This window comes from Aythya fuligula, chromosome 2 (assembly GCF_009819795.1).
Source record: "Aythya fuligula isolate bAytFul2 chromosome 2, bAytFul2.pri, whole genome shotgun sequence".
Taxonomy (NCBI): Eukaryota; Metazoa; Chordata; class Aves; order Anseriformes; family Anatidae; genus Aythya; species Aythya fuligula.
The window spans coordinates 23,793,455-24,370,170 of NC_045560.1; the positions used below are offsets into that span (position 1 = coordinate 23,793,455).

General features: G+C 38.7%; 5 protein-coding genes and 2 long non-coding RNA genes across 14 annotated transcripts in view; 6 read left to right on the forward strand and 1 right to left on the reverse strand.

Moving 5' to 3' along the window:
• Nucleotides 1–10,291: 10,291 nt before the first annotated feature.
• Nucleotides 10,292–23,197, forward strand: GTPBP10 (GTP binding protein 10). Of its 2 annotated transcripts, none has more exons than XM_032181728.1 (10): nucleotides 10,292–10,397; nucleotides 10,755–10,948; nucleotides 11,042–11,133; nucleotides 11,740–11,884; nucleotides 14,203–14,276; nucleotides 16,819–16,871; nucleotides 20,059–20,166; nucleotides 20,684–20,761; nucleotides 21,590–21,713; nucleotides 22,437–23,197. In XM_032181728.1, exons 1-10 carry the CDS (start codon nucleotides 10,365–10,367, stop codon nucleotides 22,652–22,654), a joined length of 1,119 nt encoding a protein of 372 aa, XP_032037619.1. In that variant the 5' UTR covers nucleotides 10,292–10,364; the 3' UTR covers nucleotides 22,655–23,197. The 2 variants fall into 2 exon arrangements, with proteins under 2 accessions (XP_032037619.1, XP_032037620.1); XM_032181729.1 differs by having other exon boundaries at nucleotides 10,304–10,367.
• A 684-nt stretch (nucleotides 23,198–23,881) lies between these two features.
• On the forward strand, nucleotides 23,882–32,058 carry CLDN12 (claudin 12). The gene is made up of 4 exons (XM_032181731.1): nucleotides 23,882–23,972; nucleotides 24,918–25,006; nucleotides 26,116–26,178; nucleotides 27,995–32,058. The coding sequence occupies exon 4, from the start codon at nucleotides 28,014–28,016 to the stop codon at nucleotides 28,749–28,751; it is 738 nt and encodes a 245-aa protein (XP_032037622.1). The 5' UTR covers nucleotides 23,882–23,972; nucleotides 24,918–25,006; nucleotides 26,116–26,178; nucleotides 27,995–28,013; the 3' UTR covers nucleotides 28,752–32,058.
• A 9,750-nt stretch (nucleotides 32,059–41,808) lies between these two features.
• Nucleotides 41,809–70,223, forward strand: LOC116486051 (pituitary tumor-transforming gene 1 protein-interacting protein-like). 2 transcript variants are annotated; one of them, XM_032181976.1, is made up of 7 exons: nucleotides 41,809–42,014; nucleotides 44,486–44,538; nucleotides 47,736–47,844; nucleotides 51,796–51,904; nucleotides 55,525–55,590; nucleotides 62,197–62,243; nucleotides 68,553–70,223. In XM_032181976.1, exons 1-7 carry the CDS (start codon nucleotides 41,915–41,917, stop codon nucleotides 68,600–68,602), a joined length of 534 nt encoding a protein of 177 aa, XP_032037867.1. In that variant the 5' UTR covers nucleotides 41,809–41,914; the 3' UTR covers nucleotides 68,603–70,223. The 2 variants fall into 2 exon arrangements, with proteins under 2 accessions (XP_032037867.1, XP_032037866.1); XM_032181975.1 differs by having other exon boundaries at nucleotides 41,817–42,014; nucleotides 55,522–55,590.
• A 20,451-nt stretch (nucleotides 70,224–90,674) lies between these two features.
• CDK14 (cyclin dependent kinase 14) lies at nucleotides 90,675–419,600 on the forward strand. 6 transcript variants are annotated; one of them, XM_032181404.1, is made up of 15 exons: nucleotides 90,675–90,780; nucleotides 96,880–96,911; nucleotides 173,147–173,392; nucleotides 184,637–184,731; nucleotides 199,557–199,636; nucleotides 228,079–228,173; nucleotides 243,160–243,222; nucleotides 257,612–257,735; nucleotides 278,394–278,514; nucleotides 289,097–289,190; nucleotides 315,112–315,175; nucleotides 328,286–328,334; nucleotides 354,801–354,940; nucleotides 359,120–359,266; nucleotides 419,190–419,600. In XM_032181404.1, exons 1-14 carry the CDS (start codon nucleotides 90,699–90,701, stop codon nucleotides 359,233–359,235), a joined length of 1,401 nt encoding a protein of 466 aa, XP_032037295.1. In that variant the 5' UTR covers nucleotides 90,675–90,698; the 3' UTR covers nucleotides 359,236–359,266; nucleotides 419,190–419,600. The 6 variants fall into 6 exon arrangements, with proteins under 6 accessions (XP_032037295.1, XP_032037298.1, XP_032037296.1 ...); XM_032181407.1 differs by lacking the exons at nucleotides 90,675–90,780; nucleotides 96,880–96,911 and adding an exon at nucleotides 156,158–156,311; XM_032181405.1 differs by lacking the exons at nucleotides 90,675–90,780; nucleotides 96,880–96,911 and adding an exon at nucleotides 156,415–156,571.
• Nucleotides 419,601–447,973: 28,373 nt separating this feature from the next.
• On the reverse strand, nucleotides 447,974–456,779 carry LOC116486343. The gene is made up of 2 exons (XR_004252943.1): nucleotides 456,633–456,779; nucleotides 447,974–449,828 (listed from the first exon to the last, which is right to left on the reverse strand). It is a non-coding gene; the product is annotated as an uncharacterized LOC116486343 (long non-coding RNA).
• Nucleotides 455,757–458,665, forward strand: FZD1 (frizzled class receptor 1). Its single transcript, XM_032182500.1, has 2 exons — nucleotides 455,757–457,710; nucleotides 458,062–458,665. The coding sequence occupies exon 1, from the start codon at nucleotides 455,757–455,759 to the stop codon at nucleotides 457,539–457,541; it is 1,785 nt and encodes a 594-aa protein (XP_032038391.1). The 3' UTR covers nucleotides 457,542–457,710; nucleotides 458,062–458,665.
• Nucleotides 458,666–575,246: 116,581 nt separating this feature from the next.
• The window catches only part of LOC116486414, a 19,238-nt gene continuing 17,768 nt past the window's right edge, over nucleotides 575,247–576,716 (forward strand). The window contains exon 1 of the long non-coding RNA XR_004252953.1: nucleotides 575,247–575,361. This is a non-coding gene — a long non-coding RNA (uncharacterized LOC116486414). The remainder of the gene's footprint in view (nucleotides 575,362–576,716) is intronic.

Sequence of the window (576,716 nt, forward strand, 5' to 3'; positions counted from 1 at the left end):
CCCTTCTCACAGAGGGACGATTCCCCAAAGTTGAGACTGAAGTCCAAATACTAGGAAACTTCCAGTATTGTAATGCCATTTATACACACACAGTGATAAACAGAGCATGCAGCATCCATTTACACACATTTCCATGTGCCTACTTGCCATTATTTGCACTTTGTTAAACACAGAAATTTAGCACCCTAACTACTTTTAACTCATTTTAACTTTTAACTTTTTATTGTGATAGTAGCTACTGCTGAAAGACTCAAATACATTTGAAAAGTGGAGACAAAAATGGAGAAGATTTTGTTGAACTGCCTAAACAATCAGAGACAGAACAATGATTCGGTTTAATATTAGTACACAAAAGACTAACATCCTATCCTATGGTTACCTTCTAAAGTTCTATGTGAGTATGTAGAAGAATATTTGGGAGATATTAGCTGTCTTCTGCCCATTCCATGGGATCTTGAGAGCACACAGTCCACGTACATATCCCAGAAGTTCTGGGCTAAATCATTGAAAAGTTCATTGTGCTTGGGCTTGGGGGATTCCTTCAGGAACATCATGAAGTCCCAGAGAGCAATGACTGTGTCTGCTACCTTGAGTTTCTTCATTTCTACCAGCCCATGGGATGACACCTCCCAGCACTGATGGTCAATCTGACCCAGGCTCGATGGAGTTTCCTTCTGAAAGTCCAGATTGGCACAAACCAATTTCAATATCAACACACAGCTGAGCTGAAGATACCACCTTCTTTTCCATAAAAATTCCATACTCCAAGAAGATACCTGAAAGAAAAAGTATAAAATCACAGCGATTCTGCCGTCATGTAATTCATTCTCACATAATTTAGAAGGATACACCAAGGATACACCATATTTATGCTTTGTGGTTCTGCATCATACTTAATTCTTACAGGACAATGTTTCTTTTCAAACCATGGAAGAGACACAAGACTGTTATTTATAATTTTAGAGTTATAAATAGACAGTCTTTCATGGAACAGCCCAAATCAGAAAGGCGATAATGAAGGGAGAGTAAACCATATCATTATACTGGATGGGGTGAGCACAGACAATATGCTGAACTCACTCAGTAACTGTTGCAAGACTGGAAACAGGCAAATTCCTTTCTAGCTTGTGTTAGAAAATTAAGCAAAGTTCTGGCACAATTATTTGTAGTATATATGCAAAATGCCGAAACTATCCAGAGAATCAGAGATGTAAAGAGTAATAACACAGGAGGCATAATGAGAACTTCAAATGCTTCAGAATATGTAGTCATTATTATACATGCACTCCCTCTGGGAATACTGCTGTTTTCCTGTGATGTAATTCCATAAGCTAGAAGCAGGTTTAAACAGAACATCACGAAAACATCTGATATTTTTTTCTCAGTCCTTCCTATCAAAATAAAAGTGTTGTGGGATAGGAGAGTAAACAAAAAGGGAAAAAAGAAAAAAAAAGAAGAAAAAAAAAAAAAAAAAGAAAAAAAAGCTAGAAAAAGGTGAACATGCAGGAAAAAATATGAAGAAAAAGGTGACAGCCAAGACTGAGAAAGTACTCCTTACTTAGGTGGCCCAAATCAATCCTGTGTTAATACCATGCTCATTCTCACAATTTGCAATCCTCTTGACAACTCAGGTTGTAAGACACAAACTACAAAGTGATGTGATGTTTTTGTGCAGGTACAAGGCAATGTTTTAGGCAGCTGTACAAAATTTATTTTTTATTGGTCAGAATTCCAACAGCACTCCTCCACTCAGTATTCATTTGGGCACTGGCAGTGAGAAAAGTTAGTTTTTTCAAAGTCATAACACCCTGGCATCCTCTCTGCAACTCCCAGTGATGCAATTAGAGTGGATAATCCACAGATAACACAACATACATGTACATGTATATGTGAACTGTCAAGAAGAATATAGAGAATATAGAGAATATAGAAGAATATAGAGTTCAGATGGCACCATGGAGTTCAGTCATACCCATTTTTGCCACAGCCTCAGGGTGCTGGGGTGATTTTTAGTTTGAGCACATGGTTACACCACTGCAGCCACCTGAGGTCCCTAATGTCATGTAGTCTCTTGGCCATGACAGCTAATTCACCTCCAGAACTTGAGGGAATGGGGTGGACAGATACTGACCAGCCTAACTCCTTTCTAAAACTCCACTTGTTAGTTACACATCAGCAGGCAGTACAGTTATCCTGAGAACTTATGAATATGCAATAAAGTTTCTCAAGTTTATTCTTCCATGGGTTGTTAGACAGCTGGCTGCTGTAAACAAGTAGAGATGGAAATGCCTCTCTTCTCACTTCCACTTCATGAGGTATCAGCAGTCAGAGGAAGCACACTAGTAATTTAGCTACAAAGTAAGACAATAGCAGCCAGAGTGCCACCAAAATATTGACATGACTTGATGCTTTAATCTAGCTAACAACTAAAATGATAAGGGTACATCTGAACACCTCAAGCAGGAGCAGAGACCACAGCAAGCCTCACAGACTTCCCATGAATTACTCCTACCATTCAGTGCAAAACAGAAGAGTTTCACAAAGGCAATAACTAAAGAGCTGTAGTGGAAGTCATACTTACAGTGCTTTTGTGACGAGATGAGGAACGCTAGCCCTGAAACAGCAGTGATCAGCCACTTGGAGAAAAAGCAAGCACTTCCCGAATGGGCTGCAAGCGCTGACAGCAGGGACGACGGTGATGCTGGCAGAGCAGCAGCAGCAGCGTGAACTCAGGTCAGCAGGAAGGCAGCAGCAGCTCGGGCTGTGACAGCCCCACCTCTTTCTGCAGCAGTCACCGAGTGCCAGCCAAGCCCCCAGCTCGGAGGTCTCACCTGGAGAGAGGGCACGTGTGCGTGTGAGGGAGTGTGGCCAGGGCACGGGGCTGCTGGGGACACAGATGCAACAGACAGCACATCTTTCCCCAGACCAATAATACAAACGCTCTCCTCATTTTATCAATCCCATCTGCAATCCTGTCCACCCACTAGAGACCCTTACCTTGGCTGCCAGCATCCCCAGAGGGCTTTTTGGAGCTGTTTTGTTGTACTTGGCAGCAGCCCATCTGGGCCACCATAGCCAGCACCAGCACCATGCGCTGCAGTTTGTGTCCCACGTGTGCCAGCCAGGACGTCATATCAGATGTTGAGGCACAAGACTGAAAAGAAAAAAAAAAAAAAGAGAGAGAGAAACAGATTCTTGATCCAGCTGCTGTGGATTTTCCATGTGTTTATATGTTGTGAGTTACCCCAGCCAGACCCAGTACAGTATATAAAATAATTTCCATATCCTGCTAGAAAAATGAGGTAAAAAAAAAAAAAAAAAAAAAAAAAAAAAAAAAAAAAAAAAAAACACAAAACATTTTAATTGACAGGGGTATCAGGGAGCCCAAAGCATTACAATCTATAAAGGCCCTTGAAATCCTCTGAAGGAAGATGATCTTAGTGCAAAGTCTGCTCCCAAGGGCAAATGCTTTTCCATAAATTAGCAGTTCTGTTTCTCCCTTGGTCCTGGTACTCCTTCTTGGATAGCTCGGGCAATGCCACATTCAGGTAGCTGGTTTCCTAGCCCCAGTTCTTGGTATCTAACACAGAGACAGACCTGATTCAGGACAGGTTGCCCAAAATTGAATTCCACAAGGAGGAGAATTAGTACAGCTACCTTGTCTTACATAATTGATATTTAGATTTCTATACACAGATTTTTCTGACAAACTTTTCAGCACATCCCCTCTCAGATCACCAAGGAAAATGATTTGGGTCCTATTCTAAAAGGTATAGGTATAAAGGTATATATTTGTCGGAGAACACCTCATATACCGCATGCATGCTTTCTAAACTCTCCAAGGACATGTTTTCTTTCAAGGAAAGTCACCAGCCTTTCACCTTCAAAGGCACCTGAGTTTATTGAGATTTGTCAGAGCAAAACCATCAGCAGCCAACATCGTTACACTCCAAGCATTTTCACAAACACACTGCAGTTCCATGTTTTTTCCAGCCAGCAGTGGTTAGGTGTCAGATTATAACTCAGCATGTAGCTGCCTCTCTTCCTGTCATAAATTCCTATGGCTGGGGAAAAGCAACAAAATCAGCTGTGAAAGATGTCAGTGCTACCATTCATTTTTATAAGCCCCCCTTAAGAATTGAAAAGCTGCAATGAGCTCACTCCTGAGCCTTCTCTTCTTCAGACTGAACAGCCCCAGCTCTCCTCAGGAGAGGTGCTCCAGCCCTCTGATCAACTTTGTGGCCCTCCTCTGGACCCACTCTAACAGCTCCACATCCTTCTTGTGCTGGGGGCCAGCAAATGGCAATGTTCAGAATAACTCTCTCTCTTTGGGAAGCCTTTCTAGCTTAGCAATGTAAACTGTTTCAATATCTTTTTCCAGGATGATACCTACACAGCAGTATAGAAGAAAACATCTGTAAGACTGCAGTGCAGTTAGCTTACACCAGATCTCCTTGCACCATCAGAAGTAGTTAAAGCTGTCTTAGATGTAATTGCTCCTCCAAACTCTAAAGCAGCATTAATAACCAAGGAGACTAAAGTACCATGCTGGTTGTGCAAGGAACCTAACTTTAAGGAAACTCAAAATAGTTTTCAATATTCAGTTTTCAAATTAAGAAAAGCTTTTCCTCTTTGTATTTGCTTTATGCAATATCAAATCTACCAGCGTGATCCTTCTTGCAGTGAATGAACCAAAATCTGAAAGAGAGAGTAAAGACTTTAAGGCAGTCACATTTTAAAAGCATGTAAAGAAGCAGGTAGGTGCATAGCTTCTCAGCCACCGCAACAATTCCTTCATGTCATTTAATTCCCACTTCAAAGACGTAGGTGTGCAAGCACTGGCATAAACACAGTGATTCCCTTCTGCTCGAACTGCCATTGATGACAGTCTACAATCCCTTCTCTTCATCATACAGTTATTTTTATCACTCTTCTCTTACTTTTCCTAATCTAGTTAGTGAATTCACCAATTTTTGGTCTTAGTATGTCTACAGAAGACAACTGGAGTAATTAAAATGTGAAGGAACATACTTTTCTTAGGAAAATCGTTTCAAATAAGAAATGGACTTCACTTTTTCAAGTCCCATCAATAATATTCTCTTAAGAATCTATTTATGCAAAAGTTCTTAATACCTAAAAATTCACCTCTTCAACTGAAAATGGTTCTGAATGCTGACTTTCATATTTCATGAGAGTGATAACCCCTTTGGGTTAGTTGACAGTCAAACACTGAATGATTACCAAGTAAGGGAGAGCACAACCAGGCACAAGGATGAACCATTGGATTTAAACTGACAGAGATCAAAATTATTGGTAACTGATAAATTTGGAAGGATATTCCATGAAGTTTGTAGGATGCAACTAAAGAAGCACGATGGTGAAAAACATTGATCCCATTTACTAGGTAAGCATTGTTACTACAGTTCCTATTTCAGAATAGGTAAGGTCAAAGTCAATTTGTGACCTTCTTCATATGTCTGACATGCTTAAAAGCTACATAAAGGCTTGGATTTCAGGGAAAGCCTTTAAAATGGAAGACTCTGCCCACGTGCTTACAAAAGCAGATTTTTCCAGTTGGTGACTAAATATAAGTGAAATTTTTGAGAAAAACAGTGTTGTATTCTGCATTCTGCAGGGGTTCAGGAAGATGCAGTGAACACTAAGTGGAAAGCCACAAACACCAGCACAGCGTTTCAAACAGTAAGTTTTGTGAGAAGGCACGGGTAACTCTTTCCATAATTTTGAGCTTTTTAATTGATAACCAAACTTATGCAAAACAAAATGTTTCCTTCAAAATTCTTCCAGCATCGACAGTTTTCTGTAGCACAAGTTTTGAACACTTGTACTTCATCTCACTCTGACTATTGCAGTTGAGGTATCTCCATCTAGTGGCACGTTATTGTAATGAAGAATCTATTCTTGAGAGTGGTCAAAACTCTTCCTTTAAAAAAAAATTAATTAAACACAACTGTAAATGCACTACAAGATTCATTTTTTATTTTATTTTATTTTTAGCATCTGGACTTTGGATATGCTGGTATAGCTATTTCGTGCCACCCCTATGTCAGCTTTGCAGCATTGTAAGGAAGCATTGTATGCATGTTCATAAAGGCAAAGAAAGAAAATTGACCTGCATTTTTTTTACCTATTTCAACTCTACTTGAAAATAAGGCTATGCTGCTACAGTGTTTTCAGTTATTTTTACAAATATTTCCATCGGTGTTAGTTCTTCTCTAGATTGAGAAAAAAAAATGCACATAAAGTCCACATTTCAAAAACTGCTTCTAGAAGCTTTAAATGCTTGTGGAAAGAGAATTGATGGTTTCTTCTTGTTAATGTTGATGAGACAATTCACTGTCTAGTGATTTTTATCATGAGGGGAAAGGAACAGAGTGGTACAACCGTGATTTGATGTACGTTTGTGATTTTTAAGGTATGACATACAAGTATTTGAAGTACACAGCAAGAACAGAAAGAACAGAAGACAAAGCCTTGATTAGCATGGAACTCAGAATATGTATTGACCGTGTATATATTAGTTTGGAGAGTTTTAAAAGGCTAGCCTCTGTGACTACACACCTGCACGCTCTTACGTAAACAGGCCTCACTGAAGATAAAGAATTGAGTCACCCTCCGCATTGCTGATTAGCAGTGTCTGAAGGAAAGGAATAACAAAGTGATGTTCCCTGATCAGGAGTGACAGTGCTCATGGCCCTGATACTTCAGTTCAAGTACAGCACGGCCACTGTGTGATTAAACAGCCAATGCAAATCAAAGGAAAAAGATGACAGATTCAGCGCTGCCTTGGCAAAACAGGGTGTCTCTTCAGGTGAACAAACACATTTTTTGAAGTGAAGTACTGAGAAAATAAACCACCTAAACATCCTAAAACTTTAGGTTTTTAAATGATTGCAGCATAGTTTCAGTAATTGCTAGCATCTTGTATGTGTGCTCATGTACTTAGTGGTACAAAAGGTTCCAGAAAATGCACAGTGGCACATTTCAAAGGAAATGTTACCTAACTTCCTGCTGCTAGGAGCTTGTTGGTATGGGTTTGCTCAGTGTGGTAATAAATCTAGAGTCAATGTCAGCGGATTTAATACCTTCAATTCACAACACACATAGGAGACCACTTTTTCCTTATTTCTCTTTTCTGAGGTTGAGCAGTTAATTGATTACATGCAGTTGAATTAACATTAATTAGGAGCCCTGCTAGTATCCCTGGAGTTGTCTATAGATTAACCTATTGTTGGGTTTGATCTCCTGCTGCGTGTTAGGGAAGCTCAGCACATTGAATATAGGGCTCTACTAAGTCAGCGAGCTACAAACTGAGCTCATTTCCATATTCAGAACCTTAGATGTGGACAAAATGTTCTGCTCTTTTTACGATGCCTTTGCATGGTAACATGGAACAGAAAGGTCCTCCTGAATCATATTTCCCGACACTACAGAGAGCTCTGTTGTACAACCACCTCATAGATTTACCAAGTGCCGTATCAAAAACAGGTATATTTTTGTTCCCACTAATTCCATGAAAAAGCTGTTTCAGAATTTGATTGCCATAATGACTAGAAACATTATTCTAATTTCCTGACTAAATTTATCGATGAATAGTTCATATCTGTTTGTTCTTGTATCAACATTGCCCTGCAAATTAAATGGTTTTCATCCTTCATGTTTACTTTCCTGATGTATTTATAGAGAGCACTCCTACCTCCTCTCTGGTTTTGTTTTATTGAAGTAAACAGGCTGAGCCAAATCTATTCATATGAAATGCTCTCAGTCTCTCTGGTGACCCACCTAATCTCTCTGCTTCAATTCAACCTCAGCTCAGCTATAGAGCAATTAGAAACTTTCACAATACTCCAAATGACAGTTCACCCAAGTCTTAAGCAATGACACTGATATATCCCTACTTTAAACGAAAATACATCTCCTGAGGTATTTTCTGGACTTTTGATGATTCCTAAGCATATATCATCACCAGATTTCAACAGTATGTTCTTACTAATCTTATCAGGACTCCTAGAAAAACTAACAAATATCCTAAAACCAACCCTTAAAGACTGACATTTTCCTTTTAGCCTTAGATAGCCACCTTACTTGTGGCTATCTCTCTTCACTATATCTCTCCAAACCTCTGTATACTTGTTCATCCTCAGGTGATACTATATCAAATGCTTTATGGAAGTTTTTGTTTGTTTGTTTTTGTTTTTGTTTTTGTTTTTTCCTGAAAGCAAATCTCTCTGGCAAATCTGAAGTTCCCTAAAGATTTGCATGTGATTGAGACCAGACTTACAGGTCTGTGGTTGGGCAGATCATTTGTCTTCTTTTCAAAGATAAGCAATGACAGCCCAGGTTCAGCTCACCTGACTTCAAAGATTTAACACACAGAGAGATGGGGATCTAGAAGGAGACAATTACGATGTGACTTGTCTCTGCAGATGCCTCTCTCACCAATTTATAGAGGCAGTCTAAGCCAACAAGCCGTCCAACTAGGATCCCTCAAATAAATGCCTCCAGTAGGAGGCCAGGCCCACATTTGTTATTTTTTGAAAAAACTTGCTACTAGATTTTATGTATTAACTGTTTCAGAATTTCAGATGTTGTCTTCACAAAACCATAACAGGGAGTTTTGCATTTGTTGCTGCTGGCGTAATTTCTGTTCTGCCATGCATGCTGTCCACCTTGCTTTTGTCCACGTGATGAAACTATGGTTTGGACTGATGGAAACTGATGGTCACGACAGGCATACTTTGAATTTGCGTAATTTAACTGAAGCTCAGTAGGATACTGTCACATCCTTTCCCACTTTCGCATTTATATCACTGAAAAATTTTCTTCTCTTAAAATTCCATTACAGTATGAGGCAAGTACATCCACTAAGTAGAAATTTGGACTAATTTTAGCTGAAAGGGAATATATAATTGATTAGTAAAAACAACAGGAAATGGCAGAAAAAGCAGGTCAGAAATAATCAACTAAGTAAAAAGCTTTTCGATTTATTTGTTCCATACACGTGTGTGGAAAGAAAGGAAATACAAAAGTGACAAAGGCCTTCTAAAAATACTGATAAAAAAAGCATTGAATACGATACTTCAAGATCCCTCCCCCTCCCCCCCCCCCCCCAAAAAAAAAGCCATTTCATACTATAGTATCTTGTAAAATTTTATTAATTTCAAGTATTGTTTTATTCATTTCATTCACTAAGATCATCAAAAGCCATCAGGTCCAATCCACCACGCTTCTTCTGCACTTTTTTCTGAATGACCCCGTTGCAAAACAAACTTTTTTTTTTTTTTTTTTGTCATAGAGAGGTATGGGCCAGCTGAAAACTACATGATTAGGAGTTCAGATTTTTTATTCTTTCTTTGCTAATTTCATTCAAAACCAAACTTTTTTTCTAATTTATTTCTAAAATTTCAGCAATTTGGAGATTCCTCTACCCCAATTAACTAAGGACTATATGGAACTATACATAGGCAGTCTTTTTTAAACATAGTTAACTCTTATTTTGTACAAAATAAAGCAAAACTGGAATAGACTTAAAGTCCAAACAATAATACACAGAAGGATAAAGAGATGTAGCTACTATTTTGCAAAGATTTTGTAAATCCTTTCCAAATCTTGCCCTAGGCCAGGAAGCAACCAAGACAAGCTCTTAAAATGGCACTGGACAACACCCCCTTGTTGGGGAGCATCCTGAGTTTTGATTAAATGTTCTGTTGGGCTATTTAGCATGTATGCAGCACTCTTTTGTAAATTATTGTTATTTTTATTGTGTAACAGGTAAAATAAGGTGTTGAACTTAGTTTAAGTATTAAATTATTGGAAATGGTACTGACTGCCCTCAGGTAGCTTACGGCTGCAGTTGAGAACGTATAGCCTAGTGGAAAGGCTGTAAGAAGGAATGAGAGTATTCACTTTTTCATGAAAATTTATTAAAATTTATTAAATTTTATTTAAATATATATATATATATATATATATATACACACACACACTGAAAAGACGCTCATGCAATCTGAAAACTACGTATCTCTGAAAATAAAAGACTTATGAAAGCATGTAGTCATGACCACGGTAACGTATTTCCTGAAAACTAATCTCAGTGATAAGCCAAATCTTGATTTCTCGGAGTTTCTTGCAGGTTAGCAGCGCTCATTAGGAGGCTTTAAAAGCCAGAACCAGCAGCAGGTTTTCCGGCTCCCCGCCGGCCTTGAGGGCGCTGAGGGCCGCGCATGCGGGCCGGGCCGGGCCGGGCCCCGCCTTAGCGCTGATGGCGGCGGGCGGCAGCCGGGTGAGCTGCGCCAAGCGGAGCCGCTGAGCCGCCCGCCCTGTGCGGGGCTCGGCCGGCGCGGAGCATGGTGCGGGGCAGCGGGGCGGCGCTGCGGAGGGTCAGTGCGGGCAGATATTAGGCAGGGAGCGGGGTGGGATGGACGGACAGACGGACACGGGTGGGACGGACGGACACCGGCTGCCCGCCCTTGGCCCCCGGCCGCCGTCCCTGTGAGGCGCCCTCCGCGCCCTGTCCACGTCCGTCAGCCGGTATCGTTGCCGGGGATGAAATATTAAACCTTTCCCTTCCTACAAACTATCTGGAAGGGTTGCCTGGCAGTTTTCTGTGCTGTATTTTATTGCCAAAGCTTTCAGTGAAAAGTTCTGCCTCAGGTGTTTCAGCCCCGCTGTGCCTCATGCCTAAAACGAAAGATAAACAAAGCGTATTGCTGATGTGAAATGTGTTTTCCTCTCAGTATGGCACCTTCATTGACGATTTGCGGCTCTACGTCAGAGGAGGAACTGGTGGCATGGGCTACCCTCGTCTAGGTGGGGAAGGAGGGAGAGGTGGTGACGTCTATTTTGTTGCCCAAGAAAGAACAACCTTAAAGAGCGTTAAGAACCGGTATCCACAGAAGCGAATTGTAGCTGGAACAGGAGCCAACAGCAGGTCAGAAGATACTTGGTCAAAGTTATTATAATCATTTTTCCTGGAGAGCAAAATCCCAGCTTAGCTTACTCTGCCTGGTTTAATTTCTCCCAGTGTTAGAGCACTGAAAGGTGAAAAAGGGAAAGACTGTGAAGTTCACGTGCCACCAGGGATTTCAATTCTCGATGACGATGGGAAGCAGATTGGTAAGGACTTTTGCTTTGCTTTAACATATCCTAATAGGTGCTGTCATGTTTATTGACAGCATCCATCAGACTCCTAAATGTACTGATGTTTTAAGATTGCACACCTCCCAAAATACTTTGTTTTCCTTTTAATGAACAAACAGAACTCAACAAACATTGCACTGCAAAAGTTGTTGGACAAGCAAAGACCCCTGCCAGAAATTAGCAGTAGGTAGTTTGTATTGCTCTATGCAGCAGAAAGGAAATTGGTCTTGAAACAAGTCTTTCACTTTGGAAGCCGTTGTGATCTTCCATGGGACCACTAATGACCTTTTACATAAGTCATGTGTCCTTAAGCTCAATTAAATGTCCTCCTGACTTGCCTGAATGTGGCTTAAAAAATACAGATTCTTGCTAAATCTGTATTTCAGACTACCTAAAACAATTTTAAAAATAGTATCTATTAATAACCACCTCATCTTTCTCAGTACAACATTCTTGAAATAGCACTCTGTGAAAGCATACAGAAAATTTGCTCTTCATTGAAGACAAACTGGGTTTAAGTGGGAGATCACATCTGACCTCTTGCAGGGGATTATGTGTTTTCAATAGTGACTTTATTTTCAGGAGAAGTTAATGCAGCAGGAGAGAGATTCCTAGCAGCTCGTGGAGGTCTTGGAGGCTCTTTGGCCACAAACTTCTTGCCTTCCAAAGGTCAGAAGCGAATTCTTCATCTTGATTTGAAACTTATAGCTGATGTTGGCTTGGTTGGGTAAGTACTGCAGTTCTGTATTGTAGTTTGAGAAATGACCTTAGAAAATTGACTACTAAATCTGAAAAGTGATTTCAAAGAGATTCTAGAGATAGTTTGAGTGTTATTGTAAGTTTGTCACTTAAATTACTTCCAGTTGGTAAAAAATAAGAGCTTAAAGCCATTTAAAATTATTTCTAAAATTTAGAAATGTAGATTATGCTTTTGTGGGTGAAGGGCTTCATGAATCATGGCCATTGGTTTAACATACAGGAATTTAGCAATTGCCGTGATTATCAAGACATTATTACAATTTATTTACAAAGTAAGTAGGAGGTGCAAAATGAAGCCGAGCACAGCTTCCATACTGCACCTTGCACATTTTGGTACTGGCACAAGTGGCTCCTTTCAGTAGTAGTCTTAGAGAATTTCAAAGGCCATGCAGCCTGCTCTCCCAGATAAACACCATGGAATGTGGGAAGGAACTTGGGAGCTAGAGCAATAGGATTTGCATTTCTTTTGCATTCCTGCCTTTAACTGTCTCTGCTTATTAACAACACAGATAAACATATTTATTTGGAGAAAGCTTTTAACAAACAGTTGTGTAAATGTTGGTCTGTCTACCTTCTGCTAATATCTTCCCCCATGTTCCCTATTCGTTAAAGAAAAAAAAGTGTAAAGTGAGAAAAGTGGTTTTAGGTCGAAATAATCTTAATTGATATATATCCTTATAGAATGGAAACTTGATTTTTCTTTTCTTGCTTGCTATAAAAAACTTATAGCTGTGTTAATAACAGAATTTACCTATAGTTAGATAATTTTTCCAGTGGTCTTCAGTGAGTACATGATACAGATTTATTTTTTTTTATTTGTTTTACTTCTCACACTCTGAAACATGAAAAGACTTCTGTGACACTGGTGTTTCTTTAGTCCTACACTTTGGCTTGTACTTTAGCTGATGGTTTCCCTTCAAAAAGCATAAAAAGAATCATCAGTTAATTTGAGGAGAATATTTTCTTGTTTTGAGTATCAATCAACCTCTGATAGTTTGTGATTGTACTTTGATCTCTTTGAGTTTGTTATTTTTACTTCAGTAGATATGCAAGTGGTTTGCTATTAGCTCAGGTCAAAAAAAAAGGAGACTTGAGAAAGGGCTATCAAGTTCGGGTACAGGTTATGATGGGTAGTGTAGGCTGCAATTTAAACTTCAAAGAAGATATTGTGCCTCAGTGGAAACAAAACACTTGCTTGAGGAGATGACCACGGTAACCTTCAGGTTGTCTTTAAGGCACCTTTTGACATCAGAGAGCATTAAAACTACCCTCTATAATATCAGTGTAATAAGGAGTTTCATTATGTCTTTCTTTTTGAAGAAAGTTCCTTAATGTAAGTCTTGTTTTTCATTAGCTCACATTCTTACTAGTTGTCCTTGTTAACAGGTTATGATCGTGTGTATTCAAGTGAAGAGTGTATGGTTTTTTTTGTATGATACATTCTGAGTGACACATGCCTTTGTGACCAATAACCAATTGCCCATGGACAGTTGTCTTTGATCCCTGTTGCATTGAAATGCTATGATGAGTAACCTTAAATTTGAGTGGGACACGAGTCTTGTGTGGTCTCCTGTATGGAACAGATGGCTATAAGACTATAGTGTATATCTTGACTACAGCATTAGCTTAATGTTTGACAGGGTTCAAGGCTATTAAGTCTTTTACAGCTCATATTAATCTTTAAAGTAAGCGTGGCCACCTAGAGCAGGCCATTCCCAGGACCACATCCAGGTGGCTTTTGGTGTTCCCCAAGGAGGGAGACCCCACAGCCTCGCTGGGCAACCTGTACCAGTGCTTGGTCACCCTCACAGTGAAGAAGTGCTTCCTGGTGTTCAGACAGAACCTTCTGTGTTTCAGTTTGTGCTCACTGCCTCTCATTCTGTCATTGGTCATCACTGAAAAGAGCCTGGTCCTGTCTTCTTTGTATCCCCTGTTCAGGTATTTGTACACATTGATAGGACCCCACTGAGCCTTCACTTCTCTGAGCTAGAGTCATGATTCGAGGATAGCTCATACAAGTTTGTTGCCTTAAAAACATACACAAATACATCTCTCACCGGCCTGCAGCCCTTGGAAGCATTGTTGAATGTATAAAAATAATTTGGATTTAATTTAAAAAAAAAAAAAAGTAATTATCTGTTTTAAAAAGACAAGTGTGTAAATGAGTCTGTGCACACACACACATACACATCAATGAGTCTAAGGTAATACAGTATATTTGGTAATAAAATATACAGGAATCACATATATGTTTATTCACTGTATAAATCCTGGCTTTCCTTCTAGGTTTCCAAATGCAGGAAAATCATCCCTGCTAAGCAAGATTTCTCATGCCAAACCTGAGATCGCAAATTATGCGTGTAAGTTCACGCTTGTGTTTTAGTGCTGTAATATTTAATGAGAGCAAGAATTCTTTTCTCTGTCTTGATTTACAGGTTTATAATAAAGAATAGGGGATAACCTTGTTGCATACTAATTATGTTACACAGATTATTAATCAGAAGAAATAGAGGGAATTTGCCATTTCTTTTTACAATCTCACTTTTTTTTTTCCTGTGTTCACCCTCACAGTGATTGAAACTGCTGGTACAGGGTCTGTTTAGCATTTATTTTAGTATCAGCACGTTTTATTTCTTCTGGGACTCTACACGGTGTGCAGTATCCTCACTCTGCTGAATATGCACTGTTGTGTCGCTTTGTATAGGCATCTTGTGTGCTTTGGAAGTAGCTGCCACCTGTTCTTGTAACAGTAAGATTTTGGTTTTGAATCTGTCCACTAAAAATGCTGTTTTTATTAGTTTTCTTTCAGTAAATAAGGATTAGTCATCTGAGCATTCTTTAATTAAAAAGCAGCCTAATTTGGTCTGTGCTGCAGCTGCCTGTATTTTGCCTAGGTTATTTGCCCAGAGTTTTACCTGTGAAAAGGTGTTGTCCTTACCTGCTGTCTCTTCAGATGCTATGTGTTAATAGATACATGTTGAAATCTACAGTAAGGCCCAGTAATCCCATTGGGGATTTCGTGCATGACGAGGTCACTAGCCAGATAGCCATCAACGTGAGCTTATTGAGAGAACTTGGAGGCTAGTCAAAATTATTTAATTAAGCAGATAACTTGCAAAGCAAGCTGCCAGAGAGAAGAATAATGCTTTCAAATACCTACAGTGGTTTCACAGATGGAGGCTGCGGATGTTTGCCCTCCTTCCCTTTCTTCTAAATTTTAGTCCCAGATTTACTGATGAAAACGCAAGTCTTTGCATCATCATCATCAATTCTGCACCTAGTGATAAAATGCAACAAAACAGAACTGGTCTTTGTGATCTCCATTATTTTGCCTGTCTCCATTATTTCTGTTTTAACATCAGTCTTGAGTAAGCTCTGTAGTAGCTACCATTAAAAATAGCACAACTACAGAACCTGCATTTTCTTTATTTTTTTTTTTTCTGACAGTGAGCATAGGGATAGACTGCCTGTCCTAAAATAATCTTGAGGTTTCTGATACCTAGGACAATAGAAATATTATAGGTAGAAATTATAACCACACAATGTTGAAGGAGACATTCATCAGCCTTCTGAGTGGAACCAAAAGTAGATGACTGGGGAGGAGTACAAGAATGTAGAAAACTGGATATTTCCCTTATGTGGGCTTACATATGAGATTCAGGGAGTTCCTGAGCCATCCACGATTTCTATGTGTTTAGTAATCTTCTTTGCCATACCATTCTCTCATTTCCCCCTTCTCAAAGGAAGAGTGAAAAGGAGAAAATATGATGGGGGGGAGGCTTACAGGGTGAGATAAGGATAATTTAAATAGGGGGGGTGGGGGAGAAAGAAAGGGGAAAAAAAAAAGCAAAGTCAGTGCAGAGACAAAGAGAGAAACAATTATTCTTCACTTCCCATCAGCAAGCAGTGTTCAGCCATGTCTTAGGATGCAGGGCCTCAATAGATGTAGCAGTTGTTCAGGAGGACAGATGGTTTTATAACGAGAGCCTCCTCTTCTTTTTCATCTTTCCAAGCTTCTATTGCTGATGTGACACCATATGGTTGTCACAAACCCTTTAGTTGGTTTAGGTTAGCTGCCCTGGTGATGTTGCCTCCTCACCTCCTGCCTTCCTGCAGCCTACTGGGTTTAGGGGAGGTTGGATACAGTCTTGATGCTGTGCCAACACTGCTCAGCAATAGATAAAACACTGGTGTGATAGCAGGGCTGCTCTAGCTACCAGTGCAGAGCACAGCACTGTGTGGGACAGGGAAGTTAACTCCAACCCAGTACATGCCCATAACTAACTGTTTTGAGTAGTCATGTATCTTGTGGCAAGGGGTTCCCTAGCTTTAACTGTGGTGTTTTGAAGACCACCCCCATCTTTTTGTGTGTGTGTGTTTTGAGTTTGATGCCACGTTTTCTAGTGATGGCCCCTAATGTTTATACTGGAAGAGTACAAGAATCCCAAGTACTGGTAACTCCTACTGACCTTGTCTTGCCACTCCTGATTCTGTACAGCCTTTTAATGTTTTTCTTCAGGTTGAAGAGACCTAGCTTGCTTTGCCTTTCCTTATTTGGAATCTGTTCCATATTCTGGATAATCCTTTTGAGTCCAAGAATTTCTGTCTCTTCTACTCCATTTTTGGGATGAGGGGATCAGTACTGCATGCGATATCAAGATTTGGCAAACCCTTTGGTTTATAGAGTAGCATAATTTTATTCTCTCATTTTTTCTTTATTACTTTTCAGTAATTCTTAACATTCCATTTGCATTATTTTTCTGCTACTGAATACTTATTTTATGTAAATATGAAGTGAGAAAATTCTGCAACATTTAAATATTTTCTAACATTAACATTTTTTGAAAATGTTAACAACTGTTTTGTTTTCTTCCCCCTCTTCTTTTTCTTCCCTTGTCATAGTTACAACAATACAGCCTGAACTAGGAAAGATCATGTATGCAGATTATAAACAGGTTGGTGTGAAAGTCCATTCTTGTTGGTTTTTAGTGGTATATAATGGTTATGTATGTTGCTTAACATCATCTCAAAAAGAAATGGAAACATAACTTGAGTGTTGTGGTTTTTTTTTTTGTATGGGTGTATATATAATGCATACATATAGTACAATTACGTGAATTTAATGGAATCTGTGGAGAAAACACTATTTTATCCAGTAGTAAAAGAACATCTTATATAATATGACAGTAATAAAGCTGTCTTGCTGTCTTATGTGAAGTTGAACTTATTTTGTGTCACTTTAATAAACGGCTTTTCATTTTCCCATCTCTTTTCTGTTTCTAATCCTGCTTTATAATCTTGATTAAAAATAATTGTTTCAGAGACTAACTTGTTATTCGTATTTAGAGGAGGCACATGTTGTGCAAGTTGGCTATACTGAGAGCTCTGGAATAAATTCTCAGAATGAATTTTAAATAGGGGCAAATTTGTCTAGCAGCTACAGATCCATAGTAGCGAATGAAAAGGAATATAGTTGCTATAACTTACTGTTCTGGCTTGGCTGCTCTGATTTTTTTTTAATTAAAGAAAAAAAAATAAAGTTAGAGTGATTGTCTGAACAGCCAGAATAGCGCAGTACCTGAGGGGTGAGGTACCTTGGTCTAGTTCCTTTTGTAGCATGCTGGAGCTCTAGTCTTCTGGAGCAACAAACCACCTTGTGTATTGTGAACCCAGTTCCACCCAGCCTCCTCAGTTAATGTTGTCAAATAATTCTAGGGTGCCTGGAATCCTTTATACAGCATTCCCTGGGGGGAAAAAAAGCTAAATGGGAGTCCTACTAGTATTGTCCTGCAGAGTTGGACCCCTGGTTCATGTAAGGCTAAAGCAAACATTTTGATTCTTCAAGCTTGAAACTTTGATGTGTTATTAAGTGTATGACACAGGCAGTGCTGGGCTCTCCGCTTCAAAGATAAAAGGCAAATGAATAAAAGGGTTTCACATGAGTTAACCAGGAAAGCATACCCTTCAGTTATGAGAAGACAGAAAACACTTTTCCTTTTCAAAAGGAATAATCTTAGGGGATTCAGTAGCTGATAGTCAAAACCTTTATTTATCACCCTTTAACAAAATTGTGTGTTAAAGGAAGTAAGTTTAACTTGCCAGGCTCTTAAAAATATGCAGGATTTCAGGTGATCTGTACAAGTTAAGACAAACGTATCAGTCTGTTGAATATACAAAGTATAGCTTTCTCAGAAATGTGTTTGTCCCTTTGAACTGGACAGTTTGCTGTAGAGATGCATACGTCTAAGAGAAACTTCCTTTATATTCGTTTTAGCTGCTAGTTAAAGGTAACCTATCTTTAAAAATGGTGCTGCAAATAACAGGATTGTTCTTAGTCTGCAAAACTACCTGCCAAGAGTCAGGAACTCCTGCTCTTCCTGCTGTTATATTCCAGGAGGATAACTGCTTGCACTCCTGGCTTGCTTTTCTGCAGCCCGTTTGATGTCATTTTCAATGACCTGTACTTCTTGGGTGATTCTGCATTTCATAGTTTTTACACAACAGTGCTGGGTGCTATATAAGGACTGTCTGGACAACATACCCCTCTCCTAAAATCAAGGGAGCTGCTGATTGTGATCACAGTGAGCAGCTGAGTAAGAGGAAATAATTCAGCTCTCAGTATTGCAACTGCTGAAAACAAGAGGTGAGCAAGTATGAGCAATAATTGAGGTGACTGTCCTGTCATTCACAAGAGGGTGGTTCATTGTATCTTTCTTTTTCTCCATGCAGAACACTGAAGTTTTTCAAGAAATACATAGCAGTGCAGTTATTTTAGTATATTGTAAAGAAGAAAATAAATGCTAGTTATGTGTTGCCATCTGAGTCACTATCTTTTTACTTGCAAAAAGACCTTGTTATACAATGACACAAAAGTGGAGGATCTGAGTATGAGGCTGGGGTTCAGGTCCTAGCACAAGATCATGGAAGTTGGCAGATGCTTTCACATATTTTACCAGAATATCTGAACCAAATGCTGTTTGAGAGAATCTGAAGTTCTTTGAGCTCTATAAAAATATTCTTTGAAAGACAAGTCAGGAAAAGAGTGGTGATGCCAGTACAGCACCAGAATGCATCACATCAGAAAGCAGATCTTTCTGTTCCAGCTCTGTAGTTACTCTCTCCCGAGTCTGCAGTTCACCCAGCTCTCTCTCATGTCCCTGTAGATCAAAATTCTGAAGCAAGGACTGAAATATTTAGGAAAATGGTTAAAACGTGACAGAGAAGGGGGAATGAAACTCACTCATAGCAGAAAGCCCCCTTCAACAGTATGTTGCATGCTGGAAGTCTTAGCATGCTGGCTTGCTGGCTTTGGGCCCTGCTTAATTGAATCCAGTTGTTGTCTAAATGAGTATCAGAGATTTGAAGCCCCTGCTTTTGCCTGTTGCTTTGCTCTGTTTTAGCTTTCTGTGAGTTACTGAGTAGATGTGGGATTTTTTAGTATTATCCTCTTTTTCAGTCTTTCTTCTCTCTTCTTTACAACTGCACGTACTCTTTCCAACCAGCAGAGAAAGTGACGGGATCCCTGTCCAGTTTGGCAGCTCTAGCTGGGCTCTGGTTGGCAGCTGGTAGGCTAATCAAAATGTCATTGCAGCTGAAGAGCAGAAGAGAAATTGTTGGAGCTTCTCATGTCTATAGGGGCAATGTTTAGTGGGATTGCATTTGGAATAATGATTCTCTGTAGCCACAAGGAACAAACTTCATTTTCTTTTCCACTGACAGTTTGAATGCTATACAAACTTGATAGCCTGATTTTCCCACATTCTAGAGTCTTTTTGGTCTCAAGTAATAGGTAAACTTTGCAAGATCTTTGCAGAGGAGCTATTACCCTCTATTTTCGAGTCTGCAGCTACAAATAAATAGATGGGGGAACATGAGGAGCACGCTGCCTTTGTAATAGCAGCATTTTGTTTAAATCTGTTCTAAATGTATTGGAACAGCCCATGCATGCTGCCAGAGAACTGATTCTCCATGCTGTTCCAAGGAGTACATAGTTGTTGTAACAGGGGCCTCTCAAAATAGATTCTCCTCACATTCCTGTGTCTGGATTCTTTTCTTTATATAAAATCGTAATAGACGTTAATAGTTTAAAATTACTATTTTTGCTTATTGGAAATCTTCTGTTTGAAACTTTTGTTTTCCCAGATACTGGTAGCTGATCTCCCTGGACTGATCGAAGGTGCACATGCAAACAAAGGAATGGGGCACAAATTTCTCAAACATGTAGAAAGAACCAAACATCTTCTCTTAGTAGTAAGTTGAATAAAATCTACAGCTCATTGAAATCAAAGGCTGTGCAGTAAATGCATCTTAATTGCAGTATAGTTGGAATTTAGGAAATTGTTTGTGATTTGCGTGGTTTTTAATAAATATAGCTGCAATACTGTTTTTAGAATGGAAAGTTGAGACAAATGTCTGATGATAAATCCTTAAACAGAATTTATGACTAAAAGTTGCCAATTAATTTAGAGCAGGGAAGTGTTCCAAGCATAATTAATGTTGGTGGGTAACTCTTTTTTAGTCCCTTCCCTCCCAAGATCTCCTTAAAAAGAGGTTTGAAAGTCAGAGCTTTGAGAAGCACCCGGTCAGAACCAAGCACTCTGGGATTTCAGTGTCTATGGTTTTCCTTTGGTACTCTGGTATATAGTTGCCCCCTGCTATTTAGCCAGGAATGAGGACATGTCCGTGGGCATTGCCCTGTGAAATGGTCGATGGAAGATATAGCATAATTTCAAAAACAAAAAGCTCTTTTTTTGTAATTTTTTTTCAGGTGGATATTTCTGGGTTTCAGCTGTCTACTAAGACTCGTTTCAGAACAGCCTTTGAAACCATATTGCTTCTAACAAAGGTAACTTCTCATCTTCCTAATTGTCTGTCAGTTGTAGTTGTGTGTTGAGCCAAGAAAGAGGTTCAGTTTTGATCAAGAAGTTCCAAATCTTAATGTGTTTTCTGGATTTACAGTACAGGGGCCAATTAACAAGTTTAACATTCTTTGGAATTATAAAATCTTTGTTTTAATCATGCAGATGAAACTGCTTTACTTTGAGCATAACAGTTCCTTCATTTATCTGTGCAACATTTCTCATGGTGAAGTGACAGTGGAAAGATGCAACTTTTTCAGTTTTCTAGTTCAGTAGCCTTTTAGGAAGTAGAAATGGGAAATGTAACTATACGTGGTTACAGTTAAAATATCTGCCTCAGTGCCCTTGCTACATAGCCTAATAGAGATGAAACAGGCCCCAGTTTTGCAGGAATTCAGTGTTACCATCTCTTATCCTTACTTCTGATTAAAATAATACAATTTACCTAATTTCAAGTTTGGCAGCTTTTCTCTGTAGCTCTACAACTTGAGATGATGAATCTGCTGATGTTCAGCTTGTTGCTGAGTTTATTTTTAGCTGAGTGATGCTTGTGATTTTTTCTGGTATAAACCGTTGTCCACTAAAATGCTTAAGAATTAAAAAGAATTCCAAAGAATTTCCTTATGCTTTGTAGATGTGAACTGTTTTCCTTCTGTCAGACTGCTTTGATACATCAACCTTGAGCTCCTGAATAAATCTCAGAGCTCTAGGCGCAGAGACTCTTTAGACAAACAAATGAGAGAGTAGATGTAACATTGAAGAAGCACTTTTTAAACTACAAATACTTATTAAGGTGTATTTACTCATCTTCTAAGGAACTGGAGCAGTACAAAGAGGAACTTCTGACAAAGCCTGCACTTCTTGCCATTAATAAAATGGATTTGCCTTGTGCAAAAGATAACTTGAATGAGCTAATGAAACAACTACAGAATCCTCAAGGTAAAATATATTTCAGCAATTAACTTTGACAAAAACACTAAAAAGATGTAATTTGGGTAACTTTGTGTTGGCAAGCTGTTGTTAGAATCTGAATGTATTCTTTGTGTGCATCTTGAGTGCTCTGGCCTCACTGTTGGGGAGGTATTTTAATATAACAGAGCAATCCTGGAATACCTTGCCCATCTATTGTATGGGAGGGTAAACTTCCCGTTTAGCTATCCTGAATAACAATAACATCCTTTGAAAGTGCCATTATGGACTCCAAGGTGTATATACGATTTATGGCTTAAAGACTTTGGCCAACGCACATGAAGATGCTGGACAGTCCTATGTAGGTTTGCTTCAATTTTGCTGTTACATTGGGGTGAATTTCTTCATATTTCCTGGAGTGTACAGGAACCAGGAAACCTTAAAAAGATTCATTTTTCATATTCTACAGTGTGGAATTTCTTTGTACTCATCTTAAAGTAAGGACAGACTCAGCTTGTGAGAGCTTAAGCATGGTAGGATACAAGTGCTAAGTTAGTGCGTATCTTCTAAGACTTCAGCTATTCTTTAAAGATGAGTTAAGAACCAATACTTCTGTAATAATTCTAGTTATGCTTTTCTATTGTAATTGATGAAAGTTTGTTTTCTAAATTAAATGGGCTTAAGTGGGCTTTTATGGGCTTTGCAGTGATGTGCTGTATGTGTTTTACTGACTCTTTCAATATGGTGTTTCAGACTCCTTACACTTACTACAGGAAGAAGTGATTCCTGAGAATACACTCAAATTCAGAGATATAATCCCTATATCTACGTATACTGGAGAAGGAATCGACGAACTAAAAGCATGTGTAAGAAAATCACTAGATGAGGAAACAGAGCAGGAGAACGCAGAATATCGGAAAAAGAAACTATTGCTTTTACAGACTTCAGGAGAACAAAAGCACAGAGGCTAGCATTCCTGGCTAGACCCAACGCATTTTAATATATTTTTGTATGCACATGAGCCCATTGCTATGCAGACATTTTTATTTTGTTCCTTCTACCATCACTGCCCACTTCTCTGTTCTCCTCCGTTACCTTAATTCCTCGTGGCGCTTGGGTAAAGCGGAATGCAGGAAAAGAACAGTTTTTCAGAGTTGTGTTGGCTACTGACTCAGCGAAGTAGAGAACAACGTATGTGCATCTCAAAGCATTGCTTAACAGCTGATGAACCCTGAAATATTGTTTGTCAAATGAGATGGAAAGAAGAACTTAGAGCTGTCAGAGATAGTGAAGGAGCGACTTGAAGCACTTGTGTCTTTTGCTGTGAATGTCAGAAGTACCCAGGAGATGACGTACTGCTGGAGAAATTTTGCAGGGTCCAGTGCTTCACAGGTGAATGAGTTCTGCTGCTTGGATGGGTATCAGATGGTGGGGTTTTGTTATTTGTAAAGTTCTAAAGGAAAACACAAATAAATGTTTGTAAGGAAGTGACTTGTAGGAGCATGACAAAGCAAGGCTTGTGTCTGGGTATGTGTTTGTGTTTTTTTTTTTTCTGCACACATGCTAGTGCCTACTGTAATCCTCTTGACTGTGTAAATCCTGATTCCTAATTTCCAAACCTACTTTGGCAGTTGTGCCTTCTGTGGAGATGTGGATGGATGCTCAGCTCTGAGGATGCACATGACAGCTTTTCAACACAGCTGTACGTTTTGGGGAATAGTTGATGTTCCAGTTTTTGTGTTACAAACAGCATGTTTACATTTCACATTAAAAAAAAAAAAAAAAATCGGAAGTCGGGTGTTGAAAAGGGTGTTTTCCTCTTCAAAGCTATTCTGATTGCAAAGCAAATTAAGGCAGTCGAAGGGTTCCCTACTTGATCCCTCAGTGTATGCCTACTAATCAAACCCTGTCTCTGTACGTTTTTTTTAAAAGCAGTCACTGGGAAGAAAGCTATCGTTACGCATAACCCATTTGTTTTATCATTAGTATAGGTTTAAGATTATTTCTCCGTTTTAGGATTATTTACAGCCTTCCCCTGAACTGGGGACAGCGGCGGGGCCTGAGGCGAGGCGAGGGGGCGGCGCGGGGGGCGCTGGGAGTTGTAGTCCGCGCGGGGCGGCGGGGGCCGGCAGCGCGGCGGCGCTGGACTACAATCCCACAATGCCGCGGGGCGCCGCCTCCCGATGGGCGGAGGGGAAGGGAGCGGCGGTGGCGGTGATGATGGCGGCGGCGGCGGTGTTGGAGCCCCGTGTGCGGGAGCGGGTGTCGAGTTGAGCCGGGGAGGTTCAGGTGGGAAATGAGGAGACATTTCTGCTCAGAGAGAGCGGTCAGGCACTGGGACGGGTCGCCCGGGGAGGTGGTGGAGTCACCGTCCCTGGGGGTGTTCAAGGAGAGGTTGGACGTGGTGCTCAGGGACGGGGTTCAGTGGTGACAGTGGTGGTAGGGGATGGTTGGACCTGATGATCTGGGAGGGCTTTTCCAACCCTAATGGTTCTGTGACTCACTTTACTGCTTCCATCCTGCTTTACTCAGCGCAGGATGTATCAATCCATGTAACTTTCCTATTTTTCTCTTTCGTCCTTTTGTTTCATTTCATTAGCTCATGGGTAGTGAATTAATTTGCCAGGTTTTGACCAGTTCCAGCCCGCAGCTCTTGTTTCAGCAACATGGGTCTTTAGGCTGAGGTAAAATGTAACGCTGTGGGAAAATGTATTCCTGAAGTGGTATTAGGACTGGTTGCTTTTCTGGGTCAGATACCAGAACCTCGAGTATTACAGCTGTAAGGTGCTTTGTGTGTAAGGAGCTTCAGTCTGGACTCAAAGGTAAGACTGAGGTTCCTAGTTGTTCCATGCTGCCAGCGATAAAGAAAAAAATCAGGTGGCCTAAACCATGGCAGAATAAAAACTGAACTCCACATCCACAGAAATGGAGGCCTTCCTGCACTGGGTGTTGCAGAATATTCCGTACCTGCTCCCTGTATGTGTGTTACAACAGCTGGTGACCTCAGGTTTTCATCAGTTAATGGGAGGGGACTCCTGGGCTGGGCACAGTGCACTTCTGACACGTATGTTCGCCAGTACTAATTTTCTACTTAATTATGGTTGTTAGTGAGCACTGGCTGATATTTTTAGGGGTGTGAACCTCCAGAAGGAGATCTGTACATTTTTTTTTTAGTTTAGGTTGCTGCTAAATGCACAGAAAACTTGATGTTTTTATTTTTTTTTTTTTTTTTAGTTCAGGACTCAAAAAAAAAAAAAAAGAGCTGCTGCTTCTGTTCCAGTGGAAGTGAGCGTGGTGACACTGACCTCTGCTGCCCTGTGTAGGTAGGTGACTGCCGAATGGCAGCATTCAGTCACAGCAGCCCTGGCTCTTTAACCTGGCAGTGGAAATCCAGTGGGGTGCTTGAGCTGGTTGTGCCTTCACGTTAATGTCTCGCATTCATATTGCAGGACTCTGGGCTCAAAAGTTCACTTTCTCGTTTAGTGAAAAGTGTGGGTTTGTGTGAATAAAGGCAGTAAAGCCTCTCATGCCCAGCTGGTTTGACAGAAGAGTTTCTTTTATGCTGCAGCCTAGGACACTGTGTATATGAATGTTACATTTCAAGTTTTGATATCGGAGATTTAAAATAAACTAAGTCTTCGAGCGTGGTGGTACGGCAAGCTGACGTTTAGGCTGTAGCTCTTGAAGTTGCATAAAGAAGTGCTTATAGGTCTGACACCCTGTCTGGTGTAGGAGTGATCCTCCTATTAGGACCTGCAGAGCTGGTCTTGGGGCACTGTGGTGTGGTTCCCAGATGTAGGTGTAAAGATAATCCACAAGACAATCCTTTTTCCTCCTCTGGAAGTAGTGGCCAGCCACTGAAAAACCGTCACCAGTACTTCCTGCCTTTCTCCCTTTTCCTTCAAACCTTTGTGTAGAAGCCAGGAAGGAATAGAGAACCACAAGGATATAAACAATTCAGCGTCTGTTTTGTTCTCCGACGTGAAAAGTCATTCAGCTTCTTCCTCACTGCTGTGAAAGCAGAGCCTGGAACCTAACATCTGATATAATAATTTTGTATTACTATACATGGATTTTTTTTTCCTTTTTTTTTTTTTCTAGAAGTGTAAAATTCAGGATGTGAATATCTCTGAATATCCTAGAATATCCATGGAAAGGTAGTTTTCTTCTACTCTTTTTATCTGTTGCATAATGACTGAGATAGGTAGACAGAAGGAACATTCTTTGGGGAAAAGTCATCAGGGAGGAACAAAAAGTAGCTTGGCTTTTTTTTTTTTTTTTTAATAACAAAAGAGTAAATTCTAGGAAGGTGATGGAGTTGGCCTAATGCAAGCGTACCTGAAGTTCAATGTCTCTCAATTGCAATGTAAGCAAATGCTGGTAGTGCATGAAATAACTGTGCCATTGACTCTCTCCTTGTTTTGTTTCCTAGATCCAGCAACACCACTTTTCCTACTTCTAAAAGTTGCTAAGGTTTCTCTTGAACACATCACGGGTGAGTACGCTGGTTCTGTCCTGCCCACCCTGAATTAATCCTGCCCAGATTTTCATCATCTACTATTGCAAATGAATTGCAGAAACAGCGGGTTTCTGAACATTTTCTGTTTTATGCTTATTCCAGCCGCTTTTGGTAGGGCTCCATCCCAGAGCATGCGCTGCCTGTGTGGAAGTTTTATCCAGGTAAAGGCAAACTCTTTATGGAAGAGCAGAAGTGGCAAGCCCACAAAGATCAAAATTAGGTGCTGTACTAGGTTGTACCCCCAGGCTCACTTCTTACAGTTCCATATTTTTGGTAAGGTGGTTGCTCTGTCCATGATGAGGTTAAGCTTCAATCAGTTATGATAGAAATAAATCGTGGGTCCCCCTACCCAGGGATGTTCTATTAATGACCTGCTATCTGGAAAGGTTATGGCAATGAGAGCAGTAGTTTGTCCAGGCTTAGTTGTGCTTAGCAAACATATAATGGCATCTTTTTGATGAATTAGGTGCTTTTTTAGCATAAATGTGGTTGTCATTATTTTCTTTCAGCAGTGCTTTTTCAAAAGAGTATGATCAACAGTTAAATGTTACCAAGATACCATTGCAGCCATTATATGAAATTCTTCAGGGTTAGATAGGATAAAAAGTAAATAAATGCCTAATGCTTTCTTGTGAAACAAATTGACATTTATTGTTCTATAAAGCAATGAAATGCTGGCTAGCTGTATAGCTTGACAATGCTGGTAGTCTGCTGCAAGTGTACAGGGAAATACCTTATCTGATAAGGTCCCTGGGCACTCAATGTTTCCAGGTACACAAAAGTAGAGGGGATCAGATCCAATTTCCTCTTTGGTTGCAATCACAACTTTAACCTTTCTAAGATTCAGATATTTATTTGTATGTGCATTAGGTAGAACTTCTGGTACCTAAAGAACTGTTTTATGATTTGAGACAAATAAGCACAATGCTGTGTAATGATTCAGAAGAAATTTCAGTAGGAGTTCATGACCTAACGACTCTCAGTGGGCAGCATAAAGAATCATTTGATTTTTTAAGTTCTATAATTTTTAATGTCTTACTTCAAGTACACTCTGGAGTAGGTGCCCAGCATCTATTATGTATTAGGCCTTCATAAAATATCTCAGGTATCCAGGGATGGGATTACTTAAGTATTTTTTGGATTTTTTTTTTTTTAAGACCTGTTACTGGAACTGTTTCGCATAATCTCTGCAGGTTTTCCCTCGTGGTCAGACCAGGGGCTGTGCTAGGTACAAAGAGAGCGTTTGTATTGAAAAGGAAGCAGTACTCTTCAAGACTTCCTCTGAAGAGGAAAATGTGAAAGCTGAAAAGCCATCAGCTTTCTGGAATTATGTGCTTGGACATCCGATTTTTGAAAAGCAGAAGTAGTGAGGAAGAGGTGTTAATTGCTTGGATTAAAAAAAAAAAAAATCAGTAAATTATTCAACAGTGCCTTCTCCACAGGTTTGCAGCTCTGAATTTGGCCCATCTGAACTGTGTATTACTGCCCACGAATGCATTCCTGTCCAATCTCTCTAACAATGCTGTTTTAAACAATTCCCTTTTACTGCCATGGCAGCGTGGCAGAGCTGAACACACACACTCCGATGTCACATCTAGGCTAAAGAAAGGGAGAGGTGAACTTAAATCATGCAAACTCAGTGGCTGAGCTTCTCCCAGTGAGCTCTGTAAAAGCCCATGCAGTGACGCAAGTTGATTTAGCTGGCACAAGTCAAGTGAACAGTAATCACTCCTTTCTCCATAGAATTGCACCTGCTGATTTATTTTAATTGAATTCTCCTTTTTAATTGCAGGAAGCGTCAGCGGGCAGACATGGGCTGCCGGGATGTTCATGCAGCAACAGTGCTGGCTTTCCTCAGCGGAACAGCCTCGGTGGCCGGACTCCTGGCGGCGGTTCTGCTTCCAAACTGGAGGCAAATGAGACTGTACACCTTCAACAAGAACGAGAGGAACGTCACCGTTTACACCGGACTCTGGATTAAGTGCGCTCGCATTGATGGGAGCAGAGACTGCGTGATATATGACCCGCAGTGGTACACGGCCGTCGATCAGCTGGATTTGCGCGTTCTTCAGTTTGCCCTCCCGCTCAGTATGTTTACTGCTGTCTCAGCTCTGTTTCTCTGCTTGATTGGCATGTGTAACACAGCCTTTGTGTCGAGTGTGCCAAATGTCAAGCTGGCAAAATGCCTCGTAAACAGCGCAGGCTGCCATCTCGTGGCCGGCCTCTTGTTCCTGCTCGCATGTGCAATTTGTCTCACTCCGTCAGTCTGGGTCATTTTTTATAACAATTATCTGAACAGAAAATACGAGCCTGTCTTTAGCTTTGACATCTCTGTATTTATTGCCATTGCCAGCGCCGGCGGCCTGTTTTTCACTTCCGTTTTGTTATTTCTGTGGTATTGTGCGTGTAAGAGCCTACCGTCTCCTTTCTGGCAGCCCCTCTATTTGCATGCCCCCAGCATGCACAGCTACGCCTCTCAGCCCTACTCTGCACGCTCTCGCCTCTCTGCCATAGAAATCGACATTCCTGTTGTGACACATACATCCTAAAGAGATGAAGTCCTGGAAGTCGAGCTCTTGTGCTCACTTGAACCGTGAAAATTGCAGGCTTGGTTCTCTACTGCCTTGTACTGAGCGTAATCATTGCTCTGCACCCTGAGGTGCAGAGCAGTGGAGACCTGAGTTCAGCAAGTCTGCTGTTCTCATGGGTTCCTTCCTGAACAACGTTTGCAGTTTGGTTTTGGATTTATTTTGTTTGCTTTTTCCTCTGAGCTCACTACAGACAAAATTGCTGCTAATGCTGGCACAGTACACTAACAGTGGTATCCGTTCATGCAAGTTGTCTTGCATATTTGTTCAGCCTTCCGTTTCTTGAGATCAAAGCAGGCTTGTACCTCTTTGATGAACAACTTTTAGAGTTTGACCCCCGTTAGAAGAGCTGCATAGGTGGAACCATGCAGCCATGTGTTATCCAAATGCAGAGGGTGAAACTGGTGGTAGGGGTTTCACTGAGCTTATTGTTACAGATCAAAAAATAACCTAGTATAGTCAAAAGTGTATTGTCATTTAGGGGGAACAAAGGTGATTAAGAAATAGGTTAGTGAGTTTTCATCTGGACACGTGTATTTTAAGATGTGAAGCCTCACAAGTGAATTTGGCAGCCTAATTCAGTTCTATAGCACTGCTTTTTGTTTTCTAATGTGCATACAAAAAGGCAAGTGCTTGTGAGCCTCCGCAGTAGAATTAGTGTCAAAATACCTTTTATTTTCAAAGTAGCTCTTGGAAGAAATAAGCGATTTAGCTAATAATGTTCTTCTGTACTGTAATAACATTTTATGAATCACTGGAGGCTAGAAACGGTTTTGTGAATTTTCTTTTTTAGTCTTTTTTTTAATAAGTTAGTGAATTCACTGGATCTATTTTGACATTAAAACAAAGACCACTTGTATTTTTTTAAAAAAGTCTGTTGAAGAGATTGAATGTTTTATTTGAAGGCTATCCTTCAGATCTGAACAATGGATTTGCAAGTCAAACAAGCTTAGAATTAATAATTCTTTAATGCTAAAGTATTATTCAGTTCTGGAGAGAAATATCAGTCACTACAGAATGGATTAGGAAAACCATGACGAACTCTAAAGGCTATGAAGGATTGTGGACAGTGTTCCAAAACAGTGTCTCTCTAGAAAGGGGATTATGACCCTGTGGAGAGATTTTTAACTTTATTTTTTTTTAATGTATATAGAAATAACAATGACCTTGCATATTTTTCACCATTGATGTTTACAGAAGTTTTATAGTCTGCAGTTGCTAGACTTTCATGCTATAGTTTATTTAATTACTGATTAAAACTTTCACCTTGCAGCTCTGTAAGTATGAGGAAGGGTTATAGATTCCCAGCCTGGGATGTCTAAATCATTTTTCTCTCCTCATGCAGAGCAGGTCAGTCCTAGGGGTCAAAGCTTTTCACTATGGGCTTTAAAATTGCTTGGGTATTTGATGATAGTGAATTGAATGCTATTATAATTAAGGCAAATGCTTAATTTGCTCAGATTTTGGCAGACTGAGATTTTGGATTCAAGATGTCATTCCAGTACAGAAAGTTATTTTAATTGGTGCCGTTCTGGAGCTGAGTGAATATTTGTATTTCATTAATCCCAGAACAGTTTTGCTGAAAGCAAATTAAGAGTCCTTTAATTCCAGTTCTGCAAACTCGTCCAAGGTCTTGATAATCAGTTCATTTCATTTTGCATTAGAAATGAGCAAATGCTCTACTGGGCAGATGTTGCCCTGTTACAATGTGTGCAATAACAAACACTACGTTAACAAACACTTTATCCTAGCTGGCAGGCCTCAAGCTCGAGTGGACTAAGTAAGCAAGCTGATCTCTGTTCCAAGTTCCCAGCACGGTCAGTAGAGTGACAAGCCCTTCCAGGAGGGGACGTGGAGTGCTTGATGAAATTGCTACTAGGGCATCGATGCCTAAAGATAAAGGAATGGGTGACAAAGAAGACATGCCTCTGAAGTTGCATGAATTTAAACCTTAAATTTTCAAGGTGTGATGTTAGATGAGAAGGATCTTTTTTAATCAGATCATGACTTGTATCCACTTTTTTTCTTCAGAATTGAACTTTGCTTTACTGTTACTGTCTGTCCAACCACAGATACTGTTGCTGCTTCAGCTGCCTGTGCCAGTAGATGCTTTGTAAGGTCAAAGCACAAGGACCGCTGGTTTGTGACTTCACGTTGCCTTGCTTCCCCACCCCCCAGTGTCTTGCCTTCTTTGTGCCTTGCTTATTTATGAGTTGGCTAGCAAACATTCGTTTGTAGTCAGTGTCTGGTACACTTTTAGAGCCTGAATTTACGACTCATTTTGACCATTTGGGAGGGGTGGTGAATATGTCTTTCAGTGACTTTAAAAGGATCCGAATTTTCAGTATCTCCAGGGCAAGAAAGGCAGCCTGGCAAACTGGTGCTTTCTTCGGAGAGTAACTGCAGCCAGGGTTTTGTTCTGTATGATTTAAATAGCAGATGTGTATCACAACTCTTTTGCATTCCCACTTTGATTTTTATGCTTTAAACTTTCAATTAGTAGTTGCTGCTGCCTATGCCGATAACTTGTTGCTTTGAAAATTGTGTCTTTTCAAAAGTCTGAGATGGACCTGAGCTATGAAAAGCGGGGATCCGAAAGCTGGCGGATTCCCGTGTGTGCTGTAGTTAAGGTAATCGTCATCAGAAAGACTGTGGCTCCGTGTTGTATCAGAAAAGCACAGCTTTCAACAGTGCTGTTACTTACTGTGAGTTGCCTCTGGACCCAAAGTGGAATTACCTGGAAGTGCTGTGCTGAATTTCTCATTGTTTACAGAAGGGGTGGCCAACCTGTGGCAACAGGCCCCGGACCTGGGGAGAAAACCACACATGTCCTGCGTGTATCCATGCCAGGGAGCAGCTGCTGTGGAGCAGCACCCCTGCTTCTGCCCAGCTACTCCTGCCTGGGCACTCTGCTGGGTGCAAGGCAGACACTGTGGGTCTTGAACAGAAAGATTTTAATTTGTAGCTCATGCAGGCAAAGGGTGGGTGCTGTGAGATTATGGGAACCTGTATTTTTTTTTTTTTCCAATAATTCCTTTCCAACTTCTTAAGTTGTGTTTAATTACAGTGTGGGTTCTTTTTATGTGAAACAGAAGATATGTATTTTTAATAAAACATTCTCATACAGATGCACTTTATTTCAATTATTTTTGTGGAAAACAATAACTGTTAGACTATGAAAGACTTCACCTGTTTTGGCACTGACCACCAGACTTGTCAGACTGTTACAGATACCTTAACGGGTGTAAAACACATGATGTATACTGTATTTTTGACTCACTAACTTTATAGTCCTGCTGCTTAAAAAAAATATCTCTGAAAGCTTGACTGTTACTTATTATTTCCTTTTTATTTTTATTGTAGGCTAGTCCTAAAAAGTTCCTGAATTCCATTTTTCCTTAGAGGAAGAGAGTGATTTCCTTTACTCTAGAAGATTCTTTTTCTCAGCATGTGGCCAGGATGCAGGCTGGGGGCCAGGATCTGGTTCAGCCCCAGCGCAGAGCCAAGGTAACAGTGTGCCGTGGAAAAGAGCCCAGTCCTCACTGTCCCCTTCCAGCCAGCACCGCCTCTTTCCCCCTGTGTCAGTTCTGCTGCTCGCTCAGCCATTGCTTGTCCAGTGCAGCTTGCTAACCCAGGTCAAATGTCTTCTGCATTGAGTTAATTCTCCCCTAGACTGGTAAGATTTGCTTTGTGCATGAATATGGACAGCATAAAGCAGTTGTTGCCAGTGCTACACCTTACTTGAGGGGGTGGAAAAATGATTTGGTATTTTCTGCTTCTCGGTTGTTGTTTTTTTTTCCTCCTGTGCTGTCATGTTCAGACAGTCCTCGTGTCTTCTGAGAGCTGGTATGAACCTAGAGGCTGGCTGGGTGTCGGCAGAAATGCTGTGATGTGGAGAACACTTCTGCCAAAACATGGGAGTGCCCCATTTTGGGGATTAAAATTCCTAAAAAGCTAGCCTGCGTTCATTGAAGACAAATCTCTTGGGGCAGATTTTCCCGTGTTTTATTTCACAGGAGCTGAGTTGGCACGTGTGGTTCAGCAGCTATGTAATGTTACTTATCCCTTCTATCTATGGAGCAGGCAGGTAACACACCTTAGAAGCAGCATGTGCTTTTTTTTATTTGTCACATTTTTGTTCCACTGCTGCATCAGCACTCAAGCTAGATGCACAGAGGCCTCATCTGTAAGTGAGCATGTGGTTTCTGATTTCAAAACTGCTTTTTATCTGTGTTTGGCTCAATTTGCTCATACAGGTATTAGGCTGTTAGGGATGGGGACTTTGTCTTTTGGGTGTATCAGCTTGAAGGAGATGTAAAGGTTGAGCACAGGGCGGTAGAAATTGCAGTGTGCTGGACTGTATTAGTGGTTAAAGCTGATTTGAGGAGTGAGATTAGAGAGTTGGATCTCGAGGGCAGGGTTGTTCTCGTAGTTTGGGCTCTAACAAAGCGAAAAATATGTAATTGAAGCTCAGCATTCCTTGAAAACACTCAAAGCCTTTATAATGGGTTATCTTTCAGGTGCCTAGACTACCAGAGTGAATAAGCTTTGCTCAGTACCAGACTTCCCAAACACAACCACACTTTGGAAGCACAAGGTATGCGTAGTACCCAAGCAGTACCTGACCTCAGCAGCCACAGATCCTGACCCAAGTGGTGCACGCTGCTTCCTTGCAAGGGGCTGTGCCAGGAGCTGCTGTGTAGCTGCAGCTGCCAAGGGAGGTGCTTTAGCACCAAAGCCTGGCTCCCTCCCGTCTGTCTACTGGACAGACTACCTGGTATTAGAGCACACTATTTCCACCAGCAGAGGGTCTGTAACCATTGACACCACACTAGGTTTCTTCCCAAATCCACGATGTATTGATAAACAAATAACTAAACCGATAGGCAAGATCATTTACAAATTCACATTGAAGTTTACATGAACATTAGCAGTTACATCAAAAATTAATAAAGCATTTCCTAAAAATGGGCCCCAGATGTATCTTAACTTACTGCAGGTGCTTTTTGACCTACTCTTCAAAAGGCTTCAGCAATGCAGTTTCTTGATGGGCTTTAAGCACTTTAAGCAGATGTAAATATAGTCTTCAAACAGAAGATGAAATCCCATCATTTTTCTCCTTTTGTAATTTATTTTCCCCTCTGCCTACTTAGTTTTCAGCTTCTCAAACAGCTAATCTGTTTTCCCTCCTGGTCACAAGAGCTGTACTGGCAACAGAGGCCGCAGAAGTATGTGAGTAGAAGGGCAAGGTAGAGAAGCAGCAGCAAGGTGAGGTATTTCCCTTGAGAGGCATCAGGAGGGTGAGTTGGGCAGTGCGTGGGCAGCCACAGCACAAGGCTGCTGGCATTGCTGCTCGGTGAATCCGGAGGTGCTGGTGGGCTTTCAGCAGTTCTTCTGTGGAATTCCTAATTCATTGCAGTACGTCAGTTCCACTTAGTTTGCATGTACGCTTTCAAATGCCATGTGGCTGCATCTTAATTAGCCAAGGAGTTATGAGAACCCTGAGAACCACTCATTGTGGCGGCTGATGCCTCTCTGCCTCACTTGAGGAGCCATCTGAGAGCTGTAATTCTCTCAGGCTCTCAGCACTAATCTCCTTAAAGCTCCTGTCAGAGATTCTGAACGCTGGGTAGAACAGAATTTGCTTGGGTTGGATTTCCCTACTTACAGCAAGATTCAAACACATTGCAGAGATATTTTTTTTTTTTTTTTGGTTTATACCACAGAAAAAGAACTCAGGTCTTTTAGATAACATGAAAACGATAAATTTGATGAAAAATGCCCCTGAGCTGCTTGTGTATTTATACCAAAGTATAAAAACCCTGCAGCCTTCTGAGCTTGATTTTCAAGTCAGCTAACTAAATTACTGTTTTCTCAGAAGAAAGGTTGCTTTTCATAGTTTCTGTCCCCAGAAGACTCTCCTTTTCTTCTAAGACCCTATCTATGCCTTTTCATGGGCAGCCTTATTGATGAAGGAATTCCAGGCCCTTTTCCCTGCTTTCCTAAATGGACAAGCTAGTTCTCTGGGGCCAGGTTTCCACAGCAGCCCTCCAGGAGTCACCTCTTGCAAGATGGTGTCTTAGGTGACACCTTTGTATTTCTGCAGGGCACCAGAGAAGGCAGAAGGGTCTGTAGTGCTTCGGCACGATCTGTCATAGATGACATAGCACACATCTGGATTTGCTAGAATACTACTGTAAATTAGCAAACCAGGATTGATTGTGTTGCTTGGACTGGCCCTGGAATTTTTTTTTTTTTCAGAGCTATTTTTACAGTGGTTTGCATTTCATTTTGTTACAGATAATCCTCTACTGTAGCAACTTACCCCATTTGCTTGGGTTTATTCCTGGGCTCAGCTGCCACATCTTTTTCCTAACAAGAATAAACACAAGTTCCTAGTGGACAAAAGCTATTAGTTTGATTTTATGAGCTCTTAACCTTTCCTATATGGCTTCAAGGGGCAGTAATGTCTTCTTAAAATGTGTGTCCAACCACCACACATCACCTATCCACGCCTGGAGATTTGAGCAGGGAGCCTGTCCACTGGAACACTTGTAATGCTATTATTTTTGAAACAGTAACTCGCTGCTTTGGATAATACAGGTGACTCTGTATTGTGAATTGTAGTAACAAAGTAATCAACACAACTCTATCTCAACTCCTCCAAAGGAGCAAGATCCAAGTAATTGCTCCAGTTAAGACTCCAGGTTAAGTAATACTGTGGTGTGTGTGTGCTACAATTCCTGCTTTTAAATATGAGGATTTTATACTGCAAATGAAAGAACAGAAAGGATTTCTTCAGTGGTGTGGAACTAGTATTGCATTAAACTCTTGGCAAATAATTAGGTAGAAATACAACTGCTTCTTAAGTCTCCTGAATTAAGGGGATGAACAGAGGAAGACAGATCGAAGCTACAGCAAGATGTTTTGGCATTCAATTCTTGAGTTACTCCAGTTGATTCCAGGAGAAAATTGTATAACTACTTTATATCAAAAGTAATCAGGACAGAGCTGTGTGAGATAGGTACAGCATTCTGAACCAAATCCAAGTGTGCTGCAGGGGGAAAGCAAAGCTGAAGCGCTGACAAGCCGGTAAATGTGCTGTATTGAGAATAAGATCCAGTAACCAACTTAAAACGTGTTAAGTCCTACTTTATAGATTGTGAAATGTCAAGGGAAAATCTGGATCCCTCACGGTGTAGAAAATAGACTAAATAAGAGCAGCCGTGGGGGTAAGTACTTCTCCCATACTTTGGCACTAAATTGTTAGCTGATCTTTATCAGTTTTAACAAAATAAATCCTTCAGAAGTTAGGTAAGGCCTGGGAAATGGCAGCCAAAGGGTATTTTCTGTCAGTTTGCTGAGCCAATAGCTTAAATTGAGTGGAGTCAGTCATTGCTGAAATGCAACAGAAAAGCCCTGCTTTCGTTGGGCTGCCCTATCTTGTGATGCTCCTGTTTACCCTACCCCCAGCTGACTGCAGTTCTACAATGTCTCTCTTGTTCCAGCTATGGTTAAGGAAATTTAATAAGGCAAAACCAATGATCAATGTAAAACATACAATTAGGTCCACAAATAATTATATAACATATAAAATAATAGAGAATTCTATTTATTCTGGGGGAAAACACAATCTTGGAAATAGGTTTCTGTAGAGAGCAACAGCAATTTTAAGCAGCAGAAAGCAGAGCGCCGTGATCCGTGTGGCTCTGTAGCCACATTCCTAGGGAAAGCCGGGGCCTCGTTAAACCACAACACAGAAGGCAAGCCACAAGAAATCATGAGTTGCTGATCTTATTTCACAGCTGACCGAATGCTGGTCAGCACAGTTTTCAGTGACAGGGGTGCTGTACCTTTCTTTGATCTCCTCTGTACCAAGGCCAGGAGCTCAAGCGCTTCTCATAGGGTGCCTCTGAGTTCACCAAACACCCATGTTATCTTTGCACAGATGTGCCACTCACCAAACCCAGAGCACAAACAGCAGCAGGCATAATTTATATGTTTTTCTACATTGCTGCTCCCCAGTCTTTACGCACTCCCAGCTGCAAGGTCACCTGAGCATATTTACAGTCCTCCTCACCAGCCTTCTGTTCTGATGCCATCCTCCTCACCAACCTCCTGTTTTTAACCCATTCCTCTCAACAATGCACTACTGAAATAGTCACACAGGATCACCCAGCACAACCAGGGTTGTGAGAACTGAGCAGAGAAGCAGTTAGGGGAGTCTTATCCAGCTGATCTTACCTGATCCAGCTGAAAACACTTGTGCAAGGAAGGACTCCTACAATGAAGACTCCTTTTTCTACCAAGACTGCAACAACCTTTTTGGGAGATCTGAATAATACCCTGTGCCAAGGTCCCAAACTTTTTTTTTTTTTTTTTTTTTTTAAATACTGTCCATTGTTTGGTGCAACACTGCTCAGTCAAAAAAAAAAAAAAATCATTTTTTCTATCCAGAAAAGTTGCACTTACCAATTAGCTTTTTGTCCATGTTTTTCAAAATAAACTAGTCTGCCCTGCTAGAACTGTTCTGTTCAGTAAGAGTTATAACAGAAAGTTCAATGCTCTCCCTTGTTTGAAATATCTGAGAGGACTAAAAGTTAACAGCTGTCTATGCATTGCCAGATTTTACTGAAATACAATCTTTGAAACACTTGGCTTGTCATTTTGGGCAGAGGTATTACCATAAATCTAACAGTAGACTATAATTCAATTAGATTGCAATTCAGTACCATTAACCATTCTGCCAAGTTTAGCAGTGATATTCACAAATATTCCCCTGCCAGAAAAGCCTTATATGTAATATGAGCTGTGGGAATCAGAGGGGGAAAAAATCACGATATGCCTTTTTTGATGAGACTAACATTTCTATCTCTCAGTTATAGCCACAAGATAATGGAGTAATTATGTAGATACTCTTTAAAAAGTATGATTTACTCCCTAGATATTAAGTGTGTGATCACATGAGTATGACAATGACACACAAAGAAAAATCAGACGCTTCTTACCACCTCCCTTAGCAAAGATATTAAACTGATCCTATGCATACCCCTAGGCTCTGTCTTTGCACTGTAGGTGCAAATCTTACTTGCATGAGAGAAGGGCCCCCCATCAACTGAGAAGGCTGACTTATTTTAACTGTCCCAGTAGTGTTCAGCTGATCACGTCTGAATTTATTAAGACTGTTAACAGTTGATTTAATCTCTGTTTTAATCACAGGATTTGCCTGAAAGATGAATTTGGGCCATTGTATTTGTAACAAAATTGCAAAACCTAAAATACACACACACACATCAATTTCTCTCTATACTGCATTGTTCTAATCCCTGAAAACATCTCAAATGTTCATTTTCTGCATTGGAGCTCATCTGTTTATGATGTTACTTCTAATCATTAGGATCTCTATGAGCTCTGTTTCAATTAAGATTGTTTATAGAATGTTGATTTTTTGGTTAAGGGAGAAGAAAGATTTTCATCTGGAAGATCTAATGTTCTTTTATTTGACCTTAAGAAATAGCCTCAACTTGTGGCGGGAGCTTTTCCTCTATAAAATGATATTATTAATACTTCATATTTGAAGAAGAGAGTTGTAAAACCTAATTTATTAGAATTTGAATACCCTCTGAAGGATGACTATATAAAGGCATACATGCAGCAGGTCTGCTCCCTGTAGGTATTTAATCATAGTTAGTACCCTACTTTAACAAAATTCCAGGCTTCACATGTACCTTCCTGCATGACTTCAATGAAGCCTTAATATGATGCCAACATGCAATTAAGCTGGTCCTGCAACTGAAAACAAAAGAGGTCCTTCTTCCTCCACAGGGTATTAGTTATATCCCCTCAATTCCCCCTCTGATGTGCCAACAAAAGCATTTGGTCACCTCCTCAGTGACCCAGACAGGGTACCACTAATGTTGCTGAAAAACAGATTTTCAATAGCATCAGCTCACTACAGGACAGCAGAAATGTATTTGTTCATATGCAAAACCAAGCATGCAGAGAGAGGGAACACAGACTACTTTTTGTGGGAACAACGCTGATCTAAGTGTATGTCAAACTGAAACCTAGAAATGTTTGTGCTCCCATCAGCACAAACTAAAACAACGCTATTAAATGGTGTGTTACTGGTACCTTTTACCAAAGCATATACCCATAAGCCCAATACAGCAAAGAAAACAGAAAAAAAAAAAAAAAAAGAAGAATAAAAAAAAAAAAGAGAGACAGAGAGAGGCATTCTAATCACTTACATGATCTATCAGCTGAATTATTTATGCACATTGTAATCAGACAAGCTGGATAAACTTGGTGATGAAGCAATACTGTCATTAAGGGTATCAACCAAACACACAGGCTTTATAACTGCTATTTCACCTATGTGGTTGTTACCAGGGGTAATAATGAAAAAGCAAACCAGCTGAAAAACAGCCAAGTCAGTCCTTTGTTCAGCTACCAAGTGAATGGCTCCTTCAGCTCTTCTCTCACAGGGGAGGAACTGGAACAGAGGTGAGGAAAAGGTGCCCTGGCCAGAGCTGCTGCTGAAAATGCACGTGGACAAACCCTGTTCAAAATCCCATGCAGAGTTTATGGAGCTGACAGAAAAGTTCTAGTTACCATTTGAAATGGAGTTATGATAGGAAGAAAACAAACAAACAAACAAACAAAAAAAAAAAAACACCAAATTTTGTTTAAATTTTGAGACTGTTTGTTTGTTTGTAGTCTTAATACATACTGCTTGTTCCAAACCCAGGTTCCTGGTATATCATGTTTTCATGTCTTCTACACTCCATTTCCTGGGAATTTATACCTACCAAGGAAGTGGGTACCTAATCAAGAAAAAAAGCTGGTTCGTCTGTTGTGAGAGAATTACCAGAGCTGTTCATAAAATATGTTAAAGTTTTTGTCCCCCAAAGGAATAGCAAAGCTAGATCAGAGAAGATGGATATAGCCATTCTTCCAAAGAGCCCTCAGCAAATTCTTTTATTTTCCCTTCTCCCGTAGCTCTTTGCTCCAGCTGAAAGACACTTCCTTTACAATTACCATGCTAGAAGCAATTCAAGGAAAAATTACAAGCTTTGGCTTGGTATTTGAGCTGTTTTATGAAAAGTCATTCTTCACTGCATACTTAAAACTATCTGAAACTAAGATACGAAAAAATGGCTAGAGAACTTCCATGCTGCCTCAAACGTAATTCAGTACATTTAATCAAAAACATATGGATTATAAAAAAGGGTTTTGAGAAAAAAAAAATAATGAGAACAGCTATATAAAGTCATTTAAAGGGCACTTTAGCTCAGTATCCAGCCTGAAAAGGCAGTCAACAACAAATGCCTAAGGAATAACATCAGAATAAGGCAAGCATATGATGCATCTGCCTTGGAAATCACATGCAGCTTCTGGCAGCGTGGTTCAGTTACTTTCTGAACCAGAGGTGATATCTTGGTGTTTAATACTTTCAAACAGACATATTCATGGGGAGAAAAAAAAATCCAACGTTTTTGGACTAATCTAAATTTTAGCGTCCTTAACATCCAAAGACAGTTTCATAGCCTAGCTATACTTGAAGCATCTTATTTCCTTCTGAGTACTTTTCCATTTTCTACTTGATAGTTGTATTCACTGCCCTTTATGTCTTGCATTAGAAAAGATAGACATGAGTTTCCATATCTCTGTCATATGCATTCTTAGCTGTAGTCTATTGAATTATTCCTATATATGTGAGCAGGTTCATGTGTTTGGTAATGTTTGTCACTCATCCGAGTGCCTCTACTATTCCAACATCATGCTCCAAGTGTATGGAAACATGAAAAAAAAAAAAAAAAAAGCATTTCAGAGCATAAAGATTTATGGACCTTAACACATGGCAAGACTTTGTCTTCAACCAGCTCAAGAAGGCTGAAGAACTCATGAATGAGTATTGCTATATATACATATTAAGCTCAGGTAAAAGCATCTTGATTTGCATATGGTGCCTCAGCCCACACTTTGGCTTTCCAACACTCCCTGCAGACAGAGAAGCAGAAATACTAGTGCTGCTGGCAAAAATCCAAAGATGACATACACTAGATGAAATGTAAATAATTTTTGAATGCATTGGTTGGAATTTCATTCAAGGTAAAGACACCTTCCAATCTGAAACTGACAGATCTCTCATAAAGCCATCCTGGTGCAATATACCACCTCGTCAGCTTCGAAGGCCAACAGCCCAGGTTAGAACCAAGGAACAAGACTCAGGTTTGTTCCCTAACTCACCTGAGGTACTAGCAGTTACCCTATTTCCCAGAACCTGAATGGGTTTCTGGAGCTCCTCATCTCTTCCTGTGTGGGATTTTAGGGAGAATAATCTCTGCAGTAATGTGAACCAGATGTCTAAAGTTAGATACTCAAAACACTGTGAAGAATGTTCTTCTTACTCTAGGCCATTAAGGACCTGACAGGCACCTTACCAGTCTTACTGCCATCCGGACGCCTTAAATCTCAGGTGCACCCTTAGTACCCAGCTGCCTCAGAGAGTTTGGGTTGCATCTCCTTCATCCCCATCTCCTATCTCACAGCCCCATCCGGGTATTTTCTGGACCCTAACACACTTTAATGAGCACTACAAGCATCTGTAAGACCCCAGGAGTCACCAGTGAAAACTAACAACTCGTTAATAGCTTAAAATGAGAAGGCCACAGCAAATTTTCGTATTTCCCTCAACAACTTTATTCCCTTCTCCGGCCAACCCTGACTCGGGGCAACGCCTGTTCTCGTTGGCTCCTCGCAGCAACGTGACAGCAGGAGGCAGGAGCAACGGGTCATTCCGGAAAAAACAACTTAATTAATTAATTAAACCCAAAGCCTGGCGTATCAGAAATACGCATCAACGAATGCTGTGAGCCTTTCAAGCCGCAGCCCACAGAGGCGCCAGGTGCGCGGCTCATCGCCGGCAGCACGATCGGGGAGCTGCCGGGAGGAAGACAAGGAGCCCCCCGGCGGAAGGCACCACGCCTCACGGAAGGCGACATCCTTCCCCCGGCCTCTCCCCTTCCTTCTCCGGCTCGGCCCGGCCGCCTCAGCGCCGCCCTCAGGACCGCCCTTTCCCCGCCATCACCGGCGGCTCCCGGTGGGCGCGGGGCCGCGCCATGGCGGCGGGGCGCTGCTGGCTGCCGGCCTTGGCGCTGGTGTGGGGCTGCGCCGGGATGGCGGCCGCCGCCTTCACCACCGCCACCCCGCCGGTGCAGGGTAAGGACGGCCACAAGGCATGGGGGAGCCGCGGGGCTCGGGGTTTTTCTCTTTTCTCCATCCGGGGGCTCCCAGCCCAAGCAGGAGCCCCCCAGGCTGCTGCCCTCCGCCGCCTCGGGTCGGGCAGCCCGCCCCGAGGGGGTCGGGGGGTGCTCAGCGCTGCCCTGCTGCTCGGGGTGCGTGTGGGGGGATCTTCAGTTTGTTTGCCTTTAATAGATGTGACCAGAAAGGTACAGTACTTGCATTAAATTAGGGTATTGCAGATGGACCTTGACCAGTACTCTTAGAGCCCAGCTTGCGGGGGCTCCATTCTTTGAGGGTAAGGCTTACGAGTGATAAGAAATCTCCAGGTTTTGGGACAGCTGACTTGAGGCAGAAGAGAAAGGGAGCAGTCAGCCTCTCTCAGCTATTGGAGAGGAAGGGACCTGCTGGCAACTGGAAGCTAATCAGTTTCTTTCTAATAGCTGTGTGGGACATCAGCCAAGCTGAGGAGTTTGGTTTGAGCCAAAAATCGGGTTGCCTTGGCAGTCAGTCTGCTTAGGGGTGCCCTAGGATTGAACTTCTTGGGCGTTTTTATTTCTGTGTGAGGTTGGGAGGTTGCTCGTGACACAAAGTTTGTTGCTGGTATGGAAAAGGATCATATTATATAGAATTACAAATCCATATTGTACGGAAGGATTCAAGGGACTTTTAAGAAATGAAATGAGCAATCAGATTAAGTGAAAAACTTATTTTTTCAAACTTCCTGGAAGTTTGCCCATGGGAGATAAGAAGGGTTTAAGCTGAGACTGTGGGCAGGGAGCAAATTAACACAAACTGCCTAAGAACAGCCTTGGTGTAGGTGTGGAAGGGTTTCTGACTGAGTGGTTGTGCTGGTTTTAGAGGCGTAGTAGGGAGCTCCCTCCCCAAAGGGTCACTGATCCTAAGGTTATGTGGCAGTCCTTACTGTACAGTGGATGGTTTAAAGCCCTGTCTTCCTTACATAAATAAAAAACACAATAAAAAAAAATCTCTGTGTGCTACCTCCATGCCTATTGGAAAGGGGCTGTTCTATAAACAGGGCTTTATTGTCTGTGCTGTTAGGTTTTACCTGTATTTTGTGAAAGACCAGCCTTGTGCTGGAGCTGTGTTACGCTGGTCCTTGAGGACACCTCCTAGAAGGTGAGCTCACACAGGTCGTCATTTTACAACGGGTGCTCCAGTTACTGAAAACATAATTAGTTATAATTAACATACTACAATTCCTGTACATGTGGGCTGGATTCTGGTAATTTCCTAAAAATGTAGGAACAGTACTAGCTTTTTCCTATCTCCTTGTGAGAATATAATCCTCGTGAAGCTGTGGCTGACTCTGCAAGGTGCATTACATTAATGGAGCTGCTTTAGCAAAACTGATGTAGCTTATTGAAATAATTACGACACTTGGTAAACCAAGGTGGGCATGTAAAAATTAAATAAAGGGATAAAGGGAAATTTCATCTTAGATACTTAATGTTGACGTTATGTTAAAATAGAAGGAATGATTGTTCAACAAATGTTGGCTAAAATATAGTGCGAGTGATTGTTGGTAGCGGTGCTGTGGCTTATGCTTTTTTTTTTTCCCCCCCCGATAAAGACATCACAGTAGTCCCTTGAAATATTAGAGGGAGTCTGTCAGCTTTCTATGTTTGAGTCCAAACACGTCCAGGTTGCTTTTGTTTAATATGCTGGTACCCGTATTGCTTTTGCAAGGTGCATTGGAGGGCCTGAGTGTGTTCTCAGTTTGAGAGGTGTTTTTTTTTTTTTTTTTTCTGATGTTCTGCTCTTGAAGCGGACACTGACTGGTGGAAGACTTGTGTGCCTTGTAAGCTAAGGGACCTGGAGAAATACATAAAGCACAATTATACACTTTTTTCCTGGTTACTCATGGTAATATAACATTTTGTAACGGAGTACGTAAATCAAAGTCTGATTTTATTCTTTTTATATTTTGAGCCCCAGACTTTTGGTTATATTACTCTTATAGACTATGTGATATATGTCCGTAAGAAGGCAGTTGAAGATAAACAAGGTGAAAAGCTTTTTGATAAGGATCTAAGGGATGTTACATTACTTCATTTGGTGGTTCAGTTACTGAAAATGTAACCTAAATCACTGGTGATGTTGAACTGTGAGAACTTCAGCAGAGATACCGGGAGGCTCTTGGGTTGTGTTTCCCATGTTGTCCTTAAAGTAACAATCCTCTCTCGATGAGATGGCTTACCTGTACCTTCAATTCCAAAAGCATAAATTGTTTTCTATTTCAGAGGTCAAACCTGACTGCTTTTTATCTCTGTTTGCTACAGTTCTGGAATGAAAATACTGAGCTTTCATTACTTAATCAAAATTATTGCACATACCTAGTAGTGGGGGGACCCTAAATATTTCGTTAAATGTTTGACATTACTGAATAAAAGTAAATTATACCTGTGTGTGTTTTTTTTTTTCTCCAGCCTGTTCAGAGTTGTCCCATAGGTCCTGTGAAGAATGTCTAAAAAATGTTTCGGTAAGATTTTAAATATCTTGTTTTTTTGACTGATAAGAATGTGGTGATTTTTTTTTCCACTTAATTTTATATTGAGTTGTTGGGTTTTATTTGGCTGGTTGTTTCTTTTTTTGAGTTCTCTTAAAATGATGAAGCTAGTTGAACTACCCTTAATAACAGGAAATCCGGATCAGTTGGCTCTTGTCTGCCTTCAGTTGGTAAAAATTGTCTGTCTGATGTCCTTCTTCCCCTTGGAGCCACTGTGCTTCCTGTCTCCCAGGGTTACAGAGTGGCCCATGATTTGGTTGCTCAGGGTATTTCTCTGGAGAGGAGTGACCAAGCAGTACTTAGGCTTCCCCTTTCCATGAGTGCTCAGTGCTTGCACAGTGTAGTAGAGAAAGTTGCTGCTACTGGTTTGGATTCATTTTTCAAGCAGCATTGGTTAAATTTCCATCCTCTATGAGGGCTGGATGAACTGAATCCTATATGGATGAAATGCCTTGAATTTCTTGTATCCAGAATATGAGAGCTGACAAATTCAAGTAGGCAAGCTAGAAATGCCGTTTTCTAGAGATGCCCTGAGCACTAGCACTGTGTTCAGTTGAGGCAGACTGGTCAGTGCTTTGTAGCTGTTCAGACACTGTCCTCTCTGACTACGTGAGACTGAGTGCTTCGGACTGTTGTGCTAGATCACTGCTTTTTGTAGCAATGTGTTCAGATTTCCAATGAGATTGTGGTAACCTAGATATTTAAATCAATGGAATCGTATGCCATGCCCTTTGCTCAAAACCTTATAGCTACACAATAAGGGTTGTGATAAGTATCCAAATGTGTCTGTCACTGCAGTGCAGAAGAAAACTCCTATGTTTACAGTGAGAGTGTTTCAAATTCTAACTTCAGATGTCACTGAAAATTAAATGCTGCAGGAGTCTTGAAGTTATGTGTAAGTTACCGCAGGACTTTAAGGGAAAAATGCAAATTGTGTTGTGATGTAGCCATTGACTATGTGCTGCTAGACCTCTATTTGTCATCATAAGCCTGGCATACCGTAAAGAACTCTTAATCCTCAAAAACACAAACTAGGAAACATGAAATGTGTGTTATTAAAGGTTAAATGTTCGTCACTACCACTGGTGTGCCTGTCACTCCAAATAGGTGCTGCAGCTGATGCCTGTAGGTGCTGTGACTGGCGTTATGAGCACTGCTTTTATTAACCTGAGAACTGCGTGCTCACCTTGTGAGCAGAATAAATCCTTCAGGTGTGCACTGAAGATGCTAACAGAGTTACAGATACATTATTCTCAGAATCTGTCAAACCAGCGACAGAGTCCAGGCTTGTTCTGATGGCTGAATGACGGATGACTCAGGGCAACTGCTGCAATAGCATCAGTGTTAACCTTGAGGAGGTAACTCTAGACTTGATTCAGACAATTCATGCATACATTTAAAGAAAAAAAGGCTATAAATAAAGCCATTAGCATTTGTGTAAGCAATATGAAAACAAAGGATTGCTGAAATTACCTTAACTGCCTCAGTAGATGAAATTATCAACTGATGATAATGTAGACAGTAGCAGCAGATAAAAATTAAAATTAAACTTTTGGTGAATAGATAAAAGTAATTCCAAGCAAACCATAAAATGTTACCATTTAGTTCAGTTAAATAGAATTTTGATTCAAAGATTCAAAAGATCAGATTTTTTTTTAATTATAATTGGGTTGGTCCTTAGAGTTGATTGATACCAACTTTCTTGTGTTTTTTATCAAGAAGTTCTGAGCGCTTGGTACTTTTATGGAGATGCTGTTGTGTTTGATTTTATCTTTAAGGTACTGTTTTGTAAGGAATAACATATAAAGGTTTTGGTAAGAGCTTTAGAATCCTGAAATACTACTTTAATGTGCAAATAGCTATTGCTTAATGTCTTGAGATTTTTCGCTTTGTGTGATACTCTGCTTCATTTGATTTGCTTTTAAATAAGATATTTTTAGCCTGCCTTTGTGGGTTGTGTAGAGAGGAATCAAAGTTAAGGAAATGTTTTGCCCCTGGGTGTTTAGGCTTTTTTAAAGTCAATTTTGATAATTGGATCAATTTTTAGTGTCAGGAATAAGTCAACTGAAATATTTCCTTACTTCAACCTCTGCACTGGTTAGTAGCAGCATCAGCTATTACCTGTAGGGCTACGGACCTTTCTAATAGAGTTGTCTGTAGAAGTCTCTGTTACAGGGATACAGCTGGCCTTTTATGCAGGGTGCTACTGACGGTGAATATTGTGAGGTCATCTGGTACAGCCTCCTACTGGACACAGGGTGACCACTGCATTCAAACCAAGTTTAACAGTGACTTCCAGTCTATTAGTATTGTTATTTTTGAGCTGCTAGTTTTTGTTATTAAATAGCCAGGCCAACAAAAATAAGCATGGTCTGAGCTAACATTGTTAGACACATTTTAACAATGTCTGTGTCTCAGTCTACCAGCTACAGCATGTGAATACATTGGTTTTGCTCCTTTCCTCGCTCTTTGCAAGAGAACAGAATCCACTATAAAGGGGTTCTTTTGTATTTAACATTTTGTAACTCTTGAGAGCAAGATAACTCTTTTTATGCAACTGAGGATGTGTGAGAGATGTTCTTGATAGTCTGGTTAGATAAAGCACAGTTTCTGCATGAGCTTTGTCTGTAATGAATCCTACAAAACCCCATTCTGTCAAGGATTCCTTTTACTCTTATCTAGAACTTATTAATGCGTTGTATTTTTTTTTTTATCTTACTGCAAAAATTTCTGTAGAACTGTAAAAGTTCTTTATGGCTTTATTTCTGTTGGTAGCCAAATATAGGGCTGAAGTAAGATTCTAAGTGTGTTTTGTATTCCTCAGAGATACTGCTGGCTTTAAAATTTTGAATGGTTGGGTTTGGGGTATTGTAATTTTTGTTAACTTCAGTAATTCTAAACCCAAAGCCGTTTGTGCACTGAGTACCTTGGATTGTCCACAGATATTTTCAGGTTAGTGTATATATTTATTAATATTTATTACCTAAAGGTACAAAATTCAAATTGGGCTTACTTTGGAATTGTACCAAACTTTTGTAGGTTTCATGTTACTAAGTGCTATCAATGCATCTATATGATATTGTACATACTTAAAAATATTTTCTGTGGAGAGGAGCACTAGATTGTAAACTGTTTTCTGAAGATCAATAATTTTTCTTTTTTTTTCACAGTGCCTTTGGTGTTACACCAACAACACCTGTATCGATTATCCTGTAAGAAGCATTCTTCCATCATCTTCATTATGCTCACTCTCAAATGCTCGATGGGGAGTTTGCTGGAGTAGGTACTAATTTTACTTTTGCTGTAGAGAGAGAGATTTGAGTATGTTTAGTCTAAAATGCAACTACCACTTACTGATAACTTGGTTGGAGGGTTGGGGGAAAGCAGTAGTTATGATTTGGGGTGGGAGGCTAGCAGGGAGATAAGCAAAGTAAATTGCTCACCACCTCCCACAGGCAGACTGATGCCCAGCCAGTCTCTAAAAAGTAGACACCATGGAAAACAGAACACCTCCTGCCTATCCACCTGCTGCTGACATCTTCTTCCTCTACCTCATTTTTTTTATTGCTGACTGTGGCATTGCACAGTATAGAATATCCCTGTGGTCACTTCAGGTCAGATGTTCCAGCAGTGCCCTGCTCTCGGTGTTTTGCCCACCACCAACCTATTCACTGCAGGGGGAGCAAAGTCAGAAAAAGAGCAGCCTTGATGTTGAGCAAGCACTGTGCATCGGTAGCCAAAACACTGGTGTGTTACCAGTGCTGCTGTAGCCACAGATCCAAAAGCCATATGGGCTGCTAGGAAGGGAGTTAACTCCATCCTAGCCCGTAGAGGAAGACATCTGTGCTGTGTCCTTTTGCAAAGCAGTGATCGCACTTCTTTACAGACAGAAAGGGTGCTCTTATCAGTTTACTTTTGTTAGAGAAGGGATTTCTGGCTTGGATATGGATTATGTTTCTAGATTCAATGTAGCTTAAACACAGAATGAAAACATTGTATTGAAGGACATTCTCAGCAGAAAAAGAGTGTAAATAAATAAACCAACCAATAAAATTTACAGACAAATTTGCATTTCCTTAATATATTTTTACATATCCTATGCAGCAGCATATAGTCTTATTGAGAGTATCCTCTTCAGGTATAGTAGGAAACTTAATTTCCCATGAGGGTGCTGGGCTTATTTTTTCCTTTCTGTGAATAAAATGAAGAGCCAGGCATTGGCTCAGTGTTGCTGCAACTATTGCAGCAATAGTGTTGAATATTGCAGCTCTCAAAATTCAAAAACAAACGACTGGCTTCCAGTTGCAATTTTATATGGAATAAGACATGTTGAAAGATTGTTAACCAGCAGTGAAGAAAAAAAAAGGTATGGAAGCAAAATAATACAAATTAGCTTAATTGCTTTGTTTTTCATAAACGATAAGCAAAGAAATAGCTGAGACAGGAAAGCAGACTGGATACTGACAACTTTATTGTGCACTTAGTAACTTCAAATTACTTTTTGCTTCAATTAAATGGCAATTAAAAATATAAATAGTATACTTTATTTTCTTAATGGAGATGAAACCATATTTAGAACACCGAACAAATTTAGTTGCTTATAACTTAGAGGAGTAACAGAATGAGAGAAGTAATGTGGTGAAATGTTTTCATATGAAAATGTGTAGGTTCAGGAACTATATATTAAACTGTATTATAAACCATAGCCAGTAAATTACAGTGCACAAGCAAAAATTTGCCCAGAGAAGCTGTGGATAGCCCACCCCTGGGTTCCAGGCCACGTTGGATGAGGCTTTGAGCAACCTGCTCTGGTGAGAGGTGTCCCTGCCCATGGCGGGGAGAGGGATGGAACTCAGTGATCCTTAAGGTTGCTTCCAGCCCAAAGCATTCTGTGATTCTATGAAATGTTTACAACATTTTTCTATGGAACAAAATTGAAGTTGTAAGTTGGAGTTTATGCATCTTCATAGTTGCTTTGATGCTTTAATCTGCTTTAAGCTGTTCATTAGGTTTGGGACACTACAAATATACTTTATCACGTTCATGTTTGTCACCCCAGACAAATAATGATTGTTATGTGTCCTGTTCTGAGGAATCCATAATGTAAATAAAGAGCACAAACTACTGGGGAAGTATTGTAACTGATTCTAGGCAAGGATTATGAAACAAATTAAGATTGCATTTAATTTTGTATATGTAAAGTAAAGGAATCTACAGTTAGAGCATCCAACCTTTTCTGTATGCTTACATCCCATGATTATTTTTTTTATATTGAATTATTTTGAAAGATCTTTGTAAAACACTAGCAGAACTTTTTTTTTCTTTAATCAAAATTCATATTGTTTGGGGCCCGCAATATGTTGAGGCTTCTATCTTAAACTGTGTACATTATATGTAAGCAGTACACAAGAAAATGAGATAAAATTTTAAAGCTGTTTTAGTGTTTAGAGTATACATACAATAATTCTTTATTGTTAATAGAATTGCATGCTACTCGATTTGGCTGCGTGTTGTCATATATCACATAAAAATGACTTGAGTTTTATTATCGAGGATGGTCTTATTGGCAGGGCTCATGAAGTAGTTGTGGGCTCATAAAGCTATAGCGGGATTTGGGGTATCTAAATCTGAATGTCTCTTGCTTGTGGAATGAGCCATCATGGTTTAGGGGAATAAACAGTGAAGTTGTTGACGTGGTGCAGTAAAAAGGTTGCTAACACTACAGATTGCTGCTCGTGAATAGGAGTTCATCTTTTATTTGTGTGCGGCACTGTTATGATAATACTTGAAAACTTTGCGTGGTTCTTCTGTCAGTATTTTTAAAGGATGTTGAGAAAGAGAGGGTTCATGTGAGGATGACAAATCATGATTTAAAAGCTGGAACAATGATTCACAGTTTCTTATAGGGTGTAATCAGTCTCCCTACAAAAAAAAAAGATGTTGAGAGGAGACTTGGTTAATGTATTACTACTGAGAAAAGGTAGGTCTTAAAGGTGTTTTTAGAATGCAAGAGGTAGATACAGAACCAAATTCAATGACTGCAGGATCAAACTGGGGAATACTCTCCAAGTCATATGCTGTGCTTCAGTGTGATTTGACTGTTAAAAGAAACTACTAGAAAACTGGTAGGTTGTCCATCGTACCATCTTCGAGGCTGGGATCTAATCTTTCGCAAGATCTGTGAAAGATGCGTGTCAGTTAGACACAAGTTGGTGAGGTCAGTGGAGAAGTAACTCTCGCTTATGCATGTGGTCAGAGAGGGCAGACTTTTTCAGAAAAAGTCATTTTCTGAATTTGAGTTGCTCATCACTAGTACCCCAAAGCAGTAAAAGCTAGAAGTAGCATGTGCAGCTGCTTTTTATGGCAGCATAAGGCTGCTGAATTTTGGCAGAATTCAGAGGGGAGAAGTGAAGCTTTGCTGCCACCCCATCATGCTTTGAAATAGCAAGAGAGTGTGGGGTGGAGGTATTTCTGTTTTTAATCTCTGTTGCTAGAACCTCCCTTAGTCACTTCATTTTACGCCCTTTAAATAGCTCCCCAGAGCTGTGTCCATTGCTTTGCTTATGTTTTCTGTGTTTGTTTGCTTCTCTGGATGTGTTCTCCAGAACTACAGATTTCTGACTTCTTTTATGAATGCAGTCCTGTCTCAATTTAGACCAGATATAGTTGTTAGAGCATACATGTATGCTGTTAAAATAATAACTCCTGTCCATGTGTTAATTGCTCTTTGGATGTAGGAAATGACTTAGGTAGTGTGGAGTGGTTTTTTTTGTTGTTGGGCTCCTTCAAATCCCCTGCCTGATACTGTCATATCATTTGATTTTGCTCTTTCTCTCCCTGCTGCCTGTAGTGTATACACAGTAATGCTGCACCTACATGACTTTTTGTTCACCCTGTACAGAGGCTGAGGTAGCAACTGGGGGACAAAACTGTGGAACTTCACCAGAAGACTTATGTAATACAAAGTGTTACAGAATGAATGTTTAATAACTTCTTGTATGTAAAGAGCAGCTTGTTTTACTGTTTTCTCGGTGCAGATCATGCATAGTACCTAAATTCTAATGATATGCTGAGTTTTAATTGGGGTGATTACACAGAGTTGTGACTTGGGATTTTTGTACATAAAGCTAATAAAAAAATGGGAGGGGTTTGGGAAAGAGTGGAATAATTATTGGAAAGGTAAATGTTAATGCTGGAGTCTAACAAGTTGAATGTATTCATATCTTTCAGTAAACTTTGAGGCTTTGATCATTGCCATAGCTGTAATAGCTGGACTCATTCTGGTGTCCATAGCCGTCTGTTGCTGTTACTGCTGTTACTGCAGAAAGCGTTCCAAGAGGTATTTATTTGTGTATTTATTTGTTTCCTTTACTAACTTTGGGTGCTGGTTTCCCCTACCTGCCAACCTGCCATTCTACTTTCCAACATACTAAGTCTTTTAATTTGGCAGTTAGTTATGATAACTTTGTATTTGTTTGAAAAAGACAACAGAAAGGAGGGGTTTAGTGACATGAGTGATTCTGAAAATGATGCTGGAAGGATGGTGAAGTGATGTTAGGGGCAGAATTACAGACATGTTTTTTAAATAAGCTATTGCTTTACAATTCTATGTTTTATATTTCCTTGTTAAGACCAGACATGAAATATTTGTATGGCTAAATAAATACTTGTTTCTTGTGATAACAGAATGGATGACTTCTTTTAAGGCAAGCTCATGGTACAGCAAAAAGGTGGGGAACATGTAACAGAGCAACATCCTAGTGTTTGGTGGTCATGCTTCAAAGTTCGCTTCAGGGTCTGTCAGCACGCTATCAGTATCTAAGTGTGTTTGCCTGGTCAATGAAATATTCTAAATGTAAGATGATAATTCTTTGCTCTAAGATACTAAGGAGGACTGACTTATTTTCAAGTAAAGTAATACTGCAAAAATTAAATGTCTTTTAGATCTTGGAGGACTTGTAAAACTTTTCTACTGGTGTACTTATTTGATTGGCTGATGTCCCTCAAAGTGGGGGTGAAACAGTTGATGAGCAGCTTAAACACAGGCTCAGTGCTGCCATCTGAAGTTATCAGTGCTTATTTCATAACAAAACACCTGAAAAGCTATGTTTATTGCTACAGCACAATGTTCTCCTCTGCATTGGTGAAGTTCTAGGCTTTTGGGCAGGGTAATTTCAGCTAGCTCTGTACCCTTCATGCTTCAGCACTTCTCATGTGAACAAAATGCGGGCCTTATTTCTTGGTCTGAAATGATTTTGGCACTATTTCAAGTACTTCTAATTCATTTTTCTTGTTGGATTCTTTTTTTTTTTTTTTATAATTTATGCAGTCATGCAGTGGCTTTTTTCAAGCCACTGAAAAATGGTACACTGGCTTTCAAGGAAAAGAAAAAAAAATTGTCAAAAAAAAAGAAAAAAAAATTGTAATTCCCTTCTCTTTTCCGTGAGGAAGATGCATGTACCTGTTTTCCTGGTAGATTGGTTCATCTTAGTGCAAATCCATCCTAGTGCAAAAATTGGTGGCTCTTTAGCCCTGTGCTGATAAGCCTCGAAGACTGTTTTAGATTTTTTGTAAGATCTGCCAACTTCCTCTCAGAAGAGCTGTATTGGTTCCAGTGGCTGACATGCCAACAAACAGAGCTTGATTCCTGCACAAAAAGAGATTTGTGTCAGACCTCAGTGTTACTAGCTAAGTCGTCAATCACTGCTGTAACATCTAATTCTAAATATAGAGGGGTAGTTGAGAGTTGGTTTATGTCAGGGCTCCAGAGGTGTCAAGCTTAATCTTCTGACACTTAAAAGCTGTAAAGGTCTTGTCAAAGTGGGGTCCAGATTATTTCAGGAAGACCCAGAATGTATTATTACGCTGAAACCTGAGATATTACTGGCTCTCAACCCACTCATTCCCAGCAGGAATTCTTTTGCTTTCTGATTCCTTAGGTCTGGGAACTCTTCTTCCACAGAGAACAAAACCAAAACAAAACACCAACAACTTTATACTTTTAAAAATTAGAAAAAGGAAAATTTGTAAAAGGGTAGTATAAGATCTGCTTTATTGTTTTTGATCTATCTTCTCATCTCTCAGGTATAACCTTGTTTGGCAGAAGCATTAGTGTTCCTTTGGAGAATTTACAAGCTGTAAGAATTTATTAGCATTCAGATGACAAACTCGTTCGTTTTTCTTGAACAAGGAATATTTAGAAGCATTAATGCCCACATTAATGATGTAGTTGGCTCACCTGGTTCCATCCCTACCACAGAAATCCTAGGACTATTGATGCATTGTTTCAGTTCATTATTTTTTATCCTTCATTTGGATTTTGAGTCTGGTTCCGTGTACTTGCAATATAATTAATTGCAGAACTGTAATAAACAGACTCTCATTGATGACTTCAGGATATTAAAAAAAAAAAAGTGGTTGTTAATTCCAGATTTTCTGACTTTGAGGAAAAACTCAATTCCCTTGCAGTATCTAGAATCAGGTGTAATTTTATGTGCTTTCTTGTTATGGAAAAGAAATACATTTTTTGAATCCTATACCATTGTTTCGCTGATTTGTTGGTTTTGTATTTTGCAACACTAAGATGAAGTGAGACAATTGCATAGTTAAAAGATACCAGCGTCTCCAGTGAAGTAGTTTTGCAGAAGGATGCCCAAGAATGAAAGCTGCTGGTCTTCCAGGACATGCAAAAATGGGGAATTAATTAGTCAAACAAAAGGATGCCTTTCTAGTAAAGGTGCATCTGTTTCTTGCTGCTAATACCCGCTTGTCCCCCAGACTTTTTAACTCTTCAAGTGGAAACAAAAATGAAGGGACTAGAACATTTGTACATGAAACGTTTATGTGCGTTCTGAATTACTGGCTTGCATTTAAACAGCTAACATGTTCAAATACATGATTGAGCAGATGGAAAATTTGAGTTTGGTTTACAGTTCTTATCTGTTAAAACATTACATGTGCTGTAATTAACCACTGGATGTCACTCTTGCTTAACTTGTGTGCTGGTTGTTGCAGATGTGTGGTACTAGAGCTGTCTATTAGCAGGTGTGTTAATAGTGTAAATATTTAAATCAGACATCTTCAGAGAGTGTATTTAGTTCTGAAAAATTAACAATTTCTGGAGAATCATGGCAGGTGTCCATTCACAAATCCTGAGGAATTGACATTTAATTCTGTCAGAAACAAATAGCAGACAAATATTGTTTGGCACGTGTTTTAGAGTTCTGCAACTCTCATGTGGCACCTCTGATGAATAAGTGAAGCTGAGCTTTCTCAAAAGCAAGTCACAAACCTTTCCTTAAGGCAGGCAAAGGCTGTATGTTGCAGCTCTTACTGTGCTATGTAGCTTAAGAGCACGCATTCAGTAGAGCATATCTGCACCTGCACAGCTCAGCTCTACCATGTAGACTCAGCGTTTCCCAGAGTCATGCAGCAGTTGCACTCAGGTAAATTCTTGCTTACTCCATAACAAGGCAGGCAGCTGCCAAGACAGTTCATGCAGACCGCTTTCCTGGGGCCAACTTGGGATTGGATAGTGATGGTTGTTGGGAAAGATAAATAGTTCTGGCACTGAAGTCTTATGAACCATCAATCTTTGAAGGTGCAACAATGAACTTAACTGTGTGTGTAGTAGGCTTACTCTAAATGGGGTGTGACACGTGGGGAAAATGGCAAGCAGGAGAAGTCTGCGATGTGTCCTTCAGAGGCTTTAAATTGTCCTGTGGAGTTGGAATGGCACATTGGAAATGGTACAGTGGGTGAAATGTTTGGGTGTAATAAAATTGTGAAAGGGTAATTGTACTTTTTTTCAATTATACAGCAATGAAGTTATACATCGCTGTGAAGAAGTCTCAGATCAGACTATAAACACTTTTCAAAAATAAGTGTCAACACTGTCTAGCACTAAAATTTGTTTTTTTCTCCTCTTCTGTTTTCCTTCTCTTGTTATTCTTCTAGTAGACGAGATGACGAAGAGGAACAGTTAGCTAGAAAGAGAGAGGAGCGAAGACTACAGTCTCTTCAGAGGTAAGTTTTGGCAGCTCGATATATAGCCACTTCTTGGTAATACAGGAGTATTCTGCCCTTCTAAGGAATACACAGAGCACTAAGCAAAAAGTCCAATAGCTATTGTGAACTTTGGCATGATAGTGGATTTTTACAGAACTGGGCTCAATGTGAGATTTGTAAACCTGGTTAGGAGACTGCATTTCCATGGCTTAACAGGTGCCTCTGAGTTAGATATCGTGAATTTTGCTCAGGAAATGGAAAACTTTGCGTCAGGTCTCGTTTTAGACTTAGTCCCGCGTTGCCATTTCTGTTAAAGCTGTGTAGAAATAACCAAGAGTAATGGTGCTACAGAGTCATCCCTGGTACAGCGCTGTTCGGTGAGAACAGCATCTCTCCAGGTGAAGGATTTTATTACTTTAGTTCTCAAGTGACTGTTCAGGCTTTTACATTGTTTTTTAGATAAACAGTTCTTATAGGTAAGATCGTGATACATGGTACCTACCTAGCCTATGTACATCTTGAATCATAATTCCTTTTGAAGTCTTTATTTTGGAGATTGACAGTGGATTAGCTTCAGCAAGTTAAGAGGAGAGTCCTAACCCAACTAATGCTAGGCTTGGAGCTGTCAGGTGCGGGTCTAAGTCTGTAGAGACTTGGAAAGGAAATTGATCCTAAGTTGCTGCTTCCTGGTTATGTTTGCTAAATACTTGGTGGCCGTATAGCAGGTGAGCTCCTTTGCTGCTGTTGCTGTTTTCTCCTGAACTCAGATTCATTTTTCGTGAGTAGGGACTGCAAGGGGCAAAGGTGTGCTTCCAGTTGACTCCACTCAGGGAACTTTTGGATGGAAGCATTAAGTTTCTCATGCAGAAATACTCCTTTCTTTTGACACCTTAATGTGGAGCATGTTGCAACAGCAGTGTGATTGCTCTAGTAAATTCTGAATTCTCAAGCTCATCTGAGACACTGCTGTAACAGGGTGTATGTCCATGGGACCAGCCCTCACAGCTGATCTAGCAGCGATGACTAGCTTAACAATTTATTGTAACATGGGACTGGCTCCCATTTGATGCTAGTCACGTGCTTTTCCATAAATATATGGAAAAAGGGCTTTTTCCATATATTCATATCCTTCTTTCCTTCTGTTGTGTCATCTTTTGCCTCATTTTGAAACAGATGTGTCAATCTGTGGTCGTAGTTCTCCTGAAATGCTGCCACGTACAGTTCTCTTAGCACTAGTCCTTCCTATTAGTCATTGATAGTTTCCTGCCCTCAAAAAAAGGCATTCACCAAGTGAAACATTCCAGGAAGTGTTAATTCACAGGTAGCCATCTATTCTTGTTTTCTTGTTAGCTCATATCACTCTTTAAATATGTGAGACAGTGAGAGTACAGGTGTCCAGTGCCGCCTTGCTGCAAACATTTATGACGGCCTTTGTCTATTAGCAATCTGCTACATCCTGTGGTTGAGCAGCTTCCACCTGTACATCTGATAATGGTGCTGTCACACAACAAAATACAAGATGGTAGGAAAAGAAAGAGGATTTTGCTTGGTTCTTGGTCTTGAATTCTATTGGTTTTGGGTAAGATGTGCATAAAGGCACCAGGAGGAAAAATATGGAATTCCCAGAGCCTAGCTGGGGTACAGAGTATCATGAAATGAATCATTCTGTGTTCTGGACAAGTCATCTGAAAAATTCAGTGTTGTGTCTTACGCAGCTAACAGCTGGGCATGATATGCTGCTGTTGCAGCACTTTTGTCTAAATTCTATTCAATTTTTTTAAAGAGAGAATCAAATGGGTCTCGTAGGGAAGACGTAAATGGTTATAGTAAAACAGAAGCCATCCTGTAGGATTGCTTAATGCCTGCTCGCAGTTCACTAGTTGATTTTGAAGATGTAGGGAGAAGAGAAAGAAATGAAGGCAAGTGATATTGTATGCTTAGAAGGTAGCATCTAATGTAATTTCTGTGCAAGAATGTCCTGGCTTGATGGAACAAGTCATGATGGCAAAATGTCCTGAATACACTAACATAAAAAGGTAAGTTATGCATTTGTTTGAACAGTCAAGCAATTGATATTTTAGAATGTAGCATGCTGTATGATTGCTCTGTCTCTCAAGCTCACTGAAAATAAAAAATTGCATTTTTTTGTACTGTTTCTTTGTAGGTATTCTTTGGATTTTTTTTTTTTTTTCAGTACAGGTCCTATGCTTTGCACGCCTGTGCTTGCATTGTGATTTTGTTAGTTATAATATCTTCAGGGATAATCTCATCTAGTTGTGTGGTGGTTATTGTGCTTCATTAACTATTATGTGCAAGGTTTTAAAAAATCATAGCAAAATATCCTCCAAGATAACTTTTCTGACACTATGAATACTTCCAGAGTTGGTATGATGAGATGTTCTTTAAATGCCAAGTCATCCCAACACAGCTTGCTAAGACTAATTGGCTACATTTCTTCAGGTGTACCAATATGGATACTAGTTTTTCCTCAAGAACCTTGACAAGCTGGGTCCCTCGATCAATGTTTGTCACACTGTCTAATGTCAGGAGATGACCTTTACAAAATACCTCAAATAGGCATAATTTTCAATGTCAGCAGTATGTAGCTGATGTGTAGCCGCATTTATTTACCCTTCCTAGATAGGAGTCATTCTGACTAGTTTAGATTTCTTGAAAACTGGATTGGTGAGGGTGAAATAAAGAACAACAAATGAGAAAGAGAGAGCTTTAATCTAAAGAAAAGGAATTCCGCGAGCAATATCAACATTTTGTTGTATGTCAAAACCACGTGCCTTGTGCTGAAATGTCCATCCTAAATAACATGTAATGTTGAGCGAAATCAGCACTTAACCTGCATTCATTCTAAAGCAATGGCTCATGACCAGGGGCACAGGGGATAATTGTGTACCATAACCTTTCCACTGTGATGTGTACATCAACTTCAAATTCTTAATACAGTTAATCTGTAGGAAATGCCATGCTTCTGGAGGGTAGGGTTTGCTGTGCACGTGCTGGGCTATGTGCAACACAGAGCTGAGGTTGAATCTGTTCTTGAATTAAGGATCAAGCATCTCTGGGAGCAGGCTGCCCTGCCAGAGCGACTGCCGCAGCTTTGCAGCAGTAGCTGTCTTCCCTAGCTTGCGTCAGGACTGTCTGAAGCAGACAAACTGCTCCAATTGCAGGAGGAAACATAACTGCAGCCCTGGGTATTTCCCATGGTCTGAACTTATGCTTATGATGTGCCCAGGGATGGATTAGGAGGGTCATGGGGAAACAAGGTGCAGGCTAGAACACCTCAGCCTACCCACTGCTCTCTTCCTGTATGTCTTTCTGAAAGGAATCGCTTGTAGCAGGTTGCAGGACATAGTCTTGCAAGCCTTTCTTGACCATTAAACTACAGAGGAAATGCTGTATTGTGTTATGTGGTCTATCCTCTCTAGCTGCTAAGGACCTGCTCTTTGCCAGCAGTTTGCCCACTGGAACTCCTCTTTCTCTCCGTGTATTTCTGATGTCTGGTATTGTTGGAAGTCTTGACGGATCACTGGCACAGATTGCACAGAGAGGCTGTGGCAGTCTTCATCCTTAGAGGTTTCATACGCTGTCTGAACACAGTCCTGGGTGGCCTGCTTTAGGTGGCCGTGCTTGAGCAGCAGGATGGAACAGATGACCTCCAGAGGTCCCTTTTGAAACTTAACCACAGTGATTCTGTGAACTTAAAATTTGAAGGAATGTGGTCATATACTGTCCAGGAATGTGTTAGTCTCTAGAATCTGTAAATATATTATTACATTGTTGAAGAGAAACACAAGTAAATATCTTAAAATAGCTGCTACTACACATTGGTGGTCAGTAAGGATGCTTGACAGCTGGTGTCTAATAGTCTGTTTTCTACCACTTTATCCCTCGTCTTTGTGGCTCTTGGCCAACCTACCTCCTGCCGGCAGTGTAGACATCTAGATAATTTTCTAAGAGGTTATTTGAAATAATTAAAAATGTCGTTGTTCTGATAATCTTTAAAACCCACTTGATGTTCTCAGCCCCTTGACATTATTTATGGGAATTCTACAAAAATACTTTATGAAGATTGAAAATCACTGCTGTAATGTAGAATTTGTACTTAATGAGGAGCAAGAGGCAAAGGAAATCTGGATTCAGTTTTTAGCTATGAGTATAGAAGAGAAATTGCTATCTTATTGCGTAACTTTAATCTTTTATTTGACTTTTATCTACAAGAAAAATCATTTAAAATGGCATCAAGTAGTATATCTTTTTCTTGTTTTACAGCTGCAAATATGTAGTATGTTTGTTAGATTTGTATAACTTGTAAATCATGATTTGCTAGCTGATAACCAAAGAACAGCAGCGATGTCTTGAATGAGAAACTGCTGAGTATTATTTGGTAGGGTTGTGGTAAGGGAGAACAGTGTTTGAGGGGGAAATAAAGGATTGCAATTAATTTACAAATAACCAATTACGGAAAACTATGGATTGTTATTATCAGGAAAAATACATTCTTTGCTTATGACACTGAGGGCAAATTGTAGAAGCCAAGAATTTTGCATGCTGAAGAAGGAATAATAGCAGTAGTATTAAGAAACAGAACCAAGTTGGGGGCACTGTACGATGACACTGGTTGATCGTAGTGTAAGATGTTAAAAGTAAGGCTCCTTCGGGTGGCTCATTCAGTCACTCTTCAGAATTGTCTGACTCTGCTCAGTTGATGTATACCTAAGGGTTAGTGTGAACGGATTTTGTCATGGATCCTATTACACGGTAGTGGCTGCCTGGCAAAGTTTGAACGTTCCCCAAATATTAATGGTTTTACCCTTCAGACTTAAAGCCTTAAATTATTACATTGTTTTAGATCTTATTTTATTTTTTAATAGTCTTGGGGTGGTATCCCAAAGTATTTTGAGATTTAAGGCTTATACAGACTGATTTCAAACACCCTTCTGCAGATACTTAGCTGCTTTCTGTGTTTGGAGGGTTCAGATGAATTGCTGAAGCACTGAGATTTCAATTGAAACTGCAGCAGTGAGTCTCCATCATTGGAGTTAAAGCATGCAAAAAGGTCAAATACATTAGTACCACCAGAAAAAACTTGGTTTGAGGTCACGTAATGTCACATGAAAACCATACAGAAATAAAGATCGGCTTTATACAAGAGAAGGCTGCTTTATGCAGATTTCTTCTCTTCTCTTCCTGAGATCCTGTGCCTCGTGGTTGTGTCTTAATGCAGTACAGAAAGTAGGAATCCTACCTAAGTAGGAAGCTTACCATCAGCAGGTAAACCCAACTTCTCCCTGTTCTCTTCAACCTCTCAGTCCTCTCAGCACCCTTGCTTTTCTTCCTCGTTCAGTGTGGCTAGGTTGTTCTGTGCCCCGTGGTGCCTGAGCCCAAATAGCAGAGTGGGATAGAAAGGAATAGGATAGGTATCTCAGGGCAACAACAGCAGAAGGTTTTGGGTCAATCTCCTCTGTTTGGTTTTCTCATCACACTTTATCTGCAAGCCTTCCAGAAGTGCAGTTGCAGGGAAAGGCCAGTTCAACCCTTCAGATCCACAGGAAACAGGATAATTGCTTCTGAGGACGCACAGAATCTGATTAGCAGTAGGAATTGTTTGAAGGTAGAATATGCATAGGGCAGATGGAATCTTTGGTGAAGTAAGCTGTCAGTGCCTAACAGCTTTCTGCTGAATATGTGTAAATTAGAATCGGGGAAAGTCACAACTTGTCTAATTGGGATGTTTTTTTTATAGGGACAACAAACAGCTGATGTTTTTTATGTTAGAGGAATATTCTTTTGTCAAATTTTGTCCTTTCTGCAAAATAAAAAGAACCTGGATCATCCTAGTGAAACAGTTATGTAGGAGCTTTGTTTTTTTTTTTTTTTTTTTTTAGTAAAATATATGATCCCTTAAAATGAAGATAATTTATCCGAGAAATGATGGAATCTTTTCCATTTAAAATTCCTTCATTCCTTTGCCTTTTCAAAAGGGAGGGGAAGAAGAAATCAACTTCACAGACACTTAACTTATGAGAATGATCGAAGTTTGGCAATGCAGTATTGAAAACTTATAATTAGAAGAAGTAACTGGAGGCATCCTTTTTTTTAATAGCACTATATTTTAATTCATTCCCTACATGGTTACCATTCTGGATTTTAGAAACTAATAGTTTTCACTTATACTTGCTGTACTGCTTAAACAAAACAGTTAATACAGTAGCTTTTATCTTCATAAAATTATTATATTGAATAGTGATTCTGAAGCACACTGATTTCACAGCTATATTAACAATTATACTCCCAGCTGGAAAGCATCAGAGAATTCTCCAGTATTGCTACTTGCTTTTTTGTTTTTAATGTGCATACATCTGGGCACATTACTTCTATATAGGAAAAATGATGCATTTCATTATGCTTGGAAATATATTTTATTTAGTGATACTATTGATTAGTAAAAAGTTACAGAGAATATTAAAGACAAAATACATAACGGATAAATGTGATTTTTTTGAAGTTTGTAATTGTATACTAAAAATGTTGTAATGTCTTTCAGCTATAATTGTATTTTACTCACAGCTTAAAGCAGTCTGAATGTTCTGATGCTTTTATTTGTTGCAGGAAACATGAAAGAAAACAGAAGCATGATGAAATACGAAAGAAGTATGGTACGTGGTAATCTTGTTTCGATATTCAGTGTCTAAATTTATTCCTTTTTCCCCTTTTCCTAATTATTTTTAAAATTAATGGAAGAATCAAGCTGCTTTATGAGCAGCAGAACTAATCAAACCCAGTTTCCTACTGATGTGTCTTCTGTCACCTGAACACCTGACCTCGTTGCTGTTATGCTCTGTCTCTTCCTCTGCTGCCTCTCCTGCTTGGCAAGAGACTGTGCTGGATGAGTTGTTTGCTTGGGGTGGGCATTTAAATGTATTAATTATAATAAATTGTTCTTTCTGTCTCTTCCTAAGTAAGAGCACTGATTTTTATTCTTGAACTCGACAAAACAATCTGGTTGAAATTGGCTAGCAGACCCGTGGTTATTGAAGAAGGACAGACTGACTAGCAGATAACAAACTTTTAAAATCAATTTATTAAAAAAAAAAAAATGATGGAGAATTCAGCCTGATTGTTGGGTTTTGTTTGTTTTTAAGTGAAGCTGTGGTCCAGTAGGAGACTCCTATCTCGAGACTGTCAGACCAGATGTGTTGTATAGGAGGCTTTTATTATCTAGGCTTGTCAGTCCTTTTGGTTTTCAATTTGACTTGTTCATAGGGTTAATAGCACTGTGTATTCAGAGACAGATATGCTAAAACTATGCTGCACTTATTATGCAAATTACAGTAATGTCAGAGAAGGTGATTCAAGGGGTCTGAAGAGTCGCTCAAAACTGATAATTTTCATCCTCCTCTTAAACTGATTGGCAGTGTCTGGCAGTGCCTTCATGAATCTGCAGCGTATCCTTTGGTTGATGCAGAAGTAACACAGACAGCCTCTGCAGGGAAGTCTCTGCCTGGGGAGTATTTGCAAAAAATACACTTCTTTACTGGAATGGAGGAAAAATGTAGTGTTATGCTTGAGCTGCAAGAGGAGGAATGTTGTAGAAAGAAGAGTTTTTGTTAAAGTCCTGTGGTATTTTATAGGATAGTTGACCCTTTTCCCCCTCCACAATTCAGTTTCAATAAGTTTCTTTGAATTAAACAGTTGACAAGAGTAGTCCAGATTAAATAAAGTGACAAACAAAATAACGCACTTCTTGTGCTTGTTTCTCCTTAGAAGAGACCCTAGAGTCAATCTTGACAAATTTGAAGCATTGGGATAGATCTGGTGAAGAACCTGCATGTTCAAGATAGTGGCTATGTCTCCAAAATAACCATGTGTTGCTGTATGGATAAGTAACTTTGTGTATCTTTAATGCAGTGCAGCTAAGAGGAGCAAGCTCACTAGGTTCCGACTTTGCTATAACAGTATATCAAAGCACTGCGCAAGGGTTAAGTGACATTTCAGAAGGCTGCATTCTGCTCATGAAACTCATTCACTTGTCTCTGGATGGCCCTACATCTTTGTGAAGACAAGCTTCTCTTCGGTGCTTAACATCAGGATGGCTTGGTTGGATCTTGTTGGAGTACTTGAGTTTTCTGACAAGTGTTAAGTGTGATTCTGTGCCTCTGGAATAGATGCAGCAAATTCAGAATCTAGCTATACTGTACACAGCTGAACAAGTGTGTCATTTTGCCCCCACTTGAGGCATGCTAGTCCATCAGTGACTTAATTAGGAACAAGTTCCTGCATTCATTGTGTTGGTGGGAGGAGCACCTTCTCGTCGGACATTCTTCCCTTTGAGTAGTTATACTTTGCAATGCAGTTTACCCACGAAAGATCATAATTTAACTATCAGACATAAATTTCAATAGCAAATCTCAGAGGTTTATTTGTTGCCTTGTTTGCTAGTTATAGACACTGCATAGTCAGAGATCAATTTATACTGTCAAATAGGTTTGAGGCCTGAATTCCCATAATTCATTGTTTGCCCTGTAGGAAAAAAACCTCATAGAAATATTTGGCATGTACTGAAAGGATCTATATAGCTGAGGAAAAATGAGGCAAAATGTAAATCATGGAATTCCTAAATATTGCTACTCTGTACAGTTTATATTCTGATAGCATGCAGCCAAATGGCTCTCAAAATAAATCAGTGGGACAATGCAATAAGTCCTGCTATAACCTTTAATCTTGTCTTAATTTTTTGCTGCCTAGTAAATGTGTATGTTAGCATATTAAACATAATCTAATAAATTGCAAAATAATCTAGGGTTTCCATAATTATTTGCAGCACTCTTAGGCAGGGTAGAGAGGATTCTCAGTTAAGCAGGCATGGATGAGTGGCAGAATGACAATGACTTTGTTAACCTGACTCTGTAGATTAAGATGATCATGCCTGAAATTTCAGTATTTGGTTGGCTTTAAGGGAATGCCTTTTCCCATTTCATCCACCAGCTTTCCTTACCCCATTTAAATGGTAATTACACATTTATAATGCATTGCAGGTGTCACTCTAGCCACAGTCCTTTGGGAGCACTGGAAGCCATAGAGAGCTTTAGCAACCAGGAATACACACTTTGAATTGTTTCTTTGTTGCAAAATTTGATAGTATTTTTCATTTGCTCACATATATGAATGCAATATGATTACACAAATTATATGTTGACTGTTAGAAAATTTTAAAGGAGAATTCAGAGTACTTTGCAGCTTGTATAGCATACAAAGGAACTACAATTTAATTGCTGCTGCATTTGCTGCTATTGTATGTTCAGTATAGCATTAGTAAGAAGCTGCTTTATTCTTTATTTCAGGATTTTGCCTGGTATTAGTGGAAGGCTTCTGTATCTCCATTTTTACAAAATGATTGCCTCTCATGGTTTTGGGGCTTCCAAACCACTTGCTTCAATTCTGCAAAGGTTTTAATAGTTACTTTAGTGATACATAATCCTATCTCCTTTATTTTATGCGTGATGCTGATTTTTATATTCAGGAGTTTCAGTAAATGTTCCTTCTGGTCAGGATGCATACTTATTCATGTTGACCTTCTTTAGGTCCCCTAAGCAGGGAGATCATGTATTGCTGCACTTAATGCTGTTTAGTTTGTATGTTAAGAATAAACCTGTTAATTGGGGGGTTAAAAATAAAGAGGAGAAATGTAATAAGGGATGAAGATCTGCAGCATATCACAAACTAGTTCAATTTTTGCAGTATATACAGTCTCTTGTAAGAATTCTGTTAATTCTATTTTTAGGCAGTACTGATATGTGGTGAGGGTCAGTCAGGTCTTGATGACTGAGAAGCTGCATAGTTGGCATGGTACATAAATGAATATGCTAGAAAGAGGCATTAGATTCCTATAACTGCCTCGTCATGTCATATATATTAGAAAGCCTCATTATTTCGTAGAAGCTAAGGAATGGTACTTTACTATCATGCCTTTCGAAACTTCCAGTGCTGTTTAATACTGGTAAGTAGGTCAAATAGTAATCTTGTAATGAAGTTAAATAGAAGATGCTCTTAAGCTCTTGTAATTGTCCTGCATATTGATCTTTAAGTTTACAGTAACCTAAAATGGACATTATTGCAAACAGGACACTTCAACCTACAAACGGCTAACGTCTTTGAACCTGTACATGTAAATTACAAGTTGGGTAGTTGCTCCCATGTCAAATGGGAAACAGTTAGGAGAGACAGCCTTCGTGTCTGGTTCAAGGCAGTCTGCGAGCTTTAGTTGCACCAGACATGCAATCCAATTAGCATAGGCTTGCAGCCCCTCTTTAAGTGTCATGGCTAAGAGCAGCTGTGGCAGCTGACAGTAGCTTTTTGTCATGCTGCTTTTTTCATCTGTCTCTCTAGATTGCTTTTGTCCACTTACTGGAGCCTGAGACAACTTCTTCAGTAAGAATATTGGTGCAAGTGATGAGCTGCTGTCTCCTCGTTTAATATAATCTAGTGATCTATTTAAAATGCTGAGAATAAAAGAAATTTAAACCTTGGATGCAGATTTGAAAGCAAGACTGAGTGCAGAGGTTATCTGATGTAACTTCTGTGGCTATCTTCATTCAGGAGGAGGGCTTGTCATTTTTCGTAGAGTACCTTCTTTCCAGGGAAAAGAATGTGTGAAGTCACGACCAATGATGCTCACACAGGATTCACCCACAGTTCTTAATGCCTGAGCAGTTTGGTTCCAGTATCATGCAGTAAAACAGATCAGAGAACTTCAAGTTAACCTAAAGCATGTTAATGCCTTATTGGTGGAAAATATCTGCTCACTGTCAAGCCTGTTAGTTCATTAAAATTAAAGCAAATATTGTTGAGAATAGTGTGTAACAATGGCACTTTCACTTGAACTACTGGGTCTAGCTGTCTGAAATGTTTTTTGGTTATGAGTTAGAGGCAGGGCAATTAGGACTACTTGCCCTCTTTAGAATGATATATGAAGATTTCACCATAGAAGTTTCATACCTTCCTCTGAATAATTTGAAATTGGCACCAATTCCATTGAATCTCAGCAATTTAAGTTGTGAGAGAGCGATGCTGAGGGTTTTACTGCATTACCTTCGGATGTATGAAGTATCAAGTACATATTTTGAATGAATTATAAGAGAGACATAGTAAACACTTGCCAGGATATATAGAGAAGTATGCAATCTAACTAAAATCAGGAGAGTTACAGGTGTGTGTGTTCTTTTCAGGTAGAAGGTGACTTTTTTAGTGTACGTTTTGTAGCTTTAACAGGTCACAGACATTTACTGGTTGAGGCAACTCAACCAATGGGGACACCTTCTTGATTATCTTAGTGATTATTATTATTATTATTTATTTTTTTTACCAAGACTTAATTTTGATTTAGAGATAACCCCCTTTATCCTTTTATTCCAAAGTTAATTTTGTCAGGATATCTGGCACCCCCTCCTACAGCTTTGTGGAAGATTGTTTTGAGATTTGGTGCCTGGAGTTCTGAGTGGAACTGCTTTCTACAGGTTTAAAGATACAAAAATCTTGATCTGATGTGACTGACTTATTCTTTGGCAAGTAACAGCCATTAGGTATGAGGAGGGCTGGTTTTGATTTTTAACTTCTTACAAATTGGCTGCTTGAAATCTTTACAATTTGAATAATTACAGGAATTTTTGTGTGTATTCCTGAATACTTGCTGTTCCCTATCAGGTAGTCTGCAGTTGCTGATACAATAATCAGCCATGCTTCTTCCTTGGTATCTTAAAACTTGCTGGTAGTTTGAAAGAAATGCCATAGCAGCAACAAGGTAGACAAGATTACAGTCTGCATTTGGTGTTTCTGAGTTTCAGATAGAGCAGTGAATTTTGAACACCTGTATGCAGGTGCATGTGGAAAAAGTATGCTGTGTGAAGATCTGAGGGGAGTTCCTAAAAGATTTGGTAGAGACAAGTATAGTCTTTTCTGCTATTGTGAAGCTGAATGCTTAAGAGTTGGGGCTGTTTGGCTTTGCTATATTCTTTCTCTGTCCTAAATGAGTGAGCTAGAGAAGAGTCCAGGCTTGCCAGTCATCAGTATAAAAAGGTTGGCAAAAAGGTACTGGCAGTTGTGCTGTTCTTTCACAACAAAAGGTCAGCTTCTGGATTCTTATGGGGCTCCTTTATTTTCAGTACATGCTTCTGCCTAGCCTAAATCTGGTGTGTGGTTTTAAAGTCTCTTTGAAATAGTTGCTGTATGGAACAGTGATTGCTCAACTAATGCTTAAAGAAGATGGTGTGCGTATCTGGTCACTCAGTAGAATTGGATGCCTTTGCAATGCTTTCTGCGACAATATTCTGGTTAAAACATCAAGAATCTTTGTGATGGAAACACACTGCAATCTGCTTGAAGTGATGCACTTGTTCTATCCCTGGAGCTTTTGGTGAATGCAGAGGTCATCTTCATTTGTTCTTAGAGATTGTTGTCCTGTCCTGGAAATGCAGCAAATGGCTGAAAGTGACAAATGGCTGTGTGTATTCAAAGCAGTACTAAGTCAAAATAGCAGTGCCTTACATTTAAAAGGATGGTGATCTTAAAATAGTTTTAATTTATAAACTGGCCAGTAAACTGGTCACTTCGTGAGCCATCCCTGCTTAGATTTTGTAAACTTGTCTCTCACAAATGCGTTCTGTGGAGTATACCTCACAAATGAGAAATGTTTTCTCCTTAAGAACTTATCATATAAATGATTTTGGAGGGAGAAACCATGAAATACCTATTCATGATAATAGTCTGAGAAATAAGAGTGTTTAAGAACAATTTCAATTTATTATTTCATTTGAGTGTCTGGGTGATGATAGATCATCTATTGCAAGACAAGAACTGTCTTCTAGTTTTGTTATATAGAGTCCCTATTTCAGTGGGCTCAGTAACTCAAGCCTTATAAGCAGTACTGGTAAGAAAATGATTAATGCATTTATCTTATTCTTGTTTTGCAGGTCTTCTTCAGGACTCTGATAATCCATACAGCAGATTTGAGAATGAATAAAGCTGAGCACATTCCATTAAGTGTATAGCTCCAGAATACAGGAAGATTTTTTGTTTGTTATCATTTGCCCTGTGAGATCTATTTTTCCAAAGATTGTTCTCCTTTTACCTCCCCCACTCCCAGTTTTAAAACTAGGCGTGGATGAGGACTGCATGAAATACTTATTTCTTTTACCTATATAGGATGATTTTTTATAAATGCTTTTGGTTGTTGAAATGTTTGCTGCCTATATAGACATCTGTGTGAAACATTACCTTTCTTAGTCTGTCTTTTGTTACCTTATTTAGATGGTTTACAGTCATGATCATGTATTTGAATTCAGTCTTAACTGCCACTTAAACAGTTGTTCCTGTGTTCCTAAATAAAGATTTTTTTTCCTTACTGTATGTTTTATAAAAATAAAAGGCAACAAGGAAGCATAGCTTCACACAGCAGAAATAGCTCATGTTTGTACTGAGGAGGAACTACAACGGGCACATTCTTAAGTGTTGTTATAGAATGAGAAGTGTTCTATTTTTTTCCCCCCCGGAAAAAGAGGAAAGACTAATGTGTAAGGGTTGAGTGAGGGGAGCTTATATGTGTTTGAGTAATTAAATGCAGTAACAGAAGTGCTAATGTATACTTTGGCTATATTAATGATTTTGAAAAAGAAACTACACAGCAAAATGGGCAAGATTTACTTTTGGTAAAATGTACCGAAACTGATGATTGACTAGATGAATATACACCTAACTTGAACCCTGTGAACATGGTCTCTTATAACTTTAGTGTTTAAAAAATAAAAATCAAATGTTGCCAGGATTCTGCAGTTTGTAATAGAGTAAGCGTGGTGGGTTGACCCCAGCCAGCAGCTAACACCACCCAGCCGCTTGCTTGCTTAAAGTGAAAGGGGGAGAGAATGTAACAGCAAAGGTGAGAAAAACAGTATGTCAAGACTAAGATGGTTTAGTAAGTGAAGGAAAGGGGAGGAGGAAGGGAAAGGAGAAGGAAAAAAAAAAAAAAGCCAAAACCAAATGATGTGATCACTACCTCCCTGAAGCAGACCTCTGCCCAGCTGGTTTCTGTGCACTGACTAGCTCCCACCAAAACACCCTCTTCCCTTTTTATTGCTGAGTATAATGTTGTGTGGCATGGCAAATCCCTTTGGTCAGGTTGGGTCAGCTGTCCCAGCTGTGTCTTCTCCCAGCTTCTTGCACAGCCCCAGCCTATTTGCTGATGGGGGCAGAGGGGGGAGGATGAAAACCTTGACATTATGCAAGCGTGGCTCAGCAAAGGCCAAAGAAGTGGTGTGTTAGCAACTCATGTTAGCCACAACTACAAAGCATGGCGCCATGCAGGCCATACTGTGAAGAATGCTAAATGCATCCCAGACAGTCCTGTATAGTAAGAAAGTATTTGTTTTTTAACCTTTTATTCTTTTCTATAATATGATTTATTTCCTTTCTCTCTTCCTAGAGGTGTTTCATTGGGCGTTTTTACTAGCTTACCAATGTAATACAAGAAGCAAGGATCTTGTATGGTTTAGATAACCTCTCTGTGTATTATCCAGTATTGTACAGTATATAATATATTCATCTTATTTTTATCAATGTTCTTAAAATAAATCCTTTAATATCCTTAATTTGGTTCTGTTTAATTTTGGTCTTTACAATGTTAACCTGGTTTAAAAGAAGTGATCAAGTGTGAGTTAGAGAAGGGCAAGAATGTGGTTTTGCTTTTTGCTGTTTTCTGACAAAAGAATGAGAATGTGATGGCATGTAGATGTGGTGTGAATTAAATCTTGTTTGTGGGTACAGAGGTGAATTACCATTCCTTCCAGTGCCAGAGTACCTGCCTGTACTTCAGCTTTGGTAACTATCTTCTATTGCTGATTTCGGTACAGTGTTTACTTTTTTTCACTGTATTTTTCTCTCTGAATATACAGTTCCTTGGGAATTTATGTAAAAGCATGGCTCCCAGTTCCTGGATCTGTAGTAGAATTAGCATTGATGAAACAATGGTGCTGTTTTCTTTCTTTTTTTTTCTTAACTCATATTTAGCACTTTTTAATTTCATGTTTTCTCAACTCAGCTGTTCTCAAGTCTGAGGTATTACTCAAAGGGCTGTCTTGGGAGAATGATGGTCTGTGATAAGAGTGAGTTGATAGTGTGGAAATAAAACGTGCTGATGGTATTCCCTGGAGAGAACTTCTGCAAAAATGATGAAGGTCTGCCTGCTGTCTCCTGATCCAAGTAGTGACATTCCTGACTTAATAAAAACACATTTTTCTTCAGCACCTGCTACAGTATACGAAGGGCGGGCTGTCATGTGCCCTAACAAAAGGGGGAGGAGGGCAAACCTTTCTTAAGAAAAGACTCAAAATACTTCGGGGAAATGGACTGGGTGTAGAATAGTTGCCTTTTACATTTAAAGAGAAAGTTGAGGGAATGTAATTACAAATATGTGAACCTGGTGGTTGTGGCAATCAAAAAAGTAAGAATTGGTCAAATTTATTTTAACCTGTCTGTTGTTATATTCTAACTTGACAGTGTAGGCTATAATTTATACAAGTCAAGCTGGACATCCAGCAATGTATGATCTTGCTTATGCAGTTCAAGACCAACTCAAGTTCAATTTAGTGAGACCGTTGTGGGCAGCAGCCTTACAGCTCAGAAAATGCAGAAATCCCCAAACAATTCCCAGACTTCAGATTATTTAACCTATATTTGCGTGTTCACTGGAGGAGTTAATTGGATGGAACATATCCTCATTTCAGTATATTAATTGCAGCCTTCTCTGGGCTTTCTTGTATATCAACGTTTCTTACTTTTCCAGAAATAGTGGGTTTGGCTTATCAGTAGCAAGGTTGCTAGTCTGTGTATTGTAGTGCAGCCACAGGAAATTGGGAAAAATACAGTAAAAAGAAGTAACAACGTATCTTTCGTTCCCAGGTGGGTGAACAAAGGCATTTATCATTTTCAGTAATGAGCTCCCCCTTCTTCATGCTTCAACAAAAGAATTAGAAGGGATGCAACGTATAAACAGAGTGAACCTACGTAAGGAAACAGCATGGCCTAAGCTGTAATACCTCTGCTAATCACCTGGTTTTGTCAGGCTTCCCTCCCTTTCCTTCAAGCTCTATTCTCTCTGTCCTCTGTAGACTTTTTCAGTGGTTATTGCTCATTAGTTTTAGTAGTGAAGGTGTTACTGTCTGAAAAGAAGGGCAACTAAGAAACTGAGAAGTCTAAATACATGTTTATCTTTCAACAGAATGGAACTTACCGTCCTGAAAACTCAAATAGGTTCAGTTAAATTTAATGTTGACAGATGTAATTTGTTTATGTAAAGAGAGTTTTGGTAGATTGAAGTCTGCTATTTTAGCTTTTTTTTTTGTTGTTGTTGTTAGTGCAGAAGGATAGTTTTTGCCGCTTCTGAAACCTTGGGCTTGATGATGAGTCCAATTATTTTCTGCACCATGTCCTATTTATTTATTTGATTATGAAACAGGCATATGAAACTCATTTTGAAGAATGGTCAATTGTCTGATATTTATTTGTTATGGTATCTTCATTGTGTTGGACTTCCATACATAGTTATTGCTGCCTATCCTTTCAAATAATGTGTGCCAAATTGCTATTTCTTACTATACCAAGTAATATACCAAGTAAGCATCCAAGGAGTTGATGCATCCTATGGTTATAGGGTGCCTACGAAAGGGCTGCTGAACATGCAGTGCTTGAGATTTTCAGTTTGTCCTGGAAGGAGTGCAGGAATTAGCTAGCATGCTTTTCTTCCCCTCTTCTTTCTGCCAGGAACCAAACAGGAAAATAATAAAGGGAAAAAAGAAGCTTTTGGAGGAGATGACTGGGGAGAGTGGGGAAGTCAGTGGCTGGGAGACAGTGATGTTGGCAGTGGTTGCACACTCTTCCTGCCTGTCTCTGAGCTTGGTCAGCTCTGGGTTTGGGGCTGCAAGCAGCCCTGACTGCCCTGTGCTGCAAATCGTGACTCAGAGGCTGTGTGGGTGGAGGCTGTTGAAGGCACATACGTGCTCTCGTCTCTCCAAAAGACAGCAGTGCCAGACTTGTTGCCAATTGACTGATTTATGTGTTGAGTTGGCCTCATTCTATAACAGCCACTTGAAGGAGAGAGAGGAGGGAATACTTGTCAAAGTATTTCCTAGACTGAAGTATGGTTCGCTCCAGAATATTCCTGAAGCCAGGTTCGTGCTGGCAGTGTAACACTTCACGGAACCGGCTGAGACCACTCCCCAAATACTGTTTTGCCCAAAACTTGAAAGGAAGGGTTATGCTTGTGATACCTTCCAACAAAATCCCAAACCTATAGAACCTTTATTTATTTAATGTCTTCATGTGGTTTATGCTCTGGCTGGGGAAATGCATTCAGTCTTTTTTGTGGCATCATTAATGGTTTGGATGCAGCATGAGAGGATCATATGACTGAACACTTAGAAATGTGTGCTGGCTCCCAAACCCAGCACTCTCCTTTTTTTCAGCTTCATGGTATCTTCATGTCTAGGTCTTCTTGCCATGTATCACTGCATGTGTAAGTTCAAGTGCATTTGTCCTCACCAACACATTTTAGTAATTAAAGAAAAAAAAAGTTACTGCTTTATCTTCTGATGCTGAGTTCCTTACAACAGGTATTAAATGCCAGAATGAGAACAAAAGTCTTTGTTCCTCTCTGGTTCTTCATGCTTCTTTAAGTTAAAGTGATGTGGTGAAGGCTGGGCAATATGCAAGCAGCGGATGGACCAAACTCTCCGTGAAAGGGAAAGGCTGTGAAGGGAGGGCAAAAGGGAAATCACAGCACTAAGTGGGAAAATGGTAGAGTGGTGGTCTTATGTATCAAAATACTCAGCTCCATTGAGTTGCCTTATCAAGCACTTTCACATCAATTTATTTGCTGTATCAACAACCAGGCTTACTGTGTATAGAAAGAGTGGCTGAAAATGCCAAACTTTCCTGACCTATCTTACACAGTTTACAAAGAAACTTTTTGGTGGTGTCTTATGTGAGCTTCCACAAAGCAGGAGGGGCAGAAACTAAGTCTAGACCTAGAGAAAACTGCCAATGGGTTTCAGCAGTTTAACAAGTTTATCAGTCTTCTGACCGGGTAGCTTGACCATTGGTATATACTGTAAATCAAATGTTGGAGTGGCTTTTCTGTTGCTGACAAAGCAATTGTTTCTCAACATGAAAAAGTAATAGAGGGCAGAGTTTTTGAGCTGTCACTTTGAGTCAAATGCTTGCTTGGCAGACAAATGAGTAGGAGTAAGCAAAGTCACTTTGAGAACCATGTAAGCTTGAATCTCTGTGTGTATTAACATGATAAAGATGCAGGATGAAGATAAAGTTATTTGCAGCCTGTCCAGAGACATATTTTTCCTTTTTTTAAATTTTGACCTTCAGCCCAGTCTGTGCAAGGAGCTTCAACTGGAAATACAACTAAAATGATTAGGAAATGTTTAATTATCTCAAGTTTAGGTGGATTTTCATAGCACTGTTTCTGTCACAGTTCCTGAGCTAACTGTATCTCTGACCTGCATCTCAAGGGCAACCTTTTCTGCACCCTGGCTGTCACCTGGCTTGAAATGGAGTCAGGCACTTGGTGTTCTCAGACCAGCCCTAGTTACTGATTTCCCAAGCAGCAGTTCAGGTATGGTACATACACAACACTTGACCTCAAGAAAAAAGGCCATCAAGCCTACATCGAATCATGGAATGGTTTTGGTTGGAAAGGACCCTTCAGGATCATCCAGTTCCAACCCTCCTGCCATGGGCAGGGACGTGTTTCACTAGACCAGGTTGCTCAAGGCTCCTATTACTTTTTTTCCTTACTTTTCCTTTTTATCCATATGGCACTTAATTTCTTATAACCCAATGACCTCTTAAGTCCTCAGCCCTGGCAAAACAGGGCTTACACCTTTTCAGGGTGTTGTGGGAATCTGCAAGGTGACAATTTTACATATTTCAAATGTACCAAAGTTTTCTTTAGTGCTACAGTCTTCTTCCTGCTTGTTCTTGAAGTTCCACTAATCTACAGAGTAAATTCAGAGAGTGAAGTGCTGGATAGATTAGATCAGCATGGAAAAGATTCAGCATGTCATTTACAATGAGAAATCCTGCCTCTCTCACCTGCTGGAGTTCTAGGAACGTGTCAGTGAGTGCACAGATAACATCAATCTAGTGACTATGACACAGCTGGAATTACAAAAAAACTTTTAACCAGAGGTTACTGAAGAAATGAACTTGACTCAGAATTGGAGGAAAGGTTCTTTCACAAACTGAAAGCATGTCAAAACGAAGATGGAAATAATTTTTAAGAATGGAGAAGAGTGAGCCACAGGGATAGATGCTAGGACTCAGCATCCTGGTGAACTAGAGAAGGGGGTGTGCAGTCAAATCTCCAAGTTTGCTGACAATAATGCTGGACTATTGGTGAAGCTGTTCATGGAAAGACCTCACAAAAGTGAGTATGTGGGCACATGGGCTTTAGTGCAGAAAAAAGTGAAGTAATGCAACTGAGGAAAAAGACTAAGCCTACACAATGCCGAAATTGCAATTGGCATCTGCAGCTCCAGAGAAAGATATGAGTCGTTACTGACAATTCTCTGAAATCCATATAGCAGCCAAAAAAAAAAAAAAATCGCTAATTGCAGAATTTCAAATCGCTATGAAATCATATAGCAGCTACTGGATTACTGAGCATCAGGAAGGGGGCAATGGGGTGTCATTTTGTTACATGGAATTTTCTGCTTTATGAGGAGAGACCAAAAAGCTGGACCTCTTCAGACCAGAGGGAAAAAAACAGAAGAGAGTGATGTGATTGAGGTTTAGAGTAATCAAGGCTGTGGATAAGGTGAGATCTGAACTGCAATTTCACATCACCAGAACCAGGACACCCATGGTGAAACAAGCGGGAGATCAATTTAACACAGACCAAGTACTTCTGGAGCAAGCTGTCATGGGGCGGTGGAGACAGACAGTATCAGCAGGTTCAAAAATGCAAACTCATGGACAGCTAGTCTTCTTTAGTGATGGGAATCCTAAAAGGTAGATAGACCCTATGACTTTGTTAATAAAAGTGTGAATAAGGGACAGTATGAGGGGAATGGTCTATAGTCTGTGGTCTCTTAAACAGCAATTCTATTTGTGACTCTTTCCTTATTATTTTTATTTGCAAGATATGAATTAAACAAGCAAGCAAACAAACAAACAAAACAAAACAAAAAGTTTTGTGGCAGGACTGACACTGTTGCAACAGACTAGTGAAGTGCTTTGATGCTTTATTTGACCAGCTCACAGCGAGAGCCAGAATAACAAAGACTTCTTTCTCTCTGCCTCAGCTCATTTTGTGCATGCCGGTTGCTGGTACAGCTATGCTACTTTCCTTGCAGTTACAAGCAAGAAGCAGGTGAGCATTTGCATGGCATCATGTTGTCATGGCTGCATTTTGGGGCAAGCTGGTGGAGAGAAGGCTTATTCATGCCTCCACACAGACACGGTACCAAGAGCAGAGCATGCTCCTGATGGAGCTGAAGAAGTATTCCCATCCTTCCATACTCAGCAGCAGAGATCGGTTGCTGTGGATTAGGAGGGGTAACTTTGATTTTAGACTTCACAGTCTTAATTATGTCACTGGACTTTACCTCATGGGTCATTGTCTTCTGGAGTTTTTGCAAAGATCCAGATGTCAGCACGGCAGTCAGCCTCCTTAACAGGCAGGAGAATGGTGGCTAAAGGCACCATTGGTCTGATACGAGAGAATTTCTTTTATTTTCAAGGCTACATCCCGCTCCTTGTGTCTGAAGCTATTTGTGTTAAGAGTTGGAGATGATCCCTTGCAGTGTGCAGACATCCAGAGTTAATCTTAGCCTACACGTTAGGATAACACTAACTGGTGAGAAGTCTTCAAAGTCAGGGAGCAGAAGTCAGTGCCTGGGAGCAGGAAGCATTCTGCAAAACATAAACCACTTCATAATCTGCTGGAGCTTCTACTTTTTTTCCTACATCATCTTTTCCATTCCCTGTTTGGCTGTTGCTGCATCTATTTATTTGCTTGTTTATCTAACATTAAGAGCCTGGAAGTCCTTCCTGCTGCTGCAAGGATCACTTCCATTTATTCTCAAAGTCTGCTTCAGATCTTCAGCAATCTGCCCTGCCATGGTGCACCATGATATCTTTACAGCTTTTACATTTTAAGACATAAGTAATCCTTTCAGTTGTGCTGAACTTGAATTTTCTGCCATGTATGTTCAAGAATTTAATCTCTTTATACATATGCCATTAATTTCTACAAGCTGTGGTCTTCCATCTCAGCGTTTTGCATGATGTTTCATAACTGAATGTCTGTGATGTGAGCCCTCTTTTAAAACTAAGCCACATTTACTCATGCATATTTCAGCACTCTATATAACAAAACATGCAGCTTACTTTTTTTTTCCTGCCCCTCTATATCATTTATGGTCTTGAGATTCATAGTACTCTATCTAGACAGTGTAAATTGTATGGATATGTTTGATTTCATCAAGTGATTTGATGTACAGATGGGGAGAAAAGAGACAGAGCACTGTACAGAAATCTAGTTTAGAGCTATCTGAAGCAAAGAGTGGTTGGGTTTAACATCCAGTAAACTCTGCTGCTACTACATTTCTCTAAAGCATGTAAAGAGGCTGACATTGCTTTTAAATTACTGGGAGTCAGTGCTGCTCCCACGTGCTCTGTTGGTTTGACATTTGAGGTCCTGCTTCTGGGGACGCTTAAAAAGCACAGCGCGTGGGAGCAGGAAGCTCAGTGGTGAGGCCAGCTGCAGGCAATGCTGGAAATCCCTGAGCTCATAGGAGATGAACCGGTGGAGACCAGTGCCAAAAGAGAAAATGCATGTGAGGAGCTCTCCCAGGATGGGAACAAAGAGTTTTAGCAGAGGTTTTAGCCAAAATAAAATATCTCACTATTTTTGGAGATTTCGGTTTCACTTTGTACTTTTTCCTCTTTATTCATTAACAGCATTATAAAAACTTTCAGAAGTTCCTTATCAGGAATAATTTCTTAAGTCTTGGTGTGCTGTTATACATTTGGTAGGTGAAGTGTGAATAACACAGAATAAAAACATTTAGGGAGATATTTTTAAAGACATTAAACATCTGTTCCGGGGTGCAAATGTCATGACTAGCTGCATGCTCTGATCAGTTTCTGCTTCTGCTGAAACACACACTTTCATTTTAGTGCTCAGCCCTGTACTGTAAATCCACAAGAGACCAGAACTCGAGGCAGGCTGATATCATGAATGTCTTTTGAGGCAGTGGGATCAGGTGGACTAGGCCTCTAGGGGAGGAGATGCCATCCATACACGCAAATTATGCTAAGGTCATTTCCAATTTTCCTTTTTATTAGAATTGGTTTGTAACTGCCATTCCCGTCTATAAGGAAAATCATATTAAAAAAGAAAAAACAAAACATGCTTATAAAATCAAATCTATCAACATATGGGAGCTCCTCAGACATGGCCACTGTTGTCTTTATCAAAGACCCACATTCTAGGAGTATCAGAAACACCAACTTCATCAGACAGTAACATGCTTGGTGTTGTGCAAATATGTTAAAAAATTGTCCCCTACAGCTTCTCATCCATACAAATTGGCATCCTTGTCATATTAAGAGCATTTAAGGCTCAAAAGGCCATGAAACTGTGAAACATTAAGGCCATGAAACTGTGAAAGTAGGGTATTCAAGGCCATCTTGGTGCTGAGTTAGTCTTCTCAACAAAAATAGCATATGATGGCTGGACAAAGCTACCAAGTCTGATGTTATTTCAAAATTGACAATAAAATTGCTGCGTGCAAAAAATCCTCTAGTAGAAAGATTTTTTTTCCAGCTCAAAATTGAGAAGAAGAGTGCAAGGCATGGTATAAAACCTGTTTTCTAGATGGGCTTTGGAGAATCCTCTTTTCAGTGGGTTGATTTCCTGAGAGCAGCTCCTGAGACCAGCTCCGCTTCGCAATGCACTCTGCCAACTGTGCTTAATTCTTAACTCTGGGTTTCACCACTCTGTGTGATCCTTTAAAATGTTATTGTTCTTTTAGCTCATTTTTTGTTATGCAACTTGCAATAGTTCCAGTTATTCACCCTGTATTTCTATAAATGGCATACAAACTAATCACCCAATTAGAATGTGTAATGATATTGTAAAAAAAAAATAAAAATTAACTGAGCAAAGGAGTATTAAAAAAAAACTTTTTAATAGTAGTCACCAGACATGATAGTAAAGAGGAAGGATAGATACATGAGGTTTATTACATGCTGATAACATGGTACTTTCTAAAATAACTTCAAAGGACGATACAAACTTCATTAACGTAATTACTTTTATGACAAAATTATCAGAATATAATGAGTAAATTTAAAATGTTATCTGTACAGTATGTTATCAGTCTAATTCTCAGATTAGAATTAAAAAGAACACTAAGAATTACAAGAATTTAGGCATGTTGGCATGACATTCAAAATACTTGCAGATCCTTTGTTAAGTTGTGTTACAATCAGATTTAGATCGGAGATAGGAGTCTCTTTGCTTTCATTTGAAAGGATACATGAATTCAGTAATGTTTTCAGGCATATATGCCTGGATTTGGCAATTTAAATGCTAAATTTTTCTTCCTCAGAGAATAAATAATGAGTTTGAAAACTATTTGAGGGAGGAGGGTGTAAACAAAGGAAAGCTTTAGACTCCTTTCACTTACCTACACAGCAAGGAAAGTTCTACCATGAGACAGCATTGAGACCATGAGACAGTGTTCTACCTTGAGACAGCATTCTCTTTTTGCCACTTTCTATTTTGTTTTGTCTTAAAGTCTTCCAACTTTATTACCATGCTTATTATAAATATGCCTCTGTTTCCAATGTCAGCAGCAGAACTGGGGAAGGCAATGTGGTGTGTTAGTGTAGAGACTTCATCTAGCTGAAAATTAATCACTTTTGGAGGGGGGGGGCCTATGGAGGGTGTTCATTTTCAGCTGAATCAGGTCCCTGAACTGGCTCATTGAGCAGCCATCCAAGCGTCAGCGCCAGTTCACAGGGAGGGGACTGGAGCATGCAGCCATGGAGCAGGGAGTTGCAGCTGCCTGCAAGTGGCTTGGCACAAATAGCTGTGGAGCAATGCCATTTGAAGAAAAGCATTATGCTGGTTTAATTTTAATTTGTGTTGAAATATTTTTTTTTTCAAATAAAAACTATTTTTTTTTTAAATACAAATACTTAAATTCTGCAACTATACAGAATTATATCAGCCGGGGAAGGTATTTAATGCCCTGGGGCTAGGCACCACCAAATCTGATCAGACAGTTCTATGATGGATTTGGATCTTGGATATGATGGAGTAGTTCTACGATGTTGGTTTTAATCATTGCACTGGTTATTACTTTTCTTAAATGAGTATCACAAGGGAACTGTCATTTGAAGGAATACATAATTAGATTAGGATGTGAAGCAAAAAAAGGAGACATAAAATCTGTGTCCTTTGTTGCAATTTTCCTTCCTGACATTCTTTTCAGTACATCACATAGATTAAAAAAAATATTTTTTTTTCCTTTGTATCTTCTAGTTGCATCACATGATGAACTCCCATTTTAAAATACAGATACATGACATCAGTCAAATTAAGAAAGACAAAACTATACTTATTGGAGTACATTGAAGCATATCTTGAATTGGGACTTGCAACAAGGAACAAAACCGAGCATTTGTTTAATTAGTTTTGAACACAGTAAAGCAAACCTCTTCAAGTTATCCTGGGAAGAACTATGAAACAAAACTGCTCATTTACTTAATGTGAAAGCTGCTCAGATGGATGGAAGGATAGATGCAGACTGAGCTGTTTGTCATTACTGAGACCAATGTTCTTGCTGACATCAAACACAGACCATGTATTACAATATCTGAGTTCTGTGTCTGAAAAGACAGATGATCTTTGGACAACAATGCACCACCGAAGCCCTGCGAGGTCACTGACTGTAACCTTCTAAGGCCAACCTCTAATCCTCAGTATAGAAATTAAAAAACATACAATAATGCTGCACTACCAATGCTTTTATTAATAAACAGCAAAAACCCAGCACATTTATACACTAAACAGAATGACAAAACTTCAGTTAGAGGAAGAAAATGTCCACCCATGTATCATACCCAGAATTGCAGAATCTGATGAACTCTTTTAGAGTGGGGCTGCTGTGCGATGGAGCACGCTGGGGAAACTGTGATTGGACACTACAACACTGCTGCTTTGAGAGTCTGATACACCCAACAGTCTGTAGAACCAGTACCAGGAGTATTTCTGTCTGTTCCCAGCCTTATTATTCAGTAAGTAAATGGCGAGATGCTATCCAAGAGCCACTGCTGGGGAGTTTATTTTTTCACTGACAAAGACAAGCTGAGGACATCTTTCTGTTCCTCAATGGACTGTTTCCTTTACCTCCAATCTGTTTTCTCCTGAAGAACGTCCTGTATATACTCCCTTCTCTTCTGCTTGAGTCTTTTTCTCTGCTGTTGCTATAGTACCAAGGAACTCTTTCTGAGGACATGGGTTATTCTGATTTACTGGTTTTCAGTGTTTCCCCTTGTTCTCAGTAAAAAATGAGAAACAAAGCATTAAAGTTTCATACAGTGCAAGGTTCTTCCATGGCAAAACAGCTATCTATGAACTGGAGGAACTAGGTGAAAAGGTGGGTTGAAGGCAATAGAGATTTTGTATCATTTGACTAGGATGGAGTAATGAGGGCTTAAGTTCACCTCCTTTGGGATCCTTGGAGCATGACATGCAATTATAAGGGCCTTGTTTTGTTAACTCTGGGAGATGAAATTATCAGGGGCTTTCCGTAGAACTGTATAACCCACAGACATTTTTTCTGAAAGACATTTTTCTTAGCAGCACTCTGTCAAGGAAAGCTTTCACCAAAAAGAAGATATATATATATATATATATATATATGGAATTTGTCTTGGGAATCACTCCCCAAGGATATCTTTCTGTGGATGTGTGCATTTATTTATGTTGTGTATCACTTTTTATAAATCTTAGAGCTATGTCCATCCTGGATGATTGTGAGTGCCAGGGGAATTTCAGAAATATTTTAAATACTTCAGCAAGTAATTCGGGACTACTTACTGTCTAAACTCTTACTATACTAACTGAATCACTGTGAAAGTCCTGTTCATTTTATTAAATTTTAGAGATGGCTACTTATAAATGAGAAACATAATATGAAATCTGGAAAATTATATAGAAATAAATAGAGCCCTGTTAGAGTACTTTGTGATTGGCAAACTTTTCTTATATGAACTCAGTAATAAAAATGCTAATTAGTCCTGAATTTCATACTTCTTCTGATCCTAGGTAGAGAGTTTGGGTACTTAATTTAAAGCTTGAGGTTGGTTGACATGAATGTATACTAGGCTTGAAATTTGTTTTGAAATATAATCATTACAATCTTGGTAAAATAAATAATGAAAAGTTGTAAACTTTGAATAAGGTTAGATTTAGTTGCAATATCACAGGTGTTTTGGGATCAGTTCATATGATGTAAGCAGACATATCTTGTAATCCTTGTTTACATATAGACCAACAACACTAATGGATTTGCTCACTGAAGTACTAAGACCTCTGTATTAAGCTCTGGAGTTGCCATGCAGCTCTGGCTAGCAGCTTTACAGGGATGACTTTCTTTCTATCAGACTGACTTCCTTCTACTTAGATCTCAACCTGCTTCTCTGTTAATTCTAGCCTAATGGTTCCACTCCACTGCTTTTCTCTTGTTTGTCATCATCTCACCCACCTCTCTCCAGTTTGCCTCCTTGCCTCCAGCTGTGGTACCTCAAAACTGTTTTGAACATGCTGGTCAGCCTCTCCTGTTTGAAAGCATTCCCTTCACCCAACATCTCCCCACGAAATTCTTTAAGGATCCGATCATTTCCATCACCCATGCATGGCTGTACACTTTAAATGATTCTTCCAAGAGGCAGCAGGATCCCAGCTGAGACCATTGCAGTGCAGGATTGGTGAGCCAGGGTTCAGGTAATGGATAAAATGGACTCCAGGCAACACAGGCTGCCAGGAGTGAAATGAACTAAGATACCATTAATTCTAATGCAGATTTTCTCTGCTGCAATTTGTTTCTTGCTAGTTTGTTTTGAAATTCATTAAAATAACTTGTGTTGTCACCTGACTTATAGGTCAGCTAACTTGAGGTTTCACAGCACTGTACTGACAAGGCCGTCACAAGTCCTGTAATTAGTTGGTATGCCTGGAGTTCATCACAATTTTAATAAAATAACCTGGACTTTTCTCCCTCCTAATTTTGCAGAAGGTCTCACCTCTTAGCATTTACTCAGTGTGTTGCTTTTTTTTTTTTTTTTTTTAATTTTAACAAAAGGCCAAGGAAATTGTCTTATTTTCACAGCCATCCAGACTCCCTAAATCTGGCAGCACTTTTTTTTTTTTTTTTTTTTTTTTTTTTTTTTTTTTTTTAGCACAGCTTTTCCTCTTTCTCCATGCAGCTAAAATCTTCTGCTTCTCACAGGCTGGCTACCACAAGTTCCTACTCTTCACTTTTGACAAGGGTTCTTTATAAGGCTCCCAAAACCTGTTTTAAAGACCATATTTCCAGCTTATGGTCCAGAGTATATCTTCCATCTTTTGTTTCTTTCTGCTGTCTCTCCATCTCTTGCTTCATTACACACACCCTCTTTTTTTTTTTATTTTTTTTTTATTTTTTTTATTTTTTTTCCCTTCTAAAACTTTTTATTACTTAATTCCATGTAATTCTCTTCTTGCACCAACCCCTACCTCTAATTAGTGTCGCCAGCTCCTCTTCAGTTGAATTTTCCTTAGAATGTCTTTATGCTATCTCTAAATCCTGGAAGTAGGTCTTTTAAAAAACAGGCACAAAGCCTCTCTTTAATCTTTCTCAAACCTCATTTTTTACTGGGAAATATATTCCATAGTGGCCAATTTGCTGTGCCTTGTGCTTCTGACTCATTTTGCAGATGATGTGTACTACCATTCTCCATCTATCACATCTACTGGCTGCCTTCCATTGTAAATTTCAACTGCAGTGTTTTTGCGACACAGTCCGTATCTGCATTACTTGCATGGACATCACTTAGTCCACAAAGGTCACTAAACAGCAACAGGAGCCTCAAACTGCTGCTGCAATGTAAGAAAGACTGGGGCTGAGAGATCTTGGAGCACTGCTTTGTGCTGCCTCTACGAAGACCAAAATACAGTGCAAGCTAGCAGTGAAGGACAGCACTTATTTTGTACTCAGTACTTAATGGTGTGCGCTGCTTTGTTACCACAGTGATAGGAACTAAATAAAACTGTGAGATAGTTTCCAAAACCTTTCCTGAGAAGAGAGTGGCATGTGGGCTGAACTGTTTTTCAGTGGTTAAGGTGCTGATTTTGGGATAGGGCTGAGTGTAAGCAGCAAACCTGAGGAAAGAACAAATGATGTTTGAATACATGCCTGAAATCCACCTACATTTTAATGTTAAGAAGGCAGATTTCCATTTGACACAGCAGCCTTTCATGTATAACCCTTGCAAATGTTTTGCATTATTGGGGAGGGGGGCTGGGTAGGAGGTTATCTCCCCAAGGGGAGTTGATATTCCCATTATGGTCTCTCCTAAAGATCTGAGCAGTCCAAAAAGGCAGAGATCATTGAATAAACAGACTCTATCCAATATGCTGCTTCTTTAGCACATCTGGTCTAAATGATAGCCATTGCAAATGACTAAAATATATCAGAAACGGGGAAAAATACAAAAGCAAACCAACAAGAAGTTGAATAGATCTTATAAATAAAGTAGGGTTTACCTTTTAAACTTGTTTGTCCAAGTTATCAGGAGATATATGTGTTTCTAATTTCACATGTAATGCTTAAATATTCACATCCAGGATCAATTAGGTTTGTGTGCCTTCTCAAAAACAGGGATTACTTACGAGCAGATCCTTGCCCATGAGAAACGTTCTCTGCCTGTGTATTCTATTTTCCCAGCCAGTCACCTGGGTTTTGTATGCATACAGGCATGATCTTCAAGTTGTACAAACAGAGCTATAGCTCTGATAGCCAGGGACTTTGCTGCAATGAAAAGTAGTGATGTTACAGTAAACACCCTTCACCCAATATTTGCGATAAAATGACATGATTCACACATGCTTTTTGAGTGCATCTAAACGGATCATCCTCAGTCCTCCTGCTGTTTCATTTTGCATCATCTTCATTATGAAAGTGTTTGTTGAACACTTCAGTGACTTCAAAGCTTTGGGATCTGATCTCACAATGGCTGAGGCCATTACATTTGAAATCCCATTTTCTAGAAAGAAAGACCTTTATCAAGATGTCACAAGAAAATGAGCTCATTAAAAGTTTTGTTCTACTTATTTCACAGGAACAACATTCAGCTTTAATGCTATGTTGCTAGGTAGCCAGGTGAACTTAAACTGAAAAGCATCTCAGCATACAAATCTCTGCATATCTACTGTACACATGCCTGCTTAGCACTATCTCTGAGATTGCACAATTTTTACAGCAGCTTGAATTGTAAAAGGTTTATTTTTGTATTTGGTACTTACATTTCTTTATTAGTGTGAAGCATGTAGGTTTGTGATGCATAGTCATTCATGATTTTTTCCTCTCTACTCTACATCCCCAGTGTGATTTCCCTCCATCTGTGTGTACTGGGACTGGTTGGGATGGGGTTAATCTTCTTCCCAGCAGCTCCTATGGTGCAGTAATTTAGATCTGTGACCAAAATAACACTGATAGCACACCAATGTTTTAGCTATTGCTGAGCAGTGATTGCACAGTGTCAAGGCCTTCTCTGTTTCTGACTCCCCTCCTCCCCCTGCCAGTGAATAGATTGTGGTTGGGCAAAAGGTTGGGATGAGACACATTTTGATTGGGAATTGGCTGGGTATCAGTCTACCTGTGGGAAGTAGCGAGTGATTGTCCTTACATCACCTGCTATATCCTTCCTTCCTTCCTTCCTTCCTTCCTTCCTTCCTTCCTTCCTTCCTTCCTTCCTTCCTTCCTTCCTTCCTTCCTTCCTTCCTTCCTTCCTTCCTTCCTTCTTTCATTTTCCACTTCTTCTTTGCATATAAAACTATTTTGTCTGGACTCAGGACTTGTCTTGCTTTTGCTCTTCCTTTTCCCACTGCAGGTGGTGGTGGTGAAGAGGATGAGCAGCTGTGTGGTGCTTGGCTGCCTACTGGGGTTAACCTACAACACTCTGCCTTAGGCAAACTAGAAAAAGCTCACACTTTCCAATGAATTAAAGTGTACTTGCTTATGCCAGGAGGGAGTTGCCTAGCAGGTACAGGAACTGTAAGCATCAAAGCTGAAGATGCTGTGTTACACCCACAGCCATTTCACCACTAAGGTGAGTGTAAGGTAAGAAGAAAATAGAAAGTGACCCCACATATCAGTACATGAAATAAACTGACCACTAGAGGGTACTTGAGAGGTAAATCACGGGTGGTTCAAAGGGTCATTCCTAACCAGCAGCCGACCATCAGGTGCAAGGAAAACCAAACCCTTTACACTGTGTCTTTGGAGCTATGTGAGCTGTAACTTATCACTTCCTAACCCAGGGAGTGGGGTCTGACAGCAGCAGTCAGGCCTGAGATGTAACATCTGAGCCTGTTTGCTCCCAATTTATCTTCAGGAAGGCACCAAATACAAACAAAGTAAATTTCCACAGGTTCATAAAAAAATGGGATTTAATAACAATCACCAAAAAGGCAAAACACGACATGTCAACTCTGAGAGCTTTTGGGGGAACAGCTTATGATGTGGACGCAGATTACACAGGTACTGTTCTTCCATTACTGCTGAAGTTTAATTTTTTTCGCTAATGCATTTTGCTAGCAGAGCTTAAAGGTCACATCCCTAAGGATATGGCACCGTTTGTGTTAGCAGAGCCTGCCTTTCTCTTTGGATAACAGTCATCATGGATTGAGTATTACTAGAGGACAAGTGAAAGTGAGATTGCAGGGGTGGGGGGAAGAGAGTGGAGGGGTGTTTTGTGACTTTACATCCATCTTCATCAAAAGAGGGTCACTAAGGAATTGCTGTGTTAACAAGTAACCCAGCTCTGAGCACTCAGTCCCACAGGCCGCGCGGCAGGGAGAGAGCTTTTCAAGGTGAGCAGACTGGGCTAATGGAGGATGTCTTCGGCTGGGGAGATTTATGAAGATCTGCTTTACATTGGCAGTGAAGGCCTGATGGGGCTGTGCCCTCCCGCAGGAATTACAGCTGAAAACCTTGCTCTCTATTTCACTCCTGAGGGAGGGAAGACACTTGAGGTGAGGGCTGGCTTGCCCAGCACCCCAAAGCCATGGCATTAGCTGCCTCTTCCACACACACACAAAACCCTGGCTATGTGCTCTTAGGGTTTTGGAAATTCAAAACCTTGGCCTCACACGAGTTCAAATAGAGCAGGAATGTAACTCAAGCATGCAGCCTTTGTGGTGTCCCTAAGGAAAAATGCTGGGGGTTGGGGGTGATGGGAGAGCTCAGACCACATGAAGTTACTGTGTGAATCCAAAAAGAGAACGCCCTGAGATCTGGAAAATGCACAACTCTGTATTACTCTGTGAGCCACCACCTGTGTCACACATCACAGATTTGGTTTTTGTTATCTCATCTTGCCCTGCAAGCAACAAACAGGGCAACTGTGGCCGTTCTATCTACAGAAAGGAGATTTCTGCCATACCGAGTGCTCCAGGCCCATTACTGCACTGTTTACAGCTTTAAACAATATGTCAGTTTACACAATAATAAACAACTGCCAACCCTGCTGTCTCCTCTCCTCCAGAAATAACAAACCCAACCCCGTACCTCAGTGCAAAACATTTACATGATTAGGCTCACTGGTCTGTGTGATGCATGGAGGCAAATGTTTCCTGTTGTCCAACTTGCAATTGATATCTTGGCAAATATTTTTATTGGACTCGATAATCCTTACATTTGCAGACTGATTCAGCTTGACTCAGTGGCTGTGGCAGAGGTCAAGATTTGTAATGAATTCTTACCAAAGCCAGGCAAGGAGATGCAGGAGTCATAAAGTAACTGCAAGCTGCTTTTTATGTAGGGTGTATCTTTGGGGAGTTGATGTGAAAAAGGATGTTTTAAATAAAGTGCCTGGCTTTTTATAATGCAGCTGTCCCATTAAATGCAAACGAGCTTTAACTCTGTAAGACGCTTGTGGAAGAAGGCAGCAAACAGCAATATTCTTTAGCATTTTGTTCATGTTAATTTTCTTATGCCACAAATTGCAAGACTAAAACATAAAAAGCAGAGCCAAAAGCTTGCCCCTACAAGGAAGCAAAATGTCATCATTATAATAGCTGCTATCTCTGTGGTTTGCAAATTGTGTATTTCTGCCTTACTGGTTTCCTGAGATGGGTGGTGGAAATACAGAAGAAGAAAAATAACCACCAACTTATGAACTTGATCAAAGCTACAAAAGTGATTTCACATTCCTGAATTCAATGAGTTTTCAACGCTCATGCCCCTGGAAACAGAAAAGGGTTGGGTGGGGGAGAGAACAAAGAAGGACTTTAACATACATGTTTCTGTCAAGAGAAAACCACACAGGGAAGAATAACAAAACCTGCAACGCGCAGTTTGAAGGTTTCTGCACAGCTTCAACCTCTTCCTTCCTCTGGTGAAGCATGTCTGTGTAACATCTCTGCAGACTGAGATTGTACAATTTTCAGGAGACAAGGGATGTGTTTCTCTCACTGGCACCACACTGCCGTCTAATTTAGGCAAAATTTTCCTTGATTTAAAAGAGCCTGACATGTGCCTGTAGATTGCTCCCAAGCAGCTGCAAAGCCAGACACTTGTCAAAAATTTGGAGTTGCCTGTACCGTCACAGAAAGCAGAACACACTGCAGTCATCTGGCAGAGGCTTGTCCTCCACGCCTGATAAAGTTAGAGTTTACCTAGAAAATAGGGGCAAAAATGGGAATGTTGTTCCAAATTCTCTAGGTGCTAGAAACATTGGTTTACATTAGTAAGACAGCATCAGTTAAGCATGGTTAATTACAGGTTCCTCAGAAACTATATCCCTAAGTGCCAAGAGAAAGCCACAGACTGAATTACGGCAGTGTTCGTACAAGTCTCAGCCAGGCAGCAAGGCTGCCTGGCGTGAATGGCATGCACAGAAAGTGAAAAGGGCTCAAATGCTCAGCTTTTGCTTCTGGACCAGAAAATATTATTAATGTTGATGGCGTTTTCCTCTTCACTTGGAGTAGGAGCATTCACAAATATTAGCATCAGATGTAAACAAAGATCAAACCATTTAACTATTATTAAGGACTTAAATGTCATTTTTTTGAACTGAGTAAAATATGCTGAAGTGCTTGTGTCCTCCTTTTTTTCTTCTTCCAGCCTCCTTGTCTGTTTCTTCTTCTTTTATTTATTTATTTTTTTTTCCTGTGCCCATCTGTAAGGTTTCAGTTTCCACCCCGTCTCCAGTGCTTTCCGTAATATGACATATCTGACATTAATGTGGCATTTTAGCTCCTATTTCAAAGACGCTACCGTGGTCATTAGGATTCACACCCCTGAAAGCTTTTTTATCAAACAGGCTGTACATTCAGGGGTTGCGCACAGGACATTTTGCCAGTGTTACTGTACTGCTATATAGCAGGACAATTCCCATAATCTGGTACCTCACAAGAGCCACACACATAAGCGGAGAGCAGATTTCCACCTCGAGAGGCTCCATATTTGCCATCCCTGCTGCATTGAAATAGACAAGTCCGATCCCAAAGAGCTCAGAATTGCAGATGGCTTGAACCCAACTCACCTAAACACTTGTCTAGACAAATGTGCTTTTAAAATTGAGTTAACAGCTCTTAGCTTGGGCAGCGTCTAATCCCAGTAAATTGCGTTAGCTAGCCTCATTAAAACCCAAGTTCATTTTAACCAGATAACACGCATCAAAATACAATTTGAAACAGGTAAACCTAGGTTTAAAACGTGTTACCTAGCCTGTGGTGTTCTCCAGAAGTACCTTCTTTCTGTTTTGGACTAGACACGGCCATCCATCTTGATGGGTTAAACTGATTTATTTTTCAGCAACGTTGGTTCAGTGGAGTTAACAAGATCAAACGCTCTCAACGCTCATTAAGCTGCAGGCTAACGCATATGCAGGCGTGTTGGCCAGCTGTGTTTTGGGGTGCACGTGGGAAGAAGCCCAGCTTTCCACTTGAGAGCTGGGGTGCATCCTGGGGGGGCAAGGCACCCTTGTCCCCCTGCTGCAGTGGCTCAGGGTGATGCCTCGGGCCAGAGCCTCGGGGCTGTTGGTGGAGGGAGGGAGGGATGGATGGGGATGGGGATGGATGGAGGGATGGATGGAGATGGATGGATAGACGGAAGGAGGGAGGGAGGGATGGGGATGGATGGAGGGATCGGATGGATGGATAGAGGGAGGGTTGGGGATGGAGGGAGGGATGGACGGGGCCCGGGGCCGGCCCGCTGTCTCCCCGTCTCTCCCCTTTCAGTTCACGCTTCCCCTCCCGGCCAGCCCGGCCCGAGGACACCGCCCCGCAGCCCGGCTCATCCCGGCGGGGCTGGCTGCAGCCCGGCTCGGCCGCCTCCTCCCGGCCCCGGAGCGGGGCGCCCCTGCCCAGCCAGGCTCCGCCTTTCTCCTCCTCCTCCTCCTCCTCCTCCTCCTCCACCTCCTCCTCCTCCTCCTCCTTTCTCTCCCGGCGCACCCCTCCCTCCCTGCTGCCTCCCTCCGTGCCCGCACCCGGCCGCACTCCCCGCTCCCCGCTCCCCTCCGCTCACTCCGCCTGCCCCCGGCTCCCCCCTCGGGCCGTGCCGGGGCAGCCCGGGGAGCGGGGCCGGCACCGCGCTATGAGCCCCGCGGCCGCTGCTGCTGCTCCCTAGGGCTCCGTCCCCGGGGGGACCGGGACCGGGTAGGGAGCTCCCCGGGCTAGGGGGCTCCCGGGGGGAGAGTGGGCAGGGGTCGTGCCGGCTGTGCCGGAGCCGGGACGGGGGTTGGCGAGGAGGGGGGTGCCCGCCGTGCGTGCCATGATCGGCTCGCAGTCCGCCGAGAAGCTCGGCAGGATGAAAAAGTTGCGGAGAACTTTGTCGGAGAGCTTCAGCCGCATAGGTGAGGGCCCGGAGGGGGGAGAGGGACCGGGGCCGGGCGGGGGAACGGGGGGTGGTGGTGGTGGTGGTGGGATGGGTGTGGGGTGGTGGTGGGAGGATGGGGTGATGGGGTGGTGGTGGTGGGGTGATGTTGGGGTGTTGGGGGAGGTCCTGGGGTGCCCACGGTGCTGAGGGGCTCCCCCGTGCACACCACTCCACCCGCGGGGGGCTCAGTGTGGAGTGGGGGGCTTTAGGGCCGTCACAGTCCCCCCAGGAAACGTTTCCTACAAGTAAGGCCCGGGGAACACCGGACGGTCCCTGGGCAGTGTGGAGCTGGAGCTGAGTTGGCCCGGCAGAGGGTAGGCTCCGTTGCCAAAGGGAAACCTTGAGAAAAAACGTGGGAAAGGGAGTTGTTTTTGTGGTGTTGTTGCAGGTCTGGTCATTTATTTTTGGTTCAGGCTGCGCATTCTTTTAAGTTGAGGCATGAGATGCTGAGGCAGATAATGCTGGAGCAGGGATTTGGGAGGCCAGACAAAAGAAGTCTGTCTGTCGGCTGGTGCTGAACCTCGTCGCGCTTTTGCCGGCGCAAAGCATCGTGAGGTAGCGTTATCTGAGCGCCGCTGCCGAGCGTGGTACCTCCCAGTGTCACCGCCTCACGCTTGGCTTTGACAGCAGGTCGTTTTGCTCCAGGGTCTGTTCCTGAGAACAATGCCAAAGAGTTGCTGTGGTGGGCTTGGGCCGGTGTTTCTCTTCATTCCCAGCATGATGCTGGGCTTCATTCAGCATTCAAAGCGTTAACACCGGCCACCAGCATCACCGCAGCTGGGCAGGGAGAGAGGGTAACCTGGGTGAGGTGTGAGGGGGCTGTGGGCTGAGGTAGCGGGAGAGCTGTGCTGGGAGGCAGGGCAGGGGCCAAAACAGATGAGGGGATGCAGCAGCCGCTGTCCTTGTAGTCCCACCAGAAGAGGGGCTGTCTGCAGCCCTCACCCCTTGTCTGTCCCATCAGGGCACCTTCCCTTGCAGTCGGTCAGGCTGTCGGGCATGGCTCTACTTTCAGAGCTGCGTTGTCCCAGAGAGAGAGAAGGATGTGCCCAGAGCTGTGGCATTCGGTCCTCCCTCAACAGCCTCATCGACGAGGCTCGTTAAAGTATGTGGGCACTGTAGCTTGGCACGTGTTGTGTGTGTGCTGCTCAGCCTCTAACTTTTAGGGACTGCACACCTGAAGTGTAGAGGAGCATTTGAAATCAGCTATCTGTCTTTTTCTGTCTGATTGAAAGATGGTAATGACTGAAAGTTCATGTTTGTAAAAAAAGAATTTCAAGGGTAAATGTCAAGTTTCAATTCTGAAGTGAATATTAAGTTGCAGTTCCGTATCTCTCTGTGCCCATATGAAAATAGCTTTCACCTCTAATCAATCTTATGTCATTTAAACACATTTTGCAAGTTTGATTTAAAAGAGAGGAGTCGGGTGTTTGGTCTCTCACATACTCGTGTGCCTGTACGCACACACAGACACTCCTGTACAGGGCTGTGGGCAGGTTTTAGCCAGGGGAAGTCATTAACAAAGGAAGGATTTTGAGTGCTACTTTATCATAGCAGTGACAGTCCCCTTAATGCCTTCTTAGTATCAAAACCTCTCTGTGTGTTAGTTTCTGCACATTTTAGTGGCTTTGTTGGGTCATTGTCTCTCTTGTCGTTTTCACAAATGAAACATTTTAGTTTCCTTGGGAGCTTTGGCCTGCTGGAGGTACACATGCTGTTACATCTTCCCTTTACCCTGGCTCTTTGTGCAGCACAGGAGCACGGGAGGCTGCCTTGTTTGTTTGTTGTGGCTGTTTTGTCATTAAACTCAGCTGCTACCAGCATGACTGCTCCATCCTCAGATGCTCTAATAGCTGGGCCATCACACCAGGGATTGCATTGTGAGCAAAAACTCTAATTTATCACTGTGAGGTTTGGACCTAGTCCACTCCCCGATACCCACAGCCACAGATAAGCCCAAGTAAAGCCAGACTTTGTTTAAAACACTCTTAACTTGCGTATCAGGAAATGCTCAGGTAAAACACATGCTCCACTTGTGTTTTGAAATGAAGGAGAGAAAACCAAAGCCTCATTAGGAAAGGTCTTCTGGCTTTTTGTTGCTCTAATTTTACACCTCTTTTTGGCAATAAGGTGTTCCCTGGTGAGATCAGCAAGTTACTGTGTTTAATCTTGAGTCTTGTCAGTCTTCTGTTCAGTTACAATCAATTTTGAATCTATGATGATCTTTAAACTTTTCCCTTTCTGCTGCAGTTGATATCTTTTCATAGGTTCAAGTACACAATAGCATTATGAACACAGTCACATAAGTGATACCAGAGTAACATGGTATTCAAGTCAAATTGTGAGCTGGACCTTCCCCTAGTGCAGCAGCACCAGGCATCCCCCAGTGTTAGCAGTATCTGAACTGTCAAATACAATTCCTCTACTGCTACAAGACCGCTTAATTTTGATCCTGATGTTACTGTTAGCTTCTTTGATAAGAGGAGTGGAAATGCATCCAAGATGTCATTTGCAGTGTGTTTTTGCAAGGGCTTGTAAGTTAATACTCACTGAACTACTTTCAAGACCACTTTCTCCCCAGAAAGTACTCAAAGTACTCTATTTGAGAGGCTGTATCAGCAAGGAATTCAAAACTTGATTATTTTTTTTTTCTTTTCCCAGTGTGCAATGGTATGTAAGTTAAGTAACGTTTGAAGCTATTTCCCAAAAGAAGAAAAAAATGAAATGTGGTATGGATGTTCTGGGTATTTCCCCCAGCATCTCTAGATAAAAGAGGAGGCAGATTTAAAACCAGCTTAGTTATCCCTGGGGCACAGAAAGGAGCCATTATTTTGTACCAACTGTAGCCTCAAGCAGACTTGGCCCGTTTTCCTAACCGTGATCTGATACAGTTCAGTCACTGCATCCAGAAACTGGCAGAGGGTCATGAATTTGTCTGTATTGTATATCCTCATCCTGCACAATGACGCAGGCTGGCTGATCCAGACCATAGCTGTCAGAGTTCCTAGCATGAAGACTGTTCATTTTGCTGTTTATGAGCTAAAAAAATGTGATGTGTGAAATTGTCTACCTTTGAGCCTTCATCCCAAGGCTCAAAGTTAGACAATTGCCTTGTCAGTCCTATTTGCAAGTCTGGTAAAGCACAATATGACACCGTGGTGTGTTGGAAAAAATGCATGTGGCCTGTGGTGCTAAACTGAAGTCTATATTCTAAAATAGACAGGATGGCCTTTTATTGCAGAAATTACATGCTGACAGTTCCAGAAGAATTAACCTTCTTTGCAGCTAATGCACCATTTCTGCTGGCAGAAGTTTTCTGGTGTTACAAGGAGTTATCTCTTAAAATTCAGCACGTCATGAAGAACTTGCAGTGCTAAGAATCCAAAAATGTACAGAATTCTTTTTATTGATACATTTCCCTAACACAAACAGCCAAATTACTTTATAAATTCTACTTTCCTTGCTTACACACTGTTGTATGTGTACACAAACATATTATACTAAACGTCAACCAACTTTCTGAGATTCATTTGACTCCCTGTTTCTTTTAGCATTTAAACCTTTATTAGGTTTGGTTCTTAGTTTTACTCTTTGATAATTATGGAATGAAAATCAATAATGAGTAATTTTATAAAATTATCATCATCTTGTAGCTAGTTATGTAAAGAGTTCGTAGCTATGCATTTGTAGAAGTTAATATAGTACCAAAATCATATTTTGAGATTTTTTCAGTTCATGGCATTTAACCTTTTTGTTTGTTTGTTTTGTTGTTATTTTTTTTTTTTCTTATGCAATCTGTTTAGTCAAAAACTAACACCAGGGTTGAGAAAAAGGAAGCATTGCTGAAGGTTGTTCACAGTGCACTAAAAGTATTCTGTGGCAGCTCTGAGCATCTATGTGCTGTTACTAGCTCCTCACTGATACAAAGGTTATCTCCACTAATCTCCCCTAATGTACACTTGCATAGCTGGCATACCTGAGATAATGAGAAGTGCATTTCTAAACAGTTTATTTTTTTTTAATTGAGAGGCTTTTTTAACTTACAAAAAAGGATTGCATTAATGAGAAAACATGCTCATAATGTCATTAGTTGTTAGGAGTGTAAAATATGCTGGCTTGATTTTTTTTTTTTTTTTTTTTTAAGATGCTATGTGAATTTAATAATTGTGCTGTTAAGCAGAATCTGATTAAATGAGGGGCTAGGACTCTCATTTTCTTATTTTTGAAGGTTCATTTAGAAAAGCTGTTTTAGTCAAAGTTAGAAGTGAAAGTACAGACAAGCCAGAAATATGCAGCGGATCACAGATTCCCATTTCTTGTTCTGTTATGTTGTGAATTATGTTGGTTATCTGTTGTTTGGTTATTCCTGGAATGTTTTGGCCTTGTGAAAGTCAGGAGTTTTCGTGAGGGACAAAAGCTTGTCAGCATGACCCAGGTGTATCATATTCCATATTTATAGCTTGTATGTCCTTGTGACCTGAGAAGTAAATAAAAAGATTAAAAATGTGTTCTTAAAAACTGGTTCATGTTTTTTTTTTTTTTTTTTCCCTCTTTTCTTTATGTCCCAACTCATATAATTTTTGGGTACTTGGGACTGACAGTCTGAAGATGTTTTGTCAGGCCTTTAAGACTGTAAAAATGCATTTCATGATAGAAATATACAGTGTGTGCACCTCAATCTTCTCAGCAAAATCTTTTTTTTTTTTTTTTTTTAAGATTTTTTGTTTCTGAACATGAAATCTGGAATCTAGATGAGTAATTGTAAAACAGTAATTTTCAGAGATTTTTTCAGAGATGGAGGAATACATTTGTCATGTCCCAAAGAAATGCCAATATGAAAGCAAACAAAGGCTGGAACATCTGTGCTTTCCTGTGCAAGGAAAACTGTGATTTGTAGCTTGCTGCCTGGGGCAGAGGTTGCAGAGCTGCAACACTTTCCTGCAGTGCTGTCCTGTGACAATGCAGAGCTCACCTGCCTCAGTTATCCCTGTGGTACAGCTGCTACGGTTTGGGGGTTTTATTTTATTTTAAGAAGACAGGGTTTGGAAGAGATAGTGGATTAGAAACTCAAGTGATTTGAAGGGAGAAGGAGCACCTGAAAAAGGAAAACTACCGAAGTCTAGATCCTTAAAGGTGCTGGGCACTGCTGGAATCAGTGAAATTTAGGTGTAAGAAACTTTATATTGCTTACATGGTTAGGAGCTGTCTGGGTCTATGGTCATTCAGGTTACCTCTGTCGAGTTGCAGACATTCACTAATAAATGGAAAAGAAATAGTGCAATCATCAGCTCAGTGGTTTGTCATATTTTAACTCTTCAAGAAAAGTCAACGAAGAGCAATTTAAGGGTGCAGTGCCCAATCCCTGTGGTGTGCAAAGCAAAGAAAGGTCTTCTGCCGTCTGAGTGATATGGTTCCAGTGGAGATTTGGAGAAGTTAAATTGTGTTCTCGCTTCAGTAAAGATATCCAGTATGCTGAAGGAAAAAAAAAAGTTTCATCAGATTAATGCTTGCTACAACTTTAGAACTATTCATGTCTGTCTCGCTTCACCAGTTCATGTGATTTTGGTACGGTTTTCATGCTTCCTTTTTTGTTGATTTTGTGCTAGTTAATAGTGTAAGAAAGACAGAAATATCATCTGTTTTGATGCAAGTCATGTGGTTTAAAGAAAAACACCAAAAGCCTGCTACAATTCATACTTCAATATAAAGATTTAGTACTTGACAAGCTGAATAGGCATTTAGGTGTTTATTATGCTTTTGCTTTATGAAGTTCAGTCAGGCTCTCCATAAAATGCTCAGTAAGAATTAAAGAAACTTGTGGACTTTTACTTTCCATAACCTGGAAGGATAATATTTTTCATAAATATGTAAATTTAGTTTCTTGGAAACATGCTGTGCAGTCCTACATTCCATTTAGTTTCATATTTTGAGTATAAAATTGTTATTCACGCCAGCATGTTCTTTCATAGTATGACAGGAAAATGTTGCTCTGTTTTTCTCTTTCCTGGAGTTAGTTGTTTTGTGCTCATTGAAATGCAGTACAGATAACTATTTCTTTTTTTTCCTTTTATTTTTAAAGCCTTGAAGAAAGAAGATAGCAGCTTTGATGAGGTAGGTTAAATATCTGTGTACCTCACATAGTCCAAATCTGCCTTATTATTTCTCACTAGTGCTTGGAGACCCACAGACAGTAGTGTTACTACATGCATATGTGTTAATACATGCATATTGCTTGAACATGTTTTCATTTCCCAAATAACTACCAGATGAATTTGTTGGTTGAGGGCTCTGAATGGAATGCTTGTTTCCTTGAATATAATAAAACTGAAAAGTCATATGAATAGTGTTCATGTAAAAAAAGTTACGTAGAGAGAAATGGTGCATGCCAAGCAAATACTTTATAGGACTTTATGTACAGGAGTTCTTGTAGGTATGCAGACAATATAAAAATGTAATTCTTGAGAGAATGCCATATAAAGTGCTGCTGCACTGTCTTCATATTGAATATCTCAATTGAAATAGGTGCTACTTGTGAAATTGAAACACACACACACACACACACACAACCAACAGCTAGCTGTAGTGGTAAAACTGATACTTGATTATTCACTGCAGTTGTGTTCGAGGTCTGTCCTATCTGCAATATGATACGTGTTAATTTTTAAAATATGCTGCACACAATTTGTGCTCGATTTATTTATGACAGGCTTTGAGAGGTTCAGGTTAGTGTTAGTTGTCCTGCAACACGAGTTTATGCAGGAACAGGTATAGGTCTTAGTGTGATGAGTTGTCAGTATTGAAGTCAGTGCTTGCCCTGTACTGCTACTGCGCTCCACCACCTTAGCTGGAAACAAACAGTAATATTTTCAAGCGTTGATGTTATACTTCTGGCCATTCCATGTCCTCCTTGTTGGATGCAGTAAGCTTAAGTCTTGGCTGATTACAGTGAGATAGCTGGTGAGTAATGCCAGATTCTGAAATAAATGGTGATGTAATGCCCTTGATTCTGGATCAAATCAGACTTCATCTCTTTCTGAACAGATCACTTGAAATTTTATACTCCTCTGCTGAAATTCACTAATAGCAATACAAATGTTTTAAACTTTTCTGGCATGTTGCTGGCTGTTTGAATACAGCTCAGCCCCTCTTATGTCTAGAGCGAAGACCCTGGAGTTGGACCGTGTCCGAAACCCTTGTATGTCAGTGGTCCTGACTATTGCAGTTCTGCTACAGCACTGTTAGAACTTGATGCCTTTTAAAGTTATGACTGTTTTGATAAGTGGTTGATAGGCTCTGAATCCTTCTTTCACAAATCTGGTCTATTTTTGTTCAGTGCTTTCTTTATTCTGAATGCTTCAGTGTTATATCTGTGCTATAACCTACCCAATAAGTACCTTGTATTATATTTGATACAGAATTTGAAAGGATCTATAAAAATTTAAAAATGCTGTTTTACAAAGATGGCAATTCTTCTGTCTCTTCCCCTTCCACAGGATTGTTTATCTACAGGTTGTATATGTTTTTTTTTTTTTTTTTTTTTAAACTTGGCTTTCTGTTTGAACAGGAGACAACTTGAATGTGCTTTCTATTTAAATTTAGGTGTGTGTGTGTGGGGGGGAAAAATGTCAGATATGTTTTTAATGGAATCAGATGTATTGTTCATGTGACTTACTGCAGTGGTTGCAAGAGAATGCTAGTGGGAAAAATGCACAAAAGAATTTTCTTCCATCTCCTGTAAGTATGGAAGAGTTTGGTGTGATGTTAGTATCAGTCAGTTCCATAGTTTTAGGTGACACTTATTGGAAGGAAGAAACCTGGGCATAGTTTTTATGTTGTCCTCATTAATCTCTTCAAATTAAATGAAGCAGTTCTTGGCAATCATCTAGCCTTAAGTACGAATCCAATGGACTGTACCATGTATCACTTAATTCCTTTCTTTTCAAACATCCTTCAAATCAGAAAATAAAACAGTCTTTAGTGACCGTAGTGTACTTGATTGTAGTTACATACTTCTAAGGGAGAGGGCACTTAACAAGCAGAGAAGTGAGCACATTTGTTGGTCTCAGAAGGCTCTCCTGAAAAACACTATTCAGACCATGGCATGATACAAAAGGAAAGAATTCTAGTCTTCTGGCTAGTATACCTAGTATTGGTATTGCCAGGAATGCAGTTATGAACAGAGTTATGATGACACGAAATGGGAATATCAGATGAAAAGGGGAGAGAGGAAGTAGTTATTTTGGTAGTGTTTTGTCTCAACTTTTTAGGCTTTATTATGAAAAATGGTATGGCCAATCAATCTCAATGGAGAAGGAGAATTCATGGTTTTAGCCATTCAAACTGTGACCAAAGCACCAGTAGCAAAAGCAGACTATAAAGGACCTGAAATCTCTGAGGGGAGAGGGAAAATGGCATAAAGAAGACCTTTCTAGAGTTGCAAGGTCTGGGTTTGCTGGTAAGTCAGTTGTCAGATTATTCTGCATGTTTTATGTGTTGCATCAGGCTCTTACTTGTTTATCCTTTGGGATATGTGGAGGAAAAAAAGAGCTTGTTTAGAAGATCTTTTTATACCTACTTTACACTTGCATGCAGTAGTTCAGAAATGTACAACGCTGCAGGAAGTCTTTATTTTGAAGAGAAACTACTAAGAATTGAGATATCAAACATGGCAGGTAAGTGTGTCACATAATTGCTTTCTGTGCGTTATGAAATTAATCTGTCTAGCAAATTAGGACCAAAAGAATCATCAAGAACAACAAAGCCTATGAGTAAGATGCATGCCAGGATATAATTTTAGTTGTTCCTGAAGTGTTATAGTGATCTTTTCAGTGCATTTAGTCCTGCCCATAAGCTTAGAGCACAGCAGTAGCACAAAGGAGTAGTGTAGGATTTGTCACTCTTTTGTACCTGCTTTTATGTTGCTTTGATTAAATTTCAAATGATAAGAAAAAAGAATATATATGCTGCTAGCCTTTACTTCAGTCTGTGTAAACGGTTTAATTGATATGGAACTTCAAATCCATTTATATCCTATTTGCCTTCATTAGAATTTATGGCATCTTCCAGAGACTCCTGTGAATAAATGAGTGAGATACAGGCCACTTTTTATGTTGTCTTTAAAGTTTGACTTTTCCTTTTTATCATACCAGTGCTTACTAATCACCTTTTGACAACTGGAACATAGGCTTGATCCAATACCTACTGAAGTCAGTGAGAAGTTCTCATTGTTTTCAGTTGTTTATGGATCAGATTCTTGCAGAATGAAATACCACAATTTGGGGGTGGGGTGTGCGGCACGTTCTTGCCTGTTTTCAGGGTTACTTTGAACAACAGGAAGTAAGCAGAGTTTTTCCATCTTCTTGTGTTCTGAAATACTGTTACCTGCTCTCTGAAGAAAGCCAAGTGCAAAAGATAGTTGTCCTACTTCTTGGAGCAACCTAACCTAAATCCAAGGATCTTCCCTTCTCTCTGAGTGCAGATTTTGGTACAGAAAGCATCTGTTTCACTCTTTCAGGCAAAACATTGAGATGGGATTATGTGCAATGCGCTGCCTCATTATCTACTCTGGATAGGAAGATATGAGGTAAACACCTACAAGGTGTAGTGCTACATGTAAAGAGCCATCTATAAACAAATGTTTGGCCTTTGAGTGAACCTTTTTTGTGTGTTTGTGTGTGTTCCAGTAGTTTTCTCTGTTACAAGTAATAACTTCCAACTCTGCAGGATTATTTTGATGCTTGTGAACTTTTAGTATAAAAAGAACTGTGGAATTTGGCCACTGTGTCTTATAAAGGTGCAACTACTTTCTTTTTCACTTGAATGTGATTGAGGCCAATTGCGTGTAGCTGAATTGCAGCATATTTGTTGGAGTGACACCCAGTGTTGATATTGTGACTAAGCCCATCACAACGCTCGTAACCTGTTCCTTTGCTTAGCTACTTGCATTTATGATTTATTTCTAAATTATTGTTAGTCTTGAGCTGTTCATTCTTGTTCTTCTGTTTGTTAGCAGTTTCTCTGAGCCCTTAAATTGTAATTTAAGACCTTTAGTCATATGTATGCACACTGGCTGAATTAACATCAACGTCATAATGAAATCAAAGTGAAATAATCTAAAATCTCAGAATCATTTATGGGATTATTTTTTTATGTATTGAGTTGTATTGCTATTGTTTAGCTATATTTTGTTCAGTTTCAAGAGCATATCAGAAAAGTAACTGTAGGGTTTCTTATGAAATACTGTGATTGTGCCTGCCACATACATAATCCTTTCTGACTCCTCCCAGTAATTTTGAGGTTGGCCAGCAGTGGCCTTCCAGATACTTGACGAAAAAGCATGTGAGTTGGCTGAGGGACAGAGATAAGAATCTCCTCTGAATGAAAGGCTGGAATGCAAGGTCATGTAAATATAAGAGAATCTGTGTGGAAGGGTTATGAATACTTGGACCTCAGTAAAATCCTTAATACTCCTCCACTCCTTACTTCATTTGTAGTCTCCAGGCATGAGGAAACTGAACTTCATTTATTTAATTGTTTCATTCATGGAACAACTTCTGTGTTTTTGAAGTGGAAGTCTGTGAAAGGGGAAGGAGTTTTGCCAAATTGCTTCTTGGTTCTGCAATACGTTTGCTCTTGCAACCTCTCTTTCAATAAAACAAAAACAAAAAGGCTATTCCTTCTGTGTGATGTTGCCATTGAGAGTCTTAGTTTAAAAGACATCTATGCTTGAACCAGAAATCTTGTGTAGAGAACTTTTTGAATTAAAAGATTTAAAAGGAAGGATACAGCAGGAAAAAAAAAAAAAAAGTAGAAAAGTAAGTAGGAAAAAAAGTAGAGGTCTGTAAAGAATAAACAAGAGGAATATGAATGCAGTAATGCAGGAAGCACATAATACAATACGTAACATAATACAATACCTAATATTTGTGCCATTTTTTCAATGTTTTCTTTATAGTAAGTAGCTTGAGAAAGCAGTGGATATTGGAAAGTATAGATATGGAATGATACCTTTGCCTTCTCCTCCTGCAGCAGGGAGTCTTCAACAGAAGTGGAGGAGAAAGAAATTTAGCCTTCTTGAGACTTAATGTTACTTTTTGTGGTATCTTGGAATAAGCATTAATAGTTTCACACCTGGGAGACTTAAAAGTGTGAGGTTGGTGTGTGACAGCCATAGGGAAGAGCATGTGATACAAAGGATTCTGGAAAGCTGCTTGTTATTCCTCTGGGTGGGGTAGTTCTTTATTGCTCAAGGTACTGCAAAATCATTACAGCCATGGCCTGGTTGTCTGCTTCTTGGTGACTGTTCACACTTAAGAATCAGTGGACTGGTGACTACTGAACTGATTTGTGTAGTGGAAAGTTCTAGAGGAGCGGTTAAAAGAAGTGTTTTGTGCATAATGTTTAAGATTAGCCTGCAGATCTTTGGGGAGGGTGGAGGGAGGGCGTTATCAGCACTGAGAGCTGAGGTTTGGCATAGGGTGTATGATGACTCCCGGTGGCAGCTTACATCTGCATGGAGCAGAGGCAAGCAGGTAATAATATGGATAACAGTTACGATATGTGAATGAAGGCTGAGGGAAAAGAGATTTGGAAAGAAGTGCTAGGAAAAAGAAACAACTATAAATAAATCTGAAAAGCAAATGGAAGTATAGGTGTCGAAGCAGTTTCTAAATAATAACTAGGGAGCTGGGTCAGAAATCTTTGTCTGGTGGTTCACATTAGCTTGCCAAAGATGTACAGAGTTGATTGAAACATCCTGAGAGATGTCTGCTCAGACATACGTCACAAAGTAAATGAGAGGAAATATAATTCCAGGCAGAAGATAAATTCACTAGCAGTAACTTCCAGGACTGAATTATCACTTGGGACATAACATAGACAAAAAATTTTTGGGGGGAAGAGGGAAGTAAAAGCTCAACAATCTGATGGTTCCTGCAGGAGGCCTGTCTTCGTTTATGTAATGCTTGGATTCACAACAAGGTCTTTGTGTTGTTGAGATTTTTCCAGTCTGCCACCTTTGCGAGAGAGAATGGGTGGGGATGATGTCTCCAGGGCCTTTCCTTTACAAAGGAGATTTCCTGGGAAGTGATTTGGTTGGGTCTGTGTTCTTACCTCTCATAGCTCAACTTCTTCTTACCTTCAGTACTGTTTGTGTACACTGCTGATGGTGTTGGTTCAGTGGCTCTCTAGAGAGAGAGGGCTCGAAGAGCAGCTTGCCCTGCAGATTTTCTCATTGTTGTTGCCATATGCTGGGCTTTAAGGCCATTCTAACAAAGTATGAATCTGAGTTGCGGATGGATGTTTAATATGACTATGTGTGGGTTTATAGCAGGACAGTATAAACACTTCAGTTCTTACAAAGATGTTCTCAGCTGCTTAAAGTGAATAATCCTTTCCTCTTGAAAACTGATAATATAATTAACAAATGTGCTTCAGGTGAGCCTGAGGATGAAGAGAATGGATGTAAGACAGCACACTTTCTACTGGAGTATGGCAGCTTCTTACTCAATTGGCTGTGAGAGATGTCCCTTTCATCATTTCTAAAAATGCTTGTTTGTGAAACTTCCCGTGGCTTAAAAAACAAACAAACAAGCAAACTTTGGAAAGCCTCACATAACTTCTCAGAGAACTACCAAAACTCCTTGTTTTATATGACTATTTGAGATTCCTGTCACTTCCCTGTGCTGTGTTGCATGTGGAAGAAAGGAGGGTTCTGGAAAACATGAGATGCCTCAGAAGCAGGCCTACGTAACAACAGTGCAAACTAATAAGTAATTGGCAGATGGCAGAGAAGCAGCTGAGTAAAACTGACTGGAGCATGGCTGCTCCCTTGCATTCAGTTTCAAGGCTTTGAAGCAAAATCCGAGACTGTTTGGAAGGTTTACAGTTTTACTTCATGGTGACTTTTTACTTAGAACAGGAGTTGACCTTGGTGGGAAACCTGAGTTTGAAGAAGTCAAAATTTGAGAACTTTTCTGTTGTGTTCAGGGGAGGATTTTCATCCGGGAGCAACACTAAATCTGTTGATTGGCAAGCCACATGTTGAATTGTGCATTCTTCTGCCTGGCGTGTTTGTTGACAGCACATCCAGTTGCCTTTCAGAAAGTGTACATTATTTACATTTTGTTTAAAAAAAAAAAAAAAAAAGGCCAAGTCAACCATGAAACTGCTTACTCCCCTTCTCTGCTTTCCCTTCTCCTATGGGTATCGGATGGAAGAAGTGTTCATGTCAACAGTTAATGTGTATGTGTCTTTTGCTTAATTCTTCTTTGGAAAAAGACGAGGCAAAAGACCAGAACGTGATCTGAATCCATGCCTATGGCAGTGACCTGTGAGGATCTGGCCAAAATGCTGGCATATAAGAATTTTAACCTATGTTCTGGCCAGTTTGGAAATGTTTTAGATATCAGAAACATTATAAAATGAGATGAGTTTCCAGGTCTACTTCTCTCACTTGGGCACATGTATTTGTGTGGGGGATGTTTCTGTGAATCAGACAAGTGGGTATATGCGTTCGAGAGATGTGGAGTCTGAATGTAAGCTGCTAAAATTTTGGTGAAGTGCACTTATGTGTAAATCCTGCAGTTTATTTTCTTTGGATAGATGGGATGTAGTAATTTATTTGTTACTCTGCTTTGTTTTATCTACCAAACAGAGTACATTACATATGGGATCAGTAGCTTCTTGTTCTTGACCTTGCTGGGTAGTCTGAGTTGCAAAAGAAGGAATAATTGTGTGTCCTTCTTGATGGTTCTCTTTCCTACTTTCCTTGTACTTAGACTTTATTGCTTTTTTATTATTTCTTCAAGCCACAGTACTAGCAAACATGACTATATTTAAATGTTCTTCTCTTGAAAGAATCTAAATGAAAATAAATGGCTTCTGTCTTTTTTTTCTTTCCTAAGAAATTCTGTGTATGATGCCTCATCTGATGTGTTACAGTGTCATCGATAACTGCGTATTTGCAGGATCCCATCCACAGTAATGAAGGTTGTGAGTCAGTTGACATCTCTTGCTTATTTATGTGGAAGAAAGAAGAAGGGAGATTGCAGGTTATGCTTGTTTATTTAAGCAAAATATATTTTATGTGCAAGATGCAATGCCATTTTGATGATGATATTAAGGCCTAAAGAAATTGTCATTGCCCTACGCCTCTTTCTCTATTTATTCTAGTGTTTGTTTATCTCTTTCCTCTTCCAGCAAAGTTTTGTATTTCAGTGCCAGCTGCTAGTACTTCTTTTGCTTTTTCCAGGTACAGCAGTTTTCAAACTATATTTTGTGATTCAAATGCGAGTACTATAGGTTATTTAAATGTTAAATACTGGCAGTGATTTAATAACCACAACTGAGAGTGAACACTGCTGAAAACTTAATGATAAAATATGGTGGCAAGACCACTGACAGGGCCTTGTAATGGTCATTATCAATAATTCTGATTAAGAACTGGAATTGGGTTCTCCTGAGCTAGTTACTTCATCTGAATTAAGTTTCTCTGTAGGATCCATATGTTCATTTTTTTCAGTCTTGAGAAATAGAAGCAAAGTTACTAGCTTTAGAAGCTGTTCAGTGTTGTGCAAGCCCAGGAAAACCAGTGGCTTACATAGATATATATGTATATATATTTTTTCCTGCTGACATGCTCTGTAGGGCTTTTCTCTGTACATGAACTTCTGTGTCTGATAATACTCTATGCAAGATGATGTACTTCCATACATACACGCTTGAGGAGTTTTCCTCTTTCTGTTACAGTAAAATGAAATTCTTGTTACTGGTGGACTTTTAATTGTGCAGAATCATGGTCAGTACTAATTTTACCTTAATGGATTGTTTGTCTTCCTTTTCCTCCACTGGAACTGTTTCATTGGATCTGTGGCAAGCTGATCCTGAAACCACACCTGAGGCTGGCTTCATGCTGTTCTTGAACTTGTTTTCTGACTACAGTTTTGAAAATGTAACAGTCTCAGGAAATTTGTTTGAGGTCGCTTGCTGTTATTAGTTAGGTCAGAGATGCCCTTCAGCTTTGAAATCTGGAAGGCTTTCTGTTATCCTAAGGATGTTGCAAGAAGCAGTGTTGAGACTAGGAGACATATTTTGGTTCATATTATTTTCTTAAGCTAATTCCCTCTCAGCAAAAGCATTTTTCCTCACTGTTTTGTTAGGCAGTTAGAGAGAACAGTTAGAAGAATATATTGAAGCTGATGTAGTGTTTAGTCAGTATTCCCTTGTTTTTAATCTCCATCTCTTTATTAACATACAGTGATTTTTCCTGACAGAGAAACAAGATTTTTCACATTATTTTTGATAACTGTTTTTTTTTGTTTGTTTGTTTTGTCAGAAGACTAGTTCCCTTCCCCCAACATGGGGCTGGTGTGTTAAACAACTTCTGTATCATTTGGAATTAACAGTTGTCTTCCTGTAACAGTTTCTGGCTTCATTTCACTTTAATTCATCCGGTACTGTGACCAAAACTGCATTATAGTCCAAAGACAGCATCGGTAGCTCTTAGTTAAGTCTTAAGGCATATTTATGCTTCTTGGATTTCTTCTGTGTTTATTTTTCCCCCTCTGTTTTGTGCCTGATTTTGTTTAAGGCTTAGTCTCAGAGTGTAATTATCAGTGTTCACCATTTATCTTTCTTCTTGTTGGTCTTGTTCTTAGACTGGAACAGTTTCCTTGTCCGTGGTGACAGGGCTGCTACTGAAGTGCTTGCCAGTTGTAGAGGCAGCTGCAGGCAGCACAGGAGCACAGCCAGAGGTGGGACCACGCATCCCAAACACAGCAGGCGGAGAGAGCAGGGGAGCACCTGCGGGTTGCCTGTGGCCGTGGGGCAGTGGCAGAAGTGATGGTGGCTTCCATTTATTTATTAGCTTTCTAGACACACTTATCAAATGATCTCCAACCTGCACTGCTTTGCTGATGCCAATTACTGATGCAGTTTTACAGTTACAATAGTAATCTATACTTGTTCAAAAAAAAAAAAAATAGCTTATCCATGCAAAGCATGATGCCTCTTTGATTCATCAAATTAATCATTCTTAGTTTCTTTAGATATGCAAAATGTCTCATGATTGCAGGTTTGCTCTGTCTGGAGGAAAAAAAAAAAGTCTCTATATACATATATAAAAAGAAATTACCAGTTAGAAACAGGATGTTACAGACTTCTCATGCTGACCTTGGAGATGCACAGAATTCCAGAAACCAGAGAAGAACATCTGGAGAAGTACTTGAGAGGCTTTATTTATTTATTTATTAGTGCAGCATGGCTCAGTTAAATGTGAGGCATCTGGCCATTGTCAAGTAGTGATAGAAGCTCAGAGAAGATGAAGGGATATGCTCAATTTGCTTGCTCTTTGAAAGGTATACTGTAACACTTCAGACTTTTTCTGTTCAACTCAGTAAGAAAATGATATTTTTGTCTTTGAAACCAAAGTTTGAAGTAAGCAAGCAGTTACAAATTAGACTAAGTACGTGTATTTCTTATATCTCAAGAACAGTTATTTTGAGTGTTGTGGAGAGAATACTTAATCATGCATTATATTTGGACATAAGATAATGTTCAAGCTTATTTGAACCCAAAGTGATGATACTTAGCAAAATACTGTATCAAAAGTAAAAATCTAAGTTACTGTTAAGAAAAATGATTCTTGTATATTTGAACACCCTTGCTGGGGAAGCTCTTTTTCTGAAAGTTGTTTTCTGCATTAATATCAGCAATATTCTAATTGAGATACTGGTAGGTTTAGTGTAAATACTAATATTATTTAAGTCTTCCATAAGTGTGGTGGGAATAACATGGATTTTTACAGTTGAAGTGATCTTTCATTTTGGTGTTACCAGTCAAGCTTCAGGCAGGACACCTATTTGAATCTATGCTTATAGAACCTGGCAGAGCTCATGAGTATGTTTAATACTCACTGATAAGTTGGTGAGTCCAAGGAGGGATTTCAAGAGGTTGCTAGGGTTCAGTGATGATGTAAGACTTTGGAGCAGATGTTCTGCTGTGAGTGAGTCCTCATTGTGGAAAATTGTGTGAATCCTGTTTATTTTATTGTCAGAGTTTGGAAGAATGCCATGACTATCTTCCTTGCTGACTTTCTATCTCTTGTGAAAAATGCAGAGAGGAGGCCTCTTGGAGGGAAAGGCAAAATCTGATTTTCTTTTTCTTTTGCCAAAGAACGTAAATGGAATTAGAGTTATTTAGTGGGAAACTATTAATTATAGTCAGAGTGTGTTTCTTAGCTTTCTTCAAAATTTAAAACATGGATAGCCAATCAGTGATACAGGCAGGAATTAGATTGAACTTCAGAGAGTTGCAACCCCCCTGTTTAACTCCAGGACTATACTACGTGTGCTCATGGTCCATTGGTGTATTAGTAATGCCATGAACCATTCCTAGGGAAAGTAACATCGACAATAAATCCCGCAGGCATCCATTGCAGACTTTAACTGGGTACAAGATAAAACCCAGACCAGGGAAAAGAAGTGACTCTGTCTCTAAGACCAGTCAACACTGTTTCCTAAAAATGATTACGTTGGGTACCAACCAGGAAGAGAGCAGCTTTTCAGAAAAAGCCCTGGGGGTCCTGTTGGACACCAATCTGAATATGAGCCATCAATGTGCCTTTGCTGTGAAGGTGTCTAATGATATCCTGGGCTGCAGCAGGATGACAGTTGCCAGCAGGTGAAGGGAGGTGACTCTTCCCCTTTATTCAGCCCTAGTGAGGCCACACCTGGAATGCTGGGTCCATTTCTGGGCTCTCCAGTACATGGGCAAGGACCTACTGGAGAGAGTCCAGCAAAGGGACACAAAGATGGTTGAAGTAGTGGAGCATTCGTCCTGTAAGAAAAGGACAAGAGAGCTGGGACTGCTTAGCATGCAGAAGAGAGAGGTCAGGGAGGATCTTAACGTATATAAATACCTGAAGGAAGGGTACAAAGAAGATGGAGCCAGGCTGTTTTTGGTGGTGCTTAGTGACGGGGCAAGAGACGATGGACACAAACTGAAACACAGGGGGTTCTGTCTGAACATCAGGAAACATCTTATTGTGAGGGTGGCAGAGCACTGGCACAAGTTGCCCAGAGATGTCTTGGAGTCTCCATCCTTGGAGCAGCAGGAGATTGGAAGGCACTCCAGAGGTCCCTTCCAACCTCAACCGTTCTGTGATTCATGCGCTTTATTGCAAGCTTCTTTCTGCAATCTGTTTGAAGCTTTTTGCGTCACTTGTATCACAAGCAATTGACTTTTAGTTATGTTGTATATAAACACCAATGATATTTTAAATGTTTTTGTGAGGAGAGGTGATCTGCTTCAGATGTAATTCCATACAGTGCATTGCAAGCTTTTGTGGTCCAAGTTCTATAAAGAATGTCAGAGGTACTGTTTCAAAGCTCTTGTTTATGAAAGCTTAAAAGAAATCCAGATGTGAAGGTTCTGCATTTGTAATGAAAAGCTTTTCTTTAGAAGCCCGCTCCTATCCATCGCTCATCTGTCTAAAGTACCTTTGGAAAAATCCCATTTCTTTCCTTCCCCAAGCCTCTAACACTTGATCCTCTAGAGTAAACAACACAGAGCTTTGTCAAATGAGGGGAATTCTACACCATATCTTGATTTTTCTCTTTTTAAAGGACACTTTTAAAACTGGGGGAAGGACAGCGCTAAAGGAAAGCAAACAACTTTCTTTATGTCATGATCAGTAGTGGTTTTAGGCAGTATGGAGGAGGGGGGAGATACTGATGTTAGTTTGTGTTTTTTCCTCTGTAAACCTAAAGGAAGGGGGAATATCCCATTACGTTTATTACTTACTGCATGTGTTTATTTTCCTCAGTTTTCTAATTTAGTTGCTCTTCAGACGTGTTTCATCCTCTTCACAAATGCACATAGTGTGGAGCTCTAAGAAGTGAGTCTGGACTGGTTGAAACATCTAAATTCTTGATCTGAAGCGTGGTCATAACACGCTTCCTGTGGTGAATGTCTCTGTTTATAGGCTTGCTCCTGAATGTTTCTGGTGTTGGAACTGGCATTAGTATTAAGAAATATCATATGGAAAATAGTCATGGAAATAGAATGTGACCAGAATTTCTCATTACATCTTACTGGATGTCAGAAGGTCTCCTAGTTGTCATTCCTGGCTTTAGTGCTTGAGGGTCTTACCCCTGATTTATAGGAAGGAGTCTGAGAGCTGTTGATGATAATGGGGTTGTATTCCTAATGGGAAGGGTAATATTGTACCTATAATTTATTTGTTGTTGTTGTTTAGGCATAAAGCTGCCACCAACAAAGCACAGCTGAATGACTTGCATTTTTGAATGTGTGGCATACCTGTATTTCAGTTTTCTGTCTGGGATGGGCATGTGATCACATACATAACTTAAGGTGTAAACAGCTTCATATTACCTTTCTTTCATTTGTCTGGAATTGCTCCTTTACGTGCTCTTGTTGTGGAGCACCTTCCATTCTGTAATGGCAGGACAGCTTACATCCTGCAAACTTGTTCATGAAGCTCTGTCTTGATCACCAAACTTTTTCAATAGAAGAGTTCAAAAGATTGTGCTCATTATGCTAAAAATTAAAAATAAAATAAAAATGGCACCCCTAGGCTTCTGCATGATCAAACTTGGGTAAGTTTTAAAACCGGGCCATGATTAATTGTACAGTAAAACAGAATTATTAATTTATGTTTTTAAGAGAAGGGACTAAATTATGTTCACCCTATCTGTACAGTTTTGGAAAAGAGAAATATGCATTAATAAACAACATGACTGTAATTAATTAATGATCCCCTGGAGAGGGTTTGCTCCCAGAGTAGCTAATTACTGTGTAAAATACTAAAAAATTAATCCCAAAGCACATCGTGAAAAATCAGCCATGGGTTAGTGAATTGTGGTGATGGAAACAGATTGTTTTTTTTTGTCTTAATGGCTAAAGTTAACAACTGAGACAAATGATGAAATGCAAAACAAAACTCCAGTGTTTAGGTGCATTTTGGCATTCCTAATTAATGAGCTTTTAGCTGTGACACTAAAAATAGCATAAACATCTTAGTAGAATTAGTGTGAGCTATCAGAGAATCACAGAATTATCTAGGTTGGAAGAGACCTCAAGATCATCGAGTCCAACCTCTGACCTAACACTAACAAGTCCTCCACTAAACCATATCGCTAAGTTCAACATCTAAACATCTTTTAAAGACCTCCAGGGATGGTGACTCAACCACTTCCCTGGGCAGCTCATTCCAATGCCTCACAACCTTCTCAGTAAAGAAGTTCTTCCTAATATCCAACCTAAAACTCCCCTGGCGCAACTTTAGCCCGTTACCCCTCATCCTGTCACCAGGCACGTGGGAGAACAGACCAACCTCCACCTCACTACAGCCTCCTTTAAGGTATCTGTAGAGAGCGATAAGGTCACCCCTGAGCCTCCTTTTCTCCAGGCTGAACAAGCCCAGCTCCCTCAGCCGCTCCTCGTAGGACTTGTTCTCCAGGCCTCTCACCAGCTTCGTCGCCCTTCTCTGCACCCGCTCAAGCACCTCGATGTCCTTCTTGTAGCGAGGGGCCCAAAACTGAACACAGTACTCGAGGTGCGGCCTCACCAGAGCTGAGTACAGGGGGACGATCACTTCCCTAGCCCTGCTGGTCACACTGTTTCTTACGCAAGCCAGGATGCTGTTGGCCTTCTTGGCTGCCTGAGCACACTGCTGGCTCATATTCAGCTGACTGGCTCATATTCGTACTCCCAGGTCCTTCTCTGCCTGGCAGATTATATAACCCTACCTTTTTTATTACTTGTGGAAGATCTAGACAGGTCCTAAATGTTAGAGTCCTCAGCTTCATCATTCCTTACTTTTTCTGTTATCTGTCTTCAATATTCTGCTGGTTGTGTTAGTTTTCTCCTTTTTCAGAGAGAATTTAACTTGTTTTATTTTTTATTTTTTGAAATTGTTTGCAAAAATGAATTTCAGAAGCTTACTGTCCTATTAACCTAGATGGTTCCATCAATTTAGGTACCTTTTAATGAACATGTCATTGTGTGTTTCTCAGTTGGCAACTGAGGTAGATTTTGCAACTGGCTTCCTAAATTCTTAGTACATTTTTGCAAAGAATTAAATTCAGTCTGCTTTGTGCCTCAAGAGCTTCAGTGATTTCCAGGGAAATACATGAATATATCAAAAACTTGAGCAGTTGTAGAATCAAAGCCTTGATTTGTAAAATGGTACTTAGTAAGAAACACAGGCACAAGGTAGTAATTTTTTCTGTTGAAAACAATAGTTATTGCTCAGATAAATGTTAGCAGCATTGATTGATTGCTGACAAGAGGTGTAGAAGTGATTAACATGACAATGTACAAATCATGCCATAAATATTTTTGTCCCTTGCAACTGCAGCAGGCATATAAACTCGACTTTCAGGTATTTTGTAATGTGCTTTATGAAAGAAACACTTTCTTTTTCCTTTGGAGAGAAAGTTAGAATTATTTCATACTTAAGTTTTCCTTGTGAAGTCTCTATAATTCTACTTCAGGCTAGCTGATGAATCTTTTGCACAGTTTAAGTGAAGCTTTGATGCATGCGTAGATACCTCCCCTTCTTCTTTTCCTTTCTTGCTCCTAAATCTTATTGTGTGGCTTTACTATGAACAAATGAACTGTTTCCTAGGCTTCTTTTCATTAAATGAGTTTTCTCACTCTGTAGCCTATTTATGTTATATATGTTACATACATATATCACTCTCTCTCGGTAGACTAATAAATAAACTGCAGTGAGAAATGTGTAATAAACTATATACATTATATAATTTATATTTTGTATATTATATAATATATAACATATATTATGAAATAACTTGTTATAAATAAGTAAGTTTAAGAGGTAACTAAGGACATCAGAAATATTTATAGCGGGACTTTCAATCTTTATAGGTAATGATTTAGAAACACTCAGTTTTCAAATATAAGTGAAAAATGGTCATAGGTTCTAAGCCTATTCAAACTATTTTTTTTTCTGGGGAGGAATGCTTGTACAAAAGAAATTAATAGTTGTCTGTAAAACAATGTATTCAAACTACAGATTTCCGTGTTTGGCAGGTTGGGTCTTGATTTGGGCATTTCATCCTGCCTTTATCTGTTATACATATTCTGTATAAACTTTACCATCTGTATGCTTGATGTAAATCACTTCCCTCACATTGACTGGAAGGATATTGGAGGAGAAGCTGGCAGTTACATTGCTGGTGTATTCTCAGCTTTTATAGATAGGAGGCATGCTGCCCAGCTCCTTCTCTGTTTCCACCTTGAGGCTCTGAAGGAGCTGGGGAGGTGACAGCAGAGGGAGTCATAAGTGTTTTTCTTTTGCATACCTATAGAGAAGGGGTCACCATTTTATTCTTTGCTCTCGTTGTCTCTGGTACTCTCAGGTGCCTTTGGGAGTTCCTCTTGGAAAGGCTTGGCTAGGGCTGGAGAAAGTTAGAACAGTTACAGGGATATGGAACAGCTGTGTTTTAAGGAGAAACTGAGTAGATTGGGATTGTTAAGTCTGGAAAAGACCACCAAGGGTGAATATGACAGATATGCAAAATTATGAATGATGTAGATGAGGTGATTAAAAATAAATTGAAAAGACGAAAGTTTTCTGTGGAGAGCTTAATTGAATTGATCTCATCACCTTGTGTTGCTGTTTCTGACTTCCCACAGTAAAGGTGCTCCGGGGCCTGTTCTGGAGGTAAAAGCCTTTGCAGGGCTCTTGGTGTGTGTGGGATTTTTCCCAAGATTTGAGAGAGCAAAAAGCATGTCTGGGCAGCCGAGCAGATGTTGGAGGAGGGGACAAATGAAAACCATCTGGAGGTGACTCTCACTGGAAGGGTATGTGCTCCCTCAACAGAAACCACAGAGCTTATCTATTGAGTGTCAGAGAAAGCAGGCTGGGCAGAGCAGTTTGATCCAGTATTGGCTTTCTTACCTTTGGTTTTATTGCTCAGAGCTAGGGACGTTTTAAAAATCGCAATGGTCTGGTAATGTATCTTGGGGCTAATATTGTTAAACAATACTACTACTTCTGGCAAAACTCCAGGCATAGTCATAGCTTTGCATCGGTTAATCTTTTGCAGTTCATGATTTATCTTTATCAGATGCCTGGCATAAGTGAAGAGAACTTTTTTCTTTTTTTTTTCCCTGAAATGAGTTGTCTCCTGAAAGTCTACCTAATCTGTAGAGCTGCTGGCAAAACTGATGCAGTATAACCTGGAGCCAAGAAAGAAGAATGAAGAGAAGAACAGTAAAGAAAAGTGGGAGCATAGTGAAGGCATCTACATGTTTTCAAGGGAGAGGAAGATGTCTCATCACTTAAATAAGACTCAAAATGTGATTTTATTCTCTCCAAGTTTTGTGAACTTAACATGAAACACTACTTAGCATAATAAAACACTTGTTTACCATTAGACTTTTCTCTGCTTTCTTAATAATTCTTAAGACTTCAAAATAAGTTATATCTAAACTGTTTTCCTCCAGCTCCTGTTAACATCTAGTGTTTTAGTTCCATTCTTGGAAGGTATAGGTTTACCGTATGGCTTGTATTCCTGTGCATTATTTTCAAATAGGACCACAGGGACTTGCTTTAATTTGTTTGTATTCTGTTTCCTTCAAGCTTGGATATGTCTGTAGGCATTTTTCTTGTATGCATGTGTATATGCATGTGTCCTTTTTATTTATATTTTATTGCTTAATATCAGGTTAAGAGTTGTGAGTAAAGATTCCCTTGCTGTATAAGCATAGTAAATCTAACTCTTTTAGCTGGGAAATAAACACTTTGAAGGACGGATAAAGTAGTGAGATTTCTGATGCTTTTTTGTTCATAATGGGATCAAACCCCTCACTTCTGCTTTTCTCAAAGAAGATCCATCCCACTGGATGGTTGTGTTTCAGCCTGCGTATCTTACAGCCCAGCTGAATTTTGTGATCACCAGATAATTTTCTGTCTTGAAAAGATTTTCTTTCTCATCTCCTCTATAAGAAAGCTTATCTGAAACATTTTTTTTAGGGGGAGGTTTTTTTTTTTTTTTTTTCTTCCTTTTTTTTTTTTTGGCCAGCCTAATTTTCTGTAATGTGCAGTTTATTTGAGAATTAACAATGCTTCATATTTAACAAAGATCATATATAAGTTTTGACCTCTTTCTTACAGTCATGCTTGTCATCTGTATTTCAGAGTTGTTTATCTTATGTTCAAGTATCTTGCTTGTAGCTCTTATAGTAATAAATTACAGACTGTTGTATATGTCAAACAATTTAGTTTTTGTACTATATATGACTACTTTTGTGGAGTCACTTTCATTTCCCATTCTCTCTTCATGTTGGTGCTTATGCTTCAGAGTACTACTTGTCTCAACTTCGCATTTTTTTTTTTTCCTAAAGGAACTTTTAGTTCTTTATTTTTGCTCTGTCATGTTGGAGTTTTTGCAGTGTTGGTGCTGTTTGCGTAGCTATTGTTAGGCGTCTGTTAGCTCTGCCATTGCTATTCAGGATTTGCATGAGCATGCAATAAAATAGCTTTGTATAGGAAAGTGGCATACAAAAATTTAAACTGAAAGACAATCGGAGAATTTATGCTGGAAGGGACCTCAGAAGGGGTGAGAGGGGTAAGGTCTTGATGCTGTGCAAGCACTGCTAAAACACTGGTGTGTTATCAACGCTCTTTTGGTCACAGATAAGAAAACTCCATCTCAGCCAGACCCAGTGCACCTTTAGCTTGTGTTCCAGGTGACAACTGTAACAAACAGCAACAGGTACGGCAGTGCTTAAATACTTTGGAAAGTCATTAACCCAGGCAACACAGGACTCTAAGGCTGGAGCTCCTGCTCTAAGGACACTGCTTTAAATGTGATTTCCCAGAAAGAGTTGGCTAACAGGTTTTATGAAGGAAACTTTTTTTTGGGGGGCTGTTAAATGAATCATGATACCACATGGTGCTAACTGACTGGTGACACTTGAGAACTTCTGCTAATAACTGCTGTTACTTGAAATCTTTTATATAAATTTTAAAAAGAAAAGTATGTTATGTTAAAAACTTCATGGTGGGCATGCATGTGACTTTTTATAAACTGATCACACTACTTCTATAGTGAGTGTTACAGTGTGCCTTGAAGATGTTGGACTTTCTCTTTGTCCACCTTTCTTTGTTGGCATGAGTGCTATGTGGTGACTTACTCTAAAGCTTTGGGGGTTTCCTTGCTGAAAGGGGCAGTCCTGGCGTTCTGGACAAAAGGTCTCAGACCTCTGAGAAAGTGAGGAAACAGCATTCTAGTTCCCTTTCATTTGTCTAGCAAAGCCACATTGTCAAGGATGTCTGTAGTTGTTTACAGATCAAAAGAGAAACAGTTGACCCATTCATGCCTTCTAGCATAATGGTATCTCGTATCTCTACTCTCATATCTCCCTGTTTTCCCAGTAGATTTTAATGTGCTGAATGGCTTGTATTCAAGAGAAAATAATTAGGGAACATCAAGTCTTACACACAGTTGTTGATAAAGACTGTGGTAAAGGGAAAAATGAAAATATACTCTGACAAATGTCTGTCAAAGACATAGAAGAAAGGAAGAAGGGTGACTGGAAGTGAGTATATCTCTTCTTTTATCAGTGCAAATGTTGGGGTGTGGGTGATGAAGGGAGAACTCCATCCATTTTTAACTGGAATGGAAAAGTCATTGTTACTGGTATCTAAGGAGGTGCTCTCAGCTGGGCAGGCTTTTGATACTGTCATTTTCCCAGGCATGGAGATGAGAACTTGCAACCAAGAATGTGGTTGCTACATTTTCTAGTTTAAAGTCAGAGAGGCCTATTAAGGGGTGGCTATAGTTGGAGAATATTCATAGTTCTCTGGATGAACTTCTTCTGGCTATACGGTTTAAATAGAAAGTATTTCCAGAGTGAGTTTTTCATTTGCGTTATTCCTTTTCATATAGTAAGTACTTCTGATAATGAACTGAAATACAGGAAGATGAAATAACTTAATCCTCAGCTATGGATTTTCAGTTTGAACTTAGATTTGGTATAGTCTACTGAGATACCATCTGTTTCTTTAAATAAGTCTTGCAGATGGAGTGAACCAGAGTTTTATTACCCCTCAGGTAAAAAGGGGAAAAACAGAGGATTTTGGGAATGGTTCTGTGCATGTGCACACGTGCACAGAAGAAAAAAAAATCCTGAAAAGTGATCAAGCACTTCAGAAATGTCACATGTTCAAGGAATGGAGTTTCTGAAATGAAGCTCTAAATGTGGTATAATCGCATTAGCACTCGTACTGCTAGGATGAATGACTCCTTGAATTGTTTTAACTTTGTCTGGGAGTCTTGTTATTTGAGATCTCCAGCAGACAAGAGACAAATTTCTATTCAGTGCACTAGAAAGAAGAGCAGGAATTCATGCTTTATATAGCATCTTAACTCACATGCATTTTAACACTTAGTATCAAAATAACAGTGAAAGAAAAAACAACTCCTATTAATTAATGAGAAAGAAGCATTGACTGTACTTGACCAGCCTTTGCCCAGAAGGGAATTTAAACAAATTTTAAAACATGCATCAGTAATCAGAAATCCGTGTGTTATATATGCAGGTAAACCATTGTAGCAATTGTACATGATACTTAAAAGGGAATGAGTGTGAGATGTATGTTCTGAGAGACTGCACATCCTAAATCTTCATCTGCAGTGCTTATTTTCCTAGATTTGTTGACATCTTTACCCACTAACTTATTTGGTACTGCACAGAATGAGTTCATGTCAGGGGTACATAAGGATACTGAGGGAAAAAAAGACATCTTGGCTTGTTGAAATTAAATTGGAAAGAAAGTGGATCTTTCTAATAGGGCAGTAAAGGCTGAATTGCCTTTAACAATCAAAATAAAAGTTGAGAAAGGCTCATACGTTAGTGATTTCCAGGTTCCTAAGAAGGGCAGTTTCGGTGTCCAATCACATAGAAAAAGTTCTTCCTAGACAAATTATTTGAAAAGTTTATCAGTCTTCAAAATGTGATGGAAGGGAGTTAAATAATTTATTACAGGTAAGTCAGTGTATAAATATAGGTTGTAAATGACAGCAGTTTGATCATCAATGATGTCTGTTTTCTTTAGCAGATAAATAGGGTAATTTTGTCAATATAACTAGCAAGCACTTTGATTAACATTTATTGGTGAGATTCAGGCAATGGACAGTAACAATATGTCACTTCACCATTCTGCTTTCCTGCCAGTTGTGGTCCTGAGAGCTTGTCTCTGGTAGAGTTACGGAGGGAAGGGAGTGAATTTGGATTTCTGAACTCTTTCTAGCTGGAAGTGCTTCATGCAGAAGGGTATAATTTTCTGTTTTACTCCCATGACTAGCTTCTGTATGTGGAAAACAAGAAATGTGTAGGAAAGGAACTAAACTGTTATAAAATGAGCATTTTTAAAGCAGTACTTAAAATTCCTCTTGAAATACTTCACCATTTCTTTTCAGTTATGTTTCAGGTAGTAGTCTTACAGGAAAGCACCGCTGGCTTAATGTTTTTGTGAACGTGTTATGAATTTTTTTCTGGTTTGCATTGAGGTTGTTGTTGTCTTTTCAAGCTCTCATCGTTCAGCAAAAGGCATGACTTCTTTTGTCCAGCAGTTCCCATGCAGTAATGTCTCCCTGTTTTTGATTTTGTTTTGTTCCTCAGTCAAAGAACAAAAGTAATTCCATACTTTTGCCATACTTTATTTGCGGTACTTCAGAAATACAAGATGAAAGCAAAACTTGCTAAGGTACCATGAAGCAAATACCAGTTAAATGGATGTACATTCTGCTTGTTCTTGCCCTTTCTTTCCCTTTAAGCACAAATACCCATTTTTAAAAGATTAGGAAGGCAGATTGGAGCGCTCCTCCATCACAGGAAGCTATGCAGAATATGGTGGGTATATATGTTTGAGGCCTGGGGTAGAAGCTTCCCGACTGGACATGGGAGTCCCAAGACGTTTGTTTTTCTTCCTTCCCTGGGTTTTCTTCTGGGGAACATTAGCCATTTGAAGACAGCTATACATGCTCAGGAAGTAAACATTTGCCTAAGTAGTTCTGCAAACTGTACAAATAAACTAGACTTGGTAGAAGAACATCAGGCAAGATTTACGACTGGGGATACTTACTGTCACTTCCTTCAGATTTGTAGCACTAGCATGATGCCTCTAGGATGTCTAAGTGCTTCGTTTCTCTAAGAGCGTGTGTGTGTGTGCAGACTGTTTTGTGGTACTAAGCAATAGCATGTGGGAAAGAGGAAGAGCACTACCATTTATTTCTCCCATCAGTGAGCAATACATTGAGGTATTAACCAGATTATCTTGTAGATGTGCTCAGCACATTGGGAAACGAATAGGAAAAAGGCTTCTTTTCAGCACAGAGAGGAGAGGGGTAATTAGAAAAAGTCGGCTGGCCTGATGGTATTGCCAGAGTGAAGGATCAGGGGAGAATGAGGAGCAACATGTGGAAAGACTTGGAAGCTGAGACACTAGTTGGAAATGTGTAGGGAGGCTTTTAATAGTGCATCCGCATGATTTTTTTCTTTCTTACATGGAGATGTCCATGAGGAAAAATATCCCCTAACCTTTTGTAGTTTACATGCGAACTGAGGCAGCTGGTGGGAGGGATGCCAGAGGTTGCAGCTTTGCTGTTTAAAACAATTTCCTCTGAAGTGTTGCAAGAAATGAGCATAACAGAGCTGGTAGTGCATTAGGGCAAGAAGTCACTCTGGAAAAGGTGATCTGATTCTGTTGTGAGCCTTGTAAAAAAGCATCAGTACATCAAATCAGTGCTGCCTTTGGAGGCTAAGGAAAACTATTGAGGATATGTCATTAAAGAAGATGGAACCAAACAGATATGGGTAAGATTCTACATTTTGGTGCATTTTCTTCTGGTGTAGGAAAATGGTGCTGAGGTGTACTAAGACAGTGTGTGTCGGTCAAAGCAGAGGTGAACCTGATCAGTAACCCTCAACAAATGGCCCTGTGCTGGATCTGCATCAACCCACAGCACCTGTGGGACTGGGACTGGGAAATGTGTGGGTTTGATTGATTAACTAATAAAGCAGTGTCAGCAGCTGGGTATTAAGCACCTGATAGGAAAGTGTTATGAATGTACACAGCTGCAAGCCAGTGCCCGATCTAAGCAGAGTAGATGTGAATGGGATATACTCCAAATGAGATTAAGGGAAGCATCCCTTTTTCTAATAACTGGCCAGATGAGTCATATGTGGAGGTATTTGGTACAATTTCGGTTAGAGCTGCAAAATTTAAGTCCCTCTAAGGTAGCTGTTTTGGGGAATCTAAACATCAGTGTGGAAATGTGTCCCAGGCCACACGTGTGTGTGCCTCTGCAGCCCAAAAGTAATGCAATGCCAGCTATGCAATGTCAGCTGATGCCACAGCTTCATATGCATTTGACTACCTGTAAGTCCAGACAATTCTTTGTTCTTATATTTATATTTCATTGCCATAGTATTCATACAGTGTTAGAAGGCACTTTCTCCCGTTGACAAGTCAGTAATAACAAGCAGCTAAATAAAGGACTTCAGTGGCTGAAGAGCCAGAGCCTTTCAAACAGAAGCCCTGCCTTCGAACCTGGGCAACAAATGCCGTGTATATGCCAAATATATGCTGTTTGTGCTTTTCTTCTCAGATGTAGTAATCTAAAATTTCATTTTCATATTTATTTTACTCATAGTACTAATCTGTATAATTTAACAGCAAGTAGGGACATAAACTTCACTAAGATTCAGATGATAAAATTTTTTTTTGGCTGAGGTCCTGCCTTTCATTCTAACAATACTGAAAGTAAGAAGTGGCAGCAGGAAACACCGGAGTGCATTTGGCTGGGATTACAAGAGCTGCTGTTCTTTTTCTTGATTAATGCATTATAACCTAAGGTGGTGGTGCAAGTATGAGACATGGTTTTTGTTTCTGCAGTTTGTATCCTTCAGTGCTTGTCTGCTGTGTATTTAGTTGGATTTTTGTTTGTTTGTTCATTTGTACTGGAACCTAGGATAAAAACTGGGCCTTAAAATAGCCATGTGCCTTTTACCTGGGGCTGCCAGTACCACATCCCGCCAGGGCTGCAATAAGTGAGTGCCCCATCTGTGACAGAGGCAGAGCAGTGAAGAAGCCAGCTGTGTTCTTCAAGTCTTCAGACAAAAGAGAAAACACCTAGTTTTTATGTATCCTCACAGGCTTTGTTTTGGTGCCACGTGTAATCCATTCAGAGGATTTCCCCCAAACTGCAACGTATGGACTTCTCAGTACTCATTTGTTTCTCTTTTTGTAATTTTACACTTATTTTAATACCTTTAATCTGAAAGGTTTGTTTGAATGGATCTACAGAGCTTCCTTCCACCTGTTTTTATCAAATGATTGGGGAAGAGGATTGAAAAAAGCCAATAGCACTGTCAATTTCACCACATAGGTATTTTTAAGCTGACTCTTTATACTTCTGGAGAAAGAGTTTGGTTACTTTAGAGAAATATTTCTTCTTGCAAAAGTCATCCAATAGTGAGGTGGAGGATCAAAATATATTTATAGCTGATAAATATTGATATTGATTATTCTTGGATGTGATGGACTTTTTTTTATGATGATGTTAAATTTGAGGATATGATTTTTTATCAAAAGATGCAATCAAAATTTATTTCATTTTTAATTATCCCAGACATTTCTGCCAAATTTGTGCCTAGCAGGTATAATAGTTATATCTTTGTTTTTTATTCTTCAGTGTGTTATATGTTTTTGACTATTTAGATAGCAAATCTAAATCTAAATTCTCACTAGGTGGGAATAAATAAATATATATGCACATAGTAAAGCTTATTATGGAATAGTCACAATACCTGTGAATACCTAAGCTACCACCTCTGGCACAGAAAGTTAAATAAATAAATACCATGCATTAGTATAGAAGCCAGGTTATCATAGTTTAAGAGGTACTTATAGAAATGTGCAGCCTTCCATGTTCTGCTCAAATGAATTCATTAATTTTGGGGAGCACACTGTACAGCTTCTAAGAAGAAGTTTTGAGTAAATGATTCTGTTGTGTATTCTTAAAAAGATAGTGGTTTTTTTTTTGCAATGATAAGAATAAAGAAGGAATACACATTCTTAATCTGAAGTTGGTAATTTTGAGAGTATAAGAAAGGCAAAGGTTACAAGTGCAAAGGAGGTGTCTTACACTTGCCTAAGCTGTAGCTTATTAAAAAGGTGTACTCAGAGCAAAGTAGTAAATAATATATAAAAATGTGTTTTGTATGGCATAATGGCTTTATTTTTTTAAATAGGGAAGAGGGTGTACAAGAATGCAAATAAAAGGAGTGGAAGTAGATATGAAAATTAGGATGCTTTAATTGGCTGTATGTTTATAAGTAGAGGAAACTACTTTATCAGCAGGAAAGTAATAAATGGTGAAAGAATGAAGCAGCCTGGAAAGCTTCTGATGTAAGGGCATTTTGTGGAAAAATTGTTTATGCAGTGAATAGGTTCCTGTTTGTGTAAGTTCAGTCTCTTGTTGTTTGCTTAATTGTGTGCCCCCTAGTACTTGTTCTGAAATCAAGACTTTTTAAAATACAGTAGCATAGATCAACAACAGTACCCCAGGGCAAAACTCACTCCAAGCTATGAAGAATGTGAGACCTGAGAGCTGCAAGCTTGGGTCATTCCATTCGAAGAAAAAAATAAACAGGAATGTCTGAAAGCTTTGGACACAGTTTCTTGGAGGTGCAGAATATCTGGACCATGGGTTTGTTAGTCTTGCAGGGAGTCCTTAGGAGGAGTCATTCAGGTCTGGCTTTGACATCTAGTGTCAAACTGCCTGAGCACATCTGTACCACATTTGGGTAATGGGTTATGAGAGTGTGAAATGTAGTAACTACCAGCACACATCTAATGCCACAGTTAGATAATATTGAAAGCCCTCTAGTCTTCATGCCTCTGTATTGGTATCTATTGTATTGGTATCTGTGGTATCTATGCTGATAGATGAGGCTGAAACATATCAAATTAGTATGTCTAAAAGTTATCATGTGTCATGCATTCTTTGAGGAAATTATTTAACCAAACCAGTTTACAGTTTCTAGCCCTAGAAGACAGGTTTTTAGCTGTTGCATCCAATATCAGTAACTGATATTTTTTTCCTTTTGTGCAAGAGTGTTTGATGTGTTAGCTGCTTTACTGCAGCATCTTTTCTAGTATATAAATCCCTTTAAAACTAACTGTGTAAGAGAGGAGAAGAAAAAAAGGAGAAGTTCCCTTTCCTGGGAGGGAACTCACTTTTTGGGAGGGACATATACATTTAAAAAATATATCAAGTCTACAATTTAATGAATTAATATGCTTAAAAAATAGTATAGAAGACAGATACGATGGTGTCTTTATTTGTTGTCAGTAAAGGTTAATCAAATGAATTGGGATGGTATTTGATGTAAGCCAGCTATTGTGAGGAGCTGGTGATTTGTCATTCAATGCATTATTGTAGGGTGGTAAAATAGATCTTGCAGTAGAAATTTTTTCTTTACTGTGAAATTATTTTTCTTGTTGACATAATAGAGCCCTGAAACTAGGTGTCATACATGTATTTGGCTGACTGAGTAAGTCAAATGTGAATTAAGGCTTATGCACTGTGATTGAAAAAGATGGAAAACTTTGCTGTGTCCAGTGCACATTGATTTAATTTGTCAAGTATGTCCTTTTGACATTTGAAAGTCTGATATGCAGTTGGGTATATTGTACTGCAGAAACTATTTTTAAAACCAAAAGAATAAGCAATGGGAATGTCTCACTGAAAATGAATTCTGTAGTTTGAACTTTATAAAGTAGTTGCAGTCTCCAGGGCAGTTCTTTCTTTGTGCTTATATCCCCTTGGATTTAAAATGTTGTCATGGCAGTAATTTGTGGGCAAAAGGGCTATTTTGTTTTTGTATATTTTTTTGTACATTGTGTTCTGGAGCGTGCAAGTTTCCATCCAAGTGTCCATCTATAGAACGCAGCATGGATTAAAGCATATAACAACCTATTAAATTAAGCTGTTTTTGGTAGGATTAGTCAAATGGCATTTGATGCTCAGACTACATTTTTGCTTTTAATTACGCAGCTGAAAAACTGACCAGGAGTTGTGTTTCAGAAGAGCTTGAGAAAGGCAAGGGTTTAAAACTATGGGCTCTGTAAAATTTGTAGTAGTCTGACATTCTTGGCTCACAAACTTAGCCTGAATTTTGCACAGAACATGTAGACAATCTTTCTTATTTCTGTTAGTGGTTGCTTTAATGGTCAGTATTCTCTTTTTTGAAAAGGCTCAAATGAAATTTCTATAAAATTTTGTGTTTCCCCCCTCCTTTCATGTTATGTTACATTAGGTATTTAAAATATTGAACTTCACAAAGACATTTAGGTAATAAAAATAAAGTAAATAAATCAGAAGAAAATTTACTTTCTCTCCATGAGGATAAAGGATGTGTAACTCTTAATCTGATTTCAAACAAACTGAAGAAGGAGTTTTGAAACGGCTTTCACTTGAATAAACTGTGACTTATGCAAAGTTCAGTGACTTCAAGTTGGAGGCTATTAAAATGGGGGCAAGTAAATGAGTTATTTTTGAGTTTTCTTTTTGTTATTGAACTCCGTGTCTTCTGCTACAAAGCATGGAGGACATCATTGCTTTACCTCGAAGAGAATTGCTGTTTCTGTTAACTGTTGTCTGAAGAGAATATTATTTTGTTTTACAAATTGTCTTAAAATCTTTGCTTGCATTTTTGAAGGTGCTCTTTCCTGTTTAGTACCAGCAGCGGACTCATGGAAAGTTCTCCTTTCTGTCTACATCCATTATAGGAGAATCAACTTCAGCAAATAATATTTGAAGACCATTTAACATGATTCCTGAGACTAGAAGAGATAGATCAGTAATGAGCAAACTTTTTCCTACAAAATATTTTTACAAATACGGTCAAGTGGATGTGGAATACAACATTTTCAGCTCCCATATAGGAGTATTGAGGATTACTGCCTACACAGTAATTCTGAGAACCAGTTGTGTCATGATCATCACCTTCATATCCCTGTAATGATATTTAAATGGATAGCTTTTCTACCAGATCACTCTTAAAACCTGAAATTATTGTAGGTGGTTAAAGGATTTTCAAAATTGTAAAGCACAGTGGGATGATTCAATTACTCTTTTTTCCTCCATGGTTTATTGGAAAGCATAAAGATGCCCTACTCCTGTTACGTTACACTGTGATAGTAGGGAACAGCAGTTAGACTCCACCGATTTTGGTACAATAGGAAAAACAAAAAAGTTTAACTTTCCTCATGGCCTCTCTGGATACTAAAGTAATGCTATGAAAATGGGATTAGTGGAGGGGCTCTACAGTCTTGAGTCAACTGTTCAACTGCTTGGGCATGGCTTTTTGACTCCTACTCTAATGCGAAATCTCCTGCCTTCCCTCTTTTATTTTTGGTACAAAGTATTTTGACATGGCAAAATATAGTATACTTGGAACTGACAGTAAATATTTTTGCAAGGATATTTTAGGAGTACAGTGAACCTGAAGGCTTTTGAAAAAGTATTATTTTTAAGACTTATTTTCGAGACTTTTAAAGTCTTATATTCAAGTCAGTTTCATTCATTAAGTTTCTTCAATTGACTAAGTATGCAAAATAAATTCAGCAGTATACTGAATAAAGAAAGAAAGTTTAGGTGAAGAAAGTGGAAGTGTGAAAAACTGTCTTGGTTACTGTGATTGTGTTGCGTACTTGTGCAGCAGTTCTTCATAATATCTTTTAGTGTAAATTAATTAACCATGTAAAATATACCTTCTAACACAAAATTTGCCAATATATATTCAGCTGCCTTTTTTTTTCCAGATTTGCCAAAATAATGCAGCATTCTTTCTTTGTCACCAAGAATTGTGTCTATTGCATAATGAAATGGGAGTGGGTTGAGATCTTAGCTCCAAGCATTTCTTAAGATTATATTAGGTAACTGCAGGATGCATTATTTAATACAGCATATTTTATATATACATTATATGTATGTGTGTGTGTACGTATAGTGACTGAAGTAATACATTTTCTGTGCATCTTCTCCTGTTTGCCTCCTCTTCCTTTCATCCCCATACAAATCCTAATTCTCTCACTTCCCTTTCAAAATGCCCTTTGTTTTCCCCTCACTTTGCACATCTGGTTGTCCCGTTCTTCCCCCTCCCCCTCCCTCCAGCCTGATAGTCTCATTTTTAAAGCTTTGTTCCACAAAGTACATAATTAAGCAGTAAGACACGACAGGTCATGAATATTGTTGTATTAATTGAGGAGGGGGAGAGGGAAACTGAAGGGAAACTACAGAGAAACAATACCAGCTGGCGCTCAGTGCGGATATAATTTGCAATTCATTTAGGATAAAGCTTGTCCATGGGGTGGAATTTTCATTTAAAATGTCCAAACCCATGCAGCAACTGGATGCTACCACCTCTCAGACAGAGAGCTTTTATTTGCAAGGGGAAAGCGTTATTGCTGCATCTCCTGCGTGTCAGACCTGCAACACTCCTACTGCTAGCTTGTCGTGACCAGAGGGGCTCTACAGCCAAAAACCTATTAACCACTAAACAGAGATAGATGGTTTCCTCTGAAGGAAGGAATATTGCAGTGCAAGTGACATTCTTCTGCTGAAAAGTAGGTGTTAATAATATCATTCTGTCATTAGCCAAAGTGACTGCAACATCTGTCTGGGTGGTAGTAATTGTAACAGCCATTTCCACTTGAAAATGAGCAAAGAAAACACTAATGAGTGCTGGGTGAGGGCCTGCCAGTGTGAAGTCTCTACTGCCTGTTAGTCAAAATGACATACAGCAGGACTGCATCTTTAGGGAGGAGGAGAGAGGGCACATATAAACTCTCTTTTGGCAACAAGGCAAATTCATAGCAGTCATGGTGTCCTGGTAATTTATGCACAGAGGAGACTCCTGTAGTGACTTTTGTGCAAATAGGTTGTGTCAGACCAATAATTTTAAAACAAAAATTTTGAATTAATCTCAACCATCGTCTATTTTGTGAACATGTGCTGCTTTGTGTTTCAAATACAATATGGAACTGAAGCAAAACTGTAGAACATACCCATGAATATTTGAAGCAAGAAGGCCTTGGTATGTAAATATCAGACTATTAAACATGTAGTTTAACTTTGTCCTGCACGTGTGCATAATAATCCATCGCTGTCATTGTCTGTAATAGTAAAAAATGTAAAGTACCAGAGATGTACTTCATGGTAGCTCATAAACTAGTGAATATTTTCTCTGCTCTCAGGCTTCCTTTCCACTCAGCTGGTTTCTAGCTTCCAAAAAATGTCCTACTGCTGCTCTCGAGTGATGCAAGAAATGCTGAGTTTTCCAAGAAGTAACTGATTTGGGGTATGGCAATTTGCTTCCTGCTCTTCTGTGTATTTGTAAGTCTGAAGTAAAACTTGAAAACATTGTAGCGGTTTTACTATGCTGGGTAGCTAAACTCCACCACAACCTCTCTCTCAATCCCCCTCCTCAGAAGAAGAGGGGAAGAAAAGAAAATATGCTGGAAAGAAAATATATAAGGCTCATGGATTGGGATAAGAACAATTTAAATAAAGGGAAAAGGGAAGAAAAAAAAAAAAGAAAAGAAAAACAAAGGCTGCACAGAGAGAGAAGAAAAATATTATTCTCAACTTCCCATCAATGAGCGATGTTCATCCACATCCTGGGAAGCAGGACTTCAGTATATCCATAGTGGTTGTTTGGCAGAACAGACGTCTTCATAAAAAGAGCTTCCCCCTTTCCCACCTTTTATTGCTGTGTGACACCATAGGGTATGGAATATCCCTTTGGTTGCTTTAGGTCAGCTGTTCCTGCCTACCTGGGTCTTACTGGCTTTGGGGGTTTGGAGGGAGCCTTGGTGCTATGCCAGTACTGCTCAGCAATAGACAAAACACTGGTGTGACACCAATGCTGTTCTAGTGCAGAGCACAGAACTGTATGGGCCACTGCAGGGAAAGTTATCTCCATCCCAGCCAGACCCAGTACAAATAAATGTGCAGGTGATCTTGGTGGTTTTTGTAGACTCATTGAATATCCTGAGTTGGAGGGACCCACAAAAATTGTCAAGTCTAATTCCTGGCTATGAAGTGGCAAGTGGTGTTTTTTTTTTTTTTTTTTTTTTTTTTAAGGACAAGTTATGATACTGTAGCCTCAGAATGATAGTAGGAACAAAATTCTTGTGGGCAGTCATGCTGTTCAGAAGAAATTCCAGATGAAACATCCCATCTTCTTCTTAGTAATTATCTTGGGCCAGAATAGGAACTGGGACCCATGGGGATTTCATGCCTTTTTCTGGACACTTGAAAAGATAACCTTGTTCTAATTTTATATTTAAAATGAATATAGTCCTGTTAGTTCCATATTCCTCCTGTTGGCAACTCTGCTTCAAGCAGTGATTTTGACCTTGCAGAATTACCTACATTATACTGATTTATTTTTTCTTCATTCTCACAGAGAGAGTAATACTTTGGTCTTTTTTACTACTGGTATTTATGGGTACTAGCTTGTGTGCTGTCAGGTATGTGTGCATGCAGTTGACGTGTTGGTTGTTGTTCCCTGTGAGCTGGGTGTCAGTTATTTCTCAGGTTTGTAAAGGCTAATGATTGCCATGTGTGGGCAATGCCTGCTGATGTTGCTGGGAACTGAACATGAATATCAGTGGGCAGAATATGGATCTGCCTTGAAAACTGTTGAAGTTAATTTGTTAATTTATTCATTCTATATTATACTAGAACAGCTTTGAGAAGGGTTGTCTTGGTCTCTTGGGAGAAATTCCCTCATAAAGATAAATGAATATATAATGAAAACTCATTGAATCATTTTTTCAGTTAGAACAAAAAAAAAAAAAGGAACTGAACTTTTGTCATTCCTTTTACCATATTCTCCTTAAAATTTTAAAATATAGTAAATGAGGGGAAACAAACATTCTTCTCTTAACTTTTTGGTGTTTCTTCAAAGTGCTGTGACTGCTGCTTTAAAAAGTCTCTTACTTCTATATTTGCATCCAAACTGAGCTAGACTTCTCTGAGTCAGGTTATTCTTCCCCCTTCCTTGCCTACCCCCAAAAGCTTAGTGATGCCCATAACATCATCAAGGAAATGGAAAATATGGGTTTGGACTGAAATTTTCATAGAGGAGAGAGGGATGACGAGCTGTTCACCTGGTTTTGTGCCTTTTGGTGCCCACACTGGTTGCAGAGACATGTATAAAGTGCACTGAGGCACCACAAGACTGTTGCTGAAACTGTTCTGTTTCTTGTCAGAGCAGCTGTAGTTTACCTCTTAAAACTATTTTTTACCACGTTTATCCAGTGAGCTTTGTGGTCTGGTTGTCAAGCCTGTGTGTTACAGGCATATAGGGTCACCACATTCCATGCCTTAATTTTCTCATCTGTCTAAAGGAGAGTGTACCTGGCATCTTGAGACTTCGTGACTCTTTATTATTGCAGTGTGATCGAAAGTCCAATTATTACATGTTTGTCCTTCAACTCCTGGCAACTTTCCTCCATTCCTTCCAGCACTCAGCTGTGCAGTAGCAGACGCTGATTTGATTCCTGTCATTTTTCCTGTGTTTTGGCTCACCTGTTCTGTATGTGCATGGGAATTCAATAACTCTGCTTTATTCTCCTTTTATAGTTTTAAATGCTATATAGTAGGCTTCAGGCTTTTCAGCTTCTCCCTTATAATGGAATATAAAAACGTCTTTTTACTTTAGTACATTTTTGTCTTTCATCAGGAAGATTCCTGTCTAGATTTCCCCACTGAGAGGAATGGATATCTTGCCCCAGCCTGACTCTAGGGGAAGAAAAAAAAACACAACATTCTTACTTTGCTTTTGTTGTTTCTTCCTTATTCCTATGGTTTCTAAGTTTGTTATATGACGGCGTTTTTTGTGTGTGTTTTTATTCTTTCTTTCCAGGTGATAATGACAATGGAAGCTCTTTCTGCCTACCTGCTTCTTGTGATTCATTTAGTTCAAGGTTCCACCTCACGATTTTCATGTGGCTAATATGTTTTGTGTATGTTTTTTTTTATTATTATTTATTGCAGAATAGGGGAATATTTCATAAGTGAGAGGATGACTTTCATAGAAATCATAAAATCAAGAAACCCAAACCCCAATTATTTATGCTTAGTTCTGCGGCAGAATGCATTCATTGTACAGGTTGCCCTGAAAGTCAAAGCTGGTAGTGAAGTGGCTAGAGCTCATCATTCTATCACAGCATCCTTTAGTGCCTGAAATACTTCGGTAAGCAGTAAAAGAACAGTAGTAAACGGTGAAATGTTGGTGAGACTGCAAAACCTATGGACATTTGAGAAGAGGCTTACCCCCAGCTCCCCACACCTTCCTTTCAGGTAATCAGAGAGAGCAATAAGGTCTCCCCTGAGCCTCCTCTTCTCCAGACTAAACAACCGCAGAAGTAGCAGTGCAGCATTAACCCCAAGTTAACAAAGGATTGCTGCATGGGGGGATTGGATCTTTGGCTCCCTGGGCATCTCCTTCCCAGGCTGCCAAAGTTACCTCCTACACGATGCACTGCGATGGAAAAATACTTGGTAATGCCAGGTACAGGTTGTGGTCCGTGGCCAAAAACATAATCTGTATGTGAAATCCAGCTCATGGAGAAATTGGTGGGGAAGTAGAGCAAAAGGAGCATAATGTTGTTCTGTCTAAATAAAAATAATTTTGGTGTGAGGATAGAAAGGCTTTAATGTTCTTTAGTGATCCTTTCTCCTGCTGAAAAGTCAGTCTCTTTTTCATAAAAATGGAGCAATTTAGAAAAACCTTCTGTAACCGGTTTTCATTAAAAAAGAGAATTTGCCTGGAATTGATTTGCTTTTTTGTCTGTTGCTGGGGGGGTAGCACGGGGAAGTCAGTTGTGGTTGACTGTGGTATATGTGTCCCCCCCAGTCACCAAGGAAGAGTAATGAAGTTCTGCAGTTTTCTAAAGATATTGTAGAATATTCACCATTTTAAAACAGTTTAAAATCTGTCTAAGATGAACAGTTTTCAGAAATGGTTTCAATTTAGGCAGCTCTTCCATGGGAATGTCTGTTTAGTCCTACATTCTAAGACGTTTAAGGACCAATGTGGATGCTTTTCAAGAAACGGAAAAAACTGAAGACCCTGCAAGTCTCCCAGCTGTAAAGTATTCCCAATGCATCTAACTTCACAGCAATATACCAGGGAGAAATTTATTCCTGATCTCAGCTGGTTATAAGTCTGTGCCCTGGAGCATGACGATTGAGGTTCTTGCAATTTTTAGTCTAGTTACAGAGGCTATTAATCATTATGTTCAATCCCTTCTTGAATATTGCTAAGCTCTCTGCTCAATACGTTCTGAGTTACTGAACCTCACAGGTCAATTACACAATGTTTATAAAGCTAATTCTGTATTTTGACCAGGAGTGAAAACATAACTCTCAGTGGGATCAGGTATTGCTTTTAAGTCAACTGTTGTTTCTAACTTTATGTAGGTGAGGGCAAGAAAAACAAAACAAAAACCCTTACTGCTAAGATATTCAGACTTCACAGAGAAAGAAAGAAAGCTAAATGCAGATGAGCTCTTGAAATTTCTGGAATCTTATATTTGATTCTCTTCAGGTTTCTCAGTGGTAATTATTGAGATAATGTTAACTCTTAACAGACTGTTGACCTTCCCTGTTGCAGTGTGTAATTTACTCCAGTGGATGGATGTCTGCTACTGCTGTGGTGCTGGGATTTGATTCCCTCCATCTGGAGTACAATGATGCTCAGAATATTTAGATAGTGTGAAATTTCAGTCCTCACTCCCCAAAAGGCATGACACCTGAACATGGTGTTCCTGGATAAAGACCTGATGATTCCTTTTTTTTATTTTTTTTTTTTTTATTTCTTTTTGCTCAAATCAGTGGTAATTTCATCAGCCTAATTATGATGATGTAATTAAAAAATAAAAATAAAACCAAACCAAAACAACCCCACACATGGAAACAACTGAACTCTAGTATTTTATTGTATATGCTGAATATTTCAGGAAATCACGGTTACTGTTAGGATAGCTGTCAATTTATAAAAGGACATCAGCTTCCCAGCCAATTCTGTAGACTTGGGAGAAGACCATCTGGAGGAGAAACGGAGCATGTCCAACAACTGCAGAAGAGAATTATCACCAGTATCATACTCAATTAATGCAAATGCTCAGCTGCCGAGTTGCTACATAAAAAGCTGAAACAACAGCACCTTGATTTTTCCTTGGGGAAAATTTTAGTGAAGCATCACCCTATTCTGGGAATGAAGGCTGCATAGCATTAAGATCATAGGCCAAGAGTAATATGTTTCTTTCTCTTCTATTAAGTGTATTAGCTGGGTAATTTGTATGCCATAAAATTAAAGCTTTTTCCTGAGCCTTCCAATAGTTTAACATGCAGTTCATCAAGGTGGGAAGAATAAAATATAAGAGCTTTTCTCCCAAAATGAAAGGTGGCACTTTTAGAAGATATTTCACCAGCTTGAACAGGCGAATATCACAGTCCTTCTTTTGAAATGCTGAACGTTGAGAACCTCTGAATCAGTAGTTCCTTATGTAGGAAGTGACCTTCCCTTTCTCCCACATTCATTTACCCTGACTGGCCTCTGCTGGGAGGCTGTTTGGGAACTGGCCAGTTTCTGTTGATTATGTAGGAAAGATACCACACTCTTAAATACTTCTGTCTGCAGATATCAGAACATTTTGCAAATTCAAGAATAAGTTGTAAACCACAGTTTAGCTTAATGGAGTTTACTTGAATTACTTTTTTTTTTTTTTTTTTTTTTTTTTTTTCCCAAGCAAAACAAATGTACTAATTCACATGACTAAGAAATAGTGCCTTTGTGGATTGCATGCAGTTTCCATAAGGTCATTTCTTCAGCCTGTCTGGGTCTTCCTGGATAGCAGTCCCAGCCTATCAACTATTTCTCTTTACACAGCTACCCCCAATCAACTGCAAACTTGGTGAGAATGCACTCCATCACTTCCTTTTCCACTTCCAGGTAGCTGGTAAAGATGTTAAACAGGACATGTCCTAAGGGGGGACCCTTGCAGTACTTCATTTCTTACCAGCCTCTAGGCATAGTACAACCTAAATGCCTTTTTTCTACCCCATTAGTTGTCCAGCCAGCCAGAGTGTAACATCCTAACTTCAATCCAGCAATTCTGTGAGACTGTCAAAAGTCTTGCTAAAGCTAGTGGTATTCACTGCTCTCACATTGTCTGGAAATCAGAGAAGGCAATTCAGCTGGTCAGGCAAGATCTACCCTTGCTAGATCCCTGTGGACTCTCAGTCACTATCACTTTCACGTGCCTGGCAACGTGCTCCAAAAGATGACACATTTTTCCTAAGGACCTTAGTGAGGGTGACCAGTCTGGAGTTCTGTATTGTCCTTTTGATCTTCTTTTTTTTGAAGGCGTGCACAACATTTTACGTTCTCTGGTCATCAGGTACCTTTTGCAATCTTCATTCCTAAGAGATTACATTGTCTTCCAAAGTCTAGTTCAGGAAGATTGCAGTATTGTTTACTTTGGAAACCTAAATTCTTATCTCCAGGCTGTCTGAAAATACTTAAATGATAAAAAAAATGTTCTTTTGCTGTTGAGAATTTAAATATTTTTCATTTCTTCCTTTCAGATGTGTGTGTGTGTGCTTTTCCCTTCTGATACTCTGTTCCCTATAGAAAATAAAGTGTATGGGTGATTTCATATACAGGGAAGGCATTTCCAAGTTTTTAATATGGTTGATGATCAGCTTATGCATCTGACTACTTCATTATCTGGAAATTATTCTTCAGAAACTGCTGTTCAGCACACCTCAGCCTTCCTCCTGTAGCCAGAGTTTGTCAGAGGCTCTCTGGTTGCTGTGACTTGTTGAGAAGAGGATGCCAAGTGCTAGCACAGGACCACAGTGCCAAGGCGGATTGCAGAGTTTGGTGTTTGACAGCATTTCTGTTTTATTCCTTAGCAAGGAGGTTGGCTGAAATTCTGGGGAAAAAATGTGGTAACTTTTTTTTTTTTTTAGGTACTGTTACATAAATACCAATACCAAAGATGCTTACACACTTTGAAATAATTGTGTACTGTTTCTTCACTGATGTCTGATCTCTGGCTAACATCACCTGGATTTTGAGTGCTGGTAGCTGGTGTTTTGACAGAGTTTATTGGGAAGCATGAATGAGAGCTTTTAGTGTTTTATTTGCCTGAAAGGGTTCTCTAGATAGCATCTACGTCTGCCCAGCTGTTTTCCTAACTCCAAGCATTACTCATTTAGCTGAACATTCATTTAGCTGACCTTTTTGCTTTTAGTAGACTCTTGGCTGGATCCTGGAATGCCTGAACAAATATTGTGGAGATCTTAATCTCTATTTTGACACAAGCAGTGGCCTTCAGGTATCCTGGAAAAGGCTCTCTGATTATTGTGCGAAAACCAAACCTTGGCGTTTTAGGTGAGGAATATGCAAGGCAGATGGATTTGTCATTGCACAAAGCCATTAACATCTTGCTGGGCTTGGGAAAGGGCACCTCTGCCACTCTTTGCCTGTGGCCCATCCGACATGGACATGGCAGGGGATCTGGTGCTAGGCCTGGCTGGTGCCATGAGGCCGGTGCTGCGCAAGCACACACTGACCAACCTGCCCTCAGGTGCCTGGAGCTCACAGCAGCCTTTTGGCACCGCTGCTACGTGTGCACATGTGGAATGAATGAAAATATCAAACCTCAAATGGCTTGTTTGCCTAACTATTATAAATGGCTGTAAACATGCTGTGCTAGTCCAGCTTTATTAGCTCATAAAGCGATGTTGTGGGACGTCAATGATGGTGTTGTCACTACTCTGAGAAGCAGTTATTTAACCATAAATCATACTTCTGTGCTCACGCTAGTCAATATGTAAGCTTTTTTTGGGGTGTGCATGCATACTGTGTATTTAAATCTTCCAAGTGTTACTGGATTGAAAAACGAGATGGAAGAACATGCAATGCAGATACAAACACCGATACCCCCAGCATGTGTAGTAGGGTCTTATACACAAACATACAATTAGTAACTTCAGTTGGTAACATATTGTCCTGTGCTTACTCAAAGAGCAACAGAAATGGTATAGAGTGTTCACTGGTAATGATTTGTGCTGGGGTAAGTCTTGTGGTATGTACGTGCAATTGGTAATTAGGTAATTATCTAAGCTTTTTGTTGGACAGCTGTCATAAAATACTGCCTGCAGTGTGGTGATGCAAAAATGAAAGTTGTTTCAGAATAACATGATGTCCTTTGTGTCAGGAAATGTTTGTGGAGAAAACTGGATGGATTTTAAAATTATAATTTTCTCCATTTTCAGTAAAAAACAAACAAACAAACAGCTTTTAATCAGTCCAAATCAGTCAAATATGTAGCTTTGCAGGCAGTGTTTTATGTGCTAAAATTTATTTAGCAAAAAGTGTGTGTATTTAAAAGCTATATGTTGGTAAAAACATATTTTTCTTCTTGAATTCTCTATTATAGAAACTATTAAAGTGTTTAGCATGCCTTTTGTTTAAGGGTTTTTCATTATGTCATACTCAGCTTTTTCTTAGCTACCAGTTCACTTCTGGAAATAGTTCAGTGTGTTAAATTTGATGTATAAATGTGGAAAATTTCCAGACCTTTTAAATTAGAAGTTTCTTTGCTGCTTGCATTTTGCAGCTGTCACAGAACCGGGTCATTCTCATGGTCAGTTCCTGGGGTTAAAACCTTGATGGTGTCTGCAGCAAAGCTCTCGTGCATGCCAAATCCATGTAAATTAAATTCTCAAAAGCTGCGGAACACAGTACAGCAAATTGTCATTTAAGAATCTCCCTTAAATTCATACGTGGATAAATGAAATTTAATGTTGCTGGTTTTCCTTCCTTTTCCCCAGAAATCATGGTAAACCAGATGTCCACAATTTTTTTTTTTTTTTTTCCCCCTGGTTGGTCTGCATGCCTTAAACCTAGGCTGGCTTTTAGGTAGTGACTACAATAGTCACCTATGTGTGTCGGCCCATTTCGAAACCTTAAGTCCTGCTCATTTCTACGGATGGTGCTGAGCTCCGATTTCTCTGATCTAATACTGCAGTACCTTCCACAAGTGAAATGAGCAGACTAGTGTTTGTTTTGTTTTAAGAGAAAGCCTTTTTATCACTGCTTCACATAAACTCCAAACTCTTAGTGTCAGAGGTCTCCAGACTGCTTCCATCCGCCTGTGTTATCCTTGCCAAAAGTGTTTTCTCCCTTCCTTTCTGTAATTTCATCATTTTACCTTCTCCCTGATTGTGCCCCTTTTCCCTTGAGCTTTCTCTCAGTAAACAACTGCTAAAATTGCTTCAAACCTTCTTAATATATCTTGCGCTCTTTTTTTTTTTTTTTTTTTTTTTTTTTTTGGCTTCACTGAAATCCCTTTCCCTGGATGCTTGACTCTGTAGCATACAGTAATGCAGGACATTCCTGTCACGTGTTAGTCCATTTAAGTGAAGAGGTGTTCCCAGTTTGTTCTGGTTTTCCTATGGCACACTGTGTCAAATTGCAGGTCTATATAATGCGTTACTGACTGGATTAGCTACTTGAATCAGTGATTTGGAAGGTGAGGAAGTGTCAGGTCTTTGTGAAATTTGTATCTGCTCTGTGCACAGGAACAGTTTAATCCTTCGGGATGCCAGCCGTTTGAGTGGGTGAAATGTAAGCAGAGGGTTTCAGCTGCGCCAGCTGTGCAACTGGAAAGCAGCTGGAGAGCTGCAGGAGAGCAGTTGGCAGAGCCGAGGAGTGACAGAGGGGCTGCCAAGGCAGATAGGAACACAAACATTTGTCCAGCTGAAGTGATTAGGAGAAGTATTTCTATACCTCCATTATTAGCTGGTTATGAAAAACGGAGCTCATGTTTTAACCCCAATCTCTGATTCTACATGTAGACTCATTAGGCATATAGCTCATTTGTGACTGCAGTTGAGATCACTGGGGTGGAAGCAAATTTCCTCTGCATGTTTTATGGAGGTGGGGGGAGCTAGTGATGTTTAAACATCATTGAAAAGTAATTTCAGGTATTTCTTGAGTTTTCAAGTTCAACTACCACCAACATGAGCAGTATACAAACAGGCGTGGTAGTGGGAAACACATTTTAAAGACAAGTGAGCAAAACACAAACCAACCACCACCAAAAAACCTTTATTTTTACTTTTTTTTTTTTTTCTAACACATTATGACAACCTGTGAAGCACTATGTTTTAAAATAGGTTTCAACTGGAAAAAAAAAAAAAAAAAAGTAAAATATAACTGGGTAGTGGGAAGAAATACTGCTCTGCTGAAGTTTGTGCTAGTTGCATAAGAACATACAGAAAATACCTATCAAGCTGAAAAGCAGTTATTTCTGCAGAAATAATATTTTCAACAGATGCTTTCTTAATTCAATAAGTGCTTTATTCATAAACTGGAAACCTGGAAACTAGTTAGAAGTTGAAAATCAGGATGCTTTCTTTCTCATCTTCAGAATATTTGCAAAAATGAACCTGAAGTGATGGCTACTGGTTCTCCAATCATGAAAAAATATCGATGAGAAACCTTCTTATTTTTTACAGTAGCTGCAGAGAAGAGTGTACTCATTTGAAGTTAAAACTTATTTTTGTTGTTTTTGTTGTCTACTTAACTGCCTTTAAAATAGTTTTATTTACACAATTTTTAAATCATGGTATTTTAGTTCCTATTTCCTTTAAACTGCTGCTTGAAATAAGTTATGTGGAAATAATTCCTATTTTCGGTTTACTAAACCTCAGCTACACGTTTCTTAGTGCTTAAAAAATAAATGGAGTATTTCAATACACATGTTAAGTCATTCCTGAAGCTTATAGTTGTGACGTGTACTTCTTGTTTGGAAGAAATTTCAAATTTAATATAAAACTTCTAATTGAAAGCATCTTCTAATGATTACCAACTTATACTATTTAACCATTTAAAGGAAAATAATTTAGTACAAACTTATAACAAGATCTAAAATAAAATTTATCTTAATAGAAATGGACGATCAAACTTAATTTGCAGTGGAGAGTTGCAAGTAGGAGAGAATTTTCTGTGTGTCAGTGTTTTTTATTCTTGAAGGAAAAAAAAAAAGAAACACAAAAAACAACCACCTGCCATTAGCTGCCTGTAAAAGATCCAACCATGCAGGTAGGTGGGGTTCAATCTTGTATCTGAAAATGTGCTATAGATAAAGATGTAGTTGAGAGTCAGAGTTCATCTAAGAAGCTAAAAGCTGATCCCTCTGTGAACAGGTCATTGTATTTTCATTCTGGGAATTTTTTTTTATAGTGCACAGAAAACAGTTTTAGTTGTTTTCATTTAGTGCTGCCATTTCTTAACAAAGCCACATACTCATTGCAAATCTTTTTCCAGTGATGACCTTTTTGCTTCTTATGTAACTGCATCTGGTCTGTGTTTGTGTAAAAATAAAAAAAACCATGACATGAATCAAAACAATAATAATTAAAAAACAAAAACAAAAACAAAAACAAACAAAAAAAAAAAAAAACACAAAACACTGAGAACCAAGTCTCCTGTACAGGTTGTAGAAAATGTAATGATAAGTAGAGTCATGACTTTTATAATTATGAGGTGAAACAAACCCTGGAGTCATGAGCAATGACTTTCCTATTTGTCTTCTGAAACCTCGTTATACCTTGCAAATCTCTTGCCCCTATTAATGCTGATCCACTAATGCTAATTCTTCAGTGCTCAATGCAATATATTACTGGTCTTTTCTGGCTGTCATCAGTAACCCTGAAGACATTATTTATATTTTTCATTGTTTTTTGGGCGGGCCTTTTACTTGCTGTTGCTGCTCATCAAAGTTAAGCTAAATTTTTGGTGACATAAATCCAAGCAATGTTGTTATACAGAAAATGTTGAGGGAAGAGCAGTACTAATTGCTCTGAGAGCAGACGGAAAGAAGCTGTTTTTTCATACTATGGTTAATGTGAGATATAGCATGACACTAGGAAATAAGGTTGAATAATTTTAATCTGAAATATTATTTGGTAGAGGTTTGCTATGTTCAAGCATAATAGGCCATACCAGGTAGATGCTGACAACCACAAAACTGCTTCAGAACTATTTGGGTAATTCCATGTTAGTGCAAAATGTGCTCAAATAGATTCAAGCAATCCATGGTGAGGTCAGCAAGCCTGCGAGGACCTGAGAAGGCCTGAGAAGGACTGAGGAGAACCGCAGTCATGATTCCCCAGAGGTGTCTGGGTGCACGGTGGTTTAAAAGCACATCTTTGTGTCATCACACACAGGTAGGTGCAGTCATACACATGTATGGGTGGTGATCCAACAAAGCTGACAGCCTGAGTTAAATATGAGATGCTAACATCTGTATTTTTGTTCAAAAACATACATGTAAAATTTTCTGGTTGAGAACAAATTAAAAAATCCACTTGTATAAAAAGCATTTTGAAAATCAAAGTAGAGAGATGATGATGATGAAGCAATACTGACCCTGTGCTACCAACAGTAAAATGACCAAGCATTTCCATAATATGATTACTTTTCACGTTAAGCCGAGCAAATTACAGTGCATTTTCTCTGAAGTGTGTTCTGTAGTTGTGGTACAAGTGAATTGTAGGGCTTTTAAAGTATTGTAAGAGCTCTATAGTCATGGCTGCTTTTCAATCAGTTGCAGTTTGGCACTTATGAAGAAACAATTTCTTTTTTAAAGGAAATGTTATGATAGAGACATACTTTAACAGATCACAGTGAATGAAAGATGATGGTTTTGGAAGGAAGAGGTGAATGTAGAGAGTAAAGATGACATGTTTATGGGATTGTGCGTAATGCCTTACATCTAATTTTAATACACCGCTTTAATAATAATTGTTGGTGCTAATGTTAAGCCAAGGTATTTAATAGCACACTTTAAAACCCTAAGAATGTTCTACTGAGTGGAAGTCATTAAAGTGACATTGAAGGAATTGTTTTCATTGGAGTTTACTAACCTGACAGCAGAATAAAAGTGGTATAAAAGGCCAGGGCTAAAGGACTACATCAGATTTCTTAGTACTTTTAACCACAGAACCAACCTGCACAGAAATGTTGTTTTTATTCCTCTGGCAGGGAAAGTGCTCTGATGCTTTTGGCAAGTTATTAAGCATCTGAGCCTTAATTTTCCATCTGAGGGACAAGGAAGTTATTATCATTCTCTGGATATCAAAATACATTTCTTAGTACAGCTTGAAGATATTCAGATGTTATAGCATGAGGGAGGGAGAATAGCCTTGGAAGTATGAAGGTGAAGTCAGACAAAAGTTATTCAGCATTGCTTCCCTTTGCCCCCATAACACAAGGGAGTTTTATTCTCTGTAATGTAGTTTTTGGATTGGTATAGTTTTTTTTAGCATTTTGGTCAAAAACAGTGAAATGAACCTGCTAGGACTGAAGTTTGGCACCTTCTTGTGAAAGAGCACTTCATTTCTGATTTTACAAATAAAGACCTTTTATGCAACAGTCTAAAGAAACTCTGCTAGAAAACAGCTTACCTAGATTTGTTCTTTTGCTATTTTTTTTTTTTTTTTTTATGATAAGGCCACTTTTTGCAGGGCAAATTGACAGGCAACTGTGCATCATTTTCCTTATCACTAATTGTGATGGTAGCATAAAAGAGAGGAACGCTCTTTTAATTCCTTACTTAAGGAACAAGGGATGTAGTCATAATATTTTCATATTAATGTGTTAGCTGGACTTATGCCATGCTTATTTTAATATCCTGGTTTGTTCAGAAAGGATATACATGAATTTAAGTGTGCCAGTTGTATGCAATGTGTGAATCAGGGAACGCCTCTAGCATTTCAGATTTGAATATTGTTTTTATTTATTTTTTCACTCTGTGTATTCATGGTTCTGACAAGCATATCTTTATTTGTGTCTTGGCCTTTGCTAGCGGAAGAGTCAGGTTTGTGGGTTTCTTTATGCTTACATAACAGAGTGGGATTTTATTTAGTGGCTCAATTTTCTTACATATATGTTCAAAAACCTGCTGCTAGAGGTTGTTTCCCCCCCCCCCCCCCTTTTTTTTCTTTCTCTTCACAGTGCATTGTATAGGAATGGGGTCAAAACTCATATTTTTACTTTGACTTGAGATTTTTGGTTAAAGAACAGCTGCTTGATAAGGGCATGCTTAATGTTGTTTATATTACCTGGGTTTGGAATGAAAAACAGCAATTAAAAAATGTAAATGAATATTTCTGGCAAATGACCCCAGGGATGCCCTTGATGCATGTTATTTCCTACAGTTTACACAATGGAGGCATATTACACAATTTAATATTCAGTGGTATCTTGCTGCCTGTATCCTCAAAAATTGTTCATTAGGGGAATATATTTGACAGAATAAGAATAGAGACTGAAGGATTAATTTTAGTGCAAGCAAATCCTTGAAATGTGGGATCAGATCAAACAGTGCACCAACTTTGAAACCTGTGTTGTCTTTATGACCTGTACATGCTCTCACCTAGTAACCTTGTCTGCTCCCACTGCATGCTTGTGAAAGAACCACTGCAACTTCATTATTTGCTTTGAAATGGCTTGGGAAATGGCCTTGCATAATCCTTGGAATTACGTGGCTGCAAAAGCTGCTTCATTTGTTTTTGATAGTCACCTGCTACTAGCATGGGAGAACAAGATAATGATAGTCTAACTATTCAGGTATGGAAGAAGAATTTATTTCAGATCTCTGTAAACACTACTGACAGCTTTTGCTGGTAATCTTCATATTAAACAGTCCTCAGTGAGCCAATGTTATTAAGCTACACTTTTCAATGACAGATTTGAATTGCTCGACCTCCAGTTATTGGCTGCTTTGTTGTTGTTGATTTTAACTGTACAGTCAGCAAATTGGTCTATCAGAAATCAGCTTGTGAACCATTTTAGTTTCAATGCCTGTTTGAAGCAGAAAATTTGAAGGATGCAATAGAAGGAATCCTTTTTATGCTGAACAAAAATCCAAATAATTCTATGTGTTACCTCTCCGTATTCATAACGGAACAGAAATGCCTGGAGCCACTGTATGCCAGTTTTCAGGGAGGTTTTAAGCAGGTGTAAGCATGAACAGTAACTTTAGAAATGAATCATAAGCTCATTACCTCAAATACTTAAAGCTTGGAAGTCTTCATTCCAAAAAGGATTTATTCTTTTCATTATTTTAACCAGGTTTTTCCAAAGTTGGAATCCAGAAAAAAAGCATTTAATAAATACTTATCATAGCTTTGTTAGAGCATGGCTGAAACTTTTCAGGATTTTGTGTTGTCGAAGTATGCTGTGGCTCCTTATAGGATTTGTGCTGACTTACCTGTGCATGTGCTGGAGGATGAGAAGGGACACCTAAATGGAAAGGGACAAAGTCTACCTTGTACTGCACTGTACCTCCTCAGTTTCCTCCAAGGCACTTGGAGAACAGGAGAGCATTTCTCCTGTGTATATTCAGTGCTTCTCATATATGCAGAACAAGGAATTTGGCAGGTTTAAGAAGACCTTGGAAAGTACAAGTGTGTACGTGGGCTTGTGCGGAGGGCTAGGAGTGGAGGCAGTATTGGAAGCTGTTTCAGGGAGGCCAGTAGGAGGCTGGAAGCTAATGGGTATAAAGGGAGAATGGACAAGAGTTTTGGAGTGTGGGGAAGGTGATCTCTAGTATTTGGAGAAAATTTGCTTTTAGGAATTCAGATCTTTTTATGGAGTCCTCAGTATCTCTATTCCGTTTCAACAGATAGTCATGAACTCACTGATATGTGTGCCCTACCTTTGGCTGATCCATTTAGGGATTGAAGCTATTACTCTTGTCACTGTTCAAGCTTAGTGATAGAAGCCTGTGGTCTGTGATCTAACCTTGCTGATAGCACAACAGCTATAGATGAATCTGATGAGATCTGTATTATCAGGTATTTCAGAGGAAGGAGCAATATTACAGGGAATGGATTTGAACCAAACTGTCCTTTCAAAACCTAGCTTTAGCTGCAAAGACTTATTTGCACTTATTTTACCTTTTCTTTTTTTAGTGTTGCCCTTCCTGACAACGTAATTGTGAATCTTATAACCCTTGATCTTTTTCCGAAATGTTTAGAATTTGTCATTTATATGACAATCATTTTAGCTTTCCTAAAAAGAAAAATATGCATGGTTATGAAAAGCTAAGATCTGATATCGATGTGTACACTGAAGAGCTACTTAAAATTGCATTGGGCAAGTTGAGTGTGTAAATTACAATAAAATACATATATATATATACATATATATATATTATCAAATAGGGCAACAGTACCTGAGGGGGCTAGACACTTGAATTGTTCTTGGTCTATTGTCACTGGCCTTCAGAGAAAATGAGAATGGTGGTGTCTGCCTTCCCTGAGCTGTGAAAACTGTGATGAAACCAATTAGCCATCTGTGCATGTATTGTAATTGGTAGCTCATGCCGTCATGGGCATTTAAAGAACACCCAGTCTTTTCTGTGTTTATCTCTCAACATACTGGTTGCACTGAGGTTAATGAGACTCCCCAGGACCATAACAAAACAGATGTAAGAGTAGAATATGAGGTGTATATGTTTATTGTAACATAACAAATCGGAAACCTTTTATTTGGGATATGTCAAATCTGTGCTTGACATAGGAAATTTAAAGGCAGTCATAAGACATTTTAAAGTGATCTTGTGCTAGTTTTTTATATCATGGTGGCTTCTGTAAAATCTTAGATGAAATTTTTCTTGTCTGAATTTTTATTACCTTAGTAATTCTATCTGTTAGTACTCTTTACATCTTACAATATTTCCACAACCTTTTCTGAGGAAAGACAAATATACTGTTGGACACATAAGCCGTCAATATTATAAATTCTGAAAGCATTACTGGATTTTTGTCAGTCATTTTAGTCAAAGTTGTGTCAGGCATCAGCCATAATGTTATGCTAGAATACTTCACGCATATATGTTCCCACAGACATCCAAATCCATTGGGAATTGTACCTTAAAAGAGTTGTTCTGCAGCATTTACATTTCAAACCTTTCCAAAGTGAAACTTCAAGTTGCAGTTTATCCTTGAAATGCTCTAGGGGAAACATAATTTTTAATGTTTTGATGCTTCTCCTGTTCTAGACCTCAGTTTTTCACTTAACATCTGTAATTAAATGCAGTATTGGTTTTTATGGTAAAACTTTATTATTATTATTTATTTATTTATTTACTTATTCCTGATTCTGTAAAAGGTTTTGTAAACAGAGTTTTATCCAATAAATGGGGATCTATATGCGCAACTTTTTGTGGACTGGATTATTTTTTCTTTGTGCAGCATCTTAAATGCTGAGTACAGAATTCCTAATATCATGTGGGAGGCAGATTACTACTCAGTGGCTCAATATGAGGCAGGCATAACCTGGCTGAAGATGGACTGCTTTATTTGAATATGATATTGTGGATTGCATGAGAAAAACAGTAGTTGCAACAATTAGCTTTAGTTTGCAATCTGTACAATGTATGCTTTACAGAAAGAAAAGATGTATGATGGTTAAGAGTACACTACTGAAATTACAAGTACATGTCTCGCTACAAGTTTCCTTCTTATTATTTTTTTCTTTTTAACAGTTAGTATAATTACACTTTTTAAAATCAGTTCTCTTAGCTCCCTGCTCAGAGAGAGCTCCCGTCAGCTGCTCTGCTTCCTAACCCACTGCCCTCTCTGAAAGAGAAGGCAAGGAAAGGTGGGATTCTCTCCCTCTTGCATTTGATTTGGTGGCTAAGTTTGACATGGAAGTTCCCCTCAATTCTCTATCAATAAAGTATCTAGTACAGTGGAGTCCTATTTTAATGACTAGGCTGCTAGGGTAATGCTAATTTTATTTTTAAGTTTTGGTTGAGAAAACATTTACTATTTAAAAGAACAACAGAAAAATTGAGTATCAGTGATCCTACTTTTTGACTAGTTTCTTAACATCTCTTGTTGAGTTCACTGCTCCTTTCTGGAAAATATTTCTCTTAGGAAATATACATCGTAGTATATTATCATTCTAACTGTATGTAGATGGTCATAGGTGCTCTTAGCAGAGCACCTATCAGACAATGACTGATTTAGGGGGCTTTGGTGTAGTTCTATGGTGCAGTAAGAATTCCTTTCATAGTAGTCCTCTGCTAAATCAGTCTACAACTAAATTTAGTACCAGTTTTTATTTCACAGCAGATTTTGCCAAGTGAGTTTTGTCTTGTGTGAGTTCTGAAGAAGGCTTGTAAATGTATGAGCACCAAGGCAGCCATGCTTCAGGAGAGATGCATTGCCACATCATTCTTCTGCTGCAAAAGATCTTGATACTTGCAGACTTCGGATATCTTCTGGAATGGTCAAAATAAATTCAGACAAAGATGCTGAAAGAGATGGTCAGAGGAGGAAAAAACAGTTTAGGTAGAAAATCATGTGAGAATGGGTGCTCTGTGAACATGTATGCTGATGTAGCTGTGCTACCAGTCACTGTTTTTTGTAGAGATTGTTTTTACAGTATGAAGACAAGGTAGTTTTTTGTTTGTTTGTTTGTTTTTTCTTCTTCTTTCTTGTCCTTTCTGCAGTTCTGTCTTTACTTCTCCTCAGATGCTTTCCCTTTCTGGCCTAACATGTCCTGGGAAAATAGATAAGCTGCTCAACACACATTAAAGCTTTATCAAGTTCTGGACTGAAGTGCCCTTCAGTGAGAATGCCCAGGTAGATGCAACCCTCTTATCTGAAATACTGAGATAAAACAGGACAAGAAAAGCAGTCTTCAAGGGGCTAGTTACCCAAACAGTTAAGAGCTTTATAGGTCAAACCCAATACTTTGTATCTAACTGAAGAACAGATAAATATCAGTGCAATATCTGCAGTGCTGGTGTTTATTTCTTATGAGCACTTAAGTCAGCATTGCATCACATAGAGCTAGAGCCTTTGCAGAGCATTTTTTTTTTTTTAATGTACATTAATGTGTGCCGATTTAATATGTGTAGAACAAAGGTATGGATGATGAAGTGAAACTGTTGTCTGTTAGCGCAGCTTTCTACAGAAATACAGCTGGAATAAGGCAAAAAATTTCTCATAGTTTTTTCCCATATTTGATCATGAGAAGCAACATATATTCCTAAATCAGGTATTACTTTATCATTTCTATTTACTTTTTTTTTTTTTTTTTGTCAGCAACTCCTTCAATCTCATAGTACATCACTATGTAACCTATAGCTTTGCTGTCATCAGACTTGCCAAGCATTGTAATTTGTATGATGCTTATACACTTGTCAGACCTGTCATATATGCCAACAGATAAAACATCAATTTTTGAGACTGTAAAAGGAATGGCATCTAACCCTTCAGGTAGAAGACCAAGACATGGAAAATAATGAAAAAGTGGCACATTTTGCAAAACTATTATTTAGTTGAATTGCCAAAAGTTGCTCAAGAATTTTGCAGTGTAGACTGTTTGGATGATAATGGCATATTTTATGATGATATTTACGAACTGATATATATGAAGAATTTAACTGCAGCTGTACATGTGTAATAGTGACTCTAAGCAATTTGACAGTATTCCAGATCACAGGGTCATTCCAGAATTCCAGAATCACAGGGTCATTGAATAATAGGTTGAAGATATTGACCCAGTGTTCAGCAGTAGTCTAAAAATAAGTAGACCTTTAGAAAATAATAGGAAAATAAAGGAGGAAAAAACCAAAGCCATTATTATGCAATTGCAAAAGTCTTATTTATGTAAATACCATATGAAATACTACCCATCATATAACAAAAATGACACAAGGTGACACAGAGGGAGAAGACAAGAACAATCAGTTAGATATGCAATATAGCTTCCTTTTGATGAGAAGGTAATTAGACCCATTAGAACATAAAACAGAAGACTGAGGGAAGACCAGACAATATCCTATAAGATCACAAGCTGAATTTTTGCTGGTGAAGAGGGAATATTTCTGCAACATTGCTTTAAGTGCTTTGTAGTTCCTACCTACTGAGAAATATTCAGAGATTTTGTTCGTTTGTTTTGGTTTTCAAAAGAAGGAATGGTTTCTAATTGCACAGTGTCATGGATCTCTTTACCACCTGAAGCTTGAGTTATAAATGAGTTCAAAAGTGAATTTCAGAGTTGTAAATGATAGGACAAGATCTTTATTTATTTATTTATTTGTTATTATTATTATTAATAAGTTAACTGCTGGTGACTAGAAGGATATACAGGAAGAAAGATCACATTATGTAACTCCTTATCCTGCAACAAATTTGGTTGCTTTCAGAAGCTGACTTGATAAATTTTTATTCTGATGTTGTATGATTATCACTATATATGTTTCTCTGACAGATTTTGATGAGGCTAATATTAAAAATCATTTCATAAAAAAATAAGGTTTTATACCTGTTCCACAGAATAAAAACAGCGGTGACCTGTTTACCATCTAGATTGTAGCATCTCTAGAAGGAAAGCTGAGAACTCAAACTCCATTTACCAGAACCATAAGAAAGGAGATTTATTTATACAATTTACTATATTATTTATACAATTTACTATAGTAAATTGCACATTACCATGTAATCAATACTAGTTAAGCATAGCTCTTTCCCCAACCTAAACACATTTGTTGTCTGTTACTGTACCCATAATAATAAGACTACAGCTAAACTGACTAATAAATATCATCATACATGTTGAATCCAGTAAGACATCTGAGATGGTCACAAACTAGTTATTCTTCCACATCATGAGTTTGTAGGGTCACTTTCTATAGATTGCTCTAATAAGCATGCTTTTATAGTGTCACATATTTCTCAATAACATCCTGTATAAAGAGTAGCCTCTTAGATATCCGCCAGTGATACTTGCCATGGAGAGTGCCATGGCTTCTGGTTTGATGGGTCTTCGGCTCCTTGTCACAGCTCAGAGATGAACATTGTGAAGAGTAAAAGTAAACAAGTTATTGACCTGATAAAAGGAAATAAACTTGTGAGGAGCTTGGAATAATTGCTGAAATTCCCATACCACTCAACATCATATTTAGGGTTAAATGTCATTGTTATGAGGTTCATTTATTAACAGTTGCAGTTATCTCTGAAAACAAAACCAATCAGATGGTTCTGCCTGGAGAAGACATCTTGAGAGATTTCCCATTCTGCCCTTCAGATTTTATATCTTGGTACCAAATTTCAGGAAGAACAGAACTTAGGGAAATTGTTATGCAAGGATTCGACTGGAGCTGTATGCAGATAAACCTCAGGTAAATGCACAGTCATGTAAACCTCTTGAGTTCACTAATCTGGGTTACTTCAAGGTTCCACGTAAGAGAATGAAGATGAGAAAAAAATAACCCTTCCTCAGTTCCTTCTTCCCAGTGAAAGATGACCTCCTACTTCTCACTTCTTTATTAGCTTTTCTGTAAAAGTCCTCACTCTTCTGGAGATACTCCATCTACCTCCTTCAATGCCAAGTGAGTCATCTTTACTTAATGGAGCACTTATATTCACCTCAACACTCATCAGTGTCCTTCATTTAGTAAATGCAAGATAAGCTAAATTTTAAAGTAGATCACATTTGGGGCTTTAAGAACACCTTCTCAAGCTATCTGACATCCTGCAGAAATAGTTTATATCTGTATTGCAGAGATTGCAGAGGAAGCTCTCAGAAGCTCTGATGAATATGTTGAAAATAGTGCATACAAGACATGAGGTAGTTGACTGTATCATCTCAACTTTGCGGTGCCTTCAGGGTATCATCATTTCATAGTGTATAGCTTAAGGCCATCAAATAGAAGAGTGCTTATTTTGAAATAGCTTCTATCGGTTCCACAGAACACAACCAGAGGTTTGGTCTGTGGGACTTGAATTCACAGATCACATACCTTTTGCCATGATCCTCAGTGGACTTTTCACCTGAAGTTTTGATTATCCTTGTTAATAAATCCTGTTAGGGGGGGATAGAGGTTGCTGAACAGTCCTTGTGAACAGAAGTCATTCACGTGCACTAGACTTGAACTACCAACATACAAGTGTTGAGTCAACAGTTATTCCCATCTGAAGGCAGTGGTTTCACTGTTCTCATAACATGAAATCACTATTTGGATATCTGCTGGCAAGCTCAGCAGATAGCAATAGCCTTAAGGACTGAAGCTGTGCTCAAAGGAACAGGGTATAATGAACAAGAATAGAATAGATTTTTTTGAAGTGGACACCATAAACATGGAACTTATTCTAGTTTATCTACATTATAGGGATGTGGGGATTGATTGGCTTGTTGTTTGTTTGTTTGTTTTAGAAAAAAAACACATGGTAGCTTACATTTTGTACATAGATTTATTTTTTTTTTAGTTGGAAAGCAGATTTTTTTTTTCTTTTAGAATGTAGGAAAATGGGTAAAAAAAGCCTTTCATGTGAGTATCTCAAAGTGAAAATGAAGGGAAGCTAAAATGCAGTGCTTTCAAATAAGACTAGAATTTTCCGTGCATGACATATTCAGACCTGAGAAAATGATGAAGGCAAACTTATCTTTTTATGTTAAGTTTTAATTCATTTATAGAAAGCTTTCTTCTCCTAGCTATAATACTATGGATGACTTTGAAATGGGATATCATTGAGTTTCAACCCTGTATGAGATCAGCTGTAGGAATAAATGTAACTTGAAAATGAAACATTTTCAGTGATTCTTCCCCGGGGATTATACTTGTAGATATCAAAAAGCTATTGTTAATTCTTTAAAACTGTCCCTTAAAAAAAATAACCAAAAAAAAATAATTGTAAACTCTGTCACTAGTATTCGTCATTAAAGATATGTCACAGAAATATTAATACTCATTCCTGATTAGCTAGAATTTATTTTTTGGATTGTAAATGTGAGAATTGTCCACTACGTGGTTTTATGAATTGTATATTATAGTAGATAGGTTAGTTTAATTTAAGCTACTCCAGTAAGCCATCTTGCTGATCACTGTCATCTTCCAGACAGAGTGCATAAATTTGAATTTTATACTGCTTCAGTTTTTTGTGGTGTTTTTGAAAAATGATTGACTGAAATGTTGATTTAGATGGCTTCTTTCTTTCTCTCTTTCTCTCTCTCTCTCTCTTTCTCTCCCTTCCTCCCTTCCTTCCTCTTTTTACTTTTTTTCTCTGAATAGTCTAGGTTGTTGTGCTTTGTACTCAATACATTAAGAGTTTGTAATTGAACATAAGGTTCTGTATATGCATACATCATAATTCTTAGGAGCTATCGTTCATTTCCTGTGGAGAATTTTTGTGTATTGTGAAGGCACTTCCATTTCTGTAGTGAAATGTTGCTGCTGTTGACAGCACTTTTAACTGTATGATGCTGAGGATGAATGATTCTGCTTTCAGTTTACTGTCTTTCAGAGATTATTTCACCTGATGTGGTGTAGGCTGCATACACTTTCCAGATTAGTCTTTTTTTTTTTTTTAACAGCATATTTTTAGTATATTATAAAGGCTTGAGCATGGTACTAGCTGAGATAAAGTTCTGTCCCTGTGCAATAGATAACTTTTTCTGCAGGTATGAAGAACATGGCCAGTAGAGGAGTATTTATGTATTTATTTTTATATAGCAAGATGTGCTTTATTTTTGCAAGGTAAGGTATATCTGAGTCCTCTCTTGCATTTATCTAGATGCCTACCCCAAGCGGAAAAGCATACCAATCTGATCTCTCCTTAAAAGTAAAGTAATTAGGAAATTCCATACCTTGACTACGTCTTGTTCTACATCTGTTATCCTTGTGTATCAACTGCAAGTCTAAAAGCTAAAAAGAAAAGTTAAGGTTTGGAAAATAGCAGTCAGCTTCCTGAAGAGGAAATCCTAAATCAAGTTAAAATTCAAGATCTTATCATTGATGCATTGAGCTAATGCATTTTAGTCTGGATTATTTTATTTGTATGAGGTCTTTGACAGCATAGCAGGAAACACAGAATTAATAGTAACAAACAAAACAATCTAATTGTAACTGTATTAGTATTCATAGGAAAACATGGATTTACTAGGAATTTTAGTTAGGTTTTCCTGTTGCACACAAAGATTATAATTGTCCAAAGTCATTGAATTAATCTTTTATGTGCAAAGAATGCTCTCACCAAGTTGAAAATGTCTCTAGACTGTTTTAATGTGTGAAATCATTACAAAATGTTCTCAATGTTGTTGTTCCCTTTGAACTTGTACTTTAAACATTTTTTATAATGCAAATTACATTTGGAATCAATCCATAAAAATATAAATTATCGTCTTTTATAGATAAAGGTTGCAAAGATAATTGACATCAAGTGTTACATTGCATTTCATTTCAGACAGTGACTATATTTTAAGCGAAGTCCCACCATGGCAGATAATGCAGATGGTGTAGTTCAAATATTGGTATTGCAAAGCAAGTTTGACAGCATGTTGTACTCAGAATAACTTGTCACACATTCCGTTGTACAATGTTATTCACTGCTTCACTTGCCATCTTAAGCAAAAAATGATTTTCTTTGCATTCAACACATTTTTGTTGCTGCTGGGTTGTTTTATTAAGGTCATATCTTGTGTACTCTATGTATTTTAATTTCAAACTAAAACCAAACTGATCAGTTTAGGAAAATTGTCATGTTTTGTGATTGCCAGTGGTAACAGGGAACTGAACTGGAGTTGGATAGGTGTTGTCTCATCCAGTCCAGTGTTTTTGAATACAACTTGTCAGCCATCTTTTAAAATCAGAAAATCAGTTTTTATGAAATATCAGTGGTTTATAAAGTGTCTGGCTAGATGGCCAAATCACTTTCACAAGTAAGAAAATTTTTGAAACTGTAAAGTGTGTTTATTCTTTCTTTGTATATTCCGTTGGTGGGTGTTAAGAGGTGTGTGATGAGCAGTGGCTTTTCTTAGTCATGCAGTTTCTTGTATGAGGAGGAAATAGGCTCTTGTCTGTAAGATACTTGTACAAACTATTGCATGTGGTTATTACTTCATGGGAAGGGTGGAATAGTTGGCCTTTCTCCCTTGCCTTATGTGGAAAACATCCTCTGTCTTGGATGATTTAAAATAGACCAAGAACATTACTTCTAAGTTGTGTTTGGACATTATGCAGTATGACCACACAGAACACAAAGCAACTAGTGATATTCTTTTCACTATACAGTATTAATAAATGATGGATTGCAATGTTTAGTTCATTGACCATCAGAGCTGCATAATCAGTCTCTTCTAAGTATAATGACTTGCAGATGACTGTACATCTATTATATTGAAAAGCTCCAAAGATGCCCCCATATACATGAAAGATTGTTCTCAAGTGCCACATTCAAACATTTTGGAGTCTGCCTTGGGATGAAAATGGCATGACTTAGAGTACAGATATTATGAAGCTTGTACTTGTAGTTGGTTTCCATGCAGAAAACCATAGGTATTTGACCTTTTGATTTGTATTGATTTTTTTTTTTGTTTGTTTTGTTTTGGTTCTGTTACTCTTCTAGCCCCTTGGGAAACAAACCAGCCTCATGGTACAAGGGGCTCTGTGTGATCCGGATGGTCAGACTTATGAATTCCAATTGTAATTCTAGACTGCCTCTGACTACCAGCTAGGTTTCCCAATCCAGTTTGTGGTACCATGAGCAGAAACAGCATATATTTATGCTGCATGCATGTTGTTTTCAACCACAGTCAACAAGTGGGGTTGGGAGTAGAGATAGGGATAGGGCTAACACATGGAGATGAGGGGGATAAAGAGAGTAGGGAGTTAGACAAAACTTCCAAGAGGCCTGTGTGGATGAGCAGAATTCTTGAAACTCAGACATAAAAGTGAGTATACAGAAGGTGGAAGCTGGGACTGGTAACCTAGGAGGAATACAGAGGCATTGTCCATGTATGCAGATACGCAGTTTGGAATGCCAAAGCCCAACCAAAATTGAATCTGGTGAGGGCAAAGAAAGGCAAGAAAAAGGGATTTTATAAGTAACTGGGACGAAGAAGACTAGGGAAAATGTTGGCCTACTGCTGAATTACAGTGGCCCTGCTGACACAGGGCATACAAAAGACTGAGGTACTAAATGCAGTAGTTGCTTCAGTATTTACTAGCAAGACCAGCCTTCAGGAATTCCTGGACACAGAGACTGCGGAGAAGTTGGTGGAAAAGGATCATGTTAGAGAAGCAGTCTGGACATACGTAAGTCCATGGAAGCCAGTGGGATGCACCTGTGAGTGCTGAGTTTGCTAAAGTCATTTCAGGGCCTCTCTCAATGTTTGCTGAATGATCATGTTGACTGCGAGAAGTGCCTGAGGACTGAATTAACTGTAAATGTTATCTTTATATTCAAAAATGGCAAGAAGGATTCAGGGAGCTACAGGCTGGTCAACCACTCCTCTATCCCTGTTAAGGTGATAGAAGAGATAATCCAGATAATCCTTTTCCAGGCATGTGAAGGACAAGAAAGAATCAAGAGTAGTCAGCATAGATTCTGAAGGGAAAGAAATCCAAGGGGATGTCATACTTGACCAACCTCATAATTTTATGGTGAAATGACTGGCCAGGTAGACGAGGAAAGAGTGGTGGATATTGTCTACTTAAGTATGGCTTTCAACTTTTTCTCCTTTGATATGCTCATAAAGAAGCTGTTGGATTGTAAACTGGATGGGCAGAGAGTGAGGTGGATTGAAAACGAGCTGAGCAGCTGATGGCATGAAATTTAGTTGGAGGCCAGTAACTAGCAGGGTGTTCCAGGAGTCAGGACTGTTTCTGATCCTGTTTGACATCTTCATTAGTGACTTGGATGATGGGGCAGAGGGTACTCTGTCTGTCTGCTGCTGATACAAAACTGTGGGGAGTGGCTGATACGCCTGAGGGTTGTGCTGCTATCCAGAGGGACCTCGGCAGGTGGGAGAAGTAGACTGACAAGTAGAACCTTGTGCAGTTCATCAAAGGGAAACGCAGAGTGCTGTACATGGGGAGGAATAACCCCATGCACCAGTATACATGGGAAGCCAGCATGATGGAATAACCTGCACTAGGTGGTCCTGCCTGAGCAGGGGTTGGGCTGGATGACCTCCAGAGGTCCCTTCCAACCTCAGTCATTATGCGATTCTGAGGGAGTTGTCACATAACATAAGTATTTTTGGTTTCATCATTTGGTTTTGGAACCATCTTCAGGCTGCTTGAGACAAAATGCTGGACCTTCCATAGGCAAACAAAAGACTTTTAGCATGCCACTGAGTTCTGCTCTTCAGAATCCTTGCTTTCTACCTGCTGAATGTTTATGGTAGGGAAATGTAATAAATTCAGATTTTTTAATGCAGTAAAAATAATTAACTTTAATATATGGGAGGTTTTGGCTTCTTTGAGTCAGATCTCATTACTTTGTAGACTGTCTTGCTTTCTATCTCCATCCCTTGGCCCTAACACTGTGCTTGGTTCTGGAACACAGAAGCATTCTGCATTCCTTTTCAGTGCGCTGTCTGCCCCTTTGTCCTGAATGTGGCGCTTCTTTTGGTACATATCGGTCTCTGCAGGTGCATACTCATAAGCTATCTCTCTTTTATCTGAGGATCCGTCTGTGTGCTTTTTCTCCTCCTCAGACCAATTTGATGTTGGTAGTATAAGGACAAGAATTATTGATGTTTTGAATGTGTTCTCATCATTTCAACTTGAAGATTTTTCTCATGTTTAAGTCAGACCTCCACACTTGGGACACCTGAGAAGAGAAGTTTTGCATAGAGTGGAACTCTTCCTTTTTCAGGTGAAGTGAAGCCTCTATCTGCTTAAAAACCAACCTAAGAAACTGAGTAGTCTTCTGGAATATGCCCCTATGACTGATGCTGGGAAATAGATAAGTGGAACAAGTTCTACTACATTTTGGGAGCATCTTACAGAATTTGTTCATGCCATTCAAGTTTTTTTGTCACTGAAGCCTAGTGATGCTAGACTCAGCTGTGAGCCTTGAGATGAGAAGTATTTAAACATGTCTTCGTGACTGCAGTGGGACTCGAGCAAATGTGTAGAGTTCAAGCATGTTTTGCTTTCTTCAAAGTGGGACTGTACACAAGAGTGTATTTCTGATGTTTGTGTGAGGAGGGTCAGTGCAGCAGCCTGGTCATGAGCCAGGGTTGTGTTTTCCCTACTGGATTAATTGCACCTCCTCTTAGTAATGTAAAAATGCTGTCATTCTGTGCTCAACTTTTTTTTTTCTGATGTCTTTTTTTTTTTTTTTTGGGGGGGTGGGGGTGGGGAGGCGGGGACAGTTTGTATGTGAAAAAGAAGATATTTCTACACGTTCAGGATGTGTTTTTCCCATCTTAAGATTTCACATGAATATATTTGTCCCCTTTCCTAGTGTAGTTTCTCCAGTGCCCCCCCAGACACCAGGAGGTTTCTGGGGAGCCAGGAGCCATCTGAAGCACAGGCCAGCAGGGGTTGCTGTAGGAGTAGGAGATAGAGAAGATGTGATGCCTCTCTTTTGAAGAAGCCCTCCTTGTGGGTATGCTCCTGCTGCCCTCTTTTCCCTTGTACCACACCCAAGCTTGCTTGGGCTCAGCAGTGGCTTCCCAGAACAGAGTAGGTGTCGTTGCTTACTCACGGCTCTGTATTGTATGTTCATAAACATTATGTTTCCTCATTACAGTTCTAAAATTAACTTCCTAGTTCATGTTTTGGCTCAGTAAATTTTAAATGCTTTTTTTGTATTTTTTTTTTTCCATAGAAGTGGACAATAGCATTCATAGTGCTTATTTCCAGATGCCCTTAGATTATTATTTTAATGTCATTTGTCACTCAAGAACTTGCTGGCTTCCTTCAGGACTGGGACATAATCGAATTGGGAATGATTAGTTGCATCCTTTTGATTTAATGTTGAATTTTTTTCCTTAATTCCTCTGAAATCACCATTAGCAATTTTGGCTGCAGTTCTGCATTCTGCTGAGGCAATACTACATTGTAAATCAATATCTTTTCAAAAAGACTGCTGTAAATTGCCTAGATAGCATATGCATGGCTACTTTGGCTGCAATGCTGCTGCAGAGCCTGGATAGTCTGCCTTTCTGGGAACTCCACAGGCAAGTCCATCATATATTTAAAAAAAAAAGGAAAAAAAAAAGTGGTTTTAGAAAGAGCATGGTATTGCTGCTGAAATTTAGACAGAGAAATATAGTACCCTTGGTGCTCATCTGTACCTTTTATATTTTATTCCACTGGGATTATGATGTCTTTAGGGATTTCTTTGTTTTCTGCTTTAGATTTCCCCCTTTCTTAGCTGTAGTACAGCCGTACCGTTTCAGCTTGCTAGTGCAGAAAGATGTTGTGAATTCATTCAGTTGCTGAATGAGCCCGGCCTGACTGCAAACACTAACATTGCCAGAGACATGTCAAAGAGTTGTCGGTGAATCTAACCTGATCGAGGCAACAGCAAAACGGTAAGATGGGGCTTGCTTAAATGCCTGGGATTAATCGAGTGCTGGGGTTTCCCGTTTAAACCTGCAGCCTAGTTATCACATGCTTCCAACTTGAGCAGGATTCATTCTGTGCATGTCAGGGTGGGTTTTCTTTGGAATGCTTAAAATCCAGGCGGAGGAAGGCGGTGGGAAGCTGGGGATGCCACATGAGACCTCTCAGCAGCCACCCTGGTGAGACTCCCCAGCAGCGCTGCCTGCGGTTTGTAAATATCAGGGAAAAGGTAGGAAAAGGCTTAAAAGCAATGCTTTTCTTGCTATGGCTTTGTATTTCTCTCTCGGCAGCCTTATTTATTATTGTATTAAGAGGGTAGTATGAGCAATTTTTTCCAATATATGCTTGGCTGAATGCCCTCTGGGACGAGTGAGTGAAGGACGTGATCAGCCACTTTCTCATCTCTGCTAACAAGTCTGTGCATCTTGCTAGATTTGAATAAATGTCTTTATCAGAAACAGATTTGCTTGATATAGGAAGATAAAATTAAAACGATCCCTTATAAATGCAGACTATATCATGGATGTCAGAGTATCCTTTTGCCTTACGAACCTCTGTAATTATTTTATTTCTATCAACTGCTGTCTTTAATAAAACAAAAAGTGAGGTAGTTGTTTTAAGTAGTCATTCTTGAATGCTTATGTAGGAGTGTGTTGGTAGCATTTTGGATCTTAGTGTAATATTTGAACCTGCATGAGAGCTTAGGGAAGCAGTGTGTTTAGGAAAAGAGAGGAGGGAAAAAGCAGTTATGATTGGTACAAGATAGAAAGATCAAAACGTGACCATTGTATGGAATAATTTGAAATATTTTTGATGACTTAACTGACAGCTACTGTATTTCATTTGTTAGTGAAGCCATAGATTATTCTCAATAGAAATGCAGTGGAATTGAACAAAAAATAAATATATTTCACCATATGTTATAGTACATAAAGCAAACCAACTGTGGTAGTAATGGTAGAGTGATGAAATATGTTTTTTGCTGTTAATGATTAAGGGTAAAAGCCAAGGAGTTTTATTTCTAGGGGAGCATGTTTATGCTTTATGCAGCATGTGAATTATAATCTAAGAAGAAATCAGTTGTATATCAACATGGGATCAAATAACTAGTTTGACAGCAGTTCCTGCTTGTTTTTTTTTTTTTTTTTTTTTTTTCTGTACTTGCCAATTATTTTTTTTTTCCCTTAGTAACTGAATACTAGTAAAAGGGGAAGAATCAGTCCTATCAATTATTTTCTGAAGTTTTTATTACAATTTTACTGGAGCTCCTTTGTAAAAACAATTATTCTCTCATGTGTGACACTATATGTACTGCAGTGTAAGTGATATGAAGTGGGCTGTTTCACACTGTATACAAACTTAATTTGCCTAGTTTAGTCTCAAAAAGTAGAGTTGCTTCTTTTGTTTGAGAATAACCTTAAATGCTTCTATTAGAATAGCTGCAAGTGTTTTTTTTTTATTGTTTTTTTTTTTTTTTTTTATGGAACTTTTCATTTGCTTTTACCATCAGACCGTTTGCAAACCTTTAGTGTATTTGTCATTGTTTGATACAGAGAAGTAATCCAGCTACTTGTGTTTGCTTTTACTTTGTATAAGGAATGAAACTCCAGAAGCTCTTATGAACGTAAGATTTTTTTAAAGCAAATTTTAAATTAGAGTATTTCTTAGTGATGTGTTTTCATCCACTATTGCTTCCCCCTAGCTTTCTTTCTCAAACAGTTTTTTCTCCCCAAATGTTAAAACCACCAGCTCTATTCATTGTGTCTCTGGGATTCTCCTATTTTAGTTTTCTGGGCTTAAGAAATCAATAATGCTTTGGAAATTTTTTGATGCTAAGATTCATTAAACACAAATGTCAAGTAAATTAGGGGAAAAATAACATATAATATGGAAAATGTGGCCAGAAGTTAAGAATGCAGATGGGAAAATTAAGAAATCGGCAAGTAGAGGTGAATGCTCCATAAAGACCTTCATTATGTGGATCCGTTTTGCAGTGAGGTTGATGTTTGTCACACCAGGAGATTAGAAGTTACCTGAATATTTTTCATGTTCTTCTCTGTGTCTCTGATTTCAGGAAGAATTTCAAAAAGTTGTAATCGAGCAAACTAATGATCATCAATGCTATGTGTCTTTGCAAAGGAGGTTAGGCAGTCTTTGAAAGTCCTACAGCAAGACTGGTTGCCTCATCTCTTTTTTATCCATTTTGTTGTGTAAGTCTTAAACAAAAAACCCACAGTTTTTAATATTTTTTCCCTAAGCCATTAAGCTTGGAGGAGCTATTTGAAAAGTAGACCTATGCACTACTTCCCACATGGATAGGCACACTCTGGCAGGCCATTCCTATTTCCCTGAGACCCTACAGACAAGAAAATTGATAATACTATTAGAAGAGTTTGTGATTACACTGCAATACAGAGATCCACAGTCAATCACAACTTGTGGTTGGCACTGTGACCATGAGTCATGAAGCTCCAGTGGAATCCAGCTGTTGTAGGTAAAGGATCATTTTGTTCTTTAAGGAGAGTCCTTGCACCGTGCCAGCTACCACTGAGCAGTTTGCCTTGTGCAGTTTTCGGTGCGCTGTCCTGGCTTGACCTGTGTGGTGAGCAAGAATTTGCTGGGGAGAGAGCTTGTGGGAATGCTCAGCCTGGATCAGGTGAGGGTCTTGGACAATAAAATTCGGTGACTTCTTTATAAATGTGAGAGCTAGGGTGCTCCTTAAAGCACACAGGAGCTGCAAAGTGATCCTGTTTTGCAGATCCAGATAGCTTTGTTGGGGTTATTTCCCACTGAAGTCCTGGCAAAGTAAAAATATTTAGCTGTCAGGCTGTGCTATGCACGGTTTGTAAATTTGGTCTGATAATAATAGTGTTAAAATTTCCTAAATGTTTCAGGTAGCAATACCTTGATAATTATACCTTACAAAACACATTGAAATGAAGGAGCGTGTCCTAGCAAATACAAGTTTAAGCAACGGAGAGGCTGCGTGATAACAGTACCCAAAAGCCTGTTTCTGGACTAAGTAAAATTTTATATTTTATTTATATACTTCTATACTATTTAAATACAATTTATATACTGCTGTTCTTGAATCAGGAATCGCACATTAAATATAACATTCTTAATGCTTGAGTTCCCTTAGGTAGGTCCAGACTGGCTTTCAGCCTCTCCCATAGGCTTTTCATTTGATACCTTGGCATGAAGGTGCATGAATGGAAAGTTGGTTAGTTAAGGAACAGATTCTTATGGACTTTTTTTGGTTATTATTATTATTTATTAACATTAGAGTCAAGACAACTACTCTTAGCAGCAACTCCATCTGTAATGAAGTGCTTCTTCCATGTACGTGACTTCTGTGTTTTGGTGTAGTTCAGTAAATATCTTTCTGTGACTACTTTTTACTTTTGAGATAAGTTGATCATCTGATTTCAAAAGTAATGATTGTTCCAAGTGTGGCATGCTTTTCACTGATATTTCCACTCCATGCCCTAATATAAGCCTATGTAGAATTCAGGATTTAGCAATTTATCAAGAGCAAGTAGTCAGATAGCAATATAGCTAGTGTTGGGTGTTGCATTCATATTGTGTTTTCAGATTTTTGTATCAACAGCTTAAGCAGAGCATTTTGCCGCCGTAAAAGTAACTTCTGGACTTTTTCTTCTGTTGCTGGTGAATTAATGTATTGTGATTGTGCTCTTTTGTTTATCATATTTTTAGGCAATTGAGTTGTCTCTGAAGTTCCTATATCAGTTCTGGACTGACCCGCTTAGTATGCAGCAGGAGGCAGTTTTATCAGTTAATTGTCTTATTCCATGACAGCGCACTAGTCAGAAATGGTGTGAAAATTGTTAGGTGACGTTTTTTGATTTGTTTTGCAAAAATATTGAGAATTTATTATTGAAATTTTTATAAGTCACTGCTACAATAGAACTTACTGTCTTGTCATAGTGACTAGGAGATCCATTGCAGCTTCTGACTGAAAATAATTTTATGACAAACTTCTGCTAGACTTTTACATAAATGTAAAGTAATCTAAGCTAGTAACAAACATCACATCAGCAAGATTTTGACCCAGTTTGTATCATTCTGTTCTGGAACTTGTATCAGATTCATATAAGTTATATTGCAGTTTTGCTGTGTAGGATACTTGTAATTTAATATTATATTGTGTATGACTTACCTGAAGAGGAAAATACCAAAAGTGCCAAGTGAGCAGTGGTGAAATAAAGACTCTAGGAAAAAACATAATGCCTGTTTGTGTATTGTGAAAGCTCAGCTTCATTTATTCATTGCTGATGCCTTCCAGTCTACAGGCTTAGTATGTTTGAATATGTCCTCTTTAAGTCTACTAAATCTTTGTAGAAGTGCAAAGAAAAAGTATTTAAAACTGTAGAGACTATGTGTAAAATATTTTTCCTGGACTTTGCATAAATAGTGTTTTTCTGTAACAAACAGAAATGTTCCAAATATGTTCAATTGATTAAATATCAGTTACAGGTATGCTGTTTTAATGTCATAAAGAAGAGTTGTCTTGGAAAATCCTAGAGCTTGGTGATGGGGGTGGTTGGTTTTACTGCTGCCATGGGAAGTGGTGGTGGAGCCACCACCCCGTAGCTTTTGAGTTGGCATGGAATTACCTGTCAAAGTGGTCCAGATATTGAAGAGAATATAATTACAAAATGTGATTTTCCTGCTGATAGACAGGCAGCCATGCAGGAAAAGCCATGCATAATATCTGCAGTCAGTTTTGTTGATGTATTTTCATGAGAAATTTAGTGTACTGTATGTATGGAGGACTTCTTGCTGATGTTCCAACTCGAATGCTAGATGTGATTTTTAACCAATTTGCTGCTTGGATTTTGTTGTTTGTTGCAAGTCATTTGAGATGAACTCACAGCTTTGGAGGCACAAATTGCCACTGACTGTAGCAGGCTCAATTGTTTTGTACTGTTACATCTTTTTCTCTGGAATTGATTTGAGCACAGCCATAAGTCTACTGCAGCACACATTCTCTCTTGAACTCATCAAAGAAACAGCAGTGATTTTCACTTTTCTGTTGAAATACCTATTTTTTTTGAAAATTGAGCATTATCTCTGTGCTGTTCAGAGAATTCTTGCAAAATTACAGTTGTCCTTATAATGAGCTCTTCTCACTATCATTTCAAAACCTTTCCATTTAAGCTTTATACATCTTTGCAAGAAAAGATGTATTGGAGTGTTCTTCATATTCTGAATAATTTTGGATGCTACAATTTTCATTACAGCCCCTGACAAAATTCTGAATTATGGGACGTAGGATATTTACAAGGCTTCTGCCATTTTTTCCAGCATTACACATTATGTACTGAGAGGCAAGTTTCATTATGCTTTCTTGCACCTTTTTGCTTTGTAAGCTTTGTGCTACTGCAAGTCTGACAAATGTGCAGTGGCTGCTGGAAAATTCCTTTAAGACTTTTCATTCAAGTTTGGTAGAGTTCTGTAACAAGGTATTTTATCTGGGGGGAAAAAAAGAAAGTAACAAACAAACAAAAGTCAGGTGTATGATAAATCCAAACACAGATGAGGACTCTCTTCATTTGTTTGTGAAGCTGGACTTGTCATCCTCATCTGAACTCTCAAACTTTCACAGAAGAAAACATTGTCAGAAAGATCGTGGATGGCTGTTTCTAAGATCTCTGGGAGACTGAACTGGAATACAGGGTATTTGAATCTCTGATGGTACTTGGAAAATAGAATAATAAGTTTTAGCTTTTTTTTCTCTTATTTATACTGATGTGGCAGAGGATACCTTGTCAAATTCAGTGGCTCAGAAGATAATATGTAAGGCACCAGATTTAGCATCGCTGGGAGAACTTTTATTTCCTAGTGACCTTGTTCTGCCTTGGAAACTGCATTTCTTAAGCTGTAAGGTTGTTGACCTCAGGGATGAAACATCTAAAAGCAGGAGAAATGTCTTTCTTGGTACCAGAATGAAACTTTGAAATGCATTAGAAGTGTAAAATAAGGAATTCATGTTACCTAGTTTTTCCTCTAGCTTTTGGTAAAGATAGTAAAAAGGAACTTTAGAAGATAAGGAAGGAAAGGCAAGAAAAAATGATGAGAAGAAGGAAACGAATAAAATAACTAAATACACACAAACACACACATGTATATATTAACGTGAGAATTGATCCGAATGAAGGAAAAAGGAACCAAACTAACTTACTCTTCTAACTTTGAGTTATTTTTTTACAAGGCACTTTTAAATGGTTTGATGGTATGTGAGATGGTATATTGATTTGTAATGGACTGCAGAGCATACTGCTTTAGTGCATGAAGGCAAATGGTTATAAAAAACTTTCCATGTGAACTGCATATATTTTGCAAAGACGGTTGTATAACCTGTCCCCTTCCTCTTTTCTTTTTATAAGAAAAGTGCTCTTTAGCCTATATATGAAAGTTGGTCTTGGCTTCTTGAGACAACCTTTGACTGATTTTTCAGTCTGAAGTGAACTCTCTCATTCATTGTAATTATATTTATATATATATATATATATATGTCATCATATCTCATTGCTTTCATCTGACTTCAGGCGCACCAGATAAAATAATTTAGTTGAGTTTTTAATATAGCAGTTGGCCTGTAGTCTTACACTATCAGTTGCATGACCAGATTTGACCACCGGCAGTATTTCTGTTGCAGTCCCTGCTTGTAAGAGAATAAATATTGTTTTTATTTTCCAATGGAAATACTTGGTGATGCCTGTAAAAGAGTCAAGTGTCTTGCAAGCATAGGCAAAGGAGCCTAAAAGAGCTAAGCAAAACCTGTTTTCAAGTCATGGAGTTGTTCACCATTTGTTTTCCTATAAAACCTATTGACATAGCCTTAGAATTTAGCAAGAATAGGCATTTTGCTGTCAAGTCTCTCAAGATTTCTCACACTTCAGTATGGTAGTGGGAAGACTTTCTGCATTTATGGATACACCCTTGATTATTTCATGACTGGGGGGAGTGTTGGAGGACAAAATAAAAATATAAACCTGTAAACTCAGACTTAATATAATGTTCATACAAAGCTACTAATAATGTGCTTAAGAAAAGAAAACTGCGTGAACTTGCATTGGCACATGGAGCCATCTGTTGGAGCAGGAGGTTGATATGGGAAAAGGATTGAAAATACATTTTTTTTAATCTTTATTTTTAAATGCTGTTCATATGGTTACAGAGGAGGAAAGACAACAGCTACAAATGGATAACTAAGTAAAAGAATATAGAAACCACCTGTCATGATTTCATGGGAGACACTTTCTCCCCTGTTCTGCCAGTTACAAGGAGCTGTTGGCTTGTGGCACTTGCTGGAAGCCATCTGCTGTGCTGATACCTCCTGCTCCTGTCTGCTCCACTGCCCTCCTGCTTGGCTTGCTGGAGGAGCAACCCTTCTGCTTCTAGGTACAGTAAGTCTTGAACTGGGTTAATGGAAGCAGCAGCCCTGTGCTAATTCGATGATGTGATACTTAATTTGTAGCAAACCTGAGCATCGGGCAAGTGAAAGGAAGAATTTATTTAGCAGAGTCCTCAATGCTAACACAGTTGTATTTTTAGGGCATAAGTACAGAGAGAGAGCAATGCTCCCCGTTAGATCAGCTCCATTGAGTTTCTGTCTCTTTTCATGTATGTTACCGGCTGTCAGGGCTTCTGGGTGACCTTCAGCTGAGACCCTGTCCTTAGGTGACTCCTTGCTACTGTTGTTGCAGAACAGCATTTTGTTGTGAGGATATAGGGAGGCTTTTATACACCTAAGGTCGAGTCTGGGCTCTCTTCAAAATCAACCCTTCTACCCTGTGAGGAGAGGAACATCAATTTTAATGGACTAAAAACTCACTTTTTCTGAAGCTAAGCTTTGCTATGAACAGAACAAAAAATAATAATTTTAGAAATGCTCTGTTCCACCTTGCCTTATCCAAGGGACATATAATCATGTGCAATAATTCTTTACTCCTAGCATTATGCTTCATTTGGTAATCATGCTAATTTTTAAGCATTAATTTAGCAGATTAAATAAGTGTTGCAGTGCAGGTTTGGCTGGGGAGTTGTTTAAGCACTGCCCATAATAACCTAGAGGGCAATATTTTATTTTTCCTTGATTCAGGTGTTAAAACTTCTCAGATTTGTATGATTTTGGGATTCCTATTTCAGGTCTGATCAGTTGGCCTTTATATGAGAGTGACTTGTTTCGCACTTGGCAATGCAGCACAGACATTTAATCTGCTCATTGAGTTCAGCCTTTCAGACAAACAGGGAGAATTAATGCCAGAGCTTCCAGTTCAAAAATGCTTCCATCTGGCACTCTAGTGACCTTTTTATATTTGTGTTCTTCCATATGACAAAGACAGTTGGTTTAACATCAGCTTTGACTTCAGAAAGAAAAAGGCCATTTTTGGAGTAAGCCTCTGAGATGGGCTGTCTCACAGATTTATGAGCAAGTTTGTGCAAGGTACAGCAAGGATCCCATGATGTCACTGGATACCACTTTCAGTCTCCAAGCTCTGTTTTCAGTAGTTGCTAGTTCACAGCTAACATATCTGTATCCACATAAAGTTAAACAAATAATACCTGCGAGTTGTAGTTCTAGGACATTCATTGTAGAGACTGTTACACCCAGAAGTTACCACACAGAAATGGCAGGCCATCAGGACAGGAAAAGAAATGTCTTATTTTATCATAATTTTTTTCCTCATATCTTCCTTCATTGTCTGACTGTTACTCTGTTTCTTGTCCTTTGTTTTTTCCTCTTTATTTTTCTGTGTTACTCAAGTTCTCTCACTGCTTTTTGTAGCTGTGCCCATCAGATGTTCAAACCAAAGACCTGGTGCATCTAATCACAGGGAAAGGTGAATGTTGAAGGGCATCTCTTCAATGTGGGCCCGACTATGCTGGTTGTTCCAGTGTGTCACAGGTGATGTCTTTTAGCAATATGTGTTCTACATTCTCTTTCGTAATTTTTGTTCCCTTATCTCATCACTTGTTCTTCCTTGATCGTTTTCTTTAGCATGGCCCGTACTTTCCCACCAGTTAAACTCTCTTCTCGATCTGTTCTTGTCTGTTTTTCGACTTGTGGGTGCTGCAGCTCCTTGCTGGGGCAGCTGCCAGCCTTCTCAGGGCAAATGGAGGGAGCGGCCTCCCCTCAAGGGAGCAGCTGAGGGCAGGCCCGCAGTTGCAAGGTCCCTCCCAATGCTTTGTTCTCCAAAGAGAGTGATACTCAAGACTGTCAGTTCCCTTTTTTATTTTGAACAAAACTGCTTACAATACTCCAGAACATTCCCAAATGATGTTTTGTAAGTAGCAAATGTCAAATTCCAGTGCTGCCAGAATTGGCAAATGACTTGTGTAGTTCTCAATTGCCATGGTACCAAGGCACGACAGAAAACAACATGCTTATAGACGATAATGAAAACTCGCACCCAGAAAGGATTTTTCAGTGAAAATTAATGCCGGCCGTATGCTCTCAGCAATTCAGCTGTTGGGTTAGTAGTCACTTAACTATTTATGATTCTTTTCTTTATACATCTGTCAGCTAAATGCAAGTGCTAAGTCTTATTCTCAGCAATAATGAGATTGTTGTGCCACCTTCCAGAGGGCTTTGGCTCTACAAATTATAATCAATATCTTCATAACATTTCACTTAAAAAGCCCAAGTGCTTTGCAAAATTAATTAGTGCTCCTGATTTCTTCTTGTGACAGGGGCAAGATCGTTATTACAAACAGAGAAATGGAACTGCAGAGAGGTTAAGTGACTTCCTTGCCTCGAGTCATTCAGTATTTTTTTTTTTCACATCATGGGTGCCAGATCTTGGATTTCTCTATATAGGGTCCTTTTGTATTACTTCTATTGAAAACAGTGCAAATAGGGGAATTCAGATGTTCTGTTTGGATTTTTAGTAAGAATTTTGGATGTTTGCTCTGGTATTTACCCAGTTGATCAATTCTTCCCAGGATGCTCATAATGAAAATATCTACTAGAGAAGAGTAGAACTAAAACATCGATGGCATTATTTTTTTTTTGACATTTTTATGTAAGTATGTAGGTACCGGATGACCAAAGTGAAAATTTGTAGGGTGCTACATGTAGGAATCCAAAGTCAGGTATAATGCATCTTTCTGAAAGACATGATGAGGTTTAGAATAGTATGTCTTTACACTTTACAAGCATATATATTTTTTTCGTTTTGTGTGGTAGGATGTTTGGTCTGTCATGCCAAAGCTTAAGAAAAGATTGTTCTTTGCTACTGAGGATGTCTTTATTCCTATGAATAAATTCCAGTGATATGGGACAGCCAGTCTTTTACTAAGCACCCTACCAGGTAATTAATTCAGGGGACATACACGAATGTTTTAAAATTCATGAACCATAAGGACTATAAATTACTTACATGTTTTAACTGATTACTCTCACTCTTTAAATGCTATATAACTTGAATCAGTGACTGAATTAACCCAGAAACCTTGAAATCTAAAAATGCTGTTTGCTTGGGAGCTTTGAATCTTGCCAACAGTGATGCACTGAAAAAAACTTACATTGAAACTGTATTGGGGCAACTAAATTTAATAGATCTATTTATTTATTTGTTTATTTATTTATTTTAATATTAAACGCAAATGAAGATTAAGGAATATTGCATGAAATGATATAAGGTGAATCAAAAGATATCTTTATTTAGAAATGGTTCCATGAGTGGTTACACTGCCTTTATTTAATGGGGCATATTATGGACTCTTGGATGGAGCAAAAATACACTTGTGATTTCTGTCTCTTCAGCAGTAATTTTTATGGGGAAAAAAATGGGCTGCTTGCAGACATTATGTCTTGAGATATGATAAATACCGTGATGTTGAGGTGGGAGATGTAGGAAACTGCAGCCCAGTGATCCTTACTGATGTAATGATGATTAAGCGTGTTTATCCTACAGCAGCCTTGGGATCTCAAACTGACTGTGAGACTGAGTAGGATGAGAGGAGAAGAAAAGGCTGTCCGGGCTGTTTTGTTGTCTGTTGTACACCATCTCCTGATTCTGATAAGCAACTAAGAAAGTTGCAAAGTATGATCTGTTTTATGCTTTTTTTTTTTTTTTTTTTTGTTTTGTTTTGTTTTGTTTATAACATTGGGAATTGTAAAGTGTATGATGTTTTAATGTTCTGGGTGTGTGGTCATGTTTTTTCTTACTTTAAATAAATAAAAACACACACAGAGAAGCACTAAAATAACCTCTAGTACCAGATTGCACTACCTTTTGTGGGGCTGCTTTTTATTTTGGTTTACGTTGCCAGAACCTATAATAGCTCAAGTAATATTAGAATTGCTATGACTGTTTTGATTTGTGACTTAAATTGTCCTTTATTTGTTTATTTATTTATTTTTCAAAAGTAGAGAAGAGCACTTCAGGCAACTACAAGGTAGGTCTTTGTCCTGTAGGTTTTAAGTGGCAAAAAGACTTCTGTCTCTTCCTCTCTTATTTTGTTGTAGCTTTTTAGTTAAGACTGACTGAATAATTGGGGACAAATTTAACAAGTGGGTATAGATCAGCTATCAGGGTGTGCAGAGTGAATGAGACATCAGTTATGGTTCTGGTTAGTACGTGGGGTATTGGCATAGTGTTTGGCAGCAGGGAGAGAAAAAACTAAGGAAAGTAAAACTGTATTTAACATTAATGATCCTTATGTCAGATGTAATGGGCAGGATGTTCATGGAGTGGTGCTTCTGTCCGACAACACCTAGGCTGACAGGCATCTTTTTTTTCCAAGACTGGGATCAGGGATTCTCAGCTATTAACACTGCTACCTCACTGGGTAGGAACAAACATACATGGCTATTTTCAGATTTCCCATGAAGACACTGAGTCCCTGGACACTTTCTAAGTGCTGCTTTGGAAGTGCTTTTCCCATACAGTAACTTCAAAACAACAATAACAATAAAAAGAGTTTCTGTATAATTGCTTTGTTCTCTATGGAGAAGAGCAAGACTCCTTCCAAAGGGAGGTTCAGAGCTGGAGTCTAGTAGGTTGTCTAGGACTTTGGTCTTGGAAATGAAGCAGAGACTTGAGGTATTTATGTCCTACATGTAGAGATTGTTTGTATGAACACCATACATACCATTCACTTTGTTTAGTTTTACCTTTTTTCCTTGTAGGCAAGTGTCACTTCCAGTGAAATTGTCCGTCCCTTGTCCTTGCCCCTCTGTAGCTGTTTATGCTTCCATCTCTTTCAGCATGCTTCCTCAAAGAATCCTTGGTGGGATTCTTGCCAAGCTGGAGCTCCAGTGGTGGGAAGTAGGCACAGCTTCCCTCCTGTTTCATGCCTGGGCAGCCGAAGGTTCCTAAAGTGAGAGGCAGTGAATTAGCCAGTGACTTTTCCAAGCCTTTACAATTTGGTGCAAGGTTGGGAAGGAAAATAACACCTGCTCAAACTGCCCTGGCAAGGCAGAGTGTTTTGCTCTATTGCTTGTTGCATTTGTAATAATCTATAGGTATTAAATGTATTAAGTTAATTGGCTTTTCCTTTATCCTGTTTGCTATAAAGAAGAGAGAAGGCATAAACTGAGAACAGATTTCTCTGTTCCCCAAAGTTAGGGGATCTGCTGCCAGAAATACCTCGTCTGAAAGAGAGAGCTGTGACTACACTGCACCTGTTGTAAAAGCCAAGTAGTTTCTGAAGTAGTCTGTACATCTGAAAGTTATGCTTTGTATATTATTTGTGGTGGGAAAAGTATCAAATCATGGTAGAAGCTCCAGAAGGTTGGGAAAAGTTGCTCAGTGTTGACATACCTGAATGTTTATTTGTACAATGTTTTAAGTTTAAAAAAACTCACAAACAAAAAACACAGTAATTAAAATGCTGAATAGCTCACGGTGTTTGCTATATTTTCATTAAATGGATATCATATTTATACTCTCCTCTTTCTCTTGATGACACTTTATAAAGCATAATTACCATCTTGTATATGACAAACCAAGATACCACTTGTATTCTCTGTGCGTGCATTTGGCGTAAATATTTGTAATAGTTAAGGTGCCATTTATCACATCTTCTTGTAACATTGCTTTTAGATTATTGTGACATTTACAACATCCCAGTGAGTGTGTGTGCTGAACACTGTGTTAAGTACAGCATTACATGGATTTATAGAGTAAGGGCAAGAAGGGGGTGATGAATCATATGGATTGACTTCCTGTATGTCATGAGCTGTTACACTTGTTTAACTTTGTTTTTCATTCCAGTAACTGTAGCTAAGCATATATTCAACAAAATCATCTGGTCTTGAGGCTGCAGTGGATGATTTTGTCATCTTTATTGGAATGCGTAAGGGAAGTTATGCACGTAGGTTTAGTGAATGGGTAGTCCCCATTCTAAAGAGCCTGTGGCTTATGCAGATAACACATGAAATGAGGTATAAAGACATGCTCTGCCTTACAGATGGCAAAATGGAGTTATAGAAAAATTCTGATTGACCCTGAAGAGCACACAGGAGCTTCTGAAAGAGGCTTTTGTGGCAAACACAGTGTTTTAATTGAAACATAGTTCTTTATCTTTCATGTAAAAAGCAAGCTGGAAATGAGACATTAGACTTGTGACTACCAGCAAGGAGTTACCAGATGGGACAGATTTACTTTTGTAAGAGCTTCAGAGATGAATTTTTATCTACATTTGAGTAGCTGAGATTTATAAAAAACATTTTTGCAATGCTGGTATAAGCAAAAATGATAGTTAAAAGGCAAAATCAGTGTAGTAGAAAAATTCAACCTGTGCTGTTCTTCAAAGTGATCTGGTCATCTCAGTGAAATCTAAAACCATTTCTGTGCACAGGAAGGTTTCCAAAACATATTAAGGAACAGTTTGCACTGTTAAGTCACTGTAAAATGAGTTTGAAGATTAATTGGAGCTCAGGATGGCACATCTGCATGCCCTTTACCCAGTGGCAAAAGCAGGGTTACCGCGGTAGTTTAGTTCTTGCTGATGGAGGGAAAACTGAAGTCACTAACATGTTTGCTGCAACCTTGTGGTGTGTAATGCTGAAGTTGTAGCCTGTGCTCAGTACTTGTGTTTTAGACTTGCTCAGATTTTATAGAGCAGAATTCTAAGGTTAAGTTTGACTTCGTCTATGACAACGTAAAACAAGCACCTAGGCACTGTTTCTCCTAAGAAAAACTCTCAGGCAAGGTAGATGGGTTGGAAATGTATATCCTTAAAGTACAACAGAAGTTTGGCCCCATTAGTTTCTCCATGCTCAGCGGTCACTTGGTGAGATGTTTAATTAATGCCAGCAAACTATTGCAGACCTTGAGAGAGAAGTAATGAATGAAACAGTGCTGGCATGAGAAGTGCCCCAGTGACAGAGCAGGGAGAAGTCTCTGCTTTCGCAGTTCTCTACCATCTTCTGTCTTCTTCACTGGTGATGCTGCTGTGCTGTGCACCCTCTGGGGTGCCTGACTTCTGCCCGGGGGACTGGCTGCTGCACATCTTGGTTCCAGCCATTCGCAAGTTTGAAGGTGGCTGTTAGAAGATGATGGCAGGGAATTTTATCCCACTCCTGACTCAATCAAGTGACCTGAAGGTGAAAGTATTTCCCTGCAATATCTAATTCCAAACTATTACTGCTTCCAGTGCAGAGACGATCAATAGTAACAGATGTTTTGCTTTTTTTTTTTTTTTTTTCCCATTTTTTTCTTCTAATGCAAGATCTACTTAGCCCACATTAGTGTACGACATGAAGACTTTCCAGTGGACAAAGAAATGAGACGCAGCAGTCATGGCATTGTTAACCATAACATGCTTGTAGCACTTTAACCAGTCACAGGTGGCATTTTGTAATTTGGAAGAAAGACAAGTACAGCTTTTCACCTTTTCTCCCTATCCCCTGTCCCTGTTTTCTAGATCATAGGATTTCAGAGGCTAAGAGATACTTACTAATTTATTTGCATCCACGTTGATAAGCAAAATGAAAGTGTTGCTATTTTAACTGGAATTTCAGTTTACATTATGTCAAAACATCTTTGTTGGTATAAGCATCACAAGAACACGAATCTGGAGAGGACAGTGGGAAGTATGTGGGTGCATGCCTGTGCATAGTAGGTTTTCTAGGAAAAAAAAAAAAAAAAAGAAGCCAATTAATTTTACAAGAAGGCTAATTAAAAATTCTTTGTGCAGCAGCTCTTTATCTTTTCTCTCTGAAGTAATAGACCAAAATTACATAATTGCTTTAATTTTGGCCTGAGAGAGTATTGCCATTTGGAAAGAAGGGGGGCTGTTCCTCCCCTCTGTTAAAAGTTGGTTCGGTTTTAGTCCTGGAGAAGCCCTGTTAATGAGAAGAAACATGAACCCTTGTAAAGCTGGCTTGTAATGCTAGTAATGGCCTTAATTGGAGCTGAACTGGTGCATGGTGGTTTGGCCAGATGGCACCGAGTGAGAAGTGCACTTAAAATTTTTAACGTATGAAAAAAAATCTTTGATCTGCTGTTATGGCTGATCATCGAACCCATGAAATGCTAAAAACTCAAGGTATAGCCACATGGTACTTCTGTAAACAATTGGAATAAGTTGGATTTCACGACACAGAATTCCTCAGTGGAAGAGGCAAAGAATAATTTTTTGAAGTCTGTGTTGCAGACATTTGGGTGATGGAGGAAAACTCCTAATTAGATTTTAAATTTATTTTTTTCTTCATGTTGCCCATTTTATGGCAGCAACTTTTCCACAATGCTCAAATTGTAGGTGCTTAAATGGAACATTACGCTTGTTTAAGTGTATGTATGAGAACAGTAGAGTTGATAGCAAATTACCATTTTATACCCTTAAATACTTGCAGCTATCTTGGAAAAAATACATTGGAGATTCTTTTGATTTACCTTAAGTTTCAAGGAGCATCTAGGGTCTGTCTGCAACACCTCTCATAGTTTTTCCCCATAGCATGAGAGCTAAATGTGTTTCTATTCTTACTTACATAAAAGTGGAATCTCTTGTGCAGTATGCAGAAGCTGAAACCTCAAATACCCCCAACCACACCCCAAAACTTGTGTGATTTTATGAAACAATAAATTGCAATGTGAAAAATACATAATATGCATAAAACTATGTAACTGGAGTATCTGAGCTCACTGTGCTGCTCACTGAGTTCTTTTGCATGAGAAGTAACCTATCTGGGTAGCTCAGGAAGCAAATTGCAGACTTCAGGGCTTGGCAGCATCGTACTTCACCGTAAGGAAGGATTGAACCTCTGAGCTTTAGTGCACTATTAAGCTGTGGTCTCACATTTCAGTGCCTGGGAATTGATTTACTGATTTCATTTTCTGAGACATATGGTGATAATAATAATAATAACACTGTACAAGCATTATTTAAAAATACTGGTATTGGCTCTCTGGCAGGCCAGCACCAAAGTGCACACCCAAACTACCATCATTTATTTAAGTTTAGGCTCATCCAATTTTAAACAAATGGAAATCAATACTGCTCGCAGATATCAGTAGCTAGATTGGAGGAAAAAGTGAAATGGCATTGTTGCTAGGATCAAACTGTATGAGAAAACACGCAAATGAATTTGGCATATGTTCTTCTGTTTTTTTTTTTTCTCTTCTTTTTAGTACAGAGTAAAAACATACAGTTTTTATTTTTATGACTGTTAGTGTGTGTCCCCTATGTAAAATGCATGTGTGATTTTAATATTTGAATAGAAAGTAAATGTCTTTGTGTTCCAGTGCCTTTTTTGATGGCTGATACATGGATCGATAAGACTTAAAGCCTGTTAAAATCAATGAATACTGTTTTTTCCTTTCAGATATGTGTCACAAAGATGTCTACACGGAACTGCCAGGGAATGGATTCAGTGATCAAACCTCTGGATACAATTCCTGAGGACAAGAAAGTCAGGGTCCAGAGGACACAAAGTAGTTTTGATCCATTTGAGAAACCAACCAACCAAGTGAAGAGGGTTCATTCGGAGAACAATGCTTGCATTAACTTCAAAACTTCATCTGCAGGGAAAGAATCACCTAAAGTCAGACGGCATTCCAGCCCTAGCTCTGTAAGTTCATAATGTTGATGTCTGCATGGCAAAATGGAGGATTTAATAACACTGAATAAATGGTTTCTTGCTTAAGAGGAAAAAGATTGCTTAGAAACAAAACAAGAAACTTGTGGCTGCCATTAAAAATGTTTCCCATGTATACTTGTACTGTTTCATTTAAAATATAATACATAAAAAGAAAATGAAACTTTAAAGATAATACATTTTGAGATTCCTCTCGGATACCAGCTAATATATCTTAAGGGATTTCTAAGCATTTTTCTCTCCTGATCCTGCTATGGCTTTACAGCTGCTAAAATGTCTATGTTGGAAATTTTGTGGAAGATTGCTTATTTGTGAGGAAGAATTCTTTCCCATGAAGTTTAGGAAACCACCTGATTTTTTTTTTTTTTTTTTTTTTGAATTTTAGATTTATGTTTCAGAGAAACTCGAGAAACAAATCAGATTTGACAGATTTTGTTTACATTTCAAAACTCTCTTTTAAAATCAAGTAGTAAAACTAGCATTTATTTCCCCGTCAGAAACTGTCTCTGTGAGAGAGAGAAAACAACTTAGAAGGTGTTGGTGATACATCATCATTGTTGTTTCATCCTCAAGTACTTTGAATGAAACCAGATAAATAAAATGTCATGTCTTTCATGAATAATGCCCAGACAGATTTCCCCCAAAAGACCTTCAAAATTATTGAAATACTATTTCTGTTATGCTTTGGAAAAAAAAAAAAAATCCATAATAATGTGACCTTTGAGGTGAAGACTACAGATCTAAGCAGAACGTGTGAAATGCTTCAAATCTTAGTTGGCATGAAACAATTTTAAAGGTTGATTGCCCTTTTTCCCTCTTTTCTTTCTTACCTTTTTTTTTTTTGTTGTTGTTGTTTTTGTTATTGGTTTGTTTTGCTCTATCTTCTGGGCACCACCTGTCCTCTGTAGAGAAGTTTGACTGAATTCTGTCAGACTTCTAAGGAGAAGCGACAGAGATACATTTTCTGCAGATGAGCTTTGTTTAACCCATGTGAATTTAATGGATAAGATGTCATGTCTCAAGGGGACTGTCCTTTGGAGAAAAGGTTACGTTTTAAAACGGAGCCATCTGTAGCAAAAAGAAATTTGCTTTTCCATCATTGTATAGTGTTATATAGCTGCTGCCAAAGATGTCTCCTGCATGTTCCAGATCAATCCATAACAAGGAGATTTTTCATAAAACTACTGTAGTCATTAAGGAAGGACGGAGCTTTTTCTTTTTTTTTTTTTTCTTTTTTTCTCAGCTTGCTTTGGGGGTGGTTGGGTGGTGTAGGCACTACAAGCACTGTATATTCAGCAGCCTACCCATTGGTCAGACCCCAGCTATTTATTTATTACCAACACCTTTTAAATTAGAACTTTTTGGAAGATGAGGAACTCATACATTTACAGTTTGCTCCTTGTTTATTTGTGAGTGATGCCTGATTAATATTTGGCAGCACAACTGTCAATTTAAGTGATTATTTTTTTCCTGAAAGTTCCTGAAATTTTTTTAGTGTTAACTTGCTCTACATCTTAGCTGTTTTTGCCTTGTTCTTTACAGAAATTGTTACTAGTTTCTGTTAATGCTTTACATAATTTTCTATTAAAAGTGAAGGTTTTTCTTTGCTTTGCTTCCAGAATTTGGAAGCAGATTTATTTTGAAAGTGTTATTGGCATCGTGTTCTTTTCCAGAGAGCTGGTACTGCATTGTGCCCAGGCAGTGTCCTGCAATCCCAGGATTTTCTCCTGTTAATGATGTTAATGCTTGCCCTCCTACTGTGCTGCTGCTTAGATCCCTAGCTAAACACACGCTCTCACCAATCTTCTCATGGGCTGAGTCACATGGGCTGGGGATGCCTCATGTTGGAAAGTAGATGCATAGGCATTTCCTGAAATACAATTCTGATTTCTTAACTTCCTGTAATTCTCCCTGGTTTTTATAGCTCTGCTCAGTGAACTCCCTTCTTCTGCTTCTAGGCATTGTTAGTCATTTTTTAACTCTTCCTCACAAAGAGTACTCGGAAGAGCACCTGGCAAGGAATAATTTGTGGAATAATGAGGGTATTCTTGTCAATGAAGAAGGAAGAATAGAACTTCACAGCAAAAGGCAGTGCTACTGCTCCCCTGATTGCAGGTCACACCTGGTCCTGACTGGCAGACCCGAAATTCAACCGTCCTGGGCAGAGATGTGATCAAGCCGTTCCCTTCCCCTGAGCCTGACTACATCGCCTCAAGCACAAGATGTTCTGATGCACATTTCATTGAGCATACGTCTGTGTGGTTAGTTGCAGGAATTTGTCGTTCTCTGGTTTTCAGTTACAGTTGAATTGACTGAGGGTTTTTTATTTATTCATTTTTTTTTTTCTATTCTCCATGCTGTGTTGCAGATGCCCTTGCCACTTCCTCGTCTGATTATTCCTTCTTTTTCTTTTGTGTCAGAGGGCTGCTCCACATTCTCCCTTATAATTTAATAAGTTGCTTCCCTGGAAATTCTTCTGCCGTGCAGATGATGCCATTCTGAACCGCATTTCAGTTTCTGTAAATATGCTTGAGCATACAACCATATGAGTTGTACTGGCTACGGTTGTGTAGTTGTGTTGCAGTTTTGTCTCTGTTTTTTTCTTTTTTTTTTTTTTTTATATACTCTGACAGATGTATGCTACCTTCAATTTTTACTTTCTATGCTTGATTACTAGAGGCTCTGTATTAGAAAAAGAGTTCTTTTTAGTCTCTTCCCTTTCATAGTTTTAAGTCCTCTGTAGCCATCAGGTGAACTGATGTCTTGCAAAAGGTACATGGCTGAGGATTGCAGGCTCTGTATCAACCTGTATAACTGTCACCCACTTTCTACTCAGATGAAAGTCCCTAATTTGTCTCAAAAACAACATTTTTTTAAAAAGAAATACCTTATTTATAATGCCCTGGGGTGCCATGCTCTTTCTTGCTTAGTTTCAGAAGCTTTATCAGCTCCCTGGCAGTTATTAGCATCAGTGTTTGGTGAAGATCACCAAACAGTACTCAGCAGGTGGCATTTGATCCATTTTATGTTTTCTGTACCTTCTGAATGCTCTGTACCTTGTGATGGGAAAGATGAAACACAGAAGTTTATGAAAGCTGGAACTCAGTGTTCCTGCCCACGGATTGTCACTTGGAAAATAAATCATTTGCTCTTGAACACGAAGTAATTTTCTACAGTTACTGTCACACCTCTTTGCAACCCTGTAGAAACTCTGTTGTTAATTAGTGCAATAGCATGCACTGAGAAGCTAGCACATTATTTTTTCTTCTTATAAGACTAACTGAATTTTTACATTTAAAGTCTTTCCCCCGATATTTACATTCTCATTATTTAAACTTGGCTGGACATGTCCTTGCTCTGACCCATTGCATCACAATAATAAACATACATACATGCGCATATATGTAAAAATACACACACACATATATATATATCTTTCCAAAAATCTTTTGTTGAGTCTTTTGCTTACCAAGGGAAGAAACTTGTTTTTCTCTGCTCCCTGTTAGAAGAAAGACTAAAAGAAATAGTAAAGTCATGAAATAAACTGGACAAAGAAAGGGAAAAAAAAAGAAGCCACAATTCAAAAGAACAAACTTATGCCCCTCTTCCCAAAATAACACTTGGTCTGGAAGATGATTTGACCAATTCTCTGAAAATCCTTTTTGAGACCCGTGCTGTTTGGGCATGTAGCCATATTTATTGTTCTCTATTTCAAGGTGAAGTTCTATTGTATTCAGTATACATATTTTATATACTAGAATAATACTTTTGCACAGTGTGTAAATAGAATATTGCAGCTTTTATGAGCTAACCGTCTAGTCAAGATTTAGGTTCGTGCTGGTACACATCAGTTTGTTCTCTGAATGACTTCAGATCCATGGCAATGAATTCAAATATTGTGCTAAGTTATATGTGCTACCTTTCAGCAGTAGAAAAACTAAGTGCAGTGAAATACTAATTATTCTTTTTACCAACAAACATAAATGTAAAAAAAAAAAAGTTATAATTGAATATGCAATGCCCTAGTGCACTCTTCTGGGGAGAGCAGCCTCTCCTGTTTTTCTAACTTCTGTTAATTTTTGGTCTGTTAAAAGTAACTTTCCTCCAAATAGAAAGCAAATAGAAGCAAAATCATGAACTGATCCTATTAACTCATTGCACATTGATTACATAAAATATCTCACTTCAAAGAGAAACTAGAGTCAGAGTTTTGTGTAAGCGGGAAGCATCTTTTCTGTCTGCCTAAACACCTGTTGAGGTGTACGGAACCTTTTCCATTTTTAGGAACCCACTAGTTACAAGGGTAGGTGCATACTTCTTGGATAATACTTCTTTTATTAAGGTAAGATATGTTCAGAGCTCTGTGTAAAGAGCTGACTTTTCTTTTGTGGCTAGAGGGAAGCTTCAAGAATCTTAACCTGGGGGATAGTCTTTAACTGTTAAGGCAGATAAAATGTAGCAGTTGGTCCAGCGACTGTGATTTGATAGCCTGCAGAACAAGTAAACACCTTTACAAACAGCACCAAGCCCTTTCACAGAGCTCTGTGGTAGCTGTGGCTCAGATTGCTCATTTATGGCTGCATGATAAAGGGATGGAACGATGGCAAGATGATGGAATCTGGTAGTGGGAGAGCTCAGGTTAATGCTCAGGTTGGATTCTTGAACATCTCTGTATCCCTTGAACACAACCCTAGACAACAGTCCACCTTTTGCAAAGTTTAAAATGAAGTAAAAGAGTGGGATTGCATTGGACCTGTCCAATTGCATATCGGATCAAACCTTAAGGGCACTCATTACTGTGAAATTTGTGTATGGTTTTGTAAAATGCTTTTACCATTGTGAAAAAGAAGACAAATGTAGATTGGTTTAAAAAAAAGTCTACAGGTTTTGCAATTTAATCTTTTGTGACTCTTAGCCTACCTTTCACTTTCAAGTTATTCTAGCAATGAATATATTTCTTTTCAGTCATAGAACAAAACAGATCTTTAGTTTTGGTTTTTAATAATTTACAAGGGTACTGTGAACATAATATTTTTCCCTTGAGGATGGCTTTATATTGAAGTTTAATATCCCACAGTTTTAAAAAAAAAAAAAAAAAAAAAAAAAAGATATTTAAAACTTAAGCTTAGGAGTGTGATGGTTAAGTGTGACATTCACAAGCTGTTTTGCAGTTATGAAAAATGCATGAGAACATAACCCACACAGCTTGTATAAGAATAGTCAGGTGATTTTCAATGTAATTTTCCATTAAAGTTCTCTTTACTATATAGATTTTGAAAAAATCTGAAGACAGGTATTCACATATAGTGTGAGGTCTCTGTAAGATCTTGGGATAGCTCTGTTACCTTCCTATTGTCTGTATCAATGAAATGCTTACTTGAAATGACCTGGTCAGAACAGACTCCTTCCTCTCACATCTTTTTTCTCTGTTATTTTTAATACACTAACGTCACTTTGAAATAGCTTCTTCTATTTCTGTATTCAACATTTTGGCATACTCTTTCTATCTTTGTTACTACAGTCTATATTTCCTTAGCCAGAGAAAAAAAAAATCTAATCTTGGTTGCTGAAAGCTGTCCTACAAAATATACCTACTCCCAGTGCTCAGTAGTGTTGTTAGCCTAATCTTGTGCTGGGAAAAATGTGGGCTACTAATAAGAAAACTATGTGAACAGCAACTATTTTCAGAAAAGGTAAAGCATAAAAGCAAACAAGTAAAACTCAGTCTAGTTCTAGAAGGGAAAGAAGTGCACCATTTTGTGCTCCGGTCCTCCTTGCAGGTGATGTTATCCACTGAAGTCTGTGCTGGCTTCTACAATGACTTGGGACTATTTGTAGTTCTTCAAAGGCTTGAGAGCCTTTACTCCCTTCTGTCTCAATATGTTGCCTATCTTTCCCATTTGGATTCTATAGAAGATTTCTCCCAAGCATGAAGATTCACTTTCCAGTGACTCTCCAGCAGTCCCAGTCTCTCACTGGTTGTTTGTCTCCTATTTAACCTTTGCCCATTAAAGTTGACCATGTTGAATCTTGGTCAGATTTACCTGTATCTCTTTCTTTTTTCAGCTTTCAAAGTTTGTTGTTGTTGTCTCCCTCTCTCCCTCCCTTCCTCTTTCTCTCCCTCCCTTTCTTCCTAGTCATGATGCTGAGCAATGGGCAGATTTATGCCTAGGCAGTCTCACTGATGTGCAGTATATACAAATCTGTAGCTGTAGGGAGAAAATCTCTCTTTCGCTTCTACCTCACAATAAAATCACACACAAAAAAGTCATAGAAAAGTTTTGAAAGCTTCAACAAACTGAAAAACAGCACTGTTAGAACAGCCGTGTTCTGCTGGTGTTTTGGAGGGTTAAAAATTACTGATGAGGAGTAAGAAAAAGGAAATAATAATAATGAGGAAAAAAAAAGAATAAAAGCAAATAGTGGCTGAAGTGTTCTAATAGTTGAGCTTCAAAAAGTAGCTTTGAACAAACATTTATCAAAATATGTGCATTCAGCTAAAATTAATACTATTTTCTGTTGAGAAATCTTGTCTGGGTTAAAGTGGAAGACTGCAGCAGTTTTCTAAAATGTAGGAAGACTTCTTGAGAATCTGCTGCTTGTGAGAAATGTCAGTGGCTTATGCAAGCATTGTAAATGTGTTGTGCTCTGGATATGTCTTGCTTGCTATGCGTATTTCAGTCAACCATATCCTGGGCAGAATATGGGGCTCTTGTGACTCAACAAGCACAGATAGATCTCTGTGAACATGTATTCCAATATATTTTATTGGAAGGAATAAAATATTCAGAACAAACAAAAGATGATATTTAGAAGTGAATTCTAAATGTTGGATTGTAATATTACCACAAAAAAGGTACCATTATCTTGCTGTAACAAAGTGTTTTTTTTAAAACAAAAATGGTTGAGAAAGCTAAATATGGAGAAATCTGATTAATAAAGTTCACGGCTGTGAATCTGGAAAATAACCATATGAAACAGGGTGCAATAATTTAATAGGTGGCAATTGTGATCATTTTTAGTAGTCACAGAATTTCAGATTATTTAGATCCATTCTGTAGACCATTATTTAGATCCCTTTAAACTCAACATTTAAGTTTTGGGAAGCTTCATATCTTTGTTTTATGTGAGTCTAACCTGGTGTTATAATCCAGAAATAGAGGTAAGAAATGCCTGAGCTAAGCAAATGCAAGCAATTGTAAGTTTGAATCAATGTGAGGCTTCATTAAAAAAAAAAAAAAAAAAGTAAATAAAAATCAAAAAGTCTTTTGGTCCCTCAAAGTATTGTCCTGAATCACTGTGGTAGTATATGGAGATTTTTGATTGTAGAATTAAGTATGGGAATATAGTACAATTCAGAGCAGCTAAGCAACTGCAATGGTCTGCTGATTATTATTATTTTTTTATTTTTTTTAAATAATCCTCTGAAGTGCTTCCCTACAAAAAATACCTTCAAGAACTGTGCATCTTTTAAAATTGCATATTCAAGGAAGAATAATGGCCATTTTCTCAAAGGGAGATTTAATAGCATGAGAGTGTAGACCTGTGAGCAGTCCCATTCAGTGATCCAGCTGGAACAAAGGGATGAGCTCCACTGCTGAGGAGCTGTCACCTAGAGAGGTGAGATCAGCCACATTGTTTTAGTGCATATAGGATGAATAGTAACTACTAGCAGTTTTTTTTTTTTTTTTTTTTTTTTTTGTTTGTTTTTTCCTTTCCTTTTTTTCTGGTTTGCTCTTTGTTGAATGGGCACCAGAGGATGGATTCAGGCTGCCCATGAGGGCAAGGGGAGCATGGCAGATCAGTCTTGCTGCTGTGACACTGCATGCTCTGTGACGCTGCATGGGGTGGCCACAAAGACAAACTGGCCAAAACCAGCACCTTTTTGGGGCAATAAGGAGTGAGCTCTTCCTCCCAGTCCTGCTAAATGCAAGCTTTTATCATTTAGCTTGTTCTTGGTGTGGATGCATCCGCTCCCAGGAGGAGAATGAGTCAAAAGGCATGACCTTAGGTCAGTGCCTCTGGCAGCTGGAATATGGGGATATGAGCCTGAGGTTGTAGGAATAATTACTGCTGATGATTTACTGTGTGGTAATGGATTAAAGGCATCCTGTTTCCTATCAAGATCTTAAGGCATTACAAGTTGTTGTGACCTTTTATATTATGGTTTCCAGTGGTATAAAATTAAAGTAAATCACAGTGTGAAAATAAGAGTGGATGTGAAACATATGTATAAGCCGTGTCCTTTTCCTTCCTCACTAAAGGAGGAAACCAGCACTGAGCTATTCACCATTAACTGCAGCAGCATTGCCACCCTGAACAAAGCTACTCACTGTCTGTTTGCTCACTGCTGCTTGCAATATGGAAAATACTTTGCTATCCCTCCTCATTATATGGGATACATTTAAACATCTTGATACTTCTGTAGTTTCATGATGCTGCATTAGTCCATAATTAGACACTTAAATGAGAAAGTTACTTGAATAAATGTTTTAGTCACCTCTGTTAGTGACATCTGTAACACCACTATGGTAAAAATAATAACAACAACAACAAAATCCACTTGCATTTCTAACCAGGCAGAATGTCTTTTTAAGTGCAGATTGGGAGATGAGCATATTACTCCCTTATCTGTAATGAAGTGGTCCCAATAATGCAAAAGGAAGATCAGAGAGTTCCCATATGGCATATTTTCATCAGTCTATTCATGTTTAGGACTTGGATAACGAAGTAATAGATTGTTCTGTGTATTGGAAGGAGATGAAAAGGCACAATTTTGCAAACATACATGTGTATAGCCTGATATCATTCAATAGAAGGCTGGGATCTTAGTCCCAGAAAACGCACGTATATGCCAAAGTGCCAAAATTATGGCTTAGAACAAATTTTGTAAATTTAGTTGAGTAAAAAGAATATTTGTATTTTCTGGTTCATGGTTAATTGGCAGATTATAGGTCCCAAGTCATCCTACCTGGGATGTTCTTGTCTGTTTATTGGAGCAATTTTTAGGCTCAGATGATTTTAAACTTTTGACCATGGTTTTAAAAGAATTTAATCACAGCTGTGTTCTGCACTGCAAACATGCACTGCATGCTTGTCTCCTTCCAGAAAACTGAAACCTGAGTACTTGTAAATCAGGCGTAAGATCCCAAATGTGAGTCTGTACTGTGTGCAGTGCAGGGCATGGCTTAGAGTCTCCCAGTTGAATTCAACCCTAAACATGCTCAATTTGCTTGGCTGCTTTCATTTGCAGTATTACAAACAGAGTGATACTGAGTTAGTCCCTGAATCTGAAGTGAGCATCAGTGCTGATTCTCCAGAATTTCTGCCCTGTATTCTTTTGGTTGGTTTGTGTACAGAATGTCTGAGTGCTGCAGTCTAAAATATCTGTAGGTGATACCGGTGGCGGTTGCAGTTCATTTTTTTTACAGTGTCTTTCTGGTCTATGGGGAGAGTAAAAAGCACTTTTCTTCCAGACAACTGGAAAATGTGGACACCTGGGAAAGCAGGATATACTTCAAAATGTCTGCTTAACTCAGATATTTTCCAGGAACTTCATGATATGTTGCGTACAAAAATGCTTATCCTAAACTACTTCAGATTACTTCTTTTTGTAAAAGTGAGGATTAATTCACAGCAAAAATGGCCCTTTAACTGAATTTAAAGTGCTCAGGATTAAAACTTTCAACTAACCTTTTCATTTCTGCTCTACACTGGTGTGGAACCTCAAGTACTGTGTACAGTTTTGGGTGCCACAATGTAAGAAGGACATAAAACTATTAGAGAGCATCCAAACGAGGGCAATGAAGATAATGAAGGGTCTGGAGGGCAAGACGTATGAGGAGAGGCTGAGGTCCCTGGGTTTGTTCAGCCCAGAGCAGAGCAGGCTGAGTGGAGGCCTCATGGTGGCCTGCAGCTCCCTCACGAGGGGAGCGGAGGGGCAGGCGCTGAGCTCTGCTCCCTGGGGACAGAAACAGGACCTGAGGGAATGGCATGCAGCTGGGACAGACAGGGGGTTAGAAAAAGGTTCTGCACCCAGAGGGTGGTCAGGCACTGGGACAGGCTCCCCAGTGCAGTGGTCATGGCATTGAGCCGGCCAGAGTAGGCAGTAGTATTGACATACATTAAAAAAATATATATATATTTATATATCGTTTATTACTAAAAATGTGTATCATTCTAGTCTGTGTAATTGTAGACCAGGACTTCATTCATGAATGTTGAAATTATAAAAAGCAGATAATATATTGCATCATTTGGAGCAACATTTATTTCATAGAATAAAAATCAGGAAAAATGATTTTATGCAATGTAATTCCTCATAATACATCTTCTCTTTCTCAATTTTTAATATCAGCTTTCCAAATTAATAATTTTCATGTCAGATGAATTTCTATTTTTGCGGCTTGTATGGTGTTCTTTGTGAGACATGCATAGCAGCAGGGCAGGCAGCAGCCTGGCACAGAGGTGGGCTGAGCTGTCTGGCCCTCAGCAAGGCGCTGTGTTCAGCTTGCTTCCATTTTCAACCCTGCATTTAGTCTGCAGATGTTGAGGCTACAGGATTTTATTCCACTGTGCTGCATATACATGTCATTAAAAACATGGTGTGTTTGTATCCACAAGCTGAAGACAGTAAACATAATTCAGAAGCAAGATACTTCCTTTAAATGTGCTATCTTGTAGTATTTTAATGACTCTGAACAGTGGTAGACGTGCAGAAGGCACTGACTACTTATACAATGTTTTTGGGTGGGCTGTAGATTAAAATATATATATTTTACTTAAGAAGCTTGTGTAATCTGATTTTGTAGGGCAGATTGAAACTGTTGCTTAGATCTCTTAACAAAGATGAGCAGGTTTAGCTGCTAATGATCCTTTTCCCTGTACAAAGTGATATATGTGAAAAATGAAACAGAAATCTCCCTTTGATTAAGAACAAAATCCTTTTGATAATTCCAGTGATGTAAGTATATAGTTGATATTGAAAACCACCATCTGGGGTGTTGAATGATGTTTGCTTGAGTAGCCTATTCAGTCATTTTATTAGCTTTGCTATTAATTTTTTTCTTTTATTGTTGGCTGTTAATAACGTGCAGGTCTATGAGTTTTCATTATGGCCTTTGATCTCTGAAGGCTGAATCAAAGCAATTAATGTTGTGGGTGCAATACATTCTGAAAGGTCTCTCTCTTCTTTTTTTTTTTTTTTTTTTTTTTCAGCCTACAAGCCCCAAGTTTGGAAAAGCAGACTCATATGAAAAGCTGGAAAAACTAGGGGAAGGTTCCTATGCTACGGTATACAAAGGGAAAAGCAAGTAAGTGCTGGTTTCTTCTCTCTCTCTCTCTCTCTCTCTCTCTCTCTCTCTTTGTCTTTCTTTTCCTTCTTTTCTTTCTTTCTGTAAATGAAAGTAAGCAGAAACTACTAAGTGATGTTACTGCACCTTGTGAATGAATGCGCAGTGCTACTGATTTTTGTGTTCTCGAGTGAAAGAGATTGAAACCATATTGCAGAGGTACCATTACTTCAGAACAAGATGAGATTCAATCTTGTTAATCTGATGTTTTCTTTGTACTTTATTGTTCTATTACTTTTTCAATACCTTTATGAAATTAAATGTAAGATATTTAGTTTCTATAGATAAGAGCACAATACACTGTCAAGTAGATTTTTTTAAAGTCCTAAGAGTAATGCTGAATATAAGAAATGAGTTTGTTGGTCTTTTGTTCATCCTTATGAAAAGCTTGAATAAAGTACCATGAAGTGAATGAATGGAATTTTGGACTAATGTAAATTCAGTTTATTTACAAGAGTAGCCTTTGGGAAATAATGTTCAGACACATCTTGCAACCACTCCAGCTCAAAGGAATCTACTCTATATGTGAAAAATATATATTTTCTGCCAATTTAATGTTTTGTTACGACATTTTTTTATCCCTAATGTGCTAAGTACTTTTATATTGTATAAAATAACTTGGTAAAATACATAAAATACACTTCATTAGCTGTTGCTTCAGTTGAGCATTATCTTCTGTCAAGCAGTTTGTCTTATGCTGTAAAGAAGTTCATATATTTACTCAAGTTTTCATAATCAAATTTTCGATAAAAAACAGTTTTGAGAGGGATATTGGGTATATGCAATATCTTTATTTAAAAGTTTGTCTAGTGAATGATGGATGAGGCAACTTTTCATTCTTAGCAGAGTATCATGACAGTATATCTACTAAAACAAGGAAATATATAGAATCACAGAATACTTGAGGTTGGAAGGGACCTCTGGAGATCATTTCGTCCAACCCCCCTGCCAAACAGGATCACCTAGAGCACGTGGCACAGAAACGCATCCAGGCGAGTTTTGAATATCTCCAGAGAAGTAGACTGCACGGCCTCTCTGGGCAACCTGTTCTAGTGCTCTGTCACCCTCACAGTAAAGTACCCCCTCATATTCAGCCAGAACTTCCTGTTTTTCAGTTTGTGCTCATTGTCTCCTGTCCTGCTGGGCACCACTGAAAAGAGTCTGTCCCCATCCTCTTGACACCCTCCCTTCAGATATTTGTACACATCAATAAGATCCCCTCTCAGTCTTCTCTTCTCCAAGCTAAACAGGCCCAGTTCCCTCAGCCTGTCCTTGTACGACAGGTGCTCTAGCCCCCTCTTCCTGATGCAGCCCAAGATACTGTTGGCCTTCGTGGCCACAAAGGCAAACTGCTGGCTCGTGGTCAACCCGTTATCCACCAGGACTCCCAGGTCCTTCTTTGTAGGGCTGCCTTCCGGCAGGTCAGCCCCCAGCTTGTACTGGTGCATGGGGTTATATTCTTCCCTAGGTGAAAAACCTTGCATTTGGCTTTGTTGAACTTCATGAGGTTAATATATTAAGGTGTTAATATTTTCCAGTATCATCAAGTTGTAGGTACTGAATTTTTTTTTCCATTGAATATTTGTAGTAAATCAGAATAAGGGATGTTGTCATCTCTCAGTAGCTTTGAGATTGATAAACATAGTAACAGCTGTTCCTAAAGCACATTCCAAATTCTACATGTAAAAGAAGTATTTACACTTCTGCCATGTTAGTACATGCATTGTATTTCACTGGCAGCATTCTTCAAGAAAATGCAGTTATTTTGTGTTGCTAATGGTTCAGTTATACCTCACTATAAATTCCAGACATAATAAATAAACTTTTTATTGGGGTCTACATAATCAGAGAAAACTGTATAGATTTCATCTTGTGCCTTATCACTAAAATCCTTTTGTAAAATCATAACACCTATTTCTGGTGATAGTTACCTGATATGCCTTGACTTTCAGTAAGATTGAACTAAGGAAACAGGGTTACTAGATGTCTCGTCAATCAGTAGAATTGACCAAAAGTTAAAAGTAAAGCAAAGTACTTCCCTGAAGCTATCTCATTCAGTGGTGATTTGTGCATGTGTTACAAAACATAGATTCGTTAGAAATACTTCATTTGTTTTAATGGAGCTAACTGCAGATCTGTAAGAAATACTTCAATGATTTTAATGGTAGTTGAATAATAAATTGATATTACTGGGTATTCTGCATTGCCCATTATAAATAGCAAGCTCTAAATAAGTGGTGGGAATTATAATAATTATACATAACTTTATTCTGCTGCTTCTTAACATCTTTTGCAAAGTCTTTAAAATTTGTTTTGAAAAAGCTTGTGTAATTAGAGTGTGGATAAGAATGCATTTGCAATAAATATGTTGATCTCTTCTTAAGGTCATGTTCCTTCACCTGCTTAATTTTTTTTTTTTTTTGGTTGGCTTTTTTTTTCCTTCAAGAATTGAATAATTCTCATATTACATAGCACCACACAGACTCAGCACCTCCAGATGAGGCTTTGGTTTCTTGAAGTAAAGAAACAGTTCAATTACTTCAAAGCAGCAAAAGGTAATTCCTTAAGAGTTGAAAAACAGTACAGGGCCTATCTGCTATTTCAAAAGGAGTTGTTGGCCAATGTTCTTCTGTCCCCATAAGAAGATGAGGAATTTCTGCCCTTTATGGTGTTCCTAAAGAAGAGAGAGCATCACTGCTGTGATGTAGTTATGGGGAAAACAAATGGACAGAGGGGCAAATGGATGGGCCAACTTTGGCTCCTGCTGTTTCAGCAGATCCTAATTTTGCTGGTGCTTTTCTGGCAGATTGGCTCTGACTGTTTATAGCTTTGTCTAAAATGATACAGAAATAGATAGAGGAATGTTTTCTAGCACCTGCTGTAGATATACAGGCTAAGACTTTGATACGCATAACGATGTTCCCTTAGCTGTCAGTTCAGTGGGAAATAACATGGGCAAAACAGGTCAAAAGAGGGCTGTTTTAGTTCTGGCGTGGACTGTTTTTGACCACTAAAAAAGCCCTCATGGCATGCCACAGAACACAGAAATATTGTTTATTTGGAGAAGCATGTAGTTATATGCACAAAAAGTGCATTTTTGTCAAAATTTTTAAGAATCCCTAACTCTAGTCTAGTTTAATCTAACCAAGTCTAGTGCTTGGCTTTGTCATTTTGCCAAAATATTTGGGTGGTGTGTCCTTAACTGTAGCGGAAGCTGGAGGATTTAAGACCAGGTAGAGTTGTTTTGAATGATGATTTGTTCTAAAAATTATTGTGCTTAGTATTTATCACCAGGTACATGTTAAAAGTTGTGGGGTTTGGTTTTCTTTTTAATAAATTTCATGAGATGCATAAGCACCAAGGTAATAGAACTGGAGGTAATGTTTCTTAGCTGTAAGAATAAAACATCTTCAAGGTGAAGGACAATACCATTTTGAAGAGTTTAATGGTACAATTTCTGCTAAAGGCATTTTGTGACAACATGAAGTGCTGTATGCAGGTATTTGCTTATTAACACACTGAAAGCTGTAGATAAATATCAAAGTTTGCTTTATAATAGTATCTTGCAACACTATTTTGAGTGTTTTGAGAGCAAACTGGCCAAATTGCATCTGGAAGAGTGCAGTTTGTTGTTTTTGTCTTTTTTGTCTTATTTATGTTATGTTATGTAAGTGTTTAGCTGTTTGTAATATAGACTTTATTTTTCACCTAACTGCTTAGGCACTTTTAGTTATCTTAATATTTGTTAATAGTAAAGACTTATTTCACTTATTGTGAGTGAATCCTGTTTTCCATTATGAGCTGTTCCATGTTTTTATTACAGCTTACTAGAGAGTACTATGCTATAATTTCGAGTTTTCCAAACCCACTTGCTCTTTTAGTTTATATTTCACTTCTACATTCATCTGCTTGAGAATGTTTCATAATGATCCATGATAAGAGTAAATTTGTGTTTGTAGGTTGGTGAGTATATCTTCTGAGCAGTGTGTACACCTCCTAATTCAAGTTTATTCCATTAAACAAAAATTGTCTTTCAGTTCGTGGGCTTCTTGAATCTCTGGAATAAAACCTTCTGTTTACATTGTAACAAGCTGGATCAGGGAGAGAAACAAAAGGAAAACCTGTTCAATTTCAAAATCTACTTTTTACACATTATAGAAGTGACTGCTGGCTTTCTCATTAACATGCCATGTTTTTGTATTTGACGTGCTTAGGCAAGTCACTGAGAATGTCTCCCAGATCCGGCTTGTGTTACTGATCATCGCTATTTTGCATAAAATGGTTCTTGGTAAATGACAGTTTTCATTACCAAAGTCTAAATGAAGAAGACATCAACTAGCTGAAAAAAAAATAAAAAGGAAAGGATACTATCCGAGTACTACAAAGATACTATTGCATACTAAATTCCAGAGCAAATTCAATTTAATTTCAGATTTTACACAGAATTTTAACATGGAGGAGTCTGGGATTTTTTATTTTATTTTATTTTTATTTTTCACAGTTGCTCTCAGATAATTTCTTCTATTTGTTTTTGTTCCATTATCACTGCTTAAGCAAGGTATTTTTTCAACAAATAGATGGGCTGTAAATGCACTGCAACTGTAATTTCTAAGTCCAAGTAGTTGAAAAAGTAGTATATTATTTGCATGCATTCAGCTTTCAGAATCCAAATCCAGAATGATATTTAAATATAAATAACATATAATAAGAGAAGGTAGAGATTAGGAGAGAGGGAAGAATCAGAGATGAGTCCAGGTTTGGGTGTTAGGCATCTCCGTGGATGGTGATGTTTATATATAATGACTGCAAAATCAGGAAGAGCTTTAAGAGGTTTATAGCACTGCATATAGGAGTTGTATTCATTCATTTTACCTTTCCTTTAGCTTTTTAAACTGCTTATCTCTAATCCCCATGATGATATATCACTCGAAACAATTACTTTATCAAAATTTCAGAATTTTCTGTCACCCATTTCTTTTTTGCTACATTTCTGATGGGAATTGGCAAAGTGTTTCAGTGCTGTAGGTCATCTGGGTTTAGCCTCATATTGTCTCTTTTTTTTTTGTGCTGCTTTGAATATTCTCATGAGTGTTCTGAAAGTACAGCGTGTTGTTCTGAAAGGACTTAATGTGTCCTTCAGTGAGCTATTTTATAGCAAAATTCTGAAATAATTAATGTGTGGGATTTCAGCTGTATGGTATCAGTTTCAAGACTAAAACTTGAATAAATGACTCAAAAAGTTGTATCTGAGGAAGTCAATGTGTTCAACTAATGGTATTCCAGGCTGTATTAGGAGGAGTGTTGCCAGCAGGTCGAAGGAGGTGACCCTTCCCCTCTATTCATCCCCAAATATTTCTTAGCCTCATATTGGCTACCTGGTAGAAGAGAGGTACGGAATTAATGGGGAGAGTCTGGAGAAGGACCACAAAGATGATGAAGGGACTGGAACACCTTTCCTGTGAGGAAAGGCTGAAAGCTCTGGGACTGCTGAGCCTGGAAACGAGAAGGCTGGCGGGAATCTTATCAATGTATAGAAATACCTGAAGGGAGGATGCAAAAAGGACTGAGCCAGGCTCTTTTTGGTCATGCCCAGTGAAAGGTCAAGAGGCAATGGGCACTGAAACAAAAGGGTTTTTGACTGAATATCAGGAAACATTTCTTTATTGTGTGAGTGATGGTGCACTAGCACAGGTTACCCAGAGAGGTTGTCTGGTCTCCCTCTTTGGAGATCTTCAGAAGCCACCTGCATATGGTCCTGGGCATCCTGCTCGAGGTGGTCCTGCTTGAGCCAGGGAGGGTTGGACCAGGTGACTTCCAGAGGTTCCTTCCAACCCCAAGCATTCTGACTCTGTAACTATGTCTTCTTTCAGAGGTTAAGGCTTTCCCTAATTTTGATGCTTATCTTAAATTTGAATCTATGATCCATTGGAAATACAACTTCTATAAAGCCCTCTTTGAATCTCTTCAGTTGAGCAGAAGTTTCCAGAAATAGCATATAGCTCAAAGTCATTTTTAACTGAGCCTGGTTTTATAGGGTTGTTTGCTGAAATCCTGACAATTTTTTTTTTTTTTTCCTAAATATCTGCATGTGATTTCTTTAATGGAGAATCCTTCAGTCTTTTAAATGATTCTCCCTGCTGATCATAATGATAGAATAAAAACTCCATGATCCTAGCTCACCACTTGAAAAAATGAATAGATACATACCTGCCTACAAATACATAAAATCAGCCATTCCTTTCTTAAAGTAATGTGGACGGTAACTTGCTTTCAGGGGAAGCTTGGCTTTTTTTTAGAACATGGAGCAGAATCAGCAGTACCAAGCCCCTGTCTTCCTATAAAGTGTTTTCTTCTGTCTATCTGAGCATCTGTGGTAGTATCCCAGGAACGTGAAGTGAAGTGGGCTAATTCCTCTTAACGGATGATGGATTTCTCTTTTCGTAGTCAGATTAAATTGATTCCCTGGAGTGTGGAGAAGCAGCAGAGTGAACAGGGTTGTATGACTGAGGAAAGTGAAGCAGTGTTCTCTTAGACTAGGCTTTTTTGTGTGTTGGAGAAATAGCCACACAGCCATTTGTTTTTTGACTGACAGTTGCATCAAGAGGTAGATCTCTTTGAGTTCACTTATTGAACTTCAGATGTGCACAAGATGAGCTTCATTTTCTGTGTTCTTTCAGGTTAATTTCTCGCTAGTTACTTTGTTGTATAAAATTACAAATGGCTTCTTATTGCATACATTGGTTGAAATTCAGATCACTAAAGGGATTTCTGCTACTTTTACAGTAAAATTTTGGAGAAATAGACTGAGTAACTTGCTAATGGCACTACAAAAAGATGCAAGTTTTACTCTGCAAATCAAACATTTACTCTGTTTGACTAATGCTGTGAACATGTCATCTCTTTTATTAACATTGACTTAAAAAAATAATAATAATCCTACTGAAGTTGAAAAGTGTTGCAATTTGACTGGGAAGCAAGGAGTGGGTAGTGTTGCAGTCATAATCTCTTTGCCTTGCTTTATATTTTCTTGACTCATTTTCAAGGTTTCACATTATTGTTGAAAGAAAGCTCATCATAACATAAATTTGTATACAACATAAATGCTATGGCTTAACTCTTTATCTCTACATACTCTGTAGGGGGAAACTGCAAAAACATTACTGTATTTGTAAGTAGTTTGCAGAGAACAAATGTTAGAGCAATAGATTCCTTTTGAATTATCATATCATTTCCATTTGTGATGGAACTGAAGAAATTCTGTCTGTATCAACCAATGAATCTTCCTCCTGACATTGACCTTCTTCCTTCTTAAGCATGACTAGAATTGACGTGCCTGAATTTATAGCAATGTTATCTCGCTTGATCTGTGACAACTAAATGTTGATGTGAGCCCTGAGAATCCAGGGACAGCAGAGAAGAGACACTCCTAACTGGAGCCCCTTGCAAAGCAGTATGAAGGCCTTCCATACTTGCCCTGGGAACTCTGCACATTGCCCTTAAAGGAAAAAAACTGTGCTTTTTGTGATAATTATGTGTTAGTATGGTTTGTATCCTCTCATCCCACTGTGTTTAATTGCCCTTCCAGCAAAGAATTAAAGCAGATTACTTCAGTTAAAGTGATGTGGTCTGTGACTGCTGCCTGCACAGCATGAATCTGTATTTTGAGAAGCAAGCCGATGGTATATCCACTGCATCTCCCCACTGTGATCTCAATATACCTCTTGCTTACCATCTGCTTTTTAGTGCACTGGAAAGGGGCATTTACTAAGTTGTTTGTGCTCAAAGTACTGCAAAAATGTATAGAACTCTTAACAGAGAGGTCAATCAATAAAATTTTGCCTAAAATCCCTGCTGCAAAATTCCATCATTTCAAACAATTTATCCTATATAAAATGCTTGTCCTAAATTAAATTCTGGTCTCTATTCCTGTTACCTATTAATATGAGAACTGGTCTGATGGGGCATGGAGTAGTATCCTGTCAAAGCTTGTGCTGTCCCCCCGAGTTCAGTTCCACGAAGGCTGTGGAATTGTGAAGTTCTTCATTCAGTCGAGCTGCCCCTGCAATTGCTTGAATTTATTTATTTATTTATTTATTTTTCAGGGTGATTCCGATGTGCACCAAAGGATGAATTGAAGCTTTTCAGTTAGCCAGGCCATTTTACATTTATATCCTTCGAAGGCAGTACTTTTTCTTATTCACTCAAAAATCAATAGGGAGTTAGTGATATGAAGTGCAGATCTTAAAGAGAAATATTGCTCAGTAAGACAGTCCTCATACTCTGCACCAGCTGTGGTTTCTATGCAGTATTATTCTTGTGGCAACAGGGAATAGTTGAATGATCAGAGGGAACCACCTCTATTTGTTGTTGCCATGATGCATTGTAGTATGCTTTATGAATATATAGCTGACTGTAATATTTCATATATATGTTTGTGGATGACTGCTTACGAGAAAATGATCACTCAGGGGTTTTGATTTTTATGTTTAGGGTGCTGAGGATGCCTGACAGGGCTAATTGTTATTCTGACTTTATCTTTCTTTTAAGCTGCACTATTTCATTTATTTGTCTTGAAACCTCTATGACTCTCATCATCTTTTCCTTTGTTTTATGTGCAATCTATTGCAAGTGCCATAGGCTTTGGGTAGCCTGAAGAACTTGCTGTTTTGTCTGTCACACTTTTTCTTTTTACTTATTCCCTAAGCATTAGTCTATGTGATGCGATGGATTGTGTTCACATACTTCTTTATATATTTTATGTGCAACAGTCCAGTTCACAGATAATATGTTTTGTGGTTCATGTCATCTTAGCGACTTAAACTTTCTGAACCGTTTCTTTTCTTTCTCGGAAATTGTGTGAAATCAGTGTTCATCTACAAATGAAACTGCTTTCATCTGTGGAGTACCAGATGGCTGGAAAAGGAATATATATTCATGGATTATGAAAATGCACTTTATAGTTACCTACTAGAGCTGCCTGATATGTTTTCTTTGTTTCTTTTTTTTTTTTTTTTTTTCTATCAATTTCTTTTTTAAGTTGATAGGTTTTGAAGATTATTGTAGGCTGCTTTTTATTATACATTTTACAGTCAAGACACAGGTTTATAAAGCATGTGAGTGGATGACTTATAAAAATTTCTAGTATTACTAATCCTTCATAAAAACAGTAACTACAAGATGAACTTGATGCAAAGCTAATAACTTGTTGCTGAACTAAAATGCCAAATAGTGGAAAAAAATGTTAAAGCAGTGTAAGTACTAAAATAAGTTATTAAATAATTATTCTGTCTGAAAACATTTTAAAATCATGTAAGCTTAAAGATTCTAACTAGAAGATGAATCATTAACTATGTCAATCACTTACTGAGTGAATTTTTCCACATCTAAAAGAACCTAGGGAGGATTTTCTTTGTAGCTGTACAGATTGAAAAGAACATTATACTATTTGCTTTGACCTGCAAAGTACAAAAGTACAAAGGTAACAAGGCATTATCATCTCTTGTGACAGGTGTGGAAACCAAGGAATGAAAATACATTGTATTACCCATTGACTGCACAGAAAAATGTGGTACAAGAACTAGGATAGAACATAGCTATATTGAATACAAGTGCTAAAAGGTATTGGATAGTAATTTAGCAACACTATCATGTATATTCATGATTGGAATCATAGATTCATGGAATGGTTTGGGTTGGAAGAGACACAGTTCCAACCCCTCTGCCATGGGCAGGGACACCTCCCAGCAGACCAGGTTGCCCAAAGCCCCATCCAGCCTGGCCTTGAACACTGCCAGGGATGGGACATCCACAGCTTCTCTGGGCAGCCTGTGCCAGTGCCTCACCATCCTTGTAGTAAAGGAATGATAGACAAAACACTGAAGAAATTTGTAAACTAAGTGCCATTATGCACCAATATACTTCCTAGTTAGCCATGGGACTCTCTGGAAAGATCGCTGTGACTATATGTATGCAGAATTAGGATAGAGGCTGCTCTACTTACAGTAATACCACTACATTTGTCTTTGAACCTTCTTTACAAGAAAATCAGGTTTTGTGGAGCCCGAAGGGATGTGAGATGCGTTGAGGAGGACCAGGGCTGTACCTGTCTCTCCCTGCTGCCTGTGCTGTGTCATTTTCTTCCAACAGGGATGGAAAAGTGTGGCCCCCATGCTGAGACAAGCATCTGATATTAGTGCTAACTGAGCGATGTAGGTTGGTAGGTAGAGAGAGGGACCTGGAGTAAATTCTCTGATGTCGCACACCAGCTCCTGTCCAAATGAGGACTGTGGTATTGTTTGTGTGAGGTTAATTTGAGTCCCGTGAAGAACTAGATCCCTAGGTTCCAGTGGCAATGCTCATTAATAATTCAAATCCTTCACATCTCTTGGAAATCTTTGATCTCTCTCTCTCTCTCTCTCTCTTTTTTTTTTCCCTAACCCTAATAAATGTCAACAATGTGAAATATCTTTAATCCACTGGTCTCTTTTAAAGGAAGGTAAAATTTGTTTAAAATGGAGCTTTAAAGATGATAAAAGTCAGAAAGATAAATCGATGAGCCAGGTTATTCCCTTGAGTATTACACAATAGAACTCTAGCAGGGCTGTAAATGTTTTTGTAAATTCCAACTGTAAGTGATTTTCAGTAATAGAAATATAGTCCATGTTTACATTGAACAGTGTCCATGTTTACATTGAACATGTTTACATCGAACCTACAGTGGCTTTGCTTCTGTCAGGTTTCTTTCAAAGAAAAATTCTGGCAGAGCTTGGTTTCATTAGGTGATCATGGTCTGATGTGGGTTTCAGACACGCATTTCTGACCTTAATATCACTACAGAGTATGTCTAATTAGGTATTTTCTGAATTTAATCATCACACCGAGCCTTTCGTGTAAATAAATATTTAGCAATTTAGAGTTGCTTTCCTTCATAAAAATTAATTCCTTGAAATAAGCATCGAAAACATGAGCATCATACCAGTACTGCCTACTGATTTTTCTTTGCCGAAGTGTTCCCAAGCTTAGCACTTGCTAGAGTTATGAACTAAGCCTCAACTCCAGCCAGTGGTAAAACTCTGTGTTAAATAAACAGATTGAAATCAGTGGCAGATTTTATGTTAATTGAATCTTTTAAATGTGTTATATTTAGAACATTTATTGCATCTAAATATAACTGAAGAACTTGTGAAAATAGTGTTATTGTACTCTTTTGTTTTCTGTGTGGCTTCATCAGCATTACCCCCAGTAAAGCCCATTAAGTCATCAGTTACTTTATATTCATCACTATTATTTGTTCTTAATGATGTATTAAAGCACTAAATCATTTATAATCTTTTATGCTTTCTCATAAATGGTCATTTTTATCAATGTATTTATTTTGGTAATACTGATATAAGCTGTTATAGAAAAGGCTGAATGACACATTATATCAGAATTTTTTGTAACATCTGGCTCATTTGTATTTTTTATAACATACAGACTTTTACCATATGCCACATGAAAGTATTTGGACTCATTTTTCTTCTGTCTACGTTGCTTGTAAAATCTGAAATATATTAGAAGAGATTATATAACATTAAAATGCTGAATTTCCATAAATATGAAAACTATCCACCAGCTGCTGGTGATTTAGAGTTATGTTGCTTTGTGTGATCATTAGAGGGGCTTCAGGACTTTTGTCCTTCTGGAGATTTTTGGATAAACGAGAAAGAGAAGTGCTAGTTTCAGAAGGAGGAAGGCTTGTAAGTTAGAAAATAGGAACTTTATAATTAATATTTTTCATTAGTAGAAATCAATGGGACAGCTAACAGGATGAAGAAGATAAGTGAAATCCTTGGCCATGTTTAGTGTATTGTTATGAGATGCTGTGAAGTTGTTTACTTTCGGCAGTGAGCAGGAGAAGTGGTTTAATGGATCCTCGGTGTTGAAAGATGCAGCAGCATTGGTTTTCTCTGTCTAAAATGCTCTCTGCCTATCATTTTTTTCTTATATTTGAAAATAATAAAAATACTGAGCATGCTTTGAAAGTTGTGGAAGACATGTGAAGTAATATCTGGGGGGAGTTCTGCTAATCTAATCACTACTGAAGTCTCCAAAGTCAAATTCTGATGGCTTGCAGAAGTAGTTTACTCTGTGTCTCTTTTTTTTTTTTTTTTTCAGTGTTGTTTCTAAGGAAATTACCACATTATTTTGGCAAGTCATTACAACATTCAGGGCATAATTTCATTTTATAGCTGACTTGATCCCATGGTGAGCTGCTCCTCAAAGAGGTGGTCCTGATTCTTCTTGTATATTTTCTAGTGTTTTTCCCTTTTTAAAATACAAAAAATGCATTTTTCATTTCTTATTTTTTTTTTTTAAGGGTCTGTCTTCTCCTTTATAACTTCCCCAACTGTCTTGCTGTATGGTCAGTCAAGCATGAGAGTTGATACAAGACAGCGGCAGGAGTGTATGGCAGGGATTTAGCAAGAGAAAAGCTCTACCCAGAGGTAGCTATTAGCTCTTCTCTGCAGTATCATCTAACTGCATCCTGAGATTGCATCAGTGGGAGAATAGCTAAAGGATGTGAATGTACACACCTATCTCTTTTAATTGATAATACTTTGTCAATTCTCATCTCTCCAGGTACACTTAAAAATTGTCCTATTCTTAGAAAATGAGCTGAAGAAAAAAGAAGTTTTAATGACTGAATAGGAAATGATAATAAGGGACACTATTTTTTTCCTGGAAGTTGTAGATTGGTATTTTGGATATTAAAAATACTAAAAGGGAAAAAGCAATCCCAGAGGAACACTGCTTAAGATTAGCTCAGTTATATTAATAGTGTTAAAAGTTGCCTTAATATCTGTCAAGATGATGATAGGTAACAGTGACAAAGTGGCAGCAATAACTGAATAGCAGAGCCCACCTACCATGTTTAAGAGTACAGTGTAATTGTGAATCCATCAAAGCGAGTTCCATATTATTGCTGTTTGTGTTATTTATTACTATTAGTGAATCAATGAAATGCAGAAATTCGGAATAAAAAAACATAATCTGCACAAAAATAGGTGCTACTTTTTAATCTCTCTGGTAAAAACGTGGCACCCACATTCCTTAGCACCTCAGTGATCTGCTTTTTCCATTTTCTTCTGCATTGCCTTTGCTGAATAGAGCATCCATCCTGTTCCTGATGTGCGGAATGAACTTGCTTTTCTTATTTAAATTCCTCCTGCACAGTTATTTCATCTATTGTAAAATAATCAAATTATCCAGGTGTCTAACTTACTTATATGTATGTGATAGGTGGGGAGGTGTATTGACAGAGGAATTGAAAACTACACATGTATATGAACCATGTCTGTCATCAATCTTTCTACTTCTACCTTTATTATGGTTTATTCTTCTGTCTGTGTATGACATATGAAGTTACATGAGGCAAGAGGTATCTTTTTCTGATAATCATAAGGAGAAATCCAGATAATGTGGTAGGGCTAAGCTGATAATTATCTTTCAACAATGAGTAGTGGCTTGAGACTTGAACTGATGCCAGTATTTTGAATAGTTGGAAGGTGACAAGTAAAATGTCTTTTGATAATCAGGGCTTCTGAAGTTGTTCAGAATCATTGTGCAATGCACTGTATAGGTCTAATGAGAATCTGGCAATAGTAAAAGTTAATCAGAAGAAATAATACAGTAGCTGTCATGTCACTGAAGTCATGTAACTGCAAAAATTAGAAGCTTGAGGGAGGAGATGAATTCAGAGTTGGTGGGTATCCATGTCATCTTGCTTAGAAAAATGAATACATCTTCTAGGGTCCAGTGCAATAGGAAACTGCTTCCATGACTGCAGGAGTGTGAAAGCTCCAGTGCTTCCTTGGGTCTTGTGCCTGTAAAAGCTAGTTTTGCTTTTATAGAAAGAAATCAAAATATTGCTAGTATTTATTTGGTAACTTTTTGGTAACTTACCCTCACAATTGCTTGTCATAGCTTGGGAGTCTGTTAAAGCTTCAGAGGTATGAGCTTCTTCTTGAGGATTTTAAAATCTGATTCAGTTTTTGTGAGATTTAATTTGGCTAAAGTGGACCAACTGGATTTTTAAGGCTTTGAATGGGATTAATGTGTAGTGAAATTTTGAATTCTAGAAGTGAAATCAGCCAAAGAGATTTTAGAATAAAGTAACTTCTGTTGTGAAGTTTTGTCCCTTGGAGCACCAAATATTTTTAAGGGTATAAAAGAGATTCTTTATAATCTAAAATTAGTCTGGGTCATGTAGTCAAGAATGTACCTCAGGAACAATTGTGCCCTGAAGGGAAATGACCTAGAGTGACCTAAAAAATATTTCCCATCTCAAACTTCCATAGCTTTTGGAGGGTAATAATTATGGGTGTGATGCAGTGGGAAGAAGGCAATCAATATAAATATGGATTTACTGCAAGTTGAATGATTGATTAAAATCATATGCCTTTTTGTTTGAGGGATTTGGTCAAATACAGGACAGATGCATTAAAACCAGATTCTGCAATGTGATACTTCTTAACAAAGCTTCAGTTTAGTGCTGTGATAGAAAGGAAACAGACTGACTCACAGAAAACTGAGATCATTTCTTGAATTACATATGGGTGTGAAAATATAAAGTTGACATTATGGAAGCTATGAAGTGTTTCTTACAGTGCTATAGATGAATCACTGGTATTGACAGGAAGAAATTGAATAAGTACATGATGGGAAACAAGTTTTATTAGGAGAAATACTGTTCCTGCTTTAATTTTGTTTTTTATCTTTCCTTCCCTTCCCCTTTTCCCTTTCAGGGTAAATGGAAAACTGGTGGCACTGAAGGTGATTAGATTACAAGAAGAGGAAGGAACCCCATTTACAGCTATCAGGGAAGGTATGCACAGACATTTAATGAGTATACAAATTATTATTATTATTATTTTTAAATTATGTTACACTTCTTATTTCAGTGCAATGCTGTAGTGAATAGCTTGAGAATTCAAATTATATGATCGTGTTCTCTGTAGGGAGAAACTGGTTCTTCAAAAACAAAGCCTCTAGTGTAGGAGTTGTTAAATAATGCAGCTCTGCCTCTGCTTTGGCTTGCCTTAGATTTACTATGTAAGTGAATACTTAAGAGCTCACTCATGTTTAAGGTGGGTGTGAGAAGTCCCTCTGGAAGATGAAGAAACTGTGTAAGTAATGCTTCTTGCTTGGGGGCAGCACCTTAAAATGAAGGTAGATGTAATTTGTCATATACATGCAGCATGAAGAGAAGAAAAGCTTTTCTTGATGAACGCAATCAGAAGATCAGGGCACACAAAATAAAAGCATCATAAAAGCTGTGTAGGGTTTGGACTAGCTTTAGTATGTTTTCCCTTCCCCATGGGTTTGGGAATAACTCTTCTCTAGCTCACTCTGAGATGTCTGTCATGCTTTCTGCTCTGCTCCCTTTATCCTTCCTTGTCAGCCTCTTTCATGCTCCCTGGTGACAGCTGCTTTATCTGAGCTGGGCGGTCTCAAGCTCCTTTGCAGAAATTGTTCTGTGTGCCTTCTCTGTGTGAGCCTTCTCTGTAGGATGGCACTAAAATGAGCTTTGGTAGAGAAATAGTAAATAAATTGCCATCACAGAGCTGACTCAAACTCAGTTAAAATTGATAGTGAACTGAAGATATGAGACTGTTGTGGCTTTTGAGATGTCATTGAAAATTGTGTTGACTGTCTCAGCATCATTCCCGAAGCAGGAGGAGCCATTGACATCCCAGAATCTCAGTTTCCATAGGGTCCAAAGAGCAGATCCTGTGTGTGAAGGGTGTGGTTTCATGGCCATGTCAGCCAAAGTCCCAGCAGATGCAGCCTTGTTATCCTTTGCTTCTGCCCTCAGGCACATTTGGCACCATCTGCATGCCAGCAGCAGTGTTCCCGTCTGCTCGTGCAGTGAGCCAGCCTGGCACTGGACTGGGAAAACATCTTGGTTTAGTGGGACTGACATCCTGAAGTTAGAAACTTGTAAAATACTGTGGATGATTACCTTTTTGAGATTTAGCTACATTTTACATTTTAAAGGCAGTTTCCTCACAATGGAAGAAAAACCGTGGGTGGCTAATATATAAAGGAATTTCATCAGTTTTTGTGTGTTGCTTTGTTTGAGTCATAATTATTGAATGATCTGACACATTTATTCATAATGGTATACATTTTATCTGAGTTGCCTGTTTCTGCAGCTGTGCCATGATAACGAGGTGTGTAAATGGTTATGAGCACAGCTTTCTGTATTTGCAATGCCGAGTTCAAGGCATACCAGCCGGTGTTTCAAATATGTTTATTATTCTCCAGTCTTTTAGTTTATAGAGTATTGACTTAATAAGAAAATAGTATATACAGTTTTCTTGTGCCTGTTTAGTGACACATAAAAGGTTTTTTAATGTGAGCTTGGTCTAGATGAAAGATTATAGCGACATAACTGTCAAATACAGAATAATGCTTTTTTTCTTTACACTTTGTTGTCTCAGCTCTGTATAAATAAATATTCTTTAGGAGCAGGAATAGAAATCTTCTGCTTGATTTTTTTAATTATAGAAGCCCACTTGCATGAAAATATTTTTCACACTGTCTTTGGAGAAGTTTTCCTTTTAGCTGTGAGTTCAGCACCATGGTTATTGCTGGTTAAAATTCTTGTACTTGGTATTAATAAAACAAAGCTCTTGTCTAGCAAAGCTCATAAGGTTATTAATTCATATATATAAGTATGCAGTATCTGAATGATTTTGATGGGACTATATGCATGTTTTGTATTTCTAAGTATTCATCTAGGCTGGGACTAGATACAAAGGCTATTATGCTAATATGAGTTTTTTCTGGACTTTTGAAGACTTTTGGTTAGGAGGAGTCAAATTCAGGTTACAAGTCAATTCTTTGTTGTTTTATTTGTGTGTAAAACTACTCCTGTCTTCTGGGTAGTGAAACTTCATTTGGATCTGAGAGAGCTGTTAGAAGAAATACACTCCTAGCTGTTGTATATATATCATGTGGAAGTCAGACATACCTGAGATGTAAGTAAGAAGGGGAAAAATCTATATTTAGATTATTTTGGCTCTTGCTTTTCTTTACTTTGATTTTGTCCAAAAAAAATGTTAGGGCTAGAAAGTAAAGAAAACTGATGGTATATTGAAAATGTAACTTTTAGAAGGTAATTTTCACGGGGTGATGCCAGACCTGTATTATTTGACAGTAATGCTGCAGCTGTGGGTTTAGCTAGTAGGACCTGAGGGAGCTGTTGCTTTCCCCTCTGCAGCATCCAATCCATCTCAAAAGTGTGGTTTTCTACAGCACAGCAGTGGCTGATCTCAGCAGCATAGGTGGGAAATGAAAATGAAATGCTTCTATAAGCTCCTGAAGTTATCTGATAAGCTTGAGACTGAAAAGCAGTAAGAATGAGTCACTGTATTAAGCAGATCTCTGTTGACTGACTGAGGCCCTCCTGCCTTATAATTTAGACTGGGACAAATAGAACAAGGGTAAATACCACTGAAGATGAGATCAACTTCTAATTTTGGTTATCTGAGTAGTAGTGTTGTCCTAATCAAAAAAATGCATATATGGATGGTATCATGAGCCAGAGGTCTGTAGGAGGGTGTTTCTTTCCAAAGTCTTTCATAACGGAGGAGCCAGGCAGGTTTTGACTTTGACTTATTCCTTATTTTCTAATTTTCCATTAGTGCAAGGCAAATTCAGACAGAAGTCTGGTTGTTTGTAAATTGAAACTACTGTAAATTAACTATTTACCATTTCTCATGGCTCCTTGTGTAAAGAAATGAGAGAAAATAGCATTCCTGCACTGTGTTCCTATTGGGGGTGTTCTGTGATGTTAATTAGGGGGAAGTTACAGGCTGAAATCTTAAGCAGCGGTCATGCTGAGGGAATTTTGTAGCCATCTGTGCAGAGGAAAGTGTATTGTTACTCTTCTGACAGCAACAGAATGAGGCTCAAAGAAAACCAAAGCTACATAGAAAAAAAAGATCAATTTAAGAGAAACAGGAAGATGTAGAATTTAAATATGGATTATGTGACTGTGGAAAAAGGCACTAATTTAGCTGAAACAACAACAAAAAATACAATAAAAGGTAAAATGAACAAAAGAAAAGCCAAAACATACAAACAAAAAACCTCAACCCACCAACAGTAAAGCAGCATAAGAAAAATCATAATTAACCTTGATGATTGGATGAGGTTTAGCTGAAACTTCAGTGAAAGCTGCTGCTTATAAAGTAATTCTGCTTTTTCAGCAGATGTGGTTTTGTGTCTTCCACCATTTATCAAAGTCTGAATGAAAGGAGGTTAAATGTGGCCTATCTGTGAGTGCCACTCAGCTCTCTTGAGTATGTAGGATGAAATTTAGAGGCAGCCTTTGCTAAACATTCCTTCAGCCTGGTCTAAGTCAGTTGTACCAACATAGGCTTTTAGTGGCATGCAGTTTACAGAATGTTTCGCTTTGAATTAACTCAGTCTGGGGAAATCTATTTTACTTTTGAAGAGCCTGAAACTAAAAAGAGGAACAAAAAAAAAAAAAAAAAAGGCATCTGATTGAATGTATGTATATGACTGAGATAACCTATGTTACTTTCTGGACATGGTGCAGGCTTAGTTCCTGTTTGTACACCAGTTTATTACTGTAAGGATACTAAATGTGTTGCAACTGTGATATTTGAGACAGCATGGAGTCTGGAAATCATTTATACACTATTTTCTCATGCTACTGAATACAGATTAACAAATGATTGGTTTTCTGTGTTAAGTGTATTCTTTCACTGTATTATTAGTTTATCCTTTTACTGTAGCTATCATTATCAGCTGTTCAGAGATGTCTCAGTAGCAGAGTTAAAATGTGATTAAATCCACTGCAGCCAGCAGAAAAGTTCACTGACCTAAACTTTATCTCAGATATTTAATTCCCTTAATTTCCTGTAATATCATACTTCCATCTAGGCTAAATACTGAACTATGTGATAGGTTATAAATCTGGACACATCTTGATTTGCTATTCCATAGTTATCATCTTTGGATTCTGAATAATAATAATCTTTTTAGTCAGTATGACAAAGAGTCGACTTTTTAGGTATTTAGACAAGCATTCCTTGATTTTATTGCTACATTGCTTGTAAGGTTACTTGGGCAGTAAAATTATTTGTTCCTCATTGTAATCATGAAAACTGTTTTTTAATTAGATTTTGTTCCTTCACTCCCTTGAAAATATTGCTTCTCCTTTGCTCTGCTTAATTTGTTTTACTGTTATTAATAAAACTCTATTCTAGTGGTGTAATATATAGTTACGTTTTATTTCTGATAAGCCTAGATGAAGTTTTGAAGCATCATGTAAAACAGGTATCTTTTGAAGGTATTTTTGTGCTTTGCCATTTAAATGTCATGATTAGGCAACTTTTACTCTATTTTTTTCTTGTTTTATTTTTATTTTTGTTTACATCTTTTAATTAATATTTATTTGTATTTTACATTTAAAGTGTTCAGGTTGGAGACTGTCTCTATGTCTTTGGTTTGACAGCTGCCCAGATAATAATTTTCCTTTTAATCCAGTATCCAAGGCAGTTACCTTAATACCACATGTGGTTAGCAGCGTGAAAATTAGCACATAAGTACTTTGGAAGCAGCCACCTGTCTTGCATTATGCAATTAAAAAGAACACAGGATTTGCTTTAAAAATTTCTTTAACTACAATTTTTGAAGAGTAGATCAGTGTGTGTACTGAATATGTTTGTGACGTGTGGGGGAAAACTTAATGCATTTGTTTGCTGGTGCAGAGTAGGTGTGGAGAGATGCTTAATTCTTGGCCACAAAACATCTTCAGAGTTTCAGGTCTCTTCCATCCTTACTTCTGTGTTGTATGAGGGAAGAAGACAGGAGGCAGCTGCACTGCTGGTACTGAAACACTGCTGAGGAGGGCAGTTCTTATAAAAGAACAAAAAATGAGTTAAGCTTCTAGCCCTGTGAAGATCTTTTTGTTGTCTTCCCTTACGTGCTCTACATCTTTTTACCTGTCCTCTTCACAGTAAACCTGTTTGGGAATTGCTGACATACATCAAAAGTTTCAACAATGGCTATGTTACGATTTTAAAATGGAAAGTATACAGTATGAAGTTTTTCTTTGGAAAGAATACAAATCTATATTTTTGTATACTATATGTAAAGTCTCACTTCATCCTCAGACAAGAAAATAAAGACACAGTTATCATTCTTATCAGAAGATCTATTAGGCCATCTTCCCTTATAAAGGACCCCCCAAAGAGCCTCCGCCTGAACAAAAAATGAAAACCTAGAGGGTTTTCTGGAAAGTCCAAGTCCTCCCAGATCAACAGACTTCCTGAATTTGGGAGCTTGTCTGAGGCCTCTCAGTCTGAAGTTGGCTGGCTGGAGGGTATAAATCTTCACAAAACTTTTATCTGCGGAAAATTGCTGCAGAGTAACTGCTAAGAGAAAATTACAGGGAAGATCTGCAATTTGCCAAGAGAGACTTCTTAACGTAAGTGACTGTGAGATTACACAGTATTACACAGTAATTATTACACAGTATTCCTCATAGGTGCACAATGGTAAATACTGCTTCATAGCCACAATGCTGCAAGTGATGTAAGCATCCAAGTTTTTAGATTATCCAAGAGAAATAGCGAGGTCTGTACCCATACCATCTAAGGAAGTGCTGCAGAAAATTATATTTCTCCTCAGTAGACATTTATTCTTGTGACGTCATATTGAAATATTACCTGAAAACAGTAGGTGAGTTATAGCACACATCCAAGCTTAGTGATTTTGGACTGATATGTAGCATAATAATCTTTACAAATTTAAGTCAACAAGTGACCTCGTGGCACTAGTTAGATGATTGATGGTGATAAGCCATTCATAGTACCAGAGTAGATCTGGGAGGTTCCATTCTTTAGGACAAGGGCACAGTGAAACAATATCTGTGTATTTTTAGGGGGGGGGGGGGGGGGGTCATTGGTCAAGCTACTGCTAGGAGGTAGACATGAATATTGGAATTGGAATCCAGTTTTTATCTGCCAGTAAAGAATATTTTTTTTTTTGTTAGATCATATTCTTAAAAAAAACACAACTCAACCCCCCTAAAAACACACAAACAAAACAAACAAAACAACAGCAACAAAAAACTATTATTTCTTTCCTGTAGTAATTATTTGCTTTTAATTTATTTTTATTAAGGAAACTTGACATCTGCTTTCTTTTGAGTGATAGGAATTTGAAGGACTTTCAGATTTCCTTCATGAAGTCCAGTCAAGAAATTTCAATTTCTGTAACTGAAATGCCTTAAAGCTTCATCTATGTCTGGCTCAGCAAGCCTCGGGGAACTTTATGAAATTATGTTTAAGATTATGAAGATGTAACTATTCTAAGCATTCACGTCACGTGAGTCATGGTAGGATTTTTGCATCTTTGTTTTTAGAGTCTGAGGATGAGTTCAGTCTCCCTAGAAGCTGTATTGATTTGGAGTTCTGAAGTAAAAAAAAAAAAAAAAAAAAAAAAAAAAAAAAGTAGCTTGGCTGTAGCTCAGGGAACTTTTTCATTGCCTAGAGAGCTGGCAAAGCTGGTGTCTACTGCAGGCTAAATAGCTAGAGCTCAATTAGCTGTAAAGTCCCCTCAAAGCCATTGCAGCTTGTAGTCATAACAGCTTTGTTTTTCTTTGTTGTTAAAAATAAAATGCACAAGCCAAAAACCTCTGGGACACTTTGTCACTGGATATTTAAGGTCAAGAAGTATTCAGGGGAAAGAAACTACAGAAATCATAATTTTTCTGTCTGGTCTCTGAGTGTTACGGACATCCTGCAGCCTTACCCACAGTTTATACTGCCTCAAAGAGGAATACAAGATTTCCAAATAAAGATAATCTGAGCTTCAAAAATGTCAATCCATTTGGAAAAGGGTGTTCCTGGGTTCCTTCTCATGGAATGGAGTCAGATTTTTAAATTCCCAAGACTTTTGTATAGTACTTATTAATAAATACTATTTCAGTGCTGTAGGGAAGTGTATGTTCTTTCTTACTGAACCTTGATGATAGAAAAGTGACCTTTAATTTTTTGAGCTTTTATGACTGGACAGTCTATTTTTAACCATGCTTCATTTGTGCTTTTTTCTGCACGCGAATTTGTGTGGATTTGCTTAGGTGTGAGAGAAACATGTTGAATCCTCTGCAAGGCAGCAAGTGCATTCATCTTGATTCCACTTTCCCCCCTGCTGATCTCTCTAGCCCTGACTTGCACCTATTTTTTTTGCCTTTTTTTTTTTCTTTTCCCCCCTGACAATATTCATTTTCTTTTCTTAAAAAGCAGTTGGACTGACTGGCTTAAACAGGTGAACTTCTGCTCGTCTCAGACGAATGTGGGAGAGCTGTTAGTTTGCCAGTCCCATTCAGATACAGTGCAAGTGGTTACGGTAATGCTGTTTTGCATGGCATTTCAGCATGTCCAAATTGTGCTGTGTTCCTTACTCCTTTCTGGTGTACTGAATGAAAGCTACTGTCTGTAGGGTGCTTAGAAGTGGTAGAGATTGAATAAGTCTGTCCTACTTCTTTCTTTGTTCCTTGCTATTCATTGGCTGAACATAACATTTTTTTTTTTTTCCCCTTTCCCTTTTCTTCTACCTTGTAACATGTTAGTGTCACACAATTATGAATCCTTCAGGAGAGCTGGAATTACATAAATGCAATATAAATCATTATGTTTCCTTTTGGGAATCGTGATATAAACATTAAACCCTTTTACAAACTCCTATCATGTGGGAAATCTGTCATGCTTTTCTGAAAAGTACAAATGAAAATTCCAAATTACCCAGCTACCACAGAGTAATCGTATGTCTCCCCATAATTTATCTGTAGTCTGCTGAGGCTGAGCACAGCTGTATCAGTTGCATCTTCATTCTGTACTTTTGAAGTACGAGCTGTGACCTTCTTCTGCCTTTCTTTCTTGGGCACAGGTCAAGAAAGAAAAGAATGTGGTAGTACTTTAAGGAATTATTATTATTATTTTTGATATCGTCACTTCACCACTTGGATCCCTAATGCCTGTTATCAGTTAGTAGACCTTTTGTACTCTGCCCTACTTCCATTCAAGGAGATATCTGTGTGTCAGTATTCACGTGGAAGATGTTGGATAAGGGCTCTCCTGCTAATTCCAGCACTAGAAGGTTACAAATCCTTTAGTTCAGTGATGCCATTGAATATCTGCCTAACTCTCCTCAGAAAGGCCATCTGCCTGCAGTGCTGGCTTCACCTGAGCTTCATGGTTCTCTGCCTTGACCCAGCTGGAGCATTCTGCTTTGAGCAAAAGTTTCTTCTGCACAGAAAGTCAATTTCTTCTCTTCCAACTTTTATGCGTGATTTAGAACTGTTGCCTTACAGATTTGCCCGGTCTTCTGTTCTTGTATGACAGAAAGGGTAGAAAAAGGTGACAAATACAGAATATGGCAGATAAATGGAGAGGGGCAAACCTTTCTTTATATACAACTATCTCTAGCACATAACTATAAATCACACCTTGTGCAGCCCTCATGGCTTTCTTGTTTAAGTGAAAGTTGGTGAGGGTCAGTCTTTTTATGTTATATGCAAATTTAACCTCTTTTTATAGCATACAATACCACCATAAAATGTAGAGCACAAGTTAATTCTACTCAGAGTATTGGCTTTTACCCTGTGATTTGGAGTGATTTATACAAGGGATGCAAATATGAGCTGGTTGTTAATATGTATGGAAATGGTACCAAGTGATGGAATCTCTGCTTCAATTGGTTAGAGACCCTCAGGGAGATGCCTTCCAAGTGCCAATACCTTCTACGGTCACCTGGTGAAACAGGACTGTGATACCAGCTGGTGTTGAAGCAAATAAATGTCTCCTAAACGTAGCCAGTTCTTCAGCCTGTTTTTTCTTTGTTAACTTTTTCTGAAAGGAATAATCACAGCAGCAGTGCTGTTTAGCCTTGTGATTAAAGTAACTTTAAATCTGCACAAAGACATTTGTCTTTGTTAAGATCTTTGAGTGTTTTGTGTATATTTTTCTGCTGCTGTGTCCTGAATTTCAAAAGTATCAGAGCAAGACGGCAATTCCACATTTGAACCAGTTCGGTTAGCCTTATTTATCTCCTTAGTTGTTTGTGAATATTAAACTAGTAGATGCCTTTTGTATCTCAGCAGAAGTGTTTTCAAGTTTGGGCAAATGCGGATATGAGAAGGTTGTGTATTCTCCTGGTGTGTTTAACCTCTCCCTCAGGAGAAATACATCACTATATATATGGATAGGAATGTAGGTCTCTTGTATGTCTTTAAGACCTGACGTAGTAAGCTGATTAACACCATGCACCAAACAACCAAATCCTTTGTAAAGAGCTGTGTGCTGGCTTTGATCAATGCATTGAATGTTTAAGGTAATTTAGGTGTGTATCCAAATCTAGACAAAATTTTCCAATGAAAGACATCCATTTCCATCAGAAAGTTGTGTTTAAGACAATTGGCTACTGACCACAGTCTTCATTCATGAAGTTATCAGAACATCAGAGCGTTTTTTTTTTTTTTTTTTTTTTTTTCACAGAAAGTTCAAGAATGAATTGTCCTTATTATTCTGACGTGAGTCATTTATTCAGAAATTATAAAGCAGTTCTGGTTATTTAGACATGAAAACAAACTTCTGAATCAAGTCATACCTTTCTTTTCAATGCTTTTGTCTCCATCATAACTATTTGTTTTTGTTTTTGTTTTTGTTTTTTTCTTTTAAGAAAAACCTAAGTAGTTTATTGCAAATTTCTAACTTCTTTATAAACAGCTGCTGAAATTAAGCACCGTTATTAGTCCCTTTCAAGACACAAGACACTATTTTGTCTTAATATCTATATAAATCACTCACTATCAAAGGGTGAAGGATACTTATTATGAAATGGTGGGGTCATGCCTTCAGAAGAAGCTTGCTAACTGAGAAGACAGGAAGCCTGAAAGAGAGAGGAGAAGGCTACTGCAGTATTTTTGCCTTGCTGCCTTTTATTCCCTTATTTTCTGATAATTATTCAATTTTTCCTTAAATGTCAGATATTCAGGGAAGTATAAACGATTCCAGTAAGGTAAAATATTCCATTTAGATCACCATACTTTGCTTAAGACTGTAATCATGAATTGCTTATAAACTTTGAAATACTTTGGAAATATTTTCAGTAGCCTGGATCTACTATCACAAGATACAGAAGCAGACACTATACTCAATGAAAACCCTTTCTTATGGGAAGAAAAACATCAATTATAATCAAAACAATGAAGAAGTGTTAGCAAATATATCTTAAATTGAAGTTATACAGGAGAGAAAAAATCTTTTTCTACCTTGTTTTTGTTTTCCTCATTTCTTCAAAGGCTGCTTTTTTTTTTTTTTTTTTTTTTTCTTTTTTTCTTTTTTTTTTTTTTTTCTGTAGGCTCAGGTGGCTGGGTCAGGCCCTGCCTCAGGGAGATAGCACTAGTCTTTTCCCTCCCTCATATTTTCCCATAAGCTGAAGACTGTGTTGCAAACATCTTAGTTCAATTTTCTAGTTGTTGTTCTTGTGGAGATTTATCATTCAGGAATTATATGGAGTTGAAATACATGCTTCATAAAGGGATCTATACTTGCAGCTAGGGTAAAGTTACTGCTTTTGGGCTTCATAATCAATATGAAGAGAGCAGAATTACAAAATTAGAAATTGACCTTCACTGTCGTCTTCAAAGCAATGAAAATGAATATCCACATTATTTTACTTGGGAATGTTCCTCCTGAATAAGCAATATTAAAAAAAGAAGCTGATAATTTAACCCCCACTCCTTTTTTTTTTTTTTCTGAGATGAAGAGGATCTGCATGGTTCAGAGACTGGTAATAGGATATCATGACCTTCCACTTCTGACCCGTTTATTAAAATACAAGCCATGGTAGTGGTGTCTAGAAGCTATCAGTGTGGGATTTATTTTACAGCTGTGGAATCTGTAACTGTGTAGTTTGCAAATTTTTAAGGTCTGGTCCACTTGGCACAAACTTCAACAGCTTCTCAGCTGCCAGCAGATTTAGCTGGAGCTAAGTGAAAATAGAAATGAGAACATAATGAATGGAGGAAGCCTTGTAAATGAGGATATACTAGCTGAACTTGGTGATTTTATCAGTTCTGGTATGATACAGACTGTTTGTCCTTCTTTGGTGAAGCTTGGTTCAGATTTGCATGATGAAGTGGTACTGACAAATTTTCTTTGCCTGTTACTTTGGGATGTTAGGAAGGGGTTAATACCTTAAAAATATGCTCAAAACTTGCACTGTCAATGTGAGATAACTTATGCATGTAGCTTTTTTTGCTCAGAACCTCACAGGGAAGGTTCCTAACACCCTTTTCCATCTATTAAACTGTCTATTAAACTTAGGTTTGTAAAGCCCATCTTAGCTGTACAGGTCAGGTAATTAAATATCCTTGGGCTTTATTTAGTCTCATTTATCATTTGTTTTTCCCTGAGCAGAAGCAATCAAGAAGGTCACAAGGGTGGCAGGAATGGTGTACCTCCATGCTGGTTGCACAGACAGGGTGATAACAGGGCTGGTATGGCTGGCTTCCATCTGGAAACATACTCTCTTCCCTCATATCTCCTAAAATTTGAGAGGACAAAGTAACCCAAGTTACTTTGATAACAACAGACTGAAATAAATAAAATAAAACAATACTTTCAAAGTAAAAAGAAAAACCATTAGGTCAATGTTGAAGTTCTAGTTTGGATGTAGTTCAAATGGATCACTTTTTATGTGGTCCAAATATTTCTGAACTTTTATACCTAAAGAAAAAATAATATACAAAACTTCTTGAACATTTCACCCTCAAACAGCGAACTAAAGCTCACACTCACTTCCTTTCCCTCTACTTGTTTGGAATCCAGGAGCAATACAGTTGCTCTTTTGTATGCTGTGAAGTCTCAAAATGTGCTAAATACAAGAATGTTTTCATAAGAACATACACTGGATTGTGTGAGGGTTTTATTAAAAAATGTGAAAACAAGAACCCTGAACATTTAGCACATGAAACGCTGGACAAGATAAAATCTCTCTTTTGTTATTTCGGTTTGGCTTTTCACAGCATAGCGGTGCTACGTTACTGCCATTAGGAAACTGTCAGTTACTGAAGGGACGTGTAACTTAATGCAAACCCAGCAGGTCGTAGACCCATTAACAAAATCTTGTTAAGAACTTTCACACTTTTCCATGTTACTTTATCTCAATGTGCTTGTGATCCTACAAGATATTTTTCAATTTGCAATTCTGTGTTTGTCAGAAAGTCCTGGTTATAAAACTGACATGGTTGAAATGCTGGCTTTGCATCAAGACTTCTAGCAGAATTAACATTTGAATCACTCGAGGCCCTATTCACAAAGCAGAGGACTATTTGCATAATCAAAAATGAATTATTTTGCTTGTCAGTGGAGAAACTAAGGCTTGTAGCAGCAGTTCACAAGTAAAATTCAAGTGATAGGTATTGATGTGTGTCTGTATGCCACTGTCTCTCAGCCTTCCTTGCACAAATAAGCACATATCTGTATAAATGCCAAAGAAAAGATTTTGGAGCAATGTATATTCTCTATTCAAAGTCTGATTAAACAGGCTTTGGTCAAGGTATTAGATTAGTGGTGGGATTAGATGAACTTTCTATTCTACCAAACGTGGATGGGGCACTTTTATGCCTGGCTTGTTGCAAGAGGATAGATGTCTTTCTAAAAATATGCTCAGTAAAAATTTATGAGCTTGAAAATTGCTCCTTCTATTGAGGAGGTCAAACTAAATAACCTGTAAGAGTATATGCCTGTGGATAATGGGTTTGCGACTTTCTTAACACCTTTCTGTCAGATTTCTGGCCAGTGGTCCAAGAGGTTTATGAGTTGCATTAATAACCTTCCCATCTCCCCATGAGCCCATGCATTTATGTCCTCCATCCTTTTTTATGGCTGTGGACAGAAATTAGAATGTCACATTCAAATAATTCATTTCTTTGAATGTAAATAGCTCCCAATCAGAGTTCAAGAGTGTGAAGCAACTTCTAACCTCCTTGAAGTAGAAGGAAACCTCCAGACCTTAAAAATAAAATAAAATAAAATAAAATAAAATAAAATAAAATAAATTTCCTCCCTCCCTTCCTTTCTCTAGAACAAACTTCTGTTTCTGGTAAATCAAGTTCTTCCATGAAGTTTAGAGATCCAAACTTTTAGTTCCACAAACAAATTTGAGATATAATTACTGCAACTTCAGATTATTTGACCTTCAAAAGGAGTAAGATGACATCCAGCCTTTTACTTGCTAATGGATGTCAACTAACTGAATTAAAAAAATCATGAAGGTAAGATATGAAGTGATATGCAACTTTTAACAAGTTTTGTGGCATTTTCAAGTTTTAATTGGTTTTCTTTTAGACAGATTGATTAAGACTATATATATATTTTTAGAGTAAAGGACTTGAATCTTCCATTATCATTGCTATTTAGCTCTAATTAAATTCATTTTTTATTTTTTTTATTTTTATTTTTGAAAATAAAGTTATTGAAAGCTTGAGGTTTAAACTAAAAAAAAAAAAAAAAAAAAAAAAAAAGTGAGGTCCAAATTAAATGAATAATATCTTGGATAATAGACATGCTCCTAAAAAGATAAACTATAGTTCTGAGCCTTCATTATCACAATATGAGCTTTTATTCCTCCCCTTTCCCCCCCCCCCCTTAAAAAATTTGAAATTATACCCATGTAGTATTATATGTAGTATTCTCAGATGTATCTAGGGGATTGCCTTAATCTCTGGTTTTAGGATTTTAGGTTTTAAAATGCTTCTGATTCTAAGTGTAACATGGCTTGTCATGAATAGGAGTTAGTTGTTTTCTGTACATTCTTCTAAAGTTGTCACCAAAAAGGTGTTTATTTTCCCCTCCATGTTTCATATTTCATATGCCCAAGTTCTCTGCAGAGTATGCTGTTTTTATGGCTGACTGAAGTGCATAAAATTAAAGTACTTCAGTTTCTCATTCATTTGTTTGATTACAGCGGTCATTAACCTTGTAAAATCAGTGACAGAATTACAAATCAACATCTTTGAGAATTATGTAAACAAGTTCCTAAAAGTTCCTTGAATTAAATGAAAGCCAAACTATACCAAAGAACAAGGTTTTATTAACAGTACTTATTAAAGCCTGACAAAATATTGAAAATAAACCCTCAGATAATCACACACTTACTCATGGCAATGACACCACCAGTTACTATACTGTGTAGCACTCATTGTGATGTTAAGGTTAAAGATACCTTCAAGGTACAGGTTCCCAGCTGTAATTTCTTCTCAAATAAGTGGTAGTTCTTAACATTTTGCAGGTAGCTTATTGCAGTCACACAGAGCTTTGGGAAAGAAATGTGTTTTACTGCTTCAGACCAGGTTTGTTTATCTGTGGAGATCTTGCCTGTTTGTTTCGAATGTTATCGAGTTGTCATATATACGCATCCTAGCCAGCTGGGGGAGAGGCATTTTGATGGGCCTGCTGAAGTCTGTGATCTGTCATCACTGGGTTGCTGAGCTCTAATTAGATATAAATGAGTGGTGTTCCCATGCCTGTTCCATCGACTGATCTTTCCTTTTTCTGTTGGGGAATATTTTTGTTCTGCTTTCATGGGGTTGGTCCTGCTTGAAATATTGAACCGAGGTGGGAATTTAGGGAGGATGTTTAGCATTGCAAGTGTTAGCACTTTGGCTGCCACTGTTTTAATGTGCATGTCTGAACTGGAATGTGCTCTTAGACTTTTGGATGTAATCAGTTCTTGGTTTTTAGCCAAAACTTTCTGGCATGTGTTGGAAAAGGGCTTTGGTATTCCTCATTTAGTAAGTTCCTTCAGAGATGAGTTTATTGTTAAGAAGTGCCTGAAGTAGCATACACACTAATTAGCCATGCTGATAAAGAAATTAATTAGCATATATTGGTACTTGTTTCTGTCCTAATTCCTGTGAATTTTTTCAGATTAGACTGTGTTCCCTTGACGGAGGGACTTGGCCCTGAAAATTTGGTGGCTTTGTTGAAGTCATTCTTTGATTTACTCACAGGAGGTGATGAGCAGCAAATGACTAGCAAAGAGCTGCAAGGACTCAATAATACTGCTTGAGCTGTGTTTTCTTGCATATTAAGGCGTTCTCACTGTAGCAGTGTAGGCTAAGAATGTGTTTGACCTTGTGTGGTATCTCAAAATCCTGTTTCAAATAAACTTGCTTCAAGAGCAAGCTTAAAGCAACATGTGTTCCAGAGACTTCCAAAGTTTCAGAAAGTGCTTCAAATATTCCTGGACCTTGGTCTTATATGCATAATATTTTGTTAGATCAGAAACATTCAAAATCTGTTGTGCCATTGCAAAGCATTGAGGAGCTTCGTGTCTGTGTTGAATACTTTTTGGGCTCAGTTGGTAGGAGGATAAGGGTCTTGTCTTTGACCATGCCGTACTGATAGATTTGTAAGAAGATGCTTAGCTCCAATTTTGGCTATATATCGGTACACTGGATGATCTAGTTCAATCTGTGTTTGATCAAATTGGATTAGAAGCTAAAATTTCATTTCTTCCTCACTTGAGTTTTGTCAATAAAGGGGAGCTCATCAGTTATAGTTACGCCTATTGATTCAGTCACACAAGCTATTAGTATTTTATTTGCTTTAGTCCTTCTAACTGAAAATGGAGTTACAGAAGAATGCAGTGGTCTAAGCATATTGTAGGTCTTCTAGATTCAGCTAGAAGATCTTCATGCCTCGTGTTTTTGGTTAGCAGGTCACTTTTGTGTTCAGCCACAATAACAACTAGGAAAAATTAAGAGACCCATTTAAAAATTGTGTTTATCTCAGGGAACATGTACTCTGTGGGATGATGGACCTAGACCTAAACACTAGGTTTTTGGTTTGTTTTCTTCTCCTGAGCTTGTGGATGGAACTTCAGTCAGTTTCACGAGGGGACTTTTCAAGTGGCATATTTCATTGCAGAAGTGTCAAAAAATCCACCCACTTTTTTTTTTTTTTTTTTCTTTACTGATATTGACAGAGTTAAAAACTCTGTATGAATTATCCATGCTGGTTTTTTTCCTGTTTTCCCTCCAGTCTTCACTTTACCCTCCTTGGTCCCCTCTCTGCTGTGCTGTAGCAGCCTGGAAGAGGAAGGCTGCCTCATTGCGATGCTTAGCGCTGTCCGGAGCTGGGCAGTGATAGAGAGGAGAACTGGGAGAAAAATGATGTCAAAAGCTGGTGGTTAAGAATGGACAGTGGTATGAGAATTGCAGGAAGAGAAAGATTACTGCTAAAACAATAGGTCTGGAAAAATGCAAATTATAGAAGCCATTCAAAAAAGCACTAGGTGTAATTGGAGGATAGAAAGAGTCAGTGACCTCAGCCAGGAGCCTGTAGGATTGTGATGGGGATTCTTCTTGGACAGGGACAGCAGTTCCCAGCCTTTTTGTCATTATCAGTGATAAAAAGTGAGAGGGGAGCAGAAATGAAGCAAGGGACTTGGAAACATGTTCATCCAAGAACAGGTTTGGGTTTGTTATTTTGGGGGAACTGTCAAAGAAGTTTTATTGCTAACATGGTCCCCTCTATAGCTGACATTTGATTCCAGACTTGTTGGCTCAAAATTCTTTTGCTTCTGCCAAATGTCTGAATGTTTAAGTGTGCTCAGGGAGGGTGGATTCTTCAGGAGATTTTAGCTGTTAAAGTGCAGCTTTGAAGTAGAATTTTCCACTGACCAGATATAAACTTTGACAGACTGGACAGATTTTCAAGAAACAAGAAAAAGCATGTCCTTGACCTGAAGTGTAGCTTTTGAAGGCCGCCTTTCAATGCATGAGATCTGAGAACTGTTTGAAGAAAAGGTCACCATCGTTAAAGAGCGCTTTTGTTCTCGAGTCCTTTTTTGGAAAAGAATGACCTGTTTTGACTGGAACAAACACTGCTAGACACAAACTGTAAAAGATCAGGACATTTGATTAAAGTTTGGCAAGGTAATAGTGTTGTCTTACAGGTACTGGTACTTTAAGAGGCAGTGCTATCAGTTTTGCTACTGTCATCGTTAATTACTACGATTCTATAAAAAGAATCTTATCTGGAAAAGCAAACAGTAAATTGCCATAATTATAATTGATGCATGACACAACAGGATGGAAGAACTGAGTACGTTTTCAAGAGGACTGGGAAGCGATGTTTTATATCTGCATGTAGTAGACAGACAAGCTGTTGGTTGTTGAGTTGGCCTTTTAAAAAAGATATATAATTTCTTACCACCTGTGGTGTTAATGGGTTACTCTGGCAGATTTCTTAATGTATTTTCTCACATTTCTTGGGTGTGTTTTAATTATGTGGTTGCTCAGAATGACTTCCAATATGGATTTAGATCCATAGTTTGGTTGGTATCATGCATCCATGTAAGTAAATCAGAATCTATACTTGAAAATTATGGGAATGTTTTTGGCAAAAGAAGGAGGGTAGAAATGTCTAGCTTACCTCAGCTAGGTCTTGTTAGCATCACTTAACTTTCTCATCACCCTGTCACTATCAGCTGTGGCTGTCAGCTTTATGAAGCTGAGACATTCCTTCAGCCCTTCTTTTCTGTTCTAACACCTCTCTTGCTTCCTCTGAGGGCCAGCTGCTTTTTAAAGTAACATACAGTACTTACCAGCTTTTGCTTAAAGAGATTTTATGTCCTTTAAAAAGTTGAACATTGTCCACAAGGTTTTAAATGTAAATTTGCAAAATTTGCAGTCTTCCTGGTTTAGATTCAGTTGTATTCCAGTGTGAATAAAACAAAAGTCCTGTGGGTCTGTTCATGGTTTTCTGTTTCTTCCCAATCACTTATACCTTAAATTCAATTAAATTGATGGTGGATGCTGTGAATTGCAAGAGTAAATGACAATTACTCTTGAGATGAGAGAGAAGAGAATATCCAGAACAAAGACTGAAGGAGGACAGCACATCAATTCTTTGTAAGCTGATAGGTCCTTTAGATGTGAAAAAATGCTTAAGTGGTATTTTCAGATGGTATGATTCCTAAGTTGATGACCACCAGTGTTGGCACCAAAATGCTTTGCTGTTGGTGGTACAGCAAAATTAGTAATTTCTGTAGTAGTTTCTGATAGAGCCTTGATGTGCTCTAGTTCCTGTCCTTAAAAAATATTTTTAAATGTTCCAGATATTATTCGTATTGTAATTATGCTTAAAAGTCCCACAGTTTATTATTTGGAGTTGCTTTTTATTGTAAATTATGCTGACTGGATTTCATTCACTATATTAGGAAATATTTGTATTAGGAAATCTTTGTTCGTTTCGTATACCCACTCTATGTTATTCTCCTTTCAGTTGCAGAACAGTATGCCTTATCTTCACTGTGATTGATTCTGTTTGTTAAAATATTTGTAAAAATAAGTATTTTCTAGCTTCTTACTGCTTTTCTTTAATCTTTAAATCATCCCACAAGAGACAAAGTAATGCCATGTTCATTCCAGTGTAATTTTCCAGTTGTAAGTGAAGAGGCATGTTGAGCCTCACCCACCCAGAAAAAGAAAATAGACATGATTCTTTAAAGTCTTCTGTCTCGCTGTCTTTTCGAAAAATTGCAAGACATATGCCACTAGCCTTTTTTTTCCTGCAGCCTAAAGTGTATGCTGACAAAAGGAATTCTTTCTTCTTTTTGTGCTGTGTTTTTGCTGGAGGAAATGCCCCACTGAGAAATATAGCAAAAGCATTTTTTTTTTTTTTTAACAAATAGTTTTTCTGTAGCATTCATCATTTGTTAGTAGTGGATAAAATATGCTGGTGGGCAACTAGGTTTCACATCAATGCAATTAAATACTTCCATAGGACTCCTATCTCCCATCTTCTATCTTTCTTAAAAAAATAATAATAGTTCATTTTGGGTATATACAGTTAAGTGATTTCTTGTACTCTTCATTGGGAAGAATGAGTAACAAAGCTCACATTGACTTCAGCAGTGCATGAATTTCAGTATTGGTACTCAGTTAATTAGAATGTGTAATACTAAAATTACAGGTGTATTGTATAGCAGCAGATCTTTATAACAACTACAAAGTCAATCATTCAGAAGTTGTAGGAATTAAGTTTATCTGTGAAAACTTAATTTGGTCACTCTCCCTCTGTTTGTACAGCACTATTCTTTAATTACACAATAGCACCATATTTGCTCCTGCTGTGTGATCTCTGCCTGTGTCAGATGATGAACGATTAATTTAATTGTGTTCTTGATGTGTGGCTCTAGCTATATGCACCTACTGTGCATTACTAAAACACAGATGGTTTTGTGATTTTCTAGACCACTTATCACTGTGCTCTGACTAGTTAGCAAATACTTGTTCATCTTCCCAGCATCCTGTTTGTTGAGAGTTCTTTTAAATGGTGATTTTGAGATGTTCACTGACTTTCAAAGTACTTGCATAGCATTGCATAATAACAGCATTGCTTGGCATTCTGTAGTAATTGCCTCCACTTCTTGGTTCTGATGATCATGAATGAAGATTTGAAGCTGACATGTCTGGAAAATAAGGACCATGGTGATGGTCTCAGCTTGAGTGACTCAATGTGATGTTCAACCAAAGGTGGAGGTAAAGGTAAATAAAGGTCAGGATGATTGTGTTCTGACTTCATCCTTGTGGACTTTTCAGCTTCTTTAGTGGATGGAAGAAGTCCTGCAGCGAACATTGAACCTTCCACTGAAGCTGGACATGTTGCTGGATCAACTTCACACTTGATCCTGTATGTGGGAGGGGAAGAAAAAAAAAAAAAAAGGAAAGGAGCTGAGAACAAGTAGTGGCTTTAGGTGACCTTGCTTTAGCAGGGGGGTTGGACCAGATGACCTCCAGAGGTCTCTTCTAGCCTCCAACCATTCTGTGATTCTGTACAAGCCCACAAATCAGTCACTGCAGGATAAATTAGACTGTGAACTTAAAGTTGTCAAAGTGCAAGATAAATACAAGATAGCTAATGAAGCAGCTGTCTGCTGAAAGCTCCTACTCTAGCTTATCTCATAGTAGCCAGTATACAGAAACCACAATATACATGTTTTTTTCTCAGCTTGGGGTGGCTTATTTTAATTCAGATTTCTGTTTATGTAATTTTCTAACCTTTTGAAAAAGCAAATGGAAATCCATATTTCATTTTGTGATGTTGTGTCTATACTCCCATTTCATATAGCATTTTTGAAAGCTATAGATCTTGTACAGATGTGTCCTGTTTGAACTGAAACAACAGCTGGTAGCTGTGATAGGTTGCTGTTATCTATTGCCTGAAATTAGATGGAAATGAAGAAAACTGTCAGGTGTTTCCATTGATTCCTGCTGAAAGCTGCAGGTTGGTAATCTATGGGAATCTTGCATTATGATATGGGCTTAAATGGAGAATATGTGCTAGTGTCTGCACAGTCTTGTTTACTTCCCCCTAAGCACCGATGCTCGTCCATTCCATGCTCTATGTTCTGTAAATTTTCTGTCCTGTGTACGCACTCTCCCTTTCGTTTGCCTGCATAGGCTGTTCAGTTGTCCTCTGACTTTTGTTTCTCTGTACACTGCAGTCCTAGTTTCCACTGTGGATTATAACCCCTCATACAGCCTCCCCTTTTCTTGTGCCTTTCACTCTGCTGGTTCTTAGCTCCAGTGTCATTGCTGAGGTACTCTGGGTCTCCTGGTTGTGTGTCCCAGTATCACCCCCTGTCATTCACAGTCCATCTCAGAGTCCAGGTAGCTTGTCTTCTATCCCTTAACAATCAGGGATCTTTTCCAAAATCTTACTCCTCCTTCTCCTACAGTCATGCTCTTAACATTTTTCTGTGTGTTCAAATCAGGCCATTGCATAGTTGAATGCTGTCAGCTGCACAGCTTACAGAAGCAGGTACCTAGAGTCAGTCTGACCCAAAGAGGAGATTTCAAAAGCTTATCACTAGACCAATTTTAGAGTGTTTGCATGGAGATGCCAAAATGTGTATTTCTCTTTTAAAAGCCAGAGTATTTCCAGTTTTCAAGTATTGACTCCATTAGAGGTTTTCCCCCCTCAGGGAACTGTTTACATTGAAAACTTCCAAAGAAATTATACTAAAATATTGATTTTTGTATGAAATCTGTCTGAAATTCAGCAAAACACCAAGGCTAATAACAATAGCTTATAATAAAACAGTGATAGTTTTATTAGTAGGTTGTGCTTCTACAGCAGTCATGGTATGTGTGTATAAAAAGGCAATAGACACTTGCTCTCCCATGCTTGCCTACGTTGTGGTGTTTTTTCTATATACACTGACATATTTTTGGTTTACACAGTTTCCTCCTCTTGAATACTGAAATGGACAATGAAGGCAAGATACAACTGGCTCCGCCAAGATATGAGTAGCATATTACAGTCTTTTTCCATAGTCTGGCTTTAATTGGATAATGTCTCATTATTTTTAACCTCCATCTGCACTTGTGTCTAAAGAACATTGGGAACAATATACAATGCGTAAATTTGTATCTAGAAAATAATGAAAGAGATGCTCATTTCATATGGCAGCAGTCTTCTGTGTATCTGTTAGAATAATATTTTGTAGTGCTTTTCTGAGCTTATTTGATCAGCCTTTCCAATGCGTTGTTACAGGTCAATAGCCAAAGAGGTTTCATCACATTTGAGACTTGCCTATTGCTTAGGCGACTACAGCTGTAGTGAGAAGATCCTCTAAAGATGCCTCTGTTTTTACACATGCTCTTTTTCTGTATTTCTCGATTAAATAATATACAGCACTTTGAAGTAGGAGAGCAGCAAGTTGAAATTTCACAAATAAAATGTACTAGGATAAAAGTTCAGCCCACTCATGTGTCAGACTGAATTGCAGCCTGAGGAGGTAGATGCAGCTAATGTGATCCAAGCAGACCAAACAGTCTTTATTTTTTTTTTTTACTTAATGAAAACTAGAAGAAGGGAATAAGGGACATTTGCTAAATCTGGCAGAGACTGTCATGAAGTTGGAATTGGCTATAAAGAAGGTAATTCACCTAAGCCTACATCATAACCAGTTGGAAAGGTTTGTTGCTTATGCTTTTGCTCTTCCTGTAGCTCACAGCTTCTTTTGAAATTTGTTAAGAAATTTCTTCCTAGAAATCCATCAAAGCAGGACTGTAATCTGTATGCCTTTATTGCATTGTGCTCACGTGGAAGCTGTCTAATTCTGTGCATTTATTGGTGTGCAGCTCTGAAATCAATTACTTGGGATTACAACTAATGATCACTTTGCAGAATGTATCCTGTGGTGAGTACATGGGTAGTCTGTGGTCAGTGTGGTCTTAGCTGGGATGTACGGTTTCAATGAATTGAATTTTGTCATGTCATGGTTGTAGGAAAATACATCTATTTGCTCTTAGTAAATTATCTCAGATGAGTGAACTTGAAAATAGCAAAGTGTAGATTTGGGGACTGCATTTCTGAGGAGGAAATTTCAGCACATTTATTTCTGCAAAACCAACAAAGACTGCCGAATTCCTGTCCTTGTACTATAATTTAAAGTAACTTTTTGCACACAAAAAGTCCCTCTGTGTGGGAAGCATAAGGGACATTATGCTTCTAGGCCAAATTTAAAAAAATAATACTGTAAAAGATGTGTAGATGGAAACATAAGTTACTGGGAAGGGAAGCAAACTTCTATAGTTTGTGCAGTAAGGCACATTTGGGTATATTTGTTTTGAAGACTTGATGAGCAAAAAGCTACAAATGTTTTCTCACTAAAAATGTCTTTCCAGGAGAGCTCAGAATTAAGAGACTGAACCCAACTGTTTATGAGAAGAAGTTGGCACTCTGTCAGAGAACACCGTTGTGTCTGCAGAATATGACAAGCCACAGAGTTTTGCAGATATCTTGTTTGGCTCTGAAACACAACAATTTACTTGCTCTCACAAATTTGTATTATTGACTAGAACCTGCATGATATGGTGCCTCAGAAATTAAACAGGGCAGCAAAGATGCCACTGTTATGTAAACAATACTAGAGAGGTGCAAACTGCCATGATGTGCCGTCTTCAAGAGTAAAACTCTCCTAATGAGAAATGTCCCCCGAGAGTAATAATAAGGCTAGTGAGAAAGGATGAGCAGTGCGTGTAAGAAGTAGCATGGGAGCTGGACAAGATGGTGAGCACTGCTGCATGGTAGCCCCATAGGACACCACAAATACTGAGCAAAGCAAGCATTTTCATGGTTATAATTTGTGGAAGAATAGTGTGAGTATCACAGCCTTCTGATATAATAAGTAATGTGAGAGAGTATCAGCAGCATTTGTACATGAAGGTAAATATGAGCAGCATGAGAGTTGAGCTCTTCTGTTAATGTTGTGAAAAGTTTTAAGGCCACTGAAATACCAGACGATGTGGAAATATTGAGAGATTCTTTTACCTAGGTCTGCAGTGGAGACTTGCGATTTTTCACAGCGTGAGAACAAGATGATAGCCAGGAATTGCAAGAATGAATTAATTGTGCTAGGATGATCCAAATACCATAATTAACGCTCTAGCTCACCGTACTCCCCATGTCTGAAAGTACCATCTTTGTTAGTGTCACTGGTGAAATGTTCTTCTTCCTGCATGAGGCTTGGAAGTTGTTAGTAATAGCTACTTCTGTTGAATTTGGCATACAGCTTTGAAATGCTACATTATGGGCATGTTGGAATAGCAGTTTTCAAAGAGAGCTATGCTGATCCTTGCCTGCTCTCCAAACCTTCTACAGGTAAGTCAGGACTAATCTAAAAGCTGCAAAGTTTTGTTAATGGAGTGCCAGGCTTGAGCTGATGCTCTAACCCCTGTGGGGAGCGAAACACTGATTTACTGATGCTACTCAGGTTTTGGGTAAGAGTTGGCTGCTGTCCATCTGGATTGGCTTGCTTGTGGAGGGAGCATACTTTAGGAACCAGATCATCTGGGAACAGCAAAAAGCTCCTTGACCAACACAGGCAATAAGGCAGCGTGCCAGGAGTTCATAATAGATGAGAGCATCCCCTTGTTGGGAGGATAAATCAGTGATGGTTATTCAGGCAAATACAATGTGTTTCCTTTAGGTATGCAAATACAGTTATTAGCCCTTGATGGAGAAGTGCTGAGTGTTGGTACTTTTAGTGGCTCAGGTCATGAACTTCTGTACAAGTTTCAGAAACGATCATCTTGTATATCATTAATTATTGAAGTATGTTGCTAATTACTCTACCCTGTTCTTTATTGCCTGAATTTACTGTAAGAGAACATACAAAAATGTGTGACAGAAGAACCTGTCCATTCAAACTCATACAATGTTTTGTCCAAAGTGTTTTAAAAAAGCTTTTTTTGCATCATGTGCTACTGTGCTTCCTCAAAACTCTTTGGGGAAATGAATTAAAAATGTTGCCATCTGTTTATCTTACATTTAATACAGAGGGTAGAAAATGAATGCCAGCAGTATCAAAGTAGCATTATATAATTCTGTTTTTAAGAATATGAGCTAAGGATACAGAGAGTACTAGTATATTGTTCCCACGTGTGTGATTTGTAATGCTTCTCCACCCATGTTTTACTCTTTCTGTCTTAAAAGTAAACATCTTTGTGTGAAATCTGTGGGTGATAACCACTGGATTGAGCTGGCTTTCTGTGGGAGAATGTTTTGTTCCAGGAGTAACATCAGGCAGAGCAGCACCTGAATTCTCGTGAATCTCCAGTGGCAGCTGCACTGGTAGCTTCAAAGTTGAAGTCAGATTTGTCTCAGAGTGATGCCGATAGATACTCTGGACTGCTTTTCATTCTCTTCAATGTGACTTTCTGGGTTTGGTCTTTGAATTAGTGGAGTATATCCGAAGTTCTGTCCCCATCCAGCAAAAAGTTGCCCAATCAAGTATTGTATTAGACATTTGTTCTGAAGTAGGATGTTTCTGAAAAAAACACCAAAGCATCTTCAGTTGGTATTCCATTTTGTTTTTAAACTAATTCATGGAAAAAGAAACAGCTTTCTTATTTCAGACAGATTTCTTTCTTTTATTCTTTATTTCTTTTTTCCTTTTTTTAAGCAACAAGTCAGCATTTTCATGAAGACAGGTGATCATTCCAGTAGTAATCCTGATAGATGTGTACATGGAGATAATTCTGTTACTGCCACCAGGTACAATGGACTGACTTGTCACAATGGAAATTTACAATGAAATTGCTATTGCTATCACGTTGTAAATTAGTGCAATTACGATTTTGCTTTCTGTGCTGTATTATTTACTGTATTTTGATCGGACTAAGGGAGAAGTCAGGAATCCAAACCCGCAGGTGGTGTTCAGTAGTTCTTGTGGTATATAGCAGATACTGAATACTGAGGCTATAAAAGGGAAGAATTGGTTATTAGAGAAAATAAATAAAAGGCAAAATAGGGGGAGGGGACTGAATAGGAAAGAATATTTGCAAAGGCCTCAGGGTAGGCTGCTTTCAATGTACTGTTTAAGCTTTAATGACCCATATACAGATCTTAGTAACATAGTAATGGCCAGCTAGAGGAATTAGAAGCCCGAGGTGATGGACTGAGCAGCAAAAGCTGACATAGGTCATAAATACTATTATGGTATGGTTTGACAGGCTCTGCTAAGACAGCTTTGTGTATAACAACCTATCTGCATGTAGGGTCATTTGATGACAAGACTTGAAGAAAGAATTCGTAAAAGCTCAGTTACTGCAAGTGAACTCTGCTCAGGTTCCCCCCTGGTTAAAAGTCTTCATTTGTGATAGAGGGTTTCTTTTGGACTAATTGCTCTAATTATCTGTATCCATACCTCTTTCAGTAGCATTTTTTCACAGTTGTCATTAAAAAAATAATAATTCAAATCTCTCTGAGCTTTTGCTTCAAGAAAATCTCCAAATCCTAATGTGAGGATCATGTGAAAATTGCATGTCTTTTTTTCTGGGGGGTGGGAGGGGGAACTGGGAGCTTCTATTGTATTTGTGGAATGCTAATAATGACTAAGGATGTACTGATGAAGTGTTTAAAAATGACAATAATAATTGCAATAGGAAATTTACAGCTCAGTAGCAATATATTCAAAGCACAGGAAAGATTCCTTTGTGCTGAGCTGTGGAGTGCAACCCAAAGCAAACTCATCTGAAGCATTTCTGCTCACATCTTCAGCCAGGCTGAAGAGTTACCTTAATCCTGGTCATGGGCCTCGTCTGCAGGTTTGGAAATCTGTGATCAGGATATTGCTTTGAATCTGCTGCATACTTTTTTTTTTTTTTTCTTTCTTTCTTTCTTTCTTTCCCTTTGCTATCTACTTTCCGCCTACTGTAACCTCCCTTTGGATTTTTGCTTGTAGAGAAACACTGATCAAGTCAGATTTCTGTTGCCATTGTGTTGTTTCCTCAAGTGATATCAGCCTGTCAGATCTCTTAAAAAACATTATGAGATATGATATGTACTTACCCTAATTCAAAGCTAGATGACCCCTGGGGTTACCTCAGTCTGATGGAGCACCTTCAATAGGATAGCAAAGGGTAATTGTGTTGTGGAAGCTCCTTAACTTCCCTTTTGCACATTAGTGGAGAGAGACACGCTGTCTTAGAGGTTGGGGGTGCCATTTGGTATTCATTATTTTCTTTGACAAAAGAAGAAGGGTGACAGAAGAAAGTTCCGTGTAATTCACTTCTGAAATATGCCACTCATTTGCATGTCTTTGTATCTATTATTTACTTTGCTGTTGTGAGTGATAGTCCTGCTCAGATATATGCAGGAGGTGACAAGCCATCAGTGGGGGGAATGACGTTGGTAACAGCACATGGCTTTTCAGCATATATTGCTGAAATATTCCATACTTGTGGAACATTAGTATGTTCCACATTATTAATTATTATTAATATTATATTAGTAATGTTATTATTAATATTAGTATTAATATTAATTAGTATTAATATTAGTATTAATATTAATTAGTATTAATATTAGTAATTATTATTAATATTAGTATGTTCCACATTGTTAATTAATTATTAATTAGCATTAACATTAAATATGCATTCTGATGCAAGAGAAATTTAGTGAAGGAGATCATCTAGAAATTCACCAGGTAAATCTTTGTCAGTCGGTTGAAAACATGAGCTGATGCTATTAAAGAAAAAAATATGTGCTGAGAAATCACCATTTACTTATTCTCGTGAGCTAACAGAAGTGATTCCATCAAACTATGTTTTGTTCTTATGAGAAAGGGAAATTACTGTTTAAAATTACATTCACAGGGTAGATTTAGAATTCGGTTAGAAGTCAGCTTTATTGTGTTAGGATGTTTTGAAAAAAGAAACACATGACTTTTATTTGAGACAAAAGCATGATATTTGAGTATAGAAGCAAACTTGGTGTTTGGTTGATCTGAAGTTAACGACTGATTCACCTAGAGGAGGCTGCTAAGGAAGACATCAGTAGCCGCAGCTCATTTTTGCCTCTAGGGGAGGCTGAGTTTAACCAGCAAGATCACAGAATCACAGAATCACAGAATTTTCTAGGTTGGAAGAGACCTCAAGGTCATCGAGTCCAACCTCTGACCTAACGCTAACACTCCCCACTAAACCATTTCCCTAAGCTCTACATCTAAACGTCTTTTAAAGACCTCCAGGGATGGTGACTCCACCACTTCCCTGGGCAGCCTGTTCCAGTGCCTCACAACCCTTTCAGTGAAGAAGTTCTTCCTAACATCTAACCTAAAACTCCCCTGGCTCAACTTAAGCCCATTCCCCCTCGTCCTGTCACCAGGCACGTGGGAGAACAGGCCAACCCCCACCTCGCTACAGCCTCCCTTGAGGTACCTATAAAGAGCGATAAGGTCGCCCCTGAGCCTCCTCTTCTCCAGGCTGAACAATCCCAGCTCCCTCAGCCGCTCCTCGTAGGACTTGTTCTCCAGGCCCCTCACCAGCTTTGTCGCCCTTCTCTGCACCCGCTCAAGCACCTCCATGTCCTTCTTATAGCGAGGGGCCCAAAACTGAACACAGTACTCGAGGTGCGGCCTCACCAGAGCTGAGTACAGGGGGACGATCACCTCCCTAGCCCTGCTGGTCACACCGTTCGATGGAGAAAAAAACACTGAATAGGAACACATGCTTTTCAAATGCACTGAATAGAAGCCCATATACGTAGAAGATGAAATACAACTCTTGGTTGTCAGGTTGTGAAACCCAGGTGTCAAATAATCATCCAAGTCACCAAAAAAAAAAAAAAAAAAAAAGCTAATTAATGTAAAACATTTTGATCCTTTTTAAGATAACATGTATGTCTTGCTTTACAGCTTCTCTTTTGAAAGGACTGAAACATGCAAACATTGTGCTGCTTCATGACATCATTCACACCAAGGAGACCTTGACACTTGTATTTGAATATGTGGTGAGTAAAGTAATTAATGTTCTGTGTATATTCCAGATTGCATTGAATTCTATGGAAAAGTTCACTTTACCATCAGTGATCTATGGATCAGACCAAAACAACCCTCTACTTTCTTTAGAAGTGTGGAAGCTATGTGAGATGATGCTTTATAATGGAGTGTGCTAATAGTAGAAGGCAGGCTGGACTAGACCTGGGTCAGAGCTAGAGAAGTGGCTGGTAGGACTCTGTAGGGACCTTCACATTGGTTCATTACTCTGCTTCCTAGGTACAGTTTGTTTATTAGAATATTTTCTTTACAGATGTGGTATGGACAATTTTAAAATAGGTGAGGATAACGTAGGTAAGAAGAAAAAAATAAAATTCTTAACAGGTAGATCCTTTATCAGAAGCATGTGACAAATTTAAATGGCTTTTGTTGTGACTGGCTTATGTGTGGTGTCTCTTTATAAGAAATGTAAGTAAAGAAAAAAGTCTGACATGCAATTCAGAATTTTTGGATAATTTTTTTTTTTTTTGCCATGACTCATTATTTTAACTACTAATTAAAACTTCAATTTACACAGTATACAGCATAATGATCTAATTGTGTTCAGAATATTACTTTGCAAAGTCTTGGGCTTGAACTCCTAATTAATCTTTTTAGTTTTCCTAAGACAAACATATGGTATTTATGTAGAAGTACTTCAGCATTTATCTGTGGAATTATGCAATAAAGTATCACAATCAACCTCGCAGTTTTCACAGATGGGTCCAAGAACATGTAATTTAAAAGAAACAAATGGCTTTAGAGAAGGTTGGCTTTTCAGTGTAATATCTGTTATTGTGTTGCAGTCAGTAAGGCTCCACATTTATCACACAGAATATCACACAGAATTTTCTAGGTTGGAAGAGACCTCAAGGTCATCGAGTCCAGCCTCCAAAAGCAGCCATTTATAAAGTACAGCAATTACTAGTTTGGTTTTTAAAGTAGGAAATATTCTATTTACTCTTAGCATGTCCCTGCTTCAGACAGATGGATTTTTTTTTTGAGTGTGTTTTTTGAGAGCACGCCTAAATTTTTACATGATAGTGCACAGAACTTCTTGTCTGGAGAATCCATTCAGCCTGTCTACTTACATAGAAATACTACATTTTAATAATATGAGTATTCAGTGACAGGAGCCTGCAGAGCAGTTGCATGCATTACATACATTTTACCTCAGGTACAGGGACATTATGCAAATCTAATTCTTTTTCTTAAAATAAGTGATTCCTCTGCCTCTAATTTATAAACTGAATTAGCATAGGAAAAGCTTTCATATCTAATTTTATTTAACAGTCAGTGTAGACTTATTTGCAGAACTTTATGTGAATACAATTTGCATTTCTTTTTATCTTTGACTGTATTAATTGCATTCATCAGAAGTCATTGAGAAATGAGAACATGTTACTCCTGAAAATAGATGTTTTTGCCTGTTATCATAATGCCAAATTTCTGGATTTTTTGTGCAGTAGTAATGTATATAAATGCTTAACTCCCAGCCATGTGTTATGTCATGTTGCCATCTTTCATCAACGTGGATGCACGCTGAACTTCTTTCAGCAGTTATTTCTTTTGAATTCACTTAGGTCTTTGTTTTTTAAACATAGCGCTTTTGGGATCAACCCTTCTGGTGCTACACCTTTTTTTTCCCGTCATGTATGGTAGAAATTTAAACTGTGGTAGGATCTTGTTTAATAACAGTTTCTAGCAACTGATTCAAGTAGTACTTTATTATTATGCTATTTTGGCTGGTGAGCAGTGTCTGGAAAATTAGTGTTCAGGAGGAAGGGGAAGGATGTTTTGTTCTCTCTAACCAGCCAAATCTTAATGACATCGTAGGTTACTCTATTCTTTGAGATGGCAGAGCTGCTTAAAAAAAGTCTGTTTTCATTGTTCTGTAATGTAAAGTTATGGGCTGATCAAAAAGGTAATGCTCTCTGATAATGTTTCATGCTTGAGAATGTTCTAAATTGTGTGCATGTTCTAATACATGTTCATGTACAGTTCTAATTGGATGATCACAATGATTTTTTTTTTTTTTTTTGATCGGAGAGCTCTCAGGATGTTATATGAATATGAAGAGACAAAAAATAAGGCTGCCCTTCAAATCTACAAATTTTGGCTAGTTAAATAATCAATCTAGTTATGTAATTGATGTTATAGAGCTCTATGTCTGTAATGCCTTTTAAAACACCTGTACATGGCTTAGCTCAATAATATGAGTGATTTCTACCAAAATCAATAGAAATGCTCATGCAATTAAAATTACATAGTGGCGGGCATTTCTGAAGGACTGAGGCTGAACAAACCTGAAAGGACTTGAATTTGATTTACTTCACAAAGTTGCATCATGGAACAGTTAAACTATTGCCATTAATTACTATTGACCATTTCAATTGTAATCTTTTGATTGAGATGTCATAATTAAATTAGAGATGAACAGTTAGTTATCCAAGAGTTCTCAGCAAATGGAAAATTTGGGTAGATAGTTCGGTGACAGTTTCATTGGGAAATTAATACTGATGACACGTCTGAGGTTATCAGAGGTATTCAGTTTCAGCATTGACCCTGAAAGACTGGAATGAAATTTCATTTCATGTAGCACCTTTCATAGCAAAGTGCATTACAGTAATAAGTTAAAAGCTTCAAGCAGAATATCCTATGAAAGGAAACATGGCAGTGATGAAATTTTCTGGGTACCTCAAATTAGATTTCATTTTTTTTAATATGGAAGTCTGTTAGACAAGTAAACATGACAGAACTTTCTAACTTTAACCTTGGTAGTGACCCAAAGCAAGAAAAGACGGTCTTTAAAAATCTGTGTGACAGTTGAAGTGCAGGAGAATTTCATTCTCCACATTGTAAACATTTTAGTATTGAATAGAAAGCTATACATTTTTGTGGAAGAAAAGAAAGGGGGCTTGCTCCTTTTGAATGAAAGAACTTAATTGAAAATAGGCTGGTATATACAGTGGACCATATATTTTTTTGTATGCTTTGATAACTCTTAAGTCAGCTATATGGGATTATTGTTGGTCATTCAAGTGTACTGAAAAGGAAGACGGAACTCTAATTTTGTCACTGGATGACTGAGAGCCATTGCTTATTACCTGAGGAGTTGTGAAGATGAGTAGTTCAAAACTGAAAGATTGATATAGTCTTTCATGTATGAATGCTAGAGAAAATGGTTTTTTTTTTTTTTTTTTTTTTGTGTAATTGTACCAGTACTAAATTGTACTAAACAGGGCCTGAAAACAAAAGACTAAATTTTGACAAGTTTTGCATATGGTAATGGCTTCCAAATGAAAAAGATCAGTTCAGCTTCACAGTGCTATGGAAGTGTTCATGTATGTATGTTTACGTAAGTTTATTGCTCCTCCTCTCCAAGCTCTGGTTAGGCATTACTGTACGTCACCTGGTGGATATGCCAGGTGTGGATATGTCGCTGATGTGCCAACCTTGCCAAAGGAAATTATGAATTTTACAGGTGAGATCTCAGACATTTTAACAGTCATCTTTAAAGAAGATGTGTTCACATCTGTTTCTTTTAAAATTGTCATTAGCTGCTATCATTTGTTTCTTCATTTTTTTAATTATCATGTAAAAGGAAGACAATTGTATTTGTAAACACTCAATTCCTGAATGGCAATCCTAACCAATACATATTACAACTGACTCGTTAGAATGATAATGAGGTTTTTAGTGTTATGTATAATTACATCAGTATATTATTTTAAAGAAAAGAACTGGTAACTTGTCCTATTCCTGGCATGCAAAAGTGAGCTTGTGTAGCAATACGTTATATTATGCTTTCAATATTTATGAACTAGATTTGAAACAAGAACAGACACATTTATAATTGGAAGTATGAGTAATGAATAATATTATTTCTGCCTCAACAGTACCAAAAAAAAAAACAAACAAACACGCAGAACAACAAAAAAAGCAAACCAGACTAATCTAATAGTATAATTTAAAACCAAGCATTTTCAATTACCTTGCCTATTTTAATCCTTGTGTATGTTTTTCCCTCTTAAAAATTACTTTTTATTAAAGAAGAAAACCTAATTCTCCTTGCTTGATTACAGCAACTAAAATAACTTGTTATAAGTTGGCGTAATAAAGTGAAAAAAAAATAGCAGCTGCAAGTTTCTTATTTTCATGCTGATTGGAAATTCACATGTATATTATTTTGTGGAATTAAGAGTTGCAGAGCTGAAGATCCAAAACATGAGATTTTGAGCTCAACACTGAACATATTAGAAAAGTACTGTGCAACAGTACTTTAGCTAATGATCAACACTCATTAGCTAAAAGGATCAAAATCTTTTTTCACTGAAAATTTTATTTTTTTTAACATTGATGATGATTTGGATCAAACTGTATTATTGGTCTCCTGTTTATTTTATTAGAGAAAATGTATAGAAACTAAAGGTCGGATAGAATTGGTGGTATGCGAAAATAAACAGTGTTGTTTAAAATGGAAGAGAGAGCATGGAAAACCCATAGAGTCCCAGAGATGCTTTACTTTTGTCTGAGTTCACTTATTTTGGTGTGACTGAAATAATGGGGCCATTTTCTTCCCTGTTGCTGTGCTTGTCAAACCAGGGGTGGCTGGGAGGACACCCTGCTTGCAGTCCTCTTCCTTTGTCTACCTCTGGGAAGGAGGTAGTTTTTGAGGGCTCTCAGGCACAGGAACAATGAAAAAAGTGGTTTCCATGTGCCTTGATCAAAGAAGGAGCTATTCTCCTGTTGTTGTAACCCCTGCCTCATGTACCTGGGTTTGCCACAAGTTGCCCTACTAAAATTGCAGTCAAAAAGGCAATGGAAAAAGGCTGAGAGGGAGCAGAGAGAAAGGAAAACCTGTACTATTAAGAACAGGCATTAAGGGAATACTTCTCCTGGGAAACCCCTATTTTTCAAGTATTAATGAGCAGATTGGAGGTGGGAGCTGCTAATGTCCAAGTATAGGGTGGAGATGCAAAGTCAGCTTCAGGAGGCAGGGATTCAGAAGGGATTTCAGAAGGAAATTGCTTGGTGCTTTGGTGAGAGGTAAAGCCTGTGCCAGATGCTGGAATCAGCAGGAAAGAAGGAATCAAAAAATGTATTTTTAAAGCTCATCAGCTCCTGCTAGGTGAAGAAGGCCTAGTGAGAGATCTGCACAGGCCTAGTGGGAGGAGGATTTCAAATTCAGTTGTGTCATTGTCCTGACTTTGAAGGTCTCACAAAGTATGTGTGGACTTTGTATGAAGAGTACATACTTATGAGTACATACTTATGAATAGATAAGATTAATCAAGACTATCAGTCCAACAGAGTGTGAGGCTGTGTGTCAATTGTTTGTACAATTTACTAATGTTTCTTAGAAACTTACCAAATATTGTTTAGTTTGGCACTGTGCTTTCTCCATCATTTAATAATTAACATCTATTATTTATTCTCCTTTTAATTAAGTATCAATAAATGTATTCAATGTAGAGTTTTCTTTTTAAAAAATAATAATTAAAAAAAAATGAAAGCATAAAAAATATCCAAAGATGAGCAGGCAGATGAAACACTAGAAAACAAGTACAATATTCTATGTACTGAGACATCTCCATTAGTGTTTTCTAAGTTAGAGATGAAAATTTAGAGCATCATTATAGTCCATCAAAACCACACTCACACATGGCAAGATGCATATGCTGGTGCTAATGCTCTACTCAACACAGATAAGGCCACCAGCTAAAATGGTATATTTGTACAAACAAGGAAAATATAAATCAACTGGGAAGCTGAGGGGGAAAAATAACAGGAAAGAGCAACCATCCAGAATAAATGACTTTTTTTCCTTCTGAGGAAAAGTCAGACAAAGTAAGGCTGTTTATAATGGAGGGGGTGGGGGGAGGGAAATGATATGGTTGCACACCGTTAAATAGATCATAGAGAAAGAATTGACCTATTTATTTTCATGTCAATAATAAAGAGAATAAAAGGTCCCTTCCAACCTGAGCCATTCTAAAAAAGAAAAGGACCTGAAATTACAGTGAGGAAGAGTGAGATTAAACTATTAACCTCTTTAATGTTAAGTATAATAAAGCACTGAAGATAGTACTATGTAGTGATGATTTCTCTACTACTAGCATTCTTTAAGAACATCTTAGACAAATAACCAGCAGAATGAAGCCATTTACAGTAGATTTTGATTGAGGCAATTTGTTGTTTTTTGTTTGTTTGTTTGCTTTTGAGATCCTTTAAATTTGTATTTTTCTGTATTCTTTATTTTCATCACTTAAATATGTCTACTCATAGTCTTTCAGGGAAATGCATACATTTCTAAGAAAAAATACATTTCTTCAGAAAAACTGAAGAAAAAATATTTGGTGAATATTTGCTTATTTCCATAGCTTAAACAAAAGTAAAAAAAAAAAAAAAAAAAAAAAGTCTATTTTTAGAATTTTGGGTTAATTGGTTACTTCTATGTTATAGACTTCTGCTCAGCTCTACAAAAAGTAATATTCTGGCTGCATCCCACACATTCCTCATCTTTTAATTTCAGTAATAAACTGGCATTGTCCAATTCCCTCTGAGGTAAAATCTGACAGTGTCTCAACTCTTACCAGAGACTGTCCAATCTAATTACACTTTTTTCTCTGTCTCTTTAATAATGTGGGTTGTAGCTGCACTTTAATTTCTCTTACAGTGAGGTGGTCTGATTCACGTGGTGCAGACTGGGGGGAAAAACAAAAACAAAACAAAACAAAAAAAACTGTCTGGAAAGTGACGGTTGCCATAACTTTAAATCTTAAAAATTGATTTCTCTTCCTGAGCTAACAGTATACATCTTCATACTTTTTTTTTTTTTTTTTTTTTTTTAATTCAGATTGATAGAAAATACATCTAAGAAAATTTTAAATGGAAACATTTAAAATTTAAATGGGGTAAGCAATTCTGGCAAAATAATTATAAAATAATTTCCTGGGACTCAAGAATCAGGCTTGAGTAATAAACAAAAAGTCAACAATTGAAAGTAAAAACAGGCCTAATTGTTTCTTCTTGTTTTACTGCTATGAGTAAAGAGGGTATTATCCATAGAAACATCATTTTTTCTTTTGCATGCCTTAGTCTGAACTGCAAATTTTCCTATATAATTTTTATTAATTTTTTTTCTGTGATCACGTAAGGACAGTTGGGACTAGGAGGCATGGCAGAAAATAAGACACATTAACCAATGTAGAGAGAGTTCTGCCTTAGATACTGAAGTGTTTAATTAAAGTGTTTGGACTGCTTTTTTCCTGCCCTGAAGATAGCAGTGTCTTTGCAGCACAGCACACGAGAATGGAAAAGACTCCTGAGGCAGCGTAGCTTGTGCCGTCCAGGGCTAGTATTGAGACCATACCAGTGTGGATACTTTACACGCTGTGTCTGTGTGTGGCTTGGCAGTCTCTCTGCTGTGTGTTTGCAGTCAATTTATGTGATCCTGGACTGACTTCTGTCCCCACCAGCTTAGGGGTACCTGCCATATTCTAAGTACATGTAGAAACTTGATGTAACTTGCAAAGTGATTTTTATTTTTTCATTTTTGTATATATGGATTTAGTAGCTATAAGGGTTATAGGTCAGTTTTGTGAAAACCTAATGATTTAGCAAATTAAAGAAAAAATGCACATATAGATATGTGTATGCATATGTATTACAAGTTGTTCATCCCATAAAAATTGTCCGAACCTGTTGACCTCAGGGACTGTAAGTCCATAATGGTTTACACAAGCTGCTAGATTTTGATCATACTAAACAAATTCCCATGTGTTTTTGAGATGTGATTTTTTTTTTTGTTAAGTTAGTCATGCTCAATTAATAGTGTTTACTGTCCCTTTAACATGATTTATGTAGAAAGCAGAGTTGATACAATTGTTAAGGTGGCTAGAGAATAAGGAAGAGGACAAAGATACATCTGTAGAAAACTGGATTTTGCTGAAGACCTTGCAGTTTGCTCACCAGCACTTTGCACAGTGCTATATCCTACCTATCTGACTCTCAGACCAGGTTGTTTTCTGTACAATGAAAGAACTTTGTGCAGAGACTTTGTATGAGTAAATATACACTGTCTAACACCACCCCCAAATAAGAAAACTGTGCATTCCCTTTTCTCTCAGGATTTTCAGGTAGGTTTGTATTATATATCACGTACTCCCCCATCTCACAACCTCCTTTTCTGTATAGTATTGTTCATGTGTTTTGAAGTGTATTTGTCTTGTTGACAGTGTGTGAGAGATCCAAGTCACCAGAAACATCTGTTAGCGGAATTGTTTTCATTAAAGGTGTCTTTTTTTTTTTTTTTTTTTTTCTTGAATCCCCAGTATATATCTTTCCCCTGCTGCTCAGCCCAGCTGCTGCTGTTGCCTTCTGCTGATTTTCTGAAAGTTGCTCAAAGATGGCTTGCAGAGAGTATTTTTTGTTAGCAAGGCTAACACTTTGTGTTCTCAGATGGGGAAAGACTGAATTGTAGGAAGTCATAGAAATGCTTGAAAATGAAGGTCGGTGACACTTTTGAAAACACCAAAAGCATTGAACTGTTGTGCAGTAATCTGCAGACTGCTCTGGCTAGAGGATACATTCAATTTAAATAGAATTAACTTCTCTTTGTTCTCCTGTCACTTCAAATATTACCGCTGCCTGTGCTTTTATTGGTAAATTGTATTATCAGTTTAAGAATTTGTTGGTGACAAAAGGGACAGTATTTTCGTCAGTAAAACTGCTAGGGCATAAATAATGTGTGCTCTCCTTTTCACAGAGAAGAATGGCTTGCAACAGTCTTGCTGCCTGAGTGAAACAATACAATCTGTCTGCTGCATGATGTCATTGCCAGAAGCCAAATAGTGTAGTTTTTGTTTTAATGGCAGGGTCTTTTCACATTGCTGGTTTTACATGATGGGAATGTGGTTGGAAATGCTTCCTGTTCCGTTCACAAGCCCCGGGCTCTCCATGCATTTCAGCTTCAAAAATGACAGCTGAAACCAATTAGGCAGAATTATGGGACAGCGAAGTCACATGTAGATTTATCATCACTGAGGATGAGGAGGGAAAGGGAATGTATTGCATGGGAAGTAGAAATGGCTAATTTAATTAGAAGAGAATGATGGTCACATTATTATGGGAAAGGGCTGGCGAAGTAGAGCTTATTTCATGTCATTGGCCATGCCTTTAAAAGGAGATGTCTTTCTCTTTGTCTGAAAATATTTTATGTTGGCTAGTAGAGTCTCTGATTTCTGAACAAGATAGTTGAACAAATTTGACATTCAAGCATAGAGCATATCTGAGGACATTTATAGCTTGTGGTTTACTCATCTATTCATAATTCAAATTCTTTCTTCAAGGAGAGAGGGGAGGAGTCTGTATTGTCAACATTTGTCTCATTCTTTTTTCCTGTTTGCATACCCTCTTTCTTCCAGAAGTAGAATGCAATGTATGTAAACCTCAGTTCAGCTGTATAAATATCAGCCTGGTTTCTTTTCCTGTCAGCAGATGACTATACACAGTATGCTCACAAACACACATGCATGTGTCTGCTAACATAAACCAGTCTTACTGAATAGAAGTGACCTTCATACACTTATTCACTGCCACAAATTTAAAGCAAAACCCAAATAAGTTTTTTCCATGTGAACCCAAAGTCGATATTTCGTAAGGTAAACATAAGGTAATTATATTTCATAAATAAATAAAAACACTTCATAAGGTAAACTTTTTGTGCTATTCTTATGGTAGTTTGTGGTATGGGGAAGTGATGAACTTCACAGAAAGAGCACATGAGCATGTTCTGCTTTTAAATAGTACTATGTTTGTGTTTTTTTTTTTTTTTTCTTATTATTCCTTGACCTAAGCTTGATTTTAATTGACCCTTTCATAGCTTTATTTTTTTTTTTCTTTAGACTGTATATTTATGTTAGACAACTTACTTAATTTATTTTCTTGTACATACAGGATTTGAGATACTTGTCTCCATCATATGGAGGAAAGTATTTGAAACTTACTGAATTTGGAGTGGATCAAAAATGGACATTCTCTTATGTCCTTCTACATACAGTTTAGAAATGGAAGGGTGGGAATAGCCTGTCTTAGTGTGAGTTTTCTCTTCCCTGTCCTAGGAGGCCTTGTGCAGTGTCTGTCCTTACCAGAACTCATGCTGCCCATCCAGGGAGGGTCAAGGCACTTGCAGAGGTTTCCTAGTGGAGGTCTAGTTACTTGAGATGGGCACTGAGGGATGGGTTTGTGTTTTATCTTGTTGAGAGAGGTAGCACATATGCTTGACATGCCTTCTCAGGGACATGGAGCTGTATGTGCCAGAACCTTACATTTGGGTCACATCCCTGGAGCAATGATCTTCTGGTATGATTTAGCAAAATACAACTCTTTGAAGTAATAAAATGCCAAAGTGTGTTGTGGGTGGCATTTAGCTATGATTTTGAAAATTTCCCCAAATTTGTTCAAGTGATAGGCCTCAGAAAAACTGCCATTTGCACTTGAGACCTATGTCTGAAAACTCCCTCTCCCCTCACAAAGACGGCTTTCACAACTTTTTAATAATGTAGATTGCATCCACAGAGCAAGTGAATTTGCTTCTGGAGGAGGCAGTAGTGGGAGGAGAGATCAAATTGTTTACTTGAAGCATAACAGATTTTGCACAAAATGTTGTTGTGTTAGTGATGTGGCAAAGTCAAGTTATTAAAAATTAGTGGGTGCAAAAGTAAACGTTGTGTGTGCAATCTCCTTTTGCCATCCTTGTGGAAGAGCCTATTGTGTAGATTTGCAGGGGACTGTGTAGTGAAGGCATGGCCTGGTGCTTATTTGACTTTATTGCACACTTTTTTTTTTTTTTTTTTTTTTTTTTTTTTTTTGTGGATGCCACAGTAGAAATTGTCATCATAGCCACCATTTTATGATGTTGTTGCGAGTTGTCTGCATCACAATTCAGAAACAACCGACTTCTGCTGTCCCACATGAGATTCTGTCTCCCTTAAAAAGTGTTTTATCCTCACACCTGTAACTGATGTCAGTCAAAACACAGAATGCCAAATACTCAGAAAAGTCAAAAACAAAGTGCTTTATATTGAGTTCCCCAAATCAGTGTTACCTAGGACTATTTTCCCTTTGCTTTAGTTCCCTACCTGATAAAAAGGAGTAATGCCACAGCTCCCCTGAATTGCTCTCAAAGTCATTTATGTTTGTGAAGCATGTGAATAGAGTAGCAATAAACAGGGCAGGAAAGCCTGTGAGATTAATATTTCTGCCTTCAAAGTAATAAATAAGCCAGAGACTTCAAGCTGTGTGAGAAAGGAAAGGGAAAAAAAGGAAAATCAACAACACAAAAACAGAACAGCTGTTCTGTAATCAAGTACTCCTATTCTGTTCAGTGAGTATGTCTTATCTGGCAAGGGGAAAGAAGTTATGTGATCACATCAAACGTTTGTAAAGTTATCATAATGTATATTCATTGAGCAAACAAACAAAAGGTTGGATAAACACTGTTAATCATGGAGTTTTCTAGCTTTTGAGTTCTTCATTGTGGAAACTATATCTATATATTATATCTATATTATTTTATATTATATCTATTTAATATTTTTGTGTAGCTGTGATAAAGTGCTAACACAGGATTGGCATATATACCTGGGTAAATTAGTGGAGTTTTAAGACCAGGAATGAGGGTGATTCTGAATTCATCTAAAATATCAAATAATCTGTCAGCATGGAATTACTTGTGGTGATTTACCTGTGTTGGGGCTTAACAGTACAGCTGATAGAGTTGTTAAAAGCTAGCTTAAAGCAGAATTGGTCTAGCCAGGTCCACCTGGGATCGAGTGTCTCAATGTCTCAATGTGTGAGACAGGTATTTGCAATTACTTGGAAATCTCTGCACTGCACTTCTGCTGTATGCTGTTTCCCTGTAAGGTGTCTTCACCTCTGAGACAGTGGAAAAAGAACTGTAGAAGGTGTGTTGGTTCATTTGTTGTTTGTTTTGCTACCTTATTTCAGTATAGTTCTATGTTAGGACTGATATGTAATTGAATCTTGAGTTTTCCTTCAGAGCATGTGTTCTATTAGACCAAGGTGCTAAGCACAGCAAAACCCCGGCCGGTGTCAAGGTGTGTCCTGCTGCATCTGCAGCTACTGTTCCACTTGGGGGAACATGGGGCCTTCTACCTTGAAATATAGTGTGAAAGGAAAAGACTTTATTCATCTATGTGGTACCATAGACATTCATGGAATATTGTTAGAAGACTACTTTTGTCCAGTTTTCTCTGTTTCCTTTTCTAATGCTTTTCTGAAACTTGCATTCATGTCGTTGTCCTCAGTGTCGCTTGAACACACAAGCACTGGAGCGGACACTTACCCGCCAAAAGGGAAAAAGGTTTTAGAAATAGCTGTCTGTGCAGTGCTGTCAGCTTTCCTGGCTATACTAATACATAATTCAATGTGCATTGAGCCCCTACCTTGGGAAAAGAATAGCAGCTGATGCTGCTTTTGCTTTCCCTCTACCCTCTTTTTTTTTTTTTTTTAGTCAGGAAAAATGGAAAAATGTTCTATAATTTTATGAGCTGCTTTCCCATTTCATAGCATAGTGTCAATTGCTCTTCTGAAACAGTTTCTAGCTTAGTTTTAGGAGGGGAAATTCTTGAAAAATTTGAAAAGAAAACACTTTGTATTTCTGTTTGCTGTCTGTCTGAAGATTTGGTAGAGGCTTCTCTGTGTGTGTAGCTTGTGTGAAGAAGAAAAAGTAAATGCCAAAAGACTGCTGCAACTGCTGCACAGTTGACTTTGTTAGTTTTCAAGAACTCTGTAGAAGCTGGTGCTTACATGAAATTTTTGGTGGATATAAGCAATAAGTTTTTGCAAGAGAGAACTACTGCTGCAGGTTATAGCAGCCTAACAGTTGAGCAGGTTCTTGATTTAGGAAGAAGTAGCGAATGGTACATGATGCAAACATGATCACGGGTGATGTTCACGTATGGAGGAAAAGCATTCAAATGATAACTGTAATATAAGGGGAAGAAGACGGTTTTATCCTCGCAGGTCATTACAAGTCTATTAGAAATAAAAAGATGACTTTTATTGCTGTTACTCATGATGTGGCTGAAAATGGTGGTCTGAGAAAGCTTTTGGTGAATAGGAAGGGACAACTAGAGGACAGCTGGGATGCTAGGGGTTCAGATGGGACCTTTAGAAGTAGCACTGGGTTTGTCTTCCTCTGGTCTGGTTTCTGTCAGCGGACTAGTTGCAAACTGCAGAAATCAATAGGAGGTGAAGGAGGCAGTAGGTTTCCCACTGAACAGGCTATGTCATTATGAAGTGCAGGGAACTGATGATCTTCTTTCAGCCAACCCAAATCAGTGAGCATGCATTGCTGGGGAACATGTGGTAGGAATGGTATGGAGGTGCCCCAATCTCCCTGCCTGGGCATCTAAAGCAGAAACTCAGACATTTTCTTTCTTTATTACTCCATTCACTAATACCAGCAGTTATGAATTGAAGTATTACTTACTGTTGCTTGTGTTTAGGAAGGAGCTCTGTTCTGCTGTACTTGGTGTGGTGTATCTGTTTGAGTGTGAGATTCATACAGTTCATTTTGGGACCCAAGCAATGTCCTGCAGTGGAAACACTCGCTTTCTTAAAGCCATGTAAGAACTTCTGAAAAAATGCGTTAGTGCACAATGTAGTCAATTAGTGCATCGTACATCATTACAATCTTAATTCTACACATGCAGTGCATTTTCATAGTTTAAGACTTCAGAAGAGTAGAAGATGATACACAACAGTTGTGGTCAGCATTGATCTTGCATCTTAGCAGATGTAAACTTCCCTATGTAACCATACGATACTTCTCCAAGAGAGCACTAGAATGGTTCTTGGACTCAGAAATGTTGCACGGAGAAACCGCTTTGGTATGCCAAAGGCAGCTTTTTTCCAAAACTCTCACCTTGAAAACTGCTGATATTTTGTCAGTCTGTTTTGTATGTGAGGCAGGCATCGCCAAGTAGCTTTTCAAGGAATGCTGGATGATTTTTGCCAGATGTGTTCTGAAAACAGATGTGGAAGGCAGAGTCAGTCTCAGTTTTTGGTGGTTAATCCCATGAATATTTTTGCCTTGTTTATTCTGAATATAATTCCAGAAGCTGAGTTGTGCAAACAAATCAGAGAAAAATGCCACTTCACTGGCAGTATGCTGCTGACTCGTAGGAAAGTGAAGTACGAGAGAAGAATTTAGAGAAAATAGTGATTCCATAGTAAAAATAATAAATGCTTATTAGTAAGTAATAAATATTATAACAGTGAATAACATTAATCTATACATCGTAAGTCTACTTATTTTCTGAAAAGATTTTATGATATATTAGCAGGGAATGTATGCAACTATAAAGTGAAAATGTAAATGTTTGAGTCTTCAGTGAGGCTATTTGCTAAAGTATCTATAATTAATAGCTGTACATGTGCACAATATGTGCTTCTTTTTGAGCTGAAAAGTATTAAGTAACCTGATCTGCAGTGCCTTTGACATTTATTTTCTAAACTATTAAACCATCTTAATTTAGAATCACTATGAACTTATATTTTAAAAGGCAACATTTTAATGTGAATAATATGAGTAACATTTGAGGTTCTCCCTTAGTTTCTTCCTCTTCCACCCATATAATACCTGTATGGCATTGATGGTGATATGGTCCTTACAAGTTATAAAATGATACTGAAATTCAAATAATTAATTTATTATATACAGAGCAATGGGAAAAAAAATAATTTGCATTTGGTGAATACTCAGTCAAGTTAAGATTGTTTAAAGAAAAAAAAAAGGAGCCTAGAGGTAAGTGGAGGGGCAGGAGGGAAAACTTATTTTCCATTTGTTCTTTCCACTCTTAAGTAGAAGGATATTTATTATTATAGTCTTACAGATATTAATACACATTTTTCCATCTGACTTTCTTTTAGCACACTGATTTATGTCAGTACATGGACAAACATCCTGGAGGGCTTCATCCAGAAAATGTGAAGGTAAGAGTCAAAAAGAGAACACATTCAAGGCATGCACAGTAATGATGACTGTACAGAAAAAGTCCAATCAGTGGTTTCATTGAAGCTGATCATTATCTAAAGTGAAAATGATCAGCATATGAAGTACTTTTATTTTTTTTTTCTTTAAAAATAAAAATATTTAAAAGTTCTTATAAGAAGAACTTGTTAGAAGTCTTTAAAACTGATTCCAAGTCAGGATAGTGTTCCAATGTTGGTAACCCCTCTCCTCCATTCAAACATTGGCTCTTAAGACAAACAATACTGTCTTAAAGCACCTGAGCAAATATATTTTAGGCTTTCAGTACTAGATCTTCAGTGAGGTAAGTCATTGTAGGTTCACAGAATTTGAGGGAACTATTGTGAGTTATATTAGGTGAATGTACTTCTTTTTACATGAACATATAAAATCTTTTCACCTGTGTTATTTTGATTAGGTATTTTCGTAGCTGATCTCACAGTTTTTCTGTTTTTCTTCTGTTCTGAGGTAGATATTAAGAATCACTGTGCAGAAAGGGGGCCGTTATTAGAAGGATTTAATGAATAAATAGATTCGTAGAGACTTGATCCAGTTACTTTCTGGGAATTAAGCCAAATTATTTTAACATAAAAGGGAAGCCAGTCAGACATGCAGAGTGTGTCTTCTGTGTATAGATCACACAGATGATATTTGTTACACTTGTCTTGCACTTTGACATCATTCCCTTTGTTGTTCTACTTTGGAAGTGCTTAAATCTTCACTTGTCATACTGAGCATTTTATTCCAGTATTTGTTTTCCTGAACGCAGAAATTGAGAAATTAATGGAAGACATATTTTTTCTGGAAAACTAAAAATTTAGTAGAGAACTCGAAGTTTAGTGTAAGAAAACAAAATATTTTAAATGAGGATTTTTTTTTTGCAATACCTCATAATTGTTGTACATCAATTAGTTGTATAACATTGATGAATTTTCTGTGCTCATTCACTGAAAAATGATGTGCAGTATATTAAATTAAATGAGAATGACTGCCATCAAAAAACAAATGGTACAATTCCTCCTTATCGTGTATGTTTGGCCAATCTAAAAAAAACAAACAAACAAAATAAATATTTTTGAATAGATGATGTGAATGCTGCAAGATAACATCCTTGTAATGTATGACTGTTGCTTAAACATTTTGGTAGTGTGGACAGGAAAAACACAGGTGTCCTCTCAATTCCTCTGTGAGTGCAGGACTTGGACACATGGTGGTGGGTGAGGTGGGACCTGCTTTTCCATCGCTAGAGCTTCCGAGCTTTCCTTGCTGCTCGGTTTCATAACCTTAGTTTCATGTGCTGAATATGCTTGTTAAAACACTGGCTCTGTGCTTCATTTCCCTATGTAGAAACCTGAACATTCAGCTCTGAGAGGTTTGGGATAAGCTAAGATTAGTTTTGAAAGTCCTTTGTGCCGTTTCACACTCAAAGGAATGCTCCAAGGCTGCAGCGCTGTATAACTTAAGATGTAATATGCAGTAGACATAGTAGCTGTAATTGTTCCCCAATGAGAGGACATCGTAATTCACATAACTACTTTTTCTTGACAATATCAGGGTCCACTGAGCTTGTCTTTGAGGAGGATAGCCTACACGGGTAATTGGGCTTGCTAATGCATCACTCCCCTAAATCCTGAGTTACCTGTCTTCTAAAGCATATTTATTGCAGAAACTATATATAATTGTGGAGGCAGAAAGAAGATTTAGCAGGAAAGCTTTGGTGCTAAGCTGGCTAGCTGCTCTATAGGTGCTGCTGAATGGGGAGGGAATTGCAGCAACAGCTTTTCCCTTTCCAAGCTTGCTGCAGCTGTCTTTACAATCTAAGAGCAGTATTCAGCAACACTTCTGAAGTTTATGGGCACGTTAGAAATATTTCTCTGAGTAGCCAAGTGTAGAGTCTGATGTACTGCTAGTTCAATTTTTTTAATGGCCAGTTGTATTATTAAAAAAAAGAAACTGGTATAAAAAGGGAGAAAACATAGAGAAGTGGAAGCAGATGAATCTGCCCTTCTGCAACAAGCATCCCATTGGAGAAATAAAATTACCATTTTCTGTTAAATAATATTAATGAAGATTGTATATATTTAGTAATATCTCTTACCAGGCCAGCAGCCAAAGCTAGCTTTAATTTATAACAGTAATTACTAAAACCTAATGTGGTGTTTGGAGCTCCTACCAATCTAAAACTGAATTAATCTGTCTGGGATTTTCAGTGAAATCTTTACCTGCTCTCAGACTCCGTGTCAAAAATACCTGCTCAGCCAAACACACAAAGGTTTTCTTCAGCTGGGGGGACAGGCTGTGCAGAAAGGAAGGAAGGGACCCAGTCACAAACACTAACAACTCCCAGATCTCAGCAAGCATGCCAATTAAAAGTTTGCATCACTCTTGTCTTGCAGAAGAGATATGATGGTTACTGCATAATATCTCAACGCTTTGTTGCACTGTACTCAATTTGTTAACGCACGTAATCACAGTTCTGAGGCTTTGTCACCTATTTTTGTTCTTGCTTCTGGACACAGTTGTCTATCTGGAGCTCTAGTTGATGTTTAAGGGTTGAACTGAGCCATGTTAATTAGCCTTCTCTCCCTGCCAGACCCTTCTTGCTAGAGGTCCTTCAGGAATTTCAGTTTCAGAATTGTAGACAGTGTTTGTTCAGAATCACTGGTTATGTGATCCACAGATCCATTTTTAAAAACTTCCAGTTGAGCAATTAAATTCCAGTGGCAACAAATTAGTCCCAGCTCTCTGGGGCTAACCTGTGGGATTAAGCCATTGATGCTCCCTGCTTTTTAATTCTTTAATTGATGAAACTGCGGACTACTGATGGATATTCATTTCCTTTCTGTCTTGTTGCAAGCTATTATAAATACAAAACCAGGTAATCTTTCTTTTTCCAAAGAATGCTGTACATTATTTCCTGTAAAACAGTACTTTTGCAGAAGCAAAGCCATTATTTGCTTATGTTTTGGTTTCTATGGCACATGTTCATCCTAATTATATTTCTGAATTTTCTCCATATTTACAAGATAAAGACAACACTGTTCCCTCAGGCTTACTTTAAGATGAGGAACTGTAAATAGAATAAAAATCCAAATTACTTTGATGGACACACATACTGCTGTCCCCTTGGGTCTTGTGTTTGACACTGCCTTTCTTTGTGATAGGCTTCAGATGGGCTATTTGCTGTCACTTAAATATTTTAAATAAAGAATAAGCAGAATATACAAGTATTTGGAAATATAGAGAACATCTTAATTTGCAGTTGTAAGAGTCTTGGGAAAGTATGTTTAAGCAAAAAAAAATAAAAAATGTTTTCTAATGTATCAGGCTTAGCTTTTTTAGTGGGGTGTTGTTTTCACACATCATGATTTCAGAATTTTCTACTTCTGTATGAAAGCCCAAGCCTTACAAAAAGCATGAGGATTTAAGCCCTTCAAAGAATTTGTGTGTGAGGCTGTGAAGCTATTATCTAATATAGTTTTAAGTATACCTGTCCCTGAGAATGTTAAACCAAGTATCCTGATGAAAAAATGTGGTTAGGTGCCTGCAACTTCTCTATTAGCTAGAAGGAAAATTGGCAAAAAGTAATAGTTTCAGTCCACAGATTCTGTTAGTTCCAAATACAGAGTTGTATACATCTTTTGGTAGTTACCAAGGCTGTATATCTACCATTTATTTATAACTATGTTAATATACTGTGTGATATTACAACTGGAGGTGAGGAATGAGAAAAGATTCCTCACCTCTAGATTCAATAAGTCCTGGTTTATAGTAGGTGCAGACTCCTCTTCTCTAGTTTTGAAGATGTCTTACTTAGTTTTTCCAAAAGTGAAGGTAGGCAATGTATCTTAAGTACATGGCCCCACATGTAAGTTATGCCCTGTTCTGTTTCTGGTGGAAGCTACTGCTGCAGCCTGGATGGAGCTGAGAGCTGCTATCTTTTGTAGGTGCATCTTGTGTGGAGCTCGCCAAGCTCCAAAATGTGGTGGTTGTGGCAAATGGAGGTACAAGGCTTACTCCTGACTGTCCTGACTCTTCATTCTGGTCCAAACTGAAATCTGTACTGCAGGCTTCCTCTGCTACTGCTCATGCCTCTTGGACCCTTGAAATAATCTGGGTTGCTTCCTACAGAAGAAACTCAAGTGGTCACAGCAGCAAACTGACTGCCAGTTGGTTTTCATGATGATCTTCATTCTGATTTGTGCCTCTTTCTGTCTGGTGCAAGGCCACCTCCCCCAGCCTTTTCCATTTTCTTCTGGGTTCTCCTGAGACACTGTTTGCAGCTGTCTATAAATGGCTTTTGTTTTGTAAACTTATAGTTTAATTTTTAAATACTTTTTTCTACACTTCAGCACATCCTGTGAAAATGTATCACACTGCTAAAACTTTTTTTTTTTTTTAACCTTTGAAATAGTAGCTCTATTTAACTGTATCTTTTACTTCATTTTATGGCATTCCTAGCTGCATTTCATTTTTATCTACACATAAGATCATTTTTTCATTTGGATGTGTTTGTTGTAGCTGAGTCAATTTTCTGTAACTCCTATCATTGGTGAACAAGTGGAGTGTAGGCTCGCATCTGTCATGCCTGCATTGCCTGTTTGCATCCCTGCCTTAAACATAAATATATTTATGAAAGCTGTTTTGCTTTTTAATTAGTGATGCTGCATTGAAATAGCTGCAGTCTTTTGGGAAAAGCATCCATAGTTTTTTCTCTCTGCCTTTTTTTCTCTGCTGGCAGCTTTAGAGGTAATATTACTTTTTATGAGCATTTGACTTCAATAAAATATCTTTGACAAAATAAAAAGACACTTGCCCCTGACCCACCATTCCGCAATCTGTGCAACACCAGACTGAGTGACAATGTGGTTGTCATCCAGACAAAAACTGTCTCTGTCTCTTAAAATCACTCACTAAATCTTTTACTTCAGGCAACTTGGAAGGCTTCTATCATCTACTGTGACTAGAGGGAGAAGGAACTTCCAGTTTGTTCTTCTTCCAGCTAATATTGCTGCTCTGATTTCTTCTTCTCCCTGGACACCTTTTTTTTTTTTTTCCCAGGGCCAAAAAGCAATAAGGAGAAATATACAGGTCTTGTTGATGAACTTTGCATGCAGGGAACAGGAATATTTAGCCTTCTCCCAGGAGCTCTTATCCATCTCAATTCTGAGCCTTCCTTGTTCCTAGGAAGAGAGATGCAGCAGTATTCCATGTACAATTTATGGGCATGTTTTGAAGCAAAACCTGAACCAGCCAAGCCCTATCTCCACCCACAACCTTCAGAAGTGTGTTTTACACTTGTCTTTACTCACTATAAGACTGAAGGTCTGTGGCAGAGAAAATAACTCACTTTAAAGGTGGCATGTGATATCTGTGGCAAAGTATGGGTAATGAATTTCCAATGACTGACAGTGCTGTAAACTCTGGTACAAATATGCTTAAAATTAAGAAAGAAAGGGAAAAAAACAAAAACAAAAACAAAAACAAAAAACAGTTTCAGTCTTAAAACTATTACAAAAACAGTTTAAAAGAAAAATAATTAATAGGCATTATCGGAACATAATGGGGTGCTTTAACATTTGTCTGTGCTAAGTGCTCAAAAAGAGATCAGTCAACTTTTTAGTGCTCTGAGTTAAGAAAAATGAACAAAACTCCTGAATCAAATATGCCAAAAATATTGGATTTATTAAATCATGGTTTTATTACTGACCTCCTAAACAAGATGAAGTGTGGGATGAATTGAAAATGTTGAAATACAGTGAACATTATGTGATGTTATCAAAAATCTCAGGCTTACTCTGGCACTTCAGTCACTTGCAGTATTCATTTATTCTTCTCCATACTGCAGTGCTGTGAACATTATCCTTAGCTAGTGGTTGTAGTTTTTAAAGTAGAATCTGTGCTTGACAAGATGAATAATTTTGGCTCATTTAATGACTAATGTGAAAATTAATAATCTGAGTCAAAGCTATCGGGTAGTTGTCATCATATGTCTTTTGTAAACATAAATATTTGTAATTGAATTGATTACTGTTGTAGAATAATCTGAATCACAAAGGATAGGGGAGCATTCAGAACAGGGAAGGATTAGGTAACATATTTAAGCTACACAACACTGAATTGGATGTGCAGCTGCTGAAACTTTGGCAGTAGCAAAGCATTACAGGCTCTTGCTAAAGGCTCTTACTAAGCAGAAACTCCATTCATGATTAGTAATATATAAAAACATATGCTTGTAACTAAAGCATAGTATCCAAAAAGTATGATACAAATTATACTTTTTTTTTTTTTTTTTTTTTCCCCCTGGATTTTTGTTGTGGCCTCCCTGTTGTGCTTCTGTTTTCTTTTCATCGCGTGATTGGTTTGTGGTATGCTTTGAGGGAGATGTACGCTGAACCACAGGCAGGGCCTGCCCTGCATCTGTGTGGCACAAATGTGGGACAAAGTGATGTTGGAGAAGTTGTGGCATGTGAGCACGTATGTGTATTAGTGGTGTCTGACCAGAAGGTTGACTGCTATAGACTTAGGTACACTGGAGCTGGGCAGGTAAATCCTGATAGTCTATCTGGCTATGGTGAATTTTCATATCTTGTTTCACCCATCTCATTGACACCCAGAAATCTGGCAAAAACAATCTTTTACTCTAAAGTGAATGCATAGTATGGTGGTCCTTTTAATTTTATCGGTCATTACTGGAAGCAAATCAAATTAATGTCACGCTTTTGAAATCCCCTACTCACTGAAATTAGCAATGCTGCCGATGTAGAGCTGAATTAAAAATGTATTCAAACAGATATGCTAAGTAGGAAGCGAGGCTGCTTAATGTGGTTGAGAAGTTGCTATTTTTCATTCCTCATTCAGAGAACAAGCAGGTGTACGGCAGACAGAATAATGTTATGCCAAATTAAGGTTGTCTTTTACACATGGCATTGAGAATTGATTATTTAAATTAGACTTTTTAGTTATCAGACATTAAATATGGCATCAGCATTTCACTCTACTTTATGTCAGTCTTGTCACTTCAAGTAATGATTTGATAATATGCACAACTGTGAACAGTAAATGCAGAATCTTTATCAGTGTGTTAAAATTCACGCTAGAAGAATGTCACTTTTATATTTACTGCAGTGAGAAATGTGTGCAAACCCTAAACTGAAATGAGTGTGTGCATGTGTAATTTATTGTCTGTATGAACATAGTTCACATATGGCAAAAAAAAAAAAAAATAGGGCTGAAGAAAACACTTTCTTTCTGTGTCTAAAAATTGTTGAGGCACCAATTGCCACCCTGACCTAGTTCAGCATGGGAGTGAGTTGATAAAAGGGAGAAAAGGAGATTTAATTATTTCATTAGAATTGAATTTTATTTTTACATTTGCCATTCAGGAGTAAGAATCTGAAAGTGTCTTCTACTTATTGAACATTAGCAGATGACTCTAACTGATCATAAGGGAGTGTCTTTATATTCAGTTAATTAAGCACACCTTCCTCCTTGCAAATGACTGTAGTTGAACCCAAAGGGGAGAAAAAATGATTAAAAGAACATCAAAGAGAATAGAAGTTAGCCAATTAACACTTCACAGTCTCTTTTCTGTACAGTTCTGCTTGCCAGTAAGTAGAAAAGTCTATAATATATATATATTAAATTTTATGATCTATATTCCCAGTGGCTGTATTGTTATGTATTTCTTCTTGAAACTGTCTTTGGTAAGACTCTTATGTAAGGAAGGCAGAAGCAAGTTAGAAGCCTTTAAAAATGCTTTTTGGAGAGAAGTATTTTAAAATTCTTTTTGAGAGAACTCAGTTGGTTTCAGGGAGGTCAAATAGGTGTAACTTTAATTGAAATAAAGCTTATTATGATTATCAAAATCGATCTGATTCAAATGGATAGCATTTTTTTTTTATTCAGATAAGTTCCTTTATTCTTCAGGATGCAAACTCATCTCAAGTTAACACTGTCCCTGAAATTTCTTCTTGTGACTATTTAAGCAAGAGAGTCTACAAAGCTTTGACCTAAAAAGTTCAGTATTTCCCCAGGACATTTTTAGAAATGAAAAGTTGCATTTTATCCTGTGGATATTATCCTGTTTGGAAAGAGATAATAGAGATAATAGCAAGCCAGCAGTGGTAAAAAATAAAAAAAATAATAAAAAAAAATGCTTTATCAGCTTTTGACTTGCTAGCCAAAGTCACACAGGTATATTTCTCATTGCCTCGGTGATAATACATCTTACCAGGTAGGTTTTTTTTCTGTATTGTATTGGTTTAAAACAACTGGATCTAAAATTCCCAAGCAACATAGTAAACTCAAACCTAGTTGAGCATAATGTTCAGTTGAGTTTATTTCTAAGGCTGTGCGATTGTACTGCGTGGATTCATTACCTCCTTTTGCCTTTGTAAATAGCCAGTAATTCACAGAAGCCTTATCCTCTGGAGGACAGGGAGAAGTATGTTGGTTGCAATCATGAAGTGTCCAGGGTTGGGTTACTTTTACAGGTATTTTTAGATTTGATGGCCTATTAAGACTGAGTATGATATCGATTGATGCTGAATACACACTAGAGAATTCAAATTATTATGTGATACCCAGCTGGTGTGCTTTAATATGTACAGCAAGCAGGAACACGTGTGTTATTGGTGATGAGTGATGTTAAAGCTTATGCAGTATTGTGTATTACTTTTTGAAAGTAACTATGCTAATACAGCAATATGAGCTTGCTAAAGGAGTGGTACATTAATCTTGTCTTGCTTTCAGCTTTCTTCTGAACCACTCAAGGTCCAGCTTAGCTCAGCTCCATTTGTGTTCTCTTGCTGCAGAGAGACCAGAGCAAAGATGTGGACTTCTGTGCATCTTCTGTTGTCTAAAAGTTTCCATGTAGCTTTCTACTTTTGTATCTAGGCCCAGGTCCTTTATTCCCACAATAAAACATGTGGTAAGGGAGCTCAAATGCAAGAAATCATTCAGAAATCATTCTGTGCCATCAGGAAAAGATTGTTCCTCACTGAAAAAAGTCCCTTCAAGGGCTTATTTGCTTGCCCTCTTGGGCAGCATCCATACTGTCCTTGGTACCTCAGCAGATACTGTGTGGAAATGCTACATTTCCTGAAGGATCTCTCTGGGCATGTTGTGAATTTCTTCCTGCTTTTCATGTACCCCAGCATCCTTTGCCAGGAACTCTCTTTACCATCTCTGGGAATGGATAGCAATGATGTGGAGTCATCTAAGCAGTTCTACACAGATGATCTGTACATGAGCATCCCCCTTTATCATTAGATTAGTCAGAGCTGCCTGAACCAAAGTCAGAAAGCATTAACTCCCATCATTCCCCTTAGATGTGTTTTGGATGGCCTGTGTCAGTGTTTAGTTTACAAGCTCATTTGGATGAGAAGAGCTCAAGATCCTATGTGACATTCAGAGGCCAACAAGATAGTAAAGCATTTAGCTGCATGTGATCCATCTTGCAGCTGTTAGATGTGTGCATTTAATGGTCTAGCTTGTACGCTTGCCCAGACTCATGAAAAACACCATGAAAGCAAGAATGTTAATCCAGGCAGCTGGCAAGTCTTTCAAAAAATTTCATTGGTTTAAACAGGCATTTGGTCAAATGTTACATGTAGCTCGAGTGGCCATTCAGGACTTATACCTTAAAGACTACATTTATTTGCTGTAGGTGCTGCTATTTTTGTGTAATTGAGGTTTTTCTCTTGTAAGTTTCAAGGACAGCTAATAGTCACAGTCCATAAACTCCAGATTAGCTTTGACCTACATGCAGTTTTCTCATTGTGACAATGAAAATTCTTCATTAGAATATGTAGTTCAGACTAAAGTGAAAGCTGTGTAACTGTTAGGGTAGAAAACGTGTTTTTTGTTGTTGTTGTTGTTGTTGTTGTTGTTGTTGTTGTTGTTCTCCTCCCTCCCCCCACGTATCCTCAATAAACAAGACCTGAAACACAAATATATATATTGTCTGAATATAAAACTGTTAAGTGTTCTCCTGCAAGATGAAGCCATGCCAAAACCCTGATTGCTATAGACTAACCTCACTTCTCTTTTCTTTCTATTCCAATTTTCATCACAATGACCCTTGCCATTTTATGAGTCTTTCATTTTATTGCTAAACTGCCTTTTTCACTATCTATGCAAACAGTATGCAAGTAATGCCCTAGTTTGTTTATCACAGGATATTTGATGGTTATATAGCTTTGTTTATGATGATGCAAATATTAAAGCTAGTAACATATAAGCTCAAAAACCACAAATCTCTTCTGTAACATTTCTACTTTCACGACTAACAGAAGGGAAGCAGAGAGGTTTCTCAGGGAGAGCTTTCCTCAAAGACAGCAGAGGGATCTTGTCTGAGAGAAAGCAAAACTATTTCCTGAGGCTTCAGAAATTATTCTTTCCAATTCATTTTTTCTTCTTGTGGAGCAGGGAACACTTGAACATAGAGAGGCTCTTCTGCTATTCTCGCTTTCCAAGCAATCTCAAAGGGCACACAGTTTGCAAAATGTTGTACAGCCAGGACTTAGGTTTGTATTTTTACTTAAATAATAGAATCATACAATCATTAAGGCTGGAAAAGACTTCATAGCCCTTCTCTGCACCCACTCTAACAGATCAACATCCTCCTTGTGCTGGGGTCCCCAGACCTGGGCACAGCACTCCAAATGAGGCCTCACAAGAGCAGAATAGAGGGGCATAGTCACATCCCTCAACCTGCTGGCTGCTCCTCTTTTGATGCAGCCCAGGATGTAGTTGGTCTTCTGGGCTGCAAGCACACACTGCTGGCTCATGTTGAGCTTTTTGTCCACTGCAACTCCCAAGTCTTTCTCTGCAGGGATGCTCTCAATGTGTTCTGCTCCCAGTCAGTGCTCATGTTTGGGATTGCCCCAACCTAGGTGTAGCACCTTGCTGCAGAGTTCTTGTGCTCTAAGGAAAACATCCTTAAATAGTTGCCAGCTCTGTTCAGCTCCTTTGTCCCTATGGACAGTGTTCCAGGGAATCTCATCCACTAGGTGTTTGAGTAGCTTGAAGTTCAGTCTTTGGAAGTTCAGGGTCCTGACCATGTCCCTTGTAACCATGTTCAGGGTCCTGACCGTGTCCCCGTGTGACCACATCTACCCTTTCCTTAAACACTTCCAGGGGCATTGACTCCACCACTCCCCTGGGCAGCCTGTTCCAATGCCAAACCACTTTGAAAAGAATTTTTTTTTCCCACCTGAACCTCCCATCGTGCAACTTGAGGCCATTCCCTCTAGTCCTGTGAGAAGAGACTGACCCCCAGCTCCCCACACCTTCCTTTCAGGTAGTTGTAGAGAGTAATGAGGTCTCCCTTGAGCCTCCTCTTCTTCAGACTAAACAATCCCAGTGCCCTCAGCTGCTCCTCACAGGACCTGTGCTTCAGGCTCTTCACCAGCTTCGTAGACTTTCTCTGGACACATTCCAGGGCCTCAATGTCCTTCTTGTAGTGGGAGGTCCAAAACTGAATACAGTACTTGAGGTGCAGCCTCACCAGAGCCGAGTACAGGGGGATGAGGTGCGGCCTCACTAGAGCCAAGTACAGGGATCACCTCCCTGGTCCTGCTGGCTGCACTATTCCTGATACAAGCAAGGATGCTGTTGGCCTTCTTGGCTACCTGGGCACACTGCTGGCTCATGTTCAGGTGAGCATTGACCAACACCCCCAGATCCTTTTCCTCTGTACAGCTTTCCAGCCACTCTCCCCCAGGACTGTAGTGCTGCATGGGGTTGTTGTGACCAAAGCGTAGGACCCAGCATTTAGCCATGTTGAACTTCATCCCATTGGCCTCTGCCTGTTGACTCATACTTTCCATGTCCCTCGGCAGGGTCTTCCTGCCCTCTGGCAGATTGACACTTCCCCCCAACTTGGTGTCATCTGCAAACTTAGTGAGGGTGCACTCAATTCCCTCATCCAAGTCATCAATAAAGATATTAAAGAGGATGGGCCCCAACACTGACCGCTGGGGATCACCACTGGTGACCAGTTACCAGCTTGATTTCACTCCATTCACCACCACTCTCTGGGCCTGGCCTTCCAGACAGTTTTTAACCCAGCTAAGAGTGTACCTGTCCAAGCCATGGGCTGCCAGCTTCTCCAAGAGGGTACTGTGGGAGATCGTAAAGCAAAGGCTTTGCTAACGTCTAGGTAGACTATGTCAACAGGCTTTCCCTCACTCACTGGGTGGGTCACCCAGTCATAGAAGGAGATGAGGTTGGTCAGGCAGGACCTGCCTCTCATGAACCCCTGTAAAATCTTTTCACGTTTTAGTATCACCAAAGTAAAACAATGCTGATTGGGAAAGGAGAAAACAAAACTTGACAAAGTTTACCCTGTAATGAGTCGAAGGTGATTTTTCACCTTCTATTTCACACAGTGTATGTGAGAGAGTTAACTGACTTTTGTGGAAGTTCTTCATTAGAAACATGTCTAAAAGTTTGGAACAAACCTATGTTCCAAAGCTGTCCTCAAGAGCAGATGTTTATTCTGTTTAGCTATGAAATTGCTGTGTTTTTTTTTTTTTCTTAATACAATGTGTCAAATCACTTGACGCTTTGCAATAAAGCCAAATGAAAGACTGCATTAATTAATATATTTTGAATTACAAAGATCGCAGTGCTGTAAGACAACATGATGCTTAAAAATAACTGTTGAAGTTTAATGTCATTGAGTTAGTTTGGCAAAATGGCTATTTTCCATATCTTTTATGAAAAGAAGTTGGAAGTTATTTAGTAGAATTTAACTTATATTTTAAGACTGTAATGAAAGCCATTTCTGCTTCCTGTCTTTAAAATAGTTTTTGTGTACTGTGAGTTCCTTTTTAACCACAATTCAAAAAGGAATGTGCATGTTACTTATGACTTTCCTGCTATTCTTTCTTTTGTTTCTGTATTTTGCTCTTAAGTTTCCTCAGCACATTGTTAAACTCAGCCTTGGCAAGAAGGTGATTGATATGGCTCTTTGTGCCCTGGCTAAATAGCTACACATACAGTGTATTGTGTCTGCACTTTGGGAAAAAATGAAGTGCAATTAAATTCATTTCAACTTCAGTAACATGACATTTCTGTTTCTCTCATGTCAGCTTTTATTCTCTTCTATAATCAGATTTTGTAACCCCTTTTATATTGTCTCCTCACTCAGCAGTCACTAAATAGGATGCTTGTGTTGCAAGTGAATTAGACATTGTTATGTGCTCAGGTTGACTTTTCCCAAATCTTTGGTGTGGTTTCCACAGCTTCCAGGGGAGCATGTTTCACCAGCTGGTGAGCTGTGAGGCATGAGGTCCATTCATTCTTGAATCTTCCATTTTGGGCATTACAAATGCTTGTTCTGTTCCAACTCAGAAACGGTAGTACTTCTTTAAATATTTTATGCAATAGGAATGATCTATGTATTAGGAGAGATTCTTCAGAACGGCAAAGAAAACTCCTAGGAAACAATTAATCACCCTTTGTATTGACAGAAATCTGCTAGTGAATGATTTACAGCCTTTACAGCAGGTGCCACTAGAAGAGTGCAGGAGAATGATGGGAGAGGAGTTGAAAAGGGGAGGACAAAAGATCTCCATCATCCAACTCTTTGTTCATAATTGTAAATTACAAAAATACAAAACAACAGTGCTTAGCTCTAGGGAAAGCATTTGTAGAGTACAGTGAAGAGTTAAAAAACAAACAAACAAACAAAAACATGAGAAATGAGTTAGGTTCTTATTTAAATTTAAGACTATTATAAGTAGGTTTAAACAGTCATCTTTTTGTTCAGTGTGAATTGTCATTTCTTAATGAAATATACATAAGCAACTCCCATAAAAGACTTTGAAGGGGAAAACCTCTCGTACTTACAGATTACCTTGGGTACACAGGCATTATTGTTATACTATTAATTTCTTTGTTTTAGCTCCAATCCCATCCCCCAGCCTTATCTCCCCATCCCTATCCACCCTGTACTGTTGTTTCCTATAATTAGGGAAGATACACATCTGTCTTCAGGCTACCACGTAATCTCTAAGGCCATATGGGTAAATGGAATATAATTATAATTTGGTAGAAATCGAGCCTTCTGCACATGGGTATATTGCTCTTATTCTTTTTAAAGAAGGCAAATTGAATCTACAATATAGTAGGGCTTGGAGAATGGAGTTAGTCCTTGCAAAGTACATATTTTTTAGATTGAAATTTCATTGTGTTCAATTTGGGTGGGGAATTATGCAGTTTGGGAGGAATTCTAACACAATGTTACCACAATATGCAAGCACCCTGCATATTGTGAAGAAATCAGCTGTGGTTATATGCAAAATATTAACAGAGGTCATTTTTTGTCCCCCTCTTTTTCAGTTATTTTTATTTCAGTTGCTGCGAGGACTGTCTTACATCCACCAGCGTTACATTTTGCACAGGGACCTGAAACCACAGAATCTTCTGATCAGTGACACGGGGGAGTTAAAGCTGGCAGACTTTGGTAGGCAAGCAGTTAATTACAAGTCTCTTATAATGTTGTAGGAATGTCAGACAGATGGTTCCACTGATTTCTCTTCCCCCCACCCTATTCCTTAGACACACCTTCTTCATTGTAGATAATTGCACATTTTTCTCCTGAGCGAAGAAATTGATTATGGTCAACAAAATGCTTGATTAAAAGGCAGCAAGTGAAAAACAAATATATACTCCTGTTCTCACCATGAAAATAATGCTGGAAGTATTTCAGTTTTACTTGTCATGAGACCTCTGAATTAAAATTCAGAACCTTTGAAAAGAGAGATTGAGAGAGAGAGAACTGACGAAATACAGGATATGTGAAGAGCATAGTCACTTTGTGCAAGCAGCTCTAGGGTTGTGGAGATATGGAAGTAGGATTAACTTTCATAAAATGACGATTGATTGAAAGAGACTGAAAGATTTAAGAATATTTATTCTTTCTAAAGATAAAAGGAAACTAAGATCATCTGGACTGCTTTCAGTATCCATTCTTAGTCCCATATGGGGAAAAGCTTTATGTGAAGTATAGAAGCAGGAGAAATTGTCCACTGAAAGGTTAGCCCTTTTTTGATATATATATATATATACGTATATATATATTTAATTTTGATCTTCAAATACTTTTTAGTGACTACACTGGAGATGTAATCCTTCTTCTGAAAGTTAACATGAATACAGATGTGGCAAATGGCAGTATTTTTCTTTAATGATTTTCAGAAAATGTTGTAGGAATTTCTCTTTTTCCAGTAGGTCAACTTGTCAGCTACTGATTCCAGCAGAACTTCTGAAGTAAGCTGAAAATATGACCTATCAGCTTTTTTGAAATGTCTTTTATTTTTATGACTGCTATCCACATCAGGCTTCTCATTTCATTCACCAGCAGTAATGAGGAAGCCTTATGTGCTAATTGGCAATTTCACTGTTAATGTAGTCCTGGTTTTTGTCTTTTAATTAGTATTACTGCAATTAACAGCTCAGTATGTATTTGCTGTGCTGGAGAATAGAGCAGAAATTCAGGTGGACGCTCCATAAGAACTTGATTGTGAGGTGATTAGAAACAGGAATAATTTATTTTTACATACCATTTTCTGTGGCTGTTTTTCAAAACCTGGAGGATGCGAAAAGTTTCTTAAAGAAATGCTTAAAAAAAGCATTCCTGCATCTTGTATTTTACTGTAAGATTCCATTTCTTAAATACTTGAAACAAACAAATCATTAAGTGTTTTTGTTTGCAGTGAAGTATGAATTAGTCTTATGTTGATGATATTGTGCTGTTTGAAATAGATATTTTTGTTGTATTGTTGTTGTGTATAATACACTGTACAGTTACCTGAATCCCAAATATCCCCATATTATAAATCCTTCAAGAGATTATTATGACAGTGCTCCAGCTTTGGAGGATACTGAAAACTCTGACCTTACAAACTCCTTTGTTATGTACAGTGTCTCATATGATGTGTTTGTTTTTTTTTCCCTTTATTTCTTCCCCCACCCCTCAAGCTATATGGCCAATTTGAAGCTATTAAAAAAAAAAAAAGTCATTCAAGAAGAATTAATCTTTTGAAAATATCTCCCTTGAAAATAATCAACTATAATGAATTAGTAATAATAATAATAAAATAATAATCTATCAGATACAGATATAGTCAATCTGTTATAATTTCATGTTTTTAGTTGTTTCTCTGACTGTAGTCTCTCTTGGGCTAGAAACCCATTTAAAGTCAGTTAGTGTATATAGTGATGCTGATCCTCATCTAGGACTGCAAGACATTGCTGTATATTACCAGTACTCAAATAAATAAAGTTAATAGTCCTACTTTGGTTAAATTTGTTGGTTAAATCCTGCTCCATGTGTGGTATAATGAAATTCTATCCAAGCAATTTGACAAACATGAAGTGTCAGAGCAATAAGTCTTGGTTCTTTATGTTTTATTATTATGTTAATGTGAAATCCCTGGAAAACCTGTTAAAAATGAAGAGAAAATTAGAAATTTGAAAAATTCAGTGACCATTGCTTAATTCCACAGTAGCCAGCCCTTTCCTTGAGCTAGGTCCAGTAGCCTTCCTTTTGTGGCTGGATACAAGAGGCCTTCAATCTTTTCAGATGTGTTTTTAAGAAAACAAACAAAAAAAACCTTTCCTCAGCACTGCTAAATTCTTTGTTGGAAATGTGAACCGGTCAATGTGATGCCCAACTCAGACGTACAACTATGTTCATGTTGGCTGATGTTCAGTAGAATATAAGAAAGCTTGGGACATTTATGTTCCTTATGTGTTTTCACCTTGTTGTAGTAGGAAATGGAGCTCTCACTTCTGAGGACTTTTTTGTACCTCAGTGCAGCATGAGGCTAATGTTCCTTTGCCAACATCAAAGGCAATATTTTCTCAGCTTTGTGTTGGCAGGAATTAAAGATTGACCATTATGTATTATTATGAAATGAAGAATAAAGGTGTAAAAGTAAAACTAGAATGAAATACCAAGTAATAGGCATGTGAATGTATAATGTAGTGAGGATTTTTTTCTGTTGTAAGTTTGTCTTGATGTAACAGAAACACCTGCATAACCCCCTCTTATTTACTGAGAGGAGATTATATGACTCCATATTTTTTTTCAAGCTGTATTTTCTTTCATGGCTAATGAACTTGTAAAATTCAAAACCAGATGGGTTAAATTTCTCTGAGAAACAAGATGAAAAATTAGATGTGATGAGGTTAAAGTTTAAAGGGTTGTGACCTCTTTCACTGAAGGCATGAGAAATGAGAGCATAAACATGTGCATGTACATATACATGTTCACGAATGCATGTTTACCTATTAAAACACTGTACCATTAGAACCCATCTTCCACTTTCCCAGTATGAAAGACTCTTCTTAAACAAGATGTAAGATACAGTCTTGCTTCTCTTTACATTTTTCTTCCGTAAATGACTAATTCATGATAATGGCTTGGAAAGGAAGTTGATTTAGATTATATTTTTGATTAATTACATGAGAAGTGGTATGGAAATTAGAGAAATGGGTGCTTTGTTTTAGAATTCACTCAAGGCAGAAGAGAACTTATCATGAAATCAGTTTCTGACAGAGATAGCGTTGACTTTGCTAGCAAAATAAATATAAAATCCTAGAGCAAAGGCCTTTTAGTCTCTAAGGACAAGACCTTCAGGTTTTGTTTCATAAGTTTATAAAAAATCAACAGTTTGGCTGAAGGTTTTTAATTTGGCATCAGGCTTATTTAATCTCCTCAGTGTGGGATATCAAATACTTAAAAGCAGGCTGCAGTAGATCATAGTTCTTGAATAAACAAGGTAAAAGAAAGGCTATTCATGCCTGCCAGTGCATTGCATTGCAGCTGAAGTGGAATCTTTGAATAACCGTGGGCATGTGTTTTTCTATAGCACAGCTCCCAGACATAGATACTCCACTGTGTGGGAGTGCCTTTGTTCAGATGAATGGGAATTTGCTTTACTGTTCGTTGTGCTATAGTTGCTATGAAATGAACATTTATGAGAAGACTCGGCAGTAAAATGAAAAGGGATAACAGAACACAGAGACTTTATCAAATTAAAAATTGATGAGGTATAAAAAATGGCTTCCTTGAGAAGATATAATAGGGAAGACTACTTCTTGAATAATTGTTGCTCTGAAAAATAGTCCTTGAATTCTATTCTTGCATTCTTTTTTTTTTTTTTCTTCAATCTAATTAAAATTCCAGAGGAAATTAAAGTATATAGGAATTTTCCTTATGAAATTAAATGCAATAATTATTTTTGATCCTGCACTGTGAATTTGTCTAGCTGTCTGTAGTTTTGGTTATTTTCTCCTGTACATATATCTGTCTTGAGTAGAAATAAAGTATTAAAAACTTCTAATGAGTATCACCATAAGCAATTACAAACTTAAATGAACAGAGCCTTGTGCTGGATGTTAGCCACCACATAGACTGGGCTGTGTAACTGTTGCTTAGGCTTTGATTAGTTATTTCTTCACTTTTAATTTTTCTGTGCACTATTCACAGATGTATTTATTTGGCCTTTGGATGTGTATTGACTTTAAAAAAACAAACAAACAAACAAAAAACAACTTGGAGCCTTTGTTTAGGAAAATCATTGAGCAGCTTTAAAAGCAAGGTGTGTTTCAAAAGCAAATGCATTTATGTTAATTTTAGAGTGTCAAGTGGCTGTACAGCAGTGGATAGGAGCATGAACCCAAAGACTGAACACTAAGAATATCTTATTTTTTTCCAAGTGTTACTTGCAATCAGGTGATTATTATTCTAAGCAGAATACCTTTCTAAGGAAGTATGTAATTTGTATTAATATTGAACAATCATTCAAGAATTCTTTGTTTTATTTATGTATGAGGTACATATTATAACCAGTACCACTTGTCATTTCCACAATCCTTCATTTTTAAGCTTGAATTCAAACCTCTAAAAGATTCTACCAAAGACTGGAAAAGCAAATATAGATGACAACACTAGAGGAACAGACTGCCAGGCACATTATCTTTGACTCTGCATGATGGTGCTTCTGAGTGACCACTCAGGCAGGAGGGTCTACAGTGTAGACAGGTCTTAGACGGCAGCAGCTTTGCCATCAGTGAGGAGTTTAAGGCACCTGGGAGGAAAATAAGTTGGGGCGAAGAAGGAGGCAGGCAACAACAGGCTGTTGAGGAAGAAAAGTAAAGATGCTGGAGGAGCATTAGGGAGAGAAGTAATAAGTGGTTGTGGAAAATGTAGGCCCTTAGCTATGTGGAAAATGTAGGCCCTTTGCCAAGTGGGGCACGTGAGGTAGTCACAGCAGACGCAGATAGGGCTGATGTGCTCAGTGACATCCTTGTCTCAGTCTTCACAAATGAAATCTCACAAACCTATGTCGTCAGAGACACAGTTCAGGGAGGAGAAGAGTGAGTGGAAGAGAACTGAGTCAGGGATCTTCTGAGAAATGTTGACCCATGCAAGTTCGTGAGTCCAAACACGAGACTTCTTGAGGGTACTGGGAAAGATGACTGATGTCATTGTGAGGCTGCTTTCTATCATCTTTGAAAGATTGTGTCAACTGGGGGAGGTCTCCAATAACGGGGTAAAAGTGAACATTGTACTAGTTTTCAAAAAGAGCAAGAAGGAAGGTCTGGGATGGGAAGGAAAGTTCCAGGGATGGGAAAATGGTGGAGCAGGTCCTCTTACATACAATACTTGTTGTTAGAATTTAGTTATTGTGTATGCCAATATAAATCAAGATTGGCTAATCGGTTATGCTTACATCCAGATTATTACTTTTAAACTACAGCTCAAAGTTTCTGAATGGCTGATAGCAATCAACAAGGAGGTGGGAAGTGGATCCTTTCCAGGAAGGATTTGTCTTTCTGTGTTTTGTTTCTTATTCTCTGTCCCCAAACTTCAATTAGAAGCCCAATATTCTGACTCTTCTAGGAACAATGTGGACCTTTAAACTGATCATATTATGTTTTCTCTTACATATTCTTTAGTTTGAAAAATGTTGTGCTCTCTGGCTTGAAAAAATACATGTTATACTTGTTATTAGACATTTTCAGATAAAACAGTTATGGAACTTTTGAGGGCAGGCACATTGCATGTCACTTGCTGATGTATTGAAAAATTCCTCAGGGCATCATAGGTATATAGAACAAAACATTTCAGCTTGGTTTGCATGTGAAGCAGTCACAGCACCTCTGACACTGTGAGAGAAACTGACCAAATTAAGAATCTTGTTCTGCTTTATCTGTTAGTTGATCAACATGCTGCTGGGAATTTTATGTCAGGGGATTTCTTGTTTGTGAAACTTCCCTGCAGACACTTTTCCCATTTGTCTTTTCTGCTGGGCCTGCAGTATAGGTGAACTGTACCAGTTGTGTGGTTGAGAAGTTTGAAGATCTGTTTGATCTGCATTTTGGACTGTGCAGTTTTCTCAAGTGCAAAGATCTCCTATGTAATCACATCTTTTAATTGGGGCGTGATTCTTTTTAGCATGTACTCTGACTTTCTTGCTATGCCATGGCTCCAAGACACAGTGTATGGTTGTGACTGTGCAGGTACCCAAGAGGCAGATGTGCAAAATATAATTTCAAAGTGTGAAAGAGAAAGTCTAGAAGGTATTGTTAGCTTGACTGTAATTTGAAAGGATAGGAAAACTTGTTGATTAAATTATTAACATTATTAATTTTTTATTACATTTTGTAAGGCTTGCATAGAAATTGCCCCTTCACCCCCTTCCCTCCACTGATTCTTCTAAGTTTCAGTCTGTTAAAAAAGCCTCAGGCTGTGGTAATGCCCCAAAGAGTTCTAGTGTTGCAAGGTGAGTGTGAAAGAACATTAGGAAATAGGTATTTTAATGTTCTGGGACTTGTTCCTGCAGTCAGACAGTTGCTCTTTCTTGTCTGTGGGAGTGGGCTTTGGAAAGAAAAATGGCAGAAGAATTTTCATGTAAATTTCTTTGCTTTAGTCTTCCAAATAACACGGACCCTAAAGCCTTTCAATTCAGCTTTTTGTTATCTTTTGGGATCTTCTTAGATGAGTAAGGAGCTGCAGGAGGTCTAGCATCATGGTGGAAATACTGCCTTACACTTTCAGAATTTTCTTGATATAAAACTTTGTGATGTAAGAAAAGACAGTATCAAATAGGTATGATTGAGCCTTGCATCCTTTTGGATATATAGGATGATTAATAATAGATAACAGGAGCAAAGAGGCTTGAGGATTGTAGTAAAGAGAATTGTACTCCATGGAGTTGCAGTTTAAAACTGCAGCTGAGTATTAAAGAGGATGTTTCCATGAATTTCCATACAGATTTTACTGCAGGGAGCATGTTGGAGATATGTCATGAGGGACAAAACGATTGCTGTATAGTTAGTTTACTGTTAAAATGATTAAAGCTATGTTGATAACTTGAAAAAATAGTTCTTTTTTCACAGTAAGAGTCCCATAAGGAATTTCTTTATATGCATTCATATGAAATGTTGGATAGCATAAAAGATTGCTCACACTATGTTTTTCTGTGTGAATGGCCCACAGAGTATCAGTTCTTGAAGATATCAGTATATGGAGTTGTCATGGTGCTGGAAGTTTCCATTTTCGGTGATGCTTGGTGTAATTGTTTGCAAAACTCCTCAGGGAATGTTTCTAGCTGTGGGCTGGCAACCTCTAACCTTCCTGGCTTTAGGAAACAGCAGGCTGGGTAGCTGCAGTTGTATGGTTTGAGGATGAGCTGTAGGAGCTGCCTGGGTCACTTTGGAGGTAGCTGACCCACCACAAACCCCTGCTGCTTCAGGAACAGGCTGTGCCAGGGCTGGAGAAATCATGGAAGATGTTTGAATGTTTTTATTAAAGGCTGCTGCTGGTGATGAAGGGAACCAGCATACCCAAAATGTAGGTCTACAGACTCCTCAAATACCTAATCTGAAATGAACAGAATGAAAAAGGCATTTATTTCCCATATTCCTGCTAGAGGTTGCTGTTTCCCCAGGTGCAGCCTGGTCCCCTTTGATAATAGCCTTCCAGCCTGAAGAATTCGTTCTCATAGCCCCAGGGAAGGTTGCAAGGATAGGTTTCTTTGAGGGGTATTGATAATGTTTGTATTAATAGCAAGTAATGAAGATGGTTCACAATGTTGTGAGTTGAAAAAAAAAAAAAGGAAGTAGGAACCTGGAAAGTGAAATCTTAAGATGCTCAAGCTTGAGTTAGCTTGCAGGTCTTTAGAAAATACCGTAATTTCTGTAACTGTAACACGGTGATTTTTGTTGAGAGCAGAAACTGAGAGTTCTATTCACTTCGACACCTGGGCTCGAGGCCTGGAGCAGCAGAGCAACCTGTGTATATTTGGCCTGGTGTAACCTTGAATGCATGCTACCAACTCAGTGAAAAATGCCTTTATGGGCTCATTGCTTTCTGGCACCAGAGAAAGGGACCCCAGAGCTCAGGAGCTAAGTTCATTGGTAGCAAGGGGACCTTCAAATATGTTGTCTTGGAGGAAGGATTAAAGCTGCAGGTGCTGTGGACCCAGAGACCCTTTACAAGCTGCTGTATCAGTTATTTGTTTCCCCCAGATGACAAGCTGTCCCTCCACTCCAGATATTCTTGGTTTCTAACAGTACAACAGACTGCTGTCAGGGAATAGCCAAAGCTGCCTCCTTCCCCTCGCCTCCTAGAAGTAATGGCTTCATGTGATGCTTTCCCAACCTTCTTGTATCTTGCCCAGAAAATGTGGGGAGTGAGATGAAATGCATAGGTGGCAGGAAATCTCAAGTGACAACAGTGCAAAGAGGTAGATTTAATTTCTGGTGCTTGGGCTGATGAATTCTTTTGTGCATTGTTTTAGAGATTAAACTGGAGGAGAATTTGTGGTCCAGTGCTGTGCAAATGCCTTTTGCTTCTCATATCTATTTAGCTTGCTGTTCCTGTCATGGACCTCAGTCTAATTTGTTTCATTGATCTGATGGGTTTATTGAGGAATTAGGCAAAACTAATTTAAAAATTGCCAGTGTGAGAGTTGATGCAGGAAGAGTATCTTATGGCTGGAAAACGGGTTTGCTGGCTTATGGAAAATGAATAGATTTGACATAGGTTTTTTGGAGACAAACTGGACTTTATGTCCACGTCAGTCTCTAACGATTGTTTTTTAATTGTTGAAATTAAAATTCTTGAAAAATACCCATCTTTTCAGCTATATTAATAAGTAGATACTGTAACTTGAGCTCTTCCCACTAAGAAGCACTGTGTAGGATTATTGGCTGACAAGGAAAAAATAATAATTTATTTTTAAACCAATAAGGAACTGGAGATTGGTTTGAGTCATTAAATGAGTCCCATGTTAAAAGCTTCTCAGATTACCTAGGGTTCAATCCAGTTTCAAATTGTTACAAGTTAGAGATATATTGAGCCTTTAAATAGGAGGAAAGCATCTTAATTATCCATTAAGGGCAATAAAGGAAGTTGGTTATGACACCATTAAAACAACTGTGATGAAAATCTGTTTCAGTGTTCTGTGCTTAGGAAGAATGTGGGATTTGGATGTCATCTGTAATGCGGCTAGCTCAGTGCTGATTGTGATCTTGCATTATTACCACAAGAGAGGCCCATCAAGCCAAAGGAATCTGTAGATGTATTTAAAATCTGGGCAGCAGTGACAAGCTTTTTGCTTTCCTTGCAAAAAAAAACCTTAAAACCTTATCCAGTCATGTGTCCATGATCTCATGTCAGTTTTCTCTTCCTACACATCTTGCTTCTTCTATAGCCTCAGTCTGTAGTCTAGTAAATAGTGTAGCTATAGGCCCCTGTTTTATGTTTCCAAAGTTTCTTTGTTCACTTCTGATACTATAGATACAGGGAAAAAATATCAGTGGAGGAATTGATGTAGTTACTGTGATGGTGGCACTTTAAAGGGAATGAGAAAAGTAATCAGAAGTGTGACTTTTGGACTAAGATGTGCTAAGATGTGCTTCCCCCTCCTTTCCCTGTTTAGGAATTAACTGAGAAACACCTCAGTGTGTTGCGTTGCCAGTCTGGTTTTTGAAATTTCATACATAACGTGAGATTTTCACAAGTGTTGAGCAGCTGCAGCCACGCTAACTTGTCAGAATGGTGCTTCCAGTGTCTCAGTCCATGGTGATATTTCATTAGTAGTTTTCCTCCTGCCTGAGAAATGGCAAACTGCTTTTGTCAGTGTAGCTATATTCAAAAGCCTACTAGTGTCATGGTAAAGCATGGTAAAATATAGGCATCCAGGTTGATTCCCTAGTACTTTCCCTGTTGGCCTTCTTGGTCTGATTATGCTTTTGTTTAATGTTTCCTTATTTAGGAGAACATGCTATATTATAATGGGAGAAAATTATGCCAAATTGTAATCATTTAAATTTCATTGATGTGTTAATAGTTATGCATATTTATTTTACACAGGAAATAATCAGCTATGTGGAAATTAAAGGATAACTGGGAAGCGGTATGGGTTAAAGAAGAAAGAAACTATCACCAGTCAGAAAAAAAGTATTGATATGCAAAGAAAAAGATAAATGTGAAAGGAGAATGGCAGTTCATTAAGAGAAATGTGCTGTTTAACTCAATATGAAATAATTGCATCATTGAGATAGCATTTTAAAGAAATGATTGCTCTGTAATCTATATCGTGGTTTATTTTGTCCTAAATAGTGTAAAACCTTACTGCAACAGATCCACTTTTTATCTAGGTAATTTTTAATAATTTGTGTAGGGTTTATTTTCAGTCTTTCTGAAGGATACAGTGCTCGATATATTAATATTTTTTATAGTTGCATGATTCCTATTCATGTGTTAAGAGGAGAATTTTGCTGCAGCCACTGACCTCCACGGCACCCAGAAGCCATCAGGAACTAAGTTACTGATGATAAAAGTGGGAGCTCAGGAATCACAAGCATTTGATGTGGGTGAGGTAGCAACATTGACAACTGCTTTGTACAAGGAAGGAAGTGCTGTTTGATGATTTTCACGTTACATATTAGGGAAAAAATCTGGTTAGATCTTCACCTTGTTAAAAGGTGGCCAAGCTCTCCTCCAACGTCACTTTCAGCTTTTCTCACCCTTGGCTTTTATGCCTTATATAACATATCAGATGTAGTAATTATTATTATTTTTTTTTTCCAGTGACCATTAGAAATAAGGGAGAAGAAGATATTCAGGTTTCATCTCTTTTATCCCTACCCCCAGCTATGCACATCTTATCCTTCTTCTTATCCTTCTTATTTCAGCAATTTTTAGGTCACTTTTCACTTTTTTTTTTTTTTTTTTTTTTTTTCTCCCAGTATTCACTCTTGTGGCTATATTTGCATTTAAGGATATTTCATTGCAGTGGTCTTTAAGTTAGCTATTAACTGTAGTGGGCTGAATTGATTATAAAAGCAGATACCAAGCATGAGGCACTATAAGGAAAAGACTCATTATATCAGTACTGTCACTGCTGATGGTAAGTTCTGTACTCTTCAAGCAGGGTGAAAATTTGATTCAGTTTTGAACTGTGTGTTGACCTTAGGAAAAAATATATATATTTTTAAAATCACAGTCTTACTGAAATGCACTTTATGGAAAAAAAAAAAAAAAAAAAAAAAAAAACACAAAAAAAACAACTCCTAATTTACCTTCTTGCCATAGAGGTTGCAGGATGTGATGCTGAATGGGTTGTCAGAATGAGATGCGCTCACCTGTGTACTTATGTTCATACATGCAAAACTGAAATAGGAAATGGTTTATATAAAGCAAGAAAAGTTCCAAAGTTACTAATAATATGGCAGTAGTATTTTGCCTATGATCAAAATACTATTAGGGTTACTTTGCTTGCAATCCAGAATCAGGTTTTAATCAAGCACTGCACAGAGAAGCACATCAATAGTCCTTAAGTTAACTGAAATAATAGAGAAAGGAATGGTTTAGCCTCAGTACTAACAGTTTTTCATTTGTTTTACTGAGGTATGATACAGGGATTTGCAATTCCCCTGACTTAGTAGTGTTACGTCTGTATATAACAGACTAGATATGGTTCTATAGCTCCAATTTTGCTTTCTTGGCAGTGGCATTTCAGCATTTCAGTATCAATATACAGAAAGATGCCACATGAGGAACATTTGCTTTTTAACTACACGCTTCCAGAATCATACTGTATAAAGCACAGCCTTAATGCTTTTCTAATGTAACTTTTTAAAAATGAAATTGTCTGTTTTCATTTCTTCCTTCTCTGTGACAAAATTGTATTATGAACTGATTAGGTGGCTCTGCAGGAACACAGATGCCTGACTACTGATGTAAAGTCAAATAATCATTTAGACCTAAGCATATTGGAATGCCTCTCACAAAACTCTCCTTGTAGATTTGTGATTCAGCTAATTAAAGATGACATAGATATTAAATGAGTTTTGAGGAGCGATTCGATTGAACAGGTGAATCTGAGACTCCAGAGATCCCTTTCATAATATGTTGCTCTATAATGCTGCTTTACAGAAGCAAACATATTTACATGAGTTTTCTTAATGTTTTCACACTTTAAAGCAAAGTGAAATTAAAAAAAATAATTTAGTGAAATCTTCAGGTCTGTTGTAGTTATTTTGTTCTTTGTAATAGCTTAGATTTTTTTGTTTTGTGAGCTTTGTACTGGTGCTCATATGGTATTGTACTGATGTTTTAAGATCATTTTTCTTGGACTTTTTTCATCTGCCACTGCAAACAGATGTGTGTTTAGATACTGTGGGTATTACCTAGCATGTGAATGTATGTACTGATGTGGTAACACATGCAAAATGTACTGGAGTTTTTCAGCAGAATGGCCAAGACAGTGTTTTACATGCTAAGAAAATATGTAAGCTGCAGAATATAATGTATGGCAGCCATACCAAGAATTAACTGAGTATTTTCGTTTTCTATAACTAGTCTGTCGTGGGTCCTGGAAGCAGCCTGGATTAAACTTCTTGATTACTACAAAACCATTGGTGCCAGTCAGGGCGGCTGTGATTCAGAAGATGAGGCTGTGAAATGGAACAAGTGTAGCTGTGTGCTGCAGGAGGGAAGTGTGTGCTGGGGTGACATCTTGCCGGGAAACATGGGCACATCAAAATTGCACTGGCTGTGCAGCATAGAGGCCAGAAGCTGGTGAAGGTGTTAGCTGAGGAGTTATGCCATTCATGTAATGTCAGACATTGCACTGTAAGAAGTGATCGTTTCAATGCCCATGTCATGATGGTTTTGCATGGTAATGTCAAATGGCCCTATCGGTGTTGGATTTATAAATTGAAATAATTATTAGATGTGATTTTCAGAAGTGTATTTCTTGTAGATGTTAATACTCTTCAAACACTTGTTTCTAGATGTAGCCTTGCTCTTATTAAATTATCCTAGACTAGTTCCTGGAATCTTACCTGTTTGGAAGTAAATTTACAGTCACTTAAATAGGCTTTTACCTGACCATTACTTTAAATACTATCATCATTAAATTTCTCTGGCTATTTTACCTCTAAGTTATAAGTGATGAATCAGCAAAGTAGTGTTATGCCACTGGCATAAACCACTCCACTGAGCAACATGTTAATAGTCATGCAACCAACTTTGCATTTGACCAGAGTTTTGGCACTCCCCAGAATCATTGCACTGAATTTTGGACCTTGTTAGTGGGAAAAGCAGTACGTGTTGGCTGTGGCATCACCTTGTCAGGCTCAGTGTTGTATAGTCCTTGAAGAAACAAAATTATCTGAGTGTAAACTGGGATTAGATGTTCAAATATAAAACTTTCAGTGAAACTTAGCTTCTGTGTTTCTGTTTGGATGACTGTGAATCACTACACTAGCAACAAAACGTGCTTATTTAACAGTTCTTGAGCTGTCAGATTTAATGAAGCGTTGCAGTAGAAGGATTTAAATGGTACTGCTGTCTTGTATACAGAGGGATTGAATCTGGTGTGTGTTCAGTCCCCTTAGCACCTCAACAAAGGGGAAGGCAGTTTATCTACATGATGATTTTCTGCTAATATAAGTCTTGCACAGCACAGAGCAAGCTTATTTATTTCTTTGCCAGTATGTCCTATTTAGCCTGTCTCATGCAATATGTCAAGTACCTACTGCATTTTATCAAGTGATAAGTTATCAAGATACCAGTTGATGAAGATTGGTTCATTTTTACTTGGACTCCAGATGGAGTAATCCCAAATTGGCTCTTGCAGTCATGCTTTTAGTTTTGCAGATGGGGAACACAGTCAATTGTTAACTTAATACTCAATAGCACTGCGGTGAGGTGTTGACTTCTGTGGCCATTGCTTGGTGAGCTATTACACTTCATCAAATTGTACATCCACAGTTCTTTGTTTGTTTTGATAGAACAGTTTCCCCAATGGTTTGTAGCACTTAACTTTTTCTTTTCTCAGTTCCTTTGGTTTGTTAGGGAAAGATAACGAGAACATTATTCCTCAAAAATGTATGAAAGTAGTCTGTTAAGTTTCTTGTCTTCAGCAAGATCATTGTGCATATGTCTTCAAATTCCACAAAAAAAAATATATACACTATTATTCTTTTCTATTTGTAGCTGCTTCCCAGTTTTCTCTCTTTTCTTAGGGAGTATTGAAATATTCTGCTGTTACCTCTCATTTACAGTGGAGAATTATTTTCTGCCTCTTTGTCCTTTCTAGAACTTCCTCCCCGTCCTTTGCAGATCTTACCAATTTAAAACCATCTGTTTGGGCATTGTTAACTATTTGCTTCAAACTTAATAACTGGAATGAGCAATTCTGATATTTTCACTTACAGCCTTATTAGCAAAGTGGTGTGTTCATGCTGGGATGTTGTTAGGAGGAGAGGTCATCGTTTTTCATATAGAATTTTTTCTGTGAGACAACTAAATGAGGATCATTAAGTAAAAATCCAGAAACTGGAAAGCAAGACTTGAATCAGTCAACTGTTAAAAATCGTGGGCACGTATCCCATATTCATAATGAATCCAGGTCTTTTCATTAATACAGAAGTTATCTTTGATGTGAAATTGCTTGCTGTCCTTGAGTTCTGTTAGCTGTCATGGCTGAGTGCATGTTTACGGTGTGGATTCTTTTTTTTTTTTTTTTTTTTTTTTTCCTGCCCACACCATTATTTTTCTGTTTCTAGACTAGGAGAGGCAATTTGAACATGTTCACACTGACCCAGAAGGTCATGGGAATACATATAATTTTACTGTGTTGAAAATGGAACATGCATTTCCTTTGCACTTCCATGCCACCTAGTTTTTGATTGGAACAGAATTATTTGTGTGTTCCTTTCTGCTAATGAAGAATAAATGAATTTGACAGTCATGGTACATGTTCAGCATCAGTAGGCTTTTTCAATGTGTCAGAAAGTTTTTATATGGGTTTTAAAGCAGAGGAATAATCAGCTTTATAGATAGGATGGCTTTCAGGCAAATTAATCAAAGAGGTCTTTAATATACAGCCAACAGCTGAGCACTTTTCCTTATCCCACTTTTCCACTGCCTATGATCTTTTGGGTGGCTTGGGAGGCAGTTGAAACAGATGATGCTGGAGTTTTTGAAAAAATAAAAACACTTTTCATGGGGGCTAAATTCTTACTTCCTGTTAGCAGAAAAAAAAATACTTCTCTATCTTCCCTTTTTGTATCTTGTATTTGTCAAATTGATAGTCGAGTCTCTTTCAAAGGCCAGAATAATTATCATCTACATTATTGTAAGTGATTGTCTGACGGCGTACATGAGATAAGATTTGCAGGGAGAAATCATCCTTTATTAGACCTACTGATACTGCTGGAAAAAGCAGGCTGTCAGGCACACATGCCTTTTGCCTTACTTATTGCTGCCTGTCTCTAGAAGGTTGACTCATGCGCTCAGCTTTGGAAGAACAGTCACTGTCCAAGTGCCTTTGGGGAATATTAATAGGGGAACCTGATTAGGCTCTCCCTAATAGTGGGTAGCTTTTGCAAATGAACATCACTACCATAATCTGGTGTCTGCATTAGGACTCAGACATAGGATATTGTAGGCAATTTATCATATTTGAAAGGAATTTAAATCAGATATTCTGATAATGCTGTATCTTAGGGGTAGATATATTCACATGGACAGCAGAGGGACCTACAGGCTGCAGTACACTTTTCCTTGCCAAGAACTGACTTCTGGGGTGGAGAGCTGACTGCTTTGTCAAAATAGTGGCAATGTTTCCACCTATTTTACTTCAGTTCTGTTGCCATTCAGGTATTCACTAAATAAATATGCCTCTGTTGGAAAATAAGTAGCTGGATAAATAGATTAAATGAACTTGACAATTCATGATCTACATCAGACAGCATTAATAACATTTTAATATAGTTACTGAATAATGGGTATACTTTTATAAGCCATTTATCCCAAACTCTAGGTAAATTATTAAAATAAATAAACTTGAAGCTAAGAAAGGAAGTATGAAAGAATCTAAATCAAGGAAAAACGGCAAAAAAAAAAACAACCACAAAACAAAACTTTTTTTGTTTGTTTGCAATATGCCTCACTAGAGCTCTTTTTGTTATTTCTAAATAAAAATAGTAAACAAATAAATACATTTAAGGTATAATGGAAAAGGGAACAATGCACATTCTTGGCAAGCCCTCATTTTTGCAGCCGTGACTGTTTTTCTCATTTGCAGAATGATGCTCTCTGTGAACAAAGGCTTCCTGGTTGTCATATGAACTTGACTAAAAAGCTATCCTGCAGCTAAAGAGATATCAAATATTAATATTTATGCTCATAGCCAAAGGTGCGTGTATTGAATAGATCTTGTGGCTGCATATAGCTACTGCCTCTTTTAAAAGCCAAATACAATTAAAAAAAAAAAATTACAGTGATAAATCAGTGCAATGTGTTATGTCAATAACTGATGCTAGGTAAGATGAGATACAACCTCTGGGTCTGAGATAAAAGATAGATCCAGACAAAGCAGAGAAAATTGTGTTTACCACAGAAGAAAATATCACCTTGCCATTTTTTTTTAAATTTTTATTTTTATTTTTATAATCGGAGTACAAGGCAGAAGGAGTTTTTATATGTTAAAGACACAGAAATATGCTCTGGGCAGCCTCCCAAGGAGGGGAGGTGCAGAGGGAGGTGCCAGTCTCTGTTCGCTGGTAAGTGATGACAGGGCACGGGAAGGGCACAGAGCTGTGCCAGGGGAAGGCCAGGCTGGGTGTGAGGAGAAATGTCAGTGCCATGAGGGTGGTCACACACCTGGGCGGACTTCCTGCAGAGACAGGTGGTGCCCCATGCCTGTCAGTGCTCAAGGGACATTTGGACAATGCCCTCGGTGACACGCTTCAGCTTATGTCAGCCCAGAAGGGGTCAGAAAGTTGAAATGGTCTTTGTGTGGCCCTTTCCCCTTCCCTTTAGCTTTTCCCTTCCCCTTCCTCTTTCCCTTCCTGAGGTTTCAAATGAGTTAAAAGGAAGTTGTGCTTTGTGGCACAGCACAGGTAGATGATGCTGAGGAAGACTTGTAGCGTGTGATGTGTGAGAACAGTTTCTTCTTCCAGTTTGGGTAATGGCCAAAGAAGTAACTGCCTGGAGAACGTTAACCAGTGTCTGTTCTTGCCATAATTATATGCAGCAGGGCTGATGCAACCTGACTTTTTTAATAGCCGTGCCTTACGCTTGGCTTCCTCCTTTCCAAACGAGGCTGTAACAGCAGGACGCGTGCTGACCTTTTATCTTCTGGAAAACGTAGGACCTAGAAAGGAGTTCAACAGCTGTCAGCACACCACCACTGTACCATCACAGGCAAAAAGTGTGCAAACAGCAGTATGTAAATGCTGTGTACTCACCTGGTGATCTCGTCATTTACCTTTTGACTTTTGTTCACATCATCTATTAAGATTTGAAGTTTTGATGATCGCCCATAAGCTCTGTCTTTTTCAAAAGAGATCGTCACTCTTCCTGTAGAGTAACCATGGAAACAGACAGGGAACCCTTAAAGAAAGTGATCGAACATGCTGTGCTAATTAATCCTACCCTTCAGTTTTCTTTCAGCTGAAGGATGTGGTTAAATAAATTTTGCATGAGTAAGCATATTTGGAGGTGCAAAAGGGTATGAAATATAAAGCATCTTTTTCCTGCAGAAGGATATTTGGAAAAACAACAACTGGTAACTGTCAACTGTTTGCATCTGGAACATCAAAATAAGAAATGCAGTGTCTTGTTAGTGTTTATACATATATATAGAAAGAGATAGTGTTGCTGCTTTTAAACTGTAAATACATCTGAAAGATGAGGATATTTTCATGCCTCAGTTGTGTTGAGAGAGATTTACATTAATTCTGAATCTTCAAATGAAAGTGCTCATAATTGGAAGTGCCTTATTTACGCAGAACGTTCTTCAGAAAAAGCAAACTTTGTACCCTTCCAGAGACAAAGCAACTCCTCCAAGGCATTAGCCTAATTTAGGATATTTGAATTCTGCACTAGAGGATCTATTGACTAAAACAGAGGGACTGTTCCAAATCTTCCTATGCCAAATTTTATCCTTGGTGGGTTGTTCACTTCTGCTAAACTTGGCCATTTAGTCTGCAAAGTAGCGTTAAGTGCACAAGCAGGAAACCAGTTGGCCACTACATAAAACATATGGCCTGTACCCATAAACCTTAAACCTGGTGCACTGATGCTGTTTTATGTCAACGTATGGCTTCAACTTGCTCTTACAAATTTAAGTTTTGCTAATAACTTTCTCCTTTCCAGTAATGATCCTCTTATAACTGAGAAACCAGATGGAGCAGCTAACCTCGAGTGAGGCTTTCATGGTTTTTTGGAAATGAAGAAAAAACATTTAGCTGTCCAACCATCTGGGATTAGCCAAAAAGGGCCATACTTTGAAAATTTGATGGATCTTAGCTTGGACCAGATTAGAGGTAGAGGAGATCTAGAGGTGGTAAGCTGAGGAAACAGGATGGTCAGCAGTCCCTACTGGATGGGAGGACAGGATTCTTGCTGAATGGTCGCAGAACAAGAGGAAAGACATATTTGGGTAGGCTACAGCACTTGCAAAGCTTTGTCTTGGACAGCAAGGTGGCAGAAACTAGGTGGTAAGCACAGGCATTGTATTATTTGCAGTATGATCTCTGGTATGGCAAGTTAGCTATTTATTCCTCCCTATTTGGGAGATTTCTTGAGTCTGTGGGTCAGGCACTTTGTGTCATGGAGACCTGCATTTCTTTATCACCACACAAACTCTAAAACTTTTTGCCAGTTTTCTTCATATCACATGATGTTGCTGGCTTCTTAAAAGTGCCTTTTCCCTGCCTGCCTGGGTCTTTTCTCCTACCAAAGCTAGGAAGAAGATTAGAGAGGTAAGAGTCTGCAACCAAATTCAGTCTTCCTAGGCAACAGTGAAGGGACTTTGGAAGGGGACATTCACCATCCAGGCTTTTCAAATCCTTTCATCATTCTTATTTAGCATAATAATAGCAAATCCAGATTCATGCCTTCAGGGAGTACTACTTCAGATGGGTCATGTGGCATGTGAGTGCCTAGAAACTGAAGCTTGTTTGTAAATTTTGTGCTAGGAATAAGAACTATTCATCAGTTAGAGCATTTGCTGGTTTTCTAGTAGAAGCAAAAACATTGATCAGAGGTACTGCAGACAGTGTGAGGTTACCTCTCCTCTTTGGGGTTGTACTGCATTTGCCAACCTTGAATCGCCTGCTTGAACCAAGTGTTGGTCAAGCTGCTAACCAAGTGAACAAAGCAGATGGAAGTCAAAAAGCTGGATAAAAAAGAAGAAGGAAAAAAAGATTATTCATATTTGATTTTTTTTTTCAAAGAAATTTTGGCATACAAGTCAAATTATTCCCCTACATTGGTCTAATTGCTATAATCAGCTGATAATGCAATCTACTGGCAAGATTTGCCATCATTACTATGGAGATGTATTCACTGAGATTAACTGCTCTTAAATAGCTTCTCCAGTGTATTGAGAATAAAGATGCAAAGGACTCTCATCTTCATTTTTATGTGAATTCTCATGTTGCATATTTCTTCTGGAGCGTGTGACTGCTTTTTGGTTTCTCTGTGGTGTAGGACACGACCTTCTATTTTAGTAAGTTAATTTTTTGTGTGAAAGGGAAATTGATAGTTCTTTGTTTAGGAAGACAAAAATCAGTGGTGTATTCTCCTGATTTCTGTTACTCGTCCAGTGTTCCCAGTGAGGGAGTCTCGAGGCATGGAGAAGGAACAAATTATTTGGAAAAGGTATTTGCAGGCACATGATGGGAACAGGCACCAAAGTCCTGAAAATCTTTTTTCCAGTCCCTGGATGAGTGAGGCTGTTGTAGGATAACTGTTAGAAAAGTTTGCTCATTACTGCTGTTTTTAGCACATGAGGATCTCTCCTAAAATCCTTCCAATTTACATGAGATATATGGTTATGCAGTTATGTGAATTATTTTAACTGACTGACAAGCTTGAAAGACAATTATTGTAAATAGTATATCTTTAGTAGGTCACAGATTTCATAGAAATGATTTCTGTTTCTGAGATTGTTGCACTGCCAACATACATTTGTTGAGAGAGAAGAATTTTGCACATACCATTTTCTGATGTATTACAGCAATATTAATATTTATTTGAATGGAAATGTCTGAGTGTTTCTACTACTTTCAGATATAAATTTGAATAAGCAGACTAGGGTTTGCAATGTAAACTGTGGAAGGTTTTCTTAGGCTCCCCTAAAAAATAAATCTCAAGTATGTCACTATACATCTGGGAGTTTCCTTTCCATTTCTTTTTTTCTGAATAACACTAAAATGAAAGACTATTGATGCCCAAGGATGAGTAGTTAATGGAAATGAACAACTTTATTTATTTGTCTTTCATTTAGGTACACCACAATGTATCTTTGCATCTCTCCTGGGTCTTTGGTTGTCAGTATGAAAATCATATTTTATTATTCTTTCATAATAACCACAGCTCTTTTTAGCCAGGTGCTAGATGATAGAAACTACCATGTTCTTTCATTAAGCAACATATTTCAATACTAGGAGAAAAAAATACTTGCAATATGACATCAAGTTATATGATGTGGGCCCACGTATCCTTTTAGGATCGTAAACATACAGCAAACAGTTTCTTCATTTTGTTTTTATTAATTTCTTTGTATTTACCCCACAGGTCTTGCAAGAGCTAAATCAGTTCCCAGCCATACATATTCTAATGAAGTGGTAACCCTATGGTACAGGCCTCCAGATGTCCTTTTGGGATCAACAGAATATTCTACCTGCCTCGATATGTGGTCAGTACAGCATCTTTACTGAGACTGTATTTAGGTGTTTTAGCTCTGATTTTGTTTAGATGTGTAAAACAAATATGTGGCAAGATCAGTGGTATAATTAAAGCTTCAAGTTAAAATAGTATAGCTCATGTGTAGTAATCTCTGTGCGGTTGACTCACTTATTTCCTTAAAGGAATCCCCTCCTGCAACACACAGCTTGGGTACCTAGTGTTGATACACCAGTAGCAGAGCCAGTAGTGCTTTTCAAGAGACTGGATGAGTGGCTGTTGATTGCTGTTCCTTGGCAAACAACTGCTTGCCCTGAATGCATGATACAGTACATGGTGTCTAATACTATATTAGCAAAACCAGCTAAAAAGCATGGTGGCTAGAGCATTGCAGTTGTGACTGAATTGCCCAATTTTGCCATGTCTGTCAGATCTTCCCAGCTGTAGCAAGGACAGACCCAGGATACTCTGGGTGCAAAAATACAGCCTCTCTTCTTAATCTGATCTACTAGTTATCAGTAAATCAGTATGTGACACGTTGCTGGAAAACTTTTGTTCAAACCTACAGGTTTTGTTTAGACCTGTGGGTTTGAAAGAACAGTTTGCGTAAAGAATATGATACCTTGCTTTTAATAACATCGTTTAATCCTGTATTGAACGAAGGAGGTGTGTGTGGTTTTTTGACTGTCAGAGACCAAGGTGAAGGTTCTTTGTTTATCCTGTTGGTTTTGAGGTCACAAACCTCTTTAATCTGTACACATTCTGTTGTTAGTGAGAACATCAACTTTGTTGTTAGAAGCAATGCACTCTGATTCAAGAAACGGAAATCTGGAAGAAGAATATTATTTATTTACCAGGAATAATTGAAGAATATTATGTATTTACCAAGAAAGTCTCCTGTTGTGGAATAAGTTAATTTGTTTTGAATGTATATTTAATCTTCAGATATTACAGAACTCTATTTTACTTTATTGTAAGGAAAAAATATGTACTGAACGAGTTTCAAAAAAAAGTATAATGATTTGTTTTGTAGCTTGGTGAAGTACCTTTGTTTAATCTGTGTAGCCTAAATTTAGAATTACGATTATTGTAAAATCTAGAGGTAACGGCAAAATAAGATAAAAAAGATCATATGTATTTCAGAAAGGCTTTAACAGTGGGTAAATAATATTTGTTGAGGTAATCTTGAACTATTTAGTAGTACTGAAACCAGTGATCACGCAGGAGTATTTTCTTTGTTGAGAAAAGAAACTAAGTATGACGAGCTTGTGTTTGTTCCTGTAGGTGAGGTCAGAGATTGTGGAATGAAAAGCTCTACTTCCCTGGAAATCTCATCTAGTTTTGCCCTAAAGCACTAGAAGTATTGACTCCTAGAGGCAGGCGTTAGAAGTAGCAGGATTGTTTCAGTTGAGGAGGGGTTACAGCAAATAAATAATAGAATATCTAATGCTGAAGAGGACATTTAATATAACTGGGCTTCTAGCTGCAGGGTTGGTTTATCAAGAGGCAGGAAAGGGAGCAAACATCTCCAAATGTGAACCTTGTGATACTGCAACTGCAGAGAGGCAAAGGCAGCCTGTATCTACTGTCTGGTTTTCTTCAAGTCACTCTCTACCTCCTAGATCTAAAATCACATTTCCCTGCATCTCAGCTTCTCATCTGTGCTAAAACTGTCCTGTTTTCCCAAAGATCAGTTCAACCTGATGTCTTCACAGACTGCATGCAATCTCTGCATCCCATCTGCTCCTGACGTTTTGCAGTCATCCCAGATACACCTCTGATATTCTCAGCAACAAGCTCGACTTGCTTAGGGTAATAGGAGGTAGACATAAATAGTTCTTTCTGCTCATCTTCTTATAGCTCAGTCAGCATGTGCTCAGTTTTTCAGTCACAAATCTTTTTGTATATGTGTATGTGTATGTCTGAACTTCTGAAATACAAATACAATGACAGAAAATGTGGAAACCACTTTAAAAAAATAATTAAATGCTTTAACAGAGTAAACTACTCTATAAGTCCTGACATATTTTTTTAGGCAAAATAGACATTACATTTTTTTTTTTTGCTGTTGTTAACTTTTCACAAAAATAATTACACTTAGCAATTAAGGCTTTTTTTTTTTTTCTTTTTTTTTTTAACTAAACAAAAGATTTTTAAACATTTTTGATTCTCACTGAAGCTTCTTCCATGGAGAAAAGTAGTTCACTCAAAAGTTTAACAGCTCAAAAATAGATCTGTTATCATTCCTGCCAATAACCAGTTTTGTAAAAGAGCTACTAAAAGGTCCAGTCAAACTATGTGGTATTACTAAGATAGAGATCAAATTGTCATGCAGATAATTAAAAGCATTTTAAACTTACTATAAATGCAGACTGACATTGCCTTTGTGATCCTATGGGCAGCAGGGAACATCAAGGAAGGACTCTAAATGCCGCTTCAGGAATGAAGGTCATTTTTTTGTAAGGACTTTCAAAATTAGGCAAGAAAACTATAGAAGAACATAATAATTGAATCAACAATATCAACATCAACAATATCAATAAATGATGTCCTCTTGTACAGAACACTTCATATAGGTCTGAAAAAGATCCAGGTGCTCAGGGACAGAGGGCAGTGAGTTTTGTTTCAAATGCAAAATTAAGTTGTACTTCATTAGATTTGTATCACTGATGAAAGATTCTGCTGCCCCATACAAACTGGTGAACTATGGAAACATTAGAAAAAAACAAACTAGTAGTGCAGTTTCTTTCACATGGTAGGAATTTATGTAAAGGCTGAGATACTGCCATGTCAGAAGTCAGGTTAGAACAAATGTATATTGTATGTGACAAAAGAGCTTTAGGTTTTTACTTCTATGCTTTGCTGGGTTGTCTGCAACACCTCTTCCAGAGTGGTGGCGAGAGGTGTCGTTCTGTCTTCAGGCCACTGATGCTTGTTTGGCACATCTCGCAGGGAGCTCTGCTGAAGCTCTGGCAGTCTTGGGGTTTTATTCATATAACAGTTGTACATAGCTGGGCCGTAATTACATTAAAACTGCTTAGCGATATCCCAGAGTGGGAGGAAGGGAGAGACATGGAGAAACCTATCTTCCATCAGATAAAAAGATAATTTGGTAATTTGTTATCAAAAGTGTGTTTGTAGCATTAGCATTTTTATGCAATTACTGGCATTATGTCCTTATGGCAGATACTGTGTGCTCTCACGTGTCCTTATTGATAATCTACATTATGACAAAATGAGGCAGCCACTTCACTAAATATTTAAATAACGTTGAGGCACAAAGCACAGCTGTTTTTTCCATTTAGGAAAAAAAATACACAACAGGGTCTTTGCTGTAGGCGTGATAAATGACATTTCATGGTGGTTCCCAAGGAATGGAAAGTGGGGCTCCTATTGAGTAGAAGACCAGCTGCATGAAAAAAAAGAGTCCAAATATTAACCACTGGACAGCGGCTAGGAAGCAGGTGGCAGAGGCTGCAGGCTATTTTTACACTTCATTTGCCGGTGTAGGGCATTAGTAACTAAAAGCTAATGATCCACATACAGTATTACATTCTCCTGCTTTCTTTTTAAATAGCCACTGGCAATAAAATAATATTAATGAAGACATACATGCATTAGTGGTGTCAGAATAGTGATGGAAATCAATGCAGTGGGCTTTGTGATTTACTGCTGACAGCATTTGATACAGTGGCATTGTGTGAATGTGTTCCGCTACCTAAGACTGCATCAAAGAGTTGTGATAACCTTTGATATGCTTTTTTTTTTTTTTTTTTTCCTCCTCTTGATGAGGACTTACTAGTAGCTTATGAAAATGGCTTTGCATTGCCTCTGGTGTAACTTTTCCTAATCCTTGAATTTTACAGTCCTTTGAAAGTCAATCTAAGGAAAATAAGCTTCAATAGATAAAGGGCTTATAAATTACTAAAAACCATAAATAGGTAATACAGAAACATAGGGAAAATCCCAGAATGAACCTATTCTGTTTGTTCCTTACAGAAGGAGTTTAGTATAAGTAAATGAAGTAATTTTAACAGGTTATTAAATCATTTTTGGTTCTGGTAATGCATGTACTGCTACATCTGGGTTCCTTAGATCAGGAAGTCACTAGGGATGTTTTATTTTGAAGTGCAGCTGGCTATAAACTGTGTTTGCTAACAGCTGGCAATTTTTGCATATCCTGTTTTTCTTTTAAAAAATACACTCTTAGTCACAATTCAGGTAATCTGGCCACGCTATTTTTTAAATTCAGTCCTATTAACTAATCACTCTTACTAACATCAGCTGTGTTTAGTGCTGTGAAAGAAATTGCTTATAACTAGGCCGGTCAAATGTTATGAAATTGCTTATTAAATCACTGTTATTTAACTTTGTAACATCTGGATTGATAGGCAAAGTCTTAATTCTGACCTATATCTAGGGAAAACTATTCACATGAAGTTTTTCCATTCTATTGTTAGAAAAATAAATGCTGTTTTTCAGGTACGTGGCACTTTTCACAAATAGCTTGCTCTGAGTATAGATTTGAGTGTTCCTTGTAATTCCATGCGTGCTTTCATGAATATTTGACCAATGAAGACCTATGACAGTAATTAAGTTATTTATTATATAAAAATGAATCTTGTGTTAGACACAGGTGCACCAAATTATGTTTTTACACAGGGGAGGTTACAAAGGCATCTTTATCCCATATCTGCTGTAAACAGTTTGCAGTGAAACAAATCTGAGAGTACGAGTCCCCATGCACACTGAAGAAATACTGCTTGGGGCCCAGGAGAGAAAACAGTGTAGGATAAATTAGTTCTTTTGCCTTTAATGTTCGTTATGATTATGACTTCCACTCCAAAGAAATGCTAATCTTCAGGATTAGGATATTAAGGTGAGGGTATTGTGGTAACTGTCAGGGTATTGTTAATTAAACTTCTCTCATTGTCAGTGATCTCTTCAAAAGTTTTTTGAGCTGAATTAGCTTTTGATTGGAAAATTCTCATGGGGTCTTATTCATAGAAAGACCGTGTGTGAGGAAACAATTTTTGTCTCTAGGAAAGGCATTTCAGTTCCTGTCTAAAAATTACTTTTATCCATTTGAAACGTGAGATTTACTATCATTTTCACACAGCTAAAAATATGTAGCATATGTGTGTGAGGAAAGTACTCCATAAGAAGTATCTGGATCCATGAGAGAAAAAGAAAACCAGGAAGAATGTGTTGAACAGGAAAATACCTTATGGCAGGATGTTGTTTAAGTTCAAAAGTGATTTTCTTGATTTATTTTATTTTGCATTCTTCTTTTACAGAGGAAATAAGTCTAATTGAAAGATCGTAGCAAAAAATAATTATGTACAATTTAATCCTTCATGAATATAGTATTTCTTAATATAGAAATTGAAAGTTTCTATGCAGAAGATTGTGTGACAAAAACACTTTCCAGAGCTTTTATTTCTAGTAGTTTGGAGATGCAGGCAAGAACATGAGCACCCTATTCATTTGTAATTACAGTTGGTTCAAGAAATACCGTGAACTACCATACTTTTGAGGAATTTATTTTTCATTCATTGTATCTGCTTTCTGTGGAAATTTTAATATTGTTCTTTGTCATTATGGAAGGGAAATTTTGCTTCACTCATTACAATTCTCACATGGGAAGTAATTCATTTGCCTTATGCCCCCATTTTTTGCTCAGACTGTATCTCTCGTGGTATATTGCTTTTCACATATCAGATAAGCAGTCACAAAAGATGAAGTCCAACCAAGTTCAGTATCCATGGCATTTACAAGAGGCAATGAGCACTAACTGGATCACAGAAGATTCCATCTAGACATACGCAAGTACTTAACTGTGCAGGTGACAGAGCATTGGCGCAGATTGTTCAGAGAGGTGGTGAAGTTCTTGGAGATCCTTGAAGATCTTCAGAAGCTGCCTGGACACGCTGGGCACCCTGCTCTGGGTGGCCCTGCTTGAGCGGTGAGCTTGGATCAGATGGCCTCCAGAGGTTCCTTCCAAACTTGGCCTTTCTGGGATTCCATTCTGTTCTGGCAGTGTGCCATCACAAAACAAAATCAGGTTTTGGTCAATTAAAGACACAGAAGTCCCTTGCTCTTCATTCCTTTCTCCCCAGAGTTTGTTGTCATAGTTCTGTTCGTAAGCAGGATCATATAGGAATGTAACTTTTTTTCTGAATAAATCTGACAAGATAAAAGCCTCCTCTGTGCCCTTCAAACATGGATGTTAACAGGTGGATTTAATGGAAGAAGTTCCACCATTGCTTCTGTGATGAGTCCATAAAACCAAGCAGGCTTCTTTTATTTTTTTTTTAATCATTTTTATTTTTTATTATTTTTATTTATTTTTTATTATGGTATATTTAGCAGTGCAATCTGCATGAATTTGGGAAAGTTTGTATGAAAATTCTGCTGTTACTCTGTATTTCAGAAATCTTATCAGGAGGAATTCTGGAAGCAGTTACTTGCCTTTCATAAAATGCTTTCCTCATCCAAACTTTTCACACTGAAACAGCCTTCACAACCAGATACAAATCTTATCTGAAGAGCAAATATACAACTTTGCAATGAAGAATATGCTAGATGTCATCACCTGCAATGAGCCTGTTGGAAAGCATTGCAAATCTGTTCAGGGCAAAAAGTTCAACAGTTATTAACATATATAGTAAGTGTTCCTCGAGTTTCCACTCAGGCTTTCTATAATTTCCATTTAAGTATAAAATAAATTTCAGTTTGGAAACAATTCCTCATTCCAAAGTGTGTCTGTAGTCTCTTTTACAAATCCATCAGGAAAAAAATGGAATATTAACTGAAGGGGAAAAAATAAAAAATCTTACAGATTGTGCCTCACCAGAGCTTTTATGTTATTTTCTTGTAGTATTCAACTACAAATAGGCTGTAGATTCTTCTTGTTGCAATAAGGATCTTTGTTGCAAAGAGACATGAATGGAAATTCTTGAACCCAAAATATAAAGCCAATCTCCCAGTAAAGAAGTTAATTTTAAGAGAATAAGTTCTTGAATTATAAAAGTTGTGCTGAAAAAAAAAAAAAAAAAAAAAAAGGAAGAAAAAAATGAAAGCAGTTTTGTGAGGCATCTAACTTAACTTTTACAGGCTCATTTACTATGTCAGTTCAAATGCAAAAGTAACTCATTTAGCTCTGCTATTAACTCTTACTCCTTATAAGGCTGTTCAGTGACAGCTGGAGTCCCAGCAAATTAGGCAGGACAATAGAAGAGCAATATTAGATGGTATGGCCACATATGGTCTCATCAATACATCAATAGGTTTAGTCATGCTTTTTGTCATCAGAGGGGAAGCCACACATTTCAACATTAAATGGCTGTCACGTTTACTTTGCAAGGTTATCCCATGCAGTTCCATTGGGAAGATCTCTGAAAAAAAGTCTCAGAATTAGCAGCATTTGGCTTATTTATTGAAAATCAGAAGTCCTGCAAAGAAAGTAGGAAAACTTGATTGAAGGTACTGAAAGCCATTAGGCTAATGGTTTTTGTCACACAAATGATTTCTGAAAAGCTGCCTGAAAATGGCATTGTACACTGCTATGTGTACACAAATGATACATAAATAACGGATCCTCAGAGATGCATGCACATTGCAGCCAAGTTAATTGGTTGTAATTCATATTTCAAGATGTAATGTTCACATCGCAGAAACTGTAGATGGGAGTGATCTGTGAGATCATTTTATCCACCCTACTGTTAATGCAAGTCTAGTCCCAGAAGAATATTCCTCAGTGTTCCAGCTTGTCTGGTTTCACGGGACTGCAACCATGGAGTTCCCAGTCCTGTGGGAGACTGGGGTATAGCACAGTTGTTAAGTGTATTTCTCTAACATAGCCTAAAATTTTCATTTCCTAAATGCATTTTCCTATTTCTGGTTATACTGTCTTGGACCTACCTACAGTTCTGGGAACCATTAAAATCCCAATCAATTCTTTCCTGTCCTTCATTTTGCATAGTTTTAAATACAGAGTCATCTTGTTCTCCCTGTCCTTCTTTTAGCCAAGAGTGACATAGTTTTTTAAATTTTTTTTCATTACAAACCAGTTCTGGACTGTAACTAAGCTTTGCTTTTCTCGAAAATCTCTATAACCTGTTTAATGGTGTGTGTGAGGTCTACAAAAACAAGTTAAAGGCCTTGCAGAGGCTTTATTTCTGTTCATGTTCAAAGTGTGTGCATTTAAGTTTTGTGATGCAGGGATCCTACCATATATTTAGTTTCTACTTGCTAAGAGCCTAAGACAAAACTCACGGAGAACTCTAAGGCAACTAAAATACCATTCCAGCCCTTCAAAGTCTTTGTGACATCACAGCTTTCTAGGTATTTCATATCAGTTCGATATCATATTCCTTTTTCCTCCCTCCCCGCCTTTCTTTCTCTTTTTATTCATTTAATCTTTTCACAGGCTTATTCTTCAGTGTGCTGGGTGAGTGCCATAAGCTTTGAAACACAGCATAGTTTTCAAGTGAGCCAAAGTGAACAGCAGGCCCCCAGCTCAAACCTGGAAGCTTGTTTATGTTTCTCTCTTCAACGATTTTAATAACCTTTTCATTTTTTGTAGTAGTTGTTTATCTAACTCCTCATTTCAGCTTATGACTAAATGGAGTACTAGGTTCTACAAGAGTCCAAGCCACATAATAGAATTCTTCTTTCCAAGCAGGAAATTTTTCTTCAGTGGTGGTGTTTGCAGTTCTTGGCTCACACTTGCGTCTGACCCACTAGAAATGGAAAATTTTGCAAATAGATTTTGGGAAAAAAATATGAAACAATCTGGCGAAATCTGCATGTTGCTTGTACAGTATTTCTGGTCAAACTGCTAGCTGTAGTTTCTCTGTAGATAGCAGTACATGCCCTAAAATGATAAACTGGTTTAATCAAATGCCTGCTTTCTGGTTGCAAGAATAGAGCATTAATCCTCTTTTCTTTAGTCTAAATTCAATTGTTTTATTTCTTATCTTGAATAAATGGCTCCTGACTAAAATCTTGAATTTTTCCTTGTCTGAGATCCTGATACTTTGTAAGGATTTGACTAAGACATATTGTGCCTATCTGTGCCTAATGAAGCACTAACCAGAGTGAATGATGAGTGGCAGTTTAATCAATTCCATTCATTCAGTAACCAGTAGCAGCATATGGAACATAAATTTTAACCTTTCTCTTTTATGAACACCTGATTTTTTTCCAGAATTGGACCAGAGCTATGCCTTCCAAAGTTTTCTTCCACTTTTCCAATGGCTAGGGAGAAACTTTGCTTACTGTATCTATGCTTTGGGATGTAGAATTAGAGAATAGTGATGCATGTCTAATTTTCTTTGTCAGGAAATTTGACTATCAGCACTCATTGTCTTGGAACATAAAATTATTTCATTATTTGGTAGTGGTGGAAGCATTCAGAGATGAGTAAAACATGGTTAATCTTCTGATAATCTTCGTTATAATAATTTACTTCAAAAACCAAAGTGAAACCAGATGTTATTGTTGGGATTTTCAGAGTTAAAGGACAGCTCACAATTTAAGGAAAAAGTGGTACTGTAGTTAGCTTTGGGAATTCTTGCTTCATTCAAATATATATTTTGAGTTATTGACTTGGTATTTGTGTTGGGTGAAGACTTTTCATGTGGTTACTTACACAGGTGTGGTTATATGTCATACATAGTAGTTTACTTGTGTAAGTTGTACATACATGGAAAATAGTAATTGAACAAGTGAAAATATATAACTGAATTCTACAATTTGCAATTATTTTTGTTGATGGAACAAAAAACTGTTGAACTCTTTTCATCCAGAAAAGAAGCAAATACAAATTCATAATTACTTTTGCTTCTTGGATGTGGGAACTCCACAGGTAATCTGAAATCTGGGTTAAAGTCCTGCAGAAACTTTCCTCAAATCTTAAGAAGCCATTAATCTGTTCTTTGCGCTGTGTAGTTTTTTTCCCCTGATTTGCCAGTGGCTTTAAATGAGTGGGGTGAGGGAACCCGTGTGAAGTAGCTTTTGTAGAAACTAGGGAAAGGAGCTGTAACAAGGTGGCTGTCGCGGTGGTGAGAGGAGGGAGCCTGTGGCTGCAAGCCCATACCAGGAGTCATCAGCATACGGGCAGTAGCTTAGTTCAGTGGCTGTGAGCAACTACATTCCCTTTTTACTCATTTTTTCCCCAGACTTTGTCTCCATTCCAATCCCTTCCAGTGCGCCTCTGTGCTGCAATCCATCCCTGTTCGGCTGCTCCCAAGGGTGCTCTCTCAGTGCCATTCCCATATCCACAGAATTTATTTGGGAGTGTGAGTGTGCTGCCTGGGAAGCACTCATACAGACAGGAATCTGCTGCTATACCTTTATTGGTGTCAACAGCTACTCATCCATATTCCTCCTATCTCTACACTTAGCTTTCAAACACCTGAAATGTGAACTAATCACTTTGTATATTATTTTTCACAGCATTGATTTAAAAAGTAATAATAATAAAATACATTATTTAAATATTGGTGATGGAGATAAAAGCATTGTTGATAACTGTTTAATCTAAGATAAATCCTTCTAAAGGTGCATGCTTTCTTTTTTTCCCTCTGTAGGGGAGTGGGATGTATCTTTGTAGAAATGATTCAAGGGGTCGCCGCTTTTCCAGGAATGAAGGACATTCAAGATCAACTTGAAAGGATATTTCTGGTGAGTTCTGTACTGCTGAAGTAATATACCTAAGACAACGAAGATTGATTGGTAAATGTTCATATATGTCTTTGTGTTTTATTTTTTAATTAAGTTGCTGACAGAGCCAAGGACAGAAGCCTAGTGCACTAACGAGGTGCAGTTTGTGTATTCTTGAGGACTATGTAGTAAGTTCAGATCTTGTGCAATATTATTTTTTTCAGTAAATGTTTTTCAAGTAATTCACAGATGGGTTTTTATACAGTTACGAAAAAAAAAAGTTTCCCAATGTAAGTTAGTGGAAATTGAGCCAGTTTGCTCGCTTTGCAAATGATCAAAAATTAGAACTTGGTTGCCCTTTTAATGTTATACTAATGTAATGTCAATGGGAAGTATCCTTCTGTGAGATAGACATATAAAAGGAATATAATATATAAGGAATACAGGGATGATGTTCGTGTTTGTAGGGAGAAAATTTGTGTGGCCAAAGCCCAACTAGAGTTGAAGCTGGCCATGTCTGTGGGAGACAATTAAAAAGTTTTTTTTAGATATGTGAACAGAAAAAGGAGGACCAAAGAAAACATAGGTCCACTACTTGATGGGGAAGGTCTCCTCACAGACAATGACATAGGCAAGGCAGAGACATTAAATGCCTTCTTCGCCTCTGTCTTCAACTCTGATGATGGGCTTCGGGACCCAGGATGCCCTGAGCTAGAGGACCATGATGATGGGAATGACAAACTCTCAACTGACCCTGAACGTGTGTGGGATTTGCTGCTCTGCCTGGATCCATACAAGTCCATGGGTCTGGATGGGATTCATCCCAGGGTGCTTAAAGAGCTGGCTGATGTCATCATGGTACCTCTCTCAATTATTTTTCAATGATCTTGGGAATCTGGAGAGGTCCCAGTAGACTGGAAGCTGGCAAATGTTGTGCCAATTTTCAAGAAGGGTAAGAAAGAAGACCCTATCAATTACAGGCCTGTCAGTCTCACGTCAGTGCCTGGTAAAATTATGGAGATGATTCTTGAAGTTATTGAGGTGCACCTGGGGGACAATGCTGTCATTGGTCCCAGCCAACATGGGTTCATGAGGGGTAAGTCCTGCCTAACAAATTTTATTTCCTTTTATGACAAGATCATCCATCTAGTCAATCAAGGGAAACCAGCTGATGTGACCTTTTGGACTTCAGTAAGGCTTTTGACACGGTTTCCCATAGGATCCTACAAAATGTCCAGTGTACAACTTAACAAAAACATCATACAATGGCTGAGCAATTGGCTGACAGGCAGGGCTCAAAGGGTTGTGGTAAATGGGGCCACATCTGGCTGGCAGATGGTCACTAGTGGGGTCCCTCAAGGCTCCATTTTAGGGTCAGTCCTCTTCAATGTTTTTATAAATGATTTGGATGTAGAACTAGAAGGTGTTTTGAGCAAATTTGCCAACAACACCAAACTTGGAGGAGTTGTGGACTCAGATGAGGGTGGTAAGGCCTTGGAGAGAGACCTGGACAGATTGGAGAGCTGGGCGATCACCAACCTCATGAAGTTTAACAAGAGCAAGTGCCGGGTCCTGCACCTGGGAGAGGGCAACCATGGCAATACGTACAGACTGGGCAACGAGATGCTGGAGAGCAGCCCCGCAGAGAGGGATCTGGGGGTTGTGGTTGACAGCCAAGTTGACTATGAGCCAGCAGTGTGCCCTGGCAGCCAGGAGGGCCAACCATATCCTGGGGTGCATCAAGCACGGCATTGTTAGCTGGTCGAGGGAGGTGATTGTCCCACTCTACTCTGTGCTGGTGCGGCCTCACCTCGAGTACTGTGTGCAGTTCTGGGCACGACAGTACAAAAAGGACATTAAACTGTTGGAGAGTGTCCAGAGGAGGGCGACGAAGATGGTGAAGGGACTAGAGGGGAAGATGTATGAGAAGTGGCTGAGGTCACTGGGCCTGTTCAGCTTGGAGAAGAGGAGGCTGAGGGGGGACATCATTGCAGTCTACAACTTCCTCATGAGGGGGAGTGGAGAGGCAGGTGACCTATTCTCTGCAAACACCAGTGATAGGACCTGTGTGAATGGTGTTAAGCTGAGGCAGGGGAAGTTTAGGCTTGACATCAGGAAGAGGTTCTTCACTGAGAGAGTGGTTGCACACTGGAACAGGCTCCCCCGTGAAGTAGTCACTGCACCGAGCCTGTCTGAATTTAAAAAGCAATTGGATTGTGCACTTAGTAACATGGTCTAAACTTTTGGATAGACCTGTGTGGTGCCAGGAGTTGGACTTGATGATCCTTATGGGTCCCTTCCAACTTGGGATATTATGTGACTCTATGATTCTATGAAAAGGAAAAGCAAGATAGAAAATGAGGTGAGAAACAGAATGGGAAATCAGAAATCATTATTATATTGAAGTTCAAAGGGAGTCTTTGGCTGCTGTTTCTGCAGACTAGTTGGGCCCTTCATAAGGTGTGGATAACAATATAAGTGGATTACATGAAGTATTCTAAGAGCAGCTTCTTCTTTCAACCTGTCAATCTCTGTTTTGATTCTGACCAAAAATTTAGGAGGGAAGCATGAATACACCCTTGCTTTTATAGATTAATCCATCGTAAGCCATTGATTTCAAATGCAGAGGATTTATTTGAGATTCTTTTTTAGCCCATGAGAAGGAAAAAAAAATCTTTCATATTGTGTTTATAAAATTTACATTCTTCATTTCATACAGACTTGCTTGTATTATCTCTCTTTTGTGGGGACATCAATGAATTTATTAATTTATTTTAGGAGATACTAAAAAAACAAACAACTCTATAAAGCAAGACCTCAATTGATTGAGATATAAAAATGTCTCATTTTACATAAAATATTTTGTTACTCTGTCCACTTGGCTAATACTGTGAAAAGTTCTCTGCTAAAGAAAAACAGCCATGCTGCAACGTACCCAACAGGAAACTGTTGTGAAGGGTTTCTGTGACATGTCAAATTGCTTTTTTGGTTTGCCAGCTTGTGTATTTGAAGCTAGCAACTACTGGGCCAGTTTTAGAGTTCTGCTTTTTAAAAATTATTATGCTTCTCACTTATTGGGATGAAATTTCCTCCCAGGATGAGTTTTGAGGCCTGCCAATTTATTAATTTTGTTTTCAAACTGCAGCTGCAAATACTGAGAACAGTGTTGAAATAGCAAGAGATAATTTACTGATCTTGTTTCTTTAATTTGATCTTTTACAAACCTTAGAAGAAAAAGATAAAACTTTGTACTGAAGAGTTTTATGATCTGTTGTAAATCAGAGTTAATTTTAAAATCCCAATTAATTAGGCTTTCTAATGGAAGAGCCTAGTTATCCTTAGCTAAATAGTTTCAGTGAATGCCTTCCTAATATACTCTAAGCATCATTAAGAATTTAAGTTATCTATTTAAAAGTTATAAAACTAAGGATTATTCTTGTTTGCTTTTGTACTTGAACAGAAGGATTAAATTCATCCATTCTCCAGTGAATCATGTACAGTATGGTAGTTAATAGCCCTGAAGTACAAAATTAATCAGGTTGTTACACAAGATAACTAATACAATTAGCTTCCCCACAGTGAACACTTACACAGCTGTGAAAGGACCAGATCAACCAATTAAAGATTTTTCCCATAAAGTCTTCCTGTAGTTCACCTTTTCAGCGTCCATGTGTTTTTCTCATAACGAAGGGTAGTCTTTGAAAATGGTGCATCAGCACTTCTTTTGGTCTCTTGCCCTCTCCTAATGGTACCATTTGCAACAAAAGGTGCATTAATCTGTCTCATATCTCTTGCCACTGCTACCAGTTATGGTTAACAGTGACTTCCATAGCCCTTAAGAATCCAGGCTGCTGATCAGGACTTATATGGGACCTGTTACTTTGTACTAGGAAAAGTTACAATATCATAAGAAATAATATTCAGGAAAACTGAACATAATTTAATGTAACAGTTTAAAATTCCTAATTGTCGGTTGTTTTCCTATTGTATAATTCTCCATTGTTATGTAAATAAAATTAAAATATATTGTGTGCTATTTCAGTGATTATCAAGCACAAGTCAGAGAGATTCTGTAAATACTTTTGCATATCTCTGCGGTAGGCATTCCTTACATATCTACGTAGCAAGAGTAGATCCCATGCAGCACAGCACATACATTTCTTCCTGGTTATGACTGATGTTTGTTTATGTTTAACAATGGCTTAATTAAGTGATGGTATATAATAGATTAGGGAAAGAGGTTGATCTTTCAGTTATCTTAAAGAACTTATCTATTTGAGCATGTTTCCTGACTTTTGATTTATAAACCAGCATCTGTTCTCTGAAACAGAACAGCACAAAAGAGGCACTGACACTATGAACAAGCAAGCTGCAAGTTGTTATTGTCACAGTTTGGATCTAATAATAAGAACTCTTTTTCCCACATATAGTTAAAAGTGTGAATATTTAAAAACAAAACAAAACAAAACTGTATTTACTAAATATCACAGAGTCATACAATGGTTTGGGTTGGAAGGGACCTTAAAGATCACCTAGTTTCAACCTCACTGCCATGGGCAGGCATGCCACCCACTAGATCAGGTTGCCCAGGACCTCATCCAGCCTGCCTTGAACACCTCCAGGGATTCTCTGGGCAACCTGTTCCAGTGCCTCACCATCCTCTGAGTGAAGAATTTCCTCCTAAAGGGAATAAAAGAGAAAGCACACATTTGTGTTGCATTTTCAAAGAGCTTTAACAGTGAATAAAATGTCTTAATGCAGAGGTGATTTGGCTTAAGTATACTGTTTCATCTTTACTCATACTTTTTTCCCACTTATTGGGACTCAGGTTACTTCCTGGATAGAACTGCATCGTACAAAATGAGAGAGAAATTTGTAATTACAGTATGTAAAAGGTAACAAATCTTTTGCCTCGAAGTATAACATTAGTGATGTTTCGTTTTCGTTCCCTATGTGTATTCCAGCATAAGTGAGAAGATCAGAAAACTGTTTCTTTTGCCATTTTCTCAGATAAGTGGCTTGAACTTTTGTTGCAAGGTGCCAGATCTGTTGGACCAACAATCTGATAATCTCAGCACCACTGTTTAGTCTTGTAATATGTGCCTAGGAACCATGAAGCTTCATTCAGGCACTTGTGAACAGTGAAACCATTCTGGCCTGGTAACAGAAAAAACTGGGAGGCAATCTGTTGGATCAAATAAAGCTGCACAAAACTGGGAAATGTTATTGGGCTTCTGATACAGAGTAGCTAAGTTCTTTATCAACAGTTTTTCCCTTTTGATCATTTATCATGCATTTCTGTAAATGCAAAGAGAGATTTCTTGTATCAAGGAGAACCTGCCGTTGCAAATATGGCTTTAATTATGTCTAGAAGTAAAAGCCACACCAAATGCCTGCACATTAGCCTTACTCCCTGGGGAACTGACAGCTCCTTGGATCTGGTGATGATCAGCAAGAATTAGTCGAGTGTTAAAGCTGCTTACACGGGGAAGCATGTGGTCTGCCTGTGTGTGCCCTACCCTGAGCCACACTGGAAACACCAGCTTGGTTACAGCTCTGGTTTTGATGTAAGGATATGCTTTTACATGCTCTTATACTCGATGCTTTTAACAGATTCAAACCAGATCAGCGTTGAATTGCTTGTGCTAGCTTTGTTTTTCTTTTAGAGATTTTTATTTTATTTATTTATTTATTTATTTTTAAAGTGGGAAGGTATTTCTGTCTCCTCCAATTTTTGTGAGGTTTCTGTGAGCTAGCACAGATCAATGTGAATTTTCCTCTCAGGCTCTGAAGCCCTCCTGATAAGGGAATAATCTGTGTGTTGGCTGAACTTCAGTCTTGGTGCCAGCTACACTAAAAATTACATTGCACTGGGAGAGTAATGCACAAGCAGTTCTCCTGATACTTTGCAGGTCTCTGCACGGGCAGGGCAACGGCACTTAAATGATGTTTTATCTGTAATTGAGCATTCACTCTGCAAACAGGCTTGTTGGATGGGTGCACTATGTGGGAGATTTGTGCCGTAGGTGACAAGGCACAGTGGGGAGCAGAGTTTGCAGCCAGCAGCTCCTCTCCTTCCAGACATGCATATTGCAAAAAAGAGAGAATTCCACTCTGTTACTAGATGCTATTGGTCTGTTGGGTGCTGTAATGCACAGTATTAAAAAGCAATTAAAAGAGAATCATATACATTTGTTGAGCCTAGCAGACTGGTATTCCAAAGGGTGATGCCAAAATTGCTTTCTTCATAGAGCTGTACAGCAAAGACTCACAACAGTTTGTGATTTCAGGTAACTATGAAAAAATTGCATTTTCTTTTTAAGTGGAACTGTAACTATTACGTCTGGTATTGAAGATTTAAAAGGCTAGCATTATATTCTTTAATATATATTTATAGCTACATGCCTGAAGTGTCCTGTGTCACAAAATGCAGGATTGCAGACACTGTTTCCTCTGAGATTCAAATGGTAACAGGCATTTGTGAAGCTGTAGAGCATCATCTTTGTAGTTCTGTATCTGAAGGGTTGCTCTATGTCAGGTACATTCTCTAAAGTCAAAAATAATATATTTTAACAGGCTTCAATTTCATTTAAGCTTATGAAAGACACATAGGAACCATGCTGTATGGTACGTTGTGTTAATGACGTCTTTTGGGAAGCAAACAATGCCCAAGAGAGGAGTATTTTTAACTACTTTTATTTTTATTTTTTTGAAGTTTACCTGAGTAATGAGATGTTTAGTTTCCTTTATTGGTCTTTTATTCTTGTTTCATTATTCTGTGCACATTTTTTCTGTCAGTTGTTGAACAGTTTGGTCCTGAAATTCAGCTCGTTTATATCAAATAGAGTAAACATATTTGTGAGGCTGAACCTGAACTGAAATTTAATTTTGTGTAGGTATGGTGTCTTTGGTGTCTTATATGTTACAGATGATGAATCGCATTCAATAAAAATTCTTCATCTTTGTGAAATGGATAGTTCTTGCCTGGTGGGGGGAGTTCTGTTCTCCTCCCATTTCTCTCCATTTCCCTTCCACCAATGACTTCATGATGAAAACAAGATATATATTTTTTTGAAACTATAATTTAGTAGAAACCTGACTGGTGAATTCTCTTCTAAAACAATGTGTAAGTAGAGCAAGAGGAGTGCAATGTGTTATATCATGCTAAGGAATTTACGCTTCACATTATTATAGCAATACACAAAATATTTCACTTCTTTGCAGTAACACTGAAATGAATTGCATAAATAAAAGGCTCCTTGAGCTGTAGGTCTTCTCTTTGAAGTCATCAACACTTATTTAGTATTTTGTAGTAGTTGCCTGCAGGTTTTGCACTGATACCACTTTTACGTGGTTCTTCTGTTAGAGAGGGTCCAGAGGAAGGCCCCAGAGATGATCAAGGGGTTAGAGCACCTCTTCTATGTAGAAAGGCTGAGAGAGATGGGGCTGTTCAGCCTACAGAAGAGAAGGCTCTGGGGGAACCTCATTGCAGCCTTTCAGTACTTGAAGGGGACTTACAAAAAAAGATGAGGTGCAATTCTGCTCAATTGGATGATGACAGGATGAGGGGGAATGGTTCTAAACTAAAAGAAGGGAGATTTAGATTAGAGGTTAGGAGGAAATTATTCACTCAGATGCTGGTGAGACACTGGCACAGGTTGCCCAGAGAAGCTGGGAGTACCCCATCCCTGGAGGTGTTCAAGGCCAGGCTCGATGGGGCTTTGGGCAACCTGGTCTGGAAGGAGGTGTCCCTGCCTATGACAGGGGGGTTGGAACTGGGTGATCTATGAGGTCCCTTGCAACCCAAGACATTCTGTGATTGTCTGGGCTTTGCCTTATGCCTTCTGCCAAACTGTAAATGAAAATAATTCTGAACTAGTATGAGGAGAATTAACCTTCAAGTGTCATTTAAAAATTAAAATCTATCTATTCATGTGTTGTAAAGGATTGTGGATTTTTAAGAGTTTTTTTAAAAAGAATTTTCAGCTCAATTTTATCCCTCCAACTGCACTATACTGTTTATCATATTGCTGCATGTATATTATTTTTCCCTTATAATAGGGCACAAGGTATTTGATGCTAATTTGCACTTACCGCCTATAAAAAAATTCTGTCCTCACCATGTTTGGGTAGACATAATCTGTGCTTTTCTTAAACACATGTGGTATTGGGCAAGCAAACTCAACCTCAGATTTAATGGTAGTAATCTTTAAAAAATGTAGAAAGTGTCATTAAGAGATATTGCCTGGACAGAAATATTGTGTCAGGACAGGAGGCTTTAAAAAGCATCAGTTATACCTTGCACTCTTTTAAAAAAGGTGACAAGAAACCTGCCATTCATCCCTGTTTAAAGTGATAAAAACACCCAGCAGAATATGATGGACACCAGGGAAACTACCAGCTAGCAGCAGGAGTGAAGAGGGGGAAGGAAAAAATAAATTAATGTACGACCCTATCATTGACTTTCAAGGGGTGACTGGATGTTGGGCCATCCAGTCACACAACTATGCTGGTTTTTGTGGCTTCTTTTTAACATAGGTGTCATCTTTTGCTTGTGGGAAGTTATTCTCATCCAGCTTGCTAACACTGAGCCAAACTCTGAGCGTGGCTGAGATTGCAAGAGTTTGGCTCATTATCAGCTTGGTAGTGCAAAATGTGAAGAGTAATTGGCTATCAGAAAAAGAAAACAAATTAAGACATGGTTCAGTGAAACACAATGGCTTTGTGGTTTTCTTTGGAATTGGAATGTTTCTTCAGTATCTGCCATATTTCAGTTGCTGAATGACAAATGAGCTATAATTATAAAGAAGTATTGTTTCTTTTCCAGGCTCTCCTCTGGCCTTCAAAAGAGTGGTTACAGGCAATACTTTGAAAAAATGTGCTGAGACTCCACTGGTGTAAATCAGCACAGCTCTAGTTACTTACATGTGTGTCACTGCAGTCACCCTCCTTGTTGGCTCCATACACCATGGAAACAAACTGCCCACATAAAATCCTTCTCAGTGCAGGTTGTGTCTATATGTGTTACAGAGTTTGTAATTTCACACTTCTTAAGATGCTGGTAACACTGAACAAAAGTGCAATTTGTGTGTATTAAAAATTGAATTGAAGACTGTTCTGAACCATAGTGGTTGTCCAAACTTTTTGTTATCCAAAATCTTACTCTGCAGGACAATATTGTGCCATGTAAAAGCATATTCATAAGGCCTATTCATAAACCTGTTCTGATATGTTGGCTATATATATAGTAGGGAAGATAATAAATGGTCATACATTGAGTAGTCATATTATCTTCTCTTTCCATTTCATAAATAAAGGAGCAATGTTTAATACACCAGAAACTTCTCTTTCCCCTTCCCTCTTTCACTTGTATCTAAACTGCATTTCACATGCCAAAAGTGGGTTTTCTGAAGAGTATCTTGATTGTCAAAATTGTTGCTTATAATCTGTAGTTCAAATTCAGACATTCTTAATGTTGGAAATGTTTAAAAATCATTGTGAGGCAATTTGAGATGATGTTTTTAGAGACATGTTATGAGAACATAAGATTGATATGTCTTACCTGTCTGCATGTTTCCTGAAAGACGTCAAGACTAATAGTTAATTCCCCTCCTCTTGTAAGAACTGATAGAAATATATAGAATTTTATTTTCATTGTATGGTTTGCATTTCAGGGAAACATTCCCTTTAAGCCCAGTCAGTAGGAGCCATGCATGTGCCAGAAGTCTAGTTTGCAATAAGGCCTAATTTGAATAAAGATGGACTTTAATACCTGTTTAAGTGTTCCCTGAATCAGTGCCCTAGAGTATGTCTTAATTTAGAAAGATTCTGAGCACTTGGGAAAAGGTTGTCGTCACCTATCACTGACATTTCTACAAGCTGCTGATTCTCAGTATCTTTCTGTAAACTGAATGTGAATCTTAGATAAGCTTAGCAATTTAAAGAGATTTCAGGTTTTCAAAAGCTAACATTAGTCTGCCTTGATTAGGTCAGCTGCTTTTCTAATTGGTTAAGTGGCTGTGGCTAAATAACCTATGCATTTAATTTCACCTGTATAGAAAGTTTTATATAATTTCACCTGAGTTTTAAATATGTATATTAAAATGCTGTCAGGTAATCCCTGTGTTCACTGTTTGTGTGTTGCCATTATACATGTGATTTGCATACAGAACAAAAAATCAAGAGAACAAATCTCTCTGTTTTTTTTTTTTTTTTTTTTTTCTAGTTTCCTTTTTATTGTTATTGTCTTTTTACTATAAGAGAAAAGTAACCAACTGAAAATAAGCTGCATTAGTTTGGAACTGCTTGGGGAGTAATGGACAAAAACAGTTTTAAGTGGAAAAAAATAAATAAAAAAAAATAAAGAAAGAAAAATACATTCTTTTCATAAGAAGATGTCCAGAACAAGAGCTTTCATGCAGGAATTGAGACTAGGAGAATTACCTGACTAGGCTCTTAATGTGTTAGGTATTTTTAAGTGAATATGAAATAAATAGTACCAGAGTATACATTATTAAGTTTAATTCTGTTGCTCTTGTTCTTCCTTCCATAGTCTTCTGAGTTCCCTATTTGAAATAAGTCCCAGGCAATACAAAACTGGATTCTCTAGTTGTCAATTACAGGAAGAAAAATGCCCACTTTTCACTATTTGTCTTTAGAGTGCATATATTTATCACTGCATAGCGGCATTTCTGGCAGTTGAGGTCTGTTTCTGAGTACATCAGAGAGAACTAATAATATATATGGTGAGAACATAACAAGAATTATTCACAGTGCTTTTTCTGGGCACAACATGATCCAAATATCTGTGGTGTAAACTTCAAAACCTGTCAGTGATGGTGCATAAAAGCAAAAGGTAAATTCTTAACAAAGACTGTATATGGCACAGTGGGTATGTTCTCACAGAAATATGGTAGCCTTCATGATAATTATGTCCAGAAGAGAAATAAAAGGAATTTTTTGAGGCATCTGTTTATTATGCTGAAAGTTTTAGATTGGATTTCTGTAGCTTTTTTTTGGGTGAGAAATCATGTTGGGCGAGAGATCATGTAAACTTTGAACTTGATTAAACTTTACTGTGTCATAAAGAGGGACTTATTTTTATATTTATTGTTTTTTACGTTAACATTTGCTTAATTCCTTTAATGATATTTATTCTGCAGTTATTCTTACTAAGTTAATTTTTGAAGTGTTACGAGCCATAACTGTATGCCTGTAGTACAAGTCTGTGTGTTTAGGACACTGGTCTGAACTGATCCAATTCCCCAGAAGTATGTGGGGGAACACATGTAGGATGCCTAAGATGTGCTGTCATTGGGATTCAGGCAAACAGAAGTTGTCGCTGCCATCACACTGTCTTGCCTTCTCTTTTTCTCTCTTTCTAGTTCTTCATTCAAACACACCTTCCTTCTGGCTCTGCCATTTTTTCTGATGTTGGTGACCTCCTGTTTCCTGGAACTAAACTGTTAAAAAAAAATCTAAACCTTTTTGCTGGGTTAGTTTTCTGCAATGGTTCATGCATGAAGCGATCTATTAAAGCACTCCATGATGGATGGGATTGTTTAAGGCTTCTACCTGAAATTAGATCAAGTCAAAGGCTTGTGGTAATATCTTGTCCTACCCCTGGCTGGATGCCTCTTCTCTCCTATACTGGCACTGGCACTCCTGCACAGAAAATTGAATACTTGCCTCCCAATCGGAAGTTTTGAGGTTAAGTAGGCAGAAACAGGGCAGTACAGCATCAAGAGTCCACTTCTTTTTGTAGTCTACAACCATGTAAAATTTTCTTACATTCTTAAGTAGCACTCAGTTTTGCTGCCATGGCATTGTCTGTTTACAAGGGTGTTATTTTTGTGGCTCCATTTATAGGCTGGCAGAAGCCCTGATGTAGATTTGAGTATGCCAATGCAAGAATGGTTTTGCCCATATTTAGCTGACAGCATTAGAAAAGTAATAAGCTATAAATAATAGTTAAAAAAATAATAAAAAAGAGTAACAGTAAAAGCTGTATCTAGATTCTATATAGCTGTGTTCACAGACTTTTCTAGTATATTTTCTAATAGTGTTGGAGAATACAGCCCCTCCATTCCTTAATCTTTTCATCCTGTAGGCCTCCTTTGCAGAAGATCTTCTGCTGTGTGTGGTTCAATGAGATTCGAGAGGTCGTTGAGTCAGGTTTTGTTTTGAAAGCATTTTTAGTGTCAACTGCTTTTCCTGGGAGTTGCCATTGCCAGCAATATAAATCAGCAGGGTTGCTTTAGGTAAGTTTAAGTGTGTTCAGCTGGTAATATGGAACTGTGTCCATCCTTTCGCACACAATTTCATAACGTTACTTTCTGTTCTCATGTATGAAAAGGTTATGTTTACTGTTAAGAAAGTACTGTTCATCAGCTCTTGTACTCAGCCAGCACGTTCACTGTGTGGCTGAAAGGAGTCAAGTGTCAGTGTCAAATAGCTCTAGGAGGAACTCGGAATCACCTTTAAAAACAGATGTGCTTTAATTTTCCCTTGTATTATATGCTGTTAGTTACTTCTGTTTTCTAGTAGCTTATTTCTGTTCAAGAAAGATTCAGGAAAAAAACACAGGGATAGATAAATAGATAATTTTATAGAAGGATGTAAGAGGAACCTTCTTCAAAAGGGGATTAATTGTACTGTACTTCATTTTCAGCATAGAACATACATGTGTTGTTTTCCCTCCCCCTCTATATCCAGATGTAATTGTTTTACAGCAGCTGGTAACTGTGCTCCTCTCAGAAGAGAAAGGAAAGTTTTGGAAATTTTTAATCACTAAAATTTTGTATCAGTGAAATCAGAGGGAATGCAGACAGGGATTTTGTCAGTCTGTGAGCTATCCTTTATGTTTCATACATACATACATACAACATGTATGTATGCATGCATACATACAACAAGTTGCCCTAGTTACTTAAAAAGAAGCCTCAATAATTTGGCTGTTCAAGATCCTGGGCATTTTGGTACAGTCTGCTTTGGGCTGATGACTACGACATTTGGTGGATAACATTGCTGTGCTGCTCAACCAGCTGGTTAGAGTGTACCAGTATTGCTCCTTTCTCACAGGGATGGGTAGAGAGACAGTCCTGCTGACCTCCCTTTATCAGACCTCTTTATCAACTGCTCAGCAATTCCAAGCAGGGTAGCAGCAGCCTGGGTAAATCCTCTTTTGTTTGTTTTGTGTAGTTTATTATTTTTTTTTCCCCCCATGAAATCCACACAGTACAGTATCATATAAAGAATATTTATCAGACCAGTGAATGTAGCTGAAAATTCAGAATAGTGAAACTGCTGTTTCCTAATAGAGTCATCTCTTCTTTGGACTTCATTTAGTGCTAGTATTTTCCTACCACTTTTGCCTTACATTATCTTCCAGTGCATTTATGTTTTTGTTGCTTTTGCAGCCTTTTAACTTTCCTAATGATAAAATCCTGCTGCTAATCAGCATTCCTCACATAGTTCAAGAGATCAACTGCATCTACACTGTTGAGAGGTTGATTTTTCTCTTTAACTTGTGTAGTTGGTTACCCTTATTTCACTGGTATAACATGTCCCTTTGTGCTAATTCAGTGAGGTCTTTAAAACTGGCCTATGAAATGTAGTGCTTTTCCCTTATAATTGCAGCATTGCTCATGTTAAAGAATGAACATAGCCATTTGAATTTTCTTGTTCCTGACCCCCAATCATTATTCAGCCTTTCATGTTGTCAGTATTTCAGGCCATACATATATATGGACCTTAATATTTTGGGGGTGGTGGATAAGCAACTAGAACTCCATTCTTTCTTATCCTCTCCCTCATTATTGACTATTAGTGGTTCAGAAGTTCTGTCATGTCTATGTTAATTTTCTTTTTTGAATTTGCATATAGTATTTGTTTTCTTATCTATCCATTTCTCCCTCTGCTTTTTGCTTGTTTCTTTGTCTGTTCTTTTAGATATTTTGTTGTTGTTGTTGTTTTGTTTTATTTTCTGAGAAAGAGTATACCATGGAATGCAGGTGTTAAGCAGGTTTGGATACGTAGATATGTTAAGCAGCAGGATATGCCTTCATTCATTCACATGTTGTCATCGATTGTTTTGGTGCAAGCCCTCCAAATTCCTTTTGGAATTGTAAGCAGTATGTTCTACAAATCTTCCCCAGTCCTCACAGCTGCCTTTCACAGACTCCTTCCCTGGTGAGTAGAGAGGAACCGTTGCTTTTCAGCAGCTCAAGGGAAGTCTCTCCCTTTTGCCCAAAAGAGAGGTTGCAAAGAGCAAAGACTGCCAATGTGGCTGGCTTGTGTGTGGCTTAAAGCATGTTCAAATGGAGACAGTATATGACTACACCCTAATTCCTCTTGCCTGGTGTTTTGGAGAGCTCAGAACTCATGCACAAAGTTACCGAGCAAAACAATGTCAAAGAAAAATGGGTTTACTGAAGCTGTGAGTGCAGCTGCCTCTTCCAGTTGAGTGACACCTGCTTCCACCTTCATTTAAATAATCAAAATGAAAAGTCTTAGGCCACCTGCCAACTGATTGTTAAAACTACAGCTGCTAAATAATCAATAAATTGCTAAATCTCACAGTTCCCAATTTTCAGGAAATTTGAGTCTCAAAATTTGGCACTCTTTCAAAACTGACTTTGTATCTCTACCCTCCTCTAGCCCCTCCCCCCTTGAATTTCTCATCAAAGATGTATTCTCAATTTGTTATTTCAGAACCATATAACATGGTGTTTTTTCCTCAAATGAAACAACACTTTAATATGACAACAGATAAATTACTACTTAATGGTAAACAGAAACATAATTGGCTAAAATCACCTCAGTTTCAGCCACAAGGTGTTTGGTGTTACTGTGGGTATCACTTCTCTTTCTTGACTGTCCAAAACTCAGAGCTTTTTGGTCAGACTGGGGAAGTCTGTAGCAGGGTTCTTCTGGTGTTATAGAGAGGAGAGAGCAATCCAGAAGGGATGTACTGATCATCCTGGTCACAAGCAGCATCCAGCAACAGAGTAGTGGACTCCATGTCATCTGTCATCTGCGAGCAAGTTCTGGACCTCCATGTTACTGTGGTTGTGTAATGTATTTGGTATGTCTCCAGGTTCTTACCTATGTGAACATCTAGGCACAGTGTCGGGGAAAAGAGCCCATCATGCTTACTGGACTTCCAAGGAAGTGTCTAAAGAAGGCACCAGGGAAATGGGTAGAAGTTCTAGAGAAGAATTCACTGGAGACTTGCAATGTTGTCTGAAGTATAGTGTGCTAGCTCATTAGGCTGTAGTGGAAGATAAAGGTTAAGTTCAGCCACAGCCTTCCTGTTTATTTTACTGTGTTCTGGATGTGAATTAGCATCTTCCTCATGTTCTACCCTGATCCTACTTAAAATATTCTGTCTGCTTTTCTGGCCAGCACCTGTCCATCAAGATAGGCTGTCATTTTCCTCAGTTTTTATTTTTTATTCTTAGAATTTTCTACACTACTTGGAGACTTATGTTTTTCATTCTGCTTGCCTATTTTGTTCCTACAATTCAGAAGGACAGTCAGAAGTATAAAACTCTGTCTTTTATAGGAGCAAACATTGCTGTTTGGAGTGAATTTTGAATGCATTGTGCTGCAGTTTGGTGTAGGTGGCACACTTGAAACTGAATCACTTGAAGTGGTTTTTACTGATAAGGTTAGATGTTTTTAAAAGTGATTTGAATTGGGAATTCTGTTCAGGCTCAGTGCAGGAAATCAGCAGGATATTTAGACATCCAGAAGTGCACTTATGTCCGCCACATCTACCCAACACAATTGGAGCTCATTATTAATGCACTTGCTGTTTCAGAAATATTGTAACACCTGGACCCACACATTCTTCAAATGGCAGCATGACTGGCTGCCTTCATTTACTGCAGATTGAATAAATGGCTGCCTAAAAAAATCTTGACAGAATACCCACTGCTTCACTGGGCACCATGTGGCTGCATAGATCTATTCAAAATTGAGATTATTGCAAAATCAAGACCATAGTTGGCAAAATAAGGACTTGGAAAACTTCTGGTTGATCTGATTTGGTTCTAGTATCGTGCTTTTCTGTGATGCTGAGCACCAGGCTAAATATGCAGGTCTCAGTGTATGTTATCTCCCAAGGATTTTTAGGGGAGAAAAAGAATTTTCTCAATATCACCATTTTTTTTCCAGACCTTGAACTCAGCAGTTCATTTAGCTCAGCTATGATATTCTGTCTGACTTAATACAGCAGCTTTCCTTTGCACTGCAAATGTACTTCTGTCATGTAATGAGCTTCCATTGTGCGTGCATATGTTGTTGCCTTTGCATGAGGAATGACAGGTCCTGGTATAGTGTCATAACGAGATACACTCATTCCTCAGATGTGTTGTGGCTGGGCATCAGGCCAGACAGGAAGGGTTTCCAGTATCAAAGAAGTAGAGTGCTTCACTGCTCGGAGTGGGATTTTGCTCTGGGAAAATGTAGATTGGTTTCTGTGAAAACTAAACCATTGGGGCAGGTCCTTGTGTGGTGATGGTACTTCTCAGGAATGGATCTGATCTTGAATGTGCTGATTTGGTCAAATAGTTTTAGTTAAACAAAGGTATACTGAAGAAATGCCATCCTATTTTAAATAGAAATGTTTTCTTTACTAATTTTATGGTGATTCATAGGAATTTGCATAAATTCAGTCTGTTATTTAAATAAGCTGTCTGGCTTTAAGCCTTTAGGTATCCGAAAGAAAGGGTGTATCTTTGCTCACGCCACTGAGATTGGACAGTGATACCTGCTCCAAAAGCAGCATTGTTTTTCTGACAAGCCAGCATTTCAAAATAAATAAACAACAACAACAACAAAACAACACCAAAAAACAACTGTATAGTGCATACCAGGAATTCAAATGAACCAGCTGCTGAGCCAGCACAGCAGGGCATGTGGAAGTGTGTTTCATAAAAGCCTCCCACAGGCTTATGGCTTTCTTTTCTCTCTCCCTCTCTCTTTTTTTTTTTTTTTTTTCTTTTTTTTCTTTTTTTCTTTTGTGGTTTAAAGAAAAAAGTCAGAAAAAAATAAATCTATAAAACTTTGAAATCTTTAAAGACCATATTTCGGAGAGGATTGTCTTTGGATGTATTCTTCCAAAGATTTTACAACTTAAACAGGATAGCAAATCAGACCTGCATAATACATACCTTTCAGTACACTGTAAATCAGAGCAGATTTTAGAGGATACATAAACAAGCATGACTTGTGAGCTAGGGGGTTCTTCTGATAATCACTGTGCTCCTCCTTTACACTGAAGGAAACAATTCTGTTCCCAAATGGTAAGGAAGAGACCTATCAACACAGAAATCAGAAGCAGGTGCTTTTTCACATGTATTGTCATGAAGGTCTTCCTTAGTGAAGTCTTTCCATCTCTGCTATTGGATTGCTCACAAGTGACCATGCTAGAAGAGCAAGCTTCTCTCCTTGGAAGAAGGGGAGAGGAATCTGTTGAGGTTAGCTGTAGTTTTATCCATGAGTTCTCTTTCCATCTATCCCCATCCACATCTTCAAGGCACACAAAGCTTTCAAATTCTCTTTTTACTCATCCTATCAAGCTGATTTATCTTCTGCAGATCTAAAACAGATGCCATAATTTAAAAGTCTAGGATTTTTTATTTTGACGATTTGATTGTTGGATGGGGGAGACTAAGCAACTTCACTGACTTATCTTGGCACAGGTGGCTGGGAAAGCTAGGAGGACAGGATCCCAGTTCTGCTGCTTCATCCCATTTGGGCCTCAAGCAGCCCTCACAAAGAGCCCTCTTTACACTTTGGAGCTACACAGTGTCTCCTTTTAGCATGTCCTACAGTTTCAAATTAAATTGTTGCATGTTTTCACTGATTTGAGTGAAAGTACAGTCTGTCAGGACTTTGACTTTTTTCCCACCCCTTACTGATAATTTCAGATCCTCTCTCTACAGCATAGACCCCTTTGTTTTCACAAGAAGTTTGTCAGATCTTGTTTTCTTACTGTTCTTGGTACTTGTGTCATTCACATAAATGTTTTATTAAGAATTACATCATTCACATCCACCATGTGAACCTTCATGAAAGCGGAAGGTTACTAGAATAGGATGTTGTGATGTGTGCTGGTAAGCTTTAGGAAGAGGATGCTGTAGCCCAGTACAAGCTGTTTCACATTGGCTTTTTTGTCTCATTGTGAAATTTAGATGGAATGATTCTGGTCTCTCTCTCTCCAGTTTAGATGGGATTGTGGACAGAATTCCTTTCTAAGAGTCATCTAATTGACAGAGCTATTTCTGTCATTCAAAAGAAAATATTTATTCCAGAAAGGGCCTACTAGATGTACAAAACTCATACCTGGTGAGTTTTGGCCGAGCAGTTAAGGACAATGACAAATCAAACCTTGGTAGTGTTTTGTTGTATGGCTGGGGATTTCATTTAATCCTGTCCTGATGGTCTGCAGTGTGCTTGGTCTGTCCTGATGCCTGCTGTGTTCCTGCTTCTCCACTGAGTGCAGGGCAGTAGGTGCAGTCTGGCTCTGCAGAGGCAGAGGAGTGTGCCTGTGAAGTCTCCAGGCCCTGGCTTCTCCCTCCTGTTGGCACAGTTGCAATGGTCTCTGCTAGTGCCCCTCAAAAAGAGGGAGCTTTGCTTATGGTGGGGATGAAGTTTGTTTACTTGGAGTTTGTTACTTGGAGTTTGTTACTTGGAGTTTGTTTACTTGTGCTGCAAAGAGAGTGGAAACAGCGTTGAGGAAAATTTAAATGTTCAGTGCAGGCAACTACTCAGATATCATTTAAATACACAAAGTAAGGCTGGAAAAAATCACATATTAAATAGGTTTCCAGGCAAGACTTCGTCGCATTTTACCTCTGTGGGGAAAAGCATGTCAAGAACAGTTGGGTCCTATACTGTTTCAAATACCTCATTTTTGGTCCTTGACTGAGCTAAAAAGCACAAACATTAGTTGGATGTGATTTTTTTTTTTTTTTTTTTAATTAATGTGTTTTGTTAAGATTTTGTAGGAAAGTTGATATTAATTTCATGTTTTGCTTCCCTCATCCATACTGGCACGTTACCTAAATGTTTTTGAAGCTAGCTTCGTCATAAATCACTCCATATGCTCAAAGCAAATGTTTTTATTACCCTTTTATAATGGAATGATGATATTCCACTTAATGCCTGAAGGAGTCAGCCTTTGACTGTAGGTGCATATGGTTGTTTTTGCTGGTTCTTTTTCCACCTTAGAGAATAAGCCTTGGGAACTTTTGGTTTTCATAAAACAGTGTCACTTTATTGTGCAGAAGCAGGCTTATTAGTTTGGTGAGCTGTGCCTTCTCTCTTTTCTTGAAATAATTTAATGCTTATTTTTTTCTTTGTTTTTGATAACACAATGCTTTTATCATTCACAAATTAACTTGCAAAATAAATACTCTGATCAACTTGTTTTCTAACCATTTTTTTCTATTAAATTCTGTATTCTCATTTGAAGTCCAAAATGAATGCAGATCACATTAAATATATTCTACTACTTATTACATACAAAATGGTGGCTGTTGAATTTATTTTTCCTTTTACTAGCTATCATCTCTTTAGGATTTCTTGTGATTTTGTAATTTTAAAGGGACATAAGGAACCAAAAATATAACCCGTTTTGTACAGAAAAATAAGAGTTTGAAAGTCTTATTTTGTCAGTAAAGAATTGGCAGATCTTTTCTTTTCTTTTTTTTTTTTTTTTTTTTTTTTCTTTACCACTTTCATTCTGGAGAGGAATCATGCGAGCTCAGCTACATTACCTCATTTGCTGTATGTTTAATATGTTGCATCTCTGTTTGGCTGGTATTTTCTTTCTCACCTGTATAGGAATAATGAGGGAATGCTTTGATGACAACTGATTGGGAGAGGAAAAAAACAAACAAAAAAACAAAACAAAACAAAAAAAAAAAACACAACACCAAAATTTATAAATATAATAAAATACAAAAAATAAAATAAAATACAGTTTTCAGGCTCTGAACAAGTGTTTTCCATGAGGGGGGAGGAGGAGACTGTGCCTTGATCACACACTCAGTTTAGTTGTTTTAATTTTGAACTTATGTGAATTCCCAGATGAGGGATTGTATGTATTTTTTGCCATTTATTTGAGGAAGTAGGGCTTCGATATTTTAAATCTCAAGAACAATGAACAGGTTCTTATTTTTGGGGAATCCAAATAAATATATTGTTATCCTAGCTGATCAACTTTTACTGTAGATAAAAGTAGGGTGACTCTCATTCCAGATAGGAATCCTGGAAAAAACAATGCCTATCCTAAGTTAAAATATGTTCATCCTCTAACAAATATACAAGTGCATTACACAACCTCATAGATTTATTTTCCCTTAAGGAAACTAAAGAGCTAAGCTCCTGATGTGAATAAAAGACTGGTACTGAGACAATTCCATTTTTGTCTCTATCTTTTGGATATTAAACTTGACACTCAGCTGTCATCCAGTGTGCCCAGCAGAGTGTTGAAGGGAGCATAGCTGCAGTTGTCAGTCAGCAGAGGCTGAGTCAGCATGCATAATACACAAATAGTTGCTGAATTTTTTTTTTACCCATTAGGCAGAATGCTAAGCTGAAGGACGAAGTTCCTCTTTCAGTCCTCACTACTATTCTTTGTGCTAGCTGACATTATCAGATGGTAATACAGAACTTTTCCTGATGGTGGAAGTTATGGTTGAGGTCTACCTATCAGGGAAGCCTCAGGAGGGGAATGCAGCACTAGTTGGACCACCAGTACAAATGACTTATCACCATGGAAGGCTGACAGAGAGCGAGATTCCGGAATGGATGGGGCATTCCATCTTCAGAGTTAGCTCAATGAATGGTGGAGAAGCTATTGAGAAACCTTGGACTTGCACAGCTTCTCAAAAATCTAAACCAGTAACTGACTTTTGTCTAACTAAAATGAAAAGTTTTAAAAAGAAAAGAAAAAAAAATAAGTTAAAGTTTAACTAGGAATGTATGATTTGGGAGAAAATAGTAGATTTTTGCTGAAAAATAGAACAACCAAATCCCACTAAAAAGAAAGAGATTGCTGATTTGGAAATGGCTCTACTGTACTTATTCTCTTGCTTTCTTTATTTAGTTAAGCTCCTTAGACAGATACAATCTACTATGGTGTCTCAGAGCCAAGGGCATGCCCTAAATGCAATATGTTTTACTTGGCAAACAAGAAGACTGGAACAGAAACTTTGATGACCTTTGGAAGGAAAAATAAAGTAAAATAAATAAATAAATAAATTACATGCAGCTTGTAACTTGTTCTAGTTAAAATTCTAAGGTCTTTTTCAACACAAGCATATTTTTATTGAAAAAAAAAAATAGAATTCACTGTCCTGAAATTTTTTGACTGAACTTTATTTATTCACCAAGTTGACCTAAACAAAAAAGACTTGAAAATTCAGCAAATTGCTCAGCCTGATTTCCATAAATTTTGTCTAAGGAAAAGCATCTCATTTGCATGCTGATCTTGTTTTTCATCCTGCTCTGTTGGTAGAAAACCCTGAATAATACCACTGGCTGCACATTCTTTGTCTTGTTGAAATCCAGACCATTGCCTTTCCTGAGTATTGCCATATTTAACAAAGAATTAAAGCACTATTTCAATAATATACAGCTTCATATATTCAAAAGTTGTAGTAGAAATGGAAAAGCTTATTCTTCACTAATTATGCCAGTACTTGGGAAAGATGTATGCTGCTGCTCATCTCACAAGCAATTCAGATGGCTTCTCCGGACAAATTGTTACCCAGAATGACCTTATTACATGGCAGTAACAGGGAATGCTTTCGAAGCAGAATGCAGGACAACATGACTAATTGTGTTGATGGACTGGTATAATGCTTACCATAAAATAATGATTCCCTTGGACACAAGGGAGCATGTTAATTAGGTGAATGATGAGTCTTTGTAAAATCAAATGGAAAAAACAAGCAAGACTTTTTCCTTTATCAAAAAGTTACAGCAATAGAGTAGACCTTAACACATTTGTGTTGTGTTTTCTGGACAATCTTTCTATATTATGCTTGTATATGGAGGTTTGAACAGCAGGTTCTGTTTTTGTAACTTTCTGTATATTGCTGCTGCCAAACCGGTACAATGTCAACTGGCAGTGAGGGTATTTGGCCCTCAGCACCCTGATGTATTGTAAATCTGTTATTTTCATATAAATAGATTTCGCACCATGCAAATTAGATCAGAATCTGATCCTGATTTTGAACAGCAAATTTCAAATGACAAATTAAGGTCATTTTATCTTGTTTGTTAGGGAATAAATGAGTCCAGAGTGCTTCATGTTATAATTGTGTGTATTGTGGAACAGCAAAATCCCAGGAGGGTCTGGAGTTTTCATTACAGAAACCATAACCCTCTTGGCCTGTGGCAAACACTAAATTGATTCCAAATTTGAGAATTGTAGGTTATTTTTGCATAAGTAATTCAATTAAAAATAGGACATAAAAGCATACAAGTTGAATGTTTACCTTGCTGATATGCAAATTATCAGTAGAAAAAGTACACAAGTTATTTTTTCCAAACAATTCCCAGTGGTAAATAAAAGATTATTTCCAATCTTGCATTGGGCTTGAATGCTGTGACAGCAGCAGTTATTTTCATGTTTTTTAAACAGGCTCGAAATTGAAAGAAAAAGTGTTAAAATGTAGAAGAGAGAGAATTCTAGGTGGCATGCTTGGGATGAGAAGTGGTTGCCCATGAAGGGATAGTTGGGGGCTGGAAGTTCAACCATAAAATAACAGCTCCTGGTGTTAGGTGGCTGTCCCAGGCTGCTGTATCTCCTGTATCTTCCACCAGGAGCTGCAAGGTTAGGTTTGCTCTCAGGCACCAGCTGGCTAGTGGTTCACTACAGCCAGATGCCTCATATAATTGGTTAGATGCCTTTCTGCAGTGCCAAGATGTTGCCCGTGTTCAGGTCTGGACTCTTAACTGCTAAGGGACAGTGTTTTAGAGCAAAACCAGAAGATCATTGGGCTCTCCTTTCCTCTTCCATGTTGGTCCCATAATTATCTTTTGCAAGCCAAGGCAGATCCTTCTCCACTGTGGTGTTATGTGGAGTCCACATTGCTTTGTTTATAGCAGGTGTCAGAACTCATTGCTTTAAATTGCCTAATCCCACCTCATCAAAAGTGGATTGATTGCTGCTTAGAAGCAACACTTGTGGAAGGTGCTGCTTACCAACTGCTTTATGTTGACATACCTCTGGGCAGAGACTGTTTTGTCTTATTAAAAACACCGTTGTTTCCCTGCTGCCTTCTCCTTGTTGGTTGATTGATAGTCACATATTGTGAATATCTGCACTGTACATGTTAAAAATTGTAATACAATAAGGATGATCTTCATAGTGTTTGTACAAAGAATTGAAATACAGTGTCTGGATCATTGCCTGAACTACCAGCTGGCCCTACCTGAAAATGATAGGCATTTAGATGATAGAAAAAACTGGTTGTTTCTAAACTGACTGGTACCCTTGACAGAAGGTATAAATGTTGTAGGCAGTTTGAATACTCCATTGCACAGAACTCGTTCATAGCTGGCTCTTAAACACTGTAACAGCAGATGTGCTGGAATATTATTAAAGAAATGGATTGGAAAACTGGTGAAACAAACAAACAAAAAAAAACCACCACCAAACCCTATGAGTCACTGAAAACTGAGTCATTACAAAAGTGATCTCCCATCAAGCCTTCTGCTGCTATGCCTAATGTTACTTTGAACATCATAATAATTCATTTCATATCGGCAAGTTCTACATTAAATTGGTCTGATAAAGATTCTACCTTTGACTGAAAGTTTCAGATTTTGTTAGCAAATCTTAATATTCATCTGTACAGTTCCTTAGTTGCTTAAGTCTCATCTAAAATACGAGATGATCGCAAGAGTGCATTTGGAAAGACGTGGCTAATTTTATTATATTCACAGCATGTTATGAGAGAGTATTCCTTTTACTTGCTAGGGGCGCTGCAAAGTTGATGACTTTTTCTCAATTTAAACCGAGAGAAATGAAGAAGCGCTGTTTCTAATACACGGGCTCCCTCTCCTGGCTTGGGAGATGCTTGGTGCCAGCAGCTTCATTTATACAGAAGCCAGGTGAAAGTTATTTGCAAAAGCAAATTGATTTAATCATAACATAGTGGGTCAACAGTATCTCTGAACTTCTTTTATGCTTAATCAGAGCACTATTCTCTCCTTAATAGCAATAATGAAGAAGAATAGGGGTGTTGTGATGAATCAGGGTTGAAGGGCCAGGCTTACCTTATTCAAATGATGATTAAGTCTTGTTTCACAAGTACTGAAAGCGACGTCCTGGAAATAATATTTACAAATACAATCAGTGAACTTGCATATCCAAATAACCACATGAGCACATATTGTCTAATTTAACTGATAGTGTTTGTTGTCTTTGTTTCTCTGACACCTTGGTGCTCCACTTTCAATTCATGCTATTCATGCAAACAGTTCAATTTAGTTGTAGTTTCTTGTATTTGTGGTATTATGAAGCATCTTCACAATATTCGTCTTATATTAGAAACATGCTAATATTGTAAACTGCTTAACAAACTTCTAGAGTCATAGAACTCACCTTGCAGGTAAGAGTTGCCTCCGTTTAAGAAGTCACTACTTCTATCTTAAGTTTTTAAGCCAATTTCAGAATGTTATAAAATAAATTTCTGGCAGAGTGAAGAGACTTTTATTTGTGTTCCAGCTTCCTAGTCTTCCTTCTAAGAATTTTTTAAGCTTTAATTTATAGATAAGAACAAATGTTTATGTAGCTATTTTATGCTGGTCTAAGTGACCATACAGTGTAACAGCGATGCAATCTGTGCAGGTCCAAAAGATTTATTCAGAAGATCTGCAGTGCAAGTAGAGACAGGGCTTGCAGAGAGTTTTTTGTACGTTTATGACAGTGCAAAACAAGTGCCCTACTGGTGTGAAATGCTTTCACTTTATAATACCAGCCTTTTATTCCAGGGCCTGAGCTATTACTATTTGCAATAGTAACTATTGAAAACAATCCCTAGAATTTTCATTCACATTAGAAATTGTATGAAGATTTGTAACAAGGAAACTCTGGGGAAATAACAGATTCCCCATCTCACGCAGAAACCCACTTCTAGAGCTGCTATTTTAGATGTTCTTCCCAGCTCCACTTAAAGCAACTCTTGTCAGTTATGTTGCATAAAGCAAAAACCATTCTGGAAGAATTAATTATAGCAGTTCTTTCAATTACCTTTTTATTTGTGCCAAAGATGCATGGGGTTGAACTTTTCATGTGAGCAGAGTGTATGTACGATGTACATGAGAAGTCTTCAGCACTGCTGCTGAAAGTTAGTCTCATATATACTACAAGGAGAATAGTTTAAGTGAATAGAAACGAAACAATGCATGAGTCAATAATGTCTGTATTTTCTAAAAATATACTGGTTTTATTGTTAATCTATCAGTTTGAAATAACAGCCCTTCTCTGTGCATTCTTTGTTCATGCCATGCTCTTGGTCATCTGCTTGACCATTTGTGTGTCTATCCTGACATCTGTTAGGTGTCTGTTCAGCTTATTAAAGTTTACAGGGATTGAAATTATTTTGAGGTAAAAATCTAGCCTCAGTAACATCAGCATTCTTTGACATATAAATAACTTGAACTTGTCAGTGGGAACATGTATAGGTCATACAATCAATCTAACATAAACACAGCACTGTTATGTCCTTTACTGACTCCACTGGTACCTTATAAACATGGAAACTATTTAACTTTTTGTACCCCCAATAATTAAGCCTATTTAAAGTTTAGCTTGTAAGGTACTTTGAACTCTTTGGAAGAATGCAGTGCTATTCCACTAAAGCAGCATGTGTTTTATATTTCTTTTTCTTTTTTTTTTTCCTTTTGTGTACAGGTACTTGGAACACCAAATGAAGATACATGGCCTGGAGTCCACTCCTTACCCCATTTCAAACCAGGTAGGTCTAAGTACCAAGTTCATCCATGTTTTCCTTTTCCTGGAACTACAGGACACAATTACGTTTCTGACCACAGTCTGGGAGCTGGCTTGTGAAGACATCCACTGGTATTTTTGGCAGCTCTTAATTTACTGAAGAACCTCTACAGTGTTTTTCTAAATGATCTGAATGCAGTGCAGAAACCATGATGAGCTTTTTCTCGCTGCTCACTTCTTATTGTGTTCAGGGGGTTGTTTGGTTGGTTGGTTAGTTGTTTTTTTTTGTTGTTTGTTTGTTTGTTTTTTCCTTTTGCTTTTTCTCCTGTATAGTACAGAAGGATCCCTGTCCATTCTCCTGCCATGTTTTACCGAGTATCATACACCTTGGTAGGCTGATTCTAGATTAGCATTACTTTCCTGTAGACTACTCTGAACTTTGAGGAATACCGAAGGGAACCAAAGAATAGGGGAAAGACTTAGTGAAAGCTGAAGCTACTACTAAACCATCTGTTAGTACCTTTCTACGCCCATTTTTTTTTTTTTTTGTGTGTGTGTGTGTTGTAATCTTAAATTGTCACACTCTATGACCATTTTTGGAAAGTTATTCTATCATGTGATACATTTGTATAAGAAGAAGTGAACAGTTTGCTTCTTGAAGACTAAGAAGTACATGGTCAAATTATGCGTGCATATATATGTTGTAGTCTTGTGACCTTTTGACTGGCAATCTTAGAAATACTGTTTTTCAAACATGCTAAATGGGAACAGGTAACAGACATGTTGACTGTTGGGGTGGTCAAATACTGGAACTGGTTTTCCAGAGATGTTTGGCATCTTCATGCTTTCATATGCTTTCATATAAAGTACTTAACTGGTTCCCAGCAAATTTTAGATGAGTCTTCAGCTAATAACTATATGACTGAAGTCTGATATAGGGCCTGACCTCCTCTATCAGTATAAAGGAAATGGGTGACAGAATTGGCCCGGGAATCACCCTCAGTAAGTTTGCAGACTACACCAAGTTGGGGGGAAGTGTCCAGAAAAGGGCTACAAAGCTGGTGAAGGGCCTGGAATACAAGTCCTGTGAGGAACGGCTGAGGGCACTGGGATTTTTTAGTCTGGAGAAGAGGAGGCTCAGGGGAGACCTTATTGCTCTCTACAGCTACCTGAAAGGAAGGTGTGGGGATCTGGGGGTTGGCCTCTTCTCACAGGTAACTAGTGATAGGACTAGAGGGGATGGCCTCAAGTTGTGCCAGAGGAGGTTCAGGTTGGAAATGAGGAGACATTTCTTCTCAGAAAGAGCAGTCAGGCATTGGGATGGGTTGCCCAGTGAGGTGGTGGAGTCACCATCCTGGGGGTGTTTAAGGAGAGGTTGGACGTGGTGTTTTGCAACATGGTTTAGTGGTATTGGTGGTAGGGAAATGATTGGACTAGATGATCTTGGAGGTCTTTTCCAACCCTAAATTTTCTATTATTCTATGATTTCAGATGTCTTACTCCTTGCATGCCTAAGGTCTCTCTGTATACTCCTGGTTCTGCTTTACTGCAGATGGTAGTCCCTTCAGCTTTTGTCATAAACTGTGACAACTTGTCATTGTGTCATTTAAGACTAATTTCCAAGTCCTCTTATGTCAGATGTAAAGAAGATTCCTCTTTCATTGCACCTGTCTTACTCATTAGATTCCCAGTATCATAGTGGTTTCTCTGGGACAGAGAAGTGGGAAGTGAGGCACAGGATTTGAAAAGGAGATATCTAGGTAGTTCTGAAAAAGAAAGAGAATGAAATAAATATCTTGTCAGGCTTACTTTGATAATAAAGCAAGGCAATGAAAAAAGGGGAGGCAGACATCTTGCTTATATTTTGTTTTTCAGTATCTGCCCTAATGCAGTCTTATTGCTGCATAGTCAAATCGTTCTCTAGTACTCTGCAACTTTTAGTAGTAGAAAGAACTTTTAAAGAAAGTAGAGAGAACTTTTTAATGAATACAGTTTTTCACTGTATTTTTCCTAAGCCAGTGTGTCAGTAAGTGTTCAAGATTTTGCCTTCTTCATTCATGGTTCTGATTAATTATTGAGTATATATGCAGAATCCTTACAAAATGTAGTGGTTTTTAACTGCATTCCAAAGGCACTGTTTTTATCCAAGGAAAGTAAAGCAAAGGAGAAAACTTGGAGACATTGGTGTATGTTCTTTGGATTTGTTCTTTTTCTTCTGTGTGTTAAAGAAAAGTTTTGAACAGCAGATGGCAGCCAAGAAACTTTCTGGTTTAATTTTTGTTTGTCTTCCAAGTGTGTTAAGGGATGTGGGTTTATTACCACAGAAGAACATCAGGAAATAAATCCACAGTAGGCACTTCATTAAATCTAAATTTTAGACAGGCATTGTGTTAGACTTCCTTTTTATTTTCTCTGTCCCAGACTGGGGATTTTGTCAGCTATAAATATATAATAGTTATAAAAATGCGGAATGGGGAAAGTATGAAAGATGCCTCTAAGACAGATAATGGTCACTTGGTATTTTCACGATTTCCGCTGGTGTACTCTTTGTTCTCTCACATCCTTTCCACCTCTGTAAAATATGTAGATTAGCAAGTCAGAGTAATTATTATCCTGGCTGGCAATTATTTAATGATTCTAGGGCCTGTTAATGCAAAGTGCTGAGCTCCTTAATTCCCATACACTGTGGAGGTCTGAGAGCACTCCAAAGGAAAAAGCCCTTCTCTGTAGTTGCTTGAAATACATATTATGTTCTACGCTCCCTTTGTAAAACCCCTATCCTGCATCACCTTGGGGAGGGAAAAAAAAAAAAAAAAAAAAGGAAAGAAAGAAAAAAAATAGTATTTTTGTTTCTTTTCACTGATTTTTAGAAATTACAGAAGAATAATCTAACTAGACAAGCAAATTTGGCTTATGTACCCCAAAACTGGGTAATTGCTGGTAAAATGTGGAGCTGTGAGAGCAGCAAAACCATCACTTCTGGAATCACACTGGAATGCCAACATCTAAAGCAGGCTCTGCACATAGTGCTCTGACCTATGGACTGTGCTGGATTTATGCTGTTTGCTCATGCTGTTAGGGTCACTGGAGCTGTTTAGTCATGGATACCAGGTTCTCTGTTGCTACTTAAAAAACATAAAAGAAAAAAAGAAAACAAGAAAAAGAAAAAAAGCCTTCCTTCGTATCATTCTGTGCTCAGAGGTTTTCTGGCTATGGCAAGGCTGCTTGTCTCCATCCACAGATGCTCAGCCAGCCATGATTCCCTTCCTGTTGGTCTGAAATTGTTGTTACACTCTAGACAAAATGTTCTCAGTGTATAGGACTGAAAGACTCTTCTTTCCTGATGGACTTATTTGGAGCAAAAGTTGGAGGTTAATGCTTTCATTTAATTTTTAGATTAGTACATTTAAGATAACTTAATCTTTTCCTTTTATTAGCTCCAGAGTGCAGGAGGGAATCTGAAATGTCTCACCCAATTCGAATCGATTCCATTATTCTTTAAAATTTGTAAAATTACTGCATTTGAATATATATAACGTGGTTAAATAACTTCTGTGCTTTATGTGTCTTTGTGTGGATTGGGAATTTTAAGACAGCACTGGTGATATCAACATCCACTCAGGCAAGGCTTTGATGCTATAAACTGACCTATGTAAGCATAAAAGGATGGGATTTGAACAGAAAGTATTAATAGTTGATAGTTACTATAGTTGTGTTTTTGTTTGTTTGTTTGTTTGTTTGTTTTAAAAAAGTACTGGGAAAGGGCACATTAACTGTCTGTGGAGTTGGGAAGACTAATGAGAGCAGAAACAAAATGTCATTGTATTTCCTGTTTGCATAGATTTAAATAACTAATTTTCATGCTGTGATTTGATAGGACACACTCCACTGCTGCAGGGAACTAATCACATTTTACTTGAAGAAACAAGTAATGACTGAAAAACATGGCATTAGTTACTTCTGCACTAGAATGGCCAAAGGTCTGATTATTCTGGGAAGCAGCCAGTGCATAAATGATGACCTCTGACATCTTGATATGTAAGAAGTTTTCTGATGCTGAATTACAGATGCATTTCTAAGGGTAGCTATGGGTAGTTCTACATGAGCTAAACTCCTAACTTCAGTAATTTTTACAGCCTGAAACTGAAAATAAAATGGCATAATTTGTTTTGCCATTAACAAAATAAGAAAATAACTCATATTTTACCTGCCTGCTTTGAGATCTTTGATTGTTGTCCATCTCACAAATACTGGAAGTAATACAGGAGATACTTAATTCTAAAAGTTGGCCAATTCTTTGAGATTTCTTTGTGCCTCAGCCCTCACAGTTTGCAGATGTGTATATTCACGTGCACACAAATACACATGCACACATGTCCTGCTTAGTAAATTACTTCCATGGATGATCTAAAATATGCATTTTAAAATCCTGAAATATGTCAAAAGTCAGGGTTACTTCTGTGATTCACTTTGAAGCTGTCATGACTGCTGTAATCTTGAAAGTGACTTCATGTGTTCAGACAAAGAAACCCAGCCATTCAGGCTCACTGTGAAAATAACTTATCTGCTCTCAAATAGAAGGCAGTTTGAGTAAATTATGACAAAGTTGAACTTGATGATCTTGGAGGTCTTTCCAACCTAAACGATTCTGTGATTCTAAGTTAGTTTCAATAAACTTTTGAGTCTTCATTCAGCTTAGAAGCCCTATGCGAGAGGTTATTGGTCAGAGACACTTTAAATGATAAAAATTGTTCTCTGACACATGACTTGGAGAGCAGATCTTCAATATTAATATTTTGTTACAGTACTTTAAGAAATATGTAGATTTGCTGCTCTAAAACAGATTCAACCACTGATTGTATTGCTGGAGCAATGTCTCCAAGAACAAAATGGAAGTATGCAGTTATTATGTCTGCATGAGTAGAGATAAAGCAGTATTCCAAAGCAAGCTCCTTCCTTACTAGTCTCATGTCTGAGTATTCCTCATTTCTGTGTATTATTCTCTCCATCTTCATTAGATCTTTCATTTATTTTAGTTTGGAGTTGTCCTCTGCTCCAGACATATCTCCTGGATTCAGAGTCCTGTCCAAATAATTGAGCAAGATAAGCCTTTTATATCAACATCTGCACTTAAGTTTCTGGTTTTCCTACATTCTCAATTAATGTCTGGGATGGCCACTGTGTAACCTCTGTCCTGGGAAGTTAAATAGATATTTGTCAGAAGATACTGTCAATGAGCAAAGGGGGAGAAGGTAAGATGTGATCAGAACAGAAGATAAATGAGGTGATGGTGGACATTAAGAGATGTTAACTGTCAAGGAGAAGAAATAACTTGATAACAAGTAAGGTAGAGAAAATATGAGAATGGTTTGCAATGTTCAGTGTGCCTCAGTTTCCATACATTGCTGTTTCTAGGTGAAAGAAAGTTAAGTATTTCATCATAGGCTGATGGTGTGGGAGCCTGAATCTCACTCAGTTGTTCAACAGACTATCAGATGTAATAAAAAGTAATATACCTGTGTCCTTTTATGAGACAATGGAAACATCCACTAAGCACTGTTTTTAAAAGCGAATCCATAAGATGAGGGTGAAAAGAGTTAAAAGAAAGAGACTCTCCTTAAGGAGACAGCAAAAGACCAAAAGAAACCAGGGAGGGAAAACAACATTCATAGGAAATACTGCATAATTTGGAGTCAGCCAGAGACTGACAGGTACTTCGTAGATTTATTAAAAAAATCCTGAGTATGTACCTGACAAAACCACTGCAGAGTCGGTGTTCTGACTGAGGAATTCTGATTTGCTTCACAGGTGATCAATAAATATAGATTTGGTTTATAAATATGATCTATCTACCTGCATCTTCACAGCTGATTTGCAACCAAAGATTAAGTTTTCATCTAGAATAGGGATGGATTAAGAGAATAAACTCTTCTGACACAAATCCATGCAAATACTGTATATGAGCACATATGGCTTTTCAAACTTGCATAACTGTTTTTCCTACAGAGTTTCACCAAAGGCTGTCAACATTTTGTTACACACTGAATCAATATCTTGTCTGTTTGCATCTAGACTGATGACAAGTGTTCCCAGGCAAAGTGGGAGTCTCTACTGTTAGAGAAGTCTCTGGCTTGCATTTAGCTCATGACAACTTCAAACTAATTAATTCCCAGACATGTTTTAAGTTAGCATGGACTAGGGACAGTTCCCAGTAAGGAGTATGCCTCACACATATATTGGAAGGCATAATTGGGAGTGTGCTGTGGTTGTATGGACACAGGACAGTGGTGGTAATTTGGCCAGACAACAGTCCCAGGCACATTTAACTTACTGCTATAGATGTAGTCTGAAGGAATTTGAGTACTTGACTCAGAGAGGAATTTGAAAAGGAGAAATAATTTCAAATTTTTCCTTTTTTTTTTTTTTTTCAGTTTTGGCTAAACTGTAATATGCAGTGTTTCCTCAAGTCTCTGGTATCCACAACCCAAGAGAAGCAGAGTTGTCAGTTTTTTCATCACTCTTTAAATAAAACTGATCAAACTGAAAAGTTAAAGTAACTTGTACATATGCAAGGGAGCCTGTGTGAACACTGCTAAAGGGTAGAGCCATTGAATGTAATGTAGTCCAGTGCTACACTGTAATGTAGTCCAGTGCTTTGGACAATGCAAGCTAATATAACTACATTTTCTGTTCATATTTAGCAGAGATACTAGAAATAGCTTTTCTCCCTCCTCTTTGCACAACATGTGCTCTGCTAAAGCTGTTGGAAGGGAGAGGTGGAGAGGAGGAGTGATGGGAATAGAGGTTATTTTTCTCAAGATGTTTCACATACAAAAAAAGCCAAGTTTAACTAATGATTGTGATAAAACCCCAGTTTTGAATGGTCTTCAGTAAAAATTCTAATTGCAAATTAGTGCTGCAAATAGGGCTTGAAAATTTTGCTTGTCAGCATGAAGGCTTGTCTTTGTGTCTTAAGCTAACATAACATTCATATTTTTAGGATCAAATCTTCAGTAACAATAGCATATCTGAGTGTTCCATATCACAATACAGTGACAGTCACTTTAGACATTTAATTTAAAGAAATATAAAGAAAACCCATTTAAAGAAATTGTGCATTAGACTTTTCAAAATATTAATTATAGTGATGTTTAAATATTTGCATTTAAGCTAATCACATTTGGTTTTAAATAGAGAAGAACATTAATCAAGGAATGCATATTAGCCAGCATGTTTTGATTAGCAACATAAAAAATGCCTTGAAGTCAAACTGTATTTTAAGTTCTTTGGTTTAGACAAGAAGCTGATTATCAGTAGTGTTAAAAAGGAGCTAAAAATCAAAATGTAGTCTGCTTCTAATTCCTTATGTAGCTCTTCTTACCTCTTCTAGGTTCTTTCAAGGCAAATGTGCAAAAGGTGTAATAGTTCACGTGTTTTTCTGACAGATAAAGGAGAATAAAACCTAATGGTATTTTATGTTACTTAAAATGCAAGTGCTTATTTTTTCAGTTCTCACAGCAAACCAATAATTCTTCCGTGGTCTGCTAATAAGCTCACTAGTGAGTTCTGCTGAAATTCTCTTCTGTTTGAACCTGTCCTTGATGCAAGGCTGTCAGATGGAGCATATTTATCAGGCAGATAATGATGTTTGCAGTGGAGAGCGTATAGGTATATATGTGGGCACACAAGTATGCATATATAACAGAGTTGCTGTGCAGGAGTTGTCTAAAGGAAATAAGAGGCAAGCTTTGTAGAAATGCCACTGTTTCTAAGACCAGTTAATACAGCTGGGTATAATGGATGAGCTTTCTGGCATGTGCTTTCTTTTTTCTTTTCTATGTCTTCAAGCTGAGTACTATTTAAGAGCAGTTGCTCTAAGGGCATACATTCTGATGCATCAGGCTTGTCAAACAAACCAGCAGAAGAAACTTCTTCCCTCTCCTACCTCTGGCTGCTCACTTCTGCTTCCATTTTGTAGTTATTTCTTCCAGTAGTTTCACTGATGCTCCTCTTTGTGGGGCATAGTTTTAAAATCCTCCATTGCACAACAGGCATTGAGTAAGCTATGCTATAAGGTCTGGAATAATAATATTAATAATAATAAAATAAAATAAAACCTGTTCACTGTCAGAAGAATAAGTTGTGTAGAATAAACTATACAAAACTACCTTGTGTAACTGTACCCAGCATCTCTGAGTGGGTCAGTTGTGGTGCCCCGCAGAACAGTAACTGTTGGCTCCGAGGCTGGTCTTCTGGAGACGCAGATGTAGTACACTAGCATACTCTTTGTCTATGCTGTTATAAACCATCTTAAGAGTAAATGGTATGCTACAGGAAGATTGTGTGATTGGTACTTCTTTCCACTAAGGAATATTAATACTATATTTTTGTTCATTTATGTGGTCCTATGTAGAGATCTCTTTAGACAGCATTTGATTATGAACACACCACTTGAATCAAGATTTAGCTAAACTGGTCTTCTAAGAAGCAAATGGTAAAACAGGTTTAGGTGCTGCGAGATATAAAGAAAAAGTGAAGTCTCCTTTCTTTCATTACACATAATGAAAAATTACCTTTGGCTAGTGAAATTCAACACCCAAGTGAATAGCAATCTCCGTAACAGTGAGAACATGATAGCTAGTGAGACGGACAATATATATGTGGGATAAAATTCAGAAGATCAAGGTTTGTTTCCTGAATTTGTTCCCAAAAGATCTGCAATTATTTGCTTGCATAAATTAAAATCATGATTTTTACTTCAAATTTCAGATAAGCTTGCCATGTCAGTCTTCCAATGTTTTTGTTTAAAATAAGCATATTTAGTAAAAATAATCAGAAAATGTTTGAACTACAAAGATTCAAAATATACCTTAAACCAAATCTTAATCTGTTAACCAAGTCTTAATCTGTACAGTTTTTCAGGTTTCTTTAATCTAGATGTAGAGACTGGGCATATACATAAAGATGGTGAGCTCTGCATACTTGGCAGTTATTTGTATGTACTGAAGCATGGCTACATGGTTGAGTGATGATGTGAATATGTGTATGAAATTCTTGCTTGTGCCCATTTGCTTTTCAGTTCTGCAGGAGTGGCAGTACATTTTAGCTACGCAGGGTTCTTTCCATATGGTTGGACTAAGATTTGGACCACCTATGCTGCTGCTTTTCATAAGGCAAAGATTTCTCCTCTTTTTTTTTCTTTTTTTTTTTTTGTTTTTGAGGAGCATTCAAGGTAGTTCTGCAGTATTACAGGATCTCACAAACAGTCAAGATCTACTGCTGATGTTACTAATTTTTATGGTCAAATCAATGGGAGCATCTGGAAAATAAATACCAAAACTATATACTTGAAAATATTGTAAAATATAATTTCATGCAGTTAGTCACAGTCACATGTGTGTAGCTTTAGATTTGTTTGTGTTAAATTCATCAGTAATAAAGAGCAGGGGAATCCATATTAGTGTGTGAGTAATTCACTCTGAAAAAAAACTCAGAGGAAAACTTAGAGATGTAATTGTGAGACTGAATTCCAATTATCATTAATTGGACACAAACAGGAGTTTCACAGATAAAAGTGAGGAGGAGGTCATTTTACCTCTTTATTGCCTCTGACTATCAGATTGGTGTTCATAGGTACATTATATTGTGTTGACACAATTCAGGACTTAAAAAAATAGATCATGATGGAGAAACTTGAGGACAAGATTGTTGTAGCTTTTCAATTCTGACAGCTCTAAAATCAGAATCAGCTGGTTGTGTTATTTTGGTTTTATTCTCTGAAGAAGGATTAATTCAGAAAAGTACTAAGGGCTGGGATGTTCATGAGACTGGCTTAATTACCCACAGTAGTCCCATCTAGTCTGTGAAGGTTAACAAGCTTCTGGTTGGAGGCATGTCCAAAAATTTGTGTAGAAAAATGAGAACTGTATTGATGGGTTTTCCTTCCAGAATTTAAAGAGAGCATCCTCTAATCTGCTTGGAGTAAAGGGAAAAGAGTTCACATCAGTGGTTAGGAGAAGCATGATCTCCAGTCACAAGGCAAATTAAATAAGTTTGAAATTAAGGACTCAGGACTAAAATTTGTCTCTTGATAGAAAGGACTTCACCCTTACTGTGATTTTCCCCTAGTTCTTCTACTCATTGCCTGATACATATGATGAAAAAGATACTTATTTAAAAAGAGGTTTAGAGCAGGGCAGCAGGCAGGGGAAGAAGGAAGATCACTTTGAGATTATTCATTTTGATTATGCATGTTCTTTATAGCAGCATTTACATAACTGATTCCAATGTTTCCCTTTTTTAGTAAAAACTCATCTGGCATAGCAATGTTTTTTTAATTTTCTTGCAGAACTGAAGCAGATCTTTGGACATTAAGGTCTTAGAGCAATTTGGCCAAGTAGCTGACACCACGTTTAACAGGTGTTTCATAGGTTAAATTGATTAGAAAGAATTTCTGACAGTGCTTTGAAGAAATAATGTTGGATATGATATTTCTCAAATATTTAAGTGGATGTAACTCTGTTGAAATCAGGGTTACTGTGCCAATTTGAACCAGCTTAGTATCTGGCCAAACCTAAATGAGGGGTAAAATCAAGATCTGTCTTTCCATAGATTTAGGTTAGCTTTTCAGCAATGCTTCAGGTCAGTTCAATTCTCTTTCCACATAGTGCTTTTCTGCACCCTTATTAGCCAAACTTCCATGTGTATCTCAACCTCATTGGAATACAGTGCTGTCTAGCTGCAGGTAATTTTTCTGTCCTTTGTCGCAAAGGAATGCACGGTGTTGTGATTGGACTATTTACTTATAAAGTATAGAATGTCTTCATTTTCTTGTAGTTTTTATGGGTATGTATTTTATCTGATTGCACATACATTTGTAATTCCCATTTGTAAACTTAAATTCAAGGGTTTGTTCAGGTCCTTCTCAGGCCAGTGCAAGTCGTCTGTTGACCTTTGTGGAGCTCAGACTTCTCTGGAGAGCAGAAGCTGAATCAGTAAACAACAGATAAAATTTCAACTGTAATGCCCCTCGCTCTTGTAAGTTTGGATCATGTCCTCAATGCCATCATGATGCTTAAACTACTCACCACAGGACAACTAATTCAGTCCTGAGGTTTGTGGTCCTAGATCTGTAAACGCAGTGATAGGCAACAAGTCCTATGCCACATTACTGGTACCGAATTGTGGTTGCATCTAGTAATGATCCTGACTACTTTGCTCATTTGCTTTAAAGATCTGCCCTTAGGAATTGTCATACCTGTAGTATATGCATTGTGTAACAGGGATAAAAAGAAATTTGCATTTCCTGTAGTTTTAATCTGGATGCTTCAGGTGTGATTCAACCAAATAGTTTTAGTTACATTCTAATGTAGTGTAATGACAGCACATCTGAGAGTCACTGAGAGTTGTCTCTTTTTAACTAAAGAACTTCATTTGTTTCATAGTGAAATTAACATAGGGAAGCTGACTAGGTGCTGCTTTAATGGTTATCTATAATAGTCACATATTTTCCAAGTGCAGCAACTTTTTGTTGGCAATACAAAAACTGAAAGCCTTTCAAACTTTTGTTTTATACGTTCATCTATACCTAAAAGTCTTTAATGGTATGCTTAAGTCTATTTGCATAAATTTAGATACAATATTACAGAAATTACATTTATGTTTTATATCAGTGTTTAAATTGGTTATGGTGATGTAGCTTCCACTTCCCAGTTCACTTGTCAGATATATCTAATATGGAGTGATTTCATTGCTTTAACTGAATCAGTATGATTAAAGCAACAACTTTTCTAAATGTGTAGTGGCCCTCAAAGTCTGCAGGTCTGCAATTTGTCAAAAACTTCTGATAACAAAGTCAATGAGAGTTGAAGTTTTCGCATACATTTTTTTAGATACGAAAAGAAAATATGCATAAGAAGCAAAATCATCCACAATGACACTAGGTTTTTGAATATGCCATAGGTTGTTGCTTTGTTGCATCTTTGAAACCAACTATATTGCCTTAAGTGAAGTATACAAATACAGGAATTGAACACACACACACACACACACTCCCCACCTCCCCACCCCCAAAACAAAAGCAAAAACAACAACAACAAAACTGGTGTATACATACTGTGTGTACTGTGTGTACATATACATGTAAACATAATGTTTATCCTGGTTTCAGTATAGGATAACTACAGTACATCTATTAACTGACATTCTTGTGAGTGAAGTGGAGAAAAAATTAAATATTTCTGTGGTTTTATGGGGGACGTTTAGCAAATTTAGCATTTCTTCACAGCAACTAATGCCATCACACTAGGTTAGATGGCCATGGTGAGTACCAGGCTACATGGTAGGATTTTGGTGCGATGAGGATTTGTGGAAAATATTTTTATATTTTTCCAGACAGATAACATTTGTTCCTTCCTGAGTTGCACATATGTCCTGTTCAAAGGACTAACAGAGTATGAGCTCTTCATTTTTGGAGCAGTTTTCATAGCATCATTCTCTGCCAACAAGAGTCCTAATGCAGAGCAAGCATCTTCTTGGATCTGGGAGGGAAAGTGCTTATATCTGAACTTAAGAACAATGTTTGGTGAAATGAGCTCCCCATATACTTTGTTACTTCTGTTGACTATCTGTTATATGTTCTTTAGATAATGAACTCTTATGTAGCTCTCATGTTTTCTGCCTCCCTAAGTGCCACACAGATCCCCACTTACTCTTACACCTCCTGGGAAAAGTGACAGTGAGGTTACAGAGAATTGTATTTGTGATAAGGAAAACATAAATTAATTGTAGATTTTAGGCATCTATTTTTCCCTAGCAGTCGAAAGTATTTAAAAAATACTGTAAAAATTACCTTTTCTGGTGATGCTGTGGTAAGTGAGTTTTTTACCACAATGCCTTTTTGTCTTTATTGTTTTTTGTTTGTTTGTTTGTTTACAAGTATTTTGTTTGTGTTTCCATGGTATTTGCTCCTATGCTGTTTTTCATGCCCTGTCTTGGGACTTGAGCTGCAGTGCTTACATAAAAATGATGAAAATTGAGAGTAAATAAATAATTTTGAAAAAAGAATCCTGGTTTTAGGATAAATAATTGAACGTTTCTCTTCTCTCTCTTTTTTTTTTTTTTTTTTTTTTTTCAGAACGGTTTACACAGTACAGCCCTAAAAACCTTAGACAAGCATGGAATAAGTAAGTCTTTATTTATTTATTTATTTATTTATTATTAATTATTTTATTGCTTTTTATTCTTAAGGAATGCCAACTTCTAGTTATCATAACTTAAAATGACTTTAACCATTTTAATTACAGTAAAAGTATTGTTCTTTTCCATGTCTCTCAACTTTGAATGTTTTGTGAATTGCTAGCTTTCTGTAAATAGATAGAAACTGCAGAGCATACAGTTTTATTCTTGGGGGTGGATCTCAGTTGGCAAGAATATCGAACTCACCGAAACATGTTATAGTATTACTTTAGACCATCAGTTTTGAATCTTGTTTTCTTTGTTCAAGTATAGAGGTTAAGAGACTTTTAAATAATCTGTTTCTAATCAACTTTGAATGCAATGTTGTTTCCAAATAGTTGTCCCCTGTTGCAAGGTCCATCTGCTCATTCCTGTGAGCTAACAACCATATTGTATATTTTAATTATCTTGACTGAAAAAGTCAATGTGAATTCACCTTATTTTTTTTCCTTTTAATGTTTCCTGATACTTGACACATATATATATATCAGATGGAGTAAAATATAAATGTATTGTGCTCAAAATCTAGAAAGGTTGCCTACTAAACCAGGAATGCCTAGCCAACCATCTGTGTAAACTTAATAGAAGGTTTCTCAGCATATGAAGTTTCTGTGCAGGCAGAATATTTGGGCAGCACTGTCTTGAGTGATTAACATATTTGAAGAAACATATTTGAACATATTAACTTACTTGAAGAAATCATACACAGTATCAGTTGGATAAGTAGGATAAACAGTTGTTTCAACAATTTGTCTGGCTAGAAAAAATATCTTAGAATTTTGTCTACCTTGTTTTGACCATTATTATTATTATTATTATTTTTTTTTTTTTGAACAGGGCTAAGCCTTTGCTGCAACAGCATTACCGTTTTTTGTTTGTTTGTTTGTTTCTGGTACTCATTCCGAATTTTACTGTTGGTACCAACTGGCTGTCTTGTTGGTAGTTTACCAGGAAGTTCAAAGAGATAAATCAACAGGAGTCTGAAGCATCTCCTCCTCAGTGTTTACCACTGAAGTTGAAGAAATTAAATATTTTGGTGAAAGAGCATCCTTGTTAAAAGGGAAAAATGGTTACTAGTAGAGTAAAAGTCCAAATTCTTTTTCAATACCGTAATTTATTAAAACTAGTGTGTGTGTGTACAGCTCTGAAATTCATAGCACAGTCATTTGCCCAAGATGTAATTAGGTTTATGCTCACTTTGCCGTTCTGTTATTCCTTCTACATCTGCTCCTTCCCATCCCAATTTGGTTCAACGTGTTGGACTTAACCGGAAAGGCATACTTCATTTAAAAACAACAACAAAACTTTTGAAATTATGGTTAAATGAGAAAGGAGAAATCTCTTAATGTACCAGGATCATTGCTATAACTAGTTGTTGGATGTGATACCATCAAATCTACACCTGTTGAGTCAGAACCTTCATTTCTACAGTGTCAGGTGACTGTCATGACCACATAGCTTCTTCTGCATTACTACAGAATCCTTCATTAGGAGTTCTTTCTGATTCCTGTAATGGGGGAGACAATGTTAGCAGAACTGAAGCCAGTACAGACCTTCTTGAAGGTTGAGTGTCATCAACCTACCTAAGTCAAATAACTTTCAATAGCCTGTAGAGAATTTCCTGACACCTTATTAGGTGACCTTTGTAGAAGAGGCTGTTTACTATAGAAGATGTTTACTGTCCTGTTTACTATAGAAGGAGCAATAGAAGGATTAGCTACTCTTGTAGTTAGTTTTTGTGAAGATTTCAAAGCAATTTCATCAGTTCTAGTGATCATTGCAGGCATCTTGCAGTGTTTGACTCTACCTCAGTCTAGCTGCTTGGAATGATGTAATTCCCTGAAAGTCACAGCTTTCATTTTAAAAAGTTAATAAAATCATCTATTTTCTGTCCTTTAACAAGGAACAAACTTGCAAGTTCATCGTTTCTTTGAAAGTAGTTAATGAAATCCAAAAGCTTGGAAAAGGCAATTATATTACAACACAGGCAATTAGATTTGGATTGGGAAAGAGGGACAAGGAAACTAATACTGATGTGAATGTGTTTGCTTGGGGGCATATATATACGTGAGTAATGTGAATAGATACTGGCACACTATTCCATCCATTCTGCAGGAGCGAGCTGACTGTTTTTCCATATTTTAACAGCAATTAGACCTAGCAGTATCTCCTGTATATGAATCAGGGCAACAATAGATTTGAATTTTAAAAGCTGATACCTCACATTTCTTTTAAGAACGTTGCATGAAATTTCTGTTTTCTTAAAATACCAAAAAGGAACAAAGCTCAGTTTGCTTAAAACAACTCCTCAGTCTCCGAGACTTCATAACTGACACCACACCACAGATCACACCACAGACTGATTCAAAGAAGACCAGAGCTTTTTCATTTCTAAGAAACCCCTTCAAATTTACACATTTGCAATGTTCCATGCATAAAGGATTTGCAATTTTTCAGCATAAATGAAGGAATCGAAAGACTGAAAGCAATAACAATGCACGGAGTTCGCTGCTCCATATGTGCAGTTCTACTATAATACAAAATATTTAGTGCCCCCTAATTATGTATGATTTACATTCAGAATGTAAAGGATTTTTTTTTCCTATTGTAAGTCTTTATCTGTGTGCTATATTAGAGTACTGTTGCTTGCACAACTGTAGTTAAGGATGTATAAACATTTCTGTTATAGACAGCATATTCCCAAGGCTTTATAATTCAACTATAAACTTAATATGTGAACAGACTGATTCATACTTGAGATTTTTTTCTTTATTAGGATGTTTCAATTAGCAGCAATATCTAATCTAAAATATATATATATATGTATACATATATATGTGTGTGTGTATATATATATACACTTTTAACATCCTGATTTAATATGTAGAAGATGTGATGATGCAAAGATGTCCCATTTAAAATAGAGTTGTTTTAAGGACAGTTGGGATAAGTGTGAGACCTAAAACATGAAGAAAAACATATGTTGGTATTATTACAAAGATACTTTCTCTTGTTGGCTTATACCTTTGAAAGATACACTTCAAAGAACAATATTAATGGTCTTGGAAGGTTTTGCATGTGTGCTTAAACTTCAGATTTGATGTATACACTTACTAATTTCAGTGAGATAAGTTCTTGCTATTCAAGGTTGGCATGGACATTGGCCTTTGCAACAGGAAAGTATTTTAGAAAATCTCTGGGGCAATCACTATACAGTGTTAAGTAAATGTTTTATGGATATATTCTAAGGTATATACCAGAATGACTTTTGTAAGTATGCAACTATATATTTAAACAATATTTTTAGATGAAGAGAAAAGATTGTCTAGAAATGGTTTACCATTAATGCAGCCATGAATCTCTGCAGGATCAAGCTGCAGTAAATCTTTCTGCCCAATGCAGGTGCATGACAGTCAGGGACAGGGCTGTGGCAATCCATGACTGCTCAACTCTGCACCCCTCAGGCTTACAAACAGACGGAAGCAATAGAAACTCTTCTGAACAGTTTCAACAGCTCCTATCTGTAACTGTATTCCAATGGTGAATATATTTATCTTCACAGTGCTTCTCTGAGGTGAAGTCCTGCCTGCTACTGCATTTATTGTGGGGATTGAGTACAAAGATATTAAGGAATTTGTCACAGAGAAAACTGCCTTAGAAACTCTAAAACAGTGCAATGATTGAACATGGTGCTCCCAAATCAGGAGATAACATCTTCAACTTTCTGAATGCAAGGAAGTTTTCACCAGTTACTGCGTTTTCAAAACTAAGCACAGTCTACCCCTTTATCTTGTTTGTGTCTATCTTTTGAGGCCATGACATAGAAGAATATGGGTTTAGAAGTCTTCAAAGAGACTTTCAAAATATAAGTTATAATGTATGTAAGGATAAGTTACTAGAAGGAAGGATAATGCACATCCAACCTTCGTAGAACCTGCTTTTCATGTACATAAGGTAGAGAAACAAAAAATAAAAATAAAAAAAATCCACAACAAATCCAAGACCTCCCAGAAGGCCATAGCTGGTAGATTGGAGACAAAATAATCGCACCTGATTGCTTACACCAGCTTCCACAAGATGTGAAGTGTAAAGCCAGAGCTGGGCCATGGAACAATGATGCACACAATCTAGTGGCTCTTTAATTTTCAGTCTCACTGAAAATTAGCAAAAAATGTGGAATGTAAGAGTAATGTCAAAGTGAAACCCACACTTACTATATAAGGAGTCAGATTCCTAAAATCCCCTAAATGGAATAGGTCAACATTTAATCCTACTTTTGGGAAGTGTTTGAGGGAAGTAATATAACTGTCACTCAGAGTGCATTAAATCCTTTTGAGACTGAATTTTCTCACTGACTGTGAAAATATCTGAAAATTATAAAGATAGTATTTACTAGGTAAGATGTGATTTATAAGTTTTGTGGAAAATTCATATGATGTTGGAAGTATTCCAACATTTTTTTGGAAACAAAACTTGCATTGACATTTGCTTCTCTCTAATATGAAGCTTCATGTACATTGCATGACCTAACATTGTGGAATGTGTTTACAAAATACTGGCCCAAAAATAATTAAGATGCAGTAATGTGATCTTCCTATAGAGCTCACAGTGAATTATGTTTTCACCTTAAAAAAAAATTATAAAAAAAAATCTGTTGAATTACATCTAAACAATAAAAACCAAGAACAGCTCCACCTTCAGAATGGAATGCAACCTTTTTCAATTTGCAAAAGCCTTTCCACAATTAAAAAAAAAAAAAACAAAAAAAAAAAAAACAACTTCCAGAAGAATGACAAAAGAGAACTAATTATCCTTGGGTATATTTGGTAGGACATAAAAAGCTTTTTCAGATCCTTCTGTCATAATGGGTTTCATTGTGAGAAATTAGGTTAGAAAGAAAAGGTGCAACTGAAAACAAATTCTGCTCTGCATAAATAGGACTGCTACTTCATAATTCCCCCAAATGGCTGTATTTATTATATAAATAAGACTTTATTCTCCCAGCTAGTCCCACTGCTGAGGATTTCATCCTCCAACAAAATGGCCTCTGTGCTTGAGACCTCTCTTCTGGAGGATACACTGTTTGAAAGTTACATTCCAGGATGGGCTTGCCTATTTTGGGACTGTTATTCTGTGAAAACTTCCTGAAGAAAGCAGTGAGTGAAAAGAAATGAGTGCATTTGCTTTGAATCTGTATTTCATTTCAAGCCTGACGTAGACTTTGGAATTGTTAAGAGCTGAGATTTGGGAACATTCTTTTTTTTTTTTTTTTTGCTAGTTTGCTTTGCTTTTTTGAGGCAATCTTTGCCTTAGTGAGGTTCTGAGTAAAGACAAAACTCTCTTCTCATTGTCATTTTTATCTCGTTCACCCCATGCCCCATAAGCAGCATTGTTCATTGCAGTGGAGTCTGTAGTGCTGCCAGAAAAATATTCAAGATCTCAAGCACAGCAGGAGCAAAAAAACTGTCCAGTGTTGTTAGGAAAACCTTTCTGATAGACAAAAACAAGCAATAATGGTTTAAAACTGTGCCTGTGCAAAAGTTGGGGTGCATTCTGGTCCAGGCTGGTTTATATATCTACACGCCCGTGCAGTTGGAGCATGTCCTGCAGTTATGCTGGGGCTGTCTCCTTGTTTGCATTTAAGGAATGATCAGGAACCAAGCTGAGAGGAGGTGTGAGGATGGAAACCAGGCACAAAAAGAGAAGATTTTGTAGAAGTATTTGTGATTTAGAGGCATATAAACCTGCCTCTGTCTCCTGATGATTTGGTTGGTGTGATATTGCTGTACTTTTTTTTTTTTTTTTTTCCATTTCCTATTATGTTTCATGTTTCTCATAAATACCCCCTTTATCAGTCATTATCTTATCCCCGAGGGACTTTAGGAAGCATACCGTGGCAAAACCTATGTTAATATGGGATGCAAAAAAAAAAAAAAAAAAAAAAAAAGTCATTTCACAGGTAGTAAATTTATTATGCTATTTTGTTAAATAAATAAATAAATTCTCCGGGATGTGATAGCATGCCGATTGACCCTTTCTGTGCAGCAGCCACAGTCTGGGACTAGGCAGAGCCTGGCAGAGGAGGCCAGCAGGAGGGTGCTGTGGGGTGGGCTCCAGCCGGAGCACTGCGGAGCTCTCTGCGCTAGGAGGAGCGCTTGAGCTGACCCAGCAGTCGCTCCTCTAGTGTTAGAGACCCTCAGCAGCGGGGAATTTTTGTTACATTTTCCTAACGCTATTTTTTTGGTTTGTTTATTGCACTAACTAGCGGGGTTTATTAAATTAATTTCAGGGGGGATGAAGTTGCTTGTTTACACTTACGTGTCTTTTTTTGTGTCTGTTACTATGCATTGCACTCAATGCAATTTGTTATGATTCTGGCATCATAAAGGGGCTCAAGTGCAGAAGTCAGAGTTCCCAGCCTGGCTCAGGAGTGTTAAGTTCCATATCTGAAATGCACTGTATGTCTTGTGAGCTTTATGGTTATGAATTGTATTACACTGATTGAAACGAATGACTGAGAAAGACAGATAGAGTTTCTCTATTTATACCTCTGCCAAGATGAAAAAATCTTTATATTTGAATGCTTCTTTCATTCTAATTGTAAATTACTCAAATGTTACAGCTTCTGTACATTTGATGGAGATTATTCCTCAGCCTAACAGACCTCATTGTCATAATGCTTATCCTGATATTCAATTTATTTTTGCTTCTCCCTTAATTCCCCCTCTTTTGTGATGCTGATAGGCTTTATGTATTGTGTTACATCCTCCTGGCCCAGTTAAAAATAATAATAAACCTCCTAACTGGACAACAAAAGCCTTTGTCCTCTCTAATATGACGCTTTTTTTTTCTGTATTCTACCAACTCTAGGTTGTTTCTTCAGTATAATCAGATTGTTACCATCCTATACCTTTCCTATCTGTGACAACTGTGAAAATACAGCCCTAAATTATATGGTTATTCTTTGTTATGCAACAACTAATTCAATTTCTGGCATTGGACTAGAGTTTTTTGGCATTATATCTGTCCTATTATCTCTGAACCTATCCATATTTTCAGTTATTTTTCCCTGGAAGTAATTGTTTATTGTTATCTATCCTCTATCCTGTGTGTAGATTTTCTGCCCATGTATCTCACTTCTATTAGCCTCTTTGTACTATATTTTTTTGGCTTTGTTGGTGTCTTCAGCATTTAGTTTCATCTAAGAAATGATTCAGTATGCAGCATATCCGTTAGTCCAGTTCATTAATAAAGATGTTAAATAAAACTGTGACTAACACTAATCCCTCTGGCACACAGCTGGACACTTCCCTTCCAACTCAGTACACTGCCACTTATCATTACCCTTTCCTTATGGTCTGTCAGCCAGTTTTCTGTCTATGAGATAGTATATCACATCCCAGCTCTTCTGAGTTTGTCTACAGAGCAAGATTTTTAGAGAAACTGCGTCAAACACTGTCTCCTGTCACTTTGTTCCACCAAAGATAAAGTCAATTTTTAAAAATAATCAGTTCATCTTGCTCATTAGTAATCTGTTCTTTTGATCAACATTTTGTCTAAGAGTTTACAAAGCCATTTCTCCCTAAAACTGTTTTTGTTTCTATAGTGTCTGTATTTTGTTTTTATTGTCTATCTTTTGCTACTATATTGCATGTCAATGTCCAGCAAAATATTTGTCAAAATTCTCTTCCTTATTTGAAAAACAAGAAAGGAAGGATTTTTTTCTCTAGTAAAATACTTCAGAATGCAGTGCAAATTTAGCTAATGTCACTTATCTACAGCAATGTCTGTAAAGAGAAATGAAGAAAGAGAGCAAACTGTTCTTCTGTGTATTTCATAGAAAGAAACAAAAGGTGCCTTACATTTGTTTGCTATCCTTACTAATTCTGTAAGAATTCCTAAAGATATTGAGACATATATCAGATAGACATGTTTATTTGGTGTTTCCAGGTATGATTTTTTTCAAAGTATGTTCTTTATTAACGTTTTTGAGTACTTACTGATCAACTCTTTTCAGATGTTTCCAGTTGTGTATTTTTTCTTTTCCTTATGCATTTTTACATGCCAACATTTTATTAATTTCTCAGAATTATGTTTTTGGTAGTCTGTTACTCATGTGTTGCCATAGTGTCTGTGTTCATTTCTTGGTTTGAAGTCTAATATGTTCTGATCAGAGGCACCAAGCATCTTTATATCCTCATATTTCTAAGTCTGGCCTGTTGCTACAATTCTGTACTGTTGGACTCTCTGCTAAAATCTTTGTTCTCCAGAAAATGACATTGCTGACAAAATTTAGTCTGAGATGTGTTTTGAAAATATTGGCCTGAAGAACTGAAGACGTACTTTGAAGTCAATAATGTAAATGAAGTAGACCTTACTGCTGGATATGGCATTATTTGTGTGTGTCCGCTACAGACAAGATTTTTCCAAAATGAATGCCAAAATGATAGGCATCTTAAGAATTGCACTGGCATTTGAAAATGCTTAGCACTAAAGCAACTGTCGTTGGTGTAAGCGGGTTGACATTTTCAACTGCTTATTGTCATGTGTTACAGATAATTTTTCTTCAACTGAACAGTTTCTGTGATTCTTACCTTAGGGTCTCAGAAATTTGTATCATTTTGAGATACAGTGCAGAGAGGCAATAAGTGCTATAATATCAATAATGCCACAGGATTTTGCCACCTCTGCAAATACTTTAAGGCAATCTCAAAACCCATGCTATTTGGCTCAACTGCCAGCCAAGACTTATGTTAAGGTTTCTGCACTAGTAAAAACATCACAAAGTATCTTCACTTAAAATACTCATTTTAATGACTTTTATGATGATTTGATACACCACCTTTTGTGCAGTAGAATGGTAATCACAGCTATTCAGATATTACCATTCCATCACTATCTCCTGCGATGTTCTCCCAAAATTTTTTGCAATTTGACCACAAAATCTTAAAACGCCTCTTCCCCATTGCTTCCTTTCCTGTGTTTCTGGTTGTGGCACTTCTTTCCTGCCATGTAGGACTAAGAAACTAGAATTGTTGCTTTTTCATGCAATGTTTTTGAATTGAAGGTACAAAGACATACGGTGTTGTAGGAGACTAGTGGAAAACATTGATTTGCTTCAAAACTTGGACTTATTTGCTAGCTAAACAGTTTTCATAATTAAATTTATTGATGTCTTTCAGAAGCTTATTTTAGAAAGTTTGAAGCTATTGTTTGAGAATTTGTGAAAGATGTTGGCTGCAGGCAAATCAGCATGTATATAGGTTCAGTGTCTGCTTGACCTGATTGTCAAAATGGGAAGATAGGAGATAATAATCCTTGCTGCTGTATTAAAATGGAGAGGTTAGATTATATATCTTCAGCAATACGCTGTGAATAAAGAGACTCAGCATAGGACTGGTGCACCTGTCATTGCTGGAGGGCAAAGAGGCAAGTGGTTCCAAAGGGAACTGACCTTTTTCTTTTAGGCATTGAGTCAATCCTATATCCTAAGGCACATGATCTGCGCTAAAATTATTATAACTCTCCTGGTATTAGGCTGAACAACAGACTCTGGTGAGAATCTATGAAAAGAAAACATAAAATGAGGGTGATGGTGGTTCGTGTATTCTTTTAAATTAAGCCTATATAGGAAATGCTTTCTGTAATTCTGAAAGATTTCACTAAAGCTGTTAAGTTGTTTTCTGATTAGGATAAACTTAAATGAGGTTTAAAATAAAATTTTGAAATTTTGTTTGTCTGAATTAGTGGGTTGCTGGATACCAAAATGTAAATTATGGTGTTTATCAGTGGATATGAAATCACAAAAAAGATAATAAAAAATAACTGCATCCTTTTAAATAATTTAATGTATAATATGGTATATATCCACTGTCTGCTACTTCAGCTGAATTTATATCCATAAGATCTGATTTACAAATAGACAACTTTCTGTTAAATTATTCACATCTCATAATAATTGATCTTACGGAGTTGATCTTATGCTGAAGCATATTTGATCATAAATTCAATGAAAGCAGCCACCATCTTTGTGATGTTTGTCCAGCTAAATCCTTCAGTGAATAAAATAATAAAGATGCCAGCTGTGTGTGTTTTATGATCACTGCTGCAGTAGGAGGGTGAAAATACAAATGAATAAAAGCTCTAATTTTCCATGCTGAATTTGTAATCTCAGAATCTTACTGCAAAGAATTTAAATGGAAAAAAGATTTGTATTTACATCTGTTAATACATAAATGTATTGTTTGCTTTTATTTAGGAACACAGAAGTTAGGAATGGACCGTTCTTTTTTGAATTGCCTTCTTTGGTTAGATTCTATAGCAATCTTAAAGCTTTTTTCTACTTCCTCCAACTAATTTTACCACCCTGATATAAAAAATCATGCCCCGGAATATTACTGGCCTTCCTTCAGCATTATGACTGTTGTGGACTAGGGTGTTCTGTTCCTTTTATTTCTTTCATATTTGATCCTTAAAGTGCCCTTGAGTCAAGCTTTATTCTGCAACCATGAGGGCATGAATCTTTCCTGAGATGTTGACAGATAGTGTTTGGTGAATATCATTTTTCTGTCAGATACAGCCTATGTCTCTACTGCTAACTGAAGCAGAGCCAGGGACTATCTTCTGGCCCTGAGGCCATGTGGCAGACCTTAGCTACATCTGTACTAGGTAACGCTTGGGCACGCATCTCCTGAGGGTTTTATGTGGTTCCCATGCAGCTGGAGGTGCAATTATTATTTTGGGGCTGTTTGGTATTAGGTTTTGAATTCAAAAATTCCAGAATAGCCCAAGAACCATGCTTCAGACCACAGGAACTGTATTTTCTAGCATAAGCTTGAAGAAAATGTGTTGTGTGCCCCACTTATAGGAGGCTGGCATGTTCCAAAAAAGGTTTGGAATGGTTCCTGGCATGGGTTGCCCTGTGAACAATGCCCAGGAATGGTTTTGGATCATGCTGGTTGGCATGGGTCAAAATTATCCAAGGAGCAGTGGGAACACTCAGCAATTGAGTGAATGGTCAGGCTTTCTCCCTAGCCCTGCTTGTCATTGGCACAGGCTTCAATGGTGAGATTCTTAATATTTCCTGCCCCTTGCACATTTGAGCTTGTTCCCAGTGAAGTTTTCCCACATTCCTCTCTCTATAATGCTACCATCCTTTCTCACCTTGACCTGAAGCCATCGGGGTGTTTTTATCTTTCCTTTCTTTATCCTCTGCATCCAGACTGCTTTATACATTATTGCCAAGATACTTTTTTCCTTCCCCAATCAGCTCTGTCATTCAGATCTTGACATCCAATTTTTTCTTGATTATCATAATACACTTCCTATATCCTCTCCTGACTAACACCCTTCTTCAAATCATATAAGAAACAGCCTGTACACCCATCTGTTTGTGTGCGTGTCTGTGTTGTTTAGCTCCCCTTCCAACACTGGCTGTTTCATTCAGTCACTTTTGAGCAGCTTCTACCCTTTTCAAAATCCTCCATAATTAGACCTCTTCCCTTCTCCCTTCACCAAGCTCCCACTATTTTCTCATTCATATTTAGTCCTTCTTCTATCCCCTGGATCCTTCTGACAGACTTGCAACTGCTGTCATCTTTTCTGTGAATCACATTGCTGTGTGCCCAGGCAGTGCATTTTTACCACTTGTTTGTAGTCCTTTTCTCCAAGCTTCTTGTTCTCAGCGTGGAAGCTGCTAAGACTTGCCCTTGTCTACCTTGAATGCCTAAAATCTGCCTCCTTTCCAGCAAAGCATAACATCCATTTAGGCCCCTAAATGGGACCCAGATATTTACCTGCTTGTCCTGATTTGGTGGTAGTACACATGACCAGCTGTGTAGCAGAGCTCCATGGATTCCACATTTCCACATGTGTAAAACTCTTTTGGAAATCCACCTGCTTATTTTGGGTCATTAGAACTAGCTTGAGCTCTTCTGGCAGTCAATTTTAGTGATAGCTGGCTCTTTGGGAAATCTGACCTTTAATGGTCACTGTTATAGATAACGGTTTTGATTTTAGTTCTTAAATCACCTATGCTGATTTATGTTTTAATAGCAGTAACTCCCTGCTTAGCTGTATCTCTTTCATGCTACTTTGACAGGTTAGGATTTGCAAAAATAGTTCAGCATTGAGTCCTTCCCTACTGCAAGCCAATTTCTGAGTGTCAGATAGCATTGCATCCTCATACATATGTGAGTGCAAGCACTTACAGTCCACATGTTTCAGTAATTGATAGCTAATATATATGGAATTTGTGGGTTGGTCAGTCATTTCCAACCTGTTTATAATTAAAAAGGCATAGGCTGTTGAGTTAAAAAATATTTCCATACAGGTACATGTGGATATGTACTGTTTCACTTAAAAAATAACAAGTTCAAAATTATGTTCAGTTTTTCTCCAAATTGCATACTGAAGAGCGGTCGCTGTTTTCTTCTATAATGGTCTTTTGTGCCTAAGAAACACTTCTTTAATAATTATCCTCAGTCTTTCCCTGCCCAAGTTTAAAGTTAAATTCAGACTTGTATAATGTATTGGCACATGCATATTTGTTCTTAACAAGTATTACTGCTGCCTGTATCGATATCAGGCCCTGGAATTTCAATCCGCCAACTTCTCCCTACTGGAGGATTACCAACGTTCCTTTTAGAAAGCATTTCCAGTAGTGTAAGGAGAAATAGCAGTGTGCTAAATCAGGAGAGTAAATTTGAAGAAGGAATGGCACCTTCTGCTCAATGGTGTTGGTGTGAATGTGGCTTCCTGATTCTGTGATCTCTTCTAGTGTCACCAGAAGCAGGTAGCTGAGGGTTAGGGAGGTGCAGCTTGTTCTTTATAATATCTATCTATCTATATATATATATATATGTAATAATATGTAATAAAGTGTTTTTGACTGCATAGCTTTGAATATATTGCCCATATGCTCTTCACAGAATCACAGAATCACAGAATCACAGAATTTTCTAGGTTGGAAGAGACCTCAAGGTCATCGAGTCCAACCTCCAACCTAACGCTAACAGCCCTCCACTAAACCATATCCCTAAGCTCTACATCTAAACGTCTTTTGAAGACTTCCAAGGATGGTGACTCCACCACTTCCCTGGGCAGCCTGTTCCAGTGCCTCGCAACCCTTTCAGTGAAGAAGTTCTTCCTAACATCTAGCCTAAAACTCCCCTGGCTCAACTTAAGCCCATTCCCCCTCGTCCTGTCACCAGGCACGTGGGAGAACAGACCAACCCCCACCTCGCTACAGCCTCCCTTGAGGTACCTAAAAAGAGCGATAAGGTCGCCCCTGAGCCTCCTCTTCTCCAGGCTGAACAAGCCCAGCTCCCTCAGCCGCTCCTCGTAGGACTTGTTCTCCAGGCCCCTCACCAGCTTCGTCGCCCTTCTCTGCACCCGCTCAAGCACCTCGATGTCCTTCTTGTAGCGAGGGGCCCAAAACTGAACACAGTACTCGAGGTGCGGCCTCACCAGAGCTGAGTACAGGGGGACGATCACCTCCCTAGCCCTGCTGGTCACGCTGTTCCTAATACAAGCCAGGATGCCGTTGGCCTTCTTGGCCACCTGAGCACACTGCTGGCTCATATTCAGCCGACTGTCCACCATCACTCCCAGGTCCTTCTCTGCCTGGCAGCTTTCCAACCATTCCTCTCCCAGCCTGTAGCTCTGCTTGGGGTTATTGCGCCCCAGGTGCAGGACCCGGCACTTGGCCTTGTTGAACTTCATGCAGTTGACCTCAGCCCATCGGTCCAGCCTATCCAGATCCTCCTGCAGAGCTTTCCTACCCTCAAGCAGATCGACACACGCACCTAACTTGGTGTCATCTGCGAACTTACTGAGGGTGCACTCGATGCCCTCGTCCAGATCATCGATGAAGATATTAAAGAGGACCGGCCCCAGCACCGAGCCCTGGGGGACGCCACTAGTGACTGGCCTCCAACTGGACTTGGCTCCATTCACCACGACTCTTTGGGCCCGGCTATCCAGCCAGTTTCTAACCCAACGAAGCGTGCGCCAGTCCAAGCCAAGAGCAGCCAGTTTCTTGAGGAGAATGCTGTGGGAGACGGTGTCAAAAGCCTTGCTGAAGTCAAGGTAGACCACATCCACAGCCTTTCCCTCATCCACCCAGCGCGTCACTCTGTCATAGAAGGAGATCAGGTTCGTCAGGCATGACCTGCCTTTCATAAAGCCATGCTGACTGGGCCTGATCGCCTGCTTCCCCTTCAAGTGCTGCATGATGACTCTCAGGAGGATCTGCTCCATGAGCTTTCCTGGCACTGAGGTCAAACTGACAGGCCTGTAGTTTCCTGGGTCAGCCCTCCGGCCCTTCTCGTAGATGGGCGTCACGTTTGCTAGCCGCCAGTCGATTGGGACCTCCCCCGATAGCCAGGACTGTTGATAAATGATGGACAGTGGCTTGGCCAGCTCCTCTGCCAGTTCCCTCAGTACCCTTGGGTGGATCCCATCCGGCCCCATCGACTTGTGCACATCTAAGTGCCGTAGTAGGTCACCAACCAGTTCTTCATGGATAATGAGGGCCACATCCTGCTCCCCATCCCCTTCCACCAGCTCAGGGTACTGGGTATCCAGAGAACATCCGGTATTGCCGCTAAAGACTGAGGCAAAGAAGGCATTGAGCACCTCCGCCTTTTCCTCATCTCTTGTAACTAAGTTTCCCCCCGCATCCAGTAAAGGATGGAGATTCTCCTTAGTCCTCCTTTTTGTGTTGATGTATTTATAGAAACGTTTTTTGTTATCTTTAACGGCAGTAGCCAGATTGAGCTCCAGATGAGCTTTGGCCTTCCTAATTTTGTCCCTGCACAGCCTCGCTACTTCTTTAAAGTCCTCCTTAGTGGCCTGCCCACTTTTCCAAAGCTTATAAACCCTCTTTTTCCTCCTAAGATCAAGCCACAATTCTCTGTTGAGCCAGGCCGGTCTTCTTCCCCGCCAGCTCGTCTTTGGGCACGTGAGAACACACCGTTCCTGCGCCATTAAGACTTCCCTCTTGAAGAGCGCCCAGCCTTCCTGGACCCCTCTGCCCTTCAGAACCGCCTCCCAAGGGACTCCACCAACCAGTGTCCTGAGCAGCTCAAAGTCAGCCCTCCGAAAGTCCAATACAGCGGTTTTACTGGTCCCCTTCCTGGCCTCGCCAAGAATAGTGAACTCCACCATTGCGTGGTCACTCTGCCCTAGACAGCTCCCGACGATCACGTCCTCCACCAATCCTTCTCTGTTTGTGAAGAGAAGGTCTAGCGGGGCACCTCCCCTGGTAGGCTCACTAACCAGCTGCGTCAGGAAGCTATCTTCCACGCTCTCCAGAAACCTCCTAGACTGCTTTCTCAGGGCTGTGTTGTGCTTCCAGGATATGTCAGGGAAGTTGAAGTCCCCCACGAGTACAAGAGCTGATGATTTTGCAACCTCTGTCAGCTGCCTGTAGAATTCCTCATCCGTCTCCTCATCCTGGTTCGGCGGTCTATAGCAGACCCCGACCAGGACACTAGCCTTGTTGTCCCTGCCGACCCTAACCCAAAGGGACTCGACCTTGTCATTCCCAACCTCGAGTTCTACAACCTCGAAAGACTCTCTAATATAGAGAGCCACACCACCACCCCTTCTATGCTGCCTGTCCCTTCTATAGAGCTTATAGCCAGGCATTGCAGCACTCCAGTCATGAGACTGGTCCCACCACGTCTCCGTGATGGCAACCAAGTCGTAGCCTGCCTGCCGCACGATGGCTTCCAGCTCCTCCTGTTTGTTACCCATGCTGCGTGCATTGGTGTAGATGCACTTCAGCTGGGCCATTGCCTTATCCTCCGGCCTTGCCATTGTTCCCCCTGGCACAGCCCCAACAATCCTAGCCTCAGCCCCATCCCCCTTCCTACCTAGTTTAAAGCCCTCTCAATGAGCCCTGCCAGTTCCTGGCCCAGGATCCTTTTTCCCCTAAAAGATAGGGACCCGTCTGCGGCCATCAGGCCAGGTGCTGAGTAAAGTGCCCCATCATCAAAAAACCCAAGATTTCTGCGTTGGCACCAGCCCCGGAGCCACGTGTTTAACAGGTGGGCTTTCCGTGTCCTCTCTGAACTCCTCCCTGCCACCATAGGGATGGACGAAAACACCACCTGCACTCCCGCTCCATCCACTAACCGACCCAGCCCCCTAAAGTCCCTTTTGATAGCCTTGAGGCTTCTCTCTTCGATGTTATCACTGCCCGCCTGGACTATCAAAAGGGGGTAATAGTCAGAGGGGCGTACCAGGTTAGGAAGCTTCCTGGCAACGTCCCTGACCCTGGCCCCAGGGAGACAGCAGACTTCCCTACGGGTAGGGTCCGGCCGACAAATAGGGCCCTCTGTTCCCCTAAGAATCGAGTCACCAACAACAATAACCCTCCTGTCTTTTTTGGTGGAGGCAGTCCTGAGGCGCGGAGTCGACCTCCTCGCTCCAGGCATCCTCCTGGGAACATTTGCTCTTGTTATAATAATCTTGGTTTACTCCTCTCAGTGTTTACTAGGTCTGCATCATTTCCCTGTCATGTCTTAGCTTAGGAGTGTAGTTCCAAAAAGACCAGGTTGCCTCCTTGCATGTAATTGCTTAGTCTCATTGGGTTCAACCAGGCAACTCATATACATAAAGTTAAATGCATGCATATGCCTGGGGTCTGTCTTCATGAGCTTTCTAGGCTTGGGGCATTCTCTCTGCCTCCAAATCTCCATCCACCTTTAATGAGCTGTATAAATAAATACAAAGTACTCTTGATCATTCCATATCCATAAAAATATATTTTATTAGCTGAGAGGTATACAATAATAGAAAATATCAGACCAATCTGGTGTTTGAGGGAGCTGTGGGAGGACAGGACAAGTAGCTGCTTCCAAGTGGTTGACAGACCTGAGGCCCCAGCAAGACAGATTTGTAGGTTAACTGTGATAAATGATCTCTGGCTTCATTGACTAAAGCGAGGTCACTCTTCTCAGGGCACTGCCGGCATGCTGCAACGTTGCAGCAAATTCTTGGGGAAGTACTGAGCAAACAGACCAGTTCTTATTTACATTAGAATGAAATTAAGACTTCTCAAAACCAAGATAATAAAATATTGGATGAGAGGGCAGAGATTTATCGGGCAGTGCTAATGTTTATTTACTAGAACTTATTTTTTTCGTTTATTTGGTTGGTTGGTTGTTTTTTTTTTACTTTACAAAAAGTAATAGGTCCAAAAGACAGCTGGGTTGTCCTTCTGTAGTATAAAGGAAAATAGGAAAAAATTGTTTACTGCTCTAACAGGAGCACCCAGTGACAAATTTGAAATCCAGAGTTTGGTTGGCTTTCCTCTGATGTATTTTTATTTGGATTTTTTTTGGAGAGAAACAATCCAGGTTGTTGAGGGTGGGAGGAAGAAGAGCACAGAGCTTTGACTGGGTCGTGTGCCGAAGGTTTATTTCAGCTATTTCTGTGTTTCGGGGGGGTTTATTCCCTCCTCTTTTTTGGCTCATGTCCAGCCAGTGAGGAAATAAATATGTGAAGAAAGAATGCTATGGAATGTTAACTTCACTGCCGTATTTTCTTCCTTTTATCATGCCCCAAGATTCAGTGAAGTTGATATAAATTCACCATGCCTTCTTTTAAAAAGCATAACAGAAAGGCATTCTTCCTTTAAGAGTCAGACTCTAAAAGGTGATTTTCTTTCACTCAGTTTGGTTTAAGCCTGTAAAAAGCATTAAGTGAAAAATCTGATATATTTGTTAGGGCATTTATTGCATTACTAACTTATATTTTCAGTTCTCAGTGAAAGGTTTATAGAGAACATAAACCTTGAAGAGTTTTTGTTCGGGATTAAAGATATATTTTCCCCATTTTCTGGTGAAATAATAGCTCATAAAATGATTGAGGTGTTAGTAATTATTTTTAGCTCTATTATTTTCCAAGGATATTCTGTTCAGCTTGCTGAGGTGCATGAAGAAAGCCTTTAAAAAGCATCCTCCTAATCATAAGATTAATGCCTTTTAAATAATTTCAAAATAATCAAAAGCTCCTGATTAGATGTCACCACCATGTTGCTGTTTTTCATTAATTACATTTACAGCAAGCAAAGACCTTGCAGTAAACTGTAAATCCAGCATACTCAGAAGTAGTCTGTCATTGTGCAATATACCATATCTTCCATAATGAATATTGTTAGTACTGGGCTTACTGGGATGCAGAAAGAGTTTAGATAGATACCTGATTGTTGGTGGCATGTAAAAAAATAAATAATAATAATATTTTTTTATAAAAAAAAATAGTTGCTAAATTCTTTGTAGGGCAAAATGGTAAGGGATGTTCTAATTAAAATTTCTTAGGAAATTCTTTCCCTGGGAAATATATGTATCTGAGATGAATCTGCTGAAAACTGGGTGAAATAATGAATGGAAATGAAATACTTAAGGTAGAAAATATTTAGTGTTCAAATAATTTGTTGTGGTTTTAAGCAGCAGCAGTACCCAGCAGTCACGCTATTTGGAATATCACAACCTGAGATTTCCCTAAAATTAAGGAAAGGGTATGATCATATCATGGAAAGCCACACTCACAAGTGTGGCTTGAAGTATGCTATCATTTGACATATAATGTATATTTGCTGCTTAAATGCACTTATTTTTCTTCTCCATGCTGTCTTTAATATTGGCCACACAGACTCAGTTCTCACTCACTTCATCTAATGCTCCAGCATCTATTATACTAGCAAAAAAGATACCTAGTATCAAATGTTTAAACCTTTATGTAAATGGCATAGAATAGTGGACAAAAAACACAATATTGTCATGATGGTATCTTTTTTGCATTAAGCTCTCAACAGTTGGTATTGGGTTTCTTCGGAAAGTTTTGTGTTCCAACATATTTATTTGGAGACATCAGAGCAAGAACGAGGCTGGATGTATGTCAGGCTACGGGAGACAAAAAGCAGGGTACTGTTAAGTCTGTTGTATGTTGACTGATTCTCTTTAGGCTTAATATTTAAAGTTCAAATTAATCAAATTCAGTTTTTAAAGGCATTGTGTTCTGTAGGGATGTCATATTCTGCTTCCTATATGAAAAAAACCTTTCAAACAGGATATCACAAGCAATGTCATGTTGTAGAAATACAGTAATATATGTGATACAACACTAAAAAGTCAAATATAGTGCAGGAAGAGTCAGGGAGAAATAGATTCATGTGGAAATTTTGTCCTGAGTTATATTCAGTGATTACCCACATAAACAGATCTGAATGATTTTATGATCTAGTCATGACTGAGCTTAATAGTCATTATCAAATGTGACTTGCTGTGAGGGTCTGGATTGCGTCATTGCCTAGTTTAGGTGTGACCAAACTGTGTCTCTGCAGCCTCACATGATTCACAAACAGTTTAAGTAAACCCGTTTTACTACAGCAAGTGGCAAAGTTGCTTGGGCACTGGGACTAAGTAGTAATCATCTCTAGCTGTGGAAGAAGCAAGCCAACCCTCAGTGCTGAAGCAGCAGGATCCGATCACCTGTCCCCAGCTGCATGCCCGGCCTGCCACTGGAGGAAGGCTCTGCAGGCTGCTATTGCTTCCTGCCATTGAAGCTATTGGAGTTGTTTCTTCCCTATTGGTTTTAATTGGGACACGTAAATGTTGTAGTTATGTGACTCAGCCTTGGAAGAGTGATCAACTTTGATATTTGGAGATGTTCAGGATTATCCTGTCCTGATTCTTTTGGACTGAAACATTACAGGGTTTGGTAGTTAACACGTATTTGTGCTTGAGAGAAAACTAACAGTTCTCAAAAAAGAGATTTGACATCATAGTTCTTCATTCTGGGCAGTTCAGGAGCTGCAGCTATAATAATGGTTTATGTACAGGGTCAGTAGATCCCATTTAGAATTTACCAAGTATATAGGAATGACACAGCTAGTGGTAAATGTACAGTAATTAAAGTAAACTAAAAGAACAGTATTAAAAAGTTGCCTGTAATGTTAGAGCCTTCATTCATTGCATTCACGCTTTTCAAGAAATGCTGTTCATCTTGGCGGCTTTCCTGCTAATGGCATCTGGGCAACTGTCAAGTGAGAGTTAGTTCAGGTGTGTCAGGGTTATTACCTTGTTGGACTGCACTGAAAGAACTTACCTCCACAGCTTCCCAAAGAGGGCTCTCACCTCTTCTAATCTATCTCAACAACAATACTGAAGAATCAAACACTGATACTTCTAGCTGTATGCAAATATCCTGAGGAGAATGCTCAGCACTGGTTGTCATGGCTTTTATTGTAATAATAAACATTTTGACCACCTTTTCAATACTTCAGCAGATAAGACTGCTGATACTGTAGTACACATATAATTAAAAGGGATTGAACTAATTTCTAAATTGCCAAAGAAAGATTGTTTCATACGCCTGTGTGGAGACTTTGAAGGCCTAAAGACTGGAGTGCAGTGGTGTGCAAGGATATAGGCCAAGGATGCTGGTAGCAGTGTAGCCACATTAGTGCAGGATTTGTCCCAGCTTCACTGATCTAAGAAGCCTGAACAGGATACTGCACTTGTGGCAACCTTGCTTCGTGTGCAATTGAACTGGCTGCCTATGGGGCCTGGAGAGCTTGTCTTGCAACACTGCACGCACAGAGAGCTCAGTGGTTCTGAGCCTAAACTGCTGCCAGCACCAGTTTGTTGGGAGCAAGAGGGGCTTGAGATGTCTGGGGATGCACCACTTCTAAAGCACACTACTCAGCACTAAATGGCAGCCTCAAGCTGATACAGGGCTGATCCCCAAACTGAAATATGGGCCCTGTGACCGTGCCTGTAGGCTGAAAGGTTAGTGTGTAGTTTGGCTTAAGGTACCTTTACCCTGTGCTGTAGAGCAAATTCTATATACCGTGATTGATCAACCAGGCTGAGTAATAAAATATGGCTTCAATGAGCCTTCAAAAGCTTTAGTCTCTCTTTGTTCATCACCTTCAGTCCTCAGTGCCCTCTGTGCAAACCATAGAGAAAAACGATACCTTCTTTACTTTGTTAGGTTCCCACCCTGAGGTGCACGCTTTGTGCCTTCGTTTGTACCAAAAGCTAAAAGCGTTGCATCCAAACTGGTGCTCGTTTATTGCAGGGTTTGTGGTGGCTGAATTACTTCCGTGGCACCTCTGCGGAGGCACGCCAGGTGTGCTGGGGATGCAGCTCCCAAGTGCGTTTCTGCATGCTAGGGCTGCCATGCAGCTTCTCTGAGGATGGCAGGTGTTCTTGGCAGGGCTGTAGCAACGGAAAATACTGCTGATATTAAGGAAAAAAGGAAATGTTACTTGAGGTAGCCCCTGCTCTGGCCTATGTGCTGTGTAGCTGTTCTGAGCAGGGTCAAACACATATCCAGAGATGTGAAACAGTCGAGGCACACAGAGCATCAGCTGGTTGGGAGATAAAGGTATTTGCAAAGAAAATGTTGACTGCTTTCTGTGCCATATGATGTTGGCACAGCTTTGTGTCAGCAGAGGCTTAGAGCCTGAGAGAAGATGGAAAGACTGCCAGCCTCAAGCAGGCTTGGGTGAAAATCCTAAAACTGGGATATGGCCCTTGCAGCCGTGCCACTGTAGGTAAAATACCTGTAAACTTTAAACTCTACTAAATGGTGTGATTGTTCTAGTTAACTGTTGTTTCGTCTTTCAGCACTTCAGGTGACAAGGGATTACATTGAATAAAGAAGCAGAGCTGGGGTTTCCACAGGGAGTTAGGTGCCTCTCCTCCAGGCCATGCTGTAAACTCCAGTCAAGAAATGAATTAATGATATGCTGTGAGAATTGTATCTTGAAATGGAAAATATGCACAGTAAATGATTTTTGCTTTGGGAAGTATTTACCTCATGCTGTTAGGAGTACATAGACAGCATATTATTTCCATTTGTTTTAATGCCTATTTGTCTTAATTATTAATGTGAAGTTGAGCTGCATTCTTTGTTGCATTTAAAAGCAAATCACCCCAAGTTCAGAAGTTCACTGCACATGCCCCAAACTTTTTTTTTTTTTCTCAAGAGCTTAAACCAAACTTCAGTGATCTTAGCCATGTTCTGCTTGACCAAATACTGACCTTTCTTTGCAGTAGAAAGACATCCAAACCTGTTTTCTGAAATTAAATCAAATTCTTGTAATCCAATGAGATTTACAACTGCTCAAGTGTAGTCAGATTCATATATGTTTAAAGTGAGTTAGGTTCATGTAGTGCTTGTTTTTGTTCATCTAAGGCAGTATATTGCATATGAGACTAAGCTGAAAATTAGAGTGTTTTTGCAAATGTCATCAGAGTAGGTCTGTAAAAATATTCCTAGTATTTCTCAAAACAGCATCTACATGTTATCTAATGCTCATTGCCAAAGGTTTCTCTGTATTCTGCTGTATGCTACATTTTCTGAAAGCATGTATGTATGCTGTCATGGCTAGTAACTATTCCTCAGTGATTAGTGTGACAGTAAGTGAAGCGTGAATATTGAGACTTGCCATATCATGCATGCCAAGTTACTATATGGCCCAACTGCTGTGAGACAAAACATGCTATTATGTTTTAGACACAAAGCCATATTGTATGAAATTCCATCCTGTCACATACTGAAGGAGGTGTATTTAAAAATCAAATCTTTTTTTTTTCTTTAGTTCTTTTTGTTAACTTTTTCTGTCTTAGATACTTAACTACTGAACCCCATCAGAACATTCAGCCTTTGTCCCTGTTGAGGAATCATGTTACCAACTTACATCAGTCAAACAGTTAATATTTGAAGGAGGAGACTTTAAAGAGACTATTGGCAAAAACAAACAAACAAACAATAACAACAACAAAACACCAAAACCAAGCGTTCTGACATTCCAAACAACTGAGTTGATACATTAAATGGGTTTCTCCAAACAATTCTGATATAGTAGAGGTAATTTAAATACATGATCATACAGTGCATTTTTCATAAGTGAAAGAATAGCTTGTCTGTAAACAAAGCAGCAAAATTAGTTATGCATTCCACTAAGGCATCAGTTTGAAGACTGACAGCCTTAGGATTCAGCATGCATATGACTTTTGCAGTGTCCAGAAATGACCTTAGCAGAAGACACGTTATTTGGAGAATTTTGTCATTGCTGTTCAAACATTGCTCTATAAACAAAGCTAAGACTTTTATGTAGAACTTTGCATAGTTAAAAGTAATTATTTGATCCATGAGTTACTTGGATGATCTTCTTTGGCCTGTGTTACACAAGAGGTGAGACTTGATCCCTCTGGTCCCTTCTGACTTTAAAATCTATAAATGCTCGGAAACTTGATGCTAATAATGTGCCAACTGGAATCTTCAAAGCACTGTATAAACAACTAACCCACCACAGCCCTACTTGGACTATTATCAGGTCAAGGAAATATAATAATTAGAGCAGAAAGAACTATTTTTGCAGGCTGTGTGATGATTTTTTTCTATTTATTGACTCTTAAGTCTGGTTCTACTTTTGACTGATTTATTCACAATGATTTCGTTAGTGGATGTGATTATGTTGCAACCCTAGATACTTTTGTTGTTTTTATATCGCATTTATGTATAATCTGATGATTACTTGATACTTATCTGTGACTTCTTGATTGACTTTGGTTGACTGATACCTTTTTGCTTTCTGAACTGAGAAGGTGACTTTGGCTTCCTAAACCATTCCTCCTCAAAATACTTTAAATTTATTAGTAAATCTTATTTTCTTTTTAAACAAATGCCAGCAATGCACCAGATACTTTGATTACCATTCATACAGTCAAAACAATGGTACTACTTTATTCAAGAACACTAAGGAAGTAGCATTTCATCACCCATGATTTCACCTGCAATTCAGAATTCATTAATTTTTGAATGTTCTTTTCTATGCCTACGGATTAGCTAAGGATGGCACAATTCTTTTTCTTACATTGGAAGGCAATATTTAATGATTTACATAAGTGACCACATTTTTTTAATATTGCCTTTCATTCAAGACAGAGCAAGTATACGCTGGGTACTAAAAAGCTCCCACCTGTGTGGGAAAAATAAAAAAAAAAAAATAGTGAAATGATTTGCCAGGATCTCTTGACAAATAATTGGTGCAGGTGGGATTAGGACACAAGACAGGCCTCACTGACTCAATATAATAACTGGTCCATGGGAATTTTGGATGTGTAGAAGAATTAATGCCAATTCTCCGTGGGTATTCAGCCCTCTTTTTTCCTTTTCTTTGTTGAGACTAGCCTTTTCTCTTGGTATTTTGCTGTGTTCTATAATGAACTTTCCTGTGATTTGAAAAAAGTTGAGTGAAGGAATTTCTACAATCTGGTAGTTTAAGGAGTCTGGAATTAATTATTTTCTAGATTCTAATTTATAGGCAATAACTGTCTCATTCAAGATGCCTTCATTTTGTCATGAACTGAAAATTTGAAAAAAAAAAAAAAAAAAAAAAAAAAAAAAAAGCACCACAGAAAAATTATGCCCATCAGGAACACTAGAGTTTTTGCATCTGTTTAACTTAGAATAATGTTTCCAAATCCAAACCCTGAGACTTCTTTAAGATTATCGTATCACAGAATCACAGAATGGTTTGGGCTGGAAGGGGCCTTAAACCCAGTTCCACACTGCTCACCTTGGTTAGGGACACCTCCCACCAGACCAAGTTGCTCAAAGCCCCATCCAGTCTGGCCTTGAAACTTCCAGGGATCGGGCATCCAAATGTTCTCTGGCTGATGAGAAGTAGTGGCTTAAAGTGGTCAACATTTCTGGGCAATTGGTCCCTGGGTAATTTTTGGATAAATATCCTGTCTGTTCTCAAGACCCGATCAGATATGTTCAGTAGTCAAAAATTCCTGTACAGCATACAGTTGCTGGAAATTAAGAAGAGAGACAATTGCATATTTTTTGAAGCATTATAAACGTTGGCATGTTATACATATGTTAGCACATGATTTAGTCTACTAATCACTTATACCTACTAGTATATGTACTAGTAGGTTTGCACTACTATACTATGTGCAAAAATCTCAAGAGCAAAATGTGAGGAGATGCTTTTGACTTGTGTTTTTTTTTTCATACATAGTGTGGACAAGAAAGGCTGTGTCTATGACATTTGAGACTTAAATCTCTCAGTAGAATAACAATTTAATATTATTTCATTTATAATTTTCAATGTTGTCTATTCATTGTTGCAGGGTTTTCACCTAATCGTATATCCTATAAAGTATAAAGTATATTTTTATACCTTATGCAATTCAAATGCATGAAAATATGAGTACTGCTTTGTAATCCATGTTCATTGAACGCTACTCCAGAAAGCCATCTTGAACTGAACAAGAACGAGAATTTGCAAGAAAAATGCTGTAGGTTTTCTGATTTTAGAGGATGCCAACACCTTCTTTTTCAAATACTGAAGTATTTTGGACTGCAGTCTACTATATCTGTATTGGTAAACTAGCACAGTGGAAAATAGAAGACCTTTAATATATTTTAGCATTTTTACCTGACAAAAGATCTTTACTGAGCAAAGGCATGACTGAATTTATACAGTTACTTACTAATAGTAGCAACATGATGTCTACAAGATTCAGCACTTCTTCTTGGACTGTGTATTACAAGAAGTTTGGTGGCTTTGGAAATTTAGGAGGTGGCTGTAGAATAGTAGAACAAAGCCACATCCTGATTATCACCATTTTATTCTGTTCCCTCTAAATCTTTTATTTTTAGTCTCTATTTTCATATAATACCCCCAAACATGGGGAGGTAGTGCTTTACCTGTCAGTAAAGCACTACGTTTTATCAGAATTCCCTAGGTAGGTTAGAAAAGATAATTCACTTACAATTTAATGTTTGCATTGTATTTACACTTAATGAAGAGTCAGCCTTCTGCCATGTGAATATATGAAAAGTAAGTCAAAAATAAATCAAAAACACTTCACAAAAGACAAATGTCTTTATGAAACTTGATGTTATATGTTAATTATCATTGAATTTTAAAATCTGATACTTCACAAAGTTGGGTAAATACTACTGTTATTTTAAACTTGGATTTCATTATTTTAGATAGTAATAAACGCTTGTCTCCAGTGCTGTAAATTCTCAGCCTGTCAGTATGCTCGAAGAAAATGTAAATGAAGGAATCAGAACAGTTGCTTTCTAGATGCTGTTGCTCACAATCCTTTAGGGTACTAGGTAGGGCATTTGTGATATGGTATAATAGGTGCTCTATATATGTAAAATGTGCATGAATTTTGTGCTGTCAATCCAGAAATAATTCATTGACTTTCTAACCTGAGGAATGTGTTTCCCAGTAGCACCCCCAAACAGACTTTGTCTTTATACTGGCTAGCAAGACTCATTTCAACTGTGCTGACTGCAGATGGTATTAGTAAACAGGATAATGAGATTGTTTTTCAGAAAAAACCTTCTTGTTTGTGTTTCAGGCTCAGCTATGTGAATCATGCAGAAGATCTAGCCTCCAAACTACTCCAGTGTTTCCCAAAGAACAGATTGTCAGCACAGGCAGCCCTGAGCCATGAGTATTTCAGTGATCTGCCCCCACGGCTATGGGAGTTAACTGATAGTGAGTATAACCACCTCTGAATCGATTGAAAACAAAGACACTAGTTCACACAGATGCATGTGTGTATACTTGTATGTATGCTAACACTCACATGCAAACTCCTTCGTGGACCTGCACATCCACACACAAAATACGTGACAGCAATTGTGTATTTGAAATTACATAGTTAGCTTGACACAGGAAAAAATGGATTTTTTTTTTTTTTGCTATCTCTACTCTGCAGTCTGCAGCTAGCTATCTTTGTATTTGATTATGTGTGCAGCCAAGAGAATTATCTGAATTGTCATAAAGCAAAAGGAAAAATACAATTTACATATTTAGTGCTTTTCACTTTATAACATACAGTACTTCTTAACTAGCTGCAGCATACAGGATAAAAATCCAGCTATGTTTGATTCACAGAATCTCTATCTGTTTTAACAGTAACCTTTAAGAAAGAGATTGGCATTCAGAAGTCTGAGAAACACAAAGTAGAAAATTGCTTAATTTCCTGAATTAAACAGTGTAAGAAGAGAATGGGAGATGATATTACTAACTGAGAAAGCTTTCAGAATTTATATCCATGTTTTAATTTATTTTATTAAACAAAATGCTTTCCAGTTGACTTGGCAAATATTATCCTATTGATATGTATTTTGTCAGTTATCTCTTTAATATTTGCAATTCATTTATTTCATATATGTCCATACCTTTTCCAGAGTGTTAAAATTCACTACTATTTATTTTGTGGAAAAATATTACCATGCATGAAATTTTTGATGAAGATTCTGGCATTAAAAATAGGTTTCATAGGGGAATACCAATCACTATTTTGATTTAGCACAATATAAGGAAGGGAAGCATGCTTTCATTAGAACAGTGGTTGCTATTTTCTCCTTTCCAACATACTCTCATTAGCAAAATATCTAAATCCAGTACGTCAAAGCAAAATTTTCAGATATGCAACAACATAATGTGTGTTTAATTATGGCTAATTTAAAGCTTTGCTTGTAAAAAATGAGTTCACATTCTGAATATTAATCCACAATAGATTTTGTTTACTTCAGTCTCATTAAGAAAACTTTAATTTCCCAAAAGTTTAGCTTTTCCATCCTCAACGTCTGTAATGGTTACATTTTGAGCTAGTACTGTGGACTGGCACTCCAAGTACCCTACTCCTGACTCTGCTCTAAAGACTCTGCTCTGCCCCATTTGTAGAATGTGAACATTAAAACTGAACTGGCAATACCAATTCTTGTACAGCATAGGCTACATCACGGACCTTGTCCTTGCTCTGCAAAAAGATTCATAGTTTCCTCCTCTGCCCACACCACTCAGTTTTCTGACTGTGGCACTTCACAAGCTGAAAATTCAAAAGGTGCAGTGTAAATTAAGGGTACTGTTGAAAGTCTGTCTTTGCTGAAATTGATGCAAAGAGATTCATTTCTTCAGGACTAATGAAACATCAAGAATGCCAGTTCATTTATCCTTTTCCACTAAATGGAAAACAAAAATCACTCTTCACTGGTGACATCTCAATCCTTCTGACTGTGTGATTCAGTCTAGCCAGGATTTTGAATTCTGAATTCTGCAGTAGTACTTTTCTGTTAATATGGACTTATTACCCACTTGCCACTTAGTTTATCAGTCAGTGGTTAAATCCAGTTCTATCAGTGAAGTAAATGCCTACACATTATCACTCTGCAGCAGGCTGCCAACAGAGACAGTCTTGTCCTAGTCATTAACAAGCACAATGTATGCAGAACACCAGAGGGGAATTAAAACCACAAAAAATACCTCAGGGTGGTATTTTTAATATGAGAATTTAATTTGTAATTTCACAGATTAAGAATTTTGGCTGCATTAATCCTTTTATCAGCTCACAGCAGGTTATTTGCAGAAGCATAACCATAAGGCGATATTCATTGGCAGAAACACGTCTTTGCATAACGTTAAACATCAGGAGCAGTGAAACCTTTTGAAGGGGGGAGAATAAAGATGAAAAATCATTATATTTTAAAGCAAGGTTCTTCTAAATGCCTCCAGTAAAATTTTGAGTTACAGAAAGACTATTTCTGTGGCTAGTAGATAATCATTATGAAGCATAAATCCAGATGCAAGAAAGGACAATCCCAGTATCAAATACTACAATCATTTCTATTTAGTATGAGTTGGATATACTTGTAAACATATTTCCAAAACAAAGAAGTCATATACTTTGGAGAGATGGGAAAATGTTTACTGTGTCGTGAAATTACCACTTTTTGCAATTCTAGTTCTCTGGGTTAATATTTTACATTGGGAAGGACTTGCTAATGATAATTCATTAAATGCAGGTGTAAATACATTGAGACTTCATGCACGATGGAAATGTGCATGATAGTATTCATCATGGAATCTGTTTTGTCCAATTTCATCCTAGTGCTGAACTGCAAATATCAGGATTTAGAACCAAAAACAATGAAAGACTCACAGGTGAAGCAGAAGAGAGGAAAAGAAAAAAGAAAAAGATAAAGGAAAAAAAAAAAAAAAAAGATCGTATGATTTTCAATCAGAAAATATTGTTTATTTGGAATCATAGTACAGAAGTACAGTGACTCTGCCTAAATCAGATATGTAAAAAAAAAAAAACACCACCACCCCCACATACACAAAAAAACCCACAACCTTAACAACCCTGTCTCTTTCTGTTTTGACTTTAGTACTATGTATTTATATTCTCTGTAATATTTTACAGGATAGCATTTTGATCGTGTGTTTTATTTTTAAATACATATGCAAAATTTATTTGAAAGATTTGAGAGTTTATTCACAAAAAGTTTGATTTTTGGTTTCTTTTGGTTTCGAGCCAAGGCATAATTTCAATTGGCTTGGAAATTCAATTTCCAAATAAGATCTAACATCTAGCTGCTGTCAATTTTTTAAAATGTTGCATTAAAAAGACAAGACTTTTGCAATTCTGAAAAAAAAAAAATTGTCTGTGAATACAGTACAGTTTATAAAGTAACGCCACCCTCATTCATCTCAGACCTGAGTACTAATCTGTAGATTAAGTCCTGTTACTAAATATGTGTTCTTGTTATTTTCTATTGAAAATAGTAGTTTTAGTCCTTCCCCTTTTCTGCTTTCATACCTGAAAGCTCATATTATTGATTTATTTGGATAGAATATGTAATTCAGAATCTATGTTACCAAGGACAGCAGAATAGGACATTCAAGATGAGATGTCAAAAATATGGTGTAAAGATCTCGTACATAAAAAAATAAAAAGTATCTCCACAAAATTACATCTATACTAGTGAAAACACAAACAAGCAGACAAACAAAACAAAGCAAAAAAGTACTATGGCCCTGATTAATTCTTTAAACAAGCAGACTGTTAACATTTCCTCATGCAGTCATTCACTGGCAGCTATCTGAGGATATTTTTGTATGGACATTTGCTCTCAGAAGATACTGAAAACCAGCCATTTTTCCCCATCTTTTTTGAGGCATCCAAAGTAAAAATGAGTTTTCATATAATCAGTGTGTGTCCTTAGCCATTTGTAGTTAGATCCCTATGATTAATGTCATGTATACTACTAATTAGTTGCCTGGTGTTACGTAGAAATGCAAGAAGGATTTGCTTTATGTGAAAGCTTTTTGAATTTTTGGAATATTTTAAACAAACCTAGTTGTCTTTAACACTTAATAACATTAAGTCTAATAACTCATTTCTACTGGCATTAAGATTTGGAAGACGGAATATGTGATGTCACATTATTGCAAAACCCTGCTGTATATTTTCATGTTCATACTTATTCCTAAACGCTGTCAGAGAGGAAATTTTAAAAAGGAAAATATGAATTACAAAGCAGTGCAAAGACTAGCAAACACTCCCCCTGGAACCAGTTGTGTTTTTTGCTGTTGTTGTTTTGTTTTGTTTATTATTTCATTTTGCTGTGTTGATTGATTTTGGTTTTGTTTTTTTAAAACAAGGCTTAAGCAATAGAAAATATGTGCATCATACAGCCTCCATCATACATACCATTCCTTTGCATTCAGAATTTTTACAGTTCTTGTTTGCATAATTGATGGTATATATAAAAGCTGTATTGATTTATTCAGTATTGTGTTTGCCACAGATATTAGCTAATTATTTTTAAATTGCTACTTTTTGGGGAAAAATCAGAGTTTCTGATCTGATGTTCTTTTTTGCAGTGTCTTCTATTTTTACTGTACCGAATGTAAGATTACAACCAGAGACTGGAGAAAGTATGAGAGTCTTTGGAAAAAACAATAGCTACGGCAAAGGTGTATCAAACAGCAAACATTGAAGAATACCTATGTTCACAACAGATAATGCAGGTAAGACATGATTATTGGAAGGTGTATCTTTGAAAATACTGTTTAGTTTTCTGAAGACACAATATAAAATTGAACTGCACATTTCTTAAATTACACATGATCAGGCAGATAATCTGTTTTTGCAGTATAGATTTGTCAATAAAATTAGTGTAAATTCTTGGTCTTGTGGGCAGGATCAGTGTGACTGACAGGAAACATTGCTGAAGTCAGTGCCAGCAGATTAAACATTGGGTTGCCTTTAATTTGGACTGATTTTTTTCCCCTAGTAGGATAAGGAAAGATAAAATACCTCTTTCCAGTTCTCTAGTTAAAACTGAGGGCAAGGACAAAAAAAATAATAGTAGATTCGGTAGCCTTGATAGCAGAAGGATGTTCTTGATGGAGACAGAAGTGTTGACATGTTAATAAATTTGATCGATATCGCTGGATCTGCTTGAACTCTTCTTGTTCTTGGATGGCTTTGATACCCCTTGGGGGTTTGATACCCCATCTTCAGCATAGTTCTTCAGCAGTGAAATAGCATGTAATTTAAGTTCAGATAATAGAACAGAACCAGAGAAGGGCAGGTGAGTAGTGGGGCTGCTTACTGACTTAAGGCAGGGAGTGGTTGTTATATCACAGTATTAACTCTCTTCTGCTGCTCTTGTACCTATTGAAAGGTATACTCTGGTATTTATGTGGTTTATATTTGCATGAAGTCTATCTTCAGCTGTGTCTGCTTGTTATGGTATCAGATGTAATTTTCCCTAATGAATTATATTCACTTTTTTACTGCTGTATGTTTACATGCAATGTTTTTTAACCCTGTAATGTAAAAGAGTTCATTTGCCTGGCAGACAAGTGCTGAAAACTGAAATGAATAGATTTCAGTCTTGACAGACTGCCCCAATTTTTGCACATGCTCTTTGGCAGCAAACCATTTAAGATTTTCTAATGTCAGAAATGAGGCTGCCTCAGAGCAGTCTGTTTACATCTTTATTGACAAGCTAATCCCTACTTTTTCCTGGGGCTGTGTCCCTGCAGACATCTCTTCAACCTTGTCTGTTCTAACGTGACATATCATTCATCTAAAGTAAATTTAGAATGTGCCCATCTGTGCTAAAGACCTTTTGTGTGGAAGCTTAAGTACAGAATCTCATTCCTAATGTACAGAATCTCCTTTCTGTTGCCTCCAAACAAATGATTTTTTTCATTTATACAAAATACGTAATAAAAAGTTTTATTTGAAAACCAGCATGTAAGATAACACAAAAGAAAACAGATTGATCATTCCTACTGAATCTGCTTAAGCAGACACAGACGACTCTTAAAAATTTTATCTGTAAGCAGAAAGAGAGAGCCATGTGTACCTTTGATGTTCATTGCTGTACTGTTGTGACTATTCAACCACAGCTTTAATACAGAAAAGCACCTTTTATTGTATAAGATCTGGAGATGCTTAACAAATGTTAAGTTGTGGTTTGTGTACGTTATTGATTTCAGTTTTCCATCATGGCTTGGGACTGTGTTGTATTAGGTGTGTACAATGCAATAAAGACCAGTTCCTGATTGCAGTATTTGATTTGTTCCTTAATATGGGGGAAAACAGGTAACACTTGAAGAGTATCTGTTCAAAATAAAAGTCCTCTTACTTATACTATTTAGAGAATTGGGGCTTGATCAGATGAAATTAGAATATTAGGGGAGGCAGAAGCAATGTGGACATGGAACCTGGACCTTGCTAAGGAATCATTAGGATGAATGGAAACCTTTAAAGGAATGAGACCAACAAGCAAGTAGAAAGAACACTCAGTGCTGAGAGTGAACGGAGCTGGAAAAAAAGACTGAAGTTTTGATAATGTGAAAGGGAGGTCTGCTGAAGGCTTAATCTGAGTAGCAGGTGGCTGTCATTTTAAGTAGTAAAGTAGTGACTGACAAGTAGGATGTTGTTATGAGATATTCAGTTAAGGTCTCCATTCACAAGGCTCAGTGAAGCAACAGGATGTACAAAACAAAACAAAACCAAACCAAAACAAAAAACAAACAAAAAAAAAAACACAGAAAAAACAGACCCATGAAGGTATCAGGTAGGTGAGGTGATTAGTAGATAAACAACAAGTTGTTGAAGTATCAGTGAGAATGATGGATAACATCACACCCAGTGGGGATAAAGAAAAAGTGCCAATCAGAATATGAAAAAAGCAGAGGGAACAAAATACTCATAGACCATCTCTTGGACATATTTTTACCCAACTTCTTGAACAGACTTTGCATATATAGTGTTGGTATGGAAGCTGGGAAGGGGTGGAATCTATTTAACTGTAGGTAGATGTTTGCATCCGAGCTAATTGCTAGACTATCCTTTGCAGTTAAAGAGAAAAAAGTACTTCTGGAGCTTGGGTCTTCTTGTCCCAGAGAAGGCATCTAAAATAGATCCAACAAATTGCACTTTTGAAGCAACTGTTCCTTACTACATGGTGTAAAAAGGAGCCTTTTTTCAAAACATATCTGAGTGCCTCAGTATCCAGGTGTAGAATGACTGGTGCACATGAAAACACAGCAGAGCATTTATGATGGCCTTGTCAAAGGGATAGGATCCTTGCTCCTGACTGTGTTTGCAGCGAACCTGAATTTTGGAGTATGAACAGTCCAGTTCATTTGTATAGTTCGCATCTAAAATAGCAGCTAAGTATTTCCATTGCAAATGTTTTGAAGTGTTCCAGTATTCATCAGGAAGCTGCTAAAGAGAAATATCTTTAGGCACTTGATCTCTAAATCCTCTCAGGTGATGGGGAAAATGGGGAGGGGGAATAGTTCTGTCTTTATATATATATATATATATGTATTATTTTTTTACACATTTATACATTGTATTGGAATTTATTAGAAGACAGATGCAAAATAATAATAATAACAATAAAAAAAGGAACCATCTTCAACTGATTTCAGAAGCACAGAGGTGCAGAAGAAAATTCTAGTTTTATGTCTTTTGTCTGTTGAGTCCAGTCCTTTCTTCCTCATTTACTATTTTTCAGGGCAGAATAGAGAATAAAATAGAGAGCTCCAACAAACAAACAGTGCCAAATCTTGCTGTGATAATTTAAGAAATTATCACCTCCTGCTGTGCTCTCCACATGCTTGCCAGAAGCTACTGCCCTAACAGTGCACCCGCTGAATTAAATCCACCTTTCTCTAGGTTTTAGAAAGCAGAGAGGCTAGGCTTTGCCCAGGAGTGGCTGAGGCATTGGCAAACATCAGCATCTGCCAACTTTGGAAGCAGCAATTTCTGGCAGATTGGTGAAGGAGAGGAGCTAAAGGCAGTAACTTCGTAAATGGCTGTGTCATCGTTTGTTAGAGCTCATCTGCTACCCTCAGAAATAGCTTCAAGGAGCAGCTGAAGAAACTGGTGCATCCCTGAGAATTTTACTCTGTAAAATATTGTAGTGCTTCAGTTGCTTGACTGCAGCATAGCTGCTTACAAATCCAAAAAATCCCTGAAATAGCAGTAACCTGAGACATGTTTCTGAAAACCTCGATAATGCCTGTGAGACCTCTACTACTAATAGGGTATTTGTGGACTAAATTGTGTCATTGTCATGGACTCCAGGAGAGAGACAACACATTATTTCAGTGCCCACAGGGAACGAGATGACATTTGAAGCTACCAAGGTCAATTTTCAGACTGCGCCCAATTGGAGAAAATTAGTAAATATGTAGTAATGAGCTCAATTTTACAGAGAGGAATCAGTCAGCAGTGAATTAGTGTTTCAGGGAGAAAGGGAAGAAATCTTGTGACCATATCCAATTATCTTTAAAGCTTTGTGATAATGCAAAAGAAAAATAAATAAATAAAAAATTGTGCCTGCTGGTTTTCACTGTTTTGTTGTTGGTTGTTTTTGTTTGTTTATTTGTTTTGTGTTTTTTTGTTTGTTTGTTTGTTTGTTTTTCATGGTATTTTCTTTTTTTGGTTGTTTTTTTGTATTTTGTTTCCCAATGGACAGGAAGCATCTTTGTGGAAGCGTTCTAGATGTACTGTTGAGATACATTGTGTATTATCTTCACCCATCTCTACGTGTTGCGTTTTATCAAGATTAGGCTGGACCATGACAAACTCTAGAGCTACTTTTTCCTTTGGCCAGTGGAATATGTGGTTAGAGCTTATTCTTCTCCGGAGAAGGATGAGTCAAATTGTAATGGGAAAGACAAAACAGTACCTGATACTAGATAGCACGCCGTGTTTTCTCGTGGTGATCTATAATCCCTAGCTCCCATTGGTTGGGCAGAGACACGAGATGTGCTTCTGGCCTATTGTGTGCTTCGCGCAGTCGGCAGGGACAGCTTCATTCAGGACGGTAACACCATATGCTTTTAAAGTATTTAACCTGTATTATCATAATGAGATCCCCTGGCTTTCGAAATCTCTTTGACAATTCACTGGAGCAAAACAAAAAGTGGTCTTTATTTGTATTGCTTCACCACGCGCACATGCGTCCGAGCGGTCCTGAATTTCAATGGCACGATGCCGAATTCTTTCTTCTGTGTCCATTCGAGCTGGCAACTGACACAAGCCCAGCCAATCGAAGGGACGATGTCGTCATTCGGGTCAGCTCAGCTGTGTAAAACAAAATAAAGCTGAATAGGTGACAGTTACCAGTATAATGGCAAAAAGGGCTACTTACTGAAGAGCTTGTCTGATTTCCTTTCTTCTGACCAGGGGTGCTCAGAAGCCCAGAACCACTATGTAAAATTACCCTTTTCTTCTTGCTAGCTGCAGAGGTGACTGCTGTAGCCCTATCCACGTTGTTTCATTTTTATTTTTTTTTTGGGGGGGGGGGCCTTTAAAATCTTCAATGTTGCACTTACAAATTGTGTAAGAATGCCTCTTTAGCACTGCTGTGGGGAAACCGAATTTTGCCTGCTTTGCCCGAGCCAAGCTGCAGGGAAGCTATCGCCTAGCAGTGTATGTGTCAGCAGGCAGTGCTGGAAAGTCATTCTAATTCACCACTTGCCTGCTTTTAGTCTGTCCTGGGTATCCCAGCGTTGCTGAATCACTGTAGAAAACAGTGTACTGTGCTTCTAAGTCTTCATCTGTCCAGCTTCAGGGGATGAAACCATAGTAATTATAATGAAGGAAGGTCTGCATAAAAGGGAAATCCTGGACTCATCTACTGTATGTGAGCCACATTCTGTCATTGTAGATTTAATCAAAAGCCAAAAGTAGCCAACAGTGTTTTTTAGATTTTGAAATCCAGTGTAAACCTGGTTTATGAGAGAAAAGCAGAGCCTAAGAGCACAGCAGTTAAGTTTCATTTTGAAATGCACTTTTTTCTTAATAGATAAACACAAGTAGATGTGTACAGTCATTGTGCTGCTGCATTGTTTGTACTGCTTGAAAAAGATGAAGTGCTAAGTACTGAAGATGGGAGGTTTAAATTTCTCCTGCATTTTTTAGTACCAGACAATGTCTATACATGAATGTTGAGGGTCAGTTTAATTATTTAACTAATACTGGATTTGCATAATCTGGCTTTCATGAAAAGGCTAATAAGATGCAGTTGTGGTGGGCAGCTGAAAGCAATTTGGGTTTGAGTCCAGTAATAACAGTACTAAACAGAGTTGAAATTGTAACATCAATTTTGTAAAATGTTAAATTAGTGCTAAGCTGTGAAAGATAACTGCAGGATCCAAGACATTTTTTGGCTCTCTGATACTTTTAGTGCCATTATTTTCATATGTTAACAACATAATGGTTTTATGAGACTGTTCCAGCTGTGTTTTACTTAATATCAAAGAATAAGATCACCACACTGATAGAATATGCCCTAAATTTAACACACAAGGGAAAAACTCCAGGCACTGGACTACATTCTCCTTTTGATATCTGAGAATTTATTATCTTATTCCTATTAGTTTAAAATAAGAGTTATAGACTGAGTTTTGCCCTCTTCAGCCATAAAGAAAATCCCACTGTCATCAGTAGAATATGTGCAGATGGTGAAATAGACTGAGGGCATAGCAAGGCCCTTGTCATATAAAACCCCCGTCTCCCTTAAGCCACACGTGGGGATGGAAGGTGGAGCTGGTGCCCACACAGAAGTCTGCCAGCTGCCCACAGTGTGCCGCAGGAAAGGGTCACCCAGCACCTGACCCAGGAGCCAGGGGGACCTGAAAATAAGTTTAATGGTACTGTAACAGCTCCTGTCAGCTATGACAATAGCCATAAATACACTGTCATACCAAGAAGCAGGGGGAAGTACACTCTTGGCTTTCATAATAAAAAGTCCTTAGTGAGAACAGGTAACCTAATGCACAGCTTTGGGGAAGGTGAACCAGTGAAGGCCTTCTTGAGGTCTCTCTAGGCTGTCTGAACACTAGTGCTCAGAGCCTTTTGAATCCACAGCCTGAAAAGTCAGGACAACATCAGCGCCTGTGCCTGAAATTCCTGTATCAGAAGCAACACTTCACAACAGGAGTGCTGAAGTGCATCACATCATCAGGCTGTGATGATGGAAAGGTCAGAGGACTCTGGAAAGGTTTTGGGAAAACATTTGTCTGGGTAGGATGTGGCCTCCATCTGGCATACACCTATTGAATGAAAGAGCATTCTTCATGGGTGTCCTGAGCTACATGGGAAGAGTGTAAAAGGGATTTGAGGAAAGGGGAAGGCTGCTGCATGGAAATAAGGAAGCATTAATGGGATTTCCAAAAACATGGAAAGGATTCTGGGTGGAGAATTAGTCTGGGAGTTTCTTTAGGGCTGAAGGCAAAGAAAAGAAAGTGAGCAGGACAGAGAGAAAGCAACTTCACATTTGTTGTTACCAATTATACTTGGTAGGACAAGTATTTCAAACCTCCATAGCTAGGCAAGATTGATATCTTCCTTGCAATTATATACCCTATGTCATTCTGCATGAAATTACTGACTGCATACTTAGTGGCATGATTTTTTTAAGTTGCGGCATTTTGTGGCCAAATCAGCTACAGAGCTGGCAGGAGAAAAAGGAAGCATTACACTATTACAGATGAACTTTTTTCAAGGAACAATATCATGTTTTCTTGTACCATTGCATAGTCTGGAGCCTATTTTTAGTTCATTTCTAATGCATGATAACTTGCCTTCAGCACTGTGAAGATTCACTTCTAAATCATTTTTAGTGTAGAGGTTTTAATTTAACAGTTGCTTATGCTGTAGGAGATATATTAGTGATATTTGCATGAATGCATGTGCTCAGTTGCAGTGCTGTTTTTCTGTCTTTCCAGATTGTTTAGGACACAGAAGGTGGAACTCTCTATGCCAGAAGTGCACTGTATTGTATTATTAATATTAGGATAGCAAGCGATTCCCACTAGACAGGCTTTGTGGTCCATTGATGCTTTAAGAAGTGTCTAGGCATAAAAGGTGGTTTGAGTTGAAGTGGGCTGATAGCCTGGGATGACATTTGAATGCAGAGGGGACAATGTATAAATGACAATGACTGGAAGGGAGGCAAAAGCTGTTCTAAACTATCCCTATTCTCCCATGGACAGTCATCTCTCCTCTAGGATTATTTCATCACGTGACTCCTCAGTTAGGCTTTGTCTAAGAGGAAAAGTGGAACCACTGAAGGGGAGAAACTGAGGTTTCCAGACAAAGCAGAGTCTTCCAGTGCTGACACACGGCCTGTAACCTAGAGAGACAGCAAAGCTAATGAGAGGCATTGCCTCTGAGGCATCATTTGCAGCATTCAAAATTAACGAAACATTTTACTTTCAGCAAAGTCAAAAAAAAAAATAGTAATGCCATATACCAATTTATTTTTCTGCGAGGAGAGAGCTTTATGTTGGTATTTTGAGTATGTAGTTTATGTTGCCTGATTCTCTGTGAAACAAAGGAACTAAACCAACCAGTGCAAAATTCTTTCTGAAGGCAGCCCCAATGAAAGTATTTATGTATTGAATACTAGCTGTGGGGAGAAGCTTGCCTAATAATGCAAAAATGCAGCGATAATTTAAAACTCAGCTAATAAAAATATATGGATGTATTCTGCCCCATAGTTTTTGTGTACAAGTGGAAAGGGGATGTCCCACATGCTCCATTGTTAAAGCAGTATGAAAAGTCAGAGGGGGGAAAACAAACAAACAACAAAAAAAATCAGAAAAAATAGTAAAATCTCTGATGTAAAAATAGGTGATACAAAGGAATAACTGAATCCGTTTGTTCTGATATTTTAAGAACCTGAGACAAAGTTGGCTATTTCTGTAATTTGATGTCCCACTTATAAATTATTAATGTTGTTTTTCAGTGTAAATGTATTTTGTATTGGGAATTATGGGTGATCATTCTCTGCTATTAGTACCTTGCAATTAATTCTGTACATCCATTTCTATAACTCTTTTGAAGTTAATGTAAGGACTAATTGTGCATTATACTTTCTGGCACGTGTATTCTAACAATACAGTCACAGCATGTAATGTCATGATGTAAGCAATGTTATTAATTTTCTTCATGAAATTTTTACTCTGCAATTGCTTTTAGTACCTCTCATCTTCACTATATGCATTGCATGTCTGTTAAAATCTAGTTAGTAAACAGTCTATCTGCTAAGTTTGGTGAAAAATAAAGCTAGTTATCTGAAGGCAGAAAAAATTCACAATTAAATCTCTTCTTGTGGGCTTGAAAGATTCAACAGTAAGTAACCTGTCACATCATAAAAAGAACAAAATTGAAATAACTTAGTCATTATCATAACTCTGCTTGGTTTCAGCCCACAAAGTCACATCCAGACTATGTAGATATCATATTCGTTGTTTTATGTATCTGTGTGCAGATGCTTGTAAACACAGAGGTGTAAATGTTGTCAGCATTTAAATTAGGGTAAAAATGCTGTTTATGGCTTACTTCAACAACAAAAAATATTCATAATCATCCCTAGGTGAAGACACTCATTTAACAAGCTTACAGCTCCTAATTAATTCTGTAAAGAATGCCATTTGGCAGAGCAGAATTGTGAGGTTTACATGTTGATGGTGGCAGGGAAAGATATATCTGTTTTCTATTTATATGGTAAAATTAATTTGTGCTCTTCAGAAAATGGCACATCTCGGAGGTATTGCTCTCAAAATGATCTCAGGATGGAAAGAAATCAGTAATTACAGCACCAGGCATTCAGTTCTGCCCTAATTTTCCCACCAGTTTTTCAATGTTTCAGCTGCCTCAGAGACCTAAAGCACTCTCATTAGGTAGCTGCAGAGGCTGCCTGCTTGCCTGCTCCATCACTCTCGTGCTAGCTTTCTCCCTCTCTCTCCATCTCCTGCTCTCTCTTTCTCTCTCTTTCCCCCCCACCTCCTGCCTTGGGAGTGACTGTGAAGATCATTTGCTGGAATGATTGGCAGGTTAGAGGATTCGATCAGATGAGTTCCTCTTAGTGCGGGTCAAAAAGGCTAGTTAGCAGGAGCTGTTGAAAAATGCTAGCAGCATTCAAAATGGGAAATGTCATGACTTCGAGGCAGGGGGTGCCACCTGGAACAGAAAGCCCCCAGCTCATTAGCAAGTTACAGGATGCAAGCTTAACTGGAGGGAGCAGAGGAGGAAAGATAATACCCAATAGGGAAAATTATTGTGAAGTGGAATTGATTTCATGTATAATTTGTTTATCACTAGAGGGGACAAATGCTGTCCTCCTGACATGTGCGGAGGAGTGTGGACTATGAATGAAGCAACTTAGCATAATCTCCAGGTTGAGCTTTGGATTTAAAGCATGTGAACTTCTTTCTTCCTAACTGTGGAAATGATCAGGTCATGTTGTATTAATTAAACCTGACATACTCTCAAATGGTTTATCTGGGCAATTTTAGCAATTTAACAGAACGTGGTAGATATGAGCTGCATTCGTTATTGACACAGGACACTGTTTTGTTTTTTGAGCACCTTGATGGTTTTTTCTTGTAAGCAGCTGTTGTAGAAAGACATGTTTCTATTGCAAGTTGAATTATAACATATCTCATTTTTAAAGCTTAGTCAGTATGCATAAAATCAGAAGCCAATTCCAGTTGCATGATTTAATTTCCAGGAAAGACTACACACTCTTAGAAAATATGGATTTAAAAATAAATAAAGCATTTAGATTTAGTTTAAGAAATTTAATCTGAAATGAAGAGTACAAGGTCTGATGACTGTTAAGAGACTTAAAAGAATGCTTATATAAAATATCAGCTTTACAAAATGCTTATTTTTTCTCTGAGACATTCTGCAATGGTAACACTGCAGGGAAACTCTTCATTCCAGGCGCTATAGCTAGCCTGTGGTTATTCATGCCGCTAACCATTCAACTGTTTCACTGGTCTGTATTTTCATATAAGTATTAATGAACTATATAGATTTTCTTCCCCATTACTTTTCTCAAAAATGTGAAAAACATAGTATGGGACCATGGTACCTTCCAGAGTCTTTTATCATGGTATGTTTTAGAGGCTCTGACTCAAGCTCTGCTTGTCCTGAAGACAATGGGGGAATGCCATGGTCTTTGGTGGGAGTAGAGCTGGCCCTGTTATCAAAACTAACCTAGACACAACAATACCACTGCGGGCTGAGTAAATGAGATTTAAAGGCTGCAAGCTGTTCCTGATGAACTGTTTTGTGAACTATATCTCTTCTTGTTAAGGAATTTTCTCTTTTATATATTAAATGTGGATGTCTCTCAGAAGTTTCGGTCTTGTGCTTATACAGTCTCTTGGTTAAATGCTGAGGAGTGTTTGCTTAATGTTCTGATCCTTAATTATTTTTTTCAGCTTTCATTTTATTTCATCCATCAAAGATTTCAAGTTAGCAATGGAGTAGCCAGGGTTTGTTTTATTGAGTAACCACAGGCTGTTGAATTTCCCTTTCTCTACCTAATGTGAATCAGAATCAGATTTTTTGAAAAGACTGTCTTAATCAAAATATTTGTACAGAGACTTAGAGATGAGTGTTTTCTGTTTTGCATTGCATATAAAAAGCTTGCCATTAACAGTCTGCTAGTTTGCCAAAACAAAGAGTTAATAAAGCACTGTAAGCACAGACATTCTTTACCTTTCAGATAACTTTTCAGTGCAAAGTTCTTTCAGAATCGCACTGTGAATATTGGCTGCCATAGTGTGCTCTAATGAATGCACAGCCTCAGTCCTTTGCAAAGCAATAAAGAGAGGAGAATATTGGAATAAAAATATCCTCTATACAGATACCCTGAGAGAATTTTTCACACCTTGGGTAGCTCTCCAGATGCTCAACTAACGTTTAAGTAAAAATCTGGAAATGAGTTTGAAGAGTTCAGAAGGTATCCATTACTCAGTATCTGCACTGCTGCTTTGTTTGGGGAAGTGATATGCTAGTTACTTGTATGGAGTTTGAAAATTAGACTTCTGTTATGAAAGGAGAGCAAGTTTTCTTAAAAATCTCCAAGTAGGTTATCTCAATGGAGTAAAGACAAGGATCAGTAACCACTCAAACCTGAGTAGACCTGCTAGACTTTAACCCTGAGATATATTTGAGGGACCTATGGTGTCTGTCTGCATCTGGCAGCAGCTGTTTTGACATGTGCAGAAGAATGTTTTGGCTAGGAAGTCAGACAAGTACAGATAACCTCTCTTCCTGGGACTGTGTGTCGTGGGTCACAGACCTGTACATGTCCTGTGTTCACAACCAAAGAAGTTGTCATTCAGAACTAGAAAAATGTAGTTAGAGTTAGACAGCAAATATTCCCCTCAAATCCACATTTTCTTGCAAGTAAAAGAAATGTAGCCTGAAGTAATAAAAGGAATTTAGCCATTATTCCTCGTTTTTTTTTTTTTTTTTTTTAATTTATTTATTTTATTTTATTTTAACCAGATGGCTTCTGGTTTTGCAATTTTGATTCAGTGATTTCTTAGCTTCTAGGAGCTTCATAATCCAAATGAAGAATAGCAGCAAGGAAGGAGTAAGTGTCTGACTGTCCCTCAAACTTACCAGGAAAGCATTCCTGCAGTTCTTTGACATTCACTCAAATCCTGAGTTTTCTGTCCTTAATGAATCCTGTTTTGTTCCTTGACTCTCTAGGGAAGATCAGGCGGCAGCAGTGAGTGAGGGAATCACATACTCATCATCCCATTTCTGTATCTCTTCTTTTCTTCTCCAAATTTCTGAGGCATCACTGGAACCTGCTAGTGTGCATTCTGTGAAGTTACCCATCTTTGTGAATCACTTTATAGCCAGGAAGGAGCTCAAGCATGCAGTCCACAGTCCATGTCAGTCACTCCTTTCATCATTATTTGTGTGTAAAAACACAGTATGAATTGCATATGTCTTTTTTTTGAGGAGGTGGATGTGTAGAAAAATTTAGTAAGGCCCAAGGTCATCTAAACAATTCTATGTAATATGAGCAGTTGTTGATGAAATGTAGTTCAATCAGTAAAATTTCAAATTTTGTTTTATGTATTATGTTTCAAATTAAATAGGGCAGTATAAAACAATCCTTAAATTGAACCTAGGATTCAGCCATGTCCTTTTTCTTTTCTTTTTTTTTTTTTTTGTCTGCATTCCATGGCTTTAATACCAATCACTTTCTAATTTTATTTTCCATCTGAATTGTTAACTGCTTTTTGAAGTAAATCGATATGTGTATCTCAAAATCTTTTTTCTAAGAGTTTGCCTTACACTGTTTTTTTTTTTTTTTAACCAAGTCCTACCCCTACATTAAATATCTTAAAAGGCCATTTACATATATATTAAAATCTTTAGGAGGTATGTTTAGATAGAGTAAGGCACACAGAAGACTTCTTGACCTGACCCTGTCAAAATCATTGACCAGGAACTTTAAGCATAAGTCTTGATTTTTACTTTCTTAGCTGATGGAACATTGATTTGGATCATTAACCTTTGCCATATTTCCTCAAAGAAACTAGAAGATGAGAATTTCTGAATTTTCAAGTACTGTAGTTGCTGTCTTGTGTAGGCTGTACTGCTCATTTCCTGTAATCATCTCCAACTTCATGGCTTTCCAGGAAACTACTGTACTAATTTGCATGGTATCAAAAGTAGGAAGGCTACCAGTAAGTCACAACATTGCTTATTTCACAAGACCGAATAATGTAGTCCTCTCTCCTTTTGTGAGAATCCTAAATGCAGGATAGAGAAACCACAACGCACTTGGGGATTTGGAAAGATGTTTGAAATGTACCTCAGTGGAACAGAGTGGTTTAGAAATCTAATTCTTTCCCTGAGTTACTGTGAAAGACAGAGAGTAAATAGAACTCAATCTGAATGCATGAGTCCTTATAGAAGCACAAGAGGTAGAAAAACACCTCCATTTGTAAGACTCTAGGAAGAAATTCTACCCAAGATCAGCTAAAGCAAAAAAGGGCAAAAAAGCAGGAGGTCCACCAGGTAATATCTGCAAAGTTTCTTTTTCTGTCTGGTGTTTCTAAACTATTTTATTTGTATGAGACCAACTCAGTTTCTTGCTAACACTGAGGAATTGTCAAAATTTTCAGGTCATTTTTGAGAGAAGCATACTTTTTGTGGTATATTCTGACTTTCTGTTGTTAATCCACTATGCATTGTGACCATGATAATGCATAAATTTAAACAAACAAGCCCACCACAAACCCCCATCTCCTAATAAATAAATAAATAAATCTAGACTGTGACGATAAAACAGTTGATCATCTTACATTGATCTACAAGCATGCAGTGGTCGAGAAATAAAGGGAGGGAAAGAGGATTTTAGAAACATATTGTCCATTTTTTTCTTAACATTAAGATCTGTTTCTCAAAAGATGGTTGATCTTCAGTATTTGAAGCAAAAAATGACAGTGTCTTTTTAGTCTAAAATAGTCTACAAGTTCAAAGCAAACACAGTACATGTATAAGGTTATGTTCTAAGGGTAAGTGGATACTACTAAAAAGCAAAACCACAATGATTAATATGTGAACATACGTAAAATGAGTTGTTCCATGACTCCTGTTTGAAGGAGTCATGGAACTGTTTGAAGCTTTGCCCTCTCTCTCACTTATCTCTTCCTTCGTTTATTAACTGTATTTATTCTAAGGTCTGAGACCTAGGATATAAATTTTGTAGATCACAGATTTTACTTACCACGTTCTTGGAAGTTCATAGCCTATTTTGTGGCACTGGAAAAAATGCCATGTAATAAAAAGGAATTTCAGTGCTGTGTTTGGCCCTTTTGGCACAGTTACTGAATCTGTGATGTGTAAAACACACACACATATACGCACGCACATGCACACCCAGTCCCATTGTGAATTCTTTGCAAAAGCCAGTGATTTCTTTGCTTTTAGTGCACATCCAAGTGGAAAACAGATTGGAATGTGAAGAAACTTAGCTTTGTAGTCGCTTGCTTTTGTATACGGACTGTGTGCAGTTATGATGGATAGGTGTCCTGTATGTCCCAAATTTTCTGAAAGACAACAGAATTCCAGCAGAAAGTAGTCAGTAAGTAAACAGAGAGCACTGTCAGCCCTTCCTTCATTTAACCTAAACCAGAAAACAGATAAGGGCAGACATGAGGTCACATTTTACCTTTTAAGGTAAATAATCCATGTCAGCCTCCCCCAGCATTCTGTCTCAACAGGGATAAATGTGGTCTGTGTACAGCGCTGGGTCCATCATACCTTATTCCTGTGGGAACCCCAGTGCTCAGGGTGCATTTCCATCTGCAAAACAAGGAAGGTTTGGACTTGGTCTGGGTGTGTGTTGTGGGGAGGGGGAAGAGGAGTGGATAAAATGCATTAAATCTGCTTAATTTTTGAAGATTTTAGATTGGTCAAATATATATACCCTGGCAGTAATGGAAACAGATCGCTTATCACCATATCTAATGAATTAGAAATGTATATTCATTACTCCCTGTTACCCAAATAGAATGTCCATCATTCTGTATTAATGACATAGCTTCATTCTACTCATTTCATTTTTCTTTATGTTTTACCCAGCTGAATAGCTCAGTGCTGCCATGGGGTCCTTTATCATATGGCAGACTTTGCCTTTTGAACTGCCTACATCACAGTTTTCGGCAGATCCCTATCTCCACCGTCATTCCTTTTCTTTACTCTAAATGTTTCCAGGGCAGAGGAAAAGAGAGAGAGAATGAGAAAAAGAAAGAAAGGATTAAAAGAAAAAAGAAAGAGAGAGAGAGAGCAGGGAGAAAGAGACTGCTGTGAAAAACTAAAAGTTTAAAAGAAAACCAGAATGAATGCTTCACTTGTTGGCTTTTAGCACAATTACCATACCTTAGGAAATATGCAGGGAATAGTTAATTATGACTAAATGAGCTCCTTTTAGAGTTCATGGCAGGCCCCAGCATCCAACTGTCAGTGTTGTGAAAGATACTGAATTGGAAGGCTGGTCTCCCTGTCAGCCAGTAGGATGGTCTGCCTGAGTAAAATAGACAGTGAAAAGATAGCTGGGTTCGAGTAGCCTCAGCAAGGGAAACACGTATAGCATTTGCATACTTCTGCTGCAAAGGGGGTTTAATCCGAAGAAAGGAGGAGATTTCTGTATTGTCAGCCAAGGCTTTGTTCAGGGCGAAGAGCAGAAGGAAATCTGATGAAGGGGCCTTTCTGAAGCCCTTACTCACAGACGTGAGGTTGTTCTAGTAAAGTTATGTACTTTGGGATTGTTTACACACTATTGTCTGTTTGGAGATCTTCTAAACTGAAAGACTCAAAGTATTCCTCTTTGCTAACAAAAAAGCGGGGAATTTGTGTGGTAAAAATAACTTACACTGCAAAACTGAACAAGTTCTTTTCATTATGTGCACAAAATACCCTAAAGATCCTTTTTTGGTGTAGACAATGTTCCCTGATATTTCTCAGCCGAACTCATACATCACAAAATGTTTTCAGACTAGGAAAAATAGAAACAGGAGAATTATGTTCTCAGAGTAGAGATAGCAGAAAAATCAGATAACCTTCAGGCTTAAGTCAGCCAAATTTTTATTGCCTCCTCCAAAACAATTCTTTGCTAAGCAGTTTCCTGCTAACTAAAAATAGTGTTTTAAAATTCATTCAGAGTAAAGGACTGTATCTCCACTCAGATCTCTTCTGTACTATTTTTTTTTTTCACCTGAGAGATGGGTCAGAAGCCCAAATCTAAACCCATTTTGTAGATAATCTGTAGCAGAACCAGTACATTCCTAACACATTTCCAGATAAAGTGATTAGTATTTAAAAATACCAAAAAAAAAAAAAACGAAAACCAAAAACCAAAACCTATTAAACCTATTAACTCCTCCTTGGAATAACTATCCACTGACAGTGTGCACTACCCCCTTCCAAAGTTTTTACATGGAAGAAAGTGCATCATCTCAGGAACATGATTAATATTTAAGGACCAAATAAGCTATATAACAATATAGCATCTGAAATATATGGCTTTTGTTTTATGCTGCTGTAATTTTTGTGTCTTTCCCATAGTCCTAATGATTTTAGATAGCGTTTAATTATTTATGTCGATCACAATAAAGATCACATTCCTTGTGGAAATAGTTTATACACTATTACAAAATGTTGTTCTATAAATATCTCTGTCAATATTTAGTTAGCTCATTTTCCCTTCAGCTTTGTAGCTAGTAGTCATTGTAAAGTAACATATATTTCCCTATCATGCTTTGTGAGGGACAGTAAAGTCCTTGCTTGAATTTTCTTTAACAAAAATCACTGCTGCTTTTAAGACTTAGTCACATTTTGGGAAAGAATATGAAGAATGATTTCTAAGATATGAAGAGTATCTGGATATATCTGTGTTTGCTCCACAGTTGTTTAATAGCTATAATCCAGGAGGAAAAAAAAATATATATATATATTAAATAATATAAATGACTGAATTTATAATGAAATTTGGCACTCAGTTACCGTGACTTATTTTTTTTTTTAACCTCAGATGCTTACTTATGCTCATTCAGCATGGATGTTGTTGTTTGGGCATATTTTTTGTTCAGTGAATAATAATAAACATGAATCATTAAATACTTAATCATCTGTTAGCCTTGTTTGCTCCCACATGGATGTCTCAAAACCTGACAGAAACACCAAGCAGAAGCACCAGAGCACCTCTGGTCAGAGTGTTGATGCAACCTGAAAATCAGGCACCAGAAAGGTGGGTAGGTGAAAGAAATGTTCTGTATCCAGTTGCTTGCTGAGCATTAACTGCCATCTGGACTCTAGAAAAGCCTGAATGAATTTTGGCATCTCCCTTTCTCTTCCACCCTACAGAAAACTAGAAGGGGAGATCAAATGTCAGCCAGGATGGGAGCTGAACTAAGGCATCAGCTGGCACTCACCGTTCACTTCACACTTTCTTCTACTAGTTTAATTTATGCCTTCAAGTGTTTATATTTTTGCAACTAATCTGTGTAGTAGAAAATAAGGTACACTGTGCTGCAAGGGTTATTTACCAAAAGGTAAATTACCAGCCAGGAAGCAAAACAGTGCTATCCATAAAGTAGTTTTTGACTGCCTACAGAGACAAATAAAGAGTTTGAATCCAACGTGGGTATAATGTAGTATACAATTTCAGAACAGTTAATTTTATATTAACTCATAAGTTTTTATTGCTTCATAAGAAAGTGATAGCATCCTCCTACAGTTCTTACCTCCTCAAGGAAATAAACTCATGTGGATGTCTCACATGCAGGCCATCTTTTTTGTGCAGCCTTCAGTGGTTAGAAAGGGCTCATGCTCAGAAAGAAACAGTGTTGGGAAAACAAAGAAAGGAACGCGGTAGAAATAAACATGTCATTTAAACCTTACAGGAAAATGAATGTGGTTTATTCAAACATCCATTTTAAAGAATAGCTAATAATAATATTTTAGTAACACAAAGGGGGATCTGCTGCTGCTCCCATTCCTGGGCTCCATTCCCATTGAAGGCAGCAGGAGCTGCACGTACAGATCCAGAGTGCTTGTATCTCGAACAGCATCTAACATGAAGTTGAACAGTGTTAAAAACTAGGAAACAGGCTCAGTCCAACACTTACAGGCAGTGTGTAGCAGGAGGAAGGAATGTTTTCACTTCTCTTCCTTTTTGTTTTGAGGTAAATGTGCAATCTCCAATTAGAAATTACCCTTTGTTAGCAGCAGTCAACTGCGCCTCATCCCGGTTTGCGTTTTTCCTGTGAGAAGCGTGTCAGAATTTGGGGGAACTAAATATACTTCTTTGTTGGCGAGCTTGTCAAGCACAGCGCTGTGTTCGCTTTCCCACCAGGAAGGTCAGGCCGCTGGGGGGCCGTGCTATTTTCTGAAATGATCCCTACTGTCTGTCCATGCTGTCTGACAGATTGAAACAGTTGTCTGTGTCACCGCTTTCAATGCTTTTTAAATGCCTTGCTTTCCATGAAAGACATAAAATATGTAGGCAATGGGGGAAAAAAATGTTAAAGGAATGATACTTTTTCCTGTGTAAAGAAGTATTAGGTTTTCTTTTCTAAAATAAACTTGATTTTGTTTAAAATATGTTTCTAAGCTGACTTAGAAAAAAAAAAAAAAGTTGATCTCAAAGAATGGTAAGTCACTGCTTGCATTCTTTTTCTGAAACCTCATTTTAAAATCAGGGTAATAAAATTATTAAACACATACTCATTCAGTAGCTGAAGTGAAATTGCAAGTTTTCTTTGTTCACTTCTACTTCAGTTTAATATATTTTGATCTGAGGTATGTATAGAGCCTGAAGAAATTGGTGCTGTGCTGAGCCTTCAATACTCTCCAGATAATTGAACTAATTAAATCTTTACCAACATTAACACAACTCCAGCATTCCTTGGACAGTGGTTAATTATTGCATGAACATGGCAAGCTTAAACTAAACAGATGAAAATAGAGTCCTGTGGAATGGGTATTGAGTTTATTCTTTATTCATCTTTTGATAAGGTTTAATTAAAACTGCCTCTCTCCATTGTGGTGAGAATGAATGTACTTGTTTTCTTAGTGAAAGCCAAATTATTCACTTCAGCCATGGTTCAATAATCAAAGCCTTTGCAAAGTTTTGGGTTATATTGTAGCTGTGGAGATATAATTGCTGCAATTCTCTATGAAGGTTTTATCTTTTTATTACATTTTCTTTTTTTTTTTTTTTAATTTATTTAAAAAGAAAATTAGAGCATCTATTTTCTGATTCGCTATTGTACTGTGGTTTATGCAGGGCATTCTTTGTAAACAGGGAGTGAGCTGTTAAAAGTAACATTTAAAATAAAATATTTTATAACTGGAATATAAAAATTCTTTTTAAAAATCTGTATTACAGTCTTTTAGACTATTACGCAAAGTAAAATTTAAGCATATATCAAAAGCTATCCTCGTTAACCATTGAATATTAATAAAGGAATGGCCACCTCTTTTAATGATGGTAATGGCGTGGAGGTTATGTAACTCACCATGCTCATGCAACTGCTAATTACTCCCTGTGTAAAATTTGTTGAAAGAACTGGTGCCAGCTCATAATGTTAGAAGACGAGACTTTGTAAAGCATACCAGCCAGAGCTACATAACTCTGCGTATGAAGTACTGTGTGTATGAGGTACTGTAGTTACAGTACCAGAGATACAAAGGAGAAAAGAAATCCCTGGAAATAATGTAAAATTTTAAGCAAGGACAATGGGATACAACTGAAGAGAAATAAGTGGTTGTGACTGTATATATATACATGGATGCAGATGATACCACGTGTGTTGCCATGGATTTGCCTTTCCAATTGGAGTGCTGTAAACTATAGAATTAGTCTTTAGCTGTTAAGTATAAACTCATCCTGCAAACCCACATACATTCATTGAGAAATGGCACAGCAGATAAGAAAAGGATCGTCGTTTATTATAAATGCTCTCCTTTCATACACTTCTGCACATGATTTAGATGGACCACAAAAAGGTAATCAAAAGAGTTTCACAATTTTATTAGTGTTCTGGTGACTCGATCCATGTTTGGAATAATGTTCTGGCAGAACCTTGGCTTCCTGTCAGCCTTCTGCATTTCTGAAATATTGGTTTCACTTTCTGTGATTTATCATAAGTGACTGTGACATTGTTCTGTCTTGGACTCATGTTGTCATGAGCGTATTCTAAACTGGCACAGTGGTTTTGATTTAAGGGAGGAAAAAGCATATGCTTCATGGTTTTGTTTTTTTTGATTTTATGAGTTTTCTCTTACAGTGAATTTCACTGGGTAATAAAACATTAAAGACTATGTCAAATCCTGTGCCAAAGGAGAAAATAATCACAGCAGGGTCTCTTGAACCATGGAGCTGGACTTGGCTGGTCGCTCTTCCTCCTTCCGAGTGAAACCCAGAGCATGCTTCCTCCATGTCTAAGGAATCCAGAACCATTCAGAGTCACGGGCCAAAGGGTGGGTTGTTGGAAAACTGGAGTCAGATCTATAGCAATGTGGTACCCATGCTCTTTGCCATGAAGCAATAACATTTTTGTCCCAGCTGACCTGCATAAGTTTTCCATAAGTGCAGCCATTTACACATGTTTTACACTGAAGTCAAGATTTGCTCTAATCTGTTTCTTGAGGTATGGGAATGTACCTGTCTGGAAGAGTAGGGACACTATGTGCTAGTAGTGCCTTTGGAGTACTAGGGAGTGCATGCATATGATCAGTCATATTATGGTGGTGAAAGCTGTATTCTACTTTCCTGCTGATAATATAGCAAAGTCATTAGAAATCCAAAAAACTATGTTAAATTAGGTCATCTCTGAGACCAGACATTCACTGACAGTTTTGTTGTGTGTTTTTATTTTTTATTTTTTATTTTTTTTCTAAATAGAGATTCCCTATTTTGTTAGATTTATTTTTATTTGGCTTAAAGAAAGTAGGTATGGCAGAACTGTTATTTTTTTTTCTTAGCTCCTTTCTTTTACATTTTGTCTTTCAAAGCAGTGGAAATGTGTTATTCTATGAAATAGATTTCTTAATTATTTTAAGGGCTTTAATGTATTTTTACATGAATTTCACTCCTTTAGAGCTCTGTGTATATATTGCACATAGAGATTTTCCAGCATTTAATACAATTAGCTGTGGTTCCACAGTTGTTAATATGGGGTCTAAGCAATCCTGCTTTACCCAGCTGAAGAAATTTGATCAGGATCAAGAACGGACACCTGATCTGATTTACTGAGCGTACAGTGGCTCCATGCTGTTAGTGGGGAACAGAGAACCTGGCCTACCATAAAGCTCCTGGTTCAAATTAAACCCATAAGATTTTTTGATCAGATTTGAAACTACAGAGTTAGATTATACTGGGTCAGCATGGTTTCCACTAGGTCATAGGAGCTCTAAAACTGGATTTGTAGCATTGTCACACATACTTCTAACTGTCAATCAGATTTTCCTGAACTCTTAACTGAAAAATTATCTTCTAATATCTGGTTACATAAAAATAATTTTGCTGAGTAATTTATTTTAAATAGTGATAATAATCTTGAATTGGGTAGGAAAATCTGATGTCCTGGAAATAAGAAAAAGTTTCTAGCTAGATTTTCTGAAAAACTGCTTGCTCAAGAGATTGTAATCTAATCTGAGTGGTTTGAAAGATTTGAAGATGTCTTCTTTAAATGTGAAGAGATTGTTGCATGTTAATTATTTATTAATTCATGTGAGTTAATGAATGAAAACATATCATCTAGAATGAAAACATATAAGCCAAATTGGCCTTCATGTTGGCAGACCATTAGCAATTTTGAGATGGGAAGGGAGTTTGAAATATGGGTGCCAGGAGTGCTGGGATGGGTGAAATTAACTTTGTTTTATATAGGGCTTTAAATCCGATAAGTACAATTCTCCCTTTTTTTTTTCTTCTGTTCAACTAGAAGTGACAACTAGAATATCAGCTATCTAATTCTACTCTAGCTTCACTCTGCCCTTTCTTTCCTCTGCTTCAGATGGTTTGTACACCTCCAGAGCAAATGGTTCTCTCCCTCACAAGAATCAAAGACACCTACAGTAAACTTCCAAAGACATGTTTTTGACTGCATTTGTTAACTCCATTATCTAAATAAAAGGAAATCTAGCTTTTGTCTCCTTTTGTCACAGTACTATGGAACAAAAGCAGAGGTTCCGGCATGTCTTATTTAAGTAGGAGCTGATAATGGAAGAAAAAGGTTTGAACCTTCCTAACTAAATGGCAAAATATATCTTCCACTGTCCCTGAACCTATCTCTTTCCAGCAAATTCCAGACCTTTATTCCAGACTCAAGGGAACCTGCAACCATACAGATAACTGATGGAAGAAAGGTGTTCCTGTCCTTGCACAAAGGCACAGATGTCACTGTCAAGGTCCAAGGCTCTATGCTAATAGAAAGAAGAACTGCTGCGATGAGCAGGAGAGGTGGCTGAGTGGAAGTATTTGTTCCATTTCTTGAGAACACTGTCAGAAAATATATTTATATTTACAGAAAAAAATGTAGGCCAGATTGTTTTGACTGTTTTGTTAAACAGGCTATTTTCACTGGTTTAACTACATTGGACTTGAGCAACTGAACCAGGAAAGACTGAGTGAATCAGTGAATCCTTTTTAGCAAAATGCATGAACCATCAGCCAGTAACAGAGGTCAAGGTGTACAAAGCCTGAATAAAAACAGAATGCAACGACGTACCTGTAATTAACTCATTACAAAGGGTCACAAGTAGAAAGATTTCCACTCTGTTGCCTCTAGTCTATTGTTGCAGATATTCCAGTCTTTGCCTCTGAGTATATCTGATGGACAACTGACCAGTAAGATAAGCCAAAAAGATTTAGAATACAATATTCTCCAGACAAGATATGTGAGGGGTCCTCCCTGCCTTGCCCCCCCGCCCCTTACCCCCCCCCCAAAAAAAAAAAAAAAAAAAAAAAAAAAAGCTAAGGAATAGCCTTGAATAGCCTTGTCAGTTATTGCCAGGCTTGCTATCCACAAAGCCCCACTAGAAAAGAAAAAAATGTACATAAAATAAAGATCCCATTCAAGTGAAGATGCATTCATTCATGGAAGAGCTGTGTAGCTCAAAACGAGCTGGCATGGAGGAGCTAACATGATACCACTCAGATATCTCTGCTTGCCATCACCCAGATCCAACATTTGAACAAAGTAGCAGAATCTATTAGAGATAAGCAAATGTATTGAGATAGAAAAGTATAGAAAAGAAAATGACCTTGCGATGAACTCAGATGCAGAGCAGGCCTTACCAAAGGAACAAGGCAAAAAAGCCTCTCAAATTCAGAAAAGAATGTGTCTAACATACTGTGGAGGGTTCTTGAGTAGTCAGAGGAATTCTTAAAAGACGAAGCTACATAGCTTACTGCTGGATGAAACTTAGTGAGCAGGTTTGTCTGAGTGATTTCATGTTAAAGGGTTCAAAAGATTGTTCCTCTGAATATAGATAAGCTAAATTCTTGAACACATCTTGAAATCTTTCACTATGTTTTCACTATTCCTCAATCCAAGAACTGACACCCCCCCCACTCCTACCACATCTGCAGATAACATTTTCTTAATTAAAGGAATCCAGAAGTGGGAGTTAAACCTTTCTGTGTTCCTTTGGGTTTTATACAATCTTTCATCATCCCAAGGAAATTGAATACTCTTAAGTGAAGAATCAAATCTCAAAGCACTGCACAAGTAAATGAAATCTCTTTTGCACACTAGGGACCTTTTCATCGTAGTTTTGTGTTTCAAGGGATTTCACAACCTTTACTTGAGGGAAACAAATATTCAAATCCCTGTTAGACTGGGATAGAGGAAATATGCCAGGTTCAATTACCACTGGAGTTATTAGCCTCTGAGATTTTTCCATTTGCATCTTCACCGTCTTTTTCTTGAAGTTCTGCATAAGTTGTTCCTGGGTTGTGGGAGCACAGAAAGGGAGTGACCGCTTTGAAACTAGTCAGAAGAAAGGATCTGCCAGAAGTCTCAGAAATTGCTGAAGTCCTGAGCAGCATGTTTCAGGCGAATTCTAATGCTGATGGGTTTTTTTAATCTCTAGTCCTCTGAATTTTCTGAAGATGAAAATCCACCTACATGTACAGATGTGTATGTGTGTGTATATATATAGTCAATCTGTTTTGAAGAGAGTACCTTGCAATATTTTTTATTTTAGATTAGAGGAAATTTATGAAAAATGCAGTTTACCACTTGGTGTTGTATTTTTTCACACTTGGAGAACAAGAATAAAAATGTATTATGCATTAAAAATAAAACAAAAAAAAAATAGCAAAAAGGACTTGAGAGATTTTATATAAGTTGTGACATCCTGGATATATAAAATCTATGGATGATGATGATGGCCAAAGAACAAAGTAGGTGGTATGAATTGTATTTTCAGTGGTTCTTCTGTTGTCTGGAGCTGATGCACTATATTTCACTTGCCGTGTCAATGACTGCAAAGTTTTGGCCATTTGCAACTCTGTGTAATCTGCTGACAGCATGTAGTATGTGGATGGCTTTGACATTTTAAAATAAGTAGTATTGTAGATTCTGTGTAGCTTCAGGGGCTTTTGACATATTTTATCAATTTCTTTGTCCTTGGAGATTGATAGATGGGAACGTGATTAGCTCCCATGGTTATTACCTGTCAAGCTAAACCTGCCCCCACATCCTAACATTTTTAGAATACCCTGTCTATAAACTGTTCTAGCCAACTATAATATGTCTTTCTTTCTGAGGTACTGCCAAGTACTTTAGTATGTGTTATTCTGTGTCATTTCCTCCTTTTTTTGCTGTCTACTGTGGCTTCCTCCAGTAGGTGAGGTGGATTTGAGTCTTAGGTTCTATCTCTGTGTATGAAAAGAAATGCATTGAGAAAAAAATGGACAGTTGCTGAAAATTAGAATGACTCTTTACTCAAATTTCTTATATTCAAAATATTTTTTGCCTTTGCTGCATTTTTACTAAAACAGTACAAGTGTTGAAGTGTTGAATTAAATCACTGATATTACCAGCCTTAGAGTGGTTAAAAAAAAAAGGGGGGGGGGAGGGCTGGAGGGTTGGGGAAGTAATCTCGGGAAACCAGCTGACCTGCACAGTGGGAAGGTAGATCGATCCAGTCTCCATTTGTGTAAGAAATGAGTTCTGTTTCTTCTCACACTTACTGCAGGACAGGGAGGAAAAGCTCTACTGAAGTCAGTGAAGTTGCACCAGTTTAAAAATAACATGAGGTGAGAAAGGAATCAAGCCCCAGGGTGTTTCAAAGCTATGTGCTGAATCACTGAATCATAGAAAATAGGGCAGGAAGAGCCTCGAGAGGTCATCTAGTCTACCCTGCCTTCCCCAAGGCAGGATCAGCTGTATCTGTGTCATTCTGACAGATGTTTGACTAACCTGTTTTTAAAAACATCCAATAACAGAGATTCCACATCCTCCCCCGGGCAGTCTTTTCCAGAGCTTTGCTATCCATACTGTTAGACATCAAGAGAAACTTTCCTGCTTGGCTGCTTCTGCTGCAGTTCAAGTCCATTATTACTTTTCCTGTTTACTGCAAACATGGAGAACAGTTAGTTTTGCAAAAGCCATTTTAAATATGTCAACACTTTAGGCTTCTGTAAATTAAAAATCAGCAATTTTATATATTTTTTTTTTTTCAGTCTTGGTATTTTGGCTTTTTGAACTCTGTAGAACAGGGTTGGAGGAGAAAGGGGTTGTTTGGGATTTAGGAGAGAGACTGAGAATGGATGTTACAAGTGAAGAGGCAAATTCCCACCCAACAGTGAGATGGGTGACCTTCTTTGGACAAGTGAGTGGATTCTGTTATGGTAGAAGAAATAGAAATAGCAGTGTAGACCTATAATAAATTCACTGTTTCCAAGCTGTTTATATCAGGAGAGAATTCAACCTCAGGGTTTTCAGAAAACAACTTGAATAGGGTAAAATGGTGTTCAGGACTATATTCAATACAGCTCTAAATCCCTCTGTGATGGCTGTTCTCCAGATCAAGACCATTATATCATATTAATATTAATAGGAGACAGAGATATTCCACCAAGAGTGTACGGGTTCAACAATGTGAGGTTCAACACACATTGTAAAGTACTGGCTCAGAAATGGTACAAAGACACTATTTGGCTTATTGCAAGAATAATTCCTGGGCGTAAGAGTCTTTGAAGGTACATGGGGATGGTTCTTTTCAAATACAGAAAAATAAATAAATAATAAATAAATAAATAAATAAATCTGAGAAATGTTTGATTATGCAGAAGTTGCAAAAAATGTAAGTATGTTCTCTAACAAAACAGCAAAAGAAAAACTGTAATATATATATATATACAAACAATCAAACTAAAAAGGCAGGATACTTGTCCTGTTCTTCCTAAACAATATGTAGCACATTTGTGGTTTTCCTGAAAATTGTCCTGACTTTTCATCAGGCCTCATATTAGGGTTTATTATGTGGCCATCAAAAAAGTGGCCAGGGTGAAGATTGCACTCTGTAGCGCCACCTTTACATTACCAACAACTTCAGGCAGGTTTGGATCTATTTCAGGCTGCATCAAGCATTTTTCAGAATGGGTCAAGCAAAAGGATGGTGCAGTGGATACTAATATGCAAAAACTTTGTTGGAAATGGGTCAAAGTCACAACTGTGTTGTGGAGAAGACTGGCCCTGATTCTCAAGCTCGAATATATCAGCTTAGCCCCAAACCTATATCTAATTCTCCTTCTTATTAATTAATGCAATGAAAATTTCACCCAGAAAACTTAGCAGTTTAAACCTGTCACTTAAGTTTACTCTCTGCTTAATGTAAAATAATGCAATGTTTTTAAATAAATAGATCTTTTAAACATAAAGCATTGTATCATCAAGATATGGCAATGCAGGCTGCACCAATTGCTTTGTTATCTCCAGTCTCATGTGAGCCAGAATTTGAAGGGCAGTATTAACCACTAGGTTTTCTTCATTTTTATAAATTGTATCAAGTGCATTTTTTTTTCCAAACTGCACATCATTATAATGAAAATAATCTTACAGCTTGGAATAGATTTTGTAGCTCTCTGCTGTTATTTCCATTTCGTTCCATGTGCTTTTTCTTCTTGTTGACCCTAGCGTACAAATCTGTAATGAAAAAAATTGATTGACTCTTAGAGTGGGGGATTGCAATGTAGTGATTTCACGCTCAGTTGTTGGCTAACAAGGCTGCGTAGTTTTTGTTTAGAGAGGCCCAGTTGCAAAAAAAATGAAGAATTGTGCTCAGCCCAGCTGCCAAGGTTACAGAGCAAGCGGCTTAAAGAGCTTCGGGGTTCCAAGTGAGAGAGGAATTGTCTCTGCCCAGCAGGTAAGGGATAGATCTAGACAGGAGCCGTTGTGCGTCAGATGCTGACTGACCCTATCAATTCATAAATCCAAAAAATTACAACATTCTGTGCTTATCAGTAAATGGAGCAGACACTCAGCTGTGTAATTAACCCTTTGAATGTCATGGGCATGGTGCATCCAGCTTGTGTGAAAGAAGGATACCCTTTTCTGAATGCCTTCCTTGTAATGTCCTGGAGAGATCTCAGTAGCTCAAGGTGCATGTGCAGTACTGACAGTCTATTATATATTTTATAGAGATACTTTACATGCTTTGTATATTCATTACAAGAATCACTTTTTCTGTGTTCTTACATTTCATGTTTGGCTTGTAATGTTGCTATAACTGTGTATAAAATGTCTTTCCATGTGTCACCTAAAACATTATGATGAATTCTCTGGTTTGGTTTAGCTGCATGGGATATATGAAAGGAGAGTAGCCCAGATATCCAGCCCTTACATAGCCCAGTTTCAGGCAGATTTCTGATTTTAATTGATTTAAAGCTGCCCTAAAAAGTCAACTGCCAAAGTTGTCCGGCAATCATACTTGCTTGAGGATTATCTGAGGCTTCTTTTCAATCTCCACATATGCTCTGCATGAGGCATCAAGTTGTAAAGTGCAGATAGTTGTATATACTTTAACCTTTTTATCTTTATTGTATTTACTAGTGCTCCATTTTAGTAATTCATTTTTTTAATAAAGCCCTGTGCAACTAATACTCAATTTAATCTGGAAGCTTCCAGTTCTGTGTTCCATGTACATCTCCTGTGTGTATCTGTATTTTCCTTGTAATGGCAAACTAAGAATATCCACTAACTTAAGCCATGAATTAGAGGGAATTGTTATATTCATACACATACATTGTCTTCTTTTATGGACTTTGTGAGGTTTTGTAACCTTGGCTAAAATTAGTGAGCAATATAACTATTCCTCTCTCTTTCAGACTTAAGTGTGATACCTTTATTTTTAATGTATCTTACTACTGTATTTTCTCTCTTAATTGATAATACATACTTTGTCTTTACTTTCTAGATACCATTTGGTGTTACCCAGATGCTATTTTCCTATAATTCCACTCTGTTAAGATGCTGCTTTCTTGTACTATTTGGGTCCAAGTACTTGACATTCCCGAGTCTTAAAAATTACATTTCGTGCAGATCGCTTCCCTCTCCTCCCCAGGATATCTGATCTGTCATGTGCATGCACTTGCTTGTATTTCATTATCACCTACTATTCACATTTGCATTTATAAATCATGTGTGAAACTCATTTGCAAATCTGCAGGCCTTTTTCTTCTACAATATCTTTTACTGTAGTTAATATCCTTTAACATAAACTAAGCTACCCTTTCATTGCACTGCTTAATATTATGGTTATAGGAGGTTTCCAGGATGTGATTTTTTTAAAGACCTGCAGAACTGTGCAAATATTTTTAAGACCATTATTAGGAATCTGGAAAAAAATAGCCATATTTTATTAACAGTAAATGTTAATACTTTACTTTTGAAAGTAAAGCTACTTCTAAAAATTATACATGCATAGCAGAAGTTCTTATGATCACAGACATTTCGATTTGTTTTATACTTGTGTAACCTAAAGTCAGCTGAAAGATTTTCTTAAAATCATTTCTTGAAAAGATTTGCATCATTACTGTTATTTTTCAGGTCAAGTTCAAACCTTTGTGCACAGTTTTTCAAGCCCCAGAATGCATTGCTTACCCTATCTGATAAATAACTACCTGATTAGATGAACAGGAACATCAGGCAGTATGTTATTTCTGATCCTCTGTTGCAGAGCATATTGTTTTCCTTTTAATTAAATTGTTCCATGGTGTTCTACCCTTAAGATTGTGTGTTTGCATTTCATTATCAGTTGTTATTCAAACTTGCATCTCATTTGAAATTTGCAAGCGTGGCAGGTTTTTTCCTATCTTTGTTATAAATTATTGCTTCATTTCCCATATCATCTGTTAAGAGAGTAGCCTATTTTTAATGGTGTTTTCTCATGTGTAATGTTTCTCCAGCTCTGGATTCAGTCAACTTTGACTTCATTTCCCCCCACAAAGCTTGCTGGATCTGCATGATTTTATTACTTTTGATTTACTTTCCTTATGCAGCTTCCATCCTCATTTGCTGTTTTCCTTCTGCTGCTATAGAGCACTTCTGTTAAAAACTCCTCCTTCTAGTTCAAAATAAATGAAAAGGAAGGAAGTAATATGAGATTTATGGAGTGAAAAGTACACTGGTTTGTTTAAGAGGGGGCAAAAGTGTAGTTGGTTCCTGTCAGCAAAGAAAGAAGCTTCTAGCACATAGTAAGTTTTTATTTTATCCACTCTAAAAAGGCTAAGAAATCTGTTCATCTTGTAACTAAACTATGTACAATATACTCAGCTTCCTATTAAATAATAATAATAATTATCTGTTTATAAAACATTTAGGAAATTATGAGACTGCCATTCTGCCATTAAGCTACACAGTAAATTGCTTTGATACTTGGATTGCTTTTTCCTTTCCCATTTGCCTGCGATGTGAGTGGAAGTTGGTCCAGTTTTTTTCTTGGTCCTACCCTCTGTTCCCACTACATATGTTTATGGGTTCCTTGAAGTTAGCAATGGAGAGACTGAGAGAATAGCTGAAACCAAGACTCTGGATAGAAGCTGCAGGAGTTTCAAAAGGAGTCCCTGAGTGCTATTTCCCTGAGTGTTTCTTTATACTAGATAAAGCTAACCAAAATCCTCAATGTGCTTTACATTCTGGCTTTGCCAGTTTTTAAATTCAGCTATGAAATGTACATCTTGAATGCACGCCTGTGCACACATACCTTTAGATATTCATCCTGCATTTACCATGCTGTGTTTTTATGGCCCCTATGGAAAGACCACCAGAGGAGGTAGCTGCTGATGCAAGGGAGAAGGCTGGGGGGGCTGTGGATGCTGATTTAGTCCTGGTTCCGTATGGCTGCTGGGGGCGTGAGCTGCCTTGAAGCCTCTGTCAGCCGAAAGCCTTCCTTCTGTTACACTTTCAGAGGGAAACCCAAGGGGGTACCAACAGGGTTTCCCTCTCACAAAGAGAAAAGTGCATTTTACATCTCCTGGGGCCAGCTTTGCTGAGCTTGGTGTCATGGGTAGAGTACAGAGGCTGCATCTTTAAAGAGAAAGCCTTTACCAACCAACCAAGAAGAATATGGTAGAGAGAATTGCTTTTCTCAGAGCAGGAGTCAAATCCATGATGCAGGAGTTCAAGCCAAATGTTGCCTGCCCTTGCACCAATGAGTTGTGCTCCTTGGGGTCATCTTGTGCAGAGCCTCGGAGGCAGATTGGGTGATAGGTAGGAGGTGAGGAGAAATAATAGCTTTGCAGCTGTGCAGACCAACCAGACATTCTTCATTTCCTACAGAATGGAAAGCAGAAGCAGAACAGCACCGTCTTCATCTGTGCCAATTTCCATAAGCTTGGTACAGAGATTGAGAATGGACCTGTATGATTTTTGGTTACACACGGCAAAACCTCTTTCATTTGACTTAAAATTTAAGTATATATATGTTTTTCCCTTAAAATATTTCTTGGGAGGAGTATTCTTCATTATGTCTTTAAGTGGCATAGGAACTTAATAGGAAAAGAAAGATTTAATAAATTGTCATCCTTAAGAGATGATAAATCTTTAACCCTAATACAAATAAATGCACATGGTAGAAATATTTATTATAGAAAATACATCTAATTTAAAAATGATGAAGTGGGTGGATAAGACCTGTCTGTGTAGAACCAGATTGTAAAGATTAAGTCTTTAAACACGTGCCTTATGACTGCCAATAAAAATGGCAGTCACACTGCTTATCGGTGGCCTTATCCGTTTAAGGAAAATGCTTGTATATAGTGTTAAAGTCTGTGAACACTTTATTTAATATTCAGCAAACATTATATGTTGGCAGTAGAAACAACATATTATAGACTTGTGGTTTGAATTACGGCTCCAGCGCAATACTGATCTAGCAGTCATTTGGCTGTGGAGATAGCTCTCTTAAATGAAAACCAGCACCATTTTTGACAAATATTATCTGGCACCTTTGAATCGCTGTTAACTAAAAACATAGAATACTTGCTCAGGTGTCAGGTTCACTGAAAACTGTAGGCTAACATTATGGGTGATATCACTGGAGGAAATAGCTGGGAATTTAGGGCTCTTTCTCAGTTTCTGAAGTATTTTTTCCTGTCGGGAAGCCCCTGGAATTAAATAGCGGGTTTTTCCTTCATCACTTAATCTCTACTACTGTAACTGCAAGGAGGCTGGGCATGATGAGAATTTAACATGATCTGTCATCCAGAGCTATCTTTAACTCAGAGGCTCTTCCATATATAGGAACATTTCCCTCAACTGTTCCCATCTACTGTCCTCACAAGCGACAGTATTTGTTGGGGGAGGGAGGAGAGGAGGTATAATGGGAGAAAATATGTACAAAAAGCTTGTTTCCCAGCTTTGCCATATAAGTAAAAGAATCTACTTAAACTTTGTATGCCACTTCTAAGGCTTGATTTTGTCTCCAGCTTCCAACATTCACATTCTTGAGAGTGGGGCTGATCGTGCAAGCACCTCTGCGTGCTGCCCTTCCAGCATCCCTATCCTGGGAGGGAGGCAGTGTGGGCATGCCTTGGCTCATTTACCTGGAGAAGTACTTGAAAGCATCGGTTAGATAGGTACACACTGAAAAGATTGCATTGCATTTGTGGGAATGAAGGGAAATAACTGGACATCTACGGAGATGTTACACAGTAGTGGACAATATTTAATTACTGTTGACTGATTTTCTTTGCAGAAGAACTGAGGGTCTATCATGGATGATCAGGACAGTTCTTAGTTTTTGCTTAGTGCTCTAAGATAAGTGTTTTTATCTACTATTGTAAATATGCATTCTTATCATAAACGGCTGGATTTTACTGCAGAAAAATGGAATTTGTAGGGCACGTACTGAGATTGAATCAAATCCTAGGATTATGTATTTCCTAGTCATTACAATCAAGGAGTTAATGAGCTGAAACTCAGGAAGAACTGAAGTTAAGGATTAATAAAAAAAATATATGCAATTAAAAAAGAAATTTAATTTAAGAATACCTGTAGATCACTACAGTACAACTTTAAAATAGTGTTCTAGGGCTAAGAACTATATTTCTTAAAAAGTACCCAAATGACTTTGCCAGACAGATGGTTTACCTGAACAGTCTCAGGGTGTCAAGGTTAACTGCCTCCCAAAACAGAGTTTTCAAGGCCTGTACAGATATCAAAGCATCCATACTGAGGCAAACTGAAAGTCCATCTAAACAAGTATCTTGTTCCTGACAGTTGCCATTTGCAAGTATGGAAACTTTTAAAGATTGAATCTGGAGTTTTCCAGCAGATCACATAACTGCTCCCACATCTTCTTCCACCAACTTGTTTCTATTTCTCATCTTCCTCTGAATCATTTAGCACTCCGTGCTAAGCTTTTCCCTCTGTGGGAAAGACACAAGTGTTTTTGACAAGAAAACCATTTATGGATATTTTTTTCCTTTACAATATTTATGATAGTAGCATAAGATAGAAGAAAAACAACAGCACTGAGTGTTCATTCCTGTCATAGGTATAGGCCACGTCCCTGAAAATATCTGAAATGTCACGTGAAATAACAATACGTCTTCACTGGTTTTCTGTCAGATCTGTACAATTACTGTTTTCTGATGCTTTTTTGTGTGTTAAGCAAGAGAAAAGAAGCTAGATATTCCTCTGGGCACACTTTCTCCTGTACCTAAAGAAAACGAGTAAAGTTTATAAAACATGGCAGAGCCTTGATCACCACAGTGCTGCCTGGCAATCCAAGGCTAGGAGTGTGAAAATCAAAACAACAGAGGCGAAACACCCACCAACCCGCCATTGATACATATACAACGATGAAAATATTTTTATTTAAAAGACAGACAGCTGAGCAGCAGTTATTTGATTCATGCTGCTTGAGGGACAGTGGGGAAAAAGGTATTGTTGTGATTGCTCTTCAATGATTCCTGTGCAGCTTCATTCTGGCAGTTCCAGCAGAAGCTGGGACTGGAATAACAGCATTGCAATAGGCCAGAGTTGTGTTGCAAGTGTTTTTGGAGTTTTACTTCACATTCACATTTGGTTTGATTGCTTCCAGACTTAAGACATTTTGTTAGTTTAAAAAAAAAAAAAGGGGGGGCTTTATCTAGCTGAAAAGAAATTGCATGCTAAATAGCACGTATTTCTAAATGTGAACTTGTATTCCGTGGACTTAAATTAAGCAATTCCTTTCTTTTGGAAGTATTATTCCTTTTCCTGTCATCAGCCTTTGTCTTGTAACAGTCCAGAAGGAACAGTAAGCTATGCTGAAAAATCCTCTCCTCCCCAGGGGCTGGAAGTACCCTATGTGAAAGTTGTGTCCACATACACACTGAGGGGTGGGCAGAGCTTGCAGATGGATTCAGTATTCAGACAATCCATTGCACTCATGGGGTTGAGATTGTCTAAAGTATAAGGGTCAAAATGGAAATGTGGTAGTGTTTATATACTTTAAAAAAAAAAAATCTAATTATATGTGCATGTGATATATAAACAAAATATTTGGTCACATGGTTTTCCAGTGCTCTCTTTGGATAACATACCTTTTTTTCTTGCCTTGCCATTTCTGATTAATAGTATTATCCCTATTCTTGTTGATAACACCATACGGCCTCATCCTACCACTATCTTATATATGAAACAGATTTTATAAAGTTATCTTATGCTTCTAATGTATGTGTCATGACCGCTTCTTTTACCTCCTACTTTCTATCAGGCAATGTGCACTGAAATGTATATGAAAATGAAATAACTACCAAATAATCTAAAATAGTGACTGTCAAGGTTGTTGGGTTTTTTGTTTGTTTATTTTTTGTTGCTTGTTTGTTTTTAAAGATGGTGAAACAAGTTCTGTGCATACTAATATTTCTTACTCCTATAGTTGAAATCAAGTGATGAACTCATTTCAAAATGTGGAAATTCCACTTAGCAGTTGCAACAGAGATCTGGTTGCAAGTTCTTAGGAATGTGAACCATTTGACCTCAGAGCTGAGGTATTTTTACATACATAGAATTGCCATTTCTGGTCCCAAACTGAATTACTTAGAGCCTGCGTCTTGCACTGTCAGAATGCAGAGAAGCTCTGTCACTGCAGGACTTCCTTTTCCTTACTGACTCTCCCAGACATGCTGCAGTAGCTCTTGCCAAATTAGAAGAGCAGATAGAGAAAACAGTGAGGAACCATCGAAGAAAATGCAAAGGAAAAAAAAGGGGGGGAAAAAGAGTGTGGTTCTTTGTTGTTATTTAGCAAAGTATAAGGATGTTCCTGAAAAAAATCTAAATGTGTGCAAGTATTATTTTATACCTTTCTAAAGATACTGCTAAAAGGTTTTGCTTTTCTCCTTGTGTAATCAAAACATTTGGAATGTTTTCCAAAAGTACAGCTATTTGTTTTGTAACAATAATAATAATAGTAATATTAATAATTAATAATAATAAAATAAAGTGCCATAAAGAATTTAGAAAATCTATTACAAAGGTGAGGATTGCTGTCAAAATATTTTGCTGCATTCCTAATTTATTACATATATTGTAAAGGGAAGGCAAGACTGTTTTGCAGGTAGAGATTATTTTGTTAGTGGCTGTATCTCTGTTTTGAAAGCCTGAATATCTTTGTCCTGAAGATCTCAGTGGGCCTGGCCTATATGTGCATAAGTACACAATTTAGTTTTATTTATTTTGCAATGAAACAAGTGCATAAATTCCAGGCTCATGCAGAGATTCTCAATCAGCAATTCTCTCTGTAATTTCAGAAATGAAATCATAAGAGCTTTGTGTAAGAAAACAATGTGCCAAATAATGAAATCATTATGAGCTAATTGTGAGCTAACTACTCTAAGCTAGCTACTGTTTGCCCTACTCCTCTAATATGGTTAATAATTACATACACAATTATGTTACCAGCCTAACATAATAATTATAACCAGGACATTTTTAATATAGAATTATTGGAAAGTTCTTAATAGTAGATTTCTGATGCTAATTACAGACTTCTTCATTTAGAGCACACTTTGGCAGCTGATCTTTGAATCATTTGGTTGATTTGCTGTGACTTATAAAAGCTTGATAGCATGGGACAGTGAAGCTTTCTGAATCGTGTACTCCATGACTAACTAATGCAAACTCCCCGCACCACCAGCCTGCAGTGACACACAGTGAGGGCAACCTGCTGAGCAAACGTGCAGCTTGTCCAGCTCCCTGGTTCAGTTTTCAACACGTGTTGAGCTCAACACAAGTGTGTATCCCAGTCCAGGGCTGCAACCAACGCTGGGAGCCAAGCTGAGGGCTGTGCTCTGAATCATCCCTTCGGTGGCTGGTTCGGTGGAACTCGTAGTGGTGCCTGCTCTTAATTACAGTATTTCGGATGTAATTATCATGCTTATGGGATGACTCTCAGGGCCTTTTGGTTTGCATGTATTGATTATGCAGCTGGCCGATCTACCCAGTGGAAAAATTGCTACACCCCATGGAAAAAAAAGGGAAATAGTTATCAGTTGTAGGCCCAGAACTGGCACAGACCTGGTTGTGGAAGCTGGGGGTTCAGGTACACAAGCTCTGTGCTGTCTCCATGTGACTTCTCATCTCCCACTGTGCTGTTCAGGCTGTAGGAAATTGATCTCTAGCCCGTGAATTATGCTGGAAGAAGGAAGTGGTGGGAAAAAAATATGTACTGAATTGTGGCTTTGCACTAGAGGATGCAGGAAAGATTTCAAGGTGAAATTGATGACAAAATTTCTCATAATTTTGGTGCAAAAATATTTTTCAGATATGTTTGTTTACAACTCATTGCTCCTCCATTTTGAAAGAGCATGTCTTAGTAGAGTAGTCACAGGGCTGAAAGCTGTGGGAAACTTTGCACTTTCTCTCATATCTGCCAGCAACTGTCCTTAATCCTTTTCATTTATTTAGACATCTGTGAAGAAGATTCACTTAAGATTGAGAAAACACTTGTAAAGCATTTAAGTATATTTGGCAAGTAGACTGAGAGATGCAGCACGTCTTTTTGGTAGTAAGAATGTCACTTACGGCATTGGGTGTATTGGTTTTACCCTTTGTTGGAATCCTTCCAACAAGGTCAGTGCTTATAAAGCAGTGAGCAGTGTAAAAAGTTGTAGAGGTGGGAGGCCATACCCTGGTCAACAGTGGCAGAGCTGAGGAAAGGTCTTGGCACTGCCAGGAGTGTTTGTCCACATTTATTTTTCAATGTAATCATGCCAACTCGTGCTTGTCCAGTGTAAGGGTAAGACTCTCCCAATAAAAAAAAAGAGTCTAGAATCAGAGCATCCTGCTTCAAATAAAACAAAACTGGAGAAGTCCAAAGATATACAAGCCCTTCAGTCTGAGTCTGGTGGCTGAGAACAAATCTCTCAGTGCCCCATTTGTATTTGGGCCAGTGGTTAAGAAGACAGAGCTTCAGTGTGGGTAGAGATGAGGTGGAGGTGGGTATGTGTCAGTGAAGTGAGGATGTGTTTGTCCGGGGAGGTTGAGCAATGAAGGGGCGAGGGCAGGATGATAATCTGCTGTGAAAAATAACTGCAAATGCATGTGTGACTGAATGCCAGGCATGAAGGGTTTTGTGACGAAGAGATTAAAGGGTTTACTATGCAAGTGGGTGTTGGTATTTATGGTAAAGAGAACAGGAGGTTTGTAATTTTGTAATTTACTTCTGCTTAAGGTGGTAACATTTTTTTTTTTTTTTTTTTTGAGAACTTTGCAAACTTTGCCAAGGTCAGCAAATCTTGAAGTGGTCCACATGCCCATGATGAGTACTTCACAGAAAGAGATTAAATAGTAAAAATTGAGAAGTTTTTTATAGAAAAAGTATCTGTTGGTTCAGATATTTGAGAGACTTTCTTCTAAATCATATGATTTGGATTCTTTCAGCAGTTCATACTTCACAACTGAACAGTTGGTAATCAGGATGCTTTCATAGTGTTTTCATCTTTGCACCTATTTTCGTATTTTCTGTTGCTGAAAGTGATTACCAGTAATTGTAAATTTGTGGAAACTATTTTGAAATGGCATTAAATTGTTATAATGTCATCAACTTTTTAACTTTGCAGACAGATGTGGTTTGATAAAACCTTCTTGTCTGAATACTTCCACCAGCTTTCAGCTTGCTCAAGATTGCCAGGAGTACAAGACATTGTCTACTGTCTAGTCATCTCATTTGTTCAACACTTCAGCCAAAATAAATTCTGTGTTGCCCTACCCATTTCCTTCTCTGCATACAAGATGTTGGCGCTGTACCATTTGTTTTTTGATCGGAGAACATGGTTTTGTGCGTTTGGTTGAAACACCCTAACAATGAGAATTACAAACACCCGTACTCTGTGGATTATCTACAACATAACAGATATAGCATGCCATGTCCTATAGCCGTCCTCTGAAACAGGCTGGTTTGAGGCTGACTTGTGTCTACCCATGCATCAGAACTATGTGTTTGCTACCTATCTATCTGAATCTGAGGGTTATCTTGAGAAGATAAAGCTACTTACAAAAGTGAAGTTTCAAGCTAATAAGCATTTTATGGGAAACTATTGACATATGTGTACAATGACAGATGTTTATGTATCCTAGTGTATAGCATTCAGGGAACGTTATCTGATTTCTCTTAATAGTCTCTTCTACTATGTAATTAATAAAAATTATTTTGATCTCATTCATGTTTAACCTGAATAGTTTATGAAAAGTAGTTCTCCGTCAACACATCACTACTGTGTGTATATATATATATATATATATAAATGTACATATTCAACACATCTTTGCAAATTTAGTAAATCCACTTGAAAGGACAATGTGAAATTTTGTGTTAAACTGTGGTCTGCTACACACATGTCCAGTTTCCTTTTATTTTCTTTGAACAGAGAACACAGTAAAATGTATTGTATGGCGTACCAGTTTGATATCACTTTGATAGACATGATGTGACCTTATATACACACTCCAATGTACTCTAATCCATGGTCTCCCAGCTCCCACTCTGCAGGATTTCTGCGATGTTGATGGAACCCTGTGATTTAGCAGAGCAGCTGCGGTGACCCCTCGCCCTGCTCACTGCTTCTGACAGCTGCCTACCATGTGTAGAGGAAACCTCACAGACTAAAATCTCTCTCATAAAGTAAAGATCTTTAGATAAACATGCAGGTCCTATCATGCTATTACTTTAAAAATAAATAGTTTAAACCCAGAACTTTTTGTGTGGCGCTAAAAGAGTGGTAGGGAAGTATTTGAGGCATTCTGCATGGTAAAAATAATGTGTATGTGACACAGTATCTCCCTTTAAAAAAAGAAAGAAGAGTTCAGTGTAAACAATGAAAGGCATCCTGAGCATAAATAATCTGCATAAGAAATTAGTTAATCTGTCTGTTAGGACAGGTTTGACTCGCTGAACAAGGCTCATCAGGTTCTTCTAGTCTGTGTTAAAGAATAGTGTCATAACCAAAGGCAGACAAACAGCCAGCCAGTAGTTCATATATCAGATGGGAGAAGATGGTTTGATCTGAATTGTAACTTTTATCCACACAGTAGATTTACTCTTATCAGGATTTTTATTTAGGAAAAAGTAAAATGGGATGAAAGCGGGAGCTTAAAATACAATTGAAGGATACGGTGGTTTGTTGTCTTTTTTAAATGCCAAAACTTTAAATCATTGTTAGGTAAAGACGGATTGCTATTGTACTTGTTAAGGCATTTCATTCACATACAGTACCGAGAGTTATATCATTGCTACAGTTTTCCTGCTGAGCTACCATCATCTTTTGTCTTGCTGTCATGGTATTACACTGAGGTACCTTCCACATTTGGGTAGGGGTCATTATCCTGGTGCCTGGTTGTGTTGCCTCTGCTGAGCAGGTTAACTGCTTGAGGTCTTTTATCTAGACAAATGTTTTACCAGCGCTTTTGCTCCACAATGACACAAACTGTTCCTCAGAGGTCAAATACAAATGAATTAGCAATGCTGTGCTGGCATGTTCCTTGTATATTCCCACACCAATGCAGACTCTTGGGAGTAAACGTATTGGGTTTATGAAATGAATAAAAATAGCGATTAAAGTGCCATTTTTTTCAAGATTTGCTTGAATTCTCAAGTATTTGCCTGATGTCTTAATTTACTGTAAAACTGGGTTGTCAAAAGACTACTATTTTACAATCAGCTTTGACATCCATATGGTAATCATAATAGCCTCTTCTCACAAATAAAATGTATGCATATGAGTGTGATTCACAGTTCACACACCTTTGATGTGTTTAGCTATTTTTATCAATATCTTCACTTAAAATAGTAGCTTTGAGACTCAACCATTACCTGGGCATATTTTGGTGTGTTCTTCCTATGCGTGAGTGATAATCAGGAGGCCAAATAACAGGTGAGAAAATGCCCTAAAGCTTGCTCAGGTGGACAACATCTGACAACATCTAGTATAGTGACATTAGATAAAACAAGATGTAAGAGCATGCTTAAGAGGCATTTTCAGGGTACCAAAGCTTTCAAGAGTTAAAGTAGAAGTTCATGTTAATGTCCATTTGAACAACTTTATGTTGGGCATAATATAGATGTACATCTTTAACAGTAAGTAAAAAGCAAAGAGGTGGCAAGAGTAACAAAAATTTGGTGTTTGAAACTAACTTCTATACTATCAGTTTTAGGCAAAAAGGTTTAAAAAGTGCATATTTCCTATGTTCAGGGTTTTGGTGGATTTTGTCAGTCTTGTCCCAAACAGGAAAAGATGTGTGCAGCATCTAATCCTCTGCATCTTTTCACAGTAATTTAAAGATATTCCTTGGTTTGTGAAATGGTATTTGATATGACCTTGTTGAACAAAAGTGATGAGCACTGTAATTTGTCATACAAAGAAAAATCTCTTTTCATCTCCTGTTCATACAAACCTCAATTTAGGAATGTAGCTGAACAAATATTTAGCTTTAGGGATGTGATTAAGACCTACTGAAGCAAATGAAGTTTCTGGATGTGCCAGTGTGGGGAACAGGAATTCTTCTCTCAAGCTGGACTAAATTTCCTTAAAAAATTAAAAATTTAAAGTTTAGACTGACAGAGGCAGGACCAAGGTCACTTGCCTTCCCAAAGATCTAAAAGGTATCAATGTGTAGTAGGATGTCGGTATTTATTGCTTTAGCTGCAAGTATTTAATTTATGTTGAAAATACTAATACACAAATTTAACTCAGTAATTCCTGTCTCTTCCTGTCTCCCACCGGGAAAACCACATTGACTTCAAACAAGCTCTGTGTGGCTACCGGTCTCTTTGCATGGAGTGCCTTCAAAGGTCATGGCTACAGTCTTCGTATGGTAGTACAAAAATGAAGTTCAGTTTTAAGCATGTGCATAAAAACAGGAATATGTATATCAAGGTATGCCTTATTCCTTTATAGCTTACAAAAATGAGCACCCCTGAGCTCAGAGCCAACTCTTACTGGTGATGTGTGGTGGTTGCAGTTGTGTAAGAAATACATCTACGGTACAGAGAATCGAAGGGAAGATGCTTTTTGTATGAGGAATGTTTTTTTTTTTTTTGTTAGCTATCGTATTTGTGGAGTTTTGTATTTTTTTTTAGTTAGAGCTTCTTTAGTAGTACCTACAAACAAGATTTTAGAATACATCTCTACATGAAAGCATTGGGGGACAGAGTAAAAGAAAAAATTTCTTCAGACTGCAATTTTGTTGGAGGAAAAAAAAAAACAAAACAGAACAAACAAACAAAAAAAAAAAACACGAAGTGCAAGCAGTTTAGTGGTGATAACATTTTGCGTGTGTGGAAACTTTGGTAATCAAAAAAATGGACTTGAACAGGTTCATGAGCACATTCCAGCCAGTGGACATCATTGTATCTCAGAGCTGGAAAGACCTGTAAGGGAACGGAGCTGGGGTGATGCAGACTATGATACAGGCCTGGCAGTCTTAGTTCTTTGGACTAGTTTCACCCTTGAGCGGAGGGAGATTTCCAGGTAAATAGAAACTGATTCAATTAACATTTAAATTAACAATGTCTTCTCACAGTCTGCTGTCTTGTCTGCCAGGAAGAATGTAAGGCTCATCTGGACTACTGAGGCTGTATGTATGCAATGAGGGTATAGACAACTTGTATTTTTATTTTTCAGTTAGGGCAATTAGTTGTGTTAGCTTAATCAAGTCCATGTAGCTTAGTTCTCACAAGGAAATTTTTCTGCTTTGGGACTAAAAATGATCAAAGACTGTTGCTAGAATTTGATTTTTGTTTGTTGTATGAGTTCATTTAGAGTATGCCAGCGGCTGCTGCAGCCAGTGAACCTAAATAAATGTCTGTTGGATATCTATTTAGCAGCAGGCTCCATTTTTTTCAGCACCGTCTCCACATAACCTTTTAATCTAGCTCTTGTCTTTGACTTTTCATATTTTATATATTTAACCCCTTGATGCAGATATTTTGCATTAAGTGCTTTAGAAATCCTGATTTACTGCCTCAAGGGATTAACTAGAATTCCAGTATTCTCGCTTTATCTACATTCATTTATACAGCCCATTTATTTCTAATAAATACATTGGCCTGATCATATTTCTCTGAAAACTTTAAGCCCTGAAAATAAATTTATGCAGTGACATAATAAAAATAATAAAAACTGTCTTGGATATTGCTCTTATTCTTGCTTTAAATATCAGCTTCCAAAGGCACAGTGGGTTTATATTCTCCAAGTAAACACCACCTTTGAGGTTCATGCTGCAAAGCTCTAATTTTTAGTTGACTTCTAAGAGGATTTAATCAAACTACAGGATATATGATTCAAAGCAAAAAATGTAATTAAGAAAAATCTTTTTCTGTAGGCAAAGAGCAGCTTGTTTTCATTAATTTTATGAAGAATGTTGTTTTTCTTGGCTGAAAACTTAAACTCATGGGACAAAGGAAGATTTATGGGGTGATCAGCAAAATCACACAGGTTTTGTGTTGCAGTGCTGTTTTTGCAGTGACCACTAGAGTCCCAATAGCTAAAGGTTTATCAGTGTTTCTTTTTATAAATCTCTATTTTCAGAAAGGGGTTTTACTCAGAGATTAGCTTTAAGCTAAATATATGCACACAAAGTCTCAGTGTGTATGTAGTGTAGTAAGCATGTATATTTTAATGTAAACAATTTATAATGCTTTAAGAGCTCATACATTAGAAGGAAAAATGAGACTGAACTAAGGATGGATATTTAGACCTCCCATTCATGTACTGCATGTGCTGCTTTGTTGTTACGCCTTATATATATACATACAGCTAACTCTCCAGCAGTTGCCGAAAGGCACGAGAATAGAAGATCAGAGACACGATGTCTCTTGCCCTAATCCTTCAAGGTGTCAACACCACTTGTGCGGTACTTGGGCCAAAGATCTGTGTGTTGTATCAATTTTCACTTTTGTGATTGTTAGAATGGAAGTAAGGAGCCTGCGATGAGACTGGGTCATTGTGTGGTTGTTTGGCTTATTTCTCCCTTCTGAGTTTTGACCCCCTTAGACGTGAAGTTCAAATTCAGCTTTGACTTTGACACGCATAGTTTTAAACCAAATAATACAGTTGTTTACTTAACTATATCAAATGGAATACTTACTGTATCTCTAAAAATCTCTCTTATAGAAGATCAGTGGTTCGTGAACAGTAATGAAACAAATATCTTAACAGAATGCTCTTTCATTCCCCATAATGTCAGCAAGAGTGTCTACTTGTTTAATACTGTAGTAAACAGAAAAGTTCATGGTTCAGTGCTTAAGCCTCCGAGCTGTCTCCCCAACTGTTCCTGGCTGCCAGTATTTTACTTACTCAACAGGAAACTAATTTAATTAGTACAAAGAACAGGCCAGTACAGATGCCTGCATGAAATTCTTTCAGTTTTCAGAAGGCATATACCAAAGCTGCTACATCAGATGGAAAAACAGAGATCAGAAAATCGACACAATGGAATATATGTTGTCCTGTGTTATCAAAGACTGCTGTCTCAAATTAAATTACTCTGGTCTTGCAACATCAAACCAGACAAAATATTTCAGTTGAAAGAAATAGAAGCTGATAGTAAATTTGAGCCAGGCTTATGTTTTATATTATAAATCTCTTCATTGTGTTTATGACTAACTGGGAAGAAAAACAATCCATTAGTTCTTAGCAATACTCTTTTCTCCTAAAGTGTCTGTTTTGAGAACTTTTAATAAAGTGGCAAATTCAAACGGTAGTTAGGAAATACAAAAAATAAGGTTTCAAATTTAATTTCTTCCACGTGTGGTTTATTCATTCATCTATAGTCTTCATTTACAGTGTCATATACTGTCATTTCTTGGGACCTCAAATCACTTCTTTTTTTTTTTTCCAGGATAATGGATTGTGAACACAGATGGATAGTTAAGGTTTATCTTCATCTTCATCATTCACTGTTTGATCCTATGCATTACGGCTACAATATCTGTAGCCTGCACCAGATACAGACTCATTAATTTCCATGGAGGCTTTTTTTTTGTGATGCATCATACCTTAGTTCCTCCCAGCATCAGGAAGCCACCTTCATAGTACCTCCAACAGCTGAGTTGGTACAGAGGTGTCTGCTTTACACACTAGGAGCTGAGGTACAGGTATTAAGATGGCAATTGTTAAAAATAAATCAAATTTTCCTGCCTGATTTCTCAGAGCTGCTAGCATCTTTTATTGCTTATTATGTTAAGATTGGATTTCATTTTGCAGTGACCTCAGTTGCAACAGTGAATGCTCAGTGTATCAGCAGTCCAAACCAGAAGCCATTTTGTACTATATGGAAAATGAGAATTGCCAAATTAATTTCTGTTAGAAAAAAAATATATAATAAATAAACAGGTTAATATAACTTCCTTACCATCAAGTAGGAGCTCTAATATCTTTTCTAGCATCATGTAGGAGCTCTAGCAGAAGCAGGACTCAAATGCAATTTTCTAGGCATTCATGAAACTCTTACTTTTTCTAGTCTCCTTCACTTACTTGAAGCCTTCCAGCTTCCACAATAAAGGAGTCAAGGGTCTAATTTTCAATAAATCTCTTTGTCTTGCAAAAGCAGCATATAGTTTGGGCAATGAATGCGTTAAAGGCCTCATGGGGGAAGAAAATAACCACAAGTTAAAGAAGGCATAACGCAGACATAGAAGGCATATATACAGCATTGCACAAACATTTTTAACTCCCTGAGCATTTGGAAACTGAAGAATTGAAACAAGAAAGTTTACATGTAATGAATCACAATGATGCCTTCTTTCACCTTTGTCAAGATGTGTTGTCAATGGGATTCATACCTTTCAACCCACAGTGTGAGGCCAGTAGGTAGCAGTAGGAGGTGATTATCCTCTGTGTCAGGCTGACACAAGAGAAAACACCGTGCACTGTGAAAACAAGCTTACCTGCTGTTTGTTGGACAGGATATAATGTTGTGTGACCCAGGAATAATAGTTTCTATTGCTGCTGCTGAAAAGACGTGAAGCCTCCTGCCTGCCTGCCCTTTGCCTCTCCATGTCTTCTGCTCCTTTTCTGACCATCACATCCCTGGTCCCTGACCTGGTGCTTCAGCTTGTTTCCCCTCTCCTTGTCAAAAAGGAGTCAACCACAGAATCCCTCTCAATTGTGCTTGTCCTGGTTATTGGATGTTTGACACAAAAAAGTATTTTTTGTATTGCTGTAGTGCTTAACTACCTTCACCCTCCCCAAAAAATACTTGGTATTTGTGAGGATGAGGAAGATTTATGATGGAAGAGGAGATGTCCATCCCTCTCCCTGTCCAAGATAAATGTTATGAAAGTTACTGCTTTCTTTATCAGCATGTTATCCTTCTGTCTGTTTTGTTTGCCTGCTTGTCCTGGTCAACAATTGAATGACTGAGAACATGACAAATTCTGGCTTTCTCATTTAACCACTGTTAATCGCTTGACATTGCATTTAGAGTTAGTTTGCACAAGATATGTGAAAAGCAAAGAGCCTCACTCACATGCTGGCTTAACTGCTGGGAACTTTTTCCCCTCCCATCTGCTTCGTTCATTATTATTTAGAAGCAAATCAGGAAGCAGAATTGGATTAGCAGAGTGGGTGGCACCAGTGGAAAACAAGCCCTGTGTTGGCAGTTACCATGCCAAGTGCATGTGAAATTGCCCATTTTAGCAGGCAGCTTCAGTTTAGCTTGGTGTGATGACATATGGGCCTGGAGGGTAAGAATCTATTTCCATATTATAGCAGCTTCTGCTGTGATACCTCATCGTTTGTAGCTGTGCTGTTGCCTGGCTTTGGCTGCAGTTTGTCCTTCTCCTCTGTCCTGCCATGCTGGGTGCCTTTGCTGTCATCTCTGCTTTTTTCTGAGGTCCACACCAGCAGTTCTAACTATATCTTGGTACCCACAGTGCCCCCAGCTACTCCGTTGGTCTCAAGCCATAAGCATGTTGAATGTCAAGAAGCAAAATAGGGAATCTCATAACCCCCACATCTGTTCTGGGCCTCCAGAATCAAAGGAGAGAAATCAAGCCCTCACTTTGACTCGTAAGGGTCAGTAGTTTCTCAAAACACTGGTAATATGCATTTTATGTTCTAAAAATAAATAACGTAGCATGTACATTACACATCAGCTCTAAACTTAATCACCTCATAAATAGACATTTACAAAAGAAAAATTAACTTATTTGAATTGATAAAAATCCCCTGTTTCAAATATTGGTGTTCTAAAATTTTCCAGGATATGATTTCAGTGTCCAGTGTTGCGTATTGTGCTTCTGCATAAAGGAAGTTTTGGTGCCTTGCATTAAAATCCATGTGAAAGGTATACCACCAACTTAGTCAATTTTGTAAAATAAGCTCAAAGATATTTTAGAAACCAGACTGCCCCTAAGTCCCTCAGCTGTGATTAGTGAGTTAACAATAACATTTCTTATTTTAAAAAAATCTCTTTTTCAGCCTCCACTTACTATATAAGGAAAATAATTAAAATAACTCTATGCAAAGCTCTTTCAAAACACAGAGTCTGTATCTCATTGAGCTTACAGTACCGTTATTGTAGCCCTTACTTGTAGGGATAAAAATGTTTTGATGAGTGAGAGTTACAGGCTGTTGACATTTTTTTAAACTATTTATTATAATTTCCAGAAATTCCAGTGCCTTTTTTTGATCACTGTTCACTAGACCTTACTTTAGAAACCTTTGTTTTATGGATACTCAAGGGGGGGAAGAGAAACCTCATTGGTGAGAGCCTATGATCCACTTACATGCAATGTGAAAAATGGAAGAATTTATTCCCATTAATCTTCGTTACCACAAGCTGTGCATGGTAACAAACCTGGTCTAATCCAGTTTGTCAAAGGTGGACAAAGCATGACGCATGATGCCATTTAAAAAATAAAGCTGAAACAGTTGTACTGAGAAGAGCAGTCACACCTCAGAGGATCTGACATGGTGGGCAGGCCTCCCTCCCTGCCTGTAGGCATACCTCTCTGCTCATACTGTTTGGATAGTTGTCATATACCTGAGATGACTTTCTAGGTGTCTACCTGCAGCAATGACAAGTTCAGAGAAGTATTAGGAAATAATACGAGGAAATGGAGAAATCCATCCCAATCAATCAACTGCAGACAGATCTAAATCAAACGCTCTTGAATGTGTGTGTATTTATCGTCTAATGGCTGCAAAATCAGAACATCGTGCACCAGTAAGGTGGCTAGGTTCTGTCACTATTCATATAAAGGCTTACATTTCATATAGGTTTCATTCTGTGACAAACCCAATATATGAAGTTCCTGCTGGGGTTAGAGATGTAATCGCTTCTCAGGCCCCAGTGGTAGCTTCTTTGTCACTGCCTGTGCGAGGCCTGAACACATCATTTACAGACAAAGAGGTAGCTTAATTCTTTGTTCAGGTTTTACAAGTGAGCGAGTTACTAATTTATTCATATGTAACCGTTATGATCTTTGATACCTAAATTACAGTGTGTTTCAGGATAAAATTAAAAGAAGACCATAGTGGGTTTTTTTGGAAGGGCCTAATGATCCGAGATGATAAGCTGTATTTATTATTTTAAAGTGAAGATGGATAATTGTATACAGGAAATCACAGTATCTGCTCATAGAGAGCAATGCAGTGTTCTCCTGGTGCATCTATTTCACCTTCTTTTGAAATTAGACCCAGAGCATGTGTCACAGAAATGCTGGATATCGTTCTGTATTGTTACTGTCGGCCCATCTGTTCTCCCATTTCTTTCTCCCCTTTCCTGTAACCATTTCCAGCCTCGTGACTTTGATATTTTTCATAGAGACTAACTATACTTTACATGACTCATAAAATGAATACAAGCTAATCAGGCAGATTGAACTTCAGTCACCATGAACAAATGAGGACTTACTGGAGCGCCGTGCTATTCAGTAGTGCTAGAGAAGTTTCAGTTTGAGAAAATCCATCGTAAATGAATTTATGTGCCCACCCAGATTTATTTTAATTAAAATCATCCATGATTCTTGGCTGTTGCTTTGACTACTAAGTACTTACAAATAAGCTTAATAGACATGTTTGTTTTTTCCACAGCTGTAAAAATACATATTCTGCTACATGATTGTTTTTTTATCTGATTTATTTAAATAGAGTTAGGTAAAGATGCAGTTTATAGGGAGGTTAGAGAGTCAAAATCCTATTTAATTAACTTATACCCACTTGGGAAGCAGCCAAGGTAAAAGAATGCAGTGAAAGTAAGCTTCAAATAATATGAAATCTTTGAAAAGGTCTAACCACCTTTGGTGAAAGGCTTTCCTGTTCTTAACCTTGTGTCATTTAAACTATTTAAATGAGCTATGCAAAACCTTACATTTATAATGGTGCTTCAGAAAAAAAAAAAAAAAAAAAAAAGAAAAGAAAAAAAAAAGTTTAAGTATTTCTTGCAGTTACAAGAAAACAAAGTCTTTCGTACTCCATCTGACCATGATCCTTGTTTTTGCATACCACAAAATGCATGGTATGTTACACCTGATTTGTTATCTACCATTTCTGCCACACGTATGAAACCCCTTGAGTGTGTGAGACTGCTTTCTCAAAACATGTAAGTCTTTCAAAAAACGATCAGGATTGTGAGGACAGCCTCTGTAATATTTGAAGGAGGCCTGATTTTGAAAGGGTGTGGTTGCTCCACATTTTATAAAAGTTGTGTCTGTGAGAAATAACCTCATGGTGGGTTTCCCAAATCATGCGTTGTGTTTGAGTGTCTTAGTCATACATGTGGAAAAGGCTCTTACCGCAGTCAGAGTGGCAACTGCAAGAAAGAAAATGCAGCTTTGTGATCTCTTTATACACTAGATAGGAGATCTTCACTGCTGTGTTGATGCTCTAAAGAGGTGCCAATTCTGGAACATTTTTTCCATTTAATGCCACAGAGACCAGACCGCACTGTGGAAATATTTCTGTTTCAGTGCTCCATATGGTTTTGTATGTAAAAATGGGATTGACAGGGAAAAATGCAGCTGGCCTGAAGCTGCCAGTAACTGTTTCTAATGTCACAGATTTTCAGCAAGAATTCCAAGTGGGAGTTGGATAGATGAAAGGACTGCAGTAAGTACTAGCAGAGCCAATAGGGAATGAGCATGGAGGCAAGCAATATTCCATATAGACACCAAAGCATTTCCTAAACTGAGTTTTTTTCTCCTGTGCCCCATTTGAGTCTTAAGAACTGTTGGGTTGGGCAATGATTCAGGCTTGGAAAGGTCAGCTCCAAAGACTTCCTGATCTCTCTGTCAGTAATATCATATGACATTCATGGTGTGGGTGGACGCATAGCTTAAGAGCTTTGGACATAATGGAAATTTGGAAACATATTCCAAAATTTAAATATATCTATTACTTAAACTTGACATTAATTTAATATACTGCAATTGTGGGAAAGAGCCTTGTGATTCAGCATGTGAGGTCTACATTCTGTTTAATTTTATGTGTGCTTAAGGGTTGCAATACTGTCCTAAAAATTTTATTTTAATTGACATGACTATTTTGGCATAATGATCAGTCTCTGAAATCCACAGCAGCAAATAGACTGTATAAAGAGATGGTTCTTACAAATAGCAGCTTTCAGCTAGAAGGATCTTTGCTATCCGGAATGTGACTGTAGAGATGTCTGTGTCCAGCTAAAACAAAGGCTGTTATAACTCCACATTCTGGATTAATTAAAAATTCTCTGCTGGTTTGAAAAGTAGATTCCTTTTGGAAATAAACTCTCGGAGAAACACTAAAAATAAAATAAAATACAGGTGAAAATGGATTTTTTTTCCTTCTTTCTTGTTTCTTCTCTCCCTGAACATTCATTCTCTCTTCTCCAAAGAAGAGCTAACAAACATAGCTTAATCCCAAACTGTCTGTAGCTACTTTCAGGCTACTACAATGGTTTTTAGTAATGATAAACATTCAAACTTTGTTTTCTTAATGTTTAGCATTTATCTGAGAGAACTAAGGTAATTTGTAGTGTTGTGGATCCCTCACAGAAGAATCTTTATGTTCCCAGGAGTCTTTGCTTCTTTAAGTCAACCAGCAAAATGGTCCACACCAGTCTCAAGACTATGTCATTGCTACTTTGCACTGATTTGCACTGGAAGCAGTAGATTTGTTCTGAGAGCAATTATCTTTTGAGAAGTAACGTGTAGTTTTAACAATCACATGTATACGAAGTGCCCTACATGTGAGTACATGTGAGTACTTTAATTTTCACATGACTTAGTGCTTGATTTGGGGGATAAGGTGAATACAAATGAGTCATCTGGCAGGCATTTAGTCTATCATATGTCATTTTCTCCAGTAGACTGTTCCAGCAGGGTACAACCTGGCAGCTCTGTGGCAACCATGGGGATAAAAGCCATGACAAAGAAAACCAGGAATAAATTTCTTCTGGAAGCGGGGAGAGGAAGGAGATGGTCTGATATGTCATCACATCTTTACTGGGAGTTGGCCAACTGTTCAAGTTGATAAATAGCCCTGTTAAGTAACAGTGACCCTATTAAATAACAGTCCTGAGATTGGCAGTCAGTCAGTTTCATTCATGGTATTTAGATTGGGGTAAAGTTGATCTGCACTTCTTCGCTTTAAGCTAGATATTAACATACAAAGAATCTGAAGTTTTTCTGTCCCATCTAAAGTTTCTGAGTTCTGGTTAAATATGATTTGAAACTTCACAATCTGTTTAACATCTCCTTGATATGTTGGCAGGCCAACATATTTTTTATTGAAAAAAAAAAAAAAAAAAAAAAAAAAAAAAGAAAACCAACCAAAAATATCCAAGAAACATTCAGTTGGATACATGGGCTCTCAGCCATCTCTTGTTTGCTGCTCCCTTGAAACAAGTACAGGAGATTATCCTTATTAGGCAATCTTAAGGGTATTCCCAGATATTCTGAGTATAGTTTTCTTCCTTTTTAATTAGTAGGTCATTATGAGTCTTCTGTCTGCTTCCCTAAGTGGCCAGCTAAGGCAGATTTTGCTGTGTTTCTGGATACCTGAAAATAATTAGCCATTTGTGAGTTGGCAGGTGGCTTCAGACTTCAGAAAGTGAAGCTTTGCCATGAGTAATGCACTGGGGAACTGCTGTTAATGAAAAATAAGGATGTAATTCCATGATTTTGTCTTTGCAGGCAAAAACAGCATGATAAGTTTCTGCCTAGCTCTATCCAGGCCCTTCCTTCCTGCTCGCTTACCAGTTTGCAATCCCTCTAGTTGTGCTGGTGCAACTATTTATAAGTTTCTATCAAGCTGGATCACTGAGAAGATCTCGGTTTAAAATAATCCCACTGCCGATACTTTAGTTGATCTAGCGTACCGAGTCTGATGTATAGACAGTTCTATTAGGAGAAGTGACAGGGACACAAGGTTTGTGGGCAGTGGAAATTTCGTGACTTTTCCCCAAAGATAAAACATTGTGGGAGGGTACAACAGCTCAGCTGACAAACCGGTTGCTTGTGCTTGAATCTCCAGCCCCTTTGGCTGTTCAGTTTAGTAAGAGACTGTGATTCAGAAATCTCTTACCTGTTCTTCCTGATGCTCCTTTTTCTCCAGAGAGAGATTCAATCCAGTAACCTGTATGTTAATGGCTGTGTATTGCCTTTCAACGTTTCCTTTTTCTGAAACCATGCTGAAAGATTTTTTTTTTTCCTTTCTGTCAGTTATTTTAATTAAGCTATACACAAATTTAATTCAGGCACAGCATTTACTGATGCATTTCAGCTGATGCTACAGCTGAGATATGGATCCCACTGTGTCAAACATTAGCAAAAAGTAGGGTTAGGCTCTTTCTTTGTAGATCCAGGAAGAAAGCATTTCTTCAGTTCACATTCAGTCAGTTCTTTGGCAGGCTTTTTTTTTTCCCCAAGTATCAGGGTGAGAAGCATAATGATTTAGACACATCACATTAATCACAAAATAGAGAGAGAGGGGAGGGGTGGGGGGCTTGTTTGGGTTTCCTGCATATTGGAATCTAGAGAATCTTTGGCTCACGTCCTACAGTTTTTCTACTGATGTAATCACGAGTGAAAATTTATGCCTTTACAGGGACTGAATTTGAGAAGAGAGAAATTTTTAAGCCATTAAAAATATAAATAACAAACTGAATCCTGAAGCCTTTGGAGAAGGAAAAACAAAAATTAGGGTGTAAGAAGTTGTAAGTATTTGGCTGTTTGTCAGGTTTGAGAAGTATATTCTTGCAAACAAACAGCACTAATATTTTTCTGGTCTTGATGTGTACTGAAATCCTCAGCTTTCTTTTTTGTTTTTAATAAGGTTTCTGTGGCTTTGCTTGCAAAATATATTGAGCTCAATAACACTGCTATTTTTGTAGTATCTTCGTCTGAAGTATTAGTTTTCCCAGAGCTCGCTCACAGAGGGCTGTGCTTTATTCTCAAAAACTAGAAGACATGTAGTAGATTCAGTCCTGGCCATTTTTCATGTGAAGCCTTATTCAAATGGTAATTGTAAAAGGCTTTGTGGACTTTGTTCTCAACTCAAAGAAAAAAATTCAGCTGTGGGCAGCTAGGGTAGTAAAGAATTTTTGCTGAAAGACTTGGAGAGAACTCATTTGGAAGTTACCACAGCCACTCAAAAGTTTAAGGTATACCTACAAATCATCTGTGAAACCAATCAGTTACCAAATGGTATTGGAAGTGAATATTGTTAATAAAATATTACAGTAATAATCAGAATTTGTGTTCCTTTTTTTCCTAGAAAGACATAGTATGAAAGAACTAATTCTAATATTCTATGTGCAAAGTATGCCTGGTTGGTTTGCAATTATTGATATGCATATATGCTACTTAGCAACTAGCATAGAATTTAAGGGTTAGTCTTCACTCTACAGAATCAGCCTCCCACACTGGGCTGTCAGATGCTTGTTCACAAAGTTCTAGGTGAAGCAGGACTCTCACTTTGGATTCTTAGTGCACATAAAGGCACAATTTGGAGAATTGATAGGCCAAGTAAGGATTTCAACAAGCTCCAAAGTTTGCAGCTGTTCTAATTGCACTTTTTTTTAAATTTAACTGTATTTATGTAGTTTGAACTATTGGTTGCTTTAGCCAAAATTGGACACTCATTTTGGGAAACAATCTAAACCCAGAGGCTGGAATGTAAAACAAAGCCCCGGTTACAAAACAGAGGTTACAGAGGGATAAAGTGACTTGCTTGTGGTGACATTCAGTAGATAAGTCAAAATCTTCTTTTCCCACTTCCCAGCCCATTATCCACTGAGCCATGGACTGCTCACCTTTAATAAGGTTATGCCATGTCGTTTACTTTAATGTATGTACATGTATGCTCATAAAATTGCTTTGTTTAAAAATTTGTGTTTCTACTCCAACATTTTATTCTCTAACTAGTTTACAGTCCTCGTCCAGCACTCATCTCTTCTAGGGTCATCCCCTGTCACCCTCCCTGACACTAGACAGTGCTCCTGTGGTCACCTCACAAATTCCTTTACTTGCAGTTGCAGTGATCTGCCCAAAGATAAAGTCCATATGGGAAAAAAAAAATTTGGCAGGAAGACAAATTCTGTAAAGAGTCATGTGTTTATATACAATCTGTGTTCTGATTCATACATTAGCACTCTATAGAAGAATATAGAGCAATATTTGTTGCTGAAGATAAGTCTGGGAGATCCAGAGTATACGAATAACAACACAGTAACTGAGACACAGTAGAAAGTATCTAGGAAAGGGAAAAGAGAAAATGGGGAAAAAATACTAAATGCTTTGTTCCTTATTTGTCAATTGTGGTTTATTTTTAATGACAGATAGTAATTATTAGTATAATGTATAAGTATCTTATACAGTACTACTGTGAACAGCCAACAGTTACCAAGATAACCCAGAGGTGTAATTTGAATATGCAACAAGATTAAACATTACTGCATAAATGTAAAGTGAATTGGGAAAGACGTGTACATGTATAAGGAGAGGAAGATGAAGATGTTCTCTCCTTGTTATGTCATTATAAAAAAAAAAATGGAAGTCACATTCATACTGTGTTTAGTAAAGGAGGTTATCTGATGATTTGGCCATGCCAGTATCTTGCACATATTTAGCTGAGGCTTCTTTAATTCTTTTGATACAGCAAAATCTTGAATTGACACTGTAAACTGACAATGTCAACATGGGCTTTGGCACAAGCTGAAATTAAATTGACTTAATAATTGACACCTTCATTAGACTCCTGAAAATTCCTTTGTAGCCACATCTCAGTAAAGAGGATATTTTATTTCAGTGCTATTTTAGCCGTGATGAAAATCCACCATTTTTCTGTGTGTTACAAAGTATTTGAGTTCAGGAATCACATATCAGCCCATGGCAGAAAATATTTTCTTCCAACCCTTCTCAGTCTGTAAAAAAACATAGGTTTTCTAGTGTCATCTTTTTTTCCTTTTAAATAAATTTTTAATGACAGCCTTAAGTCTTGCCTCTCCAGTGTATTTTGGGGCATGGGTAACTAGATAAAGCTAAAGCCCAGCAGAAAGCAATTGTAGTAATCTTATATTGAACTTTAGTGAACAGTGTTCCTTGGGAACCACAAACAAGGTGTAGTCCATCGAAGAAAAGCTTTCAACAAAGCCAGGCACTACATTGAAATAATCTTTGAGCTAATACCTCTGAAAATATGCAGGGAAACTTTACAGGCAGCAGTCTTCTGAGCCTTGTCCATGGGGTAATTCAGAGCCCAGGCTAACAATACTGCAGATCATTTATTTTTCATATATTAGAACAAGTGTGTTGCAGTTAAATCTCACACAATTAGAAGTTCCCTGAGAAACAAAGCACTTTAAACATGACAATTCCATATTTTAAAGCATATATGTATAGAAATGTCTTTATATGCATCCATGCCTTCCACGCACACTCAAACATACATGTTATTTGTACATTTGTGTTTATGCACATATCTTATTGACACAGATATAAAATGTGTATGTATGTGTGTATATATGTACATGTATATATATATATTTGAAGGGGAAAAAGAATTTATGGGAGGCTGGCCAGATTTAATTTGTCTGCTTGTATTTAGCACTTAAGGGCTTATATACTCAGTTTGCTCAAAAGAGTGAAGAAGTACTCCTTGCTTATGCCTCAAATCAGAAATGCATGAAGTGCAGCTGCAGAGATAATACATTCTCCCCAAAGGCTTTGGCTGAGCAAATTAGGTGTCAATGGGGTGCCTGCGCAGGCAGTACTCTCTCTAATTAGTCTCTTGAGCCTAGTTGGTGGCGGGTATAAGATGATCTAATCAATTGGTCTGTGTCTGATGGTACGTGTAAAAATCCTAGCAGGCAGAGCTGTCTCCCACAGGTCACTCACCTGCACAGCGGGAACGCTCATTTTCATTTTTCATCTCTTCCATCACATGATGCTGACAGTTGGTTTTAAGAAAATTGAATCCAAAAAATATCTAGTTCATAGGGCATGTAGGTCAAAATAAAATTGCATTATGGGTATTGGTGATCCAATTAATTAATATTTATAGCAACGAATTGCATGTAGATATTATCTGAGTGCAAATAGTATTGATAATGTTTGGTTAGGTTTTTTAAATGACTTCTCTAACAAAGAGAGGAATAAAAGCTGTGAGGGAAAAATCACCTGTTAATAGTGTACTTTTTTTTTAGAGAGGATGAGCAGCGGCTGTGTTATGTGCATGTCTTTTGGAGGGAGAGAAAGAATATATTGTTGATGATCTTAAATACCCCCACATTTCGTCTTGTAGGAACACAGTATCTCTGGTTGTCAGCTCACATTTTGATTTTAAATCTGGTGTTGTAAAATGAATACTCTTATAATAATGCTAAATCAGCTGCCACATAAATAGACATGCACTCTGAGTATGCTTTGCATGCTAAGGACACTGCGGGAGCACAGCTCCACCCTGTTTTATAATTTATACAAAAACTAAAAGCACCTAGAGAAGGATGCTGATGCTGCCAAAAAGAACATGTATTGAATTGGTAATTTGCATTTTTAAAGGAAAGGGCATTTTATTATTAATTAAAAGGAAAATATTTGGCTCTTTGGTCACCCTTCTCTGCCTCATGTCTTGAGAGCATGATTAATGTTTATACTATAAGCTTTAGTGTTACACCAACAGCTACTCTCTTCTGACACTGACCACTGCCATTTTAAGGTGTGTTAAAACCTTATTTTGTCCCACTTTGGATCTGTGAGAAACAGGATGTATGCAGCAGATGATTTCTCTAGATAACAAACATACAATTGAGTTACTTGATTTAGGTCACTTGATATTTCAGGCACATCATTAACTTGCTGTTATCATCATTGTAATCTTCTATTAAGTTTAGTGAAAATCAAAACTGCCTGTACCTGTGGTGAAAAAAATACAAGTTCATTTTTAAGACAGTCTGTTATATTTCAGGGTCCTTTTTTAAAATAAATAAATAAATAAATAAATAAAAAGAAAACAGAGAGATCTGAAAGAACCCTATTTTGCTCTTGGGAAATCACAAGTTGTAAATATCCCATTTAACAATTTACGCTTTTATAAGCAAACTGTGACCAGAGGCCATTAACACAATCTGCCAAGTCACCAAGCAAAACTTTGATTTGTATGATCAGGAAAATGTATTAAATTCTAAGCAAGGGTATTTCTAAAATATAACTTTAAGAATGCAAACGTGGACTACTGAGTGACCTGGCAACTGAACGGCAGCACTGTATGGAGAGTCATGCTTCAGGAACTGCCTCGGGTCTTGGTTGTGTGAACAACCCATGATTCACTTTGACAGCCTCACTGGGGAAACAATGTTGTTTTTTTTTGTGTGTGTGTTTTTTTTTGTTTGTTTTGTTTTTGTTTTTGTTTTTTTTTTTAATGGGTTCTCACCCATATACAATTCCATGTTTGTGCTATTTTGGATTTTCTGCAGTGGACAACTAGACACCCTCTTCCTCCAGTTTAAGGGAGGTGTCTACTTGATGTTACACAGTAAGTCTCATTGTAAACCAAACAAAAAGACAGGGAAAGACATCTTCTGTCCCATAGCACAGCAGTTACAGTGCTTCTCTGAGAGGTGGCATCCCTGTGCTCAGTTTCTTCCTCTGCCTCAGGACAGGTAAACCTCAGTTTCCTATTTCCCAGGTGAAGGCGTTAACCATGAGGGCGCTCCGAGGTATAAACAGAAGGGATTTCACCTGTTGACCCCACTTTGAATTGATAATAATCATTCAGAGTATTAGGGGCTCCAATACAAGCCTCAGATACTCTCAGTGTATATATTCCTAACCATCAGGCCTGTTCTCCGTGTCAAAGCTCACATAAGGATTTTATACAAAGTAGAATTACCGTGGCAACCACACTCAGAGTTCATCATCAGAAGGACCTGGCCACTGTAGTGCTGGTGGGGATGGTGGAAGGTCTTCATCCATCCCTGCTTCCCGAATAGGGCAGGCAGTGCATCTGAATGCATCTTCACAGAGACTGTGATCGCCAGCCGTTCTGTTTCTCTGGTTATGCACTGTCTTCTAGTTTTCCCCCAGCCAGATCCACCTGGGAAATTTGGAATGAAATCACCTCTTCTTTTTTTTTTTTTGTTTCACTCCCATTGAGTTTATTGTTTTATCTAGACCTTGTTCCACATTGATGCTGGCAGTGGTTGCCAATATGCTAAGGTTATTCCCCATGTTAAATGGTGGCAGCTTTGTTCATTTCTAGGGAAGCTTTTAATGTTACAGGGTTTGATTCTGAAAGTGCAAGCTTCTGATGAAGGTATTCCCCATCTCCTAGGCTCAGGCCCTGCCTTGGAGAATGTGTGATCAGTTTTGCATACAGAGCCAAACTTGAAGCCAGAAAATGTAGTAGTGTCACTGGAAAATTTTAGCATATCTCTGGGAGAAGTGTCGTGCTGACCTCCTTTGAAAATTTTTTTGAGGTCCACTGATGGAATGGAGAATGTTCTCTGTAATTAATATAATTATCTAATTAAAATGCAGTTTTTCTCCAATCTGAGCAATTCGGTAACTCCAGAAAAAGTTCTTTGTCTTTTATCCAAATCATTTTGTTACGTGTCCTAGATGCCCCTGCTGGTTATGCCAGGTGCTGAACTCCAGCAATTTGGGTTTAGCCTGAAATCAAGCAGCTGTTCTGGATCTGGACAGTCGTGGTTTCCAAACTGCAAGCTCACTTTTCACAGCTGTACTGTGGGTGGCGGTGGTGGTAGAGAATGCAAGCTTGACATTGGATGGAGTCTGGGGAGTTTCATTGCTTCTTTCGTTGCTTTGGGACTCCAAAGAGGTAATCCCTAAAATGTATTGTTGGTTTGGTTTGGCTTGGTTTGGCTTGATTTGGTTTGGCTTGGCTTGGGCAGTAGTGGCAGCAGTGTTTCCCCGGTAAGCAGTTGTGAACCTCTGCATTTGATGTGAATCACTGCTTTTCTTTTTGAGCTTATGAAGGGTAAATTGAATGGGTCAACTCTAATGTATTCCTTGAAACAAGATTGACTGGGGCTTCAGCCAAACTCCTAGACCCTGGGGAAAGTGGGACTTTCATGTGGAACAGACATTCCATGCAAGCTCCAAAGGCATTTAGGAAACAACCCAAGCAGGACTCAAGAGGTGGTAGACCAAGCTCCAGGAGGGCCCAAGATGCTGCCATGCATCATTAAGAACAGGCTTTTGTTAATCCCAGTCAGGTATTCTGGCACTTGAAGGGCAGAAGAAGAACTATAAAGAATCATGACAGGAACCCTGGAAATTATGAAGTGTAGATGCTGTGTAGAGATTAGGGTGTTTTGATGAAAGCCACAATTAAAATATTATACTTGAAACTGCAATTCAAAACTGATGTCTTGTTTTTCTCCTGCTTTTGAAATGAGGGCTAGACTAGATTCACTGGCACCTGCATTCAGTTTGATTTAAATAGTTCTAGGACATGCTAATACAAACCAGTTCTATGCTTGATGAATATTTAATTTTAAGTTTTCTTTTTCTTAAGTGCTAAAATTCCTCCGTATCTGAATGTCTTCCTGCAACAACATTTAAAAAATGTAGCAGGTTTGTAATTGTAGTCCTTGGTCTTGAAAATCCCTGTAAAACAAAGATATTTGAACTTTGCAAAACTGCAGAATTTCTCAGCATTATCAGGAAACGAAGTCTCACTTTATTACTTGGCAGAGAAATCTACTTGGACATTTATTAAGAGCTAAGTATCTTAATTACAGAATCCCTCTAGTAGCTCCAGTCCATCCAGCCTTTATCTGGCCCTCACCTAGTTCACCTTCAGTTGTTAGTTTTGTTTTAAAGTGATGCTTCCAATATTCTTGGCCTGCCTCCTGGTTAGTGTAAATCTCAGGTACATCCTGGTACATTCCTGCAAGTCCAATCACAGCATGGAGCCTCTGTAAACAGCAGTCATTAGTAGAGTGAAAGATAATGTAAACGAAACTCTTGGTGTAATGTTTACTTTCTATATATGAAAGGAGTGGATTTTGATATATTTTTATAAGTAGGAAAACACCCAAGTAAAAGGGAATGTGTTTAAATGCAGGGCACCAAGGAGCTCCGTCACCTGGCTCTGTTTACAAAAGTGTCCGTGCCACCTCGAAGTACCTCAAATAACTCTTGGGAAGCAAAGCTGAGGGAACCTTTTCATAAACTGGTCACAAGCAGTGCTGGGAAGGCAATCACTAGAGTCTCCAAAAGAAAAAGGGCAAAAAGAGCTCATAAACTCCTGAAGCTGTGCCAGCATTTAGCAACCTTCCTTTGCATCCTTGGGGTGTGACCACCTTTAGCAGAGCCAGCTGTCTATTTATAGCCGCCTGTAATTTCCATGGAGAATGTGAATGCTGATGCCACCTCTGAAGATTAGCACTCGGGGCAGATATATATGAATATGGATTAATATATCCCATTTAGGTAACCACCCTGCAAACATCGGTGTTCTAAGCTCATTTGCTTGAGGTACCAGCTCTGAAAGTGCTTTGGATGTCTGTCCTTTGCTCTGAGCTGGTGTCTTCATAACCGGCTTTAGACTAACCTATTATTTACCAAGTTAAAAAAAATCATTTAAAAATGCAAGTCGTGAAGCTTATTATAATTTATATTGTTTCCTTACAGGATTAAATTTACCAGTTTGGAGGAGGGAAACAAAAACCTAATGAGGAGGCCGACACCAGGAAGGAACCATGGCCTGTTTCCTTTCTTTCTCTGTGGTGGATTTCATTCAAAAGAAAATTGAAGCTGGCAAGACCCTGTTTTTCCCTGCAATTTATTTAAAACCTTGCACGTGTTTGGATACCTTGTGATTTCAGAGAACTATGTGAAGATTAAGCTTTTGCTTACTGATACATGGCATGTACTCTTTCAGTCTTTTGTGTTTGATTTTGTTTGATTTTCCACTGCAGTGCTGCATCTTTGTAAGGATTTTTATGCTTTCACCAGCAAAGTCTTAAATACATTAAGACAACACATTTGGTGTTCACACTTCTTCAGTAATGACTGTACAAAAAAAAAAAAAAAAAAAAAAAAGCCAACGGTGGCATAAAGGACTGTGTGTTTTCTTTGAGAGTTGTGCACATTTTGCAACCAATGGGAAGACAATTTCTGCCAGAGCAAGCCCAACTTGTCTGATCGGCTGACAATTACAGCACCTTGCCACTATTCCTGAAGTGTTGGGTTATTCCTTTTTTTTTCATTATCTCCTCAGACCATTTATATCCATATTAAAAACATGGCAATAATTGCATGTTTATTTCAGTACTCTGAATTTGGTTACTCTGCTTAGGCTATGTAGCATGCCAGTTTTCAAAATAGGCCTGTGAGAAGGACAAAGCAAAAAATGATGAGATATACTCAGCTGACAGATACAAGACAAATTCTTTAAGGTTTTACTCCCATTATGCATATTTCTTTCTTTGATGGGTCTTGGCTAACATCTCTGTTTTTCCTCATGTTATTTACCTTTCAGAAAGTTTTCTTGAAAAGAAAACAGAGATGCTGAAACTGTTCCATTTAATTCAAGGCAGATACTAAGGTACAGAGAAACTTTTGTTTAATGAGCCATTAAATCCAGCTGTGTTATTTTGCTGCTTACAGAGTGAAATGGAGAATTTTCCTTATCCCAAGCTGTTTGCTGTTCCACACCAAAGCACCTTTCAAGTTATTTTCTATAGTTATCCTGATCTGATTGGAAGGCACTGCTGGATGACGTGTCTTTAGATCGCTTTTCTGAATGAATCATTCAAATGCAAACTTTGCAAGAAACAAAGTTGTGTGATTTTAGAAAAGGAAGCCCCTGCTACATTGTGTTTGGGGAGAACATTGTGTTAAAGGGTGGAATAAACCTGCCCTGATCATAATACAATGCTTTGCATTCAGAAAGAGCAGGGTATGGTGCAAAAACCACTGCTGAGTTATGCTCCTGCTAGGACAGAACCGCTTGCTAGGCAATATTATTCTACACATAAATTTGACATCCTTTGCTTGCTGGGTGCATTGAATTACATTTTAAAGAAATGCAGTAACACTTTGGTTAGTTTTCAGTGTTTAAAAGGAGGGGAAAAGGATTTGTGCTACTGCCATCTTATTAAACTCCAGCGGTGTTTAATAAGAAAAGAACACCCAATAAGGCAAATCCTTGAATGCTCAAGTAGCTACGAAAGGCCTCTTAATGAACTAGGATATGAGTCTACACTTTCAAAGAGTTGAACCGTGGAAATATTCTCAATATTTGCACAGCCATTAAAACACAATTTTCCCCAATGACATCTCTGTTTCAGGATCTGGTAAAAGCCATCTGAAAGCCACTTTCAGTCACAATCCTATTTAGAAGTTACTACAATTTTTCTCCTGCGTTTCTGAAGGGGGAAAAAAGTGACCACTGAACTTTTGACTTTATCACACACTGAAACTGCCTTAGACGTGGTTTGTTTGGGTTTCATGTTGCTTTTTTTTGTAAGAGAAAAGTCTTTTATACATTATCTTTGCTACTTAAATTGTGTGCAGTTTGATGACTAAAATTAGCTATTTTTAGAAAAAAAAAAAAACTTGCTGCAAAAATCTGAAGAATTTTTGAAAATGTAACAAAGATTTCAATTAGGAATATAAGGGTAGTTTCATAGACACATCTACTTGGCAGCTTAAATCGGGAGGCAAGCAATTATGCTGCTCAACTAAACATCTGAAGGTTTAATATAGAGAGTAATTCCCTAACTGTTCCCACAAGCCTAGCACATTGCTATCCGTAGTGAATCACGGAGTATTTGCTTAAGGTATGTGTGTGCGTGTGTGTGTGTGTGTGTGTACACACACGTGCGTGTGAGATTATCTTCTCTGCCCCATTCCCACTTTTAAGCAACCGCTGAAATAATTAAAGTTCATCCACACATCTTCAAACTCAGTTGCCCGAAGGAAAGTGCATAAATACCTAGGTTCCTAAATAGTAACTTGATTTTCAGCACTAGTGGGGTTATTTCAGCTGCAGATCAATTAAGGGATGACTGGGATTACTTATGCTCCTCCTTTCAGGTTGTTCTGATTCCCTGTGGTGACTTGGGTTTGCTGTCACCAGCAGAGGCACTGAGTCTTGGGGGTGTTCCTGCACCAAGGGCACCTGGGCTCAGCCAGCTGCTGCCATTCGCGTGAGTGCTGCATGTTCATTCAATCTTCTGGGAAACCTCAATTTATTAATTTTTTATCACTTTGAGGAAGTGGAAGCTTCTTTGTCCAGGGAACTGACTGTACAGCCTTATTTCCCCTTTTCTCTTTCCAGTAGAGCCCCTACCTGCATTGGTAACCTGATTTGACACCCATCAGTTAGGATCCCCTGACAACTAAACCATCTCTCCAGCATCTTGCAGAAGTGAGGTTCTCCCCATAGCTCTTCTCAGTGCTGATGAATGGACCTTTTAAATCCCATCAATGCTCTTGGTACAACTTCAGGGAATATCAGTAGTGTTACTCTCTTTTTCTCACATCCTTCCCAAACCAGTTCCCTGCAGAATCTTCAAAGGGACAAGAAAAATTAGCCTGGTCTTCCAGACATGCTGCAGGTGCTGGGAATGCAGTTTTTTTGTGCCATCAGTAGTCAAAAGTTGTTTTAAATGGTCAGTAGTCTGTGCAGCCCAGTCCTTGAGGAACTGCGGGACTCGCTTGGAGTTGATAGCTGGAAGCAGTGTGACTTTTTTTGTCTCACCACTTGGCTGGGCCCCAGGAGATCCTTCCTGATGATGCTGAGAGGATGTGGCTTAACTGCCAGAGGGGAGAGCAGCCACAGGGCAGCAGGTACAGCGGGCAGATAGAAGTGGGAGGCACATTCTAACAGCGTATGATACCTGATATTAGTTGACTGGGGAGGGAAGATGGTGACAGAGATGGTCTGCATGGTACGGAGGTTCCTTACGAGTTCAGGTTCCCAGAACCTGACTTTAAAAGCCAGCCATCTGGAGATGGCTTTGTCCCCACTCGTGCTAGGCTCAGAGCAGCTCTAACCCATGCCCAGCAGGCACAGCACCAGTCAGGACACACCAACGCTGCCAACATTACATTCTTGTGTGGTGTCTCGGGTCGGTTGGGTTTTTTCGTTTCTCACTATTGTTTTTAAACAGAACCATATTTTAGGATAATGTCAGTACATGCAACACTGAAAATTCAATCTGCAGTAGACAGAGGCACTGGGGTTTTCATGTTGTCTTTGTTGTGCAGGGGTTCTGGACTTCAGACACCTGTGGAAAGAAGTTAGGGTGATAAATTCCCTGTGGGCTAGTGGGTGACATCCACTCCTGTGTACTCTGTGTCAGTGCACGCAATTGAATGTGGTCAGTGCTCTGGTATGCTCACACACAAAATACTCATCTGTGAATACTATTGGATTTTGTAATCTTTGTTATATAAAATGTTTAGGCTGTACAGACTGGGGAGCAAAACACTGACACCCCATATAAATAGAATTATGTTGCATTACTGAGCATAACAAAACTCTCCCCTACCAGCGTTTAGGTGGAGTGACCGTATGTTACTGCCTTGCATTTTTCACATAAGCAAAAAATCTAAAAGTAAAGGATGCACTAAAAATTCCCATCCCCCCAGATGCATTTCAATGGTGCTGCATACAAAATCCCAGCTTGCCAGCTTCCACGTGGATTTTTGTATGGTGCACTAAGAGGTGTTCTTTTTTTTAACGAATAAAAAGGGGAGGGCTGGTACATGAAAACAATGTTAATGTAATTAAATATATATATATATACTTCAGAAGAACAGCATAGTAAGCAGTACAGTAAAATAAATGTTGCATTATTTGTTACACCTTGTAATTTGTCTGTATTATGAAAGATGTAATGGTTTGTCAGCTGTAACTGTTGTTTTCTTGTAACATCATATTGAATAAAGTGTAGCAGAATCTCTCTTCTCCCTCATATATGTGATCTAGACCACATAAAATCCCTAAATCGGGGAATAAAGCCTTTCTTTTATTTTTTTGTTCTCCAGAAAATGAACGAGCAAATGTTTGTAAACAACAGATTTTTATGGAAAGAAAAATACTTAGAAGCAGGCAAGCACTTAGGCAGTAATTAGTTGAAAAGATTAGGCATTGAATCAGCCAAACACATGAGCTTAATCAAAACTACAAGGCAGTTGCTGGCTACACTGGGCAAGGTTTTTAGCACAGTGTGTTTCTGTCTGTACTAGTTAGTAAGTACATTATTTGGTGTCTCTTTCCATTTGTTATATGTATGTGTGACAATGGACCTCTTTACAACACACTGGGATTTAACTGAAGTGGTAGAAGGGCCAGTTTACTGACAAAAAAAAAAAAAAAAAAAAAAAAAAAAAAGCCTGATTTCAATATATCATTGTATGGAGAATAAACTCTGGCTTATTGCAATTTCTTTTGAAATAAAGACCTGATAATTCTGGTGGAAAATTATGTAAAACACATGCTCTGCATTTTTCACAACTTTGATGTGGGAGCTGGATTTGCACCTGTTCATACTCGGTTATTTATCTCCATAAGTATTTATGTGCTGCTTGGGTTGTTAACCAGGAATTTATTTATTTGTGCATTGCAGCATTGGATAGGCAAGTGCTCACTTACCGTGAATGTAATCAATATGCACCTTCAGTATTTTTCCTTCCTTTCCATTGCTTCTAGCTTTTGGGTACCAACAACTTGCCAAGACCTATTTTTAGACGATGCAAGTTAAATCGATGCAGCTCGCACAGACTTGATTAGAATATTTGACTGAAATGTCAGAATATGCTATTTTAGCAAATGCAGAAGTCTGTAGGAATCTGTTGGTTTTAACATCACTTTTCTCTGGGATGGGAGATGGCTGGAGAGCAAGTGTTTGTACTGCCTACGCTGATGGTGAAGCCACTTGCCTGGAATATAGATAATGGAGGACGTAAATTCTGGTCTTGTCTCTGTCCATCTAGGAGTAATTGAAGATAAAATGGTCTTTTTTAGAGCTAGCACAATATAGCTTGATCACAGGACTGCAGTGTCCTGGGCTTTATCTGGTAGAATCATGTTCTGGCCCAGCTCTGATGGCAAAACTCTTGAAGAGGTTAATTCCCATATTTAAATACAGAAAGGTTCCACAAAATGACATCAGCTGCACCCCAGAGGCGTTGCACAAAAACAAAACAAAGAAACGCATGCATGTTCATCTATTTCTAGTTTGCCCCCAGTTCTCACTGGCCAGGTCAAATTTGGAAAGGTGGTGCCTTTTCCAAGCCTAGATGAAAGGTTTGTCTCAGGTAGCTGATTTGTTTGGCATTCCTGATGCACTACCTCCGTGGCAACTTTAACCTACAAATCTCTCCGATACAAATGAGGACCGAGAATTATTACTTTAAAAGGTTTGTGTTTTTGAGCACTGGGTACCAGGAAGCATACTCAGAGTGAGCTGCTGATTATGTAGTCTAATTGTTAAAACCGTCTCCTCACCCCCTTGGCTGCACTCCTAGCCTTTTTAGCCCCAAGGCTTTCTTTCTAAGCAAGCCTGGCTGCTGCAGCAAAGCAAGAGATGCACTTGCTACAATAGCAGCCACCCCTCCCCTGAGAAAAGAAAAAAAAAAAAAATAAGCAAGGGGGAAGCTGCTGGAGCAACCTTGTGCCACTAGGTTAACACATACAGTTTCTAAATAATGTCTTTCCTTGTAAACCTTTGCAAAGTAAACCCTACAGCAGCGGAAGGACTTGCTGCTACCAGTGCGGGGTGGTGTTATGGACATTAGATTTGAGAAGCTTATATAGCACATGGGCGAGGATAAAGGGATACAAATCAGAGAGAGAAAAAAAATGAGGAGATTAAAAAAAATCCAGGGCCAAGTATTTACTGTTCATTCCCCTTGCGAGTGGTGCTACATATTGTCTGCAGTGAGTCATGCTGAGAGCGAGCCAGGCACAATAATAGCAGAGAGCAGTCCTGCAGCCCCTTCGTTATTGCCTGCGCTGGCTGGTACTGAGTTGGGTGAGAGAAAGGGATTCCAAAAAATGTTCCTTTCTTTTCCTTTTCTCCTGTTTCCCAGAGGGCCTGGTAGTGATTGCTGGGGATGCACTGCCTGGAAAGAACTGCTAAACTAAAATCAAATGTATTTTTAAATTAATTTTCCAGGGATTGATATGGTGATGCACATAAAGACCTAACATCTTGAAGGGCTATGCAACAAAACGTTGCAGTGCTATACACCCTAGTAACGTCTTGAAGCCTAAGGAGTTTTATCATAGAAACATTGCAGCCTCACCTTTCAACTGGAATTAGGATTGCAGTGTAGATTTACTTTACCATCAAAAGGGTAGGTGTGCAGCTTACAATCCAGCTAATTATAATAGTTTGCCCCCAGCTTCCACCTGAGGAGTTCAGAGATATTCATACATTAATGAAATGAGCTGTACACACAGCCCTGGGATATACCGTGAAGATAGAAAGATACACATTTTGTGGATGGGGAAAAAAAAACAACCCCCAAAACCAAGGCACAGATTCAGCTCTCTATTTTCAAAGCTTTTCATGGGCACAAGCAGCCAACAGATTACTTTATCTAGTGTTTAGTGAAGACAGCATTTAAGATACTTTTCTAGAATGGTTTATCACAGCAGAAAAGCATAAAACTTCTGTGTTCAAAACAAGTAAAGACAGATGGAAAGATATCAATATATTATTATATGACAATATGCTCTGGTCAACTACAAAGAGCTGTTCATTGACCATTGATTGGCATCATGTCAGTGGGAAGCAGAAGACATTGCATGTACCACCGTGTCAGCTTCCCTGGGAAATACTATAAATATGGACTGCCACTTGGGTGCATCAGGAGACATAGAGAAAACTGTCAAGCTTTTTAGAGACTTTCAGGTGCCCTTCTATATGCATGCAATACAAACAGTAAAGCAAAAGTGATTTTTCTGCTTTTTAGGTTTTGTTTATTTATTTGTTTTTCTATAGAAATGCCCCCCCCCCCCCCCCCCCCCCCCCCCCCCCCCTCGCAGTGTGCTGTTCTGGCCCATTACATTTAATACATGCAAACTAGTATAGCCCTAACATGCCCTTTTTATGTACTTTGCTGGCTGCCACAAGTGCTTGTCTATCTACCGAGCCCTCAGAGTGCAGCCCAGCACATTTTGGAATACTACTGCCTCTTCGGTGGAGACGTGAATCATGGAAGACCTGCACTTCTGCTCTCCCACATCAACTATGTCCTTTCTAGAAATGCCTGCATGCATTTGGAAATGGCAGTGTTTTCACCCACTGGCTGTTATTCAGCTTGCACTCGTGCATGCCGAGGGACTAATCCTTTAGCAGGAACCCGTAATTTTGGAGCAACTCCATTAGAAGTCACAGGTATCTCACTCCTCTGCCAGCTCAGAGACAGCCATGAGTGAGCTCTGCTTGGCAGCATGCAGCAGCCTGGCCCTTTGCTGCTCCTCAGCTCCAGCTGCTTTTTTTGATCTCCGCTCAAACACAACATCTGTTGGTGCAGCAGGACTGGAGGTGGAAGAAGCAGGAGAGAGGGCACTAGACAGAGATGTGCGTGCTATCTGGGGACAGGGCCATGAACCTGGTAGTCCTTAGGTCACAGGCAAGTTTCCTTGTTTTAGAAATCAGCTGAATATTCACCCTCCTGTTTGTTAACTGGGCTGCTCTTTTCTGACCCCCACGTGAGAAGGGGACATTTGGATATCATTCCAAACCCTTTCCCCAAGGAAACTGTAACTTAGATTTAGGACAATCAATTAGGACGATCAAAAGAAAGGGAAGAGTCTAAGAGGGTTTTAGATGAGCCCTTACAAGTCCCTAAATATGAGGAAGAGTGCTATACACTCACCTTCCATAATAATGCAGAGCTTTGAACACTTCAGCATGCTCCTGCAATATTTAGTCAGCTTGGTTACCTGCACCAGCACTGCAGAAATAAAAAAAATGTGAAAAATACCTGGTTTTGGGGAGAGGAGGCTGGTGACAAGCACCCGTTCTGCGGGAAGCAGCAGTGCTACATAGGTTGTAGGAGACACCAACTTAACAAGGGAAAGAAAGGAGCCAGAGTCTGGAAATGACACAAGCCTCTTACTGGAGGACTGATGACAAATTGGAGTTAAAGCCAGCTTTGCCTCCTGCCATCAGGACTCTCAGCTGCTACTTATTAGTGTGGTGTTTGTTACTGTGCATAAATCAAACTACAACCTCTGTGACACAGCACATCATTTGTTCACTTCTGTTTTCTCTCATCCCATCTGCCTGATATGAATGTACCAGGTATAAAGTAACTTTATGAAGAGAAGCCTGCAGTGCCCTTCAAAAAATTGAGCTCAGTGAATTCCTACATCTGTAAAACTGGCTGCTGCACTCGCTTCTCACCAAAATATTTTGACTGCAGGAATCTGTCTGGTACAAGAATGTGCCAGTAACAAACAAGGAGCACATTTACATTTGCTGGGCTTGCTGAACATCACTTCAGGTGCCCTGTTTTGAACAAACAGCCATTTCTCAGCAGCCCTGCTGGCTCAGGCCCAGTGGCGCAGGCTCAGCGTCACGGTGGGAAGGCCACAGAAATGTTGCACACAAGGCATGAAGGAGGCCCACCGAGGAGAAGGAACCTTAAACTGAAGCGACGTTCAGGGGCTATCCCACAGAAAATGGCACCTCTGAGTGGAAAGTCTGCTGTGCCAGAAGATACCGTTACTAGCAACACCAAGACCCTGCTCGTTTGTCTGTCAGCTGGGCCGCAGCCCAGGCCCGGCGAGCAGCCGCAGCCTGCCCAGCTCACAGGGGGCCCCGATGGGAGAACCAGCCCACCCACTCCCATCACACCTGCAAAAAATGTTCACTGACATTTTTTGGAACATTTGACAGAATCCCTCTGTGAATGTGGGCCCTTTTTGCCTCAGCTGCGGCTCCAGGCTTGTTTAGACCTGCATGGCAGCAAGGGGCAGAGCAGACACAGGGCTCCGTATGCTCAGACAGCCCCTGTTCCTTGTGCTCCTCACATCTACCTTGTCCCAAAAGTGTGTCTTTGAAATGTATACAGCATGGCAGAGAGGTTCTGCAGGTGCAAGCTGGCAGCAAGCTGCTTGTGCTAAGAGCCATAGGGGACTTCTCCCTCCTCCCCCCCAAAAAACCTTCCTCTTTTCCATGCAAAAACTGTTACCCATGAGCGAGACCAGGGTTTCTACCAGCTCAACACATGTTTGAAGGTACTTTGCTACAACCCAGCAGCTCACGTGCAACACCCATAAATTTGAACACCTTCAGTCATATTTATGATACCGCCTCAGATCCGTAACACATATTCAAATCCATCCATGCAACAGCTGGTGCAGTAACAGGCATTTGTGCTTGTATGTGAGCACCTGAAACTGGAGTTGGACGTCATGCCATCCATAAAACACAGTATCAAAGCTACACGTGCCTGAGACCTGGTTCTTTTATTATTTTCCTCCATACAGAGAAAAAACAAATTGCAACCAAGTTATTTTAAACATATTTCTGGAGCCTGAGTTAGAGGAATGGCCTTAGGTGGGCTTTTTTGTTTTATTTTATTTTTTAACTTGGACGTTTACTACAAAAATAGAAGGAAAAGATGCCGTTAAATATCTCTTCTCACGTGATCCTCAGTCTCTACCTGGTTTACCCTCCCCCCTACAGCCTTCTGTGTTCTCTAGTAGCAGTCTTCTAAACAAGTGATTAACAGATGAGGGATCAGCCTGCAACACCCCTAGCTACAGGATGCGATGAAGGTTAAAAAAAATGAAATTCACACTGGTTATTTTTCTGACTTGCCCCCAGTACTGCAGTGTCCCAACAGAAAAATCAGTGTTGTAGCTGTGTGCATGTTTTTTTCTTTTGAGGTGTCCCTCAGCACTTCCCCAAATCTCCCAAACCTCCTCGTACTTTCTTTCAATTAAATTGTTTTCCTTAACTTAATTTGCACTGTCTAATTAGAGTTGGTTGGAAGTTTTCCCCGACACAAGATAATTCAATATCTTTGAAAAACCTTGATTTATCAGGAGAGAAATACTTAACTTTCAATTAACTCCCTTCACCTGTGGATTGCCAGGAGCTGAAGTTTCTCAGCTCTGTGACATCTCCAGCTGAATGACTGTGGGGCTGGAGACCTCAGGGATTCTCATCTCTTTGCCATACAGCTGGGAGCCAATGTAATTTTCCAGTGTGTGCAGCCACAAGGCAGTGCAGATGCTGGACATTAGTATGATTATTTTGATTTCAGACACCATAGGCCTGTTGTTAGACTTGAAACTGGCCAAACTACTATCCTCAAATATTCCAATATTTCACAGTTTTGACACAGTATTTCAAGTCCACAAACACTTTCATACTTTTGCTGTTAGTTCATAATTAAGTATCTAGAAAACATTTCCCCATGAAAGAATGAATTACTCATCATCATTAGCAATGTAACCAAAGAGGATACAAACTTCACTGGCTGTAGGAGACACTAAGTAAATTCAGACTACAAATAGGATATATACTTTCTAAAGAAAATAATTACTTAATTGGCCATAGTACCACTCATGCAGGAGAGGTGTGTTTTTAATCAAGTTTGAAATCAGTTGGAATCCTGGCAATCTTTATTTTATTTTATTTTATTTTATTTTATTTTATTTTATTTTATTTTATTTTATTTTATTTTATTTTATTTTATTTTATTTTATTTTATTTTTTTGGTGTTGATTTCTGTAGTGTTAGGACTTTATCTCATATGATGTGCTAAGATAGACACTTCAGTTTAAAAACAAATTGGAGCTTGAGGCTAGATTTCACTTTGTGAATGTCAACGGCTTATGCAAGTGGGAAGTCACACTTCATAGCACTATAATTTGTTAATTATATAAGAGGTTGCAATGGCTACATGCATTACTGGTGATAAAATTTATATTTTGTCCTGTTTAAACATATTTGCAGACGTTACTGGTAGTATTGGTTCATGGTCATCTTTTTACCTTTATGTGATGACTTTTTTTTTTTAATTTTTTTTTCTGTTATGATTACTGCTACATGTATTACTGAGAAAAAGAAATTTGATTGTCTAAGCAACACAGTTCAGAAAAAAAGAAAGTTGAACACTTACCTATGTTCAGTATTAAATCATTATAGTTATCTCAAGAAGTTTTAAGGACATACCCTGCCTAATAGTGGAAAGATTGAAATTTTAGTTCCCAATAGCATGAAGGTCCAATTTACAGTTGGAAAAATCAACAGTTTTAGGTTTAAAACCTATTCTTTCTACAGAAGTAAATTACATCTACTGTAGCAAGAAAAAAAAATGTCACCTGCGGAAGAATAATATTTAATAAAATATATATTTACATTCTGTTAATTGTTCCTTTAAGAAATATTTAATTGAAAATATGTTGCAGTAGGATGTGGCTGGCTGGATAAAGGTTAAAGTGATGTAATTCGCTTTCTCTTTTGTTTGTACTCATAACTGGTTGCAACCTTTGCTTTCTACTGTGATTGTCTCTAATCGGCATTCCCACTGTTCTAAAAAAAATAATAATATTTGAATTCTAGGTTGATACAGGACATGCATACAAAGAGATTTCAGCTCCCCTCCTGTGCGGGCAATTTATGCAAAATAAGTTTAGGCTCTCTGGGATTTAAAGTTTACTGACTTTTGTCTGTGGGAACCAGAGCACCACTTTTCACATCGTGAACATCATTGTGAATTACCTGCCTTAAGGGGGATTGTTAGCACATGAATCAAAAGTGGCTCACTAATGTAGAACATCTCAAACAAAAGGATTAGACAGTAGCTCAGATGCACCACGATGCATTTTAAATCAGATGAAGTGAAATTAGGTGCTTTTTAGTTTAATACTGTTCTTAAGTATAATGTTGAACAACAATTGTGAAAGTAGGAAGATCTGGATACTCTCATTTTGCTATAGAGAAGATGCCATATATTTATTTTATCTTTATAAACAGTCTACTTTCTTTACCTGTGTATGGCTACTTGCTCCATCACGTGCTTCATTAATAAAGAAGAAGCAATGTATTCCTGCATGACTGTGTGCAAAGTCCATAGTGATTTTCCTTTGATTATGAGGGTAACTCTGGGGAATTAGACACTTATGCACATATATTTTCCTATATCTTTATATTGTCTGCATAATTTATGTTTTAATAAATTATGCAAAGGAAAAGAAGGGGGTTTCCAGATGGCACCAGGGCTACTTTGTGCTCCTACCAAGGAACCTTTGTAGTGGCAGCCAAAGTGTGAAGCTTGTCCTTGAGAATCCTGCTCTGAAGACACTCACGCCCAATCTCAGCTCTGCTCACCTGTGACATGGGATCCTTAAAACTCTGTGCATCATCAATTCCAAAGTTCCAGGGAAGCATCACCTTTAAAGTTATCATCAAGGTAAGTGATTGAGCTTGGTGATAAATGGAAAACATTGATTTCATCTCAATGTGTGAGGAGGAAAGTGGCTGTGGCATCAACTGGCACACCTCCGCTCAGTTTGCTGAATCCTCCATTTAGGTGTAAAGATAAGAGGGCAAATGTGCTGTCTTACTCCATCTCTAATCCAGACACCACAGGATTCTGAGACAGATGAAGTTCATTAATTTTGCCCAATTCTGATCCTACTGAAATAGGACTTTAATTCACTGAGATTAGAATTTGGCCCTTTGGGGCAGTTTTTATGGTGGAGATGGTTTATTTGGTAATTTTCTGAAGAATGCAAACTACTGCTGGCCATTTGCTCTGGGCAGCAGCAGAAATGCACAATTGATTTGAATTTGTCATAAAATGAATTTTAGGCAGATGCTGTAGATAGAAAATGCTCAGTGCCCATCCAAGTAGAATACACAGCCCACAGACCTTTCTTTCCCTGCCTGCAGAGAAAGGACAAGCTGATAGTAACACACACTGATGCTGCTGAGCTCAAAGAACTTGGTCCATTCTGGAGGACTTTCTGCTCTCTGGCCTGCATTTTCCAAATCTACCTTTGCTTTTGGTGTCAAATGGCAGCACAAAGCAGAATGGATATGTGTGTGTGCTCCAGCTTGAGAAATCAATCTCCTGTGTTTTTTTGTAAAGCTTTTGGGCCTAGAAAGTCGAGCATCCATGCTAATGTTCTAAGCAATGGGCTAGAGATATTTATTTTAACTAGAGCTGCATGAATGAATGAATGATCCTATGTGGAAGAAAGCTCTGCTGGCAATTTAAAAATAAATAAATAAATAAATTTGGTTAAAACGTTTTGGATTGACATGAAACCGGAATTTTTCAGACTGCATGGCAAGTGGGAGAAGTTTTGTTTCAGGTTGAATAAAACATTTCATACCGATTTCGGGCATTTCTGAAGAACATGAAAGCAATGTGGAAATAAACTCATGCAGGGTAACTGCTACAGTGTTCACAAAACTCAGAGGAGATCCCCCTTGGCACCCAACAGTGGAAACTTCCAATATTTATGTGGGAGACTCCAACTGCTCTGCAATCCCCAGGTTTTCCTCTCACAAAAATATCCTGAATGCCAAGTTGTAGGGCTAGCTGCCCAAACCGTGCCTCACAGGCAGATCAAATGAAACTCCTGTCAACATTGCCTCAGATTGTGGTTCTGCTGGATCTGAGGCTGCTGGGCAATTTGTACACCACAGGGCAGGACAAGTACCATGGCAGAAGGTGCAGTTATGGCATTGCCCATTGCATCCCTGCTCTGCCACCAGCCCAGCCCTACTCCATATTCTCTGAGACATGGTGTGTACTGTGGAGCCCCTGACCACTTGAAGGCTTTCATACTTGGAGTGGAGACAATCCCCTACAGTAGCTAGAGTGGAGAAGGGTGAATTGTCCAACTTGAATATTCACTGAGGAAGAAAACAGGAGAGGATTATGCTATCATCATGTGTATAGCACATGCACCTGAATTTTCCAGTCTGCTTCCAAGCATCTTCAAAGGGAAAAAAATTGAAGGTGTCCCACTCAGTATCAGTGTCACTGAGGAAATGGTAGGAGGCCCATGATTTTAAGACCTAGCTTTCAACCAAATGAAAGAGGGTTGGTAGGTTGCCTCCGGTATCACCTAATTCACTTGGTATGGCGTAAGGATGCTCTTTTCCCACAACCCTTTCAGAAATTGTTTTCAAGTCAGCTTGTAAGTCTTGCCTGAAATGTCAAAGTAATAAAAAATATTGCAAAACCACCAACAAACTCCCTTTGACATTTTATTTCAGGTGAAACCATGGACTAAATTCGTCTTGACATTACAAGAGGATGCATGTTTCAGTAACTAAGTGACTCCTTATACACCCCATGCTCAGCTCTAGCTTGAGCTCTGCTGTTATTTCATCCTCCTCTTATTCTGCTTTGGGAGCATCTAATATAACTTAAGTCGTGGAGCTGCAGCCTCCTCCACAGGGATGGGTGGATGTGCTAGCTTTGTGGTTGCATCGACTTTTCCAGCTAACTGGTTTCCATGAGAAATACCTGAGTGCTAAAGAAATATGGCTTCAGTCCTCCCCTTCCACAATCCCCATCAAGTGACTGTTGCCTATGTATGTTCTTCCCTGGCAGGCATTTCATTCAGTCTATAATCTGTAGAAAACATTAAGAATTGATCTCTCAGCAGTTTGCTAAAAGCTGCAGCCACTTTGCTTTGTTTTCACTTGGAGGGTATAAATGTCTCTTTAGCAGATTTGATTTCTCTGCAGCTCCTGGCTGGAAATGCCATCATCTGCATTGACTGCTTTCGTGGCCTGTCACAGGCAAGCCATCCTGTGATCAAACTGCAGCCAACAGCCATCGATATCCATTACTGGACATCTTCACTGGTTTGCATTGCTCTTCAGAAAACTAAAAGCAGAGATGGGCCAAAGGCAGCCGCAGTCATCTTCGAAGTGCAGAGCTGTGGGCGCAGGATCTTGGGCACATTTTGAGCCATGAAGAAAGAAGCCAGGCTCTTCACTTGCACCACAGCACTCTCCACCCTCACTGAGATGTCAGGTCCCACTGGAGGATTTTTACAGGTAAATCAGGGCTGTTCTGTGGCTTCCCTTCCCCTCCTCTCCTGCCGACCAGGCTCCTTATTAAAGTTCCTGCAGGAAGTGTGAGCTCAGCTGGAGCAGGGCTGTCTCCTTTCCCAAGACTTGCTACAGACTGCACATCTCAAAGCATGAGAGAGGCGGGTGATTTGGCCCCTGCCCTCTTCCAGCAGCTACAGCTTCAGGGAACCACAGGAGGTGTTTCCAGTTCTGCTGCCTGCACTCCTCATCTGACAAATGAGCAGGTTTTCTGCCTCAACTCCCCAGGCTGCCTCTTTGTCCGTACCACCACATGTGGGCTCTCCTTTTGTCATTGCCTTTTGTTAGCTGTTCCTCTGTGACTGCAGGCTCCCATGAAACTGAAGTGGCAGCTTCCTTGTGTGGGGTACTTTTGCCATATGGAGACTTGCAGTTGGGGCACTTCGGCACCCATGAATGTCCCCAACAATTCACCTGCCGCTATGTGGGGCTCTTGGGAGACCAATCCCCTGTCTGTGCTGTGGGCCCTGGGATTACTTGGCACCTTGCAGAGCTGATTGTGTGCCATGGCCGTATCCTGCCTCATCAAAAGGTCCTTTATCCCTGGAAGTCTTCAAAAGACGTTTAGATGTAGAGCTTAGGGATATGGTTTAGTGGGGACTGCTAGCGTTAGGTCAGAGGTTGGACTCAATGATCTTGAGGTCTCTTCCAACCTAGAAATTCTGTGATTCTGTGATTCTGTGATTAATTCTCAGCACAAAAGCCTTCCAGACCAGAACCCCTGAGCTGGCATCCAATGCCTGAGAAAAGGTACGTGAATAAAGCAAGCCCACAGCAATACTGCATCCAAGTAGTCTCCTCGCCCTCAATGGTATCCAGCTCAAGTACATCCTGTGCTGGAAGTGGTGGGCCTGGCAGGGGTTGGTAAATGTCATTTTACTGCCCCATGAAGTAGCAACCTAGGTGAAATAACAGCCAGAAGGAGCCATAGTAAATGCTGACTACAGCATGCCTGTCTCTCAGTGTCTTGACTAGCCCTGCCGTAAAAACTGCTTGTGTTGAACCCTATATCCTCCTTGTCCTTTACATCCAGAAGGCTGAAGGGCTGAAACTGTTTGTAGTGCTGTTCTGTTGAAAGAAACCTGGATGTGTTCTTCATATTTATTAGATCATCTTTTGTTTAGGACATGGGCGAGGGTTTGCCTGCATTCATCAGTTGCCTTCCTCCAACAGCTTCTATCTGTGTGTACTTTTTTTTTTTTTTTCCCCACTGCTTTTACATGCTGTGACACACATTTCCCTTTATTTAATGTCATCAGTGATTTAATGAACAGATTATTTACTGTTGGTTTGCACTGGATATTTCCAATTGGCAAAGTCTCTTCTTGGTGGTCTTTATTGCCTGTTTTATATCGTCACGCTGTAGATCAGGCAAGTCCACACCACACCATAGACTGAGGCTCAGGCTGGAGAGCATGCAAAGACACAAGCGCATAGAGAGAAAAATGAGCTGTCGCCCTTCTGTATTTGAACTACTTTTTATTTTTATTTTTTAAATACATGTATCTCTGCCATATTAATGACTTTGGTAGAGTCAAAAGGATCTTCTTTATCCATCTGCTCTGTTAACTTTTATCTCAATATACGGATTGAGGTTTACATTACCCTTTGTGAGCCTACTGCTGCAGTGAGGCTCAAATAGCTGTTGATCATCTGGTTACTCTAGCAGGTGGCATTTTCTCTTCATTCTCTGCTGCTTTTCTCCCTATTTTTTTCTTTGGAAAACCATGCACTGCTATCTTTCCCATGGCATTGCCTGTAACTCTGACTCTGTGTTGTTTTCTGAAAAGTCAGGTTAAAAAAGTCCGCCTTTCAAAGTGAAGTTTAAAATACTCAGCTATGTTGCACACTACCTCCCCATTGCAATTCATTCTGCTCTAAAGCTAGAGTGAGATTGGGCTGAGATGGCTGGCTGTGGCTCCGCTTGGGGTTACTGAGCTGGTTTTGCAATACAGCTAGCAGAGGAACTGACAGCCTGTGGCTCAAAGTGGTCAGAGAAGGTGTATGTAACCCTCTTCAGGCTTTATCACTCATCTGTGATGCTCAGCAAGATGGAGGAGAGGCAAAATCAAGTTATCAGCTGTGGAATTCCCACTGAAGACCAGATACGTTGAAACTCCATCACCGAGATTAAGGAACTGGTGAGCATCTGTGTATAAGCTAGATATATTACAACCTGCTTAGCACAGCTGATTTCTTAAGAGACCTTCCAGCACTGTTTCCTATCGTTGAATCTGTGAAAGCAGATACAAAAAATACAACTGTGTCTGTTGTTAGAGGTGAGTTCCAACACCAGGACCTGGTTTTCAGGCACCCCAAGAGCAAAATCCTAGCTTTACCCTTCCTTTGCTTGGGTGAACAAGCTGCTTGTGTAATTGGAGTTAGGGTCAACATTGAAAAAATAGATGTATCTGGTCTTAGGATTTTGATGCTAGCCTATCAGTGCTGACTGTTTTTGCAGATATTGTATAAATGTTGTAGAAAAGAGGAGTGAAGCAAATCCCATGAAAAGAGTGACACCTCTTCCAAACACACACGCTCTTGATAAAAAAGCATATTACAGAGAGATGTTTCTGCCTAGGGTTGAGTTACCAAAATGAGATTTTCATTTGAAGTGTCATGGACACTTGTAGTAATTTTGTGCTGGTTTGGGTTTATTTTCCCGGTTGCCATTCATTTCATGACATTGCCTGAGACTCGGAGACACAGCCAGACAGATCTGCTGAACACATGAATACTAAGGAAGTGGTTTCCCTAGTAACAATAACCATGTCACAGCTCTCACAACTTCCTGCCCTTCCTTACGGGATTTGTTTATTTGCTTGTTTTTTTCACTGGGTCAGATAGAGGAGACACCAAAATTGGAGCTGGCTAAACAGCATCCAGCATCAGCTTACTGGAAGTGAGCAGTGAAACAAAAATTGACTGCTGCATTTGCAAGCAGTGTCATTACGGGGTTCGGCTTTGCTTTGCTGTAATCTAGGAGCAGGCTTGTCACTGAGCTGGGCTGAACAGACTCCAGTAAAACTTGCTTTCTTATTTCAGAGAATTTTACATATATATATACATATATATATATATTTATTATTTTATTTTTTTTTTTTTAACAAATGAAACTATTGTCATAATGGATTAAGTGCAGCTTTGTGACAGCAATCGATTAATGGAAAGCAGAGTAGGAACAAATATATACATTAAGTGTGCAATCTCAGTACAGGACCTGTTGCTAGCACTTTAGAGAAGGTGAATTCATGACTTTAAGCAGCATTTCGGAGCACAGATGGATGTGCTTCTGGGTTCAGACAGCTGGTAGGGGGTTGTCTGGCTTGCATGTTCTTGCTGTCAATGAAGATGGGAGATTCATTCTCAGATATACTGCAAACTGTTCCTCAAAGAAAGTTGCTACACCGCTGTTCAGGTAGGGGATCCTGGTAGGCAAGCTATGTATGATCATTAAATTGGGTTATCTTTTTAGTCTTCTAATCAACTAGTCCATTTACAGCTCACTTGAAGTCAGGTGAAGCAATTTGCAGTACTAATCCCAGGTATTCAATCTGCTTCTTCAGGCACTGAAAAGCTGAATTCCTGGATTTCATTAGCCATTGTTCATATACATTTTTTAATTGCTGTGGCTACTTTTGTGTCATTTTTTATACTGAAAGGGCAATTTTGTTGAAAAATAAAGGTTACTATTACCTTTCATCTGTCTGTAAGGATGTGTCTTATTTAAGGTGGGTCTGTTCCTGAGAAAACTGAAATGATTTTATCTGTTGCTAGAAGGAGAAACTGATAAGGGCCAAACTGCAATCAGCTGGGAGTTTACTGTTAAGATAATACCATGAACAGGTGCTGTGCAGAGATCAGCCATGCTTTGCTTTTTCAGGATCTTTGACCACAATGAAATCATGACATTATCTCAAAGCTGACATACGTAACTGTGATCATACAGATATTTACAGCTAAAGCTTGATTCTGAGGGATGCTGGATACACCCATCCTTGCTGCTTTTAACGGCAGTTCTGGAGACTTTGGGTCACACAAAGAATATCTCAGCAAATTGCAGTGAGGGAGACACGAAGGACATGGCTATCAGAAAACCAAAGACAGGTGAAGATTTTATCTTTATTGGGCTAAGGTGAGGTGTCTCAGAGTAATATACTGGTTCTTTTCCCAGCCTATATCATATTGGCTGGCCCATGCACTTTAGTTCTCACTGCAGAAGTGAGCATGTGCACATTTGTGATTGGTACTCTCAGAGCATGTACAACTCCCACTATCACAACACTATCTTCCAATCACAGACGATGGCATTTTTTGAGCTAAGCACATTTATGAAGTTGTGTTAGGGTCTTCTGTAAACCAGCTGTGCTGGAATCCTTATCAACCAAAATCAATGTCAGACCTATGCATAGTGTGAACTTGGCAGAGAACAACACTGTTTTGTGCTGTCAAAATCGTCAACAGTAATGAAATTATTTCGTTAACTTCTACGTTGAACACATGTTAATTCCAGTCACATGAAAGCACATTATGTTCTCAGATTAATAAGAAAACTATGGTTAGCAAAATCTGCCTTTTGATTTTACAATTTCCCTGAAAGTACAGTATCTTGCAAATTATTGTCTGCGTTAGAGATCTTATTTCCTTGCTTCCGTTTGCAAAATAAACTTTCTTATTAAGATTCAATAATTGAATACAATGGGTCTTATGACACATGTGCATCACCAATGATCCTACAAATGTGTATGCAGATGTGAGTATGAATCCGGATGACTATGGGACCATGTCTGTATTCAATTCTGAAATAAAAATCCAGCTCCTAAGCATGTAAATGGCTGGCTGTGCTGATTTAGGCCATTATATTTATACTCCGTTTTGTAACTGCACATCAAGGAACCAAGAAACTCGAAGCCGCGAAAGCTGAATGAGATGTATATTGTAAAATTTCAAACATTTAGAGTTTTGTTCCATATCAAAACATTCTTGTTTTCACAGTGGTGCAATGTGATTCTTGCAGTATAAAAACAGCCATGAATCATTTGAAAATGTGTTATATCTTTTGTATATCACAGATACTTTCCTCATGAATAAGGAACTTTTCACCATAGGAAGGCTTTTATATGACTCCCGCTTGTTTCCCAGTCTATTTCTAGGCTAAATTTACTGTAAAGAGAGAGAGGTTTTGCATCTGCCTATGTCAGTTCTCCAGTGTATTGAGGTCAGCTTCCATTCTCCTTGGCTCTGATGCCTGCCTGTACAAATACAAATTCCATTTCCATCCTATTATTTTTCTAATCAAGGGTTTGTCATGCAAAAGAAGATCTGAGGTGACTGTTTTCCATTATGCAAAACATTCCATTATGATAATATCTTTAGGACAGTCTTATAAAGGTGCCCTGCCCAAAGAAATCACAAATGAGAGCAGTAAAATAGTAGACAAATCCTGCATAATTTGCCCTCTCATTTAACATTCAGGCCACAGAGTTCACCCTAATTTGCCATACACATTTCCTCTGACATTCTCGATCTGTACATATGGTAAAAATAAGAATTGGCAGCTCTCATTGAATAGTCTTCTGTTAAGTGCTTATCAAAAGAAGAAGAAGAAAGGGGTTGTAAAATGCAGTCATATTTAGTACATCCTTCACTTTCTTTTGCTTTCTCTGCTAAACTCACACTTAGTAAAATCTACAGTCAATGAAATTTACCTTTTGAGCTCAAGTTGTTTCCATTCAGAACAAAGTAAAAAAAATGCCAGCAAAGAAAACCTGATATTTCTTAGAAATTCTCTTTTCTTTCTTATGCCAAATCCCAAGGGGCAGGGCTCCACAGAAAGGGAGTTTATTTTCTAAATCCTTTGAACACAAAGCTCTTACATTTTCTAGGACAAGATGTTTTCCTAGACAATCTCAATATTGTACCTTTGTATTAATACTTTTGTCATAAAGGTGAATACACACACATATTTTTTGGTGTATATTTAATTTCCATTAGATGTCGTTTCAATTATTCAAATATGCATTGGCTTACAAGCAGACTCCTGTAAAGACTTGTGTCTGAGTCTTGGCAAGTACATCATATTTCTGCAGTTTCTGTGTATTTGATTTTTCTGTTGTCTCTTCATATTGTGCAAATTTGCATATTGCATGTGTGTGTGTGCTAAATACATAAGATAATGAATCTTCACTGACTTCTTCATTTGGCAAGACTTCTGAATTTGTGGTTTTATTACAAGTTTTTAATGGTGGTGCTTCTTCTTCCTGACTATTTCTATATCCAGTCAGATAAATTTTGGGTCTTTAGAAAACTTAGATATTTTAATTGTCACTCAAAATAGGTAAATGGTCCTTTTCTTTATCTGGCTGTTCTAGAGTGCCCTTCCAGATGTGGGGAAGACTGTACTATGGCTGCTCATTCCTATTCAGGGATTATTGCACTATTAAACAGAGTTTAATTTAATGTAATATCCAGTCTTGAACTTGATATCAGCTTTCAACTGTCTCCAGTCTTTTGCAATTTTATCTCATTTAATGGAGCTGCTTTCAACCCATGATGTAATAAGTTTGGAAAAAAAAAAAACAACATATGAATATTAGGTGTATTGTCCTTACTGATCCATAATTGCACCAGCTATAGTGGTGAAATTACACGGTTATCTGAAATTAATTACAGCTATCTGAAACTCCATATGACCTGTCTTTACTGCTGCCCCCCATCAGTTGTCAGGAGCTATAATTTGATCAGGACAGCTTGCGTCTGCTGTAAAGTCTACCGTTAAGGGCCCACTGTGTCCCCTGAAACTGCCCTTAATCTGTCGATAATTACCTTCAGGGTGATTTCGCCCACTGGTGACTAAGGCTAAACATATGTAATTATCTGGAGCAGCAGGATCTTCCTTTCTCCAAAACTGGTACAGGGATTGCTTCTAGCTGCTCACCAGCTACTTCCTTGTGCTCCTGTGCATCCCCATGTCTGGTTTTGGCTGCTTTGTTGGTGCTTGCCCTGACAGCCGGCCACTGCGCTGCCTGGGCCTGCAGCCATCCCACATCTCCCTACGCCACTGTTCTCGTTTTTCTTCTTCTGCAAAGATAAGTGGGACCAATATGACAAACAGCACAGCTACCAGAACCTTTCAAGTCACTGCTCTGAATTTATTTTTTGCTTTCTTAACACATATACATGACCAGTATTATCAGACCAAGGCACAGCTTATCACATGCATGGACAACACATCCGTATTTATGCTCATTTTTTGAGGTCTGATTTCTTCGAAGATGGTGCCCAAATCCAATTACCATCTTCACAGGACATAACGATTTAGCTTCTGGAAACAATCCCATGTGCACCAATATGCATTGCCAGATATAAAAGCCTCGCTTACAACGGGCAGTGCAGTGAAGCATCCCGGCCAACCTTGCCATCAGGTCTGTTCCATGGATCTCCACGGTTTAGCATGAAGCCTTGTTTGGTGAAAGCATGTTTCTATTAATCCTTCTTGACTTTTTTTACTCACTAACTGCCACATTTCCCTAAACCAGTAGAATAGACAGGCTTTCTGAGGCAAGTGGGGAGAAGCTCTGGCCAGCTCCGTCTTGCTCCTAGCACTCCTGTGGTGCTTAGCAGCCAGAACTGGGCCATCTTCTGCCCAGGTCTATTCATACCCCATGGTCCTCATGCAAGACTGGAAGGCAACGCATAATGTGAGAACAAAGTCTGCCTCCATGTCTGGATGAGCAGCCCTGCAGAGAGCATATTTACCTGCTCGGCATCAAGGTGATAAACTACCTGAGCATACTTCCTGGAGGAAATGCTAGCAGTCTCTTGGCTATGAGCATGCAAACAGAGCTGTGCTCTCTATTTCAGTATCAAGACTATTATCTGTAAAATTGTGGCTTGCTTTAATTAAATAGTGAAGAATATTTGATTAATTCTACTTTTTATTACAAAAACATTCAACAGTGGAAATGGTGGATTCTAGTGTCTGCCCTGATACACTTCTGTGTTTTTGGAATCTAGGCAATTAAAGCATTCGTGTGGTAATTCCTCCAGTATACTTTTTCACATTAATATGATAATTTCTTCTGAATTGTTTAGTCAAATTAATTGTATTGAGCCTTATTCTGGGCACACTGAGCATCCTTCTAAGGAGAGTTATTAAACTACTAGTTTTTATCTCATTAAGAATTGCCTTAATAACAACATTCAGGAAAGCTGTTTCATGATCTGATATGGTGATAGCTCCAATTTTTATATGTGTTGTGTTGTCAGGCAGCTTGTGAGATAATAGGAAAGATCTACTCTTGGCTAGGGAGAGGATGAGATGTGAAGTTCGCTCTGCTGGAGTGCATATGCCTTCAGACATCAAAGCTCTTAAAATTTTCCACAGACCAAAATGGAAACGGGACATTTTATCACCCGGGGTGCTGCCTGTTCCCTACTGCTCTGCCTGCCCAGCAGCTTGCCAGGGCAGAGCAAAAGCAATTCAAATCAGAGGCCAGAAGTGGGGGCATATTCCTGGCTATGGATGCAGACATCCACTGATAGTAGATGGACGCCCAGACTAAAAAAAAAAATTTTACTTGGGAAATTTGTAATGACAAACAAACCTCAATAAAGAGGCTCTATCCAATTCTAAAACAAGCACCTACAGGAGAAATTTGTTCACTCTTTAAATGCTATGACCTTCAACCTCAGATCTATCTTATCCTCCAGCATGGCATGGAAATAAACCATAATTGTGTAGCACTGTTGGTCTGGTTACAGCATGGGAATCTCCTAAAATACACACCCAATTCCCTTGTCATTAGCCTACAGCAATATGAGAAGGCTACACATGTATAGTTCAGAGGCAGAAGCCACACTGGCTGCACAGAATTGGTAGGGGAGCAGAGCTGAGAAAGACGTGGCTGTCTCTGCAAATGAGAAAAGGGTCTCCGACCAGTGTCAGATATTCCCTCAATTTCTGCATTTGGAAGGGTGACATTTGTATTTATTTTTATTGGGTGGTTATCTTCTTGTGAGAAATACAGGCCAAGTCTTGGGTCTGGGAAAATTAATTACGTCTGGAATTTATCTTGATAAAATATAAAGGCGGATTATGTTTCTTGGGTCAAATGCTGTTAGCATAAGTATAAGGTTATGAGTTCTTTGGTTCTTCTCTGCTTTGAGAAAAGAGACAGAAGTTTTAAAGAAAAAAAGTAAGAATAATGAGATAATTTATCATGAAAACTTTGTGTATGCATACAGGATTTATTGATTAGGTTGGTACTCCACAAAATAGTGCATTTGCTGATTTTAGGCATCATGTCTATTACCTAAGCCAAATGACTGTTATCATAAACTCTGTAGTAGATTACCCTCCCTGTAGTTTGTCTTCTTGTTTTTAAAAGATCAACCAATTCTCTTGGGCTCTTGAGCCCAAGGGACATATAAAAAAGCAGGAGATGAGTCTCTTAAAGGCAACAAAAACACTGAAGGAAAACTCGCTTTCATGTGCCGTCAGTTGTATCCACAGTACCACTTCCCATGTACTGGACAAACGAAGAGGAGGTGAAATATTCGGGTACACACTAAAGGCTACATAACTATGAAATTTCCACATCAAATACCAGTGAAGTCTTCTCAGACTGACTTCAGTTAAGAAATCACCCAATAGAGAAATAAAGGTAGCAAAAATAATAACCAGCAACATTAAAATCCTGTTTTTTTTTTTTGTTTGTTTGTTTGTTTGTTTTTTTTTTTTTTTTTTTTTCTCAGCCTTTATTTTAATTGAGCAATTTCATTTCTAAAAGTTTCTTATTGCACAGTTACTGAGAACATTTCAAAATCCATTTCAGATTTGAATTCCGAGGATGACAACAATCAGCCTACGGAAGAGTTGTCATGTTGGTGATCATCAGCGCTGATCAATTTTTTTTGTTTGTTTGGGACTCCTCTTGCACTACTTGATCTTGGCTTGATCTTAGGTGTATCACATCTGATCTGGCATGTAAATTGAGCCAAGATGTGCAGTCCAGCATGCCTCAGTGTCTAGCAGCTATCCCATCACAGCAACAGAGGGGCACAGCCACTTTAAAAGCAGTGCTCTGCTACCTGGATCAGTGGAGATGGCAGGTCTGCTACACAGCCCTGTCCTTGGGGCTTCCCTCCCTATTAACCAGCAATGTCTGTGCTGCCTACACAGCCTGGTGGGTATTTAAATGGCTATCGACAACAGCATGCCGAGAGCAACATTTGTTAGTTAGAGCCTACAAGGGAGGTAGGGTGAGGAAACTGGCAGCAAAGCAAGTAAATGAATATAAAAATGCTTAGTCAGGACTTCCATCTGTCATATTGATTGTTTTTAAGATAAGAGAAGATACATTAAGAAGCTTGCATGCTACTATGAGAGAATACAGTTATAGGTGATAGCCTGGCTACAGACCAAGACTGTGACTTTAAATAAATCCATTCTAAAGAGCCCTGCCATACACAGCGGGGGAGAGGTGATAAATGATGGCCTCCAGTCCTGTTACCTCTCTTTTCAGGGCAGTCAGCATCAAGGTGACTCCACTCCTTTTCCACTCCCAGGTCCCCCTCAACCTGCCGCTTTCATCTGCAGTACTGGAAGAAAAAACAGAGGGATTGCTCCCCATATTTATCACCTCAGTGTCAGTCCAGATTTGTTTATTTATTTTTCAATTCAGAATAACTAATGACTATATTTCCTTTCTGAAGGTGCAGCCCAAACTGCAGCTTCATTATCGCCCACTTTCATGAACCCACTAAAGCTTTAGCTCTTGCTGGTTGGAGCCATCCCCTCCCAGCTTCCAGCTCATGCCTTCCCCTTCCCCTCTGCTGGCACCAGCCCCCTGCACTAGCCCAGAGCTGGAGAAGGGAACTGGTGCAGCAGGAAGGGCACTAGGTTTAGTGTAAAGCCTTAATCCGGGGCAGTGCACTGCTCTGCTTCTTCGAGTCACCCGGCAGTGCTGCAGCACGCAGCAGGGGTTGGGATTGTGGGAGTGGGATGAAATGTGGGACCATCAGGGACTTTAAAACAATTGTGATTCACAACCCTCCAAAGCTTTCTGGGCAGGAAAAATAGGCCTAAGGAAAAAGAATTGTGTGTGCTAGCTTTAGGTTAAATTCCCTTTGCTAACACAGACTTCCTACCTGACTTTGAACAGGCCATTTTCATCTCTTTCTGCCTTAGATTTCCCTCTCCAAAATGAAGACCGAGCAGTGCTTTTATCTTTCAGAACAAATACGTTAGAGATTTTGAGGTGACGATGTGTCTGGGTGCTTTGGGAGCAGGGGCACAGGAAGACTTGACAGATCTGCAAATATTTTTAAACTGCTTTTTTCTCAAGCTTCCCTTTTTTAATTGCATTAATTGAATACAGCATCTGTACTGCACAATTTGTACTGCACAGTTACTTTTCAATCGTTTGTACCATAGCATTATTCTCTTCATCTGAACCTAGGCCTGATCTGAGGAGATCAGTTCAAGCTCATCAGACCTGACTTTGTCATCTTTTTTTTCCAACAGAGCTAATGGATGGTTTAGTTTGTGACCAGAACCATCACTTACAGGACTTCAGACTAATAAACTTGCTTTAATACAGAGCAGATGGAATGGTTGTTTGGACCATGACCATTTTTCCAGAAATGGATGATAATACTATATAAATACTGTCATTGTGTTCCTCTTCCTAGTCTAAAAAGCCCTGCTCAGAGAGTAATATTTGAAATGTTTATCTCTAGAAAAAATATACTTGGCATAGCCATAACAAGTGGTAGAATATCCTTTTTGCCTCAGAATTTGAGATTAGAGTGTCTATATTTATAGCTAAATGAGGATACCACTAGAAATAAATATTTATTGAGGTGGTGATTTTATTACAAGGGCGGATCATCATTCAGAAAGAAGAAGTCAGTCTTGTATTTACAAAACTCAAATGAGAGATTACAGACTAGTTATTCTGGGATATATCAGTCCAGCTCTGGTGAGTTGACTTTAAAGGGCCAATTACCAGAAAGCATGGGCACCAGCACCTTTTAAGTATAAGGTCCCTGAAAGGTCCCTTGACCTCTTTTTAAAACTATGTGCCTCCATTTTCTCTCTGGCTTTACCGTACACTTTTTTTCCCTGACCTTGGAAACACGCTTTGTTTCTCTGTGTTTAAGTTCCTGCATTTAGAAAATGGGGATTAAGAACACCGATGAGAAGCTGCTCCAAGTTTATTGATATCTGCAGCTTAATGAACTCTAATGGGCAGCACTGTACAAAAGCAAAGATTTATTTACATATTACTAAAACAATTCATTTTTTAGCCCACAACAATGTTGTCCTGCACATCTTCAATGAGTGCGTACTTGTCCATTTGAAGAAACAACCGATTTAACTAAATGGTTTTTGAAAGAGATCTAGAGAAATTGGTGCAACCCCATCATGGAGATAAATTTGCATCAGCCTGAGTGCTTCATATTGATTAAGCTTATGTCAGCAAGGAATCAACTTGCTAATTCCATGAAAGGCACTTTTAAACTGAAATAAGAGTGTCTACACAGGGGGTTAGTTTAATATTGGCACTTTTTTTCCGAAACAGACAAGCCTTTAAGCTCCATATCCCTAGTGCTGAGCATTTCAAAAGGAAAAAAAAAAAAAAAAAAAAAAAGTGGCAAAGTAGACATGGCAAAACAATTAGGTTTAAGAAACATCCTTTCCTTGGCATTCTGAGTGCTGCATTGTCTCAGAATTAGGCTTGCTTAGATTTGAAGCATCTTTAAATCTGCTGCTATGTCACACTTCATGTGGGAACACACGTTTTTAATGGCAGAAATAATACTGGCTGGCATATCCCAGAGACAGGGGTTCAAGGCTGTGGTCTCACAGCAGCCTATGGAACTTTTACTGCAAATCAACAGTGAAATGTTTTTATCATGCAACTTGGAAGCCACCGATGCATCATGTGTAAGAAGAAATGAAATGGTGCTTCCAAAACCCATTTAGCAAACCCTGTTGCTTGTTGTGGCAGTGGTATAGATAAAGTTCAGGATAACCTGCTGCCAGTCTTTCTCCTCCAAAAGGAAGATCTCGACTTCCAACTCTAAACTGCAGTTACATATGTATTTGGAAGGATGTACATGCAGGCACAGTGCATCCTATTACAGACCTTTAAGCAAACATTATATTAACATATTTTAATCAGAATCTGCACATTTTAAAAGACAAGATGTATCCAAGAAGCTATACAATCACAAAAACATATAAATAGAAATATAAAATATCAATGGCTTTGCAGAAATACTATGTCTTTGTCTATCTAGAGAAAATGGCAGAGCAACAGAAAACATCTGAAAGACTCACATCAGTAAAGTGCTTCTTGAATTTTAATAAATGCAAAAATAATTGAGGATAACACATGAGTCATGATGTAGAAAATCCTTCTTTTCCCTCCCCCACTTTCCGTCCAGTGCTCTTATTCTTATGTACATCATTCCTCATGAGTGTCCAGACTTGAAGAACAAACAAGAATTCCTCATCTGCCTCACTTTCCCAGTAGAGTATGTAAGGATGGACTTTCCCTTGCAGTGCTGTTACTGGAATACCCCCCCAAAAAAAGTGGTATTCCAGTAACAATACCAGTGGGAAAAAGGTGTTTTCCTCTGAAAATACAGAGGTGCAGAAGCAGACCAGAATCTTCTGGATGTTAGAGAGTAATACAGCCAGCAGTTGCCCTAGCTGAGGGCAACTTGGATCCAAGTCTGAGGCATGGAACAAAAAACTTGATTCAGATCCTGCATTCAGCCAGAGGGGAACACAACGCTTGGGACACTGAGATGACGTGGCTTGTCCTGTTAGCCTACCATGCTGGGAACTATGTGATAGTTTTCTTAATGCTAGCAGTGCAGTATGAAAGTTCCTAAAATTACATTAATCGTTCCTGCAAATAGCAAATGTGTGGGTTTCCACAGGCAAATCCAAATCCACTAAAAAAATATACAATTAGGTTGTTCACTATGGAAAACAGAGTTACCATGAAATCTAGAAGGAAAGAGTCCAGATGCACATTGATGTGCAATGGCTTAATGTTCTGATAGAGGCACTGGAGGATGAGAGGCTTGAATGCTTTGCGTTTGGACTGTATGTTGTGATTGCACATGGGGGCTGTACAGAATGACCACCCGTGACAAGAGAGTTAGACCTCATCATCCTTTAGGTAACATTCACTGCCATGAACTGTGAGACTTTCTGAAGTGTTTCTTTTTCTCCTCCTTGAACACCATGGAATCAGGCTAAGGATGGTTTATATGGGGCCCATGTGTGATATCCTAAATACTCCTGGAGGTGCTGGCGTGTCAAGCAGTGGCTGTGCAGCCAGGATCAGATGAAATTCTAACTGGAAAAGCCAGCTGCAGAACTGGGGGAAGGCCTAGAAAACTGCTCTTCTCTATCCTGAGGAAAATTCCTTTCACAAAACCAGCCCAAAGTTTCTGAAAAGAATTCACTTCAAAATACAGCTGACTCCTCTTATATGGAGAAAAATGTATTCAGGGGAGAATAAATGCTTACAAGCAGATCCTAGTGGCTCGGACTTTTCAATCTTTCTGGGCAGTTTGCCTCTGTTTACACTGGTTAAATATTTAAAACTATCTTTCCAAAGTAAAGCAAAAGCCCAAAAGATTTCTTTTAAACTGAAAGTTGAGATTCTCTTCTAGTCTGTACCAAGCCACATTCCATGGATAAAGGCAGAGGCAGGCTGTGAATTACTCCCGGCTCTGACCTCATCCTGCTCATTCTCTCAGTAACATTCATGGAAAATGCATGCACACCTAAAAGACAAAGAAGAAAATCTTTCCTCTGCTCTATCCCCCGACCTCACACACAAACCTTTTACATTTGTGTATCTTGAAATACTAATTCAGAAAATATGGTCTTAAGTTCATTCGCATCGGTGTAAATAGGGAGTAATTTCATTAAAAGAATGGTACTTAAAGCATGGCAAAAGCAGTGTGGAAAAGTAGTTAAAACTGATCATGTAATTCCTCCTTGCATCCCAGCCTTTTAAAGCTCTTCTCACTGCCCCAGCGTCGATGAAAGCAGCAGGTCCACTCTTGGGAGTAAGGATTGCAGGCTCAGGCCCTTAAATCAGCATCTCTGTGTGCAAGGAACAAGGGAGAGACTGTGCTGTTCTCAGACGCTGTACGCAACTGTAGGAGAATTCACCTAAGAAAGAGAAACGACAAGAGAGTAAAAATATTCGCATTTGCTCTGAACAAAACGAGCTGTGCTCTGCAATTGCCCTTTTAAGAGCTCTGACTTTGTCTCGTTCTCCGGAAAACTTCTTGCAGCAGCAGAGAGCAGCCCCTGAGCCTCTCGCCCAGACGCAGAACATGTCAGGAAAGGCAGGCAACATGCGGCTTTAATTTGCAAGGGATCATCTACATTTCTTCTGAACAGAAAAGAAAACAAAATCAAATCTCCACATACTCAATCTATCTTGAATAAACAGTGTTAAGGAAAAAATGCTGTGGGTATTGGGAGGAAGAGACTCTTTGTAGACCGCTCTGACTGTGCCTAGCGTTTCTCCTTGTGCCTCTTTAGAGCACACAAAATCACTGTTACGGGGGTCTGATTTACACAAGTGCTAGTCAGAGATTGCTCTTTATTCCTAGCCCATGCTAGTTTGGGTTACAATAGGTGTCACACAGCAGGAGTAAATTACCACCGACTTTAGTGCTAGAGCTGCATTTCCACTCTCTTTCTCCCATTCCACAACCCCCAAGTACAAATACAGTACAATTTTTACCTAAATTGACAATCACAAACTAACACAGCCAATTAATAAAAGGCACATATAGAGGCATCTGGGAGAAATCTGAGGATAAGATGACCTGGGCCAGCTGCTGGTAAGAGAATTACTTTATATCTTGTCAAATGCCTGTTAATAACCACTGCCTCTGCACTGCAAAGACTTTCTGGGCACTTGGCTGTAGAGCCAAGAGATGCTTCGCTGCAGTAAGTACTCTGGCAGCACCATCACCTAGGGCTCGTGTTCAGCTCCTACCGATTTTCTCTGCCAGTTACTGCATGTGTTTGTTATTTCTGTCAGCACGGGCATGTTTCCAAGAGCCTCCTAGATGTTCCAAGAAACAGTCAATGTTCAAGGTAGGCTTTTAAATTTTCAGGATTTTATTCTTCTGGCAAGACTAAATCTATGAGATGCTATGGCTCATGGCCTTGGGGAAGATGGCTATGTCATTGGCATGTTGCAAAGTGAAATATATCTTACTATGCAACTGTAAAAGCTGCTTGGGAGTCTTGCCTAGATAATTTTTCTCCAGAATTTTGGTCTGTAGATCTCTGTGTCAACTTTGAGGATCACACAACTTAGTTTACAGAGTCTGTATTACCTGGATTAAGGATTTTATCATCAGAAATATAAGGTAGCTTTAATATGGCAATGGAAGGAGGAACCCTGTTTTATGTTACAATTCCAGGTGTATGACACTGTAATTACCTGTCCTTCATTTCACTGCATTTACATTGTTCATACTGATTCTCCAGCAAGCATCCTTGTCTGTGCACAGTGAGGGCTTGATGTGATATGTGTTGCCAGCACTGAGGAGAGAGATGCTGTAATGAGACGTACCTGAAACTGTGGAACTGTACTGTTTCACTTGGAATCCCCTAGGTCACTCTGAGAGGTTTCATGAATGTGAATCAAAAAAATCTTAACTGTTTTTATCAGGCAAGATTCATGCTCAGCATCAAACAAAAATCATTCAACATTTAACTTGCCACATCATACTAGGATGACCACACTTCTAAGCCCTCATTTGAAATTCAAATCATCAACTTAAAAGGTAGTTAGCTGAGTATATCTTTTGCTTTTATTTAGTGGACAAACATACATTTATGTAATCATCTGTCTTTAGACTTCATTCATTTGGGTGGCCACTAACCTTACCACACATACAGTCTGTGGTTGTATTGCATTTCTGGCTGTATGTAGCATAGGTCTGTGATATAAAGCTGAACAATTTCCTCTAGAAAAATAAGTTTTCTTTAAATGCTGTGGAAACTTTTACTCTATCCTATTTCTGCCAATCACTTAGAGGAAAACAAGAAAATAGTGTAACTACTTTTTTCTTCATTTCTTCCCATAATTAAATTAATAATTTGACAGCTTCATGGTTCTTTCTGTTTTTCCCCAAATATTTATGTTTTCATTCCCCTCCTTATAACAAGTAAAAAAGCACAAAAAAGCACCCTGCTGACAGCAGCATAGTGACGATGCAACTGGGATAGAACCAATGCAAGATGGAGACCATAAGCACCTACAATAGGCAGAAAGCAAAATTCCAGTGTTTTATCATCCTAGTTCTGAAGCCTAGTCACACGGAGGGTTGAGGACGAAATCTGGTACTCCTCCCTCCTGCCAAGCTCCTAATTTCCTCTGGTGGCAACTCTAATTAACAATAGGACTTTGTTTTGAAGTAAAAAAGCTTAAATTCATTTTAAGGTATGACTTTAATGTCTAAGTTTTCACTTCTTTTATCATGGAACTTCCATGGCAAAGGGGAAGAGTGCCTGGCCTTCAACAAAGACTCAATACGCCTGCGTAAAAACATGATGACTGTTGTTCTGAACCAAGCAAAGGTAGCATCCAGTCCTGTTTCCTCTCTCTAAGTCACTCCTGGTGAATACCTACTTCAAGAACACTTCAGGAACAAGACATACACAGTGATATTCTCCTGTGGATGTGATGTGCAGGACTGGAGTAGTAGGTAATAATACAGAAGGAGCAGTATCTTGGCTTTTGCTATAAGCTTTTCTTCAGGTTACAAATGCAAGCTGCAGCTTTCACTTAAGAATGACTGCTTAAGATTTACTAATTTCAGGTAAGATTTCCTAAAGGTATTAAGCCAGCTTGCAAAGGAAGAAGGTGGTATCTGCAGAATAGAGAGGCTGTTAATCATACAGGTGGGTGGGAGGAAGAATGGCACTTATAAGCTAAGCAAAAAGGAGAGACAATTACCTGATGGCCTGTTGTTTGAGAGAGAGAAGTGGGTGATGGTAGCAGGAGCAGAATGTTTTTGTTTTGTGGGAAACTTTCACTCACTGACAGCATGATGATGCACAGGACAAAGTACATTACATTCCTGGAACTACAAAGGGAATATCAGAGGATGCTGATGGGTTGGTGGCAGGGGGTATTTGTTGCAGTAGTAGCAGATAGGCATCAACATGTTTTCTGTTTCTTGCTCAGACAGGGTTTAAATGGACCTGCTGTTTTGGGCCACAGAGAATAATGTTCCTAATTATGAGTTTTGTGTTTTGGGGTGCTTGAAATGTAGGACAAGTGCTTCTGGGAAGATTCTTTCCACACAGGAAATCTTCTGTTAGGTGAAAAATCATTAAACAGTTAAAACCATCAAGTCCTAGGAACTTAACAGCTCTCAGTCCTTGTTCTTCTCCCCCCCCCCCCCCCCCCCAACATCCCATCTGTTCCAGCTTCTACTTCTCCTTTCTAAGCTGGTCTCCCTGATATATCCATATCTGAGCTCTAAGCAGTTGTTCCCAAGTTGTATTTAGTGTTGTAGCTACTTCTTCAAAACAGCAAAAATGGTTTATAAACCCCCAAATTTGTCTATTTTCCCTTCCATACAAATCTTGTCCCGTCTGCACTGATCCTATTACTGGAATACACTTCTGGCTTGTTGCACACACTAACTTAGTGACTTTTCAGTGTATTTTTTCCCTGTGTTTGAGAACTGAGCATTTCATAAATATTTCAAATGCAGACCCCTGTAGAGAGAATTTAAGCCAACTGAGGATGGACTTGCATGTCTTAACTGCCTTTCCTGGATTCTGTGATGCATCCCCAGGTGTGGAAACCACATGTGGAAATCCACAGAGTCTTCCTGACACTGGCTGGAAATTCACGCTTATGTTCTCTGTGAAAGAGTGTGCATACTATCCGTTCATTTCCAAAGATTCAGTGTTCAATTATTTTAGAATGAATAGGAAAACAATACTATCATTTAGGGCTGAATATAAATTAGGTTTTGTGCTAGGATGGCGTTGGTAATTTTAATTACTGAGGCAGACGTGAGGAGGAAAATCTCTAGATTAAAACAGTAAATATGTTACATGAGGAATCAAACCTTTTTCAGCAGGAGATGGAAAAAGACAGCATTTGTACTCATCACTTTTGAACTACAGTCCTCAGAGAAGAGAGCTCTTGACAGAACTCAATGAACCTCAGTAAATGAGGACATCAGCAATCAACATATATAAGGCTGGGCAATTTCTAAACATGATCCTGCTCCGGCAGTCGTTACACAGCACAGATCTTGCTCTTAATTAGTTTGAATGTGGGACAGCACTGCTGGGAGAAAGAAAGTGGCCTAAATAGCAGGCCCAAATTTTATCTTCAGCTATCCAAGAAATACGGATGTCTTTTATTAACCCTTGCCACCTGTGACAGCTAGAAGTACACGCTAGGCTTGTCTTATTCCTAATGGATTTTTGCAGCCCATTAGCCCATAAAGCGAAGAGGCTGGTAGCATGCCACAGAGAACCAAGACAGCTGGCCAGGGAAGTTTCATGCCTGGTTCTGCTCTGAAAGGCAGCATTAAGAGTCAGACAAATACGAGGACATTCACGTCCATGACACAGAGGCTGGGTTACTGCGTGTTTAGAAAACGTGCGAGGATCCTCCTCACCTCCAGGAGCACAGTTTATCATTCTTCTTGAATTCCAGCGAGCCCAGTAAACCCCCCGCTCAGCCTCCACCATTTTTCCAGGCTGCGCACTTTGGGAGAACCAACAGAACGGCCATCCTCCACCAGCGGACGCGCCTTCGACACGCCGAAAAGAACTGGCCATTGTTGGCAATTACTGTGTGCCCATTCACTTGGCAAGACCCCCCTTTCTCAGGACACAGCGAGCACTTTAAAAAAACCTGCCGGGAGGTACTTCAAGTCACGCAGCATTCACCTTAAATTAAGCTCAAAAAGCTGCGCGTTGGGCAGATGGGGGAAGAGGGGCCGGGAGCCCCATTTTTGTGGTAGTTTTGTGTTTTAGGCTAGAAATGTAGAGGCTGTAGGAGGGACACGTAGGTGAAATACTGACAATAACTGAGCAGCGAGATCCGCACGATGTCTCTGGAGGGAGGGAAGGAGGGAGGGAGGTGGGTTTTGGCCGCCTCACACCACCAGCTGCGTGTTTCTGAGGCGGCTCAGCTCTCACACGGCCCAAGTTGCTGCAACCACCGCATCCCCTCGGTGCAAGCCCCGCACCGACCCCGTTACCGCTCCCCGCTGCTGCCTCCCCTCCCACCCCTCCGCCGCCCCCTGCCCCTTCGGGATCACCGGCCGGGCCGGGAGCAGCAGGGCGGCCGTCCCGGGGGGCGATGCCCGGCCTCCGGCCACAACTTGTCCCCCCTCTCCCTCCCCATCCCCGTCCCCTCTCCCCTCCCTGCGGCTCCGCGGCGGGGGGCGCGCTGAGGGGAGCGCGCGGCGGCCGCTTTGTGAGGGGCTTCGCCCGCCCTTTGTGCCGCCCGCCCGCGCTCCCCGGGACACCCCCCCCCGGTCCTCCCCCAGCCCCTCCGAGCTCGTCTCCCCCCCTGCGGGGGCTCAAAGCGGCCCGGCCCCCCCCGGGCCCCGTCCCGCCCCGTCCCGCCCCGCCGCCTTTGTGCGCGGCGCGGGGCAGCCCCGCGGCCGCCTTGCGCCCGCCCCCGGGCGCGGCGCTGGAGCCGGTCCCTCGCGCAGGAAACTTCGGCGTCGGTTTCAAGGCCCCTCCCCGGCGGGGCAGGCAGACTGCGGGGCGCCTGGAAACCGGTCGGAGGGCGCGCGGGCTCGGGGGGCCGGCACAAATGGTCGGGCGGCGGCGGCGGCGCTAGGAGGCGGTGGCGGCGGGAGGGAGGCACGGAGGGAGGGAGGGAGGGAGAGAGGGCGGCGGGCGCTGCCTGCCGGGGCGGGCGGCAGCAGCAGCAGCGGCAACAGGAGCAGCAGGAGCAGCAGCAGCAGAGCGAGTGGCGGCCGGGGCTGCCCCGTCCCTGCCCGCCGCTCCCTTCATGAGCCGCAGCTCGGGGCCCGGAGGAGCGGCGCGGCGGCGGCGGCGGAGGGAGCCCGGCAGCGACTGAGCATGGCCGAGCGGCGCGGGCCGGCGGCCGGCGGCGAAGTTGGCGGCGGCCGGTGCCGGTGCCGGTGCCGGTGCCGGTGCCGGTGGCTGCTGCCGGTGCCGCTGCCGCTGCTGCTGCTGTGGGCGGCGGCGCTGCCGGCCGGGGGGCAGCCGCCCGCGCCGCAGTACAACGGCGAGCGGGGCATCTCCATCCCGGACCACGGGTACTGCCAGCCCATCTCCATCCCGCTGTGCACCGACATCGCCTACAACCAGACCATCATGCCCAACCTGCTGGGCCACACCAACCAGGAGGACGCGGGGCTGGAGGTGCACCAGTTCTACCCGCTGGTCAAGGTGCAGTGCTCGGCCGAGCTCAAGTTCTTCCTCTGCTCCATGTACGCGCCCGTCTGCACCGTGCTGGAGCAGGCCCTGCCGCCCTGCCGCTCCCTCTGCGAGCGCGCCCGCCAGGGCTGCGAGGCCCTCATGAACAAGTTCGGCTTCCAGTGGCCCGACACGCTGCGCTGCGAGAAGTTCCCGGTGCACGGGGCCGGCGAGCTGTGCGTGGGGCAGAACGCCTCCGAGCGAGGCACCCCCACGCCCGCCTTGCACCCCGAGAGCTGGACCAGCAACCCCCAGCGTGGGGGCGCCGGCGGCGGGGCTGGGGGCTCGGGGTCCGGCGAGCCCCGCGGGCGCTTCTCCTGCCCGCGGGCGCTGAAGGTGCCCTCCTACCTGAACTACCGCTTCCTGGGCGAGAAGGACTGCGGGGCGCCCTGCGAGCCCGGCCGCCTCTACGGGCTCATGTACTTCGGGCCCGAGGAGCTGCGCTTCTCCCGCACCTGGATCGGCATCTGGTCCGTGCTCTGCTGCGCCTCCACCCTCTTCACCGTGCTCACCTACTTGGTGGACATGAAGCGGTTCAGCTACCCTGAGCGGCCCATCATCTTCCTCTCAGGCTGCTACACGGCCGTGGCCGTGGCCTACATCGCCGGCTTCCTGCTGGAGGAGAGGGTGGTCTGCAACGAGCGCTTCGCCGAGGACGGCTCCCGGACCGTGGCGCAGGGCACGAAGCGGGAGGGCTGCACCATCCTCTTCATGATGCTCTACTTCTTCGGCATGGCCAGCTCCATCTGGTGGGTCATCCTCTCCCTCACCTGGTTCCTGGCCGCCGGCATGAAGTGGGGCCACGAGGCCATCGAGGCCAACTCCCAGTACTTCCACCTGGCCGCCTGGGCAGTGCCAGCCATCAAGACCATCACTATCCTGGCCCTGGGGCAGGTAGACGGGGATGTCCTCAGCGGCGTCTGCTTTGTGGGCATCAACAACGTGGACGCGCTGCGGGGCTTCGTGCTGGCCCCCCTATTTGTCTACCTGTTCATCGGCACCTCCTTTCTGCTGGCCGGCTTTGTGTCCCTCTTCAGGATCCGGACCATCATGAAGCACGATGGCACCAAGACAGAAAAGCTGGAGAAGCTCATGGTGAGGATAGGCATCTTCAGCGTCCTCTACACGGTGCCGGCCACCATCGTCATTGCCTGCTATTTTTACGAGCAAGCTTTTAGGGAACAGTGGGAAAGGAGCTGGGTCACGCAGAGCTGTAAGAGCTATGCCATCCCCTGTCCTAATAACCACAGCAGCCATCACCCACCCATGAGCCCTGACTTCACCGTCTTCATGATCAAGTATCTCATGACCTTAATCGTGGGCATCACCTCGGGCTTCTGGATCTGGTCGGGGAAAACGCTGAACTCCTGGAGGAAGTTCTACACCAGGCTCACCAACAGCAAGCAGGGCGAGACCACCGTCTGAGACCCCCGGCCGGGGGGCCGGGCGGGCGGAGGACCCGGGCTCTGCCCGCAGAGCGCCTGCCGTGCCCCGGTACCGGCCGCATGCTCGCGCTTATCCAGCCCCAGCAAACTTCAAACTTTGCGGACTGCTTGTCGTCCTGCAGGCAACGGGGAGCAGAGGAAAAAGTCAGGTGGGAAACTCCTGCGCTTGGGACAGACTTGTTTTTTTTTTTTTCTTCCTCTCTCCTCTCTCTCACTGTCTCCTGTAGGAACTGAACGTACTGTAAGGTTGGGGGAGAGGGATGTAAATAGCCTCTGTAAGATTTTGTAAGTATATTTGTATTTAAATTACAAAAAGTCTCACTTTTTTAATTATTTAGGACATTTTTAACCCGTTTGCAGATTTTGCTTCCTCGCCCTCCCCTTTTTTTAAAGAGAGAAAAAAAAAAAAAGGCATTGGATTTTTATTTTGTAGGGCAGGATGGGGAAAAAATTACCGGCAAAAGAAACCAAAACAACCCCCTTTCTTCTCCCCCCCACAGGTTTTGTAATGGCTTTGCTTGGAGTTTCAGTTGCATGAGCAGCAGGGCCTGGACTGAGGCGGCTGTGACTGCCTAGGGCGCCTCCCGACACGGGCTGGGTGCTGCTCCCAGCCTGCCAGAGGTATGTGGAGGTGGAGGTGGGGTTGGGGAGGAGCGCCGCTTCCTGACGGCCTCCCTGCCCCACGGTGGGGACAGGGCAGCCAGGACAGTCACCCGGCCACGCCGTGGGGACATGGCCACGCTGTGGGACCGCGCTTCGCCATGCCTCGGCCAGCCCCAGTAAAGCCAAGCCCTGCACGCCCGAGTCAGGCCCTTCTTTTGGAGGGGGGAAAAACAATGGCCTGCCCTGCTCAAAGGTGTGTCCGGCCTTTTTCTGGATGGAGAGCATCGCTGCAGTGCCCTGTAGAATGGGGGCTGGCTGCTGGCTGCCCTTTCTCCTTTTTTTTTTAAATTTATTTAAATGCACCACATAGTTGAAAAAGAGTTGGCAGGTTTTGTTTGGCTTTGGCCAGGAGTTGAGGTTGAATACCGTCTGCACCTGTAGCATGTTGGATGGCTTCAGAGGTGAACGGGGACGTAGATACACCAAACTTCCTTTTTTTTTTTAAAAAAAAAAAAAAAAATTATTTATTTTTTTTTAAACCCACCTAATGAATTTTCCAGTCATCAAACTGAGAGGTGTCCGCTCTGGGTTCTCCCGTAGAAATGAGATTATTGGTCTTGTCTGTCACAAGGTGCATAGTTCTTGGAGGAAAAAGATAGAGCCTGACTGTGAATCTGAACCCGGGAGTCAGTTGCAGCTCCTGCTGTCATCACGGGGCAGCTTGTGCATGTTCACATTCTTCTGGTAACGAAAATGTTGAGGGAGAACTACCTGGAACGCCTTGCTGCCCTGCTGGTGTTTACTGAGGTTAGCAGAGGGTTCAGTGCAAACAGGATCAGGAAATATGAGCTCAGTAAAGAGAGCTTCATCAGAATAAAATGCGGCATTCAGATTTTTTTTTTTTTAATTAAATCCATAAGCTGGCTCTTCATTTTGGAAGCATTTGAGCCATTGCCATTCTTCTGAATTTTAATTCATTGACATTTAATTCATTACACATTATGAGGGTGTGATGATTTTTTTCAGTAGTAAAAACAAAGGAAGGGAAAACAGAAAACCAGAATGTCTAAGTACTCTGGTGGGATGTTAGTCCTTAAAGAGCCTCTGCTGTCTTTTTTTTTTTTTTTTTTTTTTTTTTTTTTGAGTTCAGTAATAACATCACATACTACAAAGATTTGGTATCATGTGTGCAGTATATCTACTGCCTTGTATTCTCCTGGGTGTGTGGGATTGTACTTCTTGTTACAAAAGAAAAAGAAAGGTTAAAAATGAAATGTAACTTTCAACAGATGCATTTGAATATTTAGTCCTCTGTATGAAAACCAGCAGAATGCTTCTCTCCTGATTGTATTGTTTTAAACTTTTTATATTACAAATGCCTGTATTTAGGTTCATAAACATTATCTATGGCTACCATACCCTGAAATGCAAAATTATTTGAATTTGGTATGCATTTATTTCTGTTCATTATCACAAGATCATCTATATTTATAGAGGAATAGAAATTTATATATATTAAATACCATATTTTTAATTTCTCTGAAATAAATGGAGGTTTTGTACAAAACTATCTTGTCCTTTTACGTATTCCTCTGACTAACTCAAATGCTGTGTGAAAGCAGTGTGTATACTACAAGATGTGTGGGATTCCTTTTTTCTTTTCTTATGTTGAGTTCACAGTAACAAGCTGGAATTCAGTGTAGGAATTCATTGTGCATTTTGGTTTTTATCTCTGGGCTGGTCTAGATTAATCCTTCAAAAGAAGTAATGTAAACTGTTCAAGATCTCTGACAGGGTATGGTTGGTGGTGTGAAATCCAAGAAGAGATCTGCTATATGGCCAGAGAAGAAAGAAGCTCACCAGTTGTTTTTTTTCTTGTTGTTGTTAAAGAAAAGGGTCCGCTAAACTTAGCCTTTCTTCTCCCTTTGCTGCTAAAATAATAAAAAAAGATTTTCTCACTGCTCAAAAATGACACTCAGATTATGTTGCAATATTGTCAGAATATTTTAATGAGTAAAATAGTTTTGTTTTCCTGAATTTGAACTGTTTGGTAAATCCAGAGTTAAATGATATGTTCATGGAAGGATTTCAGCTTTGTGAAAACTAAACACATTCTTAAATGTTTCAGTGCAATGCAATGCTTTTTTTTTTTTGCCTTTTTTTTTTTTTTTTTTGTAAATATTCATTGTTCCAAGTGCCATTCTGGAAGCATGGTTTTCTGAGGAAAGACTGGCTAATTATGACACTTGATTTCTGATTTCAAGTGTTACAAGATGATACAGCATTTCAATCTGTAGAGCTAGAGAAAGATGTAAATGACTTTTGGCACGTTTACTTTTTTCAAATTGTGATGCATAAACAGCTGTAGAGAAGTAAGGGAAGCTTAAAAAAAAAATTCTGCTCCAATGATGTGAGACAAGAGGATGGAATTTTTTTCATTATTTTTTTAAATTGTTTTACATAAACGTAGTTCCTGCTTTCCCTGTTTTCCACATTTTTTACAAGTTTTTTTTTTTTTTCCTTCTTCAATATTTTAGCATTTAAATTTGTACTGGTCAGCATGCAGCTAATAACCTGAACTACAAGCCATTCAGTTTCATTTGCAATGGAATTCTTTTTGGTCAATGTATAATTACATTTAAGCCATTCTGACTGATCTGTCTTCTTGCAGCTGAATGTATGTGATTTCTTCATGCATGGGAGGACACATTAAATTGTAATAGAGACTTTGCATTTGTGGTAGGGATGGGAGGACCAATTTAAAAAAAAAATACTTTTGAAAGATCAGTAATGGAATTATAGTTTATTTATGAAGTAAAATGTTGCTAATATTTGCAGTTCATGGTTTGCAACAAATATGGGCCCTCTTCAAAGCTTGGGAATTTTTCCGTAGATTGCAGAGCTGAATTCAGTGCTAAGTTTTGGTTATTTTGATAAATACACTAGAGAGCACAGTATAATCATTTAAATGGCTTGACTCATATAGCAGGAAAGCCTCGCTTTTTGTTTGCTAATTTTTATGAACTTTCACAATGCTGTAATTTGCAAAGCTCACAGTCATTACTGAATGCAGTGGTGCCATCTGTGAGACTTCACTACTTTCTTACGCTTCTCTTTTTCAACACATTATTCTAGCCTTTTTACTAATATGGTACAGAGGTGTCCTTTGCATGGGCATGTTGCAGTGATCTCTGATGCTTTACCTCTCTCTAAAACCAAATCTATCCACTGCTCTGGGGAATTTAGATAGGATTTTTTACAACACCATCTGTATAACTGATGTACCTTGTTTTCCTGAGATAGTATCACTGTCTGAAAAGAAGCAGTGTTGCCCAGTTCTCCTCTTGTCCCTGATGAGCTGGATAATGTAAGAACAAAAACTGTAGTATAGCAAAGTTTCTTGGTTTAGAAGTACTTGTTAAGGCATTCCTTAGTCAACAACTTTGCTGTCCCTCACAGGATATATTAATAGCCTGAAATGAGGAGGCAGTGGGAATTACCGAGTTACTCTATCCATTCCACCGAAGAGAGCTATAGCCTGGAGAACTGGGGATGCTGATTTACTGTTCATCCTTCAGTAACACTAATGCTCTTTAATGTAGTGGCAAATTTGTGGTATTGGAATGAAATTATATGCTGTTTCCATAACAAATCCTATTGGGAAGAGGAAGGATTTCTGGTTAGTTCATTTTGTAATGCCCCAAATTTCTAGTCCATGCATGTATTTTTCATAATGTTGCTTCTTCCTTCCTCCCTGCCAACTGAATGGAAAGGCTGCAGTCTGCAGGGCCTAAATTCTGCCCCATGAATGGTGCCCACCTTTCTGCTGCCATCTCAGTAATTCTTGTTGGGTACAAGTGAAATTACAGGTGGTGCTGAGGATTTCTTTCATTCAAATGGATGGTAGTTGCATTTTTTGTATTCAAAGGTATGGAAAGAGGCTTCTGTAAATGCATAGGATGAGTATTTTTGAAAATGGGCTACAGGCTAATACCTCATCTGTCTTTTGTCCCTCCCAGTCACAAGAGACAATTTCCAAACCAACCTGATGATCCTTTTGAAATGTGTGCACTCAGCAGCCAAACAGGGAAATCTGTCATGGTTTTGGTGTGACATGGGTACCTTACAATTATTGATAGTACTTTTGCAAAAAAAAAAGTTTGCATTTGTGTATCAACTTGCCCATCCCAGTCCTGCATGGCATCAGAAAGCTTCAGCTGAAGCAGAATTTCTCATGACAGCTGAATAGGTGATACGAGGTTAAATTGCTTACCTGTAAAAATAAGGAAACTGAGGTAAGGCTCCATTTTCATCACAAATTGACCCTCTAGTGCTCAAACACTGGAATTGCAGCGCATTTAATAGAAGTTTGCAGTGATAGCACCACAGGAGTATGTGGCAATGCTGTGTAAAATCAACCCTAAATATAAACACCTCCTTCTCCCCACCCTACTTTCTGTTATTTTTTTATTAATTATTGTTTGCATTTGCCGAACCAGAGCGCCGTTGTTCTGCATATTATGCAAATGTAGAACAAATAGATAATATAGATTCCGAATGCGACAGTTGATTCAAAATCTAAGTCCTTCTGCTGCATGATTCCATTACTGAGGGTCATTCTCTGGTCCGGAGCTGTGGGAATTTCACACATAGCTGACTTGCTGTAGTCTACAGGTTGAGTTGGAAGGCTTAGGCAATGATTCACATTCATATGGAGAGAGGGAATATTACTTTTCTTGATTTAGATTGAGCCCCTTGCCTGTGTGTTTACCACACAGAAATGTCACCAGGGAAAGGCTTTGTTCTGAAGTTCCTGATCAGTTTTGAAATAGTAGTACCATAATTTTAAAAATAGGTTAGAGTGGGTTTAGTAAGTAAGGCTTGGTGGTTTAGGCTTAGGCTTTGCTTTGCACAGTTCAGTTTTTAGAAGTCCCCAAACACTTTAAGATGTGAAATAACTGTGTAAGGACAAACTAAGCACGCAAGGATTGGATCCTGAACACATCACAAGCATTTGAGACCCCATATTGATTTGAGAGTAGCCCAACAGCTCTATTAAAGCAGACTAGATAATATTATGTCCTGTAAGAAAGAAGAAAGGCTTAATTGCATTTACGTAGTCATTTGAGGTCAGTAATAACTCCTTATATGAACACTGAATGGAGATGCAAATACTGTTTCTGTCATGAGAGGGATTTCAGTGAATTAGCAAAATAGTCCCTAATAAGCAATATATGCATGTGCAACAACTTGCAGATAAGAGCAATACCACTTTGACAGTTTAGTTGTAGAAAACACTTACAAAAATTTAAATATTTTAAGAAAACATCCTGATTTTGTAGGCCTTGACAACTGTGTTTCAGATCTCAACTTGTGTTTAGTCTAAACTTCCAGTGTAACCACATCAGAGAGTCTTCCATGCATGAGGTCTTGCCCTTGTTTGCATTCAAATCAGCAGCATTAAGTTGCTTATCTTGAGGTTGAATAAATAAACTCTAGTCTTCTAGTCAGACAACGCTTAATGAAGACCCGTGTTCAGTCATCAATGTCATGTGAAATGCTGCAGTTGGGAGACCCCACAAGCCTTGCCTTCTCCCCATATCCCAAGGCTTTGTAGCCATACTCGTAATACGGGATGTGACGTGACTGCACATAAGTGGGATGTTCATGGTTAACTGTTAAACTACAATGCAAACTTGTGTTGGGAGGGTTGCATCAGCCACCATGGTGTGCTTCTGATGGACTAGCTTAGAAATAACTTTTTCAAAAATACACAAAAGAGATGGACTCTTATCTGCAATTAACTGACTTTGGGATAGTTTCATTATCAATGGTCTGCAACATCTATTAAGATGATGTTGGCTAGCATGTAAGGCTGCCACAGTTCAGTAGTGCATCGCATCAAATTAAATTGTTCGTGTTACATCACCAGAATCCCTTTGGGTGAAGGGAAACAGTATTTTAGTCTATGTCTAATAGAACTTTGCTAATATTAGCTACTTAATGCAGCTCAATTTTAAACAGTCATTTGTCATGGGACATTTTGATGACAAAGATTACAAGAAAAATAAAAGTGGCCCTGTATCCCTGAGGTGGGATGTCTTTATGCTGTTTTGTTGCATACTTGTCTGTATAATTCAGATCTTTTATGACAGTTTTATATTCTGTGACTCAGTGTTGGTCACATTGCTGTATTTGAGACTGACAATATGACTCATCAGTGCCGCGTGACTTGTCATGTTGCCTTCTTCATATTAATTACTATTGCGTTCTCACTGGTAACTTGTTTGACATCCACTACCATGCTTAGAGTACTACAGAAATGAGGGATAGCCCGGTAGCCACAGGAGTTGGCAGTCTGTTTTAGAAAGACAAGAGCATGTCAGATCTCCCCGGTAGCTTGCTCACCATTGATATAATGCCTGCTGCTCCATCTTGGGCACTTAGGCACCCTCCTTCCCTCAGAGGTGACATTTGTTTCTTCTGTGAACTCCACGGGTGTCCTACTGGCAAAAGCACTAACGAGGGCATGCTGAATTGGCCCGTTTCCTTGGCTAACCAGGTTCCATGTTGGCTCTTGTTTTGTTTTTCCCCCACCTACCTGGGGTGGAGGCTAACTGGCTGCCCTCAATCCCTGCAGTTGACAGAGGAAGCTCCCGGCAGTACACTCCATTGCAACATCCCTAGCTGGCCTTCTGTGGCTCCTCTTCTGCTGCTTGCTCACCCATGCCATCCCTGAAGACTCCACTGGAAGTTGTATTGCCCTGACCACTGCCAGAACACAGCTCATTCAGTTACCAGTTTATTCCCGAGGACTGACCAGTGCAGCATTCATCACAAAGTCATTGTTGGCCAGAGAAGTAACTTGCTCTGGAGTTGTTCAACAGTTTCTTTATTCACAACATTTTACTCTGAAGTACAAGCACAAATACTATCTGAAAGGAGCTGATCTTGAGTTAATACAGGAAGCGTAGTGTGAGCAAATAAGGATTTTCCACTTGCTCAAATTCAAATATGACTGCATTATGATAAATTGGCTCTGTATAAAATTGAGAAGAAAAGGGTGCAATCACACCTTCATGATTGCCTTCAGGAAAATGAGTGTTTCATTTATAGCCTACTCCTGTACAAATGCATGTAAAGAGGAAATAAAAAGGAAAAAGAAGAAAAAAAAAATAAAACAACCTCCAGGTGGGCTTCTCAAAATATTTACATAACTGAAAAAAATTGCAGAAGAAACAGCTCATCACAAAGTCAGATTTTACTGTGACTCTTGTTAACTTTTCAGTACTTCTTTGTCTGTAATGGTAAAAGCTTCACTTTTATTTTCTGTGAACACAGAGGGGAATTAGTCACTTCTTAGCATGTAGCCCTCAGTTAAAAGTCAAAAAGCTTATTTATTTATTTCTTAATTAAAAAATAATAACCTAGTAATTCAGAGAGAAGTGAAAGAAAATTTTGGAACGTGCTCAAGGGGTTAGTATTTTACAGGATTGGGTACTTCAGTGTTAGTGAAATTATTAAAAACAAATGGTGTGCAGTCACAAAGGTAAGGATATGGGATCTGTCCCATGCCAGTCACAAGCTGCAACTGGCATTGCTGTAACATGGTGGCTGAGCATTGTCTTTGCTTCCTGATGTAAAGGCAAAGTTTAGTAGCTCCTGAGGGGTGAAGCTTGAGTCCTAAGCCCAAATGTGACAATGGTTACATCAGCTGGTAGACCTGTCACCCTGGGTATCGTGCTGGGGCTCCTGTCCCACGGTGCTGAGGATAGAGAGAGAAGCAGAGATGGGGGTCTGGGAAGGGAGGAGGCCGCAGCGCGTGGGTGAGGATAGGTAAAGGAAGCAGCATGAGGAGGAGGAGGGATCGCTGGTGGGGTTACAACAGGAGACGGTCATCTGAACAGGCCAGGTTTGGGATGAATTGGAAACTGCAGGATTGGTGCCTCCCCTGCCAAAGGTAGCTGCAAGCCACCATAACTCATATGTTGGAAAGGAACGGCTCATCAGAGCTTGCAGAAACCATGGGGAGCTCCCCCAGCAACATGTCCCAGAGCCAGCAGAACAGCTTTTGCCTGGGTGTTTCTGAATCATGGCAAGACAAAATCCTCCTGATTGCTTCACGCCAAGCAGCCTCTCCGGTGCCCAGCCTCCCCCTCAGCCTGGCCCTGGGGCGCTGGGCAGGCCTGGGGCCAGGGCAGGGGTGGGCCACAGGGCTGCGGCCGTGGTGGGTCAGGGAGCTCCTTCTGGATGGCAACCACAGGCTTTCCTTTGGCTTTCCTTGGATCCTGTTTTCCACTCCGAGATTAAAAATCTCCCCTCAGGGGAGAGTGAAAAGGAAATTGTGTGGTAGGCTTTGCTGTGTTTCCAGCTGACTTTTTCCATAGAAGTGGGCAATTGGGCCCAGCGTTTCTTAAGATGCCTTTACAGTAAGGGTAAATCCTGATCCTGCAGAAGGCAATAGCAAGTCTCCCGTTGGCCTCGGTAGGGCCATAATTTCTTCTTGGGTTCAAGATGCATTCGGAATTACTTTGAGATCCTGGGGACTGAAAAACGTAAAGGCACAAATAAAAATTTCTCATTCAGAAGCTGTTCACAGTGCTTAGCTCAGTTCATCGGGTTTAAAAATATTTTCGATGTTTTTCTGATCTTGTTTATTAAGAGTATATCGGTACTATCCAGGGGCAGATATTTTCTAAGGATCTTTGACTCTTCAGTACCTCTCTCCTCTGTTTTGTCAAAAAAAAAAAAAAAGGAGAACAAGATTAGTTTCTCAAAAACGATCAGTTGCAAAATGCTTGTTTTGATTTTGGGGTCTTTTAAAAGAAGTTGTCATCCCTACTTGAAATGGAGCTACTTTCACTTCCATGCATACTGCTAACATGAATGTCTAGAAGGTATTTCTACCATCATTTGTTTTTCCAATTCTTTGTAAAAGTTCCATTTTATATTTTCTCAGAACTGTTTTTTTTTTCTTGCAGCAGTTCTGGAAATAGCTTTTCTTCACAGGCAGTAAGGGGATGTGTACCATCCATGGAGGCAGTCTGGAGAGCAGGCACAGGCAAACTGCAAAACAACATAACTTGTGGAATTAACACTTCACGTTGACACCCATTAAAAATATTCAGAGATTGACTCAGCCTGCCTATGCTGCACAAATAACATGCTTGGCTCTGAGTGATTTGAGATCTTATCTGCTCTCAGTGCATGTTCAGTGTGGAGGGCCTGATCCTGTTCTTATTAACTTCCAAAGGAGTTTTGCTTTTCACTTCAAAGAGAATTACATCAGCAGCATTTGCAGTGAAGCACATGCAGTTCCTGTATCTCTTCCCTTTTTTCTTTTCTTTTCTTTTTTTTTTTTTTTTTAAAGTTATATTCTAAACTACAGCAAAACAACAACAACAACAAAAGAGGCTAGAAAGCAGCAAAATATATATATATATTTTTTTTTTCTGTTGAAGAGGGTTCTTGTATGAAGGCTCTGTTTATTTGGAGTTCTTAAGTGCAAACTGAAAGTAGAAACCAGCAAGAGCAGAGATTATCAAGTGTTTGGTTATATATAGAGAGACCAGAGCCCCCTCCATTCCCATTGTCCCTGTGTAGGGAGCCTTGCACAGTCTACAGTATCCTTTGCACTTCACACACCTACTGGCAAAGGCCTCACAACCTGCTGGAACCTGGAGCTGAGCAGTTACCTTCTGTCTCTGTTAAAACATCCACACAAACAACAGTGCCTGCAGTGGTCACTGCAAACAGCTCTCTAAACCCTGGGGAAGTCAGCAGCATTCCTTTTGTGTTTTCTCTGTGCATAGCTTTTGAAAGGGAGGAGGCACGTATGGAGGAGGGATGGGATGGAGCAACCATTGGGGATTTTGTTTGTTTTTCTGTTTCTTCCAGGCTGTCAGATTAAACAGCAGAATGAATTCACTGGCATTTTGCCTTTTTAGTTTTATTGTTTTGTAGAAGAAAAGCCTTGTGACTCTACAAATACCAGTTCCTGTGGGGAAAGGGGGCAGCAAGCACGTCACTCAGACATTCTCCATACTTCATGTGTTTTAAAACCCCTCTTTGTGCTGGAAGCTCCAGCTTCTGGCTTCACAAACTCATTGCCCACCATAGTTCTAGAAGAACCATCCTTGCCCATGGAGGCCCAGAGGGGACCCCTGGCCTCTGTAGTCCCCTTTCCTTCACTTCCAGGTACCTGCCTTGATTCAGATGCTGATCTCCACTGTGTTTGTCTGTGAAGTCGTCACACAAGAGCATCATCTGCTGCTACCTGGCACCAAATGGTCATGAGATAGTGACAAACTTGGATACTTCATCTGCCAAACTCAAACCTATAGACTTCAGTTTAAAGGGTCTTGTATCCCCATTTCCTATTACCTGAAGCCTGCTTACCTGGTTTAAAACCTGTGAAGTCATCCACTCTGGGGGATGCTCTGTGCTGTCCTGAGGGAGTAAACGTGAACCAGCTCGCTTCCAGTCTTTGGGGGTTTTTCCCCCTTGCCCTGTTTGATTCTCAGTCAGCCTTGCCAACTCCTCACCATGCCAAAAGATGGTTTTCTTACCCCCATGCTGCAAAGGGGGGCAGGCATCCCTCCAAGCTGTTTCCTTCTTGCTTTGGCAAATCTTCTATCACGAGAGTCGGGGCAAATGACATGTGGTGACATGAACCTCTGTTTTTTTCTCCACTGTAACTACATCAGCCACTGGAAGCTTCGCAGCTCTCTGGTGGGTCCCGATGAGTGTTGCCATCTCAGCCTATGCTGGTCTCCACGAGTATTTGTTGAAATATAAGGGGAATCTAAGGCTGCATGTTAGGGATTAGCATGCCTAGCAGGACTTAAAATCTGTGTTCAAATGTTAGTTCCAAGGCCAAGAGATCAGGAATAGGACTCAGGACTCAAATTTACCATACCTTCCTTGCTTGTTCTGATAAATAAGGTAATTCTGAGGCTGTGTCTTTTTTTTTTTTTTTTTTTTTTTTTCTTCCCACAAAGAAGCTACTAAGCATCTTAGGTTTCTCACAATGCAAGATGGGAAGAGGACTGAAGTTGTAAAGTTTCCTGTAAGGACAAGAAAGTGACCTCTTGCTAAAACATCATGACAAGTGCCTGGGGCTTGGCTCTGTAGTTTGCTCCTAACACTCTGCACTGTCTTCTTTCTGGTGTCAGGAGAACACAAATACCTTTCTGAATTCTAGTGATAAATGTTGACATGGTTAATATGTAAGTAAGCATGTATTTTTAACAGTAAAACTGCTGAATGAGAGATACATTGAAAGGTTTTGCTGGAAACTCTGTTACTTGACTTTGAATTCAGAGAGTCTATTTTTCCAAAATATAAGCTCTTTCACATCATCAAATTATTATATTTGATGCAGGTATTCCTGATACAATTCTGAGGCTTGTTTGAGGCAAAAGGCCAGGTTAAATAAATCTAAATGTTGCTTCTGGACTTAAACTCTATCTGAAATGACAGCTGCAGGAGTTCACCTGAGCCTTCTGCTTCTGTCGTGCAGTGCACTGCCTGACATTTGGAAATTACTCAAATGCTTCTGCTCTGAGTTCTTCTGGTGGATGTTATCAGGGAGCTTCAGAGTGGACCTTAACGCCTGGTGTGAAGACGGGGGGCGGCAGCATGGCCATCAGACACCGCGCTGCTCAGCAGGTGGGCTGGGATGCTGCAAGGGTAAGCAAAGACAGGAGCTGTGCGGTGAAGCCATTCTGGAGTGAAAAGGATGGAGGAGGTAAGGAAGGATGGCATATCAATGTGACAATAGCTCATTATGAAAGCCGTGATGTTCTTCTGTCACGTTCCTCTGCAAAAAGAATTAGTTTTGATAATCACGAAAACATGTCCTGTGGCATAAAACAATCCCTACCACCTCTGAGTCTGTTGAGAAGATGATATTATTTTGGCAAGTGCTTTAATAGCCACTGAAATGCCCAATGCATGTTAACAATCTAACCAATAAGTTATAGGTCCTTTTTTTTTTTTTTTTTTTCATTGAGGAACATTGACAAAACTGCAAACATATGTTTCTGTTGCTAAAGCTTAGTCTTATCACAGTTTGAAAATGTGGAAAATCAATTACATGCTTTGAATTACTCCCTTTATTGCTATAAAAGAATTTCTTCATTCTTTCAGGGTAGTGTACACTTGGTAACATCTACCACTAACAGGCTGTTAGGACTTTCTGCTAAATTAATACACTACAAGTAAACTAAACAGAAGGCCGGTGGAATGCTAAACATCCACTTTCTCTTCTGTTGTGGCTGTGCTGCAGCTTGGGAACCCTCAGCCTTGTTGCTACAACATCTGGACAACATTTGGGGCTGTCTCTCAAGTGCACGGGTGTGCACCTCCGGTGAATTTTAACTTTCAACATCTCTCTGCCTCTAATCTATATTTAATGTTTCATGACTAGTAGTCAAAGAAACTTCAGCTAAATATCAGGTTGGAATGAAAATGATCCTTGGGAAAACACTCATTTTCAGCTATCGCCGGCAAAGTATCTGTGACAGAGACATTCCCTGGAGATTTGTAGCCCATTCTCTCACAGTAATAATAATTAAGACTCGTGATTACTGTGCCCACATAATCAAAGATCGCTTCATAAAATGTACTCCCTAAAGGGAAGAATTCCCTGCTCCTAACTGGATGTCAGTCAGAGGGATCAGCACCCCCAGGGATCTGGAGTCTTTGCTTGCCCTTTTCATTACAGTGTTGTTAGCATTGTGTTACTTCATATTCTTCTCGATGCAAATGAGTAGGTAATCATGTGTAAATCGTGCCCTCCAGAAGGCACATGTGGTGAGTTTTTTTCCCCAAATCTACCACAGGGATTTCTCACATGGAACATAATTACATCTCTGCCATATGGGCTCATTTATATTCTATTACAGGTTAAGCTAATACGACTCAGAAATATGCTAAAAATACCTCAAAGTATTTTGAGCACTGTCAAAACACTTGTCATTTCTTGCTTGCCTGTTTGATTGTGAATGACTTTATATTTATTTAGAGATCCACAGTGCCAAGTAACTTTAGAAAAAACAAAATAAGGCCAATTCTATGTTGTCTGCTCTCCAAAAAAGTTTAAATTCTGTCCCATGACGTCCTCTTCTAGTAATGACAGTGAGCAATGAAACCAGAAAGCCTCTAAGATGTATTTACCTGAAGCAACACCTCTGTGGGTTTTAGATTTCCCAGGAGGAGAGGAGCATGCATTTCAGCTGTGTAGCTTTGTCATTATTAGACTAGATCAGGTCTGTGTTTGATGTAATTACTTTGTCTTGACAAAGCTATACCTGCACTTTAGTCATAATAAAAGTACAAACCTCTCTATCCACAGAAGAAGGGCTACTGTGGAAAAAACAGTTGCCTATAAAAAGATCGTAAGATAAGAATAGGTCAGCGGTGAGTACCATAAATAAATACATTTAAACTGAAGTAATTAAAGGTTATATGGCATTGTTTTCAAAACTGTGTTACTACACAATAATAGGTTATTTTCCAATTTCAGCAGAAATTTTTAATTTCACTGTAAGATTTTATTTGACAAGATTTTTATTTTATTTTTTTTTTAGTTTCACTGATTTCTAAAACTAGTACCAGTAACATCTCTGAATAAAATCTGAGTTTACTACAATCAGTTTTAATTTTACACTTTTAATTTGTACGGTAAGTATTTCAGCCTTTGAAATTTGATCAGATTTCCTTTATTCCACTAGCTAAGGAGGGAACATAATATAATAAGGAAGATCAGGCCAGAGGATGGGAGAGGACTGTGCCGGACCTGCACACGATACATCAGCCCATGCATTGCAGAAAAAGTGGCCGACCTTAGTTCAAGGAGACATTTCCTAGAAGCTAGAATGGGGTTTTGAAAGCAGAAACTGCATGTTTTCTATAACCATGAGATAAAACTCGTTCCTGGTTTATAAAGCCTTTTGAGGTTCTTGGGGATGAAAAAATCATGTAGGTATACAATAAATTCTATAACTATGAAACCCATCCTGGTATCTTTCTAGAGCTGGTTAATACTTCTCAGAACTTTTCTGGGAAGTGTTTGATCCATCCTTCCTTCCTTCCTTCCTTCCTTCCTTCCTTCCTTCCTTCCTTCCTTCCTTCCTTCCTTCCTTCCTTCCTTCCTTCCTTCCTTCCTTCCTTCCTTCCTTCCTTCCTTCCTTCCTTCCTTTCTCTTTCTCTCTTTCTCTTTCTTTCTTTTTAATGATACCATAGAATAATCAATATTTTAAATTATTCAGCATTTGAACATCAAGCCCAACATTTCCTGAATGTTTTTGTATGTTTTTAGAGAGCAATAATTATCACTAATACTTTGTCCTCAGACCTCTGTGCAATGATGTGAGTAAGCAGCTAACAATGTGTGAAAAGTCCCCTTAAAGTCTGTAACGTAAGTATTTTTCACTAGTTATCTTTCAAGACTTATTATTTAGTCAAAGCCTAAAAGCTCTGTCTGTTATTGTGCAATAGCATAAAACTCACAGGAGCGAGTTTCTGTGGCATTTACTTTTTTCTGAACAGACACCTTTCAAAATCAGCTGAAACAACAGGGTTTTGGTCAGAACTGTGCACTGGTCATTGCTGAATAAGGAGACTGACTGTTCAGCTGCATATTCATTATAAAAGGGAAAAAAAAATCAGGCCAGCTATGAGTTTATTACCTGAGAAAAGTATTTTTCCAGCCTTCGTTATTCCTGAAGCAGTGTGAGGGACACTGCAGTGATTTCATACATCAGGGAGACATAAAGAAAGAGTGGTCTCCTGGGCTGCGGAACAAAGAGAAACAAACTTCAAATCTCAGAGCAAACTCCATTAAATAATGTTTTAATTCAGCTGTCATAGGCATTTGATTAAAGAACACACTATACAATTTCTTTTGCAGTTTCTATAGCCCTGATCATGTAAAAGCGTCCCGAGCCCTTGGAAAAACAACCTCCCCCCTTTGTGCACAAAAGGGAGTCTTTTACTCAACATCTTCACAGCTTGCCTCCTTTTTCTCCAGGCAAGGTTTTTCATTTTCTTTCCACAATTTCATTTATTATAAAAGCGCGGCCACTGTGGATGCTGCACAGAAAGATCACTGCGTGCCTGTCCTGGTTTTGTCGTCTTCCACGGGCAGCTGGCATGGTCTGGTACTGCATCAGGTTGGAGCTGTGCCGTGAGCCCACGACCATCCTGCCATCCCCGTGCCAGGCTGGTGGTGTGGGGTGGGATGGATGGGTGATAGTATTCCAAAATAAAAAATAAGGGACAAAATAATGACCCAAAATAAGGGACAACAGCCCTTCCAGGAGAGGGGTTACCTCTCTTGTGCTTTCCTCTCCTTTATTAATTGCATGCTGAAGGTGGGAATTTGGTGCAATTTGCATTGCGTATTTATCAGCCATATGCCAGTACATCGATATTCACCACCAGAAATTAGCAGGCATGGATTTTAAAGCAGGGATTTCTAGCTGGAGCTACACACATATGCTTGGTTGTGCCTTCTGCATAAGGCACTTCATTTTGCACCTGGGTAGAAAGTTCTGGTCTGCACTGGAAATGTATGCATTTCATCATGCATACCATTTGCAGGAATAGCTAAGATCAAGAGCCTTTGTATGAAAATTTTATTCTTAATAACCATGCTGATGTTTTAAATAATTAATTCCTGGATATTCAGTTCATCTCCTGATTATGTTTGGACCTTCTTTGTCATCTGATGGGTAAACGTGAAATTCTTATGCTGTCTAACATGGCCTACTGTCTGCTAATACCCAGCTCTCAGAAACCCTCTGTAAATAATTATAGTTTGCATCATCCATTTGGCTAACACACAGTGACTGCTCTCCAAATCTGTGTAGATGATAATCTGTTTTAATACCTGTACAAATCAATTAAAGCTATTTTGTGCACTGTTCGTTGTATGCCAAATTGGGTGGGAGAGTAAAAGCACTTAGCAGGGGAATCAGACTTCACATAAATGTGAATTAGATAAGCTTTGTAACGTGAGTCTGGAAGGAGGTGAAATTTAACATTTAACTCCCTCATCTACAGACAAATTTAAAAAATGGCTACCAGAAACAAGAATATAGGGCAGGGCTGTTGAGCCCTTACATTGCTGAGCATTTTCACATTGGATTTATCACACTGAAGCTTGACAATATCATCTCCGGGGTGGCTGAAAGGATGCAGAGTTTCTTCCAAGTCACTTTGATGTGTTTTCTAACACAGAATGTAGGAACCGTATCTTCAGACCTCCTTGTGGGGCCGGGCTTCTGACCTCATGGTCTCTGATCATCATCATTACAGTACCTATAAGTCTCCAGACTGGCTGACCATAAAACTGGCTGGCAATCTGAGGCAGTTTGTGGACTCTGTAAGAGGGGCCAGGTTCAAGCCTGTATGACCCAGTTTTCAAGACGTTATCTTAGACTGTGTGAATTCCATCACTTACAAACTTAAACCTTCTTTGAGCAATATATATCTGGCAAACCTCCACTTTCCTCCTCACAACTATCCTCCCATAGATAATGTGTAGCCACGCTGAGTGAATTTAAAGTTGACTGTGTCTGAAATGCTTTATACGCCCCCCTAAAATCCACAATTAAACATTGATATGGATGGACTTAAGAATAAATTACTAAAGACATTTCAAAATATGTGGATGAAATCCTGTGCCAAGGAAACTTTTATAAGGCAAAGCATATTTAAAATAAATGCTTATAAAATTTTGCAGCATATAGCATTGTATAGAAAAGATCGTTGTCAGAGGGCAGATGGATCAATTCATCCCAATATTGCTGCAGTACTCCCAACTGCAGGTACTAAAGGCAGTTTGTTTGTAGAAATGAAAGTATATAATTTGTTCACTTGGTTTCTCACTGTTGAAAACAGAGAATTTTTCCCATCGTATGAAGAATCTTTTTAACATACTCCACACAATAAAATTGCTTGGGGAGAACAGAATGCCAAGCAAAATGAGTAAGTATTTTAAGGCCATTCCTCTCATAAGAGAACATCATGTTCCTGTACAATTCTGGTTTGTTTGGAGAATTTTCTGGGTAATACATAAAGAGGGCAGCCTGATAATCCTGCTGCTGCTCTGGCCAGAGATACAGATCTCTCCCATGACCTTGTTTTGGGTCTGTGGTCTGTAAAACGGGGTGGTGATAACTGCTTTCCCTTTTCTTTGTGCAATCTCCAGCCCCGCTGCAAAATGTTAACTTTGGCACCAGCTGGCATTATTGCCCACTCACAAGTCTTTATGCAACTGTTGGCAGCTAGCATGTGGATCTGCTGCACTGGGCAGGGTGATGGGGCTTATCGGGGGGCAGTTAACAGCTAAGTGCAGATGCCTTGGACAAAGGAGCTGGAAACCCAGCAGTGAACAATCACGAGGAAAGTTTTCCTCACAAGTCCTCCTGTTTCCTGAAATACTAGAATGCATTCAGCTCATAATTTTCTGTGCGATCTAATGCATCTTTGGGTATTTTCTTAGCCCTTTTCACTGTTGAGTGGAAAGAATGCTGAGTCCTTCTGAGTAGAGGAGCCAGGAAAAGAAAAAGCTGTATGCAGGTCTGGTATTGAAAGGCTGATATATTTGATGTAGGGGCAGGTAAGAGCAAAGCAGCAAACTGAAGAGTGAGATGCAGTCCCTGTCTTGCTGGTTCCTTCCGGAGTCTGACACTGGGTGGACTGTATGCATGTATGTGTCACTCTTCCATTAACTAATACTGGCCTAAAGCTATCTATCTGATAATGTCTGACAACAAAATCCCGCTGCTGCTACCCTGCTGGTGCCCATATTGCTCATACAAGCAATTTTTGTGGAACTGAGACACCAAAGGAGAGGTCACAGCCTGAGGTTATGTGGAAGTCTGTAGAAACGCAACTCTAAATCATGTAAAGTCACTCACCTTGGTTTTAGAGTGGCCATAACTATGGATAAATTAGAAAGGTAAAATATATTAAAAAAAATAGCGTAGGAGTCTAAGCAGAATGTCCATCCAAGCATTGGGATAACCCTATGAAGTTTGTGACAGTGAGTTTACTCTCCACACAGTTGTAGTCAGAGGACTGTGATCAGAAATGAGTCCAAATCATATTGAATGACATTAAAAGCATTTAAAAATGAATAATTACCCTTCTGCCCTTTCTCCTCTTACTTTTAAGGCCTTTTTATCTCATATCAAGTCATGTAAATGCACTTTAGTGTGTGGGCAGGCTCACAGCTGGTTGTGCGCAATTCCAGGCCCTGTGTAGCTAAGTGAGTGGTCACAGGCCTCAAGGCCTGCTTCACCTGCTCATGCCGGGCCTGAATTTGGTTACTAGAGTTTGGACAATTTGTTTCTCAACTTTCCACTTTGAACAGGGCAGTCAACAAGCACATGTTGGGCTTTGGGCTGTGACCAAGCCATACTACTGTTTGCAGAGGTGTAAAAAAATGCAAGAGTGCAGGAGAGTGTAAGGCAAAGCACAAGAGCATGGGCTGGGAGGAGATAAGGTCATTTTGCATATTTTACTTTCTCATAAATGACAGGCAACAAAATACCACTGATAAATAGCTGCAGATGTTAGGTCAAGACCGTGCTAGGTCAAAGCACCTGCCCACCTGCTGCCTGGCCTGAAGCAGCCCTGCTCGCATCTCCCCCAGGGGAAGAAGTTACAGGAGAATGCATTTAAAAACATTAAATTCCCTTTATTTAACTCTTTAAACTGATTTGACTACTTAGGGCCTGACTGCAGAGATCCTCTACTGACTCCACAGAAGCAAGAGTTGTCCTGCTGACATGAGTAGGTTGCTAGTGAAAACATGTTTTATTCAAGCATGGTGCAGAGCCTTTCTTTTTAAAGTATATTTCTCTCATGCTTTCTGGGCTCCAACTCGATTACTAAATGTGTATTTTTTGACAAGGGATGCCATTGAATGGGATTTTATTTTCTGAAAAATAATAAAAGCTCATTCCACTCGTCATTTTTGCATGTGTGACATAGATGGGTTTTGCAGAGGCAAACTGAAGTTTGCTTTTTTGAGAAGTTTTGTTACCTTTCTTCCACTTAGTAGTTGTGAATATTTTACTTGCTGCAGACAGCCTGCATGCTGCTGGCTTAAATTAATGACTGAAAAAAAAAATCTCATAAAAAATGAAAATACCCATTGAAAATTCAATGTTCTCAGTAAACTGTTACGAAGTCTTTTGTAGCTGAAAATATATTATTGCTTTTTAAAGGCAAGGCGTGAAAAAATACCATACTTTGCAGATAGACAATTGGCTTACAATATGACAGGATTAAAACTAGAAAGTTTGAAGGACGGTCTGTCTACCCCTCCACAACTATAATCATAAGTTCTGTTAGTCACTTGAGTTTTTACGTATCATTTTCTTTCCATAAACATTTTGTATATTTTTACTGCCACTGTAAGTGTACCCCAGAGTTTTTAATTAAAGATAAAGGTATCAGAGATCTTTCAGTTGATTAAGAAATTTTGTTAGAGATATGGTCTGATTTTCTACTAGTTTGTTTCCTGCATGCTTATTTCCACCAAAGAAAAGAATTTGTTAGATGCTGTAAAACCAAATGCAGTTTTACTGCACCCTTGTTTTGTAATGATTCTGTGTGAGTTGCAAGGTAATAAAGCATTCAAGAGGTATGTGCATGTACCAGGAATTATCAAATATTAATGCTATTGGAATTTAAATGTGCAAAGGATAAGGGATTATAAAAACAAGATTGTACCTTCATTTCTTGGGAAGGAGGAACAGTCCTGATGGCCCATGGCTCAGAAGCCAACTTCATATTGACAACCAAGCCATCAAATAGCAGTGACCTCCACCACTGCTCATGTAAGTTTGATTTAACCCAGTCACCTGGAGGCTGAAAGACCATACATTTCCTTTTATTTTGTGTGTCATTTGCTAATCTTCTTTTTCACTCTGTTCAAGCTCATATATATTCCCTCCACTGTCATTGAATGCTTTCATTGAAATGCTTTTTGAGGGCACAGAATATAAGGGCATGTGCCGTTAATAGTATTACTTTTATTGCATGCATATAGACATTTCTAGAAGGTTAAAAATTCCATGCTTTTTTTTTTTTTAATTTCTAGTTTTTTTTAATTTCTAGGTTTTTTTTTTTTAATTTCTATTTTTTTTGTTGTTGTTGTTCTTTTTTTTTTTTTTTTTTTTTTTTTTTTTTTTTTTTTTTTCTTTTTACTAATTAGAGTGGATTATTGACCTTGTCAAATGTGCAGGCCACTTCAAACATCCACAGCATTGGCTCTGATTCCTGTAAAGCTTTCTATCTTGCACAAAAGTCATTATTTCTTGTTACAGAGGAATACCTCATGCCAAAGCAATTCAGTAGTCAAGTGCATTCCTTACCTCCACAATTTTTAAGCCATTTAATGGGAACATGAATCTGAAGAGAAGCCCTATAGGGAGCCAGTGCAGTGAGTAGTCAGACTTAATGTTTTCACAGAATCACAGAATCACAGAATTTCCTAGGTTGGAAGAGACCTCAAGGTCATCGAGTCCAACCTCCAACCTAACGCTAACAGCCCTCCACTAAACCATATCCCTGAGCTCTACAAAACAATTCGTGTTGCTGATGGGGAAGAAGGGCTGAAAGATACAATTTCCTTAGGCTGTCATTTTCTTGATGGATAGACTTGCACCACTGTAATTTTTCATATGTGTAATTCCTGCATAGTCACAACAAGTACATTTTACAGTCTTTCTGTTTCTCATGCATGAGTCAAAATTGGAGCTCAGCTCTATGCATACAACTGCACTGAGGTCTACAAGCTGAACTCAGGTTAGAATTTAGCCCTGTGAGTTTTGTGCTGTCTCCATCAATATGAGGTTAGTGGATGAAAGTGTGCACTTAGGCTATTATGGCATTTTTAGAAAAAAATACATGAATGAATATTAGCTTCTGGGTAAATTCACAGTGGAATGAGAATAACCCCTAGGATATTCTACTGCAAGTGATATTTGAGGGGGTTAATACAAGTTAAAGGTCTGCGGTGCAGTGACTCCATTTGCATGAAATTATGCAAAAGGCAGAGACTTTCATAGAGAAATGGGGCATGTGTACTGTACATTACAGCATGCAGTGTATGGGGAGAAATATTCCAGGGAGTCCAAGGCAGAAGCTAAGCCTATGACCCCACTGATTTCTGGCTCTGTCAAAATGGAGATGAACAAGAAAAGCGGCAATCTGAGCAGTTCTGACCACGCGTAAGGGCATGATGCTCTGAACTGACTACTGATGATACATTTTCAGGTTGAGTAGGGATGGAGATAACCCAAACAGGGGTGAGAGAAAGCTGTGTGTGTATGTGATGCTGCAGCATGGATGTACACGTGTGCTGATGTCCAGCCTTGCTGGTGCATGGTACCGCCCTGGGTACCAGGAGCAGGAGCTGAGCTCTGCTCTCTGGGGACAGCGACAGGACCCAAGGGAATGGCATGGAGCTGGGACAGGGGAGGGTCAGGCTGGATTAGGGAAAGGTTCTGCACCCAGAGAGTGGTCAGGCACTGGGACAGACTCCCCAGGGCAGTGGTCATGGCAACAAGCCTGGAAGAGTTCAAGAAGCATTTGGACAACACATGGTTTTATTTTTATTTTTAATTATTATTTTTTTTTGGGGGGGAAGGTGGTTTGGGGACCCAGGACCTGGACTTGATGATCCTTGTAGGGCCCTTCCGACTCAGATATTCTATGATTCTATGATTGCAAAGAATAAATTCAAATAAAATATTTTTAAAAGAAGATATAGTCAGCAAAGAGGAAGAAAGCACCTTGCTCTGGCACTATTCTGCTTCTGCACTGAAGCACAAGACAGCAGCTGCTTCGGAGCTGCCCCCACAGCAGGGAAAGAGATTCATCTACAATTTAAAGATTCAGTGCACAGAAAACAGGATGACGACATCTTCCTTTCATTTCCATGCCCAACGACATGCACTCTAACAGACAACCATGCTCTACAGTATCCCTTTATTTTTCTTTATCTCTGTCTTTCTCCCCCCTTCCTTCCTAAAGCCCTTCTTTGAGCTTTTTTTTTTTTCTTTTTTTTTTTTTTTTTTCTCCTTGTGTTTAATTTGGAACTTATGTTCTTCTGACCAAATCCTTCTCCCTTTGTCTCTCATCAGAGCCTTCATTGCTTTACATCCGTTGGGAAGAACTGATCCAGTTATCTCCCAAATTGCATTTCAAGAGCTGGCAAGCCTGACTTCATAGATAAACTGGTGAGCACCCCAACCAATATAAATACAGGACGTACCCTTTTCTGCTCCATTCAGCAGTAGTAGATGATGATTACCCAATTTTCCTACACCATCAATTGCTCCTAGAGAGAACAGCATGCCCTGCCATCGTTCCCAATATCCAGTCATTATGTGGTGATTATTATTGCTTATTAGTTTATATTAGGGCAGCAGTTAGCACTTTCAGAGCTTGATGCCTCCAGTCCAAACAGAGAAGATGATTTCTGTCCCAGATTTCTTGCATATTAAATGTAAGACAAGAAACAACAGATAAATCCAGCAGGATTCCCAGATACTGGGCAAATTATTATTGATGCAATGAGCCACAGCAGTGCCTTATTATAATTTCTGCAGGCTCTGTCTTTCTGGCTGCAGAAGACAGAAACCCCTCTTGTTTGATTTTGTTTCATTTGGAGTGTAACATGTTCCCTCTCCATCAGATCTACACAGTCTCAACATCTGATTCAAGACTGGTGAATGTAGCAATGCATTCCTTCCCAAAAGGGAGATACATGTCCCTAGAGCAGCAAAATTAGTGCTTTTTCAGCACAATGCTGGCTACCTAATTTCCACTCAGAAGTGTTTGGGTGGGTATAAAGAAGACACATCCCTGGACAGTGATGTGCTCCACTCAGCTGAACCCATACTTTTTCAATAGTTTCAGATGTCTCCATTCTACTGTCATCGAAGTTCTTTAGACTTGGACAGCGCTGCTAGCACCCTCACAGTCCTGCAGAGGTCCCTAGGGATAAGCTGCCAAAGAACATCTTACTGCATTAATGTAATGGTGTGTACATTTGCTTGACTTGATATCACATAATCCATCAAAATCTTCATGAGTAGGAAAGGTTGAATCAGCCTTACTAATAGAAATCCCATCCCTGCTGTTTTTCACCTGATAGATCACTCACTTCACTGCTGAGGAGTTCATACTCCTCTGCTTTACCAAGCACTTGGTAAAATTGCTCTTCCTGGGAAAATAAAGGTTTAAAAACAGTGCTTAGAAAGAGAGGGCATTCAGTCAAGAACTACAGTTGCTGCTTTCTTTTGGGTTGCTGGTTATATCACACCTCCTCCTTTGGTACAGGAGGTAGGAACAAGTGTCAGAAGACATTTGGGAGAGCAATCAAAAGGGTGTGAAACTCATCATCATTAAAACACATCTTATCAGGGAGGAGACAGTTTATTTGTTTTCACTTTTGCAAAAGAAAAAGGTAAAACATAGGAGTACTTTTTTCAAGATGGCCTAAGGTCAAAGCCAGATTTGGACCCTCTGGAGCAGTGAGCCTCTGAAGCAAATGCTTCTCACCATCAGGACAAGGCTGCAGAGGCAGCCTGCAGGATCTCCATCACTGAGCCTGTTAAGGACCACCTAGACGAACATCTGCCAGGAGAGGCTGAGCATCAGCAGCCTTGCTTTGGAGCTGGGAGCTGGAACAGATCGCCTCGATTCTGTGGTAGTGACACTCCAGAGAATAAACCTCTGCTTGCAGTTGGGATAATTCAATTTGTATTGCTTCCCTAAATTCCTATGGCTGCTTCAGCTGTTCTTACTTCATCCCTAGCCTTCAAATGCTTGCTGTAATTAATGGGCTGCTAATAAGGTATTTTATGTCAGAAGGAGTGAGAAAAGCTGAGATGGTAAAAGCTGTCTGAGCAGAAATTGTTACTGAAAGAGTCAAATACCCAGTGCTGACACTCAGACACACACACAGAGGAAGTATTTGAATTGTGATAACTTTGGCAGAAGCTCAGCACAGAGGTCAGGTCAGGAAAGTGGCTTAAATCCTTTCCTGTTCTGGGTTTGTAGAGGCTCCCCTGCAGCTCCAGGTCAGAGTGATTTGTTCTGTCCTTGCTGGATTGCCCCGCTCAGCATCCCAGTGCACGCTTGTGCCCAGGCACCGTCCCACCAGGAGGTCACCGCACACTTCCAGACCTGGAAGCATCCAGAGAGCCTCTGGGGCGGCACTTGGCTGTCCCTGCATGACCTGCCTGAGAGCCCCGCCATTCTGCAGCCAAGGTTTACCCATTCTCCAGCCCTTTGATCCCACACAGGAGGAGGGGTGGACATCTCACCCCTGGGTTTTATCCCCAGCTGTGCCATTGACTGGCCAGGCCACAAAAGAGGCTCCCATCAGAAGGCCCATCTGTCATTTAAACAAAATTGCTTAAATTGCTTTAAACAAGATTGCTTAAATGAACCTCCAGTTACCAGATCAGCCTGTTCAGTCCCTTTTCCCCATCCTCACCACCTTTCCTCACCATCATTCCCCATCTCTCCTGTTTCCACTGGCACCCTGCTCGTGCCCCACATGTGGCAGAGCTGCTGGGCCAGCCCGGCCTATGGGGGGCCTTGAGGAGCGACTGTGATGCAAATCATGGTTTTCCTCCCTTCTCTCTCCCTCATTCCCTTTGTTCATGGGGAGGCTGGCAATGACACCATGGTGTGGAGAGAGTCCCACTAAGAAACAAAGCATCTGTGAGGACCACTGCTCAGAGAGGAAGAATATTTCACCCACATGAGCATGTTTACAGATGTGGAGTACAAGTTGAAAGAGAAGGAAAATAGCAGACTTTGAGTGGTTGGGTTCATTTCACTGTTCAAAACTGAGAAGTTGTACCTCTCTGTGCCAGGTTCCCTGCAGCTCCACACCTAATTACACAGGATCACGTTTAGAGGGCTACCTTGCTACTGCTTATTAACAGCCGGCTTTTCGTGGCTGAAGTCCTCTCTTTCCTGCCTTTCCTGGTGCTTCTTCACTATTCCCATCTACTCCTTGCCTAGCTTTCATGTGTCGCCTGATCTTCCCCAGGAAACAACCCATTTGTTTTCTGTGAAAGTGCTGCCCAAGGAAGGAGGGCCGGACTCCTGCCCCCTTTGTTGTGTTGTAGCTGAACCATTCATTGCGTCTGAACAGAAGTTGGCCTTTTTTGAGAAGAATGATTTTTTTTGTGCGTGACAACCTTTTTAATATATAGCGATTGTGTTCCTCAATGTAATTTTAAAGCCATTTAGGGTGGGTTTGCTGACTGTTTTTCAGAAAAAAAAAAAAAAAAAAAAAAAAAAAAAAAAAAAAAGCTATTCAGTGTTGGGAGGGTAGTTATATTTTCCACATTTGAAGTTTTTCAGTCTTCATCACAAGCTGTGATTTTTCTAGCTCAAAATTCTAAACAGTTATAACTATTCAGAGAGTGTTTAGTATATTCCATGGATAACTAATATAATAAAGTGAAATCACTGTAAAGAATGCATTCAACAAAAATTGTATCAGTTCCTAGTTTTGTGAAATATCTCTCAACCATACCTGATTGCAATGTACCCAAAGTCTGCTTCCTAAATGGATACTCTTCCCCCTTTCCAGAATAAATAAATTAAATGAAATGAGGTCTGTGCCTTCTATATTATTCACATTTTGCTAGTCTGATTTATTAAAATGTAAATCACTTAGATGAGGTTACTCAGATTAAATTACTACTTAGCAAATCTTCGGGGTAGTGACTGTTTCTTTGTTCTGGATTTATGCAGCATAATGCGTTGAAGCCCCAAGCTCTCACCAACCAATGTTAGTATTATGAACCTGCTTCTCTACCTCACAAGTAAGCTGTGAGCACTCTGCTGTGTCATAACCTGGATGGTCCTTGCTTGTGTGGAGGGCAGTGATGGCTGAGTTGTGCAGGAGTTTAGTCCTCTGGGATACACACACAACTTCCTTCTTGTCGCTAATTTACAAAGAAACCACCTGCTGCCAAGCATAACCCTCATCCTGCTTCAGCCTGATCACCTAAAAATGTATTTCCATGGGAAGAAGGTTCATGCAAGGGTTTTTGTAAAGTGGGAAACAGAACGGCCCTTTAACTGGACCCTCATGCCTGAGTTATCGACTGCCACACAGCTCTGAAGACTTCAAAGTGTGCCCAACCCTTTTCCTACACTCCCTGCCATGTCTTATTTTTGACCTTTCCCTTGAGAAATGGGTCCACTAGTGAAGAGAAGATAATTCAGCTCATTTGGTCTCTTGAGACTCCCACTAAGGGAAAGAATAACAATTCAGCAGCAGCTTTACTGATCTGCATAGAAAATTCAGGCTCTTTTTTGCTGACCCCACTAGCTTGCCACATACAGCTGTAAAACTTTATGCTGGTAATCCAGAAAGGCAGCTGGAATTTTCAGTCATAGGCCATCATATGTCATGTTCATACCACATTGGATTAAATGATAATAGCAGAATAATTCTTTTAATACGATATTTAAGACATATTGAAATAGAACCTTTTGTGAAGCAGATACTGAATATTCAAACTGTTTTTTTTTTTTTTTTTTTTTTTTTTTTTTTTTTTTTTTAGCAAAGATCACTGTTAGTAGTTCAGGAGGTCTGTCCCAGTAGCATTGCACACATGCTCATGGCCTCAGCTCCTAGCAAACGACCACCAGGTCACTCATTTGGAAACCGAGCATACTGAACATCTGCTGCTTCATGATGCCCCTGCTGTGGCACATCACCCACCTAGCTGTACAGCCTGTGCAAAAAAGTAAAGTCATTACATGATCATGGACTGAAAATGACCATTTAGATTACTGTGCCCAGCCCCCTGTTAGTGCATTTGACTGTTCAATAGATGTTCAGCCACAAAAGAGCCAAGAAAGTTTGCCAACTCCCTGTAGCAACAGGCAGGTCTGTAGCAAAAGACCCAACACACTGTCACATATTGCAGAGACAGCTGGGGGTCAAGGGCTTCACTGCTGATTTGAGTTTTCATTAGCATTCATGCTCTTAGTTAATTATCAGATGATCCTAACAATTATACCACATTCTGTCCTACAGAGGAAGGTAGGTAACATTCACTCATTCCCACCAATCTGATTTTGAAAGAAAATCCCTTTGCAAACCCCGATCTGGCAGGTGGTGTGTATAGCCTTCTATGTATACCTTGCAGGCACCTGAGACATTTGTATTTCAATAGAAGCAGCAATGTAGCCTGTCCAGGCTCTAGGTGAGCCTTATATCTGATGCTTCAGATAGGAGCCAAAAAAATCAGAGTTCAAGCCTGTGGGAAGAAGGGAAATAAAAAAAAAATAAATCCCTATTTCTTTGCCTAAAAGTCCCAGAAAAGCTTGAGGCATGAGATTATATGGTTGAGATACAAATGAACACAATGAACAAGCATTACCTTCTTCTTCTGGAGACAAACAACAAAAGGGCTCATCACAGGCTTAAACTCCTGATATCAGGACCTCATCCTTAGCCTGGTCCCCTTCATAGAGCTGCAGATTTCTATTTTACATCTGATCAGCATCTCTGCCTCTCCTGGTCCCTCTAGTATTCAGCTCATCTCTGTTCCTCAGTTTGAAAGTATACTCTGTAGTGTTTGAGTCAGCTTTGCATTTTGTTTATTATAATCTCAAACAGAAGTAATTCTGCTAGGTGTATGAACATCATAGAGTGTCAGTCCTGTTTACTCAGTTCAAGAGAGAAAGGAGGACCTTTCTTCTTTTATTTATTTTTTTTCAAAACGTGCTGTTCCTGAGTGGGAGCGTGTACTTTGCTGGTTACAGTGCATGGAAATAGACTGTCACCTGTTTTATTTAGTGATCTGCTTCTATAAATGTAGACATATTCACATTGGAGGATCCCAGAAGTGGCTTAGCTGGTAAGAGGTAGCCTGTATCCACAAGCACGCATGTTAAACACTGTCCAGCTGCTGTATTCCCACCCACGCTGAGCACAGTAGGATGCGAGGCTCAGAGGCACCCCTCTCCCTGCCTTGGAAGCAGAGCACATGAGGCAAGCTGGTTTCTGACCCAAGAGACCTGCATTCCCTAACCAGGGGAATATCTTCCCTGCATGCACACACAGCCTGAGAAAGAGCCACATCCACTGCCCATAAACATCAGCATTTTGATTCACATGTTCTGCTCTGATTGCAAGGAAGAGATGAGCATATACAAAGGTATAGAAATATTTCCTCTTCTTGGATATTCTTAATACATTTTATAGGTCTAAATCAAAATTGGACTTTTAATAAACTCTAGCCCAGTGTAACTGGCTTGGATTCTTGTAACATGCTGTGTCTTTAGAAAAGTTATAACAATCTGCTGAGGAATTTTTTAAAAATATTTTTTCATAAAGCTGTGCATGATACAAAAGTAAATTTGAGCTGGTTCCTTGGTGGCTGTTATTAAGGGATGTAAGATTCCAGCGTTTATGTAATAACTTACAGCTGCCGAGAGCTATTTTAGTCAGTGCATACAATAAGTTTACAGTTACTGTCTCCAAATACCTGTGGTCTAGCCACTTACTTCAGCCTGCTGATTATTTAGCTGAAATAATCCTGTTCAGTGCTCATCCTTCGGCCTGACAAGAACTGAGTGTGGAGCCATTTGAAGAAACCCACCCCACCCTCTGTTTTTGGAAGCCTTTAGAGCCCGTGGCTGGTGCTCCCCATCGCCTTGCCCCTCTCAGGTCTGGGATGTCCCAGGGGAGGGAGGCTGTCACGCCGTGTTGAGGCCAAGAGGGAGCTGGCATGAGGGACCTGTCACCTGCCACCCTGTCCTTGCTAGGTGGGGAGAAAGGGGTCCAAAGGGCTTGGCTGGGGGTTCCCACGGGGGGGGCCAACATCCTGCAGCTCACCCACCCAGCACTAGTGGGAGGAAAGGTAGGAGGCAGGGAGGTAGGTAGCAGATTTAAAAAAAAATAAAATACAATTTACTAATTTATTTATGGGCTGCACATAATCATTATTTCCATCTTTTTTCTCTCCCACTGACTTAGGAGAAATTGCATATCCTGATACAAGTGCAACCTGGCTCTGGCTGTTTGATTATTTAATGACTTTTTTTTTTTTTTTTTTTTTTTTTTTTTGGTCAGAAAAGCCTTTTCATTCAATCTGATTGCTTCTCCTAAAATTGCTTCATGTCTTTAATATCTAAGCTAGTCCAGTTCTTGAGACAGAGAATATCTTTCTCGATGCTACCTAACGAGCCCCACAGATTAATTTATATGCTTATTGCTCCCAATTACTATTATTTCTGATTTTGTTGTGAGAATATTCACTGTTCACTCAGTCTAGGGTTTCACTAAGGCTTTTTTTGATCCAATTCTTTTAATGAGCATTGGAACCAGTCTAGGAAAACACGATAGAAGGTAAATCCCTTTTAAACAAAATAACAATAATAAAGCTGAGTTGTCTGCTGCCTCTGCTGGGGTGAGTAGGGTTGTAATGCTTTTGTGTACGAATTGCTTTGGGATAATAATGTTTTCTACTTGCTTATACATTTTTCATCAGACAAATCAGGCAAGAAGGTTGTATCATACAGATCTATGACTGTAGCTGCTTTCCTGTCCTGTAGCTGCAAGGGGAAGATGAGACACATTTTCTTACTTGGAGAAAAAGGGTCAGAGTTGGAGGGGAAAAACAGTATGAAAGTGCAAAGCCTTGGATATAAGTAGGTAGCCCCTAAAGCAGGTGCTAACAAGACCTTCTTGACAACCATTGAGTTTTGTGTGTAGCAGAGGAAAAGTTACAGCTGAAAGAAAAGAAACAGGCAAGGAATAGTATTGTGCTGTAGCCGAGTGGGATTATAGTAGCTGAATGAGTCATTGTTATAAAATATGTGCAATAGAGCATCCTTTCATGTCTCTAGACGCAGATTGAATGCAGTCCTGACCAAGATGACAAAAATCATTTTGATTGAATCCTCATCCATATTTTTAAATGAAACGCATGTGGGGCTATTAGCTCAGCTCCCCGTCAGAGGCGGCTGCACCGCAGCCTTGCCATATGTTTGGCAGTGTTTGAAGCACCTGGCATCCTCCACAACAGACAGGCACATCTGAATGGGGAGAAATATTAAACCATCTCGCAGTTTCCTCCTCCAACTCCAGGGTAGGTGTTTTTTAATATATATAAAAAAAAAATACATAACTGAATATGAAAGGTTAAGCAAAAATTTATGTACGTGAAGTGCTTTATAAAAACCGAAGGCGAGAGGAGGACATGGCTGGCAGAGATCCTGGGCTCCTCCCGTGTCAGAGGAGGACAGGATGGGCAGGGACACAGGCTTCTTTGTCTGAAGTCGACACCAGGTTTCAGGATCCAAAAATACAAATAATAGTTTCTGCTTTTATTACTGATTTATCACAGTATTATTAAAGTTAATGTACAATTTCTCGGCCTGGAACAGCCACTCCCACAAGTCCCATCCTTATCACATTTCTCTCTTATTAATATCATTAAGAAAGAGCTATGCTTAGCTGCATGCTGAGAAGGTCAGTCATGTCCTTTGGCTGAAAAAACGAGCACATTACTTACACGACTCTAGTAAAGGATGTTCAAATCTTTAGTGACCCATGGGTCTGGGTTTCAACCAGTCAGAATACTTCATGTCCATGTGATCCCCATAAGCCATTTTTTTTAAGGTTTACCAAGGATTTAGGGTATGTTTTGTGGTTAAAGAAAGAGCTATTGACATGATTACACAAGGTACTGTTGGAGTGGTCTTGATTTACCTCCACCACTGACAGGTGAATTCAGACTGGCATAAGTGAAAGCAAGGACTAGGACAATAACCAGAGAATGGGAAACCCATCACATAACGGAAGTTAAAAGGATTTTGCTAGTTTCATGTAGTGAAAGAAAGTCTCGTTGAAGATACAGTTTATTTCTCTAAGTATGTCTCCAGGAGGAAAAGGTCCTTTCTTCTGAAGGGCAATGTGAGCACAAGGACAGGTGGATATAAAATGGATGTGAATGCATTCATGTTGGAGAATACAAAAAGTGCTAACAATGAAACAAGTGAGAGTCTCAGCTGGACTTCTGGGAACTTACTGGGGTCTATAACCTCAGTCTTAAGTTGTTTTTGTTAACTGTATTTTTAAAGTGAGATGACGTGGATATCTACAATTGCAACTAAATGATCTTGGAAAAAAAAAAAAAAAGAAAAGAAAAAAAAAAAAAAGAACTTTTTCTAATCATTTTACCAATGCTCATAATACCTAAAATGTCTTCCAAAATAGATCAGTGAGGAGTACTGAGGATTGTACAACACACTTCCCAGCTATAAATATTGCAGCATTACTTTTTTTCTTTTGGGTGTAGTAAGATTGGAAATGAGTCCAGTGCTCCTGTTGTTTCACTGATTGTGAGGATCGCTTTCAGATCCCACTGGTATCATTCTTCTGCCTACAGCTGCTTCCACAAACTTCCCAGTGGGTGGACTCCCTCTAAGAAATACTTGTGCTTCTGCCAGGATGTGTCTCCTTTTCCAGAACTCCACCTTTTAAAGAAATTCCAAGTAGTGTGTAACAATACAGAAAAGATGCTCTCACTGGAACACAGTATTTTCTGTTAGTGTTTTATTAGCTACTGTAGACAACCAGCTTTGTAAGAGGATGGTTGTTGTTTATTTTTAGAGATCATTACTATGAACATGCTGGTTTTTTTTATAATGTTCATCCCTACTTATCTGTCTTATAAAATAGTGAAGTGTGCAAAGGAGCAAAAAACGCAGCCAATTTTTCTACCACATTTTTCTACTTAAAAACTTAAAATAGGCAAAGTATAATAAACCAAGGAAAAATCTGCTAAAATGGATGCATTCCAAATGATCGCAACTGTACTGACAATTTTTGTATCACACATTGCCCACCTTGTTCACCATGCCTCTCACTGCAGAGACTGCCGGAGGTCTGAAAAGCAAGTTCATAAAAATGTAGTGGTAACTGCACACTCACTTACTAGCACTGAGCATTACAAGTACTCCATAAAAATGAAAACAAAACAGGGATGTGGCTATGTCAAACATATGCACCTGTAAATATTAATGTCTCATTCATTAGAAGTGAGCTGGAAACTTCAACCTCCATGCAATTATGCAGCTGACTTAAAAAATAAATAAAATAATAAATAAAATAAAATAAAATAAAATAAAATAAAATAAAATAAAATAAAATAAAATAAAATAAAATAAAATAATAAAATAAAATAAAATGAAGGACTGTTTCACTGTTCCACCAACAGACACAAACCAAGGTCATTTTCTGCATTACTTAGTACTAATTTCCACAGAGATGTATGGGATATATGGCATTTCACAAGCCTCTAAGTGTTTAAAAAATAAAATGAGGTAGTATTTTCACCCATAGATATTATTTTGCTTCATGTTTAGAAATTGTAGTAACAGAAGCCTCACGCTGTTATTTTATTGTCCTTGTGGTACCAGGGAAGAAATGTATCATTTGAAACAAACCAAAATGAAACCAGCATGAAGGAGGAATTGTAGAGGCTGGTAGACTGTAATTAGGGCTACCATTTTTGTTGAGATTCAGGGAAAATGAATGCATGCCACAGTGCCCCCTTGGCTCTGTGTAGGCCCCAATATTTAGCTGTACAGGCACTGAATTTTCTATATACTCCATATCTTACCTAGATGAACCAATCATTATATCATATTGTATTATACACGCATGACAGATCTTGGTTGCCAACTCCATAGCTGTGCTATGAATTCAGTATTGCATCACAATGCAGACCTTTTCTCATAGTAAAATAAATACCTTTAATTGAATATTTTCACCATCATTTTTTGGAATGAGTAGCTTTAAAGGGATTCAGAGGAGGTTTAGAAATACTTGTACAACCTTAATATAGTTTATGGGTTTCTTTCTTTCTGCTTACATTCCTTTAAAGGGTTGGAAAGAGAAGTGCTTCATTGTTTTGAATAAAGCAATTTATATCAATTTAATGTTTGGTTGCAAGAAAACATCCTGAACAGGGTGTTTATAGTTAGTTCATCAATCCAACTGTGGTATATCTAGCATATGGCATTTGTTTTCTCTCTCTCTTTATATATATATATATAAGTATACATGTATTATATGCATTTATAGATGTATTCATGTATGTGCATATCCATGTACATGCACAAATAGTTGTAGGTTACATAGACAGCAACAGTTTATCTCCATCATTAGGAAAACATGGAGGGCGGGATTCACCTCACCTATATTTACCTGTCAGAAAGCTATCATCTACTCTAAGTCAGTCATGTAGGTCCCCTCTAAAGCCCGTAGAGAGATACAGCCAGTTCCAGGGGCTTATCTGTTGCACTCATCTGTATTAGAATAGGAGATACACATTTTGTGAAGCTGAGTGGTCTAGACTCCTGCACTTCTGGTTCCTACTCTTCTTTTTTTTTTTTATGGTGGTGCCTACCACCAAGTTAGAAAAGATCTTTTCCACTTCAAATCAGAAGGATTTATTTATTTATTTATTTAATGGTTATGGCAATGATTAAAGAGAAGAGGAAATTGTTCATGTTGTCAATTCATCTTTTATTTTGTTTTTTAATTTTCTCCTTAAAAATGTCTTTGAAGCAGATAATTGTATAAATGTGACTTGATCACTGAAATCACTGGGTGGACTTTCAAATCATGAGGAAAGAAGGAAAAGGGAGGAGAAGAATTCATGAGATCTACAGTAAAGAGAATTATTAATCTGCAGAAATATGTGCCTCTGTTACTACTGGCTCTGTGAAAAACTGATTTCACATGTTATAATGTGCCTTCTAAAACTGAAAAAATAGGAATGGGTGTGGAAACCTACATTTGTACAGTGTATGAACACTTTGATCTCCTAAGAAGGCAGATGTAGAATAAAATGTAAATTAGATTTGGAAAAAATGCAAACCCATGAGAGAAACAAAATTAAAGACCAAAAATCATGTCTCCTGGTTTAATGGTGAGACTTGGCAATAACATCTTTGGGCGCTTCTAAAAGGAAAACTCAGATGCTTGGCTCAATGTGCAGCACAGAAATTGCCTTGAATATAAATTTTATCTCTGTCTTTCCAGTATATTTTGAGAGCCAAATTCCAGCACTCACTGAGAGAATGTTAATATTTCTCTACAGTGACGGTTTGAATCAATAGTTCATCCTATAAGCAGGGAAAATCATTGTGACAAAGTTCTTTGCTAAGTAAAACAAGTCAAAGTGAAGAACATGCTGTGTCTAATGCAGAGTTCCTGAGCTCCTGTAAAATAGCATGCATTGCTCTGCAAAATTTGGAGGACATGGTAAGTGCACTAAAAGCAGTGCTAACTGTGCTGTGACTCACAACAGCAGTTTTGGAGATAGTAGACTGGTAAAAATCTCGTTACCAAGTTAGTAATGTTTTGCTGCTAAGACAAGAGGGTTTATGATCACAGTGATTTGAAAAGTTAATCTAGTTCAGTGATCCACAGGCTGTGACCTTTGGCAACCATGCTGGTGATCAGAAGAATGGAGCATCTGGACATCAGGAGAATAAGAAAGTTGGGAAGGAAGCTGGGTCTGCAAGAAAAAGCAACAGAACCCCATCCTGTGAGGTCACTAAATATGCCTTTTGTTTATGCAGATGACCAATAAATTGGATGTTTTAACATCTAATTTTCCTAAGTTGCTGCTGAGTTAATGTGCTTCAGTTTCACAGAGGCCAACTTAGGAAATTCTATGCCAGTTTTCATAGATTCAAAGTGCTATTGGCTTCTAAATTAGATAAACAGAGCTTCCAAAAATTATGTCAACTGTGTGTCAAGTTGGCATAAAAAACAAGAAACACCCTGTGTCAGTGTCATTTAAATAAACAAGTTAGCAACTAGTCCTAAAGACCATGGAGGGAGTAATTTATAAGGATGTGAGTTCCCAACTCCAGGATTCCAGTTCTCTGACCCAAACAACAGCACTCCCACACACTTGGGAATGTACATACGAAATAAGCATGGGAGTGCCAGAACTTGTAAGCTGTATCAAAAAGGCCAAAGACACAGGAAACTTCAGATTTGGATCTTGATCTGAGAGGCTTTGGCCTCTTTCTAAAATTAAGTGCAACTCCCTTGAGTTTTGGGGACAGCTCAGCATCATATTGCGGGGAAGTCAAGGCGGATAGAGAGAAATGAAACGGCAAAAGGCGCCCTGGATGACAAGAAGGGAAGTGCTGAAGTGAAGAAAATGCCTGTGAAGATTGGGATTTTTTTGGATGGAACCAGATGCAGGAGGGAACAAAGGAGAACTTGGAGAGAATTGGTACAGGATGAATAAAGTGGAAGGAACTTATGTCTCATGATGGCTCTCATATGCCATCAAAACTTAGCTCAGCTTAAATGATTAAGGCAGGTTTGGCTCAAATTTGCTCTGAATAAAAATATGGATAGTGAATCCTGCTTTTAATTTTGCAGAAACATGTCCCAAAGATTATTGAGATATCAGTCTCATTTTTTAACCAAGTGCCCTCTATTATAGCACAGACACTCCTCAGTTTCCCCGAAGAGATAGATTTCCTCTTTCGGTCTGTTTTCAATCTTATGAAAAAGTAGTTGTTCATATGAACAACCAAACTTCCAAACCTTTAAAGCTTTATCCATCACTGGTGTAACAGACTCTCAAAACAAAACACTCCATGGGAAACAATTATTGACATGCATTTCTCATTCAGTACACTGATTTCACTGAGTAAATAATAATGACAAGAAACTTCAAAACATTTGTGGAGCCCTAACACTTGTTTTATTTTTGTAAACTCTTTAATGTCTCTGTCATTTTTAGAAGACATCATTTCAGTGAAAATTCATTATTAAAGGGTTTGACAACTTTCAGTAATGATCTTGGGATGAGTGTGATTAATGAGCTAGAAAAATCTTCAGGTTATATTAAGGTTGAGGATTACCTGAGGAATATTGGAAAAAGAAGAAAGTCTTTCCCCTCATTACTAAATATATCCCATGCAGTAATATGAAAGATGCAACGTATTGTAAGAGAAACCATGAGATGAGGTACTATGGTTGCAGCTGTGGTTGTAACAGGGTTGCATACACCCTCCAAAGATCCAAAAAAAAAAAAAAAAAGGAGAAAGGAAGAAAAGACCAGACCATCCCAAATTCTTTTAAAGGTCAGATGTGGGTTCAGGTTTGCAGATGGAAGCCAAACCCAGAATATCATCATCAGAAGTCTCGGACTTTTCCATTTGCGATCTACATTTTACAACAGATCTCTTTCTCCATAAAGTGACTACAAGAAAACCTTGATCCAAATACCAAAAAGATAGAGAAGATCTAGATCCAGATCTGCAGTATGCATTTGCCTCATTTTGGATGGCCTGATGGGACAAAGCTTACAAGTGCAGTTCACCTGATGATTTGGTGATGATTTGCTATGCATTCTTCCCCTTTCCTCCCTCCCCCCCATTCTCCCCCTTATTTTTTTCTTCATTCTTTTTTTATTTGTACCTTTTCCCCATCCAGGACTGTCTTGAAAGAATTAAATAATTAAATATGATGCTTGGTATGAAAACAGTATATCCCATCAGACTTCTTAAATTTTTTTCCATGATTTATGGTCAGAGAAAGACGTTCAGAAAAAAAAAAAAAAAAATCCTCATAACCCTATCCTTCAGTTCTTTTGGAAGGCTTGTGATGGAAAAACTTGAAACTTGGGGGGGGGGGGGGGGGGCGGGGGGAGGAGAGGAAGAGAGAAGAAAAATTACAGGAAATTGTTTGCTTTAGAAAGAAAAAAGGATGAAATAATGTCTAAAAAGATGTTATTACTGATTTACTTTAATGCTGCATTTACTGCTTCATGTCAGCCCTTTCAACCACATTCAACAATGAATAGTGTTTCCAGTGAAATGATTAGGTATTTCCAGTGCATTTATTCTGTAACTAAACTTTACAATATCATGCAACTATAATTCCAATATATTCTGCGCCAAATTTACTGTTAACATTTAATACTTCACTGCATTCATTACGTTTACTTGAAAGTATATATGGGGATGTCACATACATTTTCAAGCTTTTCATCTAGAAATATGATTTTTTTTTCTGTATTAGAACTCTAGATACAATCTGTTTCAGACCTGTATAGATAACCTTTCCATTTTTATTTTTTTTCCATTTCATAGAGAAACTGTCAAGGAAAATTACTTTTTCCCTGAAAGATAGCAAAACTCTCTCTCCACTGGAGTCCTATTTCTCACTATTAAAAAAAAAAAAAAAAGAAAAAAGAAAAAAAAAGTATATTTATGTATATTCTACACACATATCAAATTTATTGGTTTATTCCTCATCATTAAAGCCAAAAAGAAGCTACTGCATAAATTTCAATTGCTCCTCAAATTTTCCATTTTCCAAAAAATAATGAAGAATGAAGAAAATTTGTTTTTGGAAAATGACTTTTATTTTCTTTACGTCTACATAGAATTGGTAGCAAAGCATTTGACACTGTCTGGCACAACATCCTTGTCTCTAAGTTGTAGAGACATAGATTCAACAGATGGACCAGTTGGTGGGTAAGGAATTGGCTGGAAGGTTGCACTCAAAGAATTGCAGTCAGTGGCTTGAGAATGGCTTGAGAACAGCTCTGAGGAGAAGGCCCTGGGAGTGTTGGTGGATGAGAAGCTCAACATGAGCTGGCAATGTGTGCTTGCAGCCCATAAAGTCAACTGTACCCTGGGCTGCATCAAAAGCAGCGTGGCCAGCAGTGTAAGGGGGAGCGGGAGGGCGGAGGGGCTTCTCTCTCTACTCTGCTCTCAGGAGATCCCACCTAGAGTACTGCCCCTCAGCTCTGGGGCCTCCAACATGGACCTGTTAGAGGAAGTCCAGTGGAGGGCCACAAAGACAATCAAAGGGCTGGAGAACATCTCCTGTGAAGACTGGCTGAGGGCTCCAGTGTTGTTCAGCCTGGAGAAGAGAAGGCTCTGGGGAGACCTTATAGTCACTTGCCAGTACATAAAAGGGGCCTACAAGAAAGCTGAAGAGTGACTCTGTGTCAGGGAGTGTAGGGATAGCACACAGGGTAATGGTTTTTAAACAAAAAAAAAAAAGGGTAGATGTAGATTAGTTATTAGGAAGAAATCCTTGACTGGTGGTGAGGTGGTAAGGCACTTGCACAGGCTGCTCAGAGAAGCTGTGGATGCCCCATCCCTGGAGGTGTTCAAGGCCAGGTTGGATGGGGCTTTGAGCAACCTGGTCTGGTGGGAGGTGTCCCTGCCCATGGCAGGGGGGTGGAAATGGGTGCTCTTTAAGGTCTCTTCCAATCTAAACCGTTCTATGATTCTATGATTATATCCTTAGCGTGCATAAAAACTTCAAGTAGTGTTCAGGGCCTTATTTAGAAATTTAACTGCTCATCTTTTAAACTTTTAGGAGTCTTGTAGCTCTGTTCAAGTGCCACATCATTTCCAGTTCTTTTCACCAGTCCTCAGGCCACTGATACCAGTCATTTGCTTTCTGTCATTAGACATCCACTTGACAGCTCACAATTTCCCACTTATTCAAATCGCACTGTTTTGTAAGCAGTGAAGAAACTGCTTTGCCAGTTTCAAAATCCTAAAGCTAAGCAAGTTTATATATTGATAGCCTTTAAATATGTATCCTATTCACAGGCCATTCATTCTTTTTAGGTTTATTCCTAGAGGAGATCCTGCATTATATATAAGCAAAGCTTGAGCTATATAACCTTTTCCAAGATCAGCTTTCACAGTTCCATCTGGGTGTTTTCTCTATGGCTACTACATCCTCAGATTCACAAGCAATTGGTAGTCTTTCATGACAATATTCATGATTTCTATATTAAACTGTCTGTTGATTGTCACAATGCATATTTCTTATTTAGATTTATCTGACCAAATTATGCAGATGGAAACTGCAGGGTATTTAAGCATATTCACAGGAATACAAGGAAGGATTTGTATTGTTTCTGGAATGTTTCTCATCTACATTCTTCAGTCCATTATATGTTTTGCTTAATGGTAAAGTGACAGTCCCTGAACCAAGTTTTTAAAATGCATGTCTATCTGTCACTTCCAATACGTCTCACAGCAGCATGCATTAACTTATCATGCTTGAAAGTACAAAAAGATTATGCTGCGGTGAAATGTTAACAAGGTCATATCATATACACACTAGCTCGTTGCACTTTTCTTCCTTTCATTGCTCCTGTTAGGCATTATTCCATGTCATGCATAAATAATGTTGCTCTAGAGAGAAAGCCAGTGTACTTTATATTACTGGTACTGCTATACTGTTGAGACAGGCTGAACTTCTGGAGTGAATGTCAGTACATGTCACTTGCTAAATTATTGGTACCTAGCCATCAAAGACAAGTACAGCAGATGAATACGTGTATTCATGAATATAAGATTACTTTCTGCTTTGGATCACCACTGCAGCAACCATATTGAGATAGTTTTCATATAAATGGGTTTTGGCAAATCACTGTCTGGCATCGTGCATCTGATTTTACTGAGCTTTTGTGAAGTCTGTCAGACTGTACTGGATGAAGCATCTGAAGGCTCAGAAGAGCAGCACAAGAGGACAGTTTATGCACCAAGGAAATATTTCACAAGCAGAAAGTCTCAGCTACTGAAAATCCTGACAGAAAGCCAAAGATAAATAATTTTCCCTTGATACAACTCTGCAGCGTCGCAGCAAGTATTCCAGTACATCTGCTGCAAGACCTCAGCTCCTCCCTACACTCCTGTGCTCCCAGACATTGCCAGCACCCGGCTGGACCTCCAGGGAGTCACAGCTTGGGGATTTTCAGCCGGCATAACTGGGTCTTTCTGCCCTGAACCCAAGAGCTGTCTGTGTGGGCTGGCTAGGCCTGCTGCCTGCTTCCCACCCCTTTTTATTCCCTCCAGATGGAAAACTGTGATTTTTGGGTTAGATATTCCTGGCAGGTGTTGTGGTAAGAGGCCTGCTTCAGTCTTTGTCCCCCAAGATAAATTACCACCCACGTGCTAATTTCAGATTTAATTTTAAATATATCTAATATGATCCATGAGCATGTGCTTGAAGGTCTGTTACAGAATTTCTTTACTGGTATATTCTTTCACATCTACATATAGTTAGCAATAAATCTCACTTTGTCCAAGCCTAGGTCAAGCCAAAGAAAATCTTTCTATGGAAATACTTTATTTTAATGTGTAACAAACAGCAACAATTGTTAATTACAAATGTCAATAAAGGTCTGTGTGGGGTAAAGGGAAGAGTTCAATTTTGTTATTAGTGGAGAACAAAAGCATTATTATGGGTGATCTCACAGATGCTGCTTCGTTATTTCAGCTTTAATGGATATTTTGTAGACAGCAATTTCAGTTTACTCAATAATTCTGAGAAAGAGGAGAGGAAATCAAATGCAAAAGTCAGCTTCAAACTAACAAGAGGATTAATCTGATTAAGGTAAAAAGTTGCAGGTCATGAAGCTTCCCAATTACAAACACAGCTGCACCCAGTCCTACAGCCCCTGAGCTTTCTGTTATCATTCTCCAGCAATCTCTTCTGTTACAGGCAAGAAAAATTAAAAGTTGACTTCCTGAAATAGAAATGAGTCAATCTGGTGATGTAACTCACACAGCATTTGGTGGTCTTCATGATGAACTTTGACTCTATGCTCCTTACAACACAGGGCTTTAATAAATCTGCAAGATACTGCTATCAATAGCTGATATTAATAGTGACTAGTTCTGGCTCTTGGAAGACTGAAACTCTTGGGTTAGAAAAGCCTGGAATAGGTAGCAACTCCTCTGGGTGAGGCTGCATCCCATGGGATTTGATTTCTTCCCTGAGACCATAAGGCAAAGGTGTTTAAAACTCAGGATTTCTATTTCATTCCAAATCCATAGAGGTCAATAGAGGTTTTTCTCCTACATAGTAGGAAAAGTAGAAAATCTTGATGTAAAAGTCATTCTGAAAAATGCCACTCTTTTGCGTAAAAGTGAGTAGTTCTGTGTTTTTCTGAAATAAAACAGAGAAACAATTGCCTAGATCTCTGTGGGAGCAGGGGTAAGACAGAGAGTGAGCAACGAAGCAGGTTTGTCAGTATTCAAAGACCCCCAGCCCAGGATGAGCTGACAGTCATCCCATAAAGATGAGAGTTCAGAGAAGTGTCTGCACATTTCCAACTCAACCTGTGTCTCCTCATTGATTCAAAGCAGAGTGATGATGGGCTCAATCAAGAGCTGTAGGTTTGGGGGACTTCTTGTGCACCATGAGCAGCTGTGTGATGGGACTGCGGTAGGGGCAAAGGTCACAAAAGCTCTGGAGTACCTGGGATGAGGAATTTTGCACGATAAAGAAACTGAGCCACTTACCAAAGTTTGTCCTTCAGGCAAACCATGAGACAATTTGGCATAAAGCCAGGCAACTTTCTGATGCGCCCTGGATTTTATTTGACTGGAAATTCTTCTCAGCTGACTAGTTTCCACAAAACTCTTCCGCTTAGATGGAACTATTATTTTCAGATCAAAAAAGCTTCACCAGAAAATTCCAGACCAGCTCTACCACTGAGCCTCTTTGGATTGCATTACTCAGGGGCTGTCTCAATAAAAGCAGACTATTAAATTTCACTTTAGTTTATAGTTTCTGACACGGCTGCTTAGAAAATGGATCTTCTGTCCACTGTACAACTCCAGTTTCAAAATATTTTTCATTTTGCAACAGTATATTTCAAAATACGAACAAATTATTTTAATTATGCTCGCATTTATATCATCAGTAGATCAGAACTGGACTTTCTTTTTCCTGTGAAATCATTTAGATTTTGACAAACTCTCTGGAAAAATGGCACAGGTTATTTCTTCTTGTTTCTAATTCAGTGAGTTTCTGTTTCTCAGAAATTAATCATAAATGAATACTAAAATGAATCCATACTTCTGAATCAGGGAAGTTTATTCCTCCAATGACTTTACTATGAATAATGAAGTTAAGTAATTATAAAGTTGTATCCTACATCTCCTAGTTTTCCTTTGTGCCTGAGATCTTGAAATTTCTTGCTTAACTTCTCCCATGAAACAGGTGTGGTGGTGCTGCTGGTCTTCTTGTTGCTGATGTCTTTCCTTTCCTTTCCTTTCCTTTCCTTTCCTTTCCTTTCCTTTCCTTTCCTTTCCTTTCCTTTCCTTTCCTTTCCTTTCCTTTCCTTTCCTTTCCTTTCCTTTCCTTTCCTTTCCTTTCCTTTCCTTTCCTTTCCTTTCCTTTTCCTTTTCCTTTTCCTTTTCCTTTTCCTTTTCCTTTTCCTTTTCCTTTTCCTTTTCCTTTTCCTTTTCCTTTTCCTTTTCCTTTTCCTTTTCCTTTTTCCTTTTTCCTTTTTCCTTTTTCCTTTTCCTTTCCGAAATGGGAGGAGGAGGTGTATGAACTTGAAATATCCCAGGACTCACTGCATCCTGCATGACTGAAACAGTGGCCTGCTTTAGGGTTTGCAAGGATGGGAACATATGGCAACTGGACTCATAAAAAATAATGTTGGCAGATGGAGACATGTACCATCACCAAAACATGGTGATTAGGAATGAAAGCCTGCTGCGTGAACTGTCATTTTTTATTCAGTCTCTGTTGCTTCACTGAGTTTTTGCTAATTTGCCACCCCATGCCAGTTTTATACCACAGGTGATTATTCCCTTGTTTTGTAGACTGTTATTTTACTGGAGAAATTAAGCTAAACACTAATAATGCTTGCCATTTCTATATTACAACCATCACTTTTGGACTTGGACTTCCAGGTAACTTAGGCCAAGGCATACTGATTTTTGTAGTCTCTATATAGTGAAGAAGATTGTTAGTGGAAAGTGAAATTCCAGCTATTTCAGAGTGGGGAATTCAGTACATAGCCTGGTATATTTATGACTTCAAGAAAGCAACAAAACTGGGGAAGGTTTATTTTTTCACAGTGAAGGTGATGTTTGATTGCTGTTGAATACTTTTCATGTATTTTTAATAGTTAAAATTCAATATTCACTGAAGGATCAAAGCACAACAGGCCAAATATTACTCTCAGATGTATATGTTTGTCTCATACTTCTCTGGGATCATCTAAAATTCGAGGCACAGCCTTTTGCATCAGGAACTTTGTAACCCAGTGAAAGAAAAGAGTGCTGTTGGGGCTTTCACAGATCCCAGAGAAGCAGGAGGCAGGCAAGAGAGAGGAATGGGCCTTAAGCTTGTCTTTCTTGGGTATTTAGTCACTTAGCAATGCCCTACATCCATGACCCCTCACGCTTGTTTCTCTGACACTTTCTGCAGAAGCAGCTCCCACTCATTCTCACACTTTCCACCCCCTCTCACCTCCCAAATTTTTATCTGACAGCTTCACTTTTATCAACAAAATCCTAAACATACATAATCCAGGTGGTACCAAGCACTGGGGTGTCTTCTTATCGCCCACCAAGCTGGGGGCAGTTAGCAAGCCAACCTTGCCTTGTCATGTCACAGGAATATAGCGACCTTCTGAGATTCACTTCCTCTGTAAGCCAAAATAATTCTGAATTTCTCCATATACAGTGGAGCAGCCAGAGCAATTTTTCAACACGTTTATCCCAGACTAACTTGATGGTGAAGTCACTAGTGCAGATTTTGAATCACATCCCTTCAGGCAGAAAAGAAAATTGAATGGGATTTCCTATATCCTAGGTCAGTGTGCTAAACCTATGGCTGTGAAATGGAACAGGTATATCCTCGCTGTGTTTAGGGAAAGAATAAATTATATGTCTAGAAACTGGGAGACTAAAGCTGAAAGCACACAGATTTTGCTCTCTGGGTTCCCTTTGGACTGTAGGTTTCTCTTTACTCAGCCCATTCCTTTTCGTTGGTTGCATGTGAGATGTTCTTTGGTGTCCCCATATCATATAAAGATAAAACACACTCAGTCCAGGACTGCAAGTCCCAGTGCCTGGTTGGTGCTATCACTACATCCTGTGGGTCTCCTCTCCATAATATTTTTCAAGCACAAATTTTGAGGCCTACCTAAAAAACATGGGCTGAGGCACCCAGAGCTCCTGGCTGAAGCAGGCAGGCAGCAGCAGCAAGGCAGGAGCTGAGCACCCGGGCAGCATACATCCCGCACAAGGATCCCTCAGGCCAGCCTTGCAGACAGCATTTGGGAGAGATATGTGAGCAACAGAGCGTGGAAATACAACTACTCCAAGTATTGACTGAACATCTGGCATGGGTGCTTTCAAACCTTCATCTGTACTTCATTCTCCGTGCCAGCACACATCATTAACTTTTAATGTAAAGGAAAAACAAACGTGTTTGTCAGCAGAGTGATTATCCACCATACAGTTTTCTTTTTACATCTCTGAACATGTTAATTATGGTTTTCCCTAAAAAACTTCATTGATGTTAGGATTCTAGACAAATATTCTTGTCACATAGAGAAGCTTATGAGAAGAGTTTGATTTTTTTCCCAAGCTTTAAAAGGTTTTGTGTTTGTTACACTGAAATGTTTATGTCTGTCCTGCTGCATTGTCACCGTTCCCAAGTGTTCCCAGGGTGTTACTGTGCACCACCCCTCCTCCTCAGTTTCACAATAAACCTACCATTCTGGATGACTATGCAAAGCAGCTGGCAAAACTAATCTCCCAGATGAGGAAAGTGTTTATTGTATTTGCAATAAAAATCATTGAGAGGACAAAGGGACATGCAGAAAATTATAGAGGAACTGATTCAAAAGAGTTCATTTCATCACTGATATCCGAAGTTGATTTTTCCGACCTCATTCTTATTCTGATCTAACCACTGCAATCATAAGTGTACGAACACACTTCCAGAAGACACCAAATTTCAGTTCTTTCCAGCTGAAATCAGAAGAAAGTTTTGAACTTTGGTTGTTCTGAAGATAAAACACTGAGCTTACGGAGTTAATTTCATCTAAGAAATCACATGCACAATCCTGTTCTAGCAAGTAAACAAAATGTGTAATCATGCACCAAAAAAAGAAAAAGAAAAAAAAATAAAGAAAGAACGAAAAAGGAGCGATCAACTAAATTTTTGTGTCTCTAGCTAGAGTAGCCCTGAATAAATCTCACGGGAGCTAAGTGGGCTGTAGCTCTTCCCCAAGACCATTAGCACCTCTCAGAGCAATATGTGCAACTCTGAATTAGTAAATAGTAGCCAATATCCACATTGAAGATTTTATTTCTGATACTGATGGGTTCTGGAAGTCTGCAATGATGGAAGGATTTACAAATAAACATATACTTTAAATGTCATTGTTATAAAATGCTAAATTACAGTTCCAATATAGAATAAAAGATTTTCTCCAACATCGAAAGACATATTAAAAAGATTAACATAAGTCTATAGAAAAGTGAAAACAAAAAAGTTACTTTCCAGTCCTTCATGGTCTCTGAATGAGTCAAATCATGCTTAATATATTCCTGCAACACAGACTAATTTTAACACATTCAAGGGTTAACAAAAAACTTTTCAGGCAGGGTGGGCCTCTAACATACTAAAGAAATTCTTCTTGTACTTGGACTCCAACAAGCCATGAAATATTTAAATACAAAAAGCTATTTCCCCAGTTACATGGCAACATTGCAGCTTTAAATATTAAAAACAATAGCACTCTAGCATTCTAAGCAAGTACAAGAGTTCACTGGCACCAGGCACCTCTTGTCTTCTCTTGCTGGCATGGTAGAAAAGAAACTTTATTACAAAAACAAAGACAGACTCTTGAGGAATGCACATTCCCCATATTCTTTCCTATCAGGGTACGGAGAAAATAAATATCTTGCTGGTTTACCCATCCATGTATTTATATAGTACCGTTCTCAAGAGTATCTGGATTCATGGAGTGAGCAATGCAAGAGGGACCATTTGTTGTTATGGGAATAAGGTGCATAAAGTAAGATAGACAGGAAAGATCTCCTGCGAGTGTGTTTCACCACAGCTGGAGTAAATAGCTGCAATGACAATTTTCCAAAACATAGTGAAAAGGCACAAAATATATACGGAACGCTCTTTGTTCTTAACAACAACAACTGACACAAAAATATGCAAAGAGCTGAGAGTTATAGCTGGAGAGAAATTCAACCATGCAACTGTGATGATGCGTCCTGTTTATAAGATAATCTCTCCATCCCCAGTCAGGTGGTGCAAACATTGTGGTAAATCAATTTCGAGGCCAAAAGCCAGAATTAAATATGTTGGGATATGGCTGTTACAGAGTTCAAGTAGGGAATCTTCAGAAGCAAGCACAGCAGCACAGCCATTAGTGCGAAACTCCTGGCTTTCCATTTCATCTAGTCTAACTAAAATTCTCGTCTCCATACCTATTACTTATTATTTTCTTGTGGTCTCTTTAGCAGCTGTCCCAGTACTGTAGTTTTTGCATCAGCTTTGCATCTTCTGCTCACCCCAATTCTCATCTTTTATGATTTCCTCTTCAATGCTTCTCCATTCCTCACTCCCTTTATGTCAGCTTTTATCTTAATTCTTTTCCTACACTCACTTCCCTTCAGTCTCTCCTCGCAGCCTGCACCATAAGAGATCCCTTAAACAAATCAGTGGTAACAATAAAGAAAAACACTGTAAAGCACAGGTCTATCCTGCAGTAGGGCTGTGTAAAACCCGCAGTTTTCTCAGCGTATTTGTTCCCTGGATATACTCATCTTCATATTGGTGACTTGGAGACAAAAATGTTTCCCCACTATGCTCCTATTAGATCTGCAGAGCAGCATAGCTGAGGGAGAGAGTGATGAATCGACTCCTTCTGTGTGCTGCCAAAGGGCACAGAATCTCATCTGCACCAATGCTGGGACTGAGCAGAGACGTGCACACCGACCTTCCCTTTGGTAGAACTGGCCTGTAGGGCAAGTGGTGGGAAGCATGCATGGTGCTTAACACAGCAAGGAAATAATACGAGCTGCAAGGACAGGTCCAGTATAGAACTGATGGCTGAAATTCCTTTGCTTACATCTTCTTACTTCGACTGATCTTTAGGAGAAAAAAAAAAAAAAAAACACAAAACTGACCCTTTTATCAAGCACACTTGATCTGTCTCTATAGCCAAGTAGGGGTAGATGCAAGTTTTTTTGGACTCAGAGGTCCCCCAAAAAATCATTGGCTCCAGATTCATATAGTCAGATAAATCCAGCAATTGCCCGAGTTAAATTTTGATTTATATATTAAATGTGAGGGGTAGTGAGGGCATAAGAAGATGCTCCCTTCACGCAGATGAAACCACAGATGCTCCCAGCACTGTTTCAGAGTTTTTTCTGCCCCTGCTCATCCCCACCAGTCAGGTTACAGCAGCTCCCAAAACACCAGCCCTCTGTAACAGGCTTCAGGATTACCTATTAATGTTCAAGGATGCTTAAGGCTTTTTGTTATAATATTTAAGATAAAAAGGTGCTATCTACTGTAGATGCAAAGCATGACATGTAAAATCAGCAAAAAGTTTCCAGTGTTTAAGAAAAAAATAAATCAGAAACTGAACCTGACTTCTTCCTTCCAGCTTTGCCTGGAACAGGTATCATTTGTCAATGGATGCTACATAATCACCTCAGTGAAGCTTCCAGACTTTTCTGGTAGAGGAACAAAAGTACAGCGTACACCTATCTGTAACACTGAAAGATATGAGAGCACAGCCAGTTGGGGAATATTGTTAGCTAGGCCTCATTAATAAAATAAGGCTAATGATTTATTCATATCCAGGACAATAAGAGGACAATGTAGAGCAGTTACATTAATGGTAAGTAGATGCTTTGGGGGAAAAATGTGAACACTAATGGAAATTGGTTCTGTCTGTTTCAGTGTTTTGTTTAAAACAGCATGGGTGATTTTTCTGACCAAATCACTACATGAGGGACGCAGAATTCCCTATTCTACATATTAAGATAGGAACTAGGAAATTATTCAGATTAATATAAGAATATATTATCACTTCAGTGCTTGAGTAACTCTCTCAATCTCTTTTCCCCACATGCAATCTTTTATTCCATCTTTTCACTTTCCTTTTCCAGAAGCCTTGAACTTGCTACTGTAATTATGAATGCAGACATTATTGCTGTGAAAATAACACTCTGAAAATGATCTGTGAAGGCATTATTTGAAATGGTTACTATTTAAAGCTGACTTAGCTGTATTTCTGCTGTGGAACATTATATAATGTGTGCCCTTCCAAATGAAGCTGTAACTTTTTTGAACTAGTTGTAGAAATCTTTTTCAATACTGAGGATTTTTTTTTTTTTCTCAAAATGAAGAGTATGTGAGCTGTTCTTTTTTCTCCCCCAAGAAGCCTTGCGCCAATTCTCAGGTGAAGTTGTAGAGCTTCTTCTGTTAGTCACCCTCAGGGTTATGTGGCATCTGAATAGTGGCTGTATTTGCCTGGGTTTCTGCTGGTGGGACTGAGCAGTATCAGAGCCCTAACACGAAGTAAGGTCACCAGCTGGACCATGTGCCATGACCTCCATGTTCGTTCAAAGCTGGCCCAGTGCCAGCTAAGAGCCACAAGCTCCAGATTTTTCAGTCGTTTTCTTCTACCAGCTGTGCTGCAAACAGCTGACCTAGATATAATCCTACAGATAATCCTACAGATAAAAAGTATTTTTCCTCCATATACCAGTCCTCCACTACTAATATTTTTACTACATGTATACTAGTGAATGAAACAGAAGAGGGACAAGCAGCTGGGTCCTTGACTTAGCACTGCTTGTGTCCATAACCCTGAGCTCTGTTTCCCCTCAAACAAGGGGACCTCTTTCATCTCGCCTACTGGGAATAGCCTTTGGGCTCTCTTACAGCCCTAATCTGTGGCCAGGCATTGTCTGGGAGAGGGATATTTGGCAAGAAAGGTGCTAACTATTACACAGTACAAAGAATGGCATGACAGGGCTCTAGTATGGCCTTTGTCATGACTAGTTAATTAGCACAGATGTAACTTTCAGTGTTTGCAACTTCTCTTCTTCTGTAGGACAATGTTTTAAGGGAACCATGAATTTCTGACTAAGCTTTGACTGCCTCAGTTCCCAAATCACTTTCAGGACTTGAATCACTCCTACAGGCAAACAATACCTGTCAGGATGATCTAACTGTATCCCAAATTTCACCAAAGGCAGAAGAACCAATTGAGTTTTCCCTGGCTTATATCAGCAGAGAAGTTAAAAACACTGCTTGGGTGGAGGAGAGCAGTTGTTCTGGAAAGCCAAAAGGAAAGGTAATGCAGTGTGCCTCTCTGCAGAAGGTAACATGCTACTAATGAGGACTAGAAGGCTGAACACATCATCCCCACAGTGGGGCAAGGGCAGAGTGAGAGACACAAAAGCCAGCAAAGAGGTGAAGTGTTGCCAATTTCATCAGCAAGAATGCCAAAGGAAGAGTAGGGTGAGTGATGCAGAGGCAGCAAACTCCAGGCTGCAAGTTGTGTCATATGGCCATTGTGTCACAAGGTCATATGGCCTGCCTTCTCTAGGCAGTACTAATGTTTTTCTCCACACTTTTTGCCTCCATATTTTTCTTATATTTAGTGCCATGTCATTCACAGCTGGTTGATGTGCCGTTTTAAACCTTTCTAAAAACCAAAACCAAAACCAAACCAAAACAAAACAAAAACTCACAAACTTTTCCAAAGCATTTGCAGTTCTTTTTTCTTCTTTCTGCAACTTTCTTTCTGCAACTTTCTTGAAACCCTGTTGAAAAATTGCTGAATGGTAGGTAGTCTAGGGCAAAAAATGGGAGCAAGTAGAAATGCACAACAGCATAACTGTCAGTTTCAGAAACAAAACAAAACAGAAAACACAAACAAAAAAAAAGATATATATATATTTTTTTGGCATTGGGGGAAGGAAAGAGTTTGTTCCCTTTTAAAAGAAAATTTTCTACACAGAAGAAAGCAGAAGGTCAAATCACATTCTTTGACCAGTTCCAGTGCTTTCTAATAAGACAGAGGAACTGTCAAAGAAGTAGCTTAAACCACCATTGTCCTTTCTTTTAAGACTCTTATTTCTCTAGTAGATTTGGTATCATAACTCTCAAATTTTAGATCCAAAATCTGTGTTTCACAATATTATTGTAATCTGTACATATACCTTTGGGTTAATCTTTTTGCTAATTATTGTTATTGCTTAAGCAGTAAAAAGGAGATTTTTCTTTATACAAAGGCTCTGCTTCTGATCTCATCCCTGATTTATGTACACATAATTGGTGATGGATTGAGTCTCAGATGAACTGGAGAAGTGGGGGAGATGTGTGCAATGCCAGTCAAGCAGGAGAGAGATAAGAAAAGATGTTAAATTGCTCTTTTGCTTCCCCCATAAATCTGTCATATAAATTACTGCATCAAAGTCCCAGGAAGTTGCACTGGTCAGAATCTAGTCTTGCATCTGTGTCAAGGTCTAGCAAATTACCCCATATTGCCCAGGATGAGTGAATGCTCTGTGAGCTCTTGATTTGCCTGTAATTCACCTTCTGGACAGGTTAATACTTCTTTTTTAAACCCAGACAGAGCCACAAGGCACAAAGATCTCACTTCTACCCTGCTCCACATTCTCTCTGTTACAAAGCACAGGAACTGCATTGCTCTCCTCTCTGGTTCTTCCCAGAAGGTTTTGGGCTCCATTTACTCATTCGTGATCCCGCTGTCAGTTATCTAATTTCCTTTTGAATGTTTTGTCTGATCTGCTACTCCAGAGCTCCCCAAGAAACTCTGCTATGGATCAAAAACTGTGCCTCATGTAGGTGCTGTGTCTCTTTGTGTATCATGTGCTGGGGGAATTAGTTACTGGTGAGTACCTTTCTCGATGTCAATTCCTTTGGGAGGTTTCTGCTCACTGTTATGCCCATGGAGTAAAACTGAACTTGTTTCTTGATGTCCATGACAATGTTAATGCTTCAGAATGTTTCTTTGCTGCAAATGGCATGAGTCCTTATTGGCCTACATTTTTTCTGCATTATCTGCTTCTTCTATAGATTTCTGGACAACATTCAGTAATTCACTGCCACCAAGCAAGCCTAGGTCTTCCCAGCACTTGACATTCCAGCCATTAGGATTTAGGTTACCTGCGATGTTCTCCATTACGTGTTTACTTAATAACTTATTTTCTACTTCATAGTTTATTTTCTACATCCAGAAAGAGGTACAGAAACCAGAAATTGGTTACTCTTTACAGATAGCCACTGGTTTCTGCTTGTAAATCGAGCAGACTACCATGTCAGAAATTTTATACTAAGGCATAAAAATGAGGCCAAGAATTTTACTTAATTTTTTATAATGCTGCAGAAATTCAAATGAACTTGGGAGAACTGTCATCAGCAGTCATCTCGGGATGGCTTCATTTGTGAAGTGGTGTGAATTTCAAGGCTCTGTCTTATGTATTTTGTCTACAGTTTTTGAAACTGCTGTAACCAATTTTGGACATGCAGAAGTTTATTATAAATAAAAGTACTTTTAAAAAAGTCAGAGTGCTTTAAATGCAGCAATTAAGTACCCATGTTATATAAAACACACCCATATCCATAATTATTTCAACCACAAAATTGTTTCTGCAATTTCCTTGGAAGCAAAACAAGCTATTTCATTTCACAACCAGTCTGTTACTGTTATTTTCAATGAGTTCAGTGAACTAACTTAACAATCTGTATTAACAGGTCTTTTCATCATGGTTTAAAAGACATTTGTATGTGCATGTCTTATTAAACATTAGACAAATTCAGTAAAGACACATCTCCGAAAGTTGAACACACTTACAAAGCAAATTATGTAAGCTTATTGCAGAGGAAAACAGAAAGGTAGAAACATAAGAATTCTGTACATTCAAGCATTAATTTCAGATAAATTGGGCCATTTCAAAATCATCAAAACTGTACTGTACACAGTTATACAAATGGAATCCCAGCACAGGAGGAATTTCCTTCTCCCCCCACTCTCTGGCTTCAGGGTGATTGTACCCACTACAGTCGAGGCTGAAGTTCATAGAATCACAGCACTATAGACTGGTTTGGGTAGAAAGGAAACTTTAGAGATCCCTTCGGAGGATCTTTGCCCTTGTGTAGGGGGCATCCAACACTTTTGGCAACGTGTTCCAGTGCTTCATTACCCTCATAGTAAAGAATTTCCTCTTTATACCTAATCTAAATTTACCCTCTTTCTCTTTAAAGCCATTACTCCTTGTCCTATTCCTGCATGCCCTTGCAAAAGGTACCTCCCCAGCTTTCCTGTAGCCCCCTTTAGGTACTGGCAGGCCGCTATAAGGTCTCCCTGGAGCCTTCTCTTCTCCAGGCTGAACAACCCCAACTCCCTCAGCCAGTCTTCATAGGAGAAGTACCCTAGCCTCATTCATCCCTTGGTGGAGCTGTGCTGGCTGTCTCAAATCACCTTCCTGTCTTCCATATGCCTTAACATAACTTCATGGAGAATCTGTTCCATGATCTTCCCAGGCACTTTGCTATTCACAATTCAGTGGCTGTGCTGTGACTTGCTGTCAAGTGACCAGCCCACCTTGCCAGCTAGTTATCTGCAATTACAAACAAATAAGTATTTCTATATGGTAGATGAAGAAAATGCCAAATTTGCCTTTACTGCACTGGGGCATAGCATGTGATTGTTTGGTCTTCTTGCAGCCTGTGTAGAACTGGGAGGGAAGGATATGGTAAATCACTCTGTACTGGTCTCTCTGCCTCACTTTGCATTAGTTACCTCCTCACCTATCTGTGTCAGAGACTACACAAATTCCAACCCGATGCTGTGGACTTTCTGCCAGCACAGCAATCCTCACGTGGTATCTGGAGAAGCTGATCTAAACACAGGAGCCCTTCCCTTGGTATAAATAGGCCTGCCACAGCACATCAATTTTATTTATGTCAAATTAAACAAAATTCTGCTTTTTGGCTGAGAGGTAATGAGTTTCAGCCAAAAACAAATTCTTACTTCTGAGTTATATAAACCCCTTAAGTAGGACGTTTATAGTACAAATACTAATAGACATTCAGTTTCTACATGGCGGTGCTCCCAGGTAATGCTAGCAGAGAGCTCAGCTAAACATCACAGGAATAACAAAATAATGTTGGATGGTGAGTATGAGCTCCTTACAAAGCTGTGTGAGGAGACACCAAATGGAGGGCTGAAGCTGAAGACATTTATTTTTAGGCTTTAGGTTTTTAAGGAGTGCAAAGAAACTGAGAGGGGAAAACAGTGTCAACAGTTCACACAGGCTCTCTTTTCATGTTTGGGAGAAGCCGAGCTGGACTGAAACTATAACTATGATGGGATTTAAGAGTAGACACAAAAAAGGCAGCCACAAGCTATACCTGTAACAAGGAAGGTCACTTCTAGGAGTTTTTGATGTAGTGAAACATGAAAAATATATTCATTTTTGCCCAAAGGCAGAGGCTGGCATGGCAGCTTGGGGACCACAACTGTAATTGTTCCTAAGAGGAAAAAGAAAATGTTCCATAAAGTTGCAATTGCCTTTAAAAGAGAGAAACATTTGAAGGACTCTTCAGTGCTGTTCCAAGTGCAGCAGAATGAAACCTCTCACGTAGGGCTGCTTTCATCCATAGGTGTTGCGGCAGTCAACACAAATTGCTGGAGAGGGGAATAGGTCGGAGTGGAGGGAGGTGTAATTATGACAGCAGACTGAAGCTGAAATAAACAGAGTTTAAAAAGGAGAACATCCATATTTATTTATTTATTTATTTTTCTGAGGAACTCCAAGAAGCAACTCCAGTCCAAAAAGGGGGGAAAAGGGGGAGAAGAAGCAAAGAGGCACGGGAGATTTTTTTTCAGGAGCCTGGTCTCTTATCTGTTTTTTTTTGGTTTTTTTTTTTTTTTTTTGGTTGCATTGTTGATTAATGTAATTGAAGTATATATAACTGCAACAGAAAAGGCAATAAGACTTCTACAGGGACCCATTAATTTCTTAAGGATAAAGTGTTTGAAGGTTCAAAGGCTTTGTTAAAGCTTATTTTAAATTTAAAATTTCCATTGCCAAGGGATTGATTACCATTCTTGCTTTAGCTTTGTCAAACAATAAGTTGATCCCAATGCTTTCAAAGTTTTATGGTGATGTACTTGCTATATTCAGTTAATTGTAAAAAAGAGGGGACTGTCTTCTATACTCAAGGACAGTTATTTCAAAAAAGGTCTGCAAATGTTCTTTCAAATATTGAAAACCTTGGAAACCACAGTACTTGTATCCACTAAAACAAATCACGGTATTTTGAGATATCATAATTATTTTTGAATATTTCTTCTCTTTGGCAAAACTACGTAACATCATACATGTCAATATTTTGGGGTTTGCACAGTACTGGATAATAACTTAATTTCAAGCCATTTAATAGAAATTACATCACCCTGAAAAAAGCTCTTGTGGCAGGCTGAGACTCCTGTTTTTCTGCTAAACTCTGTTTTTCTAATGTGACCTCATCACCCTGACTCATTTCTCTCTCCTGTAATTGACATCTGGGTTTGTACGTGTCCTGGAGCAGGAGCAGACTTTTCTCTTTCGGTGACTGCCACGGTGGGACTCTCAGCTTCAGTTGCAGATCTGTGGCATTCCCATCACAGCAATAAAGGAATGCTTTATTTTTCTTATTTGCAGAATAAAATGGCAAACAGGATCAATTCATACATACACTCACATACATACACTCATGTATACATACACTCACACACTTCAAAGATTTTCTCACAAAAATGTAGTGAAATTGGTTTTGGTTTTCAGAATTTTGATCTGTCAAGGAAAATTCAGATGGCTGCTCTCAAAACCATATTTTTTTGTGTTGTAATTTCAGGTTACAAAAAAATCTCTCATTGAAAAGACAACATTTCATTTTAAAAAAATGTCAAAAGCAATATGATTTTTTATTTTTATTATTGTAGTAACTAATGGCCTCGACCATATTTCCAATTTAAACTAAAATGATGTCTTTGGTATCTTGCACCTCACTCAGTAGGACTACAGCTCACTCTACCATGTAGTCACCTCCAAAGCTTTAGAGTGCATTAAAGGAGGCCCCTCCAAAGTAAAAGTATATTTTGGGCCCTGGCTGCATTTTTTATCATGAGAAAATATTGCTGTTTACTCTTAATTTTCTACTCTCCAAATGCTCTAAAATGGAACTGTTATTAAAGATTGTGAGATGAGATTGGCCTGAGCGGCAAAATGTGTTTCTGCACTCCAATTTTGGATGGATATCATGAATCCTGGCTCTCTTATCTGACATGAATGAACTGTTTTTTCAAGGCAGGAAGAGATGAGGAGAGCAAGGGAGCCAATGACATAAAATGTTGACAGTTCTCAAGATTTTATTATGAGTCTTAAAATGTTTGATATTTTTCTTAAAGCCTCATCTGTGGAAAGAAACTATTAATGGCAGCCTGAGGTCCTGTTTTAGGAAAAAAATGCAGGCTTCATGATTGCAATCACTGGCATGACTCTAAAAATTCAAACCCAGAAGGCAAATAAAAAGCATCAAAATATGCCATTTTGAAACAACAAGGTTTTAGGGCTCTTTTCCGAGTTCAGACAATCAGTTCATGCTATCTTTGGTGCCAGTGACTGTACCATCTGACAAAGCAGTACAACATGCTGGGTTGGGGATGGAGAGAGAAGAGGGAGAGGGAGACAATAGCTAGGTAGTGCTAATGTTTCCCACTTGCAGGTTCTCATTTTCCCATAATTGTGGAGGTAAATGTCCAGACTGTGACAATAAGGCAAAGAAAGGCAGGAGATGGTGAACCAGCAGCACCTTTTGCTCAGAGCACACCTACTCATGGGGTGGCAAGGGGAGAGCCAGGGATGGGCAACCGGTGGGTATGACTGCAGGAGAGTTGTGACTCGGATGTGAACACTCCTCTCTCAAAAGCAGAGGCTAGGAGCAAAATGTCTTTAATCAGCACTTCATTTAGCCCCCATAAGCGCACAAGTAGATTAAAACTGTTGAGAAAACATGAGAACACTTTTATATTTTGGGTTTTCTTTCTAGCCAGAAGAGCTAGAAACTATTTAAGCCACCAATAGCTCAGAGCCTGAGGAAGGCAACATCCCTGCATGTATTCCCTGGGAAGCCTCCCTGTCATCTGGAGGTGGAAGGAGGCAGAGTAAGTCTTTTAAGATGCATTAAATAGGCAAAGTCACTGTTTACAGTCAAAAGCTTCTTTTTAAGATTTCATGAGTTCTTTATTTAAAAACAAGCAAACAAATTCAGGTCACCTCTTTATCTCACTTAATTTAGGAAGGCAACTCTTCAAGCAGATTTTCTTCCTGCTTTCTTCCTCACCATCCTCTTGTGCACTGAGTAAGGAAAAATGAGAATGTGGGAAAGCCTGGACTTGGTTCATCTGACATTTTAGATGAATCTATTGTGGCAGCGTATCCCACAGTGCTTTCCAACCCCCCTGCACCATGCGAGACAGACGTCTTACCTGATGAATCTCACAGAAAGCCACACAGCAGGTTAAAGGGGAAAATTATTCTTCCACCTTCAGAAAAAAATAAAAAATAAAAGCCCGTCACAGCTTGTGTGATTTATGCAAGTTTTCTTTTTCTTTTTTTTTCCCCCATTTTTTTTTTTTTATTTTCTTTCTTCTTTTTCATTTTCTTTTTTTCTTTTTCATTTTTCTTTCCCTTTTTCTCAACAATAGCCACATATCATCAAGTTCACTTGAACAGATTATAGCCTGTCTCCAAAGCATGGCCCCCACCTCACTAGGGAGTTATGATTGATGTGATGCATTACTCATCTCCCCTCATAGCTTGTATAATGAAGATCATTTGAGTGGGTTGCTACGTCCATAGTGACAAAATTGCATAGAAGAGTACAAGTAATGCCTCCTTGCTGTAAGCAGCTTATGGTGTAAACTGAGTGCATACACACAGCACAAGCATAGCAACAGGCTAAAAGGAAATTTGAGAGAAGAGAAACAGAAGGGAATACTGTTCCTGGAAAGAGTGTTTCACAAACAGAAAACAACATACTTATCTAATTCCTCACTAATCTTCTAGGTTAACTCTGATGCTGGAAAGGCTGATGATGAAATAAGTGAAGAACACAGGAAAAATATGGTTTCTACCTGGAATTTCAAGTAAAAAAAATAAAAAATAAAAAAGGACAGTGGACTTTTGGCAAGGTGCAATTTGCTGTTTAAACTCCTCTGCTTACTTTCACAGCAAAATTAAGCTGAAGCGGGCTAATTTGGTGAACCAGCGTGGCTTCAGCACCATAAGCTCATTTCTGTTTTGTCTCAGGCCTCCAAAAATAATAAGTTCAAAATGTTAAAAAGGAGATCACATGGCTCCTTTCTCGAGGGATGAGACCAGGGTGGGCAGAGGGCAGGGGAGAGTAGGCACAATGACAGCAGAGGAGAAGCAGGCAAGGTGTAGCTGTAATGTATACATATATATGCACAGCAGTGCAGCTGCAGCTACACGTGAAGTTACTCTGATGCTTGTCTTTCTCCACTAACTAGTGAGTCTTCTGCCTGTAATTAACAGCTATAGCTACATGATCCCCGTGTAGCAGCACCAACAGATCAACATTTGCTCTGGGTTTGACTAGGCCCAGATAAAGGGCAGACATGCAGGGGACTGACAGGGGGAAAGCCTCCTGTCCTTATTTCTGCTCCTGCATGCTGCGGGTCTGTGTCTGGCAACAAGTGTTGTACATGTATTTGCAACATAGTGCTCGAAGAAAGTGACTCTGGGAAAGTGGGCCAGTGAGGAGTCAGGGATGAGAGAAGATGGAAGCCAACAGAATGGATGACAAGGCATCAGCACCTCCTACATCAAAGCATGGGGACACGTGGTTAACTTAAAAATTGCACAATACCTGTTTTTATGTAAAGCATGAAGTACAGTAATAGAAGAACTGGAATCTTCATTGTTCCCCTGAAGAAAAAAAAAAAAGCAAAAAAAAAAAAAAAAAGAAAAGCCTTCAGACAAGTCTTAAACCCCCAGATGGGTAGCAATGCTCACTTCAGTTAACAGTCTTTTCCAGAACCTAAACTTACCTACCTTCAAAGCAACCCACAATCTTTTCAGGTATCTACAGCTGATAGATAACGTTTTTCAGCTGCTTGCAACAGCATGCAGTATAAGAAAATACCTATAAATCTCCATCTTTAGTGCAAAGTCTGCTTCTACAGCTTGAATCTCTCTTTGTTTAGCATTGAAAACAGAAAGGAACAATTCACAATTAAATTCTACCCGTAAGACGACAATGTCTTCAGCCACTCCAGTCATTACTGGAAGAGGTTATCTGTCTGCTCTTCTTTCCTTGTCATTGCACTTACCCAGACTGTGGGGATCCAAGATGCAGGTTCCTTTCTGAACAGATTTAAACCCACATTGCAAGAGATTTATATTAGATATCCATCAAAGTGGAACTGGAATTGAAGCCTGTAAAAGCCAAGACCTGTGAAGCTCTAAGGGCTTTCTAAACTTGTGCCTGCATTCTGGTCTAATGCAGAGGTATTCCTCCTAGCAGAGTATCAGCAGGATAAATGGATAAGATAGCTTTTGTGACATAGGTGCTAGGGTTCAAATCACCCTCAAAGAGAACAAGAATCCAAAACTCAGGTCTTCTGCATCTCCACAAACCATGGAATGGTTGGATGAGGTGCCCAGCATAGTATCTGGTCACACCACTTGCACTCCCCATTGTGGATGGAGTCCTTCACTTTAAGGTAGTGCTTACATATTGATGTTTTTATAAGTTCGCTAAAACAGCACCAGCTGTGATCTATACTAGTCTCAGCATTTTAATGACTTTTGGCTAAACCTTCATAGCTAATAGTTAAATTGCCAAATGCTCCATAAAACAAATATGCCAACAATTTGCTAGTTAATCATCTATCATAAATGGATGTACGCAGCTGCTGAGATATATAATTGCTGTTTCATCAGGGTTGGTACGTTATTTACATAATTCCCTTACCGATTTAAACTTTTTTTTTTTTTTTTTTCTTCCCTGAGAAACACAAAAAGCAAGAAACACTAACATAATGTCTCATTAAATGCAGCATGTTAAAGAGACAGTTCTGGTCACAGCTGGTGGATAACAATAGTGATTTTCTTTGATGTATTTTAAAAAATAATTGAAAGTTGTATATCTACATATTTATGTCTATGCATATATGTGTAGGCATTGTTCTATACTTATACAAAATATTTGTATTTAGAATAGGCATACGACTATGTGTTAACATATTCAAATTAAGATCTGTTAAAAGTGTAGAAAATAGGTCTTTTATGCAAGTGAGAAAGATAAAACATGAGCAATAAAATATAAATCAGCATTTTTTCTTTGATTCTGTGCAGTATTTCTGATTAAAGAGAATATCAGCTGCAGAAAGAATCCAAGTCATACAAATTAATATGTTTTCGGGATAAGCATATTAAGTGTGGGTTTGTGGGTTTTTTCTTTGTTTGTTTTTGTTGTTTTTTGTTTTTAGAAAAATCCCAATTAAAACTGAAATAACACAACTTGCTAATGTTTTCTAAGTGAAAGTGCTAGGAAAAAGTGATTGGTAGATTTCTGATTTTGTCTTTTTTTTTTTTTCTTTGTCAGGCTTGAGAGAGCAGATGAAATTATTTTACACCTAGAAAACTTTAATACTAAAATGAATGCTACTACAATTGTAGAAATAACACTAGCAATCAGAGCGCCTCCTATATCTAGGGCCTTTTTCCGTGACCTGTTCTTTTATTTGAATGCAAGCACACGCATATTAGCAAGATTAGCAGATATTAGCAAGATACTACCTATATTTGTATGACAGAAGCAAGGTATGTAGAGTAAGAAAGTAGCACATGGCTTGTAATTTGTTTGTTTGTTTGTTTAAGCTTAGTGTTCCCGCATTTGCTTTCTTTTCATGCTCTGGTTTCCGAGATCCAGGATTGAGAGCTAGGAACAGGGTCTAGAAGACTCTTCAGTACTTTGGGTGTTACATTCATGCTTTTTGGAAACCATTTAAATGCTCTCTGTTATAAACTGTGCAATTAAGACTGATTTGGTAAGTTAAAGTTTTTGTGAGGGTCTAGACTTTGGGAACATTTACAGGCAAAATGTTTATCTTCCTCCATTTTGCCTCTTCACTGGCATTTCCTCCTGATTCTTTATCTTCCTCTGCAATAAATAAATGCAATATATAAATAAATAAATAAAATTAATAAGCTTCAGAAAAATGCTAGAAGAATAAGATTGGAAAGTCTGTTTTATTTTAAAAAACAGTAGGATTAATAACTATACATTTTTAAATTCCCTTACAAAACTTTTTGATCTTGATCAGAAAGAGCTATCTTTCAAATGGGAGGTGAGAGCACTCTGCAGTTCCCAGCTGCTCTTTGCTTCTTGGGTAGAAAACAGTTTCAGCTGAAGCTGTTTTCTGTACAAAGAGCAAGCCATATGGAGTTCATCAATGTTTCAATGTATTTCAGCCATTATAACCTGAGCTGAATTAAAAAAAAAAAAAAAAAAAAAAAGTGATTGAATAGAAAGTAGATGGTTCTGTATCTGACTCCAGTATTTTCTTATACCTAACTTTAACGTGCTGATCTCTAAATTATGTGCCTATAAGGTCAAGCATTTGGCATGAAAAAACAATGCCAGATTATGCTCCGTTTGACTTTAACCTGGCCTCTGACAGTATTCCCCATGACAGTCTTTAACAATGTAATTCTTCCTTGTTTTCTCCCCTTTAGATCACAGCTCTACTTACTTTCTACTACTCCTGTTTCAGGCTGCAAGCATATGTATTCCTGAACATCTCATGATGTTTTGCCACCTCTCTCTATTGATCTCACCAAAACCTCACCTCTCCCTACAAAAACATGGGAACCAGCTTATACAACAGTTAACATTTTCATAAAATTTCATATGTGAAGAAAGCAGCTTTCTGTAACTTCTTTTGCAATAGAAAGCATTTGTGATTCATGCCAGTCCTGACGTGGAAAATGAGAACCATAGACTGAAACCATCCTGAAGCCCCATGTGTAACCCAGGACACATTTCCCACATCTGGGTGAAGCAGTCCCACACAGCCACATATCCATTCACCAGCTTTCATACTCTGAGTAATATCCATCCTCTGCTCTGAATGAGTCAGGGTTCCCACAGAAAAAATGAGTACATAGTCTTTTGTTTTGGAGTCATATCCTACTAAATGGGTACAAGGAGAACAAAGGCAGGTGCACCTCACAACCCAAGTCTGGTATTTCCTGTCTTTTCAGTGCCTGACTATGCAATCTTAGGGTACTTTTAATAGTATTTTAATTTCTTAGGGCTCCCTTTTTAAACAATGCAAAGCTGAACATGTTCATTTGCATGAGAACAGTCTCTCCTGACCATCTCAGAGGATGAGAGCTCCACGTCTCTGATAGTAAGTGATTTGAAGCAACCGATGGCAATAGTGCAGTGTTTGAGCCATCTCCTGAAATGACTGCCATGCTGGTTTTATCAGTGGTTTCACAGGTATTTGCTGATAGCAGACTGAGGCTCAGGTCTCAGGCCCTATGCTGGGGAAAGTGTCTTACAAACTAGTGCTCCCCTTTCATCCTTCCCCCCTGCTTATCTATGGCACCTTTGCTGCCATCTCCTGCCACTTGTCTTCTTCCTCTTCTGCTTCTGCCTCTCATTAGCCAGAAGTGATACAGCCAGCAGCTGGAGTCGTGGGAAGGACTTCTTTATCCAGTATGCTCTCTCATGCTGGGGCTTTAAAGTTGCAGAGCTGGCAGTTGGAGCAGTTTGCATTGCTGAGCCTCCCAGTCCCTACCTGAACTAGTCCCTCCTGGGCCCACATGGGCAATACAATGTGTTCTTTTCACCCCCAACCTCATTCTTGGAGCCAGGAGAATTTCTTTTGCTGGAAGTTTCTCCTAGAAAATCAGCCAGAATCAGAAACCCAGCATGATTTTTTTCGATGCTTACAGGTGGCTAAAAAGTAGAAGTTTAAGCAGCTGCAAATAAGATCTGCCATCTGTAACAAGAAGTTTGAGAGAGTGAGGGCACATCTCACCTGTCCAAGAGTAATGGACTGCTAGACTATTGCAAAATAAGTCCTCAATATAAGGCATGTGTTCATGGACATGGATTTATAGGTCTTGCACTGAAAATGTTCTAATTTTTATTTCACTTCATAAGGCAATGATTTTATTCCTTTCAGTGTGTCAAGTGGTGCCATGGACTTGAACCTTAGAGTCCTCCCTCTCTTTTTTTTTTTTTTTTTAAGCCAAGGGGTCACACTCTGTCCTTTAATACAGCCACCACCAAGCCTCACTAATGTTAGATTTCCTTCAGAGGATGAAATAATATGATTGAGTCCCAGAAAGCAGACCTCAAAGTCAGAGGCTTTATAAGCCTGATTCTCAGACCAAAGGCTTTAGCAGGTGGATTCTAAGGATTTTATTATGAGGAGCTTGACATGGAGTGGAAACTCTGAGCCATGAGGACTTGCCCTTTCTCTCAGCCAGCTGCTGAGCTGCAGGTCTTCTGACTTTGTTCCAGCTGATATTGATGGCTGTTCACCTGCTACCAAACAGGCTATAAAACCTTCCAGCAAATACCTTTTACAGTAAGGTTTTTTTTTCCTTTCTCCTAGATTTCATCTGTGAGTAGGTATGTAATACTAAGAAAAGCATATTCAGATTAAAACAAAGTTAAATACCTATAGGATATTTAGGTGTTTATATATGCTGATGAGGGAAACAATTTATAGTCAAAACTAACCACTGCACTGCATTCTTGCACAATAGACTGTCAACCAAATTAACAAAAAAAAAAAAAAAAGAAAAATGCAATGTAATACTATTCATTTATACATTCTACAGACTTAAAGGTATATTTCTGATAGATAATGAGGTCACTAACTGCTTTTAAGATGGAAAACGCAGATATCTATTACTGTTTACCCCTGTGTTAGTAAAAATAACTCTCTTCAAAAAGTGAAAAATAGATCTTAATATTGATTAGCACCATGGCCACATACAATACTCAACAGGAATTTTCTGAGTGCTGATTGTGGTTAATATTAGATTTCTTTTTCCTCTCTCCCAAATTTTTTGGTTGTTTACAATAATGTCAGAGTTTCATGGACCAGCATCAAGTCACACATCTCACACTCCTGAAGTGGCTTGGTAGAGGTTAAAATAGCCTCAGTCCCCACCACCCCCAGGAGCAGCAGCACTGCACAGTGCCTCTTCTACACTGTCACACTCCCTTCATATGAATGAGTTGGAGGCCACACTGCAATGGGATACAGGACAAGACCTGGTGGACAAACTAGGTGGACTTCGTTGTCATGTGTGGGACTTCCTGCTCCCCTTTGCATCCCATCAATAGGGACCAGCCTCTTTACTTGTGACCCCACACCTGCTCTCATTTTTTTTTAGTAAATGTCGAGCCTCACATGTGAAACATTATGATGTTGATTCCTGGATCACTCAGCCATGAATTGTCGTTTAAACATCACATCCTCTTTGACTGGTGGATCCTGAAATCAGCTCTGCCAGGCTGCATTCATAGTGCTGTGCTGTAGCTTGTGACTGGAGCCAAGCAGACGTCAGTGTGAACTCCATCTCAGAGAGAAGAGGAGGGTTCAAGGTGCCACGTAAAGGAATGAAGATGTATGCAAAACATTTGCTAAAGCAACTGCTGAGATATGTCATGGCATATTGTAAGCTACCTACCCAGTATGAGGAACTGAATACAGGTTTGTGTCCACCAACCCATATTTGCTGTCGAAGGCAATGGATCCAGTATCAGTTTGTGTAGTTTCTCCTCCTGCAACAGGATCATATCATTTTTACTATATATATTTTACTGTATACTGCAATAATTTAGTTCTCTGTTCCTGAAAGAAGATTCACCTCACTGCTCTCTCTTTTTTTTTTTTTTCTTTTCTTTTCTTTTCTTTTCTATTTTTAATCCTGGTCTGATTCCTAGTCAGTCTCTTTCTACAGTGCCCTTCCTTTCAGGCTTGATTTTTTCCATGACAGCCCTAGCATCCCTTAACAAGAAACAGTTATAGAGCACTGTGAAAACTTGGTGCAATCTTCATTCATTTGCCTCCTTGTGCAATCAAGACCTAGCCTAAAGTTACAGGTTTCAGAACATATCAAGAGGAACATTTACTACCATCATCAAAGAGGGCTGAGAGAATATATTCTGTGCTATTTCATCATAGTGCTGTCTTGTGAAGGTCATATCTCAGCATTTTACTAGGCACAACTCACAGAGGTTCAGCAGTGAACTCTTTCTGGGGAACATTTCCCAGCATAAGCCTGCATGTGAGTGAAAAATATATAGGTAGGGAATTGCCAACAAAGCAAGAGGAATAGGACAATATGAACATTTGCCTTTCCCAACAATAATGGAAAAACACAATTAATTTTGTGGAAGGCATTGCACATTTGCACAGCAGATTGAAAATACAATTTAAGGTACAGGAAACATTGTATTAAATTTCTAGCATCAGAAGACATAACCAGTTTGCTCTTTGCTCTGGTATAGATGGTCATGCTCTTTATGTCAGATGTGATATCTGAAGATGACTACTATGGTTAATAATATCATCTGATCTTCTAAATCACTGTCTTACTTGATTTTTAGTTACCCACATCACTAATGTGTTTTCTGTTGTAATTGCCCCCATCATGTTCCATCGGGTTCCTAAAATATTCTTCATCTCTTATGCTTTCTGAAAGCCCAGTGAATTTCTCTTCTGTGACTTAAAAACAACAGGACACACTTAGATAGCCCAGGTCAACAGTAACCACCTATTCACTGCTTGGATACTGTAGAAATACCAAGGATTTAACAGAAAGAAAAAAAAAAAAAAAAAAGATGAAAAATAACTACCTACCCTCACCTTGTCCAAGTTCTGAAAGGAGACTTTCAATATGACAGCTCCAAATAGAGGCAGTGAAATACTTCACCTGTTCTTCCACAGAAACCGGAAAAATAACAACCACCACTTCTCACTGTCCTCACTTCCCACAGCCCATGCTTCTTCACCCTGACAGGTAGGACCCATGTCAACATCCTGTTACTTTTGAGGGAAAGAGAAAAAAAGAATGGAAGAAGGCACCTCTGGAGAATCCTTGCTCATCCCAGCGCAGAAAGAATCCTGGCTAAAAAGCAGGCAGACACAGTTAACTAACCAAGAGCAGTGCTCTGTGCTGGAACTGACCAACCTGGACCTCAGCAAAGCTTGGGGAAAGCAGAGACAGGTTCAGAGAGGCTAATGCAGCTTCCTGTAAATCAGCAGAAAGCAGACTCCTCTGCCTGAAAAAAAAAAAAAAAAAAAAAAAAAAAAGATGAATCATGTAGACATGATCAGTTCATGTAAAAACTTGTAGGCACCAGGTACTGGGAGCTATGGTGGTACCTGAGCTCTCATCAGAGCCTGGATGCCAGGAACATCCATGCTGGTGCACTGGAGGCCCTCATCCCCCTGCATGCTAGCCAGTAATTTGCTGGCAGAGTGGCCAGGCCAGAAGCACCAAGCTGCAGGACTGTGTGCACGTGCATGTTTTCAGAAAGCAGGCACTCTTCAGGAGCTGTCCTGCTTCCAAGATTCCACTTTTTTACAGCTGTTTACATTCTTGTTCAGATAATGTTTATGTGAATGTAGGAAAAGTAATGAAGACTAGTTTTGTTAAAATCATACACCCACAGGGTGAGAAGAGAATTCAAGAAATACTCCAGTCATCTCTCCATCCCCTCCATCCCCCAAAGCATGCTGTGTGTGTGTCATCCCTGGTGCTGGGGTCTTTGTGTGCTCCCTGCAGACCTAGTGTTTCATTATTGTTATTATTAGATATATTTTTTTTCCATCACTAGGGGTGACCTGTGTGCTGATTGCCAGAAAGATTTTTTTTTCTTCCAGCCACATTGACTTGTGTTCAGCAGCACAGTCCTGTCTACCTGACAATTACTCTGTAAGCCTTGAGATGTGCTGCCCTGAGCAAAGCAACCCACAAAATGTCCTTCAAAAGCAGCCCATCGGTATCCTCCTCCAGCTCTCCCCTGCCACTGCAATGGTTGCAGCTTTGTGTGAAGCAGCCAGGTCACAGCAGCAGTCTTGGTCCTGGCCTCCTGCCCTTTGGTACTATGTGTACCAGCTTGAGTTACCAGCTAGCGTGAGGTGGATCATGACATATAATGAGGATATCCAACTTTGAGCCCCAACAGACCAAAAGCAAGGGGAGAAAACTCTGGTGCTCTTCTATCAGTTCATTTATCCTCTGCCACAGTGTTAAAAAACTACTGCATTTGCAAGTGGGACAGCAATACAACCTCATTCACAGCATTCATGCTGTCTTTCTCCCCTTGCACATGTATGTGTGCCCAGGTAAGCCAAGCCTGCTCGCTCCCTCCGGGATCATGCTCAGATCATTTCAGTACTGCAGCAACAGAGCTGGTGCCTCAGATGCTTTAAAACTTTTTGTTTTAAAGCTTCTTGTTGTTATTCTTTCTATACTTCCCGGTTAGAGTTTGAACCAGAAGCACTGAAATGCTCCCAGGAGGTTTCCAGTAACACACTGATGCCTTTCCAAGACTTCACTGCCAGTAAAAGTCAGATGAAGTTTGGGCCAATATCTGTGTTTACAGATTCTGGAGTGAGCTGAACTGAATTTGTCAACCTGAGCTGTCTTAGGTTCACTGCAACACCTGTCTGTACAAAGCCACTTTTAGCTCTCTTGCACTCATGACTTCTTCTATCTCGTCAGTCATTATGGCACACCTCTCATGTTGGAAGGGCTGACAGAAAAACTGCCTTTGATCATGTGCGATAGTCACTTTATGATGGGGAATTACAGAAACAAAAGATACTGGGTGTGACTCACTCACTTGATGTAAACACCTAAAATAGGTCAGAGCCAGATCTGTGCCAAGCGCCACGGGCTGCCAGGCCAATGCCAGGCCACAGTTGCCTTGGCCTGAGGTTGGCCTCAGGAAGGGCCAGCAGGGCAGACCCTGAGGCTGGCTGCCTCGGAGGTGTCATTTGGTGAGGAGAAACCTGAAAAATAGAACTGCTGAAAGTTGTCTTCTGATAAAGAATATGGTGAGTCACTGCGAAGCAATTAATAGCTATTCTTTGGGGATTTACTTTCTCTCCCGCCCACTTCCTTTTTCTCTGTCCTCAGTTATCTAGCTATAAATAGAGATGAGTAGTTGAGTGCCTGAAGCAGTCACTTACCTTATCAGTGTCATCTCAATGAAGTGTACAATTAATTTCTGTTTCAAAAATGTCGATTGGTTATAATATTCTCATTGTGGCTGAACAACAGCAAAACATTTATTCAGTCTTGCACATGGAATACATAGGCAGTCAGCATTCTCACCACATTTATCTCTCATTTAGTGGCAGAAAAAGAGAAATCTTCCTGTAAGGCTCCATCTGAAATGTAGCTCATTTCAGCTGGCACATGATGGATTATCTCTTTGCTCCCTTCTCTTTCTATTTGTGAACTTGACTTGTGAATGGTGGTGGTGCAAGGCTGGGTGACAGCAGCTGCTGCCTCCTGCTCTCCATCAAGGCACAAGCGACACCAGGCTGGAAGGATACAGCCCAGGCTCTGCTGACTGCCTGAGGGTCCTGAAGCAGTTTCTTGTGCTGCCTTCACCAAGGAGAAAAACTCTGGATGTGTAAGACTGTGCAAGGGGGGAAATTACCTTGCATGTCCAGCTGGCATAATGGAAACATTCTGAAGGGCAAAACTATGTTGCTCGTCTCTTAGATCCTTACCTTCCTCATGTAACACATTATGGAAATGCAAATATGAACTTATTGGAAATACATTTGTCATTAATCTTTAGCTGTTTCTGACATTACAAATCAGCATTTGGAAGCTCTGTGAGCACTAAAACCATCTAACATTGTATCCCATCTCACCACATGTTTTTTTCATTCATTTTCCTGGGATAAGAAGTCAAGAACAGCATGAAGTGTCAAAGACTTTAATCAGCTGGATCTTTGTGTTGAAATTCTTCAGGTATGAAACCTGAAAATAAAGAATATAATAAATCCAGTTTCTAATGATAAATATATCAGTAATAAAGATATAATATTTTCCAAAGGAGCAAGGTTTACATTTTTCACTTTCAATTTGCCGCTCCCACTGAAGACAGTATAAAGTGAAAAAATAGGCTTACTAAAGATAGATCATGCTGAAATAACATTATATCTTTCCTGACAAGGTAATAGGTTTGCTTTAAAAATAAAAAAAAAAAAAAAAAAAAAGAATCGCAGTAGAACTCATTTATCTGGTTTTCAAAATGCATTTGACATTATGTCACATATAAAACAATTAGTTAAGATGACGAACGTAGAGATAGCACACAAATTCTGAAATAGATAGTGAGCTGGCTCAAAGTGAGATGGCAAAGGGTCCTGCTGCAAACAGAAGTACCAATAAGTAGCTGCCAGATGTGCCTCTCAAGGCTTAGTCTTGGGACTGATCTTACTTAATGTTTTCATTAATCATTTTGACATACTAAGTAGAATAGGTTGATGAATGATACAGAACAAGAAGAGCTCAGGTTTGAGAAGCAGGAAATGAATGTTGTCATGAAGACAGGCCGAATAAATTAAATTGTATGAATGCAAAGTTGTGTCTGACATAACACAGACTCCTGCTATAGGCTGGCAATGGAAGAGAGAGATTAGCTGATCGTGCAATGAGTACATGACATTAGGAAAAAAGAAAATGAAATAAAAGAAATGTATTGGTCTCCATATTTCTGACTGAAGTAAGTACTAATTACAGCTACAAGCCACTTCTGGGACCTTAAGTAGAAAATTACCAACAATTGCAGTCATCCTAAGATGAATTCAAAGTGGCTACTAAAATGAACAAGGAAACCAGAACACACACACACACACACAAAAGAATTTTAAAGCTTCTGACTGCATTTCAGTGCCCCTTTTGTCTTCCAGTGGTCAGGTACCTCTTTCCTCTTCTGTTTGGTGTCCAGTTGATCAGACAGCATGGAATGATGAACAGTGTGGCCTGGCTGTATGTGTAATAACAGGATGAAAATTATCATATTAATGTAAGATGTCAGAGAGGAATATAACTTCCAAAAGCCCATATCAAGAGCCTCCTAGAGGGCCCCATTCGGTTAAATATGTCACGACACATACCAGTTGCTGGACTGGTTCTTCATCCGGTGAAGTGGCAACTTTCCAGGTTGATTTTGGAGCTTGCTGTCACTTTTGACACCATTCATAAGATAACTCCAGTCTTCATGCTGGAGCTCATCCTTAAGGGCCTTTTACATTTTTGTGAGGTAGAGTCATCCAGATTAGGAAAGAAACAAGACCACAGGGCTAAAGCAAGCAACCACACAGCTCAATAGCAAGTTTCTGTAAGTATTGTGCAAATAGTTTGTAATTACTTTATAGAGTTAAATACTTTACACAAAGCCTCCCTAAATTCAGGATAATAGAAAAATAAGTAAATATTGTGAGTTATTGGCAAACAATTTCTTACCAGGAGTAAAAGCTTTTATAGTATTTTTAATAAATAAACTCTTCTGCAAAAATGAATTGTAAAGCGTTATAAGAAAAAATAAGAAGATGAGCAAACAGAATGATTTCAAAATCTCTTTAGAAATTAAACCTGACACAATTTTGCACTTCTGGTGGCAAGTTCTAAGGCATACGGAAGACTACTGAGAGGTATTTTTTAATCACTCTTTTTTTCATAATGTCTTTTTACAGCTTCCATGTTATCTTTAGTTTTATAATCCAAACAATTCTGAGTTATTTGTACAACTATAAAATATAGCGTTTCTCTAACTTAAACAATCTGTTCAGCAATCACAGCCCTGTATATACATTTTACATTCTTCTGTCTATTTTTGATGGCAGTATCTAAAATAAAAATGGCATTTTCATAAAAGTAGCTTTAGAGGGCTATGAAAGAGTATAAAGTGAATGCATTTTCTTAGCAAACACAATTACTAAAAGTTGCAGGTATCCTCTAAGACAATCTCTTTTGCAGTCACTAAAATCAAGGGTATAGTCAGACACTGAGCTGTAACTGCAGTCTCCCAGCTGTTCTGGTCTTTTCCAGCTGCTAGTGAGGAGCAGTTCTCTCCCATAATGGCTGGGGAGGCCAACCAGGTCCAGAGAGTGGGGAAAAGCCTGTGGAAAAACCCTTCCAAATGAAGTGCTCAGTACTCCAAGGGTCATTTTTTTTTCACCCAAGGACTGAGAGCAATGAGGATTTGTTCACCTGAAACACCCTCAAAAGTCTTCTGAGACGTGGAGCATCTTGCCTGGCTGTCCAAACTGAGCTTAAATGCTGCCCTTGTAGTATTATTCACTTAAAGATTTCAAAACACTTTCCAACAGTAAGACAAGTAATTTCTTTCCCCTCTATATATTTGCACAAGAAAATGTTTTAAATTTAAAAAAAAAAAAAAAAAAAAGAGAGATCCAGAGTGTGAGTTACTTACGCTCACATATGTTGCTCAAGTGGTGAAGACAATCCTGTTATCCTGAGTATTAGTCCTCTGTAGACTATTTCATGGTGCTATTTCACTGCAGTCATGAAGTATGATGCTAATGTTGGACACAGCTAAAACAGGGAGTCTGTGCTATTGGTGAATTCAAAGCACCAGTTCAAATTCTTAAGCATTAAAATCACAGAAGGAATCACTTGTCTTTTTGCCTTTTCATTCTTAAACCAAGTTTAAATGACTCAGATAGACTTGTTTTAATTCATCAAATAGTTTACCTCTCTCCCAAAAAGGCCTTAGGTGTGATGCACAAAAGCAATTAATAAATTATTCAGCTCTCTCCCATGACTTTGTGCATTAATACATGAAGCCTCTGACCCCCTACAACATGAATGTTTTAGTGATTAAAAAGACATTCTGGCATAAATAGGTCAAATGTAGAGCTATGGAACTTCCTTCACCATCTGAATCTGAGTTAGTAGTCTTTCTCTCTTTAATTATAAAATCCCAGAAATTCTGGGAAATACAGAGAAACCTGAAATCCTATAAATAACACATAGCAATGCTTTGCTTCTTTGGGGTTTCTCAGGTGTTGTCATGTTCTGAACTGTGCAGCCAGCATTCTTCATACATTAATAATCAAGAAGAGAGACATTAAAGAAGAGGAAATATGTGAATAATACAAGAGACAAGGGAAAAATAATGAAAGCAAATGTCCTTCACCTGACATTGGGCATGATCATTTTGTCCCTGTGCAAATAAATCTCTGGCTTCAGTTTTGGTAATAAGGCAGTAAGTTGCTTATAAGTGGTACTGAAGGCAGATAAAGACAGCTGTACATCCAGATAGCTGTAATTCTGTTTTACATAACACTGCAGAATTGAACCCTTTAAGATAATAGCCAAAAATTAAAAAGGTCTTTTAGCAGCATAGTGTTAAACAGGGTCCCTGGCATTCTCTGGCGTTACGAAAAGTTACATTAAAAGCAGCTTCAGAAAACGTGTCTTTCCTAAGCTTGCAGTCATCTGATCAAACTGAAGGAGGGCAGACATGCCGGGGTAGCAGATGAGGGTAAAGGAGCCTGCAGCTCCCCCTGCAAGGGAGCTGGTGGGCAGAGCCAGGCACTCTGGACAGGGGTGGCTGCAACATCCCTGCACATTGCAAGCAGTCCCACCTCTGCTGGAGGGCTGAGTCCTCTCTGGTGACAAAAGACCACAGCCCTGAACAGCCACAGAGATAAGGTGTTTTAATGAGTGTGTTAGACCCTGATTGTTTAGCATCTTTCTGTAACCCGCAACCAACATCCTTTTTTATTTGTTCTTGCTCCCTTGCTGTCTTATTTCCCCACAATGAGGATTCCCCAAGCTCTTGTTACTGGCACTGGCTGCTTCCCACGGGCAGGCAAGCAGTATATTAAATTCATTAGCATTGGCGTGCCTATAGCTCATACGCATGTTTTGCCCTTGGGACAAAGTGGTGACCCTGAATATCTCCTCCACCTTCCTGCCTTGCTCACACTCCATCTATGATTCCATTTAAGTGCTCAGCTTTCAGCTGCAAAGGTTCCAGGGTTCCACTTACATCAGGGGATACCCAACAGGTGATAGCACCTCCAGATAATTTTTACATTTCAGTAGCTTATTTAATGTATTAATGTTATTTAATTAGTAGGAAAAAAATGCTTGAGAAAGATGTCAGGTGAAAAATGCAGCTTCCTTGTGCCAAATACAGTCATTTGAAAGCTGCAGTTCAAAATCACAGCTACTTTGTGTGATGTAGTTACAACTCTTCAGATACAGAGCACCTAACCCTGAACTGTTTAAACTCCATTTTTAACATTAGATGGTTTCATTGGCTACTTTAATCCAACCTGACTTTAGACATCTAATAGTTACCTTATTAAACAAACAAACAAACAAACAAACAAACCAACAAAAAAAACAATCACTATACTAAATTTAGAATAATGTGCATAGATCCCAACTATTTTTATGTTTATTGGAAGATGCTCTTTTTCATGCCTTCTTCACTGACTTTAGAGGTAGTGATGATGCTAAGGCTTACATGGCTATTAAACCTCCAGAGTCTGGTGAGATGAATAGCAGAGAACTCCAAGGAATCAAATCTTCCAGGCTCTGTGCTATTAAATTCTCCCTGAAACTTGTGTGCATTCTCAATGTAACATTCTAGTATATGCCGCACATTTAAATGATGTTTAAAAGTAATAGACAATACTGACAAAGAAAGTACAATATCAAAACAGAATAACAGTTAACAAAGTTGTACTTATAGGAGAGGAAAACAGAGATTCCTCCTGCCTTTCCTGTAATCCAAGTTTAAAGAAACATATTCCATACTGGTTCCTTGTTTCTTGGCACATCCTGTTGAACCATGTTTAGTTCTGCTGATGTTCACTTAGAAGTAGTGATTAAATCTTCCTAGAAAAAGAAGAAATCTTTTCAATTACAAGAAATCAGTCCAAGAAGAAAATATGAATGAAGCCAGAGAGGAAAATAATAAATAAATAAATAAAAATTATAAGTCTTCCACTTGATCCCAGCACAACTGCAGTTTTTACTGGGAGTGACCTTCTTGGAAAACTGCACTACTTTTATTTAGAAATAGGTTTGAGCAATAGGTTTGAATTTGAATGCAGATTTTTGGGCACCAGTGTTTGGCACAATGCACATCAGGGTTATGGTTTGACCAACTATAGAAATAGAGCCCAGTGACAAGTATCTATTTGCATGCTAAATATGGGTTTGTACAAGTAAATGACAGATTACATATAAACACTCATTGATGCTAATCTGGCAAAAAGCAGTTCCTACCATATTTTGCTGGCATGCTTTTGAAGTCCAGCTGAAAATATTATCCTTTCCTCATCTAGCCTTAAATAACATGAAAACAAAATAAACTACCATCTTTCTATTTGGGTTAAGCAATACATCTTTGTCATATTAAAAACCATACACTGTGTTTTTTGTGTGACATGCAGTGGCTCCATTTTGACAGATAATGGGAAGCCTTTGAGGGCGCCAAGTGGAGACCAAGAAAATTTTGATGTTGTGCTTTTAGCTGAGCCTTCCGAAATCTCATGTGGATACTTGAGTACTGAGTTCTTTGTATTTTGTAATTTGTTCCTTCCTTCTCAGCTCAAGCAGAAACTCAGGCAGAAACTCAAAGTCAAATTTGGATTTACAGGACAATAGTTTCTGTCTTCATTTACACAGAATTGATGTTTTCTTATTGACAGCCTATGGATAAGCTATTTTTTTTTTTTTTTTTTTTTTTTCCTTTTCAAAAGGGTACTTGTAAAATTATCCTGTATATGATTAAGAGATTTATTATTCTAACATTTTGCTGTCTTCCCTAGCTTCATGCTATGTCTTGGAAATATTTATATTCTCCTTTTGTGAGTCATATGCCTAAAAGTCTGAAGAAAAAAAATCAGTGTTTGTAAGCTCTTGTAGGAGTAATCCATTAATGAAATGGCTATGGATTTCCATCCAATGTGCTGTCCATTAGCTAGTACAGCTTTACAATATGTAGATTTGGAAGTTTCCTGCATGACCAATGAAGATCTCTAACTTATGTGCATGTTGAACAGACAAAGAAAATAGCTGTTTAATTTTCTGTTACGAGACAAGCTCAGTGTATGACCTCGTATTTAAAAGCATTTGATCTTTAGCAACTGCTGAAAATAGATTCCATACAAAGCATGAACTTGGCAATGTGAGCATTTCCAATTACACATCTTAGCTTTCATGCTCAGTGCAGTATATCAGTTCTCATTTGTGAGTGCACCAACTTTCCAAACCTTGTGCTACATCAACCAGAATGGCATTATTTCCTTTCTCTCTCTCTCTCTCTCTCTCTCTTTTTTTTTTTTTTTTTTTTTTTTTTTTTTTTCCCGTGGTAAATTTAGTTTGAGGCATGTTCATTATGGTTTTTATTCTTCCTTGTAATAGGACTGTGCTGACACTAGTCATTGAATTAATGAGAACAGGTGTCTTTTTGTATTTTCTCCCTCCTGTTCACCCTGTTCTCCTACCCCCTCAATCCCTTTATTTGAGTGGAGATCTGCTACTTCTTTGTTCATGAATAATGTGCTGCTTTTCAACTCAATTAGTACGTAGTATCAAAAGAGGTTTGTCAGGTGTTGTTACCTGAAGCTCCCAATAAAAGCACTTTTAAATGTTGCTTCTTCTGTACACTGTGTAACCTAGTCAATAGCTAAAATAGGCATAGTATGTCAAACTGGAGTATATCATATTCTATAAATGAGATAAGAAGGTGGCTTTTAGAGAGATCTATGGAACTTAGGTTTGCAAAGGTATTTGTGTCTTTGTGTGCACCAATGCTTCTGAAAAGGAGACGAGGGAAGTGTTCATGGAAGTATGATTTTTTCCTTAACTTTTTTTCTCTAAAACAGAGGAATTCCAGACAACTGCATGAATATTTGTATTATCAAGCACAACAGAGGAAATAAAATGTTTTGATTGCATATTTGATTGCTTGAAAAGCTCAAGAAGTGGTTAGAAAGAGTCAGCATTAGAATAGGCCACAGAAATCTGCAAAATAAGATCATATACCATACAGATGATGCAAAACAGCTAGGGAGTACATACTAAACATCTGACTATTTCTCAGTGACTATTCTGCTGTAGGATAGTGGGTCATAAAGATTATACACAGAATCCCCAAGTATTATCTAAGAGTATAAATAGTCTAATAGGAGAAAGAAACAGCTCAGTGGCATGAAGGCAAAAGAACAGTACTTCTGGACAGGTAAAAACGCGGTCATAAGAAACAGTACTACCAGCAACCTACTATGCTTATATCTTGTCCAAATGTTTATTAATCTGTATTTGCTAATACTTACTATGTAGTGATACCCATAGGACAATAATATTTTCCTGTACTTTAAAATTCAGCAATATTTTCAAAATACATGGTATTCATGAACAATATTTTATTTTCTTAATGATCTCTGCCATCTTGAGAACCAAGTGTTAAAAGGATTTTTTCATACATTTTTTCACCCTTAATTTTGACTTCTATCAAGCAACTTTTATTTTTTAATTCTTTCAGTTGGGCATTACTGTCTGACTGATTTGACTAATACCAGTCCTTCTTCAATTCAAATCATTATGTTGGTGATGAGGAAAGAGAAATAGTCTAATCATAAAATAATTAAGTTTTAAACTGTGAAGAGGAGACAACAGTAATGCAAATTTCATGTTCCACATAAAAATTAACAATAAGCAACAACTTTAGTGGTTGAATAGATGAAATTTTAAGCTGATTTTTTTTTTCTTCTTCTTCACTTGCTTCATATCCTGGGTTTAATTTTCCCTGAGCTATCTGGACTGAGAACACCAACATTTTTTTAATGGACTAATATATAAAATCTGTTTGGAATTAAAAGGTGTTTACTGTGAAGTTGCTGTGAATTTACTCTGGCTTAGATCTGTAGTGCAGCCCCAGATTTTCTCCATAGCTGCATTGCTATCACGTTTTACGAACTTTGAAGAAAGACATGGCCCAGGGATGAATGGAAGATGTTGCCTCTTTCTTCTGACCTACACTAGTGTAAAGCATGAAGACTGGGAAATGTAAAGCATTGTGGAGTCATGACGAGGGTGAAAAAGCACAATGTCAGGAATGTCACAAATACACAGTAAATTCTCTCTTTCCAGGGAATAGTCACTGTCAGTTTCTAACAGCAGTGTCCTACATACTGGAATATTTTCTGAATATGATTCCTTCTATAAAGAGAATGGTGAAAAATGCACTGTGTTGCCTCAGAATCTGGCCCTCTGTCTCTTTGACAATTTTATCCCTCAGAACTTTATCTATCAGATCATTCTTATATTTTCTCTTACTCCAGGGCTTCAAAAAGTTAGATTTCAGATTCATGTGGGATGTTCAGACCCCACTTGGATAAAATGACAGTTAAAAATAAGTAATAAATATTGCAAACATCAGATGAAAACCTTTCAGTTCATTTACATTCTAAATATTAATAGCTGTGAGATAAATTATATTTAATGTCCAATTACAGTGCAATAACTGCCTGGTCTATATCAGAGGACTGAATGTATCATGCCGAGACTTAATTGGCACTATTAGACTTTGTACTGATCTTTTAAATGAGTCATGTTTTTTGAACTTTTGCTCATTTTATGAGCTGTATAAACACAGGAAGATCCAGTCATTTCCTTTAGTTCATTCCTGATTTTTTTTTCCCAAAAATTTTGAGCTTTGGTTAATTGTAGTTGCTTTTAAACTCTTCAGTTTGGAAGACTTCACACATATTTTTTGGATTATTTTTTTTTAATAGTTAAAGGCTTTTTAGCTGAAATCTCAAGATAACCTGTTAACTTACACAGAGGGTCTAGTAAACTTGTGAATTCCAGAGTTTAGAGTAATTGCATAATGATTCCAAGCAGGTATTGTAGTGCCTATGAGTACTATATTGACATTCGGAGGATAAAATCCTTCAGCTCTGATAGCAACTCATTTAACATTTTCCAGTGCTAAACTAAAAAACTAAAATTATTTCTAAAATATGTAAACAATAGCTGTCCCTTCCTGTTTATCCTAAGATATGTATGAGAGGATGGAATGAAATGGAATGGCAGAAAGTCTGATTTACTAGGCTTTTTACAGTTGTGGACAATATGACCGAGTTATATAAATAAATGACTCATTGCAAAAAGGTTTAAATTTTATAAGCCAATGCAACAAATTCCAACTGTTTTAGCTAAAACTGATGGCTTTTTGTAAAGTCCAGTCTGTCATGTCTACATGCATAACAGCCAGACCTTTTTACTGATGTTCTTAAACTCAGATATGTGCATTTTGTCTTCGTGTTGGATGTTTATAGACGTGTATGCTTGAAAATTATGTTCTTTATACAAAATGTCATAGGATATGCATAGTGCTTTCAGAAAATTAAATCAGCTAGGTCACAATTACCAATCGTTAAGGCAGGTAGATCACTGTGCTTCAGAGTAAGCTCATCCTCACTCTAAAAATTATGTGAAAGTTACACCATCTTCTATAAATATATGTGTGTATATATAAGTGTACAATCCAGGACAGCAAGAACTAAAACCAAAAAAAAAGCAAGCTTTTTCTGGCTGAAAGAAGAGACTAGATGACCCAAAAGGATTATAATTTTTGTTTCTCATCTGTATTTGACATGTTTTAGGATTCTCCACACTCTTCTTTCAGTAAAATTAAATTGAAAGTATTTTCTTAGGTTAGATGTTAGGAAGAACTTCTTCACTGAAAGGGTTGTGAGGCACTGGAACAGGCTGCCCAGGGAAGTGGTGGAGTCACCATCCCTGGAAGTCTTCAAAAGACGTTTAGATGTAGAGCTTAGGGAAATGGTTTAGTGGGGACTGTTAGCGTTAGGTCAGAGGTTGGACTCGATGATCTTGAGGTCTCTTCCAACCTAGAAAATTCTGTGATTCTGTGATTCTTCATTGACTTTACTGTAACGGAATCAGCAAGTAAAATGTGTTTATCCAGTGAATCAACAACTATCTACAGTTATGCAGTAATATATCATTAACATAAAATTAGTTTTAACTGCTTAATCATTAACCAAAAATAAGTATTATGTTGCATAATATAAATAAGAATTATGCTTTTTATTATCTTGTTTTGCCCTCAAGAATTGATCTCATTCTTAGTGGATGGATGTATAAGGAGACATAGACACAAATATGTATAACAACCCACACAAGATATGTAGAAAAAACAAAGAAATAGTTTGAATAATGGACATCAGTGATAAGATCCCACAAAATAAAGCTATTTTGGCTCTATTAATTGTGACTTCTAAAGGATGCATGAGTCAAAGTTACTGTCAGTAATACCTCAGACCATCCTCACTTCTCTAAAACCTTCTGTTCTGTATTTATTGGAACTGAATTGCTCCAGCTTAAGTTGAAGTTCAAGGAGAAATGTTTTTGGGGAAAAAAAAAAAAAATAAACAGCAAAACAAACAAACAAACAAAAACCACCAAAATCACAAAAGGCAATCTATGGTAAATGATTCACCAGCAGTTACACTGTAGTTGCTAGTACTTAAAGCCCCACTCCTTCATTTGGGCCCTAGAAATATACAAACCAAAACTCAGTCTGCTCCCTAATGCCCTGCTCCTACCACTGCACTGTAAAGGTGATGATGTTAGGTATTCGCAAATCCACCAAGAACTGGGTACATGTGCTGAGTCTAAGAGTCCTAGTGCAAAATTTGGGGTGCTAGAAAAAAAGACCAGCTTCACTCCATGTCCAGATAAAGGAAATTTAAAGTTTGAAGGATGTTGGGGGCCTTGTTCTCTCCTGAATTATACCACTTGTTCAGGCCTATGTAGATCTGCAGAAGGAAGGTGACAAAGAATGAATGATCTGTTTTTGTTGGGAGGACCTCTGCCCAGTTTTCTCCTTGTTTTACATCCATTAGTAGAGAAATCATCAATTTTCTGTGTCTACTGAGCAATAGCTTTTATTCTGATAAAAAGGTCTAATTGCACTATTTTTTGACTGGTTTAATGAGTGAAATGTGGAATATCTGCTGAAGAGGAAGTTGAGTCAACAAAAAAACTCATTGCATCAAAAATACATTGCCATGCGAGTGTGTTTCTCCTGAAATGCTAAGAGGTGAAAAGCTAGTACTTTTATCCAGCATGCCATCCAGTTATCTGAGCAATTATTTGCTTAAAGCAAATGACATCTAGATAGTGAAGATAAAGTTAAAAGACAATTCATTAAAAATATTTTCATCCTCAAGAAATTATTTGTTTTTTGAAGTAAATTGAACATAAAGAGTAGGAAAGAAGAAGAAAAATGTGAAATTTTATCATACCATTTTAAGTTTTATTATGTCACAGAGAAAGTAAATGGCAATAGAGTATAAAGGAATCTAATCCATAAAGGAAGAGAAAAAGGTTAAAGAAGTCAACAGTAATTAAATGGTGATTGAAGCTGAAAGAAAATTGATCTGTGTTAGCTGAAGGCCATTCTTGCCTTTTGGGATGTTATGCATCGGTGAAGAGGGGAAAGAAAGGTTTTTCTTGTTTTGATATGGAAATATATGTCACATCTTCTTAGCCTATGGTTCTGTGACTCAAGACTGCACTGAGTTTCTGGTACACTGATTCTAGTGTCCTATGCATGCTTGTGGGTATTGTGTAAAGATAAGATGCTCTAACAAAGCTTGGCAAGGTCAAAAGGCATGGGAGCTTCAGCAGTTTGCATGCTGTTTTGTCTTGGGGCAAAGGGAGAAAAGCGCCCTAAAGCAAATGAATCCAAATAGGGGTAGCACTGACACATCTATGTAAAACTGTGCAGTATCCACGGCTCAGGGATGCAGTGATCTAACACATTTGAAGTTTGATGGCTTGGCCAACTCTTCTGGAGGGATACTCACATTGTTGGCAAGGCTTGATATGAAAGGAATATACAGTTATGCAGAGCTATGTAGAGAAGTTTTATAAAAGCCAACAGCACTGCCAAATACTTTAGAGTTTTCATTAAGTGCTTCAGAAGTTGCATTGATTAGCTTTCTGTAGGGGCATGAAGAAATAAAACTAAATCTCTGACTCTGCTCAGGTTAAATACTCTCAATAACAAAAGTATTAGCTAATGCCACTTTAGCAATAGTTTTCAGGCCAGGCGTAATCCCACTTCACATATATCTTCTGTTTCTGCAAAGATTCATGCCCCTTCCAGGCATGACAGCCTTATAAAACAGGTTAAACACCCCTGCCATGAGATGCTGAGCATGTGCTGAACTTTTGGATAACTTATTGTGGGAGAAGAAATATTGAACTATGATCATGAGCTATAAAACCAGCAATATTTACTGATTAGAGAGCAAATATTTCTATCATTTCTTAGTTGCAATTTCAGTTGACATCACTGGGAGTACTGAGTATGTAATGAGTCAGTACAGCATGGTTTGGTCATAACTATGTAGATTTGTGAAATTAAGTGAATTTAAGTGAGAAAATTGAGTAATTTGCATTATTTAAACAATAACAGACAGCTACTAAATGTTTAGAGCTATAGTTTTTATTAAATTTTTGTCACTAGAGAGAGCTGTAGATACGTATAATTAATAACATTTATGTTAAAAATACATTAATTTCTCCCTCAGTGAAGAATTAAGAGAAATAAAAAAATAACAAACAAAGCAACGCAACCTTTGTTCTCATAAAATTCTATTGGGAATCTTTCCCTTCTATAGTGACTATGGCACTAGCTGCTTGCCATTGTCTTACTCATGCTTGTGAAGTGTAACAAGATAAAAGTCATTTGGGACAGATACTTAAAAAAATAGCTCAGAAAAGAAAGCCAATTTAGTATTAAGATACATTAGTGATCTATACATCTCAAAATTAGCTTATAGATATAGGAGAATAAAGACATTTTCCATGTCGTTCAAGACCAGGATGAATTAGTATTAGGTTTCCAACAGTTAAAATGGCAAGTTTTCAGAGAATTTGTTCTGCCTGCTCTGGGTGCGCTGACACTTTAGTTATAATTCCAGTCCATTCGTTCAAGTGAAAAAATAAAATTAAAAAAAAATCTGCAAAGCCTATGGCTTGGCAACTGGCATAGCTCTGAGCTTCTTTTACTTAAAACCAACATAAGTTTCCAGTGGTTTCCAGTGGTCGTTGAAACAAACCTTCTTAACTTTATAACTAAGGGTTATTAATATTTCCATCAGTATTTAATGATAATATGCAATTGAAGTATTGCATCCTATCTAACCATTTGCTTAGGTACAGGCTTCATTGTGCAACTCCTTTTTGTCCTGCACATCACTTCAACCACTCAGGTTATTCCTTTGCCTTCAGTAAATTATCATCTGCATACAGTAGTGTTGTAAAAGCCCTAAGCCCAATTTCTAACCAGTTTTTAGTACACTTGTTCCCTTTTGCTGCAGTTCAGAACAAAGTCAGTGTACACCAGAACCTATTAAATTTTAGGCATTCTGAAACTTCAGGTTTCTGTGCTTCTGTTCCAACTCTATAAGAAAAACACCATGCAAATGGAGGCTGTCTAGTGTGCTGGCACTTTCGGGGGAGATGTGGTCACACCTAGTGCCACCACCTTGGTGAGGCACGAAGATGACAATGGCTCTGTGTACAGGATGACCTTGGACATCTTGCATCCACACTACATGAAGGAATTTATTAATTTCCTGCATGTCAGCCATGGTAACTGCTCACAGGCTGGCTCTTAGTTTATATCAATTTGGAATGTGACTTTTCTCTGAGGTTTGAAATGGCTTACATTGCCTGGCATTTGCTATGCACAGGTGGTTTATGGCAGTACAGAGTGTACAAATGATCTGTAGCTCTGCTGACACCTGTGTTTCAATTAATCTATGAAAATGCACTCACCTACTGCACGGGCAGGTACATCTGAACTTGTCACTGAGGGCTCACTGTATAGTCCATGGGATGTCCTGTAGACCTCTGGAGTGGGTCTGATGATGAATCATTCCTTAAAAACTCCCTTTTCTTTCCAGGGAGAACAAGAGGAGCTAAGGATGATTAACTCCGATATAAATACCTGCATTGCAAGTGTTTAAAGTTAGGAGATATAAATCTTGAAATTACTAATGAGTTAAAATGGTCAGCAGCAATTCAGTGGGAGTTTTGAGAGTCTCAGTGATATATAAACATTAGATTTAGGTGCCTAAGTAGCAGTTAGTCATATAAATCTCTTGATAGATTCATCCCTTTGGTCCAAATTTGAAGTCAGTCACATAACAGAATTCACACTTTTTAATAAGAGATCCAGTTCCCCCTATGGTACCTCAGAGAAGGCTCCCAAAGCCCAAGAGACAGTGCACCAAAGGCAGTCAGACCCTGCTGCAGTCTTAGACCCTGAACACTCTTCTGAAGACTGAAATTTAAACTCTTTCAGAGGACTCAGGTTAAAGTTCTTTCTCTCAAAATATGCGTGTGTGGGTAACAGATGACATTAGTATCTCTGATGACTCCACAATATTCAGTCACAAGCTGGGAGACCGAGGTTCAATTCTGTTTGTGACCACAGTGAGTTTGTACCTCCCAATGTGTATCTAAAACACCAAATTACAGGGTCTTTTGAACTTTGAAAATGTAAAAATACTTGATTTTTTTTTTTTTGTGAAGTTCTACTTTACATTGATTTTTTGAGCTACAAGAATAGCTCTACAGCTTAACACACATATACCATGAATGGTGGACAATGGAGTCCTCTCTCTATACCAAACATAGTTTTGTGTTAAGCAGTGGCTGTATAACACAAAACAGAAAAAGCCACAGGTCCTGAGACCTAACACGAGAGTTCTATTCCAAAATAAATGTTCTGCCACCTAGACAATATTTTTACAAATGCTGTGAGAAAAGGAACATCTTCAACAACATGGATTATAGTCCAAATATAGTCTTATTTGCCCATTTTTAGGGTATGGAGGTAGGCTTGAATTATTTTAATAAAAGAAATAAATGAAGACCAGGTCTCCTACATTCCCATATACTGATTTTAACTGCTTTCAAATATCAGAAAGGGAGGAAAAAGCCAACACTCCAGCTGCTTTCAGTGCAAGACCAGTTTTTGTAAAAATTCTGGTTGAGTACTTCAATTAACAGAAAAACACTATTTTGTACAGCATGAAGGTGTCCTTCAGAAACCTGAAGTCATATCCAAACAAGGAGAATGCAATCATAAATTCTGGAAGCATAAATGTGAAAATATTCTAAGGTCAACAAAACTATTAACAATATTTTTTAAAAGAGTCTTCAGGGCCTCTTGCTGATCATGATTCAGAAGGAAAAGATCACTTCACAGTTTAAATGAATTAGTGCTCACTGTAGAAGAAACTAAGGACATTCACATTCAAGAGTATTTTTTGTTGTTTTTGAGTACTGAGCAGAGTATCTCTTTGAAATTGAAATGACTGCAGAAAAGAGATAAGGAACGAATGGACAGTTGAACAATAAAAAATAGCCAAGAGCAGATGTTATTCAGCCAGCTTTTCTAGGACAATGCAAGGATGCAATAACTGAATTATTGCTGGGGGTGTGTAACTTCTTGCCTGAAATTGCCTTAGTAACAGGACTGAAGACTGCCAAATGGGATGTCAGTTTATAGAAATGATTCCAGGGAAGATCTGAGGAACTACAGGCCTCTGAGACTGACATCTATACAGGACACATCAGTAGCATGTTTAATAATAGAAATAAGGCACATCTGGAACTACTCCATGTCTTTGTCCATGGAAGTATTGCTTTATAAATTTAGAGTTCTTTGAAAAATAAAAAGCCATGTAGATAAGGGTGATCTGCTAGTTACCGTCTACTTGGATTTCCAAAAGGCTTTTTACAAAATCCGTCAGTAAAGATTTTAAGAAACCTAAACATCTGTGGCCTGAAGGGGAATTTTTGTTTAGATGGATATCTGAATGAAAGACAGAAAATAAAGGGTAGGAGTAAATGTTTAGTTTCACATTGTAGGGAAATCTACAGAGACTGTTCAGTATTTCCAGGACTGTTAAAATATCCCGGAAAAGGGACAAGTCAAGCTTGCTAATGACACTTAGGTACCCAGAACATCAAAGGACAAAGGCAAAATGTGGAGGATTGTAGGTAGACTTTATGTCACTAAGCAACTGGACAATAAAATGATGACAGAAATTTAGTGTTGAAAATTTTAAAGTGATATGCATGGGAAAATCCTAACTTTATCTGAAAAAATATGGGTTTATGGTAGTCTTTACACACAGGAGTGAGATTTAGGTGAACAATTCAATATAGATGTCATATAAATGTGAAGTAGTGATCAAAAAAATGAATTCAAATGTTAATTTTTAGGAAAGGAGTAGAACGAGCAGAGAGCAGCACTATACCAAAGTTATCTCTTTGTCCCAAAACAGAAGCAGTAGATCTAACCGATGTTCTAGGCAATGAGGTCTCTAAAAGAGGTTTAGCTCTGTGAAATTATCAGTGGCATCAGCTTCCTTTTCTTGCATTGCTCAGAAAATATATATTCAAGATATGGTTCTAACTGATATGTTTCCAGACTCGTATAGCTTTATTTTATGGGGGAATAACTTAAAGTATTATGGTCAACAGCTCAACATCCAGGCCAACCATATCCTGTGCTTCATGAAAAGCAACATGGCCAGCAGGTCTCTACTCTTGTGAGACCCCACCTGGAGCCCTGTGTTCAGCTCTGGGACCTCCAATATAAGAATGAAATGGACCTGGTGGAGCAAGTCCAGAGGAGGTCCAAGAAGATGATCAGAAGGTTAGAGCACCTCTCCTATGAAGACAGGGTGAGAGAGTGGGTGTTGTTCAGCCTGGAGAAGAGAAGGCTCTGGGGAGACCTTGTAGCGGCCTTTCAGTATCTAAAGGGGGCCTACACGGAAGCTGGGGAGGGACTCTTTGTCAGGGAGTGTAATGATAGCACACAGGATAATGACTTTAAACTAAAAGGGTAGATTTAGATTAGATATTAGGAAGAAATACTTTGCTGTGAGGTTGGTGAGGCACAGGAAGAGGTTTCCCAGAGAAGCTGTGGATGCCCCATCCCTGGAAGTTTTCAAGGCTGGGCTGGATGGGGCTTTGAGCAACCTGGTCTGGTGGGAGGTGTCCCTGCCCATGGCAGGGTGTTGGAACTGGACGGTCTTTAAAGTCCCTTCCAACCCAAACCATTCTATGACTGATTCTAAAAAAACAAATTCTAAACAGGATGTAAACATCTTATTGTGCATACAAGCATAATTCCAAATTCTTTAACTCTGGCAAGAAACACAGTCAATAAACAACCACCCTTATACAATTATGAGCTCGAAATTTTTTAACAAAAGGAAGTAGTTACCACAGGACATAGAATTAAATTTTGAATTTAATTGCCAAAGGATATTTTAGAAGCCAAAACTATAAATGATCTTACAAAATAATTGCACAAATTAATGGAAGATAATGTCCACTAAGTGCTATTAAATCCAATGACTTGGATTTATGTTCCAGTTCTTGTAGTCAATGATTTTCAGATTGCCAGGGACCAGACAGATGTACCAGTGACAGCAGTGTAAGAGGATTGTCTTACAAACATTTTGATGGACAAAGACAAAATAATGAGCTTTGCGCTCTCCTACTCTGACTGTTATATTATGCCACTAACCACAAGAAATACTAGACAAAGTCTCTTCTAAGCTTAAACATAACTGTTCTGAACCACCTTTCTTAGTTGGCTACGTACTTTAAATAAATTAATTAATTAAAGCCTTGTAGCAATGTCTTTAATTACCTCTTAAAGAGAGATTACATCATATATAACTAGTTATGATACTCTAGCATTGCACTCCAACATTTGCACTTAATACTATTGTATTAACAAAAGATAAAGGTGTTAAATTATTCTCAGCTTCCACTCACTGTCCTGCTCTCCTATTGTAACTACTTTTGGAGAGCAATTGTGATGCAAAGAAATATTTTGTTCCTGAAAGAACGCCTTTATTCACAATGGAAGATGTTTGAATTTTACAGATCTCCACCAAAAAAAAAAAAAAAAAAAAAAAAAAAAAAAAAAAAAAAAAGTTTTTTTGTTAATAGTTGGTGAAAGAAGCCTAAGGAAAATGTGTACCTAATCCTATTAGCTGACTTAATATAGAATTATTAAAAGCCTTGATACACAGGATTTAACACGATCTTTCTAGCAGGGTGTGATGTAATCTATTTTTGTTCCTCAGCTAGCAGATGGCTTACCTTTAAGTAATTTCCAATATGTTAGGAGATCAAAAGCCATCCTTACGCCACCAAGGCAGTAATCGTTCCTCTCTGCTGGGGGTTGCTTGGTACTGCGGTGGGGATATGCAAAGGCTGCTGGCATTTCCAAACATAGAAGGCCGACATTTCTTCAGACTTTGAAGTTAATAATCCTTCAGAAGTTGAAAAACTGAGAGATTTTCAAAACCCTTTGAATGTTCTATATGCCATGTGCTAAAGTAAATATCTGTAAGTAATCACTAAAGACTATTGCAAAGAAGTGCCTCCCAACATGAGTGCTGGGTGCAGGCTATGGTGCAGCGTGCAAGGCATGCAGCTGTGCTGCAGCAAGGCTGTGGAGGGGACAGTCCGACCACAGGGCATGGCTCACCCTTGGAACCTTGCTCATCAGCCCAGGGCACACGAAAAGATCCCAAACACCATGTATCAGCCCAACACATGGCCTCGGAGCCACCTCTTTTCTATGCACTCCCTTGTTGAGGTATTATTTGTGGCAAGACAGCATATTACAGAATCTGTCTGATCATATCCTCTCTGCAGAGAGACCAATGTTTTATTTTTCTGCAACCAAGAAAATCAAGTGTGTAAGAGAACATTTCAGACAACCAGGGGAATGTGATTAGGATTGCTAGTGACAGCCTCACTGACAGTACGCTGAGCAGTTTTCAGAAAAGACATATCATATTGCCCTGTGTCAGCTTTAGAAGGTCATTTAAGTATAGGTAGCCTTTGCTTCCCTCCATACATCATTATTCTCCAGCTGCTTGGTGATGAGAACCTGGGAAAGAGAAGCCCCAGCCCAACAAGGAGCACTGGTCCAAAGAGGCTTTTGCTTTGGAGCAGAGGGCTCAAACTTTCTGAGTAAAGTGATCTGAGTCTTAACAAAATTGCCTGCTGAGCACAACCTTTCTGGTTTGTGATTACATCATATTTATTTGGTAATCACAGCTTTTCTTACATTACAAGTTACAGAATAACTGTTATTATCTCAGTATGATTTAGAAGTAGGAAGCATCTAACTGACTTTTTCTATAGACAAAGGGTACAAAAACTAGTTCTCAGAAATAACAATGCAAGGTCTGTATTTAAGTGTTGCTAAAACTGACATACAAGCATTTAAATAATTTAAAATTAACTTTTAAATTAGCTTAACCTACATGAAGGCCTAAGATTAGCAAAATAACTCAAGGCTATTTTATGTGAAATTAAAAATAATTCTTGAGCTGAGTGTATTTATTCTTAGGATTTTAAGAGAGTATGACCATTAAAGAACAGGAAGTTGGTGACTAAACACCTGGAAAACTGTTTGCTTTTGCCAGCTGTATCTTCTCTTTAGGTGCATAGTCTTCTTTTTTCTATGTTTGGACTTATTTGAGTCATTCATTCAAGCTGAGAAACTGATTGGGTACTGATAAACAGGAAAGTTTGCTTTCTTCTTTCAGTCTATGAATAAAAATTGAGTGGTAGAGACTTGGATGTATTAGTTTTAAACTCTCAAAAAGTCGAATGATGAGAAAACCACAGAGGTATTAACAAAATGCAGACAATATGTTCCTAGTCCACTTTAACATATTTTGATAACAAAAATCATGTTTCTAGAACATTCCAGTTATCTACAAAACGTTTTTACATCAGTGCTCTGCAAGCATCCAAAAACAATTTATAGGTTAATCGTGAGCCAAACTTTAATCATGCAATTGGTAGGGAGTATAATATACTAGTTTACAAGCATAACACAGTGAAAAATAAAAAATCTGAAAGATATACAGTGAGCCACATCGTTACAAAAATATACACATGGCACACCTGCTGTGTAAAGCAGCACATACTGCCAGGGTGGCTTGAGGGGCCCAAGAGTGTCTGCAACATCTGGAAGCTGAGCCAGATGTGTGCCCCCCTGTCCAGGGCAGCTCGGGGCCCCACAGCTCAGGCACCTTGCCCATGCACCCTGGCAGCATGGAGGACCAGGAGGGCTCATTAGCTGCTCTCTGCTGAATTCAAGCAAGTTCAGCAACCTTTTTTTTCACTGTTTAACTTCCCCAGCAGGAAAAATGGCTCAAAGAAAGGTTAGGGCAGGATGATATCAGGGTTCTGCAGTGCAAAGAAAAGATTATACTGAAAGCGTGGCCAGGGGTGTAGCCTCAGCCCAATTTACCTCTGCCAAGGTTGCAATAATGCAGCAAGAGTTTCAATGCATTCACAGGCTCAGGAATCAGCTTCATTTGTCCAGACATGAATACAGGGGAATATCAGACACTGCATGCTCTGGGGTAGGGTTCAACAACTGATTGCTAAAAATAGGAAAGAAATGTTGCCAAGGATACTCATTATTCACAATTATGAAAAAAAAGTCATAAATAGCCTTCTATTTCGGGCATACTGTAAAATGTCTGTTTAACTAGGGAGAACCAGAGACAGACAATAACATAATAGTTGCTGATACATTTTATCTGATTGTTGTAGCAACAACAGTCTCCTGCCAATTCCCCGTGCAACCCCAATAGTCTTGGCTACAGCAGGACTGCACCTCTCCTCTCCTCTCCTCTCCTCTCCTCTCCTCTCCTCTCCTCTCCTCTCCTCTCCTCTCCTCTCCTCTCCTCTCCTCTCCTCTCCTCTCCTCTCCTCTCCTCTCCTCTCCTCTCCTCTCCTCTCCTCTCCTCTCCTCTCCTCTCCTCTCCTCTCCTCTCCTTCCATGGCTTGAGGATGCCTAGGGCAAAGCATTGGGCTCAGCTGCAAATAATTCTAGCTTTTTTGTCTTTCCATCTTCTTTTCCCAAGAAAGAAACTCTGAGTGTAGAGATTTACCTATCTTCTCTGGGCCATCTGTGGCTAGGCTGGCTGTGCACATCCTCCCCTAGCCAACTCCTACCACCTACCTCACCATGCATGAGGATTTCTGACACCCTGTTTTGAAGTAACCTGGGTGTATCCCCCTTCCCAGCTACTGCTTCTCCCTCTGTGGTTTCATTTATCTGTTTGCTTCTCTTTTTAGTCACATGTTAAACAAGTCCATAGTTTTTTTTTTCAGTGCTGTTCACCTGCCAGTCTCCAAAGCCGAAGAGCTATCTGTTTTATCCCTATTTTCAAGTTAGCAAACTGAGGCTCAGAGCAGGGATGTGATTAATTTGGCATAAGCCAGTATCCTGGTGCTTTATTCAATCACTTCTGCTTCCTCCCTAAGCTCCCCTCTTTTAATAAAATGAGCCTCTGCTTTAACTTCAATATTTATTATTAATGAGAAACCTACCCTGAGGGAAAGGCTAAAATTACCTTGCAGCCTCATTGGCCAATGCCCAAAAAATGAAATCTCTCCAGTGAGGTAGATTCAAACAGGTTCAACCATCTGATAATGTGACCACAGAAGGAAAAACAGTCAGCCATTGCACATTAGGAAGACACCCCTCTATGATCAGGGGAAATCAAATAAGATTTCCTTTGATGGTATGTGTCTTGCAGAAATATATTAGTGCAAAGTCATATCCTTCAGGTATGGCAGCATGGGAAATCAAAAATCTAAGTTAGCAATAGGTGTCTGAGAAGGAATTTGAATCTTGTAGCCATTAAAATAGAAGGGAAAAACCTCCTCTCTGATTTACACTTGCATTTCTACTGTATATTCTGTACTATTTCCACGATCTAAGCTGGACTGGATGCCCAAAGGAAACAAAATGAATGAGTTCACAGTGCGCTATAAACAGGGTTCATGCCAATTAGGCAAAAGGAGCATGTCCTCAAGTTCATAGCTCACTATCTAGGATTTAAGTCCCTCTCTGAGCACATGTTTGCAAAATACAGACATCTTAGCAATGCTTCCCAGGTATTCTTGCTGTCTGGAATTTCAACTGAGGAGAAACCTCAGGCTGGCATATTAGCAAAAGCAAAAGGCACCACTTTCTTTTGAGCACAGCACAGGGAACAATTATGCACAAAAATCTCTCTGATATATATTCCATTACAGGCCAATGGTACACAAGCCATCCCATCCCAAGGTGTCTGGACATAAAGGGCTTGTCGAAATGAATATGAGATGACTACTGTGTGTCTGTATATATAGAAAAAAGCAGAGCACAGCAGTGACTGCACAGCACTTTCTGTATTCCTACTGTGTACCAGGCAAAGATTTTTCAGTTCATACATCATTCACAACTTGCTACAGGGATTCCACAAAGCCAGTACATATCCTTTACACAAAGAAAAGGGAAAGAAAAAAAAAAAAAAAAAAAAAAAAAAAAAAAAAAAAAAAGAATAGATTCAGAAAAGAAAAGATTCTGAAAGTATGTCTGCTGGTGGAGTAGTCAGTGTCAGAGGCACTGACAACACACAAAGCTTAGCAAGAAGCAAAATAAATAAGTAAACAGTGACATTGCCTCTACCCCATCGAAGCCACTATGAAACAGAGTGCTACCTCTGATACCACAGCATTTCTTCTCATAGTAGAGAGAGAGAGAAACTGCCAAAAGTCTTTCTCCCTGGTCCCCCAAGAAGCATTTGCACCATTTGGCATACAAAGGACAAGGGAAATGAAGACAAAAAGTAGTGAAAGAAAATGAGGTGGAGTATCTCATCTAGGATACCTATTTAGGCTTTCCTTCCAAGGGCCCCTTCCAAGGGCCATATCTTTCTTTGCTCCTCACAAGCTATTGTAGGAATGTGAAAACAGAGGTCAACACAGATGGAGCGTGGATAAGCACTCTTGTATTTGCTCATTAAACGTGACTCCCACCATCTTGGCTATGGATTGAACCCAAAATCACTTTTGCTGAAGAATGCTCTGCAGAGGACAGACTGCACAGGGACACGCAGGAACACCCTTCCACCAAGGGACATATACGGGTGACACAAAATCAGAGTCATCTGTAGGAAAAGCAATTCATAAGGTATATTTTCAACTAAAAATTCAAAGGCAGTGGCAAGACAGAGCAGATTAATGCAATTCTAGATAATCTTTTTTGGTTAGATCCTTTGGGGTATTGAAAACATCAGAACAAAGGACTTCTTTGGCACAAATAATCTGTAGAACAGCCACAGAGTTGCATGAAGAGGAGACCAAAAATAAACTACCTTTTTACCTTTATTCCCCTGATTATTTTTTTAAGAAATTATAACAGTAGCTAGTATGATTGATGGTTGCAGGTAATGCCTGTTGTTGTTTTCCTTGATGCATCATCCTTAATGCACTATTTAAGTAAACTATGCTTAAAAGAAGTCTTTGAAGGGCTTCATATAGCATTTATATCATCATGGGTTTTGTGTCATAAGCAGTGGTTAAAAAGTAGTTTATAGATACTATATTACACACAAGGCAGTGCTGCAGCATAGTGCCAAGCCCAGATCTAATCTTGAAATGTGTTTTAACTCTGAAATGAATACTGTAATGCAGACTGCCTGCTAGTTTGGTTTCAACCATATTTTATCTCCTGGGGTTCTGAGCTGATTGTAGCAGAAAAAGGTGCCAAGACAGTCTCTTGTATTAAAATATATGGGTTACATATGCACCAAGTTTTATACACAGTTTAGACTTAAACATCAGCAACATAAGGCATGTTGGGATGTAAACTGTTTTCAGATGTTTCTATGGGCTTGAGTGGAAAGGAAAATATTAATGCTACTCAAACTGATGGCAGAGTTGGGACCCAGAAGGTGAACTGCAAGGTTTTGAAGGGGAGCTGCTGTGTTTCTCAAAAGCTATAACCTTGACATTGAGGTTAGCTCTATTTCTCCCTTATACAGCAACGTGTTGCATTATGGCTGTCTAAATATTCCTGGAAGCATTTCAGAGATTTTGTGACCCAGATGTGGATTATGTGTAACACTAACTATGTACATGCTGGAGATGATTACACTGGGAGCTTTCAGATTCCATTCTGCACGTGTAGCACTGAAAAGAAACTTGACTTGTACTTATGAAATTCCTTTTGACCATAAGAAAAACAGAAGGAAACCCCCTTTGGAGACTTCCATAATGGGAAACAGGAAACAGGGCTGTCAAGAGTGGAAAGTTTGCAGCACAGGAAAAACAATGGACTATATAAACATAAATGCCATTATCAGATACTCTGCAATGGCCTTGCAATAGGTCTAAAGTTGAAAATATGCAGTGGTTTGTGTTTTCATTCAGATCTGAAGATTGGTTTATGGGCTATTCTCCTTTCTATTGAGATCAAGTGGCATTTTCATATTGACAAATGGGCATAGGTTAAAACCCAGGGGCAGTGGTTTAAAAAAAGACACTCTTTATGAGATTTTTCAGCATCTTTGATTCATTTCTGCTCCTTATTTTTGCGTATCTTCACAATCAAAGCAGTTGAATTGGAGGGGTTGTTCACAAAGATTTCTTGGGTAGCAACACAATGAGTTTTAATGATAACATCTAAATATTAAGAGTAAGATCCTGGTAGTTCATAGTTCTTTCCATGACTTTAATTTCTCTACAGGGTTGATAAAAGGGCAGATTTTTCATTGACATGTGAGACTTCATTCAAGGGAAAGTATGACAACTTCTCATTTAGACTTCAATTAGGGACACTCCTCTAGGGCTTCCCTGAAAGCAAGAAAAGAGTCTGATGTCTTGGTGCCTGAGGACTGCTAAAGAAGAGACTAATTGTTGATTTAGAATATTCCTAAAGTGTACCAGATCTCACTGGTAGTAGACGTGCTGCTTGCAGACCTGCTTTAAAACAGTTTAAAACAACTCAGCAGTCTCTAGGGAACAGATGGCCTCTTTGGCTCCCATAAAAAGTCAGAGCAATTTCAGGACAGCTTATGCTAGTTCACATTTATACTATAAGGTCTACATTTCAACAAAGATCACTAGAATAGAGTGTAACCAAGCCAGAAGCTCTCACGTTTTCAACTCAGGCTCTGGGAGTTTTCCAGATAACTGTTATCACCAGTCACCCTGTTATAGCAGCTTTCTAGCTCCTTTGCACTGATGCCAGAGAAGGCATCTAAAACACATCTACAGGGCAAACATAGTATCCTCATCCTGAAGGCTTGGGGTTACTACAAATGGGGAGTGAGAGGCATTATATTATCTGATTAAGATAAATGTTTACATTGAGGTGGTCACCTATGCCATTCATATCGGTGGAATCAGTGCATGATTGCTTTCCTTCTAAAGCTTTCAAACAGCTCCTATAAAATGGCCATTTATCTACATTGACTATAAATCAAGATTCAGGTCTTGGACAAATGTAACCATGACATAAATGTCAATATATAGGTCAAATGGATTCCACCCCTCACTTGCACTTGCTGTATCCAGTAGATCAAAGTCACCTGCATGGTTCAGCACAGTTACCCTGAGAAAGGCTGAATTAATCTCAGCCTTCTCTGGTGCACTGGCCCTTTTTTGCAGATACAACCAGATCGAAGATGGAGCAGGACAAGACCAGCTCTCTTATGCACGTGCTTCAACTGCAGAAGATTTCAGAGAAAGAATATATTCTTGTTGAGGTGGGGTATGCACATCTTGGGATTTTCATTGCCTTGAGTAACGTGGGGATAATGTGGGGATCTATCGCACACCAGTTTCTCTCTATGTGACTGTTACAGTGAGATTCAGATATTGCTCCTGGGGTCTGTAGACTGGTTCAGACCTGGTGAGAGAAATTGTGTTATTGATTGGATATACTGAATTTATTGCTTATTTTTATCTTTAGATATACCTCATAGCTTTTTATTATTCCCATGTCTGAAATCATGTGGTTGGTAAAGTATCAGTACCTTTTACTTTGCTGAAGTTAATACCAAAAATTTAGAAAATCTCTTTTGCCTTGAGAATCAGAAATTAAATATTTTTATGGCCTCTAGAAAATTCTTTCTTTCATCTCAAGCATCTTCACTGGCAATATTTTGATCTGATAGTTGGATTACAACAATGTTGAAAGATATACTCCTAAGTGAATGTGTAAGGTAATTTCTGTGTAATACAAAATACACGTATATCTACATGAAATGGCACCATATACTCTGGATGATCTCTTCTAAAGTTCCTCTTAAAGTAATATGATTCTACCAAAGCTAACTGGTTAATAAAAACCAGGAAGTATGTGTGAGTAAAGTGAAACCAAATAATTGTTTGTCTTTCAAATACTAAGTTTGTCCTTCTACCCTACCCTTCTCACAGTGCTCTTAGCCATCCCTGGGAAGTGGCTGCGTTCATCCCCTGGGCATCCACAGCCTTGGTGGCCATCCATGCATGGGAGGTCTCTGCTGAAGGAGGTCCTGTTTCCTCTGGCTCAGCTAACAGGGTTTCCACTCCATGTGCCTGGGAAAATGTCTTCTGTCTGTGATGCTCGGTCCCACTGTGCCTCAGCATTGATCAAAACTCCTCTTCCTGGCCTCTTATTTTCAGTTTCTTCTCATTTCATAGTCTCTGAGCAAATGAGGAACTGAGCATTTGTGTAAAGAGAGCACAAAAGGGGGCATCTGCCTTTGCAGTCACCTCTTACTTTGCACCACTCTGGACATTTCCCCCGGAATGGTGGTTAAAAAGTAGTGATTATGCCAAGCGGACAGCTGAGGGTTTCAATTTGTCAGAGTATTCTCTGCATTTTTTAGTTCTGCAGTTCCGTGGAGGTTTTCCTAAATGAGCTGTGACTGAGGGAAGTACAAAAATTAACTGCCTCTCTTCAGGATATAAGGTGTAAAATTAAAGCTATCAGAAAGAAGAAACCATGCTTCTAACAGCCAAAGGCTCAACTTCTGTCAGCTCAGCGCTGAGCACTCCCCAGCATTGTCTGCCCTCAGAATTAGATTCCAGTCACCGTTTTCTGAAGTACCTCATTGACTACAGTTTAAAATTTCCTTGTGTATGATTTGAAAAGCCTGGCTATACGTTCTGTTCACCCCAGCCACATCATTTTCAATGACTCCTTTATTCTGAAATTAATGACAGCATACTTCATGGTCCTGTTGTACAGATCCTAGGAACAAATGACTTCAGACTGTTCTAGTCATCGAGGAGAGATAGGACCTCCACAGGGCAATTCATCTTCCCTATCTTAAACTCCTGTTTTAGGATGGAATAAATCACTCTCTGGAAGTGCTTGTCTCTTCCCATTGATGGTTGAGGGACCCTAATAACTGGCAGAGAATAAACGCCTAACTTCAGAGGTCTAAGATGAAGGCCAATGAATCCTATCAGGAATAGACAGCTGACTGTTTCACCTAAGCTGTGTAAGTTACCTGACCAGAAAAGGACTCCAGACAAACGTTAGTGTCCCCAAACTTTACGTCATCAAGAGAAAAGCTTATTTTCTTTAAGAACTAATGTAATTGAAACACTGCTTTTTTGGTGCCTTGGAAGAAGAAAGCAAGCAAGACTATCCTAAGGAGAACATTAAATACAATTCAGTAGCTGCCAGTAGGAGGAACCCCAAACTGTATGTATTGACTGCTATGAGGTTCCTTTAACTATGTGATAGGATTATATTAGAATTAACTAAAATAATCTTTTGGAATTATATATGAAATCAACAATAATGAACAAATCGTGGAAATCAAAACTTTAATTTCACATCACAAACTACTGGGCATCCTCCACCTAGCAATAAGGCCTTGTTGCACAAGATTATGTTCTTTTCCTGGAAGGGGCTAGATGATGAATAAATCTTGGTATGTTGTGAAAGGTGTAATAAGAGAGCCTGAAATGGAGCTGCTGGACAGTAGCAAAACTGCTTCTTCTCTATGATGAAGTAGAAGTCCAAGTTGTGGTAGGGTATCTTTTCGGAATTCCCCCAGAAGTGGAGTTTTTAGCCACAGAAGAGTAATTTCTCCTGAAAAACATATTTCATTCCATTCCATCCACCTGATCAGAAAAAGCAGCAGATTGATCTACAGGCAATTTGTAAAGGTAAACACTGAATATTTCAGGACAAGTTCTGAAGAAAAAGCAAATGCAGGTAAATAAACCCAGGAAAAGAAGTTTTAATCTCTGTACGTAATTAATATGCTTGTGTAGCACTCAGTGTTACTTAAGGATATTGAAAAATTTGAACCTCTCATAGTGAATAAAGTAACAGAATAACAGAAACATAAGTTTGGGATGTGCTGTTGTTGTACAGGTTTGATTTCAGCCATAATTATTACATTCTTCTTTTTGCTGGTTTCAGACTAACCATTATCCCAAAGATGTCAGTACAGGTATTGCTCATTTTGTTTGCCAGGATAGGAAATGGCGAAGTTGAGGGAAATGGTGATTCAGGAATCAGCAGATGATATTGCAAGTGAGCTCACTTTCAGTGTTCTGTGTTGCTTAGAAACATGACTTTTATCTTTTCTGGGATGCAAAAGGTTGTACATATATACAGGATGAAGCTGATGGTTTAAAGACAACAAATGCTGCAGAATAATTAATTTTGAGGAAACACAGGTGAAGGAAAGTACCTGGAAAGTGCACTAATTTAAAGTCACACTTTTTTTTTTTTTTTTTAAAAAGGTGTTTTACACTATTAATTTAGTCACTGTTTAAAAACCGAGATAAAAAGGTTTTAAATACTGAGGTTTCCACCCTTCATCCTTGAATATCTGACATGGCTGGAATCCCTGTTTTCACAGCCCTCGAAAGGTTGCTTGGGTTTAGCAGTATTTGTTTACCTGTCAAGACTCTTCATCAACTGAAGACCAGTCATAAATAATGCCTACCATGCAAACATCATGCAGACAGATGCATGCTTTACTCTCTGACTGTTATGCAAATGTTCTGTGCTGTTATTGCACAGAATTACTGCATTGCCACCTCCCAGGAGAGACCTGCTTTTAGTTGGAGAGGTGATGGTCTAAGGTCAGCAGTCAGGAACAACCTGCAGAGGCAAAGCATTTTCCCCGTACAGTCAGTGGTCATAAGTGCAGCGGATGCTTTCTGATAGACACATTGAGTGTCATGTGTTGGTCATTAGAATCAGCTGTGTCATTTTTATTTTTATTTATTTATTTTTTTTAATGGGAATTCAATGTTTAACTTGCACAGATAGGGCTAAACACCTGAGATATCATCAAGGAAATGCAGACATTGGATACATAAATAAAGCATATTGGATTGCTATATAGGATAATTGGCATTTTATGATAATCAGCATCTTATAGGATAACTGGCATCATGAATGCCTTTGCCTGAGTTATTATTTGCATGGGACCATATTTTCCCAGCTCTACAATTAAAATGACTATTGTCAGAAACCATGAAGGAATCCTTCTGTCTTTTTTGGTTTGGATCCCTGCTGCCCTGCAAAGCAGCACAGGAGGCAGCAGGGCGATGGCTGTGCCCAGAGCCACCCTCTGCAACCTGACACCAAGGAATCTGTTCATCTATCAAAGCAGCACAAAGAGTTAAAGCAACAGGTGTAGTATCAAAGATGACAAGCCTTTCCCACTTTCATCTCTGAGAAAAGCAGCAGCATAATGAAGATAAATAGGAATTTTACAGACAGGTAATCACACGATAACAGATCCCTGTTATTTAATACCACCAGAGCTATTTCAAATAGTGTTAGGACTTGTCTGTGCCCACCAGTATCAAGTTCTGCTAATCAGTGATCTGTAAATGTGCATGGTTCATTAGGGCCCCGAGAACAGCTGTCAGTGTCCGCTCAGGATCAGATTACAGGATATCATTAACTCAGATTCTGTATCCGCTTCGAGGCTTTTGTTACAACTAAGTCAAATTCTCTTTCTTCCCCTTTCTTTCTTTCTTTCTTTCTTTCTTTCTTTCTTTCTTTCTTTCTTTCTTTCTTTCTTTCTTTCTTTCTTTCTTTCTTTCTTTCTTTCTTTCTCTCTCTCTCTCTCTCTCTCTCTCTCTCTCTCTCTCTCTCTCTCTCTCTTTCTCCCTCCCTCCCTCCCTCCCTCCCTTCCTTCCTTCCTTCCTTCCTTCCTTCCTTCCTTCCTTCCTTCCTTCTTTCCTTCCTTCCTTCCTTCCTTCCTTCCTTCCTTCCTTCCTTCCTTCCTTCCTTCCTTCCTTCCTTCCTTCCTTCCTTCCTTCCTTCTTTCCTTCCTTCCTTCCTTCCTTCCTTCCTTCCTTCCTTCCTTCCTTCCTTCCTTCCTTCCTTCCTTCCTTCCTTCCTTCCTTCCTTCCTTCCTTTTCTTTCCTTGTTTCTTTCCTTCTTTCCTGCTTTCCTTCTTTTTCAAACTGTCCTGGAAGCCAGGAGACCTAAAGACTGAGGTTTCTGTTTTACCTGCTTCTGTTCAATATCATTTTAATGTGAATTCAAAAGAAAGCTGTAAATGTAATGCTCATTGTAACTAGTGCAATAAAACACAGAATAGTTTTGTGCCTCTTGCACATGCCTGTGCTCAAGCTGTGTAGTTGAATTGTTTTTTGTGGAACAACTTAAACCCACTTTAATCTCCTACCACCTGTAAAATATGTAAAAACATATATTAAAAAAACACGTATTTCAAAGATTTTCAGTTTACTTTTGTGACTCTTATCTGATAAAATACGACATTGGTTTGGCTGTTATTGCATGCCTAAAGTATAGTTCTGGAAACATAAGGCCAAGCATGCTCCTTCTCATGGACTGTACTCTAATTATAGTATGGGGTGTTTGATTTTAAGTGCTTCTTACTACAATAAGCAATTTAGAGGGAGAATGTAGAAAAAATGATGTTATTTTTTCATACTTTTTTGAAGCAGTTTGCTTCTTTGTACCATTTTCTGCATTAATTCCAAGAAAGATCAAAGAAATCAAGAAAAAATTGTAGTCTCAATTGATAGAATCATGAGAAGGAATAAAAATCAACTGATATATTACTGGCTGAATGTTATTCAATTATCTTGATTGTTATTCTTCCAGGATAGTTAAACAATCACAAATTATATCCATGAATCACTTATTCAAATAAAAATGCTGAAATTCAGTAGTCAGCATGAATAATTATGACAGCAGAAAAAAAGAGAAAAGGACCCTCAAACAGACTCATTGCTGTCCATAGCACATATGAGGATATAATATCCTATTTTACTCATGCCAGCTACTACACAATTACAGATTAGTAGATCTATTATTAGATACAAGGCTGATCATTAACTACTGTTCTTGTAAGCAGATTGCTTACATTCAATATGAGTATGACCAAAAAGCTACTTACTTCAGTACATGGAACAGGATTAAGCTCCTAGAACTGACTATGGAATGTAAGTAGCATCATTAATTAATTAAGATTAATTAGATTAGTAAAATGTTAATGCAAACTGTAGATATCTGGATATAATGTGTTGCTGAAGCTAAGGCTCAAGGGTAAAAAGTGTTTTTGAAAGAAACTTTTCAGACTTTATTGCTGAAAATTCAGCCTTTTTAATAGGACCTGAAAATCCAGAGACAGTGTACATCAAAAATCCTGGTAGTGTTCTGAATGGAGTGGGTCTGAGGCTGTCAACCAATATCTAGACACCAAGGCAAATGGCTCAGTTCATTCCAGGAGGAGTTCATAAAATATCTTCAACAGGAGTTGGACTGGCCCCCTTAACAGAAAACATACCTGTTCCTCCACATCCCTAAATGCACTCTAATGGAGTGCCCCTTTATAATTAAAAAACAAACAACAACAAAACGAGCCAAATTTATGAATCTACTCAATAAAGCTAAATAGAATGCACATGAGCTATAGGATCAAAGGCTGCCTGAAACAAAACAATACATCTGGGGAATTTGAAGGTGTCATTTATAGAACCCAACTATGTTTCAGGTTTTCAATGGTCTCCCATTTCTTCTAAGCAGACTTTTCCATAAGGATGAATTTAGAGTTTTGATAGACACTGAAAATATAGCCTAAAAATATTGGCTATATAATTTACCTTTCTGTAGCCTGGATGCAAAAGTGTTAATGCTCCTGATCTGGCAGGAGTGCTTAATAATGGAAGTGAACAGAATTAAATACAGTTGTGTGTGCTGTGCCCTTGAACCTATGGCTGTGAAAATAGGTTCACTTTTACTCTATATAAATGATGTGCTATGTACATTTTCTAAGCGAAAGACAGGCAAAATAAGACACAGATTTTAAATAATTTCAGATTATTTTTGCTTAGAAGAAAAGCATATTTGTCTTTAAAAGTGGAAGGCACTGGGGACTGCATTTGACAGAAACTGCAGCACAGAAAGCCTCAGAAGCTGAGGTACCGACCTGCAGCTGTCGGCTGCAGATGCAAAAAGCCCTGTTTTAAGGTTTCTCTGTGATTGTGCCTTGCACCTGGCTGAAACGTCCCTGGGGGCTGCCAGCACCAACTCTTTTGGACAGGACAGCAGAGTCCCCCAAACCCAAGGGTGCCTCTGGGCTGGAAGGCTGTGAGCAGCAGTCCAGGACCAACAGGGTGGTGGAGATGCTGGTCCCAGGGCACCAGTGGTGGGAAAAGAGGGTCCAGGTGGAATGTTTCTGGGCATCTGCCTGCTCCTTTAGACCTTGCTTAGCTCCCTTCTAGCAGGAAATCTGCTCAGGCAAGGTCTTTCTGGAGTTTGCAGTCTGCCATCCCATGATGACAATTTAGATGGAGCAGAAAATTAGTCTAAAACCAATTTATCACTAAAAACAATTCTATTAAAGCAAAACAAAACAAAATTGTTAGTGGTCAAATTAGTTTAGTTACAATGGCCTGCAGGTACTGCAGAGTCGAGAGGCTTGTGGCTTGGGTTGGGATGGATTCCTCACAGCTGGAGATGTTGCCACAACAATGAGAAGCAAATTGTAGGTCATGATGTGTAAAGCAAAACTTCCGTCCCTGTTGGAAAAGCTTAGCACAGAGCACAGACAACATGCTGGGGCCAGAACGGCAGCCTGTCATACAGTGGTTTGGGAACTTCTACTGAGCTGTGTGAAGGCATTTGCAAGATGGGGGGTAAGGAGTGGGAGGTAACCAACAGAGAATTCATTTTTGGAAATTTTCAGGAAAAAAACCTCTAAGCATGTATCAGGAATGAGTGGAGAAAACCCATCTTTAGAGGGTATGTGGTTAGCAGCTGTAAAAAAAAGTCTAAGGCATTTGCATGCTAACCATTGATGTAAAAGATACCATCAGTATCAATATTGTTCTACTGATACCTATCAGTAAAGCAGAATCTTGGTTGTAAAACTGGGTAAAAAATAAAAAATTGTATCTGTGATGACTTTACTTATTCATGAATCAACACTTATCATTAAGAAAGCATACTAATAACAAATATAATATCAAATCATCTGGTATTAAACAGTAAGTTTCAAAGAAACAATTTATTGTTATGAATCAAAATATTGTGAATGAGATACTGATGCTTTCTGAAAATAAATATATTTAAAAAAATTAATCATTTAGTTCTGTGCAGTGACTGCTATTGAAATTCCGGTGAGAGCTCAGTTCTCTGCTGCAATGCTAGGAAAGGATTAATGCTGGAATTTGCTGGCAGGACAAATCACAGCAATGTTCTTGATGTATTTTTCAAAAGCATTCATTTTAATATAGGAATCTTTCTATCTGACATAGCATAGTCAGTGAATGGTAATTAAAGATAATCATTCAACTCATTTAGTGTAATTTTTTTTTTGGTATTTTTTTCCCAAATGAAAAATAGGTCTGTTGTAAAAAAGAATGTTGCTACCCCAGCTTTCTTTTGATAAAGCAATAATAAAAGACATAACAAAATGCTGTGATGAAAACAAAGTCACAGCTCAGAGCCTTTTCTTACAGTTTTTCTTGCAGCTGTGGCCCAAATTATAGGAGTTTTCCACACACTTAACTCTGGCTCTAATTTACAGTAAGTAGGTTTACCATGGGCATCTGGAAATATGTGATTTTTCTTTCATCATATTGATTTATATGACTGTAATTATGACTATCATGATGTTTGGGAAAAACACTAGTTCTCCTGTTACCTGCTTAGACTTGTTATGTTGTGCAAAGCCTGTAGGGCCTTTCCAAAAAAATCACATCTGGAGCATGCTGGCTCCTCTACCCTGTTGTCCTATCTGCTTCATCCTGGGTGTGTGGGAGCCAGAGCACAGAGGTGTGGGCATCTGTGAATGCGTGATGATGGCAACACACTCAGTCACAGGAAGCCTGGTCCAATGAAAGCTTTAGGTGTTTCATTGTAAAAATGTAAGCCCCACCACCCTCATGGAGCCACAGCCCAAGAAGAGGGTAGCTCCCTCAAGTTGTGCTCAAACTTTGCAGATTTTAAGATACACTGTCTTAAAACAGAGATAAACCCGAATGCAAACAAGTGAACATATCTAGATTTTAGCCTCTGTTGGTAACTTTGAGACCAATACCCCAAATCCAAACTCTACAACATTTGAATTCTAGATCCAGATCTTGATCCACATTTTGCATTTTGCATTTGTTTCTGAATAACTAGGAACAGCGGTACCCCACTGATCCAACATTCACAACAATAGTCAAAGAGATGTTATAACACGGCAAAGACAACTCCCCAGTGCTGTTAAATTCCCAAGGAAGGGATTCAAGCTGCTGCTTTGGAAGTACCCAAGGAAGACTTTCAGATGTCCCAGTCTTTTGCATCAGCTTGCCAGGCAGTTCTTTTCATCATTAAACTCAGCAAGGATCATTAACACAGCAACTGGTTCACCTTCACCTGTGTAAAAGCATCCTATAAAAATCCCATTGAGTTTTTTAAAGATTCAAAGCAGGAACAATCTCTTCTGCTGTGAATCTGTTCCCTTTATTGTCTTTAAATCAAGAAAGACCATTATGAGGAAAGATTGTTCTGGGACTATTTTGGGGAAACTAGTTTAGAAACTGGGATGCATGCAGAGACCTCACTTCTTACAGCAAGCAGGCCATTCCCCTGGCTAGTAAGCTATTAGGGTTTATGTGGTTGAATTGACATATTTGTGTGGCCAGCATGAAAGGACATAATGTGGGTTAATTTTTAATATGACTTCCTGTGAAAATGAGCTTCATATGGCTTTGCTGTTTGTGTAAGTTATGGCTTTGCTGCTTGTATAAGTGTATCTGTTTATGTATATTTTAACTTCCTAATTTCTGGAATTTGGTTCAGGTCTATAAAGTTCCTACAAGCTGTATGAAAATAGGTAGCACTTGATATGAAAGATCACATTATTGCCTGTGTTGAAGGAAAAGCACCAGTGAACAACCCAGTTTTTAAAAAAATAAAAATAAAAAATAGAATATTTAATTGTTATGCTATTAAAAGCTACTGGTAAGTCATTCAGTTTTAAACCTCAGGAACTGGGAGATGCTGGAGCCCTGTGCAGCAGATGGATTGGCTGTTTGGGCAATACCCTGATGTGGACTTTAACACAAGGAGGATGAGCAAAAGACAAGGTCACCTGTGGCTTCTATGCTCTGACATTTTTCTGACTTAGTTGTTCAGCGGTGGTTGTTGATATGTAGTCCAGGTTCCAATAGAGAAATAGCCTTGGGATTGGATCACTCTTTGTATGACTTCTTGGATTTCTGCAGACCTACGCCTTGTCAAAACAACTTTTCAGGATGTTGCATATTTCAGCCAAGTTCACAATGGGATAAAAGCCTCAAAGATCATTTGTTACCTAAAGAACTGTCTACAAAAGAAAGACCCTGTCAGAGCCCTGACAAAAGTTTTCAGGCAGAGTGTTTTCACCTTCCTAGATACCAAACAAATGAATACTGTGGGTCCTGCGTACGCTGCTCCACCCTCCTTTGCTGTTCTCCACATGTGCAAAATTCATAAAATAAGTGGAAAGTGGCTGTTTAAAGTGGCTAAGGGCATCCATTAGCTTGCCAAGTATATTTACAGCACATCTAAAGGTTGTTGCTAGGATCACTAAAATGTTTATTGGCAGAATATGAGGAGAGAATTTTATAAAATGTTTGCTTCTGGACAATAAAAAGGAGAGGGTGATGACTGTACTCTTGAATGTCTGTAATCCAAAAGTTTGCACGGACCCAAATCCCAGCCCATTTATAATGATATATAAATGTCATGCCTTCCATGTCTGAGTAGAAGCCAAGCTAAGGACACATGACATCTGCTCCAGATGAAAGTGATTCGTCCTCAGAACGTAATTCCACATATATAAAAACTTCCTTAACTTCTTTTTGCAGTTACCAAGGAATTGTCTGGGGCATCTGGGGAGGACTGTCAGTGTAATAGCATGGGATTGTTAAGAGAGTTTGGAATTAAAATTCCCTTTGTGAAGATGAAGAATAATAGTTCAGTGGCTAATATCTTGCAAAGAATTATCTATTTGGCACACACACACAGATATGTGAGATCTTTTCTTATGCTGAAGCAGATATTCCAGGCTTCATTTGTTTCCTGCAACATGCTTGGAAAAAAAAAAAATTGGCTTTGTTTATTTTTGCTTGTGTAACAAAAACTACAGCCTTTAAGCATAAGCAATGCTGCACTACTGCTCCATCATGGTCCTCTTCATCAGCTTGGTAACTTCTACTCAACCACATGGAAATCTAGTCAACCTACTTTTCACTCTGCTTTTCACATCATAGCTTGCCACCACTTACTGTAAGGATATGTTCCCTCCCAATGTACAACAGTGCTGGTATCATCACCTGCATATTTTACACCATTATATTACTACCATTGTTAAATCTCTTCCGTCTTTCCTTTGGTATCCACATATGCTAATCTAGAGTCATGGATTCATAGGGACTCAACATGCATCTAATAAAGACAGTCTCTGCCCCAGCAGCATTTACTGCATCATCACTTTTCTTACAGAGCAGGATTTTCTCAACAGCTCATGAGAAGTTGTGAACAGAGCCTTAATTAAAACCACATTCAGCAGAAAGGTATCTTACATTAGGAGTGAAGGAAAGATCTGGGTAATATTAAGCCGTTGTTAAAATACACAATTAAGTCAAGCTAATTGTTATTACTGGCAACCCCAGTGACAGATGAGCAGTGAAATGCTTGGTTGAACAGCCCTTTGGTCAGACAACTGATGTTGCAGAGCCATTCTGCAGGAGGCTCCTGACCCCCACTGAATGCAGAGATATAATACTGACAGTTAGATAAACAATGCAATTTGCGTAAGTATTAAAAGCATTGTCCTTCCTCCTGTTCTTACTGAAAAATACTGGCTGTCTGATTTCAGACTTGAAAAGCCCTAATAAGATTTTGTGAATTTGAGGGACAGGAACCACAAAAGCAATTTCTTCCAGTAATTTCCCTTCAATATCTTTTCTCTAAACTGGACCACAGCCCATTAAACAAACATGCAGTCTTGATTTTACAAATCATTGGAGCTGAGTTTCTACATATTTTTCCAGGAGTCCTAAACTTTCATAAACTTCCAGGGACAGATGACAAAACCAGCACAATAATTTCTTGCCTTCACACTCCCTGGCTACTCCCTTTCACCTCTGTGCTGCTGCTATATCACTTGTGCCAGTGAAACTGTTTATGGATTCATGCTGTAAACCAGATTGCTGTAATGATTAAATAACTTTTTCTTTTCTTTTTTTTTTTTTTTTTTTTTTTTAAGGAACAAAAGAACCTCTTCGTTTGACTTAATTACAGAGAAAGCGTATTGTTGACTGCATCCTTATAGGCTGAAGCAATTTAGAAGTGGGAGTCCTCTCTGGTGTCTTCCTTTGGCAAGGCTTACCTTGCTTACAGTCTAGGGAACACAAGTGCTGGTGTAAGTAGCATTGTGCCAGTGTTGCTCAGAAAGGAGCTTGTGTACATGGTGATGGGCACAGCTGAGGAACCTGAGTAGAACAGAATGTGCCGCCAGCTCTCTTTGAAATCACTTTCTTCCCAGTGAGGTGGTTCTGCTTGTGGATTCATATAGTTGAAAGACATTATCATTTATTTAGTACATCTTAAATTGGAAAGATAAGAGCATTGTCTCTGTGTGGGGGACTCATCTAAAGCTTCAGTTCATTTCTGAGCTGGTGAGCAAACAGGAACAGTTACAGGAGGGAATAAAGATGAACAATGTGGAACAAGCCTGATGAGATTCGCAGAGTAATTGTTCTCTTTTCTAGTTTCTTCCTTTCAAGAAAAAAAGAAGATATAAGACTGGAAATAAAGTACAAGTTTTTAACAGTTTGTGCAATTAACTATTGAAACAACTTGCTATGGATTCTCCCTCATTTGAAGGCTTTCAAAGAATCAGGATGTCTTTTTTAAAACACATTCAAACAGAGTCAGCCTTGATGGCAGGATTCCTGTGTTGTTTGGGGGGTCAGATGAGATTTTTGTAAAAACTGCTCCTGGCCTTAGACCTCCAGTAAGATTCACTTTTGTGGCTCTCTGTCTTTGCATGATGGGAAGAGGGTGGGTTTTTATAGTAAAAGTGATAATTTCATTTTTGGTGATTCTATGCATATATTTCCAGCATACATATATATAACAATATACATAGTTTTAAATGAATGTAGACTCATCTGTATATTCACAATGTATTCAGCTTGTCTTTAGTTCTACTCATTAAATTTTTAAGTTTCCAGTTCCTGTGACTAAATCCAGCACCAAGAATAGAAGGCAGCTCCTTGTTTTGAACCTACTAAGATTAAATGTTAGATAGAAATAAACATAAAAATAAAGCATTGCAGTAAGGTCAAAGATTTTGATACATCTGTATGGACCAGGTAATTGCCCTGGGCCTACTGCCTACCATTATCTTCTCAGTATGAATTCAAAAGCATTTCTTATTTAGAATTTTTTTCTGGTGTTTAAACTTAGGCACCTTATGTCATTTTCCAGAGTGAGAACCAGATGATAGGTACCTGTGCTTCAATATGCAGTCAATGAGGCAGCAAGTAACTTTCCTGCTGTCTAATATATAAAATAAATTAGTGTTGTTTTGTTTTGTTTTGTTTTGTTGTTTGTTTTTTTTTGTTTTGTTTTCTTTTGTGATTTTTTAATTCAAAACCATATTGATTTAAGAACGAGAATGAGTATGAGACAAAGACTTCAGATGCCCTGCTCTAGTCTATCTTCATAAATTTAAGACAGAATTATACTGTGTAATCCAAGAATCCACAACACTTAGTTATTTGAATAGCATCTGAGATAGGTAACTGATTTCAAGAAAATTATGTTAAAGTCAGGGCTGCCAGTGACTCTTCCCACCAGTAATCTAAGCTACTGTTCCGGTCTCTTTTCAGTGTTATTTATGACTGGTTAACTTGACTAACAGATAGCAGTACGAAAACCCAGCCACTAAAAGATCAATTCCAGATAAGAGATTATCTTGGAGGTAATAGTGTTTGTGTTCAACATTTTGTCAAAATACCAAGCCAGTCCTGTGGGAGGTTGAAAAATACTTGTCTCCTTTGAGGTCTTGGTTCTGCTCAATGTGACCTGTACAGCAAATATTGTGAGAGGTTGGTACATGTATTTAGTTTGAGCTAGCATTTTCAGCCCTTACTGCAATTATAATAATTAGACAGATCAGCCACGGAGCTCTGTTTTCTTTCTGAATATTAATCCTGTTCATTGTCACTTGTAAGCATAGACCAGCATTCTAAATAGGTTAATTAACTGCAATCTTATTTATAGCCATCTTGAGGAAGGGGCATAAGCCTAAACCAATTCCAAACCTGTCTCCACCACCCAAAATCTGAATTCAGATCCATTCTCAAAAGGTCCCTATTTTGATGCATTGGTCTGAAATCCCCAGTGCATGAATCCTGGTCCTCAGGCTTATCTGAAATCCATTTCTGAATTCTGTTTATTTCTTAGCCTATTTAGGAAAAAAAAAAAAAAAAAAAAAAAAAAATTTCATCTCTAAAAAATCATGATCTACCAGCAGAACTCAGACAATGAATCAGGCCAGCTGTCACTATTTGGTCAGAAATGAATAACAAACTTCCAAAAATTGAGAACTGAAAGTTGGAGATTAGATAAAAGGAAGTGGAATAACAATAGAAAGCAGTAGTAAAAAAAGAGAGGCATATTTCTTGCAGCGAATAAGTTCTTAATTGAATTCTCCCTCTTTTTAAAAAGGATGTTAGTTCTTTTCTGTTCTTTTCCATATTTATTTTTCAATTAATATTTTAGAGATATCTTGCAACTCAGGATGACCTGTCATGTGCAGTAAGGGTGTATTGGTACTATTTTTGCTCCATAATTAGGAAAATATATCTGTACACATGAAAATTTCCTCCTTTCAAATGATATTGTCCAAGAGAACATTAAAATGAAGGCTTCGGTCTTTTTATGTCGAGGACAAAACCCATAAGTCAGCGCTTACAACACGTCTCTTGGAAATTTTGTTATAATTTCTATACTTGAGATATTTCAGATTTCCTTTCCTTAATTTCTGCTCTGTTCCCTCTGCCCCCCAACCCAAAAAAATAAAAAATAAAAAAATAAAAATAATAAAAAGATCTACTCTTGTAAAGCACTCCCTTCCAGAGACAAGGATCTCATGTCACCCAGTTGCAGTGTCATCCTCAGGTGAATTATCTATTTTAAAGGAAATGTTTAGATAATTGCATATATATCCCTTGTCTCCTTTTGAGCTGTGCCCAGCAGGTACACTAATGTTGCTTACACAGTTTGCTGTGTCTGCAGTGTGAAAGCATGATCATGTGCATCCAAACTGAAAAGAGTTACATACATCTCCCCACCTGTTTTCTCTGGGCACAGAAACACTGAGAAGATTTACACCCAAAGAAAAGGAAAGAAAACATTACTTAGTACTGGATAGAAATATGACAGAATCTGATAGTAACCATATAACGACCCAGAAATTCCCTGTACAAGAAATAAGAATAATCTGCCTTGAAACACTTGAATGGGATTCTTTAACTTTAGCTATCTATCATCTAGGTGACTAATGTAAATTTTCATCAGAATTCCTTGATAAACAATGGAGAAAGATAGACTCTTTCACAGTACATGTCATTAAAATTCATTATAGGTGTTTAGAGTAGGTGGGATGAACAACACTCTGAAGATGTGTATCTCCATATAGGCTCCATCCAAAGAAACTAGATAATTTGCTTAGACTAGACACTTAAATTACAGATAACTAAAATTAGGAGAGTTGGGTCTTGCCTTAGGTGCCTTGCTGAATATTTCTCAAGTTACATACAAAATGAATGCCACGGTGCCCAGGAAGGCTTCTGGTAGGCAGGGCCTTCCTGGGCTCCATAAACTCACAAGCTCAGTCAGACCCAAGCTAACCCAAGTATCTCCATGGCATGCTCCCTGACTCTGCGCATTTAGGGAAAGAGGACTTTTGAGAGTATTTTTTTTTTTTATGTTGAAAGGGATCCCTCTTGCAGCACTGACTACAGTAGCTTTTCATGGGAAAACATGCAGGAGTACTGAGGGTCTGGTCTCACTTGACAGCTCAGACATTTATTGATTTGTTTTCATTTGCCTGAGAGCTGTCATACCATGGTCATCTGCCAGGCAGGCAAGGCCCAGGCTATCCAATTTGTATGCTGGGATGGGATGGGACATGGGCTGGAAGGTGGGGAGCAGGAATTCACATAGCTTTCAGGGTCACCGTTAGGCATTAATGTGCTCTCCCAGGAGCAGGACAGGCAAGGAACTAATGAAAGCAGATTTACAACAATTTCCCAACATAGCTGAAGAGGGAGCTTCAGACAGACTCATGAAGAGGTCCAATGTGAAAACAGGAAAAAAAGAAATATCTCCACAAAACATTTTGAAAACTTTATTTTGATTTTCTTTTTTACCATTAGTAACACTCCTAATAATCCATATAGATGTAATGAAAGTCTTTGATAATGGGATGGCTCAGTCTTATTTTTCCAAACTTCATTTTTACAACACTTATAAAAATCATACACAGAATCAAAGTAAAAGGACTGTTTTGTTAGGACTACAATGTCAATAATTCAGTATGAGTATTAGAGCTGCCGGATACTTAATCCAGTATCTGTGGTGTGTGTTCATTATAATAGCTTTTAACTATACAATCACAGATTATACTGAGGTAACTGTGTTTCTGCAGCACTGCTGGAAATTTGCTGGTCTAATATCAGAAACGAAGTCTGATTTATTTTTTTTTTTTCACAAGCCAGGATGTCTTGGTGTGCCTCTCCCATGGGGTAGAGGAAAGGAGGAACCTTCAGAAAGATGTCCTCTCCATGTGCCATCACTGTCACACCTCAGCCAGCCCTGCTGAGCACTGACATACTCATTACAGCTGAGATGTGGATCTAGGCTTAGAGGAAGATAACAATCTGTATTTCGTATGTGAGAGAATATTCTGACTAATGTAGGGAGTCTCAAGGGAGAAAGAAGGAGGATTTTCAGCTTATCAGGAGATAAGGAAGCTTGTGAACATTATGAAATGCTAAAACTTTCCTCCTTTTCCAGAGGAATTTTGGCAGTGTATATCAAGCACATGGTTTATAATGTCATAGTAGCCTCCTAGAAGCAAGAAAGTCAAGGGAAAAAAAATCTACATTTTCTAGCTGTATTTTCATTTTTAATTTCATTATATCACATTCATATAAAATACTCTTACAGAATTCTCAATTCTGTTTGCAAGGGATACAGTACACACTATTTGACTATTTGCTGCAAAGTCAGCCTCTGCTTATTCAAGCCTTGTGAAGGATATACATTATAGTCAGTGAAGCCAAAAAATAGAGGGAATCTTAAGTTTTATCTGAAAGTCTTCTTAGGATAATAGTTTGTATTAAAGGACATAATTAACCAGTTATGAGCTAAGCTCCAATTAAAGTGACTAAATTTTAGGAGGGTCTATATTTTTCTGCAGCCGCTGTTTTAAAAAAAAATAAATGATTTTGTTGTATTTCTTCAACCAAAATAAGATTTCACCTTTTCTAGAGTTCATGAATACCTCTGACTGAATATTTATTCATATAAAAGCATATATTTTCTTTTTAACATAAACATTGTTACATATCTAGCTGCCAGAAGAGTTAGTGAGGAGGTGCAGACCGACATGCTGTATGTTCCTTTTCTACCCAACTAATTCATCTAATCTTGATTGTATTTGCAAATGCTTTGCCCAGTTTCCAAGGGAGGAAAAGATTAGACCAGAACAGCTGGTGCCCATCTCAGTCTGCATAAGAAAGATGCAAAACTGAGAAGCAACCAGAAAATGGTGATGCTCCCTCCTCACTTGAACATGTGGTTACTGGTTATTAGTCGGGTGCCTGGAGCCCCAGGAGTTTAAGAATTCATTCTGCTTTGGAGGATCACCTAGCAACAGTGTCTGGGAAATCACTGCTCTGAGGGATTTTTTTACTTTATTATGTTTTCAAATACAAGGCAAGTGGGCAAAGCCTCACATGAAATCAAAATCTAAGCAAATCAACATTTAGCATCCAGCTATCACAATAATAGCAGTCATAAAAATAGGCTGCCTTAGACTACTCAAATTATATGGAGAAATGATATTCCCCAAACATTTGTGCAGTGTCAGTCTCCCTTAAAAGTTCACTGGAACTCAGTGTTTCAGGCAACATGAAATCAGATTTGATTTAAAATATGGACAGCAAAGGACCAGCCAGACATATTCCATATCCTAGACCAATACTGGTATGGGAAGCATAATTCTACAGAAATAGGAGGTAAGTGTAAATCAATAAAATGCAATTATTTGAAATGGAATTTGTCAAGAATATCTGAACAACTTTACTAAAAACCTAATGTTACTATTTAGAGACCTACTCCCAGAAATATTGCAGAAAGGTTTGGGGATGGGTTTGTTCTTTTTTCCCCCCCATCACTCATTCTAACAGCCGTTGGATTATTTCCAAAAATGTCCTATATAGACTTCATTTCAAAAATGGATTAGAGCCTTCCCACTAGGACCACTAGGTCATGGTCCTGTAGACAGCCAGAGGAAGGACAGTCTGTAACTATCACATCAGGATTTGCATGTGAGCTTGACAAGGGAGTACAGAACAAACATTTAGTGCATTTCTCAGTTCTCAAGACTTTAATCATGGGTCTGTGAGAAAAGTAGGCCACATACTGTGGATGCCTCACCATTATCCTGTGGGGACAAAATGTATAACAGTGTGTTTTGACTTGGTATGCCTGTAGGAATTTCTGCATACTCTCTATTCCTTTTTCTCTTTCACAAACATAGGGAATATTTGTTCTTCAAATAACCTGATGTATTAGAGAGCTTTTAAAACTAATGTGAGTCAAAGAAGCACTGACTTTTTTTTTTTTTTTCATGGTATGTATGGACTGCCATATCATCATATGGAATTATTCAATTAAATGTGGTAATGATAACACATTGACATATAAAACACCCAGGTGAATAAAGAGATGCTCTGAAGTGCAGAAATATTTGGAATAAACTAAGGCAGAACAAGAAATTTCTAAGTATGGGTTTCTGAGAATGAGAGCAGAGGAGTTCCCCAACTCAGAAAAATCCCCAGTTCAAACCCATTCTCTAATAAACTCCAAACACAACAGGATGTAAGATTCTTGCTGCCATTGATTCAAGTGAAATCAAGTGTTAATTATAGTCTCCATCTCACCAAGGAGAAGTTAATGGTCAGTCGGAGGAATGTGAAAAAAGATATAGAAGTCTAGAACATCCATCTTCGAAATAGGGGATAGATGGAGCACAATAAAGTCAGCCTTTACATTTACCCTTTGATTGTGATGGTTGAGCATGCTTGTTCTTGTGAAGGCAGAGTGAGGAGACCTCACGTGGTTCATGAAAGAGACAGCATTTTGCCCTTCCTTTTATGAACTGTGCAGCCAACCATGGTTAATAGCAATATCACAGTGATGTCTAGAGCCTCTTCCAAACCATCAACTTCTACCAGAATGTCTATAGGCTGTATAACACCCCCTCCCCTAAAGCAAACTTCAAGTGACAAGTTAAACAAAGATGGGGAAAATGGGAGTAGTTACCATTAACTTAACACACAGGAAACAAAGACAAGAAATTCACCTCATCCACCTGTGCATGTCTGTCATGGTTGTGAGAAATATATGTTTTCATAACGTCTCTTCTTTAACAGACACTTACTTTTGACTGAAATCTATTGTGTCTAAAAGTGCTTATTTTTCTGTTCTGATTATGAAAGAAGACAAGTAGCTAGCTCAGGTATTATATACTTGTATATAATATATATTATATGTATATGTGTATGATATTACATGTACAAAATATATGTATTGTAGGTATGTGGTCACATTCTTGCATTATCCTGGGTTGATTTAAAGTACCTGAATGATTCTTTAGAGGTACAAAAGGCCAAAGCCATCAGAGATACCTGAACACCTGTTTTAGTCTCTTTAAACATATATGTGTCTATGTGTGTTTATAAACGTATTTTTGTTTTTACACTTCACAAAGCTGATTTAGTCAGCTCCTGGCTCAGCTGGTTTCTGAGGTTCTCTTATCTAGCCTCCTAGCTTTCCGTATTCATTGCAATATGTGGGCACCCAACTCTTAATTGAGGATGCCAGTAGGCTATAGGGTATCCATCATGCCACTTCACACAGCAGCATTTCATAAACTTTCATGGTCTTAGTTACCAGCAGAGAGGACTGGTAATTTCTGCATGACCTGGAGATGCATCAGAGCAGACACTCCTCACTGTGTGGCCATGAACAGTGCCTGGGTTCGGCTGGAAGTGTGCAGCCTATATCCATAACCATAAGACTCCCTTCCCACATTTCACAGCCATCTCCAGATCCTCATCTGATGGCTTTCGAAATACATCCTTAGGAATCTTACAAGGTTTAAAGAAACCCCTTTATTTTGCACCCAATTTTCTTTTTCATTTTCCCCTACTAGTACCACTGTTTGTAAATGCTGAGAATGCCATTCTGATGTTTCTATCTGGTCTAACAGAAGTGACACATTTCTTTCATTTGGAATCAACTATGCATCATATGAATGTTATCACTTTTCTTTTTCACCTCATGTCTTTGTACCTCATTACAGTACAAAACATGATGACCTCATCCATGCTGCTTACACAGTCCCTGAACCAACTAGGTTCAAGGTCCATCTAGGTTCCTAGGTCCATCTAGGAACCATACAGAATCATCTAGGTTGGAAGAGACCTCCAAGATCACCTAGTCCAACTTCTGACCTAACACTAACAAGTCCTCCACTAACCCATATCACTGAGCTCTACATCTAAATGCCTTTTAAAGACCTCCAGGGATGGTGACTCAACCACTTCCATGGGCAGCCCATTCCAATGCCTTTAAGTAAAGAAGTTCTTCCTAATATCCAACCTAAACCTCTCCTGGCACAACTTTAGCCCATTCCCCCTCATCCTATCACTAGGCACATGGGAGAATAGACCAACCCCTACCTCGCTACAGCCTCCTTTAAGGTACCTGTAGAGAATGATAAGGTCACCCCTGAGCCTCCTCTTTTCCAGGCTGAACAATCCCAGCTCCCTTAGTCACTCCTCATAAGACTTGTTCTCCAGACCCCTCACCAGCTTTGTTGTCCTTCTCTGCACTTGCTTGAGCACCTCAATGTCTTTCTTGTAGCGAGGGGCCCAAAACTGAACACAGTACTTGAGGTGCAGCCTCACCAGAGCTGAGTACAGGGGGACAATCACAATTTTTCTCTGATACACCTAAAGCATGGTGCTGGAGTACAGGGGTACTGGAAGACAGACTGATCCGTTCTCTTGCTATACATTACTTTCCTCTCTGAGCTGGGGTTACCATCCTTGCACTACTCCATTTTCCATTCACCAAGAGGAGAGGTGCAATTTCTTTCCCTACCCTATTTGGTACCACTCTGGTTCAAGATACTCCCTTCCCCACATGTACATCAGAGACCTTCACCTGATCCTGAGGTTAATGAATGAGGTGGGTACAGAAGGAATGCTTGGTTATGCTTAAAATACTTTTTTTTTTCCCCTCAACTTTTATGACTCTTGTGTCACTAGGGATCATGTGACAAAATACAGTTTCTATAAACACACCATTTTCCACAATAACACTTGGCTTTTGCTTTCTTGGTCCAAAAATCACAAAGCTGTATTTATTTTAACATCTCCAGAATGTAAACCAAATAAAAAATAAGAAGATAAAGAGGATATTCCACCAGCTACATAGAGTAATAAATATCCATTGATGTCAGAAGACTTTTTGCAGGATGCCATGAGGAGTTCAATCTCACTAGGCTGGATTGCAAAACAGTAACTCCTTTAAGCTAAAAGAAGAGAAATATATTATCCTGGTATTTATTTGCATGGAGCATTTCTCTCAGCTGCATCCCTCTCTTTCCATACCTCACTTTGTCAGCTTCCCATGCCATGGGAACTATTGCTTTTTAGGGTCTGCCTGAGGAGCAAAGCCTGTCAGAAGATAGAGACAAACCAAGGTTAGTCCCCCCTCTCCTGCCCCTCTTTTTTTTATGCCACATCTTCACTGACAGAAATGAAGGATGCATATCTAGCATGTATCTACCACAAGATGTGTTCAGCCATCATCACTTGAAATTTTGTGCTGATTATCCTTCAGGGACAATGAGAATTAGAGGTGATAAAATCCTGTGTTTCTGCTGTATCATTCTTGAAGGACCACAAAGACCTTCACATGCATTAATTAAGCTTCCCAGTGGAGCTGTGTGTAGCTGAGTAAAATGCAGTATGAAGAGATTAAAGGTCCTGTTTTCAAGTGTGCGCCATCAAATAAAAGCAAGTAACTTTATGCATCTGTATTTGAAAGCATTTTCTTGAGTCCTTTGCCAGTCCATGGAATGATGTTAAAGCTACCCCTGCAACACACATCAGCAATGCTGCTTCTGAGACATGATACAAAAACAATCCTCCCCTCTTAGAAAAGTTATTCCAAATCAGTGACGAGTGCATTAGTAATTGTAAATTCACCTTGAGAATAATATGTTTTGGACCAACATTTTGGGAAGGTTTGTTTCAAGGTTCAGAGGAATGTGCCAGTGCTTGCTTTGGGAGCTCATTCCTTCTCTCTTTTTGGCTAGAGAAGATTTTTTTTTTCTTAAGCAACACAGTCTTCTGACTGGGGGTTACGGGGTTAGTGAATCCCAACCAAAGGAATGTGCTCGTCCTGCTGGTTAAATCCTTTTGGCAGGAGCACTTGTTGTTCAGTGTAAAGCACCCAAGACCAAGTTTCAGGAGGACAGGGTTTGCTGAGCTGTGTGCTTTTGCAGGTGGAAGGAAAGACAACACTTAACAGATAGTGAGTGCTTCATACACAGCCCGTCCTGAAAGGTCTCATTGATTTTACATATTTCTACATCAAACTGGCAACTGTAAAAACAATGTGATAAACCTGTTCCTCGTTGTTTTTTTGTTTTGTTTTGTTTTTGTTTGTTTGTTTTTCCCCCCATGGTTACAGTGATTTAGTTCCATATGAAGCTCAGTTAAACAGGTTGCATAACATTTGGCTCCTTGTCTTGAAGTCTGTAGATGTTATACTAGTTTTTATGTGATTAATTTCTGCTCTTTCACTAGCATTTAAAAACAAATGTGTAACAGCCTGGATTACCCAAAGGTAAAAAACGAGGCTCATTTTTCCACATTAAAAGCAATTGTTCCTTGTTTCCCATTTAAGGGCCTACTTTCTGTTCACTTCCCTCAACCTCATGGAATTACAAACTTTTAGAATGAAAGAAGGTTCTGTCTCTAATTAATATGTTTTATTTGTAAAAGAATTGCTACAGAACTAAAGTTAAAATTGATGGATGCATTTTTACCACTACCAATACAGTGGGGAAAAAAAAAAAAAAGAAAAAAGAAAAAAGAAAAGTAAAATAAGATGTTGCCTATAAAAGTTCCAGAAGACTACAGAAAATCCATTTACAGTAGCATTAACCTCCTCTCTTTATGTCTAAAAATTCAGAATATTTTCTGTATTTTCTAGGCATTTCTAGAGCTACCAGTGTCAACTGTACCTTTCAAGGCACATACTACTAAGCAAGCTGAATAGACATCACAGACCTGTTCACGAGTGATATCTGTCCACCTATATGGGAAGGTCCAGCAACTATGTGAGCATGGCCTACGTTTTATACATACTTATGTGTGTTTGTGTACTGCATGCTACAAAGAAACACACTGCTATCCCAGAAATTATATGTAGCAGTAAAGCTGCCCTGGTGAAAAGAAGGTAAATTATTATTGCTGAGGGAACTCAATGGGAATTGAACTTGATTGCATGGCCTGGCTTTTAATGGGATAAACTTCTGGTATTGCGACTGATTTGCATGGGCAGAATAGGCAAGACACTTTGCCCTCCTTTGGCAATGCCTTGGCAGCACCTGTATTGGTCCAGCATGGAAAGGGATCTTTGACTGACACAGATACAACATCCCAAGGCTCAGGTTAGACCATCAAACATACAACCATCCTCTTTTTACCCAGGATTTCCCAGATGGAAATATATACACAGCAATTTTGGTACTGCCAGGAACATATGGGCAGCAATGATGTGGTGCTGGCGTGGAGCAGTGGTACCCCCCTCACACAGCGAACCCCGAGGCACTGGTGGTTGTGCACAGATTCCCAACAGCAATACCAGTGTTGCACAGCACACTGGTCCAACCCAGTGCTCTCTGCTCACACTGGTGTGTCCTAAATGTCTGACAGCAGCAGCACAGCCAGAGCTGCTCCCACAACCAGCTGTGCCTGAGGGCTGCGAGGCATCCACCCATAAAGTCCAGACAAAGATAGAAAATCCTAAAAATCTGCTCAGACAGGATTTTCATTTAGATAAAGAAGACCTGTCCAGAAGAATTTAGGTTTGCAGTCACGTTAGGAAAACTGTGCTTTTACTAGTACAGCTTGTTTCATTTGAAGGGTAAAAGGATTTTATAATGCCAGTACAAAGTAGTTCTGCTTGTCCAACTGTGTCTATACTAAGTGTACTTCATTCCCATAATGCACAGGAACACCTATACCAGCACTCCTAGTACAGATACAACCTGTGTTTCAGTCACTCATCTCCAAAATGGCAAAATAAATCCCTAACAAAGGGTGTGCTGAGAATTCAGTCATCAATGGATGAGAACTGCTTTTAGATCATCACAGAGAAATTCCTATTGCATAAAAGATTATATATCAATATTATATAATCTCTTTCAAGGGTCTATAGCTTTACAAAACCACGGAATGAAAAATGGCTCTGCCTTGCAAACAAAATGTGGCTGCTTTGAGTATTTGAGAATGATGGTTTACTAATGTGTCAAAAATCAAATCTATGTAATACCTATCAGTCAAATATTTATCAGTTTAAAAATTTCAATTGTCCACTTGATGTTACAGAATTTCTTCAGTGATACTGGACCAGCTTTTCAAGTATTTCAAAGTATCCTGTTATTATATCTATATATGGCAAGTACTGGTT

Bases quoted from the DNA above. Each gene is read 5' to 3' on its own strand.
- GTPBP10 (XM_032181728.1), top strand. From the start codon at position 10,365: ATGGTGCGGGGCAGCGGGGCGGCGCTGCGGAGG. The intron at 10,398-10,754 runs GTCAGTGCGGGC...TTTTCCTCTCAG, and splicing joins GCGGGGCGGCGCTGCGGAGG to TATGGCACCTTCATTGACGA. The intron at 20,762-21,589 runs GTAACTTCTCAT...TCATCTTCTAAG, and splicing joins CCATATTGCTTCTAACAAAG to GAACTGGAGCAGTACAAAGA.
- CLDN12 (XM_032181731.1), top strand. From the start codon at position 28,014: ATGGGCTGCCGGGATGTTCATGCAGCAACAGTGCTGGCTTTCCTCAGC.
- LOC116486051 (XM_032181975.1), top strand. From the start codon at position 41,915: ATGGCGGCGGGGCGCTGCTGGCTGCCGGCCTTGGCGCTGGTGTGGGGC. The intron at 44,539-47,735 runs GTAAGATTTTAA...TTTTTTTCACAG, and splicing joins AATGTCTAAAAAATGTTTCG to TGCCTTTGGTGTTACACCAA. The intron at 47,845-51,795 runs GTAGGTACTAAT...CATATCTTTCAG, and splicing joins TCGATGGGGAGTTTGCTGGA to TAAACTTTGAGGCTTTGATC.
- CDK14 (XM_032181404.1), top strand. From the start codon at position 90,699: ATGATCGGCTCGCAGTCCGCCGAGAAGCTCGGCAGGATGAAAAAGTTG. The intron at 315,176-328,285 runs GTAGGTCTAAGT...TTTTTTTTTCAG, and splicing joins CTTACCCCATTTCAAACCAG to AACGGTTTACACAGTACAGC. The intron at 354,941-359,119 runs GTGAGTATAACC...TCTTTTTTGCAG, and splicing joins GCTATGGGAGTTAACTGATA to TGTCTTCTATTTTTACTGTA.
- FZD1 (XM_032182500.1), top strand. From the start codon at position 455,757: ATGGCCGAGCGGCGCGGGCCGGCGGCCGGCGGCGAAGTTGGCGGCGGC.